The sequence below is a fragment of the Lissotriton vulgaris genome, chromosome 2_1 (assembly GCF_964263255.1).
Source record: "Lissotriton vulgaris chromosome 2_1, aLisVul1.2, whole genome shotgun sequence".
Classification (NCBI taxonomy): Eukaryota; Metazoa; Chordata; class Amphibia; order Caudata; family Salamandridae; genus Lissotriton; species Lissotriton vulgaris.
This window is the reverse complement of record NC_141687.1, coordinates 809,330,781-809,907,496: the sequence shown is the minus strand read 5'-3', so window position 1 is coordinate 809,907,496 and position 576,716 is coordinate 809,330,781.

The window sequence follows — 576,716 nt, the reverse complement described above, 5'->3', positions numbered from 1 at the left end:
GCCAATACTTACACCTCGTTTAGTCGATCAGAATTTAACCTGGTCGTGCTATTTACCCATGGTTGGATCTTAAACCATTTTTTCAATTCCTTCCTTTGGTGGGAAGTTCTCCAGGCTGAGGCAACGGCAAGTATTGATCGGGAGAACAGTCGGACAGCTTGGCTACATCTATAAGAGTGTGAGAAAAGGGGGCAGTGCATTTTGAACATCAGCAACATTTCTAACTTCCCAGACGGGTGGTGCCGTGGTAACCCTTACCCGTATATTTTTCTTTGTCCTTTCCCTACCTAGTCAAAAGTCTAGTTACATTATCTAACGTGTTATGTCTAGTCAATTTTTCGTCATACAGTACCCGTCCAATTTCTATGTCAGTCCATCCTCCCAGTCGCTATGTTCTAAGGAGGAACAGTCATGTTTAAGTCTACGTCTTTTAAAAACTTATCGTTATGAGGACTATGCACACATTCTCTCCTTCCCTTTTCGTCGGTGGTTCGACCATCGCTCTCCCATATTTCAGCCGACGTTCCGACGTGACCTGCAGAAGGGAGGAAAAAGAAGGGGTGGGGGGCAGCATTCAAAGTACATCAGCATGCAGTAGTCCGAAAATGTTTTTACTTACCACTTACTCGACCTATCTCCGCGCACTGCATTTCTTTACCATCTCGGCGTTTAAGCCCAGAGGGACCAGTAATGTCAGGTAGATAATCATTGACGATCTGCGTATCTACATGAGTTACTTGGTCGCAACCCCTTTCTGTTGGCGCAAGGGTGGCGATCAGGTGGCATTTCTGTGGTGTTGTTTAAGGGCGTCTAAAAACACTTTTCCGGCTGCCTATAACACATAATGTAGCCGCTAAAGATCCGATCCTTTTTAACCCTCAGCTTTCATCATACTTATTCTTCGCTCATTGTAGTAAAACATCCAAAACTCGTTAATGCAACTGCTACAACCATGCTTTCTTTTTCAAAATACTTTTAATAAAAAGTGTTGAGGTACAAATACAGGCCTACAACTCAGTGGGCCGGCTACGAAGCAGATTGAAACTGTACATAAGAAGAACGAAGTTGGTGGCAGTTCATTGCATAAAGTGCAGTAGTGCAATAAAATCGTATTAAACTTCCCTACAGAGCAAGCATGATGCATGTCAGTAATTCATCTTTAATAAATTCATAAATTCATTATCCAATGTTCATTCATTACCTAAATTACACCAATTCATTTTCCACATCATAATCAGTACCCACCCTAAGTCAGTTCATTGTCCAAGCACATACTCAATATCCTTCATATCTACTTTCATTATCCAAAACTGCATATATATCTCGGGACAAAAAAAGCTGCGCGATCAGGGTGCAACAAAGTTTATTCAAAAAGTCTCATTTTGTGACTGCGCCATTTTGGGCGAGGTCAGGCTTGTTCCAGCATAGTCAGAATGTCTCCAATGACTCGTGGTTGGACCAGAACCTTCCGTTGGTAGTTCAAAAAGGTTTTGAATCATGTGGTAACAGTCTAACGACAGTCAAAGAGTGGGGGGGGGGCGGCAACAATTTTCCTACCGGGTCATTCTGGTGTTCCTCCGGAACTGAACAAGTCTGTGCCGTGGCTGCACTTTAGCCATTTCCAAACTGAAGCTGGCGCTGGCAGGAGTGCGTCGATGTCGCGGTTCCCAGTGAGGGGGACGGGGGCGCCCATGTGGAGGGATCGGGGTGCCCCCCGGCTCTCATAGAATCTTCAAAGTTGAGGAGAGAAGGCATGGGGCGTGTGCCCGTCCTGGGCAAAAGACCGCTTTTTGATGTTGACCCTCTTTAAGTAAGAGCATTGGGGTGTCGCTGGAAGCCTCCACCTGGAGGGAGGTGGGGGAGGCTCGTTTGCGTCACCTCCCCCTTCCAGCGACCCCGCGCCGTTCCTCGGCTCCGTCGCTTCGATATTGGCCGTGCTGGCTATTGAAGATGGGGGGGGTGGTCGGCGGCTGAGGCAAGACAGCCCCCCCTTGACATGTGGCGGGACTACCTGCAACTATCCGGGCGTTGGGTGTTGTTGCAGCCATTATTGCACAAAGAAATGCCGCCATCCTCGCTTTGGCTTCGGCCTTCGACGAAAGCCGGATCGGGTGAGAGAGAGGGGTGGTCGGTGGCCGAGGCAAGACAGCCCCCTCTCTCCCCGTGGCCTGCAGGGCGGCAGAAGAGGAGAGATGGAGAGGTCCTTGTCATTCTTTAGACCGCCTGCCCAACATCATCTCCTACTGACCGTGGCCAGGCGAGCCCCTCATGCCTCGAGGCCTCGCCTTCCGGATGGGCGTAACCGCGGACCTGTTGCACTTCGGGAGCTTCCGGAATGGGGGTAGGTACCTATTGAATTGTTTCTATTTCATGTGACCGTTATTTGGGCGTGGTGGGCAATGAGGCAGACATGTTGGGAGCAGGAACAGGCAGCGGAGCCTAGCTACCTCGTGGCTATTTTTGCTGTCGAACTTTTCGCCATTTTATATCTCTTATTACGAACTATTTCTAATGTTTCTTATTTTTAGTGAAGTCAAAAGCTCATCAGGGGTTACTGACTTAGCCTGATTTCTTTTTATTTTTCTTTCTCTTCCTTAGCGTGTTTCGAGCTAAAGTTTTTGTTAGTGGGGAACGGTGATCACTTCATATTTTTATGTGTCCTTTTCACTAGGGGGTACTTCTGGACGGACCAGACGAGTTCCCTCCAATAAATGGTCCGGGGTGGAACGAGATTATCGATCAAAAGGGGAACATATATTCCTTCATTAGGGTATCATCCTGGACAGACCGAGCGATGTACTTCCACTTACTAGGGTAGCCTCCTGGACGGACCAGATGGTCTACTTCCACTAAATGGCCCATGAGCGGGGAGCATATGTCCTCCATAAGGGTAGTCTCCTGGGCGGACCATGCGAGCTACCCCCCAAATAACCAAACAGTGGGGAGTGGGTAGGACTGACGAATTCACAAAGGGGCATAACCTACCCTTTACTACTTGCAAAGACTAGATAGAATATTTCTACTCCACGTTGTTTGCAGGCAGAAAATACCTCAAACGAAACAATTCCTGGAACAACAATGTCCAGGCAACCAACCAATCAGTGGGGAGAAAAACAGGCATGACGGATTACAACGGGGACAAACGTCTGCATTACCTGCCCTTCGCTATCCAGAAAGGAAGACAGAATATTCCTACTCGTCTCAGTTTGTAGACAGGGAAGATCTCAAAGAGCCACAATCGATTATTAATCGATTTCAAACAATCAGTGGGGAGAAAAGTAGGCATGACGGATTACAACGGGGACAAAAGTCTGCATTACCTACCCTTCTATATCTGCAAAGAGGGGCGACGTTCCTATTCGCCGCTGTTTGCAAACAGAGAATGTCTCGTTCTCAAGAAGAGAACCAATATGTCAAGTAGCATTCAAAGCTAAATGAACCAATACCAACAATATCAGTATACAAATACCGATTTCAATACAAACAATCAATCAATCAGGTGGATAGAACCACCCTACCAATCAGGCGTAAAAACACCCTACTTAAACTTACCCGGACCGGACCATACGGACAGTTCTTCATCTTCCTCCTCCAGCGCCCGATCGTTCTCTTACTCCGTGTAGCATTCCTGTGGGATTCCAGTCAGGACAATAGGTCACTCAAGAGAGGTCCGTTCAGAATTGGTGAAGTTCTTTCGATCGGCAGCCAGGCGAGGGCCCTCTCAAGGCAGGCATACCCCGATCATTTAGATGTTCACTTCTTCGTCTGGATCTCTCTTACCGAACCGTATGTCACTGATGGACCCCGCGTTGGGACGCCAATTGTGGAACAGGAGCCCAGATTACTACCGATGCCCAGGCCGCTGGCGCAAACCGCCTCTTAGTTCCCATGTTGAATAGTTACCAAATAAAGAGACGGGCGCTGGCAGCAGGAATCACGAACAGAGTTTAATTCTCATGAGGAGAGCCAGTCATTTCGGACACGAAACACAGTATCTTTCAGGAGGTGCTCTAACAAGTGAGCTGAGACTCTTTCTTTTATACCTTACAAAACACTTGATAGTACAATCAGGACAGTGTGACGCAAAGGAAAAGACATCCCTATAATCCTCGTGTCAATCCTACCCCACATATGTTCACAATAGGGACCCTTGACCTGCTGATAAGAGGGGAGGGCAATCACACAGCTGAGTGTTCCGTCAACTGTTTAGGATGTGTGCGCCTGATCATAGCCCAGGGGGTGGGGTGGCTAGGATCAATAGTGGGTCCTTTGAAGAGGAGTGACTTCATACAATAAGGGCCGTAAAGGGTATCTCCTGGCTTAGGCGATGGCCTCGGACACGTGTGGTCAGCCGAACTCGGGGGAAGGGGTCATCAAAGAAGTGGTATTCATGCCGCGTGGACAATCGAGCGCGGAGGGAAGGCTTGTCAACAGAGGGGCATTCATGGAAGGAAAGGAGGTGTTGGTCAGGCGCGGCCGTGGCTTCCAAGGACAGGGTCTTTGCAGAAGAAGAAGGTTTATGACTTGCCCATGTGAGGAGAAGGGAGGGGGGGGGAGGCCAGGGTGGACACAGGGACAGAGTCACAGAGAGAGGGAGAGAGAGAGAGAGAGATCTTATGACCCGTACATGAGAGAGCGGGGGCAGTCAGGTGCAGCTGGGGAGGGCTATGTCAGCTAAGGCGAAGGATGCCTCTTCAAGAGGGAAGGGGGGGTTTGTGCGGGTCTAGCAGAAGGGTTGCCTTTCACGGCAGGGTCGCGCAGAGGGAGAGGGTTTCATGGTCTATGCATGAGATACGCGCAGGAGGGAAGCCGGGGATTCCAATGGGAAAAAGGCCATGGTGCCTAGAATGGCTGTACATATGCATATGGGTACGGGCTCTTACTGGCAGAGTGATACAGTCAATAATTTACGGTATTCATGGTGCTCACGGGGAGAGGAGTGGGAGAAGAAGGGAAATGAATGCTGTTTATGTACATCAATTTCTTCAATTCCCACATATGTGCCGTAGAAGTGGCGCATTGCTGGAGTTGCGTCACCAGCGCAACGCAGCTCCAGCAATGCTCTGTGGGACCCTATCTGCACAATGCGGCGTCAATCCTTCCGCCTGCTTCAAGCATGCGCAGGGTATTGACTCAGCATGTGCTTAAAAGTGACCGAGTGAAGTCTTGTAGGTTTCACTCAGCCACTTTTGGTAGGCGTTGCTGTGCCGGAACGATGCTCCAGAACACCTACTTCTGGTGCAGGGCTTTAGAATGTGACACATCTCCCAGATGCATCACCTTGTAAATACCCATCACCATGGCGCCACTTTTGAGTGGCCGCTGCGCCACAAAGGTGATGCAACAGCGGTGTGAAAGAAGCGCAAGGAACTTGTGAATCTGCACCGTGCATTTTTTGCTTGGATGCTTCAGCAGATCTGTATTGGTTTTGTTGTGTTACATGGCCATTGTGACAGTGGGGCACTCCATTGCTTGTCCCAGGAGGCTATGTTTGAGTAAGGGGTGTGTGTGAAAGGCCTTGCTGGTAGTTGGAGTCTGATTTGGAACTTGGCCTCCCTTGTGGTGTGGCTGTCCCCCCATGGAGCATGCTGCCATGACAGTGGTTGTGATTTCCTGTCCAAGATATCTGAAATTGTTGTCCTGGTGCTTGTGTTTGCACTGGTCACAGGAGGGCATTGTGCTGCCTACACCAGGGCCCAGTGTCAGCTATCTTGTCAGTACTTTCCCACTCCCTGTGCATTGAGCATGGTGCATGGGTGTGCATCTGGCCCATATGGGATGAGGGAAATTGGGCATGGGCGTCCACAGATATGTTTATAGGGGTGTGCACATTTTTAAATTCATCACCATCCCCCTTGCACCCTTCTCCCAACTGCCTTGCACCCTTTTCGCCCTCCCCCTTGCACTCTTCTCCCCTTTGCCTTGCACACTTCTCCCTCTCCGTCTTGCACCCTTCTCCCCTCTGCCTTGCACCCTTCTCGCCCTCCACCTTGCACCCTTCTCCCCTCTGCCTTGCACCCTTCTCACCCTCCCTTGCACCCTTCTCCCCTCTGCCTTGCATACTTCTTCCCTCCGCCTTGCACCCTTCTCGCCCTCCCCCTTGCACCCTTCTTCCCTCTGCCTTGCACCCTTCTCGCCCTCCCCCTTGCACCCTTCTCCCCTCTGCCTTGCACACTTCTCCCCTCCGCCTTGCACCCTTCTTGCCCTCCCCCTTGCACCCCTTTTCCCTCTGCCTTGCACCCTTATCGCCCTCCCCCTTACACCCTTCTTCCCTCTGCCTTGAACACTTCTCCCCTCCGCTTTGCACCCTTTTCACCCTCCCCCTGGCACCTTTCTTCCCTCTGCCTTGCACCCTCTCCCCCTCCCCCTTGCACCCTTCTCGCCCCCCTTGCACCCTTCTCCCCTCTGCCTTGCACCCTTCTTGCCCTCCCCCTTGCACCCTTCTCCCCTTTGCCTTGCACACTTCTCGCCCTCCCCCTTGCATCCTTCTCTCCCTCTCCCTTGCACCCTTCTCCCCTCTGCCTTGCACCCTTCTCGCCCTCCCCCTTGCACCTTCTCCCCTCTGCCTTGCACACTTCACTCCTCTGCCTTGCACCCTTTTCCCCCTCCCCTTGCACCCTTCTTCCCTCTGTCTTGCACCCTTATCGCCCTCCCCCTTGCACTCTTTTCCCCTCTGCCTTGAACACTTCACCCCTTCGCTTTGCACCCTTCTCGCCCTCCCCCTGGCACCCTTCTTCCCTCTGCCTTGCACCCTTCTCACCCTCCCCCTTGCACCCTTCTTTCCCTCCCCCTTGCACCCTTCTCCTCTCTGCCTTGCACCCTTCTCACCCTCCCCCTTGCACCTTTCTCCCCTCTGCCTTGCACACTTCTCACCCTCTCCCTCGCACCCTTCTCTCCTCTGCCTTGCACACTTCTCCCCTCCACCTTGCGCCCTTCTCCCCTCTGCTTTGCACCCATCTCGCCCCCCCTTGCACCCTTCTCCCCTCTGCCTTGCACTCTTCACTCCTCTGCCTTGCACCCTTCTCGCCCTCCCCCTTGCACCCTTCTTCCCTCTGCCTTGCACCCTTCTCGTCCTCCCCTTGCACTCTTCTCGCCCTCCCCCTTGCACCCTCTCCCTCTGCCTTGCACCCTTCTCGCCCTCCCCCTTGCACCCTTCTCGCCCTCCGCCTTGCGCCTTCTCCCCTCTGCCTTGAACCCTTCTCGCCCTCCCTCTTGCACCCTTCTCACCTTTGCCTTGCACACTTCTCCCCTGCGCCTTGCACCCTTCTCGCCCTCTGCCTTGCACCCTTCTCAGACACCCCCTTGCACCCTTCCCACCCAATGGAGGGGGCTGCCACCTGGAACAATGTCACCATTTCAAAAGCATGATCGACTAGGTCCGCCCCTGACTGGGCCCACACCAGACGGACTGGTGATCCAGCGGGGTGCAAGAGTCCCTCTTGCCCCCCCCTGCGGATGCCCATGCAATTGGCTCAGATTTGGAGTTCCAAAATGCATTTTCTGACACCCACCCTCCCAGCATACCGTCGTCCATTTTTGGTTCTGTGCTTCCTGTAGCATGGGACATAGCATGGCCTTGCTTTCTCAATGGGGCATACACATGTTAGTGGCATTAGCACTGTTTTTGGATGTAGTTGTGGGCAGTGGGCGCTTGGGGGTTGGTGCAGGCATTTTTTGTACTTGGGGTGTGGATGCCATTACCCCCATGTTACATGAGTTGTTTGTGTACTCACCAGGCTCTACAACTCCTTCAATTCCATTTACTCCCACCGGTGGTAGCAGGGCCATCACCTTCTCCTCCTAGGGCTGGTACTGTGCTGGTCTGCGGGGACCACCACCTCCAGTGTGCTGGCTCTGTTGGTACTCTTCGTCCATTTTCCACTTGATCATCCTCCGCAGATCGTACCACCTGGCCTGGCACTCCTTCTTTGTGCGTCTGATGGGTGCAACAGCATTCACCCTATTGACTATCCTCTCCCACAGTTGTGTTTTCTCGGCTATGCTGGTCCGTCTGACCAATGCGCCAAACAGCCGTGGCTCGACTCTGAAGACTTCATCTACAAGGATCTCCATCTCCTCCTTTGTGAACTTTGGATTCTTCTGTGCGGACATGGTGTGGGGTGACGGTGTGTATGGTTGTGGGTGTGTGGGTCTGAATGTGAATGGGTGGGTGTGTGGGTCTGAATGTGATTGGGGGGTGTGTGTGAAGGTGTATGGGTGCAGTTGGTGGTGTGTTGTCAGTGTCTCTTGCTGATTGGGTATGTTGCAAAGGATCATGGTTTGTGTGTGTGGGCTTTTTTTATTGGTCTATTTGTTGGTGGGGCTTGGTTTGAATTTTTTGTGGGTGTGTTATAAGGGGTGGTTCTGAGTTAGCCCCTCTGTTTGCCTGTTTGGATCTGCCCAGTACATTCATTTCCATGGTTTGTACATTGGAGACGTGTTTTGTGGTGTTGTGTGAGTCGTTTTCACCCTCCTTGTACTGTTTTACAGTGTCCGCGTGGTTCAGTACGGCTTGTTTACTTGTATTTGCTTCTGTTTATTTGTGTGTCCAACGCGACGTCTCACGGTACGGGTCGTTTCCTACCTCCTTGTGCTGTTTCACGGGATTCGCGCGCGCTTCGATCAGTGTGGGTTCGTCTCATATTAGATTTTGTGGCTCGCACATACGCGAAGTTTTTACGAAGTTCGCGTGCGCTTCGTTCAGTGTGGGTTCGTCTCGTATCACATTTTGTGGCTCGCACATACGCGACATTTTTACGGGGTTTGCGTGCGCTTCGTTCAGTGTGGGTTTGTCTCGTATTAGATTTTGTGGCTCGCTCATACGCGAGGTTTACCGTACAAATCGCAGCTCATACGCGACGTTTTCGGTACGAATCGCATTCTGAATTCCCGGTCTAGATCGTACCTGTCGGGTCGTACAGCATGTTTACGAATCGTACGGTTCACTTTCAGGGTCCGTATCGTACGGATTTTCCCTTGCTTTTCGTACGGTTCGCAAAGATTCGGACGTATTTATTTACTACGGATCGTACTACGTGATTCGGACGGATTTGTACGATTTGGACGGAAACGGCTACGAATACGAATCGTCGTACAGATTTGTTTCCCGAATCGGAATCGACCCCTAAATAAACTACCAATAAAATACACTTGAATTGTTAAAGTTGTTTATGTTTCATGTATGTATATATATATATATATATATATATATATATATATATATATATATGTATATATATATATATATATATATATATATATATATATATATATATATATATATACATACATATATATACATATATACATATATATTACCTACTGGCGGTCACCAGTAGGTATATATAGTTAGGATTTTTTTGAATAGGGATTTCTGAAAATTCTATGTTGAATAACTTTGGCGTTGATGGACGGAATTGGCTGAAATTTTCAGGAAAATGGCACATTTTGTTTCTGAGCGTCCCCAGAACGTTTGGGGGGGTTTCGTCAAGCGGGGGCCGAGAAAAAAGGGGGGTCCCAAAACGTGTTTTTAACATTGAGTTTTCGATAGGGCGGTTGGACTCACTTTTAGGCCGAACGGCTGAATGGATTTCCACCAAACTTGGCAAAATTGTAGGGACTGGTACCCCGATGTGCCTTTGCTATGTCTCAAGATATATGCTCTAGTGGTTTTTCTGAAAATTAACTTTGAAAAATATATATTGGGCTACATTGGGCTATATATATGTTAGAGCCCAAATGTAGCCCAATGTAGCCCAATGTAGCCCAAAGATGGCCACCAGAGACATAAAAAACAAAATGTAGCCCAAATATCAGCCAGATGTAGCCCAACTATAGCCCAATGACAGAATGTCCCAGAGTGTCCTAAAGAACAACTAGAGCGCTAACAGTCTTACTTATGACAAAAGTTTGGCACACCTGAAGTCATCTTGATTGGAATAAAGTGTTAACACTTAAAACATTTAATTTGCAAAGGAACAAAATGAGGGGGTTCATTTTGCCATAGAAATTATGATTATTGCTGAAGAAAGAAAAATTAGGGCACATTTTGAGTGACTTCTCAAATCCTCTTATATTTCATTAAAAAAATTCTGATATGCAGTCTCCCAAGATGGCCACCAGAGACAAAAGAGCCCAAATATCAGCCAGATGTAGCCCAACTATAGCCCAATGACAGAATGTCCCAGAGTGTTCTAAAGAACAAATAGAACGCTAACAGTCTTACTTGTGACAAAAGTATGGCACACCTGAAGTCATCTTGATTGGAATAAAGTTGGTTATAGACCATATATAGTTAGGAATTAGCATTTACAAAACCTTATTTTACTCACACAAAACCATTGAAATTCGCATATATAATTAGTTGCACTAACTATATATCGCGCACCCGCAATCCACTGCTGATGATGTCACATATTACATCATTCATGACATGGTCAGTGACATCACTGATGACATTCAATTCAAAACTGATGCACAAAGTTCCCCTAAGGGGTGGGTATATGTGGATGATCGATCCACCTCTCTCAAAGGGTGGTTGTATGCGAGAGACAGGGACAGTTGCCCCTTATCGGAATTAGGGAAACCTCACACAACAGGTCGGTTCTATGGCTACTGTCATGTCACCAACCGATTGTTTCGTGTCATCATCGGCTCCCTGCTCCTGCGTCAGGCCGGCGCTGCAATGCCTGACGGGTAGCACAAAGTGCTACGCTTTTGCGGAGATCTTTTATTCCTGGCCGATGTGTGGGTGGGTGTGAGGGGCCCAAGTGTGTAAGTAGTGAGCGTGGAGGTGTGGTTTTAAAAAAAGTCAGTATAGTCTACTCTGGGCAATTGTATTCTCGTAGCTAACTGCTTATATTAAAAATAAGAGGGGTATGGGAAATCCACCAAGCTATGTGTGGGATAACCCGTTCAACCCTCAGAAGTGGTCAGGTCGACATGTTTCATGCCATCACGGCAATTCATCAGGACCTAAAAAAGTGCTCATATACTAGGACGGTGCCCAAGATGGGCCGCACTATGTAGTGGATACAACCTGAGGGGTCACGAACTGGAACAGGAGGAGTTCCTGAATTGTAGTTCACCCCTCAATCGTTGTTGACGGTCCCCGCAGTCTGCTCGAGCTGGACCAGTGTACTCGACTGTGAGTCTTGGTGGCGTGAAGACGTTACCTCCAAACCTAGGGCCGCTCGACCGGTGTAGCTCGATCGTGGAGCAGCTGGTTACCGGTGTAGCTCGATCGTGGAGCAGCTGGAACTTTGTGCATCAGTTTTGAATTGTACTTCACGGGACGTGCACACTGGACCCCTCTAAATATTGTCCCTCAAACTCTTGTCCCCCCTAGTTGATTACTAACAATCACTGATGACATCTCAAATGACATCACTGATGACATCACTGATGACAACATCCAGTGACTGTATGTTTCTGTAAAGTTAAAATATGTCTTACATATTGAAGAATGAGTGGATGTATAAGTGTCTGGATTAAGGATTTAGTAGGTGCATGACTGTATGAGTGAGTGATTAAATGTGTCTCACTGAGTGCATGGGTTAGTGACTAAACTGTCTTAATTTGTGCATCATTATGTCTGTTGTTCTGTAAACTGCTGCATGTGTTGATCAGTAGCTATATGAGTAACTATATGGGTTATTGATTGGTTGCCCAAGTATTTGTATGGGAGACTGAGTGTGTGTGTGGGTGGCTGGGAGGTGTATGACTCTGTGCATAGATGTGTGAGCAGTTGATTCACTAGATGTATGGGTTCAAAAGTGCATGTGGAAACAGCTGTATGGGCGGTTGACTGTGTGCATGAGTGTATTGGTGAGTGAATGGATATCTCAGTGCTACATGTCAAAGTAAGTACATATGTAAAACACAGTACATGTGAGAGTTGACATATATAAATAACTGTGCATAAGAGCCAGTGAATTTAAAAAACCTATTAAATTCACTGAAAAAACCATAGGTTTCACACCAGTTATAGTTAGCTGGACATTTTACTGACACAAAGCCATTGAAATTCCCACGTTATAGTTAGTTGGACTCACTATAACTTGCACGCCTGCAATGCACTGCTGATGACGTCACATATTACATCACTCATGACATGGTCAGTGACATCACTCATGACATCACTGATGACACCATCCAGTGAATGTGTGTCTTTCTGAAAAATAAATATGTTTTATATATGTATATGTAAAGGTCGATGGAAGAATAAATGTTTAAATAAGTGTCTAAATGGATGGTTTTTAAAAAAAAAATTGATTGGTTAACTGGCTTATTAAGTGTATCTTAGTGAGTACATATATTAGCGAGTAATGTTTAAATATTTAAATATATGTATCAGTGTTTCACTTTGTGTATAAGTGGCTGCATGGGTTGGTGAGTAGCTACACGTGTGTGTATATGGGTTATTAGATTTTTTTTAGTATCAGTATGAGTGCCTGTATGGTTTGGTGGGGGTATTACTTAGCACATAGATGCATCAATGATTGACTCACTGTTTGTATGTGTTTTGAAGACAGCATATGTGCAGGACTGTATGGGTGGATGAGTGTGTATATGTGTGTGTTAGTGAGTGAATGACTGTCTCACTAGTGTCTTTATCAGTAACGACATATGTATTAATCTAGTATATTTGAGTATTGATGTATATAAATGAGTATATGTGAGAGTAATGTAATGTAATGTAATGTAATGAATGTGTCTTGTAAAGCGCACTGCTGCCCTGAGGCGTCGTGGCGCTGTAGACCGCTGGGGAACCCGTCCTGGCTATCCCTGTGAGATGGTCCCTACTGGGTATCTCCTAGGTGAAACCAGGCATCCCCGGCGAATGTGGGGGGCCGTTGTAGAGATGAGGCAAGCTAATGCCCAGAGTTGCCGAGTGTGATCCCTGGTTAGAGTAGGCACCGAGGCAAGAATTATCGAGTCCGCTGACCCTAGTCCACGACCCTGCCGCGTCAGGAATTGAACCCTGGTCCCGGGCCGTTCTCTGCTTCCGGGTCTGCCGCCTCTAACCAGTGAGCCACACCACTCCACTCCAGAGTGAGAGATTGTAAGAGTTCCTGTTTAAATAAGTATGTGTTTCTATAAGTGATTGTTTAAGAGAGTAAGTATGTGTAAGTTTCCTTAGAAGTAAGGTGGTAGTGTGTGTATAGTTGTATATGCAAATAAATGGATGTTCAATAGTTTATTTGCATGTGTGAGTATGTGTGTGAGTAACTTTTGGATGACTGTCAGTGTGTAACAGGATGTATAGGTGTATCACTACATATGATGAGTGAGTATATGTATGAGTGACTATATAGAACTGTTGGTTAATGAGTGGATGTGTATATAGATGGTGGAATTACTGAATTGGTTGTTGTAACTGGTATGGGTTTCTCCATTTTTTTGAAAATGTTAGTTTCTAATTTTGAATATGTGTTTCAAGGGTTACATTACACTGAAAGGAGGTCTGTCAGTCTGTCACAAGGATGGTGTCATCAGTGATGTCATGAGTGATGTCACTGACCATGTCATGAATGATGTAATATGTGACGTCATCAGCAGTGCATTGCAGGCGTGCAAGTTATAGTGAGTCCAACTAACTATAACGTGGGAATTTCAATGGTTTTATGTCAGTAAAATGTCCAGCTAACTATAACTGGTGTGAAACCTATGGTTTTTTCAGTGAATTTAATAGGTTTTTTTAAATGCTAATTCCTAACTATAACTGGTGTGAAACCTATGGTTTTTTCAGTGAATTTCAAAGGTTTCTTAATAGCAAATTTCTATAGCTATGAAATGTAATATTTTTTCAAATGAATCCTATATTGTATATTTATATAATACAATTTTTTTAATGTTTTTTTTTGCCCCGGAGCGCTACCGGGGCGCGCACCGATGCGCTTACCGGTAAGCGCAGTTTTGCCGCGCCCCGGTTCGCGTACCGGTGAGCGCCTCATTAGCGCTATTGCCGCAAACGAAAACATCATCGTGACGTATCGCGTAGCCGCGTGATGCGTGTTATGACGCACGGCGTAAGCGCACCCGGAAGCGCCTGAGCACATACGATCGCGCTACGTAAGCGGTCCAGGGCACGCCCTAACGCGCTTCTGCTACACGCCCCTGGGCGCGCCCCGGGGCGCGTAGCGTAAGCGCGTCAGGTCATGTGACCTGAAAATAACACTTTTCATTGGTTCAGAAAACTTTTGGTTTCCAAATGATGAAAGCCCCCACCCTTTTTCCTTATTCTGACTTTGTCCTTTGACTGAGGAAGACCTGTTTGGAGATCTGTGACTAATATTTTGAACTTTAAAATGGCTACAGTAGCAGCAGCAGCTGGAGCATCTGCACCACCACCACCACAAGGACCACCACAACATCACATTGGTGGTCAAGAAGAAGAGGAGGAGGAGGAGGAGGAGGAGAGAAGGCAGACAAGGCATTTCCTGCCTGAAGACAAAGCCCCATATAAACCTAAGGAGCACTTTATATGGGAGTTTTTTGAAATCCCAAGGGCTGCAAAGGTGACTTGTCTCATCTGTGGCGCTGTACTATCCTGGGGGAACCCTGCAAAAAAATATTCATTTGGAAATCATACAATGATTCGGCACATGCAACGATTGCACCCCAATAACTATTCTGCAGCAGAGGTGAGAGAACTGTGCAGAAACCTTCCACAATCATCTGCCAGCACCTCAACAACCAAAGAACCCACTCCATCGGGTCCAGAAGCAAGTCAGATGGTTCCAAATATACAAACTAAGTTTGGTGGTTTCAAAATCGTATGCATATATTGTGGCAAAACCATTACTTATGGTGAGAAGAGTATTACCCTCATCAACATTGCTGGTGATAACCACAAGTGCCCGAAGCAACCCTAATTTTTTCCTGTTTTTTTTGCTCCAGTTGAGCCGTTTATAATTCCCTGTTTTTTGTTTCTCCCCATAAAAAATACAAAAAAATATAAAACTGTTCAGAAAAGCCCAAAAAAGTAAAAAATTAAAAAAAAAACAATAAAAAAATATAAAACACAAAAAGAATTAAAAAAACAATTCTTTTTAGAACTACCTCCAAATTATAAAAAAAAACTACATTTTTAAAAAACTCTGTCATTCTTTTTTCTCTATGGTACGCTCCCCGGTACGCTCCGCGGTGCGCGTACCGGGCACTCCCTCGCACAAATCGAAAAAAAAAAAATAATAATTTGCCCCGCGGGGCCCTTTTATGGCCCCCACATCAAACCTAGGTGGCCAGGGGGGGTCTACCCTGCCCCCTTTTGGTCATTTCCCCTCTTTGTTTTTGCCACCTCTTGTGTCTCGATCCTACCGAGACAAAAGATGGCGGCCGCACCGGACTGTTTGGAATGTTTACAGACACCCGAGAGCCAATCAGCTCTCCGCGCGCGAACTCGCGTAGCGCGCTGGTTCGCGCCCCGGTGCGCGTACCGGGGCGCGCTTACAGATATATATATTTTTTTGAACCTAAATTACTCAAAATCCCCTTAGCACATATCTTGAGACATAGCAAAGGCACATCGGGCTACCAGTCCCTACAATTTTGCCAAGTTTGGTGGAAATCCATTCAGCCGTTCGGGCTAAAAGTGAGGTCGACCGCCCTATGGAAATTAACATGGGGAAAACACGTTTTGGGACCCCCCTTTTTTCTCGGCCCCCGCTTGACGAATCCCCCCCAAACTTTAAGGGAAGGACCGGAGCGCCGCAAGGCAAATTTGAGGAAATTTTCAGGCGGATTCCTCAACCGGCATCAAAGTTATTCCCAATAGAATGTTGCGATTTTCCTATTGATAATAATCCTAACTATAACTACCTACCTGAATCCGCCAGTAGGTAATATATATATATATATATATATATATATATATATATATATATATATATATATATATATATATATATATATTATATATATCCATGAAACATAAACAATATTAACAATTCAATTCCAAAACATTAAATAAACTACCAAAAAAATAAAACCTCACTAATTAAAAAGACAAAAATGGAAAAATGGAAAAACAAAATAAATTATAAACAAATAATATCAAATTAAAATGTTACATAATAATACTAAATACATTTAACTAATATTAGTAAAGGAGTCTGGGAATAATATATATACTCTACCCACTGCAGTTTATGCACAGTAGATAAAGTGTGGTGCTTCGGAGTGGTTACATCTATTATTCCCACTCCAAACAGCGCAACAGTCGGAAAAGTGTTGGATTTTTGGAGGGAACAGATTTACTAATCCACTGCATCCAGGGCATCTGTAGGGTAAGCTTTGGAATTTGGAGGAGTTCAATTTACTATTCCCACTCCAAAGAGCACAACAGTATGGAAAGGGTTCGAACTTTGGAGGGGTTAGATGTAATATTCCCACTCCAATCAGCACAATAGTAGGCAAACAGTTGGACTTCAGAGGTTAGATGTAATATTCCCACTCCAATCAGCACAATAGTAGGCAAACAATTGGACTTCAGAGAGGTAATATTTACTATTCCCACTCCAGTCTGTGCAACAGAAGGGAAAATATTGGACTTGGGAGGGCTAAGATTTACTGTTACCACTCCAGTCTGTGCAACAGTAAGGTAAGCATTGGAGTACGGAGTGGTAAGATTTACCATTCCCCCTTCAGTCTATGCAACAGTAGAGAATGAGTTGGACTTCGGAGGAGTTACATGTATTATTCTCACTGTAGTCTAAGCAACAGTAGGGAAAGCATTAGATTTTGGAGAGGTTACATGTACTATTCCCACTCAAGTCACTGCAACAGTGGGTAAAGTATTGGACTTCGGATGAGGTAGATTTACTATTCCGACTCCAAACAGCACAAAAGTAGGGAAAGTGTTGGACTTTGCAGGGGTTAAATTTACTATTCCCAATCCAAACAACGAAATATTAGGAAAAGTGTTAGACTTTGGAGGGGTAAGATTTGCTATTCCCACTCCAGTCCGTGCAACAGTAGAGAAATCATTGTACTTTGGAAAGATAAGATTTTCTTTTCCCACTCTAGTCTGAGCAAGCGTAGGGAAAGTCTTCAATTTCGGAGTGGTTAAATTGACTATTCCCACTCCAATCTGCAACAGTAGAGAACACAATGGGCCTTGGAGGGGTTAAATCTACTCTTCCCACTCCAGTTTAAGAAACAGTAGGTAAAGTACTTCACTTAAAACATGATACGTATTTTAATAACCCTATTAATTAAGGAAAAATATAGAACTCCGAATATCAACATCTTTCCTTAACATAATATCATTATTAAAAAAAGAAAAAACAATTCACAAAATTCATAAACAATGTAATGATTATTTCACAATTAGAAAACGAATTGTTATTTAATTATTACTTAACTTGCCACCTTATACCCCTAAAAACCTAGCAATCAAGACGTAACATATAACTAAAATAAATAAGTATAACACAATTTGCATAACTGATAATCAATTACATTATTCATTAACAAGTAATAGTTAACTGCTAACTAATTATTACTTAATTAACTTTCCACCCTATAACCCTACAAACTCAGCAGCCCACATCTAAAATATAGCCAACATATATGATTATTGCACACTTTACATAATCATTCATCAATTACATATTTAACTGTACCTTGATAATTATGAATATTTAATTATTATTTAATTAACTTCACCACTCTATACCCCTACAAACATAGCAGCCCGTAACTGAAATATGACTACAATAAGTCAGTGTAACATAATGTACCGAATTAATAAACAATATAAAAAGTAATAATATATTAATAATTCATTGTTAATTAATAATTACTTAATTAACTTCCCACCCTATACATCCACAAGCACAGGAGCCCCACCTAAAATATAAGCAAAACATATGATTATTGCAAAAGGTACATAAATAATAATCAATTAAATAATAAATAATAGATACAAAATTAATTGTTTAATAATTATTACCTGATTAACTTTCCACACTATATCCCTACAAATATAGAAACCTACATCAAAAATAAAAGTAAAATAAATGAGTAGTGCATAATTTACATATTACAATTATTATCAATCACATACTTAAAAAATAATACTTAATTAATCATTACTTAATTAACTTGCCATCCTATTCCCCTATATACCCAACAACCTGCTACAACACTATACTTTACTATTATCACTTAAAATAATAAACTATATTAAAAAACAATGATGCAATCAATATAAATAAATAATATTAATATATGAACTAAAACACCTTAACATAAGTAAAAACTATATTTTACAACTATATTTTTGAAAACGATAATACCATTATTAATATTCTTAACATATTTAACATAATTAAACACTATATTTTACGACTATATTTTTGAAAACGATAATACCATTATTAATATTCTTATCAACAATATTACTTACCTAAAAAAGTTATATTCTTGACAGCAATATTTCTGCATCACAATATTTTTGTATCATAATACTTTTTTTCTGATATTTCTGTCTCCTGATATTTAAAAGTCATTATTTTGTCCAAATACCATTTGAGAAGTACACACCCATTGATGTGGCAACTAATATAGACTGGTATTCAGTTTGATTCTCTGCATAAGGAATGTTTAACCCTTTTGAGAAGGAAGAAATTGTCAGGCAGCCAGGGGGCACTTATTTTAAAATATTGAGAGGTAGTGAGGATACTAGTTAATGCTTTCACACTGGGGGGTAGGAAAGAGAAAGCAAAGTCAGGGCACCTCATTAGACGATAAAAGTATTTTTTGGGGTGTAGACTCTTTAAATTAATTGCATGGAGGTGTATATTTGTTTGTTTTTGTTCCTCCCAGCTTGCGTTTAGATATCAATTTAATAAATAGAAAACACCCTCAAATGTCTCTGTTGTTCTTTACAGACGCCTGTAAAATGAGAAGACTAAATGAGATTGTATGCTGCAATCAGTTGCTATCAGTGTGTGCTTCCCTGCTTGCAGTCTGAGGAAGAGGAAGGTCTTTGTGATACTCAAAGAATGCTTTGAAGTGCTTCCAAAGAACTTTTGGTTGTATCCCCCTGGGCACTCTTTCCTTCCTAATGATAGGATTCTATTGTGTTTTCTTTTTTCTCTTCGTAATAATCACATTGAATCATGGATCATGTTCTGTAAAAGTTCTTTTTATTGTTTCATTCTGTTTTGACTTTTTTCGAGATTCATTTCATTTCAATTATCTTTCTATTACATTCCAATTGTATTGTTAGTCATTGGTGCACCAATGCATTTCGAGAAGATCGCCGTTCTCCAGGGGGCATATCTATAATAGAATCATTGCGCACATAGATTGTCAATAAAGATTTTTTTAATTGTTTCAATTATGTTATTCCCCTCCTGTTTTTGTGTAAACAGATTTATCATTTGTCATCTTGCGTGTATTAGTGTTCCTATAGTCGTGTGCCCGTGATGTGTGCGCTATTTAGTTTATCGTGCTCATAGTGATTGTTGTGCCATTTAGCGTGACCGTTTTGTGAACATTAAACATTTCACCGTTAGATGTTATCGTGTCTGAGACCGTATACTCACGAGTATTCGTTGTCACAGTATTCCTCGCGTCCAGCAATTAAAAGGAGCGGCTCATAAAAAGCTATACGAACCGGCTGAAATTAACTCTTCAATGTATTATGTAGCTTATTGTGCCGTTTAGCGTGACTGTATTGTGAACATTAAACATTTCAGCATTAGGAGTTATCGTATCTGAGACTCAAATATATTGTTTGTTACAGTGTTTCTCGCGTCCTGCAATTCAAATGAGCGGCTCATAGAAAGCTATACGAACCAGCTGAAATTAACACTCTACAGTGTAGCTTATGTCACGCAAGCTATATGCCCTAAAACCACTTACTGGTTTTAGATTTTAGGATCTCCCGGGCGTTTTGCAATCAGCAATGTTACTGCATTCGAATCGTTCCCGAACTCGGCGTCTTACGTTGCTAGTCCGTGTGTGTTTGAGTAGGGCTCAGTTCTCACGAAGTTTGTGAAAATAGTTAAGGGACTAAGCGTGATTTGCGTTGGCCATATTGGATGTGGGCAATGTATGTGTTATGTCTATGTTATAGATACACAACTAGTTAGGGATCTGAAAACTAAAACGTAGTATGAACCTTAATGTCTGTTTTTCTGTAAAACATTATGACAGGGGTTTGTTTTTACATCATTTAAAACCACTTCATTTAAGAATTAATTGCCACATAAGCAACTACAATGTTCCCTAGAGCAGATTAACCTCTATGGTTACAGTTCTAATGTTACACTATTTTTGTGTTGGCATTTTATAAATAACATTATTTTACTGTTGCCAATTTTATAAATAACATGCATATTCTATTCGTTCATTCAGTCTGTTTGGTCTACGTGTCTGAAGCTTCATCATCCAGAAATTTTCTCTTCTCAAGAGATGTTTATTTTTGTCCCTTTCTTCAGTATTCTGGATTACTTCCAGGACTAAAAATGTCAATTGCGATATATTGTGATGTTCTTCCATGAAATGGGTTGCAACTGTGGATTTTACGCTCTTTGTTCTTATGTTTGATTTGTGCTTGTTAATCCGTGTTTTGATTTTACGTTCCTTTTTTCCCACATATCCTTTGCCACATGGGTATTTGAGCAAGTATATTAAAATGGCTGTGTCACATGTACCTGTTACATGTAGTTTTATATTGTTGCCTTTCATTGGATGACTTATGTTGGTTCCTTGTATGACATCACTATGACCACGATAAACTAAATAGCGCACACATCAGGGCACATGACTATAGGAACACTAATACACGCATGATGACAAATGATAAATCTGTTGACACAAAAACAGGAGGGGAATAACGTCATTGAAACAATTAAAAAAATCTTTATTGACAATCTATGTGTGCAATGGTTCTATTATAGATATGCTCCCTGAAGAAGGGCGATCAGATTGAAATGCATTGGAGCACCAATGACTAACAATACAATTGGATTGTAATAGAAAGATAATTGTAATGAAATGAATTTAAAAAAAAGTCAAAACAGAATGAAACAATAAAAAGACGTTTTTGGAACACGATTCATGATTCAATGTGATTATTATGAAGAGAAAAAAAGAAAACAAAACAGAATCCTTTCATTAGGAAGGAAGGAGTGCCTAGGGGGATTCAATAAAAAAAAATTGGAAGCACTTCAAAGCATTAAAACAGTGACGTACACAGAGGACGAAAAACGTCAACCCGGGAACACCTGAAAATCAAGATAAAAAAAGTTACCATTTGCTTAAATAAGCATCAAAAATTCACAATCAAGAACAAACCGTAAGAGTTGTGCTCAAGCTACTTTACAGTTTAGTGGATCACTCAAAGAATGCTCCCTTCTCCCTAGTGCCCCCGGATGTGCTTCCCTGTATAGCAGACTGAGAGCCACAGGAGTGTTTCTAACTCTTCCTCTTGCTGTTGTCTGGGCATGACACATGCAGTAGCGTCTATTGTCTTAACGGCTTCTAGGGTTACCACCATGTGTTCATGTTTTATGATTCAGCAAAGACCCGTAAATTTTAATACTTTATATATAATCACCTAAATTAAATGTTATCATGACTTTTCTATTTTTGTTTATTTTAGTTAGCAGGCTGGGTCATTGAGACAGCTTTAGTAAAAGTCCTTTTGTAACATTTAATGATTATAAGTACTAATTATTTGAAAAAATACCGCCTTTTTGCAATTTTACTAATATTTGTATGAGTCGGAACATTAAAGTACTGGTTGTGTTGGTAAAAAGCTGGTCATGTGGCAATCATGGGGTTGGCCAACATTGGGGACTCAGCCCTTCAGTAGGGGTCTCTTGTCCCATGACCGACACTAGAACTGCCAACTTCTAAACACTTGTTGCCGTGTGAAAGAAGGGGGAAATTTCTTAGAGGGGCTGGGCTATGTACTGAATACTGCTTTTGAGGCACTTCTACATCCCCCTCCCCCCACCAAAAAATAAAAATAAAGCTTCCACAGATTCCCTCAGGAGTTTTCATACTCTGTAATGGACACTGGCTTTACACAGGGTCCAAACATGAGCTAGAAACCCAGTCTATGCAGGGGTTTCCAGAGCATCTATGGCTCTTCTGTCGGATATCTGCTTGTCACTGGTGACCGTATGAAGGAAGTTGATATCATGTGAAATACAGTGGCATCATGTGTGTTATGATCGTCAATTCACTAAAATGCCAGAGGTAGCAGAAGTGACCCCACGCACCCTTTGACCTTAATGACACCACAGGAAATTATATCATATGAACTTTGACCCTGAATATATGTGAGATGCGGTTGCTGAATCTTAACACTGAGGGCACAATAATTAACACTGCTGAAGTACCATGATAACTGCATGACTAACATAACAATAAAACAGAAATGTCTATTTTAGATACTACCTATATTAGGGTGCTGAAATTAGGGGGCGTGGCTTGAGCGTCGATGGTGGAGGTCGCCTGAGCGCTCGGCTCCGCGATCGAGCCGCCAATAATCCTGATTCCCGGGGGACACGGGCGCCCCGACCCCCAGATCGTTGAGCGCTGTGGGTGCTGAATCTGGAGGCGATTTTGGAGACCTGTAGCGAGGCCCGTTCGAGGCAAACGAGAACCCACGGGGCGAGCAGAGCGGAGCTCAAGATGGCGCCCGCTCCATCTCCATGGTCCTGAAGCGGCATGTGGGCCTAGGAGGACCGGTGCCTTTGGCGACACCTTCTTATTCCTTCCCCCTCTAGAGGGGCGACGCCAGTGCCGACTGCCTGGGCGACTGAAGACACCTGTGAACTTTCCAAGCGGAGCCCATTGGGGCCGCCGCTCGGCCGAGCCCTAACTGCGCCACGAAGCCCCGAGGGGAAGGGGGAGCGGCCGGACACGTCGTCCTGCTCGGAACGACACAGACCTACACCGTCTTGGCCCTCGGAATCAGCAGCGTGTGTGTCCACTTGCACCACACTGGGAGAGATTTGAGCACAACCCGGGAACTGAGGGACAGCAAGAGTGGCTGGACGGAGCTCGGACTAATCATCTGGTGGTCGGCAAGGCCTACAGCTGGTGGCGGAGACGACGGTGCCTCGAGGAGACCGACAACCCCGGCGGTGTACTACTGCCTAGTAGTGACCCCTCCCCCTCCCCCTGCCGCCCTTTTGCTTCCAAGAGAGGGGCTGCTGGCCCCCGCCCGACCTGTTGCCTCCGCGGACTGGCGGAGGAAGGAGTACGTTGGGTGCCCGCGCCACGTGGCATCAAAGACGGACGCCATTGCTGCCTGATCCCGGCGACCTCGCCGAACCTGCGAAGTCCCATTGACATTATCACTGGCTTCCTACATTCTCGGCGGACGGAAAAACCCCTTTGGGAGAACACCCAGTTCTGCGCAATTGGTGTACGAATAGTTGAGATATCTCCTACTACTACACCGGGGTCCAACCATCGGTCCGTATCGGCACAGATCTTACAACGACATCCGGTGGCACTCTGATTGACCCTCCATCAACTGAGCGTCCACCGGGTCCTCCACTGGAGACCACGGCCGCTATGGTGAAGCCGAAGAGTACTAAGGTTGGCACTCAGGCCGCCTCGGATGTGGAGGCGCCTGATAAAGACGATCGATTGGATCCGGAGAGGTCGGGGAGCCCACACCTTCATCAACAACTCGACAGGATCTTGGCGGCGATCACTGATACACGATCGGCCCTCCAGCAAGACATTGCCCAGGTCGCGACGAGCCTGGGTTTGCTCAGAGCGGACCAGGGCAAGCTCTCGGACAGAGTCAAGGAAGTGGAGAGCTCGGTGGGAATCTTAGAACCCGCACAAAAAACTTTAGCAGCCACCATGAAGGACAATCTGACCCGCATAGATGCTCTGGAAAGAAGGGCGGAAGACGCGGAAGGGCGCAATAGAAGGAATAACATCCGTGTGGTGGGCCTACCGGAAAAAATTGAAGGTGGTGACATGGTGGCCTATCTGGAGGATTGGCTTAGGACTGTGGTGGCGCCCGAGGGGCTTTCCTCCTTCTACATTCTGGAACGGGCGCACAGAGTGCCGGCCAGACCGCCCAACAGTGCCGACCCCCACGCCCGGTGGTGGCGTGGCTACTACATTTCCGCGACAGGGATTTACTTCTCAATGCTGCCAGACAAAATGGGCCATACCAGGTGGCAAACAGTCGAGTGAACATTTTCCCAGATTACACCTATGAGACCCAGCGGAGACGGGCCTCCTTCTTAGCGATCAAACGAGAACTGAGGAGTGAGAGCATCCAGTATTCTTTGCTATTTCCAGCACGGCTCCGCATCATCCTGGACGGCACGACCAAATTCTTCGATACCCCGGAGGACGTGTGCAGTTGGCTTGAACTATACAGAGCTGGCAAAGACGGTTTTGGGTCCTCCTTCCAGACCACCTCGGAAATAGGCCTACAGCGGAGGTCTAAAAGGATCCGAAATCGCCGAGGTAGACCTGGCCGACCCTCGACAGTGGAGACTACAGCGGAACGGCGGGGGTGTTGGAGATGGTATCCAGTATGTCAGGGTCCCAAGGCGGACCTATGATTGAAGACTCGGAGCCTGGCGGGGGTGGAGGCCACACGGACACGGAGGACTCTGAGACTGATAGCGTGAACCTCCCTGTGATAACCCCAGAGACGGCAGAGGGCCTGCTTGATGGACAGGGATGATTTCGGGTGAGCCAGTTCCAGTTGGGGGGGGGGAGGGCGGTGAGGCGGAGGGGGAATCTTTGTGGGAACTGTTGGATAACTGATTATTTTTGTGGGTCGGGGTAACACCCTCTTTCGACCCTCATAACTCAGGGCTCGATCGCACTTCGGTAACTTTGAGGTGCGGAGACCCCCTGTCGACGCTCGGCCCCCACTTTGCCCTTAAGGCACACCTGCGGTGGCTACCGTCAGGTTAGTTTGGTTTTTTTTGTGGGTGCAGTTTGGATGGGAACTAGATGGTACTATTTGGGACCTGTTCTGGGGAGGGTGGGGGGGAAAGTGTTCGGGGGATGTTTTGTTGTTGTTGGGGGGAGGACTCACCATCGGTGCGGGGCTTACACTGTGCTTAAGTGTACTTGAGCTTTGCTGGGGGAGACTTGATGAGATACCATGGGACAATGGCTGATCTATCCACCTTGAAGTGCATCACCTGGAATGTACGAGGCCTGCATTCCATGTCCAGGAGACATAAGGTCCACGCTTACCTGGTACGCAGAGGCGTACAGATTGCGCTGCTACAGGAGACACACATTACCAAGTCAGAGGGATTGGCGCTGCAGCGTAGGTGGAGAGGGCAGGTATACAACACCACATACTCAGCTTATGCTAGGGGCGCGCTGATCTGGGTGCGGGCCGGGGTTCCCCTGCAGGTAACTAAACACACTGTGGATCCTGAGGGGAGGTTTGTGGCCATTGCTGGCAAACTGGGGGGAAAGGATCTGAACATTTGCTGCATTTATGCGCCTAACGTGGACCAGCTCGCCTTCTTGGCTGCACTGTCGGGCTCTCTGGCCCATTGCTTATCGGGACCCCTTTTGATCGGGGGAGACTTCAACTCGGTGGTGGACGTAGATCTCGACAGATCTCACCCTCCCCTTCCGGACTTACCAACCCACCGGGTAGCCAAGGGTTGATTGGAATGGCAGACTAAGTGGGGACTGACGGACATTTGGCGAGCCCAGCACCCACGTGCCCGAGACTACTCCCACTTCTCCGGCATGCACGAGTTGCATGTGCGGTTGGATGGATTGTTGGGGTCGACGGAACTAGTATCCTCGGCCGTGAGATCTGAGTATCTGGCGAGGACCATCTCCGACCACAATCCTCTATTGGCAGACTTTAGGTGGCTTCCGGGTACCCCCTGCGTTCCAACTTGGAGGCTACGCCCCAAGATATTGGAAGATCTGGTGTTCCGGAGTGAACTAGAAGACAGAATCGCCGAGTACTTCGCGGAGAACGAGGGCACAGCTGGGGCGAGGGCCATTGAATGGGATGCATTTAAAGTGGTGGTTAGGAGCTATTGCATAACAAAGAAGGTGGGAATGCGACGGGTCCTTCTGGAGGACCTGGCTAAGGCTGATCAGAAACTCCGCGAGATGGAGCTCCTCCGTCCCGGCCGCCCGGAGCTTCAACAACAGACTTCGGCGGCGAGGGAAGCGGTATCTGTGAAAGTTGAACGGCTACGTAGCTTCGACTACAAGGCTTATCTGACTAGGTCGCTTGCTGAGGGTGATAAATCAGGAGCGCTCCTGGCTTGGTTGGCCAACCCTACGAGGCGTACCTCTCCCACGGTGGCCATGAGAGATGCGGAGGGCATAGAAGTTTATACCCAACCCGAGATCCTTGGTTGCTTTCTGCGCTACTATGAGGGATTATACCGCAGTAGGATGTCACCGGACACTACCCCTATTGACGATTTCCTACATGATTTACCAATCCCCGCCCTGGAGCCTGATCAGGCGAAGGAATTGGGGAGAGATGTGGAGCTGGGGGAGATCCGCAGCGCCATAAAAAAGATGGCGCGAAACAAGACCCCAGGCCTAGATGGACTTCAGGTGGAGTTCTACTCCACCTACGTTGACCTCCTGGCCCCACGGCTTTTGATAGACTACAGGGAGGCGAAGCGCCTGGGGCGCCTACCTAGCTCGATGCGTGAGGCCCTAGTGGTCCCCCTACTCAAACCCGATAAGGAGGGCAACGACCCGGCGTCTTATAGGCCGCTTTCGATGCTTACGGTCGATTATAAGATTTTGAGCAGCATTCTAGCCTCGAGATTGCTGGGTCATATGGGCTCCCTAGTGCATAAAGACCAGGCGGGATTCATCCCCAAGCGTAATACTACGATGAACATCCGCCGCTTGCTCCGCCTGTTGGAAGAGGACCACGCTGAGGCCCCCCATCCCATGATCCTCTCGATTGACCTAGAGAAGGCTTTTGACAGCTTAGAATGGGAATACCTCCGAAGAGTGCTTGGTTGCTTTGGCCTGGGGGAGGGATTCCTGCGATGGACCGCGGTGCTATACGCCTCGGCGATGGCTAGAGTACGATCAGGCCCGCTGATTTCCCAACAATACCCAGTGGAACGAGGCACGAGGCAGGGAGGCTCGCTGTCCCCGCTGCTCTTTGCGTTTGCGGTGGAACCCCTGGCGCTGTCGATTCGCACCGGGGCCTATTACAGGGGATTGTGGACCATGTTGGGACAACAGTACATTTCCCTTTATGCTGACGACCTGTTGCTTTTCCTAGAGGATGCTGGAGAAGCCTTGGCCGGGGCCGACGCAGTACTCACGGCTTTCGGTGAGATGTCGGGCCTCAGGGTGAATTGGGCGAAAACTTGCCTGTTCCCGGTTCACGAGGGAGAGCCCCAACCTGACACTCCTAGGGTGATCATATGGGCGCCTAGCTGCCTTAAATATCTAGGGGTGTACGTTTATCATAGCCCTGCTGACATCCTTGAGGGTAACATTTCCCAATGCGTCCGGGCGTTAAAGGGTAGCATGTCCTTCTGGGCCACCCTGCCACTATCGGTGGCAGGACGCGTTGCACTGCTGAAGATGGTGGCGCTTCCTCGGCTACTATATTACTTCAGGACGCTTCCAGTCTGGATACCGCCAACCATCTTCCAAAACTTGAACTCTTTGCTTGAGGCGTTCCTTTGGGGATCGGGCCGCCGCAGAATGGCGCTAAGACCCTAATGAGACCTAAAGCTGAGGGGGGTTGGCTGTACCCGACTTTGAAACGTATTACTTGGCTGCACAACTGCAGACCTACACTCAGGAGATAGCACAGGAGTTTCGAGGCCCGGAGGAGGAGCGGGGTCTGGGCATACCCAGACATGTCCTATCCTATATTGCACTACAACAGAGGCTGGCTCTGGGGGACCTCACACAGGAAGAACGCACTATACAATCGTGCTGGAACCGGGTGCACCGCAAGTCGGGAATGAAACACCCTTATGCCCCAGAAATCCCACTAGGGATGCTCACTGCATTGCCGCATGGTGGCGACTGGTCGCAGCTACGGATTTGGGAGGACGCGGGGTCACAGCTCGTAGGCGACCTTTATGAGTATGGAGTGCTGATGCCTTTCCAGGCGATTCTAGACCGCTTTGACATCCCCCGGGGCGATTTCTTGCTTCATGCGGCGGTCACGAGGGCACTCCAAGCGCATTGGCAGAATGGTTTTGAGGAACCACAGACGTCAGCGGCGTGTCAATATGTCATGATGGCGGCGGGAACGGTCAAAGCCGTGACGTGCTTGTACTCCAGGATGGTCAACGAGCAGCTACCCCCACTGGACTCACTCAGGACCCGATGGGAGGCAGACATAGGGAAGGACATCCCGGAGACCACGTGGACCCAGCTGATGCGCTGGGCCTGGAAGAGCACGCGTAACGCTCGATTCCAATTGGTCCACTTTTACATACTACATCGTGCCTACTTGACCCCGGAGAAAATACAGAAATACTTCGCCTCGGACACGGCGGCCTGCCATAGATGCCGGACGCTTGGGGCTGACCTCGTCCACATATTATGGTCCTGCTCCGCTTTGTCCTCATATTGGACGCTGATAGGGGACACCCTTAACAGGGTCACTGAAAGGTCCCTACAGTTTGACGCTGCGGTGGGGATCTTGCACTGGTTTCCGCATACCCCCAAAAACAAAGTTACTAGTAAATTTATCGACATGGGGCTACTCCTGGCGAAGCGGGAAATAACCAGACACTGGAAGGCACGGGTTGGTCCAACAGGCACTAAATGGCGCAATGAACTTCTTAAATGGGCTGAGGGCGAGAGCACCTTGAGATATCAGCTGGCGAGGAGGCAGCAGAATGAGAAGGCGCTAGAATCAGCACAGGCGTGGGAGACATTGGTGCAGGCCCTGCGCGATCATAACACACCCAGTGACACCGATAGTGATGATGGTGAGCAGCCTACGTCCCCATAGAGTAGTGATGATGCGATATTCCCGTCAGGAAGGATAATGTCTCCTACCACACGCTCTTTGCACGTCTACCAGATCACCGATGGCGGGGTGGGAGGGGGGAGGTGGATAGAGGGAAGAGGGATCGTCATAAGCTTCCAACTGCACTGAAGACTTATTGCACTAAAGGTTTGGACCTTAGTTCTCTGGGGGTGTTTTGTTTAATTGGGGGGGGGGGGATTTTTCATATTGTTTAGAAAAGCAGAAGTGACCCTTTAATTTAAATCTGGTCATCACTAGAAGGCCGCTGGGCCCTCATGCATCGATTCAACATAAACGCCGCCCGACCTCCGGGTTGTGGGCTAAATGGCCGTGTATTAGTGTTATTTTATCGTCGGTGTTTTCATCACTGGTTGCCATACAGTGGACCAACATGTAACTTTGACTGATTCCTGCAATAAAAATATATTTAAAAAAATAAAAAAATTAAAATAAATTAGGGTGCTGAAATTATTTTTGAAATACAATAACGGCCCTAAATTGTAGTGGGCAAGTGAAACGAGTGAGCAGATCTTTTCTAAGGGAATGTGGGGGTAGGGCGAGGTTTTCTCCAAAGAAATATTTGAACACAATCGAGTCAAATTGTGCATTCTAAAGAATGATTTTTATATAAATTTTAAAAAAGCCAAGGGCTCTGAAAGGGGGTTTCTTTTAATGGATAAGTCCATGTATGGTGTGTCAAGCAAATTGTAATTGTAATTGCATTTATATAGCCCTTTCTAACCCCAATGCGATGTTGCAGCACATTACGGCAAGTAGCACACTACTCTGGAACCCATGGTTAGGGGTTAACCTATTGATATCATATCGAATTAGTCATGTGTTCTCAAGAAAAAAAGATTCCATCAATTTACTCCAGTTTCTTTGTGGTGAATTAAAATGAATACCACTTAGATGTGGTCATTAGTGGGGACTATGTGTTTTCAGGTAAATGGTTTGTGTTAGATAAATAGGCAAGCTGGCTGAGGTTAGTTTTTGGTTGGTTGCAGAGATGGGGTTTTAAAGAAGGAGAGGTTGTCAGCTATGAAATAAGGTGTGAGTCATTTGCAGAATAACAGTAAGAGAGATTAAGGCAGACAGGCATGAGAATGTGAGGAGGCTATATTCATAAATAGAAGGCATGTAGAGGATGGAAAGGAAGGAGTGGGTCACTCTGTTGAATGAAACAAGATGAATTAATTGGAAGTAAGTCAAGATCAATTTTCCATGCAGGGTTTTTTGAGTTTTGAGGGAGAAGGCATTCTAAGATCGCAAGCAATCTGAGGAAGTAAGCTGTAGAAAGAAACTACATTATATGCAGTGCTCCATGTCTGGTACAGACATGTTAGACATGTGAATCCGAGTGTACAGATCATTTAAACATTAAGGGGTCTATAACGATGGCGGGCCACTGCATAGTGGCATGGGACGACCGCCAGAGGTGCGGTGGTCCCGCAATTCAAATTAGGATGCACCCGCCACACTGGCGGGCGCAAGCTGCATTTTTTACATTGCGGTTGGCGGTGCTGCTAGCAGCACCCACCGCAATGTAAAAAATGCATGGTATGCATTTGCATGCACAACGTGGCAGGCACCGGGCGGTGCCTGTCACGTTGTGCATGCAAATGAAGGGGGTACCATAGGTACCCCCCATGTGCACCCCCCACTCCCCCAAAACCCTGGGGGCCCGCAGCATGCCCCCAACAGCAAAAACCTCCTGCCTTTCCACGCTGGCATGGAAAGGCACCTCTCCGCCAGCATCATAATATGGATGGCGGTGTCTTGCAGACACCACCACCATATTATGCCCCTTTTCCGCCCGGTCGACGAGTCGATCGGCAGAAAAACGGCGGATGGTCTTTCTGTCCGCCGCGGACTCCCCAGCTATACTAATATGCTGGGGATGTCATTCAGGCATGGATGGCGGGCGGATGGCCCCCGCCGGGCCAGCGGTGGCTACCTCCTGCCCGGTGGGGACCCACCATCCTAATAGGCCCCTAAGAGTCCAAGTCTGCTGTGTGCCAAGCCAGTCCATTCAAAAGTAGACTGAAGTATTCCAACTTTGGTACAGGATCTGTACTCTGCATAAGGGGAGTTTGCTAGAAAGAAGAAGTCTCATTTAATAATCTTATCTCACTATTCTGTATAAAACCCTATTTCACTTTGTAAAATTTAGCTTTTTGGCTTTAGAGAGCATATTGCCAATGTGCAAGTTTGTTATCTTTATTACATAATCCCATTGTAGGTTGTTTCAACTGCACAGCAGAGCAACCGTAGATAAGAAAGAGAGCTAGCACTAACATCTCAAGTGTACATTGTGCGTGTTTGTGTATGTGGCCAGTTTCGTACATGCATTGTATGTATAAGTGAAGAAGAGTAATGGAAGTCTGATGGTTCCAATTTGGATGGCTTGTCCATTTGCACAAGAAGGAAACCAGGTTGTTTTCCAAGATATTGGAACAGTATTGCTAGCATTCCTGAAGCAGAAGGGAGAAGACCTAGACACTGAAGTGGGGACAGAGGAGACAAGGATCCTGTAGAAAATCGACTAGGTCCTTTTGCTGAGAGGGTTTGCTGATAAGTCTTCCTATAGCACAAATACTTGGTGAATGGTGGGGGTGGAAGGTAGGACTGAAGTCTATTGTTCAGCTTGAGGTTCCCCACATGCCAAGAATGACCTCTATTATGCCTGCACCAGACATTCACACTCATTGATTCACTCTCATTCACTTTCACTCTTACTCCACTCATTCATACGAATTAACATAGTCTTGCAGCCCCTCACTCTACTCATTCTCTCTCTCACTCTAATATTCCCTTAGATTAATTTTTATTCATTCTCACTCATCCACTCTCAGTCACTTGCAGTCACTCTTACTCTCACTCATTTTCCCTACTGACATTCAGTCTCATTCATTTTCATTGTCTGTTGCTGACTGTCACATGCTCACTTTCACTCACAGTTTCGCATACACAGGCTCTCTCAAAAATACAATCCTCTGTAAGCATGCATACAACATACATTTTAAAAACACATTTTCACTTAACTTAGCTGCAATAAAAGGTCCTGTTCCAGGTCCTAGTGCTTCATTTTGTATTACAGTAATAGTAATAGTGAATGATAGTCTATTATTGAGTATTAGTGAAATAAAAAATGTGCAGAAAATAAGGATGGCGTAGTCCTGAGTCACCATTGTGTTCTTGGCACTGACTTTGCCATCCTTAAAGCGAGCTTAGCAAAAGCAGTACCTGAGGATGCAAGGAACAAGGGTTTACAGCTCTGACCACTGGCAATACCTAAATGACACCTACGGTGTTTGTTGGCAGATTTGCTATAGGAGGGGTCAAGTCACCAGCAGTCTGTATGGTGCCGCACGCTCCCTCAAACCCTTCCATTTTCATGGTGGACCTTCCAGGTGCAAAATCACACAGGACTGGTGACTGAGAACAACATTTAAATGGGAGCTTGTCTAACTCCCCACATATTGACTTTTGATCCTATCCCTAAATCCTCAGCACTTTAATCCTCAGATCTGCCTAATGATATGAAGACTCTGAATCAATTCGCATCTTGTGAGGCACTCCGCATGAATTTCATCCTAAAGTCTCAGTTCAGCCCTCATTCTCTCAATTTTCACTTCGCCAGATCCTTTTTTCACTTCACTCGTCCAATCCACTACGATGTGGCTTCCATGTCGTTAATGATTGCTGATTGGTGATGCAAATCCGAACATGCACTAATGATTCATTAACCATCATGCGCATGTGTGCATGGTGTTATTATCACTGATGGTGCCCATTCAACCCAACACTCAAGATTTTTAAGGGCAAATCTGAACAAGCATTCAAGATTAATCAATTATAGGGCAAATCTAAGATGCACTAACTTGCACTCAATGGTTGTGCAAATGTAAACACAAATGTAGGATTAATGAGTGATTTTACACATCAGAACTTGCATTAAGGGTTACTTAATACAAATCCAAGTATACAAGGTGATGGTAATTCTTGAGCTTTTTTGGGTATCCTTGAGACAGTAGTGGCCACACCTTGTACAAACTTGTAGTGTCATAATGATGGTAATATTTGTTTTATGTTGTGGGCATCCCTGACTTGATGTCGCCTAGCCCTGACATACTGCTTGCATTGGCATAATATTGGTAGTTCTTGGTACTTTATGACCCTACCACCACTGCTGTCCAAAGCCTCAACCTTTAGGTTTGATGTAAATTGGATTCATCCATGTGCGTCTCACTTTTTAAACCATTCATTCACCCATTCAACTAGTAATTGATTCAACTATTAACATGCCCACTAAATATTCATGCTTGGAGTCACTCACCGATTCAACCATCCTCCTACTCTTTCACAGGTTGAATCATTCTCACATTCACCCGCTCACCCATACACAAACTCATTTTTGTTTTAGTAGTGCATACGTCACATGTGATCCTTTCACCTCATGACATTCCAGAGCATGCTTTTCACTTGGAAGTGGGTGATGGGTGAACCTATTTTGCACAGTCTTCGAATATGTCCATATGCATGAATTATGTTAAATCCCTCCTATTTATGGCCTTAGCAACGCACACAGACAAAAGCAATAGATCTGGCTTCTTACTGAAATTGGCTCTTCATTGATTGGTGCTTTTAGGCACTAATCACGCATGCGCTCTGTCACTCATCCTTGCACTCATTTTTCCATTCATCCACCGATTGGCTCATTTTCCCATTTACTCACCTGCCCATCCACAATACCACACAATACACAGACTCACTAAACAAAGAACAGCAACATTCATTTATATGCCAGACCCACTGGTTTATTTTCATAGTTTATTTTGTGGTACTTCTGGAACTATTTACCCTTTTCCAACCTCCTCTTCTCCAACTCAGTATGAAAAATAAATATTAGCATGCATTCCAAATTATGCCAGTTTTAGCACCAAATATATGGGACTGGAGTTAGCTGGGTCTTAGCTGGAGAGTATGGTTTTGCCTGTGTCCCTCTGTTTTCTGTGCCCTGATGTCCTACATCTGTACCTACGGTTCTGCAAGCTGCCGGCTACAGAGCTTGCCTTGCTGGGAAATGAAGGAAGGAAATTACTAACTAGTGAATTCCCTCTCATTTTACTTGCCTCAAAATGAACGTAGAAGTGCTTCTGCCACAGGTGCTCAACCGACCAGAGGAGTAGTAATTCTGGAGTGGTGGTAATAAAGGCATTCTTATTTCTGTTGCCAATTGTAGGAGTGCCTTTGGCCAGGGAAGTCATCCACATTGTTAGTGTCCTTGACCCTTTCTAGAACAAACACAGATTAAGAATTCATTATTTACCATATCTCTTCAATGAATGCATCATTTATAATTAAAGGCCTGGTGCTAACTGGGGTTTTAATATGAACCTTGGTATACTAATCTGGTGAGATCTGTGTGGCGACATTATTCAAGACTTACTGATGGCCCTGACAGGATTCTCTGTGGCTGTCATCGAGGAATTGTCCTGGACCTTTGCCACCACAGACTCCTTCTCAATCCTCAGCACATTGCTGCGGCACTGTTATAGCTACTATAGAAATCTCCAGATCACAAGCATAATCAACAAAATCTTCTGCGCTACAGTGATTCCAGCACTGATCCTCACTTAATGATTTATCGCCCAGATTGGGTAATCAGTGGGCCTGCTCGTGTCCATGTGGTGAGCTGCTGTCCCCACATAAAGCAGGTTTGCTGACACTACCAGCTGAAATTTGATGGCACCAATTTAACATGGCTCCGGGTTGCGCTCTTCTGGATATTAGGCTCACACTGTATTCACTGGTGCCACTGTCTTCACTGGGTGTCGCTACATAGGGGTTGCCAAGTGCCGGGGCACAAAGGTTTTCCGAGAAACGCGTGGCTGCTGCTGACAAATGTTGGGGTTCCAAATACCAAGCCTGCCTAGTCTTGTCGCCACCTCATGCTTCTTCATTTCACAAGTAGATAGTCTGTGCTCCTTTAGCTCACTCTTGCAGGTTCTTTGTCATCCTTGATTTCTTCCTTTCTCATTGTTTTTGCACCCTTCTCTTGATGTGTTTTATCTAGGACCCCGATCAATAATGTGACCTCATGCCCCTATACGGCTATAATCAATACATATCCCTATAAACTGCATAATAATCAGAGCCATATTTTAGTAACTCGCCTCTGCAGTCCATGACAGTCCATGACACAGCAGAAGCCACTTCCTTAGATCCCTAGATAGCACACCGAGTTCTTTCGACGTACCAAACCCCAAGCGACCTGGGAAAGCCCCGCTTGCTTTGTTTTGATTAGTAATAGAACTCCTGCGAGCACTGTAAGAACGACCAGTTCTTAGTGACATCTTTATTGACGTCTTATGTTCAAAAACGTACGTCAAACTCGGCACCTTTCAGGTATAAATATACCAACGTTGCCTTAACGTTGCCTTAAGCAAGCACACGGTGGTGGTGAATACTGGAGCAGAACAGCTGTCCCCTTGCAGAGAGCCCAGCAGAAGCGAGAAGCCCACGGACACTGCCCCTCCTCCTTGACGCGCTGAGAAAGACGCTGTCTTTTCTCCTGCCGAGAAAATCCAGCTCCGGCGTTTCCAGCCTACCCTTGCGGGTGGCTAGGATATCGGGTCCTAAGAAGGAGATACCAGACCTCCTGCATTCTATTCCAGAGGTACGGTGCTGACTAAACCCTTAGAGAGAATTCTTGAAACAAACTCTTGGCAAAACCAACTTAACTTAAACTGCTACTTACTTACTCCCTCCCATGTATTAGGCTTAGGTCAGGTACACCGGGGTAGGCGTAGTTAGAAGCACCAGTTGAGGTCGTTAGCCAATGTATATATGAATGTATATATTTTATTTATTTTAACTATCTTATGGCTAAGAAACCATATCAATGCTTTTACAGTATTATTTCGTAATACTCCTTTTACTGTACACACTTTTCATAATAACAAGTCTTGCAATTGTGGCAATCCATTTCTCTTGCATGAGAAGGAAGACTGCTCAATAAATATTATCTTTTATTGAAAACGCCCGTCTCTCTATTCTCTGCACTCCGGTGAAAGTAAATCTGCACAACTGACTGAGTGAAATAGCTGTCTATTGTTTCACACGACTCTAGAGATTGACTCTTATTCTGAGGAGCAAAGTTGTCATGTTTATGCGGTTGTTGGAAGCTGAATCCCTTCTTGTCTGAGCCAGGGAAGTTGATCACTTCCTATTCAGTCAAGAAAGTTTCCAGTGACCTCTGAGCTAGCTGGCGCAAACCTAAATTAAGTCTAACATAGTCAGTATAGACCTAGAAGACCGCAGTCCTACGTCTACACTGCTGTTTATGTTATTCCAATGCGCCGGGCCTATAGGGAAAATAGGAACTACACTACATGGCGCCCAACGTTTGGTAAGGCGATAAAACTAACGCAAGATGTTAGAGTAACTCATTCGTGCTTTTTCACACAGACCCTCAAACAGACGTCTGGAGTGGGTGAAAGGTTAAAATCCGCCGGAACTTAGTAGGAAGAGATTCCTATGTAGAGTTTCTGGTTTAGTCAACGTTGAAGGATACAGTGTTCCAAAATATTGTGCACCTAATCTTTGTTTCCTTGGAAACCTGCTCTGCAAACCTTCATTAATGCAATGTCAGTAAATGGCAATAACAACGGAACCAATGAAGTCGCAGTAGATGCGAATTAACAGGGTCCCGATGTTACAGGGATTAATGAACCGGGTGCGATTATCATCCCGGCAAACATAAGAAAATCTATATCTATAACTTCAAAACTTATAGAAAACGGACTGACATCACTAGGTGGTACAGTCATTTTCGTGATAGAGGCACATGAATATCGGCAGAGAAAGGTATTCTATTCTTGGATAAACTTTCCAGCAGCAGAAGCTACAACACACAAGTTCCACTATTATAAAATAGAGGAACCACCGGATGAATACGCTCCTTTCGAGGAGATTGAAATCCCATTAAAATACCAAGAGCACATGCTCTGGTTTAAAGGCGCCCTAAAACATAATGATCACATTACCAGGCTCGGTCCACTAGGTAGACCAGGAGCAACGTGGCCCGTTCTAGCCAGCTACACACCACAACCAGACATTGAAAAAATGTCAAAAGAAGAACTTTTAGCACAGCTAAAATTATTAATTAAAATACACAGACAGTTAGTCCAATATGTAATGTGGACTGCCAAACAGTCCAAACAGCTGTTAATATTCCACAGCTAACCCCTCATCAGGGGAACACAAATAAAATCATACCACAGAACATACAATCATGTCTTGGAAAAACTCCCGCAAAACGGGAACAAATTCCTTTCTGGTTAGCACAGAAAATTACTCAAATAGAGGCAGTATTCCCAAATACTACCCCTATTGAGAAACACAGAATTCTGACTATCTGCCTTCCAATGGGGGTCGCACCACATGTGGAGGACTGTGACACTTGGGGTACAGTCTTTGCTTCCATTTATACAAAAACACATGGTGTTCCGTCCATAGCGGTAATACCGGATGTGCTAAAACAAATTCAGAATGAATATGGTCGAGAACCTGCTTTAACTCTTGGTATGAAATTACTGAAAGACTTCAAGCAGGTCTCGGCTATATTACTAGCCAACATAAAAGGAGAAGCAGCATCTGTGGCGATCCGCCAGAAATTGAAAAAAACAGATATAACAGATCAACCAATTGAGCTTGCCAGAATTATAGAAAAATGCTATGAAGAATTAGGTAGAGATAATTTGTGTGGGAAACCAGTAAAACCCCAACTACTCGAAAACCCTGAAAAATTATTTATTAAAAATAATCTAAACACTCCTAAAAAGAGCTGGGAAGGAAATAATCCACTCCCAAAGAAAAAGTTTTCCAGTCCAGAGGAAGGTCTCCTCGGCGGAGGGAAAGAACTCCGACTCGAGAACACTAGTCTCCCCAGAGGGAACACTCTGAGAAAAGATATAACCTTAGAAATAGGGATAACTTGAAAAAGCCTGATAGATATCAAAGTATTGTTACACGTCCCTCTCGATCTTTTTCGCAGAAATCGGAAAGAAGAGGACGGTCAGACCGAAGGGAAGAGCACACCAAGTCCAGAGACAAGGAACCTGCTCAAAGTAAAAAATTAAAATACCCAAGGAAGAAGGTAGCCAGTATTAGAGTAATCGAACATGCTGAGAATACTGAGGACACAGCTGAAAAACGGAGAGTGGGCACAGACAATGCTAGACAGTGCAGCAGAAATCAGCATAGCTCGCAAGATCCTGATGAGTCATCTGGAGACAGTGGACACGAATGAATACATTCAGGTAGAAACTGCAGACACCAGAGTTAGCGAACCTCATAAGATATACGAAATAACACTGCGTATAGAGGGAGATTAGACTAGAAAAATAAGGGGTCTATTTTGGGATAACTTCTCAAAAGGCTTCTTAACATCCTGTTAGCCGAGAAAGATTGGCCCCCAGAGTTTGTCAGGGAGTGCCCTCATGGCGAAGAAATGATTATGCCTGCCTTCTCAAATCACATTCCAATTCACACTAAATATATATATGCAAGGAAATGGGCAGTAGCCCAGGCACCAGCATTATATAAGAATCATGTAGGATGGGATGAGGACTCTCCTCACAAAATCCAGTTAAAAAATCAACCAACTGCACAAAGGCAGTACCCAATTAAGCAAGAAGCAAAAAAACAAGTCAGGGAGATTTTAGATCAACTTGAATACCAAGGGGTGATTGAAACATGCACCTCTCAAATGAACAATCCTTTGTTTCCTGTCTCCAAACCGGACGAATCGTACCGTCTAGTCTTGGACTACAGACACCTTAACTCATGTTGCAAAACATTTGCAGTACAAAATTCGCATAGTGCTGCACTAATGAATAACATAGTTCGCAAAAAGTACAAAACGACATTAGAGATATCTAATGGATTCTTTTGCCAAAATATTGCACCAGAAAGCAGGTACTTGACCGCTTTCTCAATAATGGAGTCACAGAAAAATTTCTGTAGGCTCCCACAGGGATTCAAGAACAGCCCAGGACTATTCTCAGCCAGAGTAACAGAGTTACTACAAATATATGATGATGAGGCATTATCTTATGTCGATGACTATCTAACAGACGACGACTTGGATACTCACTTGAAAAGAGTGAACACCATAATACTTGGGTTCGCAGCAGAGGGTTACAAATTCAACTTTAAAAAGTCAAGAATTGCCCATCTGACAGTCTTATTCTTAGGATACGAATTATCAAGTGAAGGAAAAAGCCTAGCGGACAACTTCTTAGAGAAGTGCGCTGTACTCCAAGCACCGAAAACGCTGAAGAACTTACAATCGATTCTAGGCTTCCTGAATTTTGGAAGTACTTACATTTTAAACTATGCAGAAAGGATTAAACCTCTCTACGAATTAATAAAACCTGATTTTAAACCAATCAACTGGACTCAAAAACACACAGAAATGTTGAGATCACTGCAAACAGACATGCTAGCTAAAACAAAATTAGAAACACGTGACAATACACGCAACCTTGTAATCCGGGTCATCCCAGGAAGATGCGGATTCACGTACCTGACCTCTAATGAGGGAGAAACGGTACCAATAGCTTACAAATCACATTTGTACACACAAGCAGAAAGAACATTCAGTCTCATAGAAAATACTGTAAAGGCAGTGCAAACTGCTATAGCGAGCAAACGAGAACTAGCACAAGGCAAAAGAATCACTGTTCTCACAGCAGAATCAGCCTTCGAGGCACTATTCAGCCCAGTAAACCTGCCTACAGTGTCACTAGATCCGAAATGGATACAGTGGGAAAACTATCTTGCTGCAGAAGACGTGAAATACTATTTCGCCCCGCACATGAAAAAACTGAATGATTTAAAATATGAAAAAGAATATCCTCTGCCAATCGAAATTCTCCCTCTAGAACAGTACTCCTGTATAATCTATACAGACAGATTTGTGCAGCATTACAATGTAGAAGATAAATCCTACGATGCAGCCTGCGCGATTGTTAAAGGTCGCTGGTTCTGCGGTAAATTCAGACCGAAAATAACAAAAACTGAATCACTGAGAAAATGTTCGGCTCAGCGAGCTGAAATCAGATCTTTAAAGATGGCGCTTGAAAATGCCGAACGTGAATTCTGGACACTAATCGTGTGCGATTCGCATTTTTGTGTCAATTCTTACAATAATGATTTGGAGAACTGGGTTCAAAATGATTACAAAGATGACACAGGTGCCACAATCAAGCATAAAATGCTCTGGAAACAGGTAGTTCTTTTTCAGAAAGAACTACAGAAGACTCACGTGATACACACTCTGAGTCATCAACGTGATGGCGTTCACGGTGCAGGGAATTCATTGGCTAGTTCAGCCACAACGGAAACAACTAAACTGGCTTCCGTAGTCACAAAAAAGCGTTCAGAAAAATATATAGACGCGGAAACCATGCTGGCGGTAAAAACGTCTTCAAAAGGCAACTGTGCAGCACTACCTGTGAACTATCCACTCAATTATATGTACGTAATTGATGCAAACTCCATTCCTTTTGCTCGAATCCCTGGAGTGGGGGATAGGGTAATTCCAAACACGAATCGGAGAATCTATTAATAGCAGACGCACACATGGGTGAAGGTCCAAGGCACAAACAGATGAAGGAATCTCTGACTGAATCACAATCAGCATACTGGTGGCCGGGGATGAGCCTGCACCATTATAAATTTGTAAAGAACTGTCCAGACTGCGACAGAGACCGCAGTAACGAGTCAAGCGGAGTAATGCCATGGACATTTCTGAAGGTAGCATAGAGCTATCTACACATGCAATCCAGCGTCCTATTAATTGTTTAAGACTACATTCACTTAAAAAATGTGGCCCCAGCACTCGGCTGACACCAGAACTGTTATAAAAGATTGCGAGTCTTTATCGGCACATACGCAATTGCCATGCTTCATTCTGATCAGGGTCCTGCTTTTAGCTCTCGAGCTTATAAAGAGGCCATGACCAGCATGGGCATTGGATTGCGATTCTCTTGTCCCTTCCATCCTGAGGGAAACGGGGTAGTGGAAAGAAAAAACCGCGACATAAAGCAATCTATAACGGCAAAGGTATTAGATTCGGGTGATGGGTGGGTCAAGCATTTAATAAGTGTCCAACATAGTCTTAACAACTTGCCAAGAAATTCTCTAAAAGGTTTCAGCCCGTACGAACTATTGTTCGGAACTAGAATGTATGTTCAGGACTTAGATAAGAAAAAAGACTTTGACATCAAAGATCGTATGGCTGTTTTACAGGACTTAAATGAAACAAGAAAAGCCCTGAGCAACATAAAGCTAAAACAACAACCAACCACCACTGAAGACACACTACCTGTCCCAGCAAGACCTGTCTGGATTCTAAAGATTGGGGATCTGGTCAGAGAGAAAATAGCGGTGAAGATGGAATTTGGGCCTTCTTACAGAAAAGCAGTACCTGTCGTAGCAATCAACGGAACAAGATCAGTAGTACTAGCGCCCCTTGCTGGTAAAAAGGAGAACAGAGTTGTATCAATCAACCTGGTAAAACCACAATCATGTGGCTTATAATCAATAGCAGGCCCAGTGGACTCCTAAGAAGTAACAGAATACCCAAATTTGCTAGTATCCAAGAGGTTCAAACTGAAAGACTAATCACATTTGATAAACCTGCAGTGAATAAAAAAGGACTATGCAGAAATGCCATGGAACTTGTGCCTCTTGAAACACAAATTGAAACAGTTCGTCATGAAATACCAGTCTACAATGATGTGGCATCAGAATGTGCTAATGAAAGCCAAATGGGAAAAACAATTCCAACAATCGACAGAACTGCATCTGGCTACTTCATCAATTTCGACAACTTTTCTGAAGATCAAAGCGACCCTGAAGTGACGCCAGAAACAAAGACTTTTAAAGAAAAAGCAACAGAACTCTTTCATCAACTCAAAGAAACCTATCTTAATTCTCCATGGTTAGAATTTTGGATAGGGCTAGGTGTATTTTTCCTCCTGCTTTGGCTCATCATGGTACTTTGTTTGGGAAAATTCATTTAGGGAAAATACAGTTCAATGGACACAGCAAGTCAGAACATCAACTTAGTTCTGAAGCCTCACAAATCATCTCACATCGAGAAAAGAGAACTATCATCAGTGAATGTCACAGCCATTCCAATACCCGGCGGGGCAGTTTGGGACAAGACAGACTATGAAATATATGGCCCGGTCGAGCTCTTGAAATATCCTCACCAATTTAAGGTTTCATTAAGTGACTTTGTAAAACCAAGTACATTCTCTGATGATTGGGACTTAAAAGTATAAATGATATGATGTTGGATTTAGTGTTGTCAGCAAAATTTACAGAACATGATTATTTACAAGGTTCATCTAATTATGAACAGATGTACTGTTTTACACATTACGCAGACCACTATTTACACAAATCTGCTCAACCTAGAAATGTTTTTAAATATAAACAATGGGAACATTGTGCTAGTCCACCTAAAAGTAGTTCAAAAACATTCTATGTGAAATTCCAATACTTCTCAGGGTTTAACACGAGTAATGCAGAAACATTTTATTATAAACTGTTGGATAAAACAGGGACAAAAACCATGCTGACAAATACTAAATTGATATATTCAGAAGCATTTTATGAAAAAATGATTACATTTGGTTTTGATTTCTGGAAAAATAATATTGAAACAAAAACCATCTGGGGTACAAGAGATTGGCAGGTACAAGGCCTAGAAGCATTATTTCGAGCCTGCATGATCCCAGAACAAATAATGTTCTTGAATGACACAATTCAACAAACAACCTGTCTTGGCCTAGCCAAGATTAAAGACCTTAACAAACCGTCTATTCCAAAGCCAATACCTGATAATGCAACCACAGATATTGAAATAGACGTATCCCAAATTTTAAATGAAAACAGAACACATCCTGATTGGAAAAAGTGGTTAATCTGGCCTACAGACACGAATAACTGTCAAGATAGATTCCTGAACAAATTACAGGGGTTAGAAATGACCAGACCAGACCCTAGATACTCCCAGAGACAACATCCAGGGATAGTAACAACATACAGTGTAGGGAAACTATGCCTTGAATGGCTACAAACATCCACACTGGCACAAATAAAGCAACACTTGTCTTTACTTAAAGATGGTGCTGACTTGCGCAATTTCATTATGGGACCACGCAAACAGCGTCAAAAACGTTTCATAGCGGCCAGCATATATGCTGCATACAACGAGGCATGGAAAGAAACTCAAATTGAAACAGCCGAGAAAATACGAGAAATTGATCGTATTAATTTGGAAAAATCACTTTCTGTTGTGGACAATGGGTTAATGACTCTGTCCTCCAGAATATATTCACTGGACAGTATTGTATCATCTGCAATTGATATAGTAGACCAGGACTTGTTAATGTTACAACATGGCCAGTCCCAATTACGTTCTATTGTACAGCTAGGCTGGACGTTGCAAAATCTCCGTTCGGGCTATGTGCCATGGCGTTTAATCAACACACGTCATTGTTTTCCATCTTTAACCTTACTGATAAACAAATCAGTTTGGCACAGAAAGGAACAGACTATACAATCCTGAGCATCGAAAAACTTGAGAGATTACCATTGACAATGTCAGAAAGACCTGTCATTGAATGGATAATACACGGGATTATCACAATTCCGATATCAACTTTTCAATTTAAAAATTGCCTTGAGTATATACCGGCAGGCCAGTATGAAAAGTTGGGTAAAGGATACATTAAGTCATCATGGAAATTACCTTATACACACACATGTTATAGTGACAACAACAAAAATGTATTTCTTAGTGGTAATGAGTGTAAACATTCACTAAGCGGTATACTTTTGTGCCAAGGTATTAACTTACATGGGGCCTGTGAGGGTACTTCAAATAACCTTTCATGCCACCAGCATGGCACACCTGCAGCACAAATAGAGCCATTCTTTAGGCAACTTTCTAACGGGAGTTACGTTCTAATAACGGATCACAGCTGTTGTGGCTTGGTGCCAGGGAAAGCATATCTCTTAAGCGTGAGTTCCATGGTCACTTGCTGTATGCAAGCATTGTATCCGAATGGCCCTGGAGACTCAGTGGCACCGATTTGGCCTAGTTTGAATATCTCTTCTATACGAATTGATACTTTAAGCAGAATGAAGTCTGTGCTTTTGCAGACAACAGTCCCCATCTCGTCATCCAAAGAGACGTATGACCTCCAAGTTGCAAGGACGGCGGCAGAGATACATACACTTTTATCAACAAATTGCCCGGTGCATTTCACAGAAATGCTCAGCAAAATCCTAAATATGTCGAATGCCAGTGGTATCTCGAGTGTATTTAAGACAATTTTTTCGGGACTGTTAACACCATTTGAAGCAGTCCTGGGCATCTTTCCAAATTTTGTCCATTCGATCTTTGGCGGCCTACCACTACTTTTGGGACTCGTAGCAGGTATTTTATTTTTGACCCTCCTGCTCCGATATGGCAAACCAAAACGCAGACATGACTCCGGCAAGGATGGATGAAACGATCCTACCAATACGCTACCGGGACCGCATAACTAAAGTCCTTGAGATAGCCCGGCTACGAGATCTGAATATGACCTGGTTTCTTTCATTCAGACCTATATGGCAGACCTGCATCTTACCTGTGCTTCGATGTATGCTATGCGGAGAGGAATGCGTGTTAGACACCTGTCTTGCACTACCATCAGCAATACAAATGGACGTCGATACTTTGCTAAGTCCAGTAACGGCTCACGCATCGTGTTGTCCCCAGCGGTTACCAATCCTGATGACGGCATTCGTTGAGACTCCTGCGCTACGACTAGGTGGTGGCAGTGAAGCTAGAAATGAAAGCAACATCACCCAGGTACGACCTTCTGTGAGCATTGCTGATCCTGAAATCGATTATAGCAATCATTCTCACAACTGCCAAGTTACAGCATTATCGAACTTGGTCGAACTGTCACCTGAATATGTAGACCAATTCTTTGCGAGCCTGTCTGAAATGATGTTCTCCCCTGAACAGAAACAATAACTTTTGGAAAATAATCCGGCACACAGCGTTCCCATGAACTCTGAATTCGGCCTTCAGCTTTGATAAACAAAAGCTACTGAAAAGCGTTTTGGACTATTTTTTTCCCCGCTCACCATGAAATTAATTTTTTTCCAAAATGTCCAAAATATTTACCTTTTTTCTGGCACACGTACTTTGATTAAAGTAGAACAATTCATAAAGAACAGAACTTCTATTTTAGTAGATCTAGAGACAAAATATTACCTCAGCCTCTAGCACATTTTACAGCAATTGTATTTACTATGTGATGAAATAGTCTCGCCCTTCTTTTCTGTATTTAGAGACTTTTTATGTGTAATTCTTTGCAAATTCGTTCAACTGAATGCATATGCAATATTTTTTGAATGATTACTATGCTTAATGACGTACAGTACCTATTCATTTTCATGTATTTCATATACACCATTTCAAATGCAAAATGTATTGTGGGGTGGGTAGGAATACACGTGCTTCTTATTGCTTTAGTTTTAGTAATTTGATGGACATAAATTCGTGGAGTGGGTGATGTGTTTTACCTAGGACCCCGATCAATAATGTGACCTCATGCCCCTATACGGCTATAATCAATACATATCCCTATAAACGGCATAATAATCAGAGCCATATTTCAGTAACTCGCCTCTGCAGTCCATGACAGTCCATGACACAGCAGAAGCCACTTCCTTAGATTCCTAGATAGCACACCAAACCCCCAGCAACCTGGGAAAGCCCTGCTTGCTTTGCTTTGATTAGTAATAGAACTCCTGCAAGCACTGTAAGAACGACCAGTTCTTAGTGACATCTTTATTGACGTCTTATTTCCAAAAACGTACGTCAAACTCAGCACCTTTCAGGTATAAATATACCAACGTTGCCTTAAGCAAGCACACGGTGGTGGTGAATACTGGAGCAGAACAGCTGTCCCCTTCCAGAGAGCCCAGCAGATGCGAGAAGCCCACGGACGCTGCCCCTCCTCCTTGACGCGCTGAGAAAGACGCTGTCTTTTCTCCTGCCGAGAAAATCCAGCTCCGGTGTTTCCAGCCTACCCTTGCGGGAGACTGGGATATCGGGTCCTAAGAAGGAGATACCAGACCTCCTTCATTCTATTCCAGAGGTATGGTGCTGACTAAACCCTTTGAGAGAATTCTTGAAACAAACTCTTGGCAAAACCAACTTAACTTAAACTGCTACTTACTTACTCCCTCCCATGTATTAGGCTTAGGTCAGGTACACCGGGGTAGGCGTAGTTAGAAGCACCAGTGGAGGTTGTTAGCCAATGTATATATGAATGTATATATTTTATTCATTTTAACTATCTTATGGCTAAGAAACCATATCAATGCTTTTACAGTATTATTTCGTAATACTCCTTTTACTGTTCGCACTTTTCATAATAACAAGTCTTGCAATTGTGGCAATTCATTTCTCTTGCATGAGAAGGAAGACTGCTCAATAAATAATATCTTTTATTGAAAACTCCTGTCTCTCTATTCTCTGCACTCTGGTGAAAGTAAATCTGCACAACTGACTGAATGAAATAGCTGCCTATTGTTTCATTTTATTCTTTGACACCGTCTCGCATAAAATCCTTCTCCAGCGCCTGGAAGAAGCTGGCATTTCTGGGACCGCCCTTCAGTGGTTCCGCTCTTTTCTTGCTGACCGTTCCTTTTGCATAGCCATTCCACCCTATCAGTCCAAAATCCATCCACTGGACCAGGGAGTCCCCCAGGGATCCTCGCTGAGCCCCACGCTATTTAATCTGTACGTGAGACCGCTGGCTGATGTCGTTAAGAGGTGGGGCATGACTATGGTTTCATATGCCGACGACACTCAGCTGGCGGTCACGCTCAGCGGGGACGCTGATTTGAACGCCCCTAGGTTCTAGAATGGGCTGAGAGCGCTCGCCAGCTGGATGAATTCCAACCATCTCCAGCTGAACGCCAAAAAAACCGAGATTATGATCATCGGCAGGAAACAGGAGCTCTGGGGTGATATATGGTGGCCTCCGGAATTGGGGCCGATTCCGACTCCGGTAACGGAGACAAAAAATCTCGGTATCTGGTTTGACCCTGCCCTTAGTTTTGTTTCCCATACTAAAAGAGTGGCCGCCAGCTGTTTTGGCATTCTGCGAGGATTAAGACCTGCATTGGAATTTTTCGATGCCTCTACTAGGCAGCTGGTGCTGCAGGCAACGGTGATCTCTCGGCTTGACTACGCCAGCTCTCTTTTAGTGGGGGTCAACCAAGCGGAAATTACACGCTTGCAACGCATCCAGAATGCAGCAGCCAGAGCTGTGGTTGGCTTGCCCCGGTTTTGTCCCGTTGCTAATACCCTACGTTCCCTCCACTGGCTCCCAGTCAAGGAGGGGATCCAATTTAAAGTGCTCTGTCTCATCTACAAAATTCTCAAGGGCCTTGCTGCTCCGATTCTTTCGAATCTTTTGACACCTTATGTTCCTGCTCTCCCCTTAAGATCGTCAGGCCAAGATTTGGCAATAGTTCCTCGGTTCAAGCTCAGCTGAGTGGGAGGTCGCTCCTTCAGAGTTCGGGCCGCGGCTTTGTGGAACTCTCTACCTTTAGAGATACGGGCGTCCGGTAATCTCCTCCTGTTTCGTAGGGCCATCAAGACTTTGTTATTTCCCTGAGATTGACCGTTCGATCTACTGTTTGGTTGTTGTGTTGTGTAGGATACCTTGTCAGGCGCCAGGACGCTCCTTTGCTGGAGCAGCTGTGCGCTGAATAAATAACCCTAACATAACATAACATAACATAACACGACTCTAGAGATTGACTCTTATTCTGAGGAGCAAAGTTGTCATGTTTATGCGGTTGTCGGAAGCTGAATCCCTACTTGTCTGAGCCAGGGAAGCTGAACACTTCCTATTCAGTCAAGAAAGTTTCCAGTGACCTCTGAGCTAGCTGGCGCAAACCTAAATTAAGTCTAACATAGTCAGTAGAGACCTAGAAGACCACAGTCCTACGTCTACACTGCTGTTTATGTTATTCCAATGCGCGGGGCCTATAGGGAAAATAGGAACTACACTACACTCTTCCTCAATATTTCTTTCTTATGTGTTTTTCTTTCTCTTGCTCTAGATGAGAGTTGGTTGAGGAAAAATAAGTGGCAGTCTTGAAAAAATTTTTTTCGTGTGCCGTGCCTGCAATCACCGGCTCAAATTAAGCAGTGAGTAGGCTACACAAGGTATAATTCTGGATCCTTCACCATGGACCAATTGTGCACTGGTTTGACTGGCTCTGAGACTGGGATCCCGCAAAAGGCTGATTTCGCTGTGCACTGGACTCTTCCTGAATTTGAACTGCTTCAGCACAACCAGGTCCGTGCGATCCATGCTAGACATGCTATTGGTAGGTCCTATAGGTCACTCCTGGTGGGTTGAATTATATTTCTTCTTGTGCCTTTAGTCTGCTAAATACTACAGAGTATGAGATTTGCAGTGGATGACATTTACTCTCAGATGTAACTTATATTGTAGGATCAGCTACATCCACTCACAGACCCACACAGACACTCACACGCCTACTCACACACCTCCCCCCGCTTCAACATCTATTATCTCCCAACTTAACCTTTAGCAACAATGGGTAGGGGAGACCAGAATCATGGCAAGCTATTCTTTGATTAGCGCAACTCTGCTAAAACTGGTGATTGTGAATAGCAATCCCAGATAGACTCTGAACCAGTGCTTAATTTAAGCCGGTGGTTCCCGGTGCTCGACACAGGCACTTAATTCTCAAAACACTAGTGCTGGTGACAGCTGACACAAGGTGGCATTGTCTGTCTAATTTTGAGATGATCACAACAACAAGTAATTATGAATTCAATACACATTAAAAATGACCATTACCCGCCACCCAAGCCATTCGTATATCTTTGGGGGCCTGAAATAGTCAAAATTGTCACATGTGTAGGAGTGTGATGGTTAGTACTTGTGTTGTTACTATTGTTAGCAGCTTGGCAGGGGCAATGTGGGGTGCAAGGTGTAGTGGCCTCCTGACGAGAGCTCTGGCACTTATCTTTTTAACAAATTAAGCACTGCTCTGAACACTCAAATCATCTATTTGATGACTAAGTATATGTCAAGCAACTGCTTTCAAATAAGCAAAAAGCCTTACTATGTAGGTATGATTGACTCCCTCAAATTCCAATGAAGCACATGTGGAAAGGTTTAGACAATCTACACTCAATGATATGGTTGAATGCCGCATCTCTTCCTCAACCACTAGAAATAGACAATGGTTGAAGGTGGAGAATATGTTCCTTGCTCATTAGCTACTTTCTCAGTTCCTTTGCACTTCCTCTATTTTCTAACTTTGTATCTTTTTCAGCCCCTCTTTTTCTCTAGAAGGACAGAGAACAGGCCAATCATTGCTTCACCACGGTTACGGGTCAATTGGATAGTAGAAGTGATGAGGTGTACACATATTCATTGCCCACTCCACTACACCACACAACTTTGATGTCTTATAAAGTGCAGAGTCATCAGAGCATTTGACATAGGACAATGCAATTTGCTGACAAGAAGAGGTTGGAGTTCAGTCATACACAGTAGTTAACTGTTCCCATTTGTTGCTATATTGAGTTTAGAAGAGCCCCCCTTTCTCACCAAAATCTATCTCAGTGCATTACAGAGTTTATGCTACTCAAACAGCTGGTGCCTAATGTCAGAATTTGAAAAGGCCAAACCATGGAAGTAAACACACTTAAGGGCACCTAACACATTTTCTGAATATTTACTCATTTTCATTGCTTGAAGGGTGTGTTTGACGAACTTACCCTGCTATTGAAAAGTATGTGTGTCTTTATAAGTTACTACTATGCACTGCCCACAACAGGAAGCTGATATTCCTTGTGAAATTTTAGAGGCATATGGCCAAACAGAGAGAATAAATTACAATAAAGAAAATAAACCTTTTTCTATTAGAAACAATGTTGTGTGCTTTACAAAGTAAACAAAAACATGATTATTAGATATGATAAAAAAGACTGAGGAAATTGGGAAATACCACAATATACAATACAATACAATTGGCCCACAGGGTCATTCACATTTTATAACCTCACTATTATAGTTAAGAAAACAATGCATATTACCTTATCACCTATGTCATAGTGAGGTACCCCCTGTACCTCAGTGTGCTTAAACTCAACTGTTTGGCCATTCCTGCTCAGAGAGGTATAGTTAGGAGGTTTCTCTGCTTGCTCTGCTCTTCAAGACGGAAAAATTGGTATTCAGAGTCTATCTATTTATTTAGTTTTTTTTCTTTGAATCCTGATCCATGTGGTTCTTTTGTAGAGTTTGGTGTAAAGAATTCCTCTTCTCGTGGAAGACAGCAACCTCTTTCCTGCACTGACAATCCACATCTATCGAAGACCTTATTCCTGAGAGGACGATCGTATTCTGAGAAGCTGCAGCATAACCACAAGGAGAAAGGTCTACTTTGTGGAATTTTGGATAATTGCTTTGAATTTGAGCTAAACTTTCACTCAAGAAATGTGGTGAAGTTTTTGTTTTTAAAAGCTATGTTTACACAAACACCTAAATGCATGCAAAAATTGTAATCATTGTGAGGTTGTAATACAGTCTAATAGTAGAGTTTGGGCTACATGCTTTGAATTTTGACAACTTGCATTATATCCTGAAAACTGAAAAGCCCCACCTTTTCACCTAAGTAATTTGTTGAAGTTGCTTTTTTCTGTTTCCTAATTTGACATTTTCTTTAATATACCCTTTGAGGTGATGCTGAGAAGGTTAGGTAGGGGAATAAAGGGCAGCATAGATGTTTGGTGGATTAGACCTCTCCTTAATTCTCACGAGTAAAAGGGACATGTAGCAGTGGTTGGTTCTTTGATTGAGGGCTCTCCATCTCCTGTGTCAAGTCTAGACTTAATTCAGGGACATGTAACGACTCAAGCTTTTTCCCATTTCCGTCAAAGGGGGAAATGTATTAACCTTGAGACCCAAAGTGATAAAAGCAAGCGCCAAAAGGGAGTAACAGATTAAAGAAGTGTAGAGAGACAGAATGTTAGAATTCAGTGGGAACAAAAGAGCAGAAAGAGAAAGGAACTGAGAGAATACATGGTAAAATGGAAACTGACTATGCAGGTGATGGAGATGGAGTAGGGTATAATGATATGACATTGCAATTTGGAACAGAGTTGCAGTAAAATGAAGTGAAACAAGAGAAAGTGAGAGATGGAGAAACATAGACTCTAGCAATTTACTTCTAAGTAACATTTAGGGTGTCGTGAATTTCATCTAGTTAAATGGAATGAATTAGAGTTTTCTTTTTTCTTAGGAATATTATTTTTTCTTTCATCAAATTTGTTGTCTCTTTTATTGTGCACCTTGAAGATGTAATTGTAGGGTATGTATGTATTAAAATAAATGGCATCAAGTGGGGAAGAAAAGGGAAATGTATTGTACTGGAACACAAGTGGGAAACAGGCATAGAAATGGGGAGAACAATTGAAGTGCAAACATTGGTGAGAAGATGAGTGAGCTAGTAACCTCTGACCAAAAGGTAAAGGAAAATCAGATTCATATCAAACTGAGAAGTGTCAGAAGAGATAAGATAGAGATTGGCTCACTTCACCTCTCTGCCTCGTCCTGATCCCCATATTTTCATTTGCAGATGGGCATATTGTTAAAAGGAATATTGTCAGTGTGTGGTTTTCGATTCCTGTTTTATTAATGTTAATGTTCTTACATGGGTGTGCATTTTAGGGATACAGTGTCTTTTTAGAGAATGCAAATTAACGTACATAGAGGACAAGGCCATATATTACCTCCTCTCTAAGTGTGGGGACTGCTTCGTAGACGAGGTATCAGAAACGGTTGCTTTGGTAAGAACCAAAGGAAATAACCCCTTATTTTGGGCACACAAGTAATAGATTTATTAATGGGTTTTATAAAGAACTACATGTTGCCTTTTGATTACTTCAGCCCAAGGGGTCTCACAGCAGTGCACATCAGCTGATAAAGAGGGCAGTGGATGATTCAAGGAGGCAACGCCCGCTGGTTGTAGGAGTTGTGCAGCTCTACATGCCTCCACGAGACCCACACATGTGACAAAAGATGCTGGTTGCAGGGTGCGTGCAGTCCTACATGCCTCCACGTGACCCACACAAGTGTGACAAAAGATGCTGGTTGCAAGGGATGTGCAGTCCTACATGCCTCCACGTGACCCACACGCGACAAAAGATGCTGGTTGCAGGGGGTGTGCAGTCCTACATGCCTCCACGTGACCCACACAAGTGTGACAAAAGATGCTGGTTGCAAGGGATGTGCTACTACTCTACTACACACTCTACTACTCTCCACTATTCTCTACTACTCACTCTATACTACACAGTCTGTACTACACACTCTGTACTCTCTACTACACACTCTCTGCTACACACTCTCTGCTACTCTGTACTACACACTCTCTACTACTCCACTACACACTCTATAGTATTCACTGTACTACTCTCTACTACACACTCTCTACTACACTCTACTACACACTCTCTACTACACACTCAGTACTACACACTCACTACTCTACTACTCTCTACTACTCTCTACTACTCCCTCTATACTACACACTCACTACTCTCTACTACTCTCTACTACTCACTCTCTACTACTCACTGCCCGGTAATATGAGATGTACCGGGCAAGGACTCAGAGATGAAGAATGTCTAACGCCGGTGTGGGTAAGAATTTTAAAAAAAAAATAAGGATATTATTTTCCAACTTCAATCTGGAAATTGGTCCCATGTGAGTCTACTGTGGGAGCATCTTCTGTTATGAGTCTTTCTCTCGCTAACCTAGAGTTGTTTCCACAAATTACCACATAAAGGCCTAATAAAATCTACTTGCCCATTCGCTATGACAAGCCAGATTTAGTCAGGGGAAACTATTTTTTTGGGCCTACTGGCCTATCCTGAAAGAAATTGCTGAGCTGTCAAAGAACAATTGTTCTGCTCATTCAATGAGTGGGTGGTCAGTAAATATGCCTTTAAATCGTGTCACATTTGCTATGCTTTGAAAGACTGAAGTGAAATGTAGGCTTATGTCTTCATACAAATTTCTGCTTGTTTTATCCCGGCGATTGACGTTTGCTTTTCTCTGACTACAAAGTTAGTTCACTTTACAAAATCCTCTATCTCACAATCAACCTGGGGTCCTGGGAGTGTTAAATCAAAGGCTGCAGGATGTCAGTTTTTTTCACGACCACTCAGCAAGTAAAAACAAGCATTGAGAATGCAATAGGTCTCGCCTTTTATTAAGTTAAAGCCATTTGCTTTGCTATACAATACTATTAGCAAAGCAAATGGCTTTAACTTAACCAAAGGCGCGACCTGTTACATTTTCATTGCTTGTTTAAATAAATGCCAATCAGCCATGTATTGTACCCCCTGTCCCTGAGTGTGCCTATATTGAGCTGTGTGGGCACTTCTGCTTAGCGAGAGGGAGGTTTCTCTGCTTGCTCTGCTATTTAGAACGAAAACAGAGGCCTTCAGGGTCTATTTTACACTTAGAGATTTTCATTTGTGATTCCTAATCAACAATGTTGCTCTGTAAAGTTTAATCCAAAGAATCCACCTTTTTGTGAGAGCCAAAATACTCTTTTTGTGTCCGGATGATAATCCACATTTTTCTAAGACTTTATCCTTTGTGAGAGACTCATTTCTTGAGAGGCGGCAGCTCCACCCATATGGAGAAAGGTCCACTTAGTTGAATTTTGGATACTTGTTTTGAATTTAGGCTACTCGATTGCCGGTCTGAAATCGGAATGTTGTCCTCTTTTCAAACAAGTAAGTTTAATTTCTTTCTTTAAATAATATGGATTATTTGGATAATCTATTGGCCAAACACATGTATAATTGCATGCAAAACAATTATATTAATGGTTTATCCATCTTGAAATCGTTGTTGCATTGTAAGTGTAATGAAGTAGAAGCGTACACGGTAGATAGGAAGAAGTCTTCTTTATTCCAACCTAACACCATCATAGGTTCCAGTCAGCTGAAGGCAGCTGTGGAATGTTGAACATACTTGTGTGGGCAATACCAACAGCGGTCAGGGAGAGGGGGAGGGGCGGAAGGGACCAAGTGACCAAGTGATATTACAACACATCTCCCTTTGGGGGAAAGGACAGAAAGGATAATAGCATATGACATAAATAACACTTTACAGTTTAACATGTGCAGAAAAGGGATCAATAATCAACACAGATACTAGCGGGAAAAATTTATCATGTGGTATAGTAATCTTTGCTCCAACGGGGTGCCACTGTGGGTCTAGACTACCTCATGGGGGTCACCTGACTCATACCGTGAGGCAACAAGTGCAACTGGGGAACATTGACTTCCTTGTGTAAAATATTTCTATCCATGCTCCAGGTTTGACCATTGGCTAACTGTACCACATTCTTACCCACTTTAGTCACCCGCATGGGATCAGAGAATCTGGTGGCACCTCTCTGTCTAGACTTGGGAAGATCAATGCGCACCAAATCTCCTTCACGCACCTGTCTGGTTTTTACATGTTTATCAGAATTGTACCTTGCTTCATACTTTTCTTGGTGGCTTTTATATCGTTCTCCAATCACCTCTCTGTCTACCAGACAATTGGTTTGTCTTTTAATTGGGGGAGAAAGTCTGGTTTTTGGAACCCCCCCCCTTCAATGACATAAAAGGAGACACCCCTGTGACCAAGTTAGGAGTGGTGCGGTGAGCCCAGATTGTTTCTCAAAGAGCCTGTGCAGCGAGTGTGTTTAACATTTCTGCACGTTGTATGCACTCTTTTACCACCCGGTTCATACGCTCCACCAGCCCGTTAGCACGGGGACAATACCATGCAGGTTTTTGGTGGATAATACCCATGTCTGAAAGAAATACCTTCATCTCCTCTGATGTAAATTGCACCCTGTTATCCATGACTAGAATGTCCGGGATGCCTTCCTCGAAGAAAGTTTCATTGAGGAAGTTTACGAGTGCCTTGGTGTCAATTTGGTGGACACATTTGTAAATCACCCACTTCGAGTGGTAGTCCACCAAAACAAATATGAATCTTTCTCTCAAGGTTTTCAAATTTAATGGGCCAATTATGTCCAGGGCTAGTTTGGACCAAGACCTTTCTGGTATAGACACCGGGGACAGGGGTGGTTTCCGGGTTTGATGAGTTTTATCCGCTTTGCAACACTCCCTGCAGTCTCTCACTACGAGTTCTGCCATTGCATCCATCCCCGGCCACCAGTAGTCCATCCTGATCTTACTCTTGGTTAAACTACGGCCCAAGTGTCCCACATGTGCCAGGGCAACAATTTTCTGTCTTAAGGAATCAGGTGGGACAACCTTTTCTCCTCTGAATACCACGCCATCATAAATGTTAAGTTCCAGCCTCACCTCCCAGAAACCACTTAATTCAGGCACTACCTTGCTGTTTTCACTTGGCCATCCATTTATTATAAGGTCTTTGAGTGCTTGCAAGTGCCTGTCTTGGTTCAATCCCTGTTCCCATTCCTCCTTGCCCAAAGATGTAAGTTCCAACACCCGTTCCTCATCCTCCGTTACTACCTCTTCCCCACCAACTCTGTTAGGTGAACGGGACAGGAAGTCTGCAACCACATTTTGTGATCCTGGCATGTACTTTACAATGAAATTGTACCCCTCCAAACCTAAAATCCACCTTGAAATGCATGGTGTGGTTTTCTCCGAACCTTTCGCAGTGAAGGCATACATGAGAGGTTTATGGTCGGTCCGCACAGTGAAAGAAGAAGCAACAATGTTTTATAGCCCACATGCAAGCCAGCGCCTCTTTCTCTACTACAGAGTAGTTAACCTCCGCTCCTTTAAGAGCGCGTGACGCGAAGGCCACTACCTGTTCTTTGTTTTTGTCCATCTGTACAAGGCTAGCCACCACGCCCTTCTTACTTGCATCAGTGAATAGAATAGTGGGTTTGGTCGGGTCAAATCTCCCGAAAGATGGGTCAGTCAAGTCAATGCTCCCCTCAAAATGTGATCATGCTCTTCAACATCCTTATCATAGATGAGGATATCATCCTGAAAGCATAGCGTCTTTGGAAGACCCCCCAGCACATGTTGCATGATCCTCTGGAACGCAGCAGCGGCCGAGGCTAAGCCAAAGGGCATGCGGATGTACTGGAAGGCTCCCAATGGGGTAATGAAAGAGGTTAAATGCCGTGAGTTGGGGTGTAACTCTACCTGGTGGTAGGCAGAGGAAAGGTCAAGGACACTGAAACAGCTGGCACCTTTGATCAAAGTGAGGACCTTGTGTATGCGTGGTAAGGGATGTCTATCTACCCATATACTGTTGTTGAGGTCTGTAAGGTCCACACATAGCCTAATGTCCTTTCCTGTAGACTTCGTTGTAAGAACAATCGGGGCCAACCACTGTGAGCTCTCAATTGGCTCAATAACTCCTTGAGCTAGCAATCTATCAATCTCTGCTTGTAGCGGAGCTTGCATCAAATGGGGAATAGGCCTTACTCTATGGGCCACAGGCTTAGCCTTCCCTTTAAGTTTAATAGAATGCTGGTAACCCTTGAGTAACCCCAATTTATTCGTAAACACCTGGGGAAACTCCTCACACACCTTCTCACCCTCTACCGACTGATCCACCAGGAGTACTTGGTCAGGGCTGTTGGGGTCAAGTTTTGATGCCTAGCTCTCGTTGGTGTCTCCATCCCAACAAACAGGAGCCTTTATTTGTAATATAAATTTTACCCACTGTGCACCTCCCTTTGAAACCAATCCTCATCGTTGTCATTCCCATACCTCATGTTAAGGTATAGGGTCCTTATTGTACCCCCCTGGGTGTATGTCTGCAGGTTGTAAGACATGCTGTCCTGTAGGGAACACTCTATGAAATGTCTCCTCTTCAACTAACGTATATGGAGAACAAGAATCGGCAAAAACAGTAACCTCTCTCTGGTCTAGAGCAATGGTGCAAGACGGAAACTTCTCAGCCCCATCTTCATCATCAACCTTGAACACCATTTTGACTTCTTGGACTGTCTCCTGTTCAATGGAGTGGACTGACTTAGGTTGGAAATCTTTGCACAGTCTAGCTAGGTGTCCTCTTTTCCCACACTTGTGACACGTGACAGATCTAGCCGGGCAACTTGCATGATTGGCCAGATGGTTAGGGCTACCGCATCTGAAACACTTCAGTTTGGTACCAGGAGGAACTGGACCCTGACCTTTCCCTTTAACCTCCCTGTTAGTTTCTTGTTTGCTTATGGCATTGGCCTCTGTGTTCTTCTGCCCTTCTCCCTTCATGGCTGCCATGCAATCTGCTGTGTGCTCAATCCCTACCGCAATTTCTACAGCTTGTTTGAGATCAGGAGTAGCAACCAAAAGTCTCTCTTGAATTTTGTTGTTATTCGTGCACCTAACTAGTTGGTCTCTAATAAGGGAGTCATGTAAATTATCAAACTCAAAAGTGTTAGCTAAACCTTTAAGTGCTGCAATATAAGTTTTCACCTTTTCCCCTTTACCTTGTACTCTAGAGAAAAATGTGTGCCTCTCCAAAACCAAGTTCAGGAGTTCAAGTTCATGAATTTGTATAGCGCACTACTCACCCAGAGGGTCTCAAGGCGCTTGGGGGGAGGGGGTGCATTATTTATCAAATATCCAGGTTTTAAGTTCCTTCCTGAAGGAAATGTGGTTCTAGGTAAGGCGGAGGTGAGTGGGGAGAGAATTCCAGGTTTTGGCAGCCAAGTAGGAGAAGGATCTTCCTCCCATGGTGGATCTTTGGATGCGTGGGACTGCAGCGAGGGCTTGATTGGAGGATCTTAGTTGGCGGGTCGGTGTGTTAAAGGATAGTCGTGAGTTGAGGCATTCGGGTCCTAGTTTGTAGAGGGCCTTGTGTGCGTGGGTTAGGAGACGGAACGTTATTCTCTTGTTGACGGGAAGCCAGTGGAGGTCTTTCAGGTGACCGGTAATGGGAGCTTGACGCGGGATGTCCAATATGAGTCTGGCTGATGCGTTTTGGATGCGTTGGAGTTTTTTCTGTAATTCGGAAGTGGTTCCGGCGTAGAGAGTATTTCCATAGTCCAGTCGGCTAGTGACCAGAGCGTGGCTGACAGTTTTTCTTGTTTCGGTGTGAATCCAACAAAAGATTTTTCGAGCATACGAAGTACGTTAAAGCAAGAGGATGAGACGGCGTTGACTTGTCTGGTCATCGAGAGGGAGGAGTCTAGGATGAAGCCTAGGTTACGTGCATGGTCTGTGGGTATGGGTGCCGTGCCCAGGGCTGATGGCCACCATGAGTCGTCCCAGGCAGAGGGGGATGATCCTAGGATGAGGACTTCCGTTTTGTCTGAGTTAAGTTTTAGGCAGCTGTTTTTCATCCATTCGGCTACTTCTTTCATGCCTTCGTGAAGATTGGTTTTGGCGGTGTTAGGGTCTTTGGTAAGGGAAAGGATCAGCTGGGTGTCGTCAGCATAAGAGATGATGTTGAGGTTGTGTTGTTGCGTGATGGATGCGAGGGGGCTCATGTAAACGTTGAAGAGGGTGGGACTGAGTGATGATCCTTGTGGTACTCCGCAGATGACTTCGGTGGCCTCTGATTTGAATGGGGGGAGTCGGACTCTCTGGGTTCTCCCGGCGAGGAATGAGATGATCCAGTCTAAGGCTTTTCCTTGTATGCCACACATTAATAGTCTTCCCAAAATGTTTTTCCAGCCTGCCAACCGCTGCCAAATACACATTTTCATCATCATCACTGTCCTCCTCTGCCTCCGCAGTTATATTATCATAAGTTTTGCGCCCTTCCACACCTAAGTTATGAAGTAAGGTGTGCAATTTTCTTAAAGCAGAAAATTTCTCTCCCCCAATGGCTATCAAATAAGATTCTAGAAGTCCCAACCATTGTTTCCAGGGTAACTGTGGTTCCCCCACTTCGTTCAGAAATGGTGGTGGTTGAGACATGCTCGTGCTTGCCATGCTGGGGGAAAAGATAGTACAAAGGCTATTAAACTTTATGTGTACCTCGTGAGAAATGTAAATTCCCTTGCCCCTGGAACCTGTTACCAACACTCAACCCAAATCAATAAAGCAAAAACTTTTTCACAGAACAAATGGAGTAAGCCAGAAACAGATATAAAAGTTCCACACAGATGTGCCCCTGAGCAGAAAATGAACAGGCAGAGAATAAAAATACAGCTGTGCCTGCCAGCGAAGATGCATGTAGCATAGACAGTACCTGTTGGACCTGAAAGAACCGGTACCCAGTGTTATTCTTATACTCTTTTTAACACTGGAGATTAAGCACACCGGCTAGTTTGAGGTATTGATGCAGTTCAGATGAGTTGTGCCCATCCACGAAAACAGGCAACACCAATTGGCTCTGAGGGGACCACCCTCTCTGTTCTCACCTCAGCTCAGGAGGAAATGCCGCTTAAACTTTCCATCACCGGCAGACCCCTCAGTGAGGAAAAGCAACTGCGCAGATGCGGTGTACTGCCACCTCACCCTGGCTCCGGCGCTGTGATAAGACAAAATCACCAAAATCAACGGTGTGGAGCACTCTTCACCTACTCCCCGGCACCGGCGCTGCGAAACAACCGACAGCGCAGGTGCGATGCTGTCACCACGGCTCCCCGGTACGGGCTGTTGTGAGGGAATGACTGCGGAGCTGCCGAGCTAGAACACTGCTCTAAGGCACTGGCGCGCTTCGTGACAGGCTCCTGTGAGGGAACAACTGCGCAGCTGCCAAACTCGAACACCGCTCTGAGGCACTGGCACACTTCACAACAGGAATCACGTTCCTTGGGGAGCCCACACCGCGAACACCAAAAGAAGATGCGCCGCGCCACTCCACTCTGACAGGCAGCCTCGCTTCCACAGCTCTTGCCACCCAATGGTTCCTTCCACAGTTTTTAGTAGCTTTTCGGGCCCACCAAGGAGACCACACTTCAAGACGACATCAGCAAATTGCAAATTTCCTTGGCCGAAACGTCACTGCACCTGTCACAACCAGAGCGTCCAAACCAGAACAGCTGACTGACGGGACTGACGATCGCACCGGAATGCTCCCCACTCCTCACCTCGGCACGATGATCACAGAAACATATCAAGAACCTCGGAGTAGACGCCTCAAAACTCCGACTTCTCCTTACGGTGAAGAACGCTTACAGAGGACACATGTCTTCATTCCACAGGTAATTACTTCCTTTTAAGTACTTGCTGAACTGGAGTACCACTTGGGGGTGATGGTGCACTGCCCCCACGCAGTCTTCCGTTGCCAGTCTAATAAAGTAGAAGCGTACATGGTAGATAGAAAGAAGTCTTCTTTATTCCAACCTAACACCATCACAGGTTCCAGTCAGCTGAAGGCAGCTGTGGAATGTTGAACATACTTGTGTGGGCAATACCAACAACGGTTCGGGGGAAGGGGGGGCGGAAGGGACCAAGTGACCAAGTGAGATTAACAGTAATGCATTCTAATTACGGAATTCGGCCTACTTGCTTTATAGCCTCGACACTGAGGTCCTAATTGACAAAGGTAACTTGCACATATGTGCAAGCATTTTCAAACTGCAAAGAGGGAGATTTTGCAAAACAAAATTGTGATAATTTATTTTCTCCAATGAGAAACATTTTAAAAGATGCAATTTCAGGCATGAGGCAGCTAAAATAAAGCCATTTTGAACATAAATAATCAGGAATCTCCTCCCTGAATCAGGTCAGTTTAAAATTTATTTATTTATTTATTTATTTTTGAAAACCTTTATTTCGATAGAGCAATACAAATACAGACCTACAACCACAGGGGCCGGTCAGTAACAGCAAGCAGCAAATTCCATCAGTAATAAACAGCTCATCAGCCTGCAACCCGGGGGTCCAGCAGCGATAAAATACACCCAGACGATATCCTTGAAGTGGAAAGAGGATAATTGAAAGGTTTCACATTTTTTATTTTTTAAAAACAAAACAAAACAACCTAATCCCGAGGTGATGTGTAAAAGGTGTGTGACTGTCCGAGATAGCAGGGGGGGCGACTCAAGATGACAACTATAAAAGGATATGAAAACAGAAGGGGGGGAATGAAGGGGTCAGGGTCAGACAACCAGGTGAAAAACAGCAGGACAGAAACGTATGGAATGTTCAGGTCACGGGGACTGAGGGATGACATTCGTTTCTACAAAGGGGGGGGGGTACAAATTTCTCCACGATCTGAGTTCCATTGACCCCATATCCTTCCCCATTTCTTAGGTCGTCCACGGGCGATGTACACAGTTTTCTCTCGGAACATACACCAATCCATGTTGTCCTCCCATGTGGAAAGCAGAGGCGCATGTTGAGACCCCCACAGCTGGGTGATGTCTCTCTTCGCAATCATGTTGCCGAGGGAGGCCCATTGAGTCTGCGCTATGCTATAGTCATTCGGCTCCCACACATTCAACAGACATCTCCTGGCCTCTGGCAAAAGCGAAACACCCGTAACTTCATCCATAACCTCATGCACTCGTCTCCAATATTCCGCCACGTCCGGACATTCCCACAGAATGTGAAGAAAAGTAGCAAGCATACCACAGCCACGCCTACACAATCCATCCAGAGAATAACCCATACGCAGCAAACGTGGACCCGTGACATACACGCGGTGTAGAATCTTCAATTGCACCAGTCGGAGACGCGCCGGGATCCCCACTTCCTTAGGAGAGGATATCGCAGCCTGCCAATCTTCATCGTCCAGCTCCAGCCCATCACCGGTCCAGGCCTCACGAAGCCGCACCAGAAGATCTGAGCGATTATTAATCAGCTTTTTATAAATAAGGGAGATGGTGCTATCCGGGACATGTCCGTCAAGCACCCTGTCTTTCCGGGACATCAGTACCGACAGGGAAGACGGATACGAGTGCGTGGCGAACCTGCAAGTAGCAGAAGTGCTCCCTATCGCCCAGTCTATATTCCTACTGGAGTTCCATAAAAGATTTGATCCTCTCCTTGACCCAGATGTCCCCCACCTTGCTTATCCCTATGAGATCCCACTTGTCAAACCCCTTCATTCTCGAAAGACAGCCCAGTCGCTCAGCCGCATAAAGCAGAGTAGCTCTGGTCAGCCGATCTGCCCACCCCGTGGCAGCAGTCACCACGCCCCACACTCGTACCGCAACCCTGGTGGGTCCGGTTAAAGACTTTCTCACCGACCTAGAGTACAACGCGCTGTTATAATCTCCTCCCGGGAGCTGCCATCTATCCATCTCAAATGCCGGGTTAGGGACCGCGCCGTACATTGCATGGTTGATGGCACTAAGTTGCGACGCCCAGTAATACCTTTTAATGTCAGGCAGCACAATACCACCGTCGTACCAGGGTAGGGTCAGTTTCGCCAACGCAATGCGAGGTCGCCTGCCCCATATCAGCTTCCTCTGGAGGCCCTCGATCTCCCGGAAGTAACTTGCAGGCACCAGGTCAAGCGTGTTCTGAAGGGCATACAAAAAGCGAGGGAGGGACATCATTTTAAACAAGGCCGCTCTCCCAACCGGGGACAACGGCAATCCGCACCATGCTGCTATGTCCGATCGGAGCCGGCGGAGTGGCAGGAGCAGATTCTTCTCATATTGTACGGCTGAGTCCAGGGAGATATAAACCCCTAAGTATTGAAAGCCGTCACGCGATACTGGTATCGGACAGTAACGGGGCAACAGTGGTATCTCCGCAGTGAGCGGGTAGATACAGGATTTAGACCAATTGATGGCTAAACCCGAATTTCTCCCAAAGGAGCGCAATACGTCAAACAGCACTCCCAGGGACTTACGAGGGGAAGTAAGATATAACAGGATGTCATCCGCGTATAGGGATATACGGTCCTCAAAATAAGGGGACCACCTAATGCCCTTTAGCGACGGTTCCCACCTAAGCCACGCTGCCAGGGGCTCAAGAGCAAGCGCGAAAAGGAGCGGTGATAATGGACATCCCTGTCGTGTGCCTCTGCCAAGAACGAAAGGCTCCGAAGCCCTGCCGTTTATGACCACTTGGGCCATTGGCTGTTCATAAAGGAGTTTAACCCAGCCGATAAAATGAGGCCCGAAACCGAATTTAGCAAGTGCCGCCGACAAATACGGACATTCAATCGTGTCGAAGGCCATCGAGGCATCCAACAAAACCAAAATGGCCGACTCGCGAAGCGACCCCGCCCTTGCAAGCACACCATGGAGGTGGCGTAAATTAAGAGCCGTATTCTGGTGAGGAATAAAGCTGGATTGATCTGGGTGTATCAGATCACCAATAACCGTAATCAAACGATTCGACAGGAGTTTCGCCAGAATCTTGGGTTCAACGTTCAGGAGTGAAATCGGCCGGTATGAAGAATATTGATCACGAGGCTTCCCATCCTTATGAATAGCAACAATAGAAGCCAATCTCTGATCTCGGGGAAAAAGCCCAAGATCGCGCGATTCCAAAAACATTTGGCGAAGGTATGGCGCCATTTTATCCGGACACAATTTATACAGCTCTATCGGGAGACCATTCGGACCAGAGGCCTTCCCTGAACGAAGGGAGCGAATAGCGAGCGCTATTTCATCAGTAGAAAAATCTACCTCCATAGGCTCTCTATCAGACTCCGAGAGGCTAGGCAACGCGATATCTCTACGTAGCTAGTGTGAATCCTCCTCAGGCCTGTCGGAAACCGGCGAGTAAACCTTCTGAAAGTGCTGAGCAAACACCGCAACTATACCCTCCGGGTCCACGATTCGTTCACCGTCCTCATTCACCATAACAGGCACCACACGATTCAGCCTTTCTCTCTTATCCAGCCACGCAATCAACTTCCCAGCCTTATCTCCGATGTCGTACAAACGCCCCTGTTGCTCACGACTCATCATCCTCGCCGCATCTGTCACCAGCGCCTTGTAATCGGCTTGTTTAAGGGCCAAAACATGCAAGCCCTCGGGTGTGACTTCAGATCCTAACTCCTCTTTCAACGACGCAATTTCAGTCTCCAATCTCACCACCTCCTCATTCTTGCACTTTCTCGCGCTAGCAATCAGAGAAAGGGCTTGGCCCCGGACAACAGTCTTAAAGGCCTCCCGCAGGGACACCGAAGAGGACACCGACCCAGCATTCTCCACAAAGTAATGGTCTACACACTTAACTACCTCAGCCCTTGTTTTCGGATGACGTAGGTGCCAGGGGTTAATTGGGGCAACCCGGCCTCTGGCTTCCAATTGTACATCTACCGTAAGCCAGAGAGGCGAGTGATCGGAGATCCCCCGAGCAAGATGGCAAATTTCCCTCACAGAGACCATCTGCGCCGCTGGCAATAGGATATAATCGAGCCTAGAGAGACTTCCGTGTGCCCCCGAGTAGAAAGTATATTGTGCCTGCCCAGGGTGTAAGTGCCTCCAGCAATCTACCAAACCCAATGCATTCAGGAAATCGCTCATCCATAACTGCGACCTCAAAAGAGTCCGGGGTGGGTGACGATCTTCGCTACCAACAAACAACCGAGTTAAAATCCCCACCAACAACCATCATACCTAATGGGAAATTTAACACCATCCTACGCAGATCAGCAAATGTGACGGACTGTAAACCCGGTGGGACATATACAGAAAGAATAGAGATCGTCTTCCTTTCCCAGCGACCTGTAATGGCCACGTATCGGCCTCTTTCATCTAACACAGTATCGTCTATCTCCAAGGGGAGGGAACTCCGAACCATAACAACCGCCCCCCTCGATCCAGTAGTGAATCCTGAATGCGCCACCAAGCGGTATCCCCTTCTGTTCATTGCCTGGCAAGCATTTCCAATAAGATGTGTCTCCTGCAATAGTACTACATCAGGTGAAAGACGTTTCAGATACTGTAAAACGATCCCCCGCTTAATCCTGTCACCCAGACCGTTAACATTCCAACTCAGCACCCGTAGCCCCCTACCCCCCATTCCCAGAGCATGAGCAATGCCCCCCAAAGGAAACAGACACAGTGATCAAAATATGCAGCAAAACAGACCCTCTGGATAAACAAATAGACAACCCCCCCGGAAAACCCGCAGAACACCCCCCCCCACCCTGCACCCCTGCGTTAGACCCGAAAGCCACCCCAACTTGCAGTGTGCCTGTCGCCCCATTAAACTATTCTACGGAAAGAGAGAAGAGACCCCTTAGAGGAGGAAGAATCCCGAGCCCTCCCACCCCCTAGCAATCAACAGGTCATACGAAAATAATAATCAAACCCCCGCTGAAAGTCTAGATAGATGGCCCGCCGGTAAGGGCTCCCTTCGGCCGTTCCTCCAGGCCGCCTTTGGCTCCCGTCGACCGATCTTGTCCATCACGATGTGTCGGCAAAGTGTCCAGCCAGTCACTTGCAACCTCAGGGCGGTCAAAGAAGAGCACACGCTCCTCGTACTGGATCCTCAAGCGAGCCGGGAAGAGCATGGCATATTTTTGTCCCATGTCCCTGAGGCGCCTTTTAACACCAGGGAAGCTCATACGCTGTTTCTGCACCGTCTCTGTGAAATATGGGTAGAAGTTGATCGATGCATTATCAAATTTCGTAGGTCCGTTGGTACGCAATGCTTGGAGGATAGCGTCCCTATCACGAAAATTGAAATCCTGGCAATAATAGGCCTCGGCGCGGCGCCCAGTTGGGGCCTACCACCCGGGACTCTGTGAGCACGCTCCACAGTGAAAAAATTGCTAAGTCCCTTAGGCGCGTGATAGTTCAACACAAGATCCTCCACCAAAAGGTCCATAGAGAGCTCTGAGGAACTTTCCGGAACACCAATGATACGAACTTTGTTGCGCCTGGCACGGCTTTCAGCCGGCGAGCAAACAAGTCATTTGATGATCGGAGAGTACGAACCTCCGCCTGTAGATCCGATACATCCGTTGTGAGGCTTGCAGTTTTAATGTCCAGCGACTTGACCCGCTCGTTGGTTTTCACAAGGTTCGTTCTGATAAGGTTGACTTCAGTCGCAACCGTGTCTATTTTTGAAACCAGGGTCTCATACTGCTGACTCGTTGAAGTCTTAACGCCGGCAATGGCGCCCATGACATCCCGCAGTGTCAAGTCTTCCATTCCAGGAGAGCCATCTCCAGTCTCATACAAAACTTTGTTCACCCCACCTGGGGATCCCTTCGGGCGGGCAAAAAGGTTGATAGTGTTAGAATGGGCTGCACCTCCTCGGAATGTGCCCCTGGTGGCTCTCTTCTCACTATCCGACCTGCCCGCCATACCAGTGAGTGAGCCCAGCCGGGCCGTTCGAGATCTGGTGAGAAGGGCTCCCCAAGACACCAACCAACAAAGGCAGGGATGAGGGCAAAAGAAGAGAGACGTAGGGCCAGCCTCAGAGCGAGGTCAACAGTCGCAGCAGACGGTGAATCCCAGAGGATGATGAATCAAAAGCGAAACCGAAAGTACCACAGGGGCGATAGATGGATGCCAGCAGCCACTGTTGTTCAATTGCCACCTGGGTACTTCAGAGACTCAAGGCCGCGGAGGTCCGTCGGCGTAGGCCACAAAGTTCGAAGGCGCAGAGAGTCCGGTTCCCAGCGTCCAAATCAATTTCTGAAAAGCGACAGTACGTCAGCAGGGCATCAGCTACTATAACCCGTCATCCAAATCAGGATATTTAGCAGGATAGATGCGGGAGGCGGAAAGGGTCTCGGGAGCCCTGTGTTCACGCGTCCATCTTGGATCCGCGCGTAGCTCCTCCCAGTTTACAATTTTGAGTATGCTTTCTACTTTTCAGTATTCAAAAAATACACTTTTGTAGTAACTTACACTTTTACAGTAAGTCCAGCGCTACACAAAGCCAACCACTGGTCCTGCAATACCTTCCCACGGAAATGATGGAGGGTAGGGGCATACAACAACATTTAAGTCAGTTCAAAGGTGTAAGCTACTTCAAAAGTGGAGCTTGTGAATAATAAATATTAGTAATCTTACTCAAAGGTGCAAGTTACTACAAAAGTGCAGTTTGCGGATCGGGCCCTGAATGTTACCTTTTCACACAATAAAGTTGCTGAAGTTGTTTTCTGTTTTCTAACTTGACTTGAACCCAGCAGATTAGTTAATGTATCTCCCCACCCCCTGCTCCAGGAGGGGACCATCCCCATCCCATTCTCTTGTCTCATAATCTACTCACTATGATGTGTTTTAGTTAAAGGTATGGACCTTAAAAGTGTCCTGTGCTGCAGTTTCCGTTCTGCTACTCGACCAAATTGTTTGATCTTTGGCAATGCCTCTGTCCCCATAACTGTCAATAACCCATTCGATGCTCATGTTGGAACGGTTCCGTCATGAGCGTCGGTTGGCCTGTGCTCATGATGAAACCGTTCCGTCATGAGCCCGTTGGCTCATTAGAACCTTCAGCACAGCGCGAAAATTCGAGCCGCGCTGAAGGTGTTAAGTTACAAATTCAAAACAAGCTTATTACAAGAAATGAGCACTACGGACTGTGCCTGGCACCAAGGGCATTTTTGACTCACTGCACTTTTGATTGATTTGTAAACTATACATGAATTTCCGATCAGTCTATCTGAAACCCATGTTTGTCAAATATGGTGTACGTACTGTTAATCAGGCGATGAATGTACTATTTAACATGGAGTCCGCTGATATTTTTTTTTACTGCCACCTTTTTAAATCGTTCTATTAAGGCACGTAAAAGTATGCTATTTTAGGAACACTGTCTGTATTTTATATCTTTTTTTTTATATGTTCTGTATTCTGTAATATTGATATTATATATGATTTGTGCTTTTATGGTCATTTCTTATGTGCCGAATAAAGCTTCATTTGACTCACTGATTACAATTATTCAATCCAAGTTTTGTGGTTAAATCTAGGATATTTGATAGGTGATGACCACCTAGATGTCCACGTTCCAGTAAAGTTTGCCCTATGCGGTTACATTAACATTACAATGACACTATGTAAAAATGCTAAACTTTCAACCATCCATTATGGGTGTAAAATGATTGCTGGAAAGGAAAAATTATATTTACCCTTTTTACGATAGTAAAAACATTCAAAGTCTTAATACCACACTTAACACGGGCCCACGTGCACTTTTTATTACAGGTCCTGGTAATTAAGTCAATTTGGCTAATGTAAAGGCTTTAGGTAGCCCCTTATTGGTTTAAATCTGCTCCTCTTCAGGGCAGATTTGCTTTAGGATTTCACATTTCTCGTAAACAGCATCTCTAAAGATAAACATGTCTCTGAAGCTATTGTGCAAGGGCCTCCCATGCTGCATCTTGTTAATGCCTGTAAATCCATCCCTACAAAGCTCTTCTTTTCACTCTGCTTAAGGTTGTGCATAAATTCATAACTCGTCATATCCTGTCTGACATCCTCCAGATGTTCAGCAGGCAGCCTACAAAACAACAGGCGAGTTACAGGAATCGGCCATGCGACTCATAAGTGACCTGTGGGTCGTATAATGAGAAATCCAACTCCAGACAAAGCCAGGAGCGCTTAAGAGCTCTCTTGTCGATAATGCTCAGAGTCACTCAGAGCTCTGTTCTTGATAATATGAAGATTTACTAAAAAAAAAAACAGATTCACTTGGAGTGTGTACAACAGAATAACCAACACTCACCGGCCTAAACGCAGGTTTAAGATTCCCAGATACATTAAAAGTGCTGATCTTAATACTGCCCAGCATTGCTCAGAGACCAGCAAGTGATACTACTCAGAGCTTTGTTGGTTACAGACCTCACACCCACAACGACCAGTGCACCAAGTCATTCAATAGAATAATAATAAATTGCCACTCCCTCTGCCTATCCTGCATTCCCACCCCCTGCCTGTTGTAGCCTGATGGTGGAGAGGCCAGTGCCAGCTGAGCAGTTTACTCATACATCCCCAAATGTGGCCTTTGATAGCCTGCACCCTCACTGTAGAGCCCTCACCAGGGGAATATATCACTGTATCATCTCTTTAATGGGGTTCTTACCTGGGAGCACACGAGTGAGTCTACAAGCGAGCACCTGGCCCAGTGCCCTGGAAAGAAGTATACCGTGCCTGCTTGTTACCAACCAAGGGAGCCCTTCTATTGCCCATACCCACCCCAGAAAATCAAATCTAAGTGAGATGTGATAAATAAATGCTAAATTATTCGATATGTTATAGCCATAAGATCGTTTTATCTAATATTAGTGTCTTCACATAATTTCGGTTTGACAAGTTTCCTCCTAAATATTTTAATGGGACAAATCACATAGATATTTTAATGGAGTGCATTGTATTTAAGATTAGAGATACTGATTCGATTAAATTGTATGTAGCTCATAAAACAGGTTTACTTTGTGTGGTAAATAAATATAAATGCAGTTACTCAGCAAAGCAGGATGAGAAGATGAGGAGTGGCTTGAACACCCAAAGTTGAGCATTAGTTAATAGTTGGTGGCCCCACGCCCCAACACTTACTCCTTACAAATGTACGTTTTTTATTAATGATGCTGATGTACACCTGTGTTAACTGTGTTAGTTAGTACTATGACTCTAGGTTGTCTGCATTGTGGAACATCTGCAGGCGGGGAGTTTGGGTATTTGAGAAATGCATAAATATATTTTTGTTTCCATTGCAAGGAAATCTTTTTCACTGGGGTATTTCTCCCTTCATACTTGTACCTCCACTACTGGTAGGGTGTTTTTTAATGGGAGGAACATTCTTCAAATTGGGGTGAAGTATCCCAAAATAGAATATTATCCATAATTCTTAAATTAAGGAGAATGTCTTCAGACTATGGGAAGTAAATCTTCCAATATGATTGATCTGAACCCATTATGGTGCTCGTAAAAATGCGTCGCAGTCAATCAAATTCACATCATGTAAAGATAATTTCTCATGGAATCAGGTTAATAGTTAATATGAATTTAAGTTGAAATCCATTGGGGAATGGACTATAGTGGGACCTCACACACAAATAAAGGGATCCTAAAATCAGAACTCACTTGTTTGTGCATGCACAAATGCGTGCACACACACACAGACACACACGGTCACTCTTTTGCTCTCTCTTTTTTCTTGCCCTATCTATGGGAGCAGTGAGGAGGCTCAGTCATGAAAGATGGCAGTCATTTTCCAGAAAGAGCCAGGAGGCAGCCGTCCCAAACTGGTGTGAGACAATCTGATGTGCTAGTAGTCAGCTGGCACCAGCTGTTAGTTGTCCCATGGCCTGCACATGCCAAGAAACAACAAGGGGTTTAGACTCCAATCAGCAAGGCTGAGCCCTATTTGAACGAGCACCAACAAGATGCCAATGCTGATATGCAATTCACACTTTTTTGTCCTGGCACATTGACTTGAAACAATGTCACCACACAACCTATTTTTCCATATGAGTTAATCAAAATGTATTCAGAAATTCACATATGTATATTAGAACCAAAAGATTTTTTACATTCAATTTTTTTTATCTTCGCACCAAACTACCTTTTCCCAAAGCCTACACTATTCAGTACATCTTAAAAAGTTCCAAAACATTCTCTTTTACACCATAGCACTTCACACTCCCTACCATTCTTCTCAGACAATCCTACTATCACTCAACTAACAATCCAGCAGTCCAACAAGCACCCCAGCTTTCAATCATTCAAATGTGAACCTCTACAAAAAATATGATAAGCACATGGGCCAAACAAGAATAAGTTTCCAATTTGCTAAATTTCTAAATTCTAGAACAATAATTTGTGAACTTGATTTGGCCACCACAAGGTCAATGCGCACATGCAGCACAGAAGCATCCCACGTTGAAAATGTTCCCAAATCGAGTTGAGGCCCAACCTTCAGTGAAGTCAGTGGATTAGATTGATAAAGAATGTATTGAGCTCCTTCCTCCTGCATCTCTCATTTCCAGTTTTCATTCAGAAAATGAGAGTAAAGCTCCTTTGCACAGTTTCTTTTAATTTTTGCTAATGCCCTTTGCCAATGGTGTTCACTACCTAGGGGTGCTGGGCGGTGCATTTAGGAGAGAGGGGATTAGCATGATGGAAGAGGGGGGGGGGGTGTAGTCGCTCCTGATGCTCCCCAAGCCCAGGAACCTTCTTAGATGTTTCCTGTTTAAATTGATTGAACCCATCACGTAGCTAATCTGTGAAGCTCACACGTCTAAATGTGCTACTAAAGGTATTGTCATCAATTGTATTTCTTCAATGCTTTGTCTTTTGTATTCAGATTGCTGTTGTTCCTGAAAGGGGTCAATCTACCATCTCTAACCATCTGCAGACAGATCCCTTTCAGATTATTTCAAGATGCCTAGAGTGAGTATCAATTTGTTGTGAAGAGTAAAATGGTGCTTTTAGATTTGGATGTTTTCCCTGGTTCGGTGACATTTTTTCAAATTGGTGCTCAATTGAGAGGGCTGTGGCTATGCTAGTCTCTTTTTGTTAGTTTTGTGTCTGACATCGCCTCTTTTTTCTCTTTACATTTTTATTGTTTGAGAGATTTTTGTGGATCCTTAAGAAGAGCAAGATAGTTAACACAAAATGCGTTTCACCTCCACAATGGCACCATGCATATTTAACTCACATTCTCATTGGGGATGACTGTGACACTATCAAGCTCTGCTTTCCTTGGCATTTCATAGCCTCACTATTGATGCAGAGGTCAAAGCATTTTTTGGATCTGCCAACCAAATGACTGGTTTGGTGAGTGGAGGAATTTGAATGCACAAGAATGCATAGCACACTGACCAGTAACCAGGTCACCAAACAGGTACAGTAAAACAACCACCAGCTGGGTTCAGGATTCCTCAGTGTGTTGTTAGAAACAAACTGCTGATAGCGCACCACAAATATTTGTTGCTCTTGGTGTCTGTTTTCTGTCTTTTTGACTATTCATGAATGTCTTCCCGGACCTATGACAGTGAAGAGTTTATGTATATACAATCAAAAGAAAGAGAGTAGGTCCAGCCACCCATGTTCCTAACTCTTAGTACTCACTCACATTTAGGGAGGCTGTTCTTAGGGAGGAGAAAGTCAGGGAAAAGAGAGGTTGAGGAATCAGAAGATTCCGGGCAGTATTCCTCTTTGGAAGATAAAACCCTCACACGCCCACTGAGAGGCCCTGACACACCCACTGAGAGGCCTTCACACATCCACTGAGAGTGAAGAGTTTTTCTGTGTTTGACATTTGATGGTTTGCTTTCTGCTTGCCCTAGTAGCTTCTTGTGACAGTTGATGGTTTGGAGTTTAACCTGGCCATTGTGCCTGCTTTGCAAGTCCTGGTCGCAGAGAATGGATAAAACCTTATCAATGCTACAAATGAGTCGCAGAAAAATGATACTCTTGGTAGCTTAGATCAGGGACAGGCACTGCAATGTGATACTAATGGCAGATTTTGAAGAACTATACAAGTTCTGATTAACATCAACAATGTATGAATATTGATGCTACTGTACAAAAAATGCCTACCTTTCTCTCTTCTCGTTTCACTTGCAGAAACTGTGCTGCTTTCGTCAATGTGGTTCGCACAGTGTCTAGGATGTAAGTGAGGGATTATCCGATGTTCTTACTTGGATTTAGTTTCTAATTAAAATTCATTGAGTTTTGATTGAAATATGAACAGATATGCAAGCCCATAATCCATTGATGGTCACCAATAAAGCAGATGCAATTAGAACATTTTTAATAATCAAATTATGCCTTGTGCATAAGCAATTATTCCAGGCAGTAGTGGCCAATGGTTAGCTTAACTGAAACAACTGGTCAGGTAGATAAGCCACTCCTCTTCCTCAATATACGATTTAGAAAATGCCAACATGGGTCAAGTGGACTATAAGAAAGCATGCAATACCCATAATTCCTTGAATCTGGCCCAATGAATTGGTAGATCTCAGGGGTCAAAGAAAGATTTGATCCAGGAGTAATAACAAATCATCTTCTACATAGACTGATTGGTGTGTTTAAAATGCACTTGACAGCTTCTCCATGCTGACTAAAGGACCCCCCAGGAGTACAAGAGGATAAAAGTAATTGTATTGGGATTTTTGATACATGCCAGCTTGTACATGGAAGAGGACTGGTGATATGGCTACAAAGCGGTAATTTAGTGGCATCTACATTTTTGCGAATTGTAGCTTCAGTGATTTAACTTCTTGAAAGGACCGTTAATGGAGTGCAAAGGTGAACAATGGTGTGTTATTCTTAGCTTTGGAGGTTATTCTAAGTAAGTGACTTTATTTTTTTTTTAAATGTATGCTAACAGTGTTACAGGTGAACGCTATTTCATCTGCTACACCATTATGTCATTAAGACAACATTTATGAATATGTAGACATCTCCCTACTTAAGCTGTGTAAATTGGGAAGTGTTGTCTAGTGATAGGACAGGAATCATTTGTGTGCACAGAGAGAGTGAGTAATGGAAGTGAGCCTTGGACTGGGTCATCCCTGACACCTTTGCTTGTAGTTACAGCTATCAGCCTGACCATCAAAAGACAGAATCACACTGATGAGCAGCTTGAGTATTATCAGCTTCATATTGCACAATACTGATGGAGAATGGGTAAGTGGAAGTGGGTGTCAATAGAGAGAGGATTAACCATGCATTTCAGTATTTCCTTTGGCATCCCTACCTGCATTTCTGCATTCTGGTTTTTATTTAGGAGACATTTAAATATTACCTATGACAGAAAAATGTACAATTTAGCTTATGCAAATCAGGATACTGAGATTTTGCTATGATGAAACATCTCCAAGCTAAACATTCAAAAAGTGAACTAAAGTTAAGCAGAAAGAATGTGGTGCTTAGATGAGCAAAGAGTCGTGCACCAGGATTGCCACTTACAACTTTGCTTTGAGTATACAGAAGAGTGGCAAAATGCTTTCTCTTTCAAAAATTAAACAAAACATGAATTTATTGCTTTTCTAACGGAAAAATAAAATCTTAAGACTCTTTTAGAAAAAAACATATTAGCCAAGCCAGGCAATGAGGCCTGGATTGGTCAGACTTCAGAGCTTCATTTTGGGCAGCATATCTGCATTCTAATTCTTGGTACAACCACATCACTTGTAAATAAACAAACTGATTAATCATGAGATGCGAAAGGCCATCTATTTAAATGTTATTCTCCAAATAGTTAAAAAAAGATTGGATTAAAACATATTCAGTTGGGGGGGCGTGGCTTGGCGCCCGACGTGAATGGCGGCGTCTGGGTGAAGCTCCTCGGTGTGCCCGGATTGCGGCATCCTTCCTGAGTCACACAGCGCTAATTTTTGGGATGTGAGGACGTCGGAACATCTACTCCTCCCTCCCCGACCTTCGTGGTTTTGTTTGGTTGCGGCATTTTGGAGTTACGAACTATGTAAGTTCCTCAGCTGCGTCGCCGCCTTGCGACTGCCATTTTGTTTTTCCCCAGCTGCGCTGTGACATCGTACCAATGATCTTCCTGGAAGTCTGTGGCGATTTTCCTTTCAAATTCACCATCCTTTCTGCTTTTGGAGGTCTATGCCCACTCTACGCTCGTTTTTGAGCATTTTTATGTGCCTACTCTGACTAACTTTCACCCGGCGGCCATTTTGTCTTTCTCGCAATTTTCGACATTTGTTGGCTTCTATCTCCCCGCCGCTATTTATGGGTAGATCTAAAGGCACCTTGTCTGCAACTCCTCCTACCAAGCATATTTTCATCAAAAACTCGAAGTTATTTTCCGAGTTTTCCCGGACTCAAACTGCTTCTCCTCCTCCTCCTGAGGACGACATGGCGGCGTCTGAGACTCCATCAACGGCTAATGGAAAATCTCTCACTAAACGCCTCAGACAAAACCCCCCCCTCACCTCCAAAATCATCTTCTCCTGTCTCGATGGAATTATTATTGGAGGAAATTAGAGCTTTGCGTCCTTTCATGGAGGACACTAATGCGAAACTTCAGGTTCTCACTGACTCTTGGTCGCAACTCGACGGCAGAGGCACTACTGTGGAGCAATCGCTTTCTTCATTGGCAGTTGATTGTGCGAAGATTTCTCCCCTTCACTCTCAAGTTTCTTCCCTTCAGCACCAAGTGGAGGAACTTGAAAACCGTAATAGGCGCAACAACCTCCGTATCTACGGCCTTGAGGAAGGACAGGAGGGGTCTGACCCCATTACTTTCTTCAAATCCTTCATCCCCAAGGTCCTTCGTATGCCAGAAGGCACCCTGCTTAATATTCAAAGAGCACACCGGTTGGGTCGTCCTCCCTCATTGACCTCCCTCTCTCAGAAGCCTAGAGGGGTGATCCTGTATTTCCTGGAATACACGGACCTGTTAAAAGTTCTCTCAGCAGCGAAATCCTCCCAGCGAGTTACCTGGTCTGGCTCTACTCTATTCTTTGCTCAGGATTACGCCAAGGCCACTGCCAACAGAAGGAAGGCCTTTTTGGACTTAAGACCTGCTCTCCGGGACATGGGTGCTCGTTATGGTCTTTTTCATCCGTGCCTGTTCAAGGTTACCTACAATAACAAGACTACAACATTTGAAGACCCTCTCCACCTTCGCAGCTTCATTAACGCTCATCATATTGATCCCGTGGATGCCTCCTCATCAAATGCTGGCTGAATATGTGTTCTTTCCCTTACTTGTTTGACCTCTTCGCCTTGTTGTGTTCGCTAGTCTTATTGTTGCCACATGTTCTCTCTGTTGTTGTTTTGTGACAATTGTTTCCTTATTTTCTCCACAGTTCATCCCTTCCCTTGACGTGATGCCTCCCGGTCCTCCGTCCTGCTTGATCCTGGTTGTGCCGTCATTCCGTTTGGTTCCTCCCTTCCCCTTCTACCTTTCGAATCCTCCCCTTGTAGGTATGTCTCGATTTCATGTTATTATCTGGTTGTTCTATTCTGTTCTCCTCTCTTACTCTCTTTGTTCTCTCTTGCTCCCTCCCCCTTTTCTGTCCCTTTATCAGCTGCTACCCTTTCCATTTTTTCTACTTTTCTCCTTCAGTATGTTTCTCTCCCCACTTCTTTCTTCCCTTCCTCTTCTTTCCCTGTCCTCTCCTTCATCCTTCTTGATCTCTTTTTCTATCTTTTTCTCTCTCAAATCTTGTTTTTATGATTCGTATTTTGTTTCAATTCAAGTTCTTCTTTTTGCACTTTTTATTGCATTGTTTGCGTCATGTTTACATTTAATACTTTTACTGTATATCATTCAGAGTTACCTCATGGAATGTTAAAGGTTTAAATAGCCCAATCAAAAGACAACGAATATTAGCTCATTTGGCTAAATTAAAATCTGATGTTGCCATGTTACAAGAGACCCACCTTAACGACATTGAATCTGCTAAACTAAAGAGACTTTGGGTCGGTCATGTCTTCTCCTCCCCCTCCTTGTGGAAAAATAATGGCGTAGTCATACTAGTTCATAAAAAGTTTGCTGTTACTGATACTCAACTTGAAATCGATTCTGATGGTCGTTTTAGAATCTTAAGACTGAATGTAGATAATGTACCTATTGTTATTTTCAATGTCTATGCTCCAGTTACTGTTGATCACACCTTTTGGCCCCTCATCTCAGATAAATTGGTTTCTCTAAACGAAAATTACATTATTTTTGGTGGCGACTGTAATCAGATACATGATCCCTTCCTTGATAGACACTCCCCAGTTACCTTTATTCGATCCAAAATGCATAATCAATTTACCTCTGCTATTCAACGTAAATCCCTAACAGACATTTGGAGACTCTGTCACCCTGACCTCCAAGAATACAGTTATTTTTCCCCTCCTCACAAAACCCAGTCCCGCATCGATTACCTCTTCCTTAGCAAATCCCTTACTCTTTTTTTGTTTTTTTATTGAACATAGCTATGGATAATCAATGGTAAAAAGCATCTTTTCAATTTTCATTTTCAATAATCATTTCAATAGTTAAAAAGGCTTAAAAACAGCAAAAAAAAGAAAAAAAAATATATATATCAGACATGAGACACAAAAATTAGGAAAAGGAGAAGAAATTCATCAAGCACAGAAAGGGAATACAAACAACAATTTTATCAAGAAGGGTCTGTGCAAAATCCGCAATCTATAAAGTGACACTGCAAAAAAGTGCAAAAACCTGCAATAAAGTGCTACTGCATGTGCAAAAAGCTATAATAAAGGGAAATCTAGAAAAGTGCTAGTGCAGTCAACCCTTTCCTTATCTCCATCCTTCTTTTGCAGCTCATCCCTCCTTTAATTGTTCCAAATCCCCAAAATACTTCCAATTCCTTTCAAACCTCCTAATAGTCCCTAATTTCTTGCAAGTCCAAGCTGCAAGAAGAGACCCAATAAGATATCTGGGTATTTTTGTAACTGCAGAGTATGATAGGCTTTTTGACCTAAACTACATCAGAATGAAAAATAAAATCAAGCACCTGTTAGATAAATGGCTTTTGCTACCATTGTCAGTGATTGGTAGGGTGTCAATGGTTAAAATGTCAGTTCTGCCTTTACTTATATTTTTGTTTACTAATGTACCGATAAAAATTAATCTGTCTTTTTTCAAAGAATTAGAAACAATGTTAAGAGGATTTATCTGGGGCAAAAAAACTCCTAGAATTAAGCTCCCGGCGGTACAACTCTCAATAGATCAGGGAGGGTTAGCATTACCCCACTTAAAGACATATTACAAAGCTGCTTTTTTTGATATAGTGGCAGGTCTTTTGAGGGTTTATCAGACAAGAGATAATTTTTTTTTGGAGAAGATGGTTCAAGAAGCAGGTTCCCAAATCCCAATTTTTTTAAAGACCGCAAAGCTTCCTAAAAAATCGAGGTATAAGACGTTGAAAGAATATACAACGCGCTTGTTGCTGCTTTTTAAAAAACATGGTTCTGATGGTTCCCAGTATTTAAGTTTGTCCGAATGTAGTAAAATAGGCCTTCCATTAAGTTTGTCTAAGATTAAAAAATGGGATTTGTGTGGGTTTCGGTAATTGAGAGACTTGCTAGTCCAATATAGGGTTATTAGTTGGCAAGAGGTGATAACTAGAACGAACATTCTAAGGCGACCGTCTTTTTTTGAATATCTACAGGTTATTTATTTTATTAAAAAGGAGGTAAGTGGTCTGTTGAATGCACCTAATAACTTATTAAATCCCTTTACGGAAGGAAGAGCTGCGGGATAGGGCAGTGGTATAAATTGCTCCATTGCTCTGGTCAATCTCCACTGATCGATAAACATTTGAATAAAGTAAGTCTCTCGACCCAGTGCTTTTTCTCCTTGAAAGATTGGGAGGCTCTCTGTTTACTGGGAAACAAATCCTTGCGCGCTGCCAACTATAAGAGGATGGCCTTCTTGTCTCGTTGGCTAGCTTATTATACGCCTGAGGCTATGGAAAGAATGTTTCCTGGAACAGAAAACAAGTGTTTTAGATGCTTAGCACATGGTCAGGGAGGATGGTATCATTTCTTTTTTGCCTGCCCGATGTTGGAGTCTTTCTGGAAAGAGACATTTGCGGAAATTGAATGGGCCATTGGAAAAACATTTCCGCCTATGGTAGAAGTGGCCTTGTTTGGCATAAGCAAGGATAGGAGCAGGTTCAACAAATCCGAAGTGGTATTTATATTTATATCATGTGCGGTGGCTCGCTCTTTAATACTACAAAATTGGAAATCAAGGGAAATTCCATCACTGATAAAATGGTTCAATAGGATGAGGAGAACCTGTCTCTTTGAAAAAGCATACGCGGGCAGAGTAGGTTCTATTAGGAGGTTTGAAAGGAATTGGAAGTATTTTGGGGATTTGGAACAATTAAAGGAGGGATGAGCTGCAAATCCCTTACTCAATGTGTCCTTGCATCTGAAATTGGCTCCATCCTCATATCCGATCATGCCCCTGTCCTAGTAGACTTTGAACTGTTACCCTTCTCTTCCTCACCTGGCAGATGGCGATTTAACAACTCCCTCTTGGCTGATTCCAAGTTTACCGACCAGTTCAATACTTTCATTACTGACTTTTTCAATACTAACTCCACCCCTGATTCCTCTCCTGTCATGATCTGGGACTCCTTCAAGGCAACGGCCAGAGGCTTTATAATTAACTATGTCTCTAAAAAACGGAAAGGTTTTGAACGTCAATCTTCCCTTCTTCTCGCAAAAATTAAAAAGTTGGAATATTCATACTATCGATCCCCCTCTGATTCCTCTCTTAAAGATCTTATCTCAGCAAAAGTTGCTTTTAATAAATCCTCTACTGATGCCGCAGCCTCTTACCTACTGAAATGTAGTGCCCGCTACTATGGGGGTCAAAACAAAATGGGTAAACTCCTAGCCAACTACCTAAAAACACGTCAAGATAGGACTCGGATTGCCTCCATAACTGACTCGAATGGAGATTCACATTTTAAAGACGAGGATATTCTACATAATTTTGTCTCCTTTTATACCCCCGAATCCCCTCCTCTTCCTGATGACCTGACCTCTTACTTCCATTCTCTCACTCCCCCCTCTTCTTCCCATGTTGACTTTTCCCCACTCGAATCTGACATTACTCTAGCGGATATCTCCCATGCGGTTTCGGTGCTTAGACGTGGTAAAGCCCCTGGTCCTGACGGGTTTACTATTGAATTCTACAGCCACTTCTCCAAACAACTCCTACCCCAATTACTTCTTCTTTTCAATTCTTTTGTCAATGATGGCTTCTCCCAGGGTACTTTTCAGGAAGCAATGATCTGCCTCATCCCCAAAGACAATAAAGATCCTACACTCTGTAAAAATTATTGACCCATTTCCCTTGTGAATACAGATTACAAAATCTTTGCCAAGTTGCTTGCCCTGCGTATAGATCCCATTTTACCTGAAATTATTGGTCCAGAACAATCCGGTTTTGTCAAAGGCCGCTTATCGTCAGATAATTCGAGAGTTTTCTTTAATGTCCTCAGCAAGGCTTCCACCATTCAATATCCTTTGGCAGCTATTGCATTAGATGCCGAAAAGGCATTTGACCGTATCAGCTGGGAGTTTATGTTTCGCGCTCTTTCCTGGATTGGCTTTCCTCCAAAATTGATTTCCCTCATTGCCCTCCTGTACTTTGGCCCTAGAGCTTCTATTTTCGCAAATGGCAAAATTTCAGACTACTTCTCTCTCTCTAGAGGAGTACGCCAAGACTGCCCTTTATCCCCCTTACTGTTTATTGTTGCGCTAGAGCCCTTTTTAACAAAGATCAGACAGGACAGTCTTATTACTGGTTATAACCCTGGTCCCAATCAAGTCAAACTCTCAGTCTACGCAGACGACATGCTTTTTTATTGCTCCAACCCTGAATCCACTATTCCCTCCTTTCTTCATCAAGTCAAAGCTTTCTCCTTGGTTTCTGGCTATCGCCTTAATCGTGATAAGTGTGAGATCCTTCCCCTTAATGTCTCCTGCCTTCGTCACTACTTTGATCACACTGGTTTCTCCTGGCAACCTTCCAAAATTAAATATTTAGGCCTCTGGTTTTCCCCTTCAATTTCGGATACTCTAAAATTTAATTTTGATTATATCTCCAAGAAACTTTCTGACTCTATCACTAAATGGAATCCACTGTTCCTTTCTTGGTGGGGGAGATTAGACTCAATTAAGATGATGTTGGCTCCTATCATCTTATACGCCCTCTCCATGATTCCTGTCCGCATTCCTCACTATTATTTCAAAAGATTGGACTCTCTTTTGTCTAAATTTCTCTGGCAAAATAAACCTCCTCGGATTGCATTATCCTTTCTTAAAAAAGATAAATCTCAGGGGGGGACTGAAATTCCCGACTTCAAATCTTATCATTACTCCTTTTCCCTGAAGCAAGCTGCTCGTTGGTTATCTATAGATCTTCTCACCTATCCACCAGTATGGCTGTCCATGGAGAAGTCTCTCATTTCCCCCTTTGACTTTTCGGAAGTACTGGCCTTTTCAGCTCACACTTCTTTTTTGCGCTCTCCTATTATCGCACATTCGTGCCACATCCTCGCCCCCGTCATTCCCTCTACTTATCTTTCCTTTGCCACTCTATCTCACCAATTCATTTGGCACAACAAAATGCTTCGCATCAAAAATCGCTCCTTCTGCTGGAAATCCTGGAGTTCCAAAGGTTTAAAGTGGATTTCGCAGTTGCTTTGTGACAGAGTGACAGAGAGACAGAGCTTTGTGACTTGAGCTCCTTCATTGAGCACTCCCAATATCTTGACTCCCAACAGGCCGGTTTTAGACCCGCCCATTCTACAGAGTCAGTTATACTCTCAGTTATGGAAGAACTGCGGAGAGGAGCGGACTCTAGCATCAGCCAGGTTCTGGTGCTCCTGGATCTACTGGCCACCTTTGACACGGTCGACCATAACATTTTGGTCGACCGTGTCGAGGAGGCTGGCATTCGGGGCACCGCTCTGGGCTGGGTTAGCTCCTTCTTGTCCAACCGCCATCAGGCGGTTCGGCTCTCCCAGTTTACCGCTGACAGGGTAGGTCTAACTTGTGGCATCCCGCAGGGCTCCTCTTTATTCCCCCTTCTTTTTAATTTATATTTGACCCCTCTTATCTGGTCTTTACGAGGCAGTCATGTCACCGCGTTTAACTACGCGGATGACATTCAGCTGATTTTTAACATTGATGGTTCGGCGGAGTCTATTCACACCTTCCAGTCCACTCTCTGCCACATCAGCGACTGGATGGGGGCTAACCATCTGAAGCTCAACCCCGACAAGACTGAATTGGTTCTTGTCGGGGGTGCCGCCAACCCATGGAAATCTACCTTCTGGCCGGCGAGCCTGGGCTCTCCCCCTAATCCAGTCGACTCAGCAAAAAGTCTGGGTGTCATCATCAGTAACGATCTCACGATGAAGCCCCAGATTAATGCTGTAGTCTCTTGAAGTTTTTTTCAGCTCCGGAAGATCCGGAAGATAGCCCGTTTTTTGACCACTGAAGCACTTACCTTAGTTCTGCTGGCGTTGCGTTAGTCATTTCAAGAATTGACTATGCCAATTCACTTTATGTAGGCATTCCGTCCTATTTGATGAAGAGGCTGCAGCTTATTTAGAACCAAGCTGCACGCCTCATTTACCATCAGCCCAGGCACCGTCACATCAGCCCCTTGTTAAAGTCCCTTCACTGGCTCCCCGTGTCTAAGCGGTGCAAATTTAAGCTAGGCTGTATCATTTTTAAGTCCCTTGCCGGCTTGAGCCCTTCTTTCATTTCTTCACTGCTGCACGCTTATGTTCCTGCCCGCAATCTTCGTTCTTCCCACCTTGCTCTACTCAAGGTCCCTGTTTTTAAACGTATGAAACATGGAGGTTCAAGATTCTCTTTTCTTGCCCCTTTCTTTTGGAATTCACTTCCTCTGAACATTAGACTTGTTTCTCCCTATGCACGTTTTAGATCTCTTCTTAAAACCTATTTGTTCTGTAATGCCTTCTGCTAATGCCTATGTGTTGTGAACGGTTTCCCCCCTGTTTGCTCGAGCGCCAAGAAACCGCTAGGTGTTAGCTGCGCTTTAAAAGTAATTTTTACATTTTTTACATTACAGAGTGCCCCTCTCCTTTCCTGAACTTCAGTCTCAATATCTTCTCCCCAACTCCTTTAAAAAACAGTATAACCTATTACTCCCTGCACTCCTTTCATTTCTTCAATCCCTCCCACTCTCTTCTGACTTCCCTCCTCTCTACCCTCTTTTGTCTCCTCTTTTAACCTCCTCACCTTCTGCTTCGCGCATCTACTCCTGCCTGATAACACCTTCTGAACGCACTAAATCTCGCACTGAACTGGCCTGGGAACAGGATTTATCAGTCACATGGCCCGTCTCTTTATGGGATAAGCTTTGGATTAAAATTCACAAAACCTCTCGTGCTGCCAACACCACACAAACCCTTTATTTTGTTTATCAAAGGTTATTGTTTTCTCCGTCCAAATTATCTTCCTTCTCCCCTGATCTCTCCCCGGCCTGTTGGTCCTGTTCCTCCCCCTCCGCTGACTTATCTCATATGTTATTTCACTGCCCTAAGGTTGCTTCCTTTTGGCGTACAATTTGGTCACGTATATCCACTATCTTCCAATTTCAACTCCCCTTTTCCCCTTCCACAGTTCTCCTTGGCTCCCTCTCCCCAGAGTTGCCTCAATCCCCTTCTCACTATAAGTTATTGGATCTTTTTATTGCAGTGGCCTTCCATTTGATTACTTCCAACTGGAAAGATTCCTCAAAACTTACATATTCCGCCTGGTGGAACGCTATCTGTTTTAATCACAGACTAGATACCAATTATGTTTCCCCTGTCTCCCTTGCCATCAAACGTGACCTACTCTGGATTCCACTCACCAAATACCTCTCCTCCACTTCCTCTCTCTCTCCCCCCTCTGTCAACACTGTTCCCATCAACCCCCCTGATGAAGTTCGTAAACCCCCTTGAAGATTTAACGTTGTCTTTTTGCCTATCATTTTGCCGTTTTACTCTCCCAACTGTAAATATATGATTACATGCTTTTTCGCATTCAATGTAATTTGTGCACACGCTACTCTACTCCATTTTATTCTTATTGTCTCCTTTTTATTTTTATATTTTTTTCTCTCTCCTTCTTTTTCATGAACGAGAGTGAGTTGTTTATTGAATCCGCTTTCCTATTCTTTTGCATTGTTTCATTCCATTATTTTTTGTGTCTAATTATTTCTTAATGCATTTTCACATTTGTACTTTCTGTTTGGTTTCAATAAACTTGAACTTAAAACATATTCAGTTGATCTGGCTCAACTGGTAGAGTGTAAGAAGTAATTCCAACTGTCCATGTTTCTCTAGACAGAACACATGGCAATAAGACTCTTTCAACAAGACGCACCATAAATACCCCTTACATCTTGTTGAATGACAGCTTCGCCTACTCTTATATCTGTAAGTAAGGGTGTGTTTTTTGAAAAATGGATCGTTATGTCATTTCCATTCCTTTGCCTCTAGATTCAGATATTTGTTAGAATGAATAAATAAAGAATTCATTATCTCACTTCTGGAACACATTTTTGCAACCCTACCTAGACTGCTTAAATGGATGTTACTAACTTTGAGGTTTCTAACACTGACCATCAACAATTCTACACTACAGAGCACATTTACTGTTCAGTGCAGCTCAACAAACGGTATTGATGTACAACTATACAGGGGATGTTTATTTAGTGAAGCCCCAAATTGACATGGGTGACAAAGAGCACGTTTGGGATCCCTTGCTGGTAAATGAGTGGCAGTTCTTCATTTGTACTGCTATGAAGGTAGCCTGATAGACCATTGCAGGGCGCAAGGAGGATTTTCCAGCTCCAATAATCATGAAATCACTGTAAGAAGAAATAGACAAAGGAGCACAGTTTGAGTTCTCTGTCGCAAGGCACATGAGAAATCAAATGTTGAATAGGCAGCTATGGTTTTTCCATATCCGAGTTCCATAATATAATTGTGTACTCTTTCAAGCATAACTTCAAATTACACATCCGCCCTCTCACTACATCATCAGGTATGGCATCTCAAGTAGATTCCCCCCTCCTTATGCAACAGATGAACTACTTTTCTTTACATCGATTCTAGTTTTTTTTGATTATTGGGTTTATTCTTATCCTGTTAGCCCTGATTTCTCTATTTGTCAGTTTTTCTGTCTTCTTCTTTAAAAAAAAATCCTTTTCTGCTTTTCTTTCCTTGGTTCTTGGTGACTGTCTGATGATACATAATATGTATTGGGCACCAAAAATGAGGGCCTTTGAGCCCCGCGTATAACCATCAACTCAAATTAAGAAATGCCAATGAGGCCGCAAAGTATAAACTTGTGTGTGAAAGGCAGTTGTGGGCCTGGTTCCTTGTTGCAGTCATACCTAAATTATTATAGGTTTCATGATCCCTGAAGGAGTATCTCTAGAAACCAAGGGGCCGATTCACAGAGCTAACTTAAGACAAAATCCTAAACTTACTACTTTTGGTATTCACAGAAGTTAGGATTTTGTCTTAAGTTTGTCTTAAGACAGACTTAAGACAGACTTACGTTAGGATTTTGTCTTAAGTCTGTCTTAAGACAAACTTAAGACAAAATCCTAACTTCTGTGAATACCAAAAGTAGTAAGTTTAGGATTTTGTCTTAAGTTAGTTCTGTGAATCGGGCCCCAAGACTGGCCTTTAGTTCGTCCATTTAGGAAGCTATAACCCAAGAGCCATGTAGGAGGTTGTCCAAGGTATTATATCTCACAGAGAGGGTTTGTAGCCCAAAGCAATGAACTGAACACATCAACCACTGACTGTAACACTTCCCAGATTCGTTACCTTTCTTTGCTTCCTGGATCCTAGATCATTTCTGTAGTAGTCGAAAACTAGTCCTTTGCAGAGGACCATCTTCCATTAACTAAAGCTGACTGATACTTGCTCGCTGGCACTGCTACAGTAGCTGCACTTGGTAGCTGTCCTCTGTCTGAAGACTTAATCACATCAACTCCAAGGCTGAGTCCCACTTTCTGACCATTCAGGCTGCTGTCACCTAGACAATATCACTCGCATCTCTTACATGCTGATAGTCAGTCCCTCTTAGCCATCAGTATTTACTCCCACTTTTTTGGAATTGGATTCTTGCAATTCTCCCACCCCTGACAGGCTTGCATTACACTGACAAACATTAGGTGTTTATGAGCCAGGCTTACAGGACACTTTCTACCTCCTGAATCAAGACTCGCCTGTACCCTGGCATTACAGATACAGTCCATTTGCCCTGCAAATGAGAACACTGGCACTTGCATGGAAATTAATGTATATTGTATACAGCTTGTTTGTTTTGTACAGATGTACCTCACTTACTGTGCTTCCCACAAACTAAAATGGCCTTAGTAGTTTTAGTGATATGACTGTTACTTAAGATGACACTGATGGGCTACTAAAGTAAACTCTGATGTTTTTTTTATATATTGCAGATGGGCGATATTCAAAGTATATGAATCAGTGAAAGATACCAATGCTAGAGAAACAGTGCATACAAGTAAGATTTTCAAGTAGCTATGTTAAAGGCATTAGAGCATCTGTGATCATCTTTCCGTTTAGGCAGCATACCAAGGGGGCTGAAGAGGGTCGAAATTAGATGAGGAACTTTCATTGTGGAAAAGGATTATGGATGCAGATAATGGACGTGGATGCTGAACTAGGTGTTGCCTGATGATCTCTTTTGCTGCATTCACAGAACCCACCCATCACCACCTCACAGAAAACTATGATTCAGAGAGGCAATCCTGTATCCAATGCTGCCATGAGTGAAACGGTAAGTGAAGGGGTGAAGTGACATGTGGGGAGTAAGAATATTATCCAATTTAAGTGCAATTGTAGTGTGGCCCTGACAATTCTTTAATAAAGTATAGTACTAGTAGGGGATAATACCCATCATTTATTAGCATGCCAGCTAAAGGCCTCACACTATTTCCTTTACTCACTGTGCCAGGCATTTGGATTTGCATGAGCTCCTATTCCGACAAAATATCACATGGCAGATGTAGTTGGTCCTGATCTGCAGAAGCACAGTGAGCAACAAGTAATTGAATGGAATGCAGCCAAGAGAAATTACCAGTGGCTGAGATTAATTAACATCACATAGTTGATTTTCTCATAAGAGCTTGCCTGGTGCAAGCACTAATGATAGCTATGTATTTCCCAGCTATCATTCTGGCCTGGTGAAAACAAACACAGTGCATGGACTTCATACCTTATGGAGGCAGGATTGAGAGCTGTAAGTGAGAGGAGACATCAGTTGGAGGAGGCCATCTGTCAAAACGTGTTTGACTGCTACCTTTGTTCTGCATGTATGATACTTAATCCTCTACCTTTAGACCTCTTCTAAATCTGACTTCATTCTTCTACTCCTTGATGTCCCTCTTTAGCTGAAACAGATGAATCTCTACTCTCGCCCTCCTCCAGCACCACTCACCATAAAGCTGGCACAAATGCACACATGGTTATGCCTCTTGAGACACGTTACATATGACTTAAAGCTTAAAAAAACGATTTATTCTCATAATATCCATCTTTTCTTAGTCATTGCCGTCACGCCTTCGAGTTAGCTCAAGGAAACACTCTGCTGGGGCTGCCAGCCTTCCTGCTGGAGACGACACGGCAAATCCAACATCTTTGAGTTACGTTTTTTCTGAGGCCACGAGAAATGCGATCAAGTTTCTGAAGCTGTAAAGAACTTCACTGGATTCTAATCTCATAACACATTTAATTAAAAGCATTATTTGTTACCACTTGCATGCTTTGCCATCATCAGAACAGATACTTGTAATACTCCATTGTAAAATGGACTCTGTGCTCTGCCTCTAATTCGTAGTGAGTGGGAGTGGGAGTGGTCGTGCTCCTGGACCATCTATCCTCAAACTCTTTCTGATCTGCACCAGCTCTTCTGCTACTTTGGAACTTCATGAAAGAGAGGCTCACGGCCCTGATGGTGCTTGGCTCTGATCCAGGCTCTGTTGATTTGCACATCCTGTGAAGGATGGCAGGAGCTGTAAGCAGGTCACAAGGGGACTCCAGAACAAGAGCATGCTTCACACATGTTCCTCCTGCCACATTGCAAGGTATTAATACAGCTTTATTTTTCAATGTCCCCTTCAAAAGCATGGCATACAACAGGAAAGACGAGTTGTTCTGAGGTATGCAGTGCTGTGAGGAGAGTGGGGTTGGGCCCAATTGTGTGCCTGGCAACTCTGCCCCATGGTTGGTGGCAGTAGAAATGCATATAGTGCTGTTAGCAGGAATGGCAATTATGAAATTGCATTGCACCACATGGACTCTTTACTGTCTACGCATAGCAAAGTAAGGACACTTTAGGAGGATTATTGTGCATATTAACAAAGTAAAAATATGGCAAAGTAAACCCTCATCCCTTCTTTTGCACACATGCCTTCAAAACATTGATGTTACCTCCATCGTCTTGAATGCTGCCTGGGCTCTTCATCCCCACAGCATGATTCTCAATGCCCAGGGACCCCTTTCTTGTCTTTACCTTTATGTCTTGATAATCAATTGCTCATATTTTCTCTTCCTGCATGGCTTCTTCCCGCATACCATCAATCTCATTTCCATTCTAAGCCTATTCATAGTAAACAAAATAATTAAGCTGCCCATTATCTAAAACATTTTTTTAGATACTATACCACATTTGTAGGAAGTAATCATTCATCAGTGGGCACACTTAAACAAGAGTCATCTCCATTCTTATAGTGTCATCTCTAAGCTGCATGCCCGTGAAAAGGGAAAGATCATTCATTGTGGGCAGAGAGAACACGTGTGTGTGGATAAAGGGGACCGGACCACATCCGATGGTCTTTCTTTGTTGTTGTCTTTACAGAAGCTACCCTACCCTGATGCACTGGAAATGAAACAGAGACTAGGTCTTGTACCTTATACTTGTGGAAGTCAAAGGGTAAAAACCTACAGACTGCTGAAACTAGAGGACTCTGTTGTGGGTGTGTCGAAGTGGGTAGTGGTCTTGCCTGATGATTTTCTTGGTATGTTCACAGATCCCAGTCTTGCGTACCTCAATTGTAATTCTGCAGATCAACAGTGCATTAATGCTGCACCTTATAGATCGTACTTCAGTATGGCAAAGGGTAAGTGACTGGATATCGGTGGACATGAATGAGCCATGTGTCTGAGCATTTCCTCTGTCCCCTATGCGTGCTTCATTGCAATCCTTGAGCTGTGGATCCTCTGCAAATCTACCCTATTCTTCCATACCTACTTACACCCTAGATCAGCTACCAAATCTATAAGCTAGTATTTCCTCTACATCACTGATGAAACCATGAAGCTCTACACTCTTATCCATCTTCTAAGCAACCTGCACTCACCATATTGATGTCATTTCCATCCACTTCATCCTTACATGATGTTTCTTGCCAATCATTGTTAAAGTTTATTTAGTTAGGCCCTCTCTTCATGATAACATTACTTCTAGGATTCTGGGAGAGGCATATGTGGTAATGGTTGGGAGTTATTGCATACTTTTTATGTTTTTTAATGGCGTTGGTGGGTGTTTGTGCGTTTGGAGCCGTGAAAGTCATGCAGCATTATCCCTTATGAATGTGTGGAGGTAGATGTATATTCAGGAACATGTACTTGGCAAATACCAAAATGTTTTTTTGGCATTCTCTGGCAAAAATGGTCAGCATCTTCTGATAGATGGACCATAACCTCTTTACTCTAGATGCTTTTTTACATATCTGAGGAAATCTTATTTTTCTTTGAATTTCCATCTTTTCTTACAAGTTATCTCAATGTAACATACTCTGTTTGGCCTGCCGGCCTTCCTGCTGGAGAAGTTGCAGAGTATCCAGAATCTTTCAGGTAAACAGTTTTGTACTCACGATAAATGCAACTACTCCCTGAATCCAGTAAGGAACTTCACTGACTCCTAATCTTATTACACATTACATTTAATAATTATTATTGCCAGTTGCAGCTTTGCTAGTGTCAAACTCTGCTTTTCCAACAGATACTTAAATACTACATGCTACGATGTACCTGTGCTCTGCACCAATCCGCTAATGATTGAACTTAAAAGATGCCTAGGTGTGGGAGTGAGTGCTTAGAAGGTTGTAGGGTAACTAAGTTCATGGATGGATGAAAGAAAATACAGATTAAAGGATGATGATGCAGACGCTGTGTGTGTGTGGGGTTAGGGAGTCTGGTAGACAATGGCAGTATGCAGGAGCATGGGTAAGCTCTGGTGAAGTGGGTAGCTGATGGTAGGGTGATGTCTGAGGGGAGGAGTCAGAGCTTAGGAGAGATCGCCCTGATAAACTTCCAGAAAGGTGCACCCAACCAGAGCACAGGGCAAACAGGTAGCAAGTAGACTTGGTTCTGATGGGGCTGAGAGACAATCATTCTCTGTTGAATGGCCATGCAGCACCAACCCCATTTTCTAATCTACACCAGTTCCTCGGCAGCAGTGGAACAGACGCTCATAGCTTATTTGTATGGTTATTTGTGATCTTCCCCTTTATGTCTTGCTAAATGAGTGCTTATGTTTTCTTCCCATGAAATGTTTCTTCTCACATACCATCAATTTCATTACCATATTGAACCTATTCACAGTACAAAAATTTATTTGGCCACATATTACTCAAAACAAATGCTTTATACATTGAGACAGATTCACTAGATGTTATCATCCATCATGTTACAAAATGGGCAAACTTAAACCTAAGCCATCTACCTACTTGGAGTATCACCTATAGGTTGCACACCAGTGAAAAGTCAAAGCTCTTTCATTATTGGCAGAGCCAAAATGTATGTGTAGATATAGGGTGGATGGTCCTTAGAATGGATTTTGCCTGATGTTCTTTTTGTTTCTTTCAAAGCAATAATTCAGCCCTTCCACACTGGAAATAGAACAGAGCACACGCCTTGTATCTCATGCTAGAAGAAGTTAAAGCCTAAGTAAGAGGAAATCAATGAATATGGAAAGACTTTGTTTATTGTAATGTTCCATGCAAGCTCCAAAGGAATGGCATAGAACATTCATGTTCTTAATTCTTCAGCACTAGATATTCTAAAACCCCATCGTCCCTCATTTCAGTTTTTCTTCTGTACTGTAATTATAAACAAATCAAAAAACGTATCTCCTGTACAAGGCCAGGCTACAACACCTTTGTTGAACCTCTCAATCACCCGCAGTTGCTACATTGATTTCATCCTCATCATTCCAGGAATAGGCTAGGCGCTTCATTCTTGCCATGATTTTAAGTGACCAGCCACCACCTCTTCCCTGTCTCTCCAAGCTTACTTTTATAATCCACCACTTCCCCGTCTCCAATCCTGCTCTTTTATCTTAAACACTTTAATCCATTTATGGATCTCTGCGCAGAAAGAAACAGTGTGTAAATTTTGAGCACAAATAGCAAAGGCACATTTTGCTCTATCAGTCAGTCAAAGTACTTTATTCGATAATTCAATATCATAAAAAGACAGTATTGATAAAAAATTACAGTTACGTACTTAAAAAGTTCACAAAATTTTACAAGTTTCATAAATATAAAATAGTTAGAGAAATAATAAAGGTCGATACATATACAAGGTAGGTACTATACAGAGCAGCATGAACACAGATTATAAAAATACAATCAAGTGTGAGGATTCATTATCTTTTTCCTCTTCCTAGCAGCCCCCACCAGGAAACTTGCAACATAGGAGATGACCCTGGGGCTATTTAATAGTTGCAAATATAGGAGAGCAGGCCTCACCTGGATAAACCCTGCTTCCTTAAGAATAGGAACAAGAAACTTCCTCCTTACCGCCATGTAATGGCTACAGAACATTAAAAAAATGCATCGTGTCCTGCTTAGAGAAATTGTCACAGGAACACGGGGGCGCATGATCAGGGGTACACCATGCCGTTAGTTGACCTAGATTAAAATGAATTAGATTTAAGCGAAAACGCGTTAAAAGAAATCTATGATAGGGTTTATTAACTAAGGCCAGGTAGGGCTCAAGACCTGGAGAATTAGAAATCATAAAATTAGATCTAACAGTAGTTTTTCTAAGTTCCTTCTCTTCTCTACATACTGACAGCCTCTCTAGTGTTGCCACTTTTGTTAATGCTACATCTTTAGCGGTTATATTTTCTGGCTCAAGAAAGAGCTCTGGTCTTCCGATATCCTGAAAGCCTTGTTTAACGTAGGATAACCACTTTATTTTATTTGCATTGCCTAAGTGGAGACAATCCCTGAGTATGGAGTGGTTCAAGGATAGTTCTTCATTTAGCCAGGTCTTTAGCCAGGTTATTAACGGCGCTACCTTTAGTAAATCAGTAATAAAGCCAACACCCAACTCTGAATGCACAGTGAAAGAAGGAGTTGACTGTGGTACTGATAGAATTGATCTCAGAAATTTATTTTCAGTAATTTGCAGGGAGTCTGTCGCACCGTGCCCCCATAATGAACAACCATATGTCGCTACCGCCAGACATTTTGCTTTATAGATATTTAACAATGCTTCTATAGGCCTTCCCTTTTACTAAATGCCATAATGGCCATAGAGGATCTTGCAAGGGCAGTGTTTCTTGCTTTAATCTGTGTGCCCCACCGCCAATTCTCCTCAAAAATAATGCCTAGGTAAGGAAATGTTGGAACTCTACTTAGTTCTTCACTACCACAAAAGAAGGTTTTCACGTTCTTCTTTCGAGAACATTTCCCAGTTATCATGATATGTGATTTTTTTACATTAATTTTAAGGTCTAATGAGTTCATAAAAACTCCAAAAGCGTCCAGCAGGCGTTGAAGCCCCACCCCAGTTCGCGAGAGAAGGACAGCGTCATCCGCATACAGGAGAACTGGTATGCCCAGGTCTCCTGCATGTGGTATATCTGCCTTCACCTCCTTGAGCACAGATTCAAGGGCATTTATATAAATCGTGAATAAGAGAGGGGCCATAATAAACCCTTTAATCCATTTATGGATCTCTGCGCAGAAAGAAACAGTGTGTACATTTTGAGCACAAATAGCAAAGGCACATTTTGCTCTTTCGCTCCCCATGTACTTCAGAAATACAACTTGCAGGCTTCATTCAGCACATAGGCTTTCTTACCACTCATTATAGCATCAGCCCTTTGCAGAGGAAAAATCGATTTACCAAACTGAGCCAGTTTTTATTGTCATTTTAGACTCCTCTCTCTCAGTGACAGGCGTGGTTTGTCCTGATATAGTTGTAGATCGATATTTCGAAAGACAATATTGTGACAGCAGGGAAACTACAGGCTTGTGAAATAAGAGGGGATCTGTTGTTGGTAGACGTTTTGCTTGATGCTTCTTTGGTATCTTCAAAGTTGCCAAACTTCTGTACTTTAAGTTGAACAGAAGAGAAAGTGCAGCATCGCATTGGTGTTACAGCTCATAACTCACTCATCAAGAAGGCAAAGAATAAGCAATGGGGTAGTAGTGGACAGACCCATGCGCCTGAGTGTTTCCTTCGATCTCTAGTCCATGCTCTGGTACAATACTCTTCAATGAATTCTCTTCAATTCCACCATAATCTTTTATACCCTGATCCCAACAAAGGATCTACCAAATCTCTAAACTATTATTTCCTCTACACCACTGAAGACGCCATTGAGCATAAAGGGCAAATTTGCTATTCACAAATTGAAGGCCACCAAGCAAAGTTTTGCGTGAAAGGGAGAGAAGGGGACAGCGCAATATCTATAAAGATTTGGCACTGCGGCTCTCTTCCCAAGTGCTGATTCTCTTTAAGGCTGCGTAGTGCCAGCCACACACCTTTGCACCATGGCATAAGTATAGAATAGGTTTTGCACTGGAAGGATAACCTGCCGGTACAAAACACTTTGCTTAGATTTAAACTTAAACTTACTTTCCCACTTTGTGTTGTATACACATGCTAAGATAGAAACGTTTGGAGGAAGAAATATTTTCTCCTACATCGTACTCGCCTTGTGGAGGCTTCATTTTTTGGTGCAAATCCCTGCATCCCCCTCATGGTAGGCAGGGCTTTTCATCAAAATCTATGTGCAGTTTCATGGGAACAGTCATGTGCCATCCATGGGGGGAACTAACGCAAAGTGGCACAATTAGCTACTTTATACTTAGGCTTTCCTGTTTTCAGTTTCTATTTTTAGTAAATTCAGGTGGGGTTTTATCAGTGTTTTCATTATCTTAAAAAACTGTTTTTATCAGTGGTTACACATTTTCGCGCCACTAAAAACAACAGAAAAAGTTTTTTTTCCGGTGTTTATGGAACGTTTTACTTTTATTATTGATTGCTTTCTGCACTGAAAGAATATGGTACATAGACAGTGTACTTATAGTGTATATGAGGTCCAAATAGATTTTTGCAAATTAATCTTATTGTAGTACACCATACAATACTTCTTCAGTGAGTCCTTGGGTCATGTGTGCTCGCTCTTTCCTTCCCATGTAAACTTCTGTGAAAAGGCCCTCTCAGCTTTCATAGCCAATTAGGCTGAAAACCATCAGCTAAGGGACACAGTTGGGATGACTCTTTCTTTGATGCCACATAAAGCACAAAATTATAAATATTTGCGTTTTAGTTCCTGTGCATAAGAAAACAGTGCACCAGAATGGACTAAAAAGTCAATTGCATCCCTCATTAACTCTTAAGATTGTAAAGATGCTTTCAGCATACCATCTAACAAGTGGCAAGGATCTACTACAGGGAATCACTTCAGCTCGGGTATCAATTTTGAGAGTTCATCACACATCTTTATTTATATACGTAGCTGAATCACTTCAAATACAAACAATATCACTCCAATCTTTGTTGAACTTGGAAAGAACCTTTTTTGCAGAGCATTACAAGTGACCTTACGTTCCATGTTTTCCACAAGTCTGGTGTCATGTTTTCACCACTATCCCAGATGCTTTGTGATATATATACTTGTCACTATACCTTGCATTGAATGTTTAAAGCCTGAGGTGTTGGCAATTCACCTACTATCAATACTGACCCACTAGAAACTATGGTCTGATGTATTAAGGGTTTTACCCATTCTCCGAGGGTAAATGTGATGACACATATTAGGAACAATGTTTATAAAACCAGCCATTTTACCTATCAGTGAAAGAATCAAATGCAGCTAATATATCAAATATGAGTTTGATATTTCCTGATTCTCTATAGTTTATAAAATAATTAAACTAGACCTAAAACATGAAACTAAACCCTGCATCTTTAGACCAAAGTCCACAAAACTGAACAAGTCAAAGGAAGAAGAAACAATATTTTGGTGGCATCCCTAAAGAATAAAACTCAAGCAGAGTTATGTTAGCCAGTCTTTCTTTCTGCTAGCTTGTATAACAACGTTACATTGTATTGACCCCTTCAGGAAGAAAAAAATGACTCTTTCACTCTCTTTTTCCATTCTTTGAATGGCATTTAGTTTGTGGTTGTCCAGGTGTTTTTTCAGTGTTTATATATTTTCACCGGTGAGGGCTATTTTTCTTTCAGTGGGGTTTTATCAGTTATTATAGGTTTAAACCTAAAACCCAACAGCCTATTTATACTACTTTAAATCAACCTTCCAGCTCAAATACAGTATTGCACAGGAAAGCAAATACACTATAATGCCTTTGCACTGGTGTGTGTTTCTTGTTTGAGACTTTGCAGCAGTGCAAAGCCTTAATAAACCTGCCCCTACCTTCTTATTTGATGTAACCCACCCTAAAGTCACCTCCATGCACCTAGCCCTATGTAACAACTTCATTCTTACACCATGCGTCCTGGTAAATGTTTATGCTTATTTGTTTATTTAAGAACTCACTTAACATGCTTGTTATATGCGAATATCATACAGAATGAGAATTACTACATGACTTTCTAATTGTTTTAATTGTATTGGTATGTGGTTCTACAAGCAATCATTTGACTGAGGTGAGTTTTAAAACTTGAACGTTATGTGATGTGTCTACTTTCATTGTGGGTCTGTAAACGGAGGATATTATAAAAACAAATGTCAATGTCTGAGAAGTCCCGTCAACTTATTTATTTATTTATTTATTCAAGAGTTTTATATAGCGCTGGCTAGACCCAGAGGTATCAGAGCGCTTTACATGAGGTTCCAGAAAAATTACATAACAAGATTACATAAGTTCCATTTTACATCAGATGTTAAACAAACAAATGCCAGAGCATAGAAGACGAGTTGATTGAATTGTAGAGGGGAAGGGGGTAAGGGTAAAGGGATAGCGGGGAGATACGGTAGAGAGACGAAAGGAAAGTCTGTCCAAAGTCCGGCTGGGTAGGTGACGGTCGAGGGGAAGTCCAAGAACCCATCTCCTCAATAGCTATCAGGTAGCTCCACCGGGCATTGGCCAAATAGCTCGGTCTCAATAGGAAAAACAATTAAAGAAACACGTAGGGCAAAATAAATGGAGCATAGAGGGGATGGGACTTGGAAGGAGAGAAAATGGGGGGATGGGGCAGAGACAACAGGGAGAGACGAAATGAAGTCTGTCTAACGGCCGACTGGGTAGGTGACGACCAAGGTGGAAGACCTCGGCTCATCTCCCCTATAGCTAAACCAGGTAGCTCCATCGGGCATTCGACAAAATAGTTCAGTCTCAATACATTGAGAGAGGAGAGAAGGAGAGACAAAAATAGTGGGAGGATGCGGGAAGAGACGACAGGAGAGACGAAAGGAAGTCTGGCTGAAGACCGACTTGGTAGGTGACGTCCAAGGAGGGAATCCCCGACCTGTCACCCCTATAGCTAAACCAGGTAGCTCTATTGGGCATCAGACAAAATAGCTAGATCTCAAATGACAAGGGAAAATTCACAGATAGGCAGGGTGGGTACTAAGGGCCAGGACAGGTGAAGGCAAAGGTCAGCAGCAGGGAAGTGAAGAGGAGTAGAGCGAGGAGAAAAACAGGGTGGGAACTAGGGCCAGGACAGGTGAAGGCGGAGGTGAATAGCAGGGCGTATGGTAAAAGGGGTAGGAGGGAGATATGACGGACACAAAGGGAAAGTCTGCCCAGGTCCGGCTGGGTAGGTGAGGGCCGAGAGGGAAGTCCGCAGCCCATCTCCTCTATAGCTATCTGGTAGCTCCACCAAGCATCGGCCAAATGGCTAGGTCTCAACAGAAAAACAGTTAAAGAGTATAGAAGATGAGAGGAAAGGAGCGTAGAGTGTTAGGGGTTAGGGTAAAGAGGTGAGAGGGAGGAACGATGGGGAGACGAAGTAAGACTGTCCAAAGTCCGGCTAGGTAGGTGAAGGTCGAGGGGGAAGTCCACAACCCCTCTCCTCTATAGCTATCAGGTAGCTCCACCGGGCATCGGCCAGATAGCTAGGTCTCCGCGATCGGAGGTAAGTTCATCACGTTCTATGTCTTGATGGGGGAGAGGTGAAGGTCAGTTAGATGTCCAGTTTTTGTCCTAGAGTAATAGCACAACATGGTGTGGACCACCCAGTTCTGACACCGTTTATGCCAAGGGCGCTGTCGCACAGTGCTGCTCATGCCCGGCAGTGTGCTTGCAACTTACGCTTTGTTTTTGTGTCTGTGAGTTGCGCTCCTCCACTCTTGCGCTCCTCCGTCTTGGTTTCCACAGTTCATTCCTTGGACCATTAGAAGGCTGACAGATTCTTTGATGGTGAGAACACTCTTGGCCATTCCTTCCAATTCGACTCTGGCCAAAATACATTTTTAGTAGCCTGAGAGGAAAAGGGGTTAACAACAATTTAATTTTTAAGGTACAGTGAGACCATTAGGACCACACAATAAAAGCCTGAGTCAGTAACCTGAAGTCAAAAGATTTTCTACAAACTCAAAGCTAGACTACTACAATTCAATCCCAAGAGCATACTATAACATATAAGATTATCAAAGGAAGACCAAAGGGGCATACAATATTGGTCCTCAGCAGCAAAGAGCATATATACATTTCAGTGGTATTTATGCAGAAAATGAAGAAAGGATTTGATGATTAGACAAAAAGTTTTGACCCTTCTCCACATACATGGAAAAGATTTGCAAAATCTAACAAACCCTACACTAAACTAAGAATAGGGGAATCCCTATTGAAATATGGAAGCAAGAAAGGTGTCAGCATCAGAAACTCTGTTAAAGTTCTATAGGTAAGGAATCATGTATAGCATGAAGCCACGCAATCAGATGATAAGAGAGGTCTCTACCTCTCCAAGTCGAAGGGGAATCTGATTAAACCCAATGTGGGTTCACTTATTAAAATGCACAAAAAAACAGAATATAACCTCATCTGCACCATTGCACTTTTCCAGTTCCAAAGAAAGAACTTGGCATCTTGAACACTACTCCTATAGTCCGGTCTCCGCTTCCAAGGCATCCTTAAGTTCCTCCCTTTGGCTGATAGTACCAACTGGTAACACTCCCTTTGTTCTTCATTAAGATTATTTGACCTTGCCAAGTCTTTCTTGTTTCACTATCTCTGAAATACATTGTGCCATTTACTAGCTAATGAATGCCTTTGGTCTGCACCTGCAGAAGAGAAAAGATGCAGAATAACAACTTTTACGTAAATATTAAATATCTTGACTGTAAGCTTAAGGCTCACAATCACGCTAAATTAACAGTTTTCTTTAAAGGCATATTAATTTTACAACCTACTTTTAAATGATACTGTACCCTTATATATGGCACAATAAACGAATACATGTATTATTACCAAAAAACTACAACTGGTCACAATTTATAAAGAAAGCATTAAACACACAAATGATTCATTCTAAAAATCCCTGGCGAATGCACTGCATTAAATTTATTTTAGCGACCACCTTGTAATCTAAACCTATAGAAGATTAATAGCAGCAATACAGATGTCTTTGAAAAGGAAAACGCTAACATGCCCACACACATATATGTCAAAACATACAATAGATGCACTTTCTATACCTTTGGCCACCTTATTTCATTGGTATTATTGCATCACACGAGTGCATGAGGCCAAAGGTAGGCGGAGCTCATGGAGTTGTGCTATGCAGAATTCCAAGGAGTTGCCTAAAAACTCAGTGGAATTCCGTGGGGTTCCGCCCCACCCTAACAGTGACTCCCAGTGCCAGAAGTGTTCTTTTCAACTCTGCCAGAGGGGTTGTTTACCTTCAAAATAATACAGTGAAGTCATGTTCACAACCAGCAACAGCTGTTGCCTGAGCTGAGCGAGCATTCTGTCACCTGGGGCAGTGGGAAAGCAGTTGTCCTCAAGAGCTGGAGTAAAAAGGAAGCACGTGCCTCTACGGACAAAACAAACACCTCTGGGTGTGCGGTGGGACTGACACAGAGTCACTCTCACCGTACAGCACAAGCCATCAACTTGTTGGGAATGCCTGAGTTGCTCCTCAGAAAAGCACCAGGCTCAAACTGTTCACCCGCAAGCTCCTCTTCAAGAATTTGACATGCAGTTCAATGGCCGCACAAAGGGATGATGATCAAACACTAATGATGTCAAAAGTAAAGCTGGTGAATCAAACAGTGGCGGAGAAGCAGACTTCTTCGGGGGTACCACCTATAAGGAACAGTACCACAATTCACTGCTACCACACATCAGTACACTGACACATGAAAACTGTATCACTGCTCTTGAAGACATTGAGCTGATAGTACACATCCCTACTATTGAGACACAGCTGATAAACACAGTACAATGACTGAGAAATGGAACAGGTTGCAAACAACACTGCCATGGACACTTGATGACGCGGGTGGCATCCCTAACACAAGCACTCTAAACGTCCATCTCCACAATGCAACCAGTGCCAAACAAAGCCAGTGAGCTTTGGACAACTGGAAAAGAAGCTTCTTGTTTCCACAAGAGTTTAGCCCGAGCTCAGTGGGAAAAGCAACAGTCTTTATAATGCAGTGGAAGTGGCAGCACCAAAGTAAACCAGTGAGGTCAGCGAAAGCAGGTAGCACAGAGCATCGCAGAGCGACAAGTGGCCCATAATGAGTGACACGATGCAAGAAGGAAAAAAGCTCATCTGGCTCCACACCCTGTGCTGCTCTATCTTACCTCCAAAATTTGCAGAGGCAGTGGGGTGGCATAACAGTACTGGTGGTTTGTTGTGCTCATTGCCAGCATGGCCCAGGTCAGGGGGCTCAGGGGAGGGTGGCGGCTTGGAGGCCTCTGGGGGAGGATGGAGGCTGCCCCTGGTGTCCTGCTGCCGCTGGTGTCCTGTCCTTCCACGCAGCCTCCTGCTCCGGGCGCTGCAGCCCCTCTTGGTTCAGGCTGCAAGGATAGGGAAGGTGATAAGTCCTGGTAAGCATGGCCCTAACTTGAGATCGGAGCAGTGCCACTGCCGGCTGCCAGCTGGGGGAGGAGCGTAGCAAGGCCATAGAGAGGGGCACAGGGGGAGATGCCAATACAGACACGAACTGTGGGCTTGTCCAGCTCTGCAGTCTCCTTTTCAGACTACTGTGCACTCTCCACCATGTTGAAGCAAACAAGAGGATCAGGAGGATTGTGTAAGGCTCCGTGCTGGGAGCACTTTTCACCCACGTCAGCCTACTCCCCCTTTTTCAACCATGGTACAGTCCGAATTTTGGGCGAGTGTGCTCTGAACTAGACGTAAGTGACAGAGAACATCAGTGGATGGATGAGAACTATAAGTTTGAATATTCTTTTGACCATGTCTGCATGGTCTGTTGTTGCCCATCATTAATGGGTGCCTAAGATCTATCTTTTCACCGGTTGATCTTCCTCTGTAACTGATGTCACCAAAAATGACTCCGTGACAAACCTGTAACCGACCTGCTCTCATCACGTTGACATCTCCTACATCCTTCTTAGCCCTGTCGGACTAGAACATCTTTACCCCTACAGTTCTCTCCTGCCAGAAACACTTTTTCCTGTTCTTTCTCATCTTACCACATTATGCCAGACTTATTGGCTCTGCCAGTACATGTTGATGCAGTGTCCATATTACAGATTGTGAAACCATATTCAACATATGTATTGTTTATACATCATTTAAAAAGTCTAATACAAAAGTTAACAGATCTCAATCCGTAACTGGCCTCGTTTGAACAAAGAAACTATTTCCGCACTATTTTTGATAATCGTGCAATAAATTACAGTACACAATGACTTTGTCTCAAACATACATCAATATTGTACATTTGAAAATGTAAACAATGTATGCTCTTATTTATAAACAAACAGAAAAATAGTGTGGAATCACTTTGCCCCATGTTTTGCCCAGATGCGTATAACATTTGTCCTATCTTCAGAAAAGAAGTAAACATTTACCCTTTTTAGGTTTCGCCTCGTCGAAAGCTGCCGCGCAGCTTTTCGGCGCAGGCGAAATCTTATGTCTACAGTATGTGGCTTGGGAATCCGCCCTCTGTTTTATTGGCTAGCTCCATAAATGGAGGCTAGACATTGGAACAGAGATCTGTCCGTCAATTGCAGAGCAGATTCGGGGCGTTCCCGAGAATTTTAGGCATTCAGCCCCTTTGGTAACGTCATTGCGGTGGTGGGCGGTTCCTATTTTTTTTGGGGGGGGGAAGGTTTGTTTTGGTCATTGCAGGCCGACCGCTGCCGGAAGAAGTCCAGGTGAGTGCTTTTTCTTGCCTTCTGCTTTGCCTCTCTTGCCGTTTGCCGTTCCGCCCCCCCCTCCCACTGTCCGTGCCTTTCCCGCCCCCCTCCGCTGTCCGTGCCTTTACCGCCCCCCTCCCGCTGTCCGTGCCTTTCCCGCCCCCCCTCCCGCTGTCCGTGCCTTTCCTGCCCCCCTCCCGCTGTCCGTGCCTTTCCTTGTTTTATATTGCCCGGAGACTTCAACTGTAGGCCTGTGACAGCCCAGGGTTTCTTTTCCTCTATGATCGAAATCTTGGTGCTTTATTACTTTTGAGAGGCCATTTGGAAGCGCCATGTTGAAGAAGATCGCGCTTAAAGCCACAGTCATCTTGAAACGGGTCAAACTGACTCAGCAGCGGCCATTTTGGTGCGTACTGGAAGTACATCTCACGATCCTATAATCGCAAACCGGAAGTTCCACTACACCCTCCATGTGTCTGTAGAGGCCTCGTGTTGGGTCCTGGCGGATGGGGGCTGGAAAGATGAGGTGGAGGGCAGGTGAGCAGAGATGTTTGAAATAGTACGCAGTAAGTCAAGGGGAGGTAAGGAAGAGCAGAGTGTGTGGGGGCATAAAGATGCATGGGGGTACAGAAAAAGTCGAATATATGGCGGGTGGCAGACTTTGGCAAGCCGAGGATGTTTTATCGTGCAGGACTTCGAAGACCCCAGGGGGTTTAAACGAGGGCTACAGGTCTTAGCCAGATTGCTTGGGTTGTGCCAGACCCCAGTCTTCCCAGGGCCACACAAACTGAGAGCATCATCCGCAATGGTTTGTGCACCCACCCACACACACACACATGGCCCCGCAGAGCCCTCATGCAGTGTGCAGACTGAGTGCCCTGTACCCCAGAGTCAAGTGGGCTGTTCAGCATACGCCCCCCTCCCCCACCTCCTGTGGGGTGTAAAGATACCTTCCTGACCCTCCGTCTGCTAATGCGCCCTCCCAATGATATGTACAGACTTGCTGTACGCCCCCTTCCCCCCAGGCAAGGGAAAAAGCACCCCCGCTGGGACTGTAGTCTCTGATTCCATCCCTCTCTTGGGGCTTGGAGGCGAAGCCCACCTTTCCAGGTTATTAAGAGCGAGTGCCCCCTCCCCACCATGGTGCTGTCTAGACTCCCTCCTCCCCCCACTGGTGCACTGGTGAGAATGAGGCAATGCCCCCCCACACACACTCACACACACCCCAAAACCACACGCACACTCCTCGTGTCACCGAAGGAGAGCCCCCGCAAACTCTGAAGGCTGACCCTCCCCCGCGGCCGCAGACTGCACCTGTCTACCCCCCCGGTGATTCACTGTGACATCTGTTACATTACCGGGCACTGAGGGTCACCGCCGAGCACTTCAAACGCTGATTTATGCCTCGAGACTGCACCGTTGCTGCTAAGTGACATTAACGCCGTGCCGAGATCAAGTTCACTTATCTGTCTGCGCAGCCGTCTGCCTCTGCCAGGACCACGTCTGCTGGTGTGACTGTCTTTAAACCTGCTTCTACTCCTGCTATTACTTCATCTTTTCTCCTGTCCGTCAGTTTCTCTACTTATTGTATGTACCGTTCTGCCTTTCATTGATCAATCTGTCTGTCTGTCTGTCTGTCTGTCTGTCTGTCTGTCTACCTATCTGTCTGTCTGCCTGTCATGCCTGACTATCCCGTATCTATATTTTATATGTACCTTGCCATCTCTCTATATATCATATTTACCTTCCGACCGTTCTATCCATTCCCTTTATCCTGTTTGTCTGTTCCTCCTGTTTACCTTTCTAGCTGTGCATGTCTGTCTGCCCGACTGGCTCTCTATCTTCTTTGCCTTCTGCTCTTTCTAACTATATGTTTGCCTTTTTATACGACTGTCCGTCTTGGTCTGACTGTGTCTCTCTGCCCCATTTCTGTCTACATATCTACGCACTTGTTTCTAATAATCGCCTGCCGGCCCGTGACTGCCTCTGTCTGCCTTTCTATCCTTCTAGTCCCATCTATAAATGTGCCCCTGCCCTTCACTTTTCACTGGCACAATCTTAAAAAGTGAACCACCCCTCCCCCTCCATCTATAAGGTCACCCACTTCCACCCCATGCTCGCAGCGTCTAGCTCTTGCGTACAGGTGAGCATAAGTGGGCACAAGTTGGTATGGGGTTTCTACCTGTCGTGCACAGCCACCAGCGTGTCCGTGGGCACACATCTGCCAGTATAAACTTTGCTCTTACAGTGAATATCAGTCTGTGGGGTAAAACACGCTCCAAGTGGGGAGAACATTCAAGTGACTACCAGACAGCGTCCTCCGAGAGAAGGGGGAGCTTGGTGCATTTTGCACCTTGGTTCATCCGGACGAGCACAGCTCATGCGCCCCAGAGAGTCTGGGTTAGACAACTGGCCAACTGTCGGATCTGTTCACAGGGTGTCAACGGGGCTTCATGCCGCTATAGACTGCACCTCAAAACAAACCAGGCTATTCCACTGACATGCACCCCCTCAACTTAATCCTCAACCCCCCTCTAAGAAGTCACGATACATGAAGGGTTAATGCACATGCAGTGGAAATCTAGGCGCTACTTCAATCGTGTCGTCACTGACTCAGCCTTTCACCCTTCAGTGGTCGATAAAATAAGTACCTTGAGTAGGGTAACGTACGTTTCAGTCAGTAACTGGCAGGTTGCCCGCTGAATTGCGTGCCAGGAGCATTAACCCACTCTGCTGTCTTAACTAGCAGGACACACATTGCTTTGTCAGAGTCGGGAAGGCATTGCGACAAGCCAGCACAGGGTACAGTGCTGACATCCCAGCATATTGTTTAGAGGCTATATAATGAAGCGTTGCACTCTGACCATAAAATGTTTCGAAGCGCTATGATACATTGCCGGATAATGGGAAACCCAAAACTGGGATTGTGTGTCTCTTTGATCTAAGATGGGGGGGGGGGGGGGCATGGCTTGAAACATTATGTTGCCAATACATAACGGATCACGTCAATAGTTCTAAAGTAGCTTATTTAGAGGGAGATATTGTACTTTTTGTATTGTACTATACTACACATGTATGCTGGTGAGCACCCAATGTTGGGGGGGCTCTGTGTGGGTGTGTGGGGGTGGGCTCGCAGTGTGTGGGGGGCTCTGTGTGGGTGTGTGGGGGGCCTGTGTGTGGGGGGGGCTTTGTGTGAGTGTGTGGGGGGGCTCTGTGTGGGTGTGTGGGGGGCTCTGTGGGTGTGTGTGTGGGGGGCTCTGTGGGTGTGGGGGGGCTCTCTGTGGGTGTGTGAGTGTGGCATTTGCGAGAGATTAAGCTATTGGCATTGTAAATGACAATGCCATTTATTTATCTGTTTTCAAAACCAACACATAAATAAAAATGTTGTCATTTAAAATGCCAATAGCTCTAACTTTTGCAAAGGGGAAACCGTTGCATTGTAAATGCTTGTTTTAAATTTATTTGCACCAGTGCAAACTTCTGTGTTACTGGTTCTTTAGCACATTGAAAGATTAGAAACACGAGCTGTAGGCACCTGAGACCGAGTATCTCCAGCCCTTCCCAGTGTTCTCAGGCCCTTATGACCCTACCATTTCCTTATAGCTACAAGGTTTCCCCGATTCAAGCTTGACTAGCTACTCCAGTCCACGTTTTTTCCCATTGGATTCTGGGACTTGTTTTCCTGATTTTATACAACTACATAAGAACTACAAGTCGCAGAATGTTAAATTAAAAACCTGGACTAGACAAATTAGTCACAAATGAACCTTGAAAACTTGATAAGGCTGGGAAGGCCCTGCCAGCTGAATTCCACCGTGTCTACACGCCAGCAGCATAAACCTTGGTCCTGATACGAGTAAGGTGCAAACAAGCACTCCATAATGATAATTATTAATCCAGGAAAAACACTTGTTCTGTTTCTTACTTGTGAAAAAGGTGCAGGAGTTGTACTAAAAGCTAAATTAGTTACTAACAATTGTGAAATGCAGATAATGTGATTGCTCCGCGCCATTCGTGAACCACTACTGTGGTTTTGTGCATGATTACCTGAAGTTTTGGGTTTAAGATACCTAAAATGTTAAAATATTGTACCTGTTTCATTCACAATAGCTGACATTTATATTTTGGTATGTATATTTTTTTTTCCAGAAGACAATTAATATTCTGCACAAGCCTGCAGCCTGGATAAACAACATTGTTGTCGAGATTCATATTGGAGAATTAAAATGTCGTGAAGATGGTTATTGGAGAATAAAATAATCTTGCTGTCTAAAACTGCTTTTCGAGATTTGCGCTGCATCACTTATTCTGCTTCCCAGAATAGCTGTAAAACTGCAAATACATTTACACTCAAAGTGTTTGAATAACAGTGGTATCTGTGGAAATTGTTGATGAAATTTTGAGAAACTATTTGTTGTGCCAGATATTTGCCGGGTACTGTAAGTTGAATGAGGGTCAAATGGCTTGGCATTTCCAGTCCGATCTAAGATGGTATATAGAGTGCGCAAACAGAAGAGAGCTACCATTTTTTATTTTTTTACTTTATTTATTATGCAGGACCAAATAAATACATAGCAGAGTATATACCACAACAATTTCCTAACTTTAGCAGCAATTAAATACATGGAGAATTCGACAATAGTATAACAAGATTTATTTGAAGAATATGAGAGATAAGAAGAAGAGTAGCAGCAGGTTGGTAGTAAAAAGAAATTGAATAAAAGCAGCAGCATTTAAATTCAGATAAAGGGAAGGTAGATATTATAACATTAAAATATTCCATATTCATATATATATACAGTATGATACATTATAGGTTATACATATAATTACAGTACATCGACTAAAAGTTCTACTCCATATGAACCCTCTTTCACCCCTTTCATCCAGTTTTCAATGGGTTGCCAGATTTTTTGACCATGCGATCTATGATGTCTCCCCCTAGTTAAATATATAGCCGTTTCTTGGTTGTATATAGCCAAGAACCTGGCGAGCCACATTTGAAAGGATGGGGGAGTCGTTTCTTTCCAGCTAGCTGCTAATAAGATCCTGAATACCGCTGTTCCAATAAAAAGGCATGATTCTTCAACCTTACTTAGCCCCAATGTACTATCGCAACCTAGATTAAATAATGTAGAAGAAACCGCTAGGGGATGTCCAAATATCTCTTCCCAGTATTTACTCAGTCCAATCTTTAGCACCGATAATTTGTAACACTCATAAAACATGTGGTTTAGGTTGGCAGGTCCCAATCCACATCTTGGGCAGAGATCATCCAATCTTTTCCCCGTGAAAACAACTTAGCGGGGGTAAAATATAGATTGAATATCGTTTTATATGATTGAGCTTTTAAACTCGAGGACATGAGTATCTTAGATTTATTTATTTATTTGAAAGTTTTATAGAGCGCGAACAAGACCCTTACGGGTATCAGAGCGCTTTACAATAAGCGTAAATAGGCAGGACATATGAGGAAATAAAAGGAGCGTAAGAATAACATCAAAATCTTAAAAACAAAAGAAAAGAAGCGTGCAGGGAGTAAAACAAGGCGATAGAGCTGGGTGGTAGAGGAAATCCCAGATAACAGGGCAAAATCAGATAAGGTGCAGAAAATAGCTCGGTGTAGAAGGATGATTGGAATACATAGAACCGGTAAACATCAAAATATAACATCAAAATACATGGACCAAAGTTTTGGATATAAACAAGCCAGGCTTTAGAATGGTAGGTGAAAAGAGTGAAATAGGGGTTCATAAAACAGTCATGTAAGGCAATGTTTACGTAAATTTCACCATCAGGATGCCTTTTACTTCCAGTTTGAAAGAGGACGGAGAGGGGTTAAGTCTTATTTGTGGTGGGAGGGCATTCCAAATCCTGGGTGCCATTCCTGAAAAGGAGCGATTATAGGTTTTTTCCTTATTGAATTTTTGTGGTTTCAAAAGGAAGTTTTCTGAACTTCTTGTTGATCTTGATCCTCCTGATATAGTGAGTTTTTGTGTGGGTGCCCTATGATGTAGAGCCTTGTGCGTCATGCAGGCTATTTTCAGGTGGATTCTGGCTTCAAATGGCAGCCAGTTAAGAGACTTTAGGTCAGGGGAGATATGGACCCTTTTTTTCGAGCCTGTGATGAGTCTCGCTGCTGCATTGTTAAATGATCTTGGAGGAGCTGTGGTGGTTTGGGGGAGACCACATAACGCAACACTTCCATAGTCCAGCCGTGGTAGAACAAGAGCCTGAACCGCTAACTTGAAGTCATTAGGAGGTAGGAAGGGCTTCAGTTTCCTCAGTTTCCTTAGTGTATTGATCTGAAAATTTGCTCCCTTCGTTGCATTACTAATATGCTTCTGCAAATTGAGGTGGGAGTCCAGTGTTATACCAAGTGATTTCGCCGAGTCGACAATGGTTGGTTGAACATCGAGTGTTGTGAGGCGTTTTATCAGATTGTGCATAGTGGGGACTTTGGCGGGTGGGGCGATAAGAAGGAATTCAGTTTTTAAAGCATTCAGTTTGAGGTGATTCACTGCCAGCCAAGTTTGGGTGGTCTTAAGAGTGTTGTTGAGTAGTCTAATGTCATCCAAGGTATTGATCTTGAGGTAGAGTTGGATATCATCTGCATACATGTGGAACTGCACGTTAGAGGTTTGTAGCAAATCGGAGAGTGGTTCCATGAACAGATTGAAGAGAGTAGGGGATAATGAGGAGCCTTGTGGGACTCCTAGCGTAACAGGCGTTGGTTTGGACAGTGTGTTGTTGACCTTAAATTTTTTGAGTCTGGTTATGCAGAAAAGATGTAAACCAGTCGAGCACTGGTCCTGAAAGACCCATTCTGTGTTTCAATAGATCTATCAAGTGTTCGTGTTTGACCGTGTCGAAAGCTGAGGAGAGGTCTAGTAGGATGAGGAGGCATGCTTCGTTACGATCGAGTAGTTGAAGTGCATCATCAATGATGTGTGTCATGGCAGATTCTGTACTGTGATTTGTGCGGAAGCCGGATTGGTGCTTATTTAGCAGCTTGAAGTGATCAATATGTATAGTCAATTGGTGGTGAACACATTTTTCCAGAAGTTTGGCCAGAGTGGGAATATTGGATATTGGGCGGTAGTTGTTGAGTTCCGTGGGGTCAGCTGTGGGTTTCTTGATTATGGGAGACACTTGTGCTACCTTCGGGGATGCAGCCTTGTTGAAGTGATCTGTTGATGATCTTGGTCCATATTGGTAGTAGTGAGGGGGTAAGATCTTTGACCGCATTTGCGGGGAGAGGGTCAGTTAGGTGGTTGGGGGGCTTTAGGGCACTCAGAAATTTGCCTATTACTTCTTCAGAATAGGGGTGGAAGTGAGACCATGTTGCGTTGCTTTTCAAGGTAAACTTTGAAGTGATTTGTTGAGACGCGTTAGGAGATGAGGGGGTCGCCTTGGTAAGGGGGTCAGAATGAGAAGTTAGGTCATTGAGAAGATCTTTCATGATGTTTTCCGTCTTTAGGTTAAAGTGGTTGGAAAAATCATCACAGGATAGTTGTGGGTGAGTTAGTTTACGTAGCCGTTGGGTTTGGTCCTTAAATTGCGTTTTGATTCATTTAAAAAGCTTTTTGGGTCGATTTCTTGATTGGTCAAGTTGCTGGGTAAAGAAATCTGCTTTAGTGCGTTTGACCTTACGAAAGTAAGAATTTCTCTTTCTTTTTAGAGTCAGGAGGAGCTCCGGGGATGGTGTCGATCTCCAGTTGCGTTCAGCAGTTCTGAGAGAGCGTCTGTCCTCGTTAAGGAGATCAGTGTGCTCTATATCATCACATAGATTGTTTAGAAGCAGCTCATAAATTTTCCCAATTCTAAATGATTTTGTAGCTAGAATCTCGAGAAGTGCTATTTTTTCTAATAAAATCGTAGGAGTTTTTGATTTCAGGATTATTTTGACCCGCATAAATTTTAAAAAATGAGAATTGGGGATTTCAAATTTATTCTGAATGTTTGAGAATTTATGATCTGCTTCGTTACCACAGAAATACCAAACTGTTCTTATGTCTAATATTTCCCATTTTTTTGCCATGTCACCATTTACCAACGGGGCAGTAGCGAGGAGCCCCATAAAGGGGTATACCTGATATATTTGGGGATTTTCAAAAACCTTGACATTTTACACCAAACTCTCCACGCACTCTTGATTGTCTTAAATTTTGTTTTTTTAAAATAGCTTGGCTCTAGTTGTTTTAATAGAAGACCTTGATATTTTTTTCCTAATAGTAGTTCATATATCGAGGGTACTTCAGGTAGCAGAATTTCTGTGCCTGGAGCTAAAATGCTAAATAAGGGAGCCATTTGTTGTAGAAAGGCGGCCAATTGATATAACGCGATATTGGGAAGTGCTAGGCCTCCTCTATGCTGCGGTAGCGTTAGATATTTAAGTGATCTTCTAATTTTCATATATTGCCACATAAAGGATGATAACAACGAGTCTATTACTTTAAGAGTACTATCTTCCACTGCTAGAGGTATTGCCCGGAATAAATAAATAATCTTAGGAAGTACGGGGCATATTATCAAGGGGGTTTATCTCCGCTGTTTTGGCTTTAAAAGCCAGGAAAGCGGAGATAAAATTATCTCCCTATCACCTAGCTGTCGCTAACACCAGTTAGCGACAGCTAGTAGGAGATAGCGACCATCTTAGGCCCCACTTTGCATGCCAGGGATATTTATCACTAATGACATGCAAAGTGGGCGTGCCAAGATGTTAGCGACTGAAAACAGTCGCTAACATCGCTATCTCCTATTACCAACTTTTGGAGATATTCGCGCTAAGCGCGAATATCTCCAAAAGCTAACACCTGCCCTGAGCAGTTCTTAGCCATGTTATCCAATGGGAGGTGGATAACATGGCTAAGAGCATTAGCTCGGTAATGCATGAATATCGCTGACTTTTCAGCGATATTCATGCATTGCGGTGATTTTTATCGCATTTGCGATAAACCTTGGTAATACTAAGGTTTTATTGCGGTAAAAATCGCCGCAGCTCAGCGGTAAATTTTTCACACTAACCAAGCAATAGCGATAATTAACGCTATTGCTTGGTAATATGCCCCTATATTCATTTTTAACAAGTTTCCCCTTCCAATAATAGACAAGTGTAAGCTGTTAATTCTCTTAAGGTCCTTCTCGATGTTTTTAATTAGGGGATCATAATTTTATCTATTGATCGCGTCTACCTTTGATTTTAAACATATCCCTAGATAGGTAGATTGTTCTACTCTCCGAGTATCATTATATATTGTATTATCTGTGCATATGATAATTGTTTTTTCCTTATTAAGTGAGTATCCAGAAAATAAACCGAATTGATGAGTAATTATATCAATTTCTGCAATTGCCTCCGCGGGGTTTGATGTTAATATAGCCACATCATCGGCATATGCTAAGACCTTCGTCTCATAATCGCCTATGGTTATAGGTTTAATTTTTTGATCCTGTAATAGCCTAATAGTCAGAGGATTGATGTAGAGGGCGAAAAGAATCAGAGAACAAGGGCAACCTTGTCTTGTTCCCCTAGATATATTGATGATGCTAGATTCTTTACCCATTATCTGTAGCCTTGCCTTCGGATTGTGAAACATGGCTTTGACAGAGTTGATGAAGTTGGCCCAGAAATTGTTTAACCCCTTGCATGCTGATGACGAACCCCAGCCGTCATGCACTACGGTGCTCGTGTGCTGATGACGGCTGGGGTTCGTCATGGCCCGCCCCTGTTCATTTGTTTACAGCACAGGGGCGGAAACGGGCCAGCAGTGAAGGGGTTAAAGAGAGTACCCTCCACAAAAACTCCCAGGACACACGATCAATAGCCTTCTCGGCATTGACAAGGATCATTGACACTGGACATGAAATCAAAAATTGCAATGGCTCTACGGATATGATCCGTCGTGCCCTTACCTGGGATGAAACCATGTTGCCAGGGTAAGACCAGATGTTCAACAACCCTCCCGAGCCAATTGGCTAAGATCTTGGCGTAGAGTTTGGAGTCTGAATTAATCAGAGAGATTGGTCGGTACGAAGATGGTTTCTCGACAGGTTTATTCTTTTTGGGAAAAATAATTCGATCTGTTTCGTCCCAAGAATCAGGAGGCTTACCGGTTCATTGTATTCCGGTGAATAAATCAAGTAGAAGGGGTAATATCGCAGTACCTAGTATTTTATATATTTCAAAAAGAATTTTATCAGGGCCAGCGGCCTTCCCTGAAGCTAGGTCAGAGAGAGCTAACTATATCTCGGCAATACTGATCTCTTTTTCCAGATCTTCCTTGGTTAAATCGTCTAATGTTCTAACATGTGCAGTGTTTCCTATAAATTCGGTCACCACATTGTTGACTTCTATGGCACTCTGAGGGATATCATCATAATACAGTCCCTGGTAGTATTGCCGAATCCCTTCGATTGTTTTGACGGGATCAGTATATTTGGTGCCATTCAGATTAATACAGGCTATTGAATTATATGAAACTTTTTACCGGGTGCGTAACGCCAACTGTTTACCAACTCTCTCACCATTCTCATATATGCTGTTTCGATACATCGAAAATATTTCCGCTGAGCGTTTAGTTAGCCAACTATTTAACTCAGTTTTTAGGATCAATATTCGGTGAAGGATGTGGACTCCATCATTGCCTTGCGTGACTGCTAAAACATGGTCCTCTTCAGCTTTTATCAAATCATATATTAATTGTGAATTCCTGGCTTCACGTTGCTTCTTTATTCTAGCCACATAGCTAATTGTTTCACCTCTGAGAGCCTCCTTAAAACAGTCCCACACAACCCCCCCGAGTAGCACCATACCGATTCATATAAAAAAATCCCTCTGCCCACTTTTTAATAAAATTCACGTAGCCTTCATCAGCTAGGAGCTTTCTATCGAACGTCCATTTAGTATATGGCCTGGTAAATTTAGTTATGTCTAATGTCAGAAGTAGAGGGTTATGATCTGAAATAATTTTAGGGAGTTTCTTTATTTCTGCTTTAGGGACTAAATCGTGTGATATGAGGAAATGATCTATCTTAACATAACTGTTATGCGGATATGAATAATAGGTATATCCGGGATCATGATGGTTCTTTAAATCCCAGATATCTACTAGATCGTGGCTATATCACAGTTGACTAATAGCATTAAACACTTTGGGCTTTCGGCCTATATATTTATCTTGAGTATGTTTACTAAATGTCGGTCCTAGTGAAATATTTAGATCCCCACAGAGTATTATTGACTTCGGCCAAGAGGCAAGCTCAAGTTCAAGATTTTCAAAGATTTGTAGTTCGTCTTTATTTGAATCGTAAACTGAGCAAATAGTAATGCCTAAAGTTAATGTTACGATAGCCCACCTCCCCTGGGGATCCACTAATTTACGATTAGGAGCCCCCAAACATGTTTTGGCCACAATCGCAACCCCACGGATGTTCGAGGTTTGGGTTGTCGAGACGAGTATATTATAGCCCGCAATTTTTAGAAGTTCTCTTTTTTCCCAGGGAAGGTGGGTTTCTTGCACACAGACAATATCAAAAGAACCCTGTCTAATTAATTCACAAAAACGAGCCATCTTGGTTTTGTCATTTAAGCCGCATGTTAACCTCCCCATTACAGTTTAATATAAGGTTTCACAAATCCCTCTGCTGCTTTAAGGAATCTTTTCAAGTAGTTTAAATCATATTCTTCTTTTAATAAACAGCATTTTGCTGCTATTATTGCTTTCTGTTGTATTGCTATGGTATTACATTTGGTATTACATTTGGAGCTGCTTCTTTTTCAGATTTTCAACCCTGACCCCCACCCACCCCCCTCCCCCCAGATACCCCACCCCCACACCCCCCACTGAAAATAGGACAAACAGACTCCATAAGAGTCCGTGTGATGGACGTGCAACATATGACAAGAGCTCATTGTATTATCTCTAAATATTACACAAACCGAGCTCAAAAGAAAGGGAAAAAAAATCCCACTCATTTTCCATTCTATGGTGCTATATAATGACATCCCCACGCACCCTAGATACACCCCCAGATACAAGCATGCATAGGGTATTGCTATAGCCGCTTAGAGCCTTAAACGTGCCTTAAAGTGCTTCTATGTAGTGCCTATATCATTTCTAGATCAGAGAGAGAAGAAAAAAAAAGAGGAAACATTATATTCCCAATTATATTCCCAATACTACAGATACTAATAGTGCTTATGCTACCTTAGCCTAGGCTGAAAGGGATACCGTTTCTAGTGTGGCTATGTGCAGTGCATGGTTTCTTATGTGTAGTACCCTTGCCTGAATAATGCTAACAAAGCACATCCACCAGCTGTTTTATCCGTCCCAGGAATGTTAGAAATGTTTGTGGGGGACCTGGGTAAGCAAACGAAAGAGCTTAAATATGTGCTACAGAGAAAGAACAAACACAACACATCTTGCAAACATGGTATTAGCCATGTTTGCTGCCTCGTCATCAATAAGTATTGGCTAAGCTTAGAGATCTCACCTTTATAATGTAAGTGCTGAGCAACAGGGTTTGGGAATTCTGAAATGTAAATCATTCTTAGGATTTATATATATATATATATGTATATATATATATATATATATATATATATCACTGACTGTCCACAATTTACCCAAGGTGCAGGGCGCATTCACAAACAGCGCGTTCAAGTTCTGTGGGAGAACCAAGGCGCCACCTGCATCAGCAGAGCCTGACGCGTTTCAGGAATCCTCCCTTTATCAAAGGCTTTTCTGCTCCAAAATGAACGCCAACCATCAAACACCAGTCTTTTGTCCCTTTTTAATCATATCAACCATTCTCAGGTGAGTAGAAATCAGCAATGAATTATGGGACTGGTAGTCTGTTCAAATAATACCCCAGTGGGCTGGTGGCAAACATCAAGGAAAATAAAATAACAATCAAAAGTGTGCCTTTTCTGTTGCTCCTCCTTTCAAAGTAACGCTAGAATGTTCCAAAGCAGCGATCAAAGACCAGCAGCAGAACCGCCAAGAGTCCGCGGCGGTGCATCCCACGGCCGGGTCGGCCGCATACATCACTGTCCACAATTTACCCAAGGTGCTATGATATGATTACCAGTCCAAAGGCCTTAATTACAAACCCTTCAGCTACAAAAGTATCAACAGCTGTATCTTGAATTCTACAATTAAGTATTATTCCTTAAATTTAGTGACAAAATTGCACCTAGGAGCATTGACTATTCGTAGGATGGGCAATACTAATGTCTCACTAGCGGACTTTCTAACCAAAAACTGATATGAGATGCTGCATCACATAAAGCAGAGAAGTTGAAAGGTATTTATTTAAAAGACGCTCTCCCCATATTGATCAAGCATTAAAATACTCTGCTTAATCAGAATCCAGATAATCCTGCGATCATTCACTAATTTCATCCCTTAATATCATTCAAGCTCTCAAAATCTTAGTAGAACTAGGTAAAGATCTGGCACACAAAAACAAAACAATCAGATGCTAAATGATAGCAAAAGGGCAAATGTTGCCTCCAAATATAAACCGTTCAACTCCTATGTGACACAGAAAAGGACATGGGAGAAACTATTGTGGCAAAAGGTACAACTATTCGAATAAGTCGCCTTCTCTTTAATAATACTGGAAGCCTTTTTTCCTCAATATTAGAATTATTTAAGGAGTCTGGTATCAAAATGTCCTCCACTCCATCTAGCTTAGAAAGTGATGATGACCCTGAGATCTCTGACAATGAAACAGAAGGAATGTTGTTTGCTTGCACATTATTTTCATTGGTGTCCACAATACACCTATTCATCATTAGCTTATGGTCTAAACCCTGATTATTTATGGTTAATACTGATTGCTTTTTCTATAATAAGATGATAAAGAACAGCTATATATTGCTGGTGATTCATGTATTATGAAAGTGTGCTTTTAGTTCATAGTCATATAATGGATATTGTTTTAGTTTAGACCTGTTAGTTTTATGTATACGGGTATGCATAGGTGAGACTGTAGGAGTTTCCATGGAATTCTTTCACACACTAAGGGCCCGATTAAGATGTCAGTCGTAAAGGCTCCGAACGGCATTCGGTTCTTCTGAATCCGATTCGGAATCCACCTTTCTGCCAAATCGGAAACCCATCTGACCAACCGATCACGATGTGCGGAAAGCATTCGGACTTTCAGACTCAGTTCCGACTAATGGCATTAGGAGGAACGAGTCGGTCGGAGCATGCTCGTACATGTCTATGGACTGCGTTTCCGACCGATGGATTACGATGTCGGATTTGGACAGCCTTTCCGAATTGGTTGTTCCGACACGGCTCGGCTGTCGGAATCTGACTTTTGATGCCTGTAGCAGGCCCTCCTTCACCCAGGGCCCTACGAATGGGGTCCGTGGGGGTCCCCATGGGTCCCCTCCTTTCAACCTTCAACCATGCACAGTGTGGCAAGCACCATGGGCTGCACGGCACAGGGTGCAAGGTTTTCCGCAACCACTCCTGTCTTTAATGGGAGCCTGTGTTGTCGTTTGGAACACAGGCTCCCATTGCAGTCAAAGGGAGTCTGACTGAACAGTGTTCGGAAACATCATAATCGGTCGGTTGGACTCCCTGAATTCTATTCAGTCGGAAACCATGAGTCGGTCGGAATGCTTTCCGACTGACATCATAATCGCCCCTAAGTCAGATATCACAAAATACGTTCTCATGATAGTACTGTGGCACAGTAAAAACACAATTCTTTAGCTCTCAATCTTAGATTCCAGTGAGCTGGATTCTACAACACCAAGGACACCGGCTGAATACAAGCTGTGCCTTTATGAATAATGCCTGGCCTCTTGTGCACAGAACAGCCTGCCTTTACCAAAGAGGACTGTAATAATACACTGCACCTCTCTATGACCGACATTTAGGTAAATTCTAATGTGCAAAGTTTCAGTAAGAAAGAAAATTATATAGCATAATGTGTTGCCAGCTTACATGTAGGTACTTCCTGTTCATTCTATAACACCTATAATTATATATACATTCTGAACTAGTTTGGCTCTTAATACACAACTTTAATAATGCTAATTCAGTTATGTGTGTGCTCTCTCTGGGAAAAAGGTGAGGGAAATCCAACCGAATATCTATCCTCTGACAGGTAATGTTCATTTTTAATGTGGATCCCTTCCAGGTAAATGTGGGAGGGGTTCAAGCGACACTTGTCCATTTTCCCTGTTCAAAATGGTAACTTGGTATGCCTCCCCTGTCTAAGAATGAGTTGTTATCTATCAGGTGTAACAAGGACTGGTCTGACAATCAACAGCCGAGCCCTAATAAACTCAGGGCCAGATTTAGTATGATTTTGTGTTTGGGTTACTTCACGATTGTATTGCAACCCCAACCCTTTGTCATTTACTAAGCCATGCAAAGCCACTTTGTATTGCTTTTTGTGGTTTAGTAAATACAAAGTAACGTAACGCAGGGCATAGTGCTGCCTTACCTTATTTTGCATTGGGTAGGTGTTACAGAGATGGAGCATGGGCGTTCTCATGCATTCACCCATGTATTTTGATGCAAACCCAGATTTACAAAGACCTGTGAACCTGAGTGTATGCCAATATGGAGTGTCTACCTGACAAGTAGAAATATCATCATTTGTCCTTGTTAAACCTTCCTCTTTCCAAGTGTTCTTCATTCTGCAGCACACACACAGAAGGTGGATTATGCCTCTAAGGAGTGTTTTCATGTAGGAAGGTAACTCTTCCTGTTAAAAACACAATCCTGCCTGTAATGCAGGCACCCTTACACTACTGTGCAAGGGTGCCTGCATTGGTATTAGCCAATGCAAGGAGGGAGAAGAAGGGCTCCGAGTCCATATCTCTGTAAATATGAATCATTTATCTCTTTTCCTTTCACAAAACACGGCGCAGCAAGTTCACTTGCTTTGCTAATGTTAAATGTGCCTCTTAGTACCACATTCATAAATAAGTAGCAATATAGAGATGTTTAGTTAATATTGGTAGGAAATTCTTAGAAAGTAGGTGCCTCTCCTGCTGCAGGGGTTGTAAAGCTTACCTCGTCTAATAACCCCCCATTATTTAAATGCGCTTTGAATCTTAATCTGAATCTGTGTTAAAATGCTAGATGGTAACATAGTGATATGTGGTAAATTTCTGGGATCCAGTGACTGCACATTTGTTGTCACAGTGGTTAGCAATCCCAGAAGGTGAAGTGGTATTTGCTTTTAGAGCAAGTCCAGCTTATTCAATTGAGATATTTTATCCATTGGTAGAATTCCACCCAGTCAAATCAGTTACCAGATATAAGTTTTTAAGTCCTCCTGATAGATACTGTTAGATACATGCCACATGAGAGCCAGGAAGTTACCATGAATTTCCAAGAACACATGCAATGGTTTAATGGAGGACTGCCTCAAGTAACAGTGTGAATTAGAATGGGCCCATTGAGCCCTCCTTGGCCCAAGTGGCCGCTCTTAGCAGCAAGGCCAGACTGGCCATACCCGTGGGTGTTTCCAGGGAGGCTTGAAGGATGAGCAGCAGTTTTGTTCCTGCCAGCTGGTTTTGTTATTGGGGAACAGTTTATCACTGAGCTGAGTGGCAGTGTGTTTTGCAAATTGTTATGGGTTAAAAACCTCCCGCTGCAAGTTCCTATAATATCCAGCAGCTTTCAGGCAACAATAAAATGTCAAGAGGGAGAGGGATGAGAGTTTTGCCTATTACGATTTGACTCATCTAAAGCAGTGCAGAGGGTTATTATACCTGCTGCAAATATATAGATCACAAGATTGTATTTTATGTGGATAGCTCAGTGGGTTACTGCTTCTGACATAGCGATCCTTTTGTTACTTGCAGCTCATAAGTTACAATTCCAACATAGCACAGTGAGCTATGAACTGCCATCAAAGAGCTGCATGCAAACTGCATGATTAAGGTTGGAAAGTTATGTTTTTTACCAGTTTTTCATTATCTTAATGTTGCCAAAAGGTGTTTTTGCTTGGGGAGAAATACATTATTATGAGTAAAGCCAACCCTAACCACTGTGTTACGTTTTCAGCCCTGAGTTTGTGTTTCTCCAGACCAAGCACTAGTTAAAAATTGCCTACCAGTATGGATGACATTTGAATCATACGCCTAATAGTCACCTTTGTCTTATGTAACATTTCCTATACACTGATTTACACAGGTATGATTCATTGCCTCTGTGTGTGTGTGATTTAAAGTGCTCCGAAACCTTACACTGTTATGAGAGACGCTATAAAACAAATGAAATACATGTGAGAGGGGCTGTGGAGAGATGAGGGGCACCACAGGGGAGTCATAGTGAGAGAATCTGTAGAGGAGGAGGTCAATGGGGATGTGCCCAAAAATATGGTCGCACTCACGTGGAGGACGTTAGCTTCCCTCGAAATGGTCTTTTGTCGCTTCTTGACTGTGATTAACAGTGAATTTGTGCACACATGTTATACTTAAATTCATGTTTCATGCTTGACATTTTTGGTGTTCTCTCAATTGAATATATAATGAAAAATGTGTTGTAGAATGCACCATTATTGCCATTTCCCCCCACATTTTCTTGGGGAGAAATGGCATCCCCCCTCCCTCAAACCTCCCTTGTAGTGGTCAGATTCGCTCTCTATGCTCCATACGCGGCTGGTCTGACAAAAGTTGCCAGGGCTGCTTTGGATTCCCAGTCCGGCCCTGCCTAGCAGGATGTGCACTGCTTTGATACATAAACAAGTTAAAAATAAATCACATGAGAGTTACAATGACTGCATTAATAACAGTGTACCAATGAGCTAGACAGTATATGCTACAAATGATGAGGCGAACATGAACACAGTAGCAACACATGATTACTTGTACAATCAACAAATCCACACACTATAAAGGCTGTAATAGGCAAGGCATCCACTAAGTGAGATGAACTGCCTTACTGGATCCCTTCTCGAAAGGAACAGCTGGACACATTATAACCTCACAACGTCCCAAGAAAAGCACAGAATATTAACTATGTGTTTGCCAACATAAATACCTACATAAATGGAACTCACACTATAGCTATATTTCCCAAAGTTCTGGAGTAAATACAAAATTAACATAGCACCACACCAGCGGTGGATTTCTGTGTGAAAGTTGTGGAAAATATCCAGGAAAATCTTTTCAGTTGTTCTTAGTAACCGTTTGGAGTAAAGTGGTGCTATTAACCATATGCCTGTGATTTGCTACTGTAGCACCCTGTCAGAATTCAGGCAGCAAGAACACCAATCTCCAAAGATCATTTCAGAAATGTATATCTCCATAGGTCTGGATACTTTAGGTACTCATCCATCAAAACACAACTCAATCCAAAGGCTAAAGTAGAGAACACAAAGAAAGATAAAGAGACTGGATGTTAAGAAAAAATAAAACATGACTAAAAAAGTCCTGATTGGACCACCATTGTGGTGTTATTTTGAAGGGGATTATCAAGTGAAGGAACAAAAAACATTGAAACAGCCTGATTGGTATCAATGTAATGCTGGCTGTCTGATGTGATGGTAATGTCTCCTGCATGGGTCTACAGACGTGCACTCTAGCTATGAGTAACTCAACTGTACATTTCACTGATATCTTTATTTATTTTGTGCCCAGTGCACACGTCAATTGTATACCCATGCTGAGGCCTAGGCTGTAAGAAAGCTTCTGAGACCCAGAGAATAACAGTGATCTGGAGGATAGCACCAAGCATGCCTTCCTAGTAAGCAGGGCTACTGCCGGTTCCCCTTGACATAATTATGGAGTGGTGGTGACACCATACTTTTTTCTTATTTGTAGTAAGGAACATACCGTTTTTCTGTCCTTGAAACATTAGATGCTTCCTGCCTCACTTGGCTAAATTTCCACCACCGGGATGAGCCCTGGTCCTGGGCAGACATCCTAGAGGAAATGGTGTGTGCAGAGGAAATATACATGGTTACTGGTAGTGACTTCATGTTGAATACACGTGCATGACTGTGAGGCTAGTGGGATACATTTTGGTTTGCCGCTAGTAATGCCCAGCACAAAATAGAAGCTCAAGGGGCAGCCTCTTCATAAGTGTACTCAGGAAAATATTGTTGGTGTTCCTGAGATTTTGGTCTAGTGTTGGACAGTAAGCTGGTGGAAAATGGATGGAGTCAGTAATTTAGTAGTGACCTGTTTTAACATAGGCCTACTGATTGTCTCCTATTGGGCACCACAATTTGGTGGCATGAAGGATGGTGGGGTAAGTGAAGATAGCGGTCTCCATTGTCATCTAGAGGTGCTCGTCCCAAACGTTAGCTGCTACCAAGTGCATGGGCTTCACGTGTCACTGTGGTCATGTTTTTGAGTTCTTGTTTGAGACACCACCCAAAACAAAAATCGTGTCTTCTCCACAGAGAATGAGAACTACTGTATACAAGTTTCAGGACCATGAAAGATGAATCAAGGAATACATGTTGCATTTAGTGACTGCAACATACCTATGAAAGTAGGACTGAAACATTCCCACATGGTTCTAGATGTCTCGCTGACCAAAGAGGTGGCACTCCACAGCATACCAGAGTAGTTCCTGAGCTGCAAGGCAGCCAGTGTTTCAAAGTTGAGGGGACATCACCTCATAAGTCTGTCACGAGCTACTGGAGAAGCTGTGAGACTGCTGAAATATGGGAGCAGATGATTACCTTGCAAGAGAAGGCTGCCCAGAAGACCCACGCTTCTGTGCCTGAGTGATAGGAACAGTTCAAAGTGCGACCCAGCATACGAGCATCGCAGGAACTGATTCAAGTATTGGAGTGTGTCTCACTGCCTCTCTGATCACTCCTAAATCCCAATCAACTTGCTGCACCCAGGAAGCTGGAGAGGGAGTGATGCAAGGTTTGACCGGAATGTTGGGATGGGATGCTCTGCCTGTAGAGGGCTGTTTAATTCATAACTGGCATGCTGCGCTAACTTAGGAGAAGAGGAGAGCAAAAGAGCATGACTGCGTCCTCAGACTCCGCAGACTGCACCTGACACCGGCTGGCCTATGCTGACTCTATCAGCAAGTTGAGGATCGCTGAACACCGAAGAGTCGCCAGCACCGGAGGGTGGGCTCTTCACTTTGGGCCTGTTCTCTGCTGGACACTCCAGATGCACCTGCTGACCAGTCACACCCTTTATGGAGCACTGAACAAAAGTGGAGGAAGTCAGGATCATTGCATATGCACTTTGGTATGAGGGTCTTGTGATGGGGACTACACTGCTGTTATACTCAGGTAATTCCTGCACCATTGATTTTCTGCTTACCTGATATTGAGACTCCTTGGGCTTTATAAAGTGCCATAATAGAGGTTGTTGGTGACTAATCATTGAAGAAATAGTGTATGAGCCATTGACATGGAAGTCTGCTTCTGCTAATCACAGTAAGTCCTCGCCTGTGATATTAATTTAGAACAGATACAGTTTTGCTTCTTTTTGCAGCAATACTTGTTATATAATACTGTGTCTCCCCATGGGCATATTCCTTTGTGTGGTATTTCATTTTACTATAAACAAAAGTACTTCTCTTTTATGTGCGGCAAGCACTAGATTGGACAATCAATATTACTTTTGTATGGTAACTATTGAGCTCTTAGGGTCTGATTACGAGTCTGGGGGTCTGAGGACTGCTAGACTTGCGAGGGCATGACAGTGGAAGTCCAGCCACTGCCGCACACGCTGTCCAACCGCCGTATTACAACTTTGGTGGTCAGACCACCATTGCACTGCTGCTACCGTCAGGGAACCGTATTCCCTGGTGGTGGTGCTGTGGTGTGAGGCCACAGTATGCTTGGCATATTATGTGTTTTCTCCTTGCCAGCGGTATCATGGCAGTTTTCAGAGTATGAAACTGCTGCCGGTGAGGAATCTAAGACGGCTCTACAGGAGACCACCCGCCAGACCAGGAGAAAACTCCTAATCTGGCATGTGGCCGGTGGTCGACTTTGGCGGCGCAGGCAGTATAGTGCCACCCCACACCTGTACCACCAAAGTCTTAATCGGCCCGAACCATCTAGCCCCATATTACCCTCTTAGAAGCCTGAATAAAACTGATAATATATAAAGAGATGCTAGCTGCCACATCTTGGTTTGGGAAGTTCCAACAACTCTCCATTAAGAGATGAATCGTGTTCCTGATTCCATGTAGTAGAATCCCAAGTCTGACATTCTGCTCATCATGTGTTTTCTGGAGGTCTGCAATCTGTACTCAGTTTCATCTGCTACCCATATGAAACCTATTTGGATCCCCAATGCGCCAGAGCAACTCCGATGATCAGAAGACACTGCTTTCAACATGGTGTATCTTACAGCAATATACCGAGCAATAGCATGTAGGGGACTTCTTCCCCTTCCAAAACTGCATAAACTCAGGTAAGTACTGATCTTTTGCTTAGATCAGAGCATAGATATTCTAGGTATAGGAACAGGAGGGAATGACATCTTCCCATAGTTGCTTTAAGGCTACTTTATTGATGATATGTGCACTATTTTTCAACAAACAAAGCTCTCTACCAGTGCATGGCCCACTCACACACCTCTAATGATATCAGAAAAACACTTCAATTTCGTCTATCTCAATACCATAGGGTTTATGATGCCCCATGAATCAGTATAAGTCATACTACTTCACCCCACCATGGGGCGGACCAAAGACTTACCCTGCTAATAGGAGCTGCAAAGAGCCTCCAGTTGCTGCGGTTTCACGTTGATATGTGATGTGTGGGGACCACCAAGAGCAGCGCTCCTGGGCAACATGCAGTGAACTTCGCTGAACCAGCTGCTGCTGTTCCAGCACCTACAGAGGGGCCGGTATCAGGAACTCCAATCCCTCTGACCCCGCAGGTGCAGGTAATACTGATTTCGGGCCAGTTGGCCCTAGAGGAACTTGTCTGCTCGATAGCGCTTTGGTATTGGAACACTTTTGACTTTAATGCAGAGTCTGAGTGGACTCTTTAGACTCAGACTACTAGTGGGACTTACCTTGAAAGTTGTCTGTAGTGAATGGGGAATAACCACTATCACTATCACTAGAGAGAGGAGGGAGTGGGACACAGGATACTGCCTATGAAACACTAGAGTCTCAAACTCCGGGGGACTGTGTAGCTGTAGGCGTATATCATATTTACCTTTCTGTTAGTATCATTAAAATAACATGTATTGCTGCTACTTCATGTACTTTGATTTGTAAACCTGCGTTCACCCCCTGTATCTACCACCCCCTGAGGGAGCCTTGGACTACTCACAATACCCAGAAGTCAAGTGATGAAGGGGTAATTGGCCTAGATGCTCAGGATCCATAGTAGGCTAGCCCCGGTACATCAGGAGTAAAAGGTTTCAACCCCCATGGCTGGGCCCAGTAGATCCTGCTTGCCCCAGGGCCCTCTAAAAGGGGTTCTGAAAATTTGCACCATGGCTACATCTTCGGCTTCCATTGTTCGCAATGAGTCATAATGGGTGTTAAAATGGGACTCGTGGTTGGCTGAGGTATGCACCCAAGCAGGAACCATGTTCACAAGGAACTCATTTAAACGTAACTGATAATCTTTTGTGCAAGTGGTTAGAGTTCTTGCAAAATTTAAGCTAAAACAGCGTATAATGAAATATCAAACAATATATTACAATAGGTAGTATCAATTTGAAAACAACCCACAGAGAACACTATTTTAGCTGTACCCACTTTAGCCGAAGTGAGTGTTATTTATTTTGCATGGACAGAATTATTGAGGTAAATAAGATATATAGTAGATTCTGTTGTGTATTTACACTATATACATTTCCATATTCGGATGTGACTTTGTGACCCCAGTGAGGTGACCATAACCAAAGCAGTGCAATATTTGTAGTGTCAATACAGTAGAGAACAATTGGTTATTGGAATTTTTTTAAAGAGGGCCCTTTAGATTTCTGATACAATTATGTGTTCCTAGACAATTTTTCTAGTGTGCTGAGGTTCTCCCTTTGTAGTTGTTGCCGACGTTTTGACCCTCTTGTGGTTACAGTGTCTCTTTAGGATGGGGATCCTAAAGAGTTTGTCACTACCTGGACATGTAAAACATAACCACACATGCCATACCTTTTACTTACATCGCACCCTGCCCTAAGTGTTACTTAGGGCCTACCTTAAGGGTGAGTTATATGTAATAAAATGGCGGTTTGAGGCTTGGCAAGTAGTTTTAAGTGCTAAGTCAAAGTGGCAGTAAACTGCACACATAGGCACTGCAATGACAAGCGTGAGACAGGTTTGAAAGGCTACTTATGCAACTGGCACAATTAGTGCTGAAGGCCCACTAGTAACATGTGACTTACAGGCCCTGGGTATATGTTATATCTCTTGATAAGGTACTTACTAGTAAATCAAATATGCCAATCAGGTATACTCCAACGTCACCATGTTAAGAAAAAAAGCACATGCACTTTAGCATTGGTTTTTTAGTGGTAAAGAGCTTAGAGTCCTAATGCCAACAAAAACAAGCATTAGAAATGCAATAGGTCTCGCAGCATTAGAGTTAGTGCTTTTAGAATTGTTAATGGGTTTTTTTGTAAATCTTTAGCATGAGGTTGAGGGTGAGTGAGGGTGAGTGTGAGGGTGAGTGAGGGTGAGGGTGGGTGTGAGGGTGAGTGAGATGGGTGAGTGTGAGTGAGGGTGAGTGAGGGTGAGTGAGGGTGGGTGAGTGTGAGTGGGGGTGAGTGTGGGTGAGTGTGGGTGAGGGTGAGGGATTGAGGGTGAGGGGTTGAGGGTGAGGGAGGGTGAGGGGTTGAGGGTGAGTGAGGGTGAGGGGTTGAGGGTGAGTGAGGGTGAGGGGTTGAGGGTGAGTGAGGGTGAGGGGTTGAGGGTGAGTGAGGGTGAGGGGTTGAGGGTGAGTGGGGGTGGGGTGAGTGAGGGTGAGGGTGGGTGAGTGTGGGTGAGTGTGGGTGAGTGTGGGTGAGTGTGGGTGAGTGTGAGGGGTTGAGGGTGAGGGGTTTAGGGTGAGGGTGAGTGAAGGTGGGTGAGGGGTTGAGGGTGATTGAGGGTGAGGGGTTGAGGGTGAGTGAGGGTGAGGGGTTGAGGGTGAGTGAAGGTGAGGGGTTGAGGGTGAGTGAGGGTGAGGGGTTGAGGGTGAGTGAGGGTGAGGGGGGATGAGTGAGAGTGAGGGTGAGTGAGGGGTTGAGGGTGAGGGGTTGAGGGTGAGTGAGGGTGAGGGGTTGAGGGTGAGTGAGGGTGAGTGAGGGTGAGGGGTTGAGGGTGAGTGAGGGTGAGGGGTTGAGGGTGAGGGAGGGTGAGGGGTTGAGGGTGAGGGAGGGTGAGGGGTTGAGGGTGAGGGGTTGAGGGTGAGTGGGGGTGAGTGAGGGTGAGGGGTTGAGGGTGAGTGAGGGTGAAGGTGAGTGAGGGTGAGGGTGAGTGAGGGTGGGTGAGTGAGGGTGAGTGAGAGTGAGGGTGAGTGAGAGTGAGGGTGAGTGAGAGTGAGGGTGAGTGAGAGTGAGGGTGAGTGAGAGTGAGGGTGAGTGAGAGTGAGGGTGAGTGAGGGTGAGTGAGAGTGAGGGTGAGTGAGAGTGAGGGTGAGTGAGAGTGAGTGAGAGAGTGAGAGTAATGCTTAAAAAAACAGGCTTATACCCCGGAACAAATGGGGTGCTTAGTGCGAACACTCCAGCCCTGGCCAGGTCGCTGTGACAGAGGCCCCCTGTCTACCGGTTGCACAATTGTGTATCCCTCCAGGCGCCCGAAAGAAAGAGGCAGGGTCCTGGAACACTAACTAAATCAAGTTCACAATCTCATGGTCTAGGCCCCTCTCTTAGTAGCAGGGGCGGCTTGTAAGGAGAGCCTCGCTCTGTGTGTGTGTGTGGGGAGGGGGCACGGGGGGCAGGAGCTACGTCACCCAACCAGTTAGCTTCGGCTGGGTGCTGTTAACTACACCACATCCAACAACATTCAGCTGAGAGACTCCATTATTGTGTTTCATCTCGGCTCAGTGGCTCTCGGGGTGCTGGGGGAGGGGCGCGAAGACGGGACGGAGCATCCAAATGATTAAACCAACTTGACACGGTGACAGCAAGATGCGAACACAGCCATTAGTGGCAGGAGAGAGACCACTATGGTGTAGTCCTTTTTCTATTTCCGTGAAATGTCCTAGTTTTGGCTTTAAGCAGATGAGGTGAACGAAAGGGTGTCTGGGGGTGTGATGGGGAGAGTGAGTAATCCAGAGCGAGGGAAAGAAATAGCTGAAGGAAAGAGGTGCGTGGGAACAGAATGGAGGTGTGAGTGAACACAGGTGCGCGAGGACTCTGGGGAGGGCCGTGAAGAAGGGAGAGGGAGAGGGAGAGAACGAAGGGCAGCCGGCTGACCGGACAGTGTGGGGTATGAGGGGGCGAGGGGGAGACGAAAGGAGAATAAGGATTATTGAAATAAACCTGAAGATGGGGGGCAGGGGAGTCGGGGGGGGGGGCATGGGGTGATGTGGAGGAGTGAAGGAGGCAGTAGCACAATAAAGGGGGGTTCAGAGAGGATTGTGAGGGGTTTCCGTCAGGGTTTGGGGGCGCCTGGAAAGGAGCAGACGGGCGAGAGGAGCGTTTATTGTAGGGCCTGAGGGGAGAAACGAAAGAAGAGGACGCAAGTAAGGAAGGATGAAGAGCGGCTTTAAAACACCTTCCATTTAAAAGACTGGGGGCAGTGTGTAGACAGCTCGGCAGAGGGGTGATAGTGAGATTGCAACAGAGCACCTCGTAGCCACTGTTCATAGACTAGACAGAGAGACTGCGGCAGGAACACATAGGAGACCTCCGTTGTCAGGGCAATAAGACTGCCAGCATCACTGCCATGGAGGGTGTGAGGCTCCAACAGAACAGACCAGACAAAAGTGCCCACCGGAAGTGCAGCGAGACTGCCCAAAAGCATGCTGCAGACATTCTACCAGTACCCAGAGATTCTGAGAGACTGACGAGCGGAACTTTCAGGGGCGGCCCACAGCGAGGACAGTGGGATTGCCTACAACAGCCCAGACAGGTAGAGTAAACGAAGCCCGAGGCTACCCAAAGGAGGTCACGGATAAGCTTGCTGCATTTCCAACAGCGCTTTGGCTTGAGAGGTGCGACATGGCAGGAAGACGGAGGGAAGAGAGGGGAGGGGGGAGGAGAAATGCGACACGGCGGGAAGGGGAGGGGGCGGAACGGGGGCGGGGAGGGGAGAGAGAGAGTAGGCAAGGGTAAACAAACACGGGAGGGAGGGGGCGGGCAGGGGAGGGGGCGGAGAGGGGAGAGGTGCGACATGGCAGGAAGACGGAGGGAAGAGAGGGGAGGGGGGAGGAGAAATGCGACACGGCGGGAAGGGGAGGGGGCGGAACGGGGGCGGGGAGGGGAGAGAGAGAGTAGGCAAGGGTAAACAAACACGGACGTGCACGCGCCCGTGACTTTTAAGGTCAATGCGCATGCGCATAAGCTTAATGCGCATGCGCATTGACCTTAAAAGTCACGGGCACTGCAAGGAATCGCCACGATTCCTTGCAGTTGGATAAAGAGTGGATGAGCCCCTATAGTCTCGCTTGCTCGATGCGCATGCGCATCGACAGGCGAGACCTAAAAGGTCAGAAAAAGAAGAGAAGGAAGACAAAAAGCTTAGGGAGACCCTTCAGAGAGAGCCATTTTCCAACAATGGGCAAATAATTTGGGCCAGATTTAAAATTTGGTGGTGTTGGAAAACTCACCAATTAGCAGAACAGGAATTTTCTTTACTTGAGGAAATACCTCTGCTAAATGAATGTGCCATTCAAAATGTAACTTATCATGGGAGATTTATTGAACAGCTGAAAATTCTCCAGTTCAAGACTTGCAACATTCGCCTCAAGTCAAAGGATTTCCCATTACCACCTAACTAAATCAGGCACTTGATCTATAGAAAATACCCTGTTTTTGGGGAGAGTGCTAAGTCTAGAGTAAAATCCACCAAAGGAATTTCATTCACCATGCTTGGAGTAGTATGTATGAAAAGTCCATTGTTGAGTTCTCCATAATAACCCTACGATGGAGGGAATTCCACCTGTAGATTCAATTTTACCTGTGGGTTCTCCTCAGATTTAACACTTTCCCTACAAATTATATGGTTTTCTGTTACTATCAGAATCTAAATTTAATCAGGAGAGACGGATTTAGAGTTCAATGGTAAGAATACGGAAAAAGTGCTATATACGCAGTTGAAGGATTCTCTACCAGAGGATTACTTCCACCATAATATCCTTATGGCTGCATTAATTCCACAATAAATAAACAAATCTTTTACTAGCACTCCACTCTAAATCAGCCATGTCCTTAATGTACTTTTATCTCAGTTTCCTTACCCGTTAACTTCAGAGATTTAAGAAGCTGCATAAAAACTAGATATCTAAATTGCAACACAAAGCCCTCCCATTTGTGAAGGAAGTGCTCCCTCTAGAGGAGAAATGACTGGTGTCATTGCTGCCACCCTAGGGACAACATTGTGGAAAAAACAGCTGTGAACTCTCATTCTCATTTAACACGTCTTTCATAAATCAGAGGTTTTTCCTTTGGGCCTGATTTGCAGCTGGTGGAAAACAGAAAAGCCACCACTTTGTAGGGGAAATCTGAAGGGCTGGTATACCAGGGGGGAAAATACATGAGCCCAATGTCCTCCTCAATACTTTTCCTTTTATTGAGATAGTTGGGCTGGTGGATTCTCCTCCTAATCTGGCTGTATGCCCACAAGAGAGGGTGACAAGAGTTTCGAAACAAACACAAGCCACAAACATAAATGCGTGCGCAACACACGCATTGCAACTATGGTAACTGTGCTCAAGTGACCCACCCTTTAAAAAAAAAAGGCACATATATTTATATTGATGAACTCTATCTGTTGCCTCTATATTGTGGTCCACTTCAGTGAATTGTATTAACGCAAACTACTTGGCATGAAGAAGGTCCTTAAATTGAACACCTAAATAGAAACGCAGCACCATACACCCAGTTTTGGGCTGCCTCAGTGATGTTTTAGTAACCTTCTGACAGGAGCCCTAACATACTTCACTGGTTGATATGCCACTGCTGTTGTCAAATATTAACTACATTATATAGCTGTTTTGTGATTTAAAACAATAAATGTATCTGTAATAACAGAAACTAAACTACATTTTTAAACGTTTTGCTCTTAAAATTTCTTAAAAATACAAATTCATACAGTGCGGCAATATTTTAATGTGATTCATAATGATTATAATTAAAGGCTGCATGACAATGAAAAGTGCGTTAGATTGAGTCAAAATGTATGCTGAAGGCTATACAGCTTTTTCCAATAAAATGCCTATGTTGTCTGTAGCTAGACTGGGGATAAGATTACTGTAGTGTAATAAGATTCCTTGGTGTGTTCGAGACTACACGGGCTGAGCTGAGTGAAATAATGAACAAGCTTTATGAAACAATGTCTATCATTTAAAAGACACTGTCTTGTGGAGACTGAAGTTCAGGTCTCTACTGAGCAATCAAGTCCCAACAGTGTGTGAGTGTTATCACACTCAAGTCCCCACTAGTATAGTAAAACAAACTCTTCCCTCCCACACACACACACATAGATCGTGTTCTTATCATTTCTATAGCATTCCATTCAATTGAGGATTACATGGACTGGGGCTGACAAATGTTCTTTCGAGAAGCCCATAGCTATACCCTCTGTAGAAGATATGTTGATGTAGATTCTGCCTGTGGTGGTGCTTCTCTATGCAAGAACTCCTTGTGAGGGACTGATGCGTCTAACAGCGAAGGGGGTGCCACAAAGAAGTGATGCAGGCAGTGCCTAATATGAGCCGGTGGTTTCCGGTGCTCTGCACCAGTACTTACTTGTCAGTACCGGCTCTAGTTACAGTCTACCACATGGTGGCGTTGTCTTTTTAAATTTGAGATGCGCACAAGTGTGTTTAATAAGGCAAAACATATAAGAATAGTCTGAATTGCATCACTTGTAGGAGTGCAGTGGTTAGTAGTTGTGTTGGTTCTGTCATTGGCAGCCCTGGCAGGGGCAATGGGCAGTGCAGGCTGCAGTGGCCTCCTGAGAAGGTCCCTGGCACGAACTTTTTTTTTTTTTTTAATTATGCACTGGATGCAGGCCTAGTTAATTCGTAATTGTCAGTGTAATCTCAGGCATTGCAAGTAATCTAACTACACATGCTACATGTAAAGGTGCCGGCCCAATAGAATCAGGACTTCATTGTTGAAGATGCAAGTTTAATCGGTGAAGGACAACATGGTGACACTGTCGGAGGGCATTGATTCCGTCGTTCTGGCTGATCAATATTTTAATTAAATTCCCCTTTGGAATGCAAGACTATTGTTTGTATTCTGCACCTCTTTGGAATCCTGGATTTCTGGTATCTGTAAATTAAAGTATAGTGTAGCAACACCATTGCATTTAAGCTTCATTACATTTTCCTCCAGGTAACAGTTTGATGAAGTACTTTGAAAATTACAAAATGATAAGTAGATATTTTAAAACTATGCTGGTTAATAGCGCTTTATAAAACTACTACTTTTTCCCTGTCGAATTTATAGCCCTGCAGCATTGACAGCCCCTGGTGGTTAGTATACATGATCCTTCCTGGCTACTCTTCTGCATCCACTCAAATCAAGCTCAGTGAGCAAACCAGTAAGAGGGCCTCCAGGCAAATGGCTGTGGACCATCCAGTCTCCAGATCAACCCCCCTCACAACCGTGCTTTTGTTCTCATCCAAAGGGGACCTAGTTTGGGCTGGTTTATTCCGACTGTTACAGTACCAAGGCTGACTTGCATGTAGCTGGTCTCCATCTGGCCTGGCATAGCAGGTAAAAAAGGATTGACTGGAATGCAGCCCTAAGCAATTGCCAGTAGCTGAGATTTTGTTGCAAGCATTCCATCCTTTCATTCCTTTGTGTTTTCCACATAATGTTTTCGGTCATCCCTAAGAAAGTCAGTCATATTACTATTGTTTGACTTGGGAGTATTACCATACATTTGGAATTGCAACCAGGTGTAGATAAGTAAGAGCCCCATACAGATATTGAAGGAAGATGAGCACATCAGGAAGCTGTGAAAGCTTCACAATGGACATCTTTATCCAATGACATTGCAGCTATCCAGGAGCTGACCTGTTTGCTATGGTCGGGCAGAAGTCAGCCATTCCATTTTATTTTAGAACCATCTGTTTTACCCCAAACCTTTTCTGAAGCAAGTCCACGAGGTGCTGATGTTCCACCATCTTGCAGACCACTGATCCGTCAAGAATGATTAAGATCATTGGATGAATCTGGGAGTTCTTCCTTGATCCAGAATAACCTTCATGTGCTTTTCACTTTGATCTTCTCTTTAATCATTTACTATTGTTTTTAACGCTTGCAGTTTTATCTAGTTCACCAATTTGTGTTTTTTCTCTACCTCACCCTGTCTCTTCCTCCTACCACTCATAAAAAAAGTAAGGCATTTTGCTTCCTAACAGGCTTTTGAACTTCCCATCTTCTGAAATCACCATAATATACTACGTGAAGGCTCGCCCTTTCAGCTCTGCCATTAGGGGAGAAAAATATCTGACTCAACCCTCTTTTTGTCTGTCCATATAGCCTTAGTAGTTTCACACATAAATTACCTGCAAGGAGGGTGTTTCACAGTGAAGTCTGTCAAAGTGACGTTTGTGGATGTCTTTTTGGTGGCTCCTTAGTGGGTTCAGCTGTATTGTTTTTTCCCCTCTGTTATTTGCCGTGGGAACTCCATGGGGACTGCCTCCTGTTACTTTAAAATTGGGGTCTTCATTGCTCTCCTGCGCCAGGCTTTCATGTCTTCAGTTGGAGATTTAGTTCCTGTGTGTCTATACCTTCTCAATGGATCACTTTCATGTTCTTGTCTTCCTTGGGGGATACAGTCAGTCATTTTTCCTATCTCTCACTGGAGGCTGGCTTTCTCTTAATGTTTTTTTTTCTGGAATTGACTGTTCCCTAGTTGTTGCCTTGGATGACTGATTATCCTGTTGCACAGCATCTATTCCTCCAGAGGTTATTCTTTTTTAGTACTGGTCATGTCCTTGCAACATCTTGGGAGTTTGGGTTTCTTTATTCCTTTGGCTCCTTCCGGATATCTGGTCTTGGACTAGGGTGAGCTGTGTGGTGTGGCTTTCTGATTTGTTTAGATACTGTTACATACAGCACAGGCCTTGTTTATGTTAACATGTCCACTTTCCGTTGAAGTACTTGACAAAGCGAGGAGGTCTACAGTACATGCCCTAAATTACATGAGCTGCTATTTTGTACACAAGCTTAATGTGTTTAAATTCATTTGTCATGTTCTTTTTCTAATGCTCACAATTAACAGGCAGAGTAGGGGTACCTAAATTCTCTTTACCATTTTACACTTCACAGTAGTTAAGGATCTGCCTGTTGGCAAAAATGTCATTGTTCTAGTTACATGCCAGGTGAGCCAAAAGATACAACATAGCATATTGCATGTGCTTCCTAAGTGCCAATAGGGACATTGTTCACTATCCGATATACCCCCTTGTACCCACTCCATCCCGTGCATACACTTGCATTAACACAAGTTGTCAGCCAATCAGCCGGCGGTTTTTGTAAATAACCTTATCTGGAGTGGGTCCTCTTCCGATGCCCTTCTCCTGATATATCCAATTCCGCCGATTGCTCCCTTCTAAGATGGCCGCCGCTGTCACCGTACAGCCCGATGATTAGTTCCTTTCAGCTGACGCACATGCGCGGCTGTTGTAGGGGGCGGTACTCCCGCGGCGGTGTGTGACTGGACGCGCAGAGGCTTGTTACATAAACAATGGTGCTTCCGAGGTGTCCGGTACCAGCTGCTCTGCGTCTTGTTCAAACGCCGCTCGTGGGGTAGGTTCTTCAGTTAGGACCTGATGCCGCCTAAGGTGAGGCTCACTCTCTACTTTGCCTTCCGTCCGCCAACTTGACACCGGTGAGTTTTGACGGCCAGAACTCTCTGTCTTCCTAGAGTTCGGGTCTCTGGGTAATCGTTTGTTACCCTGCCGCGGTACTGTCTGCGGGACTGTTTGGCTGCCGGGGTGGATGCGCTGTGTGGGGCTGCTTCGCCCCGCCGACCTGTGACTCTCTGCTGATTTTTTGGCTGGAACACAGCGTGGGCGCTGCGGGCGCCTGGTTCATCACGCTCACACCCGCGGCACCCCACCAGCGGGCCAGCCCTTACTGAGCCACGAAGCAATAGTTATACCGAGATACTCCGTTACTCGGAATACGAGGTAGACTGCCAACCTCCAGTGTTTGCCCTTGATGGTGGGGAGCCTTCGCGCCCTTCTCCTACCAATGGCCCGACTTTGATAATGGCTCCTCAGATGACTATTCAATGATTCCCCCCATTAGGTCCAATACCTTCTCAGCCGGTCCCACGGGAGCAGACTGCGAGGTACCTCAGGGAATCTTCTGGGGTAAGCTTTCTTAACCAGCCCCTTTCCTTACCTGTAGCACTATTTGCCTTCATCGTTTTCACCGCTGCATGCTGTTACATAAACTAGTTGGTCTCTTGATGCAATTACCAACTTGTTATGATATATGCTCGGTTTTTTAACCCTTCACTACGGTTTTTGTGTGTGAGTGTGCTTGTACTAAGTTTGAGTAAATCCTTTGCATTGGAACACTTCACTGACGCTGCTATCTCATGAACTGTTTTCATTTCATTTCTACAGGTCACAATACTGCAGCAGGACCAATCGGCCTGCACTCCGATATTACCGACCATAGAAGGTTGTATACCTCATTTCAAGTTTTTATCCATCATTATTATAACTTTTCACTGTGTGGTACTATCTACTGAGGTCCTGAAGAATTGCCATCAGGCAAGAAACATGTTGACCAAATTTGTGGGTAGTAGTTAATCTGCTTGGATAGTTCCAGGGCATTTACCTCCCCTCTCACCACTTTTTAACCAAGGAAGTCTACCTCGAGAATAAATTAGGTTGTGAACTGACTCACCTTTTTTAGCTTCACTTTCACGTCACAACCACACTTCCCCGCCCTCTCACAAGCATGCACCATATGGCCGGAACAAAAGATCTCCGATAAAGAGCCCCGGTTTCGGGAGCCCGTCAGACATTGCAGCGCCAGTCTGACGAGGAGCAGAACCCATATGATGAAGCATGACACCTAGCTTGCTGGGTGTGTGAGGGTTTTAGTTCCAACAAGGGGATTCCCCCCTCTTACTAGCACACACACACCTCTCTTCCGTCACTCTTCCCGGGGAACTTTGTACCCTCTTTGTGCTACTAGTCTCTGGACGAGTACACTGGACCCCGTAAAATATTGTCCTACTCCAGTCCCTCCTTTGTTCAAACACTATCCGATATAGCCAGTACAGGAGACGAGCGTGTTTTCCTTGTCCTACGTCAATTCAAGGCTTGGGTATTTGCTCGTTTTGGTTGAATAGGCTTAGAATGCTTGTGGTTATCTCAATTGCCCCCTTTGTTCCCTTCCTGGTACCGGTCATCACTTTCTGCCCTAGCACCCAGGTTGTTGGATTTAGGGTGTTTGGTTGCCTGGCACTCTCCTCTTTTATGGACCCGCTCAGGAAAGGAAGGGGCCCAAGGGATGGCTATCCAGTAGGTAGGGGTTCATAAGTCTGTTAGGACTTAAAATGCCTCACTTTGTTATGAAGGTACTTAGATAAGAGTGGGGATAATGGATTAGTGCAAGCATTCTTGTCCATCAGTGCTGTGTAATTAAGTATAAATCAGTGTTAATAGTATGTAGTAGGAAGAAATAATGATTCATGTTAGCCTTAGGTAAGGAGCTAGTATAATGATTCATGTTAGCCTTAGGTAAGGAGCTAGTGTCATTAGTTGAATTCTCCCATGTGATGACTGCATCACACCAACATTTCTGTTCTGTTGCGAACTCTCTTTCATGCTCCCCAGGTTTGACTTCCATCACCCCTAAAGGATTGTCCCTCTTTACTCTCTGTATTAACTGTCACTCTACTCCTCTCCCAAAATCCATGTTTCTGGACACTTAGCCTCAGCTCCCACCCGGCGGAAGAAAATATGCAATCTAGAGAGAGCCTCATTCAGTATTACGTCATGTTTTGTTGAATGTGACTCTACTACAGCCGCAAGGGTTTCGCCTTATACTTTCTTTAAGTACTATACACAATAGGTTGGATCCAGAGTCAAGTTTGGTTAGCATGTGCTCAGAAAAATTTCTGGATTTCCAGCTGTTGTTTTCTGTGACAACTGTCTTCCTCACTCTCAGGTTTTCTGAAATAATTGCAGCTCTTTCCTAAACATCTGGAAGAAGGGGTGCTTGGGACCTGAGAGTAAGTGTAGGCCATTGATGTACTGAAGCGGTATATAAATAATTGGATTCTTCACACTGTGTCACAATGCTAGATGCAACATAGGGAAATTTGTGTGAGTGGGAGAAGCGGGCAAGCAACACAAACCTGCGACGAGATAAACACGGGTTTGATGAAATTTCCAAAATGTAAGAATGAGATCATGCCAGAAATAAAAAGAAACCCATCCAATCAGGTCACATCACTATTGAAAATGAATGTGGCTGGTGCATATTATTGAGTAAACATAGCAAAAATAGCAATAGTAATCTTTCTGGAATGGTTTTTCGCTCTTTAAACATGCACCCTTTCCTCAGGGCTACTGGAATTATGCGATTCCGTTTTCAGAATAATTTTGGATTTGACGCAATTGCCACATAAACCATAATCTGCAGATGTTAGCAAAAAAAACGTTCTAGCTCAAATGGATCAAAAGTTACTAAAATTGGAGCAACACTTACTTTGTCGTGCAGAGGAAGGATATATGCAAAGGTTGACTGGCATCTTTCAGTTTCTTACTACTGTATTTAGATGATAAACTGGTACGACCGAATTGAAACCTTTGCTGTGAAAAGAAACTATGAAGTAAATCACAAAATTTGCTGCATTACATTGAATAATTTGCCTTTTTTTGAACCATAATGTATTCAACCCCAACACATAATTTGGTCCTCCCCTGCCGCCTAACCCCAGTGGCCATGCCTTTAAAGTGTAACAATATCAGTCAACGCGTAAAATACTCCCTTATCTAGAATCAATGAGATTTGGTATGACTTTTTTGTACGATACAAGCAATCACCTTTAACAATTTTGCTGTCAAGTAATACTGCTTTTTACAATCTGTAATTGGCCGGTGTTTCCTACATTCATATATTAGAGCAAGCCGTTGTGGCACAGCCTTTAGGGTGCATGTGTGCCTTAAGGGTGCAGGTGTGCCTTGAGGGTGCATTCGTTGGGGTGGAGTCTTTCCTCAGTTCATATGAATCTTTGAGGAGCATGTTGCGTACGCAGGACCAGTGCTAGGCATGGGCAGTGTGGGCAGCAGCCCAAGGCCCCGCGCTCAGTTCAAAACATGGGGCTCCGCTTCTGTCTGAAATGCTACGCTGTCATAGTCAGACCACCTGCTCCTTCAGGGCCCCTTCACAAAGCGATCACATTTCCACATTGGGGCTGCAATGGTGGGGGAGTGGAAAGACTAGGTAGGGGGCATGACGGCTGCAAAGTGAGCTCTCAGGGACGAGGGCGGGGAAGCCCCACTTTTGAAAGCTTGTGGAGAAGTCTTGTCTGCCCTTTTTAGGTCGAGGACTGCGTCGTACTGCGTAGCAGTGTGGAGGGAGCTCCGAGATTTAATGTTTCTTAGTTAGGGGGCTTGAACCCGCCCCTCTTCTCCATTGGCTGGCCTCGTAAATGTTGGCCAGCCATTCGAGGAGAGTGGTGTCACTCCCTTCAAGCCCCGTCGTTTTTGGATTCGGGGGCGTGTTTTTTCTCTTCTTTCTTGTTTTTGTTCTCTCCTCTTCCCATTGTCTGGAATTTTACCTTCCAGCCAATGGGAAGAGGAGAGAACGAAAACTACACCCCCGAATAGGAAAATGTCGGCGCTTTGCTGAAGCCATTTCAGCCTGACCGCCGCCGGAAGAAGTCGTCCTCAGGTGAGTGCTTTCTGTCCTGCCCCTTCTCGTTGTTCGTGCTTGCTGTCCTGCCCCCCCCCCTCGTTTTTCGTGCTTGCTGACCTGCCCCCCCTCATTGTTCGTGCTGGTTTCGTTGTTCGTGCTTGCTGTCCTGCCCCCCCTCGTTGTTCGTGCTTGTTTAGGACTTGTGCCCTGTCCGCACTGAACATCCAAAGACCGAATTCATGTTAATTCTGAGCGTTAACATTGCGTGCAGCCTTGCTTCCTGGTTCGTCTGCCCCTCGATGGGAAACTGGTAGTTGTACTACTGCATTAACATCATATTTATGAAGAGCTAGGCGGGAAGGGCGCCGTCCGCAGGCGCGACAGCTCTGGCGGCGATAAATCCTCCTCTCTGCGGGCCTAATGATGGTAGTGGCTTAAGGAACGTCCATCGACGCAGTACATTACACCTCGGCCCCTAATCATGCGGCAGAAGGCAACCTCTGACAGAGCGCCCACATGAGAATTAGCAGCGGATTTATAAGGAAGAGGCGGCCTTCCTAACACATCAAGATGTCGTGCCAAGAATAATACGCCAGTCTCACTGCACCAGGGGCATTATTCTTTGCGAAGATTGTGCTCTTCAAGGAGCCTTCACTAGTAATATCTTAAGTGGAGAGGTGGGGCTCAGAAACAAATCAGCAACCAGCAGCTTTTCATCGCAGTCAGTGGCCTGGAATCGAAGCTCACGCAGTCTGCCCCAGAGTCATATCCTCTCTCTGGAGCCGGGCCCACGCGTGTTTAGGCTGTCCGGCCTTTGTGGTCAGTGTTCCGGTGACACAGTGTTCCGGTCCTGGGCGTTTATTTTGCAAATCATTATTTTCAGGGGTGTTATTTCAATTATATAATCAGCTGTAATGAACTACAATTCCCAGAATGCATCATGTTTGCAAACTAAACCCTAAGTTTAAAGCACAATATCTTTGAGCCATCGGGTAACCTTACCCAGAAGCCCCTTTTGTGTCTATCCTTACCAAAACAGTAGGGCCCATTATTATCCTTTGTCCTGGCCTTGATCATAGTTAATTCTTGTAATCTACCTCTCCCTAGAGTTGGGCCACCGAGCAGGGCCTTCCCTTGTGGCGCGTTTATCGTCAGAGCTGAGACCTTCTTTTGTGTTCAGTTGAAGGAATGAAAGAAGTGGCCGAGTGGATGAAGCACAGCCGTCTGAAACTAAACTCAGACAAAACAGAAGTCCTTATCTTAGGTACCTCCCCCTCCTCCTGGGATGACTCTTGGTGGCCAGAGGCCCTTGGAAAAGCACCCATCCCGACGGACCACGCACGGAACCTGGGCGTCATCCTCGACTCCTCACTCTCTATGAACAGACAAGTCAACGCCGTTTCATCATCTTGCTTCAACATTCTTCGCATGCTCAAAAAAACATTTCGCTGGATCCCCACCGAAACCAGAAAAACGGTCACCCATGCTCTGGTTACAAGCCGCCTGGACTACGGAAACACCCTTTACGCCGGTATCACCGCAAAACTCCAGAAAAAACTCCAACGCATCCAGAACGCATCAGCCAGACTCATACTAGACATCCCGCGTAAAGACCACATCTCTAGTCACCTGAAAAACCTCCACTGGCTTCCCGTCAATAAGAGGATCACTTTCCGCCTCCTAACCCACGCACACAAAGCACTTTACGAACTTGGACCCGAATGCCTCAACACACAACTTTCCTTCTACACCCCCTCCCGCAAGCTACGATCCTCCAACCAAGCCCTTGCTACCGTACCTCGCATCAACAAAACCACCATGGGAGGTAGATCCTTTTCCTACCTCGCAGCTAAAACCTGGAACTCACTCCCCACTCACCTTCGTCTCACTCAGAACCACCTAGCATTCAGAAAGCAACTTAAAACTTGGATATTCGACAAGTAATTCCCCACCCTCTTCAAGCGCCTTGAGACCCTCCGGGTATGTAGTGCGCTATATAAATCTTTTGACTTGACTTGACTTGACTTGTGGTCTGCTTCTCTCCAGAGCTGGACATACCTTTGTTGTCTCGCCATCTTCGATTCACCCTTCCTCCTACAAGTCGACACGTTCCCCTGTTCTCTACTCACTGGCAGCCGAGAGGGGGGGCCTGTCCAGGTTCGACCATTCCTGGAGGACGAGACTGACCTGCAGCTGTGGTACTGGAGCTAAGGGCACCTCATCAACCTCTACTCAGGGCAGGCATTGGAGGTGCCGAGTAATGGATCTACTGTGATTGCTCTCCTGCCCCCTGGCTGTGCTTGCTCCCCTGCCCCCTCGCTGCGCTTTCTCTCCTGCCCCCTGGCTGTGCTTGCTCTCCTGCCCCCTGGCTGTGCTTGCTCTCCTGCCCCCTTGTTGCTTGTGCTTGCTCTCCTGCCCCTGCCCCCTCGTTTGTTGTGCTTGCTCTCCTGCCCCTGCCCCCTCGTTGCTTGTGCTTGCTCTTCTGCCCCTGCCCCTCGTTGCTTGGCCTTGCTCTCCTGCCACTGCCCCCTCGCTGTGCCTGCTCCCCTACCCCTTCCGCTTTGTTTTCTACCCTGCCCCCTCGTTTGTTGTGCTTGCTCTCCTGCCCCTGCCCCCTGTGTGTGGGTGATAATGCAATAGGTCTTGCATATGCAAACGATAAAGCTATTGGCAATATAAATGACAATGCCATTTATTTATGATTTTAAAAAAAAAATGTCATGAGCGATGCCAATAGCTCTACCTTTAATAATGCCGGGACCATTGCATTGTAAATGCTTGTTGTATTCCATTTCCAGGTAACTGAAGACTCTTTGCGACCAAAAGGAGCCGGAAATTAACAAGTAAGGACAGTTTGATGAGGGTAGGAGGAAGCATCCAGCTCAGACTGGCACAGTAAAGCAGTGTTTAGCAGCGTGTTCCACTACTGCTTCGAGGCACAGGGGGATCTTTGTCCCCTGGACCTGGAAGCACTGGGTCAGGCTGAAAGGTTGGGTGTGGGGCCACATTCGCTGGTAATTGAGCCATTATCCAGTTCTGCGAAGTCCAGGGCAGGTGGGCCTCACAGCCCTCCATCAGGCTGGAAAGTCTAGATGTGGGCCCCTTTCGCAAGGATTTGTAGCCATTATGTAGTGCTAGGAGGCCCAGGGCAGGGGAGGCCCTGTCCTTGGCCTCGCAGCGCTATACTGTTGGATCACTAGATTTTCTTACACAGAGGGACTAGCATGTTAGCTTCTCAGCCCAGGTCACCAGTGATAAACTTAGAGGGCTGTCTAGTAAATGCAGCTAGGTGCGGAAAACCTGCTAGTTAAGTTTCTTTTATTTTGCCAAGTCTTTGATTACTTTGCACTCAAGTTTTCTTTTGTTTTTGTTTGTGGGCGCTGTTCTCAAAAGATGAGGATTATTGTATTGCAAAGCTACATTGTTTCTTTTTTATGTGTATTTTCTGAAATGATATTTTAACACATAATCATGCACTACACCTCAATGCACCCCACTCCAATTCGCACTACTCCAAGCCACGCTAATCCATGCCAATCCACCTCACTACACACGAATCCGCCCCACTTAATCCAATACACCCCAGACCTATCCATACACCTCCAGGCCACCACACTCCAATCCTCCCACTCTAGTCCAAAACAATCTGCCCCACTCAAGTCTGCTCCTCTCCAATCCAAAACAATCTGTGCCACTCCAATCTGCCCCACTCCATCCCAAATAATTTGTTCCGCTCTATTTAGCTTGCTCCATTCAGCCCCACTCCAATCTGCCTCATCCCAGTCCCCCACTACACCCTAATTCACCCCCTCCAATCCACCTGACTCCAATCCCACCCACCCCCAATCCAATCCAATCTAATCCACCTCACCTCAACCCAATCCAATCCACCCCTCCCCAATCTGTCAAATTGCAATCCAATCCATCCCACTCCAATCCCAAAAATCTGCCTCACAACAATTTTCCCCACTTCAATCCAAAACAATTTGCCCCATCAATCCAAAACAATCTGCCCCATCCAATCCAAAACAATCTGTCCCATCCAATCCAAAACAATCTGCCCCATCCAATCTGCCAGACTCAAATCAGCCACACTCCAATTTGCCACACTCCAGTCCGCCACACTCCAATCCGCCACACTTCAATCCATTACACTCCAACCCCAATCCGCCACACCCCAGTCCACCCATTCCATCCTAAATCACTTCACTCCAATGTACCACAATCCACCCCATTCAAATCCAATCCACTCCACAGCAATCCAACCCACCCTAATCCAATCTACCCAACTCCAATCAAATCCACCTCATGTCACCTCAATCCAATCCACCCCTCCCCAATCCATCAAACTGCAATCCAATCCACCCCACTCCAATCCCAAACAATCTTTCCAACAACAATCTGCCCCACTCAATCCAAAATAATTTGCTCCACTTCAATCCAAAACAATTTGCCCCATCAATCCAAAACAATCTACCCCATCCAATCTAAATCAATCTGCCCTACCCACACTCCAATTCGCCACACTCCAATCAGCTACACTCCAATCCGCCACACTCCAATCCGCTACACTCCAATCCGCCACACTCCAGTCCACACATTCCATCCTAAGTCACTTCACTCCAATGTACCACAATCCACCATATTCAAATCAAATCCACCTCATCTCACCTCAACCCAATCCAATCCACCCCCTCCCCAATCCATCCCACTGCAATCCAATCCACCCCACTCCAATCCCCAAAAATCTTTCCCACAACAATCTGCTCCACTCAATCCAATAAAAAGTGCCGACTTCAATCCAAAACAATCTGTCCTACTCCAGTCCAAAACAATGTGCCTCACTCCAATCAGCTCCACTCCAATCTGCCCCACTCCAATCTGCCCCACTCCAATCTGCACAACTCTAATCTGCCCCACCCAATCCAAAACAATCTGTCCCACTCCAATCTGCCCCACCCCATAAGAATCTGCCCCACTCCAATCTGCACAATTCTAGTCTGCCCCATCCAATCCAAAACAATCTGCGCCACTCCAATCTGCCCCACTCCATCCAAAACAGTCTGCCTCACTCCAATCTGCCCCTCTCCAATCTGCCCCACTCCAATCCGCCCACTCCAATCCGCCCCACTCCAATCTGCCCCACTCCAATCCACCCCTCTCCAATCTGCCTCACCCCAGTCAACCCAGTCCACCCATTCAATCCTAATTCCCTTCACTCCAATGCAGCGCAATCCACCCTACTCCAATCCAATCCACCGCATCCGAATCCAATCTACCCTACTCCAATCCACCCCACCTCAACCCAATCCAATCCACCTCCTCCCCAATTCATCCCACTGAAATTCAATCCACCCCACTCCAATCCCAAAAAATCTTCCCCACAACAATCTGCCTCACTCAATCCAAAGCAATGTGCCACACTCCAACCCAAAACAATGTGCCCCACTTCAACTCAAAGCTATATTCCACATTCCAGTCCAAAACAATGTGCCCACTCCAATCAGGTCCACTCCAATCTGCCCAACACCAATCAGCTCCAATTCAAAACAATCTGCCCCACTCCAATCTGCACCAATCTAGTCTGCCCCACTCCAATCCAAAACAATTCGCCCGCTCCAAAACACCCCAATCCAATCCACCCCAACCCAATCCACCCCAAACTAATCTAATACACCCTTCTTTAATTCACCCTACTCCAATCCACCTTACCCCATTTCAATCCACCCACTCCAATCAAATTAATCCACCTCCCTCCACCCCAAACTACTCCACCTGATTCCACCCCATTCCACTCTACGGCACTCAGCTCCACGACTCTGCACTCTACAATACTCTCTGCCACTGAACTCTACTCCCCTCTACTCAACTGTATGACACTCTATTCCGCCTACTCCACTCAAGAACACTCTACTCCAAAAATCCAGTCTATGACACTCTACTCCTACCACTCCCCTCAAGGCTACTCCATTCCGCTAACTTTTAACCATGGCACACGGCACATACACATTGCCAAAGCCAATAATTCTTATAGGCGAGACCTATTGACTTTGCCAATGCTTGGTAACAGTGATGTTATTCTCATCCTTTGCCTAGAATATTTAGCATGTTAAGATGCACACAACTCATTGGGTATTAACATAGTGGTGAAGCGCACAATACCTATGTGGTTGTGTGTCAAACGTATTTTTAGCTGTCATTTGAATTATCACTTACATATAACAGTGTTTAATTCCACTTTTTCTAAGTAGTTACTATTATACTATTTAATGACTCTCATATAATGGACCCAGGAAGGACGATTGTGCCTTGCATAGATTCAAACTCCTCATCTTCAGTTATATAGCCAGGGTGCAACTAACAAAACTATTCTGCTATCAACCACTTGCCTCCTCCCCAGGCTTTGTTTATTTAAAGATTTGCTATCCAATCCTATGCCCCTTGTGAAGCACACGTAGAAACAGCAAGTTGCCTATGATAGTTTATGTGCAGGAAGGTCCCACTTGCTGCACATAAATAATAATTAAAAAAATGCTGTTTTACAACTTTAATATGTTCTGCATTAAGCAGCACACATAGAAGTTACGAAACAGCATTTCAAGATTCCCTTCAACGCAGGCACCCTTGCATTATTGTGCAAGTGTGCCAGTATTGGCGTTAGGCCGATTAATTTAGCGCCAGCGCAGGGGAAAGGCAGGGCTGCATAATTTCTTTCGAAAATATGGTGCAGTCCTGCGTTTTCAGAATGAAGAAGCGTGGCGCTAGCAATATTTGCTTGACGCTATACTTCTCCATTCTGTTGTACATATGTCCATAGGTCTCTTCAGCAATGACAAAGATGATAAAGAGTCCTGTGATGTTGGTTTTCTACGATGTAAATTCTTGTGATGTCACATTCAAATTAGAGGGGCCTCACATCTTCCCTTTCGCCCAGGGCCTCGCAAGTCCTAGGACCGTCCCTGTGCGCACGTATATAAATTAGCCGAATGCAGGTGCAGGACAGTTTCACGCAGTGCCAATTTCAGGCACATTGGCTGATCCTGGAGGTGGAATGACATGTTTGTATTTGGCACACCAGAGCTTACTCGCAGGGCATGCTAATTTAATTAGCAACGCGCACATGCTGTGAACTGACATCTAGGACACAAATTGGTTCTAAACAGCCCAAGGGGCATGAGAAGAAAATACACTGACGCTTCTTATGCCAGGCGTGTGCAGATTCACCTGCTGCAGCCCTTCATGTAAATTATCTATTCTTTAGTGTCCACTTCTACGATCTTGTAGAAATAAAAACTCACAAGTGTAGAGGTGCTGGTTTCTGCTTTGAGACATGCAGCACTTGATCCCTGGTAGATGGTTGATCACAGACCAACAGTAAACAAGGCCACTCTCATCCACATCTAAGAGGACAGGATGCAACTTGGAGCACATTGATATTAACTACAGTCTAAAAGAAAATCACCTAAAAGAAACCCACATTCTTCGAGAATATTTTTCTGCGCTATTATTCTTCTCCAGGAAACATAATTCTTAAAATAGAGGTACTGATGACGTGCTAATCCAGTATGAACTTTCAGTCATTTACAGTTACAATCAGATGACACAGCTATTAACTCTTAAGTTGAATTTTGGGGGGTACCAAAATATGAAACAATACGTCGTAATTAGCTTATTCCTGCCCAAAATTTAGGTAGGGCAAAGTTTTATATACACCAGCGTTGGAGTGTTGAATTAGAGGATTTTCTCACTAATTTGCTAATCACTAGCTGACTTCCTTGACAGTCTCATATGCTTGTGATGTAGCACAAATTTAGCTTTTTCATTTGTAGGGGTGCATCATAATCATGGGCAGTCCGCACTGCATATAATTCTTTGTTGTATTACCTGGGACAGTATAACGTGTACTGTAATAACGTGAAAGGTGGCATGTTAGCGATATTTTCAATGTAACTTGAAGAAATTAACGTTGAAACTAGATGTGTTTAGCTGAAAACATTAACGTGTAGAATTCGTACATGCTGCTGAAAATTATTCACGTATTTGTGTACTTAGGCAACGTGTTAATACAGAAGTGCTCAGTAGAAGTGTTCATTCTATATGTAATTTCGTGAAACCTGTGTGCTATTCTCTTATGTTGGCCGATTTCTGTAGGCCTGAAATGCATTTTCCCTGGGAGCTCTCACATTAGATTTAATAGCCGAAATTCATGTGCATGTTGGATTTATTCTTTCTCACTTTCCTGTTGCAGGTGGAAAATTCATCCTTGTTAGAATATTGTCTTTGTTTTAGCAGTTAGGCTTAGGAAGAAGAGGATAAATCGAGTGTTAATACTGATAATAGAGAACTGTTGTATTTTCTCATCGGAGCAAGACTGGGAATCATGATCATCTTGCCAAGGCCTATGAGCATCGCTGCCTAATGGGAAATCACCTACGAGGAGGTGGCTCGACTGGATAATGAGATGCTGCAATGCATCTTAGGATACTACCTGTGGTATTGATGTATCAAAGTTAGGGAAAGTGTCCAGGGACTTCTGACTTGTTGTGAGTGAGAGAGAGCATCTTAGAATGAGCTCTGTAGCTTTATGCTACTTGATCCATCTAATGTGAAGAAACTTCTTAGGAATGCTTCACACGCTGATAACTTAAGAAAGGCTATGTAGGGATGCCACGCTAGTGGTAGTGTAGGGACGGACTAATGCTTTATACCCACAAACTTACAATGAAGAGAAATCTTGATGTCTGCTCAGTTATCTTTTGCATCCTGATTCTTAAACTAATCATTCTGTGTCTGTTGCACCTCCTTAACTTCATTCGTAGATTGGGCTTTGTATTAGTTCCAATGTATTTCTACATCCTCACCTTGAGGTGCCTGTGTGGCCAGCTGTTCTTGGCTTTTATAATGAACTAACTAACCTGATTTGGCAGTCTGTGATTCTTAGGAGTCATGGTGAATTCGAACTGAAATGATTGATTTGCTAATGATTTCTCTCCCCTCCATGCTTTCATACTGACAAAAAGTACCATCGATCTAAGGTTCCAGGGCAGATCTAGAACATGGAACCCAGCTCATTCACTTGCTTCTTTTTTCAATTGCTTACCTGCCTGTTTTTGTGCTTATCCCTTATTTGATGCATAGTTTTTCTACCGTTCATTTGACTGGATGTCTTGCATCTTTTCACTTCTTAAATGCAGAGCCAATTTCTTATTTTTCTTTGAGCAATGCATGGGAGGGCATATGTTTTCTTGCTCTCTCTCTCTTCTGTGTTTTTTCCTCCTCATTGCTTTCCCTACCCCAGTCCCACGCTGATTTTTTCAGTTTTTTCCATTTCTATCTACAATGCTTTCTGAACTACCCCGGCCCCTCTCCTGGGCCTCGCAGAGCTTGAAACCCAGGGTAGGTAAAAGCATTCAATTAAAGGCAAAGCTGAACCAAAGCATGGAGGGAAGTGTAAACCCTAAGTTATAGATTCCAGTAAGGCAGTTTCTCTGAGTCTCAAGGACCCGCAGTAATTTGGATTAGCTCTGAATTTACATCCTTTGCAGGATCAAACACGGGTCGATACCTCAACAAAGACAGTTCACAACATCAATCTACTCCATGAGCCGTGAGGCCCAGAGGAGTGGGTTTCAGCCCCTGGGCATCGCAGCCATAGTGTAGCACTGTGCAGCTCAGGAGTGGGTGGCTCCCTGCACTCGGCCTCACTCCACTGGATATTGGCTGCATGGCCCAAGCAGGGGGGCACAACCCCTGGACCCTCGCAGCCATGATCCCCCTGCTAAGGGGCAAGGGAGAGTGGGAAACCTTCCCTGGGCGTTGAAGCTGCAGAAGTACTTTGATGATAAAGACTGGAGTGAGCACTACCATGGCAGCTGCTCCATCCTCCACTGACCCACCTCTCCTCATCTAATTCACACGCTATTGCATACATTTACAATTACAATTGCCATGTTACCAGTGCTTTGTTTGCTCTGCAGAAGACCAAGCATGATTGGATGAGCACATATTATAAACACCTCTGTGACCCACTGACAGCCCCTTGCGAGAACTTCCCACAGCCTTTATACTCCACTCCAATGGTCTCATGTATGGTCCACTACAAACACCCACCCTCAACCTAAACTCACACAGACGTCTGTGGGTGAGTCAGTTCACTATGGGCACAATACAAAAATCATATGCTGCATTAAAAAAAACATATTAATTCAAAATCCAGGAAAAATGTAGTACTCTTAGAGAAGCAAATTCAGCATGTGTGAAATTTAAATAGGAGCAATCTCACGGGCATGACTGACATGGATTACTGTCATGTTTTTTACAGTCATTGGATATCTACCAGTGTTTTGCCCTGTAAAAGATTTCAAAGTAAAGCACAATATATATGTCTTTCAAAATCAGATTTTCATTACTGCAGGGCCTGAACTCCAGGGGCATCAGCCTCACTGAAAGCCCTGACCCTGGGTGCCGCTCATCTTGCTTTGGCTTAGTGCTGGCCTTTAATGAATGATTTTAACTGCCTGAGACCTTGCGGTTATAATGCAGCAGTATGAGGCCAAAAAGATGGTGCTTCTCTCCAGGGCCTCACAGGGATATATCATGTCTGCAATGAGCCTTAATGTAGGGGGGCCCTCTCTTCTGGGCTTGGCACCCATCATCCGGGGATGCCAGGCCCAGGGGAAATGCCCTTTGCCTGGGTACGTAGCAATACATTATGACTGTGCGGCGCCAGGATATTCAGTAACATGAAGGGCTGTACAAAACCAAAGAAAACAGCATAAACCCAGGGTCAGGGCTTTCAGGTCCCTCTATATTTCATGCCACATAATAATTCAAATCTGACTTTGAAAGAAGGCCCTATCGCTCTGTATTGATATCATTTACAGGTCAAAGCACTAATGCAAATTTGGACAAATTATAAAAACCCCTGCAAAGAAGCTGTCCTGGATCAACAGGAGACCTGCCCCCAAAAAATATAGTGAAGCTAACCAGCATTTCCCAGACTGGGTTAATGGCTAAACTTCATGTTGCTATGGCCCAGAAGACTCTATGGCAGTTGATTGTCAATTATTTTGTACAACCCTCAAAGCTCTTAAGATGCTTTCTCCTAAAACCCATTAACCTTTTCCAGGCATCATAGCTGCCATTTTCCCCAGGTCCATGCATGATGTGCTGTTCCAGTCCAGGTTTTTTCTTTGATTTCTGGGGCTTGTTGTCTTGCTTTATAATGGCATAAACACAACTACAAGTACCAGAAAATAAAAATAAAACCTTGGGCTGTAGTAGCACATCTTGCATAGACCAGGGACATTTGGCAGGTGGCCTCTTAGTGACAAGCAACCAACCTCCAAGCCAGCCTGTTCTCGCCCGACAACATTATATATTTAAATGTTATTGTGTGTTAGAAACAAAATGACATCCTATAGCCTTTCCTTTTATATCAGCAAGATTGTCACACAGATCAATTTGTAAAGTCCTCTCACTTTGCACTCACCAAGGACCCGCACACCGCCAAACACAACCTCCACGAGGGAATAAGGCCGTCACCGTGTGGTAAATAAAATTACCGGACCATTTTTCTATACATTAAATAACAATAAGGATAGCTCAATCAAATGAGAGGCAGAGTCCGTGGTGTCTGAGTCATACGGGCTTTAATGAAATGCCTCGAGGCATGGGACATCGAGTTCCATCACCACTAAGGTTCAGGAAGGGACATTCAACATTTTATTAACATCACACAATATATATAGTAAAACAGTATAATTGAATCAAATACAGTAGGCGAGAGAGATAAGAACACATGTGCGTAACGGGAGGCGTGTAAGAAGGCGTACACATAGGCGTGCACTGGGCATGTCAGAGAAACGTCACATGAAACGTCACAAGGTGGGAGGATGCCTAGAGAAAGTTTGCAGAATCAGCAGAAACTTTAGGCCTAGATGCGCGCGCAACTGAGCATGACGTGTAACTGGGGAGAACTGGGGGCTTTGACTTTTACACTAGTGGAGGCGGCTAATGTCTGGGATGTCAGAACGACCTGCACCTATAACACACCTGGTATCTTATGTTTTGAGGATGTAGTGTCTGAAGTAAAAGGTCTCTCGGGCAGAGGCCGTTCATCACTGAATGCTAGTGCGTGTATATGGATCTTCATGTAGAGTGCGGGGGCCATGGGCCTACCATGGTAACGGGAGCAGTAAATTACTTGCATGGAGACAGGAAGGCAGGGCGGCAGGGCCCTTTGCTCTGCAGCCGGGAATATGTTTACCTATTTCACTAGACTGGAATGTGTTTTCGAGGAGGCTGAGCAGATAACTGTAGGCAAAATATCATCTTGGCAGGCAGGCGAGGCCGAGCCGGGCACCGCTTGTCTGAACAGGATGTAAGGTAGAGGTCAGGGATGCATACCTAAACTGTAGCTTTCAGAGACAGAAAAGAACTTGGAGTCTCGATTAAGGGCCTGACTTGACTGGGCCAGGAAACATGGAGAAAACGTGTGCTTTATTCAAAAGTGTACCATGTAAAGACGTTGGCACCATAGGCCTAGAAGCCTAATTAACGTGATTTTCTTGGGGAACTGTATAACTGACATGTTAACGTTGGACGCAAATGCATATGCGTCTTTCTAGCATGCACGGGAAAAGAATTACATGACATACATGGGACACGTGTGTTTGGATGGGGTGCGAGTGGGGGACACATTTGCTAACTGAAAATTTCTATTACCTCATTCCCTCCTTTTCCCCTACTACACCCTTTAAGATATGTCTATATTCATGAGACCATCTATCTGTTCATATAACATCATTTGCTCTTCTTTCTTCATTCGGGAACGGGAACGTGAACTTGAACGGGGAATACAAGCTGTGGCGCACAAGCCGCAAATCGCTGGCCCACATTGCAGACAGAGACAGCAACTGAATAGAATAAGCAGTATTATTCCTAGGAATGATAGCAATTTCCATCCCCAGGCGGACATCACACTCCAGAGCCAACCGGACCAAGTCCAGATGCCTGGATTCTGGTGAATCAGGTGAGCAATTTCGTGGAGCCTTGTTATGGCCTTATACACGGATGGCGCGTTATTAGGAATAAAAACGCAACAACTGGATCCGATCACTCTACAAGCCCCGCCCCTATCGGCCAGGATGACGTCAAGGACAAGGCGATTTTGAAGAACAACAATTCTCATAGCAGATTGCTCTTCGGTCAGGTTACCTAAAGCAAAAGTAGTTTCGTTCACTACCGCTTCCAGTGTTCTTGTTAACCTGCGTATTATTTTACTGTTCTGGACAGGACCTATGAACCAGAAGTATCCTTTAACATAATCCTTATACTGATCCCATGCTGATTCGGAATAATCAATAACAGGAGGAAGGTCTCTTCTGTGTCTGACATGCATAAGTCGTGAATTTCGATGATAATCAGGTGGGGCTAGGAAAACAGGTGGTAATAGGAACGCAATATAACACGTCCCATCCCAATCAAGGGGCAGATGTACATAGGCTGTCTGACCACAAATAAAATAAGAATGGCGAGAGGCTTTGAAAGTAGACTTTCCTTTATCACTGAATTCGATCACAGTATTACAATCACTGTGTCCTAGATGTACTGAACCATTCTTTCTAACGCATAATTCACCTTTCACTGGTAAAACTGTTATAAACGACAAGTCCGAATTGGTCTCGGACTGGACGTTCAGGATCATGAGATTGAGGGAAAAGTTACCTAATTCATACACTTCATTTTCTAGATCAGTCCCTCTCCTTTGGGGAAGACCGTCTGCGTCTGGGAAACATGCTTTATTCATGACTGTATTCAGGTTCCCCCATATCCAATTGCCTTGAGAAACTTTGGACTTACTGTCTAAAGAAGACATTAAAGCAAACCATGCTCCACATGAACCATTATGTGTAAACGGGTAGGGAAAGAGGGGCAGAGCTCCCTTGTATTTCTGATAGGGTGGGAGTCGGCCACATACCCAGCAATTGGTGGCATTGCTGGTCTGGTGAGTATGGTGTAACATACGAATGAATGTATTGTTGCGCATTGCTAATCGATAGGACAGCTCATGAGGGGTCAGGTCGCTGAAAATGTGCTCTACAGAAGCATTAGAGGAAGTATGTACATGTGAATTGAAAGGAGGAAAGAAATCATGTAACAGGAAGCTTATACATATTATCGAAATGCTCAGAAGAAACATGAAAATTAACGTTATGATGCATCGGCTATGCAAGTTCTTGCAATATTTTTCTCTCTTCTCGATTCGCCTATCTCTCTGACTACTTGGGTCTATCTTATACATGTCAGAAACCTGTCTAACCGCTTCACCCAGGGGGGACTTAAACAATTAAACGCTGTCTGACTTACTAGACCTCAACTTGGCTCGGTACTCCTGTTGGGGAGTTTTTTCTAGCAGGGGAAGTTTAGAGTCAGTGTCTGAAAGGGGGCAGTCCTTTATTTCAGTCTCTGGACACAGTCCGTGAACTCGTTTTATATGACTGGAGTGGAGCCACCCCTTGCGACCTTCCAGTTTTACTGCGGTCCTCGTGGTCATCAACACCAGTTTCGGCTGCTTCCATCTGGGTTCCAGAGGGCTTGATCGGTCGAAGTTGCGGACGTAGACATATTCTCCTGGAACGATTTCATGCGGTTTTACTTGGGTGTTGTCCGGGAAGGCAGCCGCAACCTGTGAACGACAAGATTGTAGTGCAGAAATCAAGGAAGCTAGGTAATCTGTCAGCATATTACTGTCGACATCTGTAATCTTACGAGGCATAGGCGTACCCCACATATTGGGAGGTCGCCCAAAGACTACCTCATAGGGAGATAGTCCGGTTCTGGAATGAGCTACCATGCGCATATAAAAGAGGGCAACTGGCAGTGCTACTATCCAATCTACACCTTTTTCTGCACAAATCTTAGCTAATCGTGTTTTCAGAGTCTGGTTATGTCGTTCGACCAAACCAGCTGCTTCGGGGTGTCGTACACAGTGAAATTTCCATTGATAACCTAACAGGAGTGATACCTGTTTCATAAGCTCGGACGAGAATGGCTGTCCATTATCTGAGTACACGACACGGGGCAGACCGTATCACGGGAAAAATTCACGAACCAACTGCTTGGCAGTGGTCGCGGCAGTGTAATCTGGGACTGGATATGCTTCTGTCCATCTGGAAAGGGCACACACAACTACGAGGACATATTTGAATCCTCTACATCTGTCCATCTGGATATAATCCATCTGGAGGACTTCAAAAGGATGGTCAGGAGGATGGAATCCACCTTGTTCCACGGGAATGCCTTTGCCTGGGTTGAACTGACAACAGATCATGCAGGTATGCACTTTCTGTTTTGCTGCTGCTCGTAAATGCTTGTTGAACCATAGATTCTGAATGCTGTCTAACATGGCTTTTTCTCCTAAGTGTGCAGGACTATGTGCTGTATTAATGATAACTTGAACCATAGAGTCGGGGAGGAACCATGTGGCTCTTCCCTTCGTCATCCATCCCTGATCTGTCTGGATCCCTCCTTGTTCAGTCCATTTCTTGATTTCGTCTGGAGTGGCATGTGTCTGTATGTCGAGTACATCTAGAGTGGGATCCTTCACTGTCATACAATGTGTCTGTGTTGGTACTTCAGTCTTTGTCGTATCTGTCGGTATGTCTGTTTGAGTCTGAGCTGTGAGTTTAGCTGTTCGATCTGCCAGGTCGTTACCCTGGGAAATGGTATCAGTGACTTTCGTATGTGCCTTGCACTTCATGATAGCAATAGATGCAGGTAAGTGTATTGCTTCTAACAGAGCTTGAATGAGGGGACCATGCTGTATCTTGGCGCCATGAGAAGTTAAAAAACCTCTTTCTTGCCAGAGGATACCAAAGTCGTGAACAACTCTGAATGCATACTGTGAATCTGTATATATGTTTACTTTCAGGTTCTTGGCTCGAATGCAGGCTTGGGTCAGAGCGATGAGCTCTGCTGCTTGGGCAGACAATGTGTCAATACGATGTGTTTCTATGACTTCAGTTTCAGTGGTCACTGCATAGGCGGCCACTAACTCTCCTGTGCTTGTTCTCATGCATGAACAATCCACGTAAAGTGTCAGGTCTGGGTCAGGTAATGCAATGTCTGTCAAGTCTTGTCTGGGCTTCGTTACAGTATTGATGACTTCTACGCAGTCATGTGGTGTCGGGTCAATGGTGCTCCAGGGTAACAATGTGGCAGGGTTTAATGTGTTGCAACGTCTGATCTCTATGTGTGGCTGAAATAATGTCAGTTCATATCCGGTCAGTCTTGCTATGGTCAGGTGCTGTGTCTGGGTTCGGTTCAAAAGAATTTCCACGGAGTGTGGAACTTGGACTGTCAGGGGATGTCCTAACACTATTGAGTCGCTTTGTCTGATTGCTAGAGCTGTTGCTGCAACTGATTTGAGGCACGCAGGCAGAGCCTGGGCCACTGGATCTAATGTACTAGAAAAGTAAGCACAAGGCTTGTGTTTTCCTGCTTGATCTTGTGTGAGCACAGATAATGCTGTGCCATCGCGTTCAGTGACAAAAAGTGTAAAAGGTTTGCTGTAACATGGTGTCGCTAAAACAGGTGCTTGACATAGGGCTTTCTTTAATTCGTCAAAAGCTTGTGTGTGTTCCTGAGTCCAAGGGAGGACAGTCGAAGTCGCTGCCTCCTGTGTTGTCAACTGTATGAGTGGTTTGGCTAGATATGCATACTGAGGAATCCATTGTCTGCAGTACGAGGTGAGGCCAATAAAGGCCCGTACCTCCTTTTGTGTCTTGGGTTGTGGCAGATGTGCAATTAACTGGATGCGGTCTGGTGTCAACTGTCTCCCCCACTTGGACAGCAAGTGCCCAAGGTATACCACTTGCTGGGCACAGAATTGCAGCTTCGAAGGGGACACTTTATGCCCCTTTTCGGCCAAGAAATACAAGACAGTCAGTGACGCGTGCTCGCAGTCACGTGCGGTCCGAGCAGTGATTAACAAGTCATCGACATATTGGAGCAGAGCAGTGTCAGCAGGCATGTGAATACTGTCTAGTTGTCGTTTCAGGGCTTGACTGTAAATACTGGGACTTTCCGTGAACCCTTGAGGTGCACGTGCAAATTTGAAACTTCGGCCATTTATAGAGAATCCGAAGAGATACTGGCTTTCTGGATGAATGGGGACACTAAAGAAAGCGTTCTTGAGATCGATTACAGTAAAGAACGCTGCTTCGGAATCAATAGCAGTCAATAGAGAGGATATGTCTGGCACTACTGGGTACTGAGGAATGATGCATTTATTTAATTCTCGAAGGTCGATCACCAATCTGTAGACTGGTGGTGCATTTGGGTCGGTTCGTTTAAGAATCGGAATGATTGGAGAATTACATACATTGGAGTCAGTTTCTATAACTACTCCTTGGGCAATCAGTTCGTCAATAATTTTCAGTAAGGCAGCTACAGCCTCGGGGGGCAATTTGTATTGTCGGATTCGGGGTAGTACAACTCCTTGCTTGAGAGTGACACGATAAGGTGTAATGTGCATACAACCTACATCAGTTGGACCTTGTGCCCATAAATGCGCTGGTACATTTTGTAATCTTGGATCAAAATCTCTCAACACATAATGACCTTTAAAATCACGTAAGAACAATCTCACTCCTTCTGGAGAACAACATATTACTGCTCCTAGAGCTTTCAATGTTTTAATACCAAGCAGATTTTCAGGACATGCTTTCGTAAGTAACAAGTCTGTAGTACGGGACAATGGACCAACTTCTAGGGAAACTGGCTTTGACACTTCGTTAACAATAGGCTTTCCTGAAAAACCCAGGGAAACATTCTGTGAGCCTGAGAGGGGTGCCCCTGGAACCTCGTCATGACTGATGGTAGTTCTGCTCACCCCTGTGTCAATCAAAAATTTTCTGTCTTTCCCTAATACCTGACTATGTACATAGGGACCCTCTTGATCTACAGGAACCTCAATAAGAGGCAAGCCAACCTCCCTCTCTAGGCTGTTTCATGAGTACTGCTGATAATCGGGGTAATCTGACTGTGCATACTGGTACATTTGTTGCGTGACATGTTGCGTGGCAGCAATGGGTTGGGGTTGGGGTACAGCTACTGTCTGTTGTGCTTGCTGTGGAGGTTGCGTATTCTGTGGCATATGCTGTGGAACATATTCTTGTCTAGGAGGACGCGGTCTTTCTTTCGTCCTGCAATATTATATTTCAGAACGGTACATTCGTTTATATAGTGACCTGGCTGTTTACAATAGTTGCAATTCCCTTTAACGGGAGCTGCAGAATGACCTGGCGGTGCTGTACCCTTTTTCTGACCGTCTGCTGAAACAGACTGGGCTACTAATACTTTCATTTTCGTATCTTTCATACGCCTCTGTTCATGGTCATGTTCCTCTCTAATTCGGTTCTGGTGGTACTGTAACATTTGTAACATTTGAGAAGGGGTATTTGCTTGCCATGTACTCTCGACTTTCAGAACTCTATTTTTAACTTGGGGTAAGGAATTCTCGACTAATTTGGTCACAAAAAGATGTGGATATGATTCACTACTTGTTTTCAGGCCGCTATTAATAATGAAACATTTCTCTAATCTGGAATACAAATCACTAGTGTCTTCGTCTTGTTTCTGTTTGCAGGCTGAGATTGCATCCCAGTCTTCCTTTTTGATTGCCAATAACCTCGGTAAAACCTGTACTAATAATCCTGGTAATGCTTTAGCTTTGTCCCCAAGACCAGTACCTGGAATTCATGTATTTTCTTCGTTTTCTAATTCAGTCCAGATAATCTTTTTATCTCCTACCTCCCATTCTTTTTCTTTAAGTTTTTCGTAAATACCAGCAGGCAACAATACTTTTAACATTTTAAGTATATCGGGATCGGTATAATCCCCCATGAGTAACATGTCTTTTAATTCACGGTGAAACCCTGCTGGATCTTTATCATGACAGGGCACTAACTTTTTCATTTCCAACAATTCCATTTTAGTCAAGGGTGTGTATACGAATACGCGTCGAAGCTCACCCCCTGTGGTCTGGACGGGATGAACTTCTCGTAAGGGATTCTGTCTGTCTATGTAAAATGTTTTCCTTACTGGGGGTGGAACAGGAACGAAATGTGGAGTCAGAAATGTTCTGTATTTGTGTCGTTGTTCTAGGATGATATTAATTAAATCGGTACCTAGGCCTCTCCACCTACCTAGGAGTAACTCTTCCAGAATATTATATAGGGGACCTGGATCAGAATGCTGACTCTCATATAGTGTAATGAGATGCTGGATCATGTACATACCAGCTAAGCGCTGTTCGGCTGGGGATAGATTCAAAAATGTTTGCGCTACTGAATCGTCTTTATATACACTGTTATTATCAGCCCACTGTACTGCTGATCGTGCTAGTTCTTGTTCACGCATGGTACTGAGTTCACTGTAACCTATTCGTTGTTTCAGTACTTTATCCGTGGCTTGGAATAAATGCTCAAGAGAACATTGTTCTGGTATGGGAGGGAGAAAACGTTTCTTGCTTTCTAGGCGTATGGGTCTGTCAAAAGGTCTTGCTCTACCTACGTACGCTATTCTATCTGGGTCTTCTGCATCATCTATCTCGTCTTCTTCTGTGGTTTCATTCTCCTCTTTCTCGGCTTCCCTTTCATGTATTAGTACAATCTCTTTGCGGATCTTGTACATGGATTCTATACAACCTTGTGTATTATGTTTACTATCAGCTATATTATTACTCCACTTCATCAGGATATCCATTTCTTCTTTAGTTGTACCTGGCCGATCTCGTTCCCTTATCAAACAATTTATCAAAAACTGTAAGATCATTTTCTGTGTCTCAACCTTATTGTGTGCCATGGCTTCGTGAATGCATTCTGGTCTCTCCCCTGTTCTAATGAAATGGTATATATTATCTAGATGTTCTTCCATATGTGGTAGAAAAGTCAGATAGTTTGTGACTCGTCGTAAACGTAGTGAGTATAGCATCATCTCGTCTTCGCCTGGTACGGGATCATATCTGCAATCTGTAATGTACTGTTTAAGGGATGCGAATGTCGCTGCTCTGGGCGTACGTTGTAATGCTAACTCTCTAAGCGTCAGTCGTTTTACTTGAGGCGGGGTAACAGGCTGACCTCCTGTTGCGCCTCCTGAAGCGGAAGCGAAGACATGAATTGGCTGTGTTGTAACTACTGGTGTCATAGCGGGTAGAGTAGGTATATGTAATGGGGGCGGACTCTGGGTTGCATCTGTCGAAAAAGGATTGGTAGGATCAATAGCAGGAGTAGTAGGGGAAGTGACAATAGGTGGGGGAAGCGAGTCTTGAGGAGGTGGAGGTGTCCTGGCTTGAACAGACTGAATAGGCTGATGTACGTTATTAGCAGGTGGTACGTGTACATTAGTATATGCTGGAGCTACATCGTCTAAATAGGAGGAAAGGAAAATGTCTGCTGCGGTCTGTTTATGACGGAATTTAGTCGGGACCAATGGTGGTGGCAAGTTACGTGGTACTTCCGGGGTCGCCTTGGGCAGGCCCTCGGTGAGAACTGGATACAGACCTGTAATAAGGGCATTTCTTTGTCTGTCTTGTTGTTCTATTCTGACTCGTTCTCCTTCTTCTAGTAACTCTTTCTCTCTAGCTTTTTCAGATTCTTCTCTACTTCTCTCTGCTTTCCTGATTTCTTTCTCTGTTCTTCTATGCGCTTCTTTACGCCATAATTCTATGGCATCTTTCTGGAATTGTCTGGCTTTCTTTTTCCATAATGCTTCTTCTACTCTCATGATGCAATCAGCATCCCATGTCCCTGAGACAGGCCATCTATACTTCTCTTCCAGATCCTTAGTATAATCCACCCACACATCCAGGTACAGTATGGCATCTAAGCCATGCTTATGGTACATAAAATGTCCGGGAGTGTCCCTAGGCGGGACGGGAACTGCTTCTTCGAGTATCCCTTTCCTAGTTCCTATCTGACGTAATTTCGAGAACAGTGGCATATTTAAACTGATTTGAACGTGAACACAATAATCACAATAATGAATTGCAAACAATCATTCATACCACAACATGAAAACACATTAAAACATTTTTCGAACAGATATTGCCTAGTACATAATACACAATACTGAAGAATTCTCGAGATCTAGAATACTGAATTACTAGATGCACTGCTAGAACAGTACAGACATACCGGTCCCATAAAGAGACACGTCATACCGTATTCACCTAAGTGAACACGTCTGGACCAGGTCTGTGTACCCAGACCTGTCTTGACCGGGCACCAATGAATGGACCCGTCTAGATGCGTTCCCAATAACGGTACTCACCGGGAAGCAGAAACTGAAGGCCTCGGAAACTGGACTGGACTGGACTGCGTCAGGCTACGAATTCTCCTACGCATGCGCTTCGGAACAGGTGGGCCTCTGGATACCTCGGACCTTGCTCTCTCGACTTGGGGCTCTGGTCAGGATCCTCCGCATTCCTCACAGCCTCGTCTGGATGCCGGGTCGCAGTCTCCGTCTCCTCCGTGGGCCTGAGGGAGATAGCAGGAAAACCCGCAGGTGTGCACTGGATCCGTCACGGCTGTAGAAGGGGTCAAAGCCTGCGGTACATCGCCGGCGAGTGGGGAAGGGGGGGGTACCTGTTCGGGCGCCACATTATGTGGTAAATGAAATTACCGGACCATTTTTCTATACATTAAATAACAATAAGGATAGCTCAATCAAATGAGAGGCAGAGTCCGTGGTGTCTGAGTCATACGGGCTTTAATGAAATGCCTCGAGGCATGGGACATCGAGTTCCATCACCACTAAGGTTCAGGAAGGGACATTCAACATTTTATTAACATCACACAATATATATAGTAAAACAGTATAATTGAATCGAATACAGTAGGCGTAACAGGTGAAAAGAGAGAGATAAGAACACATGTGCGTAACGGGAGGCGTGTAAGAAGGCGTACACGTAGGCGTGCACTGGCCATGTCAGAGAAACGTCACATGAAACGTCACAAGGTGGGAGGATGCTTAGGGAAAGTTTGCAGAATCAGAAGAAACTTTAGGCCTAGATGCACGCGCAACTGAGCATGACGTGTAACTGGGGAGAACTGGGGGCTTTGACTTTTACACTAGTGGAGGCGACTAATGTCTGGGATGTCAGAACGACCTGCACCTATAACATATCTGGTATCTTATGTTTTGAGGATGTAGTGTCTGAAGTAAAAGGTCTCTCGGGCAGAGGCCGTTCATCACTGAATGCTAGTGCGTGTATATGGATCTTCATGTAGAGTGCGGGGGCCATGGGCCTACCATGGTAACGGGAGCAGTAAATTACTTGCATGGAGACAGGAAGGCAGGGCGGCAGGGCCCTTTGCTCTGCAGCCGGGAATATGTTTACCTATTTCACTAGACTGGAATGTGTTTTCGAGGAGGCTGAGCAGATAACTGTAGGCAAAATATCATCTTGGCAGGCAGGCCAGGCCGAGCCGGGCACCGCTCGTCTGAACAGGATGTAAGGTAGAGGTCAGGGATGCATACCTAAACTGTAGCTTTCAGAGACAGAAAAGAACTTGGAGTCTCGATTAAGGGCCTGACTTGACTGGGCCAGGAAACATGGAGAAAACGTGTGCTTTATTCAAAAGTGTACCATGTAAAGACGTTGGCACCATAGGCCTAGAAGTCTAATTAACGTGATTTTCTTGGGGAACTGTATAACTGACATGTTAACGTTGGATGCAAATGCATATGCGTCTTTCTAGCATGCACGGGAAAAGAATTACATGACATACATGGGACACGTATGTTTGGATGGGGTGCGAGTGGGGGACACATTTGCTACCTGAAAATTTCTATTACCTCAACCGAGTGGATGAGGAGCAGCCGTCTGAAACTGAACTCGGACAAAACAGAGGTCCTCACCCTCGGCCCCACCCCCTCTACCTGGGACGACTCTTGTTGGACGACCAGACTGGGAACCGCACCAACACCCACGGACCACACACTCAACCTAGGATGCATCCTCAACTCCTCCCTCTCCATGTCGAAGCAGGTCAACGCCATCTCCTCTGTCTGCTACAACACCCTCCGCATGCTCCGCAGGATCTACAAATGGATCCCGACCGAAACAAGAAGAACGATGACCCAAGCCCTCGTCAGCAATAGACTGGACTACGGCAATGCACTCTATGCAGGAATCCCCGCCAAACAGCTACGATGACGACAACGCATCCAAAACGCCTCTGCCTGACTGATCCTCAACATCCCTCGTCGCAGCCACATCACCCCCCACCTGAGGCGCCTGCACTGGCTCCCCGTCAACAAGAGGATCACCTTCAAGCTCCTCACCCACGCACACAAAGCACTACAACACCAGACCAGCCTACCTGAACAGCAGACTCAGCTTCAACACCACAACCCACCAGCTCCGATCAACCAGCCGCACCCTCGTAACAGTCCCCGCATCCAACGAACAACCTCCGGCGGCATGCTAGAATCCTTCTCCTTCCTCGCCGCCAAGACCAGGAACACCCTCCCTACCCACCTGCGACAGACCCAAGACCTGCTCACCTTCAGAAAACGCCTCAAACCTGGCTCTTCGAGCAGTAGCAGTAGCCCCCTCTCCTCAGCGCCTTGAGACCCTCACGGGTAAGTAATGCGCTCTACAAGTGAATGATTGATTGATTGATTGCCTCAAAGAAAAGAATCTTTCTATGTTAAAAGAATAGGCAGCAATTTGTCAGGTCACATCCCCTAACATTTGATGTCTGTCTTTGAAATTTACAGGCATCTTTATTGCTCACTCGCCTTCCAAACTCCAGCATTTTAAAGTTGGGGGTACTGCAGATGCCCCCCACACTCCTTGTTTCTTTACACTTTTCCTTGCCTCCTCCTGGTCTAAGCACACTGTTTCCCCATAGTCAGAGTGTGTTGTTACTGTTATTCACTTCTCTCAATTATCCTCTTTGCTTTCCTCTCTCAGCCTCCCTCGAATATCTTGATTCTTGATCCCCTTTCTCCTCTTAACCCATACTGTCCCATGTTAGAAGTCTTCCCATTTCCCCTCTATTGCTATATTTTATGTTCACACTTTCGCTCCCCACGCTCCCATCCACTTATCTCCTAAAGGGCAGGGTACACCACAGACCCAGATGTCAACACACACAACAAATGTGATAACATAAAAGCAATAATTCAAAAGCATCTTTATTGCTCCTTTACCTTTGGAAGAACAGCAGGGTTATTTAGGGGGTGCTGTAGCATCCCACTCACCCCTATTTCCAGCACATGTGAAAATTCTCTGGACTGCCCACACACCAAATGCACCCACAAATGTAAAACTTTGCTGTGTAACATGGACTGTGGCAGTAAAGTCAGGTATGACTCACAGTTCCAGAAAGTGAGGGGATTTGCAGTTTTATATTATGTGAACTCTGCTCTAAGGTATTAGAGAGCTTTCCATGATCACCAGTTACATTACAAAAGGATATTTTTATTTTTTAGGGCATGTGGAAATAGTGATATCCCCAGAATCACAGGATGTTCAGCAGACGCTGGGACTCTAACCTAGTTCCTCAGTTCTATTAAGCTGCCGGCCCTGAGTGAAGCACTAAGTGGCCAAGAACTGTAATCTCCATACCCGATGGGCAGAAAAAAGAAAATGTCGGTGCATCCTAAGAAGGTTGGTGCTGTGGAGAGTGCTGAGGTTCGGACGGCAGGGGCTGTGATGCTTTGGCATGTCCTCCCTGACAGATCTGTTGGACTGATCTGCGGTGGGTGCTGAGGGCTCCTTTCATAAACCCAAGAGGGTATGCTACGATTGCCTGGATCCTTATGAGCTTCATGGAACTAAAATAAAGAAAATGGCTCCTTCTTTTTGAGAGGAACTGTTCTATGAAGAATGCTGAGTGCGGAATAGCAAGTGTGGTGTTGTATCTCTTGATATGGCCTGTGGTAACATTTCATTTCTGCTGCATTTCTTGACCTGGCCTGTGGCGAATTATTGTATATTCATCTGCTTGGATAGAGAGTGCTAAGACCTTCTGCTCTGATTAAGTCAGAGATCCTATAAAGACACTATTATCAACCGTCCTGCAAGAGCCCATACCTGTTAATTTGGTAATTTTCATAATTAATGGAAGGTATTAGTTTACTTACGCATCCCAGTTCTTCACAAGTGGGGAATTATGGGTCTGATCGTTAGATACCAATATTTCCAAGGGGCTTACTGTAGGGGGTCACTCTCTTTATACCAGGCTAAAAGTTGTGATCTTCCTGCATCTGATTTTGACCATAGAGCCGTCAATGCAAAGCACTGGCTGACAAGAGGTGCACAACTTCATCGAAACATGCTCCTGGGTCTGCAGTACTGCCCTCTTCTCTCACTGTCTAAGGCTGATCATTTTAAATACTTAAGTTTAAGCTCCCCATAGTTACAAGATGGCTCATACGAAGGAGGGCAATATGAAAGACAGAAAGACCCAGGCGAACTCCAAGCGCATCAAGCACTCTCCTACAATTCCCAAATCACTGGTAAAAGGGAGCCCAGAATCTTCCTCCACCTTAGAGGCCATTCTACTCAAATTGAACTCGGTACATGAAATGACTCCAAGTACTAAGACCAACACAGATCTGCTCCAAGTCGAGGTTGCTGGGATTTGCAATGATCTCAAGGATCTGACAACCAGATTATTTAATGCTGAGACAAGAATAAGTACTGTTGAAGATTTCACAAATGCCCAGGGAAAACAAATACAATCTCTTGAACGCTCCTTATCTTCACTGAAGAGGGATCTTACAGATCAGGAGTAACAGGAGGAGCAACCTCTACATATTTAGATTACCAGAAGATATTGAAAAATCAGCGCGCTCTGTGGCCATCTTCCTAATTTCATGGATTCCAGATGTCCTTCAAATCTCATTCACTAAAGATTTCGAGATCGAAAAAGCCCATAGGGTGCTCACTTTTAGACATAGAAACATGTCCTTTCCAAGATCTCTTATCTTTAAACCATTACGTCACCAACACACAGAACAAATCCTAGCCTAAATGAGGAAGATCAGACCAATTAAATGGCAAGATCATAAATTCTTGATCTCGCAGTACTATGTAAGAGAGGCATCGTAAAGGCTTTCTAGCACTTAGACAAAGGCTCACAGACATGCAGATCCTTTTTTCATTCTCAGGACCATTGAAGTGTGTAATCACTTTTAAGGAACGTTCTGCACTAGCAAATTTCTTGGATAGTAAATCGGAGTCATGAATGGAATCAGAATGGCTTGCTGGTCCTCCTTAGAAAGTGTGTCCTGCCTGACACTGCGTGTCGGCTTAGCTGCTGACAAGGTCACCATTTCTAGCTCCTGCCTCCTATTTTCACTTAGGAAGTTTTGTGACTCTAGCATATTATGCATTTCTGTCCGTCACTGTGCAAATTATTCCACTACAGCCATATTATCCTGAGGGGCACTACACCCTGTCAGGATTGCTATCATCTACCACAGCCCTCCTCCTTCTAACTCCTTTCAGACATCCTTAGTTAATTACAGAGGATGCTTTCAGACACTCTAGTATTAGTCCTGGCCTCCACCTTGGGGGGTGCCCAGGAGTGGACGCCTCACAGGGAAAGCCAGGATGGGTTCCACAGCGGTATTCGTACAAGCGCCTTGAGACCCTTGCGGGTGAGTAGTGCGCTATACAGGTATCAATTTACAATTTAGTATTAAGTCCCTACAAGAGGAAATCAAGCAACTAAAGTAGACATTTAACACCATTGCTAGCAAAAGAGCGTATCTTTTTGTTCAAGCCCACAAATCAAACCATCTCCTTCTCCATATTAGAACGTGTAAGGTTGTTGCCAATACACTTAAATTAAAAAAACATAGGCAACCAAATCTCAAACATCAAAGCTCAAGATGGCTCATAAAAGGTTAAAACCAAAGATATATTGGAGGTGTTTAGGGATTTCTACAAGAATCTTTATGCACCTCAGAAGACATTGGATAAAACTGGTTATCTGGGGTTTTTTAAATCCCTCACCATGGCCTCGCTTCAGACCTAGATAGAGAACGCCTAGAAACTAATTAGATTGGATGAGATTGTCAAAGCAATAATATCAATATGTTCTGGAAAGGCTCCAGGACCCAATAGGTTGACCATCAGTTTTTATAAGACTTTCAAACAAGTGATCATCAATCACCTTAAAAACACCTTCAATCACTTGGTACTTAGCGGAAAGTGTCAGGAATGTCATGATTCTATTTAACTCTTCAAGCCATGTAATCCCGTACTTCCGCAATTGAACGCCGTACCTGCTCGAGCTACGAGACTTGTAGGATATCAGTGAAAATCCCTTACAACATAGAGCTAATGAGTTAGCGTTCAATTGCGGAAGTACAGGATTACATGGCTTGAAGAGTTAAATAGAAATGATCGCCCAGTCCCATTGAAGTTAGCGGTGCCAAACTACACACGAAAATTCGTGCAGCATCAGGCTACTGGAAAGAGAAACAAGATTATTATATTTCTCCACATCACTGAATCATACAGGTTATGATTACATATGGGAATATTCCAAGAGTGATCTCTCCTGAAGGCACGTAATTAGCAAGGAGGACCTTGCATTAATTGAAAAATAAATTAAGAAAATCATAGTAGAATCTCCATCAACGTCAGGGGTCATCCAAAGATATATGGTTGCCCGTCCTAGTCCTGAAGAAGACTCGCACGGCCCAGGCTTAACTCACCGTGAGGCCAGAAGTTGAGTCGAAACATCGACGCCCGTTTTTGATATTTGATCTGGACCTAGATATTACTACTCTCTTGTGCATCAGAATCATTAGACATATAAAGTTTTCATAATGATCTAAAATTATGTATGAATTGATTCATGGCCAGGTCTTAGCATAGGGATGATTAGTGATCCTTTTTGTATCAACAAAAAAGTGTGTTTTTATGTCACGATCTTTGCAATTCTTTATTTTTCTTATCACCAAGCACTACTACATCTTTCTATTTTGCACGCTCCCCTTGGGACAACCAACATGACCTACATGTATTGAAAAGTCCTTTATAGTGCGTAAAAGTGGTAGAAAATGAATCAATCACCACTGTTTACTGTCTTTTTGGCTGTTGCGTTGTGAGACTATTCCACTTTCTGAACTATGAACTGTTGACTAATTGTGATGTTGGAAAATACTAGCCTTTGGACCATTGTCTTCTAATACTGTTAAATACCCAGGGCCTAGACCAATTGGGCTACCCCATTTTTATTAATGGTTACAGTAAATGCATCAGCAGCACGGAAGTTAAATGTCTTATGTGGGCTGCAGTGTATATATGTACAGCAGGTATGTATATAACAAAACAGTATGGCTCCTGAAAGCACCGCACTGCTCAGGCTGTACGACAGTTTAAAAGTACTGCCGTGTCACCTGGCAAGGACAAGTGCCTTTACCGTATAGAAAACCCTACCTTTGTACATTAAGTAAATCCCCCCTAAAAGGTGCCTTGAAAGCACAGAGTGCTGAGCGCTTAATGTATAAAAGTGATTTATGCTAGATGTTAAGGAAACAAATGCCCCATCATGAACATTTAAGAAAAGCTTAGGTTTAGGGCTTGCTATAAATATAAGCCACTTGACCGTGCTTTGATCTGGGAAAATGACACATTGGTGAATCAAAGTTAATTTCCAGTTCGTTTTCAAACTCTTCTCAAATCCTAAGATAAAAGTAGATTATTAATGACATTAGTGTGAATGGACTTTATAAAAGTGTACTTTGTGCTACTTGAGAAACAAGCATTAAAAATGCAATAGGTCTCACCTTTGATTAATTTAAATCCATTTGCTTTGCTATACAATACCATTAGCAAAGCAAATGGCTTTAACTTAATCAAAGTGGGGAGGAAGCACACATGGGTGAGCACATCACGGAGGAAAGTGAGAGGAAGCACACGGGGAGAGCACATCACGGAGGGAAGTGGGAAGGAAGCACACATGGGTGAGCACATCATGGAGTGAAATGGGGAGGAAGCACACAAGGTGAGCACATCACGGAGGGAAGTGGGGAGGAAGCACACAGGGTGAGCACATGATGGAGAGAAGTGGGGAGGAAGCACACAGGGTGAGCACATCACAGAGGGAAGTGGGAAGAAGCCTGCAGTTTCCCCTTAAGGCGCTGCACTTCCTGGCAAGGGGCCACAGTGGGCACCTTAGTTCTCAACAGCTGCTTGGGGCAGCGCGAGGCAACACCACCCTGAACGTAAACATTTTTTAAGCTGTTCAACAAAGAGGACACTAAAACCTTGTAGGTGGGGTGGGGGGCTTAAAATTCATCTGGATGCGGTAACTGGAGAGGCACGCGGAATGAATGCCTCGCTGCTGGTCAGCTGGCCTCCCCCTGGCGCTGGCACAAGCAGGGCATTTCCGCCTTCTCGCCGTGGTGCGCGACATCACGCTTTAAAAGGGGAGAGCTAATGAGCCTTGTTTACTGCACTCACGTTATGGCAGAATATCGTGCTACACATTGGAATCTACAGGGAACAGGGGGCAGCTGTGGGAGGTGCCATAGACCACACCTTGTACTAGTCCAAAAACACCAAAAGCAAGTCAGGGCTTAAGCCCTAACAAGCTCAGGGTCGGAGGCCTTCGCGCAGTCTGCAGATTAAGGAGCCCCATGATTGGATGGAAGGGAGGGGGAGGGACAGCAGAGAGAGTGGGGTTGAGGAGCGACGAGAGGGAAAACAAAACAAGCCTCAATCTCTTGTCTTTATGGGGCCATGTGTTTAAACACATGGCCCCATAAAGATAAGAAACCTTTCACGGCAGAAAGAAAGCAGGCGAGCCCGTCCAAGTCGGCCGGCCGAAAAAGCCCAAAGTACACGACATAAAAAGCTTGTTTCCAATGGCTGGCCAGTGCTTAGCATAAACAGTGATGCCGGACAATGGAAAAGAGGCGCTGACTTAAAGCCCTTTGCTGAAACTACTCAAAATTATTAAATCTCGCAGAGCGAGCTACGCATGTGCGCAGCAACGCTAGCCGAGACCTAAAAACGGTTTGAACTGGTCTGCCTCAAACCATGCCCCAAAGACTGAATGCACACCCCTGACCTGCTGTTAATGATGAAATATATATGACTTGTATTGAAAAGAAAGAATATTTACAAATGAATTCATCTTGACCTTTTGCTATTTGAAGTAATCTTCCTTATCATCAATGTATTTAAATGTGTACAACAATTTCTCAATCAGTCACATAATGCCATTTTAATTGCTTATATTGTAGTACACATTCCTCCCTGTAAGCACTTAATCTGCGCGAATGAAATTTTCTGGGAAGTATGGAGTTGCACTTCATCACTTGTTTTTCCGGATTAAAGGCATCAATGCTTAATTTGTCTGGTTCTAAGTGGGGCCCACCAACACTCCTTTTTTTGGGACCAGAACTTATTTTTCGTCAGTAAACTTTGTTCCAGCGCATGAGAGAAACACTAAAGAGGGAGAGAACGGGAAAGAGAAAGACAGTAAAACAGTGAAAAAGGGAGAACGCAGAGAAAAAAAAGAACCTGCAAAGGTGAGATAAGGAGGTAGGGAGTGTCTGATGGTGACTTAGAGAACCACAAAGTTGAATAAAAACTATGCAGCTTTGGTATTCTGAATCCTGACCTTTGTAGTGCCAGCCACGGACCTCTGAACAAAAACTTTGGGTCCTGGCACTTATTGCATTACAATAATACAGACCAATAAACAGGCTGCAGCAGTATTACCACGGCACAGGCACTGGACCCGGAGTAAACAGCAGCAGACTGAAACAACCAGCCCCACTAAGATTGTGGAGATTCCCAACATGGGAGTATAGAGGCTCTCCAAGGACATCAGGAAGGGTCCGGGGCATAGGCCCGTGTGGTATGCCTGTCGGCTGGCAGCACAGAAATCCAGGTAGGACGTGAGTCTGACCCCAAAAGAGAGGGGTCTGAACTAGGATGCCCCTCCTATACCTACCACACTGCCTGTGTTGCAGCGCCTTCTATTAAGAACCTGTAGAGGGGATCTATGAAACAACTGCTGCCTCCGGAGGCTTGGCCCTTCTCCTACGTCTGAATGGCTTCTAGTTTTTCTCGCAGTGATTAAGACCCTGATGATGATCGAATTGGACACCTGTGAATGCCATCTCTTGGAAGAGGGTACTGACTCCATCTGAGGGACTGCCAAAAGCCTGGAAGCTGAGGGACTGGTGTTGTGGGATTTCCATTTGTGAAGGGATAATAGTGGGCCCCCCTGTCCACCTACTTTGCTGACTGTAACTGGGCTTCAATGGGTGCCTGGGCTTGTCCCTAGGCAACACTGGAGGCATCTGGGCCCATGGAAGAGAGAATACACAGAGGAGGACTCATGTAGCAGCCCCAACTGGGCCTGATGCAGGGAGTGCACTGGAACTGTGGATGGGGACAACCCCCTTTGAGGTCCTATCATCAAGTTGGTATGGACCCACTCCCAGGTGCCGGTCTTTATAGAGTGGTTTGCCTCTGATTGAAAGAGCCCACAGATCACTGATTTAGAACCCCCTCGCCAGAGCTCTTCCACATCCTCAGGTTACCAAGATACTAAACTACAGGGACAGGGATGCAGTCATCAAAAATGCAAGTGCTGTGTTTTAAAAATTTTTTTTTTTATTGAGAGTAAGACTTGCAACAGTACGTTTACAGCATACTACAGTCATGAAATATTGGTTTCCAACATGTTCCCTTGTGAATCAGAATTACATCACATATTTGGCATATATTGTAGGGTGTACATTGACTCAACAGTTTTCATTTTACTCATCATCTTCTGAGCCCGGTTCTACTATTGGAGGGGCGCAAATTCCTCCCCTGAGGGTATTCCACGTACACGTGCTGTGGGTTTTGATGTACCCACATCATGACATTTCCAGTTTACTTGTCCCAGGCCATCTGCAATGGAATCTTTTGGCAGCGTCAAACATAAGCTATGGCCTATGAAAGTCGAAGAAATGTTCCTGTACCCGGCCATGCTCAAAGTCATTCACTTCTCTAAGCCATCTTCTTTGGAACTCTGGTGGCTGGCTAGGACTGGGCAATACAGTGGAATATCTTGAAGACCAACCCATTCCCCCCTTGGGGATCAACCGAACAAGGGGATACAGTAACAAAACAGGAAGAAGCAAGTGATCGCAAAAGCGAAGAAAATCAAACCATGAATTGCTGAACTTCTCAGAAATTGCAGAAGGTCCCAGGGGAGCTGAGTTAAATATCAACTCTCACTCTGTGTGAAGTTCACCCTCATCCTTCCCCATAGAGTTTGAGGGTAGGAAGGACATAGGGACACCTGATTGCTAATACCTATGCCCTCTTTTTTCTCTTTCATGCCAGCAACACTACATCCTTCACTCAGCATTCTTCTAGGGGATGCCTGGATGGTTCACCAAGACTCTTATCTAATCCATCGGCTCAGTTAGTTATCCATGGGTTGAAAGATGCCTGTGGGTTGGAAAAGGGGAGGGGATTTTTGGGGATTATGGTTGGGATAAGGATGTAATTCACATTCATGTGTTCGCCAATTTGGCGCATTGTTTATGTTCATTTTGCTGGTCACCTTCTTGACCAGGTATTTTCCAATCTCAGATCCTTACAGGTTGCTCCACCTCTACTCATGCTCTGGACTGACCATTTTATGATCCCCTTGTGCATTTGCCCACCCCATCAAGTGACTACGCTGGACCCTAAACCTACTCTAAAACGTTTGTGGTAAAAGCTCTCCCCCAAGAATTTGGTCGGTTCAGCCAAGCCAGTCACCCTCAGTTGCTCTCTAATGCAGAGATTGCTAATAACACCTTGCAACTCTGGTTCGCTTACATCCTAGATGTTTTTATTCCAGTCAGAAAGGATCTATGAAGAAGAGACTCGCTGCTCCCTGGTTCAACAAGGCCCTTATCTTGTACAAAAAACACTGCAAAGTCGTAAAACGCTTTTGGTGGAAAGCATATGACCCTGCGCAAACAATTCTATATAAGCTATCAAATCCTATCAAAAACTGATCATGAAATCCAAGGCAGAATATTAAGCTAACAGAATTAGCAACAGTAAAAACCCCACTAAAGAAATTTTCGGCATAGTGAACAGCCTCTCGAAACCAGTGCTCTCAGTTGATCCTATCAAAGCTTTTAGTGCACACTGCAAGAAATTAGAAGACTACTTCATGAATAAGATAGAGGATATTTACTCGCCCTTTCCTCCTGCCAATCCCATTACGTCTGTTGGTGCTATGCCGGCAGGGGACAACTCTCCTGTTATCATGCTTAGTTCTCTTATCCCTCTATGTCTGCATGCCTTTCAAACTCTTTGTAGTCAAGTGAAATTCAGCTCCCCTGAAGATCCATTCAAACTGGACATCGTCATTAAACTATTGAATCAGTTTCTTCCTCCTTGTCTAGAACTGGTCAATCTCTCTCTATCCACTGCCTCTGTGCCCGTCCCATGGAAGCAAGCTAAAGTCATTCCACTCCTTAAAGATCCGAGTTTGGACGCCTCTCGGCCTGAAAACTTCTTTCCTATTTCTCTCCTACATTTTCTTGCAAAGGTTATGGAACAATATGTTAACAGCATTCTGGATAGGTTCCTAAAAGACAATTGCATTCTGGATATACCTTAAGATGGCTTCAGGGCTGCACACAGCACCAAATCTGCACTCCTAGCTGCCTCTGAGCGCCTTTGCTGAGCTTTGGATGAGGGCAGAACATCAGCCTTGAGCCTGCTTGACCTGAGCGCCACTTTCGATACGGTGTATCACCAAATCTTACTTGAGCACTTGCAGGAGATTGACATAGGAGGTCTCACCCTTTTACTGGTTTACTTCCTTCCTTTCTGACCGCTCATTTCAGATAATCTCCCCGTATAGCTCTCAATCCCAACGTTGCAGTATGATATCCCTCAGGGCTCGCCATCAAGCCCTACATTGTTCAACATAAATCGCCAGTCTTTAGCACAGGTTATAGATTCTTTGGGGCTTAAGCTAGTGTTGTATGCAATCAATACTCAGCTCGTACTTTCACTCATGCATATTCCATCGCTAGACTTGGCCAATTTAAAAAAAAGTATGCTTGCAGTGGCAGAGTGGTTGAATAACACCTGTCTATGCCTCAACGCTAACAAGACTGTAATTCTCCTCCTAGGCAAACAAGCTCCTTTTTGAGATGAGCTCTAGTGGAGCACATCCCTCGGACCTCCCCCTAAGCACAAGTACTCCATAAAAACCTAGGAGTTTGGATGGATAACACCTTCGCCTTTGAGGTCCAAGCTAAATAGGCTGTTGGCACCTGCTTTGGACTCTTGAGAAGCCTCAAACCAATACAGGGCCTTTTTGTCGTGCGCCTTTGATAAACCATCGTTCTGGCGGTTATCTTGATCCAGCTGGGCTATTGTAACACCTTGTATCTAGGAGCCAATAAATCAGTTATAATAGACTCCGTTGTACCAAAATGTGGCTGTCAGGCTGCTTTTTTCGCTCCCTAATTTCCGCTCCATCTCTGGTCTTCTACACAGGCTACACTAGCTCCCTTTGGATAATCGTACAGTGCCATATCTCATCTCGACAATGTTAGGGACAATGACGCTCCCTTCTTGGCAGGCAGGAAGGTGCCGGCTATCATGTTCGCCGATGATACTCTCCTGCTTTCCAAATCCCCGATGGGGATCCTGCGGATTTTGGATGGATTTGGTCTTTTCTGCAGACAACATGGTCTTGAGATCAATACAGAAAAGACCAAATTCATGATATTCAATCCCTCCCCCAAAACGAGACCTAACCCATCCTTGGGCCCAGCAAGACTGGAAAGGGTAAAAACCATTCAGTATTTGGGTGTAACCCTACACGAGAACCTATCTTGGGACCCCCAAATAGCAAGATCCCGGCTAAAGCTGTCTAAACTGTCGGGTGCAATTTTGAAGGTTGCAAACACTTCAACTTTTAAACCCATCAGCCCGGCAATAGAAATGTATAAAACCCAAGCAAAAGCGGCCGCTTCCTATGGAAGTGAGCTATGGGGGCATAAAGCAGGGACAGAACTTCTCAGTGTAGAAAATATTTTTCTTAGACGTCTCCTAGCCCTCCCCGTGGCACACCCCTGCTCCCCTTGAGACTAGACGTGGGTCTCCCCTCCATAGCTGACGATCTGGAATTAAAGCCTTTAAGATTCTGGCACAGGCTTTGGACCACAAGAGAGCTTGCTCACTATAGGCAAGATCTCATTCACGTAATAAACTTGAACAAGCGTGACAGAATTCCCTGGTTGGTCTTCATTAAGAAAGAACTGTATCGCCTGAGACTCCCGGAGTTATGGGAGGTTCCTGAACAAGGCTGCCAAAGGGTTTCCCGTAAAAGACTGGTGGAAATACACAAGGAAAAAAGTTTATCTACTTTGGCATCTGCTGGGTCTGTTAAAGTGCCATTATTGGGTATAGTGGCACTTTAACAGACCGATTTCTGGATTCCAAAAATTCTTACCAATTTTAAGGTTTTATGGACATCATTTTCCCCATTTTAGCAGGAAAATTGTTCATCCAATGGAGATTAGGCACTCTGCCCATTAAAACTTTTACCTGCAAATGGACTAAGAGGGATGATAAAATCTGTCCAGGGTGCAGTAATCATGATGAGGTGGAAATTCATGTTCTGTTCTTCTGCCCAGCCTACAATAGACCAAGGAAATATTGGCTTGTGCCACTATGTAGGAACTTGGGCATAAGGAGCCATCTGCACTCTTACAGAATATTGAAATCTAGTACTCTGCCCCACATAGTCTTTGCAGTTGCCAAATACATAATGGCCATGTGGCAGATAAGAAATAAACTATTAAAAGACTGAACATTGATATGAACTCTAATGCTACCCCCCCTCATGAATAGACTCCAAAGGAAATTATTTTTATGAAATGTTTTTTAATGTTTTTAAATGCTGAATGTTTTTATTGTGTCTTTTATGGTCTAAAAGACCGAAATAAAGAATGTTTGGATTGGATTGGATAATCATATGCATTTCAAGACTCTCTGTTTTGCTTATAAGATCATTTACTTCGAGGGGGTCCCGATCCTGAGTCACCTTATTTAATATTATAGGCATACATGTTCCCTGTGCTCCTCTTACATGGCCACTGTCCCCAGAGTCAGGAGAGACAGAGTTGGGGGTGATCATTCCAAGCCCAGGCACCTTTTTTGGAATTTACTTCCTCTCTTCATCAGAAGCATCCAAAACCATCTTTTTTTTTAAAGAAATCTCTCAAGGCTTGGCTTTTCTCTATCTAGCTCCTTTCCCCCTTCCTTTGGGTTATTGGCAGTTGAGGTTGTGTGTCCTATAGGTCTAGCAATGGGAAGCCCCATTGTCGAGCAGCTATGCACTACATAAATCATATAACATAACATAACATAACATGTAGTGCTTGAGTCTCCATTGTGCTTTCCCCCAGACGTTATGCATTCCTCCTGCCCACTATTCCCACACATTGTGCTATATCATCATGGTTGGGGGTTGGGCCAAGGCTCCTCTTGCACAATCACCAATTTGGGTCTCCTGCCACCATGTATGATTTTACAATAGTGTCATGGAATGTTAACAGCTTTAATAACCCTATCAGGGGGGGAGCAGTTCTTAGATTTGCAAATCGCCACACGTCAGTTATTTTGATGTTACAAGACACTCAACCACTGAGCAACAGGTGTTCATCTCTTACGAGATTCGTTTATGACATGCTAAAACACGCGGGACACACCAGAGGTTCTAAGGTAGTGGCTATACTCCTAAAAAAAAAGCTTTACTCTCGTTGTCTCTAGGTCTAGGGAGGACCCGCTTGGGAAATATATTGCAATTGAGGACTCCTTGGAGGGTCGCCACTGTAATCTATTAAGTGTCTACATACCCACTTTGCTGGCCAGACCAACCCTTGCGACACTCAAACAGCTCGTTAGTGGGCTCGCTACCTGAATTGTACTTCATGAGGTCCATGGGGATGAACCAGGGTGGGACAAGCAGATTGGCGGACTTGGTGAATGGGCTATGGCTCTATGATGCATGATGAATATGGAACCCCCAAGAGCATGCTTATACATGTATGTCAGTTGCCCACAAAATAATCTCTCACATTGACCTGTTACTGCTTCCAGCCGTGGACATCCTTCATAAGACAGGTGCTCAGATCCTGGCCCTGGAATCTCCGACCACTCCCCAATTACACTCCAGTTTGGTCTGCAGGCTGGAGGCTGTCAATTGATGTGTGTCTTAATGCTTGGTACCTGGTAGACAAACTATGCTCATGCTTCATAGTGCAGGAACTGAAGGCCTATCTAGATCTAAATAGAGACAGAGCGGACTCTCCTGCCATGTTACGGTCAGATTGTAAAGAGATTTTGTGGGCGTTGCCAAAGCTTAACTAAAGTTCAAAGAGCATTAAAAACACCAAATAATTCTCACATTGGAAAACAGTATTCTTGAGTGGGGGAGGGAGAAGGAGGATGAACAAAATTAGCGGTCCAGATGATGTCTGGAGGATGACATGGCCTCCTTCAGGCAGCTCTTCCCCGAGGAGACGCACCAGTCTTTGGTACCCTTCCCGATAATGGGGGGACAACTGCTGTAAGTTGCCTGACGTAATGTATACTCCAGCCAGGTTGCTTTTTCCCTCCCTCTAGGCACCCGTACCCCGCGCGCACCATTCTATGTATGGTGTATCAGCTGGCATTCTAAAATGCCAGCTGATAGCCTGTCAGTTGGTAACTGTCAGTTGTAAATTCTGCTGAGGCATTCCACTATGATGTCCGCCTCTGAGGTGTGCTGTATTCTACTAGAAGAATAAACTACATTCAACTCATTCTTGTACTCGATTATTCTTCACAAGATTGCTGACTGGTGAAGTGAGCTAAAGAACGATGATTTATTCAACCCAGATCTGTGTCTGGGGGTGAGTGTCTGAAAAGTTTCAGCGCTCCATCCTCCATCTCCTTGTGTTTGCTTTATTCGCCCTTAGTTGGCAGGGTATGCCCAGATGTGAGGCCCTTTCTCACTTTGCCACTGGATTCCAGCTAGCCTGGCTGATGAGGGGTGTTACCCTAAAACCAGTCCCAGGATGCTTGTTTCCGGTCCAGTGACGACTTGGCTTGGCAGTTTGGGCTGGACTGTACCCAGATCTATAAAACACTAGTCATTCATTCAACCTCACCTCCGCCTGGGGCTGAAAAACAAGTGAAAAGTGTGAGTCGACCCCCTATATGGAAGTGATTAGAGGAATGCTTGCATGACCCTCTGGTCACCTGTTATCTCTGCTCGACTCCAGCTTGTAAAACTTACAACTGTACATACTACCTACCTCACGCGCTGTAACCTGTGGGAAGCAAAACAAAAAAACACCCACTGCAATTGTACCTTATTTCTTGTATGCAAAGACCATCTTGATAGACTTTGATACAATTTCTGATAGCAACTTTGATAGGATCAACAACTACAATGCCCAGAACGCAATGTGATGATTGCCTATATTGGAGGAACCAAACATGGCCGCCACGCCGAGAGAACGTTCGCATCTCCGTCCTAGAGCAGACACCGAGAGGTGAGAGAGCACCTTTGCGTGACCTACACAAACGGTTGCACCGTGTTCCATTATACTAACAAGCTTGCGCTTTACCTAGGGTATCGCGACCAAGTAACGCTGGTGACAGCAGCGCAGAGGAAAATAAACAACTATAAACCCCGCGACCGGAACGAGCAAGTCAGGTACGTTGCCCGGCCGGTACACAGGCTTTATTTTGTTCTTTACTGGAAGCGGCTCTAAGTATCATGTCTGATAACTGTTTTACATTACGTCGAGTGCGATACATGAAGAACCGAAGTCTTTGCATACAAGAAATAAGGTACGATTTTGAGGCCCTTTAATCCAGTACTATTTTGACTGAGCTGTCCTTGATCCAGACTAGTAAATACTCCCCTTTCACTTGCACATTAGGTGGCACGTCCCCATAAAAGGGTAAAGACTGGTTCGGTAAGACTAGAAGAAGTGGACCCACGGGACCGCCCGTCCATAAATAAAGGTACTTACATTTTCAGATGTGACGCCCAGTTACTTAAGGGACATGTGACAACTAGAGAACCCCAGTTATTTAATTTCCTTCTTCTACATTTTTTGTTTAGACTACCCACATCGAAAGAGCCCTGATGAGAATCTGGCAATTGTAAACACCGGATTCGAAACGCGTCGGCAGGCAGGCATAAAAAGAAAGACAACAAGATTTCATTAAATGCAACTTTGATTTAGTTTTCAAAGTTTGATTTTGTTCTTTCTCCTAGCAATGTCTTTGCTCATTCTTTTTGTGGTTATTCCATTTTTTTGACATTTATCTTGCAAAGGGTAATTATTTGTGGATAAAAACTATTGCATTTTAGAAGAAGATTGTTTATAAAATGTATATATGTATAATGTGAAGCAGTTGTGTATATATGTGTAAATGTGTATTTATTGTACAGTGTCTTTCTCACTCATGAAAATTTGAAAAAAGAATTGAAAAATTAATAAGGGTAAAAATAAATATACCCAACAAACAGAAGATTAGTCTTTGTTTGTTTTCTGTTTTCTCTTATCTTTGGAGACAAAAATAATATTGTGGGGTCAGCATTTTTTCTTAGTTTATTGCATTTATTGGTCCAGCTGCCCCCTCGTCCCAGGACCACACTCCGTTGTGTTACTAGTGTTGGACAAGTCAGCATCAAAGAGACACTCTTGATGTCAACTATAGGTGTGGGGACTTGGGCAAACATTTGGAGGGTAGCAGAAACATGAAGGTGTGTATCTCAGGTCCACAGGCCACAGAAGTAAGGCATCTGTCTTGGTAGGACTAAAAGAGAAAATAAAAAAACAAAAGTGCAAGAGACACGAAAAGTAAGTAACTGGATAGGGAAATAACTAAAGAAAGAGGGTTTGGAATGAAAATTAAAAAGAGGCAGGCTAGGAGATAAAATAAGCTGAAACACAGACAGATCAGGACAGTAAGGTGATGCATGGAAGGGCACAGAGTAGTAAGACCTAGGAAGATATGGGAAGAGAGAAATACAGGTAGAGGCAAGAGTGGTGTGTAGACCACATAAAGGATGGTGAGAAATATGGGCCAAAACTCAACGATGAAAACCGGAAAATTCCCAGTGGGCTCTCAACCAACATGTTCCACTACATGTCTTCATTTTTTGACTTCACCTTCTACAAGCTTTCAATGTCAGTTACAATATATCATGAGCTGTGCCTGCTGACAATCTTCAAGAAGATTCGGTAATTCCAGTCAACCACTGTTGCTGCACAAACCATCCACAGCATCTCCTTTCAAGAAGCAATCATTCCTTGTAGCACGAAAACATGTTCCATCCTACCACTCCTGAAGAATCCTATACTTGACTGCAGCAACCTATTCAACAACAGCTCAATTACCAGTGGGCCCCTTCTAGGAAAGCTGATTGAAGGATCAGAGTTCTCACCCCTTGATGACTGCATTGAAGCATATGAACTAGTGGCTGATGCCCACATCAGCGTTTGCCCCATCGTCGAATAGAATCTGTCATCACTGCCACTTTAACGTGAGCTCAAGACAGAAGAGAATCAGCATGAGGCAGCCACTATCATCCTTCTTGACATCTCAGATATTTGTGACTTGGTATATCAGATTCCACTCTCTCTTTCCTCGGCTGCATTAACTTTCAAGACAAAGCCTTGCATTGGATCCCTTCTGTCCTCTCAAATAGCATACAGGATATCTTGGGCTCACGTTTGACCTTATCGCCTCATTCACTCCTTTCTGAAGTACAACACGGATCTACCATCTCTCCAGCCGCGTTATCATTAACCTAAGGTTGCTCCCATACCTCCTCAAATCTACCATTATGAGGCTGAGGCAAAGATCCTTCTGAAACTAGAACCATATTCCAACATTTGCTGCACTCTTCTCCTGTACTGCCTTGCCACTCTCTATGACTGCATGGCCAGAGACCATCTGAAGCGAAGGAGACACAGAAATCCGCCTCTGTACAGCTACTTAAATTAGGGTCACCTCAACTTATCCGAGCCTACCAAAGCAGAACCATGGTGGGAGCAAATCTATGCATGCACACATCACATACGCATAGACAAAGCCCACTTTCCAAACCTCCACTTACACATTACAACCTTCCGCACTGCTTCCCTAGTGCGTGCTACCCAATTTCGGTCGCACACACCAAATGCGGCTGTGATGCTTTATACACATCATAAACACTGGAGGAGGAAGTCATTCTGTGCATTATTATGTTTTGTACTTCATAAGGGCCCCCTACTGGATCCTGACTACTTATGCAATATGTCTGTAGTTTTTTGTTTCTCTTGTTGTTTTTCCTATTTTGTTTAGTATAAAGGTGGGGTGCATATAAAGTCAATGGATATAAGAATGTTTGTTATAGGGCATTGGGAAGATAAGAAACACATCTGGTGCTGGAGTGTAGGTTGGCACTTTCAAGGTTAGTATATGTTTGTGGGTTTCCATTGGTTTTTCATTGTGTCACTGGCTGGGGCAGCAAAACCATTTTCAGCAAATGTCAAAAAGATTATTTTTCAGAGGGAGGAACATGCAGCAATTACAATGGGATTTTGCCGTCGGGAGTGGAAGAATCCTTTAGTGTTTACTGTGCAGCTTTGGGACCGTGGGGCATGAGGCCAGGTGACTACATTGAAAAGATGTTGCAGACACAACTTCAATCTTTTCTTCCACAACACCGTTGCAATCCCTCACGTCCAGCCTCGTTTTCAATGCCAGTCTGAACAAGTTTTACAGGGTGATGAGCTTCGAGCTAATTTCTTTAAAGATGAAATAGAACACTGTGCAGCTTAATACAATACATTTTCAAAGTCCTTTTTTACCACTTGTCTTCCAATCAGACACATTAATTTTACTCCAGCTGATAAGGTACCTACTTTCAAGTATGAGCTTAAAACACATTGTACAGTCTTCAATAATCAATGGTGTTTAAGAACAAATTAAGTCCCCTGTTGTAATCTCCCTTTCTTTTTCCCTTGGTACATTCCTCCCCCCCCTCCGTCCTCCCTCTTGGATTGTTCCTTGAGAGTTCACTTTAGAATGTTGGGGAACATGTCGAATACAAAGGCCTTCAATTCGTGCAGCCTCTCTTTGCAAATTGCTTACCCAGTAAATTAATACTGTGCAGGGTTTGGTATTTACTATATGCCCTATTTGCAACCGATAACTCTTGGGGCACCTCAGAATGAGGGTGGTGAGCTTCTAAAGTATGTTAAGCTTCTTTCGGGACACTCAGAGCCAGGCTGAGGAACCAAATGCTAAAACCGGCCAAGCTCTCCTCTCCTTATGCTGTCTTTCTGTGAGGTATTGTGGCGTATTATATGGTATGGTTGAGCGACCAGCTTTCGGCCAGTCAGGCTAGTTTCCTAACCTTTTGCTCAGCTCTGTGTAGCTGTGGCTTCGAGCAGTCAGGCTTAAACAAAGGAACAAGTGTAAAGCATTTAGCATAACAAAGCAATAATGTCACGCAACAGAAAATAAATCTGGCACCAATTTATAAAAATAGATTTTATGTTAATGAATTTTTAGACACCAAAATGAACATAATCTACCAGAGGGTTCTCCGCATACAGATAAAACATGCACTCAGCTTTTCACTCAAAAATGCAAACATGCAATGGCAAGTGCAAAGTTTGAAAGCTTTACAAAACTTAAAGAGTTGTGTTTGGTTACTCTGATCTACTTTGGGTAACCAGCTTTGACGGGGGAAGGTCATCTGGGCCAATAAGAAATAGTAGGACAGTTACCTTGCCACCAAAGGAGTCTCAAGTCCAGTTCCAGGTGCTATGGGGGAACCAGCATAGACTTTAATGGAGTGGTCCTGATGCAGAGGATACAGGATGCTGAAGATACTGTAAGATGCTGAGGATACTGTGCAGTTGACGGCGGTCTTCTTGGGGCCTCTCCTCGGTTGACAGTCCAGGTGAAGTGACTTTGCCCATAGGGGTCGATGTCCCTCAAGGCCCTCTTTGGTCCAGCAAAAGTCCAATTTCTACTAGAATTGGTCTCCTGTCACTGCAAAACTAGCAGTCCCCTTTGGTGAACAGTAGTGACCACATTGGGTGATCAAACTGCACTCCAATAACCCTCCCAAGTACCACAAACTCAGGTGCAACTTTGAAGTATCAGGAGTCGGCTGTCCGGGCTGCACATTGGCGGTCAGGGGCAGTCAACCCATTGCGGATACTGACTGGCCAAAATGGGCTACTTCAACTTTTGTGGCCCTGCTGCTGTAATAAATAGACATAGTATAAACATGGGGAGCGCGTAAAGACACACTCCACACCCAGGTGCACTGCTGAAGAGGATTCCAAATCCAACGTCATTTTCAACCATTCTAACATGTTCCACAATTTAAACATTATTCCTTATTACTTTTTGGCGTTATGGCCTTATCGTTTTTGATCAATCCACATGATACTCGTATTGTATTTAGGCAACTTCTCATATTTCCGTGTGTCCATCCGGACCTCTTTTGAAAATAAGATCCAAATACATCAGGTTGTTCAGAGCAGCAATCTTTTATTTCATTTTAGAACCCAATGCATTTCGGGCTGCATTTCAGCCCTTCGTCAGGGGTAGCTGAAAAATGGATAATTATAAAAAATGTTTTACTTTTGAATAGTAACAATATTATTTATAACTGTCTTTTTTTAAAAGAGAAACGTCTTAAAATCTCATTTGTAATACAAGCGATCTTATGCCAAATGTTATCACATGCGACATACGTCAATACTATCTGAATTTATAAAACACATCTCTATAACAACCCTCAATTTCGTGTGCAAACTATGAATCAAGTGAAACTTCCATTATCTGATTCTGTCCAACAACAGGGGGATTATTTACCAAGCGTTTTAACAATTTGTTTGAACATTACGATAGTGGTACAGTATTTAAACGGTTTTTTTCAAATATCATTTTTACTCATTTATACGCTCATCGCGGATTACAATCTTTAAATCTTACTCGACCGCTAGTACTGTGTCTATTAAACTTTTGGCTTCTTGTTGCATCTTAGCGTTAGAAAGCAACCCCATACTCGTACCCGTCATACCTGCTGTTTTAGTCGTCTCATTCAGCTCGCACTGCGCGCTGCCGGAAGTAAAATCTCCCACACGTGCTAACATACACTTTTTATAGCCACATCCTGCTCCTCCCATCTCCTCCCAAAATATCGTGTGTTCTCAGCTAGAGCTGGTAACTACATGCCCCATAGTGCAACATATTGTTATTAACTGATAACACTTGCTCAAGTATCGTTTATTTAAGAAAACCGCTTGTAAAAATGTCCATGATCAATGCAGATTTAAGATGCTTATTTGTCCTTCCATATTTACGAACACCACCTTCTTAGATTGTGGCTCCGAACACGTTGTTATACTTCATGTGGGATCGTGGGTTTTCTTCAAGTTTTGTTAGTATTTTTTCAAGGGTGCAAGAACCAACGGGGGGGCTTAAATTACTACGTAAACATTATAGGTGGTCCGCACTCCATATTCATCCGTTTCAGTCCATTTTGCTTGACTAGAAATTTCAACCAGGTGCGTGCGTCCCTGGGTTTGTGCAAGCCCGAATACACTACTTTAAAGTATAAACATGGGGAGCGCGTAAAGACACACTCCACACCCAGGTGCACTGCTGAAGAGGATTCCAAATCCAACGTCATTTTCAACCATTCTAACATGTTCCACAATTTAAACATTATTCCTTATTACTTTTTGGCGTTATGGCCTTATCGTTTTTGATCAATCCACATGATACTCGTATTGTATTTAGGCAACTTCTCATATTTCCGTGTGTCCATCCGGACCTCTTTTGAAAATAAGATCCAAATACATCAGGTTGTTCAGAGCAGCAATCTTTTATTTCATTTTAGAACCCAATGCATTTCGGGCTGCATTTCAGCCCTTCGTCAGGGGTAGCTGAAAAATGGATAATTATAAAAAATGTTTTACTTTTGAATAGTAACAATATTATTTATAACTGTCTTTTTTTTTTTTTTTTTTTTTTTTGGGTAAAGGGGTATTTGTTGGGTTCAGGGTCAGTTTTCAGTTTTTAGGTAAAGGGGTATTTGTTGGGTTCTGGGTCAGTTTTCAGTTTTTGGGTAAAGGGGTATTTGTTGGGTTCTAGGTCAGTTTTCAGTTTTTGGGTAAAGGGGTATTTTTTGGGTTCAGGGTCAGTTTTCAGTTTTTAGGTAAAGGGGTATTTTTAGGGTTCAGGGTCAGTTTTCAGTTTCTGGGTAAAGGGGTATTTTTAGGGTTCTGGGTCAGTTTTCAGTTTTTGGGTAAAGGGGGATTTTTTGGGTTCTGGGTCAGTTTTCAGTTTTTGGGTAAAGGGGTATTTTTAGGGTTCAGGGTCAGTTTTCAGTTTTTGGGTAAAGGGGTATTTCTTGGGTTCAGGGTCAGTTTTCAGTTTTTGGGTAAAGGGGTATTTTTAGGGTTCAGGGTCAGTTTTCTGTTTTTGGGTAAAGGGGTATTTTTAGGGTTCAGGGTCAGTTTTCTGTTTTTGGGTAAAGGGGTATTTCTTGGGTTCAGGGTCAGTTTTCTGTTTTTCGGTAAAGGGGTATTTGTAGGGTTCAGGGTCAGTTTTGGGTTTTTTGTGTACAGTCGTACAGGGTAAAAATATAATTAATTTAAATTCAATCAATTAAAGGAAATTACAAATATATAACTTTACACCAACTCTAATTTAATGTAGACTGGAGTTGGAATATTATTTAATAATTAATTAGTGTCCAGCACCTACTACAATTTAATGTAGACTGGAGTAGGAATATTAATTATTATATAATTAGTGTGCAGCACCTACTCTAATTTAATGTACACTGGATTTGGTATATGAATAATTACATTATTAGAGTCCAACATATACTCACATTTAATATACAGTGAAAAATTTCTAATAAGATTGTTACTTTCTAGTAAGATAATGATACAAATAGTTCAACATGATTGTAGAAACTTTTTTTTTATTTATGTTTCAAAAATAAAATGTTTTTTCATACCAAAATATTTTTTATTACATTTGGCTTTAAAATAAATTTTTATAAACACAATGATAAACAACTATACAGAAGCATTATTATTTTGTGATTTTTTTTTACAAAAATGAACATTCTTTATTATCTCTTTTACATATTGTAATTTCAGAAACAAATGTAGAAATATCACAAGTATTTTTCGATTAAGATTTCTTCAGCTTCATTTGTAAAGATCAAATATTTATAATATAAGTCACACATTTTTTACACTTTTTTAAATTATTATAATTTGTGACAATGTAGTTATATTTCTAGACATTGTTAACATAAACATTATTGTTTTCATAATATTTATTTATTACATTCATTTACATATTTGTTAATGAAATCATTGTAGGATTAAAGTAAATATTTTTTAACAATAATATAAACTTACATTTTATTTTTCCCTATTTTGTTAAGTATAGATATTATATTTTAAACTTGGGACTATTTTATTGCATTTGGGTGCTTTATTTTGTAACCGGGTTAGGTCGTTTTGGGTTATTTGGAAGAAGGGCTGATCGCGGTTGGGAGACACTTCACGTCGCTTTAGGTAAGGTTGATTTTATGTGTTTTATGTGTATTTTTATGATGTTTTGAGACTAGTGACCTTATATTTAGTGTTGTTGAATGTGAGGGAGTTATGTTTTAGATTTCGAAAACAGATAATTACTTATGGTATATACACGTAGTGTTAGTTAGTTAACTCTTTATTTATAGAGTGAATTTTAGTCTTTTAGGGTATATCTACAAGTTAAATCATCAATGTTAATATGTTGGTATCTAATTACTAGCTAATTAATGTGGGTGGGAATGTCTGTTTTCTATGTTTTTGTCATAGGTGTACGCTACATCGGAAGTTCCGTTTTTTTTTCAAGGAAGTGTTTGTTTGTTTAATTCAACACTGCTTTACAAACACTTCTTTACATTTTTCGGGTTTCCAGGAGCGAAACTTTCTATTTTTCAACTTTTTCGGGTTTTTTATGGTTATTCGATGGCTCAGGACAACGTGGATTTCTGAATTTTGGAACAGTTGTATTTTTACATTTTGTTTGGGGTTAATTTTGCACAACCTGGATTGCTTTGGTGGAGAAGGACGTTATTGGATTGACAACATAATTGGTAAGTCCTTGCTTTCTAATTTTGTGTGGGTGGGTAATGTTATTTTTATTATGGAATTGTTTTTTACTTGTTATTTAGTTTTAATGTGGGCATATATTATAATAATATCTTTATATATTGCATACATTAAATACTTTAGAAGCTCACGTTACATATTTTTGCATACTTAGGTGATACTTTTAGTGTTTTATAAAATTTTGAGAATTAATTACAGTAGTGTTTTGGCTATGATGTTTAGGTATTCTATGCCTTTTGTACTAGGGTAAAGTTTTACTTGTTCTTCCAGGTACTTGTGCATTTGTTTATTTTGCTTTGATGTTTTTGGGACAAGTTCTGTTACAGATTGGTCCATTCTAAATTCTTGGTAGCTCTGTTCTTTCTGTAGGCATTTAATGAAATTTTCAAGAGTAGGTTTGGTTCTGCCAGTTGATTGTACAAATGCATTGTGCCAACCTTCCACTGCATTGTTAGTTTTTGATTCTCCGTTAAGGGTACTTTTGTAAACGTTCCACCAGGGTATGAGGAATTTTGGATTTCGTCTGTGGCCAGATCTGTGGAGTCTGCCTACCCAGGTGTCTTCAAAGTAATCGAGAAATGGACTTAATCTAGCTTCATTTTGTTTGTAGAATGGGCTGTCTATAATAATGTTGTAATGTTCAGCTACATCTGTTTCAGGGAAATAGGCAAGTGCAATGAGTTTTTTGATTTGGAAAGCAAAAGATGAGTTTGTAGCATATTCGACACTTAGGGTAGTTTTTTGAAGGTGTCTCCATAAACACTGGTTGAAATGATAATAGCAGCCTTGAATGCAGGTATGGGGGTGGATTTTTAGGATAGTTGAGAGCATTGCATGCTCAAAATCAAGAATGATTTTTTTCTGGAGAAAAATCATTAGTTTTTTGTTTTATTATATTTAATAATTCCATATATGTGGAATTATTTTTGTTTGGCAATAGTGCATATAGCAAAGGGATGTTGCAGTTGTGGTAGAGGCCATGTATTGTGTATAATTGGAAAAATGGTTTGGGACAGATGTTAAATGTTCCATCCATCATCCAATATTGGCTTTGCTGCAGTTTAACTAAATTCATATTGGTACCAAAAATTATAAGCCTTTTGTCATTGTTTTCGCTGTCGTAAACTATAAATGGTTGTTTATTTAAAGTTATTATTTGGTTTGCAGTTAAATTTATATCCTGATATGTTCTGGGAGATGGTGTTGTAGCAGTAGTAGCTTTTTTAGTTCGTGCTATAGTTCTTTTTAAGGACAGGATATTTGGCATTTGGGTTGTGGCTGTTTTGGGATTTTAGGAATGGCTTCTTTTAAAATGACATTTGTTTGCTTTTGGGAACCTGTACTAGCTTCTTTTATATTTTCCAAAGCTGTTCTAACTTCTATTTCAGTAACATTAGGTGGATGATTGTGTTCCCTAGTATACAGTACTGTAGCTTCTCTAGTTGTTGCTCTTCCATAGCACTTGTTAGAATAATATTTACAACATTTCCAATTAACTTTCATGCCATATTGCTTTTCTTGTGTATACGTGTAACCCATGTAGCATAGTTATAGTTTTCCTTTCTGGCTGGTCACAAATTCGGCTCCTTCGGTCATTTTGTACTTTGTATATCTATAAAATATATATATAATAGTTAATGTCAAATTAAATATGATAAATAATCTATGTTAGTGATAAGTAGGAATGTTTATACTTACGTGTTTTAGAATTTACAGCAAAATTAGGAGTTGCTTGCTTCTTTAGTTGGGGATAATTGTTTGTGATGTTGTTGTAGCTGTTATGAAAAACATGAAAGTAGTATATTATTAATTAATGTTTCGGTACATTTGCAATGTTAGAGCTCATTTCTAATACAAAAGTGTATCTTCATGATTCACATTGTGAAGATACTTACATATTTTCTTAGGTTGGTATTTGGCAGTATAATTGTGTCTTCAGCTTCTGGAGAGTAGTTTGTAGTGTTATCTAAAAAAAAAGGAACATATGTGTTAGAATAATCACCATGTTGTTACGTTTTTTAATACATTATCTTCTAATTATGTTCTTTAATATACTTACTTTGTGATTAGTATCTGTATTATTCAGAATGTGGAGTTCTGTATTATGTCTGTATATGTATTCGCCGTGTTTGCTCTGTAAATAAACAATATATAATAGAAAATAATTAGAACAGTTCTAAATGTTTGTATGGTTTTTCCACATTTATTTCAGTTGCATAATACTTACTTAGTAAAATGTATTGTAGAAATAGTACTGATGTCCTTAGTTCATTAGTAGTGCAGTTTTCAGTAGTAGAATCTACAGAAAAAAAGAAATATGTGGGGCAAAAGTCGTTATTTCTGTGTGTTTAGATTTATGTGCACATAATGAAACAATGTGAAATTACTTACATAGTTATTAGAATCTGTATTCCTATGCTTTGTTCACAGTTATTTTGAGTAGAATATTCAGTAGTCGTAGTATCTAAAAAAAGATAGATTTATATAATTATTTAGCTTGTTAAGTAGTATGAATAGCAAAGGGGCACTGGGTATTTAGCAGGTAAATAAGTAGTAGTAGCAAATTATGCAGTTTCTTTTTTATTTACTTACTTAGTAAAATGTAATGTAGACATAGTACTGATGTCCTTAGTTCATTAGTAGTGCAGTTTTCGGTAGTAGAATCTACAGAAAAAAAGAAATATGTGGGTCAAAAGTAATTATTTCTGTGTGTTTAGATTTATGTGCACATAATGAAACAATGTGAAATTACTTACATAGTTATTAGAATCTGTATTCCTATGCTTTGTTCACAGTTATTTTGAGTAGAATATTCAGTAGTCGTAGTATCTTAAAAAAATAGTTTTATATAATTATTTAGCATGTTAAGTAAAATGAATAGCAAAGGGGTAGTGGGTATTTAGCAGGTAATTAAGTAGTAGTAGCAAATAATGCAGTTTCTATTTTATTTACTTACTTAGTAAAAAGTATTGTAGAAATAGTACTGATGTCCTTAGTTCATTAGTAGTGCAGTTTTCAGTCGTAGAATCTACAGAAAAAAAGAAATATGTGGGGCAAAACTCATTATTTCTGTGTGTTTAGATTTATGTGCACATAATGAAACAATGTGAAATTACTTACATAGTTTTTAGAATCTGTATTCCTATGCTTTGTTCACAGTTATTTTGAGTGGAATATTCAGTAGTGGTAGTATCTAAAAAAAATATTTTTATATCATTATTTAGCATGTTAAGTAGTATGAATAGCAAAGGGGCACTGGGTATTTAGCAGGTAAGTAAGTAGTAGTAGCAAATAATGCAGTTTCTATTTTATTTACTTACTTAGAAGATGTAATAGTAGGTTGATAGTCTGGTTCTTCTAGTTGTTGTGCAGCAATTCGGATAGAGATGAATCTCCTTCAGTGACTTTTGGCAAGTAGTTTGTGCTTAGATTTTCATTGTTTATATAGGGGAGTGTCAGTAGTAATTACTTTGCTATTGGTTCATTTAAAAAATTAGGGTTGTGATTGGTTAGTTAGTATATTTGAATTTCAGTTGTGATTACTTTGTAATAGAAGTGAAAAACCAAAAATAATTATAAAAGTATACAAACTAGCATAGAATATTTTTATATGTGTAGGTGATATAATTATACCAATAGGACATTTTTGATGAATTAATAGTGTGTCTATAGTATTAATGTAAGGATTGTGTCTTTATTTTGATGTGAAAACATATAAAACGTTAATTAATTATGCTAACAGATGCTTATAAAAAGTCGATATAGCTTATAATCCGATATTGATGTGCACGATATTTTTGAAGTCGATATTATAGTTAATGTCATTATATTTTGGAGAAAGCGATATTTTTGTTTTCCGATATTAATGTAGTCGATATCAAAGTAAACGATGTTTTTGTATATCGATAATAAAAAATCGATATTTGTGTATATATCTAGTTAAGTATAGGAAGCCGATATTTTTGATTTCGATATATTTGTTCCGATATTTTTGTACATCGATATTGTGGATTTCGATATTTTGTCAGACATTCGTTCTTACTCTTGGGAGACATTCGGACATCTCCCTAGAAGGGCCGGAGGCTGTCTTATAGACAGCATTTGCCTGTGGGCCCTGCAAAACGTAAGCACCAGAGCGGCAACTTTCTAAAAGTTGCATTTTCTGAACAGTTACATTAAACTAGACTTGAGCATGAAGTCGAGTTTAATGTGAAGATTAATTTGATAATTTAAAGTACTAGCTTACTTTTGGAATTTCCCTTTTCTGTCTAGGGCTCTGTAGCAACCTGTCCACAGGCCAGGGTCCACAGGTAAGGTCCTCTCTTTGCTAGCCCAAGGATTGGCAGGTGCTGTTCAGTAGTTCGTGCAGCATCTCTTGATAGATCTAGGGATAGCACGACAGTCCTTCTTTGGTTCTCTCACCAGTCCAGATGTGATCAGAGGTCTGGATGCCATGGGTGCCATATTAATGCCCAGAAAATGCCCTTGCGGAGGTTGCAATCAGTAGCCAATGGGCTCGTAGGAGCTTTCCCGGCTGATGAGGATTTCCTGTGTTGTATAGCATCTATATATCCCAGAATTCACTATTCTGCCCACTCCCAAGATGGCAGAACCCCTCTCCCAGTGTTTGGAACTTGGTATCCCACCCTAGAGATGTGACTACCTGAGGGCTACACAACTACGGAAAAAGCTCTTTGGCAAGTAGTCTACCCTCTCTGTCCCCGACTCCCACCCGTCTACCTCAACACAAGAGCCGGAGGCTGTCTTATAGACAACATTTGCCTGTGGGCCCTGCAAAACGTAAGTACCAGAGCGGCAACTTTTTAAAAGTTGCATTTACTGAACAGTTACATTAAACTAGACTTTGGCATGAAGTCGAGTTTAATGTGAAGATTAATTTGATACTTTAAAGAACTAGCTTACTTTTGGAATTTCCCTTTTCTGTCTAGGTCTCTGTAGCAACATGTCCACAGGCCAGGGTCCACAGGTAAGGTCCTCTCTTTGCTAGCCCAAGGATTGGCAGGTGCTGTCCAGTAGTTGGTGCAGCATCTCTTGGTGGGACACCTAAACCTACAGGCCCTGGGCACTTCTAGTACCATATACTAGGGGCATATGCGTGAGTAAGATTATGTCAATTGGGTATAGCCAATCTATCATTACACTTTTAAGGGCCATAGCACTAGCACTGAGTTAGCAGGCCTCAGGGCACTCTCAAAGCTGATAAACCACTAGCAGCAATCCAAATCAGCAGCAGCAATCCAAAACTTTGGGCTCATCATGTAATAAGAGTCATTTCCTTACACTATCTGTTCCGTCCATCCATTCTCTCTCTCCTTCTCTCTTCACTTCTCTCTCTCTAATCACTTTCTCTCTACCTCCCCCTTATTCTCACCCTCTCTTTCTCTCTGTCTTCAAGATTTCTGAGCCTGTTGCAGATAACCTCAGGGAGCTTGGAGAAGTGAAATAGGCACAAAGAGTGGCCACAGGTTTCCAGACCCCCCTTCCCCCAAAAGGGAAGAAACCCACTGGGGACATGTCCTGTGGAATAAAATACCTGTCTCACCTTGGTGATGCTGTATTTGTGACCCCTCCACCCCCCATTTGTGGTAGGTTTGACATACCGAATGTTTGGCACGCAAAATCCAGCAGGGTCTATATTTGCACCAAAGGTTTAATACCTCAGAAGGCGGTATTGGGGCCATAATTTTCACAACAAATTGTATAGTTTGCTGTGATTATCAGAGGGCAGCGTCCATACACAATATATCATACTCACTAGCTTTTCTAGAGGAGGGCCAACTGGGGTTTCCTGAGAGTGCAGGGGTGGAGGAAACGGACAGAGTGGGGAAGGCACAGCAGACAGGCCAGATATTATGCTGGCTCACAGTGTCAGGGGCGAGGCAGCGCCTCTGTTAAGTACCGGCCATTCCTTTTCTGCATTCTGTTGCTTGGTGACAGAAGGCCCCTTTGTTTCCAGGACCAGCCATACACCGGTAAGGAGAGATGGGTGAAGGAGGAGTGAGTAGCCAGATCAACTGGGTTTTGGGAACTTTTACATCACTCATTTTTTTTATGGGAATTTGTATTTAAAATGTGTGTAGGGCAGTGTGTTACGAAATGCCTGTTTCTGCTTCGAAGGCACAGGGGAGGGGGCCCCCTTTCCCTGGGCCTCTAAGCACTAGAGCAAGCTGCAAGGTCCAGGTGTGGGTCCCCTTCCCTGGGCCTTGTAGCCATCACTCCCTCTTTCCTTTCCTTTATTTGTTCCCCTGTGAATTGAATCCAAAAATAAAAAACACTTTTGCTGGAAAGGTCGTCTTTTTTCTGACATTTTTCACTTCCAAAGTGCAGTCTTGGGATGGAGAGAAATAAATTGGTTCAAAATGTAAAAAATAACTTAAGGCACATTAGCGCCACACAGGCTCTTCCCTTAGCCCTACTTTATTTAATGTCTACATGTCCCCAATGGAGGAAGTGGTCAAACCCGCTTGGAGTAAAAATCCTTAGCTACGCCGATGACACCCAACTGGTAGTATCACTATCCCATCCCACCAAGAACCGTCCAACCTTCACACCTGCCTCTCTGAAATCTTTATGTGGATGAACGAATCAGCCCTTAAACTCAATGGGTCCAAAACTGAAATCATGCTTCTCGGACAGAAAGGGCCCACCCTTCCCCAAAACCTCTGGCCCACCTGCCTGGGAGAGCCCCCCACTCCCAAAGAGGAGATTAAGAGCCTAGGGATCTGGATAGAGAAGGACCTGTCCTTCAAAACCCAAGCAAAAAAAACTGCTGGGATCTGCTTTGGTCTTCTCAGATCATTCAGAAAAATTCTGCCCCTGCTCCCACAAACCTCCCATAAACTGCTCATCCAAGGCCTGATCCTTTCCAGGTTGGATTATAGCAACGCCATCTACCTGGGAGCACCCGAAGCCACCCTCAACAAATTACAACGACTTCAGAACGCCGCTGCCCGGCTTCTCACGAACACCCGGCCAGAACCTCGGCCAAGCCAGCTCTGAAACTCCTGTACTGGCTCCTAATAAGAGAAAGAATAAAATTCAAAGCCCTCTGTCTGGCGCATAAACTTCTACTGGACAAGGGCCCCCCCATCCTTAAAAACCTAATCACGCCCTACAAAGCCACAAGGCCCCTTCGTTCAGATCACGAACACCTTATCACAGTCCACAGAGTAAAAAAGGCACGCACAGGAGGTCGGCGATTCTCGGTAAACACGGCTAAACTGTGGAACGCCCTACCCCTCAAACTCAGGAGTGAATCCAGTCATCTCCGCTTCAGAAAACTATTGAAAACGCACCTCTTCCCCTGATCCACTTCTTCTCTTCTCTCCCTGGTCACCCCACCGAATCTGCTGTCTTGGTTTTTAGCGCCGGAATGCTTCCGGGTTACTATGCGCTCTATAAAACCAACATTCATTCATTCATTCACATTACAGAGTTTTCTAGTGTTTCTCTGAACTGCATTGTTTTCCCCGGGTGAGGAAGTGCACCATTCCTGGATGTACTGCAATACCTGCTTGATGGGCGGATTGGAAAACAAAATGCATACCATGGCTCTGTATTTATGAATGTGGTCTTTTTAAACCATATTGGTCATGTTTTGTAAGGATATAAGCAATGGACATTAAAACGTACCTGACCCCGGTGGTCAGGTGAGTTTTCTTTTTTTTTTTTTTAACCCCCCTCTGCGAGTATTGCAAGCCGGGACTGGGTCCGTGGGGTGCTGGGTGGACTCGTACAACGCCATGGAAGGGGTCATCTGTGTTTTTGTGGGGGAGGGGGAGGAGCGCTATCTCTAAAACACTATTTAGCTTTGTGTTCACAGCTTTCTAAAAACCCATCTGAGAAGCATGCACTTAAATATTGTATATATAGATCACTTCTGCTTCGTAATATTGGAGTCGCATGTTAAACTCCGGTGGGGTTCGGAAGGAGGGTCTCCATTCCCGTAAGAGGGTTTCAAGGGCTAGAACTGATGAACCTGACGCATTTCGTATCAGCAGAAATACAAACGGAAATACACTCCTTTACATTGGGGTATCCATTGGTTCAATGGCAAATGGAAAAGTGGAGCGTTAGTCTATCGACACAGAAGCGGTTTATCCGCACTTAAAAAGCGCCCTGAATCTCAAAAGCAAATGACTTTATTTATCATGGACTGAGACACTCCAATTCTAAGCTGATTTAAGCTAGCGATTCTCATAATAGCACTTTCCGGGTTTTGGTGGACACGGTGTGGGGAGGGTTAAATTCCAATACTTGTTGCGCTCATCTCAAGAGGTGGTAACATGTTGAGAATTAAACCGGTTTAATTCTTAGTGTGAGCGAAGTGAAAAGGTCAGGGCTGGAGGCCAGTTCTGGTGTCGTCCAATGCAGTTTTCAGAAACCCTGTCCTTTGAACCATAAATCACTTTATATACCTCTTTTGGTACACGTCCTGCTTCAGATTACAACAGAGTTTTTTGAGGCCATCGGGGGGCACCGATGCTACATGCTTGCTTTAAGTGTAGTCCCCGATTACTTGTGTGTAGGCAGTTTATTTTATCGACGAGTTTAATATAGTGCTGCTAGATTCTGGCGGGTGGCAGAGCGCTGGAACCAAGCGGTCTGTCACTATGTGGGCAGGAGCTGGGCAAGGGGGTAGACGGGCAGCTGTGATACAGTAGCATTCCTCTGCACCCTGGGCGTCTAGCTAGCTCCCAGAAGAGGCTGTCTGTGCGCTCTTACATCAGAAAGGGAAGGGTGTGTGTGTGTGTGTGTGTATGGGGGGGTGACGTTTAAATCTGCAGACACAGAGGCCAAAAGGTGAGATATAAACCTATTCATGCCAGTGAGGACAGACGACCCATTTTAATGCCAGCACTTAAGCGAGCACCCGGCACTTTACCATTAGAAGAGACATTTTATTACGTAGGCGCTGTAATGCATGTGTATGTAACCACACTGGCTTCTGCCCGGCCAAGTGGCACCTGTCATGCTTGATAAGTAAGTGTGTTTTCAAAGAAGGGAGACAGTGAAAGAGGCGAGTTTCCCACTCGAAGAAAGAGTGGTAGGTCCAGCCAGGTGTTTGCCCAAAGTAGCATGAAACACAAGAAGTACCAGGCTGTTCCTAATAGGGGTGGGGGGTATTTGTTGGTGACACCCGTGCGTCATGGAAAAACGCGTGGGTATCCAATGTGTTGGATATAATGGCCTCACACACCCTAGCAGGTGTCAGGCTTCATCATCGGCAATGCTGCTTGTTGGGTAGGCGGTGCAATACCCAATGGGCAACACCTCAAAGAGGGGCTCTTTGGCGGAGATCTTTTACCAACTGCCGTATGGGTGAAGTGTGGGTATGGGGCCAGTGCTGAGTAGACGTTGTAAGAGTTAAAATTGGGGTAAAGGGTACCAGGATCAGGTTTATTTAGTGGTACCTTATTCCAAATTAAAATCAGAAATAGAATTAGAATAGGCTCGGAGGGAATTAATGTCCCCTGGCACGAGACTAGACTAATGAGTATATCAATAGGTCGACATGTTTCTCGCTGCTTGTCCACTGACTAGCGATTCTTCAGGACCAGATACGAACAAAAAGTTTGTGGGTTATTGAACTATCTACAGAGTGCCTTTACCTTGCCATCGAACATTATTCCAATAAGTGTAAAGGCTAAAAAGTCGCCCTGTCTTGGACCCTTTGTGATGATTTGTAGAGCGAGACGATAGACGGGTCTTCTGGTGACGTGATTGATACCTCAGTTAAGTATAAGTGGGTCGCTTCCAGTCCTTAGTTTTGGGTTTCCTTCGGGATCTTTGATTTGATACTTGCAAGTACCAAAGCAGAGGGACTCGTATATTTGTGAGACTATCGTGTTTTGATAATCCCTTGAAGTTTGAAGCTAGACTAGTGAGCGAAGATGCCTGGTCTTAGCAAACTTGGAAAGATATTTTGTTGTAGTTGTAACAGGGATTCCCGATAGGAGGACTCGTGTCCGATACCTCCGGTTGGAACTCCAACTTATGAGCTCTATTCTGAACATGGTGTGGGCCCTATTATGTTTAATGAAGTATGGGTCCGATACACTAGGAAAGACGGCATTCTAAAATGGTCACAACATGGTAGCTATGATACAGAGATTCTAGATAATTTAGAAGTTAAACTATTTAAGAAGAAAGCCCGGCCGGCGATGTTTGACTCTTTCCGCCTTTGGCGAAAGGACGCCAAACAGCAAGCAATTAAACAAGCTAAAAGAGACAAAAGAGAGAAGGGCATATCAATAATGCAAGCCGCTAGGCAGTTTAAGGAAGATGAAGAAGATCGTGCGATTGAGGTGTCCGATAGGCAGCATTGCATGGCCATTGATAAATGTAATCCGGCCTTGCCGCTTTCCCTTTCCGAAGTGAATGAAGACCTTGAAAAAGATTCTTTGATGTCGCAATTGTTGACATTACCACCTCCTTACGTACAGAGTGCTACGGCACCTCCGCAACCCCCGGTTGCTCAACCCCCTGTTGTTGCTCAGCCGCCAGCTGTTATTCCACAGTTGGTTATTTCTCCATTGAGCCAGCCTTCCCTAGGGCCGCCAACTTTGCTATCAGTTTTGCCTCAAACTCCTTTGCCTTCTTCTCCTGTGCCTTTGACTTCCTTTTCTACTGATCCTATGTCCTTGTCTTCTCAAAATACTTTGTCCCCTGTTCTTATGTCAACTTCTTCTCCTTCTGCTCGGAAACGGATGACTGAGACTGTTGTTAGTCTTTTTGAGTCACTGAATATGAACCCTGTGTCAAACCGTAAGCAGAGTCGCAGTCAGCTCCCTGGTCCTGAAGAGCGGATAGTGTTGGATCTTTTGGCTCGTAGATTGATTTTGAATGCTTTTAGGTATGATTTGCAAGCAGTTATGGATGTTTTCTTGCAGTGGGATCCGCCGAAGCAAAGATATGTCTTTGATGTGATGTGTACCTTTCTGCGTGAAGAATTGGTAAATACCGAGTTGGGTTTGATTCCACAGGAAGTGCTCGATATTCAATCTGAATTTGCTAAAGGGACGATAGTGAATACCGATGTTGAGGAAGCGGTAGAGACACTTCTTGCGTTTAGGAGTAAACTTCCTTCTCAGTCGTTGTCTGAACCTGATCCCTCTGTTAGGAGAAGAGTGAAGCTGTATCCAATGAGAGAGGTTCCACCAGTTTGGAGAGAAGGGGACGCAAACGTTAATCCACCTGTTTTGCCTCATTTTCAGCGTCTATGGGTACATATCCCTTGGAAAAGAGCAAAGGTCTTGGCTCTTAAGCAGACCTTGCCTGACCCCCGTAAAAATCATGCTGGTTATTATAAGGAGTTGTCTCAGACAGTTGAAGCGTGTATTATGAATCTAGCCAATATAGATATGTTGATGGGTAATGTAGTTCCTCAACCTTTGTGGGCGAAGATTCGCCATGAGAATCATGCGGCAGAGTTAGGAGATACATGGGCTAATATTGCTGCTGCAGAAGGTCGACAGGTGAGTGGTGCTAAACCTGAGCCTTTAGTTGCAGACTGCCCGGTAGGATTATTAATTATATGAAGACTTTGATGCCTGCTATGCGAGTGATTTGGGATAAATTGTCTGCATGTAAGCAGAAGAAAGATGAAAGTGTGTCTGATTTCTTCACTAGGTTTGAGGAGACGTTTATAGATCATAGTGGTCAAGACATGAGTATGGAAGGTGGCCAACGGTTGTTCGTAGATAAGTTTGTTCATAACTCGCCTCCGGAGTTGTGTAATAAGTTGAAGGATTCAGAGAGTTCATGGGCTGTTTCTTCGTCGGCCCAGATATTGGCTACTGCACAATATTATGAGAATAGGGATAAGGATGAGAAAGAGAAGGTAGAGAGAAAGACTAAAGATTTAAAGACTAAGGTTCTTTTGCAACAGGCGTATCCGCCTCGTTATAATCAGCGTGAGTTTCAGCAACCTCAGCAGTTTCAGAGAGGATCTCAAAGGTCCGAGTCTTTTCAGCAGCGTGTTCCTTTAGGCCCTAATCAGTGTGCGTATTGTAGAGAAGAAGGTCACTTTAAGAGTAGTTGTCCGGTTTTGTTACAACGAACAAACTGCGCTTCTAGTGTGGGAGGTCGAGGTGTTCAGCAAGCTCTTAGAGGTAGAGGATGTGGTGGCTTCCTCCAGAATGCACGATCCTTTCCTCCACAGAATACTATGAATTGCTTTGATCAGCAGAATGTTGCGTCTGGTAGATCAACTCCGTACTATGCTGACGATTACTATGTTGAGAGTGAGAATGTTGACAGAAATGATTGCTAGGACAGGCATGGACAAAGAGAGGGAGTTATTTCAGTTCCAGTAGATCAGAATGGACCTTATGTTGAAGTGATTACATCAGGTGTGTCAGAGCCTTTTCTTTTGGATACTGGTGCTGTAAAAAGTTCTATTATGCACTCTAAACTCCCTGGCGCACCTTTGTCTGGCTTAACGAATATTTCGGTAGGATTTTCTAACGCCCCAGTTCGTAATCCAGTTTCTAGTCCTTTGTCTCTTTCGGCTGGACCTTGTGAATTGGAAGCACCCCTCATTTTGACGAAAGGTTGTGGTGAGAATTTATTGGGTTTGGATTTGTTGAAGAGGTTATATGCAACATTGCATTGTTCTCCTTCAGTAGTACACCTTACGTTGGGTAAGAAAGTGATTTCTCCGATGTATTTGTCTAAAGATCGGCTTCCACCGGAATTGAGTTCTCTCCCTGATACTCTTTGGGCTACTGGTCCTACTGATGTGGGTCTTTTGGAGATTCCACCTTATGTTGTGACACTTAAAGCGAATGTTAAATTACCACGTATTCCCCAATATAGGATTTCTAGTGATGGTGAAAGAGCGCATTTAGCATTCATCGATGATCTGATTGAGAAAGGTATGATCGAAGAAACGAGAGGTAATGTGTGTAATAGTCCTGTTTTTCCTGTCCTGAAACGTACTGATTCTTCGCAACCGCCTGTGTACAGGTTTGTGATCAATCTTCGCGAAGTAAACAAAATTGTTATGCCACAATTTCCTGTTGTTCCGGATATTACTGCTTTACTGACTATGATTCCTGCTTCAGCTACCCCTGGTTTCGGTGATTGATCTGAAGAATGTTTTCTTCAACATCCCGATTGCCGAGGAGAGTAGAGATATTTTTGGCTTCTCTTTAGGAGGCCGAAGTTTCCGGTTTAAGCGCGCTCCTCAAGGTTATTGTGAAAGTCCCTCCATCTATAGTCAGGTTTTGAAAACACAGCTTGATACGATTGTCTTGCCTGATGGTGCTGCTCTTATTCAATAAGTCGACGATTTGTTAGTGACTGCTGATGATGAGGAGACTTGTAAAGAAGCTACTCTTTCTTTGTTGCGACATTTGTCTGACCTCCATCATAAAGTGTCACTTTCAAAGTTGCATTATTGTCGACAAGAAGTGACCTACTTAGGTCATCTCTTATCGAAGGAGGGAAGAAGGTTGACTCCAGAACGAATTCAAGCGATTGCGAAAATGAATGTGCCAACTACACAGAGAGAAGTGCGTGCTTTCTTGGGTATTACTTCGTACTGTAGACAGTGGATTCCGAACTTTTCGTTGCTTGAAAAGCCTTTGTTAGCACTTACTCTTAAGGATACTCCGAATCCTCTTCCTTGGTCTGACGAATGTCAGAAGAGTTTTTCTGAATTGCGTGATGCGTTGTGTTCGGCTCCTGTGTTGGGTACTTCCGACTACAGTAAGCCTTTTACACTCTATGTTCACGAGAGAGAGGGATGTGCGTTGTCAGTTTTGACTCAGCAGTTTGGCGATAAACAGCGTCAATGTGCGTATTTCTCGTCGACTTTGGATCCGGTAGCTAAAGTTGCCGAGTTGTTTGAGAGCTACAGTGGCAGCAGCTGTTTCTATTCGACAGTCTGCTGGTTTGGTAATGAATAATATGTTGACTGTGATGGTTCCACATGCAGTGGATACTTTGTTAAATAGGACCAAGACACAGCACTTGACTAGTGCTCGAATGTCAGGTTACGAGTTGACGCTTTTGGCGAGTCATGCGCATATAAAGCGATCCAACACGTTGAATCCAGCTACGTTGTTGCCGATTTCTGTAGAGATGGATGTTCAGGAACAGCATGATTGCTTCCTTAGGACAGAGGAAGAAACAAAGGGTAGAATCGACTTAAAAGACACTCCTCTTGTGGTGTGTGATGGTACTTTATGGGTAGATGGTTCATGCTTTAAGCTTCTGAATGGTGATACGACTGCAGCATATGCAGTTACGACTTTGCATAGGATTGTTGAAGCTTCACGTGTCCCAGAAAATTCAGCTCAAGCAGCAGAGTTGATTGCACTTACGAGAGCATGTGTGTTGTCGAAAGGAAAGAGAGTGACTGTGTATACCGATAGCCAGTATGCGTTTGGTGTTGCTCATAGTTTCGGGCGTTTGTGGAAGGAACGTGGATTCCTTACTTTGCATGGTACGAAGATTCAGCATGGGCAGTTGGTGAATGAACTTCTTGAGTCACTTACGTTACCGATGCAAGTTGCGATCGTGAAATGCAGTGCACATAAGAAGGTTACCGATGACGTTGGTCGTGGTAATGCGTTTGCGGATGAAGTTGCGAAAGAGACGGCGAAAGATGTGATGAATCGAATGTATGTTGCGGGTCCAGCGAGATGGGTTCCGGATAGAGGAATGTGTGAAGACACGATAGAGAGTGTGAAATCAATTCAGGCTGAAGCTACTGAGAAAGAATTGAGTGTATGGAGAGAGAGTACGGGAAAATTGGATTCGACTGGTTGTTGGATTGAGTTGTCAGAACATCAGCGATGGTTGTTACCTGATGCGTATGTGCTTGCAGTGGTTACAATGGCGCATGGAATGGCTCATATTAGTGCGAAAGGGATTTGGAAGTTGTTGGCTCCAGTATGGAAGAATGCTGGAATTCCTAAATGTGCGGAGAATTTGGTCAAGAATTGTATGGTTTGTCTGATGTATAATCCTGGCAAGGGAACTCCAACTCCAGCTGGTCACTTTGCGCCTCCCACGTACCCATTCGAGGTGTTGCAATTGGATTTTATTCATATGGAGAGATGCAACAACTTAAAGTACGTCCTCGTAGTTGTCTGTGCCTTTTCTAGAGGGATAGAAGCATACCCCCTGAAAGATAATACTGCCTTGTCCACTGCTAAAGTCCTACTCAAGGAATTCTTCCCTAGATGATGGTGTGGAGTGAAAACGGAAGTGAATTTGTGGATCAAGTCATGAAGAGAGTGTGTGAAGGTTTAGGTATAAGACAGAAATTTCACGCTGCAAACCATCCCCAATCAGCTGGTTTAGTTGAATGCCATAATGGCACATTGAAGCTAAAGTTAGCCAAGATTCAGGCGAGCTCTGGTCTCCAATGGCCCGATGCTTTGCCATTGGCACTTTTGTCAACTAGGACGACAGTACATTCCTGAATAGGCCTTAGCCCCTATGAGATTGTGTTTGGCCCCCCCGGCAAATATATGGGGAGTGCCGAGGCCGACAAAGTTTAGTGAGATTGAACATCCTGTGCTGATCGACTATCTGTATGATTTCACGGCTAAATTGCGTGTCTTACACCAACAGGTTTACGATACACTTCGGCAAGCATCTGAAGATCCAGGACACGCCATTGACCCTGGTTCATGGGTGTTGATACAAAACTTTCAGCGGACAAAGAACGACCAGCCCCGCAGGACTGGACCATTCTAGGTCCTTTTGTCGATGCGTACCGCAGTGAGAGTTCACGGCAAAAGGCACTGGATCCCCGGCGTACACTGTAAGAGCGTTTCTTTGCCTCTGCCGTACGACCAGTGGGCCCAGGAGGGTGTTGGTGATCCAGAGACTGAGACTGTGCCAAGATTCGTGCCATTTAGTGATGCGTGTTTGGTTGGGACAAGCTCTGAGCGTGAGGACGACAATATTTTACAAGCAGCTGTGCCTCCTTCTTTGAGACTAGACACTACTGAACCTGAGTTGTTGTTTCGTGATCAGACATTGCCTGGCAAAGGCCGTTATAATTTACGATCAAGAGTTTCCTTTTTTTGAAACCACGCTCTCTCATCCAAAAAGCTGTTTTGACCTATTTTTCTTTTTCGAACTGCCATCCGGGTTCAGCTGTAGGGTCGCGGTATAAAGACTTGGAGTGTACAGCCGGTAGACACAAGGCCGACGGTTCTGGTTTGTTCTAGGGCATTCCCTGGGACATTCAGACGTACATCTGAGCAGAAGAGAATGAACTGCCGCGAACAGCACGGTTAGAAGATGGAGTTTTTTTTTTGAGATCGAGAGAGTTGTTGAAGAAATGAACTTTAAGACAAAACTGTGTAAATTAATAAATAGAAAATGTGTTTTTGATAACGTGTCTTTTAATGCTACTTAGCACAACGATGTTTTTGGTGGGATATGTTGTTTTCTCTTTTCAAGTGACGTTTGCACCCACTACACGACCTATGTCTTTTCCTACTATTTCTTTGCATTCATTTCATCCTTTGCCTGAACATGAGTCAATTAGAAGATCCGAGTTTGTTAATAACTCCTTTGTACAACTTTTGCATCAGCATCAGTTAGTAGTGAACACCACTAATTGCTGGGTGTGTGGGCTTATGCCTCATACTACGGATAAAGGTATCCCTTATCTGGTCCTGCCATTCAGCTATAATGGATATGTGTGGGCATATAGGACGATGTTCATTTATGCCCATGAAGTTTACCCCCTGCGTTCCATGAAAGATAATCCGAGTAATAGTGCTCTAGTGAAGGGAATAGTAGATATGATTCCAGGAATTAATTCCTATGAGACTATTCCTGGAGATAAGACGCGAGCATATATTGGACGGAACGGGACTGGATATGGTGTTAGTCTGAGTGAAAAGCAGCGAGGGAAAAGGTCATCTCCGATTTGGATCGTACCCCATCGTGGTCATTTTTGCCTGCAAGGTAATGGCAAGAATCCGAGAGCTCAGTTAGGGAAGAGTGTTTGCACTGAGACGTATGTTTTTGCGTCCCAGACTTCCCCACCGTTTTTAGCAGCTAAGGGTACGTATTTTGTCTGCTATGACAGAGCATATACATGGGTGCCCCCTGATTTTTCGGGAACATGTTATGTTTCGTTTCTATTGCCCCCTACGTATACTGCAGCCGCAGATGACCACAGAACGAGAGTCGTTAGAGGTGTCTTCAGTAAGGAAGATACTGTAGGACAAGAATTGGGAGACTTTCTCAAGGGCTTCCTACCGTTTTGGGGACCAATGGCTAATAGTAGAAACATACGGCAATTGACGAGAGTGGTTGAGTCCACCATAAATGAAACTGCTGGTGCCCTTAGTAATGTGACTGCTCAGCTCCAAGCCGATCGTCTTATGACGTTGCAGAATCGTGTTGCGTTAGATGTCATACTTGTAGATAGAGGAGGGGTATGTAAATTGATCCAATCGAGTTGCTGCATTTTCATTCCAGACAATGCTCCGACAGTGTACCAGGCCATTTCCAAGCTACATAAGATCTCCGAGTCTGTACATGTGGACGAAGGAGATTGGTCGTTGATGGGATGGTTTTGGGGATTGTTATCCACTTGGGGATGGAAGATTCTGATGATCATTGGGATGGTTCTAGCGATTCTTTTCCTGTCTGTCTTTGTGTACAGTGTGCTCCTACTGTGTGTAGTCTTTGTGCTACTACGTGTGTAAGGAGACCTGCCTCGAGAGAGTTACTAAGTACTAGGATCATGCTCCAGCAACATCTTGATGACCTGATTAATATATACCTGGATTCAGATTGACGTGAGTTTAAGTTATTGCCTATGTAAGGGCAAAAGGAGGGTCTGAGGTTCCGTGAATTCTGAACCCGTATTATAAAGGTCATGGTTTTGTTACGAATTCGATAGTATTGAACCGTAACTAGTGAGTGCGGCATGCACGAGTGATTTTGCCATGATAAACCGATGGCTTCACTGTGTATTTAAGGATTCTTTTCTGAATCCTCGGGTTCCATTTTGTGTACGGCAGCCATTTTGTGGTTGCCCTCAAATAGGCCGATGACTACGGCTGAACGAGTCCTTGGTATACGTACACGTTAGCTGACTTCTAGGTGACCTGACCGAACTGACCCCGTTGCCTGAAGCTAACCTTGCTAATCTAGTTCCTTGTCAAGTAGTTGATCGAGATTAAGATCAAAGAACAGGACATTGTTGAGTTTATTACACACGCACACACCCTTTATCCTACTTCTCATCTGTTTCTGTTCCTTCTTTTATGGTCTATTTATGATATGGGTTGTGGTCCTTTCTTATGGGTCTGTCCGGTCTGTCCGAGCAAGAATGTTGGGCTTTCCTGTCTAATTGATGGTGGGCTGGACAACTGAAAGTGGGTTTGTCGACATGCGATACCTTTTGTAATGTTACCTCTGATTGGACAATTCGTAAATAATGGGTGTTTGTCAGGAATGTGATTTTTGGCATAAAAGACGATGTCTCGCAATACGAAAATTGAGCGGATTCTGACGAACCTACTTGTGTCGTACTTCGTAGACTTCTGTTCCTGGTTGCAGCCAATAAATGTGATCTTTGACGCCACCGAGAAGTATCCTGTGTCTCTGTATTCTAAGACAGGTGAACCCGAAGACTTTGGGCGTGCCCCTGGCGCCACTGGGTTCTAAAACCCGGTTCTTCAGTCTGGCTAAAGTTGACAGGGGCAGATTAGTGGCTGCAACAAAAAAAAACTCAAAGGACAGGAAATAGTACTGTTCAGGGAGTCAGCTAACCTAAATTCCTACCCCTGCTATCGCCAGTGAAATGTAAGAAGCATATGGCAATACAAGACTAAGGGCCTGATTTAGAGGTTGGCAGAGAAGGTGTTCCATCACGAATACGACAGGGTACCCTCTCCACCACACTGAAGTTCCACCACCTCATTTAGAGCTGGGTGAAATTTAAGTATGTCTGTGAAGAAGACAATTCTGTCTCCACCGCTGACATTGTGGTCTGACGGCCTGATTGAGCAGGAGCCGTCAGAGGTTTGGCCATTAGTACACCCGCCCCTTTTAATTTTTTTTAATTTTTGGGGAACCTTTATTATTACTTCAAGCCAATACAAGCAAGGGCCTACAACCACCCCGGCCGGCCGCTAGTCAAGTCGTAAGTACAGCAAATCAATGTGGGAAAATATAGCAGCCCGGAAACCGGGGTCTAACAAGTGTCCAGGATATGACTTGTATTCAAGCGTACTGGCCGAAATTCAGGATTCATGAAGGTTCATTTTACAATAAAGAAAAAACTAAGAATCAATGCCATACGGTCATACATGGTCCTACAATAACAAGCATGAATCAGGAAATCCGCAAATAGTGCAAATACAATTGAAGTATTGGGGGTAAGGTATACGAGTCAGGATAAATGTGAACACAAACCCGTTCCGTAGCAAAGCCTCACCCCACCCCTCAAAACGAAACATACTGTAGGAAACATGAAAAACGACGACACCAAAAAGGAAGAAAGACAAAAGGGCCATAGAAACAAATAACGGACAAATTAACAAACCCCATCCCCCTACCCTCACCCTGCACCCCTGCAGAAGGCCACAGCCTACCCCCCCCCCCCCCCAGCAGCGTGCCTGTTGCCCTAAATAAGAGGGCGGATCAGCTATGATGGCGGCTGGCACCCTCTTACGCAGACCACATCCGGCTAGAAAAGCTGCCGTGCGGGAGGGTTCAGGGGTCTGGCGGCACGAGAAAGAGCCCACGTCCATAGATATATTGGCTGCTCTAACGACCCTGCATGCGACCCTGATCCGTAACGCCCGGGACCTGGGAAGAAGGATGGCCACCATTGTTGTCCCGCCGTTCCACACGGGCACAGTTCGATCTCAAGGAAGTGCCGACGTGCCCGCCTCTATGTCAGTGAAGAGTGCTCCAGCTACGCCTAGGTTCGTGGAGACGCTGGAAGACCCGGCTCATGAGATCGCCTTGGACAGATCTGTAGTACATGTGAGTGACTCGTCGGGGCACATATCTAATCAGCGGCTGGGGAAACAACGTCGATCTATGTCTTGGGCTGCCCCGGCGACGTCTCAGCGCTCGCCGGATGGTGTGACTCTCTCTCCTTGGATGGTGAGACTGTGTTCGGACTTGAGGATGTTTTCGGGGTCGATACCGACACAGACGGATTTCCGCCATACATATTCGGCTGAGTTTTGGTTGCTGAAGTCCCATGGAGTAATAACACGGCCCGGTCCGCCCGGATCACTTGGACCCTCCACGCTGCTCTGTATGCCGATTGATAAGTGGACGTATGTTGGTAATACTGATAGAAAAGGCCAGGGGTGATACCGTCTAGGATCCAGTGGACTTATTGATGGCTGACGGTGATTTGGGGGACACTCGGCGGGGATTTTATTGACGGTGCTATCGGTGATTAATGTTTTCCATGACTATTCTGATCTTGCTTTTAGCATGTTTACTGGGCGTGGGGGTGGGGGGGGAGGCCGGGTGGCAAGATCGAGGGCCCTTCTCCACTTTTTTCTTCTTTTCTTCCTTCTCCTCTTTTTCTATATTTCGGGTCTCTTATTTAGGGCAACAGGCACGCTGCTGGGGGGGGGGGAGGGGAGGGGGGGAGATAGGCCTATTTCCCTACTGGTCTGCCTTTGGGTTTAAGAGTCACATTCATCTATAGACTCTTTGCTATTTGTTGTACATTACCCATTTCCATTTATTTGCATTAACTGTTTGAAATTGTAAAATCTTTAGGTGTTGTACTATTTCTCAATCAAAATTCTGAATGTTTTGTTTAACTAAGGCAGTTCCAGTTATATATCTTTCCTTTGTAGATAATGTATATATGGTATGTTTGAGCTAAGTTTGTATGTGTTGAATGTGTGGCGAATGTGATATGATTGCAGTTTTGAATGGTGGTTCGTTCCAAGTGATTGTATTCTCATGTGTCCGTTCTCATAATTTGATTTTCTCCTAATGTTTTTTCCTCAAATGTAAAAATGAATTTTATAAAATACTGTTGATTTTCTATATATAATAAAATTGCGACTAAGAAGCATTCCCTTTCTGGAATTCGATTTTCTGTCTGTGGAGGATTAATCATAGTTCTAAGTTATGTTTATCAGTACTGGCACCTTCTTTTGTTATTTATGATATAGGCTCAGCCTTGCTGATTAGAGCCAGCCCCATTTTGTTTTCACATTGATTCCTATGGGCTTCAATGTCCATAGGAATCAATGGGCATTACCGAATCGGTATTTACCGATTCGGTAAATACAGATTGTTACAGAATCGGTAATTCAATTACCGATTTCACCTACATCTCCTCCCTTCTATTTTACCAATTCATAAATACTGAATCGGTAAAATTCGGTATTTATGAATTGGTAAAATAGAATTACCTACATCTGGCCCTTGGGGTCTGTAATGCTCCCTTTTTTGAAAACATGAACTATGTTCAAGACGACCAAGATGGTGGGAGCTCAGCTATATCAATATTGTTGTCTACATCAGCAAGTAGAGGAGCCCAGAATTCAACCCTACATTTAAAAGTATCAAGATGGAATCCATTCGGTCTGGGCGCTTTATTTATTGAACTCTGGTTCAGGGCAACAATAAGTTCAATGCAGAAAATTGCCACCTGTTGACTGAGCCACTATAATTAGAAGAATCGACAGTAGAGTTAATCTCAGAGAGAGGGTAATAAATATTTCGCTAAAATGTTCCAAAAAATGAGCTCCTGTGACAGGGCTACTCATAGTAACAGAAATCTTTTAATTTCTGAGGGGGCTCACCCTCCTTAAAAAAATATATATATATTTTTTGTGAAAGCTGCCTCCGTTAAACGATCCCAGTTATCTCTTCGAATTCTAGTCTTTCTTTTTAAAAGGGCCTCTTTCAAATCAGCCAATGCCGTCTAAATCTCTGTTGGATTTTTATGTGTAGAGGCCAGTGCCCTGAGTGAAACCCGGTTGGCGCGAGAATGAATGAAGGAATAATTCTTTATTTGTGTGGTTAATAAAAACCATTACAAAAACAACATATGTATGTAAAAATGGAGCGAAAGCGTATTTTTAGCAATTTTTAAAAAGAAAAATGAATAAATATATAACACAACATTTTCGTAAAACCTCCTTTGCTGTCTTTAGTCAAAACACTGAGAGTAATAACAGTCTTTTAGGCACGACAAATCAGTCCTTCGGTGGTGGCCAGACTGAGTAGGCTCGCCAAGCTTTAAGAACCACCTGGGTGTTTGCCAAAGTCGGCCTGTAGGGACTATCCATCAATGCTGTGCGGGTGTAATGAATACATTTGGCAAAATTGGCCATATGCTTCACAGTGTCCAGTGTATAAACCTGTTGGACTGCCTCGTTTGCTGTGCGCGTGCACAGTGGAAGAGAATAGGCTTAAGGTGGATTTGGCAAGCTAGCCGCAAGGCAGGGCAGCAAAGTAGAATGTGAGCCAGAGACTCTTGTTTATAATTGCAGAGACGACACTCCATAATGACTGCAAGAATCCTATATAGAGCTAGCCTCCCAACAGGCTGTGTGAGATGTTGTTTAAGGCAGGGTAATGTATGGAGGGAGCTTTGGGTCTCGTGGAAGCCTCTGGCTACCAGAGCTTCAATGTCCAACATGCGAGAACGTGATCGTACTTGCTTTTTTATTATTGTTTTGATGGTAACATACGTAATTATGCTAGAGTCCCAATTCTCTGTGGCTAATTGCTGTTGGTGCACGAACAAGAACTGTCAAATCAGCATTGTCTTGTTAGACCAGGTCTATGCGCTGGCTAGAGTAAAGACTTTTTAAGAATGTCATGTATTGCCATAAACCGAGGTCCTAACTAAGTTCCCTCTAAAATCAACAACTAACAGGCAGTCCAAAACATGTCTAAATTAGATTTAATTAGACAATCTAAAAACTTGACAGTGTTTGGCAAATACCAGACTAGCCTGAGCTCATAATGCCGGGGTACCGTCAGAATAACAGTGTCATCTGGGCCGAAAGCATTATGATGCTCATATTTAACATTCAAAGTTTCACCCTTCACCAATAGCTGGAACATCCCACAAGTGGAGAACATATAATCAATTACAGAGGCACACCCTCTACCATATGAAGTCTGAATCATAGGTTTACTCTTGCACAGGGACTAATGAATAATAATAAGGTTGCGAGCCAGAATATACCTACCTAGCTCAACACCTCTACAATCAGAGGAGCCCTGCATGAAAAACACACCAGAGCAGTGTTGGTGAGCAGATAAATACATGGTACAAAAGTTACACTTGGCATTGAAATCACTGCATAAAATAATATTGCGGTCCGACTGGGATGGTTTATGCATTAGCAAAAGTTTGTCAAATATGTTAAAAAGAGATTTAAAAAAAGTCTTATAAGTGACACTTGTAAAATCATTCTTGTAAAACTTGATTGAGAAAAAGTTGAACCTGTGCGAACCAATCGATCAATCCCGTGGACTTTAGAGGTACTGGAGTCCTATAAAACAAATTTTCCTTTGATCCCTACCTTTTATTTTTGTTTTGTTTTATATACACAGAACCAGTTTCGTTACATGAGGACACATACATTTTTTTTGTTAGGCACGTGTTATGTGTTATGTTATGTTAAAGGTTTATAGAGCGCTCACCTCACCCTGGGGCATCGCGGCGCTATCCAGAAAGACATATATCCTAGGGTGAATAGGAGGGCAGATAGGACTGGCCAGAATTAAAACAGGTGGGCTGTCAACCGTTTCCTAAAAGCACTGTAGCTTGTTGTTTTCCGTAGGTCCAGAGGGAGCTGGTTCCAGTACTTGGGTGCCAAGAACGAGAATGATCTACCTCCAGTCCGGACCAACCAAATACAGGGGATCTGGAGCAAGTCCTGGACCCTCGATCTAAGGTTCCTGCTTGGAATATATTTCCGTAATTTATTCCGTAGGCACACTGGGCCAGTATTGTTAACAGCCTTATATGTTAAACAACAGATCTTAAAGCGTGACCTTTTTTTTACTGTCAACCAATGTGGATCACTGAAATAATATCGAGACACAAAATATCGACCATCAAGAATATCGTTGACAAAATATCGACTGACAAAATATCGAGTTTCTATCTACAAACAGGAAAGTACAAAAATATTGAGTTAAAAATATCGTTTACAAAAAAATAGTTTTAAAAAATATCGACTTTACTAAAAACAATGTTAAATTAAATTAATATTAAAAATTAATTACTAAAATATACTTAAAAATACTTAAATTAACCTATAATAATTAAAAAAATTATGAAAGTAAATAAAAAAAAATGTTTATTCATATTTCTTAAAACATATATATATATATAGTAACAAAATATAATTAAATATTAGCCAATATTATTAACGTACAATAACAAAAGTGTAAATATTACTATTCCCACTCCAAAGAGTGCAAGCCTAGGGTAAGCGTTGGATAGCGTAGGGTTAAAATTACTATTTCCACTCCAGTGGGTGCAACAGTAGGGAAAGCGTTGGATAGCCTAGGGGTAAAAATTACTATTCCCACTCCAAAGAGTGCAACAGTAGGGAAAGCGTTGGATAGCGTAGGGGTTAAAATTACTATTCCCACTCCAGTGAGTGCAACAGTAGGGAAAGGGTTGGATAGCGTAGGGGTTTAAATTACTATTCCCACTCCAAAGAGTGCTACAGTAGGGAAAGCGTTGGATAGCGTAAGGGTAAACATTACTATTCCCACTCCAAAGAGTGCAACAGTAGAGAAAGCATTGGATAGCGTAGGGGTAAAAATGACTATTCCCACTCCAGTGGGTGCAACAGTAGGGAAAGCATTGGATAGCGTGGGGGTAAAAATTACTATTCCCACTCCAAAGCGTTGGATAGCGTAGGGGTTAAAATTACTATTCCCACTTTAGTGAGTGCAACATTAGGGAAAGCATTGGATAGCGTAGGGGTTAAAATTACTATTCCCACTCCAAAGAGTGCAACAGTAGGGAAAGCGTTGGATAGCGTAGGGGTTAAAATTACTATTCCCACTCCAGTGGTTACAACAGTAGGGAAAGCGTTGGATAGCGTAGGGGTAAAAATTACTATTCCCACTCCCAAAGAGTGCAACAGTAGGGAAAGCTTTGGATAGCGTAGGGGTTAAAATTACTATTCCCACTCCAAAGAGTGCAACAGTAGGGAAAGCGTTGGATAGCGTAGGGGTTAAAATGACTATTCCCACTCCAGTGGGTGCAACAGTAGGGAAAGTGTTGGATAGCGTAGGGGTTAAAATTACTATTCCCACTCCAGTGGGTGCAACAGTAGGGAAAGCGTTGGATAGCGTAGGGGTAAAAATTACTATTCCCACTCCAAAGAGTGCAACAGTAGGGAAAGCGTTGGATAGCATAGGGGTTAAAATTACCATTCCCACTCCAGTGGGTGCAACAGTAGGGAAAGCGTTGGATAGCGTAGAAGTTAACATTACTATTCCCACTCCAGAGAATACAACATTGGGGAAAGTAAATATTTCATATATTATTCAAAAATCTAAAAATGAATATCTATTATTAATTAATAAAAAATAAATAAATATGTTATCTAATATAATAATTAATATTTTAAAATGACTAATTAACAATTATTATTTCATTTAATCACCTTTATAAATTATTTTACAATTATTTCCAAATAAATAAATTATAATTAATTTTATTATTTAAATATTTATTAATAAATTACTTTCCACCCTATGCCAATATAAACCCACAACCCGCTACAGAAATTAAATTAGTACAATTTACATAATTACCAATTAATCAATTAATATAAATTCATTAACAATTATAATTAAATTAATTAACAAATATAAATTAATTAACAATTAATTACTAATTACTATCAATAAATACATTTACATATTTAATTAATTATAATTAAATTACTTTCCACCCTATTCCCCTATAAACCCACAACCCGCTACAGAATTAAATTAGTAGAATTTACATAATTACCAATTAATCAATTAATATAATTATTTTCCAATTACAATTAAATTAATTAACACATATAAATTAATTAACAATTAATTACAAATTACTATCAATAAATATATTTACATATTTAATAATTATAATTAAATTACTTCCCACCCTATTCCCCTATAAACCCACAACCCGCTACAGAATTACATTACGCAATAATTATAAAAACAAAATTCATTAAATAAAATTATTTATAACATAAATACACACTTTTCGCACATATTATAACATAAAAATACACTATAAAAAATTATATATTATAAAAAAATCGATATTTTTAACTATCTATATTATATACTTCGATATTTTAACTATCTATATTTTTAACAGTCGATATTACTTCACTTACCTGAAAAACGATATTTTTGTTGTCTATATTCTGTCCTGTCGATATTTTGTCCAGTCTATATTAAAAACTCGATATTATGTCCAATCGATATTTTGGACTCGATATTATGTCTGTGCACCAACCAATGTAGCTTCTTCAGGTGCGGAGCTGAGGGTGAACCTGCCGGCTGGGTAAGGATCATTCTAGCGGCAGTGTTCTGCACCCCCTGCAGTTTAGCCATGAGAGTCTCTCCGACTTCCGCCAGCAGGGCGTTTCCATAGTCCAAGCGGGAGGTGACCATTGCTTGTACTAGGGATCTCCGATAGGAGACGGGAATATAGGGAAATATTTTCCTCACCAGTCGGAGGGCGTAATAGCATGAGCTTGTCATAGAGGAGACTTGGGCTTTCATGTTTAGGCCTTGGTCCAGCTTTAAGCCTAGGCTCCTTCCTGATCCTTTAGGGGAAGGAGAAGCGCCTGGCTCCTGAGGCCACCAATCCTCTGACCAGATATCTGTTGCTTTCCCCAACAACATCAGCTCAGTTTTGTCGGATTCAACTGGAGACAGTTTGCTGTCATCCAGTTCGCAATGATGATCATGCCTTCGGCAAAACGAGCTTTATCGAGAGTGGGGTTTGATCCGATGTTAAAGATCAGCTGTGTATCGTCTGCATAAGAGACAATAACAAAGCCTAATCTCTCCACAATCCTGGCCAGTGGGGCCATATATATGTTAAAAAGAGTAGGGCTCAAACAGGAGCCCTGCGGTACGTCTCTGCCCAAGTGCCTTTTTTTTTATGTATACGGTCCCAGCATTACTGTTTGGAATCGCTCTGAGAAGAAGTCGATCAGCCATTTAAGTGCCATCCCGTTTATTCCTAAGGCCACGAGTCTCTCCGACAGCCTAGAGTGTGAGATGGTATCAAAGGCTGTGGAGAGATCGAGTAAGATTAGGATTGCTGAACCCCCTGCATCGATGGCTAGTCTAAGGGAGTCGGTTACTTCCAACATTGCTGTCTCAGTACTAAACCCTGGCCTGAATCCTGATTGCGAGGGATCCAGGAGTTGGTTTTCTTCTAGGTAAGTGCTGAGTTGGCGGTTAATAATCCCTTCCAAGATTTTACTCAAGAGTGGTAAAAGGGAAATGGGTCTATAATTTTCCAATATAGAAGGGTCCGCCGCAGGCTTTTTCAGAATAGGGCGCACAAAAGCTTCCTTCCATGGTGATGGTATAGAGCCCATGAGTTTTGACCGATTAAAGATGTCTGTAATCGATTGGGCGCTGCTAGTTGCTAGGAGTGTCATAATCCTAGGAGGGCAGATATCCAGTGGGGACCCTGACTTGGCCGTAGTCAGGCCTTTCAGAACCTCTTCTATCGAAATTAATGTAAAGCTGCTCAGAGAGCATGCCACCATTACATCCTGCTTCTCTAGTATGCTAAGTACCTCCTCGTTATATAGGGGTTAATAGGGGAAAGTTCTCGTAGATTTTAGCGATTTTATTATGAAAGAAGAGTGCCAAAGAGTCACATAGTTCCATGTGGAGATTAAGTGATTTGCCCAGAATCATAGGATGTTGTACGGCGTTGCCGAGACTTGAACCTGGTTCCCCAGCTTCGTCGTCGACCGCTCTAGCCATGAGGCTACATCCTCTCCCCTAACCCATTTTGGAAAGCCACCTTTTGGGCACCCTGCATTAGAAGGAACCACAAGTATAGAATAACAAGCAAAACCATTACACTTGAGAGGGGTAATAGCCCAGGTTTCCTGCATAATTATGAACCCATAATTACTTATCAAGGATACCTATTCTGGCTATGACAGTTTATTCTAAATCCGTGCAATTTCCACAATAACATGCTGATCACAGAAGAATTACCCTTAAACGTAGAATCATAGGACACCTCTAATTTGTCAGCATCCACACTTAGTATTCCAGGTGGGCACATGGCAATAGCAAGGGTCAGCCAGTCAATCTGTCCCTGATAGGCCATCTAATGCCGCAAACCTGTTTGAAAGGGATAGAGTATGGGGTGTAATCACTGGTTGGAGCGTGCACATACCTAAACATAGGGGTGAATTGACCCAATGTTATGATTCAAGGGATATGCAACATAAGGGGTCTTGTAAAGTGACCTAGTGAAAAGAGTAAAATTTGTGAATGCTCAGAAAATCCACCCTCTAGCCATAAGGATTTGTTTATTATGTATTGTACTAAATCCCATATGTTTACGTAGCCAGTGCAACACCTTACGTATCAACTGTTTGCTAGTCCTATCTTGTACTAGCTTGAGCTTTGGAACATTAGTCATGACTAGCACATACGGACTAACTGAAGGGGACAAACTAAGAATATACGGCTTCTGGGTAGAACTACCCTCCAAGGGAACCTGTTGCTGAAGACTAACCATGCCATTACTCACTGTACACCTGGGGTTGGTAGAACCATGAGCATTTGCCAGAATGCCTAATCGGGAACAGGCAACTGGACAACAGGGGACATCACAGGGATTTGTCCAGAACGAATAGATTTGCTAATTTCTGGCTGTTGAATACCTGATAATGACAGAGTAACAGAATTGTTGCTCCTAACCACAAGGAGGAACATCCTTGGGGGTAGAGGGTCAACAGGAGTTTAGCTAAAGATTGCAAATGCAATAATTGATTCTATTCTATCCAACCAATCGAATATAAGCTTAACTATTGCATTTAGTATAGCTTCAAACCTAACACAGCATTCATTCAAAAGTTCAGGCTCACAAGAAGTCTCAACAGCAGCCTGTTTACATTTCACAATATTTTTAGCCCCATCTCCCTAACTGAGTTTCACCCCCTGTTTTCCTTTTAACGGGCAGTTCATTGGGAGATAAGATAGAAATACATGCAGGCGACAAACACCCAGAGTTTGACTCTTGACCAATCACACAGGTATGGTTTCTGATCTACAGAAGCACATGACTCAACAGTTAATAGGTGTTTGTTCATAAGAGAATTGCCAATCCCTTCAATCAATAGCATTCTCTCTGTGAGTGAAATTTCTTCAGAGTTTACCCTTGCTGCTTCTCCAGAATACAGTCAATAGTTGTCCCTTTGGAACTAGGTAGAGAATCACTCACAATTTTCCATTTGCCCATATTTAAAAACAATCCGTTAGGAGGTGGTTGAAAGAGAGGTGGCCCAGTCCAGGCTTTTCATGACGATGACAGGCATAGATGGGCCTGTTACTGCCCGGACTGCATACTGCAGGAGCCACTTGCTAATTTTAAAGCTGGCTTGATAGTCCTCAGCTCCAGGCATTGCAGAGCTTTGTGGGCAATGCGGTCCAGCCCCGGTTGAGGCCCTGTGAGAAAGAGTCCCAGGCCGTTGAAGCCCCCAGATAATATTAAAGCACCATCTTGACGCTTGCCTGGTAGTCCTCAGCTCCAGGCATTGCAGAGCTTTGTGGGCAATGCGGTCCAGCCCCGGTTGAGGCCCTGTGAGAAAGTGTCCCAAGCAGTGGAAGCTCCCAGCTAATTTTAAAGCACCAGCCTGGTGCTGGCCTGATAGTCCTCAGCTCCAGGCTTTGAAGAGCTTTGTGGGCAATGCGGCCTGGCCCCTGATGAGACCCTCCTAGAAAGTGTCCTGAGCTGCGGAATTCTCCAGTTGATTTTTAAAGCACCCGCTTGACACTGGCCGAATAGTCCATGCCTCCAGGTGACGAAGAGCTTTTGGGCATTGCAGTCGGGCTGGCAATGAGGTCTTGCGTTTAAGCGCCTGCTTAGTGCTGGCCTGATAGTCATCGGCACCAAGCGTTAAAGACCTTTGTGGACAATGCGGCTCAGACTCCAGTGAGACACAGCAAGAAAGCATCCCAAGATGTGGGAGCCACCAGCTGATTTTAAAGTGCCCGCTCAATGCTGGCCTGATAGTCCCTGCCCTTCAGGCCATGGGGGGCTTTGTGGGCAATGTGGTACGGCCCACAATGATGCCCTGCGAGAAAGTGTCCCTTTCAGTGCACTCACAGGAACCACTATGACTCTGGGGCAGTAGACATCTCTAAATCAGGAGTACATTTACTTCTAAATTTAAGTCAAACCCTAAATGAGTCTGAGAAAAACGTGTAATTCATAGGGGCACATGTGTATTTATGCTCTGGCTATGTATGGTTATATTGTCAAAGAGGATCATATTGACGAGATGATGCAACTGCTTCTTGGCATGGGGATAACTTATCATCCTACGTTAAGTACTGCTTAGAAAACATGTTAGGGTTGTAATTTTAGTGGCTCGAGGTGGGATTTCACATTTTATCAATTTCTATTCAATTGTAAAAGGTTATCATATGATAAAACAAATAATATATATGACGTAGCTCTGTTGACTTTATTATGTGGTGGGCGATCCCCTCGCCCTCTGCCTCCCTTCAGACGCTGATTAGCACAGAAAAGAACATCGCGCTGCTGCCTGCCTGCCCTGAAAGAGCGCATCCAGCGCCCGGTATCGTTCTGCAGCCTCTTTATCTAACTATTTAATTAACTGCACACTCGGCGCCTGGATTCATTTGCCTGCATTATTCCTATCTGTAATAGCGGCGCACTATTGGCATTGTTTGGGGGGAAGAGAAAATTGTGTGGAGAGTATTTAAAATTGTGCACCACTCCGGCTGTAACTCACTTTCGTTTCTAGGACCGGGCTGCCATTTTAGGCTTGTGTTTACCTGCGTGAGCCCGTGTCTCCTCCCAGCGCCCGCCTCCCAGCTGACCCTCCCACGCTCCGCCCCCTCCTCTTACCATTTATGACAGATGTTCTCCCGCGCAGCGTTCACGTGCAGCGATCGCGCCCCATTCGCGCCGAAGGTGCGCCAAAGGTAAGCCCGTCTACGCCCGTCCGCGCCTAGACCGCGCTCAGCGCCAGACCCTCTGGCCCCCGTCCCACCCACCCCACCCGCATTACTTACGACGCCTCCACCCTATTAGCCCTCAACCCCGGTCGACTCCCCAACTGCGCCCAAGCCGCTCCTGGACACACCCATGGACCCTTCGCATGCATTTCCTGCAAGTATGACAGCACCAAGACCAACTCCTCATCCACTAACGCAAAACAGAGATTTGACACCAACCACCTAAAATGCATCCTGCTCAACACCCGCTCGGTCCACAGACACGCCATCGACCTTTGGAATCTACTAGACACCATCTCTCCGGACGTCGCCTTCCTAACAGAAACATGGATGAACGCCTCCTCAGCCCCAGACATCACCATTGCCATCCCGGAAGGCTACAAGATCATCCGAAAAGACCGTACCTACCAAACAGGAGGAGGCATCGCTATCGTCCATAAGAATTCCATCCGCATCTCAACCAGCTCAGACGTCAACCTCGCTAGCGCCGAACACCTCCACTTCCAGATCCACACCGACCCCAAGACCACACTCAGAGGCACCCTCCTCTACAGGCCACCAGGACCCCGTGCACAATTCAGTGAAGACATCACTGACTTTATCACCCCACACGCCCTCCCCTCCGAGGACTACATTCTACTGGGAGACCTCAATTTTCACCTGGAAAAAAGCAACGACAACAACACCACCACCCTTCTGGACAATCTTGTCAACCTCGGACTCAAACAACTTGTTAATACCCCCACTCACTACGCAGGTCACACACTCGACCCTATCTTCACCTCCAGCAAACATATCTCCTTCAGTCACACCACAGTTCTCCACTGGACGGACCACAGCTGCGTTCACTTTATCTACAAAAAGACCTTAACCCACAACCCTCCTCAACCTACTCTGCGAAGAAACTGGAACAAAATCACCATCGACCAGATCTCCTCATCGCTTCTTCAAAACCCCCCTGCCCACTCTTCAAACCCTAACCAAGCAGCCATTAACCTCACTCAATGGCTAACCAACAGCGCCGATAACCTAGCACCTTTGAAAAAACGTCAAATTAAACTAGGCAGCAAAAACGCCCCCTGGTTCAACGATGATCTTAAGAAAACTAAGAAACTCTGTCGCTCCCTTGAGAAGGCCTGGAAAAAAGACCCAAACACCAGCACAAGGGACGCCTTCAAAAAGGCCACCCGCATACACCACCAACTGATCCGGACTGCCAAGAAAACCGCATTCAAAGACCAACTAGACAACAACGCCCACAACAGCAAGGAATTATTCAACATCGTCAAAGAGTTTACCAACCCCACTGCCAACTCCAACGACATCACTCCCTCTCAAACGCTCTGCGACTCCCTAGCTTCGTTCTTCCACGACAAAATCACAGACATCCACAACAGCTTCGACAAGCAACCCGAAGACCAACCCACCCAACCTTCCGCCGTACCTTCACCCCCCGTGAACATCCTTAATGACTGGAACCCAGTCTCCACTGAGGACACCATCCGTCTGATGAACTCCATCCACTCAGGATCCCCCACAGACCCATGCCCTCACCACATCTTCAACAAAGCAGATTCCATCATAGCACCACACCTCCGAGACGTCATCAACTGCTCCTTCAACTCCGCCACCTTCCCGGAAAGCTGGAAACACGCCGAACTCAGCGCCCTTCTGAAAAAACCCACAGCTGACCCCACCGAACTCAAAAACTACCGCCCCATCTCGCTCCTTCCATTCCCGGCCAAAGTCATCGAGAAAGCTGTCAACAACCAGCTCGCAGCCTTCCTCGAAACCAACAAATCCCTAGACTCCTCACAGTCCGGCTTCCGAGCCAAACACAGCACGGAGACCGCACTCATCGCAGCAACTGACGACATTCGAACCCTACTGGACAATGGAGACACAGTCGCCCTCATCCTCCTCGACCTCTCCGCAGCCTTCGACACAGTTTGTCATAGCACCCTGTTACAACGCCTCAGAAACATTGGAATCCAAGGAAAAGCACTGGAATGGATCACCTCGTTCCTTGCCGGAAGAACTCAGAGAGTCTGCCTCCCACCATTCAAGTCAGAGGCCACTGAAGTCATTTGCGGCGTGCCACAAGGATCTTCACTCAGCCCCACCCTCTTCAACGTATACATGAGCCCCCTCGCGGCCATCGCACGCCAACACAACCTCAACATCATCTCCTACGCTGATGACACTCAACTGATACTCTCACTCACCAAAGACCCTAACACCGCCAAAACCAACCTACATGAAGGAATGAAAGAAGTAGCGGAGTGGATGAAGCACAGCCGTCTGAAACTGAATTCAGACAAAACAGAAGTCCTTATCTTAGGTACCTCCCCCTCCGCCTGGGACGACTCTTGGTGGCCAGAGGCCCTTGGAAAACCACCCTTCCCGACGGACCACGCACGGAACCTGGGCGTCATCCTGGACTCCTCACTCTCGATGACCAGACAAGTCAACGCCGTCTCATCATCTTGTTTCAACATTCTTCGCATGCTCAAAAAAACATTTAGCTGGATCCCCACCGAAACTAGAAAAACGGTCACCCACGCACTGGTTACAAGCCGCCTGGACTACGGAAACACCCTTTACGCCGGTACCACCGCAAAACTTCAGAAAAAACTCGAACGCATCCAGAACGCATCAGCCAGACTCATACTTGACATCCCGCGTAAAGACCACATTTCTGGTCACCTAAAAAACCTCCACTGGCTCCCCGTCAATAAGAGGATAACATTCCGCCTCCTAACCCACGCACACAAAGCACTTTACGAACTGGGACCCGAATGCCTCAACACAAGACTTTCCTTCTACACCCCCTCCCGCCAGCTACGCTCTTCCAACCAAGCCCTTGCTGATGTCCCTCGCATCAACAAAACCACCATGGGAGGAAGATCCTTCTCCTACCTGGCGGCTAAAACCTGGAACTCACTTCCCATTCACCTTCGCCTCACTCAGAACCACCTAGCCTTCAGAAAGCAACTTAAAACCTGGATATTCGACAAGTAATTCCCCACCCTTCTTCAAGCGCCTTGAGACCCTCTGGGTATGTAGCGCGCTATATAAATTAATTGAATTGAATTGAATTGAATGTATTCTTTTAGGTTCTCTTTCATGACATACGCAGACAACACTCAGATGTCTCTTCATCTGGATTTGATATATAGGTCCATCAACATTCAGAACTGTCACATTGTGGTTGTTCAGTTTAAGAACCAGAATTAATTGAAAACCCACATGAACAAACCTGAAATTATGACTGTTGGTCAGCATCTTCCAGACTTGGCAATCTTTAATTGACTGTTAGAATTGGGCATGCCCAACCTCGGTGCAGGAAATCCTGCCTCACTCTAAAGATCTGGTTTCTAACATGTTTCGCCCCAAATTAACAAAAAAAACATTTTCTTGTTTCTATAATTTCGTAAGATCATCCATCTTCAGCCTTTCTCTGGTCTGCAGTGGGTAGTCCATACTTGGACGGCTGGACTTCTGCAATTGTTTCCGGTGTTCCATGCCTGGTAAATCAGGCATTGGAACACCACCCCAAATATAATTATGTGAAAGGGAGTACCACACTGGAATTTGTAATCAGGCACTGATTTATGTAATAATTCCACCTGTTAATACTACGCTTTAATTCTTAACTGATGAAGTGCAACTTAAGCAAAAAGCTATAACTATCTTTAATTTGTATAGATCTACATGCCTAAAATAGATGAGGTGCTGGAGATAGCAGTGATAAAACTAATGCCAATGAAAGTACTGAAATGAACGGAATCTACATTCGTTTTTCACACACTTCTTTAAGTAGGTGAGATATCCTGCCAATGGACTTTGTGGACAAAATTATTGTACAAATGAATTGTGCTCAATTTATTTCTGGCAAGCAAATTCGTGAGAAAAAAATTCATAAGAAAGTTGATTGTCTCCCCCAAAAAATTCAAATAATGAAAAAGAAAAATTTCCTTTGCAAACATTACTTTTGGAAAACAACTTAAATTGTATAACTTGCAATTATCATATTTTTTGCAGAAACATTTATGATATGCATTTATTTTGCAATAATACAAGGTGGTGACAAAATGCACAAAGTATTTTTTTCAGACGTTGTACTTTGCATATTTAAGACGTCAGTTGAAGTGCAAGTATAGTACTGGCTTCTTCTCTTCATGCTCATCACAGTTAGCAACCTAAAGCGTGCGCACACCCTTAACCAATAGCCATTCATTCTTAATAATAAGCATATCAAACTCAAAGCAATTCACTTTAATGCAGGCACATTTTTTAAATCCTGCAGTACAGGCTACATCTTGGTAAAAACTGCAAATCATAAAATGCACAATTGCAAATCTTACCAACATTTTCAATCCAATGTAAGTGTCCCTTAAAATTAACTTAAAATCTTCAAGGGCTATACTTTTCAAAAGACACCAGGTGCTAGAAACTGTTTTGTCATTCGCCTTGGTTTATTGTTTTTTGCCAAATGCTTTCTTTGTCTATTGTTTCAGCCTGTGCGGATATAAATGGAGATCCTGGTCTGCATCCTGTCACTCTGTTCACAGCATTAACGTAGTCTCGCCTGGAACGCCAGGTTCGTCTAGTTCTTGAACTGCAGTGCTTTGTTGTCTGGTAAATGTGTTCCCTCTGTCCTTCTTAGTTTGCTTTGCTAATTTGACTTTGCTTACCCGATTCCTGCATCTTACTTGTAAACTCCTAAACCAGGGCACAAGTCCTAAAAAAAGAAGTGGGGGGACACGGTCACCAGAAGTGACGTCAAACAGGAAGTGACGTCATGAAAGGTGGCTTGCACCATCGGGCTCATTGCCTCCCCTCGCTCACCCCTTAGATGTGATTGCATCTGAGAAGCCAGCGCGTGAGCAGCGTTCTGAATGAGCACCGAACTCGTCCCAGTGAGGGCAAAGAGTGAAGTCCAGCTGTTTAGCAGGGGGGACGGCGTTCACTCGGTAAAATAAGTGGGGGGGCGCCGTCCACCCGCGTGGTACCCCGACTCAAGCCCTGTCCTAAACACTGTGTGCATCGCGGTTAACCAAAATGCCCCTGCTGCAGCTTTGGAGATTTTCTTGGGCAACCTCTGTAGAAAACATAATTATGACTTCTGTAATTCTGTTCTTTTGTTTGCAGTTGTACCATGTGCGCCAGGGCACAAGTCCTGAAAAAAGAAGTGGGGGGGGACTAACCTAGTTAATCATTATGCAAGTGGCATCGCAGCACGTGGCATCGCAGCATATGACATCACAGCACGTAACATCACAACGCGTGACATCACAGGAACTGACATCTGAAGAAATTATATCAGATCTTAAGCCCTCACATATATGTTTAGCAGGTGTATCATGAGTACATTTGAGCACATTTCGAGTACACTTGCAAACCCTCCTGATTTAGGCAAAAGATTCACACTGTTGTACGCTACCTAAAAAACAACGTTACCTTTTGTCAGCTTAAGCTTTCTATAGCCATAGTGCTTTAAAAGAAATAGTGATATTTAAATTATTACAATGCCTCCTCAAGGGTAATACTGAGTTATGATGGGTTTTTGGACCCACCAAATCAGGCACTGTACACTTAGCGCTCCGCGCCTTAATTATACTTTACACACTTTTTGAGATTTTGTGCTTATTTTTATTCTACTTTTTTGATTTGTTTCATTTGCTCATGTATTATTATCATTTCTCATAATACAAGCATGTAATTCATTTCATCAATTTTGCAAACATTATATCATATATACATGTTCAGTACTCTGGCTTCAATTATATTTCCACAATAAACAGTACACAAAAAATTTAACACGTGAGCCCAATGCATTTCGGCGCCTCTATGGTGCCTTCATCAGGGGCGTTTCTGAAAATAAAACATATGAAATAGTGTGAGATTCTGAATTCCATGTAGTTCATGGGTGGTATATGTAGCTAAACTCTATGGAAAAGTCATACCTGGTGTTTGTCATAACAGGTGGGTTTTTAAAAAAAAAAATACGCCTCACTCGCTGGATTCAGTGTCCAATCACTGTAAATAATGATGAATAACCTGTGTTGGTTATTAGATTATAACTGCATATGGATTTTGGATTGTATCTTAAAAGGACTAATAAGAACATACCTGTATAGGTAATTTTGTACTCGCTGAAAAGAGAAATTAATATGTGTCAAGATAAAATTTCGCCCTATTTTACGTGTTAATTGCTCTAACAACATAGGTCTAAGGACCCTTACCTTGTCTTCACCAAGATTATAATTCTATCTGGTGAGAAAAAACTCAATTACTCCACTGTTTGCGGGCAGTATATCAGTATTATCAATATACTCAATGTGAGCGGGTTAAAGCATACCTGATGCGCCAAAGATTTTCGCCGTGTTAGGGGTTCCTGTTTATCGGTCGTTATCCTTCACGGTGTGCCGGTGAAACGCCATATGAAACTTTCTAGGGGTTGCAAACATGGTGGCAGGGGTCACAACGGGTGGCTAAGGAGGTCGCAGGTGCAACCTCAAGCAGCCCCAAATTAACGTCCATGGTCTGGAAGAGAGGCAGGAAAGCACTAAATAAATGCTCCAATACAAGGTATAGTGTTTCCAGCCGCGGCCGCTGCAGGTATGAGCGGAGTGCCGGTGGGGCCAGGTGAGGGAGTATTTCGAGAGACGGCCACGAGGTAAAATTAAATAAATAATTAATTTTCCCTCGTGGTCATCTCTCGAAATCCTCCCTCGCCTGGCCCCACCGCCCCAATGCTCTTACCTGCAGCGGGTGCGGCTGAGTGATTCCCAAGGTACCTCACAAAGCTGTTTCTTCAAGTGGCTGTGTTTTGCTCATGACATAGGTGTGCCTCACTGCTGAATTTCCAGGATTAAGATTTACTCACAGAAAAAAAGCTTTGTGAATTACTTCCAAAAGTTAGGAATCGCTAACTCTTTGGTTCAATAGAATGATGAAAATCAGGGAAACACAGCTGAAACTCAACAGAGCGCACATCAGGGCAGGGCACGAGTTGGGGGTCCACGTGGGTGGACAGCGACCCCCCACTTCTTTCACAGGGTGGATCCTGTCCAACCTTCCAAGAAGTTGGGCCCCACTAAAAAAGATACTGAATTCGTCCCGGTGTAATTTCCAAACACTGGGAAACATTCAGCAGCGCCTGCACGTTGTTGTCTGCTTTCAATCAAAACACCTGCAGGTGGGGACGGGGCTCTCTTATTTCTGACTTCTGCTGGGATACTCAGCCATAACAAAGGCCTGGGGTCATCAGGCCTCCTTTTGTTGGAGTTTCCTGGCTGGCAGCAGTCAGGAGCCTCACACCTGATGCAAATGCAGCAGATGGGAAGCAAAGGCTCGCACCTTGTTAGCACTTCACACATACTTAGGAGAGGCAGCTTTTCACTTTGTTCAGGCTCTGTTTAGGAGATTTACATGCACTGTTAGAACGTCAGATGTGTTGATCTTTCCCAGTATTAGCACAAAATAAATTGCATTTATATATGCTTATTACCCTTGAGGAATCAGAATAAATGAAGGGCGTAAGGAGCACTCCCGTTTGTTCAAGATATTTCTAGTATATCCACTGGTGCTCCGATTTATCAGGGTAGTCAATCCTGTGGTGTAAGTCTGAGTTATGATGGGTTTTTGGACCCACCAAATCAGGCACTGTACACTTAGCGCTCCGCGCCTTAATTATACTTTACACACTTTTTGAGATTTTGTGCTTATTTTTATTCTACTTTTTTGATTTGTTTCATTTGCTCATGTATTATTATCATTTCTCATAATACAAGCATGTAATTCATTTCATCAATTTTGCAAACATTATATCATATATACATGTTCAGTACTCTGGCTTCAATTATATTTCCACAATAAACAGTACACAAAAAATGTAACACGTGAGCCCAATGCATTTCGGCGCCTCTATGGTGCCTTCATCAGGGGCGTTACTGAAAATAAAACATATGAAATAGTGTGAGATTCTTAATTCCATGTAGTTCATGGGGGGTATATGTAGCTAAACTCTATGGAAAAGTCATACCTGGTGTTTGTCATAACAGGTGGGTTTTTTTAAAAAAAAATACGCCTCACTCGCTGGATTCAGTGTCCAATCACTGTAAATAATGATGAATAACCTGTGTTGGTTATTAGATTATAACTGCATATGGATTTTGGATTGTATCTTAAAAGGACTAATAAGAACATACCTGTATAGGTTATTTTGTACTCGCTGAAAAGAGAAATTAATATGTGTCAAGATAAAATTTCGCCCTATTTTACGTGTTAATTGCTCTAACAACATAGGTCTAAGGACCCTTACCTTGTCTTCACCAAGATTATAATTCTATCTGGTGAGAAAAAACTCAATTACTCCACTGTTTGCGGGCAGTATATCAGTATTATCAATATACTCAATGTGAGCGGGTTAAAGCATACCTGATGCGCCAAAGATTTTCGCCGTGTTAGGGGTTCCTGTTTATCGGTCGTTATCCTTCACGGTGTGCCGGTGAAACGCCATATGAAACTCCGCGAACTCCGCCAGGAAGCGGAGTTTGTAAACATAGAGAAAGGACTTAATCACAGTACTGTGGCCGTACTGATAATAACTTTGGGCGCCATGCTTGAATGTGTAAAATGCCGGTATAATGCAGTTATAATCTAATAACCAACACAGGTTATTCATCATTATTTACAGTGATTGGACACTGAATCCAGCGAGTGAGGCGTATTTTTAAAAAAAAAAACACCTGTTATGACAAACACCAGGTATGACTTTTCCATAGAGTTTAGCTACATATACCCCCCATGAACTACATGGAATTAAGAATCTCACACTATTTCATATGTTTTATTTTCAGAAACGCCCCTGATGAAGGCACCATAGAAGCGCCGAAATGCATTGGGCTCACGTGTTACATTTTTTGTGTACTGTTTATTGTGGAAATATAATTGAAGCCAGAGTACTGAACATGTATATATGATATAATGTTTGCAAAATTGATGAAATGAATTACATGCTTGTATTATGAGAAATGATAATAATACATGAGCAAATGAAACAAATCAAAAAAGTAGAATAAAAATAAGCACAAAATCTCAAAAAGTGTGTAAAGTATAATTAAGGCGCGGAGCGCTAAGTGTACAGTGCCTGATTTGGTGGGTCCAAAAACCCATCATAACTCAGACTTACACCACAGGATTGACTACCCTGATAAATCGGAGCACCAGTGGATATACTAGAAATATCTTGAGCAAACAGGAGTGCTCCTTCCGCCCTTCATTTATTCTGATTCCTCAAGGGTAATAAGCATATATAAATGCAATTTATTTTGTGCTAATACTGGGAAAGATCAACACATCTGACGTTCTAACAGTGCATGTAAATCTCCTAAACAGAGCCTGAATGTGTGAAGTGCTAACAAGGTGCGAGCCTTTGCTTCCCATCTGCTGCATTTGCATCAGGTGTGAGGCTCCTGACTGCTGCCAGCCAGGAAACTCCAACAAAAGGAGGCCTGATGACCCCAGGCCTTTGTTATGGCTGAGTATCCCAGCAGAAGTCAGAAATAAGAGAGCCCCGTCCCCACCTGCAGGTGTTTTGATCGAAAGCAGACAACAACGTGCAGGCGCTGCTGAATGTTTCCCAGTGTTTGGAAATTACACCGGGACGAATTCAGTATCTTTTTTAGTGGGGCCCAACTTCTTGGAAGGTTGGACAGCATCCACCCTGTGAAAGAAGTGGGGGGTCGCTGTCCACCCACGTGGACCCCCAACTCGTGCCCTGCCCTGATGTGCGCTCTGTTGAGTTTCAGCTGTGTTTCCCTGATTTTCATCATTCTATTGAACCAAAGAGTTAGCGATTCCTAACTTTTGGAAGTAATTCACAAAGCTTTTTTTCTGTGAGTAAATCTTAATCCTGGAAATTCAGCAGTGAGGCACACCTATGTCATGAGCAAAACACAGCCACTTGAAGAAACAGCTTTGTGAGGTACCTTGGGAATCACTCAGCCGCACCCGCTGCAGGTAAGAGCATTGGGGCGGTGGGGCCAGGCGAGGGAGGATTTCGAGAGATGACCACGAGGGAAAATTAATTATTTATTTAATTTTACCTCGTGGCCGTCTCTCGAAATACTCCCTCACCTGGCCCCACCAGCACTCCGCTCATACCTGCAGCAGCCGCGGCTGGAAACACTATACCTTGTATTGGAGCATTTATTTAGTGCTTTCCTGCCTCTCTTCCAGACCGTGGACGTCAATTTGGGGCTGCCTGAGGTTGCACCTGTGACCTCCTTAGCCACCCGTTGTGACCCCTGCCACCTTGTTTGCAACCCCTGGAAAATAAGCCGCAGTGTGAGCAGTGCTTAATTGCACTACTGTGCTGAAGCTCTGCTTGCAGAGGCAAAATGATGGCCTGCAAGCTGGGCTTGGGTGGGGGGAAAGAACTTGTCTTACTTGCTGCTATGGTGACCCCAACTGGGCTGGCCAGCACCCGCAGCCATTGATTTCATTACACTACAGATTGTCAGCATACAAGCCCTCTAATATGAGAGGTCAGAGGTTAGGTGGTGGCTCAGCTTCTGCCGTCAGTAAGGCAGCCATGTCTCCATGAGTATGAGGATCTAACAGGGCCGGCTTTAGGGCAGTGCGACTGGTGCGGCCGCACTGGGTGCTGACCTGTGGAGGAGGGCACTGTGATTTCAGGGTGGCGCTGTGTTTAGCAATATCTTATGATCTAAGAGATGAGGGTAACTTTTGCAGGTGGTAGTGAGAGAATCCGAGGAGGCGGTCATGGGACGTGTGGGCGCCAAAAGTGATTGTCGCACCGGGCGCGACCAGCCCTAAAGCTGGCCCTGGGTTCTAATAGTCAATTGCCCAAGGCAAATGGATATAAACCAATTTCCCAAGATGGCTGAAATGTATCATAAGCAGAGGTAAGTTCAGTGCTCACACTGCTAGTCCCCTTGGCCTGAACAGTCTGGCCCCGTTGCCCCAATCCTGGGAGTGAGTTTTAAAATCTCAGAGGTGGGGGATCTTAGACCCATCCAGCTCTGACTGCGGCCTTGCGTGTCATTCTTAAAGCAATTGTCTTATAACTGCAGAGAAAGAAAATTCTACTGTACTGTGCTAATCAAGGCGCTAATATAGTTCATCTGATTCTCTTTAAGAAGACATTGTTAAGTCCATGTACATCATGGGCATGTGTCCTGGTAAATAAAAGTCCCATTACATAATCACAGGGAGGAAACTTACTCTAAAACATCTTGACGCTGGCGGGAGTCGCTTCACTTGCTGTCAGTTGTAAGGGGAGGATATTAAAACGACTTCTGCAGCTGCTCCCTCCCCCCCACCCCCTACCTCGGGTGTCCAGAATTTGAAAAGCAAAAACCAGGAGGGGCAGACATAAAAGTAGGACTACAGCCTTTAGACTTACTTCTATATCTGGCCTGTCCTGTTTTTTGCATATCCTTGTAAATATGTGCAAACATATGCATACACACAGACACACACACACTAGGGTTGTACGTGTATGTGTCTGTATATGTGTCTCCTCCCCACTCTGTCTTCTGGGAGCTGGCAAATGCCCCCTCGTGCTGCCTGACTGAAACAAATACATTTCAGCTTTCAGAGGCGCTGGTGAATTTGAGAGTATAACTCTCTGCTTTGCAGAATGACCTGACATTTGTCTCAAAAATAGGGACATTTACCTAATATTAAGAAAGGTGTCGGAACACCGAGACAGACCTCTTAAAGCCGGAACTGTCCAGGGAAATCCGGGACGGCTGGTCACCCTACCTCCACCTAGCCGTGTCTAGGACAGGCCTGCATCCTAGCATTCTAAATCCTTTTAGGGAGACACACGTCATTGGTGCCCTGGTTATTCCATAGTTGCTTCTGCAGAATCGTCCAGAAGAGGTCGTTTGGTGCTGCTAACTATGTCCATGCGTAGAGAATAAACACACAAATGAATGCATGAATGAATGAACGAATGAATAAATGAATGAAGAGTAAACCACCATGGCCTTGTATGTATTCATTACTCAGGGTGGTGGAATAGATTAGTCAGATTAGCAGACTATGTAATTGGACATTTTAGCCTGCCCTAAATGCTTCAGACATGGTTAGGACTAGAAGTATTTAAATGTATTTAAATGTATGTGAATGGAAGTTGCCAAGGCTGCTTTTCCAGGCTGGTGCTGCAATCGTGCTCTTTGTTTGGATCTTATTTATGAAATCATTTTTGATTTACAGTGCTGGTGGACTGGCCAACAAGACATTGTTTTGAACATCACCAAGCCGGAATGGCCTACCGGGCCCCGGGCAATGGGCTGGCATTTCCCGAGCGGCTGGAAGGGTAGGGGGCAGGTTTTGCAGTGCAGCAGTTTTAAAAGCATTGCAAAGCTCCTTGTATAGTCACCAGTTTTGGGCAATAATAAAAATGTCAAGTTAACTCTAGTGATTAATTAATGTACCTGCAGGAGAAAGATGGGTTTTGTTTAGTGACAGTTTTCACTTATCTAAGGTAGCACAGAAGGTTAATATGTCTACAGCAAAGAGCGTGTACAATGCATATTAAAGAACAATATTTTATGTGGATAGCTCAGTAGGTTCCTGCTTTTGTCACGATATTTTATTGTTACTGGACAGTTAATAAGTTACATTTATAATCTAGCACAGTGAGCTATGAACTACCATCTAAGAGCTGCATGCAAGTTGCATGGTAAAAGTTCTAAAGGTATGTTTTTTTCTCATTCTTTCTGATGTTTGCACAGTACTTCTTTAGTATCTGTAGAGAGTTTGCAGACTCTGTGTGTGATGTAAGTAACCAAAAGTTTGATTCACCACTTCCCATGATAGCACCAAGCCAAAGGTCATGCAATGTCGCTTCCTTTGATTTAATTGGATCTAAAGGTCACATGATATCACTTCCTGTGATGTCTTCAGGTCAAATGCCTTGTGATATCACTTCCTATGAGATCATCATTGTCGGTGAAAGGGAAGGCGATGTCACTTCCTGTGATGTCACCAGGTCAAAGTTCATGTGATGTCACTTCCTGTGACATCAGGTGGGGGTCATATGGCATGTGATGTCACTTCCGCTACACCTGGCATTTTGGTGAATCAACGTCTATGTTCCAGACTCCAAAGTGCTTTCAGACTCATAGGTAAGAAGTTAAATTTCTAAAGGGTATAAAGTGAAGAACAATGCTGCTTGAGGTATTGTCTATTAGTGCTGAGTGTTCTATACTTGGGGCAGCAAATGAATGAGCAGCTTATGTAACACATGCAAACCAGTTACAGATGTTGCATGGGACTCAGCTTGGTCCTGGATTTGGGAAAAGCCAGGACTTACGTTCTCATGTGAATTCTTGATGGCTATTGATAGTTCCCTATTCTCTTCAAAGGTATATCATAGAGTTTGCATGTCTGTAATGAGTAGGCGCATCCTCCAGGATGGCTTTTTGAAAAGGGTGGATGATTTGGTGTGTGACCATTCTTGATCTGAGGTTTCTCCTACAGTTGTGCAACCTAACGTTGAACTGTATGAAGGTTGGACCCATTCAGCGGATGCCCCAATGTAAAAAGCAAAGGATATTAAAGGATGTTGTTCTTGCTACTATTACCCAGTGAAGAGTTATGATAGCAGGGGTAAATATGATACCATTAGTTTACGTGAAGGACTTATCTTACTTCTCTGTTCTGGATTCTTGGTAGCTTGCTAATTATTTCTTTTGGGCTCTTGGTTTAGTGTCCTTTTGCTTACTCCAAAAAGGAAATCACTAGGGCATGCAAATCCTTTGACTTGTGTCAGAGATATAAGTAAGGCAAGTATTACATTTTCTGTGGAATTACTTTCCAAGTCTTTCTGCAGCATCACTTGTACAAAACTCATATTCTTGGAATTCAGAAGGTTGTTCAAATTGTAAGATGATCTTTAGTATCTCTAGTGCAGTTGTAGCAGGTAATATTGAATTATATCATACGGCAAGGAAAGGGGTTAGATACCTGTAATTTAACTTGTGTGCTTTGTTGAACCCAAGGGAACACCTGCTTGGGTGGTGTATGGTGAGGAGTTGAAAGGAGGTCATTTTGGATTGTTCCTTCTTCCCTAAGATAGAATTTTAGGACAATGGCATGGATACCTGCATCACAAAGTGTTAAGCCTAGTGTTTGGTGCTTCAGCTCAAGACATTTCCAGAAAACCTTTAGAGTCAAAAAGTGTAAAAAGAGGCTACGGCCTACCAAGAGCACTGGCATTCAGACTAATGAAATGTGGTTGTTTGTTTTAGTTTAAGATTTAAGAGTCAAATACTATTTCATTGTTGGGCTAAATGCAAGGCAGAATTAAAAGTAAAGCTACATTGAACTAAATGGATAATCCCAAAATAAATCCTACAGAAATACAGCAGCCTCTCTGAGAACACAGATCAGTCTGTCTATCTATCTATCTATCTATCTATCTATCTATCTATCTATCTATCTATCTATCTATCTATCTATCTATCTATCTATCTATCTATCTATCTATCTATCTATCTATCTATCTATCTATCTATCTATCTATCTATCTATCTATCTATCTATCTATCTATCTATCTATCTATCTATCTAATCTGTTGGGACAGAAAAGTCCTCTGCATTGTTAAAGACATGTAACCCTGCCCTAAGTGCCCAACTGTACTGCTGTCTGGATCCCTAATGCTGATTTTCTGTCATAGGCTATGTTAGACGGACCGGGAGGGTCGGCCGAGGATAAGGGGAGAGGTCTCCGGGGAGAGCCGTCTCCGACGATCGTACAGACAAGTAACTTCCCCCCCACAGACGGACACCACACAAGGGTAAAGTTCAACGATACTTTATAGGCAATTCTTTAAGTACGATGAATGGTACAAGGAGGTCTGGACTCAGGGGTCCCCTCGATTCTGGTCTCTGGTTAGGGAGAAGGGTAGCGGGACAGTCTTGTTACCAAAAGATGGGAATAGCTCTCAATCCTCGAGCTCGGCGTTCTAGATGATCGGGCCGCGGCGGAGCCAGCCGGTCCCGAGATGGACGAAGGAAGCGACGGTCCGCGGCGGAGCCAGCAGGTCCCGATGAAGATGGTAGTTACAAACGGTCTGCGGCCACGCCAGCAGGTCCCGACGACGATGAAGCTTTACGAAGGTTACGAAGGTTGCGGCAGCGCCAGCAGGCAGGACGATGATGCGCAAGGCAGAGCTACGGCAGCGCCAGTAGTCCGACAAGGATGAGTTCTTCTCTGCGTCTCTCGACTCCAGGATACAACTGCCTTCCTGCTCTGGAGCTGCCCCAGTTATAGGGCTGGTGCCCTTTGATGTCCGGACCCTCGCACTTGGAGGTCGGGAGGTCCGGGATGAGAGAGTCCAGACACCCAGCAGGGGGGTGGAGCCAGCGCCCGGGGAGGCGATGGGCGAGCGGCACCTGGCGGGGGAGAGCCATCGACGCCTCTTTCTCCCATTGACTTGCCAAGTAGCCCGCTCACCTCCTGGGTGGATGGTGGTGCCGGGATGTCTGAGGCCTGGCTAGGCCCAGGGTTGAGGTCGATCGGGGGCCAGGGGGCCTCGTGGTGGAGTGTCCAAGATGGCGCCCAGGCCGGGCGCGTGGGCCAGTAGTGGGTCGGGCCCACGAGGTCGATATGTTCAGGGGCCGGGGTTCCGGAGGGGACGGAAGACGAGCAGTGGTGGTGTGTGGCACTGGTGTGACCGGGCTCGGGCCTGGTCAGGCCGAGGGGGGAGCGGCCCTTCATGTGGCCTGTCCAACATGCGTCCCCCCCAGCTGAAGGCGGGGAGAGTCACCCATCCTCTTGGGGACTCTCCTCGTCGAGGCGGAAAAACCGGGACAGGCCATCCGCGTTGGCGTGATCTGGCCCAGGCCGGTGCTCCACAGTGAAGTCCATCCCTTGTAGGGAGATGGACCAACGCAGTAGTTTCGGGTTTTCCCCCCGCATCTGCATCAGCCACTGCAGGGGTCGATGGTCGGTCTGCACCCGAAAGTGCGTGCCAAAGAGGTAGGGCCGGAGCTTTTTTAGGGCCCATACCACAGCGAAGGCCTCCCTCTCTATGGTGCTCCAGCGTTGTTCTCGGGGTAGGAGTCGCCTGCTGATGAAGGCCACGGGCTGATCAAGGCCTTCGGTGTTCACTTGAGACAGGACTGCCCCAATGCCATGGTCAGAGGCATCCGTCTGGACGACGAATTCCCGGCTGTAGTCGGGGGCCTGGAGCACAGGGGCGGAGCACATGGCGGCCTTCAATTGTTCGAAGGCTGTTTGACAATCCGGGGTCCAGTTGACTTTCTTGGGTTGATTTTTGGACGTGAGTTCTGTGAGGGGCCCCACTATGGTACCATAGTCTTTCACGAACCTTCGGTAATAGCCCGTGAGGCCCAGGAAGGCGCGTACCTCGGTCTGGGTGATGGGGGGCTGCCAGGATTGGATGGCGGCAATCTTGAGCTGCAGAGGGGCCACCAGACCGCTTCCCACCTGGTGTCCGAGGTAGGTTACGGACCCCTGACCAATTTGGCATTTACTGGCCTTAATCGTGAGGCCAGCCCGCTGGAGGGCCTGTAGCACCGCTTGGAGGTGGTGGAGGTGCTCGGGCCAGTGGTGGCTGTATACAGCGATGTCGTCTAAGTAGGCGGCGCTGAATCCTTCGAGCCCTGCCAGGACCTGGTTGACGAGCCGCTGAAATGTTGCTGGAGCATTCTTCATGCCAAAGGGCATGACCTTGAAATGGTAATGGCCATCAGGGGTGGAAAAGGCAGAACGTTCTTGGGCCCGGGGTGTGAGGCCGATCTGCCAGTAGCCCGCCGTCAGGTCGAAAATACTGAGGTAGCGGGCAGCTCCCATGCGGTCGATTAGTTCGTCTGCTCGGGGGATGGGATGTGCGTCTGTTCGGGTTACCGCATTCAAGCCCCGGTAGTCGACGCAGAACCGGAGTTCTGGTGTGGTGCCGGGAGCGGCTGCTTTGGGGACCAGGACTACAGGGCTGGCCCAGGGGCTGTCTGAGGGCTCGATGACCCCGAGCGTGAGCATTTTGGTTACTTCTTCCTGGATGCAGGCCCGTACCCGATCTGGCACGCGGTAGGCCCGGTGGCGGATAGGGGGGTTGTCCCCCGTGTCCACGTCGTGCACACACCAGGAAGTGACACCTGGGGTGAGGGAGAACAGGCTGGCGAACTGCAACAGAAGGTCTCGACACTCCTGGCGTTGCTCCCGGGTTAGGGCCTCCGAGAGTCGGACCCCATCCACTGAGCCGTCTTTCTCCCGAGTCCGTAGGAGATCAGGGAGGGGCTCGGAGTCTTCTTCGGCCCCATTGTCTGTGGCCATCAGGAGGCTGAGTTCTGAACGCACAAAGTGGGGTTTCAGTCTATTAGTGTGGAGAACACGGAGGGGGTTCCGGGCAGATTCCATGTCGATGAGATAGGTGGCGGGGCCCTTGCGCTCGACTACTTTGAAGGGCCCTGTCCATTTGTCTTGCAGGGCGCAGGGTTCGGTGGGGGACATCACCCATACCTGTTGCCCAGGTTCAAATTCGATGGAGGAGGCATTCCGGTCATACCACTTTTTCATGTCCTCTTGACTGGCCTCTAGGTTGGCTTTTGCCAGCTCTCGGAACCGCCGGGTCTGGTTGCGGAGGGTTAGGAGGTATCGGAAAACATCTGGGGGGTTCTTTAGAGGGGGCATCTCCCAGCCTTCCTTGACTAGGCTGAGTGGCCCCCGTACTGGATGTCCATACAGCAGTTCAAACGGGCTGAAGCCGAGGGACTTCTGGGGGACCTCCCGATATGCGAAGAGGAGGCACGGCAGCAGCACATCCCACTGGCGACGGAGGGGCTCTTCCAACCCCCCAATCATCCCTTTGAGCGTGCGGTTGAACCGCTCAACGAGTCCGTTTCCTTGAGGGTGATAGGGGGTCGTGAATCGGTAGGTAACCCCACATTGTTGCCAGAGGGACTTCATATATTTGGAAATAAAGTTCGTGCCTCTGTCGCTGACGACTTCTCGGGGGAAGCCCACACGGGAGAAGATTCCCATCAGAGCCCGGCCGACTACCGGGGCTGTCACAGTCCGCAGGGGAACAGCCTCGGGGTAGCGGGTGGCGTGGTCCACTAGCACCAGGATGAACCGATGGCCTTGTTTTGTACGCGGGTCCAGGGGGCCCACAATGTCTATTCCGACCCTCTCGAACGGGGTGGTGACCACGGGAAAAGGTTGCAGGGGGGCTTTTAGTTTGCGGCCGCTCTTTCCACTGGCTTGGCACGTGGGGCAAGATCGGCAATGCTGGTGTACATCGTCCCTCATTTTGGGCCAGAAGAAGTGGGTCACCAGGCGGCTGTAGGTTTTATCTTGACCCAGGTGTCCAGCCAGGGGGACATCGTGCCAGGTTGAGCAGAAAGCCTCTAAAACGGAGGGGCACCACTAGCACTCGGCTGGCCCCCAACTCCGCGATTCTTTGTTCACTGTATAGCAGTTCATTGTCCCAGTAGATCCAATGTGTTCCGGAGGTATCCCCTGCGCTTTGGGCGAGGGCTTGTTGGCGGAGTCCCTCGAGGGAGGGACAGGTCTTCTGTTCTTGGCGAAACTGTTCTTGCGTGGGCCCCCCCTCTTGAGGCCACTGGTCGAGGTTGGCGAGGTCTGGAGGTTGAGCTGGTTCTGGGGGGACGTCACGGTCGGTGGTTTCGGCTGGTGCGACCGGAGGCGGAGGCGCCGGCCATTCGGGTTCCTCGGGTCGGGGTTTGGCACGGGCGGCCATGGACCGGGTGGTGACGCATGCCCAGTCCGGGATGCCCAACATCCCCAGGTGTTCTCATCGTTCTACGGCTGCCCACGGAGAGCTTTCAAGGTCATTCCCCAGGAGGCAGTCTACGGGGGCATCGTCTCGGACCGTTACTTTCAACATGCCGGAGACCCCTCCCCATTCGAAAGGGACGCAGGCCATCCGACACAGACTCTCTGAGTTATCGGCTGAACGGACAGGGCAGAGAATGTTTGGTAGGAACTGTTCTGGGGCCACCAGGTGACAGCGGACGGCTGTCACACTGGCCCCGGTGTCACGGAGGGCTTCGGCCCGGCGTCCATTGATGCTCACCGATTGGCTGTACTTCTGGGTGTTAGCGGGTAGGGGGACCCGCGGGACCATGTCTTTCCCCCCTAAGCAGGCTAGAGCCATGGCGGCTGGCTCCCATTCTTGATGCTCTTGCTCATATTCTTCTTGTTCCTCTGAGATCTGTTCTTCCCCCAGAGCAGCAGCGGCTACTTGGCGGGGTCTTGGGCTCTGATACTGGGGGCAGTTTGGGTCGTTTGCATAGTGGCCGACTCGTTGGCATCGATGGCACGTAACATTGGCTCGATATCCCGGTCGCGCCGGGGTGCTGCCCCGGTTGGCCGGGGGGGTGGTGCTGGTAGCGGGGGCGACCGGAGCGTTGTCTCTTCCACGTCCTTGGCCTCCTCCTCCTCCTCGGGGACGGTGCTGACCGTTGTTGTTCCGGCTCTGTTCATAGGACCCATTCCGGCCCACTCTGGTGATTTCCCACCGGTCAGCTTCGGCTGCGAGCTGCCGGGGATCGGTCAATTTGCTGTCGAGGAGGTGCTGGCGGAGCTCAATGAAGCAATTGTTCGACAGATGCTCCCATACCATAAGATTGAAGAGTTGTTCGTAAGTTGTGACCTTGCTTCCTTTGATCCAGCCCTCGAAGGCTCGGCTAAAATAGTTTACATAGTCCACCCAAGTTGTACCCGGGATGCGGGTGCAGTCTCGGAACCTCTGACGGTACATCTCGGGTGTGAGGCCATAACGGGTGAGGAGTGCAGCTTTCATATGGTCATAGGAGGTCATCTGGTGGTCCGGGAGCTGTAGCAGGGCGTCGCGGCCCTCGTTGAGGAATCTCCCCCATAGACCGGCTCCCCAGTCGCTTCTATCGATCCGGTGGGCGGTCATGGCGATTTCGTAGGCCTTAAACCATTGCTGGATGTCGTCCTCTCGGAAGTACTCTCGAACGACATCCTTGGGGATGTGTACCTTTTTCTCTGTTGCCCCTGGGGTGTGGGGTTGCTCGGGCACCCCTACTTCTTTATTCTGCTTGCGTAGGTCGATCTCCGCTAATTTTCGCTCGTGTTCATATGCCAATTTCTTCTCCTCGAGCTCCCTTTGTCTCTGTTTTTCCTCTCTTTCTTCTCGGAGACGCAGGTGCTCTAAGTTTATTTTTTGTTCGGCCAACTTAAGTTCAACATCCATTTTGAGCCGGGCCATTTCCAGCTCGTGTAGTCGGGTTTTTTCTCGTTCCTGGATCTCGTCTTGCGAGAGACCCGTTCTTCGCTCTTCAGGGGCTGTGGTGTGTTTTTCTATTGCTGCGATGTTTTGATCGGGGGTTCCGGCAGCCCCGGTTTCTGCCCAAGACTCTAGGGCATGCTTGAAATCGTCCTTGGTACTTAGACCGGTGGTAGCGATACCTAGTTCGATGCAGAATTGTTTTAATTCACGATGGCTGTACTCGTCTAATTTCTCCATCTGAAATTTCTCGGTGGATCCGCTTTCTTTGTTTGACATCGTGATTTCGTCGTGGGGTGAGCTACTTTCTGTACGATAATGCGGTGATTCGGATCGCGCCGCTGGCCACCAATGTTAGACGGACCGGGAGGGTCGGCCGAGGATAAGGGGAGAGGTCTCCGGGGAGAGCCGTCTCCGACGATCGTACAGACAAGTAACTTCCCCCCCACAGACGGACACCACACAAGGGTAAAGTTCAACGATACTTTATAGGCAATTCTTTAAGTACGATGAATGGTACAAGGAGGTCTGGACTCAGGGGTCCCCTCGATTCTGGTCTCTGGTTAGGGAGAAGGGTAGCGGGACAGTCTTGTTACCAAAAGATGGGAATAGCTCTCAATCCTCGAGCTCGGCGTTCTAGATGATCGGGCCGCGGCGGAGCCAGCCGGTCCCGAGATGGACGAAGGAAGCGACGGTCCGCGGCGGAGCCAGCAGGTCCCGATGAAGATGGTAGTTACAAACGGTCCGCGGCCACGCCAGCAGGTCCCGACGACGATGAAGCTTTACGAAGGTTACGAAGGTTGCGGCAGCGCCAGCAGGCAGGACGATGATGCGCAAGGCAGAGCTACGGCAGCGCCAGTAGTCCGACAAGGATGAGTTCTTCTCTGCGTCTCTCGACTCCAGGATACAACTGCCTTCCTGCTCTGGAGCTGCCCCAGTTATAGGGCTGGTGCCCTTTGATGTCCGGACCCTCGCACTTGGAGGTCGGGAGGTCCGGGATGAGAGAGTCCAGACACCCAGCAGGGGGGTGGAGCCAGCGCCCGGGGAGGCGATGGGCGAGCGGCACCTGGCGGGGGAGAGCCATCGACGCCTCTTTCTCCCATTGACTTGCCAAGTAGCCCGCTCACCTCCTGGGTGGATGGTGGTGCCGGGATGTCTGAGGCCTGGCTAGGCCCAGGGTTGAGGTCGATCGGGGGCCAGGCGGCCTCGTGGTGGAGTGTCCAAGATGGCGCCCAGGCCGGGCACGTGGGCCAGTAGTGGGTCGGGCCCACGAGGTCGATATGTTCAGGGGCCGGGGTCCCGGAGGGGACGGAAGACGAGCAGTGGTGGTGTGTGGCACTGGTGTGACCGGGCTCGGGCCTGGTCAGGCCGAGGGGGGAGCGGCCCTTCATGTGGCCTGTCCAACAGGCTAACACAGATGATGATGCATGTGTGCAATGACATAGGCCTGCCTCACAGATAGTGGTCTTGTTGGATTGGGAGTGGTGCCAAAAACGCTACCCTCGTAGTGGTGGAAGGCTACCGTCTTCACCAGGAGTCAAACAGCACAAGTGTGGTGGTGGCATCATACTATGTAGGGATCAGTAGTAGTTCACAGGACCTTTTTCCCTGTGCCACTAGAGTAAGACTTACAGACTCACTCACCATTTTAAAAAGTTCCACTGTTGTGTGCTTAACTCACTCTTGGCCTACATCAGGTAGATGTGGAGCACTGTGCAGCACAGGAGTAGTGACTGCTCTGTATGTATATGTGTTTGGAAAGGGTATGGTGAGAAATGGGGATGTTGCTTCACAGGGGTCTGAGCCCTGGCCATGCAACAGCCACAAACCCTTGCAGACTGAACCCAAAAATCAGTAAATTAACCTGTTCTTACCCTGGGTAGCTTGGCACAAAATGTTGTTTGGATACAAGAATTGGTTTGGACCCGGTCAGCGCTTATCTTCGGATTTAGAAAAATTCTTGACGAAAAATGTCTTAGAAGTTATAGTTCAGTGGTGCAAGGCTGCAGGAGGTGTGTGAGGAGGGAGTGTTGTAGTCGGATAGCCTTGGGTCGAAGCCGTGGTGAAAGTTTCTATGTTTGGATTAGCTGCTGAAATGGAAGTCTAAAAACTCCAGCGGGACGAAGCAGAGGGATGTAGCTGAAGACAGTTTCACAAGGATGGATACCCCTTTGGGGAAGGACTGCTGAAATGGATTTGCTGCTGCAGCGAAGAACATAGCGGGAGGAGCCGTGAAGGCAATCTGACTGGCAATGCACCATGGGCGGATGGGCGTGCAGGTTAGTCCCAGTACCTCTTGTGTTCTAAGAGCACTTTTTGGTCAAAATTTGTCTAGGTCCTGAATTTTGGATACTGGCTATCTGGGCACCTTTAGCACCACAACCAAGGTTCCAGGACTAGTGCGGCACCTCTTGGGGGTTCAGGACTCACTGATGGGCCCATGTGCGGTTCAAGATGGTGGGAGCCTTTTATGTCCTTGTGGCTCTGAACAGGAGGTCAGCAAACTAGCCCTTGGAGTCACTTCTGATAGTCCTGGGTACAGGTGAAGATGCCGGGACCAACAGCAGGTCTAGTATCTGAGGGTTCAAGGCAGGCTCCAGGCAGTAAATCAGTCCTTCCAGGCACAGCATCAGTCTGGCAGAGTGCACAGCAGGTCACAACAGCAGGCAGTTCTCTGACAGTCCTTTCACAGGTAAAATAGTGAATTGAATAGTGGGTCTGAAGGTCCTATTTCTATACGCTGGTGCCCTTCTTCTGGATGGTGGGAGAAGCTTCTGTAAAGGTTCTTTGGAGTTCATGGAATTTCCTGACTCTCCTGCCCTGGCTCCAAGCTGGCTTTAGAGACAATTCAGAGTCATTAGGCCCTTTGTGTGAAGGCAGAGCACATGCTATTCAGCTTCATGCTCAGCTCCGTTCCACATCCTACCAGCAGATGGACCATTGAGGCACACCTAATCCCTCTATTGTGTGACTGTCTAGGCGGAATTTACAAAGTCTCAAAGTCAACTACACCCAGTCATGTGACCCAAGACAGGCTACAGGCACAAAAGGGCTAAAGGCAGAAAAAAGCAAACTTTCTAAAAGTGTTGTTTTTAATATTGCGATAAAAAAAAATCAACTTTACCATTAAATAGGGCTCTTCACCACAATCCCAAAGATACCAAACATGAAATAGCTACCAGCACCTGATTGGAAATTACAGCTTATTAAATGGAATAAGTATTCCTTGATGTTATCCTATGGGAGGGGTATGCCTCCCATTATTGAAAAAAGAATTAGGAGTTTTTCACTACCAGGACATGTAAAACTTAAAAATACATGTCCAACCTTTTAATTACCCAGCACCCTGCCCTACGGATTACCTAGGGCCTACCACTTGTGGGACACCCCCGCGCCGCACGGCCACCAGCTGCTGCGTGTGTCCCATTGCCTTGCCCTCTGCCTCGCTGCCTGCCTCGCTGCCGGTTGACTCCGCTGTCGTTTGTTTTGTTTTGTTCTTCATTTGTGCTTGTTTAACCAGTATTTTTGCCCGTGTTAGCGTTTTTGTGATCCATTTGTGCCTGTTTTTCTTTTGTCAGTTTGTGCCCGTATTAGCGCTCTCCTTCCTGTTTGCCCGCCTACCTCGCCGCCCTCCGTCTTCCCTCCCCGCTCCCCGCTTCCCGCCACCACCGCTGACCACGCCCCTTTTGCCTTCTGTTCCCTCCCCGCTCCCGCCTCCCAGCTGCTCCACCCACCCGCGCACTTCGCCTTATATGGCGACCGTGCGAACGCGCAGCGTGCACGCGCAGCGGGCGCGCCGATTGTGCGCCGAAGGCGCGCCAAAGGTAAGCCCGTCTACGCCCGTCCGCGCCTGGCCCGCGCCCAGTGCCAGGACCCCTGGACCTCGAAGACCCCGGCCGACCCGCCGGACGTACTCAGCCGCCACCCTCATCGCACTCAACACCGGCCGACTCCCAGAGTGCCACCAAGCCACACCACGACGCACCCACGGACCTTTCAGCTGCCACGCCTGCAAATTCACCTGCATCCGGACCTGCCTCGCACCAACACCCGCCAAGTCGAACACCAGCAGCACCCACCTCAAGTGCATCCTGCTCAACACCCGCTCCGTCCACAGACACGCCATCGAACTCTGGAACCTCCTAGACGCCACAGCCCCTGACGTTGCCTTCCTCACAGAGACCTGGATGAACGCCTCTTCAGCTCCCGACATCGCCATCGCTATCCCAGAGGGCTACAAGATCGTCCGGAGGGACCGCAACGCCAACCAGATGGGAGGAGGCATCGCCATCATCCACAGGAACACCATCCGTCTCACGACCAGCACCGACAACACCCTGACCACCGCCAAACATCTGCATTTCCAGATCCACACCGACCCGAACACCACCCTCAGAGGCACCCTGATCTACCGACCCCCGGGACCACACACACAATTCAGTGAGGACATCGCCGACTTCGTCAGCCCGCATGCCCTCCCCTCCGCCGACTACATCCTCCTGGGGGACCTCAACTTCCACCTGGAGAACAACAACGACCGCAACACCAGCACCCTGCTCGACAACCTCGCCAATCTTGGACTCAAGCAGCTGGTGTCCACCCCCACCCACCTCGCCGGACACACACTCGACGCAGTCTTCTCTTCCAGCACAGACATCGACTTCAGCCACGCCACAGAGCTTCAATGGACGGACCACAGCTGCGTCCACTTCACCTTCAAGAGAACGACGACCCACCACCACCAGCAACAGGCCGCCCGCAGAAGCTGGAACAAGATCACAGCAGACCAGCTCGCCACCTCCCTGAGCCAGCACCCTCCTGCCAGCTCAGCGAACCCCAGCCAGGCCGCCGACAACCTCACGAAGTGGATCAGCAACTGCGAGGACGAACTCGCTCCACTGAGGACCCCGCCCAGCAGATCCGGCAGCAAGAAAGCCCCGTGGTTCACCGATGAACTCAAGAGCTCCAAGAAGAACTGCCGAGCCCTCGAGAAAGTCTGGAGAAGGGAACCTACACCGGACAACAGGACCACCTTCAAGCTGGCCACCCGGAAGCACCACCAGCTGATCCGCGCCGCCAAGAAAACTGCGTTCAAGGACCGGCTGGACAACAACGCACACAACTGCAAGGAACTCTTCAACATCGTGAAAGAGCTATCCAACCCCAGCGCAGGAAACAACGACATCACCCCATCGCAAGACCTCTGCAACTCCCTCGCTTCATACTTCCACAACAAGATCGCGGACATACACAACAGCTTCAACAACCAACCAACGCACACCAAGACCGAACAACCACCCCCCACCACCACCCTCCACGCCTGGACCCCGATCAGCACCGAAGACACCATCCGCACGATGAACTCCATCCACTCCGGATCACCGACCGACCCCTGCCCTCACCACGTCTTCAACAAGGCTGACGCTGTCATCGCACCCCACCTGCGAGACATCATCAACACATCCTTCGACACCGCCACCTTCCCTGAGAGCTGGAAGCACGCCGAACTCAGCGCTCTACTCAAGAAACCCACAGCGGACCCCACCGAACTCAAGAACTACCGCCCCATCTCGCTCCTCCCGTTTCCAGCCAAAGTCATCGAGAAGACCGTCAACAAGCAGATGGCCGCCTTCCTCGAGACGAATGGATCCCTCGACCCCTCACAGTCCGGCTTCCGAGCCAATCACAGCACCGAGACCGCCCTCATCGCCGCCACCGATGACATCCGAGCCCTGATGGACAACGGAGAAACAGCGGCCCTCATCCTCCTAGACCTCTCCGCGGCATTCGACACGGTCTGCTACCGCACCCTAGTACAGCGCCTCAGCAACGTCGGAATCCAGGACAAGGCGCTGGAATGGATCATCTCCTTCCTCGACGGAAGAACACAGAGAGTCCGCCTACCACCGTACAAATCAGAGGCCACCGAAGTCATCTGCGGCGTCCCTCAAGGATCCTCTCTGAGCCCCACCCTCTTCAACGTCTACATGAGCCCCCTCGCGGCCATCGCACGCAAACACAACCTCAACATAATCTCCTACGCCGACGACACCCAGCTGATCCTCTCCCTGACCAACGACCCCGCCGCCGCCAGAGCCAACCTGCACGAAGGGATGAAAGAGGTAGCCGAGTGGATGACGACCAGCCGCCTGAAACTGAACTCAGACAAGACGGAGGTCCTCATCCTGGGCTCCTCACCCTCCGCCTGGGACGACTCCTGGTGGCCTCCCGCCCTGGGCACCGCACCCAAACCGACAGACCATGCACGCAACCTGGGCTTCATCCTGGACTCCTCCCTCTCCATGACCAGGCAAGTCAACAACGTCTCCTCGGCATGCTTCAACATCCTACGCATGCTACGGAAGATCTTCTGGTGGATCCCCACCGAGACCAGGAAGACCGTCACCCAGGCCCTCGTCACTAGCCGACTGGACTACGGCAACGCCCTCTACGCCGGTACCACCGCCAAGCTCCAGAAGAGACTCCAGCGGATCCAGAACGCCTCAGCCAGACTCATCCTCGACATCCCACGATCCAGCCACATCTCCGGACATCTGAGAGACCTTCACTGGCTCCCCGTCAACAAAAGAATCACCTTCCGCCTCCTCACCCACGCACACAAAGCCCTACACGACCAAGGCCCGAGCTACCTCAACAGCCGAATCAACTTCTACGCTCCCAAACGCCACCTCCGATCAGCCAACCACGCCCTCGCCGCCGTCCCCCGCATCCGAAGAGCGACTACAGGAGGAAGGTCCTTCTCCTACCTGGCCGCCAAGACCTGGAACTCCCTCCCGACCGACCTGCGCCTGACCCAAGACCACCTCTCCTTCAGGAAGAAGCTGAAGACCTGGCTGTTCGAGCAGTAGCGGCACCCCCCCACCCCCAGCGCCTTGAGACCCTACGGGTGTGTAGCGCGCTCTATAAATGTAAGTGATTGATTAGGGGTGACGTATATGTAATGAAAGGGGAGTTTTTGCTCGGCAAGGGGGTTTTAATGCCAAGTCGCCATGGCAGTTTAAAACTGCATTCACTTTGCAATTGCAGGCCTGGGGCATGTTTTGAGGTAGTACGTAAGTGAGTGGCACAATAAGTGCTGCAGGCCCACTGGGAGCATTTTAATTACAGACCCTCAGTATATGGTATACCACTCTGCAAGGGTCATACAAGATAATTAAATATGCCAATTGCATATAAGTCAATAAAACCATGTTCTAGGGAGAGAACACAACCACTTTAGCACTGAATAACAGTGGTAAAGTGCACAGAGTCCTAAGGCCAATAAAATAACAAATTCAGGAAAAGTGAAGGGTAAAAGACAAAAGGTTTGGGGGTGACCCTGCCAAGAAGGCCAGGTCCAACAGGTACAATGCAGGGATAGAGCAGTGCTGTGTAGTACATGTGGGATTGCAGCATGTGCTGCATGTATGTATGCCTGCAAGGAATACATGACATGAGAGATGTAATGCTGTGCAGTGAGCGTGCAATGGAATTATGTGCTGTGAGTATGTGTGCTTGTTGTGAAGAAAGGTACGTGAAGGGAGAATGTTTTGCAGCCTGCAGATGGTGATCGTATGTGTGCTGGAAGTGAATATTTGTAAGTAGCATACTCTTGTATAATACACAGAAGCTACAGTACTGAGCAGTGACAGCAGACTGAATGTGTGTGATGAATGCATGTATGTATATAGTGGCACAATGCATGGGCAGTAAATGTGCTGTGAATGTACCCAGAGTAGATATGCATAAAATTGTACATTATATGGAGAATCGTGGGTTCAATTTTGGGAAGGTCAGTCCTGCCTGGTGAAGACATGAGGAAGAGAAGAACCCCCCAAGACAGATATATGTATTGCTGCATTCCAGTTAGCTGGGTGGGACACACTGGAGGAAAAGAGAAAGAGGGGCAAACATTCACATGTGAACTCTGGTCACTCTCATAAATTGTGTTGTGGGTCAATCAGTTTGGAATCGTACCTGCTGTGCCAGGCATCCTTTCAGGTGGAAATCAGAAAGGGAGAAATGTACACTTCAAAAGAAGCAAAATCCCAACATAAAACTCCAGAGAATCAAGACCCTAAAACACTTTTGGTGTCTGGAAAAGGACTATAAGAAAGGGAGGACAAGACCCCAAACGTTGTCATCTACCAGGCAGCCAGACAAGATATGTGAGCAGGAGAACCTCTGCAAGACGTCTGCCTGGGACCAGGACTGAGGGCAAAGGCCTGCTAGTCTCCCTGCTGGTTGAGGGTACATCGCTCTGGAAAACCAAAAACACCTGGCCTGGAGATTGGAGCACCACCACCTGCTTGCTTGCCATGGTGTGCTCTGTGAGACAGATAAGAGCATTGGAAGGAGTGAGGTGCAGTGGACAGCCCTACTGTGAGGACTCCCTGTGCAGGTGTGAGGATTCAGCTGTGTCCCGATCAGATCATAGTCCGTGTGCAGGAGTGCTGGTTTAGTGACCCCCAATATGCCCGGACAGGGCTGCCATGGACTGAGCAGTTCGATAGTGCAGTGCAGAACTTGCCAAACCTGTACTGATGTGCTGCAGTTACCCCGTATGCCATAAGGGCCACCAATATAGTTACTGTGAGTGCACTGAGACTCGTAAGCGCTATGGTGGAGGTGTTTGCACCAGAGGAGTCTGTGCCCATGCTGCAAAGTACTGCAGCAACCCCGTAAGCAAGGTACCAACATTGCAAAGAAGTTGAGGGCCATCGCCTGAGGAAAAGGGCGAAGGCGGTGTTCAGTGGGTCAAGCCCACACAGCAAGAGAACTGTCCTGAGGACTGCCGCGCATGCCATAAATTACTTTTCACCCTCGCTGAGCTCCAGTTGGGAGCTGAAGAAACTATTCTCATTCCTTCCGCCCGCTGGGGAAGATCAACTTACTGCATCTTCGTGAGCTGGGAGCTGTGCCGATAATCTAAAGACTCCAGCCCTGCCACTCAGGAGAGAGAGCCTGTACAGCTGGGTACTGCTGCTTCAGTTGCTAGCAGCCTGTCTTCTGTGAGCAGGATGAGACCTCGCAGGTGGTCGCACTGAGGACACTTGGTAACCCGTTGAATGCTTCTGTACTGCAGGAGTGGGTAAGACTTGAACTAGACCCATTGGTCCACAGGGGACGTATTGCTAGTGGTGCTGCGGCATCATAGACACTTTTGACTAAATCCTGAAGAATCAATGGGGAACTCTTGAGTACGGCCTACTAGTGAACATTCCCTCAATGCGGCTACCAGTGAATGCGGAATACACCCGACCACCTTATAAGAAAGAGGGTGAGACAGGATTTGCCTGACAACTACTAGAACACCGACCTCAATGGGATTGTGTTATTGCTTTTGAATGTCATTATTCTTATGCATGTATGGATTTAGGAATAAAATACTTATTTTTCTTATAAAAGCAAGTATTTGACTGGACATTGACTTGTTGTTCACAATGTTTGTACTTTGAATTATGAGCCATGTTCACTTACCTGTATCTATACCTCCTTACTGGGGTTTTTGACTGCTCATCCACAGCTACCCCTGAGAGTCAAGTGCAGAAGGGGTACTTGGCCCAGTTGCTTAGCAAATCAATAGTGGTTGGGCCCTGGGACATCAGTAGTAAAATGGCTCAACCTGCATGGTTGGGCCTAGTAACCCCTGCGTACCCCGTGGCACTCTGAAAGTGGGTCTGAATCTATCTATCTATCTATCTATCTATCTATCTATCTATCTATCTATCTATCTATCTATCTATCTATCTATCTATCTATCTATCTATCTATCTATCTATCTATCTATCTATCTATCTATCTATCTATCTATCTATCTATCCCTTCTTTATAGTCTCTTGCTGAGCACCAGATCACTAGTATTTAATGGCACAGTACACAATATATTAATTTAGTTTGGGTAGGTTTACCTGAAAAATAATTCAGCCTATAGATGTTTTACCCCACTGCGCAGAAGCCTGTAGTTAGAATTGGTTCAAGAAACATTTGTGCTGATTAGTAGGGTTGTAGTTCTACTTATATTTCACCCACAATGAATAAATTACTGGATAATAGTTGGAAGAAGTGAGGAAACATGTCACCCTCCAGTACCAGAAGAGCATCCTCACTCTTGACCACCAGCTGTAGCTGTCTCCAGAGCAGCATTATTGCAATAATGTGTGCAACAGGTGCAGTGGCACCGGGGATCCAGGATAGTAAGGTCTCCACTGCATCTTAGATATTGTTTTTAACTGCCTAAGAGTGGGATAGGGTCCCATGGCCTTGCTTGCATTCGGGCCTATGTCGCTGGTCTACTGCTAAAAAGATAGGCAATGAGGCCTTTGTAAAATAATTCCTGTAATCAAGCCAGAACATGACATGGTCATTTTTGCTATCACCCTAAAATATTACGCAGCCTCTTCCTATATAACACAGCAATCAAAATGCTTCTTCTCTCATAATGTGACTTTATTATTGGGACTACATATTGTTTCAAATGCGTGGACAGGGCTATGACCACAAATTGCGCCAGGCAGATAGTTAAGGTTGGTGTGACAAAGTCCTTCAAAATCTGAATCCTTCCCTGCTTGAGCCTCTCACTTAACAATTGTCCCCTTTCTTCAAAAGATGAACAATCTTGTAAGAATAATGCATACACTAAATAGCATTAAACTCAAGTGAAGTGTTGTTGCTGTGGTCATTCTATCACTGCTGATGACTTCACGGGATTCAACGAAATCCCTTCATGAGAAAGACAGCATCGGCGACAGAACAGTGATTTTGGTTTTGGAAAAGTGTTATGATTTCGCTGCTGGTTCAGGTTGCTAGAAGCACTATAACATCTCATGTACATCAACCTGATAATGCCTCCAGGAGGGGGGAATAAAAGACTGCTGCCAAAACATATCACCCACAGTTACTTATAATATATATATATATAAAACTGTAACTCACCATGAAAAAAAAAGATGAGAAATCTTACGATAATAATAAGGTTAATAGTGATTTGTGTTTCATATTATAGTGTGCTGAATAGTGCAGATCATGCCATTTCTTGGCACTTTAAATACCAGATCACTAGTTTGAATCTCAGCCATGTCTACTCTGCCATTTATCCTTTCCAGTCAGAAAATTGAACAGCATTTAATTAGGGAGTAGTAACCCATGCTATTTACTGTACTGTTTACTACACTTAGAACCAGATGTGCATAAAGACTAGTCGCAAAAAGTGGTAGCAAATTAGACACTCTGGGGCAGATCTACAAGAAAGTGCTGCTGCGCAGAACCGCAAGCCTTTTGGCTGCGCCATGCTGCGGCACTTTCAGAGCACCGGAATGCGTCATATCTACAATGATATGTCGCATTCCTATGCTCTCCCCTGCGCTGGCGCAGAAACAGCTGCCAAGCACCGGCACCCTTGCACCATGGTGCAAGGATGCCTGCGCCATGGGGAGATTGCTTTTGTGAAGGAAGGGGCCCCTTCCTGCACAAAAGGAATCACTGCAGGCATTTTCCTCTTTCAATGTGTGTTGTAGAATTCAGTACACATTTTAAGAGGAAAAAAACGAGAAGAAATGAAAACATTTCTCCTCGTTTCGCTTGGCTACGCCACCCCTATGGTGGCGCAGCAAACTGATGCATTTCCAGGTTTACGATTTCTCGTAAACATGGAAATGCATCAGTGGACATGGGTGTTGCGTGGGAACACCCACAGCAACACCCATGTCTCGCCCCTAACACGCAAAGTGTTGCGTGAACAGGGGCGATATTTACTAGCAAAAGTTAAGTCACGGAGGGTCACTTTACCTGTGCTTGTAAATATCTTTTAGCTGGCTGCGCCACTGGTGCATCACGCAACGTGATGCACCGGCGGCGCATGGGACTTGCAAATCAGCCCCTATCTTTTTGCAATGCAACCCAATGAAACAGAGAGCCAGCGCAACAATCGCACCTCCCTCCTTATCACCAAACAGTATCCGGACTTAAACGTAGAAAGCAACGTTCCGTGCGCATCCACTGCACGCCGTTTCCAAGGTACGCCATCGAAAGATCAGAAAAATTCAACATATATATGTGAAGTGCACCTCATAATCAATATTCCACTAAAGTCAGTCTAATATTTTCTTATGATGTCCAAGATAATCTTTATTTTTCATTCATCTTTATTATTCTCTTCCTGTTTTTTATGTCCCTGTATATATTTCCTTGTGAGGAACTTGTATGATTTTTTAAAATTAATATGTATCTATATGTTGTATTTGCATGTTTTACAGCACTGACGAAATTCACATGTAGTGAACGAAAGGCGTTGGCTGATCTGCTTCCATGAAAAATAAAAATTATCTTGGATATCATAAGAAAACATTGGACTAAGTTTAGTGGAATATTGATTGTGAGGTGCACTTCACATATATATATATGTTGTACTATCTTTTTGCTACCAGTATTTAATTTTTTCGAAATGACCAAGTTAATATTGGTTTGCCTCTCAAAATCTCCAGTCGCATGGGTAACAGAATGACCGGCCTAATGAGTATTAGTTGGGCTTGTCACCATTTATGTTTAACCTCTGTGTTTGGCTACATATCAGCTACAAACACATGCATGTTTGCATGCAAGGAACAGCACATCAATTCAATTCAATCCAATGTATTTCTTTGTTCGGTTAATCAGCAATAACCATAAAAATACACAACAAGAAAATACTTCTGAAAATACATTTAAGAAGAGGCATCATACATAAAATACATCATAAGGTGCCATTTTATACTTAAAAAGCTATTAAAATTCATACATACAAATTGATTTTCGTAATCTAAAAATATTTTTTTTAAATTCAGAAATAGATGCAACAGTTAATACCGTGTCCAATCTCTGCATTTCTAAAAAGACTGGGCGACATCGATTCACATTCATTTCCTTTAAAATTGAGATAATCAATTTCTTACAAGGCAATATAGAACATTTACAGAAAAATAAAATGTGGATATCAGACTGGGGCGAAAAATCATCACAAGGACACTTAATTAAATCATATGTCCAGGTATTCATGACAGGGTAACTAAGGACTCTATAAAGTATATTTAACCTGAACCGTGTCAGGACATATCTCTCAAAGTTGGTCATATGTAAAGTTAGATATGGCTGTAGTTTGTCCTGAGTTAATATCAATTGGTGTGAGCATACAGTCTTTTTCTTTACTTACTCACTAGCTCTTTTATCTTCAAGATACTCCATACATTGTTTTTTCAATGTCTTCCTCTGGATATTAGCCATTGTGAGAGGATCATCATAATAATTTTGGCAATCCATTTCAACAAAGAAATGTTTTACGTAGGCAAGCCATTTGATCCTACTCACGTGTTCTAGTTTTAAGACATTCATCAAAATAGTGTGATTCAGTACACACTCGTCGGTTGTCCAAACCCTGTGCCAGAGAAGTAAAGGCTTGACTTTAATTGTATCTTCAATGTGTGGCTGGCTGAGTTCCGTGTGACAAATGTAAGTCGAGACACTCTCAGGTACGGCTAAGATGTATCTCAGAAACATATTTTCCGCTATTTGAATGGATTTTGTGTTGGCGTATCCCCAGAGTCCCGAGCCATAAAGAGCAACTTATATACAGGTCGCATTACATTTTTTTAAAATTTCCCTGATCGGCTTTTTTCCCATTTTTCTAATAACATTTTTTAAAGCCATTATTGATTTAGAAAACATAAGGCTTCTTGCTTTAACTGCACTAGCCCATGTACCAGACTCGTGGAACAGGATGCCTAAGTAAGGAAAGGTAGGGGTAGAATCCAAGGGACTATCATTTATATGCATGGTTTTTCTCCGTCTACTACTACCAGGGCCACAGTTCATTGAGAACGTTTTTGTACTGTTAATTTTTAGATCCAAATGTAACATAAAGGTGTTAAAGGATGTTATCAAGCCCTGTAGGGCAAGTGGGGTCTGTGCCATTATGACCGCATCGTCTGTGTGCAAGAGTGCAGGGATTGATCTTTAATCTACCATAGGCATATCCCTGCACTCTTGGAGCAAAATTCTTTCAAGGCCATTAATTTATACTAAAAATAAAAAGGGGGCCAAAACACACCCCTGACGTACCCCACGACCTATCCCAAAGGATCTAGTGCATTCTCCATCCTTCCCATAACGGACAGATGCAGTGGCACCTGAATATAGTTCCCTTAGAAAACAAATGATGGTTTCTTCCACCCCCAAACTTTCTAATATTGCCCAAAGTTTGCTGTGAGAAACGCAATCGAATGCTGACGTTAAGTCAACAATTGTAAAATATATGCGTTCCCCCTTTGCCCTGGTATATTTTTGGTGCAAAATAAATGGATTTAGGCCCTGCTCTATTGTTCCTACCCCCTTCTGAAAACCATATTGCAAGTCACTGATCATCCCATTTTCTTCCGCCCAGATTTGAAGTCTCACTAAAATGACTCTCCCAAGGATTTTTATGGCTGAATCTAGTAGGGAAATCGTCGGTAGCATGCACAATTTTGCCTATCTCCCTTCTTAAAAATCGGCACAGTTACGGAAGTGAACCATGAGGCATTTAGACCCCTCTCAAAGGTAGCATTAAAAACTTGTACTAAAATGGGCCCCCAAAGCTCAATATTGTATTTAAACAAATCCACTGGGATGCCATCAGGGCCTGCAGCTTTTCCACCCCGGGTTGTTTTAAGGCTCGCCATTACTTCTTTCAGGGTTACATCCAATTTCATGTCCTTAACCCTTTCTTCCCAGGTGTATGAGGTAGCAGTTGATATGCCCCTTGTATGGCACTATACAACTGGGAAAAATGGTTTACCCATTCGTCCTCGGTGATCGCTATTTCTATGCGTGCTTTTGTATCATAATAATGAAAGGGGGCATTCACCGCTTTCCAGAAAGCGGATGGGTCTCTAGAAAACGAGGCCTCACAGAGGGACTCCCAGGCGTCCCTTTTTATTGCAGCTTTCTTTTTTTTCAGTGCCCCATTATAAGTTTTCCTCACCCCTCTAACCAGTAGTAGGTCGCGGGGCTTCCCGTGTAGGGCATTCTTAAGATCCGAGAGTGCCTTTGTGCATGTTGAATCAAACCATCTCCTATTTGTTTTCCCACGATTCTTTAATTCAACCCACAAGCTATCCTTAATAGAGGATGCAATGATGTTAAAAGTTTTAATTATACACTGACTGTCTGCATGCCCATCAGACAGATCAGAAAACTTTCTAAACATTTAGTCACCAATTTATGTAAAAATGTGTCTGGGGCCAGTTTGCTCCATTTAAGTGAGTAGCCGTTTTGTCTTCCAAGTATCACATCTGGAGCCAGTTGCCTGATTGACTGCTCCCTATCTAAATCCCGAAATGGGTTTTCGATCTCCATAGTTAACGGTCGGTGATCGTTAAACACAATATCAAGGGTCTTACATATTTTAATCTGGCGTCCATACCTAGTAGGAAATAAAATAAAATCAATTGTAGTGGACGCACCCCTACCAATAAAAGTCGGGACAAAGGGAGATTCTATTTGGCTAATTTCATTCGCATACCCCAGATCACAGGAGAACAGTATTTCATTTAGCAAGTCCCCACATGTGGTGTGCTCAAAATGTGTAAGGGGAGTGTCCTGGTCCAACGTAAGACCACAAGTACCTTGTCGGCCCCACTTACAAAGAGCACAATTAAAATCCCCCCCCCCCAGATAACCGATACTTCTTTTATGTTTGTGTCCATTTCATGTTTTAAATCAACCCCAACATTTTTATTATCGGAACAATGTCAGTAGTTGGAATGGTATTATAAAAATGTATAATAATAACACAAGTGGCCTTATTAATGCCTATCTTCACCAGCTGATAGTAGCTATTGTGTGATAGTAGTTGTACTTTCTCATATTTAAGCTGGTTGGACTGGTATATAGACAGACCTCCCTTAGCCCTACCATGTGAACCCGCCACTGCTGGTGTGAACAGGGTTTTATATCCACAAATATTTAAGGGCTCTGTTAACCATGTCTCCTGTAGTCCTAAAATATCATACCTATTTACAATATTTTCCCATGTAATATTATTTATTTTGGATTTTAAGCACATCACCATCCATGTGTTTGCGTTCCCAAACATCAGTTTGTTTTGTAAAGTAACCCATGTTTTTTACCGGAACAGGTGTTGCTTTTTAAAAGACAATGTTTCTTGTTTGGGAAAACATCATGGTGTACAAGCAGAACCAGTGTCTTTCCTCCTCGAGACTGCCAGCACCATTCAGAAAGGGTGAGGTGTCCAATAGTGGCCAGTGCTATGGGCAAAAGTACAGCCCACCCTCCACCCTCTACCCCCACAGCACGGTGGAGCATGCAATGCTTCCCAAACATCCCAGGTATCTGCCTACACACACCTGCCCCCTGCTTCCCACACAGCATCCCAATATTACCACTTTGTCTCTCTTCTTCAACCCTAACATTATCTAAAAGGTGTACCCATCCAGCTCTTAAGGACAGGATACCTGTAAGCTCTAATGTGCACTTTTTTAAAACGGAGAAGGAAGCATAAGAGGGTTATACCCCCAAACAATTAATTTTTTGTTTCCTGAAAATAAAAGGACAGATGGCAGGTGCAGTGGCAAGTGCCCTTTTATGGTAAGTTAACCAAGTACCATGTCTTCTGCTTTTTTCGTTTCAGGAGATTGAGCAGTGCGGGACTCATTATTGCACCCTCCAGGGCATTGATCAAACTGCAAGTAATTCCTTCAACAGTCGAATTTATAGAACTCACATTTTGTCCCTGGTTGTCTTCTCTTCTGGTAAATATCTGAAGATTGTAAGATGCCTTGTTTCCACCCAAAGTCGATAATGGTATCCGAGGCTTCAGAGTGATGCAAGATGTAACTATTCTGCCTGACGTCTGTGCTGGACATGATGCCAGGCATCATGGCTTTGGAGACCCTGGGAGGATACCCTAAAACAGATGAAAGGGCTAAAAGGATGCCTTCAATCATCCTATCGGTAATTGCTTTTATTATAGCTAAGATATTGATTTTGGTTGAGTTACATAAACATCTATGGAGGAATTTAACTCTACCAGGTAAATCCAATCAAAAAGTTGATTTATTAAAAGAATGGTGAATCTGAGGAAACATCCTGAAAAGTAGACCTTTGTCTTCCAGGGATCGAAGTCCCGTTTCTGAGTGATAGAGTCACTGGCACAAGAAGCACAGCCATGGATGATTGCTTACTGCTGTGGAAAGAATTCAAACTCCTGCTCTTCCTCTGCCTATACTGTCAGAAGCTAATCCTCAAAGAGCTGCCCAAGTCACTGAACCTCAGCCTGTCAGTCACTCTGTTGATATTCCTAAAGGAGAATCTAGTGACACTGATTATTCTGTGTCTTACTTGAATGAAAGTGGTTTACCTGATGTAGAGGAACATTAGAAAAATATAAAGGAAGATGCTGTGATAGAAATTATTGCTCATTTATGTACCACTATAAGTTTTCCATACCCTTCAGTTTTTTCAACCTTAAAGACTGAAAATCCAAACATGATTGATCATCCTTCCTCTCCATCAGGACATTCAGAAAATTGTGCTACACGGATCACTGAAATCATATCGAGAGACAAAATATCGACCTGCAAGAATATCGTTGAGAAAATATCGACTGACAAAATATCGAGTTTCTATCTACAAACAGGTAAGTACAAAAATATCGAGTTAAAAATATCGTTTAAAAAATATAGGTTTAAAAAATATCGACTTTACTAAAAACAATGTTAAATTAAATTAATATTAAAAACTGAGGGGCCGATTATGATCGTGGACGGACTTGCGTCCGTCCGCGATCACTGAGGAGGAGGTAACCTCCGCATGGGCTGCCGGGTTCCCTCCTGTGCGATTAGGATGTGACCGCCACCCTGGCGGTCACATCCTCTATTTTTAACATTGCGGCGGGTGCGGGTTCAAGCTGCACCGCAGCAATGTTAAAAATGCGGGCATTGCATTTGTATGCAGAAAGAGGCAGGCACCGCGCGGTGCCTGCCACTTTCTGCATACAAATGCAGGGCGGTACCATAGGTACCCCTCATGTGCACCCCCCACCCCCCTTCACCTAGGGGGCCCGCAACGGGCCCCCGCAGTGAAGATCCGTATGCTTTTACACGGCGGAAAACCCGCAGTGGAAAAGCATTTCTTTTGGGGCATCCTAATATGGCTGGCGGTGTCTGAAAGACACCGCCACCATATTAGGGCTTTTCCGCTGCGGTTGTAAGCCAACCACGGCGGAAAAGCTGCGGACGGAAACCAGGACCCACCATCCATCCTAATGTGGCGGTGGGTCTTTGGTGGGTCCGCTGCGGTTTTTCCGCATCCTCCGGGCCGGCGGTGGCTTCCGCCGGCTCCAAGGATGCGGAAAAACCGCAATCGTAATAGGCCCCTAAGTACTAAAATATACTTAAAAATACTTACATTACCTTATAATAATTAAATACTTAATGAAAGTAAAAAGTAAACATTTTTTATTAATATTTCTTAAAACATATATATATAGTAACAAAATATAATTAAATAATAGCCAATATTATTAACGTACAATAACAAAAGAGTAAAAATTACTATTCCCACTCCAGTGGGTGCAACAGTAGGGAAAGCGTTGGATAGCGTAGGGGTTAAAATTACTATTCCCACTCCAAAGAGTGCAACCGTAGGGAAAGCGTTGGATAGCGTAGGGGTTAACATTACTATTCCCCCTCCAAAGAGTGCAACAGTAGGGAAAGCGTTGGATAGCGTAGGGGTTAACATTACTATTCCCACTCCAATGGGTGCAACAGTAGGGAAAGCGTTGGATAGCGTAGGGATACAAATTACTATTCCCACTCCAGAGAGTGCAACAGTAGGGAAAGCGTTGGATAGCGTAGGAGTATAAATTACTATTCCCACTCCACAGAGTGCAACAGTAGGGAAAGCGTTGGATAGCGTAGCGGTTAAAATTACTATTCCCACTCCAAAGAGTGCAACAGTAGGGAAAGCGTTGGATAGCGAAGGGGTTAAAATTACTATTCCCACTCCAGTGGGTGCAACAGTAGGGAAAGTGTTGGATAGCGTAGGGGTTAAAATTACTATTCCCACTCCAGTGGGTGCAACAGTAGGGAAAGCGTTTGATAGCGTAGGGGTAAAAATTTCTATTCCCACTCCAAAGAGTGCAACAGTAGGGAAAGCGTTGGATAGTGTAGGGGTTAAAATTACTATTCCCACTCCAGTGGGTGCAACAGTAGGGAAAGTGTTGGATAGCGTAGGGGTAAAAATTACTATTCCCACTCCAAAGAGTGCAACAGTAGGGAAAGCGTTGGATAGCGTAGGGGTTAAAATTACTATTCCCACTCCAGTGGGTGCAACAGTAGGGAAAGTGTTGGATAGCGTAGGGGTTAAAATTACTATTCCCACTCCAAAGAGTGCAACTGTAGGGAAAGCGTTGGATAGCATAGAGGTTAAAATTACTATTCCCACTCCAGTGGGTGCAACAGTAGGGAAAGCGTTGGATAGCGTAGGAGTTAAAATTACTATTCCCACTCCAAAGAGTGCAACAGTAGGGAAAGCGTTGGATAGCGTAGGGGTAAAAATTACTATTTCCACTCCAGTGGATGCAACAGTAGGGAAAGTGTTGGATAGCATTGGGGTTAAAATTACTATTCCCACTCCAGTGGGTGCAACAGTAGGGAAAGCGTTGGATAGCGTAGGGGTAAAAATTACTATTCCCACTCCAAAGAGTGCAACAGTAGGGAAAGCGTTGGATAGCGTAGGGGTTACAATTACTATTCCCACTCCAGAGAATACAACATTAGGGAAAGTAAATATTTCATATATTATTCAAATATCTAAAAATGAATATCTTTTTTTATTTTTTTTTTAATTTTTATTGAACATAGCAATGGATAATCAATGGTACAGAACATCTTTTCATTCTCAATAATCATTTCAATAATTAAAAATTAAAAATAAAATATATATATATATATCAGACATGAGACACAAAAATTAGGAAGAGGCGAAGAAATTCATCAAGCACAGAAAGGGAATACATGCAACAATTTTTTAAGAAGGGTCTGTGCAAAATCCGCAATCTATAAAGTCACACTGCAAAGAAGTGCAAAAACCTGCAATAAAGTGCTACTGCAAGTGCAAAAAGCTATAATAAAGTGAAATCTAGAAAAGTGCTAGTGCAGTCGAATGTATAGACCCTTTCCTTATCTCCATCCTTCTTTTTCAGCTCATCCCTCCTTTAATTGTTCCAAATCCCCAAAATACTTCCAATTCCTTTCAAACCTCCTAATAGAACCTACTCTGCCCGAGTATGCTTTTTCAAAAAGACGGCTTATTGAACCATTTTATCAGTGATGCAATTTCCCTTGATTTCCAATTTTGTAGTAGCGAGCGACCGCACATGATATAAATATAAATACCTCTTCAGATTTGTTAAGCTTGCTCCTATCCTTGCTTATACCAAACAAGGCCGCTTCTACCATAGGCGAAAATGATTTTCGAATGGCCAATTCAATTTCCGCAAATATCTCTTTCCAGAAAGACTCCAGCATCGGGCAGGCAAACATTCTTTCCATAGCTTCAGGCGTATAATAAGCTAACCAACGGGACAAGAAGGCCATCCTCTTATAGTTGGCAGCGCGCAAAGATTTGTTTCCCAGTAAACAGAGAGCCTCCCAATCTTTCAGGGAGAAAGAGCACTGGGTCGAGAGACTTACTTTATTCAAATGTTTATCGATCAGTGGGGATTGACCCGAGCAGTGGAGCAATTTATACCACTGCCCTATCCCGCTGCTCTTCCTTCCGTAAAGGGTATTTAGTAATTTATTAGGGGCATTCAACAGGCCACTTACATCCTTTTTAATAAAATAAATAACCTGTAGATATTCAAAGAAAGACGGTCGCCTTAGAATGTTCGTTCTAGTTATCACCTCTTGCCAGCTAATAACCCTATTTTGGACTAGCAAGTCTCTCAACTCCCGAAACCCACACACTTCCCATTTTTTAATCTTAGACAAACTTAATGGAAGGCCTATTTTACTACATTCAGACAAACTTAGATACTGGGAACCATCAGAACCATGTTTTTTAAAAAGCAGCAGCAAGCGCGTTGTGTATTCTTTCAACGTCTTATGCCTTGATTTTTTAGGAAGCTTCGCGGTCTTTAAAAAAAATTGGGATTTGGGAACCTGCTTCTTGTACCATTTTCTCCCCAAAAAAATTATCTGTTGTCTGATAAATCCCTCAAAAGACCTGCCACTATGTCAAAAAAAGCAGCTTCGTAATAAGTCGTTAGGTGGGGTAACGCTAACCCTCCCTGACCTTTTTTTAGAGTTGTACCGCCGGGAGTTTAATTCTAGGAGTTTTATTGCCCCAGATAAATCCTCTTAACATTGTTTCTAACTCTTTAAAGAAAGACAAATTAATTTTTATCGGTACATTAGTAAACAAAAATATAAGTGAAGGCAGAACTGACATTTTAACCATTGACACCCTACCAATCACTGACAATGGAAGCAAAAGCCATTTATCTAACAGGTGCTTAATTTTTTTTTTCATTCTGATGTAATTCAGGCCAAAAAGCCTATCATACTCTGCAGTTACAAAAATACCCAGATATCTTATTGGGTTTCTTCTTGCAGCTTGGACCTGCAAGAAACTAGGGAGAAACCCTATATCTGTATTTAAAGCAAGGACTTCAGTTTTTTTTAGCATTTATCTTATATCCCCCGATCTTTTCATAAGCTTTAAATTCTTTCAATAAATTCTCAACTACCTTCTTTTCAGGAGCTAGATAAAGAATAATGTCATCGGCAAATAATTTTAGTTTAGACATGCCGATGATAGGGGGCAGGATAGCCGCATTATCCCTAATCCTTGCCACCAAAGGCTCGATAAAAAAGGTAAAAAGCAAGGGAGATAAGGGACAGCCCTGCCTAGTGCCCCTGGTTACATTAATCCTCCCGGCCTGTTTCGCATTAATTATTAACTGAGCAGATGCTCCAGTATATATATTATGTAGCATCTTAACTATTTGCGCCGGGAATTCAAATTGGCCGAGAGAATAAAATAGGGCTTCCCAATTCACCAAGTCGAATGCTTTTTCGGCATTGACCATTAAAATACAAGCTGGCACCAAATTGGCATTCAGATAGTTCAATGCCTGAATTAGATATTCCGTATTTGTGGCCATATAGCGTCCTGCAATAAACCCAGTCTGATCATAATGGATTGCTTCCTGGGCTGCCATAACAAATCTTTCTGCCCATATCTTCATGAAAATTTTGTAATCTGAGTTCAAAAGGCTGATTGGCCTGTATGAATTTACATCATCCTTATTTTTATCTTTTTTTACAAAGCATATAATTGTTGATTCTTTGAAAACCCCAGGAACGTGACCACCTAACTTAATATGGTTAAATAATTTTTTTAGGGGTTGTTCAAGTTCTGCAAGAAATACCTTATAAAATTCAATAGGGTACCTGTCCTGGCCACAGGCCTTGGCCCCGGCAGTTGCCTTGACACTTTTACGAATTTCTAAAACAGTTAATTCACTACCTATTTGAGTCTTCCGAAGTTCTGAGATTTTAGGAATCTCTATATTCGCGAAATACTCGTGAATCCTTTCTTCCTCTACCTGATAGTTTGTGGAATAAATTCTCTTAAAGTGGTCCAGGAAAATCCCGGAGATCTTCTCACTTTCTACCTCTACAATCCCACTCAGAGGGTCCTGAATTTTCACTATATGTGAAGATTCCTGTTTTTTTCTTGCAGAGTTGGCTAGTAATTTCCCAACCAACTGACTGTCTTCGTAAATTTTCTGCTGGAAAGTTTTTGAACTATTTATTTCTTCGAGAATAAAAAAATCCCTTAAACATGCTTTTGCTTGTTCCAATTGATTTGGCTGAAGCTGGAGCTGTAATACATATTGCTCCTCGACAGCAGATTGTAATTTAGCTATTTTTAGCTTCCTCTCCTTCGCCTGGGCGCTTGTGAAAGCAATTATCTTGCCCCGTGCTGCTGCTGAATATCTATTAATAATTAATTGAAAAAACGAATTAACAATAATTATTTCAATTAATCACCTATTAATACATATTAATTAAACATTAACAATTAATGATTTTATAATTTAAATTATTTTACAATTATTTCCTAATAAATAAATTATAATTAGTTTTAATATTTAATTAATTATTAATAAATTACTTTCCACCCTATGCCCCTATAAACCCACAACACGCTACAGATATTAAATTAGTAAAATTTACGTAATTACCAAGTAATCAATTAATATAAATGAATTAACATTTTTAATTAAATTAATTAAAAAATATAAATTAATTAACAATTAATTACTATTTACTATCAATAAATAATTTTACATATTTAATTAATTATAATTAAATTACTTCCCACCCTATTCCCCTATAAACCCACAACCCGCTTCAGAATTAAATTAGTAAAATTTACATAATTACCAAATAATCAATTAATAATAATTAATTTCCAATTACAATTAAATTAATTAACACATATAAATTATTAAACAATTAATTACAAATTACTATCAATAATTAAATTTACATATTTAATTAATTATAATTAAATTACTTCCCACCCTATTCCCCTATAAGCCCACAACCCGCTACAGAATTAAATTACGCAATAATTATAAAAACAAAATTCATTAAATATAATTATTTATAACATAAATACACACTTTTCACACATATTATAACATAAAAATACACTATAAAAAATTATATACTATTAAAAAATCGATATTTTTAACTATCTATATTATATACTTCGATATTTTAACTATCTATATTTAATATAACAGTCAATATTACTTCACTTACCTTAAAAATGATATTTTTGTAGTCTATATTCTGTCCTGTCGATATTTTGTCCAGTCAATATTAAATACACGATATTATGTCCAATCGAAATTTTGGACTTGATATTATGTCTGTGCACCGTGCTACACGAATGGGAGGAACTAAAAAAAAATTATGTTTGACATGTTAAGTTGTATCCCATACAATATTTTTGATAAAGAACTTTTTGAGGTTTTTGAGGTGGATTCGCTTCTTCCTTGTCTGGCACAACATTCTACATTAAACTCAAAGGATGCTTCTCCTACAGTTTGCATGGACAAACAGGTGGGACATGCCCTTAAGTGTGAGCACGCTGCTTGTTTTTGCTGTTTAAGACCAGTTATTTGCAGCTTTCTGCTTTCAAGCCCTAGCGAAAGACTTTCAAGCCCTCCTTACTACCAAGAAAGATAGATCTGATAGTGTCAATTGAGTTGACATCATAGGAAAAAAGCTGCAATTCATATGTAACATTCCTCTTGATATTTTGAATCTATTAGACTCCATGCCTTCCATCCTTTCATTTTTCAATTTCTTTTAACCATCACATGTTATATCTTCCTATTTTTGTAAAAGGAGGGAAGGGAAGTATGATGTAGATAGAATGTATAGAAGGTAGAGGTTTGGATTATACAACATAGAGTGTCTTGAAACTAAAAGTGACAAATGTCTACCTTTAAGTAATGCCATTACAATGCATGTACATATAAGATACAGTGTGTAACACAGTGACAAAATCTGCTAGTGTATCTTTGTCTAGATAAGCATAATGGTATAACTGTTGGAATGAAAAAATATGCGACCCAAAAGTACCATAATGAAATTTGTTTTGAAAATGAATGATCTTGACCCTTGCTACAAATGAGTAGATTTTATTTATCATGATAAGAAATGTATAAAACAATATATATTCTATAAAATATTTATAACTATATTGTATGTATATGTTTTCACTTTTTTCTATATAGGTTATGTTGTATGTTATATACGAATGACGGTCACCTGACGAAGGCCCCCTGGCCGAAACGCGTTGTGTCCCACCTTACCGCATTTGCCTTCTTCACTTTTCCATCGACTAATCATATCGTATAGCACTCGTTTATTTTTATTTTTGCACTATTGTTGAGCGTGTGTAGTTTATATCTGTATGTACACTATATGTTACTGATTGTTAAATTATATGAAATGTATGTGTCTTTTATAAATGAATTGAGGTAAAAAATAAAAAATAATGAACAAATAATCAAGAAACATAAAAAAATAAAAAAACTTATAATTTTGATATATCACTGTCTCAGAAAATCATTATGTGTTAGCATTTAATATGTAATATAGGGTTAAGATAAGGGCGCTTCAATTATCAATAAGTTTGCTTAATACTTGTTCCTTTTCTCTAAAAATGTTGTTCTTTTCCCTACCAAAAGCAAACTAAACATTATGTAGGGGTCCCCATTTTTTCCATTAACAACATTCTACATTAAACTTAAAGGATGCTTCTCCTACAGTTTGCATGGACAAACAGGTGGGACATGCCCTTAAGTGTGAGCACGCTGCTTGTTTTTGCTGTTCAAGACCAGTTATTTGCAGCTTTCTGCTTTCAAGCCCTAGCGAAAGACTTTCAAGACCTCCTTACTACCAAGAAAGATAGATCTGATAGTGTCAATTGAGTTGACATCATAGGAAAAAAGCTGCAATTCATATGTAACATTCCTCTTGATATTTTGAATGCTTCATCTAGGGTGTGTCTCTGTGAAAGCAGCTAGACTGAAGTTTTACCTGCATGCTAAGGAGGAAGATCTGGCACAGAAATCTCCTCTAAAACTACCTTTTCTAAGTCTCCTTCTTTCTAGGCTACGTCTGGGGGAATTGATCATACAAGCTGCTGAAGGCCGCAAGTTAGCAGTCACTTTTAATCCTTTCTCCATGACAAGGAGCTTCATGTAGGTAACCCCTCTCTCTGACAAGTGGTTGCTCCTTTACACTCTTTCCTGGGGAAGCCTCATAATAGGGGTTTTAGATCTTCTCAGGATCATAACCCCACTTCTTCAGACACTCAGCACTCTTGATTAAGACAATATGATGACCCAAGAAGAAGTCATTCCGGTTCGATGCCTTCTGTATTTCTTCATAAACATCTAGGTCCATGATGTTTTAGACCTTTGTCTTTTGATATAATTTGTTAAAGTACCTCCTTTTTTGTTCCAGATAACTCAGTGGCTTAAGAATCCTCTAAAAAGAAAGCACTACAGATGGGTATACAGGGACTAATCAAGAAAAGAGCATTGGTACATTGAACAGATTATTGGGACTTACTCAATCCGGATCCTAGTACCAAAACCATCTGTGAAATTTGGCCCCACTATAGATGTAAAGAGTTGGACTTCATGAGTCCAATCAACTACCTCCAGAATGGACACTTTCCAATCATCATCCTTGCTTTTCCATGGGGGTGAGGGTTTGAGTTCAATAGACATGATAAATGCACATTTTCACATACCCATTGATAGTTAACATCCGCCTATGATTTCTTCTTCCAGCAGGGCATTCCTAATTTCAAGTTGTTTCTTTCAGCTAATATTGGCACCTTGAATATTTACCAAGGCCATGCCTTTTTGGAAGCAATCGCTTCATGGAGAGCGCATTCACGGCTGACCCCACCTACATCACGGAATGGTCCATGCATTCTCCTTGCAGCTTGCTAAATGGCACATTGAAACAAAATTGCAACCTTTGACTTCCTCACTGCATTGTGAATTGCCCCAGCTAATCCTAGACAGAAGCTCATTTTATATCAGGTCTATTCAACACTTCTTTCAGAAAAACTCCAATCCCTTCTCACCAAGCTTCTAGAGAAAAAATCAGGACATCCTTCTCAATTTTCAAGGGGGCATGACCACCTATGTGTTTCAGATTCCTTGGGCAAGAATTCACATAGAACATCTAACCAGTCATCTTTTCAACAACGCTTCTGGGGACCTACAAATCCTAATCCCAACCACCCCCATATTTACAAAGCTCTGGAATGGTGGCTTACAACGGGAAATCTATCTAAAGGAGTTCATCTGACTCCTCACGCTCCAGTAGTTGTGACAACAGTTGCCAACGAGACAGGTTGGGAAGAAACTCTGCGAACACAGAATGTTCAAGGTCATTGGAAATTGGAGGAGGCAACCAGCTTTTCAAACTCGAGAACGCAGTCAGCATTTCTTAAAGCTCTTCTGTTCTTTGCCTGTATAGTGAAACGAGAGTCCTGATAAAAACAATTAGGTGGCCACTGAATATGTAATCGATCGGGAGGAGTAAAGTCCTGGGCTCTATACGCAGTAGCTCATCAGATTTGCTCATGGGCTGAACCACAGCTGATCTCTCTGAGAGCCAGCTACATTCCAGACATAGATAACATGAGCACATAATCACTGAATAGGATATTTCCCTCTTCAATTAAGTTTTACTAGACTGTTAAACTATTTCAGAATATTTGTCAGAAAATTGTCCATCCCAAGATCGATCACTTTGCAAGTCACAGAGGTGCCCAATTTACCCTGTACTTCTTCAAGACCCTAAACAAAATCCTTTAGCAAGGATGCATTTCTCCCCTTGGCCTCCTGGTCTTCTGTTTACCTTCCTGTTGTTTGCCCTCATAGAGAAATGTATCCTTAGGGTATGGAGAGAGAAAGCTGAGGTTCCCATGGTAGCTCTAGCTTAGAAGCGTAATATAGGTTTCCTATCCTTCAAGAGATTTTTGTGAGTCCTGGTTGGCCTCTTCCTTGTGTCCCTCCTCCTCTCCCATGACCTATTTTGACCCAGTCTTCTTTCCAGTGATTGCTCCTGATGACTGGTGTTACAAAATATGTATGAATATCCATATAGATTCATGTGAATGCATGTCAAAAGATATGCTTAGTTAGATCACATTAACATGAGGTCTGGAGCTCAAAAGGGCTTCCTATCTCACCTTGACTGGACAAGCTTCAACAAGCTATTCTATACCCACTTAGAGGTCACCTTGCTTGTCCTGACTACATGATATTTCTTATTCTGGTTGTGCAAGTTGCTTACACAGTGCCGAGCCAGCCTTTCTGGTCTGCCCATATCTGGCTGTTTATATTGTGCACATGGTGCAGACATTGCACATCCATGTTAGCCATATTTGGCTTGGTGCCTTATTCTAGCTCTGCTGACATGGCATTTAAACTGTATATAACACCTAGAAACTTGTCACTCTGGGAAGAAGCGGTCTGAGAGCCCCTAAGGTGGCAGATCTGACTTCTTCCTTGCTAATTAGCAATGATGCATGCTTTTGGTACCAAGAAATAAATTTCACTCTGTTTCTGAGCAAACCTGCTATGTCTGGTGAGTTTCATTCATTTGCTCCTGGGAGGGTGCCCGAATTTCCCCATCAACTGGGAGATCGAATGGAGGGATCTACTTGATGTAGAGGTCTCCCTATGGAGTGCTCGCTCTGTCCAGCAGTCTCATAGGCCATCCGCTCTTAAAACTTAGAATTATTGTGTTTTTTTCTCTCTGGTGGGCCTCGCTCCACTTCTTGTAGACTTCTGGGACATCTAAAGTTACTACATAATGGTTTTTATCTAGGCCCCATAGTCTTTTCCCTTCAATAGCAGTTGGCTGATTTTAAATCGTTAGTTTCCAGGAGTTGATTTGGGTCAGTTCTGTGGCCTACCTCTCTGCTTACGTAGAAGCTCTGAGCTTAGCTGCCCATGATTTCTCGCATACCTGCGTGAGACCCCCCTTTTACTCTTCAAGCTCTTCAAAAGCCTTTTTCTGAAACACTGGACAACATTCCTCCCTTAAAATCCTATCAGTCAAAGTAGTTGTCTTAGTATCCATTACATAGGACAACAGACTTTGGAAAAATGAGCCATAATGATGTTCCACTCCTTTTCTTTGCTTTTCTCCTGAATGTTTCGATTTTGTCCGAATGTTCCCTTCGGATTTTCATCTTTATGAGAATCTTTCTGCCATATTTTTTCCTTACCCTTTTTGAAATGAAGAAGAAGCTCTCCACGCAATGGATATGGCCAGAGCAGTACAGATGTATCTTGACCGCGACTGCTTTATTTTGGGTGTCTAATCTCTTCATCAATATTTTATGGGTCACCAGGGGTCACAAACCTTAATTTGCTACCCCTTTGAGGTGGTTCCTTTCAGCTATTTCTGTGGTTTATATTCAAATTAAAGTTCTTGGGCCTGTCTACATTCAGGGCAGTGGAAGGTCATTCGCAGATGTTGACTATCACTTATTGATGTCTATGGGTGTCAAATTGGTACTAATGGGTGAAACCTTTCGCCCAGAGGAAGTATTAACCAGTGCAAAAATGACAAAATAAGTAATAATTTCTTTAAAAGTGCTGCATTATGTTACATAATTCGTTTTCTTGCCACATAATTTAAACTACCCTGCTGCGTACTTTGGTCCTTCCCTGCTGCTTAATTTCAGTGGCCCTGGTTACACCTCATAAGTATGGGCTGGTAGATATGGACTTGGATTGGATGAGAAAGAGTAAGACTCGTTGTAATGAAGACATTTCCTGATAATTCCAGGTTCCACATAGTAATTACCGTTTACGAGAACGGGGTGGAGGGAGGGTGGTGTTAAATCATAACTGCATAATTTAGGTGCTGAGATGCTATCTAGAATCAATATTTAAGAAACAAATATATTCACATCTAAATTGCGGGTCACTCGTAATCAGCCTCTTAGATGCATCAACATTGCAGTACGTAGTGATGCATAAAAATCAGGTTATCTCTCTTCAAAATTAATCTGCTTGGTCTAAACAGAAGCAATTACAAACTTTTCATGTTCCACAGACCTTACCACGGGGTGCAATTATGTTCTGTACAAATTAGCAAAATTAATAGTAAAATGTTCACATAAAAGTAAAAGCCTGTGACCGAGCTCAACAGGGCAGGAATAAAATTATAGTGTTCAAATAAAAATAAAATGTGAGAAAGGAATAAAAGTAACAGAGGCAAAGGCCGAATGAGTTCCCAGGAAATTAGCAGGGTTTTTTAGAACGTCAAAAAACGAGGGACGGAGAAGCGAGTCGGAAAAATTTTATTTGTAAAAAGCACGAATTGCCTGAATCACCACAGGGACGGGATTCCAAAAGAGGGGTGGGAGGATAGCACCTGAAAATGCATGCATAATAAAAATGGACATCTGCAAAATCTGTGAGTGTCCAGTCACCATAGATCATTGCAATCTCATTTCTTTTATATGTATCCATATTTTACGTAGACAGTAATTACGAGTGGCCCTGCCCTCGGTCTGATGTTAAAATCTGCTACTCTGGGATTCGCAATTTAACAGGCACAACAGTTATCACTCATTTTGATGTAAGCTCCTGAAATGAAGTATCACCTGCGTTTTGGAATTGGAGCAGTCTGCCCTAAAACCTGAATGTTACAGATTTTTAGGGACATTTTGTCCCAGAAAATATCAGCAGATTTGATGTGCGGTCCATCCCATGCTGCCCATGGCCTGCAGCGAGGCCCTGTACCCAAGCACCCACGGGTGCCCTCCCCCCAACACAGATGGCCAACCCCTTGCTGCACATGACCGAGTCCCCAGGTTCTAGGATGGCAGCAAACATGTATCCTTCACGTTGCGGCCAGCTAATCAGAACACGCACTTGAGCTTATGGATCGGCACGATAGCAAGAAATATATAAACGTTTTGAGTCTTAATTTCTCAAAAACTACCACTTAACAGATTTACACCAAATCATAAAAATCATGGTTTCTGGGTCAAGATCTAGCTTTCTACCAAATTTAGTGTCATTCCATTCAGCTGTTTTGGCTGCAGCGTTGCCTAAAGTTCCTGTGGGAACTTGCATAGGAAAAATGGTGTGGGGACCCGCCTTTCGCCCACTTGATGGATCACCTTGAAACTTTACAGAAAGGAGCTCTGGTGGATAAAATATTTTTTGAAAAGTTTCGCAAAGATTCATCAAACAATGTCAAAGTTATTAGCAAACCTAAATATCTATTTTCTATGGAAACGTTGTTCTTTTTATAACTACCCAGGACGACTGTCACTGGGTCACACATATATATATCTATATATCTATATATATATATATACTAGCAGCCCGCCCCGACCTTGTCCGGGAGCAATCAGGCTTCCCCGACCCCCGCCCGCCCCGACATAGCAGCCCGTCCCGAAATGAGTGTTCAGGGCCCCCGCCCGCCCCGGCCCCCGCCTGCCCCCTGCCATGAGTGTTTAGGGCCCCAGCCCGCCCCGTCCCCCGCCTACCCCGACCCCCGCCTGCCCCGACAGGGTCCCCCGGAGCCTTACCTCAGCCGCTGCTCCTCCCCCGCGCTCCTCAGTTCACCACTCCGCCGCACCTCGCCGCTCGTCCCCGCTCATCCCCGCCTGTCCGCCGCTCCTCACCGCTTGTCCGCCGCTCCTCACTGCTCCTCCCCGCTTGTCTGACGCTCCTCCCCACGCCATGTCCGCCGCTCCTCCTTGCGCTCCTGGACGCCGCTCCTCCCCGCGCTCCTGACGTCAGCACGCAGGTCGCGGCCAGCGCTTCTTTCACGGGACTACTTTTTTTTCCGCTAAATTTTTTAAATAACGTATATTTTTTAATTTTATATAGCCTATGTCCATCTGCACACCCTGACGGTTACAACGATGTATCGGGTGTGTGAATTGGCGCTGTGGTTCCCGAGTTTACCCGCCTCAAAGGTTCAAAGTTCTTCCTTTATAATAGTAGTATAGATATATATATATATATATACTAGCAGCCCGTGCCGACGTTGTCCGGGTATGAATTGCTGCCGGCCAGTAGTATATTGTTTTGTAGGATTTCGTTTTGATAGCATTTCTTATCTGTGACAGACCTGTGAAATGCTCCGATTCACAGTGCACTGCTGATGCACTTAAGAGTGCGCGTTCAGTAGTGTGTGAACTCGAGTTTCCCTACTTTATTTTTCCTTGCAATATTATATAGCGTGAACTCGACAACATGGCATGAGCACAATTTACATTACAGAAGAACACATTCATTTGTGGTAGGCACGGGGAGACAAAGCGATTTGCCTGGAATCACAGGATGTTGAGCTGATGCCGAGATTCGTACGTAGCTCCCCAGCTCTAAAGTTCGCAATTCTAGAACTTGTGGCGGGAGGTGTGTCTAAAAGTGTATGTCGGTGCTGGCCATCAATGAGAGAGACCTGTGCATTTTTCAAAATGGTGGTGAAAAAATATGAGTATGTTGCTGGAGATGTGGGCCTGCATGCCACCAATGTACTTACCGGGGGAGGATAAACACCCATTATTCCGCAACTTTCTTTCCGCATACCATCACTTCGCATACTTTCATTACGAAAGTACCATGACTCCGCAATGCCATTATAACGCATGGCATTACATTTTATATGCTTTTACCACGCATACATTTACAACGAAATTCGTTGTAAATGCATGAATGGTAAAAGCATTTTTTTTAAATGTTTGGATAAGGTAAGTATGGGCATAGGGGGATATGTTTTGGGGTACTGAGGTATATGTTTTGGGGTGTTTGGGCATTTTAAGGGTTCAGATATAGTTTAGAGTTATGGGGTACAGGGGTAGTTTTAGGGTTTAGGGACAGGTATGGGTTTTGGGGTACAGGGGTATTTTTAGGGTTCATGGCTAGGTTTGGGTTTTGGGGTACAGGGGTATCTTAAGGGTTCAGGGCTAGGTTTGGGTTTTGGGGTACAGGGGTATTTTAGGGGTCAGGGGTAGGTTTGGGTTTTAAGGTACAGGGGTATTTATAGGGTTCAGGGCTAGGTTTGGGTTTTGGGGTACAGGGGTATTTTTAGGGTTTAGGGATAGGTTTGGGTTTTGAGGTATAGGGTATATTTATAGGGTTAAGATGGGTTAGTGTTTAAGGGTGTTGGGGTATTTTAAAGAGTAAGGTTGGGTTATGATTATGGGGTGCAGGGGTATTTAAAGAGAGCAGGGTGGGATTAGCACACAATATGAGACATGGCATGAAGGGCAGAACGTACCACACGCCCCCGTGTTTGTCACGCCCCCAGCACACGCCCGCGGCACAACGCAGACACGGCCACAAGGGACTACTTTGCTGGCACGGTTCTTTTACCTTTTAAATGTATATGGTGGACGTCTGCATAGCCTATGTCCTTCTGCTGCAACTGCCCTATCAAACGCTGTATTGGGTGTTGTGATTGGTGCTGTGGTTCCTGAGATTACCCGCCTCAAAGGTTTGGGCTCTCTCTTTATTATATTAGAATGGATATATATATATATATATAAATATATATATATATGTATATATATATATATATGTGTGTGTGCGTGTGGGCGTGTGTACGTAAGTGTATGTGTAGTTATGTTGATGATAATGGTACTAAATGCTTTTAGTCAATATTTTTAGATTGATATTTGTGATCTCAATAATGTGATGTACAACATCCAACACTGAACTTTATTTATTGGTAAAAATGTGACTTTTATAATAGAAGACTACTGTTCTCCCATCCGGCTGTTTATATATATAGGAAAAGTGTTTTTTGATTGACTATATCTTTGGCGCCATTTGACGAATCTTCACAACATTTTCCCCAAAAGTGCCATCCTCACTCTTGTTGCACATGGAAAGTTTTGGGGTGATCTGTCAAGCGAGGGCAGAGAGAAAAAGAAGGGGGGGTCAAAAAACGTGACTTTCCCAAGTTATTTCCCATATGACCTTTAGACACAGCTACAGCTTGAACTGCTGAACGGAATTACACCAAATTTGGCTGAATGGTAGATGTTGGTCCAGGAAAGTGCCTTTTGGTAATTTGGTGTAAATCTGTTCAGTAGTTTTATGAAATATTAAAGAAAATCCAAATTTGTATTATTATTATTATTAGGTTTTTGTAAAGCACGTAGTAACCCGTAAGTATCCCAGCGCTGAGGTCAGGACAGACCAAAGGATAACATAGGGGGAGAAAGTAAAGGAGATCAGGGGAACAGGTGAGTTTTCAGCAGTTTTCTGAATCGGAGGTAATCTGATTCCATCCTTAGATTACGGGGGAGGGAATTCCACAGGCGGGCTGCGTTGACAGAGAAACGCCGTCCACCAGTGCGCGCCCTCTTCACTCTGGGAATAGTGATGAGGTGTTCATGGTCAGATCGAAGGGATCTTGAGGCTTTATAGGGCCTGATGAATTTTTTTAGGATAGGGGGGCCTTTATCCTGTAGGAGTTTGTGTGACAGACAGAGGGCTTTAAACTTGACTCGCTCTCTCACTGGAAGCCAGTGGAGCTGCTTCAAGGCTGGTTTGGCTGAGGATCTGGCCGGGGTATTGGTGAGAATCCGAGCCACGGCGTTCTGGATCCTTTGCAGTTTGTTAAGGGTTGCTTCGGGGGCGCCCAGATAGATGGTATTGCTGTAATCCAGCCTTGACAATATGAGGCCTTGAATGAGCAGTTTCTGGGAGACAGGTGGGAGTAGGGGCAGAATCTTCCTGATAGATTTAAGGAGCCCGAAGCAAGTCCCAGCGATTTTTTTGGCTTGGGTCTTGAAGGACAGGTCTTTTTCCAGCCAAATTCCCAGGCTCTTGATCTCGGACTTGGGGCCTGGAGGTTCACCCAAGCAGGGGGGCCAGATGTTCGGGGGGAGGGATAGCCCATTCTGGCCGAGGAGGAGAATGTCTGTCTTTGAACCGTTAAGTTTCAGCGATGAACTATTCATCCATCCTTGAATTTCTGCAAGACAGCTGTAGAGGTCAGATGGTTCTTGATTAGGGTGAGATAGAGACACCACTAATTGAGTGTCATCAGCATAGCTGATGATTTTCACTCCGAACGGGATGACGACCTCCTTCAATGGGGACATGTAGACATTGAATAATGTCGGGCTTAAAGATGAGCCCTGGGGCACACCACATTGGAGGAGGGTTTCGGGAGAGCGGGTGTCATTCTCCCAGACCTGAAAGGAGCGGTGGCCTAGGAATGATTTGAACCAGGTCAGAGCAGTGCCCTCAACACCGATGTTTTTGAGTCGCTGGATAAGACCCGATGGTTGACGGTGTCGAAGGCCGCGCTGAGGTCCAGGAGTATCACTGCCACTGATCCTCCTGCGTCCAAAAGGACTCTGGCCTCCTCCACTGCTGCAAGCAGGGCAATGTCAGTGCCCTGCCCTGGGCGGAATCCGGTTTGCGAGCTTCTGAGCAAGTTGTTAGTCTCCAGAAACTGCGAAAGCTTTTTGTTAACTAGGTTCTCAGCGATTTTACTGATTCCGGGGAGGAGGGAGATTGGCCTGTAATTGGCCATGTCCAAGGGGTCCAGAGAAGGTTTTTTAAGGAGCGCTTTGACGACGGCCGCTTTCCAGCTGGGGGGAACTTTTCCCTGTATCAGTGAATCGTTAATGAGGTCAGTAAGAGGAGGGGCGATTGTGGGGGCCACTTTTTTTAGGATACGTAGGGGGACCGGGTCCCTGGGAGATCCGCTTTTGATAGTATCTAGCGTGGTTAAGACCTCTTCAATGGTTACTGGTCCGAGAGAGTTTAGGTGGGGAGTGGATGGGTTTGAATTAATGCAGTCTTCCTCAATGAGACTGAGGTCGACAGGAGGAAGAGAGGCGAGAATTTTCTGAATCTTCTCGTCGAAGAAATTGGCCAGTTTGAGGCATTTCTCTTCAGATGTCTTGGAGTCTGGTAGTTTCTTTGGTCCCGGATCTGGGACTTTAAGTAATTCTTTTAAAATGATGAAGGTTTCCTTGGCGGAGCAGGAGGAGTTTTCTATCCTTTCCTGAAAGAACGTGCTTTTGGTGTTGCGTAAAGCGATCTTGTAGTTTTTTAAGGAGGTGCGGAAGGCGTCTTTTTTGACTGTCGACTTATCTTTCCTCCAAGAGCGCTCCGTTCTTTTGCACTCCTTACGTAGGAGGTTAAGATCAGGGGTGTACCAGGGAGCAGGGCTCACTCTTTTGATTCGCCTAAGGGTGGTAGTTTTGGGGAGAAGCTTGTCCAATGAGTTGGTGAGCCAGGAGTTGAACTGGTTGTCCGCAATGGCTGGGTCAGAACCGGGGGGGGGGTGATGCCCTAAGAGTGGAGGCCCATTCTTCTGGTGAGAATTTGTGCCAGCGTCAATCAGTGACCCGGGTTTTGGCCGGTAGGGTGGGAGGGACGAAGAGATGTGGAGGATCCGTGACTTTTCCCGATCTTATGCTGAGATCTGATTGGCTGCCAACATTTCAAACCAGGATGTTTTGGCCCCCAAGTTGTGACTCACGGAAAATCACAGATTTTTTTTTTAAAGAGAATGGGGCAGGGTGGGAATACCCTGACCCCCTAGGCCTCTTTGGAAGGGTCCCACAGGGACCCTGCAGGGCTGTAAAAATCATTTTTTTAATTGATCTCCCACACTTCTTCAATAATTGCCATGGAAGGGCCAGGTCCTCGGGGCTTTTGCATAATAAAGAAGGGAGGTCGAATGGGCTGCCTCTCCTGGTGTCTTTTAATGCCCCTGGGACCACTACCTCACCAGGGCTTATTTGTTTTTAAATGACGGGGGCTAATAATGCCATCACCTCCATGGGACTTTAGTTTAAAACAATGCGGGCGTGTTTAATCCCCTCACACCCCAAGAGGTCACCACCTCCCCAAGACTTTAACTTCATGAATGGGGGGGGGGGGCGTGCGGATCCCCCCAGCAGCCCCGAGGACTACCACCTCCCCAGGGCTGTTCTCAAATTGATTGTAGCTGGCTGCATGGACACTTTCTCAGGTTATTTTTTATAATTCTGTGTTCTAATTATAACGTCCCTGTAAACTTTGGTTTTTTAAGTGAATATATTAACAATTGAACAAGGGCACTGGTTGCTCGAAACGCGTCGCCAGAGGAGTAGTGAAAGATAAAGAACATCTTGCCATCTATACGGGTGTCCGTTTCTCTCTTTTCGCCAAGAGGAGGTCTTAGGAGCAGTTTCGTCGTGAATATATATATATATATATATATATATATATATATATATATATATATATTCAAAAAACCATAGGTTTCACACCAGTTATAGTTAAGAATTAGCATCTAAAAAACCTATTAAATTCACTGAAAAAACATAGGTTTCACACCAGTTATAGTTACCTGGAAATTTTACTGACATAAAACCATTGAAATTCCACGTTATAGTTAGTTGGACTCACTATAACTTGCACTGCTGATGACGTCACATATTACATCACTCATGACATGGTCAGTGACATCACTCAGGGGCTGCTCAGAAACAAAATGTGCCATTTTCCTGAAAATTTCAGCCAATTCCGTCCACAAACGCCAAAGTTATTCGACATGGAATTTTCAAAAATCCCATAGGAAAAAAATCCTAACTATATATACCTACTGGCGACCGCCAGTAGGTAATATATATATATATATATATATATATATATATATCTATATATATATATATATATATATATATATATATATATAGATATATATATATATATATATATATATATATATACTAGCAGCCCATACCAACGTTGTCCGGATATGAATTGCTGCTGGCCAATAGTATATTGTTTTGTAGGATTTCGTTTTGATAGCATTTCTTATCTGTGACAGGCCTGTGACACGCTCTGATTTACAGTGCACTGCTGATGCACTTAAGAGTGCGTGTTCAGTAGTGTGTGAACTCGAATTTCCTTACTTTATTTTTCCTTGCAATATTATATAGCGCGAACTCGACTACATGGCATGAGCACAATTTACATTACAGAAGAACACATTTATTTGTGGTAGGCACGGGGAGACAAAGCGATTTGCCTGGAATCACAGGATGTTGAGCTGATGCAGAGATTCGAACGTAGCTCCCCAGCTCTAAAGATCGTAATTCTAGAACTTGTGGCGGGAGGTGTGTCTAAAAGTGTATGTCGGTGCTGGCCATCAGTGAGAGAGACCTGTGCATTTTTCAAATGGGTGGTGAAAAAATATGAGTCTGTTGCTGGAGATGTGGGCCGCCGTGCCACCAATGTACTTACCGGGGGAGGGTAAACACCCATTATTCCACAACTTTTTTTCCGCATACCATCACTCCGCATACTTTCATTACGAAAGTACCATGACTCCGCAATGTCATTATAACCCATGGCATTACATTTTATATGCTTTTACCACGCATACATTTACAACGAAATTTGTTGTAAATGCATGAATGGTAAAAGCATGTTTAAATGTTTGGATAAGGTAAGTGTGGGTATAGGGGTATATGTCTTGGGGTACTGAGGTATATGTTTTGGGGTGTTTGGGTATTTTAAGGGTTCAGATATAGTTTTGGGTTATGGGGTACAGGGGTATTTTTAGGGTTCAGGGCTAGGTTTGGGTTTTGGGGTATAGGGGTATTTTTAGGGTTCAGGGGTAGGTTTGGGTTTTGGGGTACAGGGGTATTTTAAGGGTTCAGGGTTAGGTTTTGGGGTACAGGGGTATTCTTAGGGTTCAGGGCTAGGTTTCGGTTTTTGAGTACAGGGGTATTTTAGGGTTCGGGGGCAGGTTTGGGTTTTGGGGTACAGGGGTATTTTTAGGGTTCAGGGCTAGGTTTGGGTTTTGGGGTACAGGGGTATTTTTAGGGTTCAGGAGTAGGTTTGGGGTTCGGGGTACAGTGGTATTTTAAGGGTTCAGGGCTAGGTTTGGGTTTTGGGGTACAGGGGTATTTTAGGGTTCAGGGGTAGGTTTGGGTTTTGGGGTACAGTGGTATTTTTAGGGTTCAGGGCTAGGTTTGAGTTTTGGGGTACAGGGGTATTTTTAGGGTTCAGGGGTAGGTTTGGGTTTTGAGGTACAGGGGTATTTATAGGGTTCAGGGCTAGGTTTGGGTTTTGGGGTAGAGGGGTATTTTTAGGGTTTAGGGATAGGTTTGGGTTTTGGGGTATAGGGTATATTTAGAGGGTTAAGATGGGTTAGTGTTTAAGGGTGTTGGGGTATTTTAAGGAGTAAGGGTGCATTATGATTATGGGGTGCAGAGGTATTTAAAGGGAGCAGGGTGGGATTAGCACACAATATGAGACATGGCATGAAGGGCGGAATGTACCTCACGCCCCCAGCATTTGTCACACCCCTAGCACACGCCCACAGCACAATGCAGACACGCCCACAAGCGACTACTTTGCTGGCACGGTTCTTTTACCTTTTAAATGGATATGGTGGGCGTCTGCTTAGCCTATGTCATTCTGCTGCAACTGCCCTTTCCAACGCTGTATTGGGTGTTGCGATTGGTGCTGTGATTCCTGAGATTACCCGCCTCAAAGGTTTGGGCTCTCTCTTTATTATATTAGTATGGATATATATATATATGTGTATTACCTACTGGCGGTCGCCAGTAGGTAGTTATAGTCAGGACCTATTTTCCATAGGAGATCCGCAACATTCTATTTGGAATAACTTTGGCGCCGTCCTATCCTGAAAGTCTCTGGATGATTCGTCAAGTGGGGGCCAAGAAAAAAGGGGGTTCACAAAACATGTTTTCCCCATGCGATTTTCCATAGGAACCTTTAATTGCAGCTACAGCCCGAACTGTTGAACGGAATTACACCAAATTTGGCAAAGAGGTAGTCCTTGGTTCACACTCGTGCCTTTTGGTTAAATGGTGTAAATCTGTTCTGTAGTTTTTTAGATAGTAAAGGAAAAAAATACATATATATCTGGGCGGAGCCTAACAACACATCTCATCGTGAGATCTGATTGGCTGTCAGCACTTCATCCAAGAAGTGTTGGCATCCATCTTGGGACCAATATACATGATAGTACCTCATTAAAAAGCATTGCAGTTCATAGAAGGTTTTAAGACTTTAGTTGCATTATAAATTATTTGTTGATGGTACCATACTCATTTTAGTAATTGTCGTGTGTTCTAAGGTGATTTTACCGTGTGAAAAAGCCTTCTGCTGGGATATCATTAATCATGTTTGAGAGAAAACTATTTTCTCATGCTTTTCCTACAGAGGTTTGGAAGGAGATCTAGGAGCTAAACTGAGAGCATATTCTCTGTAAATTCACATTATCTTTCTCAGTCATGTGAGAATGAAGTCTGACATTCTCAGTAAAACATCTACATCCAACAAGGGCAGAGACTGTCAGTTGATTCCTTTGTGTTCTACTGCAGCTTCCAAGACTGTTCTAAAGAACAACTAGAGTGCTAACAGCCTTACTTATGACAAAAGTATAGCACGCCTGAAGCCATCTTGATTGGAATAAAGTGGTAACTCTTAAAACATGTAATTTAAAAAGGAACAAAATGAGGGGGTTCATTTTGCCATAGAAAGTATGATTAGTGCTGCAGAAAGAAAAATTAGGGCACATTTTGAGTGACTTCTCAAATCCTCTTCTATTTCATAAAAAAAAATTCTGACATGCAGACTGAAACATGTACTTTCAATACCAGCAGCAGACTTCCCTGGTGAGTAGTAGCTTTACTACAGTGATCTAATGAGCAACTAGAGTGCTAACATTCAGAATTTATGGCAAATGAGTGACATATTTGAATGCCTTCTTGATGGAACCAAAGTAAAACACTGAAAGAATTTCCTACTGAGGAGACTGTAGTAAATGAGGAAACTTCATAACAAAAAAGTCTCCCAAGATGGCCGCCAGAGACAAAAGAATTCAAATGTAGCACAAATATCAGTGTTAGTGGCCATCTTGTGCCTCGGTAGAACAGAGTCACAAGAAAACAGTAAAACAAAGTTGAGAAATAAGGGAAGGGGGCAGGCTAGAAACATTCTGAACCTCTAGGCTTGCTCATGGGGTCGTACATGTATGTTTAGGCTCTTTTTTTATATAAAGAAAAATCGCGGTGTACGCATACGGAAATCCGTACAATTATGAGCTGGAGCTGGATTTTGGCTGTGAATACTCCAAACCAGGAAGTGTTGGCAGCCATCTTATTTGTCACGAGATCCGAGTCACAAGAAAACAGTAAAACAAAGTTGAGAAATAAGGAAAGGGGGCAGGGTAGAAACATTCTGAACCTATAGTGTTGGTCAGGGGTGGTACATGGATCTTTAGGCTCAAATATTTTTTTTTTAAATAAAAAATCGCGGGGTACTCGTCCAGTACTCGTATGCGGTGAAAAAGGTGGAAAAAAAACTAGAAGTCCGTTTTATTCATTAGGTCCCGGGGGTAAGTATGGGCGAAATGTGCGAATTCGCGTTACGCAAATTCGCGTGAAATCAAATTCGCAATACGCAAAATCCGCGAATTTGTGCGAATTTTTGTTTTTTGCGCGTTCGCGGGGTTTTTTGCGTGTTCGTGGGGCTTTTTGCGTGTTCGCGGGCCGCTTGCATGGAGAAGTTACCCATGCGGTCGTGTATGGGCACAGCACCCTCTGGTTCACCACTGCCACCCTCTGGTTCATCACTGCCACCTCTGGTTCACCACTGCCACCCTCTGGTTCACCCCTGCCACCCTCTGGTTCACCCCTGCCATCCTCTGGTTCACCACTGCCACCCTCTGGTTCAGCACTACCATTCTCTAGTTCACCCCTGCCACCTTCTGGTTCAGAACTGTCACTCTCTGGTTCACCACTGCCACCCTCTGGTTCACGACTGCCAGCCTCTGGTTCACCACAGCACCTCTGGTTCACCACTGCTACCCTCTGGTTAACCACTGTCACCCTCTGGCTCAGCACTGCCACCCTCTGGTTCACCACTGCCACTCTCTGGTTCACCCCTGCCACCCTTTGGTTCACCACTGCCACCCTCTGGTTCACCACTGCCACCCTCTGGTTAACCATTGTCACCCTCTGGTTCAGCACTGCCACCCTCTGGTTCACCACTGCGACTCTCTGGTTCACCACTGCCACCCTCTGGTTTACCCATGCCACCCTCTGGTTCACCCCTGCCACCATCTGGTTCATCACTGCCACCCTCTGGTTCATCACTGTCACCCTCTGGTTCACCCCTGCCACCCTCTGGTACAGCACTGTCACCCTCTGGTTCACCACTGCCACCCTCTGGTTCACAACTGCCACCCTCTGGTTCATCACAGCACCTCTGGTTCACCCCTGCCACCCTCTGGTACAGCACTGTCACCCTCTGGTTCACCACTGCCACCCTCTGGTTCATCACAGCACCTCTGGTTCACCACTGCCACCCTCTGGTTAACCACTGTCACCCTCTGCTTCATCACTGCCACCCTCTGGTTCACCCCTGCCACCCTCTGGTACAGCACTGTCACCCTCTGGTTCACCACTGCCACCCTCTAGTTAACCACTGTCACCCTCTGGTTCAGCACTGCCACCCTCTGGTTCACCACTACCACCCTCTGGTTCACCCCTGCCACCCTCTGGTTCACCCCTGCCACCCTCTGGTTCATCACTGCCACCCTCTGGTTCATCACTGCCACCCTCTGGTTCACCCCTGCCACCCTCTAGTTCAGCACTGTCACCCTCTGGTTCAGCACTGTCACCCTCTGGTTCACCCCTGCCACCCTCTGGTTCATCACAGTCACCCTCTGGTTCATCACTGCCACCCTCTGGTTCACCACTCCCACCCTCTACCGAGACCTTTTGTGACGCAGCGGCAGAACAAAAGATGTGCCATGGTGCTGGGTATTAACAACGTGACGCATCTGAGAGATGCGTCACGTTGTAAAGCCCTGTGCCATCAGGAGGCGTTCCGGCGCAGGGGAGGGCATTCCTGCGCAGGAACGCCTCCTAAAAGTGGCTGAGTGAAATCTACAGGATTTCACTCCGTCACTTTTAGGCCAATGCTGCGTCAAAACCCTGCGCCTGCTTGAAGCAGGCGCAAGGCTTGATACAGCATTGGGGAGATAGGGCCCCTCAGAGCATTGCTGGAGCTGCGTCGCAAGCTCGGCGCAGCTCCAGCAATGCGCTGCTTTTACAGCACAGATGCGTGATGCATCTGTGCCGTTTTTGCCATATGGTGCGCCACATTGTAAATGCGGCGCACCATGGGTGGCGGAGCTGCGGTGCACAATAACTGGGGATGCGCCAGTTATTGTAAATCTGCCCCTATACATTTAGCTGATTAGACAGTAGAAAGTACTCCAGCTGAGTAGAGGTATTGCACAAAAAGGTGGCATCTTCGTGGACAAACATGCAGGGCGGGATTCATTCTGCCCCCTGTTAGACTCGTTTTTTGTGCCCTTCTGCCCTCTGTTAGACTCGTTTTTCCCTTGTTTTTCTGCCCTTCTGCCCTCTGTTAGACTCGTTTTCCCTTGTTTTTCTGCCCTTCTACCCCCTGTTAGACTCGTTTTTTGTGCCCTTCTGCCCTCTGTTAGATTCATTTTTCCCTTTTTTTTCTGCCCTTCTGCCCTCTGTTAGACTCGTTTTTTGTGCCCTTCTGCCCTCTGTTATTCCCTTGTTTTTGTGCCCTTCTGCCCTCTGTTAGACTCGTTTTTTTGCCTTTCTTCCCCGTTAGACTAGTTTTTTGTGCCCTTCTGCCCTCTGTTTTTTTTTTGTTTTTTAAAAAAAAACTTTATTGTGCAAAACAGAAGAATTACAAGTATGGGCCTACAACCCAGAGGCCGGCCGCTAGTGATCATCAAATAAATAGGCAGTCAGTGAAATAGCAGCAGGTCCCGGGTAGGTCCAACAAAAGTACAGGATACACAATCGGCAAAAAGGATGCATGCAGGATACACAATTTTTTATTTTATGAAAGGAACAATGAAAAACAAAGAGACAAACAACTCAAGGCGCGAAGTATGAGAAATGAAGTTGAGCTCCGATTCTGGGGACCTACCATTACGGATAGGGAATCAGGAGGACATTGAAGAACCAATGGGGGGGGGGGAGCAGTGGGGAGATCGGGACATTCAATCAAGGAATATGGCATTGAGGAGCCTCAGAGGTCAGGGGGACAGGGAAACCTCAGGGATATCTGCGAAGGGGGGAGTGCAGATGTCTCCACGGTATGCATTCCATTGGCCCCAAATTTTACTCCACGCCCTAGGCTTGCCCCTAGCCAAATACACCGTCTTCTCCCTGAACATGCACCAATCCATGTTCTCCTTCCACTTCGACACGGTGGGAGGCCGTTGGGATCCCCAGAGCTGTGCGATGTCCCTTTTGGCAATCATGTTCCCAAGGGCCGCCCACCGGGTCTGGGCAACGTAGTAATCATTCGGCTCCCACACATTCAACAAACATCTTCGAGCCTCAGGCAACAGAGCGACCCCAGTGACGCACTCCATCAGAGCATGCACACGGCGCCAATACGTAGCGACCTCACGGCACTCCCAGAGGATGTGAAGAAAGGTGGCACTCATTCCACAGCCTCGCCTACACAACCCATCCGACGAAAAACCCATGGCAACCAAACGAGGACCAGTTACATACACGCGGTAAAGAATTTTAAGCTGAACAAGGCGGAGACGGGCCGGAATGGCAACCTCTTTAGGGGAGGATAGAGCAGACTGCCAGTCTCCGTCGTCTAATTCCAACCCGTCTCCAGCCCAGGTCTCCCTGAGGCGCACGAGGAGATCTGCCCGATTGTTGATCAACTTTTTATAGATCAAGGAAATCGTACCATCGGGCAGATGACCGTCAAGTATACGATCCTCAAGTGGGGAAGATTCAGGGACCACAGTACCGGCCGTGAAGACCGACAGTAAAGCATTACGTACCTGTGCGTATCTAAAGAACTCCCGCTCACTCAAGTCATATTCACTCCGAAGCTCCGCAAATGTTTTCACCGCACCCTTCACCCAAAGATCACCCACTCTGCTAAGTCCAATCATATCCCAGTTCTCAAAACCTTTTGTCTTCCAGAGGCACCCCAACCGTTCCGAGGCAAACAAAGGGGTCGCCTGCGTCAATCGATCATTCCATCCCAGAGCCACATTTGCATCGTTCCACACACGCACTGCAATTTTAGTGGGTCCCGTAAGGTTCCTCCCCGCCGTCCGAGAGTAGAGTGCTCTGTTAAAGTCGCCACCGGGCAACAAGTATTTGTCCATAGCGTAGGCAGGATTCGGCCCGGGAGCGTATGTGGCATGGTTAATTACGGACAACTGGGAAGCCCAATAGTACCTCCTGATGTCTGGGAGAGCAATACCCCCATCGTACCAGGGGAGGGTCAGTTTCGAGAGAGCAATGCCCGCTCAGCCGTCCCAAACAAGTCTCCTCTGGAGTCCCTCAACCTCCCGAAAGTAGCGCGCAGGAATGATATCAAAGGAGTTCTGGAGTGCATAGAGGAATCGGGGTAGGGACATCATTTTGAACAGCGCCGCTCGACCAAGTGGGGACAGTGGCAATCTGCGCCAACGATCCACGTCGAGATTCAAGCGCCGCAAAGGAGCAAGGAGATTATGTTCGTGACGGGCAGCCGAGTCCAACGATATATAAACCCCTAAATTTTTAAAGCCAGAGTGGGAGACCTGAATGGGAAACCTGGTCGGTAGGGGAGGAAGACCACCAGAGATTACATATACGCAGGACTTATACCAGTTGATAATCAACCCGGAGTTCTTGCCAAAGGAAGTTAGGACATCAAAGAGGACGTTCAGTGACTTACGGGGGGAGGTAAGGTACAGGAGAATATCATCTGCGTATAATGACACCCGGTCTTCAAAGTCAGGGGTCCAACGAATGCCCTTTATCGAGGGTTCCCATCGAAGCCAGGCAGCGAGCGGTTCCAGGGCGAGGGCAAAGAGCAGGGGGGACAGCGGACACCCCTGTCTAGTACCCCTCCCAAGAGCAAAAGGCTGGGAGACTCTACCGTTAACAACCACCGGGGCCAGAGGGTCCGCGTACAATAGCCTCACCCAACTAATGAATCCCGCACCGAACCCAAACTTCTCAAGTGTGGCCCAAAGATACGGCGACTCTATTGTATCAAAGGCCATTGTGGCGTCTAATGAAGCCAAAATGGCCGGTTCAGACTGAAGCTCCGCCCTTGGAAGAACGCCATGAAGGCGACGCAGGGTCAGAGCTGTGTTCCGGTGCGGGATAAAGTCGGATTGATCCGGATGGACCAGGTCACAAATAACAGTGAGAAGGCGGTTGGCAAGAACCTTCGCGAGAATTTTAGGCTCTGCGTTTAGTAGAGAGATAGGTTGGTATGAGGCACAGCGGTCACGAAGTTTGCCCTCTTTGGGAATCACCACTATGGTGGCCAGGCGCTGATCAACGGGAAGGTAGCCAAGGTCACGTGCCTCCGTGAACATGTCACGGAGGTACGGTGCGACCCTGTCCGGGCGAAGTTTATATAGTTCGATGGGCAGGCCATTTGGCCCCATGGCTTTACCGGATCGGAGGGAACGAATGGCAGTAGCTATCTCATCGACTGACAACGATACCTCCATACTCTCCCGGTCCTCTTCGGACAGGCAGGGTAGCATGATATCCCTCAGCAAAAACCGCGAGTCATCCTCGTCCCTGTCAGACACCGGGGAGTAGACCACACGAAAATAGTCAGCAAAACATTCCACAATCTCACCAGGGTCAGTCACCTCCACACCATCGGAATTATGAATCATAGGGACCACACAATTCGCTCTCTCCTTCTTATCAAGCCAGGCAATCAGCTTACCCGCCTTGTCACCAACGTCATACACTCTACCTTGTTGTTCTCTGTACATCGATTTGGCAGCCTCTGTCACAAGGGATTTGTAATCAAACTGTTTCAAGCTAAGGGCGTGGAGTCTATCCCGAGTGACACCCGTGTCTAGGTCGTCTTCTAGGCCCAATATTTCAGCCTCAAGACTCTCGACCTCCCCGTCCCTCGCTTTCTTGGTCTCTGCTATTAACGATAGGGTGTGTCCGCGAATAACAGCTTTAAAGGCCTCCCATAAGGACACCGAGGACGAGACAGACCCCTCATCCTCAAGGAAATAGTGATCAAGTGACTTAGTGAGGCTGGCACGAGTCTTAGGGTTACGCAGGTGCCAAGGGTTAATAGGGGCAACTCGTCCCGTAGTATGTAAACCCACGTCAAAAAGAAGCAAAACAGGAGAGTGATCTGAGATACCCCTGGCCAAATGGCTGATTTCCCCGATGTATGAGGACTGGACAGCGGGCATTAGAAAGTAGTCTAGCCTGGAGAGACTCCCGTGAGCACCAGAGTGAAAGGTATAGTGACGTAGAGTGGGATGCATCAGCCGCCAGGCATCCACCAGACGAAAGGTGTCCAAGAACCCGCCCAACCACGATTGAGACGCTGGAAGTTCCCTGGGGGGGTGACGGTCCATGTGGCCGAAAAGTACCGAATTGAAATCCCCACCCACAAGGAGAAGACCATCAGGGAGTCCCAGCAGCAATCGACCCACATCAGAAAACGTAGAGGCCTGGAGGCCCGGGGGCACATAAACAGAAACCAAAGAAAGAGTCTTACCCTCCCACCTACCAGTGAGTGCGATATAGCGCCCCCTGTCATCGGAAGTAACGCTATCGATCTCAAGAGGGAGGGAAGACCGGATCAAAATACCCACGCCCCTAGAACCAGTGGTAAATTCAGAATGTGCTACCAGTCTGTAACCCCATCTATTCATCGCATGACACACATTGCCAACTAGGTGCGTCTCCTGCAGGAGTACCACATCGGGGGACAAACGTCGTAAATATTGCAAAACAACACCCCATTTTATACGATCACCCAAACCATTGACATTCCACGATATAATCTTCAGCCCACTACCCCCCATTCCCAAACATGTTACATGGGGGTCCCCATGAAGAGCAGGACATCAGGATGAGAGAAAGAGTCAATACGCCACCTTGAGCAAGGAAAACACAAACAGAAACACACCCCCCCACCCCCCAACTGGAACCCGTTTCAACACCCCCCTCCCTGCACCCCTGCAAAAGAACAAGAAACCACCCCAAAATGCAGTGTGCCTGTCGCCCTAACACCCCATTCTACAGAAAGACCCCGGAGGAGGAAAGAGGCCCGTTCCCACCCACCACCCAGATGTGGACTACTACAAGGCAACAGAAATAGAAAGATAGTACCCAGCTGAGCAAAGTCCAATGTTCAGAGATCAAGGACCGAAGAGTCACTTATGAGTAGGCTCACCACCCTCGGCACCGCCAGGGTGCTCCGTACGATCGCCTCGCCCCGGCAGGGAATCCAACCAGTCGCTCACACTGTCTGGTCGATCGAAAAAGTAGGTCCGTTCCTGATATTCCACACGAAGCCTGGTAGGGAAAAGCATGGCGTCCTTGAGGCCCAAGTCCCGGAGACGTCGCTTCACTCCCAGAAAACCCATCCGTTGTCGTTGCACAAGTTGTGTAAAGTCCGGGAAAAAGTTAATCAGGGAGTTCTCAAATTTCACCGGGCCATGCACTCTCAATGCCTGCAAAATTGCATTGCGGTCTCTAAAGTGAAAAAGTCTCGCAATAATGGGCCTCGGAGGGGCGCCCGGCTTGGGTTGTCCGCCTGGAACTCTGTGTGCACGCTCCACCGCGAAGAATTTACTCAGGCCATTGGGAGCAAGATGGGTGAGGATCAAATCCTCGATCAGGAGATCCACAGAGTGAGACTCTGGGTTTTCCGGGACCCCAATGACGCAGGTATTATTGTGTCGTGCCCTATTTTCATAGTCCTCCAGCCGATGGGACATTTGGTCATTCACCAATTTCAAATTCCCAAGTTCCGTTTGGAGTTCCACCACATCAGCCGTGAGGCTTGAGGTCTTCAAATCGAGCGACTTAACCTTTTCATTCATTTTGGACAAGTCAGCCCGGATCAGGGTGACATCCACCACGACCGTGTCAATTTTACTAGCCAGAGCTTCGTATTGCTGGCCGATAGTTTCCCTCATACCGGTGATGGTACCCATAATGTCCTGCAAGGACAACTCGGCAGGAGCAGGAGAGTCATCTCGGGCGTCCTCCGGGGTTCGGCTGGATAGCCCAGGGGAGCCTTTAGCTTGGGTGTACCGATCGATAACGTTGGTCTGTACCGGTCCACCACGTAGAGATGGTTTTGTCCTCCTCCTCTCGGCATCTCCCCTTCCCGCCATACTGGAAACTGTTCTCCGGAGGGGCCCACACGACCTTGTGAAAATGGCCGCCGACAGTCCGGGCGCCAACGAGACCACGAGAGCTGGCTCGTAGGACCAAGAAAAGGCACGATGTAGTAAAAGAGTTGAAATGAGAAAAGTGTTCAGAGGCTAAGTGGGGGCTGGACTGGTCCCCAACCGGGCGAAGCGGTCTCTAAATCAGACCGTGCGGGGATCCGGGAACGAAACCGAAAGTAGAGATGCGGTCCCCAGGGAGGCTCACTGCCATTGTTGTTCAACTCCGTCCCAGATCCGCAAGTGGCCAAGACCCCGGCACAGCCTCCAGGTGGGCCAGAGAACTTCAAAGTACGATAACTTCGGCCGCCGATGTCTGATTTCAATTCTGAGAAGAGTTATGGACTCAGCTGAGGGTCATCTTTGAAGAGCTGTCCAAGAAATCAGGATAGACTCAGGATAAATTGCGAGGAGCGGCGAGGGTCCGGGGAGCTCTGTGCTCACGCGACCATCTTAGATGCCCGCTAAGCTCCTCCTCCCCCTTCTGCCCTCTGTTAGACTCGTTTTTCCCTTGTTTTTCTGCCCTTCTTTCCTCTGTTAGAATGTTTTTTTGTGCCCTTCTGCCCTCTGTTAGACTAGTTTTTCCCTTGTTTTTCTGCCCTTCTGCCCTTTGTTAGACTGCTTTTTGTGCCTTTCTGCCCTCTGCATCACCACATCATCACTCAGCGCTACCCCAGCATCACTCAGCACCACCACATTATCACTCAGCACCACCACATTATCACTCAGCACCACCACAGCACCACTCAGTGCCACCACAGCATCACTCAGCGCCACCACAGCATCACTCAGTGCCACCACATTATCACTCAGCACCACCACAGCACCACTAAGCACCACCACAGCATCACTCAGCACCACCACAGCATCACTCAGCACCACCACAGCACCAATCAGCACCACCACAGCACCACTCAGCGCCACAACAGCATCACTCAGCACCACCACAGCATCACTCAGCACCACCACATTATCACTCAGCACCACCACAGTACCACTCAGCACCACCACAGCATCACTCAGCACCACCACAGAATCACTCAGCACCACCACAGCACCACTCAGCACCACCACAGCACCACTCAGCATCACCACAGCACCACTCAGCACCACCACAGCACCACTCTGCGCCACCCCAGCATCAATCTGCGCAACCATTCAACAACAACTGGTTCAAATATGATCTCTCAATGTTTCAAACTTTATTACAAATGTCACAAAAAGATGTTAATATTTAATTTCTGTTCTTGGATTTTCGTCACAATAAAATACACTGAACATAATCTTCACAAAAGTTATTTACAAAAGTTTAAGCTATTGCCATTATAAATTAAAATCACTTTTATTTAAGTATTAATTATTTAAAAAAATGTAAAGCCATTGTAATTTGTAATATCAATACAGCTAAGTCACGTAATACAAAACATGTTGCATTACAAATCTTATAGGTGTCACATTTGCGAAAGTTATAACTATTGGCATTGTAAATGACAAAGCTATTAATTTAGCTATTTTCAAAACCAACACATAAATAAAAAAAATTGTCATTTACAAGACCAATAGCTCAAACGTTCCTAATGCGAGACCTATTGCATTGCAAATGCTTGTTTTTATATCTGTCAGTGCTTCCTGTTGAGGTTTAATTTTCATGACAGGCGCCTCATTGCCTACTTGTAACTATTCTCTGACCCTGCTTCAAGGGTCAGAGCAGGGTCAGAGAATAGTTGCAAGTAGGCAACGAGGGGCCAGGAAGCCCTTACAGGCTTACAACATCAGGCGCCCAAGTTGAAGTTAATTTCTTTGTAACCCTTTTGTAAAAGGTTACAAAAAATTAGCTTCAACTTTTGCACCTGCTGCTGTAACCCTGTAGGTGCTTGGCTGAAAATTCGTCCCCACTGATTCGCGGATTTTACCGCGATTTCGCGAGATTCGCGGATCGCAAAATCGCGGAAAATCTGCAAATTCCGCGAGCGGAACGAATTTTCAGCCCATGCTTACCCGGGGGGCAAATTACAGGGTCAAATATTTTGCATAATGGGGGCTTGTAAGGTGCTTCTAGCACTGGGGAACGGCACTGCTGTGGTTTTATTTTGAAGTATGCGGGGGGTTACGGTCCTACTCCCAGCAGTCTCCGGGAGCGGCACCCCTCGAGTCTTTTTAAATAAAAAAATGTTTTGAGTTCTCCCTCCCTCTATCCCCGTACACATCACGGGGGACGCTATGTTTTAAGGGCAGTAATATGTATCCAGCTACGGGTTTCTGCACTGTCTGTTTTTTTTTATTAATGTTGGGAGGGTGGGCTTGATATTGATAATACGTCCTTGTTAATTCCCATAGAAGCCCATGTTCTGGTGTTAACATGGGTTTCTATGGGAAATAACAAGGCTGTATTATCAAGGTCATTATCGACATTTTATCCGCAGTTTCCTGCCAATAAAACGGCGATAATTTTTACACCAGTCTTTCATAATATGCACCTAAGTTTACTGGTCAAAAAAAGAGCAATGGGCCATATTATCAACAAAAGGCGATACATTATTGCCGCTTTTATTGGTAGGAGACTGCCGATAAAGCGGGGATAATGGTCTTTATAATATGCCCTTGTGAATTGCCATAGCAGCCCATGTTAATACCAGAACCTGAGCTGCTATGGGAATTTACAAGGGCCTATTATCAAGCCCATTATCGCTGCTTTATCAGCAGTTACTGGCGATAAAAGCGGCGGTAATGTATTGCCTTTTGTTGATAATATGCCCCTTCATTTCTATGATAGTATGTAAAAGTTTCCTTTTTTTGTGTAGCAGTTGTACTCTATACGCATGCGCAGCCTCGTTTGAAGCCCACGTTTTTTTCTTTTTCTTCAAGTTCAACAAACAAACCTTTCCTTATTTCAGGTATTAAATTTGCCGCTTTGTTTTCCCGGTCGTGTGTGATCCGCTGCTGTACTTTTGTAATATATTAGTAATCGTATTTTATCTAGATTTATTTGGAACGTAGTGCCAAGGCACCAAACGTTGATCATGTACTCCGTCCAGCGCCATTTTAGTCGTTTTTCACTGTTGTTTTTATTATATCTGTTACTTTCATTTCATCGTCCTCGTATTTTCTTTGTGATCGACGATATTTCGTGGCACGGACACCACAGTGTTTGTCCTTAAACTCTGATGTTATCAGACATGGTCACACGTATACCTAAAAACTATTTTGAAGGGCGTAAGTCACAGGCATTACACAGGTGTTCGTCAACACAAAGACATTATTAAGATTATGCATGGTAAATGGATAGTACTTGTAAAAGCATGCCTGGTAAAACTATGGGGCATATTAGAATATCGCCGCTTTTATCGGCAGAAAAACTGCAGATAAAGCGGCGATAAAGGGCTTGATAATAGGCCCTTGTGAATTCCCATAACAGCCCAAGTTAACACCAGAACCTGGGCGGCTATGGGAATTTCCGAGGCCCTATTATCAAGCCCATTATCGCCACTTTATCGGCAGATTCCTGCCGATAAAAGCGGCGATAATGTATCGCCTTTTGTTGATAATATGCCCCTTCGTTCCGTGCCCTGCATCACATTTAGTGATGCAGGGCGCAGGATACGAAATTCATTTTATTAATTTAAATGTTTACTTACCTGCAATCATCCAGATTCCACTGTTTATAACTCCCCACCCTGCCGCCCCCGCCCCACCTGCCTACCCCACCACAACTCCCTCCACGGGCGGCGGCTGAGTCAGTTACTTGTACTTCCCTTAAGCATAATAAATAATAAAAAAATTATATATTATAAAATGATCACCTGTGAAAGATACAAAAAAACATAGTTACAATATATATTTTACAACACAACATAATTTGTAAAACATTTCATTTGCCTTTTTTGCTGTTCTCAGAATATATTGAACTTCACTATAAACAGTGAGTTCAATAGTTCTCATCACATAACAGCGGGCAAAAAAAAGACAATCCATAAGGATATCTTAAAAAAAACCAGTCAACAATCTCAATAACAATATAAAAAATAGAAATAAAACAGATCTTAATGTCTTTTTTCTAAGAGCAATTTCTTATGTAAATATGACACATCTGAAACAATCATAAAATAACACTTACACTGTAAATAATGTTACTTACAAATATGTGCTGACCTACTACAGAGCAAAAACTCCTTAATGGTTTCACACACTTTTCCTTACGGCCAAATAGTATGCATCAAGTCCTTTGTTTGGAAGTTGTTCAATAGTAATCCTGAACGTCCGCCTCCCAGCCTTCTGATCCAAAACCACCGACATCATCTACGGGTCCCCCAGGACTCATCCATCAGTCCGACGCTGTTCATCATCTATATGGTCACACTAACACAAGTAGCCCAGCATCATAACTTCAACAACATCTCCTACAAAAAGAACACCCACCTCATTCTCTTCCTAACCAAGAAGCCACATACCACCAAAAGCAACCTCCACGACACAATGAAGGACGTCACCAACTAAATAAAGAGTAGCACTGTAAACACAAACTGGCACAAGATGAAGGTACTCATCCTCAGACCCACCCCCTCAGCCTCAGACAACTCCTGCTACCTGACTGCACGGTGAACAGTACTAACACCTTCCGACCATGTCCACAACATAGGATTCAACCTCAACTCCTCCCTCTCCATGTGTAACGACGTCTACACCGTCTCCTCGTACTGCTATAACACCCTGCACATGCTCCCTAACATTTACAAGTGGATCCTAACCAAAAGAAGAAGAACAATGACACAGGCCCTCATCAGCAGCAAACTACACTGTTGCAAAACACTCTAGTCTACACATGACTTGCAGGCGAACACCTACAACAACTACAAAAAATCCAAAAGACCTCCACGTGAGTGATCATCAATGTCCCCGGCTGCACTCATATCATCCACCACCTGATACATCTATACTGCCTCAATATCAACAAAAGGATCACCTTAAAGCTCCTTACCCTCACTTACAAAATACTCTATAACACCAGACTAATCTACCTTAACAGCAGTAATCCTAAAGGGTAAATTTTGATCTTAAAATTTTGCCTTTAAAAATATTAGGTAAGAATTTGGTAACTCTTTGGGCAAACATTGCTTAAAAACTAATTGAGTATCATTACAATGTATCCAACCTTTCAGACATTTTAAATAAACAATGTAATGTCCAGATGTGGTAGAAGGTCCATCATGAAAAATAATAGCAACAGCTACAAAAGTTCTTCCTGATATTTAACATTGACCAGCTTAATTTTTAATTAAAGTTTTCAATTTTCTTCCATCAGCTCTACAACGTTGCAGCATTAAAATAACATACTGTCCATATCTTTGTATAAGTAATGTTGATGACATTTCTGATTTACATTGGCTACACTCCATGTTTTGAATTGCTCCTCTAATTAGATTGTTAAAAGACACTGATTCACAGTCAGGTAAAGTCAAATATATGAATCTCTCAGTGTCTATGTCAGTACTACATGTAAACAAACAATTTTGACAGACATGTTACCATTTATAATAACGGCCAAAAAGGTTTTCAATATCTATACCTTCATCTTCCAGTACACCAAGCATAAACATTAAAAATTCCTGACAATCTTGCTGAATATTCTGCGTAAATTGAGTACAACCAGAACATATGTCCAAAACATTTCGAATATCAGAAACACTTTGTATTTTACTTTTATCACTAGTACATTTCTGATAAACAGAATTCAACAATGAACAGAATCTTTTGTCCCGATTTTCTACAATTTGCTGTTGCAAACTTTCAAGAAAAAAACAACATTAACAACTACATTAGCATAGCAGTTGACACCACAACTATTTTCAAACCGATAACCAACATTCTCTTCAAGACTGTCCTTTGTCTTTTTGCTTGCAGGCGCAACATCATCTTGTTTTTTTTCTTTCTCTAGAGTTTCACAACAGATATTCTCAAATCTTCTTTTTCTACCTACCACAAGCTTTTCAACTACTGGATATTGACCTAAATTGGGTGCATATTCTCTTCTTAACCTATTATACTCTTTCACACGATTTGCATCTGCACAAACCTGTGTCTCATCAAAATCAATCAAGTACAATCCAGATAAAGTTCTGACTCGAGACAAAGCAACATATGCCATACCTTTTTTAAACACGGTACTTCCAATATTCACTAAAGCACAATCTACACTTAAACCTTGAGATTTATGAATGGTCACTGCATATGCCAAACAAACAGGAAACTGTTTTCTGCAGACATACAAATCCTTTACAAGCAAAAAATGAGCTGCACAATGACTAACTTGTTGTACTTCAGCAATTTAATCGAATTTGATTTTCAAAAATTCAATCCCACCTCTATTACATATTTACCAAAATCAACAATTTTACCCATTGCTCCATTTACTAAACCTTTTTCCATATTCAAATTACGTCGCAAAATTACCCTACTATTTACACATGCATATAAAGTCTTTTCTAAACCAGCAGTTTTACTTAGCGATTTCTCTAAACAATCCAATTTCCTCTTCAACTTTTCACTCAAAATAATACTGATTCCTTCATGTTCTATCTTATCAATTGCTTCCAATTTTATAATTTCTTCATTTTCCAACTAACATTTCTTCACTGAATATAGAACATTCACGCAGTGTTGGCATTAAGCAGATTACAGATTTGTTTTCTGCAATTCTCATGTATATTTTCTCTGGGACAATATTTGCATTTGGAAACAAATTGGAAAGTAATCGTCTCTGTAAAGTCTGTTTGCCATGTTTGGTCAATTTTCCAATTCTTATATCTTGAAGAATAGTTCCATAATCAACATCATTTGCCTGTCGCATATTTGTAGTAATTTCCTTATACTGAAAATATGACCAAATGTTTACATAGCCAATACTCCCCAAAGACGTTCTAGTACCTTCATGCACCACTGTTTTAAACACTGGCTGTCCTTTTACAGGAGTAAGTTGTAGAAGATCTCCAAAAACTATGACGTGTTTTCCTCCGAATTATACGTTATACTCTGTTTTAAGAATTTGCTGCATTCTTAAATTAAAGGCAAGCATTAAGTTTGAGACCATGCTTACCTCATCAATAATGAGTAGCTTAATTTTCCTCAACACTCTTGAAACTTCACAAGAAGGTTCTCCAGAAAGCTTGTGGTATTCTAATTTGTTGTCATGCTCTACTGGTAGCATTAATAAACAATGTAAAGTAATTCTTTTAATATTGTGAGCTGCTACTCCAGTTGAAGCAGTGACAACACAAGACAAATGCGACTTAGTTCTTTTCTGTAGAAAACTGGTGATTACTTTAATTAAAAAACTTTTTCCTGTTCCCGCTTGTCCACTCACATACATACGGATAGGTTCAAATGATGAGCAAGAGCATTCTTTCTTCTCATAAAGTAATCCATGGTCAATCTGTTCTTTCACTTGCTCATATATTTCTTTCTGCTCAAGATTTAGTTGTTCTTCCAAGTTTCCTAAGTTTGTTACATCGTCTTGACGTTGATACATTGCTGTTTCCACCTCTTCCATTGCAGTTGCTGCTTCATTTAGAACAATTGGTTCTCCTAATGGGTTCTGACTCAATGGAGCAGAAGTTTGACTGTCCTGAGAACTGTCTCTAGCAATCTCAGCTGCAATTGTAGATTCTTTCTCAATTTCGTCATTAAAAATTTTCACATAATTAGCAAAATCAGGCCATTCTATAGTATCTTTAGTTGCATTGAAGGAATCTTCATAGCTCTCAAAATCTCCAAGTAAATCCAATTCTGAACGCCATGGCTTGAAAAGTTGCAAAAGAGCTAAATAGTAAAAGTCCCTTTTGTCAGGTGTTTCGCAACTCAGTTTACGGTGATTAATCAAATGTCCTTTTCCTTGTTTCACCAGACATCCTTCGGAACCAATCACGGCATATATACCATTATTGATGTTTTCGGTAACATTCCGTTTAAAAGTATAGTTTTGCAGCACTTCATAGAGACAATTCATCTCAAGATTATGACTTCTATTTGGATAATATGTATCCAACATATTTGTTTTCACAATATCAGTACTTTCTGGCTCTTTTTCAGCTAAATATTCAATTTCTTGTACAGATTTAAGACCTCGGTTTCGTGTGGCAGCAAGACCTAGACTCACCCAAATGATTCTTCTAGATTTAGAGTACAGACTTGCAGATGATAAGCAATCCGAGCATTCATACGCTCCCATTTTTCGATGAGATAACATCTTCAAACTGTAACTGTATAATTTCTTACTTAGACTCTTCTCATGGGAAATCTCTTCCCCCATTTCCTTCAATTCCGTCTTTTCTGACTTTGTTATGTACAATGTCACATATCAAGCAACAGCAATGGAATTGTCTGCAACATATTTAATATCCATATTAGCATTCCACATGGACAAAATGACTGGGTTGTAGTCATTTATGTATTTTGACTCTTCATTTCTTCTTAAGTTGTAGGTATTTTTAGGAGACTTTCTTGTGATAGTATGTCGTAAAGATGACATAAAACTGTTCACTCTTCCTTTCGATATTACAGGTCGAGGAAATGCAAAACGGCATTTGCTGTAGAATTTGTCTTTAGATTTGTACTTTCGACAACAGTATTTTCCACAACGATGGCTTTGGAATCGTAAGACTTATTGTCTTAAATCCTTATTTTGTGTACTTTTGGGTACTTCACATGTAGCATATTCTTCAATAAAAGGCAACACAGTATCATCTGAGTCTGTTCCAAATTTGGGAGCATCTTTGATCCATAATAGCATATGTATGTGAGGAGCACCTCTTGCTTGATACTCCTTTCTCCAAAAGAAATCCAGAACCTCTCCAAGAGGAGGATTTTTTTTATTGGTGATAAAAGACATCATAGCTTCGAATCTATGATTGAAATACCTGCATACATTAACAGGATCCAAAGAGCACAGTTCTCCCGGTGTCTTGTATTCGATATTTAGTATATTTGGATTTGCCTCTCAAAGAAATTGAAGTAAATCATCCCAAGCATATTCAGCGCAGCTTAGAGTAAGGAACCATGTAGGAGTTCCTAAGTTCCTTAGCATACATTTGAGTTCTCCGTGACGACGGTACCAGTACGCATTAGTAAAACGCTGACATGCCATCAGATTAATCAGCTGAGATTCCAAAACATTATCCTTCTGCTGTACTTTATCCATAAATTCCTTTGCCGAAACATTTTGCAGATATATACCTGTTTTCAATATATGGTTTACTGCATAAGAAAGTCCAGACAAATCACTCTCAAACAAAAGATGTAACAAATACGGAATACATTGTCGAAATCTTGGATCTTCTGCATATAATCTTGATGTCCGGTATTCAGAGGCAGGAATCTGCACAGGTCGTTCATCATATCGTCCTCCTTTTCCTGTAGGAAACAACTGTGGGAAACAACGAGCTTCCAAGCTTTTTTTCCCATACACTAATGGGACTTCCTTTTGCTTCTTTCATTTGAAATAACTCTATAGCATTCCCCATCATTTCTTTGGAATGCAATGGATGAACACTGTAATGTTCGTAAATGTCTTCAGTTCTGGACCATCCATTTTTTCAATTTGTCGAGATGGCAAGTCACTATCTTCTTGTACAGTTAATTCTTCATCTCCCACATACACTTTTTGTAATATTGATTATTTTTTCCAGGATACAACGTTGCCTTTTTCACTTTCCTAACATCCACTAATTCTTGACAGATTTTCTTACTCTTAGTAGGAACGCCATTAACAAGAATAACTAAAGGTTCATCCTCTACATTTTCTACACCAATAGTTTAAATATTTTTCTGTAAATCTAGAGGCAAATATACAACTCTTCCCTTTAATCCTCTCTGTAAATCAGAAGGAGGCAATTTTCCTGTCTTAGGCTCCATACGAACAATAGCCTGAAATGGATGCACACAATGAATAAGAATAGACTCATAGGTATTTAAATCCATCAGTTCCGAAGGAATATTTACCAACTCAGGATTATTAAGCACAGCTCTAGCAGGCATTTTGTTCTCATCTAAATTGTTATAACAATATTTACAAGTACGCTAATCAGAACCCAAATCAAAACAATTCTCTACCAACAAATAAGTTGCAAAATCCTTCCACTCATTATTATTTTCTTTTTCACTTTTTAAATATAGATCAACAGTCTTGGTCTGATTTTTATAATGAATTCGTCGACAACAGATACAAGAAAAATTTGGACCTTCACCTGAAATCATCTTAAACTGTATAATTTCTTGCTCAACATTTTCTACACTGCACTGTCCTACATTCTCTTCAACATTTTCTTCTATTAATCTCTCACTTTCTCCACTGTCTTCCTGAGGACCAAAGTAACTAATCTGAATTTCATCACAAACATTTGTTACATCTGATACAGATCCATGCAAAAGAGCACTGTTCAACTTTTTTAACATTAGTGCTGGACTTTTCGCGTAATACAATGTTCTGACTAATTTTCTCATCCGAGTATGATGCACTGCTAACATCCTGAAATGGTGGAAAACACTTTGACATACTTTTATAGAAAGACAAGCCAGAGAATGACCTTGCAAACCAGTATTTTCTCTCATGCTGCAAGGGTCTAGTCCTTGCAACATCTTAATCTTTTGTTTAACACTTTTCTTTGTATAATTACGTAAGAAATTGCGTAAAAAATCAATAGATTCTTGCCGCACACTGCAAATACTACTACAATTCCAAGTGTACACTGGAGCTTTAGGATGTCTCCCTAAAACTTCACCAGCTAACTTAACACCTCTTCTGCATTTCTAGAAATAATTTTCTCTTTCTCAATAGGACAACCATTTCTAACCTCATAAGCACGACCACTGGTGTCAACTGCATGCAACAAACCATTACTCTGAAGATAACTTTCTTCATTAAAAAAACTTGAACTATGTTTCCATTCACCCAAAAAAACCTCACAAAAATTACTTCTGTTAATTAATCTTCTCCACTTACTTTTGGACTTCATTAAATGGATTCGCTTATCTAGTGATCTAACTCTATTGATTACTAAAATAAACAATTTTCCTTTCAATTCCAAAGCTTTCTCAACTACATTTTCTATAGCTTTCTTCTTCTTATAAAATCCTATTTTTTTCTTACATACCTTAATTTCTTTAATTAAATTTGTTACAAATCTATTATAAAACATTTGTTTCCTAATTTCTATAAATTGATTTTTTCTCCTTTTACTATACACAGTTTTGTCTGCACTTGATTTTCCATTATTATTTTCTTTATTAGTATTTTTTTTTCGTGGCTGATACACTAAAAACATTTTTCTGTTTCTGAACACTACTCTTAGTCTTCAATATTTTCCTCAAAAAAGTGCTCCTGCTCTTACCAGGACTTTCTTTCTCTTTGTTAAGACATGTCTGTTCATGTAATTCTTCTTGATGACTGCTCTTCAAATATACACTTTTCTTTCGTTGCTTGCGTTTTTGGAACTTCGTTGGCATGATACAGTATTTTCAGTATCGATAAACACAACCTATAATAAAAAAATATATATAACATTACAAAAAAAATATATCAAATATTCGATTATATTGCTTACAAGAACAGAGGGAGGATTATGAGGACAAACCTTGGACTATAAAAATAAAAGGACTTACAACAAAAGAACAAGGAGTATGAAGCAAGGAAAATATAATAAAAAATGAAAGTATAAATAGACACTGCAATATAGCGGAATAAAGAAACAGCCGCGGCCCATGGAGGGAGTTGCGATGGGGCAGGCAGGGGGGGCGGGGGAGAGGCAGGGTGAGGAGTGCTAAACAACGGAATGTGGATCATTGCAGGTAAGTAAATAATTAAATTAATAAAACGAATTTCAGGACTTATTATCAACAAAAGGCAATAGATTATCGCCGCTTTCTTCATCAGGAAAATGCCGATAAAGCGGCGATAATGAGCTTGATAATATGCTCTTGAGAATTCCCATACCAGCCCAGGTTAACACCAGAACCTGCGCTCCTATAGCAATTTACAAGAACCTAGGGGCATATTACCAAGGGGGCGATAGGCAATTATCACCGATTTAGCGGCCGTTTTTTGGCCGCTAAGCGGCGATAATTCTATTGCCCTATTAGCAAGCTGTCGCTAACTGATGTTAGCAACAGCTTTTAGGCGATAGCGAGCAGTTTGGGGCCCGCTTTGCATGTCAGCGATGTTTATCGCTAATGACATGCAAAGTGGGGGTACCCAACTAGTTAGCGACTGAAAGCAGTCGCTAACGTCGCTATCGCCTATCAGCAAGGCAGGCGTAGCGTTGGAAATATTTGCGCTAAGCGCGAATATCTCCAAATACTAACACTTGCCCAGACCAGTTCTTAGCCATGTTATCCAATGGGAGGTGGATAACATGGCTAAGAGCATTTAGTCGCTAATGCGTGAATATCGCTGTATTCTCAGCGATATTCACGCATTTCGCCGCTATCGCTGGATATTTTAGCACAATGGAGAAAAACGTTGCTAATAGCATGTTTTCTCCGCTAACACATCCAGCGATAGGCAGCGATAAAAAATCGCCGCTAAGCCTATTTAGCGATAAATATCGCTACTTGTTGGTAATATGCCTCTTATTACCAAGCCCATTTTCGCCGTTTTATCGGTAGTTTCCTGCCCATAAAACGTCGATAATTTTAACAGCGGTCCTTAATAATATGCCTGTCAGCGCCATATTATCAGTAAAGGGCGATACATTATCACCGCTTTTACCGGCAGGAAACTGCCACTAAAGCGGCGATAATGGTCTCGATAATATATCCTTGTGAATTCCCATAGAAGCCCAAGTTAAGACCATAACCTGGGCTTCTATGAGAATTCACAAGGATATATTATCGAGACCATTATCGTCTCTTTACCGGCAGTTTCCTGCCGATAAAAGCGGCGATGATGTATCGCCCTATCTTGATAATATGGCCCATAATCCTTTAATGTACAGAGACGGACAAAATGATAATAAACAAAAAAACATAACAGCATGAATTATAGCAAAACACATTTACTACTATAAAACGTTTAACAACGGACGAATATAGGGGCATATTATCAAGATAGGCGATAACGTTATCGCCGCTTTATCAGCAGTTTTCTACCTATAAAGCTGCAATAATATTATCGCCTGTCTTGATATACCCCATAATTCCTTAATGTACAAAGATGCACCGCACACACTCCCATACAACTTATCAACTCACCTTTTAAATTGATTTGTAGATTTAGAAGAATACCACTCACACAGTGGATATTCTTTTACAGAATCTCTCTAGTTCCGTGTTTGCAGCAGAACCGTCAAATGGAACATTTTCCCTCTCATTGTACACATACATACATATAAATAACCAATTAAAATCCTGTATACATTAATTCAAAATAAAACACACATTTCTATTGGTTTCCAAACCTTTGCAAGTAACAAAACTTTCAACCCTTCCCTCATTCCACAATCTGCCAGTTACCATAAAAACACTTCAGGGAACACCTAACTCAGCACACAGGTGAAAAGTTCATCATACATTGTTGCAAATTGAAACAGCAAGTATGCTTGACTGGAGAATATACCAGCTTATTTTATGTAACGTTCTTTTCTATCACTTTTTCTTCACCAATAAAAATAAGGCTTTTAAAAAACAGAAATATGCAACCTAGTTTTCTGTAAAATGTTGTCAAACAACCAATCATTTCTTTTCTTTTTCAAAACTGCATGTTGTCCACCATTTTAGAAAAATATTACTTTTCAAACTACCATTTCATTTACAGATGCCATCAGAATGCATCCAGACCTCTCTTCAAAATGCTTACAGTGTGGATTGTGGGACACAGCTATATTTTCTGGAGCCAAAGGTACGCACAACAGAAAATAATTCACAAGGACCTAGGTTTACCAAATGTGGACATTAAATGGATTGAACAGAGAGGATTAAAGTGTCACCAATTGATGCCATTGGTTAAATCCTTTATGCATCTCCAACACCCTGACCTCATAATTGTGTACTGTGGTGGGAATGACATAGGCACTTTGACTGGGGAAGCTCTGGAAATGCTTATAAAGGACACATTTGCACAATTGATGACACTGTTCCCCAAAACTGCCTTTGTATATTCTAATATATGCCAAAGGCAGAAATGGAAGCGGTCCAACCACTATTGTCCACAGTTTGAAAAAGCTAGGAAACATGTGAATAAATCTGTTTCTGCCTTTCTCAGAGACTACTGAATGGGGTCCATTTACAACATCAATCTGCGTTTCAATATGCATGGCATCTATAGGAGAGATGGTGTACATTTTACAGATGAGGGGAACAGAGTCTTCCTCATAAACTTAAGACTCTGCATCGGTACTTACTTGTAGGTACTAAAATCTCCCAATAAACACAACAGCTCTATTTAGAGCCACACAACACATAAACAAATACACTTCATAAATATCTAAAATTATTTTTATTTTTCTTGCTTACATACGCTTATGTGATGACTTTCAGCATTCAGCTCCTGCTCGTAATTGTACGGATTTCTGTACGCATACTGCGCAATTTTTCTTTTTAAAAAAAGAGAGATTAAACATCCATAAACGACCCCCTGAGCAACCGTAAAGGATCAGAATGTTTCTACCCTGCCCCTTTCCCTTATTTCTCAACTTTGTTTTACTGTTTTCTTGTGACTCGGTGCTACCGAGGCACAAGATGGCCTCCAACACTTCCTGGTTTCAAGTGTTAATATTATCAAGCCCATTATCGCCACTTTAGCGGCACTTTCCTGCCGATAAAGTGGGGATAATTTTGTCGGCCAGGCTTGATAATATGGCCCAGAGTGCGTAGTTACAGCAGCTTCTCTGTAAAATCTATAATTTCCTTAGAGCAGTGACAACAGATACCTTACAACAGTCTGACAAACAGATCCACAACCTTATTATGCCACTTTTGAGTCACTTTTAACATGGGTAAAGTTACGCAAGGAGCTTGTAAATCTATGTTTCACTTTTTAAGAAAAAATCTCAACTCCAGACTCTGCAAGACAGTTTTAATGTTCTTTTCTCTCTCTCTCTCTCTCTCTCTCTCTGTGACATCATTTCTCTTTCTCTCTTAAACTTATAGACACTGCTGTCCACTTGCACATGTAGAAGAACAGCCCAACTGAAGTTGTGAATTGCACTGGCTGAAGTCTTTGGCCGCAGTGTTTATACAACGGTAAGCACAGAGGCCTAGATCTACAAAGCCTTCATAGCATTGTATTAGAAATAAGTCGACATATTTACAATCCTGTTATGCCACTTTTGTGTCAGTAACGCAGTAGGCACTTCCATATAGACACTACTTGAACGCAGCATTATAACAAGTGAAAAGTACGAGGCACAGTGCACATGTAAAACCATAGAGTTACCTTGACTTGTAATGGTTCAGCTCATTTACTCACATCTACATAATTCTAAAACTCTAATTTTCTTTTTTGTTTTCCAGATTACCAATCGGACATCTTATGAAGTCCATTTAACAATTTGCTTATAATATTGTTTGTTATTAAACTTATTTTTCTACTTGTTTGCAATATAGTTATAATTAAGTTTGGTTTAGTTATTGTTTTAATAAAAGTTAACTAAAAAAAAGTCCACACTTCTTTTATTTTGTGTGGGGGGTGAGGGGTGTATGACGGTCCACAATAGAAATAATGTTGAAATAGTATAGTAGGATATTCAAGACTAGGATTGAAAACTAATGACTTCTATTTCCTCTGAATAGACTACAACTTAGAAAAGAAATCAAAATAATACGAAACAATGTGTACCACATTTACAAACCTCTTGCAACATTTTCCCATGCAAACTTACCCCCGCTACAAAATGAAATGTTTGGGCCTCAATCATACCCCTCAAACCACGGAAACAATCAACCCACAAAGATTTCTATATTGTATGAGGAGCTGCGTGGCCCTCCGCCCACTGCCCTGGTGTCCACAACGCCCAGACCAGGTTGCTGCAGTGTTCTGGGGGGAAACAGCCATTACAACGCGGTCATAACCACACGTGATCGTCACCTCAAAGCCATTAGCATGCATTTCGGTCCATATTATGAACAAAACGAGATAGATTATCGCTGCTTTATCGCCATTTTCCTGTTGATAAAAGCGGGGATAATGTATCGCATTTTGTTGATATCGCGTTTTGTTGATAATATGACCCGAAATTCATTTTATTAATGTAATTGTTTACTTACCTGCAATCATCCAGATTCCGTTGTTCATCACCCTTCACCCCACCCCTCCCACGCCCCTCCTTCCTGCCCCATCACAAGTCCCTCCACGGGCCGCGGCTGAAAGACGCGGTTGCGATCTAGTCATTTACCACAGAGTTGTGGGGAATCCTTGGTGAGGCATACGCTGACTAACGAGTGCGCACTTCACCGAAGAAGTTCCGGAGTTCAGACTCGTTTTTAATTGCTCTTTAGACATTCCTGAAGAGAAAGTGGAAATATTTCTGTGAGAGTTAAACAACGTTGTTTGACAAGTTAGTGAGTAAGTAAATTTACCTGACATTATAGACAATATTGAATATGATGTCATTTGAGATGTCAACAGTGATGTCATGAGTGATGTCACTGACCATGTCATGAGTGATGTAATATGTGACATCATCAGTAGTGCATTGCGGGCGCTCGAGTTATAGTTAGCTGAACTAACTATAACGGAGGAATTTCAATGGTTTTGTATGAGAGAAATGAACAGCTAACTATAACATGGGTGAAACCTATGGTTTTTCAGTGAATTTCTAAGGTTTTTTAAATGCTAATTCCTAACTATAACGTGCCTGAAACTTATGTTTTTTTCAGTGAATATATATATATATGAATATATATATATATATATATATATTCATGAAATTCGCCACACGTCGCAGAATCACACTGTCGGATTACCAAAATGACGAGGAGTCGACCTAAATATTGCTGGTGCAAAGCGTGGTTTATTCAATAGATGCCAGCGCTGCCGCCATTATATATATATATATATATATATATATATTGTACTGTATTGTTGATTATAATATTTTGTGCTTTACTGATTATATTTGCCCATCCAGGGCTCAATTGTGCCAGTGATTGTAACTGAATCTACACTACTTAGTAATGGTGGCTTGTATAGCACATGAGTCCTTTCTTTATTCTGTTGATTGGATGTATTTAAACACTGCCTGATGGAGGCGCCGGCCTATTAATTGAAAAAGGCGGTTGCCGAAACTCGTCTGTGAGAGTGTTTGCCCAATAAATACATTTATTGGACCTGTCCCCGTGAGTGCTATGTACTTTGTGCAAGGAGCTTTGGTCTCAGCGTGACCCGCGGGTTCCGTCACCCGCTGCTACAGCACCCGGCCGTGTGTGAAGGGGAGTTGACGGATAGTGAGCCTAATTGAAATTTCCCTGCACCGAGAGCTGATCAAGAGCCGACAACGTAGCTATCTGGCTATAGAGGCAAGCGTTTCAAGCGCTGGTGTTCCACGGCGTCCCGCTGTCAAGATATACAGCGGGAGAGGAAGAACGTGAAAGCTGAAAGCTGTGGCAACAGTGTTGCAATTCCCTGACGAAGCCGCGCTTTGAAGCCGAGCGGCTTTTCAACAAACGTGAGAAAGACTTTTTGATGTTTGAAACCCGAACGGGCTTAAGAATTCAAGGCTTTGCAACAAACGCAGATATACGGCGCTAGCCCACAAACAGTTATTTGGCAGACCGAGGGGACAACACTCATTAACAAGTCGATATTAACTTATGTCACGCAGCATGTTTGACGAAGAGACACGGCTGGAGGCAGCCACGGAAATGTTGAAAGGTGCAGGACTGTAATCTCGTAAAGACAAAGACGTTGGACGTTGCCAGTACACAGAAAACGAGTGGTGATGCACTGAAAGATCTCTTCAGTAAACCTGAAAGACTCTGTGAGCGGGAGACCCGTAAATGGTGGGAGGCAACCTCCCTCCAGAAGTACGTGGAGTGTGATTGAGTGCCACGGGGTCTCAGGATTTATACTGTTCCTGCCTACGAAAACCCCAATCCGCAGCTGCTGAAGGAATGGGCAGAACTATCGGCTCATTCATCAAAGAGCATGTTAATGTTGCTGATTAAATTTGCATGGTGTGACAGAGATATAACACTACGCGAAATTGCGGAACTGGAGGAAGAGATCACATAGAATGCAGATAAAGAGAGGCAAACTGAATTAACGGAGGCAATGAAAAAACACCTCCAAGCGTACGAGCAAAAGATCAAACAACGCAAACAGGATAAATTTGAGAGGGATGAGAGAGATTATTTACAAGGTCGGATACTAACATTCTCCCAAAAATATGATCAACCAAGAAAAAGGATTATGAGTCACAGAAATATGGTACCTGTCCAGACCTCTGAATCAGATGTTACTGAAAATGAACAAAGTGAAGAAGAAAGAGAAGGCGGTGCCCCTGGAACATCAGGTAGTGTGGCATCAGCACCAACAATGGTATCTATATCTGAGCCTTTTTTAGACGAGTTTCAGGTGAACCGGGAAACATGGACTACTGGGGGACGGGGACGGGGCACACCAATGGAACCAAAGCCTCAAAGAAAAAAGAAAGCAAACGCAGGACAAGGCGTGGTGGGTGGAACAAATGTCAGTGACGCATCACCAAGGATGACCAGGAGCAAGAAATTCTGGAACAGGCGATAGATACCCAAGATTTAACAGTCGTTAACCTTACGTCAAGAATTTTACCTGAAGACGAGGAACAGGTTTTATGACTGGGGTTGAATTTTTGCCCGAACAAGGATTCTGAATACACACAATTGAGAATTGATCTCTTCAAGTTTTGTAGAAAAATAAAACTACTAAAATATTTCAAAGGCAAAACACGTCCTGACAAACCCAAATCCTCTAAAGAAATACCAGCTCTGACTGCGGGGGATATTGAAGCTCTCGCGGTTATGAATGATCTGGCAGAGGAGGGAGATCCTATGACCATGAAACCACCGATAGTCCAAAGCAGGAACTGGGCAGGTGTGACTCAAACTAAACCAGATAGTCCCTTTATGCCTAAATCACAGGTTTGTCCCATGATGCCAGCTGATGCCATCGACACCTTTGCAGATGTGATGGTCAAGGACCTTTGGAGCCATTGCAACAGAACAAGAAAGAAGAAATCAGGCAATGGCAACCTCACACAACAGCAGAGGAAAGCAATACATGACTTGGAAAAAGATGATAAGATAATATACAAACCATCCGATAAGGGTGGAAATGTTGTTTTGATGACAAGGGATTTCTACATCAAGGAAGCCCAATCCCAATTGGAGGATCAAAAGAACTATATAAGGGTGACCAGAAAGACATTTGATGACAGTGTTCACGCTTAAAGCTCCCTACTCAACAAATGGTATCTAAAAAGGGATGCTCAGCAAGGAGGAGTTTGCCTTCGTGGGATGTAAGCATCCAACAGTACTGACTTTCTACCATTTGCCTAAGCTGCATAAGCATCCTACAAGTCCACCCGGACGTCCGATTGTTTCATCTGTGGGAAGCCTGACGGAGCACATGTCAAGATTTGTGGACTACTTTCTATACGATTTTGTGAAAATGTTAAAATCATACATAAAGGACACAACAGACTTTCTCCTCAAAATTGATGAACTAAACTGGACTAATGACTTTGTAATGATGACACTCGACATCTCGAGCCTCTACACAAGTATTGATCATCTCCAAGGGGTAGAAGCAATAAAATGGTACCTGGAGAAAAGGCCCATCAATCTTACGGCACACAATGAAATGTTACTTGAGTCTATAACTTTTTGCTTAAGTAACAATATATTCTTGTTCCAGGATCACTTTTACAAACAGTTGTGTGGCACCGCGATGGGCACCTGCTTCGCCCCCAGCTACGCGAATCTTTTAGTTGGCTGGTGGGAGGAGCAGGTGGCCTGGGCGGCAGAGAATGCCGTTTGGACAGAGAGAGTGATATCCTGGAACAGGTACATAGACGATTTGTTTATCATCTATCGAGGGACGAAAGAATGTGCCAATGCTTATATCGATGTACTGAATAAGAACAATCTTAATCTCAGATTTACTGGTGAAATTAGCACTGAGACAGTCAATTTTCTGGACCTTAAGGTGTTCGCAGCTGAAGGGAAGATCTGTACTGCATTACACAGAAAACCCACAGCTGGGAACTCTGTGCTGCATGCCAGTAGTTATTTACAACAAGGGGTGGTGAGGGACAGAGTCTCTGAATTAAGCAGAAAGCTCTCACCCAGTCAAGAGATCAGGGCTAGATCCAACACCGTTTTTTAGCTCACTGCACCATCCCAGTTTCAGAACCTGGCTGTATGCAAATTAGTCTGTTCCTGTCCCAGTGCATGATGGGAACAGGGCAAACCAAACTACAAAAGCCAATTCTTACACTGGGAAGGAAACAAGCTCCCGGGGACCGGTTTCTGGCATTACAGCCGTCTTCGGCCCGGTTTGCTTGAATCCTGATGGTGCAATGAGCAAGGGTCTCACATCTGAGAATACCCTTCCACGCTTAGGGTGGACAAAAATATTTACAACAAGGGGTGGTGAGGGACAGAGTCTCTGAATTAAGCAGAAAGCTCTCACCCAGTCAAGAGATCAGGGCTAGATCCAACACCGTTTTTTAGCTCACTGCACCATCCCAGTTTCAGAACCTGGCTGTATGCAAATTAGTCTGTTCCTGTCCCAGTGCATGATGGGAACAGGGCAAACCAAACTACAAAAGCCAATTCTTACACTGGGAAGGAAACAAGCTCCCGGGGACCGGTTTCTGGCATTACAGCCGTCTTCGGCCCGGTTTGCTTGAATCCTGATGGTGCAATGAGCAAGGGTCTCACATCTGAGAATACCCTTCCACGCTTAGGGTGGACAAAAATATTTACAACAAGGGGTGGTGAGGGACAGAGTCTCTGAATTAAGCAGAAAGCTCTCACCCAGTCAAGAGATCAGGGCTAGATCCAACACCGTTTTTTAGCTCACTGCACCATCCCAGTTTCAGAACCTGGCTGTATGCAAATTAGTCTGTTCCTGTCCCAGTACATGATGGGAACAAGGGCAAACCAAACTACAAAAGCCAATTCTTACACTGGGAAGGAAACAAGCTCCCGGGGACCGGTTTCTGGCATTACAGCCGTCTTCGGCCCGGTTTGCTTGAATCCTGATGGTGCAATGAGCAAGGGTCTCACATCTGAGAATACCCTTCCACGCTTAGGGTGGACAAAAATATTTACAACAAGGGGTGGTGAGGGACAGAGTCTCTGAATTAAGCAGAAAGCTCTCACCCAGTCAAGAGATCAGGGCTAGATCCAACACCGTTTTTTAGCTCACTGCACCATCCCAGTTTCAGAACCTGGCTGTATGCAAATTAGTCTCTTCCTGTCCCAGTGCATGATGGGAACAGGGCAAACCAAACTACAAAAGCCAATTCTTACACTGGGAAGGAAACAAGCTCCCGGGGACCGGTTTCTGGCATTACAGCCGTCTTCGGCCCGGTTTGCTTGAATCCTGATGGTGCAATGAGCAAGGGTCTCACATCTGAGAATACCCTTCCACGCTTAGGGTGGACAAAAATATTTACAACAAGGGGTGGTGAGGGACAGAGTCTCTGAATTAAGCAGAAAGCTCTCACCCAGTCAAGAGATCAGGGCTAGATCCAACACCGTTTTTTAGCTCACTGCACCATCCCAGTTTCAGAACCTGGCTGTATGCAAATTAGTCTGTTCCTGTCCCAGTGCATGATGGGAACAGGGCAAACCAAACTACAAAAGCCAATTCTTACACTGGGAAGGAAACAAGCTCCCGGGGACCGGTTTCTGGCATTACAGCCGTCTTCGGCCCGGTTTGCTTGAATCCTGATGGTGCAATGAGCAAGGGTCTCACATCTGAGAATACCCTTCCACGCTTAGGGTGGACAAACATATTTACAACAAGTGGTGGTGAGGGACAGAGTCTCTGAATTAAGCAGAAAGCTCTCACCCAGTCAAGAGATCAGGGCTAGATCCAACACCGTTTTTTAGCTCACTGCACCATCCCAGTTTCAGAACCTGGCTGTATGCAAATTAGTCTGTTCCTGTCCCAGTGCATGATGGGAACAGGGCAAACCAAACTACAAAAGCCAATTCTTACACTGGGAAGGAAACAAGCTCCCGGGGACCGGTTTCTGGCATTACAGCCGTCTTCGGCCCGGTTTGCTTGAATCCTGATGGTGCAATGAGCAAGGGTCTCACATCTGAGAATACCCTTCCACGCTTAGGGTGGACAAAAATATTTACAACAAGGGGTGGTGAGGGACAGAGTCTCTGAATTAAGCAGAAAGCTCTCACCCAGTCAAGAGATCAGGGCTAGATCCAACACCGTTTTTTAGCTCACTGCACCATCCCAGTTTCAGAACCTGGCTGTATGCAAATTAGTCTGTTCCTGTCCCAGTGCATGATGGGAACAGGGCAAACCAAACTACAAAAGCCAATTCTTACACTGGGAAGGAAACCAGCTACCGGGGACCGGTTTCTGGCATTACAGCCGTCTTCGGCCCGGTTTGCTTGAATCCTGATGGTGCAATGAGCAAGGGTCTCACATCTGAGAATACCCTTCCACGCTTAGGGTGGACAAAAATATTTACAACAAGGGGTGGTGAGGGACAGAGTCTCTGAATTAAGCAGAAAGCTCTCACCCAGTCAAGAGATCAGGGCTAGATCCAACACCGTTTTTTAGCTCACTGCACCATCCCAGTTTCAGAACCTGGCTGTATGCAAATTAGTCTGTTCCTGTCCCAGTGCATGATGGGAACAGGGCAAACCAAACTACAAAAGCCAATTCTTACACTGGGAAGGAAACAAGCTCCCGGGGACCGGTTTCTGGCATTACAGCCGTCTTCGGCCCGGTTTGCTTGAATCCTGATGGTGCAATGAGCAAGGGTCTCACATCTGAGAATACCCTTCCACGCTTAGGGTGGACAAAAATATTTACAACAAGGGGTGGTGAGGGACAGAGTCTCTGAATTAAGCAGAAAGCTCTCACCCAGTCAAGAGATCAGGGCTAGATCCAACACTGTTTTTTAGCTCACTGCACCAGGGAAAACTATATCCAGTATACCCTATGGCGAGTTACTGAGAATAAAAAGGAATTGTACACGACAGGAGGACTATGAGAGAGCGGCCAGGGAAAGTATAATGAGGTTTCAAGTGAGAGGATACAATAAAGAAACACTACATGAAGCAAAGCTGAAAGTTGATAAGAAGTTGAGATCAGAACTAATTTAAAAAAACAGCATAGTGGTATCCAAAAAGCAAATGGCCGATAAGAATAGTATGAGACTGATTACAAACTATTCTAGTGATGCCTATGAAATCAGAAAGAAATGTGTAAAGAATTGGCACATACTCAAATCTGATCTGATTATCGGAAATTACTTACCTAAATCTCCACTAATAACTTTCAGGAGAGCCAGGTCATTGGGTTCTAGTATTGTGCGTAGCCACTGTAGAAAAGAAGAAAAATCCTCGCCATTTGGCAAATTGACAGGTTTCTATCCCTGCCTTAAATGCAAAGCTTGCAGGAATAGTAAAAAAGTGACCAGTTACCAAGTACCTGGGATGAAAGAGCCCAAGAAGATCACTAGTTTAATGAACTGTAACACAAGCCACACGGTGTACTGTTTGGTATGTCCGTGTGCCTTGCGTTACATTGGAAGCACAACTCATCCTACCAAGATTAGGATCTTGGAACACCTGAGGGCTATACAAAACAGGGATCCCACCTACCCAGTGGCGAGACACTTTGGAGTGTTTCACCAAAGCAACAGAGAACTCCTTAGCTTTTACTGCATGGATCAGGTGCCTGCAGATATAATGGGAGGGAACAGGTTGCTCCAGCTAAGAAGGTTAGAATCACTCCATATTATCGAGAACCAGACCAAAAAACCAGGTGGCCTCAATGCTGGAGAGGAGTTAACAGTCCATTTATGATTTTCTTTTGGAATTGACTCTTCCTAATACTGTATGTTGTATATTATAGTGCGCTTTAACATTTCCGTGTGTATGTCCATTCAGGGCTAAATTGTACTGTATTGTTGATTATAATATTTGTGCTTTACTGATTATATTTTCCCATCCAGGGCTCAATTGTGCCAGTGATTGTAACTGAATCTACACCACTTAGTAATGGTGGCTTGTATAGCACATGAGTCCTTTCTTCATTCTGTTTATTGGATGTATTTAAACACTGCCTGATGGTGGCGCTGGTCTCTAATTGAAAAAGGCGGTTGCCGAAACGCGTCTGTGAGAGTGTTTGCCCAATAAATACATTTATTGGACCTGTCCCCATGAGTGCTATGTACTTTGTGCAAGGAGCTTTGGTCTCAGCGTGACCCGCGGGTTCCGTCACCCGCTGCTACAGTACCCGGCCGTGAGTGAAGGGGAGTTGACGGATAGTGAGCCTAATATATATATATATATATATATAAAATGGCTCAACAGCAAAGTAAAGAGAGATTTTTAGAAAGTGGCTACTCCCAGCAAATAGTAGATCAGGCTATTGCTAAAACAGAAACTTTAGTAAGAAATGACTTACTGGCCAAAAGCAACAAAAAGGATCAGGCCATCAATCTTAGTGAGGAAGCAAAGACTGAGGAGGATCAGAGTTTTCGCCTAATAATAGGTTATAGTAGACAGCACAAGGAACTTAAAAAAATTATCCAAGGGAGCTGGCCAATACTCTTCAACGACCCGATATTAGGACCCCTGCAACCGCAGAGGGTGTCCATTACTTACAGCAGGGCTCCCTCAATGAGAGATTGTTTGGTGGTATCTGATCCAGAAATTATATCAAATTTTGTTTGGTACCAGAATTTGAAAGTGTTCAGAAAATGCAAAACTTGTAAGGCCTGTACCCACGGAACCAACACCACGACCTATTTTAGCCCATTCAGTATTAAACCTTACAAAATAACGAAAATGTTAACATGTAAGACTGAATATACAGTGTACGTCCTAACTTGCCCGTGTGGGCTTATATACGTGGGCAGTACAAAGTTACAAGCCAATGTGAGAATACTCCAACACCTCCGCGTAATTACCAATATGGACAACACTTATCCGGTGGCGAAACATTTCAAGGAACGCCATGGATCTAACAACAAAGGGTTGTCCCATTATTTGATTGATGCAATTTCCCCAAGTAGACGCGGAGGAGATAGAGAAAGTAAATTACGCAAGTTGGAGACCAGATATATTTTATTACTGGATTCCAAACACCCAGAAGGCTTGAACATAACAGAGGACATGTACACTTGCTTAGAGTAACTATGAGCCAAATTCACTAACATAATCATGCTTGTATGTCCTAGAGAGATGAATTGAGAAGAACAAGAAACTTTGTATAAAACATCAGCTTTACTTTTATAAAATAGGTATCTTGTAAATAGAATGAATTTTAATATCAAGATTTTAAGGATTTTTTAATTATATTTATTTTTTGTATAGTATTTATTTGAGACATTGATATACTTGAATGACATACAAAGTATTAATGTCAACAATGTATATATTAAATACAAATTTGAAGGAAGCTAAGACAACAGATTATTATGAAATCCTATCATGATAGGACTTTTTTCTGATTAATTGAATTGTGGAATTGACTTAGAGTGGCCATATGAGAATTAACTTTGAACAAATCCTTAATGTTAATCAAACTACGGATTCATATAAAATCACATGATGCAAATATGATTTATTGAAAAGAATTGTACAAATCAAAGCAGGCAACAATATACAGAAAGACTTGATTAGACAATAGGTTCGTAAGAATTTATAAATGAAATATATTGGTTTTAATTTTTAATTTTTCACTAGCACTTTAGGCACTTTCATAGACTATTTCAAAGCAATGTGATTTTAATTCACAATAAGAAAGGTGTTTATGTATTTTACTAAAATATCGATATGTGCAAATTGATTGTGACCCAACCAAACATGCCATTGGTTCAAATCGCACTTTACTATTTAAGTATAAATACAGCCCGAGCCAAACTTGGATGATCATGCATGTATCGATACTCAAAGGACATGTTAGATTACATCTTGGTAAATGCACAAAACAGTGTGGGTTGTAAATATTTAACATTTGTGACATGCCAGGAATCAGTGTTTTACTGAGTTAAATATCGACTTTGTTTGGAAGTAGAGTAATTCCAAAACGGACTCATTCTTGGCTAAAGGCATGACATATTTTAGGGTCAAATGTTAAACAGTATTTTACTTATATATATATATATATATACATTTATTTATTTATTGCGATTTTGCACATAAATAATGTAAAGTTTTGCCCATAACATTGTGAAGAAACTATGCGAAAGTATTTTTTCCATTGCGATTGAAAATGTTAATCACGTGACACACTTGTATTATGCACTACCACTTTAAAAATGTTTCCTAAATGCACAATATTTGTCGAGTGAACAAGCGGCGAAAGCCACGAAACACGTATCTGACCTTTTGGGGAATAAATAATTGAAGCACCGATACTGGGTCCGTGTCCTGTTTGCTGGCGGCAGCGCGTGAATGACTACGTGACGGCTGAACTGACAGGATTGTTGGATATACAGTCAACACCATTCCAGAAGTACTAGAAAAAAACAGTTGGCTATAAACTAAAGGCATTTTTCATGCCGTACATGTAAAGCTTGTGTTCAAGGTGTAAATAAAAAAGCTTACACAACTCCATTCAGTGATAGGCTCTACAAAATACAGAAATTCCTCACATGTAAAACCGATTATGCTGTCTATGTACTGGAGTGCCCGTGTGGCCTCCAGTACATAGGCAGCACTAAACTGCACTAAACTGCAGGTACACAAACGCATCCTCCAACATTTAAGAGCTATCAGTAACCAGGATAATACTTATCCGGTGGCACGCCACTTCAGGGAGGCACACAATTCTAATAACTCAGGCCTCAACTCAGGCCTCAAGTACTTTGTTATTGGCAGCATTCCAGCGAGTAGAGGAGGAGGGGATAGGGAAAGTAAGCTGCGTAGAATGGAAACAAGATACATTCTGCAGTTAGATTCAAAGTCACCAGAAGGCCTAAATGCCACGGAGGATCTGTACACATGTTTAGGGGAATAAGTAGACTGAAGGGTTATCTTTGAGGAATAAAAATGTGTTTTTAGCTTTTTTTAATGCAATTATATACTGTTTACTTCTATTTAAAGATGTTGATATGAATAAATATTTATTTCTGCATGTGAGAATAGATGTACACAGTGTAATATAGTAAATATATATCAGCAATACTACAACTGATTTCCATGACCAAATAGAGATCAACTAGCCATAATGCATTAATGCATGGAGGCATACGGAGTATACCACAAGACAGCAATGAGTAGATATGTCTAGGTAGTGAATTTGTACATATTATAAAACAGTACCATAAACAAAAAATGTCTTGCATTTTAGAGGGTTTATACTTATGTTTTATCATATTTATAAGTGTTTTATATTGTGATACTTATTTATTTATAGATAATGAACAAATTCCTAATGTATTTATACAAATATTTATTATGCCTGATATTTGCACTATGATTATGTACTCGGATTTAACATTTAGGAATAATCAATTGGCTTATTGCTTCTTTGCACTATTTTAACCAATACGTGAACACATTTTCGAACAGATGAAACAGCTTGATAGTCTTCTTGTCAATGAAATGACATTTTAAATGCCCTTGCTCTGAGAGTATTTTACAATGAAGAATATACGTGATTACGAGACAGGAGTTTTTTTTTTAAAGTACGTGGAGTCATATTGAATTTTAGCACACCTACACATTATACAGCTTTTTTTACACTGGGCAGTTCAGAGGCAGATGAACATAGATAGACAATTGTGCACAGGGATATGCATTATATAAATGAAATTAATGCCCCTATATCATTCATTCAGTTTTGTATCGTCAAGATTTGTGGGTATTAGACTGTTATGAACTTAACTAAAGATTTTGCAGTAATTGTAGCAATTGCATTAATCAGACTGATGGACGTTTGGCTACATTTAAACTTCTATGTCTATGTTTCTGTAAAATGTTACGTAAAGTTTTTTTTGCAATTGTCACTTTAAAAACTTCCTGAGAATGGTAACCTGTGTCATGTGATCAAGGCTCCATTGGAAGCAGAAACGTTATGGCGACACAGCGAATAAAGGAATAACGACCTAGAAATTTGGGTCTCTGTCCGTTCCTTTGGATGTAGGAAATGCGGAGTGTGTTGATATATATATATACACATATATATATATATATATATATATATATATTACCTACTGGCGGTCGCCAGTAGGTATATATAGTTAGGATTTTTTCTCTATGGGATTTTTGAAAATTCTATGTCTAATAACTTTGGCGTTTGTGGACGGAATTGGCTGAAATTTTCAGGAAAATGGAACATTTTGTTTCTGAGCAGCCCCTGACAATTTGGGGGGGTTTCATCAAGGGGGGGCCGAGAAAAAAGGGGGGTCCCAAAACACGTTTTTCCCATGTTAATTTCCATAGGGCGGTTGGCCTCACTTTTAGCTCGAACGGCTGAATGGATTTGCACGAAACTTGGCAAAATTGTAGGGACTGTTAGCCCGATGTGCCTTTGCTAGGTCTCAATATATGTGCTCCAGTGGATTTTGAGTAATTTAGGTTCAAAAAAAGATATATATCTGGGCGGAGCCTAACCACACATCTGATCTGATTGGCTGTCAGCACTTCATCCAAGAAGTGTTGGCAGCCATCTTGGGACCAATATACATGATAGCACCTCATTAAAAAGCATTGTAGTTAATAGAGGGTTTTAGGACTTTAGTTACATTATAAATCATTTGTTGATGGTACCATACTCGTTTTAGGAATTGTGGTGGGTTCTAAGGTGATTTTACCATGTGAAAAAACCTTCTGCTGTGATATCATGAATATTGTTTGAAAGAAAACTAATATCTCATGATTTTCCCACAGTGGTTTGGAAGGGGATCTATAAGCTAAACTGAAAGCATATTTTCTGTAAATTCACATTATCTTTCTCAGTCATGTGAAAATGAAGTCTGACATTCTCAGTAAAACATGTACATCCAACAAGGACAGAAACTGTCAGTTGATTCCTTTGTGTTCTACTGCAGCCTCCTAGAGTCTTCTAAAGAACAACTAGAGCGCTAACAGTCCTACTTATTACAAAGGTATGGCACACCTGAAGCCATCTTGATTGGAATAAAGTGGTAACTCTAAAAACATTTAATTTAAAAAGAAACAACATGAGGGGGTATATTTTGCCATAGAAAGTATGATTAGTGCTGCAGAATGAAAAATTAGGGCACATTTTGAGTGACTTCTCAAATCCTTTTCTATTTCATTAAAACATTCTGACATGCAGTCTCCCAAAATGGCCACCAGAGACAAAAGAGCCCAAATGTAGCCCAAATATCACCCAGATGTAGCCCAAGTATAGCCCAATGACAGAATGTCCCAGAGTGTTCTAAAGAACAACTAGAGCGCTAACAGTCCTACTTATTACAAAGGTATGGCACACCTGAAGCCATCTTGATTGGAATAAAGTGGTAACTCTTAAAACATTTAATTTAAAAAGAAACAACACGAGGGGGTATATTTTGCCATAGAAAGTATGATTAGTGCTGCAGAATGAAAAATTAGGGCACATTTTGAGTGACTTCTCAAATCCTTTTCTATTTCATTAAAACATTCTGACATGCAGTCTCCCAAAATGGCCACCAGAGACAAAAGAGCCCAAATGTAGCCCAAATATCACCCAGATGTAGCCCAAGTATAGCCCAATGACAGAATGTCCCAGAGTGTTCTAAATAACAACTAGAGCGCTAACAGTCCTACTTATTACAAAGGTATGGCACACCTGAAGCCATCTTGATTGGAATAAAGTGGTAACTCTTAAAACATTTAATTTAAAAAGGAACAAAATGAGGGGGTATATTTTGCCATATGAATTATGATTAGTGCTGCATAAAGAAAAATTAGGGCACATTTTGAGTGACTTCTCAAACCCTCTTCAATTTCATTAAAAAATTCTGACATACAGTCTCCCAAGATGGCCACCAGAGACAAAAGAGCCTAAATGTAGCCCAAATATCACCCAGATGTACCCCAAGTATAGCCCAATGACAGAATGTCCCAGAGTGTTCTAAAGAACAACTAGAGCGCTAACAGTCTTACTTATGACAAAAGTATGGCACACCAGAAGCCATCTTGATTGGAATGAAGTGGTAAGTCTGAAAACACTCAATTTAAAAAGGAACAACATGAGGGGGTTAATTTTGCCATAGAAAGTATGATTAGTGCTTCAGAAAGAAAAATTAGGGATCATTTTGAGTGACTTCTCAAATCCTCTTCTATTTCATTAAAAAAATTCTGACATGCAGACTGAAACATGCACTTTGAATACCAGCAGCAGACGTCCCTGGTGAGCAGTAGCTTTACTACAGTGATCTAATGTGCAACTAGAGTGCTAACATTCAGAATTTATGGCAAATGTGTGACACATCTGAATGCCTTCTTGATGGAACCAAAGTAAACAAGCATTGAAAATGCAATAGATCTCGCCCTCGTTTAAGTTAAAGCCATTCTGTTTGTAATGAGGTGGCTTTTTAGCTTTGCTTTTATTAGCGTTTTTTCAACTTTCATGTAAATAACATGCATCTGTATGCATATAAGTATATGTATGCATGCATTTATGTTTGTATTTATATAGATATACAGATGATATATGTTTATATATGTATGTATATATATATATTCACTGAAAAAAACATAGGCTATAGACCATATATAGTTAGGAATTAGCATTTACAAAACCTTGAAAATTCACTGAAAAAACCATAGGTTATAGACCATATATAGTTAGGAATTAGCATTTACAAAACCTTGAAAATTCACTGAAAAAACCATAGGTTATAGACCATATATAGTTAGGAATTCGCATTTACAAAACCTTATTTTACTCACACAAAACCATTGAAATTCCATATATAGTTAGTTGCACTAACTATATATCGCGCACCCGCAATCCACTGCTGATGATGTCACATATTACATCATTCATGACATGGTCAGTGACATCACTGATGACATCACTGATGACATCTCAAATGACATCACTGATGACATCTCAAATGACATCACTGATGACATCACTGATGACATCTCATTTGACATTACTGATCACATCACTGATGATATCATTCATATGATAATACGATGAACCTCTTCAGACTCTAATATAACCTTATATACAATCAGTGTAAACAGACACTCACAGACTGTCACTCATCCATGGAGTTGCTCACACACCTAGTCAGTCATGCAAAGAATCAATCACACCTCCATTTCCTCAACTATACAGTTATACACACCTTACTTATTCAAACATATACTAACACATATTTACTCTCTTATACAATCCCTGATACAAGTTCACAATGATCCATACAGCCACTCACACATTCACTGGCTCTTATGCACAGTTATTTATATATGTCAACTCTCACATGTACTGTGTTTTACATATGTACTTACTTTGACATGTAGCACTGAGATATCCATTCACTCACCAATACACTCATGCACACAGTCAACCGCCCATACAGCTGTTTCCACCTGCACTTTTGAAACCATACATCTAGTGAATCAACTGCTCACACATCTATGCACAGAGTCATACACCTCCCAGCCACCCACACACACACTCAGTCTCCCATACAAATACTTGGGCAACCAATCAATAACCCATATAGTTACTCATATAGCTACTGATCAACACATGCAACAGTTTACAGAACAACAGACATAATGATGCACAAATTAAGACAGTTTAGTCACTAACCCATGCACTCAGTGAGACACATTTAATCACTCACTCATACAGTCAGTCATGCACCTACTAAATCCTTCATCCAGACACTTATACATCCACTCATTCTTCAATATGTAAGACATATTTTAACTTTACAGAAACATACAGTCACTGGATGTTGTCATCAGTGATGTCATCAGTGATGTCATTTGAGATGTCATCAGTGATGTCATCAGTGATGTCACTGACCATGTCATGAATGATGTAATATGTGACATGATCAGCAGTGGATTGCGGGTGCGCGATATATAGTTAGTGCAACTAACTATATATGCGAATTTCAATGGTTTTGTGTGAGTAAAATAAGGTTTTGTAAATGCTAATTCCTAACTATATATGGTCTATAACCTATGGTTTTTTCAGTGAATTTTCAAGGTTTTGTAAATGCTAATTCCTAACTATGTATGGTCTATAACCTATGTTTTTTTCAGTGAATTTCAATGTTTTTTTAATAGCAAATATCAAAAGCTGTAAAATGTATTCTTCTTTTAAAGGAAAAATATATTTTATATGTATTTAATATAATTTTTTTATGTATATAAATTTTTTGAGGGAACGAATTTATCAACTATCATGCTGAAGAAGAGTGTGGGGAAAAAAAAAACAAAGAGGAGGACTAAGAGGAAAGAACAATCAGTTCAAAAATACAATTGCTTTAAAGCATGAAGTGCTTTTCCACACATTTACATTTAAATAACCCATATTAGAACATACAAAATATCTACAGAGGAGACGGTGTACATTGAATTTTAGACTCTTCATTGGTAGCTACATGTTGGTACTTACATCACCCACACAACACAACAGCTCTATTCAGAGCTACCCTACCTCAAGCACTCTAAAATATTATTTTACTATTTCCCTTGGTTTTCCCCTTGTTACGCTTTCCGGAAAGCTACCCGGTGCGCGGACTGGGCGCTAACCGTGCGAAAATTTGAAAAAAAAAGTGTTTTTTTTTACATATATGGGCCTCCTCAGCCACCCTCAGAAAACCTAGGGGGTCAGGATATGTCTCCCGTGCCCCCTTATACCCATTCCCAACATTGTTTATCCTCCATCTTGTGACTAAATTCGTCCGAAACACAAGATGGCGGGCTCCCGTTACGCTACCGGTGAGCTACCCGGTTCGCGTACCGGGTAGCGCTACCACCGCAAAAAAAAAAAAAAAAATATTTTTTTTTTTGCCCCGCGGGGCCCTTTAATAGCCCCCACATCAATCCTAGGGGGTCAGGAGGGGTCTACCTTGCCCCCTTTCATTCATTTCCCTCTTCATTTATTTCCACCTCTTGTCTCTCGATCCTACCGAGAGACAAGATGGCGGCCGCTCCGGACTGTTTAGAATGTTGACAGTCACCGGAGAGCCAATCCGCTTCTCCTCGCGAAGTTCCGTTACGCGTCTGGTACGCGAACCGGGGCGCTAACCGGGACGCTGTCACAGATATATATATTTTTTTTAACGTTAATTTCTCAAAATCCACTGGAGCACATATCTTGAGACCTAGCAAAGGCACATCGAGCAAACAGTCTCTACAATTTTGCCAAGTTTCATAGAAATCCATTCAGCCGTTCGAGCTAAAAGTGAGTCCAACCGCCCTATGGAAAACTCAATGTTAAAAACACGTTTTGGGACCCCCCTTTTTTCTCGCCCCCCGCTTGACGAAACCCCCCCCCAAAACTTTCGGGGGACGCTCAGAAACAAAATGTGCCATTTTCCTGAAACTTTCAGCCAATTCCGTCCATCAACGCCAAAGTTATTCAACATAGAATTTTCAGAAATCCCTATTCAAAAAAATCCTAACTATATATACCTACTGGCGACCGCCAATAGGTAATATATATATATATATATATATATATATATATATATATATATATATATATATATATATATATATATATATATATATATATATATATATATATATTACCTACATATATATTATGTACTGGCGTTGATGGACGGAATTGGCTGAAATTTTCAGGAAAATGGCACATTTTGTTTCTGAGCGTCCCCTGAAAGAAAGTTTGGGGGGGTTTCGGCAAGCGGGGACCGAGAAAAAAGGGGGTCCCAAAACGTGTTTTTAACATTGAGTTTTCCATAGGGCGGTTGGACTCACTTTTAGCTCGAACGGCTGAATGGATTTCCACAAAACTTGGCAAAATTGTAGGGAATGATAGCCCGATGTGCCTTTGCTATGTCTCAAGATATATGCTCCAGTGGTTTTTACGAAAATTAACTTTGAAAAATATATATTGGGCTACATTGGGCTATATATATGTTAGAGCCCAAATGTAGCCCAAATGTAGCCCAATGTAGCCCAATGTAGCCCAATGTAGCCCAAAGATGGCCACCAGAGACAAAAAAAAACAAATGTAGCCCAAATATCAGCCAGATGTAGCCCAACTATAGCCCAGTGACAGAATGTCCCAGGGTGTTCTAAAGAACAACTAGAGCGCTAACAGTCTTACTTATGGCAAAAGTATGGCACACCTGAAGTCATCTTGATTGGAATAAAGTGGTAACACTTAATACATTTAAATTGAAAAGGAACAAAATGAGGGGTTTCATTTTGCCATAGAAATGTTAAACTTTCAGGGGACGCTCAGAAACAAAATGTGCCATTTACCTGAAAATTTCAGCCAATTCCGTCCATCAACGCCACAGTTATTCAACATAGAATTTTCAGAAATCCCTATTCAAAAAAATCCTAACTATATATACCTACTGGCGACCGCCAGTCGGTAATATATATATATATATATAAGAACAGGGCGCTTGGAGGGATGACGAAGTCAGGGCGCAATCGTATGCCTGAGAGGAACATTGTATCTTGCTCACGTTTCCAAAGCGTGTTTGTCCCTGTAAAAGCGCGATCCGAGCACTGGAGAGACCTTGGAACCAGAGAGGGGAAAAGTACTGTGTGTGGAATTGTCCCAGTCCTCTCTCTGTGTGAATATCTGCTGTCCAATGGGGTCACTCACCTGGCGATTTAAACTGCCTACGAGAGTCTCAGCACAACTCACCCTTCCAGCAAACAACCGGCACTGAAGAAAGCATACCGCTGAAACGCGTCTGCCAGGAGCTGGGAGACAGGACCTCGTGAATTTTGTAAAGTGTCAATTGGTGGCATTAAAACTTACCTGAATGCAGCTCAAGCATGTGTCAGACCCGTTTTTTCAATAAAGACGGGATTGGTGGCAATGTTAATGACGGAGGTCGGCTCCGCATACTGGCACGCCTCTTGATCTGGAGCTCCGCATATGGCCGGCAAACATTTTGGTTTTCGTGCACGGACTGCACAAATGCGGCGCCCCCCAACCTGGATGGAAGTGTAGGTATTGGGGAAAGAGCAACAGCCTGTCTGTTGATGAGCTGCACACAGGTGAAAAACTTCCACCATGGATTGTGCTTTGTAAGAAGGAACAGGGCGCTTGGAGGGCTGACGAAGTCAGGCCGCAATCGTATGCCTGAGAGGAACATTGTATATTGCTCACGTTTCCAAAGCGTGTTTGTCCCTGTAAAAGCGCGATCCGAGCACTGGAGAGACCTTGGAACCAGAGAGGGGAAAAGTACTGTGTGTGGAATTGTCCCAGTCCTCTCTCTGTGTGAATATCTGCTGTCCAATGGGGTCACTCACCTGGCGATTTAAACTGCCTACGAGAGTCTCAGCACAACTCACCCTTCCAGCAAACAACCGGCACTGAAGAAAGCATACCGCTGAAACGCGTCTGCCAGGAGCTGGGAGACAGGACCTCGTGAATTTTGTAAAGTGTCAATTGGTGGCATTAAAACTTACCTGAATGCAGCTCAAGCATGTGTCAGACCCGTTTTTTCAATAAAGACGGGATTGGTGGCAATATATATATATATATATATATATATATATATATATATATATATATATATATATATATATATATATATATATAAATGCATATATATGCATATATATACATTTGCATATGTGTGCGTGTAGAGAGAGGTAGAGAGGCTAGAGGTGTAGAGGTAGAGGTGTAGAGAAAGAGAGGTAGATTTATAGAGGTAGAGAGTAGTCGAGAGAGAGGTAGAGTAGCAGAGAGTGTGTAGTAGAGAGTAGTACAGTGAGTAGTAGAGAGTGAGTAGTAGATAGTGAGTAATAGAGAGTAATAGAGAGTGAGTAGTAGAGAGTGAGAAGTAGAGAGTAGTAGAGATTGAGTAGCAGAGTGAGTAGTAGAGAGTAGTAGAGAGTGAGTAGTAGATAGTGAGTAGTAGAGAGTGAGAAGTAGAGAGTAGTAGAGTGAGTAGTTGAGTGTGAGTAGCAGAGAGAGAGAGAGTAGTAGAGAGTGAGTAGTAGAGTGAGTAGTAGAGAGTAGTAGAGAGAGTAGTAGAGAGTAGTCGAGAGTGAGTAGTAGAGAGTGAGTAGTAGAGTGAGTAGTAGAGTGAGTAATAGAGAGTGAGTACTAGAGAGTAGTAGAGAGAGTAGTGGAGAGTGAGTAATAGAGAGTAGTAGAGAGTAAGTAGTAGAGAGTGAGTAGTAGAGAGAGTAGTAGAGAGTGAGTAGTAGAAAGTAGTAGAGAGTAAGTAGTAGAGAGCAGTAGAGTGAGTAGTAGAGAGTGAGTGTTAGAGAGAGTAGTAGAGAGTAGTAGAGTAGTAGGGAGTGAGTAGTAGAGAGTGAGTAGTAGAATAAAGTGGAGTGGAAGAGAGTGAGTAGTAGAGAGCAGTAGAGAGTGAGGAGTAGAGAGTAGTGGAGTAGTAGAGAGTGAGTAGTAGAGTGAGTAGTAGAGAGTAGTAGTAGAGAGTAGTAGAGAGCGAGTAGTAGAGTGAGAAGTAGAGAGTAGTAGAGAGCGAGTAGTAGAGAGTAGTAGAGAGTGAGTAGTAGAGAGAGTAGTAGAGAGTGAGTAGTAGAGAGAGTAGTAGAGAGTAGTAGAGAGTGAGTAGTAGAGAGAGTAGTAGAGAGTAGTAGAGTAGTAGAGAGTGAGTAGTAGAGTGAGTAGTAGAGAGTAGTAGAGAGCGAGTATTAGAGAGTGAGTAGTAGAGAGTGAGTAGTAGAGCGAGAGTAATAGAGAGTAGTAAGAGTGAGTATTAGAGTAGTAGAGAGTGAGTAGTAGAGCGAGTAGTAGACAGTAGTATAGTAGTAGAGAATGAGTAGTAGAGTGAGTAGTAGAGAGAGAGTAGTAGCGAGTGGGTAGTAGAGAGTAGTAGGGTGAATAGTAGAGAGAGAGTAGTAGAAAGTAGTAAAGAGTAAGTAGTAGAGTAGTAGAGAGTGAGTAGTAGAGAGAGTAGTAGAGTAGTAGAGAGTGAGTAGTAGAGAGTAGTAGAGTAGTAGAGAGTGAGTAGTAGAGAGAGAGTAGTAGAGAGTAGTAGAGTAGTAGAGATTGAGTGGTGGAGAGTGAGTAGTAGAGAGTAGTAGAGAGAGAGTAGTAGAGAGTGAGTAGTAGAGAGTAAATAGTAGAGAGTGACTAGTAGAGAGAGAGTAGTACAGAGTGAGTAGTAGAGTGAGTAGTAGAGAGAGAGTAGTAGAGAGGGAGTTGTAGAGAATAGTAGAGAGTGAGTAGTAGAGTAGTAGAGAGTGAGTGGTAGAGAGTAGTAGAGTGAGTAGTAGAGAATAGTAGAGAGTGAGTAGTAGCGAGTGAGTAGTAGAGAGTAGTAGTAGAGAGCAGTAGAGACTGAGTAGTAGAGAATGAGTAGTAGAGAGTAGTTGCCAGTGAGTAGTAGAGATTAGTAGAGAGTGAGTAGTAGAGAGTGAATAGTAGAGAGTAGTAGAGTGAGTAGTAGAGAGATAGTAGTAGAGAATAGTAGAGAGTGAGTAGTAGAGTGAGTGGTAGAGAGAGTAGTAGAGAGTAGTGGATTAGTAGAGAGTGAGTAGTAGAGAGAGAGTAGTAGCGAGTGGGTAGTAGAGAGTAATAGGGTGAATAGTAGAGAGAGAGTAGTAGAGAGTGAATAGTAGAGAGTAGTAGAGAGTGAGTAGTAGAGAGATAGTAGTAGAGAATAGTAGTAGAGAGTGAGTAGTAGAGAGCAGCCGTGGCCGGCAGTGGGAGTACCTGCAGGGCGGTGACGTGGGGAGGGGCAGGGTGTGGGTGGTAATGTATGGATTACGGAGTTTTACAGGCAAGTAAACATTTAAATAAATAAAACGAATTTCGTTGCGCACACTGCATCACATTTGGTGGTGCAGTGCACTCAATGAAATTCGTTTTATTTATTTAAATGTTTACTTACTGGGAAGCTCCGTAATCCATACATTACTACCGCCCACCATGCCCCTCCCCCTCCCCACATCACCGCCCTGCAGGTACTCCTACTGCCGGCCACGGATGGTAGAGAGTAGTATAGAAGTAGAGAGTGAGTAGTAGAGAGTGAGTAGTAGAGAGTAGTAGAGTAGTAGAGAGAGAGTAGTAGAGAGTAGTAGAGAGTGAGTAGTAGAGAGTGAGTAGTAAAGAGAGAGTGGTAGAGAGTGAGTGGTAGAGTAGTAGAGAGTAGTCAGTGTCAGTCAGTCAGTGTCAGTGTCAGTCAGTCAGTGTCAGTGTCAATCAGTGTCAGTCAATAAGTGTCAGTCAGTCAGTCAGTGTCAGTCAATCAGTCAGTGTCAGTCAATCAGTGTCAGTCAGTGTCAGTCAGTCAGTGTCAGTCAATCAGTGTCAGTCAGTGTCAATCAGTCAGTCAGTGTCAGTCAGTCAGTGTCAGCTAGAGCAGCTCTGCTGACCTTATTCTCTGGCTCTAAAGCAGCTCTGCTGACGTGGTTCTCTGGCTCTTAAGCAGCTCTGCTGACCTGGTTCTCTGGCTCTAAAGCAGCTCTGCTGACCTGGTTTCTCTGGCTGTACAGCAGGTCTGCTGACCTGGTTCTCTGACTCTAGAGCAGCTCTGCTGACCTAGTTCATAGGCTATAGAGCAGCTCTGCTGACCTGGTTCTCTGGCTCTAAAGCAACTCTGCTGACCCGGTTCTAGGGTCTAAAGCAGTTCTGCTGGCATGGTTCTCTGGCTCTAGAGCAGCTCTGCAGACCTGGTTCTCTCCCTATAGAGCAGCTCTGCTGATCTGGTTCTCTCCCTCTAAAGCAGTTCTACTGACCTTGTTTCTCTGCCTCTACAGCAGCTCTGCTGACCTGGTTCTCTGGCTCTAGAGCAGCTCTACTGACCTGATTCTTAGGCTCTAGAGCAGCTCTGCTGACCCGGGTCTCTGGCTCCAAAACAGCTCTACTGACCTGGTTCTATGGCTCTAAAGCAGCTCTGCTGACTTGGTTCTCTAGCTCCAGAGCAGCTCTGCTGACCTGGTTCTCTGGCTCTAAAGCAGCTCTGCTGACCTGGTTCTCTGGCTCTAAAGCAACTCTGCTAACCCGGTTCTATGGCTCTAAAGCAGTTCTGCTGACAGTGTTCTCTGGCTCTAGAGCAGCTCTGCTGACCTGGTGCTCCCCATATAGAGCAGCTCTGCTGACCTGGTCCTCTCCCTCTAAAGCAGCTCTACTGACCTGGTTTCTTTGGCTCTACAGCAGCTCTGCTGACCTGGTTCTCTGGCTCTAGAGCAGCTCTACTGACCTGGTTCTTAGGCTCAGGAGCAGCTCTGCTGACCTGGGTCTCTGGCTCTAAAGCAGCTCTACTGGCCTGGTTCTATGGCTCTAAAGCAGCTCTGCTGACTTGGTTCTCTGGCTCCAGAGCAGCTCTGCTGACCTGGTTCTCTGCCTCTAAAGCAGCTCTGCTGACCTGGTTTCTCTGGCTCTACAGAAGCTCTGCTGACCTGGTTCTCTGGCTCTAGAACAGCTCTGCTGACCTAGTTCTTAGGATCTAGAGTAGCTCTGCTGACCTGGTTCTCTGGCTGTACAACAGCTTGGCTGACCTGGTTCACTGGCTCTAAAGCAGCTCTGCTGGCCTGGTTCGATGGCTCTAAAGCAGTTCTGCTGACCTGGTTCTCTGGCTCTAGGGCAGCTCTGCTGACCTGGTTCTCTCCCTCTAAAGCAGCTCTGCTGACCTGGTTCTCTCACTCTAAAGCAGCCCTACTGACCCTAGTTTCTCTGGCTCTACAACAGCTCTGCTGACCTGGTTCTCTGGCTGTAGAGCAGCTCTGCTGACCTGGTTCTTAGGCTCTAGAGCAGCTCTGCTGACCTGGTTTTCTGGCTCTAAAGCAGCTCTGCTGACCTGGTTCTATGGCTCTAAAGCAGCTCACCTAACATGGTTCTCTGGCTCTAGAGCAGCTCTGCTGACCTGGTTCTCTGGCTCTAGAGCAGCTCTGCTGACCTGGTTCTCTGGCTCTAAAGCAGCCCCGCTGACCTGGTTCTCTCCCTCTAAAGAGCTCTGCCGACCTGGTTCTCTGGCTCTAAAGCAGTTCTGCTAACCTGATTCTTCTCTCCCTCTAAAGCAGCTCTGCTGACCTGGTTTCTCTGGCTCTACAGCAGCTCTGTGGACCTGGTTCTCGGCATCTAGATCAGCTCTGCTGACCTGGGTCTCTGGCTCTAGAGCAGCTCTGCTGACCTGGGTCTCTGGCTCTAGAGCAGCTCTGCTGAACTGGGTCTCTGGCTCTAGAGCAGATCTGCTGACCTGGGTCTCTGGCTCTAGAGCAGCTCTGCTGACCTGGGTCTCTGGCTCTAGAGCAGCTCTGCTGATCTGGGTCTCTGGTTCTAGAGCAGCTCTGCTGACCTGCTTCGTAGGCTCTAGAGCTGCTCTGCTGACCTGGCTCTCTGGCTCTACAATGGCTCTGCTGACCTGGTTCTCTGGCTCTTAAGCAGCTCTGCTGACCTGGTTTCTCTGGCTTTACAGTAGCTCTGCTGGCCTGACACTCTGGCTCTACAACTGCTCTGCTGACCTGGTTCTCTGGCTCTAAAGCAGCTCTGCTGACCTGTTCTATGGCTCTAATGCAGCTCTGTCCACTCCTACAATCATCCTGACAGAAGCATGTCCTTATCTAATCACTCTGCTGAAACATAAGTGTATCCTGTTGTCAACTACTAGCACTCTAGGAACTCAGTCACTGTCATGGACTAGCAGAATGACTCAGGCATTGAGACAAGCAGTGGTACAGTCAAATGTGCACAATATACGCGGTCCTTTAACCCCTTGCAGGCTACTGAGTCAGTCCTGCAAAAGTCCAGGTAATAGTAAACAATAAGAGGTGTACAGAGTTCCCCCAGGAGAGCTCTAGAAAATTAGCTCAACCAGTAATTCTCTCTCACTCAATCTAGACAAAGGGTGAAGTGAGGGTCTCAAGTGTGCGGTGTAGACCCATATTCCAGAATGTAAAGGTACCTCACACAGGCTACCGACAGGACTACAGCTGTAGCCCCAGTCGATAGTCGTCCAGCCTCATCATCGGTACCCTGCTCCTTCGGCAGGCTGGCGGTGCAATGCCCGTCGGGCAGCGATGGAAGCTGCACTTTTGATGGAGATCTTTTATTCTGGGCCAGCGGGTGTGTGTGTGTGAGGGGCCTAAGGGAGTGTAATCGTGAGCGTGGTAGTGAAGTTAAAAGAAGTCAGGGAAGTCCTGTTGGTGAATGTTTTAATAGTCAGGCTTCCTGCTTCAGTAAAAAGGTACAGGGGTACTAAGGGGTGGGAAGTAATGGAACCAACCCTTACTCGACCCTTAAAGTGCAAGAAATGGTCAACATGTTTCACGCCCTAAGGGTGATTCATCAGGACCTGGGTGCTCATAAATTACTCGGGTCCTCTAAGTTTTGCAGGACACCAGTATACGACCTGAGGCAGTGTCGTATCGTAATGGTTCCACAGAGGGGGCCTCCTGGGAACTGAAAAAGAATAAAGAGAGACAACAGTATAGACACGGATAATGGCACCTTTACTTTAACTTACTAGTGACCTATTATCTGTGTTTGTGTGCATGATATCCAAAACATGCGTGCCCAGTGAATGGCTCTGCCCAAACATTGACAGCATCAAGTGTTATCGTGGGAAAGAGAGAGAGTCAGAATTCAATTAAATCAGGTGAGTGCGTGGAAGGTGCTCGCACTAAGCAATGGTGGCGTGCTAGTTTATTATGACTGGTGTGCTTTAAACCATGTCGTAAAATCAACACTGCCGCCTACATCATGCAGTCGGTCATCACGTGGCAGGACGCGTGTTCAATCATACACCTCGAGGAGATGCGGCAGCGTGTGACACTAGCCAGCCAAACGTGATAGGTTCGAATCTTTATGCTTAAAAGTAGTGAGAAAGCCACACAGTAAAACCGGAAACGGTCGTAGTTTGACACTCTGTAGGGAATAATCAATCTGTGCACCGGTACAATGGTCATAACGATTAGTACGCCGTGGAGTTGCATATATGCCCGACTCTGATCATGAGAGAGGCGGGAGACCGAGTGCAGGGGCCCTTTACAAAGCCATGTGGCATTTATCGGATCGTTTTCTCCAGTGTCGGCGCACTCACCCCTAATGTTTCCTCCTGGAAACCTCACGCGCCGTCCAAGTGGGGCCGGCAGCGAATGAGGAAGTCCTATGGGGGGAGAAAAAGGGCAGACGCCCACAGGGGAATCAGACATGAAAATCGATCCGGGCTACTAAGGGCAGATTGTGAAGATGACACTACGTCAATTCAAACAGCTGATAACATACCCGCCCAACACCTTACCTCTTACGTCGCTGCAGGCAAGCTGCTCTGCACCTACCCCTCCCACTGGAAACCAACGGTCTGGACAGCCGGCATGGTTGATCAGATCGTTTCCGGGTTTAAATGAGGGAGGCAGCGCGCGCATATTGAGGGTGTGTCCGTCCAGTTGCTAAGCGACGGTACACAGAGGTGAAAAGAGAGAAGGGGTCGGTGAAGGACTGCGCAAACCGGGCGCGTTAGTGTGAGCGCCATCTTGGAATGGGGTCAGGTGTATTGTTGACAGGGAATGCACAGAAATGGAAGTACACGTGGACAACATGTCCAAACTCCTGACTATCTGGCGAGAGTCGTCCAGGGCACCTGCCCTGGACGACTCTCGCCAGATAGTCAGGAGTTTGGACATGTTGTCCACGTGTACTTCCATTTCTGTGCATTCCCTGTCAACAATACACCTGACCCCATTCCAAGATGGCGCTCACACTAACGCGCCCGGTTTGCGCAGTCCTTCACCGACCCCTTCTCTCTTTTCACCTCTGTGTACCGTCGCTTAGCAACTGGACGGACACACCCTCAATATGCGCGCGCTGCCTCCCTCATTTAAACCCGGAAACGATCTGATCAACCATGCCGGCTGTCCAGACCGTTGGTTTCCAGTGGGAGGGGTAGGTGCAGAGCAGCTTGCCTGCAGCGACGTAAGAGGTAAGGTGTTGGGCGGGTATGTTATCAGCTGTTTGAATTGACGTAGTGTCATCTTCACAATCTGCCCTTAGTAGCCCGGATCGATTTTCATGTCTGATTCCCCTGTGGGCGTCTGCCCTTTTTCTCCCCCCATAGGACTTCCTCATTCGCTGCCGGCCCCACTTGGACGGCGCGTGAGGTTTCCAGGAGGAAACATTAGGGGTGAGTGCGCCGACACTGGAGAAAACGATCCGATAAATGCCACATGGCTTTGTAAAGGGCCCCTGCACTCGGTCTCCCGCCTCTCTCATGATCAGAGTCGGGCATATATGCAACTCCACGGCGTACTAATCGTTATGACCATTGTACCGGTGCACAGATTGATTATTCCCTACAGAGTGTCAAACTACGACCGTTTCCGGTTTTACTGTGTGGCTTTCTCACTACTTTTAAGCATAAAGATTCGAACCTATCACGTTTGGCTGGCTAGTGTCACACGCTGCCGCATCTCCTCGAGGTGTATGATTGAACACGCGTCCTGCCACGTGATGACCGACTGCATGATGTAGGCGGCAGTGTTGATTTTACGACATGGTTTAAAGCACACCAGTCATAATAAACTAGCACGCCACCATTGCTTAGTGCGAGCACCTTCCACGCACTCACCTGATTTAATTGAATTCTGACTCTCTCTCTTTCCCACGATAACACTTGATGCTGTCAATGTTTGGGCAGAGCCATTCACTGGGCACGCATGTTTTGGATATCATGCACACAAACACAGATAATAGGTCACTAGTAAGTTAAAGTAAAGGTGCCATTATCCGTGTCTATACTGTTGTCTCTCTTTATTCTTTTTCAGTTCCCAGGAGGCCCCCTCTGTGGAACCATTACGATACGACACTGCCTCAGGTCGTATACTGGTGTCCTGCAAAACTTAGAGGACCCGAGTAATTTATGAGCACCCAGGTCCTGATGAATCGCCCTTAGGGCGTGAAACATGTTGACCATTTCTTGCACTTTAAGGGTCGAGTAAGGGTTGGTTCCATTACTTCCCACCCCTTAGTACCCCTGTACCTTTTTACTGAAGCAGGAAGCCTGACTATTAAAACATTCACCAACAGGACTTCCCTGACTTCTTTTAACTTCACTACCACGCTCACGATTACACTCCCTTAGGCCCCTCACACACACACACCCGCTGGCCCAGAATAAAAGATCTCCATCAAAAGTGCAGCTTCCATCGCTGCCCGACGGGCATTGCACCGCCAGCCTGCCGAAGGAGCAGGGTACCGATGATGAGGCTGGACGACTATCGACTGGGGCTACAGCTGTAGTCCTGTCGGTAGCCTGTGTGAGGTACCTTTACATTCTGGAATATGGGTCTACACCGCACACTTGAGACCCTCACTTCACCCTTTGTCTAGATTGAGTGAGAGAGAATTACTGGTTGAGCTAATTTTCTAGAGCTCTCCTGGGGGAACTCTGTACACCTCTTATTGTTTACTGTTGTCAGGACAAGTACATTGGACCCCCTTAAAAATTGTCCAACCTTCTTTCCCCTTGTTTGATATCAAAGTCCAGGTAATAGTCATGCTTGTCTGTAATCACACAGTGTGTGTCTACTCCTACAATCATCCTAACAGAAGCATATCCTTATCTAAGCACTCTGCTGAAACATAAGTGCGTATAAACTTATCCTGCTGTCAACTACTAGCACTCTAGGAACCCAGTCACTGTCTATGCACTTGCGGAATGACTCAGGCATTGAGACAATACCTAAGCACTTATAAGTTAACTGAGCACTCTGTTTGCAGCACTGTCATCATTCTAGTTACTAGTGATGTTCTTATAGAATGTCCTAGGCACCTACACAAGTGGACGTACAATATTCTGTGCACAGTCCCTACAAACATCTAAGCAGATACATACTATTGGTACACTCCACTGAATACTGAAGTAGTACTCATGCAGCCTAGGATACCTCCTGTCAGTCTCATGCAGTTTGTCAATCAGCCATCCAGCACTATGTTCTTATTGTATCATTCTGCCAATACCTAAGCACTTATGGAGCAGATTTACAAGCCCCCTGCGCCACCAGTACGTCACTTTTTGTAACGTAGTGATGGCGCTGGGGACTCCTCCATATTTACAAGGAGAGGAAAAGCCACCCTGCGTGGCTTTTCCTCTCCTTGAAAATACGACCCATTTAAAGTCCGCACTTTGCGTTGAAGAGGAGTTCCATGGGTGTTGCTGTGTCTGTTCCCACACAACACCCATGGAATAACACATCTCAAGACGTACGAGAAAGTGTCAATCTGTAGATACGTGTGAATGGTGCGCCACCCTAGAGGTGGTGTAGCGAGGCACAACAAGGAGAAATGTTTTCATTTATCCTCGTTTTTTCCTCTTTCAATGCATGCTGCATTCCACAGCACACATTGAAGGTGGAAAATGCCTTCAGTGATTGTTTTTGTGCAGGAAGTAGTCCCTTCCTGCACAAAAACAATCTCCCCACGACACAGATATCCTTGCACCATGGTGCAAGGGTGCCTGCGTCACTGCATGGCTGCAGTTTGTGTGCTAGTGCAGAGGGAGCACAGAATTGCGACATATTCATGTAAATATATCACATCCCTGTGCTTCAGAAGTGCCGCAGCGCGGTGCAGCTAAAGGGCTTGCAGTGTCACGCTGCAGCACTTCCTCATAGATCTGCCCCTATAAATTCACCTTACAGAACTAATGCATTCTTTCAGTCAATCATGCTCAACACATACATTCAACCAAGCTTTCAGACATTACCATGCAATTATAGTTCTTTTTTTTTACCAGATAAGGTAGTTCTGAACTTTTTTTTTCCTTCTGTTTTTTGTTTTCTATTTTTTTTTAGTTTTTTAAACAATTTTGTACTTTTTTGTGTGCTTTAAAAATTTAACAAAAAAGGAACTAAGTAAACAGTTAACTTTTGGAATTCAATATCATTCCAAAAACAAACAAATTTGCATTTGTGGTTCGGTTGAGCTGCACAAATAGTGTCCACTGACTGTTCACCATAACAGATGACGGTTTTGCACTTAGTGCAGTGATGCTGCAGAAAAGCAAATTCTGGGCGAATGTCTACTGTTGGTGCTGAAGTGGATGCTCCGGAGGTGGTAGCAATGCCTGGTGGTGGATTTTTTGCTGCACGCCTCAATTCTTATCGTGCCAGATTCTTTGGGTGAATGGTCTGCAGATGTTTATACATACTCTATGTTCCACAGGAGTATTTCTTGTCACTGTCTCGCGACAGGACCCTGTCATACAGCAAGCATGTGACTTTTCTTGAGTTGACCGTTTTTTTTCCGGCAGGAAAGGTGGAAAATTTCCATACCACTGATTCAGACTTCTGCTTGGGTGGATCTTCCTCCAACATATCTTCATCTGAAGAATGATGAGGAGCTTGCGAACCAGATGCCATTTCTCCAATGCAATTTTTTAAAACACCAAAAAAAAAAAACAGCTCCAAACAGAATAATTAAAATGGGTGGGGTCCTTCAACAGTTACAGTGGGAAATGTTATGAACCAATCAAATCTTTTTTTTTAGGACACATGGAATCTGCACACCGTGCACTCATGAAGCGCGCACCCGACGCGACTCCGCGAAAAGATAAAAAAAAAAAAATAATGTAAGTTTATTATAAATAGAAATATATTATTTTTATAAATACCTTAGATACTTTTTTGCCCTAATATGTACATTAAAGGCACGTACATATCATTTTAGAACATAAAAAAGTTCACGGGAGTCGCTCGCCCAGCGTGCCCCAGCACGTATTTGACATCACGTGGGGCCCACCACCGCGCAAGCATCGCGTACCATAATACACATGTGTCGCGAATGCGCTGGAGCAGGAGTCGCAGACCGGTCGCATACTGGTCACGCACACCACACACACCACGTAACATTGTACGTATATGACGTAACTGAAAAAAACCAAGCACTTGTCGCTCACCATACGCGGATCCTTCATGACTTTTCTAAAATGGCAGCTAGAATACGCTGCGGTAGGTACGCTTTGGGTGCGCAACTCCCCCCAAAAAACGTAAAATAAAAAAAAAAGAAAATTATATAAATATATTAAAATACAAAAAAAACAAAATAATAAAAAATATTTCAGTTTAAAATGTATTTTAATTTTTTTTTGCAATTTTCAGAAAAAGATATAATGTTGCTGGATAAATAAAATATTTATAAATAAACAGTTAAAAAACTGCAGAAATTCCGTACAAAAAAATAGGTACAACTACTATTCCACTTAAAAAATAGCATTTAAAAAACCTTTGAAATGCACTGAAAAAACCTTAAGTTTCTGAGACATTATAGTCAGAAATTAGCATTTAAAAAACCTTTGAAATTCACTGTAAAAACCATAAGTTTCAGAGACATTATAGTTAGGAATTAGCATTTAAAAAACCTTTGAACAGAGGAAGAGTCGAGCCGGCGACCGAGATGGCCACTTGAGCATCGGCTCCGCCAGCCGCCACATCCTGACAGACTATCCAGCACACTATCCTGAGCCCTGTCCCTACCATCGGGTGGGGGACCAGCGCCTGAGTCACTAGGCGAAATTCTGGTTCATTTGGTGGCTGTGGTGACCGAATATCGTCGCCGGCAAAATTGGGGCCTGTGGCATCGGAGTCCGGGGACCCGGCTCAGGAATCACCCGGGACGGAGTGCAACAACATCGGCCACAGAGACCGGAAGTGGCCGAACGGGTCCTGCTTTGTCGCATCCGGATCACGAATGCGACGACGTGCACCTCCCAGCCTGGTCTAGATACCGACCATCGATGCACCAACCCTTACTCGATTGAGGAGTGGTGGGTTTCGCCCTCATTTGCGTTTGTGATGGCATCGAGAGACTCTGAAAGGAGTCAGCAGAAGACCTCAAAAACTACTCCACAGGTCCAGTCGAACCGAATCGATAAATATGCCATTTCCAAGGGGTCCCCCAGCGACGTGAAACGACTTCCGGCTGGAGGCACCGAAGGGAATTCGGTCAGCGACGACCCCAATATGAAGGACCTAATGGCCGCGATCGCTGGGGTCCAATCTTCCTTGGGCAAGATGGACACAAAACTGGACACTGTCACCATTGAGGTGGGTCTTCTCAGGACCGACCTCACGAAAACTACAGAGAAGGTCAAAAATCTTGAGGTTAAAACAACGAGTCTTCTAGAGGACGTCTCCGAGCTCCAGAAGGAAGTGCGAGATCTTAAGGCGCCCCAACATCAATTTGATAGCAAGCTTGATGAATATGAGGGTCGGGCACGCCGCAATAACGTTCGCATTTTGGGGGTCCCGGAAAAATCTGAAGGGGCGACCCCCGACCTCTTTGTCGAGGAACCTATTCTGAATCATCTCAAGCCGAAGGGCCTTAGTAACTTTTTCACAGTGGAGAGAGCACACAGGATCCCCGGAGGCCGCCCGAAGGTTGGGGCATCTCCGCGTCCTATCATTGCCCGGGTCCTGAACTTTCGTGACCGGGACGCCATTTTGCAAAGGGTGAGGTCCACTGGTCCATTGGCATACGAGAATGCTTCGCTATTGTTCTTCCCTGACTTTGCACAGATGGTCCAGAGACTTAACGTCCATAAAGCGGAGGTTGAGAGACGGAGATGAAATACTCAATGCTGTATCCCGCACGACTGAGGATAGAACACAACGGAAAGACCTGGTTCTTTGATAACCAGTTGGTAAAGGTCATATCGACCTTGATCCATCCGGATCAGTCCGGCTTTATGCCTTGGCGTAACACTGCACTTAATCTGCGCCGTCTGCATGGAGTGGTTGCAGGCGCATCCCGTATCCATGAACCAGCAGTTTTGTTATCACTTGACGCCACCATGGCCTTCGACCGTGTGGAGTGGCCTTATCTATTTGCGGTCTTGACGAAGCTGGGATTCGGCCCTGCATTCATTGGCTGGGTCCGTCTTTTATACTCGGCCCGATGTCTCGCGTTGTTGTGAATAACCATAAGTCGCGTGACTTTTCTCTTGGAAGGGGGACACGACAGGGATGCCCCCTCTCACCTCTTTTATTCGCTTTGGCTCTGGAACCGCTGGCGGCCTGGGTGCGGTGGGACCGCTCGATTAGGGGGCTGCGTTGGACCACAGACTGGGAGGACAAGATATCGCTATACGCTGATGACATTTTGTTATATTTGACCTCCCCGCGCAGCTCCCTGGTCGTCTTTATGGATTTTCTGGCCATTTTCGGCAGGTATTCTAGTTTTGCGATTAATTGGGCGAAATTCGTCCTCTTTGTGTTGAGTGGAGACCCCCCTAATGTACCGGATAATTGTCCTGTGAGACTGGAGTCGGTTAGTTTTCGCTACCTGGGGTGCTACCCCAAGGTGCGTTTCCGGCTGAATCTGTTGCCTCCCTTAGCTAGGCTCCGGTCAGATGTTGCACGGTGGAAGACACTCCCACTTTCCTTGTTGGGCCGTGCCACCCTCTTTAAAATGATGGCTCTCCCACGATTTCTATACGCTCTACAAAACTCCTTCGACCCTGTGCCACAGTCGTACTTCAGTGAGATTGAGTCCCTACAGCGTAGTCTCCTGTGAGAGGAGAGGCCGCGCATTGCATTGTCAAAATTTATGTTGCCGTGGTACGACAGGGGTATCGGTCTTCCTAACATTCGGAAATATTGTTGGGCGTCGCAGCTGGCCCCCATAAACCACGCTATATACGGCTTACCGGCAGACCCTGGTTATGCGATGGACCGTGCTCAGGTACCGGGGGTGATTACACCCGTGTTTTATACGCGAAGCGTGGTCAATTTCCTTTGGTGGGACCTCCTTCGATCTCTACTGGAGTGTGGCATGCGGCCAATAGAGATATTAAGTGGCCCGGTCGCTTGACACTGGCCACTCCACTGTGGAGCTCTGAAAAGTTGGGTATGCTCTGGAAGACTAAGGAGTTTGATCGCTGGGATTTGATTGGCATAACACAGATCCGCGATATATGGGGCAAGGACAGAGTAATGTCATTTGAGGAACTACAGGCTAAATATCAACTGAATGAGACGGAACGGTTTCGGTACCTCCAGATCAGGCATGCTCTGAGCGCTGCTGTCCCCAGTGGTGAGACACTCCCAGTGGCCTCCCCATTGGAGGATCGCTTGCTTGATGGCCTGGTACCTACCAGAGTTATCTCCCTAACATATAGCAAACTCATCAATCACACCGAGGATCCCTTAGTGTTGTTGCGTGGGCAATGGGTTCCCGATGGCTGCATACTCAATGATGAAGATTGGAGGGAGGCGGTGGCTTCCCCCAAGGAGGTTGCGGTCCCCATGAGGCTCCGTCTGGTTCAAATTAGGATTTTACATCGCTCTTATGTCACAGGTCTGGGATTGCAGAAAATGGGCTTGGCTGGGTCTGCTGATTGCCGTAGAGGGTGCGGGCTGCCTGGAACTTTTCTACACACATTGTGGGAGTGTGAGAGGGTTCGGGAATTCTGGACCAAGATACATTCCAAAATGAGTGAAGTTTGGGAAGGGAGGGTTGAGCCAGAGGCCAGAAGATGCTTGCTGAATGTGTGGGAGCCTACGGACCTGCCGAGCTCTGGCAAGGTCTGGGTAGCTCTCGCGTGTGTGATCGCCAAACGGAACATTGGCCAACTCTGGGGTGCCTCTCGGGCACCTCGGGTAAGGAAATGGATGGAAGATCTTGACTGGAGTATGTTTTGTGAGAAGTCGGTGTACCTATCCAGGGGGCAACCCCGCAAATGGGTCAAAATTTGGGGAGCCTGGAATGCCTATTGAGGCGACATTTGTGAACCGCCCGATCTGGAGCCTGCGGTGATGGACAGTGAGGACACCTAGGCCCAATTCCTTCCTTTTACATCTTACGCTGTCATTGTTGGGAGCAGCATTCACATAAATGTAACTGTGGTTTTCCGATGCACCCTGGTCGTTGTTTGTATGTTGTATTGTTGTTTTCTTTGTTAAATAAAAAAAATAAAAAAAATAAAAACCTTTGAAATTCACTGAAAAAAACCATAGGCTACATGAGTGTTATAGCTAGCTTGACATTTTCACTCTTACAAAACCATAGAAATTCCTCCTTTATAGTTAGTTGTGCTAACTATAACTCGCGCATCCGGAATGCACTTCTGATGATGTCACATATTACATCATTCATGACATGGTCAGTGACATCACTGATGACATCACTAATGACATCTCAAATGACATCACTGATGACATAGACAAGGCTACAGGTCGAACGGGTGAACGGAATTACCCCACATTTGGCAAGGAGAAGGGTCTTGGTCTAGATAGCACGTTTTTGTTTATTTGGTGTAAATTCGATCAGTAGTTTTGGAGAAATATCAAAATTTACAGATATCGATATTTGGGAATTCTGCCATCTGATTGGCTGAGGCGTTATTAGCACAAGCTTGCTGCTTATTGGCTGCGAGCGATGCAAGCTGTTGCAACTAGGAAGTGCTGGCCACCATTTTGTGATTCTGTTGATACGAGTAAGGGGAAAAAAAGGACAAAAAGAGTAGGAAAGAGCAGGATAGGAGCGCTGTGAGCTCTGTAGGGTGATTTGGGTGTGCTATAGAGGGAGAGTGAAGCGAACTATTTACCGGTGTGAACGTGGTGCGCCTAAACCGTGAGCTGAGTGCTGTCAACTGATGTGCTGTGGGCGCTGTAGCATACTGGCCAAAGCGAAGTATTTATCCTTACCGGTGTGAAAGTGCTGTTTTGCCTAGAGATGGTGCTGAGGTGAAGTACCGGTAAACTCGGGGATGAAACTGTGTGCCTAAACTGTGAGCTGACTGCTGTAAACTGGTGTGCTCTGGGCGCTGTAGCATACTGTCCGCTGTAGCATCACTGTGCAGGTGGTCTTAGTATGCGTTTAGACTATAGCGGGTGTGGGAAGCAAACTACTCACTGGTACCGCTCTGAAGACTCGGGGATGAAACTGTGAGTCTAAGTCATGAGTAAGCATGGGCGAAATTTGTGAATTCGCGTTCGGCGAATTTGCGGATTTCCCAGCGAAATCGCAAAAAAATCCACGAATTCGCGAATTTTCCAGTGAAATCGCAGATTTTTTTGCGATTTGCCCTAGAGTACTTTCTACTGGCTAATCCAGTAAGTGCTCCCTCATTGGGTAAATGTATAGTGCTTTTACTACACTGCAGCTGCGTAAAGGGCCAGAAGATGTGTCTCCAGTGACCATGTGTGCCTGTAACACAGGCACAGGCACACACGGTTACTGGAGACACATCTTTTGGCCCTTTACGCAGCTACAGTGTAGTAAAAGCACTATGGGGCAGATTTACAAGCCGCTTGCGCCTCTTTTGCGCTGCAGTTGCGTCACTTTTGTGACGCAGCGGCAGCACAAAAGATGCGCCATGGTGCTGGGTATTAAGAACGTGACGCATCTGAGAGATGCGTCATGTTGTAAAGCCCTGCGGCTTCAGGAGGCGTTCCGGCGCAGGGGAGGGTGTTCCTGCGCAGGAACGCCTCCTAAAAGTGGCTGAGTGAAATCTACAAGATTTCACTCAGTCACTTTTAGGCCAATGCTGAGTCAAAACCCTGCACCTGCTTGAAGCAGGTGCAAGGCTTGATGCAGCATTGGGTAGATGGGGCCCCCCAGAGCATTGCTGGATCTGTGTCGCGCTTGCGACACAGCTCCAGCAATGCGCTGCTTTTTACGGCACAGATGCGTGACGCAACTGTGCCGTTTTTGCCACATGGTGCGCCGCATTGTAAATGTGGCGGACCATGGGTGGCGGAGCTGCGGCGCACAATAACGGGCGCATCCCTGGGCCAGTTATTGTAAATCTGCCTCTATACATTTAGCCAACGAGGGAGCACTTACTGATTAGACAGTAGAAAGTACTCCAGTTGAGTAGAGGTATTGCACAAAATGGTGGCATCTTCATGGACAAACACGCAGGGCGGGATTCATTCTGCCCCCTGTTAGAATCATTTTTTGTGCCCTTTTGCCCTCTGTTAGACTCGTTTTTCCCTTCCTTTTCTGCCCTTCTGCCCTCTGTTAGACTAATTTTTCCCTTGTTTTTCTGACCTTCTGCCCTCTGTTAGACTCGTTTTTTGTGCCCTTCTGCCCTCTGTTATTCCCTTGTTTTTCTGCCCTTCTGCCCTCTGCTAGACTCATTTTTTGTGCCCTTCTGCCCTCTGTTAGACTCGTTTTTGTGCCTTTCTGCCCCCTGATAGACTCGTTTTTTGTGCCCTTCTGCCCTCTGTTAGACTCGTTTTCCCCTTGTTTTTCTGCCCTTCTGTCCTCTGTTAGATTGTTTTTTTGTGCCCTTCTGCCCTCTGTTAGACTTGTGTTTCCCTTGTTTTTCTGCCCTTCTGCCCTTTGTTAGACTGCTTTTTGTGCCTTTCTGCCCTCTGCATCACCACATCATTACTCAGTGCTACCCCAGCATCACTCAGCACCACCACATTATTACTCAGCACCACCACATTATCACTCAGCATCACCACAGCACCACTCAGCACCACCACAGCATCACTCAGCACCACCACATTATCACTCAGCACCACCACAGCACCACTCAGCACCACCACAGCATCACTCAACACTACCACAGCATCACCCAGAACCACCACAGCACCACTCAGCACCACCACAGCACCACAGCATCACTCAGCACCAGCACAGCACCACTCATCACCACCACAGCACCACTCAGCGCCACCACAGTATCACTCAGCGCCACCACAGCATCACTCAGCGCCAACACAGTAGTGTGGCTCACTGGTTAGAGGCGGCAGACCCGAGAGCAGAGGACGGCCCGGGACCAGGGTTCGATTCCCGGCGCGGCAGGTTTCTGGACCAGGGTCAGCGGACTCGATAATTCTCTCGCCTCGGTGCCCACTCTGATCAGCGATCACACTCGGCAACTCTGGGCATTAGCTTGCCTCATCTTCACTAACGGCCCCACCAGACCGCCGGGGATGCCTGGTCTCACCCTGGAGATACCCATTAAGGGACCATCTCTCAGGGAAGCCAGGAAGGGTTTCGCAGCGGTCGAAGCGCCTTGGGACCCTCCGGGTAAGTAGTGCGCTATATAAATGCCTATACATACATACATACATACATACATACATACTCAGAGCCACCACATTATCACTCAGCACTACCATAGCACCACTCAGCACCAAAACAGCATCACTCAGCACCACCACAGCACCACCACAGCACCACCACAGCATCACTCAGCACCACCACATTGTCACTCAGCACCACCACAGCACCACTCAGCACCACCACATTATCACTCAGCACCACCACAGCACCACCACAGCACCACTCAGAACCACCACAGCACCACCACAGCATCACTCAGCACCACCACATTGTCACTCAGCACCACCACAGCACCACTCAGCACCACCACATTATCACTCAGCACCACCACAGCACCACCACAGCATCATTCAGCACCACTACAGCATCACTCAGCAGCACCACTCAGTGCCACCACAGCATCACTCAGCGCAACCACAGCATCACTCAGCGCCACCACATTATCACTTAGCACCACCACAGCACCACTCAGCACCACCACAGCATCACTCAGCACCACCACAGCATCACTCAGCACCACCACAGCACCACTCAGTGCCACCCCAGCATCAAATGTAAATGTAAATGTAAATGTGCTGGACTTGTAAAGCGCACAGCTGCCCGTAAGCGTCCCGGCGCTTGCTTAGGGAACCCGTCCTGGTATTCCCATGTGAGAAACCACGGCAGGGTGTCCACAAGGTGAAAGCCAGGCATCCCGCCGCGAGGGGCCATAGTGGAGATTAAGCAAGCTATTGCCCAGAGTCGCAGAGTGTGACCCCGTGAGTTGAGTAGGCACCAGAGCGAGAATTGTCGAGTCCGTGGGATTTTGAGCCCGAGACCCGCCGAGGCAGGGAATCGAACCCTGGTCCACAGTCGATCTCAGCTTCCGGGTCTGCCGCCTCTAACCACTGAGCCACGCTTCTCCACTCTGCGCAACCATTCAACAACAACTGTTTCAAATATGTTCTCTCAATGTTTCAAGCTTTATTACAAATGTCACAAAAAGATGTTAATATTTCACTTCTGTTCTTGGATTTTCGTCGCAATAAAATTCACTGAACATAATCTTCACAAAAGTTATTTACAAAAGTTTAAGCTATTGCCAATATAAATTAAAATCATTTTTATTTAAGTATTAATTATTTAAAAAAATTAAAAGCCATTGTAATTTGTAATATCAATACATCTAAGTCACGTAAATACAAAACATGTTGCATTACAAATGCTATAGGTGTCACATTTGCGAAAGTTATAACTATTGGCATTGTAAATGACAAAGCTATTAATTTAGCTATTTTCAAAACCAACATATAAATAAAAAAAATTGTCATTTACAAGACCAATAGCTCAAACTTTCCTAATGCGAGACATATTGCATTGCAAATGCTTGTTTTTATATCTGTCAGTGCTTCCTGTTGAGGTTTAATTTTCCTGACAGGCGCCTCATTGCCTACTAGTAACTATTCTCTGACCCTGCTTCAAGGGTCAGAGCAGGGTCAGAGAATAGTTGCAAGTAGGCAATGAGGCGCCAGGAAGCACTTACAGGCTTACAGCAGCAGGTGCCCAAGTTGAAATTAATTTCTTTGCAACCCTTTTGTAAAAGGTTACAAAAAATTAGCTTCAACTTTTGCACCTGCTGCTGTCACCCTGTAAGTGCTTGGCTGAAAATTCGTCCCCTCTGATTTGCTGATTTTACTTTGATTTCGCGAGATTCGCGGATCGTGAAATCGTGGAAAATCCGCAAATTCCGTGAGCGGAACGAATTTTCAGCCCATGCTTATACGATTATAAAAGTATACAATGCAAAGTTTTGAGGGGATGTGCCGGACAGGCTTGAGTATGCAGAGCACAGACATGTACATGTGAACATACACTTATGGTCTATTGAGTGAAGTAGACAGTGGACGCAACCATGATAGTAAAGTCAGTAGGGAACATTATGAAAACATAGCTCGTACCTGCCCACACCCCCCCAAATCTTTAGCGTAGTGGGCTGGCTCTGCGTATGCACGGCTAGCGTATGGGTATGAATAAAAGGCACGTTTCTATGGGTGTGGTTTTGCTCAGGAATGGCAAACGTGTCTGCCAGGTCTGCGCAGCTTACACCGCCATAAGGTTGACCCCGTGAGCGAAGGTGGCTGCGTGAATGATGCTCTCAGCCGGCTGGTATCTAGAAACTGTCATGGCCACTGCAACGCACATATGCCCCACAGTTCACCTTTCGCTACAGCATTTTGTGAAAGAGGACCCACCACGTGCCAGCGGAAGGTCCTGGGCCGAGACCTGCGAGGTCGGAGGGTTCCTGAGATCAATGCTGGCTATCGCGACACAGGCACACAGCGCCCAGCCTGAGGCCCAGCACTGTGGAGTGCTCTGTATACTATTAACACAGTAGTTCAACAGGTACCAACATCACATAATGGACGATGTTAGAACTGCATCTGAGAGTGGAGATGAAGGTACTCCCTTCGACCAGGTGCAACCAACTCCAGGTCCCAACAGTGGAACAGTGTCTTGATCCCACAATGGACGATGTTAGAACAGCATCTGAGAGTCGAGATGAAGGTACTCCCTTCGACCAGGTGCAACCTACTCCAGGTCCCAACAGTGGAATGGTGTCTTGATCCCACAATGGAAGATGTCCGATATTACTTGTTGCTTGGTTTTCATAGAACTCCCTCCATTGAGGTGCATCAGATTCTGTGTTTGCGTAGCTAACTGTTGCACATGATTATTGTGCTTGGTTGACACCATTCGGTGGAGTACACTGCGGTACCGCAGGTCCGAACAGTGATACGGGGTCTTGATTCTATGATGGAGGATGTCAGAAGTTCAAGTCTGTGATTAATTCTGTGTACCCCCTCTGATCTGGTGCAACCAACTCCATGCTTTCGAATTCAACGGTACGTGGCTGTGAGTCGTTAATGAATAGTGCCTCCGGCCTACATTGCGGTCAGCAGGGCTCACAATTTAGATTGAGTAGAGATTGTTTAATTACAGAATCCAGTAGTCAAGTAACTAAAACGTCTATTGAAATATACACAATATCTTTTTAGTATACTTGTTTGAAGAATTTTTTTTAGATGTCCTATAGGTTTACTACAATGACCAAATTCATCTTGCAAGTCCAAAGAAACACTGACTAGTGTACAATGTGGACAGCAGAAATCGCTATTTGAATTGTTTTGATTTATTTATTGCCGAGTTTTCTGTAATTTATGTTGTTGTATTTTGTGAAGAGGAAGTGAGAAAAAGTATTCATGGTTGTCTACGTGAGTACTGCCTTCAATTACAATTCAGATCGAGTCACTATTGTAGATGACGCAGTCCTGTAGGAAAAGACATTGCTCCAGTGCGCTCTGTCTGCACCATGCATACATATCATTATAGGCTCCGCCCACACTTTTTGTTGCTTTGCTTACGACAAACTGGGGAGCTCAAGTCCACGTAACGTAGCTGTGGGCCCTTGCTGACCACTCTCTCTGGCCTACACCGCAGACAGAAGTGTTCACAATTCTGATAGAGTGGTGATTGTTTAATTACAGAATCCAGTAGTCAAGTAACTACAACGTCTATTGAAATATACACATTATACTTTTAGTATACTTGCTTGAAGACATTTTTTTAGATGACTTAGAGGTTTAGTTCCATGACCAAATTTATCTTGCAAGTGCAAAGGAACACTGAATAGTCTACACAGTGGACAGCAGAAATCAGAATTCGAATTGTTTTGATTTATTTATTGCAGAGTTTTCTGTAATTTATGTTGTTGTATTTTGTGAAGAGGAAGTGAGAAAAATTGTTCATGGATGTCTGCATGAGTACTGCCTTCAATTTACACTGCAGACAGCAGTGTTCACCATTCAGATTGAGTTGGTATTGTAGAGGAGGTAGTCCTATAGGAAAAGACATTGCTGCTGTGCGCTATGTCTGCACCACGCATACGCATCATCACAGGCTCCGCACATGCTTTTTGTTGCTTCTCGTATGACAAACAGTAGCTCAAGTACACCATACGTAGCTGTGGGCCCTTGCTGACTGTTCTCTCTGACCTACACTGCAGACAGCAGTGTTCACAATTCAGATCGAGTTGCTATTGTAGATGACGCAGTCCTATAGGAAAAGACATTGCTCCGGTGCGTCTGTCCACACCACACATACGCATCATTGCAGGCTCCGGACACGCTTTTTTTTTGCTTCGAGTATGACAAACTGGGCAGCTCAAGTCATGCCACGTGGCTGTGGGATGTATGACATCACAACGCATGCTTTCACAACGCATGCCTTTACAACGCGGTTTTCACAACGCATGCCTTTACAACGTATAGTGCTTTGGGGCACTGGATAGTGAATTGTTTAATTTACTATTCCAACTCCAGTCCCCGTGGATAGTAGGGAAGGTGTTGGATAGTAAATTAAACCTATTCCCTATCCTAGAGCGCCCCCCAGCGCAATGCGTTGTAATGGTTTGCATTGTAAAAGTTGTGTCATAATGGCACTGCGTAGTAAAAGTTGCGTTGTAAAGGTTGTCTCCCGTGGCTGTGGGGCCTTGCTGAACGCTCTCTCTGGCTTACACTGCAGACAGCAGTGTTCACATTTGAGATTGAGTCGGTATTGTAGATGGCGCAGTCCTGTAGGAAAAGACATTGCTGTAGTGCGCTCTGTCTGCACCACTCATACGCATCATTGCTGGGTCCGCACATGCTTTTTTGTTGCTTCGCGTACTGCAAACTGTGGAGCTCAAGTCAATGACACGTGGCTGTGGGTCTTTGCTGACCGCTCTGTATGGCTTACATGCAGACAGCAGTGTTCACAATTCAGATTGAGTCGCTTTTGCAGATGATGCAGTGTTAATGGCAACAGATATTGCCCCTATTACAACCCCTACGCAGCACGCATCATCGCTGACTGTGCACATGCTGAATGCTTTTGATGTGGCTATGTGAGTGCACTAGAATTGATGGAGCGTTTATGATATAATCTTTTTGTGTATTATTTCAGATCTATTGATTGTGTCTCAGTATACCACAAGTTGTGGTTCTTTTACAATAGAATTTTTTCTGTATTATTTCACATTTACTGTCCCTATCTTACTGCAGCACAAATTATTGATTATTTTAATATTGAATCTCTGTGTGTGATCCAATGATTACTGTTGTAGTTGATGCTAGCAGCAACCATTCCCTCAGGGCTGCTTTAAACTCACATGCATCCAGCACAGATGTCACTGGATATGTGACGCTGGTAATAAAAAGGAGTCGAGGGCACATGCCCGTACCCACTTCCACCACTATCTATCTGTGTCCGTGTGTTTATTATCTTTGCATGATACTGCCTCTGGGCCGTACTATATTACATTGTGCTGTGGACAGCGCATGCAACCATGTTACCTCTGGTAGTGGAGAAAACTTTGGTTATGTAACATTTAGGTGTATGGCTATCACAGGTGGAAGGCTACTTTACAAAGTATGAATATTGATGAAGATGATGGTTGCATGTTGTGTGTAGTGTAAGATATGTGTACATTGCAAAAACCTTAGATAAAAGCTCTTTAAGCAGAAGCGGTGTGTCTCATCAAATGCAGTACAGAGATTGACTAAAATGGGTGGCGTTTTCCAACTGTTACAATGGGAAATGTTATGAACTAATGAAATGCTTTTTTTTATGGTCACATGGCAATTGCGCACCCAGTGCGCAAGGAGACCTTGCCCGACGTGATTTTGAGAAAATATATTTACTATAATATAAGTTTCTTTCATTTAGAAATATATAAATGTTAAAAAAATATTTTTCGTTATCGCTTGCTCTCAGATACAATTTAAAGTTATTTAGATGTAGTTTTGAGACAAAACAAAATGAGGGAATGGCGTACGCGGTACGACAGCGTACGTCTATGATGTAACACAGGGCAAGGCAGGGTGCACTCGTCGCATACACAACACGCAGCGGGCGTGACCCCATACGTATATGATGTAACGCGCGGCTTGGCAGTGTGTACCCAACGCATACCAAAGTAGCAGCTGGCGCGACCTCATATGTATATATTGTTATGCGGGACGCTGTGCCACAAATCCATTGGATACTAAATGTGCATCATTTAAATGTGGTGGATAGGATTCGCATGCAGATCGAGCTTGGTAGACTACCAGTACGTGACTGTAGTTTTCTCCCCCAAAAAATTATATACATATTGTTTTGGAAAGATATAAAACATTCCATAATTTTTTAAGTTAAAAAAAGGATAATAGAGTTGCTAAATATTAATAATAATTAGGAAAATTATAGGTTTTATAAATATTAGAATATGAAATTAACATTTAAAAAACCTTTGAAATTTACAAAAAAAACCATAGGTTTTACAGATGTTATAGTTAGGACTCAGCATTTCAAAAACCTTTGAAATTCACTGAAAAAAACATAGATTTCAGGGACGTTATGGTTAGTTGGACATTTGACTCATATAAAACCAGAGAAATTCGCCAGTTATAGTTAGTTGAGCTAACTATAACTCGCGCGCCCGCATTGCACTGCTGATGATGTCACATATTACATCACTCATGACATGGTCAGTGACATCACTGATAACATCACTGATGACATCTCAACTGACATCACTGATGATGAATATGATTTTCTTTAATCATGTGTTCGATGTGTTCGTGAGCAGATGTCGAAATTAGTATTACTGGGAAAATGTGACCCTCAGGCCACTCCTTGTAGAGGTATTATTATCATCCAGTAAGGTTACTAGGCCACCTAGACAACTGTCCTGATAAATAAGGGTCACTCAGTGTGAGATCCATTCAGTGCAAAAACATGTCGACGTAAAGAGATCAGGAGTTCAGAGTCATCTCCTCCTGATCTTAAAATTGCTGCTGGGAGGTATCTTTAATGCTTCTGTACTCTACCTTTTCTCAATTTTAATAGGTCACACTATGATTAGTCTAAACTGCAGTAAAGACTAGCTATCTGCGTATGGTCCCTCTTGGTGAAAATGACAACATCAGGATGGGAAATGGCTCCAAAAAAGACATACCCCAACTTATGCAACCCTTGCTGGACATTACATTAAGACTCTGGGGCTGATTTATTTAGTGGCGGTTAGGCTGTCTTGCTCCTTCACCCTGGTGGAGATCCTGACGGCCAACCTTATAAGTGTCCGTCGGGCCAGTGGACATTTAATGAATTGACAGGAACCACGATAAAAGCAGTTTGCATCAATGCATTGTAACTTTGCTGTACAGCTCTGTCAAACAAGCAACAGCAAAGTAATTTTTTATCCTAAAAAACGAAGCCCCAAAGCAGGATTTTGTTTCTGAAGTAAAAAAAAACAATGTTCTTCCTCGGCATGGGAGTTCTCTCGCATGGCGAGAGGGACATTTGACAGTTTTTATTGCCCCTTGCCACCAGGGATTTCCTGGCGGGATGGACAGTGAAAACTGACCTGTATGTCCTATCACGTAAATGGGCTGACATACAGGTCAACCTCCAACGGGCCAATGGAATAGTCTACGCCGTCGTTATACCAAAGGTTTGCCTGCTTTTAAATATGGCGGCGGACGATTATGTTGGCAGGAAGTGCACTTCTTCACTGTTTCACCAACATATTACTCAAGACCTAAGTCTTGGTAACTTTTATTGTATATTCAAATATGTGGAATTAGAACGCCACAATAGACCAAACCTTCTGATGAAGCCTGCCATGTGACGCGGGTAAGGATCTGGTATTCTTCGAAGAGAAATCCTGAGACTACTGATCACGTTCATAGCAGGACACTGACAGGCCCTACCACAAGGAACAGAAGAAGGCTCAGGGTTATTTGGGTATGTTGAAGTGTGTATAAGGAGGATGTGGTAGCCTCTTTTAGAACATTAGGCCAGTAGATGGAGTAAAGAATAAAATAGTGGTTAACTTTAGAGTTTCTTTTTAGTGCACAGTGCATATAGATCTTGAGGGGGTGAGCACAAAGGATTTCAGCTGGAGCTTTCTTTACACCCTGTACAGATATCAATCATTTGCAAATTTCCTCTAGAGGTTAAGAGGAAGGGAAGGAGGAGCAAGATGAGGATCATCATATACATGCACTTAGGAGTCTGTAGCATTTTTCAGAGAGGTGATCTGAAAATGCTCTGAACCCACACTATAGCTTACTATATATTTGTGCATACAAAAGAGTTTCCATTAGCAAATGAAGACGTTTTATCTCCAATTTGAATTTACTTTTTTAAACGTCCATAGTGTCAAATACATTTAGTATCGCATTTATAATTTATTTAGCATCAGAAAACACAGACTTCATTTTTAATAAAACCATTGAAAGGTTAATGACCAAACTCCATACTTTGAAACCCTTAGGTATGCAAACAGTGAAATGAAAGCGGCCGTTATTTTATAATTAACTGCCGAAAACAACAACATGCGTGGAGCATAATATAAGGGCAAAGGACCATTAATGCACAGACATGGGAGACCAGCATTCATAAACGCGAGCGCCAAATTTAGATGCAAAGAAGCCCATTAATGAAGCCCTTTCAAAAAGCCCCCCTGTGTGGCAGCAGTTTTCTCACACTTTATTACAGTAATGACTACACACATTTGTCTTTGTAGATCATACTCTTACAGTCAACCGTTAAAGCTGCTGAACTAAGGAATATGTGGAGCGATATATAACCAGATGACATATTTGCCTCTAGGATACACATCATTTGAGCTTTCATTTTTTGTAGCAGTGTACAGGTAAATTATTTCTCACTCAGTATATACAGCAGCTGTAATCTAAGAGGCCTATAAAAACACATTAACATACTGTCAGTGACAATAAATATGTGTATGTAATGTAACGTTTATAGAATATAATCAAAAACGCATCCTATATTTAAAGCACCACTTATGTACACTTACACATGTGTTTTCCTATACATTCCAATACATCTGCATTAAAATATGTTGAGGTGAAGCACAAAGCCTTTTTTGGTTGTAAAGGAACAATTATTGCTGAAAATAGTTACATTTACCTTGACAGCAATTCACAGAAGGACTCCTGGATGGTGTAAAGGGGATTACTACTGCAGACTTCTCCGCCATAAGTGCAAATAAATGTGCAATAATAAATCCCACACAAGGGACGGGAAGGCGGTCAAACAAGGCAAGGTTCAATTTGGCGGTCTTTAAACACAGACGATGATCTAGATTTGGGCATTCACAAACTGAAAGGTGAACCTTTTCCATTGAAGAAATAGAGATTTACTTCAGTCAAGGACCTGAGTAATTCCCCTTCCAGAATAGAAAGGGGAAAAGGTTACCCCCATATGCGGCAGGGGTGCAGCCCTCATATTTGGCAAGAGTGCAGTGTAAGGTCTATCTCTACTGCGAGAATATTTTCACTTCATGGAGCAAAAAAGAGAACTTTTTAAAAAGTGCTCTTGCACTTTCGGCTGTCCTACTATGCAGAGTTGTACACTACGTACAATTCCAAACAAGGGGAACACTAGCCTGCGCCTTGCATGACTTTCCAGGGATAATACTAATATTGCCCCTGTGGTAAGAACAGCAAAAGAATTCAACAAAAGGAGGTACCCCTGGTGTTTATCACAGGGAAGGGGGTATTTTTATCAGAAAACAAAAAATCCCTGTTTAGACAATAGTAGGCTAAAGTGGCCGGACCAAATAGTACTAGATGGGGTAGGAAAATAAGTGAATAATTATCCTTATGATAATTCACTACTAGTATCCTATTGAAGCAGGCAGGGACTCAGCATTCATACAGCAATATTCGAAAGTATACTCCACAGATCAAATTTTGTTGGTTGCAAAAAAGGTTAAAACAATGTATTACCTCCCAATGTGGGTTACAGTCTAAAACATGATAAAAAACACTTAAGATTAAAAACCACCGAAGGTGGTAAGGCAATGGCTATATAGTAGAACAAAACAGTCGACGCGGCGTTTCGGTGTATTCTAATTCTTCACACCTTCTTCAGGACTTTTGTACAATATTGACTCAATATCTGATTTAATATGAACAAGGCTTCAAATTTCCTTTCCTTTAGGCTTGAATTGCTTGTACTAATGTTTCATAGGCTTCATAGTCAAATGAGAAAAGCCTTTGTATACACGGAGGAGCCACCGTCAATATGAAGGATGGGTCATCTTTATATTGGAATCTGTTTCTGTTTATATTCTCTCAGGGGATCTTTGGAGATATAGATCAAAGTACGATAGTCTTGTTGTGCCAGGCTTCACCTTTCTCGCTTTGATGAAGTGGTCTCGAGTTCAGAAAACGGCCTCCCTGCTCCTCCGTGTGTCACAGCTCCATGGCGATTCGACTGTTTTGTTCTACTATATAGCCATTGCCTTACTACCTTCGGTGGTTTTTAATCTTAAGTGTTTTTTATCATGTTTTAGACTGTAATCCACATTGGGAGGTAATAAATTGTTTTAACCTTTTTTGCAACCAACAAAATTTGATCTGTGGAGTATACTTTCGAATATTGCTGTATGAATGCTGAGTCCCTGCCTGCTTCAATAGGTTACTAGTAGTGAATTATCATAAGGATAATTATTCACTTATTTTCCTACCCCATCTAGTACTATTTGGTCCGGCCACTTTAGCCTACTATAGTCTAAACAGGGATTTTTTGTTTTCTGGTAAGAACAGCAAAAACATGTCAATGTCCGCTTAGGCTGAGTCATAGATCCGCGCTCATGCTTTTACACTTATCTTTGTGGTGTGGGCATGCTCTTTCTTATCTAAATCAGGCAAAAACATAAGGACACGTATAGAATAGAGGAGTAACGTCCTGGCTTCACTAAGGGCTGCACTCAACTCAGCTGCTAGACTGGTTACAGATTCTAAGTGAAAAGATCATATATCACCAGTCCTTAAATCCCTCAATTGGCTGCCCTTCGAAGCATAAATTCAATTAAAGATTGCTGTTCTCACTCACAAAGCCCTTCACCTAAATACTCCTACGTACCTTGCAGAAAAACTTACTTTATCCTGTGGAGTAAGAGCCTCAAGAAGTGCCTCCTCCCTTCTCCTGAAACCTCGTATCCGTAAGAAAAAGAGAAGCTGCCACCAAGCTTTCTACGGAGCCGCCACTAAAATTTGGAACTCTCTCCCACTTGAAATTCGCAGAATCTCCTCATTGACAGCGTTCAAAGTGGAAGCCAAAAGATTCCTAATTAACAAATTCATGCCCTAATAGGGTTGGTCGCACAGGCATGTTGACATTTCTCCTGCTGACTTTGTTCTTATTTTGTTACAGCTCCCTCCTGAACATTGTGTTCCACCCTTGTTTACCCCCTACATTTGTTTTATTGTATTACACTGCTATTTGTATTCTATAATGTATTCACTTTCTATCCCATACTTAACTGGATATTGCCTCTGATATTTGTTGTCTTCCTCCCTTCATATTGTAAAGCGCTTTGTTATCCTCGGGATCTTGTTCGTGCGCTTAAAAACGTTATAAATAAATAAATAAATAAATAGGATGGCAGAGCATGAAAGTCCTAAACTCACCCCTTTATTTTATTTTTAATCTGTGATGAGGCGAGGAGCTAGCTACAGGAAGTGAGCAAGCGCTTTATAGAGAACTTTTCTATTGCAGTAGAAACATTTCATACAGGGAACTATATGTAGGGAAGCATTGTGAATGGGGAAGCTTCATGAAATAAGATTACATAAATGGGGTTGGGAACATATATTAAAAACAGCAAAGTTACATTTACTTTTGTTTACAAGTTGAAGCACCTGCTATTTGGTCAGATTTTAAATTCAGGGTTAAAAGCAAAAGTGCCAATTCACAAAGTGCCTCCGCACTCATGGCGGAGGCCGCGTACTGGTAGTGGGACCTCTGAAATGGCAACTGCAGTACGGAGGTTCGGCCATGAGCATGGGACCCCACCACAAATGTGGGGTCTCCGCTATGAATCGTGGATTGTGAATCTGTTCCCATGTTTGTGCCTGGTAAGGAAGGTACATGTTGCTATGATTTGGTAGTGAGTAGTACCCAGTGCTGAAATATCTGGTTATGGGATATTCAATTTAGTTAGGGTCAGCAGGACGTTTCTGGCGAATTTTGCACTTCTCGAGAATTGTTATTCGATGACTGAATAGTTTCATGACTATTTCGGAATATTTTTCTTGAGCTCCGAACGAAAATTAGTGCTGGATTTTGTGACTCAAGACTCTTCTTTTGAGTACCACAAGGTAACACTAAATGCTTGTTTTCTTGCGTTCAAATCTTTGTACTGGCCATTCCTTTCTCAGCAGCTATCGCCACACACCAGAAACACACTCCAGGCCAATAACTGACACTGCCCATCCGGCTCTCCTCCCTCGGACCACTGCATCCACCAAGTGTGCTTAGCTTGGTGTTATTGTTTCAAGTGATTGTGAGTCACTGCTTCAGTGTGCAGAGTATACATCACGTATTACAACCTTACAATTACTACCTAATCCAGTGCTACTCACTTTACTAAGCATCCTACCAGTTACATTGGGGCACGTAATCGACTGAGCTATTTTGCCTCAATTGCAGTTTATGACATGCAGGGTACAGGACAATCTCCACCTTAAATGCAACAAGCCCCTGAGAAATCTTACGCGGATACACACCTGTGACCTTCAGATTACACATAATGTTCTTCATCAAGACTTTGATCCTTTAAATTATTCTATTTGGATGATTCAAACCACTCACCAGCAGATAAACCATACAACTCTTTAGTAAGTGCTTAACCACCTGAGCCATTCTACCAATATTATGATCAGACACATAATGGCTACATATGGATCTCTGCAACAGGTGCCTTAGCTCACTAAGCAATCTTGAAATGCAGCTTGTTTGTGTCTAATACCATGAACCAAATGCAATGTGTGTTACACAACTATATGCCTAATTAAGGAGTGTTAATTGTAGAAGCGAGGGTAAGGACCAAATAAAAGTACCTAAGTCAGACACATATTTTGCCATATGCCTGATACACAAAGTGTTTTCTGTTTTCTGTAAGTAGTTGAGTCTTGTTTGTGTCTTAAGTGTGAATTGCACCCCAATGTGTAAGTCTGATTTGCAAAGCTTTTTCTAAACGTAGTTGAGTCTTACTCCAGACTGAGGTGTGACTTACTCATATATTGTTAGGAGTGCAACATACTTAGGCAAGGATCTTCCTTAACTATATCTCCGTGTTATAGTCCAACTCCACTGCAAGAGTCCTTAAGGGGTATGTAGTTCCTCAACCATATGTGACTGACATATGAAAGTGACTGGAGGGTGTCAGGATGAACTGTGGGCCGAGATTACATTATTGGGTGGTCCTGTGCGACAGCGCATTATTCTGAACTTCCTGACCCGAACTCAAACATAGGTGGAAATATTAGACTTGTATTTTGGCCCTGAGAGGAAGAGCTGCAATTTGGAGATAATTACCGCTGTCAGTAATGGGGAGAATAGCCTTGTCAAAATGGTGGTCCTTTCGTGTCACTTATACTGTCATGCCTAGTTGCCAATCCTGTAAAGGACCTTAATGCTATATTGCTGGCTTTAGTGCGGTAATCAGGTAGACACAGGATAGTGTTGGGCAAGCTGCAATTAACAACGGAAGAGGCCACTCTATGAGTTGTACTATCTAGCAGCATATTTGCAAATGTCTGGGTGATACTGGGGTGGCACATTCAAGGGTAGGAATAACAGTACCTACAAAAAAACAATCGAATGAGCATCTTTCTTAAATTTAAGGGCCGGTACAGTGCTATAAAAAAATTAATGATGGTTCTCAGATTTTACTGGGCCCTCTGCCTGAAAAGAACATCAAATGGTACCGTACTTGTCTGTGAGCCAAGAATTTCTTGTGTCTGTGGGGTACAAGGATTTCTTGGACCTCATTATAGAGAAGGCCTGAGTTAATTAAAGTTGTGGGTAAGAAAAATGCTGAGTTAGTAAAACATCTCTATGAGAACGGTAGTACTGAATGATTACAGGATCTGGTTTAGTACTATGACATCCTAATGGGACAGTTTCTTCTATAAGGGCAACCAATTAAAGAACTAAAACATATATAGAGTAATGGGGCTGCTGAAACACCCACAGAGGGTGACAAAGGATATGTACCCAGGGGCTTGGGAGAAAAGCAGTATCAATTGTATGTTGGGCACTTCTTGATCTATCAATATGCTCACTGGTAGAGCTTATAGAGAAGAGGGAAGCAGATATTGATAGGACTATTGATGAAGACGATTGAAGATGAATATTGAACGACACCTTTGGAGTTTCCAAGATCGCTCGTTTACCGCCAGTACTGTGTTTTGCGGGTGGTAAAGTGTCTAGCATCCAATGCTGCTTACGTGCTGATGTACCGTGATCACTTACTCTGCTCTAGAATCTGCCACTGCCACTGGGTTTAATACAGTGCTCATCTCAGGTTCACGTGGGACGAGGAGCTGGCCAATTGCCTGGCAGTAGAAGGGAGTCTGCAGTCTCTGAGCTCTGTGGTACAGGAGCAACCTGTGCGGCACTGCAAAAGACAAGGAGTGGATCTCTCAGGGAAAGCACCTCCCGCCTCTCCTTTCTTCCCCCCTTGAGGTGGGGCACACTGTAGTGTGATTGCGCCTATAAGGGTGGTTGGCATCTCAATGGAGACAATAAAGGGAGAAAGTTAGCTTTGTGTGAATGCAGCCTCAGCAAGGCCTGAGGAGCCACATGGTCATGTAGAGCTGTGTAGAAGGGTCATCTTGAAAGAGTACAGTAAGTTTTGAAATAGTTACAAGAAAACAAATCTCGCTTATGGTGGTGTAAGAAAATGTACTAGTCAGTATTAAATAATCCTTACTGATAGGGGCTCACCTCTGTGTCACAGTTTTCCTCCCATACTGTCTAAATTCTAATACTACAACACCAATAAACTTGTTATCGAACAAAGAGCCTCCCATATCATAGTAAAAAGCAACTGGCTAAGAACACGCGTAAGGTCAAATGGAGCATCTTCCTTTAGCACTAATAACATGTTGTAAGAAAACGATAGGTGTGCCTGAGACTAAACAATAGATTAGTGGCATAGGTGCAACAAATCTAGTGGAAGTTGCCCAAAATCCATAAATGAAAACACAGAACAGCAAGGAAATTGAAGAGCAAACCCTATTAGAATGCCATACTTCAGCAAATGGTGAGACTAAATATGATAAAGACACATTTGACATTCGAAAAACTAGCACTTAAATTATTGTAAATGTTCAAATAAATATTCCATCTTTATCATTCTTTACAATTGCTGACTAGGCCACTGATTCGAATTCTAAATCTATTCGTGGTATGGACTAATCACCAAAATATGGTAAAAATATAAACTCCTGGAACTTAAATATTAGGTTTGGTGACCTAGGATTACTATATGAATTAATCTCTGTCCAGGAAGTACAGGAAACTTCAGAAATGCCAGTTAATGACGCAATTGCCATGTCAATATCCAAGGATTCCCACTGCAGCAATGATCATGATGGTACGTCACCAATACACCCAGTATTGTCATCAGTGGGGGCAATCAGCGGTACATTACAAAGATATCAGATCACTTTATTGCCTAATCAAGTACATTGATCAATCAGGTGGCATTATAAAAGGACATTTCTATGGATATAAAGGCTACATGAGAAGATTACAAAAAAATATAGATTAAGGTAATTTCACAGCTACTGTCACAATTAGATTTTAAATTCTTTTGCATACGAATGGTTTGACTGACCAAACGCAACTTTTGCCTAGCAAAATAGTAACACACATGACACCATTAAAAAATCCCAGTATAAAAAGCAGACCAACGACCATAACAAACACATAACGATGAATTAATAGAGGTTACTCGTAAAATTGATAACGCTACAGTTGACAATTCTATGACTCCAACAGGAGAAAGGCATAATTCAAATCAAAAATTTACATCACCTCCCATATGTTTTTTGCAGTTCATATACCACATAAGAAGTCTGCTCCTATGACTACTATAGCCATAGTTTTGGGGTGACTGATAAATCAAGAAATATTGAGCCTGTCACGGACACAATTGACACAATACTCACATTGCAAAATCAGATGCCAGAACCTACGTTAAAAAAGGTTACAAAAACTGAGAAGCTTAAACAAAAAACTGGGCAGAAGTAATTAAGGAAGTCCCAACAAAATATTGACAACTCTCTACAAAAACACAAATTATTCCCAATTTTTGGAGGATACAACGCACACGCCACAAAGGAGACAATATCTATGGCAGAGGCTGATAGATGGTTTCACTAAGCAAAACTTAATAAATGTTAGTAACGAATATCTAAAAAAACAACAACCTGGAAATAACGATGAACTAGCATCAAAGTTAAATAAAAAAACAATAAGCTAACATCACATTGATTAAAGGACTAGCTGAAGGTGTTTCCACCATGATGAAATCACTTAAATAGACAACTGATAAAATGTCTCAGTGGGGAACCATTGTAAAAGCAGTGGCCAAAAAAATACCCTCATATCTTAAAAAAGACATACAGGACTACAAAGATTTTCTGGGATTTTTAGTTGTATATGACACAGTGACTCAGTATTCAAATGAACAAGATAATCTCAAAATCACACAAATAAATTAAGTGGAAACTATGATACAGAAACATATTCCCATACTGGCAGAATTGCGCAATGAGCATTAATCCTTAGTGTCAGGGCCAGACTGGCCATAGCAGGCACCAGGCGTTTCCCCGGTGGGCCGCTAGTGTGGAAGCCGATTTTGGGTCCCTGGGGCCCTGTAACAAAACCGGCCCTGGCAAACAGCTCGGCCGCTCCGAGGGGGCCAGCCGAGCTCTTTGCCAGGGCCAGTTTTCGTTCCCAGTCCCGCCCTGCTTAGCGTAACCACTGTGGGCACAATGATCTTGACAAAGCAACCTCCCAAAAAGGCCCCTGCCTTGACACTATTCATATCTGTTCCTTGAACATCGCGGGTCTACATTGACAAATAAACCAAGGGCGATCAGCTTTAGTTACTTTCTTAAATATGAAATAATCTATCTACAGGAAAAATACCAAATAGACATGTAATTTCTTAAATTATACATTGTTCTAAACATTATCATTGAAAGGCAGATTGGGAAGACAAAGTGGAGGTCTTCTAAACTTATTTGACAAAAAATGTGATATTATAAAGACAAAATGAATTACAAAATCAAGGATTCGTTTGCTGTGACATTTCAATTTAAAGATAAATCATATTGGATAAAACTAAGGGCCCTATTCCATGTTTTCAGGTGCGGTGGCGGAACCACCCCACTGCTACACCCCCAAACCCGCGCAGAGACCGCTCGCCTTATTATGACTTTTTAAGTCCTTTGCAGGGTTTTCCTTTGGTGTTCCCCCAGAGGTGTCTATAAAATAAGCACCCCAATGGGAACGCCAAAGGACTCAGAAGTCCATGCCGTGCTGGAACTTCTGTGTATGTACACAGAGAGGTTGTGCCCCCACTGTGTGTATCCACAAGGCGTGAGGCACAAGGAGGCCCTTCAGGACCCCCTTAATTTTCTCACTGCCACTGTTTTCATGGAGGAAATACCTCCATGAAAACATTGGCGGTGATGAAAGTCGTAATATGCTTTGTGAGACAGTGGCGGTCCCGCCAAGCATATAGGTGCCTGTGGACTGCCGCACCATCATCAGGGAATGGCGGTTCCGTGGCGGAGTTGGCAGTCTCAGGGTGGGACGACTACTAGGGTCATAATGGGGCGGTCCCAAGACCACCATCACCGCACCATCACACCAAGAGTCTGGCAGTCCCCGGACCTCCAGACCCATAATAGGAAACCATATCTTTATTTGCTTCCATAAACAAGTAAAGATAAAGAAAGGACAGTCTCAGTTTTAAATGAACTTAAATTAGTAATAGAAACATAACATCAGTGACCAAAATAATAATAATAATTGACATATTTAACACAAATCTACTAAATACTACAAAAGATAGAAACACTGACGATTCAGCAAATGATTTTTACTCTATATCGCAGTAGATCTACAAGTCAAGTAAACAAAAATCATGAGAATTACGCTTTATCTTGGCTTCCTACATTTAAATAAGAGATTTTATTATGACCATCAGGCAAAGCACACATTCTAGGCAATGGTTGCTAATCCCTCATTGACTACGCATTTATATATGTACCAGAATTTGTCAAGTGCACTGACTCTAAACCCGTTGAAAGAGCAGACTTAACCACCAACCTCAGCATATTAGTCTAAGAAGGTGCACGCATGACTAAAATCTGGAAATATGTTCCAAACACAAGACACCACTGTATTTCAAGGAACAAAATTATATGGAATTGCATTTTTGATAACAAAACTACAAACTTGAGGAACCAAGACTTCTAAATGTAAATAAATGTAGTTTTCACAAAGCTAACACCTTCACTAAATGCTTGGGCATAAAAGCGGGAGACATTGTGTCCTAATAGCTTTAATTTTTATCATAGACAATCAAGTCAAGAGCAAAGGCGCAATGCATTTGATATAAAATTGAAAAGATTATAGGGACCCTGAAACACATCTATAGGAGAAAATTGAGGGGGTCCTTGAAACTACCAACTTCAACATAAAGAGGCCAAGAAAATAGACAGTTAAAACAAAACCATAAAAAGAAAATATATACAATCAAAATAATCAACCAGCAAGCCACACAAGCAAACTGGTGACTATTATGTTACTTACAGGAGCTGAGAACAATTCATCGCACAACTGTACAAAGAAGAAGCCACTTTCCAAGGCATCTAGACAATAAACAGAATTCTGACAGGTATGACATTATTTGTGAAAAAACAATGACTTTTATATAAAAAATAAAGCTGCTACGAATCTCACTCTCCTAATCTTAATGGCATTTCTACAGCACTAATTAAACAAGACTCAGCTAAGTGGGGAACGCGTGGGCAGTTTTTTTTACCACTGGGATTGCAAGCAGCCAAATACTGCCATCTTGTAAATGACAAATTCTGGTACAATGCATAAATGTGGTGCAAGCTTCTTTTAAGGCTCTATTCAGAATAGGCTCAAGTGCACAGCATAAAATTCCATCTAACAGGATTCAGATCTTGATGTTCAGCAGTTGACAATATCTTGGTAACAACCACTTTAGTAACTAGGGTATTAAACACGAGTTGTTTGTTTTCTGTAGCGATTTCTAAACAGCTTTTGATCGTGTTGATAGAAACCAGATCTGGTCTAAATGATTAACATTGGGAACAGATAGTACTTTGCTTCAACTAATAATTGATCTACAGATACTATGAGCCAAGTTAAAATAGTCAGACGGTGTGAGATTCCGATAATCCCCCTAACGTGTATACGATTTAGTACTTCTATCTACTGCATAAAAAGGTTTACAGCGCCAATTAAATAATCTTCAGGTTTATTATAGTTTGAAGAGATTATGAATAATCCATGAGAAAACAAAAAAAAGTTCTTTGGGTGCACCAAGTCAAGCTATAACATGGTAATGGATGAAAAGAAATTGAATAGGTAACATACTATCCTTATCTGAAAGTCAAAATAGATAGAAAATTAAATTAGCAAACTCGTTTAACACATTTAGCTACCAAAATATCAAATATCACAGGAGCCATAAAAGATTGCCTAACATAAATGGAAGCAGAGGAATAAGTGCTGCAATAACTGCTATCCAATTAAATTAATTCCACTTTTGCCTTATAAAGCAAATGGCCTGTACCAGGAACCAATAGGTAAGTTGGATAAGCTGTTTATAAGAAGAAACAGTTGGAACACCGTGGTCTTAACCACAAGTGGTCCGACTCTGCAAGCTAAATAAAGCTTGCCTTAACCACGCATATGCCTTAACCACGCATATGCGTGGCAAAGGCAATGCACGGTTTAGCTGCTAGTTGCTGGGGACGGAAGCAAGAAGACCTCACAGGAAGAGATCTGCTGTGAGTTAATTGGGGCTGGACTTTAGTTTGCTTGGTTGGGGTAGTTTTCTGGGCTGGGGGGTCTCGGGGTAGTTTTCTGGGCTGGAAGGGAGGGGGTAATTTTCTAAGCTGGGGGTTGGGGTACTTTTCTGGGCTGGGGATCGGGGTACTTTTCTGGGCTGGGGTAGTTTTTTAGGCTGGGGGTCGGGTTGTTTTCAGGGCTGGGGGTCGATTTGTTTTCAGGGCTGGGGGGGTCTGGGTAGGTTTCAGTGCTGGGGAGGGTCGGGTAGGTATTTTAAATTAGGGGTTAGGGTATTAGGTCTAAGAGCAGTGGAAGGGGTTGGGGTCGTTTTAGGGACAGCGTGGGGTGTTTGAGGGGGTCGAGATAATGTTTGTTAAGGACAGGGTTTTAGGCCTTAGGACAGGGGTTGGGGAGTGAGGCAGTCGGGGTAGTTTTTAGAGCTTCGGGGAGGGCTGGATAGTTTTTAGGGTACGGGTCGGTAGATTTTTAAAAATAGGGGGTATGGGTTTTAGGCCTAAGGAAAGCAGAAGGGGTTGGGATAGTTGTAGGGACAGCACAAGGGAGTAGGAGGGGGGCTAGTTAGGTGTTAAAGGGTTAGGGACAGTGTGGGGATTGGAAGGGGGTCGGTGAGTGGACCTCAGGGCAGGGAGGGGACGGGGGAGTTTGTAGCTTAGAGCGGGGTAGGGGGTTCATAACTTTAGCCACAGATACCCCTTCACCAGTCATGCTTTCAGCACAAAACTGCGCCGTAAAGGCATACATGATAAACGAATGCGAGGTTAAGACACATAGGCTGCGTGGTAGAGGCACACGTGGTAGAGGCATGCATGGTTTAGCCAGTCGTGCCTCTATCATACAACCGTTTAGAAGTAGTATTCAAAATTTCTTTAATTTAAAGTCATCAAAACCTCACTCAAATGAGACTTGAATTGGCTCTCCCATCACTAATGGCCAATACTAATATTAACTATATTAGTTATGTCTACAATAGTTGTTTGTCAAATTATAATAATTTAAAAGCAATGGTTTAAATAGATTTGCTTAACGAAGGGGAAAAGACCCCCTTCTTGTTTAAATAAACAACTACAAGCAACATAAGTAAATTACAAGCTAATCCATTAGTGCACTTTTTATGACGGGCAGAAGGTAACATAAGTTATTAATGAAAGAAGACAATTCAAACAAATTATTTTGGCTGACTAAGAACAATCTTATAAATATGAAAACACAAAATATGAAAACCACTCCCACTATGATAAGACAATCCTACTTGGACCCCGCCATTAATGTAGATATAAAAATGTCCTCTTTAAGGTTAATGCTGCTCTATATTTCTATCCTTCAAATTAAGGGTACATGATTTTACACGGATAAGAAAAAAACACTATGCAGGCTCTGTCATCTTGATGAGGAGACAATTAAACACGGATTTTGGCTATGTCCTAAATGACCTCAACTCAGGAAGAAATACCCCAAATCAGTTTTTATTCTTAATGGGACACGAAATATTATGGAAGCTCTGACACGGTGCTTCAAAACTCTTTCAGAAAAAGTCTTTGGTTGCACAATGAAACTTCTAACACTGACTGAGCACAATTGTTAAGTATTTTAAGAATTACCAAAATGTATATTTGTATATATTTTATTTTCAATTGTGTTTTTAATTATATATATATATATATATATATATATATATATATATATATATATATATATATATATATATATATATATATATATATATATATATATATATATATGTATATGTATATATATAAATATATGAAAACACCAGGTTGCCCCCTTGGAGTGGTCTCACACGGAGGGGTTACAGCACACAGCCTCCGGCAACAGCAGCCACCTCGTAACCCTGTTCCTCACCTTTGCACTCTGCCAAACGCGTTTCGAGCTTGGAATAGCTCTTGATCACTGGCTGCAAAAAATTGTCGGAAACAGCAATGATGTGCTCAGTCTTATTTATTTAATTAGGCACAGTCCCGCCCCAGTGGGCGTATGCTCCATGGCATGCTGGTTTAGGTAGTCCGTTTATCTAAGGACTCAAATACCAAATGTTCATGGTGTTGCTGGCTCCGTATTTGTAAATCCAAGTGGAAATATTTAAAAGCATGTTGTTTCGTGGTGAACCAACAAGGAAAACGCTGTGCTGTTGTTAATCCATTCCGGAGGTCAGGCCCCCTCCATTCCGATACGTGTCCGTGATTACGAGCACCAGGATCCGCTCATGAAGCAGCGGGACCACTCCGCGACCGGACTAGCCGCTAAATTTGAAAACACCAGGTTGCCCCCTTGGAGTGGTCTCACACGGAGGGGTTACAGCACACAGCCTCCGGCAACAGCAGCCACCTCGTAACCCTGTTCCTCACCTTTGCACTCTGCCAAACGCGTTTCGAGCTTGGAATAGCTCTTGATCACTGGCTGCAAAAAATTGTCGGAAACAGCATTGATGTGCTCAGTCTTATTTATTTAATTAGGCACAGTCCCGCCCCAGTGGGCGTATGCTCCATGGCATGCTAGTTCAGGTAGTCCGTTTATCTAAGGACTCAAATACCAAATGTTCATGGTGTTGCTGGCTCCGTATTTGTAAATCCAAGTGGAAATATTTAAAAGCATGTTGTTTCGTGGCGAACCAACAAGGAAAACGCTGTGCTGTTGTTAATCCATTCCGGAGGTCAGGCCCCCTCCATTCCGATACGTGTCCGTGATTACGAGCACCAGGATCCGCTCATGAAGCAGCGGGACCACTCCGCGACCGGACTAGCCGCTAAATTTGAAAACACCAGGTTGCCCCCTTGGAGTGGTCTCACACGGAGGGGTTACAGCACACAGCCTCCGGCAACAGCAGCCACCTCGTAACCCTGTTCCTCACCTTTGCACTCTGCCAAACGCGTTTCGAGCTTGGAATAGCTCTTGATCACTGGCTGCAAAAAATTGTCGGAAACAGCAATGATGTGCTCAGTCTTATTTATTTAATTAGGCACAGTCCCGCCCCAGTGGGCGTATGCTCCATGGCATGCTGGTTCAGGTAGTCCGTTTATCTAAGGACTCAAATACCAAATGTTCATGGTGTTGCTGGCTCCGTATTTGTAAATCCAAGTGGAAATATTTAAAAGCATGTTGTTTCGTGGCGAACCAACAAGGAAAACGCTGTGCTGTTGTTAATCCATTCCGGAGGTCAGGCCCCCTCCATTCCGATACGTGTCCGTGATTACGAGCACCAGGATCCGCTCATGAAGCAGCGGGACCACTCCGCGACCGGACTAGCCGCTAAATTTGAAAACACCAGGTTGCCCCCTTGGAGTGGTCTCACACGGAGGGGTTACAGCACACAGCCTCCGGCAACAGCAGCCACCTCGTAACCCTGTTCCTCACCTTTGCACTCTGCCAAACGCGTTTCGAGCTTGGAATAGCTCTTGATCACTGGCTGCAAAAAATTGTCGGAAACAGCAATGATGTGCTCAGTCTTATTTATTTAATTAGGCACAGTCCCGCCCCAGTGGGCGTATGCTCCATGGCATGCTGGTTCAGGTAGTCCGTTTATCTAAGGACTCAAATACCAAATGTTCATGGTGTTGCTGGCTCCGTATTTGTAAATCCAAGTGGAAATATTTAAAAGCATGTTGTTTCGTGGCGAACCAACAAGGAAAACGCTGTGCTGTTGTTAATCCATTCCGGAGGTCAGGCCCCCTCCATTCCGATACGTGTCCGTGATTACGAGCACCAGGATCCGCTCATGAAGCAGCGGGACCACTCCGCGACCGGACTAGCCGCTAAATTTGAAAACACCAGGTTGCCCCCTTGGAGTGGTCTCACACGGAGGGGTTACAGCACACAGCCTCCGGCAACAGCAGCCACCTCGTAACCCTGTTCCTCACCTTTGCACTCTGCCAAACGCGTTTCGAGCTTGGAATAGCTCTTGATCACTGGCTGCAAAAAATTGTCGGAAACAGCAATGATGTGCTCAGTCTTATTTATTTAATTAGGCACAGTCCCGCCCCAGTGGGCGTATGCTCCATGGCATGCTGGTTCAGGTAGTCCGTTTATCTAAGGACTCAAATACCAAATGTTCATGGTGTTGCTGGCTCCCTATTTGTAAATCCAAGTGGAAATATTTAAAAGCATGTTGTTTCGTGGCGAACCAACAAGGAAAACGCTGTGCTGTTGTTAATCCATTCCGGAGGTCAGGCCCCCTCCATTCCGATACGTGTCCGTGATTACGAGCACCAGGATCCGCTCATGAAGCAGCGGGACCACTCCGCGACCGGACTAGCCGCTAAATTTGAAAACACCAGGTTGCCCCCTTGGAGTGGTCTCACACGGAGGGGTTACAGCACACAGCCTCCGGCAACAGCAGCCACCTCGTAACCCTGTTCCTCACCTTTGCACTCTGCCAAACGCGTTTCGAGCTTGGAATAGCTCTTGATCACTGGCTGCAAAAAATTGTCGGAAACAGCAATGATGTGCTCAGTCTTATTTATTTAATTAGGCACAGTCCCGCCCCAGTGGGCGTATGCTCCATGGCATGCTGGTTCAGGTAGTCCGTTTATCTAAGGACTCAAATACCAAATGTTCATGGTGTTGCTGGCTCCGTATTTGTAAATCCAAGTGGAAATATTTAAAAGCATGTTGTTTCGTGGCGAACCAACAAGGAAAACGCTGTGCTGTTGTTAATCCATTCCGGAGGTCAGGCCCCCTCCATTCCGATACGTGTCCGTGATTACGAGCACCAGGATCCGCTCATGAAGCAGCGGGACCACTCCGCGACCGGACTAGCCGCTAAATTTGAAAACACCAGGTTGCCCCCTTGGAGTGGTCTCACACGGAGGGGTTACAGCACACAGCCTCCGGCAACAGCAGCCACCTCGTAACCCTGTTCCTCACCTTTGCACTCTGCCAAACGCGTTTCGAGCTTGGAATAGCTCTTGATCACTGGCTGCAAAAAATTGTCGGAAACAGCAATGATGTGCTCAGTCTTATTTATTTAATTAGGCACCTGGTGTTTTCAAATTTAGCGGCTAGTATCGGAATGGAGGGGGCCTGACCTCCGGAATGGATTAACAACAGCACAGCGTTTTCCTTGTTGGTTCGCCACGAAACAACATGCTTTTAAATATTTCCACTTGGATTTACAAATACGGAGCCAGCAACACCATGAACATTTGGTATTTGAGTCCTTAGATAAACGGACTACCTGAACCAGCATGCCATGGAGCATACGCCCACTGGGGCGGGACTGTGCCTAATTAAATAAATAAGACTGAGCACATCATTGCTGTTTCCGACAATTTTTTGCAGCCAGTGATCAAGAGCTATTCCAAGCTCGAAACGCGTTTGGCAGAGTGCAAAGGTGAGGAACAGGGTTACGAGGTGGCTGCTGTTGCCGGAGGCTGTGTGCTGTAACCCCTCCGTGTGAGACCACTCCAAGGGGGCAACCTGGTGTTTTCAAATTTAGCGGCTAGTCCGGTCGCGGAGTGGTCCCGCTGCTTCATGAGCGGATCCTGGTGCTCGTAATCACGGACACGTATCGGAATGGAGGGGGCCTGACCTCCGGAATGGATTAACAACAGCACAGCGTTTTCCTTGTTGGTTCGCCACGAAACAACATGCTTTTAAATATTTCCACTTGGATTTACAAATACGGAGCCAGCAACACCATGAACATTTGGTATTTGAGTCCTTAGATAAACGGACTACCTGAACCAGCATGCCATGGAGCATACGCCCACTGGGGCGGGACTGTGCCTAATTAAATAAATAAGACTGAGCACATCATTGCTGTTTCCGACAATTTTTTGCAGCCAGTGATCAAGAGCTATTCCAAGCTCGAAACGCGTTTGGCAGAGTGCAAAGGTGAGGAACAGGGTTACGAGGTGGCTGCTGTTGCCGGAGGCTGTGTGCTGTAACCCCTCCGTGTGAGACCACTCCAAGGGGGCAACCTGGTGTTTTCAAATTTAGCGGCTAGTCCGGTCGCGGAGTGGTCCCGCTGCTTCATGAGCGGATCCTGGTGCTCGTAATCACGGACACGTATCGGAATGGAGGGGGCCTGACCTCCGGAATGGATTAACAACAGCACAGCGTTTTCCTTGTTGGTTCGCCACGAAACAACATGCTTTTAAATATTTCCACTTGGATTTACAAATACGGAGCCAGCAACACCATGAACATTTGGTATTTGAGTCCTTAGATAAACGGACTACCTGAACCAGCATGCCATGGAGCATACGCCCACTGGGGCGGGACTGTGCCTAATTAAATAAATAAGACTGAGCACATCATTGCTGTTTCCGACAATTTTTTGCAGCCAGTGATCAAGAGCTATTCCAAGCTCGAAACGCGTTTGGCAGAGTGCAAAGGTGAGGAACAGGGTTACGAGGTGGCTGCTGTTGCCGGAGGCTGTGTGCTGTAACCCCTCCGTGTGAGACCACTCCAAGGGGGCAACCTGGTGTTTTCATATATAAATATATATACATATATATATGTATATATATATATATATATATATATATATATATAGTGTACTATACTTATGTTTTTTTAATGTATCATGCTGATTAAGAAGAAACTAATTGTATTTCGCTAATGTTATTATTATATCAAGTTTTTAAGTAAACTAATACAATAAAGAATCATTAATTCATTCATCACTTTATTCAATGCGTTTGACCCAAGAGCAAGATAATTATGCCTGAGATGGGGTGCTGAGGGTGCAGAATTTTACAACATGATCTGGAATTACCGTGGCCTGGCGGTATACTAGAGAGAGATCATGCAAACCTTGAAAGAAGACACAGAAAGATTCAATTGCAGAGACCTGTCTTTTGGGTCTCTCCCCCATCCTAGTAATCAGTCAATTAATAGATTTACTGATCTTGCCTTGGTACTGGCTAAACACCAAGCAGTGGGAAAGCGTGGGAGGTGGGGGCGGGGGATCAAGAATAGCAAAATGGAGATCAGAAGTACTGAAATGGCTGAATTTAAAAGCATGTAGTCACACTTGGAGGTCAAAAAGGGGATGAGGAGAGCAGGCATGTATTTGGCCTAGGATGAGATACTTCTGGTGATGCTGAGTGATGGCAGTGAGCAGTGCTTAATTTGAGCTGGTGGTTTCTGGTGCTCTGCACCAGCACTAAATTGTCAACCCAGGCACTTATGACAGTCTACCACATGGGGGTGCTCTTTGTCTGATATAGAGATGAACCCAACAGCAGTTTAATTATTCAATATGCGTTAAAAACGAGTAATCCCTGCCACCCATAACATTCTCATAGCTTTGAGGGCCTGGAATCGACTGAATTGTCACAGTTGTAGGAGTGTAATGGTTAGTAGTTGCGTTGGTACTGTTATTTACCAGCGCTGGTAGGAGCAACAGGTGGTGCAAGCTGCAGTGGCCTCCTGACGAGGGCTCTGGCACTTATTTGTTTACAAATTAAGCACTGGCAGTGAGGACTGTCTACGATAAGGATACGTTTCCAGAATGGGCACATAATACATGTGTGCACGTCTCCAGAAGGAAACAAGAGCACAAATGACTTCTCATTATGTTGCTGGGCCCTGACAGAACAAACTTACAAGCCATGGGAATGGTTAAACAAGGAGCACAGAAGTAGGAAATGCAGAAAAGGTGACTGACGAGGCATAGGTGGTGTCACCCACCCTTCTGGGCGAAATAAAGGTCATATAGGGAATAGCACTGACTTCAACTGGACAATAAGCGGAAACTGAGAGTTCGCCCAAAAGACCCCAACTTAGTTTCAAAATAGTTTGTTTAGCTTGAGGTGCATTGACCTCTCTGGTAGAAAAGGTGTTATGGTGGCAAGAGACTTAAAATGCACGAAGATCTGATTGTTGAGAAAAGAAGTAGAACGGTAGAATTGAAAGTATTAAATGGTCTTGCTTTTGATAAATTGAAAATCCATAAAATATGTTTTAAAAATGTATGCTCAATGGAATGCATGAGTAAGCCACGCCAAAACCTGGAGTAAAACGAAACAACTCGCAGAAAATGATTGTGAATATTCCAAGAGTAGTTCACGTGTGCGACAGGAGTAATATAACAACTCATGAAGAAATATCTGTGAATTGGGCGCAACCACTCTCAGATATGTATACTCGGCCACCTCTTTGTAGATTTTGACTGCAGCATGTGTGTTCTACAGGATATAGGCCCTGGGGCTGGCGCTTTTGAAAATGTTCAGAGCCGCCACCGGTTCTGAAGTCCAAGTTTATAGCTTCAAACAGTGGCGTATCAAGGGACCATGGGCCCCAATATAATCAAAGAAGGGACCGCTCGTTTCCTGATTTCACAGAAAAAATAAATAAATCTATAATTTAGGTGCAGGGCCCCTATCAGCTCTCTGTGTCCCGGTGCCGCTGCACCCGATGCCCCGTTGATATCTATGCCCCTGAATTTTAATAATGGGCGCAGTTTAATATGTAAAAGGTTTAAGATGTAAGAGTTATTAAACCATTAGTTTCAGATACAATTAAACTGATGCTAGATTAGAATTAGAAGGTCTAATTTCCTGTGCGGTACAGTTAAGTGCTCCTCTCCAATGTTGTGACGCGGTTTTGCGCCCTTGCCTACACGTCCGCTTGGCGTTTTCTATCATACCGCTCGCTGTTAGAAGCATTTTGCAAAACGCTGGGCTCTTTTGGAAGCTTTTCCTATTTGTTGTAAAAGCTAAGTGAATTAAAGGTCCTCTATTACGACAAAACAATCATTTTGGTGTGTTCAATTTGTGCTTAGTTTACGTGAATATAGAGATTACTGTGTTCTCTCTAAGCGATAAAGGGTAGACAGAATTCTGTACATTTTGCAGACTCGCCTTTCGCTCTCTAACATTGGCCGTGTTGCAATTACAAATTTTAAAGCATTCTTTATAGTTACAATAGATTATTTTCATAATAAATAGCATTGTTCCCTTTAAGCAAACATACCAGTATTTTATGTTCAATGCTTCACATTGTATAGAATACCGAACAATGAATTACAAATAAGAGAAGCGTGGAAATAGTTTACCAGTTTTTAGAACTATGGCGCCAGCTAGTGGTCAGATCACGTTAACAGTAACATACTTGCGTAACCAATACATTGTAGCTAAGTAGATCACGCGCACACACACACACCCTCACACACACACTAAACTTGTGGTCAGATTCACAAGGAGGCCATTGAAGCTGTTTTAGTCTGAGTTACGAGCGGAAATGGCTGGATTTGAACACCCTGCACTAATGCACTCGAGAATCCTTGCACCACGCTTGGGTAATTGTCCATGGGAGGAATTCCTAAAAAAAAAAAATGGGGGGGGGGGGGGGGGGGGGGGGGCTGCAAGGCGTGATCAGCAAGGAAAGTTTAAGAACGCATACAAACAAGTCAGTTTATGGCAGGGTTGGATTGAGATTAAAAATCGCATAGGGCACACAAAAAAAGTGGCCCACATTTGCATATTGCCTTTCCGCAAAAAAACGGCTTTGGCGAAGTTTTATAAAAAGAAGGGGGGGGGGGGCGGAGATTGCACTCTGACAAAGACATGTTTTCTTACCTTTACTTAGATACAAAAAATGCACGTATTAGTTCACAATGGGCACACCTGAAAACAAGTGAGGCCACTTCTGCTCAGCAGGGGCGGCTGGTGACATTTGAAAGTGGTGAGGCGTAAACTAATTTGCATATTGCACCGCAGCGATCGAGCGCAGCGAGCGAGCCCGAACCACCTTGCATCCATCCATACATCATTCATGCATCCACCCATCTATCCACCCACCCACCCTGCATCCATACATCATTCATTCATGCATCCACCCATCCATCATGCATCCACCCATCATGCATGCATGCATCCATACATCATTCATTCATGCACCCACCCATCCACCCATCCATCCATCATGCATCCACCCATCATGCATGCATCCATGCATCCACCCATCCATCCACCCACCTTGCATACATCATTCATTCATGCATCCACCCATCCATCATGCATCCACCCATCATGCAAGCATCCATCCATACATCATTCATGCATCCATCCATCCATCCATCTATCCACCCATCCATCATTCATGCACCCACCCATCCACCCATCCATCCATCATGCATCCACCCATCATGCATGCATCCATGCATCCATCCATACATCCATACATCATTCATGCATCCACCCATCCATACACCCACCCACCCTGCATCCATACATCATTCATTCATGCATCCACCCATCCATCCATCATGCATCCACCCATCATGCATGCATCCATCCATACATCATTCATGCATCCACCCATCCATCCACCCACCCATCCTGCATCCATACATCATTCATTCATGCACCCACCCATCCATCCATCCACCCATCCATCCATCCATCCATCATGCATCCACCCATCATGCATGCATCCATGCATTCATCCATACATCATTAATGCATCCATCCATCCATCCATCCATCCACCCATCCATCCATCATGCATCCACCCATCATGCATGCATCCACCCATCCTGCATCCATACATCATTCATTCATGCATCCACCCATCCACCCACCCATCCATCCTGCATCCATCATTCATGCATCGATCCACCCATCATGCATGCATCCATCCATGCACCCATTCACCCACCCATCCACCGAACAATCATTAATGCACCCACCCTGCATCCATCCATCATTCATGTATTTTTATGACCATATAAAAATAAATTATGGACTGTAAGCCCTAGGTATGTACTATACAAATTCACATACAAACATACACCAACATGCATGCAATAATAAATGCATATATCATGCTATTCCGCCTCTACCGTTTGTTAACATTTTGAAATTTTATAACCTTAGTTCAAAGAGTACATTATATTTGTGGTGACAGTTGTTAACTCATTTTCTGGAAAATGTTTATAAAATGAAATCTGTTGAAGGCTGTTGTTGCAACTATCAAAAAAGAAATTCTGAGAATTTTTACATTTCCAAAACCCCATGCCGTGAAATAAACGGGTGACCTGGAATAGACGCACACATTTCTGCAGCAGATGCTTTAACACACTGAACTATCTCAAGTCATTTGTGCAAGCTAGTTTACTGGAACACCGCAAAACACACACTCTCACCTTGCTGCCGGTCCCGCACACGTCACAGGCTCACAGCGCCTCTGGCCAATCCTGGCGCCAGGGGCACAGGTACCCTCTCGCCCGCAGCACGCCCATTAGGGCTCAATCAATCAATCAATCTACTGCTACTGCTCGAACAGCCAGGTCTTGAGCTTCTTCCTGAAGGAGAGGTGGTCTTGGGTCAGGCGCAGGTCGGTAGGGAGGGAGTTCCAGGTCTTGGCGGCCAGGTAGGAGAAGGACCTTCCTCCTGTTGTCGTTCTCCGGATGCGGGGGACGGCGGCGAGGGCGTGACTGGCTGATCGGAGGTGGCGTTTGGGAGCGTAGAAGTTGATGCGGTTGTTGAGGTAGCTCGGGCCTTGATCGTGTAGGGCTTTGTGTGCGTGGGTGAGGAGACGGAAGGTGATTCTTTTGTTGACGGGGAGCCAATGCAGGTCTCTCAGATGTCCGGAGATGTGGCTGTGTCGTGGGATGTCGAGGATGAGTCTGGCCGAGGCGTTCTGGATCCGCTGGAGTCTCTTCTGGAGCTTGGCGGTGGTTCCGGCGTAGAGGGCGTTGCCGTAGTCCAGTCGGCTGGTGACGAGGGCCTGGGTGACCGTCTTCCTGGTCTCGGTGGGGATCCACCGGAAGATCTTCCGTAGCATGCGCAGGATGTTGAAGCACGACGAGGAGACGGCGTTGACCTGTCTGGTCATGGAGAGGGAGGAGTCCAGGATGAAGCCCAGGTTGCGTGCGTGGTCTGTCGGTTTGGGTGCGGTGCCCAGGGCGGGGGGCCACCAGGAGTCGTCCCAGGCGGAGGGCGAGGAGCCCAGGATGAGGACTTTCGTCTTGTCCGAGTTCAGTTTCAGGCGGCTGGTTGTCATCCACTCGGCTACGTCTTTCATCCCTTCGTGAAGGTTGGCTCTGGCGGCGGCGGGGTCGTTGGTTAGGGAGAGGATCAGCTGGGTGTCGTCGGCGTAGGAGATTATGTTGAGGTTGTGTTGGCGTGCGATGGCCGCGAGGGGGCTCATGTAGACGTTGAAGAGGGTGGGGCTCAGCGAGGATCCTTTTTTTTTTAAAAAAAATTTTAAAACCTTTATTATAAAAAGTGCGCACAGCTATTCAGCCTAACATCCCGGAGGCAAGGCAGCATAGACTCAGGAGGAGAATAGTGCAAGGCGATTTACGTCAGTACATTGTAGGTTGTTTTTTATTTTTAAATAACAATATAACTAAACCAAGAAAAGAAACGCCAAAGGGCGCGTAAGAGTGGCAATGGAGCAATAGAGATGTAAAGGAGTCGGCCATAGGCAGGGGAGGACAGGTAGAGATTCGACAATAGAATGAATGGTAGGATAGGGAGGGGGGGGGGAAGGAAAGAGAAGGAGAATTACAAACATCATAAAACAGTTGGTGTCACAGGTTACGGTGATAGGCGCTCGTCCAAGGGGACAGGTTCCGGCGGCAAACACACATCACCCCTGTATGCATTCCATGCCCCCCACACTTTATTCCATGTCTGAGGCCTCCCCCTGGCAACATAAACCGTATTTTCTCTAAACATGCACCAGTCCATGTTGGCTTTCCATTGTACCACCTGGGGGGCCGTAGTAGCGCCCCACTTTTGAGCAATATCACGCTTAGCAACCATATTGCCCAATGTCACCCAACGAGTCTGCGCCGTGTTGTGGTCAGACGGTTCCCAAACGTTAAGGAGACACCTCCGCGCCTCTGCAGCCAACACAACCCTAGTCACCTCTCCTATAACCCGGTGCACTCTCTCCCAGTAGGGGGCAATGACGGGACATTCCCATAGAATATGCAAAAAGGTTGCGAGAGCACCACAACCCCGACGACAAAGGCCATCGGGCGAGAATCCCATATGCAAGAGCCGAGGGCCGGTGACATACACCCGGTGAAGGATTTTGAATTGTACCAGTCGGAGACGTGAGGAGATGGCGACCTCCTTAGGGGAGGACACTGCACTCTGCCAGTCCTCATCGTCAAGTTCCAGGCCGTCCGCCGTCCATTGTTCTCGCAAGCACAGGAGGAGGTCAGTTCGAACATTGTAATACCTAAACAACCAAAAGTACCCAGTAGTCAAGGCAGTCTGTCACCCAGAACCACACCGTAGATGCAGTGCAAATAGCGCCCAGAGGAACACAACATACCAAATAATGAGTGCAGTCAAGGCCACGCTAGGACTCAAGGACAAATGGAAAAAATTCCCATCAGAGGCCACACTGTACCGCCCTCGTTGTACATCATTTGGGATCTCCCAGCCCAGGAGACTTAACACAGCGGCCGGCAGACATTACCAGTGCCGAGGTTAAAATGTGAGAGGGTGGTAACACATGAAAATACGTGGCAACTGAGAAAGCAGTGTAGGGTGAAAAAAAGGGTGGAAAGTGAGTATTAAAATTAGGTGAGCTGGGTAGAAAGTCAGAGTTTATTAGTTTCTCCCAGTCCCTAAGGCTAAAAGGAAATGTGCAAAAGGCGGTATTGGAATTAATAACCGCGTAGAGTAGTGGTCGACATGTTTCAGCATTTACGAAAGAGGTTTTCATGCATTCTTCAGGACCAAGATTTTAAAACTACTGCTTTATAGTGAAGGGTAAAAGATATCACCTGCGAGGATCAGGTTATGCTCAACCAAGGACTGATATTGCATCGCATCAGGACAAGGGATCCACAAGGGAGACAGACAGACAACAAAGATTGGGAGAAAATTAGTTTTTCATTTTCCCGCGGTTTTTTGAAAATTTACTCAAAACAAATCCTGCTTAGTAAGGTTACAACTCTGTACATTTTCTATTGGTAACACTCACCCATAGATGATGGTTGAGAGGCTTCACCCCACCTGGCTGCGGCTCAGGTATGAGGAGCACCGCTCTATAGAAGGAGAATTTAAATGAAAGAAAAAGAGACAGTCATCGCTCATTTTAAATCCATCGATGGCGGATGGAAGATATCTCAGAACAAAAAACTGTCTTTGCTGATTAGATTATTAAAACGTACGCTGATTATGAATATAGGACCTGCCGATACTCTATTGTACGTCCTATTGTGTGGGGTCTAAGGATTTGCTGGTTAGACTAAGACCTGTGATGGCGTGATCGGGATGTTAAGCTACACCGAGTACGATGTTTATATGCTAGTCAGGTGCATTCACACTGCTTACCTATCCGTCGGTGTCTCCTGACAGTCATCCGAGCTGTCTGGGAAGCCCCATCATCTATGGGTGAGTGTTACCAATAGAAAATGTACAGAGTTGTAACCTTACTAAGCAGGATTTGTTTTGAGTAAATTTTCAAAAAACCGCGGGAAAATGAAAAACTCATTTTCTCCCAATCTTTGTTGTCTGTCTGTCTCCCTTGTGGATCCCTTGTCCTGATGCGATGCAATATCAGTCCTTGGTTGAGCATAACCTGATCCTCGCAGGTGATATCTTTTACCCTTCACTATAAAGCAGTAGTTTTAAAATCTTGGTCCTGAAGAATGCATGAAAACCTCTTTCGTAAATGCTGAAACATGTCGACCACTACTCTACGCGGTTATTAATTCCAATACCGCCTTTTGCACATTTCCTTTTAGCCTTAGGGACTGGGAGAAACTAATAAACTCTGACTTTCTACCCAGCTCACCTAATTTTAATACTCACTTTCCACCCTTTTTTTCACCCTACACTGCTTTCTCAGTTGCCACGTATTTTCATGTGTTACCACCCTCTCACATTTTAACCTCGGCACTGGTAATGTCTGCCGGCCGCTGTGTTAAGTCTCCAGGGCTGGGAGATCCCAAATGATGTACAACGAGGGCGGTACAGTGTGGCCTCTGATGGGAATTTTTTCCATTTGTCCTTGAGTCCTAGCGTGGCCTTGACTGCACTCATTATTTGGTATGTTGTGTTCCTCTGGGCGCTATTTGCACTGCATCTACGGTGTGGTTCTGGGTGACAGACTGCCTTGACTACTGGGTACTTTTGGTTGTTTAGGTATTACTGTGTGGGGCATGTACCTCAGTGGTCGTTAAACTAGCCCTTGGGCCCTCCTCAAAATATTGTGTGTTGTGTGTTATGTATGCAGTTCGAACATTGATCAATTTCTTGTAGGACAGGGAAATAGCACTGTCAGGCATATGGCCATCAAGAATCCTGTCCTCCAAGGGGGAGCTTTCGGGGATCTCATCCTCCGCCGGCTTGGCAGAGATCAACGCGTGTCTCAGCTGAGCGTAGCGGAAAAACTCTGAACCGCCCAAGTGATATTCGGCCTGCAATTGAGAAAAGGTCTTAACTTCGCCTTTAATGACCATATCGTCCACCCTGGAAATACCGATGAGATCCCATTTGTCAAAGCCCTTGATATGCCACAGCCTGTCCAAGATATCAGAGTCGTACAGTGGGGTAAACCTAGTCAGTCTGCCCTGCCAACCCTGCGCTTTGGTAATCGTCCGACAAATGTGAACCGCAGCCTTGGTCGGGCCTGATAGGCGCCGATCAAAGGACCTGGAATACAGGGCACGATAGTAGTTGCCACCGCGTAAAAGCCACCTGTCCATTGCATAACCCGGGCTATCCACAGGGCCATAAAAACCGTGGTTGATAGCAGTGAGCTGAGAGGACCAGTAGTACCGACGTACATCCGGTAGGGCGATGCCTCCGTCGTACCACGGCAATGTAAGCTTCTGGATGGCGACACGAGGTCGACCCTCCCCGAGCAAGGCGCGTGGCAAGCTCTCGATCTACCGAAAATAGCGGGCCGGAACCGGGTCCTGAGTGTTCTGTAAAGCATACAGAAATCTGGGCAAGGACATCATTTTAAACAATGCTGCCCGGCCCAGGAGCGAGAGCGGGAGCCTACGCCAACTATCCACGTCTCTCCGCAGTCGCTGGAGAGGGGGGAGGAGATTGTGATCGTATCGCGCCTTAGAACTACCGGATATGTAAATTCCCAGGTACTTAAAGCCCTGTCCGGCCATCTGGATATTGCAGCCTCTGGGGATGCGCGGTGTGTCTCCCTTTAGAATGTAAAGGGAAGACTTGGCCCAGTTGATGACGAGGCCAGAGTGGCGTCCAAACAGCCGGAGAGCATCGCACGCCACAATGAGCGACTTGCAGGGGGAAGTAAGGTAGAGCAGAATGTCATCTGCGTACAGGGAAACTCTATCTTCAAAGCCCGGTGCCCAGGTTATACCGTGTAAGTCCGGGTGTACACGTAGCATGGCCGCAAGCGGTTCCAAAGCCAGAGCAAACAGGAGAGGTGACAGGGGGCAACCCTGCCTGGTGCCTCGGTGAAGGGCAAAGGACGCCGACACGCGGCCATTAACTGTGACATTAGCCAGCGGGCAAGCATAAAGGAGTTGCACCCAACTCCGAAAGACCGGTCCAAATCCCAGCTTTGCCAGCACCGCCCAAAGATAGCTCCACTCAAGGGAGTCAAAAGCCATCGTGGCGTCGAGAGAAGCAAGTACCGCCGGTTCCTCTAGGGTGTGAGCTCTGGCCATAATACTATGAAGCCGACGCAAATTAAGGGCAGTGTTACGGCGGGGGATAAAACCCGACTGGTCGGGGTGCACCAGATCACTAATGACTCCAACCAACCGATTGGCAAGCAGCTTGGCCAGGATCTTAGGTTCCACATTAAGGAGAGAGATGGGGCGATAGGACCGGCACACATCTCTCGGTTTTCCCTCTTTGTGAATAACCACGATGGTGGCCAACCTCTGATCTAAGGGGAGGAGACCCTCATCTCGTGCCTTCAAAAACATAGTCCGCAGGTGCGGGGACACCACATCCGGTCGAATTTTGTATAACTCGACCGGGATACCATTGGGGCCAGTCGCTTTACCCGACCTTAATGCACGGATCGCCAAGGCGATCTCGTCAGCGGATATGTCTCGATCTAGGTCGGCACGGTCCTCTTCAGAAAGACAGGGAAGGTCAATCGTTGAGAGGAACGCAACCGAGTCAGCCTCGGAGCGGTCTGAGTTGGAAGTGTAGACACCCCGGAAATAATCAGCAAACGACTCGGCAATGGCACTCGGGTCCGTGACGGCCACACCATCATCCCCCAGAATCTCAGGCACCACACGGCTAGCCATCTTGCGCCTGTCAAGCCAAGCCAGCAGTTTCCCGGCTTTGTCCCCGACGTCGTAGATACGACCTTGCTGTTCTTTGGCCAGGGTAATGGCAGCATTCGTGGCGAGATCATGGTACTCCGCTTGTTTAAGGGAAAGGTCATGCAAAAGAGAGGGGTCGGGCTCGGGTCCCAATCGGGACTCGAGGCGCAAAACCTCGTCCTCAACACACGCAAGGTCGGCATCTCTGACACGCCTGGCCTCCGCAATGAGAGCAAGAGCCTCACCCCTCAACACCGTCTTGAATGCCTCCTACAAGGTGAGAGCCGAGCCAACCGAGCCCACATTCTCCGAGAAATAGAGGTCGATGGCCTTAGCAAGGAGTGCACAAGTCTTGAAATTACGGAAATACCATGGGTTAACCGCCACCGGACGGTCAGAGAGGACGATGTTAAAATCAAACGAGACCCACAGCGGGGAGTGGTCGGAAATACCCCGTGCCAGAAACCGAGCCTCAGACACGGCAGACGCATGTGCAGCAAGGGTAAGAACGTAGTCTATACGGGAGAGACTACCATGGGCACCCGAAAGGAATGAGAATTGGCGGAGCACAGGATGTAGCAGTCGCCAAGTGTCCACCAGACCCATGGAATCAAGAAAGGAAGGCAACCACAGTTGGGAACTGCGGAGATCTCTCGGTGGTTGGCGGTCCAGGGAACCAGAGCAGACTGAATTGAAGTCACCCCCCATTATCAATAGGCCTGCGGGCAAGGACAAAATGGCGCCACCAAGGTCTCGGAAGGTACTAGATTGCAGGCCCGGGGGAACATAAACCGAAAGTAACGCTAGGGAACGCCCTTCCCATCTCCCCGCCACTGCAGCGTAGCGCCCCCTCTCATCAATCACAGTGACGTCTATCTCAAGGGGAAGGGACGCACGCACCAGGATACCCGCCCCCCGGGAGCCCGAAGAGAACCCAGAGTGGACCACCATCTTGTAGCCTTTCCGGTTAAGAGCCTTGCAAGAGTTTCCTATCAAATGCGTCTCCTGTAATAGCACAACATCGGGCATGTGTCTCTTAAGCAGTTGAATAACCACCCCTCTCTTAACATGATCACCCAACCCATTAACATTCCAACTGATCACTTTTAATCTCCTACCCCCCATCATCCCGTAACCCGTCCCACCCCACCACAGCCAACCCAACCATCAAGTAAACAGCAGTAAACATGATCCATTGCCTAAAGGAAAGATAAGAGAAAGAACGAACAAACAAATAAACTTGCATAGTTGCACCCCCCACCCTGCACCCCTGCATCAGACTAAAAAGCCCCCCCAACCAGCAGTGTGCCTGTCGCCCCAAAAACTACTCTACAAAAAGAGACCCAGAGGAGTAAGGAATCTCCGCGAACACCTCCCGCCACCCTCCATTGAACGACAGGAAAGTCAACAGGGTCAATTAAGAAACAATACCCAACAGTCTCATGAAGCGGGATCACAAATGCCGGTGTCCCCACAATAGAGCCAAGTCTCATAGATCCGGGCCACCAGCCGCACCTCCATCTTGTTCATCTTGAGCGTCCCGACGCGGCGACAAAGTGTCCAACCATTCACTCACGTTCTCGGCAAAGTCAAAGAACAGGGCACGGCCCTCATGCTCAATCCGGAGCTTGGCAGGGAACATCATGGAGTACTTGTATCCCATATCTCGCAGTCTCCGCTTTACTCCCGCATAGCTCTAGCGCTGCTGCTGTACCGTCCTGGTAAAGTCCGGGTAGAAGTGTATTTCAGCGTTCTGGTACTTAAGCGGTCCATGTCGTCTGGAAGCCTGCAGGACCGCATCTCGGTCCCGAAAGTTGAGAAGTCGTGCCACGATGGGCCTAGGCGCCACGCCCGACTTTGGCGGGCCGCCCGGCACCCGGTGGGCACGTTCTACTGAGAAAAAGTTACTAAGGCCAGACGGTGCCAAATGGGTCTTTATCAGGTCTTCCACAAACAGGTCCGTCGCCGCTTCCTCTGATCTCTCCGGGACACCGACAATGCGGACGTTCTGCTGCCTGGCACGTCCCTCAAAGTCCTCCAGCCTCCTCGAGAATTGGTCCGCCATCATCCGTAGGTTCCGGACCTCGGTTTGCAGGTCCGAGACGTCGGCCGTTAGGCTGGAGGTCTTAATGTCCAGTGTCTTCACTCTATCATTAGTCTTGCCCAGGTCGGCTCTAATGAGAGTCAGATCAACAGCCATGGTGTCCACCTTGTGGGTCAAGATCTCATGTTGGTGTTGCATGTCTGCCCGAAAACTAGTAATGGCCCCCATAATGTCGCTCAGGGTAGGCTCGGAGCCATCGGGCGAGCCCGTAGGTGGAAGGCTCTTGGCAGAGGATCCCGTGGTAGGCGGCGTCTTCGGCTGGACATATCGCTCAATTTTACTCTGCTGCGACTGTGTTTTCCCGCGGACACCCCTGTTTGATGTCTTGTCGGGGTCCCCTCTGCCCGCCATGTTGGTTCCGATGAGAACAAAGGGCTGCACCAGCCAAACCCGAGCCCAGCGAGCCAAGTAGAGAGTCCGGGCTAAACAGTTAGACCAGACCGACGAAGGAACGCACTGTAGGCATTAGTACTCCGCCAGCAGAGATAACAGGCATGCACTCCGCAGTCCAATCGTGCGGAGTGACGGAGACCGGAGAGACAATGGCACAGTCCTGGCACGGAGTTCCACTCGACGTAGCTCAGCGTAGGAACCACCGATTCGAAAACGGAAGGCAGTTCCCGCCTCAGTAGACCATCAGCAATAAGAATCCACCCTCGTGGAACAGGATTTCAGACAGGATATATGAGGAGGATCGGAAGGTCCGCGGAGCTCCGAGCTTACGCGGCCATCTTGGTTGCCCGCGAAGCTCCTCCCCCTCAGCGAGGATCCTTGAGGGACGCCGCAGATGATTTCGGTGGCCTCTGACTTGTACGGTGGTAGTCGGACTCTCTGTGTTCTTCCGTCGAGGAAGGAGATGATCCATTCCAGTGCCTTCTCCTGGATTCCGACATTGCTGAGGCGCTGCACTAGGGTGCGGTGGCAGACAGTGTTGAATGCCGCGGAGAGGTCTAGGAGGATGAGGGCCGCTGTTTCACCGTTGTCCATCAGGGCTCAGATGTCGTCGGTGGCAGCGATGAGGGCGGTCTCGGTGCTGTGGTTGGCTCGGAAGCCAGACTGTGAGGGGTCGAGGGATCCATTCCTGATGGGCATGCGCAACACCGCCAAAACACAAGTGCACATGCGTGGGCACGGGTAAAAATTCACCCTCCATCCCCACGCATGCGTACTTGTGTTGCCGTCTGTACAATCATGTCAATGAATCAACATGACGCCCGCCCGGCGGTCTGACGTCATGTTGATTCATTGACATGATTGTCATAAGGGAGCTGCGGGCGGCGTCGGGCAGGGGGGGCTATGCCCCCACGCCCCAATGGACGAACCGCGCCTGCTGCTCAGGCCCCCTACCCCCGCTCAATATGCATACATTGATAGGCTGGCCCAGCGCGAGAAAGGGAGTGACACCTCTGCCCCATTGGTAAAAAGGATGTAATGGACGCCCATCTGCCTCCAGAAAGGCCACTCATGCACCGACTGGGCCGCTGGCAGCATCGGAAGAACGAAAACATCGCCCACACCGACCCCCGCAGGCTGCCCAAAAAAGCAGCCCACAGCTGGAACTCGGATATCGGCCCCTCAGCCATTGCCCGAGTGCCCGCCTTACTAATCCGACCCTGGTTTATGGGTATTTACAAATATTTTTGTGACACTTTGCCACCGTGGTAATGGTTGACGATTTACTCCTACCACGGGCTGGAGCGATTAGTTGTATTTCATTGCGGGGTGAGACTGAAAGGGATTGTTTGTGTAAAAATATTTCGCATCAGCACAATGTTTTATGATCCGGGCCAAATTTGTTGCCGTGAGTCATTTATTTAGTTGAACACTTTCTTTAGTACTGCACGTGCCTTACAGGTACGTCAGAGCTCTCTACATTTCGGACTGAAAGACCAGGACGGTGGAGAAGTACAGTGGTCATGAGGACTTGTGAATGATGCTTGTGTGAAAACATGCAGTCACAAAACATCTTGGCAACTAGGTCTACACACAGAAACGCAAAAGGGCCACATTCATAAAAAAAAGAAATGTAAAAGTGCGTTAAGTGATTTCCGCTATCTCTAGAACAAGCTTTTATGTTTTTAAAAAGGCACTTAACTTTCCATGGGTGTGCTTTGAAAGCTCCACCTGTTTGCATGAATTTTACGTTGAGCCTGGGCTCAATGTATTAGAGTCAGTGGTCGAAGTGGGGGGAAAAAAAGTATAGGAACTGTGGGCGGGGAATTAGAGGGCTGAAATAACCAAGGGATTGGGACAGTGGGCGGAGTCAGAGGTGTGGCCAGAAGGAGCACAACATACCAATGTTTAGTATTTGTTTTGCAGGTCTTTGCATTTCACTGACCAGTTACAGCTCATTACGTTATTTAATTCAAATTGACATTAAAATACATTCACAAATTGGGATACGCATCCAATCATGGAATGTCCCAAATATGCTTCAAAATACTATTACAAGCCATTTGTCTCTCAGCCGTGCAGTTTCTGTCATCAGCGCTTTTCCTAAACTTTTCCACAAAAGCAGTTCAAACATGAATGGCAAAATATCCTATTTTGGAAATGTTTTCCACATAATTATGGCTCTGCCATATTTGCTACATATTACATCATCTACTGCATTATCTGACGCTTTTAACTAATAAATTGTTTGCAGCTCAAATGGATGAAAAGTTATTAAAAATGTGACTAGAATTGCTGCAAAGTGAAGGGCCCTTTGCAGAGGTTGGGTGGTTACCATTATCACTGCTACATTTGTATGTTGAACTGGTACTAACGAGTCAAAATAAATGCAGAGACTTAGTATGTGTAAAAATGTAAAAATAATAAAGTATCAGGAAATATACCGCATTACGCTGCAGTCTTTTTCTTGCTGCATAATTTAGTTAACACTGCAGCATCATTTTATCCTCAATTGCTGCATAATTCCAGCGACTTCAAGGCAGGCAGCACATGTTAAAAGTGATTGTGCATGAAGCAAAGAGACTGCTAAGTTTGTGAACTTATTTTGATGTGCGTGCATATTCTGCATTGCCGAGCATGGATGAGTTGCAGCTACTACTGCTGAAACAAGGCCCATGGAGGTACCAATGGGTGAGGGGGACAGGTATCAAGGGTCCTGGGGCCTCAGGGACAGAGTCACTGTCGCTCTAGGGTGTGCTTCTACGTATGTCTGCAGACAAGACTGGAGGTGAACTTCAGTATGGATTGCCTTCGATATTAAGCCACACTTGCCACCCCTTGGGTCCACCTGCTGATGCTAAGACACCATGGCTTCTAAGGTCTAGCGGGCCTTCTGAGGTCTAGCAGGGGAATGTGCACTCTCGGGAGAGTAGTCTGGTGGACTGGTCATAAAGGCTGAACCTGGTTCCCCAGTTCCAAATTCGGCATCTCTGGCCAAAGTGCCACATCCTCTCCCCCACGGGACACCATACTGCCCCACTTAGAAAAAATCGCTCTGCCTTCAACTACAACTAAATTGTGCCCCTCTAAAAACACCTAGAGGAGATTCAATTCAAGTTATACACTAAAGAAGAGTAATACACTGGCTGAAAACAGAGCTGCTACACACATTTTATGAACTAAAATAGGGAAAACAACTGATAAGAATCACACCAAACATTTTCCAATCCGCTCATCAAGCAGGTATTGCAGTACCTCCATGAATGGTGCACTTCCACACTTGGGGAAAATGCTGTTCAAAGAAAGATGAGAAAAGAAAAGTAGTGCATCATTGGCAAACACTGTAAAGTGCCACTAATGTGTTTCGGGGTGAAGAAAATCAATCAGGCCAATTTGCGAACACTCTCTGTTGCTTTATTTAGTTATGTGTTTATTATTCAAATTTTAAAGCTTTTTTTCTCTCCTCCCCAGGCTGCATCGAAAAATTTCAGAAAAAGACATTTGCAGCAAAAGTGTTTCCTCTTTTTTTGGATCCATTTCGCAGGGGAAATAATGAAGGAAAGTAGAGAAAAGAAAAGTCACGGTTTTCAACAAGTGACGTGGAGCATGACAAAAAGGTAGAGAATACGAGAAAGAAAGGGGGGCGGCTGCTAGCGGTGGAGAAGGAGAAGTGGACACAGTCCTTGACTTCTCTGGGCAAGAAGGAAACGACAGCCCTTCTCCTTCTGTGGCTGCCCGTCCTTCAACAGCCACGAACGGCTGGGCTATTTCGGCCATCCTGGGACGCATTTTTAAAATGAAAAAGTAGGGGAACGGACTGCATTAAATTAAAGAAATAGGGACACGCGCTGCCCTGCCGATCCCGCCCACTACGACCACTGATTAGAGTATATAATTGAAGCCTGTTCATTCTCTGCCCATATTTTTTATTGGCTTGTGTTATTGTCCTTCGTAAACCCTGGCTTCTGATTCGTTAATAGGCTTGTTAGTCCCTCCTTATTACCACCTTGTCTTCATTTGTAACCTCCCGTGAGGACTGGCCCTTTTGCTTCTGTTGTTACACGGTAGGCCTTATTTAGTCTGTTCGCACTATTTTCATTAATTAGTTTCTCCTACTGCAGGCACGACATGCTTTTCTGCAACAACAGCTGCTCACTTACTTCTTGGCTAGAGCTCTACCCCTTGCCACCCCAACCACCTCTCCCAGGTTTTTAAATTTTTTTTTAAGTTCTCTTCCCCACCTGATCACTCTGTTTTAAAAACATTTTTTTACATTGACGTTGAGCCAACGCTGAGGGCACCTTAACTGCAGTTCTACTGCACTTGCTGCACTAATGATAGCTACACAACCGTATAGGAATCTCGCTTGCTGTCCCACAACTCAAAGAGTGAGCTCTTACTTAAGCCAGAGAGGGCACGCTGCCAATCCGAATGAGTGACATTTCCTGAGGGCAGGCCTTCAACAGAAGAAATATGACGTCTCAATGCAGTGAACTAGCAGGAAACATTTTGTGTTTTGTATAATGCCAGAAAGGGACTCCACATTTATGTGCCCTTTGTGTTCAGTGAGCTGAGTTTTTGACATTAATCTGACTCCACGTAGTAACAGACAGAGGCAAAAGATAGTGTTAAACTTTCTTGGAGTTTGTTTCGTCATTAAAAGGTACCACGTGTTATGAGTGGTGGAAAGAGGAAACGTGTGTCAGGAACCCAGGTGTGTATCAGGAACCCAGGTAAGTGCAGGTCTTCGGGTGGATCTAACACACCTGCGCAGAAGGCCTCCCTTTGCTGACGCTGCCCCTCTCTCAGAGTTTGAACCCATGACAAACTGCAAACCCTCTTTAAACTGATAGGGTCACTTCTAGTTGGCTTTTTTGTGTGCAATTTTATATAGCTCGAACTCGACCTTGGAGCGCTTTTCATGAGCACCACTTACATCAATCCCACCAAAAATGAACAAGAAGCAGCGAAGCCAATGGGTCCCACTTTTTTAAAGAGCACATTAACAGGTCCTTGAAAAGCTGAAGCCAGGCCCTTTCCAATGCACTGCTGTTCCTTTAAGTCACATAAGTCCTTGCTGTAGGCCTGTAGCAGACTGCAATACCTGCATCTGTTAGTGTAAAAACCGCACAATCTTCATCTTCTTTGGAATGCAATGAAAAACCAGACGAGAGATCAATAAAATCCAACTGCTAAGTGCAATGGCTTCTTCATTGATTGCAGATGCTCGGGTTTGAATAATACAACAACCGCTGGGAGTCACATAGGGGTCTGCACAGGGGCACATAGCAGGTATTGCCTTTAAACCAAATAATTTTTGATTGGCTGTACAGAAGCCAACTTTTCATTGTTTATGCTAATAGCTAATGGCAATGTACTTAGACACCACCTATTGAAAAGATTAACCATGGATAATCTGACATGGTATTCTGCTATTTCTAACTAGATCTCACTAGATTTTTACACTATCACAATTGGTTGTGTTTCAACCCCATGTTTGTGAGCTTTATTTGTGTTGACAAAATACACATTTTCTTTACTGACCGTCTAAAGCTTACTATTTATGTTGCGCTTATGTGCAACTCAAACCACTGCTCTAAGTCCGCGAACAAGTATACTTATTTACAAATGTGGCTTTAATCCATTTATAGCTGATCCAGTGTGCTTCATAGAGATCAAAAACGACACAACAATAAAATTATAAAATGCCAACCTCTGGATGATTATGCACCAAGGTAAACACTGCACACAGGAGCTAACTACCCTTCTTATAAACAGCTATTGAGAACCCAGCAGCAGAAGACAAGACTACAATTAGCCAGTGTTGTGAAGAAACTGACAGAAAGCTCATGAAACCAGCTGCACGGTAGAAAAGGTAAAGCCATGTATTTGGGCTGAGCAAATGACAAAGACTGAAAAGAGAAAAAATGAAAAAGACGATACAACCCCACACTGCGGGTTGATGATTGTACCATGTGGGCATGCATACAGGATGCTGTTAGGAATAGGAACATCAAATAATGTTGAACAAAGGCCAGCAAGAAGAGGCTACCGGGCACTGAGAAAAAGAAGCAATAGCTGCATGCATGAAACAAAGGATTGCTTTTAAGAAGAGAAGGATGCAGAAGGTAGAACGATCTGTGGAAACAGGGACATTAGAAGTAGGCTTAACACAGGGAAGGCAGCAAAGCGAGGCCAGTAGGGGAGAAATGGAGGTAGCAAATAAGAGAACTAAGAGATGGGCAGCATGGACAAATATAAGTGGGATGGAAATTGCAGGAAAAGAATAGATAAAAGTTGATAAAACTGCAGTAGCAATTGATTCAACTCAACATACTAATGGCACGCAATAGGTGGTAGGTACAGTGTGGCTAACAGTGGAAAGTGGGCACATTGACAAGAGAATATTTTTAGAATTCTTTGTATGCTTGGCACAGTAAATGATTATGTAGAGATTAGTGACACAATGAGGAAATGAAGTGCACATGCTCGATAAAATAATCCAGGGGCAGCAGCAATGGGATAACTAAATTTCACTTGCTATCATTATGGCTTTCAATATATAATGGTGGTTGACACCCTATGGGGTTAGTCGCCAAAAACCCTAAACAGAAAATAAACACAAAATTATGTGTTTATGCTGTATCATAGTATTTTTTCAAATGATCATAATCATATGCATTATTATTAAATCCATATTGAACAGGAGCGATTCATGTCTTGACGCAATTTTTTTGGGATTATAGAAAAGACAAAGTCACAAATCATGCTGCAAAATGGGAAAATCTGCAATTGGTGATTAGGAAGATAAAGATAGATAGCACACTTTCTTCTTTACAAGCAATTACAAACGGTTGGCTAGTGATACTAGCTTGTAGCACCTAATATGCAAATTTCAGTTTTGGATCCGTGAATTGAAGGGCACTATGGTGTTTAAAATATGGATATCTCTTTATGAATATGTTCTTTAAACAAAATTGAGCCCTGTTTAAGTTCTGTGAAGGAACGAAATATGTTGACTGGCTGACATGATTTTATAATCTTTTTGACTGACAAATAAAGAAACCTTTATCTATGACACAAGATTTGCTTCTATTCTTTTCTATGAGGCAGGAATCAATCTCTTCTGTTCAATACAGATTTAATGGATATGTTGATGATGATTTGAAAAAATGGTATGCTAGATAGATTGCGTCTTCCTTTAATTTTATGTTGCTCAATAAGAAGGGCTGACTGGGCAGAAAACCAAGGAGCAGGAAGAGGTGGGCAAGAGGTTGATCAGTAAAGAGAGAAGGGAGAGGTCACAGCTTCTCAGAAAGGGGTAGCTGCTGGCCAATCATGATATTGAGCTGGCAAACCCGTGGGGAAAGTTGGGCATTAGGCATATGGATTAATCAAAATATGGGCCTGGCGCTTAGCTAGTCATTGGGTGGCTTCTCACAAATGGGCAAGAGATTGCCTGGCACAAAGGGGCAGTGGTTGGCTCCCCATGAGTACCTGATGTGAAACGGCAGCTCGTGGCTGCACAGAGGAGGATACTGAATACAGGGAACCAGAAAGTCGATGGGATGGTTTGAAAGGCATGGCCATTACAAGGATTCACTAAAGTGGTTGAATGTGACTGTGCAGAGAGGTTCAAGGTGACTGGGCAGAGAACGGCACAAGGGGATGGACAGAAACAATCCGATGCTCATGGGTCAGAAACAAATGATTGTGTTGTAATTGCACTCTCCCTACAGTAGTTCTCTGCCTTGCTGCTCTGCTTGTGATGAGGTCATATTGAATGTTGAGGGGGCATCATTCTTCGTTTTAACAGATTGGCCAGATGGGGACAGGGAGTGGCTGAGAAGAGAGTGACAGGAAGAGGCAGGATAGGAAGTGACAGGAAGAAAGTGGCAGAATAAGCTGACTGGGTATCAGAAACAGGAGGTGGCTGGCTAGAGAGAATAATGGAAGGTGGCTGAGCAGGAAAGAAAGGAGTTGGCTGAAGAGGCCGAAGACAAACTGACAAAGAGATGCTGGATTTGCCTGGGCAGAGTTTGGAGGGTAGGATCTACCTGAGCAGGTTCTGGCTGAAAGATGGGGGATGATTGAGCACACATGGAAGAGTGGCGGCTCGGCTGAGCCATGAGGACAAGGGGTGGCAGAGCAGAGTGGGGGCCAGAGGAAGGGGCTGAGAAGGTGGGTGAGTAGAGAGGGAAAGCAGACAGGTCATAAACAGAAGACAAAAAAGTAGTAAGAAAGAGACAGGAATGCATGGACAGAGTCCAGGAAGTGGGTTAGTAGAGAGAGATGGGAAATGGCTGGGGGAGTGGATGGCTGGACAAAATTGGGCAGGTAAGGGCTGGGTAGTGCAGCAGTGGGGATGGGCAGAAGATGGAAAATGGGCTGAGTAGAGGAGGAGGGCTGCAGAATGAGAATGAAATCGAGCTGGCAGAAAAAGACAAGCAGGAGGCGGGAAAAGGGCTGCGCCTTAGGGCTATGTATCTGGGCAGAGGGGAAGAGATGTCAGCTGCGTAGTCGGAGGAAGGAATCGACTAGGCACCGGAGATAGAAAGGGTAGATGTTGGTACGCAGATAAGTACAAGAGTCAGCAGAAAAATTTGGGTCAAAAGGTTGAGGAAAACTGGGATAGGAGAAGAGAACGGCGAGAGACGGTAGGAGGGTGGAGGCAGAGGGACAGGGTGAAACTGGGTAGTGAAGCTGACTGGACAGAAGGGGGTCATGTTGAGATCTACAGAGAGGTACAGGAGGCTGATAAAAATGAAGACTGGTGGGCAGAAAAGCACAGGAAGTGAGATGACAGAGAGGCACATGAAGTGGGCGGGCAGAGATGGACCAGAGACAGCTGGACAGAATGGCGGTGTGCATGGTGTTGCTGTATACCTTAAGTAGTAAGGCTGGCTACAAAGGATTACACCTGGCAGGGAGAGGGTATTCTTTATGGATGGGTAGGGGACAGAGGACAGAGGACATGAGTTGAGGTAGGCATGGTGTAGGAGCAAGGGAAATAGCCCTCATGTGTGGGGAGTAGTTTTCTTCTGCACATCGGGACAATTTTACATTTACCTGCGAGTCCAGAATAAACTACTAGGTGATGTCCCTTCCAGGTGGCAGCACACGCAATCCCAGATTAGTTTCAGCATAATTAGGCCTTGTCAGTGAGGTATAGGTTGAATCCTATGGTACTGTTGGCATGTGACCCACACCAAAGCCTACCCGCTATACTTAGGGCATCTTCTACAAAAGACAACAAAGTGGTGGATGGAATGTTTGAATAAATCTCAGCTACTGGTAACTGCTACGGATACTCATGGTGTTTTTCCCACAGTGCCCCTCTAGACAGACACCATCCATATGGAAATCACCCTTGGTCCTGCTTCAGTAAGAACAGTCCAGCACAAAATCCCAGGCTAGGTTTCCCACATAGGGACACCAGCAACCCCAGGCCTAATTAAGTCTGGCCGATGAGGTAAAGCGGTAAAGCTTGAGTGCTGCAGCACACTGATAATTTGACCCACATCTGGGCATACATGTTTGACTTAGCACATATCTTGAAACAAACAGCAAAGAGATGGAAGAAATGTTCCAATTAATCTCAGCCAATGGCGATCGCTAGAGGCATAGGGACCAGATGTACAAAGTTTTGTGTTTGCGATTACCAAAGTGCGAAATTTCACGATTCGCTATTTGGTCATTGCAAACACCAATGCAAAAAAAGTGTATTTTACACTTTCTGTGATTCCCAGTGGGTCGCAAATAGATCTACCACATTAATTTTAAGGAGGTAGGTCTCAGTTTGCGACTAATTGGGATTTGCAAAAATCACAGGGATGGTGGCCTGCTGGGGATCGCAAACTACCATGTCTGCGATTGCTTTTACATAAGGCAATCTTTTTTTTAAAGTAAAACTGGAGGCATTTAAAAAGAAAAAATGAAACTTTGAAGTTTCATTTTGCAGGCAGTGGTCTGTAAGACCACTGCCTGCTCTTAAAAAATGTTTTACCAGCCATTCTCGACCCCATCCCATTTGTGAATGGGTTATCATCAACTTTGAGTTGGTGGTAAAGTGTGAAAGTTGAGCGATTGCATTACGGTCATGAAACATTCATGCATACCATTTCGTTTTTGTATTTGGAAGGAAAACCACAACATGCACCTGCGTAATACCAAATAGCAAAACCCAAATTGCGATTCAGTAGTGTGTTACCTAATTGCAATTTGGGCTTTATCCATCCCAAAAAATAATTCTGCGAATTGGCCCTTTTGCAACTGGAAAAAAGCCTTGTGCATGTGGCCCTTAATCCAGTCCCTCATTTTTCACCCAGTGTGGCACTCTAATCAGAGACCAGACATATGCAAATCAGCCTTGGTCCTGCTGCGTCAGGAACAGTTGAGCCCAAACTGCAAGGCCAGTTACCTTCACAAGCAACCCAGACTGGTTTTAGCCTAAATAGGCCTCTTCTGTGACATATTATAGGGCTCAAGTGGTCACTAGCTAGTAGTGCAGTAGATATTGCACTGCAAGCTGGCGATACAACCTGTGCCTCAAACACTGTACTTTCTAGAAGGGACAATTTAATGAAAGTGTCTTGAGCTCAACTGTGCATATTGTTAATTAAATATGTGTTATTATTATTGGGGTGTCCCTATAGTCTTGCTGCTCCTTTGGGGTGCTTTTGGTGGCTAGAAAGGCTATGGCATATGCTAATGAGAGAAAGGAAAGGGGGTTGTGTAAATGATCAGAGCAGTAGCTATTGGGATGCTACTGTCTCAAGAGCGATAAATGATGCCTCCTTTATTCTAATGTCATTAAATTAATAGTATCACTGTCTAGCAGCTGCAGACAGGCAAAACAACATAGCAGTTAACACCATCATTGCTGCAGCAATTCCCCTGCTGTGCTGAAGAACTCAGAAAACAATGCAATCATAGCGTACAAGAGGTGTACCTCATGACGAGCTGAGCTCGTCATGAGCATCGAAGGGGTTAAGACTGGGCACACACAGAGCTAAAGAACCATGGCTATGGTCACTGAGTTCTCTATGACCACATTTGTGTGATCTAGGCAACTCTTGTTCATTCTCTGTGCTGGGGTTCAATTACCTATCAAATAATGGCACCCTAGGTGCTAATTAATTGAGGACACTTGCTCTTGTTTGGATTTGAAATGGCTTGTTACATGCATCAGGATATCTATGGTTTAAGTCAACTTTGTCTTTGCAGCATGTAGTACATACTCTGTGGCTCAGTGAACGGTTTTGAAGTCCTAAATTGGGTGAAGCCATTGGTCTCTGGGAGGGGGTGGAACTACCGAGTCTGCGAGTGTCCTTCTACAAAGTGACGCTGTTCTTGGTGTAGATGTTTTAGGACTATTTTTTTCCAGGAAATTGATAAGATATGGGTTGGGGGGCTTGAGATTGTACATATAAAGTGTATTTTGCCAGAATTCATGAAATAGGTAGGATTTGAGACAGGAACCCAGGTACTAATCCAATAATACTCCATTCTGTGGGATCTATACAAACCAGGAGCTGGCTTTTAATTTAATTCATAATTTATAAAGCGCCTGAATCACCCCCAAGGGGTATCTCCACGCTAAGGACCTGCTTTCGTCTGCATCATTGGACAGTAACGTTTCCAGTGGAAAATATGGAAGAGGGTAAGAAAGGGCGAGAGACAAACGACGAGTGTCAGCTCCTCCTTCAGGGACTTCAGTGCTAATGACTTTCCAGGAATACCTACAGACCTTGTAAGGATGGACTAACATGAATCTCTATGGAAATCGGAATCAGAGGAGTGGTGTTGAATATAATAACTTGGAGGCATGAGCAATGATGGTAGAGGATGCGGTTCGCAGGATGACGACTGTCATACACATTAACAAATGTAATTAATAGAAAAGCATTTGCAGAGAACTAAAGCATCGCAGGAGAAATCAAGCTTTCACTATCAAGAAATCTTACCTGATGCTCTACAATTGCGGTGGTTAGCAAATCTTGAAATATACCAGGAGTCCCACTTTGGGACCTGGGACCATAGATTTCACACACCTCATCTCACCATTAATTACTAGAATCAGCTCATAAGGAAGAATAATAGACTCAAACAGGTAATGCTAGGGAACTGCAAGTCAAACAGGAATGAAGGAAGAGGAGAAAACAACAAAGTTAAAGGATGCCAAAGAGTGAGTGAAAACTATCAGCAGCAAGAACCATGCAACCATTTAAAGTTGTGAGGTGTCTGTATCTTCCCGCTCCTCCTACTTAAACTGCTTCGGAAAGGCTAACCTTCCTCCTGACTAGCTGTTCATCATCCAATCCCTAAGGACTCTGTCTCCCTATACCCCAGTAGTTCTACCTCTGCCTGTGATGCCCCAGCCACCCTAGACCGGTCCTACTTACCTTCCAACCTACTAATCTCTGTCCTTCTATTCTGCTCATTAAGGCATGAGTATGACTGTTGTATGATGTGGTAATTTCTGTCTAGCTCTCCTCTACCACTTGAGATGGCGAGATTTGTTTTTTGTTTTTGTATTTTGATGTTCCCATCATGTTACTTCCAAAGAAATTTCCATTCTTAACATGATTGAGGAAAAAGTGTGAAGAGCAGAATGCAAAACGTCAAAGGATATGAATTTCTGAAAGCTAGAGAATTGATATGGCAAATGACAGGCCATGTGAAACAGCATTTTCTGAACTATGTATGTCATCTCTGGATTTGTAGACATTTTTCGGAAAATTGTGATGATAAATCCACCATTTGATCACAATTGTCTCTAAATTATCTTTGGGCAAGCAGGCTGGCTTAGACTTTGTTGTATTGCTTAAGAATATAATTACCACACACACATCTATGCATGAACACACACACAAACACACATGCGTGCACTTGAAAGCAGGGATAGATATTTTGCTTGGCTCTTACCAATTGAGATATCCAGCCTGAACCGAATCAACGGAAGGCAAGATAGGACTAGGACACAAAATAGGCCCAGACACCAAAATAAAGGTGGCCCCCATTAGCGAATCAGATGGATAAATCAGTGGCCCATAATTGCAAATCAGGCCGGTTTGGAACTTTCAAAGACACATGGTATGGGTATTTTGCAAGGTATGGGAGACTGCATGCATATGTGTTTACTGCAGGCAATGCTTGCGTCAATAGGGAAATAAACGGTAAAAACAAGTCCACCTGACCATAAACAGGCCCAAACACTGATAAAAAAACGGCCCACACACTGATCTGTCAGACTAGCCCATCAGGCACTGCCTGATTGCCCTATTAGTCAGCTCGACCATGCAGGATAGATAGCTGATGATGAATATTAAAAAGATTCATCAGGGGTTCTCTATTAGATTTGAAGACATGATCTTTATTTCTTTTCCCCAGCATAGAATTGTATAACAGCCTTTACTATTTGTTTTCGGGCTGCCTTCAGCTATCCAGGTCCATCCTATAGATCATAAGTCAACATTTACCTATTCATAACAAAACATAAACCTAAACAGCACCCAGTCCTAACCCAAAACACTAACTACAACAGCTTTCATTTTTCTCAAATTCTAAACCTAACTTTAATCGTAAATATTCAATGACAAAATAACTGGTGATAAACTATGTCAATGTAAAAATTCTGAGAGTGGGTAAAAATGTAAATGTGACTATGTAAGAGGATAGTAATGTAATTGTGATAATCTTCTGGAAGCACTCGTGTCGACACTATGTAGGAGAGCATCTCTCTTACGTAAGTAGGATGAGAAAGGTGTATAGCATGAAGCATTATTGCTTTTCAGGATTTTGAGCTTCAGTGCACTGGAAATAACACCATGTCATATGTCTGAGGGTGGTGAGTTTTTAATACTTAGGTGAAATCCAATGATTATTACATCTTGAGCGAGATGCACTGATACAGGTAAGGGTTGGATTAGTGGGTTCTGTTTTTTCACAAGGCGCGGGGGGGGGGGTAGGATGCTACTGCTCGTGATAAAAATCCCTGCACATTGTGGGTGGCATCGGTTTGATGAACTACTCAGCTAGCATTGATGAGGAAGCATGTAGTATGTGAGCCTTTTGGTCAGGGAAATGGCGTATGGATCTCTTATGTTCATCAAGTGTGTGGTGGTGGGGATATCATAGCTAGCTGAGCCTCAGATTCCATTCACACCTTTGTTGGTCTATTCAAAGATCAGATGTAGGATTTGTTTGAGCCTCTTCGTCAGAGTGCAGACAAGAACATGGGGCCACACACATTACCATGACAGCTTCAGCATCACAAAAACTGCTACGCCTACCTGGTACTCCATTACCTACGCATTGCAACTGAGGTAAATAGTGCAGAAGCACAAACTGTGGAGAGCATGCCTGTCGCTTTTGGTCTTTCATAGACCTTAGGCTGGGACTTCCAGGTCAGCGCTTTAATCTTCCGAGTTAGTACAAAGGGGAATCAGCGCAGTGTCCCTTTACCTGGCAGCACTCCTGTTAAGAAGAAACTTCGAGTCAATAGAGTTTCCAAACGCTTACTGCCTGGTAGTGACAGCCTCCGGTTGCAGCAACAGCTGTTCAGCCAAGCCCCTCCAACTGTCAAAAACATCTGACTGGGGAACGTTGGCGTGGACCAGTGGCCTGGGGAATCAGGGTTCAACCAGGAGAGGGTAACAAGTATTTTATGTGTGACAAGGAGACCAATCACAACTTCGTCAATTGATTCCAGCGTCTTGATCCTGTTGAGACCGCCACCTAGCCTTTAATTCCTTCACCTTTGTTGCTTTCTTTATTTGCCGGCTCTCCTATTGTTTAGGTTCCTTATTGGTTGGGTTTCTGTGCAGTCATTCCATTCCATTTCGTTTTTTGTTTTATATTAGGACTTTTCTCTCAATGTTCAGGATGTCCTGGGTTCCTAGCCTTTATCCTGGGTGGTTCATGGCCTCACTACCACATTACATCACTAGGATACTTGTGAGTCATTCCCTCGTATTTCCCCATGAATATTCGTGTGCGTTCTTTGGTTTTCTTGAATACTAAAACCTTGTTTATGGTTTATTTAAAGTATCAGTTTACCTGCATTCCCCAACTTAACATCCATACTAGGTGGAGCCCTGTGATGATGCCTGAGATGGGCTCTGGTGTGTCTCTCTCTCTCGCTTCCCTTGTTTTCCCCAGATCTCAGCCCTTCAGTGTTACCATTTCACTCGGGTGGGTTAAGGGATGACAAATAGGCCCACGTTATGTTTTTTGTAAGTCCGACAATTTGAATACTTATCCATTATACAAAAGGCGTCATTGCCACTGCTTCCATGTTCATAGCTACAACATCAATAAACATGAGTTAGCTCTAATTAATAACTATGTGAGGAATTGAGTTGAAAGTGATGCTAGACAGTAGCATCGATTGCAGTGAATGAAAAGGGGGTGCCGCTCGGCCCTCCCGCCCACATGGCAGTGTGGCACCCCCCCTCCTCCGGCCTCTCGGTGGTGGGGGTGTGTCGCGGGTTGATGACACGCGCGTTGCGCCTCCACCACCGATTGGCTGAAGCCTCCCCGTGACCCAGAAGCGGTTTGACCGCTTCCGGGGTAGGCGGGCGAGTTTCCTGGGGGGCGGGCCATGGGGGCCGGCGACCCCCTATTGTGGTAGCCCCTTTAAGAGGCTCGGGGAGCGAACTGGGCGCCCTCTTTGTCCCTGGCTCGCTCCCCGCATACCTCGTGTGCCCCACGCTCGGGGCTTCTAATTTTCCCCACCCACCAGCCCTAGAAAACAATCTACTAAACAGTGCTAGTCGTAGGTACTATGTAAGTTTGAACTTAGGCCTTTTTCCCGTTACTGTATAGGAGGTTTGACATGATTTTATAAACTTAGGCCTTTTTCCCGTTTATAGCATGTGAATTGTTGTGATTAATTATGGTTTTGTATTCTTAGGCCTTTTTCCCGTTCTAGCTTTGATTATGTTGCCATTAAAAAATGTGATATTATGTATGCCTAGGCCTTTTTTCCCACTAGTGCAGCATGCATTGGATTACTATGGTTTAGTTTTTTAGTTGAGTGTAGTTGTCCTTTAGTGAGGTTCTCCTTTTTCTTCTCTATGTTCATCGTCGTATTTATTAGGGTTGGTCAGGCGGTAAGGTCATGATCGGTGAGCAGCAATTTAAGGTCCTAGGGGGGGGGCGTCACCATCCACGGAGGGGCCGCCCCAGGGGGAGGGGCCACTGGTCCCTCCTAGAACTTCAGGGGCAGGAATATCCGCTATCTGCTAAAAATGCGGGGGAGGGAGTCACGCTTTCCTTAGGCCAGTAGCCCCCCCGCATATACATCATGACGTCAGCAAATGACGCAGAGTGTAAGGGCCCTCCTTGTTGGTTAAATGGAGTTCAAGATGCCGACGGGGTAGGCAGTCCCCTGTCGCGCATGCGCACCTGTAGGTAGGGGTGTGGTTAGTAGGACTTGACACCGGTTAGCAACCTTGCCGTCGGGTCAGAAATGTTAGAATTCAAAATTCAGACAGGATGTTAGATTCGGATAGGAAACACGCTGTATTAGACTTTTGTTAAGGTTAGCCTTTGATATCTGTCTTCAATACTGTAATCTAATGTCGAATTTTGTTTTTCTAACATATTGATGTAATGTTGTTATTCATACTTTTATTGTTTTGTATAATAAATACGGCCGGGGGGTCCGTGACCCCCCACCTTCCAAAGACAACTTGCTTATGTCAATCCTTCAAGGTGCGGTGTGGGAAGCTGGGAGGGGCGGGTAGCCAGTCACGGACCATGTTCAACTTTGACATACAATGGATGCATTAAGACACTATGAGCCACGTGTGCAAATATCTAGAATTGTGCATTCCTAATTGTGATTCTTACCAAATTGCAATTAGGAGATTTCAATTTCTGATGTAAGAAAACAAATATCTTTCAAATAGCGATTCCTAGAAGGTCGCAAACTAACCTACCTCATGATTGTTAATGAGTTAGGTTGCAATTTGCTACCCATTAGGAATCACATCCATCACAGGGATAGTGACCTGCTGGTGTCAGCAGATCACCATGTCTGTGATTGCTTTTTAATAAATTAATCTTTTTTTTAATGCAGAGCAATTTCCTAAATAACGGAATGTGTTTAAAAAAGAAAATGTTTTTAAGAGTAGGCAGTGGTCTGTGGGACCACTGTCTGCTCTTGGAATCTCTTTATACGGAATCTCAAAGTGTAAGTAGTCCCATTGGGAATCCTTCCCATTTGCGAATGGGTTACCACCTCCTTCAAGGAGTCGTGAAAGTTTTAATGATTTGCGACCGGAAGTGGATCGCAAAACATTAATACATTCCATTCAGATTCTGTATTTGGAAGGGCTGCCAAACACAAGCCCCTTTCAAATACCTAATTGCAAACCCAAATTATGATTTGGTAGCATATTATCGAATCGTAATTTGTGCTTTGAACATATCTAAAAGTATTTTTGTGGTCGGAAACGGCCTGATCGGGACATCTGACCACAAAAAAGCTTTGTACATATGGCTCAATGGCTAATTCCATTACAGGTACAAACTCCCATGTCTGAGTGCATATAGCCTCCATTGCTCTTTGTCTCCAGGCTTTTGGTGGGTAAAACCTAGAAAAAATGTTGGTAGCAAATAGCATAAAAATCTGTTGGGCACAGATCTTCAAGTTTGTGTACCCTGCAAATTCTTAGCGACAGGGTGTGCAAATCAGAATTGAACATTATTAGCCATCAAGATTCTCACCAGCTTTTACCTTCTGAAAATCTGTAGACAAATAAAATAGGGTAGACACTTTGCACAAGAGCAAACAGCATATGTGCAGTTAGTGCATGGACAAATACCTCTCAACTTAAGAGTGCGCATCTTAAACACAATTAGCCCCAAGGTTGTAATTAGGGCATAACACGTGATGACACGAATTTGGTATATGTCTTTAGTGATCCCTGACTGACATATACACTCAGGCATTGTTTTTAACTCTTAATTTAAGAAGGGGTGTCAACAGTGTAACTATAGTTCACTCATCTACAGTGACGTATATTTAAAAAGGGCACTCTTTGTCGGGGCACCTATTCAAAGTGAGTAGAGCTTGAACTCAGTGGCAACTCGTTGACACCATGTCTAAATTGAACAGCAAGTGCCCCAATCGGAGTTGATTTATTCCATTTTTATGGCGCACTCTGCTATCACAATCCTGCAACACAGTCCTCGCGTGTGCATCTTGTTGCCCTTGACTGCTTTGTGTTCCATGTTCTTCTGTACAGACAGAGGGCCAATCACATCAGTCCACGGCAGATGGTGAGGTGTTATGGACATTTCACGACATTGTTTTAGGAGCCCCAAAAGGCACACAAAAAGTGCAGCTGCCTGTTTAGTCCTTGGCAATGTTTCCAATTCAGAATGAAGCTCAGTCATTTGGAGTACTGTCCCTCTCCATGGCATGGCCATGCTGTAAGGAGTGAACATCTGTAGACAAAGGACTCTGACATTGAGGTCCTGACTACTTCTAAACGGCGGCCATTTTAAAGAACCATTTTGATTACAACGTATCCAATCAGCATCAGGCTGTTTAACTCCATGTCCTGCCCTTCTAAACCTTCTTCCTACAGGTATCTGGGGCCCAATATAGGTAGCCCCTGGAAGTCGAAGGGCTATAATAGAATATACTGGCCACATAGAGAACCACAGATTGTGTAGGTATCCGGCTACTCTGGATTTTTTATGCTAATGTGTGGGTGATAATCCAAGTAAAATGGAGAAAACGTGCAGGAATCAGTGTGATTTTATTTTCATATTATCTCCATTTTCTTGTAACATGTGATAATCGAATTACAGACGCCAGCTGCATTGGTAATATTGGGGGCGGGAATATTGGACAAATTACCGGATCACTGGTAACAAGTGCAGACTGGTCAATATACAATGAAACATGTTTGTCGTTCACCACCTCCCTCTCCAAGTCACTAAAAGCTCATTCATCACCTACACGTTCCACTGGCATAATCCTACAACACTACCATTCTTCCTACATGAGTCTGATGCCTCACCTTAGGTAGACCTCTTGTCACGGCTCAGGCCTGCTCCTTGAGGGGCCCGCAGTAACTATGAACTGCGGCGGCAGCTTGAGGCCTTTTAGCCATCTCTCCACTCACCTTGCCTTTATGCACAGCCTTCTTCTTCTCTGTGTGTATTCCTCCTGCCACACAATGCTACTACTGACAGGCCCTTCAGAATACCCTGAAATGGCAGCCATTATGTTTCCAGTCCGTCCTCGTCATCGTTACAACATCTAATATGAGGCATCGAGTTTGGAGCCATACTTGTTATTGTGCAAATACTTGCTGAAATCTTTAAGTTGTTCAGTTATTTCACACTGTAGTTGTTAGTTCTTAACATACTGTTTGTGACGGTTCTAAACCCTGTTTACTCTCTGGCTAACAGCAACCATGTGTACGGTTTATATAGTTTTATTTTCCAAGGGCCCACTTCACACAGAAGGCTGTATGACTAACATAACATAACACGTGCATTTGTAAAGCCCACTAATCACCCGTGTGTCTCAAGGCGCTGAATAGCAGATGCTTATTGTTACCCAACTCAATCGTACTCATTTTATCAACCTCAGATGGATGAAAGGCTGAGTGGTTTGAACTTGTGACCATGAGGTCAAACACAGGAGCCTGCAGTGGATGCATGAGTCCGTAAGCCACCAGACCCGACTAAATGTCGCATCCTCTTGTAGTACTTTTGGTTTTCTCATGAATTTCAGGCGTAAACCTGGAATATTCCTGGTTTACTCCTGGAATTCAGGAGTACTACAAGAGTAAATTACTGAAACATACTGTGAATCGGGCCCTTTGAGCCTCTTTTATCATGTTAAGTTAAAATAAAAGGATGCTTGCTAACGGTAATACCTTATAGTGTATATTTTCTATTTAACTTTAGTATGTTGTGTAGCGTGTACCCTACCTATTTATTGACTTCCAGGGTGACTCGTGCACGTTATAAATTAAATTAACATAACATACCATAACATAACATTGTGCCTCATACTATTATGTAAAGCGCCCTGCTGCCCTGGTGGGTCCGATTTCCGCTCTCTCTCTATATATATAACTAAATAATGCACACATCATGAACACATGCGCGGCACTGCGTAAGCCGGGGGAAGCAGCAACAACCCTCTGGTCATGAAATGTATGGCACAAAATACATACACTGGCACTTAGTAGCAAACATGTTTTGTTTTTCAAGAAACCATGCTGGTTTTAAATTAGGGTGGCTTGCAAGCCTGCTTGTATCCAGTTGTTTGACTAATGTGCTCAGCTTGGTTTTTAATGTCTATTTAATTGTAGTCAGAGGTGAAGTTAAATTGTTAAGAAACAGTTAGAGCCAAAGCAAAATATTGGGATGCACAGCCTAATGCATTGCATACTGTTAGCCACACCGACTGCTGAGTGGTTGTAATGGAGCCTTCTCCAGTCTGTGCCTAAATTATTCACATTGCACACAGTACTGCTGCAAGGTACCCGGCCTCCCATCACTACAGAATAACGTTGCGCTACATTAGACGCCATTAACCCCTCAGATCAGCTCGGAAGGGGAGGAGAAAGCTCTGCTCGTGAGAGGTTAGAGCAGTCAAACCTTCCAAGGGTTAAATTATGATTCTCAACCCAGCATCCTGCGGGGCATGGGGAAGGAGTTTTATGGCCCTGTATCAGACCCTAGCCATCTGTAAAATGTTGTTGTCATGGAGATTATTACATTGATATGTAAATGTTGCAATACTGTCAAAAAATAGGGAAGGCTCAAATCTATCTATCAAATAACCGATGCAGAGTTTTCCTGTGGACACAAATAAAGAAAGTCATTTAAGAATGAGCCCATGATATTTTTGTAAATTGTACCTAAAAGAATACTTTTTCACAGTATAGAATTATTAATGACTGTCAGTCTGGATGTCTCCGAATGCGATGCACCGGTGGGATGCTTCTGAGTCCTCCTGTCTGGATGCCTCAGCGGGGAAGGTGGAAGGAATAAGATGCGCAGAAGGAGGAAGAATCAGGAAGACACATGAGAAGGAGGAAAATTCAGGAAGAGGGACGAAAGAGGGGGAGAATGAGAAGAAGGGCGACGACACAAAAACTGAAGGAACAGAAAAGAGGGTGCTGGTGGAAGGAGGGTGATGCAGGATGGAAGGAAAGGGTAAGAAACGGGCTTAGCGGAAGAAAGAAAATAGAGGGTATTGGAAAGGGCATATGTAGGACAACAGCAAGAAAGAGATATGCAGAATTAGAGCAAAGAGGAAGAATGAAGATGAGAGTATAGGAGAAGGAGTTGCCTGAGAGGAGACGAAAGGCACCGGATAAGAGAAAGGAGGAAGATGCATAGCGGTGTAGCCAGATGTAGATACATGCCAACCGGGGTGACCCTTATGTTAGCTCCCCGGGTGCAGGTAAGAGCGGGGGTGGCGGCCGATGGATGTCTTGTTCTCAGGGTAGTCGACAGACATGACTACCGCTTCCCCCCAAAAAAGTGCTGCCAGTTGCGGACTGCCCCCACCCACCCCCATTGCTATGCCACTAAAGATGCTGGATGAGGCAATGGTAATAGATACAGTATTAATGGAGTAGCAAGATACAGGATTAGTGTATTGCTGTAACAGCTTTTATTTTGCTTCTTCTCATATATCATTCAATCCTGTATCGTAAGAGCTTGTCAGACTTTTACATCACTAAGTGTGTTATTTTCATCCTTTGTATAGACCTGTACTGAACATTATAGGTCAGCTTAACCTTTTGCCTACTGTGGACCCCTACTTAATTATTACTGGAACCCAGTTTCCCCCACTGAATCATTATTGGAATCTGGGGACCCCCACTGAGTCATTTCTGGAAGCCGAGGACCCCGGCCTAAGCATTTTCGATGATTGGAGCCTCAAACCAACACGCAAAGGCCACTAATCGTCCATACTGTATTCTGTATGATACAACTGCTCCAACAAATCAATCTGCGGATACTAACTTAATTTTTAGCCTCCAGTTTCAAATTTCTTCACATTAATAGAACGTTCCAAATAAATTCAATTGTACATTTTGCTTTTTTATTTATATACCTTTTATCAATCTGTAAATATTCTTACATTTTCTAAGCAGTTGTGGACCCCCTGAGTAGTCTTTACGGACACACAGGGGTGTATGGGCCACAGGTAAAGAACCACTGTTATAGGTAATTACAACTTCCTCCCCAATCTTAGGCTAATGGCAACCAACTATAAGAGGCATCACCAAGAAGTCAATAAGCAAAACCAATACGAGGCTCGAAACACCTGCCTGAGAAACATTAAAAATTTTAAATACAAACAAGTTATTACTGGGTCTTGCATGACAAGGGTCTTTCAGGAAACAATGTAAAATTCTATCATTATTCCTTAATGACAAATGCCCTATAACATTCTATCCCATCAATCTCTGCCACTCATTCTAGGACAGCCAATCACCCATGGATGAAGATCAAAAGCCTAGGAGTGAGAGTTGACTTAAGAAGACTCTTTTTACACCAAATAATCTGTAATCAGAACATTTCCCAAGGTATGGCGTTTGGAATGTCTTCCAACTGAGAAGACAAGGGTGCATTTGTAATTAGGGACGAAATAGTGGGGCAATTTCTTAATTTCGCCATAACTAATGTATACTAGAGTCCCTAGTGCATTCCCTGGAGTTGTGAGCTTTTTTCTGCCTCCAGTTACGTAAAGTGGAACTTCATTTTCGTTTTCCAGGGAATCTCTAACTTTTCCTGGCAAAACATCTAAAATTTCTTTTACGACTCAGAAGTGGCCCATTAACACTGCTCTTTTGGGAATACCGCAAGATATCATTCGCTCAGCAAGTCAGATTCAGCACCGACTCCTTCGCATTCTCCTCATCCTCAGCTTAGCCTCCCAACTCCACGCCTGCGCTATCGTATACCTAAAAGACCATTGATATGATGACCTGTGCCCCTCCCGCTCCAACAAGATGTCGAACAAGTACTCCCCATGTCCATGCTCTGAGGAACAGCAAAGTGGTCAGAAGGAGGCAAGTTGGCATAGTGCAAATGAAAAGCAACAAATAGAAATGTTTAACAGATTTTTTAAATTTCCCGCCAATGTGCACTGGAGCTTACCTTAACACCTTCTGAAATTTGTCTCATTTGTTTCAACCACACCTATCTAAGTTTGGATTCAGAGCAAAGAAGAGACCGTGGTGTCAGATGAGAGGTGAAGAAAATGGTCAAGTCATTGGAAAAAAAAGCAAGTAATGTGTTGCATATTAGGTAACTCTCGTGGATTCCAGAATGTAAACTGTGTACCCTAAAATGTATTCATATTGAATGTGTTCCGGCATAATGGGACTGGAAGAAATACAAAAAGTAGTACATTCGCTCACAGTATCGTAGGCAGTCCTTTAGTATGGATTTAATTATGAATCTCAAATTGGTAAATCAAGAATAATATTTGCTTGAACTCCTTACGTCTATGGGCAGATTATATGGTACTAGCATTGCTGGCAAAGGAGAATCAGTGGGGTGTGTGGTGACATTTTGTGGGATTTGCAGGAAATTTTCATTCCTTAAGTGTAATCTCCCAGAGATCCCAGTTATTGGGCTACTAGTCACCATGTAATTTCCTGTTTTCCTTATACCTTTCTCACCTATGCCGGCTGCATAGTTTCTCTTACTAGAAACTTGTTTTGAGCACGATTATCTCATGCAAATTTTAAAACCCATGTGAGCCACATTCGTTGCGCTATCACCATTCACCGTGCGCCTCGCGAACCTTGTTTCACGACACGTTATTTCTCTTACTGCAAGTGTATCATTTAGTGACATTTCTTATCAAGTTAATAATTCTAGCCTGAAGCAGAGCTCCAGGAGCTTTAATTTGCCAGTTCTGTATGATGCAAAAGATTATTTCTACTTGTTCACAGAAGGTGAAAATGGGCGTCTTGCATTAAAAAGCATCACAAAAGTTCTGATTTTGATACCGAGGCCGACCCTTACAGGGCACGTGTAAAAACTCATAATTCTTGTGAGAAAAATGAATACCATGTAAGGAGAAAATTCCATGACTTCACCCGACTCAGTCACAAGTTTAAATCCCAGCAACTGCACCTCAGCAGCCAAAGGGATGTGCGAAATTCATGTCATTTGCTTCGGTGGAATTATGCAAAAGATCTGCAAAATTAAGCAAAGTTACATATATTTATGTGATATCCGCAATGGCGCAACAATAGCCCCCGCAGACCCTGTGGTGCGGGGTGGGGGGCAGCCCCAAGTCACCCCCTCCATGCACTTTGCAGGGTGGCACCCTCAAGTTTCATTACGCGACTGGAAATCCATCATTTTGCGCTATATTCTAGGGCAAAGTGCATGCTTGCTTCAATTTTTGCCACGAAGATGCATTCAAACAAAGCACTGCGAACAACAGCTGCTCGCCTTCTGTTCCTGTGCATTCACGGTAAATGTTTAAATGAATGGAGCCTTTTGCAGCAAATTGTTAAATGTCATTTCCCTAAGTAGTGTACTGGTGTAATTTCGAGAATTTTGCATTACAAGCGCAAAGTGAAATTCCTTAAATTATGCGAATTACACAATTCATTTAAATTTTGTGCAGGGTATCTTCCAACATCTCTCAGTTGTGTACCGTTCAACCTAATAATAAAACTCAGGCACCACGTGTGTAGATAAATATCTCTTACTAGACAACAACTTGGATCTGTGTACAGTTTTTTACTAAGTGCTTGCTTGAGCCAGGCCGGTATGATTGTCGTTAGAGTATTATTTATTTCTACTTTATTAAGCCTCTTTTACATCGGTGTTACAGGTTAATTTATAATTTTATTTCATGCACTACTTGGCTCTGCTGATTAATATGCCCCCTGGCATCCAATAAAGCAAGGCAGCCAGGATAGAAGAGTGCTATTCATTTCTCCATTGCCATAAATTTGTCTCAATAAAATCCAGCCAGTAACACTGCATTAGCAGTAGGGCACAAGCATAAACACAATAGGTGGCACAATAGAGTTCATGCAGCGGTGCAATCCATGTCAGAACAGTATGCATGAAGCAATGCCTTGTCACATAATGCAGCCAAACAGTGCCTGTAGCAATAATACTTAATTAACTACTCAATGTTTACAATAGTATGCGTCATGAGTACGAAAATGGCATGCAGGATACCCATGCTGCAGTAAAAGAACGAACCAACCAAAAGAAACAATTTGGTAAGACATTCTGGGGGGATATTTACAATAAAATGTCAGTGTTACTCCAAAATTAGTAATGCTGCGCTTCAACATTTTTTAACCCTTTCACTGTGGCGGCTATTCCGCCGCAGTGCTAAGTGGCGGGGGGGGGGGGCACGCGGAGCTCCCACGCTAGTAACAGAACTGCTCCGTCACGCCCCTCGGGTGAGCTGTGCTTGTAACGGAACGGTTCCGTCACGGCCCCACCCGCTCAATAGAACGCGTCGCACAGACGTGGGCCGTGACGGAACCGTTCCGTCACCAGCACCGCCCACCCGACGTCACCAGCGTGGGGCGGGTTAAATGCAGGTATGTGCCGTATTTACAAAAATACGGCGCATCCCTACGTTTCTTTTAGTGCTGGCACTAAAAAGGCTGCCTAGCGCCAGCGCAGGCACCCTTGCGCCACGTTGCAAGCATGCCTGGGCTGCAGGGGCGATTGTTTATGTGCAGGTAAGGACATCTTCCTGCACATAAATAATCTTGAAAGGCGATAAGCTGTTTCTATGTGTGCAGCAGAATGCAACCCACATTAAAAGAGCAAAATACGAGGAGAAATTAGTAATTTCTCCTTGTATCGCCATGCTAAGACCAGGTTTTTTGTAAATATGGGGCAGCATCAAAAAGTAATGGGTGTTGTGGCGGAATAGCCACTGCAAAACTCATTCCATGCCCCTTTCACGCTAAATGAAGCATGAAAAGGGGGCCTTATTTACAAGGCAGCGCTAATCCATGTTAAATTAATGCTGCCTTGTAAATAAAGAGAAGAGGATATCGCCATCTGGCGCCCATATCCCCCTGTAAATATCCCCCTCTGTGCGAGAATGCAAGAAATAGTGCAATGCCTGCAGCAGTACACCATATTCAGTAGGTTATAAATTTTGCAAAATGCATGCTTGCGATCAGTGCAAAAGGTGATATAACACACAAATGCAGCAAAACGATGCATGCAAAGATAGCATGGGGTCTGTATGCAGCAAGAGTATAATGGCTGTATGATCCTCACAATTAAAGAAATGTTGAAACATTACATACATTTATCAAAACAAGGAAGCCTTCTATAAAATACATGAAGCATTGCCAGGGATGCAGGGATGTAGAAAAGCAACATTGCAAAATTACAACGCCTGTAGTGGTACAATCCATGAAGCAATGCAATGGATGATGTATTGTGCATGCTGTAAGACAATGGTTGCATCAGTGAAACAAATGCAACAATGCACGCACACAAACAACGCTTGGAGAAACACAGGTTGTGCAGCTATGCAAGAGAAGTAGGAACAAATAATAAAACTCACATTTGGAAGTACATGTGCTTATTTCCAATTCAATTACGCACTCGACTCATAAAACCATTTTCAGATGTAAACCTATATGCATGGCCAAACATGGCTACATTTACACCTGACATCAATTCACAAATGGAATCTCAGTAGGCGTAAGTGGTTTTACTACTGCACATTTCTCCACCACAAGTGGGGAAATTTGAATGAGTAAATCCCAAGGAAGAGCTGGGAAATGGGCAGAACAAGGCAGAGTTAGCCTCTTAAATTGGTGAACGCCCACAAACTGAAATGCATCCCTGCCCCACCCCGGAAATAGGCAGAGATTTACTCCAGTCAAATGAAGGAATAAACAATTCCCTTTCCAGGATGGGAAGGGAGTGAATCAACCCCGGATTATTGGGGTGTAGGAAAAGGGCTTTTTCCTCCGTGAAAATGTGTTCTCCTCAGAGAAAATGTGCTTTTACACACCCTTGTGCTGTGCACAAACCTGCAGGGCTGAATAAACAGAATTATAAATGTCGTTTGACAGCTGCAATAGTGCACCTGGAAACGTGCTTGGTTGTGCTTTCCAGGTAACTACTGCCCTCGTTTTGAGAACAGCAAAAAGGGGTATAAGTGCTTTTCAGGCACAGTCGCAGAACACCGCCCGCGCTTTTACACATATCACTGTGAATCTGTCCCAGTATTCCAAAACGTGAAGTGCTTTTTGAGCCTTCATATGAAACCATATGCACATTTCCATTTGGAATTGCATTCAAGCAGCAGTTAGAGGCTTTACGAAAGTGTCCTGCAAGCTACAGCTGCTGCAAACTAAATGACGTGTTAGCGATTTGTAATTTTTTTTTAAAGTCGTAGTTTATCAAACTCATTTTCAGCGAATAAGCCAAGGATGAAACAACAGTCATACTCAACCTATAGAATACACATTGCTTTGCTGCCAGCTGTGAGAGGGGCTCGATTCTAGGAGCTCTAACACCCTCAGGTTGCATTAGAGCGTTCACCTCCTAAGCAGCATTATATTTGGGAATATAAGTAAATGCAAGCACCCCAATTAAGCAAGGATATTAATTGACCGCAGCACTGTGAGACAGGATGTGCGCAGTCCGAAACACTTTGATACCCTCTTGAACCCCACTGGAGCACTCTGGCCCCTCGAAACAGAACAAATCCAGCTCGCTTTCTGTCTCTCGCTTCCCTCAGTTTCACTCACCAGGCCACCCATGCTCCAATCCTGGGTCACACACTCTCATCTTCTTGCTGGCGGCCTGGCTCACCAGCAGGACAGAGGACAATGACTCCTTCTTACTCCACCGTAATAATCTGTCACCAGGCCTGTAACTCTAACGTAAGCAACGGCGCCCCGCATAAGGTAGGGGCCCCGCTGCAGAATGTGGTAAGGGTCCCAAAGACACCCATATGTCAAAGATATTTGCAATCCTGACATTGAATTAGCCCCCTCTACACCAGCCGCGGCCCGTGGAGGGAGTTGCGGTGGGGCAGAGAGGCGGGGCGGGGGAGGGGCAGGGTGGGGGGTGCTAAAAACCGGCATATGAATAATTGGAGGTAAGTAAACAATTTACTTTTTAAAACGAATTTTGTAGCGCGCGCTGCATCGCATTTTACGATGCAGGGCACGCTACGAAATGCATTTTATTAATTTTGCCCCACCGCAACTCCCTTCACGGGTGGCGGCTGTTCTACACCGCAGGAGCTGCAGGGGCCTGTGTTACGCCTCTGACTATAACAACGGTGGGGCTTATGTACAAGCCACTTGTGCCGCCAGTTCGTCACTTTTAGTATGGGAAAAAGTGACATACTGCCAGCGCAAGATGCTTGTAAATAAGTCCCTGTATTTTTTGAGAGAATGGAACACTAAAGGTACTTTGCGGGACACCCATGCAGACCTGGGGGCTTCAACATTGACAGGCATCTTCTATGACGCATGCCTGTTTGCCACACAAACCGTTTCATTACTTACAAGAAAGTGTCAAACTCTCTCTCAGTTTAAAATCCAAGTGGGGGCTGGGTCGCCAAGTACAAACCTTCTTTTTGGGACAGTATGGCAGTACTTCAGGACTCAGGGAGAAGGGTGCAGATATAAACACTTTTTATTTACTGTATAAGAATTATGTTAAGGGGCCCAAAATCTAAAATGAATCAGAGACAGTCTGGGCCTCCACGGGGCCTTTAGTTGACTCACACTTTAATATCCATTTAAAGAAAAGTGTCTTGTTTTTTAATGCCTTATAAATGATCACTCGTAGTGAAAGTAATGCATTGATTACTTATGGCAATCTTTATTACTCCAATTCTTCCTTCCTCGTACCAGAACTTACATCAGTAAGAAAGAGCACCGATTCGAATGAAGAAGACCCCCTTCCTCCCAATGGAGATCCTTTGCTAAGACATGTTATCGCTGGGCCTTACTTAGGCCCCTCTCCAGTGCTTAATTTGTAAAAGAGTGAGTGCTGATGCCTAAAGCTCTGCTCAGAGGCTCGCAGCTGGTGCAATTAAATGTCAGCATGCCGAATACCAAGGCTACGCAATCTTAAATCCACCTCATGCCTCTTTAATCCAGTACAGACATCCCTCCTGCCCCTCTATCTCACTCTAGTAAGTTCCTGGATTCTCCCTTTGTAGCAGTTTTTCTGTTTTTCTCTTCTTCAGTTTTTCCATTTTGTGTGTTTTTCCCTCTCATGCTATCTGAAGGAAATGTCACCCACCAGCCCAAATTAAGCAATTCCCCCTCCCTGCATGGGCCATAAAGATTAGACTCATCTGTTACACTTCGGACTTGTGCCCAAGCGAAATTCTATGATTACAGATGAAGTCTCACTGGCAGGTCAGGAACATAAGTAATGGGATGAAAAAGGGAGAATCCCAGTAATGAAGATTACCAATACAAAATGCAACCATTATCTCCTCATTACCTTTCCTTTCCCATTTATTAAGTCAGTTAGGATGTTTCCAAAGCGACTAGCCTTTATCCCGACTTACACCAAATGGAACAGAGAACACACCACCTGACATCAATAATATAGCACGCATCATATATTCATCAGTGCACCCACCACTGCCCTAAGCTGACACGGAACACACTCAACCAAAGAATTACACCCAGAGAAACCATAAGACACTAGGACAAAAGCCACCATGGAAGATACATGAAAGATGGAGCACCCCAACACCAAAATGCTGCCAAATCAAGGTTGAGGGACATGATCCAGGTAGGGCATCACCATACCAGCAGTCAACAACCATAATGATTGGGCAGTGACTCAGAAAAAGCCAACGAGCCATGGGTTGAGAGAAGGCACAATTCCAGAACCCAAAAGTAGCAGCTCTTGTAACAGAGTGGACTGTAGGGGTCAACGGCACACAGAGCTGTAGTACGTGAGATGCATATCCAAAAGGTGGTGTAGGGGGCAGCATTATTCTTTGCATCATGTCGCTCTGTGTCCTGGAAGGGTTGTACGATGGTACAACGCAGGTAAACACATTGTATGCCTTTACCACGCTTGCTTTTACAGCGAACATGCTTTTACAACCCATGCCATTACCAGATATTGTTTTTATATATAAAAACAATGTATTTGTGAGGGGAGACCCCCCCCACACCCCTGAACTTACCTTAAATGCGTGGTAAAGATAGTCGTTGTAAAGGCAAGCAGGTGGTAAAAATATACATGCTTAAAAATGCGTGGTAATTGTATACCGAGGTAAAAACCTTGTCGTAAAGGCTGTTTCCCTCCAGGAACAGATATTAGGAGGGACGTGCAAAAAGCTTCTTACGGCATTGCCACCGAGCTCCTGTGGAGGCAATGAGAGGGAAAAGGCAACAAGAGGCATCATATCAAGGTCCAGCATCCCCCTGGAAACCACTAAGATGGAGATGAGGATGACTTGACCTACTGCATCATGGCTCCAAACTTGCCTGAGCCCAGGATTTCCATCTGATTTCAGACTTCAGAAACCAACAGTGTTACATGTGAGCCTGTCCATTATGGCCCATGAAAGTGAAAGGGCATAGGTACGAGGCATAGTTAAAACATATAGATTTAAGAATGTCAAACTGTCTTTGGAAGATTAATTCTCCTCACTGACATAAGTATTAGGATGAGTCAGTAATAGCTGTTGCAGTTGAAGGATCTGCTTGTAGAATATTCCCTCTGCCATGCTAGGATCTTGTTTACTGTTATAACGGAGCCTTGAATTCCTGGTTCTCCTTGTTTGATCTTCTTTCAGAGTGGACAACACTTACCCAACTTAGGGGCATATTCTTAAGGACTCATTGCCGAGTTATCAGCACTTTAGCGCAGCAAAAGTGGTGAAAGAATTATCGAATCATTCACAAGCTGGGGCAAACTGCCCACATCGCCAGTTTCCCAGCGATAGCTCCCACAAAAAGCATCGGCACGGATGAGAGCGACAACTAACGCTAATGATATGCTAATGATATGCAGAGTAATAAAACACCAAAACACCATTTCGCGATATTCTCAAAGGCCAGCCAGATCTGCGATCCAAAAACAGAAGATATGGTGTGTTAGCAGCAGGGATGTAACAACTACCTTTTACTTGTGTTAAGCAGGACACCTACCTGCAGCATGAAAGGGAGCCCAGCTCAGAGACACATCTGAAGACCAACACATGGCAGGAGACACTGATCATGTAGCTCGAAGACTCAAGAGAGCCCCAACACCCTCCGTCACCATCCCCATGGCCCCCCCGGACTACCACTGAGGCAGTGCAGAACAGAACAGTGGATATCCTGAAAACTGCATTGCCCCTCAGCCACACATTAGCAGAATGTGGGGAGAGGTGGGAACCAAGTATGTGTGAAGGAGGCAAGTCACCCATGAATAAGAATGCACACAAAGCCAAGTGTGGCGGTGATGTGCTGGACAGACAACAGTATGCAGAGCACAGACCTGTCCATGTGGACCAGCATACTTCTGGTGTTTGTAGTGTTGTGGACAGCAGACACAACCATGTTACCTCAGGCAGTGGGGAAGAGCTTGGACATGTAGCTAACCCCCCCCCGTAAGTGAAAATGTTGCAATGTACCATGCACGCAGAAAGCTGGCATGCACAAACGGAGTAATGAAGGAGTTCAAGACCGCTGAGGGTCCAGGATCACACATGCCAAGTGTTGTGTGCATCTGCATTGCCGCAGCATGAGCGAAATGCCTAGACATATTAGATGCGCCAGTGCAGCCAGGCATCTACTCTACATCTGTGTCCGCACTATCCTTACCATAGGCCTACACTCACGTGGCCCACCACCTACAATGACCAACATCACAGTGTTGTTGTCGGGCTTGTGGACATGCGCAGACAGGCATGGCAATGGTGTGTCTTAGGAGTGCAAGTGATGCAACCGCGCAGTGCACACAAGTAAAAATGCTCGGGGAAGTGAGGAGCAGCTGTGAGGCAATGTAACGCACAGTGATGCCACTCATATGTCACATGCAAGACATGTCAAACATGAATCCCAAAGTCGCACACATCCCAAACCCCACCACCAACAAGCCAATTCACATATCATGAATGCAAGTAGATTCCAAACTTCCACTAGGGATGAAAGCTCCTTTGTTTAAACTATTAGGCGGGAGCACATCTGCACCTCCGACCTCAGAATTGTATGTGCCCGGCACCCCCTGACAGATACCATGGCAGCTGATACTGACTCCCACACTACGCACAGCCCGATGAAGGAACAATGTATACACACTACACAGACAGAAGTCCTTGCTCGAAGTTATCTAGCATGGAATGGCCTCCATAAGTAACACCACACCATCCCAGGCATACAACCGTTGCACACACTAAAACAACGAATTGATCCGAGATGTGGCATTTCGTCCACAGAACTGGAACAGCTCAGAACAGTGCACCTTCAACCAGAACCACTGACGCAATGGACGAACATCCCCGACACATGCACAAAGCCTGTCATGTGGAACTGTACTGTGAACGAATGCTGCATTTACTGGGGGCACTGCCATTGGCAGAGATGCGGATCAGTTACAGTCTGAGCTTCGGCCTTGCTAATGTCACCTGCATTCAGCCTGTGTTGCATTGTCGATCGTGCATATTCATGTGGTGCATGGATGTCTGCCTATCCAACAGCACGGTAGATGAACTGGATTTTGACATGTGTGTGCGCCCCCTGTTGGCACACAACCTGGAGTGTCACTGTGATACCCGTTTAAGGGTTGCCCTGATACTTGGCATACATGCTGACAGCTAGACCTGGGAGATTGCACAAATTCTCGTGTGCAGTGACCACATTGGACCCCTCCCCTATTGGTCTGTAGTGCAAGTTGGTGAAAGGGGGTGAACGCAGCACAACTGTCCGGACCTGCTAATGGATGGACTCACCATCCTGTCCGATGAAGTCGACAATCACCTCATGTCGAAAATGTTAGCCTACGAACCTGCAATCGCTTTCATGGACGAGTAACTACGTACCTGCAGCCACAACACAGATTGGAATACATCGCACATGTCCCGACACCTAGTTGCATCTTGGAGATCTGGCCACATATCCCACGATACCAGTGGACATGGCTGCATTCGCCTAAACTACAAATTCATGAGCGGACAATAACGCTGCTTAACACACACCTGTGAAAGGTGACGCACTCCCCTGGAGTGGACAGCGGTGCTTTGCAACGTTCCTCATTCTGACATACTGCTGCATTGGTCTGCATGTTGGGGCACATATTTAGCCCATACTGACATGCAAATGCTAATAAAGTCTAAGCACCTTCACTTGGATTCAACTGTGATGAGTGATGATTTGAATGACAATGTGTGTCTCAATGGCTATCTGTGTCATGGCCATACATGCGTATTGATAGCATTACCCAGGGAGTACCTTTTTGTGGAATCACTGTTGTTACATATATTCATACTTTAATTCTTGATTGATTATGGCCATGACACATCTGTGTGAGTTGTAATGTTTATTTACTTTCAGTGGAGTGTTGAAGCTGGACCAGTACAGGGCCATGCAAACCCCACTTTACATTGTTGGCCCGTGGAGGGCCAGCCTAAGTCCTTTCGGGATTGACAAGTTCATAGGGAGTGGAAGACTACAGTACACAGTGTGATTGCTGTGTCATTGGTAACCAAACCAAATATGGCAGTCTATGTCGAGGTCCAAGGTGAGTGTCACTCAGTGTATAGGGGGACAGAGGGAGGTGTTATGCCAGGGCATGATGCAGATGGCAGAACCAAGCTGAACACAGGCATATGGCGGAGATGAATGCTACCACTTAATTCTTTCCACATAGCCAGATTCATCATCATCTTCGTCCTCTGATGTGTTAGGTGCCTCACATGCGGGTGGTGGTGTTTTGTCTGCATCACTGTGTGGCACTGACACTTCAGGGGGAGGAGAAGTGGATGGAGTGGTGGCACCAGCATCCATCTGCGCCTGGCCTTGTGGTGGCAATGCCATGATGAGGATCTGCAGGGCATGGAAGATCACAGCTACATCTCGCTGGTGCGCGGCCGTGGCAGACATATGTGAGGTTTGCACCTGCTCCATGTTCTCCATGATCATTCACACATGATGCAACTCCTTGCGGACATCGCTGGGGCCACTCTGACTAGACAGTTGTTCTTGACTCACCGTCATGACTCCAGCGATGTCAACCAGATCTTGTTGTAGAGCAATGAGCGGACAGTGAGTGTCTGTTGGGGACTGTGAGTGGTCCCAGATGGGACTTAGACACACACGTATGTCATCTACTTTGGTTGCCATGAGGTTGTACCCCACCCGCAGCTGGTGTGACATCTCCTCCTGGCACCATAACACATGGCGTTGGAAGGCCATGTGTTGGTCGTGGGGGTCCTGGGAGACAGCCGTGGTGGTGGGTGCTTCCTGCTGTGTGGTCTGTGCAGGGGTGGGGTCTCATCAATGCAGCTGTACTACCCTGCTCTGGGAGGTGGGGTGCCGGAGCTGTCCCTGAGCTGTTGCAGTGCGTCTGTGTAGACGTTGGGGAGGTCTTCTTCATCATCAGTCCTGAGTCATTGTGTCTGCTGTGCAGGAGGTGTTGATTATCCCTCTGCAATGTGTAGGGGAAATGCAGATTTATATTGTGTTCACATGTATGTTCACGCATTGTACAAGTTTACTCTCAGACTGCATGGCAATGTACATTGTGACTGTTTATGAGAAGACACCTATTTGAAGTGGGACACTTGGCATTTCTACGCCATCAGGGATGTGAGGTTATAGTTGTACATTGTCATCTCACAGTTTCCTGCTAAACCACATGCGAATGGCAATGGTCTAAACACATGCGGCAGCAGTTGTGTCCTTTGTTCTGTTGTGACAGTGTAGTAGTTCATACAACATTGATGTCAATGTTGGGGTGCTCTGCATCTTAGGTGTGTGTGCTGCATTGTGGGTGTGTTGCCCCTTCGGCTCTGATTTGTCTGGCCCTTATCCCTTTCAGGCGGTGTGCCTTTCACTTCTGTGCTCATACAGTGCTGAGATGTTGCAGAATTGGTAAATTGGGCTTTTGGTCTGAGTCGTGACTCTTGGGCATATTTTGTCCGCAGATGTGCTATGCTTACTTGTGCATGTGTGCCATTGTGCCCATCTCCCCCCGTCCACCCAGTCCCTGGTCGTTACTCACCCTGTTGGTGTTGGCTCAGGTCATGTTGTGCAGTGTCCGGTCCCCGAAATCTTGCCACCATCTCCCCAATGATGGTCCCAGGCTGGTCCGCCATGGGACTTGTGGGGTTCTGGTTGTCCTCTGTACTTGCTCCGGCTACCTCCATGGTGCTTCGCAGTTGTATGTGTATTGTTTGTGTTTTTTGTTGCCTCTTTTATAGTGATTTTTCCCGCCTGACTTGTGGGACCTGCTGCGTATCGCTGCATTTATTCTCGCAGTTGGGCCCATTGCATATTTTTTCATGTTCGGGTTCAGATTTTTATCTCAACCCCGGTGATTTTACCGCGGACATTTGACACGTTGTCGGGATACTATCACATGTTACCGCTGTGTTGTGAATAGGACGTTGACACAGAGTTATTTTCCCGTGATAGACGGCGATATAAGAAATTGCATTGACCGACTTTGGCGATGGTTATCACACGTTCTTGATAATATCCCCTTAGTGTACGGGTTCAAATAAACCATCTCTACCACAAATGATCTTAGCAGTCGTGAACTAATTTTGTTCGCAAAAGTTATTTTTTTTCCTCTGTTGTTTGAGCAGAGTCTTTTGTGATTTCTCCCTCCACACAAGCATACATCACTATAGACAGTGGCATAAAGTAAAATGCTGCCACTCCCCTTCCGGGATGTCAAGAAGCCCCCTCTGGGTCTGATGTGTCACAGATATTCGTTTGACTTGGGCTGAATGGATGCCCTCTGAAGGGCTCCTAAAATTTTAGGCCCCAGGGGCTGAAGGAGCCTGCTTTACACCTTGTCTACAGCTCACCTTTCTTTAAAAGGTATATCCAGGTCATATTCAAGGACTGCGTTACTGCTTCCTTTTAGAGCCCACGGCTGTGTGCCACTCTTAAAATGTCCCCGGAATCTGAATCTTAATTCGAACTGCCCCACAAAGCAGTGATAAGTGGCTCAGTCATCAATTTTGTTCTTTGCAAAAACCAGATCAATCGCTTACTCAATTATTCAATCAATCCATTGATCCTTCATTCATTTGCTAGTCAAACTAGCAAAAGATTGCATTACATAAACCAATTTTTGCGAGAAATATCAAATTATTGGAGCTCTACTTACTGCAAACCCCAGAGTGTCTCTCTCTTTCCTTTTCCATCTCTCGGTCTTTCTCACTCTGTTTCCTTATGGCTCAACCCCTCTTCATTTCCTCCCCTCCCCTCACTTTCTCCCTCTCAGCCTCGGCTTCATCTTCACAGTTTCTAGTAATATTTAGAGAGAAAGCGCAATGAAATAAAACGCCTGTCCCCGGAAGTGGCGTAGTGCTGTTTAATATAAAACACGTTTCAATCATGTTTCCACATGTTTCAAGATCAGTGTACAGCGACGTGCTATGGAAGAGGAGACTGGAGAAGGGGAAGGTGGGGGAAGTGACAGATGATTTTTGTTGGGAAGCAGCGCACCCTGGCACCAAGGTGTACCTTGCATTATGTGGCAATTTCAAACCCTGTATTCCATTTACTAGTATTTGGCTGAATTGAGACATTTTCTGGCTGTAAAATATAGATTTGTAAAATGTCAGGGACTTTGTTTCATTTGCTCAATAAATACTTTGAATAATGTGTTATCAATATTGCCGATTTCATATTGAATACCGAGTGCATTTCACATTAAAATGAAATCTAAGGAATAGACATTTTCTGTTGCTAATAAGCTATCCTATCCCCATAGGCTGTATATATATTAATGCATTATTGTTAACGATGGTCATTTTTTTAATCCAGTTTATAGCTTTCAAGGTTTTCTCTTAATGCTGACAAGGCTAGGATCTTGAATCTGTCCATATTTGGATTGCACCAGAAAGCGATGTACGGGAAACCCGAGCTTATAAACATTTTATGGTGATTGCATTTTGTTCATACTGTTCATAGATCTTATTTTATGATTGATATAATATAAAAATATATAAATAATACAAAAATAAAACGGATGGAGCTAAACCTACAGGGCTTGGAGGTTATAGGAGGGTTTGGAATATAAACCGTTGTGAGCAAACATTATTGTAAACAAATAAGTATGAATATACTTTGTGGACATTTGTGTTGGTTAGATGCATTTGTCAAGTGGAAATCAAATTACTTCTAGGAGCTGCATTGCTGAAACTCATTTGCCATACACTTAAATGAAAAAGAAGTGCACTCCACAGAGATAGTGCTACAAGTCTGTTAACTAATAATTAGGATCTGATTTAGAGGTTGCCGGAAGTAGTGTTGTTTCGGGATGGAGGACATTGTCTCTGCCATCCTGAGGGTACTCCCCGCAGTACAATTACAGATGACTGCCGCCCTTCAGTCATCTCTCTACATTGAATGGTACCACTGTCACAACTGTTCAATGTGCTACAAGCTTGATGTACGGCCATCATCAGTTTTCACTGCCATACATTTTTTTTTGAGAAATAAACTCCCAAAGTAGGATTTTGATTAAAAAAAACTAATGACCCCCACGCCCTCTGAGTTTTTTCCCCATGGACTGTGGGTAATTTTTTTTTCTGTTCCTCACTGCCAGGATTTTTTGCAAGCCGCGAAGAACAGGAAAAAAGGCATAACACCATCAACTCTAAATATGGTGAACAATGTAATGTCCATCCACTGATGGTCCCTACTCCGTTGGGCTGGTAGAGGAAATATTTGGTTGATGGAGCCAAAGGGGGCTCCATAGATGGAATTCTAAAGATCTGTCTTACTCTAAATGTGGAGGGTGCACTAAGGGTTTGGTGGGCAGGGTAATCTGTTGCATTTGCGAGTGAGTACCCAGTCGGCAAAATTCTAAATCGGGCCCTTAGTTCTATTTCAGAAATCTGTTCAATTGGTAATTTAATGACTAAAGTGGCTGTTCTCTGCCACAAACATTTTCTCCAGTTCAGGGGACACTCACGTCAGAAGCACCTGGTGTCACAGCAATCGTGGAAAATGATTCCTATCAGACATTTACAGGAGAATTTTTCTGATCGTTTCCAGTGTGGGAAGGAGTTGGATTGAAGTTTGCGAATTAAAAACAAACACACATTTGTGGGCATTTGCAAACTTAAAAGGCAAATCATGCCTCTGAATGCCTCACCCACTACCCATATAGAGCTTACGAGTGCAGATTTCTTCACACTCATGGCCGAAAAAAAACTGCCCCTTAAAACCATTTACGCCTACCAGAAATCCCGTTGGCCCACGGATGGAGGAGATGCAGCATGATCGCAAGGAGATGCAGCATGATTCCACGCAGAAATTTGCTCTAACAGCCTGATTCATCAAAGTACCGTTTTGCGAGTCTCTAATAGAGAATCATAAGGAATCGCTATTAGAGACTTGCAAAACGGTATTCATGTAGGAATAGCAAAATAAAATGCGATTCCTACAAATTCCTTATTTGCAATTAGCAAATTGCTAATCGCAAATAAGGAAAAAACTCCCCATTCATTCCTATGGGCCAAAAGGCCCATAGGAATGAATGGGGAGTATTCCTTATTTGCGATTAGCAATTTGCTAATCGCAAATAAGATAGCGATTTGAAGGGTGCCAGGGGTGTCCAAAGGACACCCTGTAGCACCCCTTAAATGCACATTTGAACAGGTGTTGCGCACACACATGTCCAAAGGACATGTGTGTGTGTAACATGCAAAAGAAAAAAATGCACTAAAGTGCTTTTTACTCTTTTTTCGCAATTTACCACCAAGTCAGACTTGGTGGTAAATTGCGACCAAATTATTGAGATTTTGCATTTACTAATTGGTTGATGAATTGGATTTAAGGAATCTCTATTAGAGATTCCTTAAATCTAATTCCTCGCAAATATGCGATTTCTTAAATAGAGACTTTTGCTTTTGGGATGATGAATCCCAAAAGCAAAAATTGCACTTGCAAAGGGCCAGATTCTCAGAATCTGGCCCTTTGCGAGCGCAATTATGCTTGATGAATCAGGCTGTTTGTTCTTTTCAACCAGTCTGTCATCTATTTTTCTAAAGCGCTTGCAATCAACAATGAGCACATTTTTAAGAGTTCTCCACTTTGCCTGATAAGTGAAGTGATGTACAGAGAAATAAAATGATTTTCTCAGGATTGCAAAAAGTGGAAAAGCAGTTAGAAGAACTCCGGCTTACAGGCATCTCATTGGACATTTCGGGCACCAAAGAACATCTCTTTGGGATGGACATATTTACCTTACTATGTCAAATTAAAATTCGGACTCAAAGTCTTTCAAAAACTACCTGTATGTCTTTCAGTCACTATGGTCAGGAGATATGTAGTGAGCTTGACAGTTTGAATGAGAAAAACTCAGAAAAGCTAAAGACAATTTATGAGTTCAGACAATATAAGGCAAGCACAAATAGGTTGACATCAGCCTCCCTCCATCCTTACCTTGGTGAAATGAAACAGTATTTTCTCTTGTCCCTTGAGAGAAAACAGAAATACAGAAAGTCAGAAATCAACTACAATAGATTACTAATACATCTAAAAGATTTGATGGATTCACCAAAAATCCCATAGTTGTTCTTGGAAATTTAGAACGATTGTAGGTTTTACATGTGTGCTAATACCTGGTTACATTTGTCGATGTAGAATTTTTATTGGGAAGAAAATTTGCATTATGTGCATTTAAAATATGAACTCTTTTTTTCCTCTTTTACATTTTTTTTATTGAGCAGACGCATAAAGAGAAAACCAACAACCGATAAAAACAGGGAATTTTAATACACAGTTTGACCAATATTGAGAAACAATTGAATAAAATAGACACTATGAAGTGCATAATGGCATATTCCAGCAATAACCAGGCTAAATACAGATGTTATCAAATTCAGAGGTTATTATCCCTACTTAATACTAAAGTGCAGTGCTAAAGTGCTTCCAGTGCAAATTTCCTTCGTCATCCTTGGCTACTCATCCTAATGTGCAAAATTAAAGTGCATAATTGTTTTTTTTTTTTTTTTGCTCCCTTCATCATTTGTAACTCCCTTGCATTCTAAACAAGACTTTGTGGTACGATATGGGCTTCTTCTTCCACCGTAATTTCTAGCTTCGCCATATATTTCCACACAGCAGTGAACTTTTTAGTTGCGCCTACTCTGTTTGCATATGCTTCTTCAAATTTCCTTTTGCGTTTCATAACCCTGCAAAAGTAGGTATTTTTGATGACCTCCAATTCTGTAGTATCATGGAGCATGGTACGAGGGAGGCGATTGCTATAAATGTCTCCTCACCTCTTGTCATTGCTAAGTTCACCCCTTGTCTAGTAATACCAAAGAGAGCTACATCTACTTCGGGATCTAATCTCTTCTGGATCCCCTGGCTAATGGCAAAGAAGATCCTTCCCCAAAATTGTGCTAGCCTTGGACAAGAAAAAAATGTATGTAACAAATCTCCCTTACCTTCTGCCTGGCAACGGAAGCATTTACTCTCCAATTCTGGATAGATTCTATGGAGTGGTTTAGGTGTGTAATATGCCATCCATCGAGACAGAAAGGCCATTCTTTTAAAATTAGCAGCTTTTAAGGCCTTGCTACCTAACTGAGAAATGGCCTGCCAATCCCGATTCGAAAGTGTACATTGTGTCTCCTGAGTGACTTTTTAAAGTAATTTCTTGACCATCATTGATTCTTCCTGGGAGCATAAAAGACGGTACCAGTTTCCCACCCATCTTAACTTTGCTCCCAGTAGGGCAGTCACGAATTTAGTGGGACCGGTACTTAAAGGGAGATTGTATTTATTTAAAAAATATACAATCTGTATGTATTCAAAAAAGCAAGGCTTGTTCCAGTCACCACTTCTCTTTTGGACCTCTTGCCAAGTAATCACTCTATTTCCTATTAGAAAATGTCCCAACTCTTGAGACCCCAATTATACCAACAGCTTAGATGGCTAGTCCTAATTTGAAGACCCAGACGTTTACATTTGCCTAATTTTAAATAGTGAAACACTGTAGCACCTGCTTGCTTATAAAATGTCTGTAGTCCATAAGAATATTCTTGTAAAGTCTTGTACCTAGTTTTTTAGGGAGTTTTGCTGTTTTTAAAAATATTGGGATCTGTGAGCCAATTTCTTGCACCATTTTATCCGCAAAAAAGTGATCTACTGATCCTTTCGAGTCCACTAAATGAGCTGTGAAGTCTAAAATAGCTACGCAAACAAATGATGGACAGAATTCTGAATAAATCATACATTCACCCCAAGTCCAGAGATCTGGGTTAAATCCATTGTTCTATTGCTCACTATGCCACCCCAGTTAAGACCCAGCCATAGGCAAATCAGTCTTGACCCTGCGCCTCATGGGAAAAGTCCTGACCGAACTGTCAAGCCAGGTTTTCAGGAAGAAAATCACTTTCCCTATTGATAATTAAGATCTCAGTCTTGTTCTGATTGATTTTATAACCCCCAATCTGTTCAAACTGAGCACATTCTGCTAATACTTGCTCTATATTCTGGCTAACTATTTTTTTTCCCTCAAGGAAATGTATTTTCTCTGTGGACCCCTACTCTCATCCTTCATATATCATCATAGAATATTGGAAGATGCTGTTGACTTGATATTAAAGGAGATTTCAAAAGTGTTGTTGAAAAAACATAACTAAGTGGTGCAACCAGAAGAGCAAATGGTAGTCATAAATTAAGAGCTCGATATTCACCATCAATGGAAATTAAGTTGTGGTCTGCTTCAGCGATGGGGTTTTCCAAAGGTTAGATAAAATCCAAATTGTCCATATTGGGAATCATCACTTATCATAGACATTCAGGAAATTATCTGATTTGATGTCAATGATTTATCAAAAATGCATTTTAGATTTTGAAAACGTTTACATAGGTCATTTAGGAGCTATTGAAGGATTTGTGGAGTTTTTGAGAAGCAAAGTACATCTCTGTTGGTGGAAAGTCCATCAAATGTACACTCAGGGTTGTAGGAGTGGAGTTAAATACAGGAGGAAAAAAGCAAAAAATAGAGAACACATAAAAAATCTTAGATTTGTAGGTTTTCAGAAGCACTGTGCAAGAAGTTCCTGTTCTGTAAGACATGTAAAAATACTCATGATAAAGGCAGGAATAAGTGTTTTTTCAGGTGTAGAAACAGCAGAAACAATTCCATAGCCAGGAGGGCTGTACTGTTACCATGAAGAGCAGGGTCAAGAATGATTTGCATAAGGCTGGGTCCAAACTGAGGTAGCATGGTGAACAAAAGAATGATGTGTTGGGATGCTACCCAAAGCTATTACCAGTAGTTAGACTTACAGGAAGCAGCCTCCCATCACTTTTTGTGTGTTTCATGTACCGCCCTAAGTGGCAAGGGTTTGTGCAGACGTGGTTCCTGTGCTCACTGTGTCACTGGAACCAAGCTGTACCCAGTTGATGAGGCCAAAACTAAAGTGAAACCAGTCCTCGGTTTCTTGCGTTCCAGTACAGTGAAGGCCTAGTTTGACTGTTCAGGCTGCTCTATTCCCATGAGGAGCAGGGTCAAAACTGAGTAGCATATGGCTGGGTCCAAACTGAGGTGGTATGGTGAGTAAAAGAACGATGGATTGGAGTGCTACGCGATCTATTGTGTTTTGTAATATATTAGGTAAAATGGTGTAGACGTTATAGGAAGTTGTAAAGAGAAACTCATGAAATAATCAAAACATGTACCTGTATGAAAAAAGTGTTGTACTTCCTCATGGCTGCTATCGGGAATCTGTGCGCTAAGGTTCTCCCAGAGCCTGTTTAGTTCTTGATCAGAGCATGACCAAACCTCCGGCTAGAGCTGGAAAGCAGGGGAAACCCATTGGAAACTGATTCCAATAGCTATTTCTGGGAACATGCTGAATTTGTCCTGCTGTCCTTTTCTGACATGGGGACATAATTCAGCAGTGCCTTCATGCTTCCTGCATTTCGTATGGACCAGCCACCTGCAAGCAAGGAGGGGGCTTTCTTCTTATTACTTACAACTGGTCCTAAAACAAAGGCATGATTTAAAGGGTCATCAGCCCTTCTTATTTCAGCTATCTCATTGGTTGGACACCATCTGGAGCTTAACACCTAGATGCTAATATAATGTGAGGAAACAAAGGCACATAGCTTATCACTTCACAAGTACTTTAGAGAAACTATGACTTGGAGGCTGTTTTTTTACTTTGTTCAGACCCCTAAGAGACGTGCATGTATTTTACAGGTGTAAGAAGTATCTGTGTGTATGAGTAATTACTCATAAAATGATTTAAAAGGCACCTAATTTTTTTTCTTTTATAGTACTACATACCAATGTAGGATGTTAGAGTGGTTTATCTTACACAGAGAGGCACAATAAAACATACAAATGTACAAATCAATGTACAAAGTATGTTACGTATGACAAAGAGTGTTATAAGGTGTAATACACACGTATCTATACTTGTAGATATTATATGGTAAAAGTAAATGGTCGGGAGAAACACAAATTCAGGATATCAAATGACATTCAGTGATTGTGGTTCGTACTAAAAATACTTTATTACTTGTAAAAGTAACACTTCTATGCAATCTTAGGATAACAAAAGACTGAGAAAGAAAACAATACTTATCTGAACCCATGATTTACAGTGTGCATGCAGCTCCTTGATGTTGGCAAATAGATCACTGTGCTATAAGAAATATTGCAGCTCATGAACTCGAAGTAACAAAGTGATCTAATTGTCAAAAGCAGTAGCCCATTTAGTAACTAGGTAAAATACAAATCTGTGATTTGCATGTTACACAATGTGTGTGCATTGCAGCAACACATTAACCCTCTATGCTACTTCAGGTCTCAAAACTGGGACTCGACAAACACTTAACACTCCAAGAATTGAGTTAACCAATAGACGTCTGTTACCACTATTATAATCCCCTTAAAATGATTGCGTACACAAAGATCTCTCCAGCATGTGTCTTAACCATGTAATATATGTTAAAATGCAGCCTCTTTCTGGCCCATTTAGTAAGCTACAATAGATTTACTGTCACATATGTCCTTATTGGCAATTTATTTGCAGCAGAGTTAAAAAAAAATATATGTATACGTTTACTGGCTCTGCTTTTCAAGCTTCACCCCTCGTAACTTAACCCTCTTTCCTCTGCCTCACCTTGACCACCAATTTATGGTTTCCCTCAACATTTTTTTTTTTATTCCAGCACTGCCTCGGGCCCTCCAGGGGTGTTCCAAGAGTCCTCAATAGTCAGTCCAGCCCTGCTTGTTCCCCCGTAGGAACCCTCAAGCCCTACTTGGCAGCAAGTTTGGCACGAGCTTTGCCACACATTCCTCAGCACTCAATCGTTCTTTCATTGCAAATGACGCCCCTAGGATGTTTTCTCCAGGCTTGTGCTTGAAGAAATCCCCTAAGCCGAGAACTGAAATGAAAAGCAGAAGTAGCAAAGTCCTGTTTATTGATTTACATTTTAGAATGGATCCCACTGAGGTACGGGCCAAGAACAGGGACATAAAAAAATCTCTAAGTCACGAAGAGTGGTAAAACATTGTGCATAAGGACGTGTAAATGGCCACCGCTGTATAAATGCTAAATCCGCTTTTCTGCATTTCATGTCATCTGGTAGTTAGCTGTTACAGCCTTACTGCTTCGCCAGGTTTATATAATGATATGCAAATGCTATTATATTAAAGAACAAGGAGTCGCCTTCATCAACATTAATATTTGATTTTTATACCATACTAAAATTGGACGCGGCATTGTACGCGTTTCAAATGGTAACTCAGCACACGGTGTGCATTTTTTGCCAGTGATTCGTAAAATTAAAATATATACGCGTGTTTCCTCTTCATTGTCGTGTGAACCTTGAGTGACCCCGAGCACGCGCACGCCCACGCGCCGGGCATATTTATTCAAAGTATTATTTCATTCGGGCTAATGTAGGATAATCACTGCTCTCGAAATATTGCTCCCCTCCTACTTTACAAGGCCACAGCTGAATGGGCGGTGAAATGTCAACGCTGACTTGTTTCTCCTGTTTTTATTGGCTGATCCGTCGCTCGAATGCTGAGCGCCCTATCCCCGCCCAAGGGCCTGTCAGTGTCACACAAAGCACAAGAGGCCGAGCGCTCGCGCTCAGGAGGCCGCATTCCCGCTCTTTTATACCGAATAAAATATTTCCACCGGTGCATCTGCCACTTGCTAATTCAATTACACTTGGGAGACCAAAAGGTGCGCTGTCTGAGGAGAAGCGTAATAAATTTACAGTCGGCCTTCACTCCTTACATGTCTTGCTACTGAACACAGGCGCATATATATGCAGATTTCAATAGCAAGGCAGACGGATGCCCATAAATAGAAGATATTGCACTTCGTTGGCTAGGAAGGTGGAAAAGAAAAGTACTTGTTGGGTAGTACCATTAACATGCAGCTGAACAGTAAGGGACATAACCCTTTACTGCAGACAGCGTAATCCCACAGAGCGCGAAAGCCTCTACCCCAGCTTTAAGCGCATATGGAAAAATTGTGCCTTTCATATTGACTTTTCATGTAGGAGAATAAAATCCCCTTGAAATATATCATTACTATTGGTCGTATTTTTTCATGTTTGAGCACATTTTTGTTTAAATACCACAGTGAGATGTTTGCCATCCAGTTATTTATGTCTATATTGTCGGGGTTTTGTGAAGTGCTAAGGGAAGGAGTGTGAGGGAGTATACCTGATGGTATCACGAGTAGTGGGTGTCCACGGTGTTTCAAGTCCTGATCCCGGAATTCAACCTTGAATCTCAATGTCGTGTTATTGTCATCTGTGAAGTGTTTTCCACCCTTACTACACCACCAGGGGTCGGTGAGGGACAAGCCTTTGTTGATGGGAACCAAAGAGTAGCATAGTCATTTGCAGAGTTTGTCAGTTATTATTGACCCACAACTCCTGTCTTGAACACTTTGGTTATTTCTTTATTTTAGTTCTTTATTAATACTTCAAGACATTCTTAGGCAAAGAGCAAAATCAACTTTTTTGTTTCTTTCTTTAAATCAGACATCGTTCTACTTATAAAGATCAAGAGGACCTCTAACAAATGTACACTCAGCATAATAATACTATTGGGGTGGGCAGGGGGAGGGAGTCATAACCCTCATCTTCACCTATTAAAAAAAATACCTGTCAGACAAGCCACACAACCAGAACCAAGCTTGGCCTAGTCGGCCTAGTCTGTTGACACACATTACAACATTCACTTGCTGTCCACAAAAGAGAAGGCTTGTTCAAAAGGTTTGTGACTGATACAAAAATATATATGGATAAAAAACACCACCTACATGTTCAACCATTCCCACATTTGCCAACCCGCACGGGCTCTTAGAATATAGAACATGCAGAACCACAGCTGTCCAGGTGGCCATTTTAGAAAGTGCCATCTACAAATCTTTGATCCATTGTGTTCTTAGCTATGTATCTTTAAAAAAAGCAACATGGTGGCTTTTCAGCAAAGCCTATTAAATATTGTGAAAAGGGTACAGTGCCCCAACTCACCATCCCACACAGTGGTGGGTAACTGGCATTTTTTATGATCGACACTCTCTGCAATTCTGTTTATCCATATGTATTGTTGAACTGCACAATAACTCGAATGTTCGCATAAATAAACTGAACTGCGGCGTAATGACAGCTGGAAGTCTATCTGATTTTATAAAATGAAAGGAAAATAATAAAATAAGGGGCTTCTATGATGTATGTAACTTTGAATTAAAATGATTCTTGAGCCCCAGAGGGCTACAGATCCCATTACTGTAGTTATTTGCGGGTGCAGGGGCTCACTGAGACACTATAGATTGAATCACCTTCTATAGTCAGAGAGCCCTACAAATCAACTGCGTAAAGCCCAAACTGATAGCAAAGGCAATACCTGAAAGAGCCATTCACTACGAAAGACAGTAAAACCAACATGAAAAGCCATTTTGCGCACTGCCGCGGTTTCTGATTTTAGATCAGTTAGGACTGTAACACCCTATCACGAATGCATAGGGCCAAATCACCATGTAAAGGCGAACGTAGTGATTACATGCATACGATACTGTAAAAACAACTCACCCACTTAAAGGCAACCCAAAAGTGATTTTGCACTTAGGAAAAATGAGGCAAAAACACAATAAACAAGTAACATGATATCTCAAAATTAATAAATGATTGGGGGAAAAAATAACATTTTAGTGACTACAGACAAGAGAATACTATGCAAAATTGTAAAGAAAATCCATACTACACACTAAAATATTGGTACCAAAAAAACGTTCTATAGCTCATTACCCCGAAACCTTCTAACAGGCGCTGTGTGTGTAAACAATTTGACAAAACACCTGGTAAAGTGCACCATAAAGTGATGCCACATGCTGCTTGCAATGAAACAGATGTTTAAAAACACAGACGTTGGTGCCACTAGAATGTTTTTAAAAAAACACGAGTAGATGCTGATGCCACAGAAAGCTATATCGGGTCATAAATACGATTTTCTATAACCTGGAAACTGCGATGGACTTACCAATGCAGCTAAAAGACTGCATACGTCAAGCACAAAAACAGAACATTAACCAAGAAATACTAAAAAGAAAACTACAAAAACCATGATGCCTGGTAGGAGATTCCCCTAGCCAAGGACATAGAACACATTATCAAAGCAGGCATTCAGCAGAGAAACAGAACCAAAGAGGCCATGAGTACTGAACTGAAAATGATGGGGTCCTGTTCACAAAAGCATGGAAGAGTGTATACAGTAGTACTTCTGTAATAATCTTTCATGCACCCCTATACACCTTTGCGAACTGGCCCCAAAGTATCTAAAATTTGACTAAAGTTGGAATATTCAGTGAAAATTCCTGAACCACAAGTACAATTAGAAAGGATCATATCTTCCTTTACACTTTTACTAATGGGGTCTTGGACATTTCAGGATCAATTCACAAAGGTATGTAAGAGTTCCTAAAACAATACTCCTGTAGTATTACTTCCCATACTCATAAATGCTTTTTTGAATCAGTCCCTTCCGGTGTTCTTTGTTGCTTTGGCAATGGGGCTGACGGTGGCCAGAGATGCTCCACACATCTCTGAACCATTGGGCAATCTGCAGTGATGAAGAGCTGCACTAACTGCATGCGGGGAAGAATATCTACAATGCCACCATATACACAGAAGGGAGATTTTTTAAGGAGTAAGTTTGCTGCAGAATTTTAAACCTTTTCAATATAGTGAAAAAATATATTTCTCATGGCTAACAATGCTGCATAAAAGGCCTCAAAAATACTAAGTGAAAAAGAAAGTGCTACTATAGCCAGGGCACTCCAGGAAGTATCAGTCAAATATGGTAAAAAAATTGTCAAGCATCTCGAATGAAAATTGTCAATAGCTGAACCTATAATTTGAAAGGCTCTGCACTGACCATTCGAGTAGAAACCTACTCATGGCTGGAGCTTTCCTTAGGAGTGGTAAGGTGGTGGTCAGAGGGCATCATTTATTGGTGGCATTAGTTCTCTAAAGTCCCAACTAAATTACCTTTTCAGTGTATGGAGAGAGCTCCTGTAGTGAGATGATGTGGATAGAAGAAGATCATTGCATCATTCTTGAATGTTCTCCTCCTAGCAAATCATAAGAAATTATGTCGCTACTGCGCAGGACCAACAACAGATGCCTGTCTCATAATGAACCAGGACCATCAACAGCTGCCTGTCTCACAATGAACCAGGACCATCAACAGCTGCCTGTGTCGCAATAAGCCAGGACCATCGACAGCTGCCTGTCTCACAATAAGCCAGGACCATTGACAGCTGCCAGTCTCACAATAAACAAGCATTGGAAATGCAATAGGTCTCGCAGCATTAGAGTTAGTGCTTTTAGAATTGTTTATGGTTTTTTTTTGTAAATCTTTAGCATTTTTGTTTCCTGTAGCCAATGCTAAAGAATTACAAATAAAAAAAGCCATAAACAATTCTAAAAGCTCTAACTCAAATGCTCCGAGACCTATTGCACTGTGTGAGGGTGAGGGGTTGAGGGTGAGTGAGGGTGAGGGTGGGTGAGGGTGAGTGAGGGTGAGTGAGGGTGAGTGAGGGGTTGAGGGTGAGTGAGGGTGAGGGGTTGAGGGTGAGTGAGAGTGAGGGTGAGTGAGGGTGAGGGGTTGATGTTGAGGGTGAGGGGTTGAGGGTGAGTGAGGGTGAGTGAGGGGTTGAGGGTGAGTGAAGGTGAGTTAGGGTGAGGGGTTGAGGGTGAGTTAGGGTGAGGGGTTGAGGGTGAGTGAGGGTGAGGGTGAGGGGTTGAGGGTGAGTGAGGATGAGTGAGAGTGAGGGTGAGTGAGGGGTTGAGGGTGAGGGGTTGAGGGTGAGTGAGGGTGAGTGAGGGTGAGGGTGAGTGAGGGTGAGTGAGGGTGAGTGAGGGTGAGGGGTTGAGGGTGAGTGAGGGTGGGTGAGGGTGAGTGAGGGTGAGGGGTTGAGGGTGAGTGAGGGTGAGAGGGTGAGGGTGAGTGAGGGTGAGGGGTTGAGGGTGAGGGGTTGAGGGTGAGTGAGGGTGAGTGAGGGTGAGGGGTTGAGGGTGAGTGAGGGTGAGGGGTTGAGGGTAAGTGAGGGTGAGGGGTTGAGGGTGAGTGAGGGTGAGGGGGTGAGGGTGAGGGTGAGTGAGGAGTGAGAGTGAGGGTGAGTGAGGGGTTGAGGGTGAGGTGCTGAGGGTGAGTGAGGGTGAGGGGTTGAGGGTGAGTGAGGAGTTGAGGGTGAGTGAGGAGTTGAGGGTGAGTGAGGGTGAGTGAGGGTGAGGGTGAGGGGTTGAGGGTGAGTGAGGGTGAGTGAGGGTTCAAATCGGTTTTTGGGGGGTAGCTTTGAAATCAGTAGTCTTCGATCTGAACCGGGAGGGTTGGAATGTAAGGTGTCTGGCAGTGGATTAATGAGTCATGACCTGTATTTAAGACCATCCGCCTCGATATCAGGCGAGACGAGATTTACTCGTACAACCGTGGGCTTCTGAGCAGAGCTTCGGGCATAGACACTTTGTTTTTAAAATAAATTAAACACTGCTCTTAGTCCCAAGTCAGACACTCTATCACTGACGCTTTGGGAGCTTACGGGATTATTGCCCCAGCTACCATGTCAGCGAGGGAACGAGAGAAGCACCGGGAAGCCAGCAGCTCCCAGTGCACTACAGGAGGCCTCGCTGCGGTGAGTTAATCGACCTCTATACAAGAACGCCCAATGCCCTCCCGCATGCCAGAGTCCACAGGGCCATTCGTCAGGAAGTGGTGCGTGGCAGCGCAGACCTCAGCGTGCGCCGGCCCTGTGCGGCTGGGTCGTTCTTTCCTGATAATCAAGGGTCAGTTCCGGGGCAGCTAGAGAGAGACCTCTTCCGCTGCAGAAAGGTTGGCTGGCCCACCTTTTTTGGGGCGGGTTATGTGTTTTCTAACCAATGGCAGAGTAAACTGGAAAATACAGCCACAAAGACTCTCCAAGCTCCGCCTATCATCCTGTCAATCTGTTTAACACCAGTTTTCCGATAATCTTCTCTTGTTTTGGAAATTGAAGTTTAATAGAAATGGACTTAAAGTAGAGACGCCCGGATGTTTGTGATCTTCATTTGGAAGTTTTCAGGTAAGGCTTACATGCAGGAACATTCCGCCTGGATCCGGAAAGTTAATGCGTAGGATGTTATCGCTAACCGATTGAGTAAACGGAGGGTAAGTGAGGTACAGGAGAGCTAGGGATTTAGAAATACTGAAGACATACGTCGGATAGAAAAGTGTGCCAATTTGGAACAGGAGGCAGAGTTGCAGCAGAGGTTGGGGAGGCGTTGTAGAGAAGTCACGGCAGAGAGAGCAATACAGGGCACATGTATACTTTATGTGGCAGGGAGGAAAGAGGCACTGATTCAGGTCTGTGATTCGGAAAGAGTGACTGACTGCAACAAGATCGTAAATGTTGATGTTAGGCAGGTGGCAAACATGGTAGCTTAGGGCAGGGGAGGGGGCGGAGCGGGGAGAGGGAACAGATGGAGCGAAGGCTGATAAGGGGAGGGGGGAGGAGAAATGCGACACGGCGGGCAGGGGAGGGGGCGGAGCGGGGAGAGGGAACAGACGGAGGGAAGGCAGATAAGGGGAGGGGGAGGAGAAATGCGACACGGCGGGCAGGGGAGGGGGCGGAGCGGGGGCCTAGTGCGGCTGAGGGAACTGATGTGCACGCGCTTTTAAGCTCAATGCGCATGCGCATTGAGCTTAAAAGTCACGGGCACTGCAAGGAATCGCCACGATTCCTTGCAAGTTGGATAAAGAGTGGATAAGCCCCCATAGTCTCGCTTGCTCGATGCGCATGCGCATCGACAGGCGAGACCTAACCAGGACCATTGACAGCTGCCTGTCTCACAATGAACCAGGTCCATCGACAGCTGCCTGTCTCACAATGAACCAGGACCATCAACAGCTGCCTGTCTCACAATGAACCAGGACCATCAACAGCTGCCTGTCTCACAATGAACCAGGACCATCAACAGCTGCCTGTCTCACAGTAAGCCAGGCAGAACCAATCACTTCGATTCTTGAGAGCTTAAGTGCAATTCACAATATTTCTGAAGATAGCAAGTTGATGCAATGCTTGCACATCAGAAGAACGGAAATATGTATGGATGGCGTGAGATAACCATGCACATAGATATACAAGTAGACCAACGGATAGGCAGATGGAAAAATAGAATCAAATCGACAGGTATTTGTTTTCATAAGTATTATTGGTTTTGTAATGGTCATAGACCCCAAAATCGAACAAATCAAAGCAGCTGGTAAGTATGAATCCTTTGAAATTTCAGAGCCTTGACTGCGTGCCCTTTACTGGAGTCACACACGACACCTTAGCTGACAAACAAGCAACATCAGCAGTGACAGCATCAATGGCACCCCAATGCCCACAGATTCTATGGGCAAAATACGTCTAGTTGTGTACCAGGACATGTGATCAGTGAGCAGCCTTTACCAGTGTTAGCTTGTGTACTTGCAAGAGGTTTCAAGCCTGTGACCCTTTAACCATTCATTTCTTTCATTCGCAAGGATTGTTTGCAGTGCTCCACAGGGCTCATCAATGAGTCAGACTTTATTTCTTGTATCCACTTGTAATTGTAATTTGCAGAATTATATAGCTCGGCTTATCTACCGTGAGGGTATCCAGGCGCTGTCCATGAGGGTGATTAGGTGATCTGCCCAGAATCACGGGATGTTGAGCCGATGCAGAGATGTGAACCCGGAACCTTAGCTCCTGAGTTAGTAACTCTGGCCACTGCACCCCATCTTGCTAGCCTTATTTCTCCTCTTGGTCTGACCTTAGTATTTTATTCTGATGACATACAATTAGTGGTTTTGGTGATGGCTAAATCGGCAACCACAAAGAATCTATTAACTGGTCTTTCCACTGTGGCGAACTGGATGCAGACTAGGGGCCAGATGTATGCAGATAGCATTTTGCGATTCCCTAAATGCGAATCACAAGGATTCGCAATTAGGAAATCACAAAATGGAATGTATGAAGGTATATAGTGCAGCTTTTGTGATTCATAGGGGGTCGCAAATGACCTACTTCATGAATATTAATGAGGAAGGTTGTAATTTGCAACCCCCTAGGAATTGCAAAAATCACAGTGGTGGCGGCCTGCTGAGATCAGCAGACCACCAAATCCGTGATCGCTTTTAAATAAAGCAATCTTTTTTTTTTTTGTAAAGCTGCCCGTTTTCCTTAAAGGAAAACGTGAAGCTTTACAAAAAAAAAGAAAAGTTTTGTTTTCATTTTTTAAGAGCAGGTAGTGGTCCGTGGAACCACTGTCTACTCTTAAAAGTGGTTTACAAACATTCACAAAGGGGAAGGGATTCCTTGGGGACCCCTTCCCATTTGCGAATGGGTTACCACCTACTTGAAGTAAGGTGATAAAATGCTACTGTTTTGCGACCAAAATTGCGGTAAAAAACATTCATACATACCGATGCAATTCGGTATTAGGAAGGGACGTCCTAAACACGCCCCTTCCTACTACCGAAACACAAACCCATTGTGCGATTCGGTAACAGGTTACCGAATCGCAAATTTGGGTTTGCTGCATCGGAAAAGCAATTTTTGCATTCGCAAACGCAAAAAGGCCTGATAAATCTGCCCCTAATTCCCTTAAGTTAAACGGGGTAAGACAGAAATCCTTACATTTGGACCCTATTCTTAACTTGGCTAATACTGTTTCAGTAGCAGAAATGTTTAGTAGTAGCAATTCCTCAATCCTCAGCTTTTTGCGTTTTCCACTCTAACCTCCCTTTGAATGATCTGAAGGCAAACGTTCACCATGTCAGGAATTGAATAAATTAAACTACTTGAAAGTTTAAGCGTCAATTAAATATGACTGCTTTACATAGAAGCAAAAATATGAGACAATAAGAAAACAAGCAAACCAGCAGTGAAAGCCTTACATCTTCCCTAATGAACAATGCACCACATTTGTGATGATCTGCTTGAATCACAGTTGTGTGATAGAAACGTCACTATTTCTAAAAGCATGACCCCGAGAAGGAGGCTTGCAAAACACACGCTCAGAAGGCTTGAATGAACTTCCCTCGCAGGGAAAAGGATGAGACAATGCTGTTAGGATACGTGTACAAACAGTGACATCTAAAGATTTTGGGGACCCTGGGTAATACATATTTTGGAGCCCATGTAAGGGACACATTTTAATTTTATTACTTATTTCTTGTTACTCAAGCCTCTCTGAAGGCAAAGATTCTAAATCATGTGTTAAAGTGCAACAGACTTGCATTACTCAGTTGAAATATATTTTGCCTTGGACCCCAAAAATCCTTCCGATGGCATGGAGTAGAGACACAAAGTCATTGGTTCTGAAAGCCAGATGGTTAGAAAGGACTAGAAAGGGAATAAAACACACAAAGAGTCAGATAGAGAGAAACTTCATGTTCTATGGGAGCCACACGTATCACTGTAAGTAGCTGCTGTGTATTATGTATAGATTTGCTAATGGTCGACTTTTATAAACACGTTGGAAACCTTGCAAAAAACTGTCCCAAATATTTTAGGTTCCTGTTTTTCACTGGGGACACTACGCACAATTCCTTTTTTCTTTTCATACTAGAATTTTGTTTGTGAAAAATATAAACTACGATTGTGCCAAACTGAACCAAAGGTGTATGTAGTTTCTTCGTCTTCTGACATCATCCCAACCCTTTCATTGCGATTACGCATTTTATTATCACTATAAAGTTATATTGTTTCACAGGAACCACTGTCTCTAATAATAATTTACCTACCTTGGTTCCTTAGTGAGTAGGGTCCCCTTGTCCTTGTTCTCGACTTGTTGAGTGGGGGCCCTGGACAATAGCCTACTTTGTCCATGCCTTTTAATGTCTTAGTATTAAAAACGCAGGACCGCAATGATTTTCCAAACCTTTCTGTTCATGCTATCTGCACCTCAGCTACTTTTATGCACTTCCCTGTGGCACATGCTCGTTAACAAATGTAATCTACCTCCTGCCATCTAACAGGTTCTCTGAACTAAAGGTGGTGCTACAAAAACATGAATTACAAAAATATTTTAAGTACATGAAAATATTGTTTATTAGTGGTGGCAGCCATTAGCGAGGCGTGAGATAACAGTCTGCTTTAAGTGTCAAGCCACAGGAGCAAAAAGTTTGGACATTGAAAGAGGAATAAGGGAAAATATATTGCACGAAATTACTGTTCTACATTCACTAACGCGGTGGTGCAGATTCACATAAGCATTTATGAGTATGGGAAGCAGTATTATCAGAGTACTGTTTTACATGACTTTCATGCCATGAAATGTTAAACTTCCTATTGGTAAAAATGCAAATAGGGCACAGACCTGTCTGTTTGTACTAACAGCATATGAATATTTCATGAATATTCCCATTTTAGATGATTTGGGGCCAATTCAACAAGTGTATTAAGAGTACATAAAACAGTACTACTTGATGTACTTCAATCTGCCTTTGTGAATCTGCCATGAAACGTCAACATCCGCAATAGTAAATGTGCAGCTGGCACAGTTCTTTCCATATACACTAATTTAATTGTATATACTCCTTCACTATTCAAATTTTGTTCCAATTTTATTGTTCCACATTGGCGTGTACGAGTTATGAAAAGAGTACTATCTTATGTACGCCAAAAAGGCGTTTATGGTCGATTTCAGCTTGTTTTTTGTTTCAACCTTGTCTATCAGACGGATTGTAGATTTAATTGACCAAAAAGCGGTGCCTTCTGAGTTTGCAATCTGGGGTTTGCATTTAATAATAATCAACTAACCAGTGATACCTTGGAACAGCTTCAGACATCAGAGTACCTTATTCAGCATGCAAATGGTGGAATGCGCCAGCCTGCAGCTAAAGTGACATCTGCAGAAGGTGAACGTGTCTTTGCATATAATAAGTGCAGAGCGGGCAATGAAATAAACCATTTTCTATGGTAAACAGGTCCACCAGATGGCGCTGTTGTCTATAACTGAAGTGTCGCGCCTGATCACAAACACATTTCTTCAGTTCTCCACTTGAAAATCCACATCCGCGCCATTTCGGCATAAGAGAAAACAGAAACAATGCAGTCAGCTGTTGTGGTGGAGGTTGCAATAACATGATAAGTCTGATGGATATGAAAAGACAGAAATGCATTTACAACAAAGGCCTCATGTATGGCCCGTTATTAAAATAACGATCACATTTGGTCTCCAGATGTGCTTTTTATGAACATATCTGTAATGTACAGGCTACCGAGGCCTTCTATAACAGAGTGCGTGCACATTTGGTGCCAACAAAAAACGGGTTTGTGGTATAAATCTCGCTTTAACTGTGTAATTTACCCACAGTACAGGGGACGGGCATTCTTGTCTAAAATGACTCCTGGAAGGAGGGTATTGCATGCGGGATCCGCCGCATTCCGCGGCTCCTACGGGGTGCCATGGAAATGGCACAAAATATGCTGATTTCAGCCAAAAATATGTTGTTTACTTTTGAAAAGCGTCGAATGTATAATTTGAGGATTTAGCTCTTATTCGCTACCTATGCTATGTAATAGGAAACAGACAAAAGTCGCCGTTCAGATGTAAGACACCAAGTTGCCTGTCAGTTAATGTTAAAAGCGGTTGAAACCAACCATAGGCAGAGAATGGGGGAAAGGCAACTAAGAAAGAAATAGCTAACAGTTTCTCAAAACTATTAAGTGAAATATGAACTATTCTGAGTAAACTAAAACCTTGTAGAGGCCTTTCCCTCGAGAAATATAAACACAACCTGATCTATGGAGTGGTGTTTTTTAAATTCTCGCCAGAAGCCTAACTATATAAACCACTGCAAGCAAGGACCATTTCAGAGGAGCATCTTATAAGAAAACTCCACTAATAATGCATACTTTGCTTTTTATCTCTTATAATAAATGCTGGATGTGAATTAGCTGACCTGAAGACGTGTTTCGCAGAAGATTGTCCTTCTTCAGGGTAAATTCATATAGTGCACTAGTTTGAATTTATGGCTATAACCAATGTTTTAAAAATCGATCATCATAGCACACCATGTTCCTATTCTGTTATAAGTGGACATTTGATCATTGCATTGGAACATTAAAACATTTTTGAAAATCCTCAATGAATAGAAATTAGCATCTTGCCATTTTTTTTCGGCCCCTTGTCATATCTTAGCTGTGGAGGCAAACTTAAGAGTGCGACTCTGCGTTGTCTAGGGATCTTAAAAAGAAATCCAGTTGACTGAGATGAATAGCCCCGTCCACATGGTGTCTGTTGACCACTACTGTCCTATCAGCATGTATCTGATGAGGTAGACTTACATTTCACCTTCTTTATCAGAGGGGCATTAAATCCTTTTTATGACTTGATGGAGACGGATCTGAGGGATTTCTGGCTCCATCATTTCAAGTTAATTAATTCTCCTGCTGCACGTTATAATCGACCTGAAGTGCCTGGCCCCATCCCAGAGTGATTTTAACTCTAGGCTCCACAGTTTTTTGAATTTAATATTCAATTCTTGAATTTACTGTTATAGCATTAGCTCACGACAGAGCCCCACAAAAAGCAATCGTTTCTCAGACTATCTTTATTGGCATTTTTACTATGTTGCAAAAACAGACAAATATGCAATGACAAAATACATTTGTCGTGTATCTATGCAGTAAGGCATGTAATTTATCTGTAATAGCGCGAACTGCATCACCACTCATAGTTGGGGTGTGCAGTGAGGTGTTTGTTGTAAGTTAAAGTCATAGATCATCACAATTGTAGATGAAACAAGAAATAGAGTAAAAGTCATCTGTTGAAGTCAATTGTCAACCCTGCAGACGGGAAGGGAGAGAGCACAACTGGTACCATTAAGGTCGAGGAGTGGTCTGGGTGTTGCCACATGGTGTTAGCTGGGGTGTATAATTGCTCTAACAATAAGCATAAAAGTCTTTCTCGAAAGATGCACTAGATTATGGTGGTAGAGTGTCATCTTTAGGGTCGTTTATTCAGATTGAGCATCATGTCCTCCCAGTCGTTAGCTACAGCTCGAAGGTCCCAGAGTACCAGTGTGCAATCGATTACTACCTTTCGAGCGATTGCCATCTTTTACGCTATTTGCAAGCATTTCTCTCATCACTTTTTGTCTTTGAGGCAATACATTTACTGCCTTTCCTTTTCAATCACAGTTAAAACAATAAATGTCCAATTGTTCGGCATAGCCAAGATCCTTTTTTAGGAGTGAATTGGAGACTTAATGTCTAGGAAGTACTGGAATAATTATAAATCACAGGAATCTAATACAGTCTGGTATGGATCCTCTTTGCCAACAAATCCTGTAGCATTGCAATGGAAGTGAGAATCTAGCTGGATAATTTACATCTATAAAAGGCAGAATCTTACCAAATTTCTTATCCAATACCATCAGATTTGAGTTAATATCGTTTAGGTTTTCTGAATACTCTTCACACATAAATGATATGCAGCTGGAAATTATCGTGAAAACTGAAGAGGTCTAGGGACTTCATGGTAGAAGAGTTGTTCATTCTCACTTTTTTCTATCTGTATTATTTAAACGAGCTTGCATCTTTTCCAGTTTTAGAAGGCTTTCATTTTTACATCTACATTCTAAGTATTTCCCACTTTATCCCTTCTAAAGTTTCAAGGTTTGAAAGCACTGTGTAATAAGCATTAGCCCCCAGAGATCACATTTAAAGGTCCCATCTTTAAGACATCCATTCAGAATAAACTGACTGTGATATTTGGAAACTGTCAATGCTTTGGCAAATAATGGATGTAACACAGCCTTATAACCCAGGATGGATGTTTGCAAAACAGGCCCTCATGCATACCTAAGGCAAATAGCCATGAAATGAAGGTCTCTCAAGGCCCGAGGTCTCCATTTGGAGGGAGGAGCTTTTCAAATGGGTGGAAGCAGCAACTACTGCTATGGCTGCTTTACAGAGGAGAAACTGAATAAATATTATGGCTACAATATGGGACAGATTACTGTTAAGTCTAGCAAAGAGATGCGATGATAGGTCCATTTGGCATTCCAAGGCTTGTTGTGCTGAAGGTAGGAGCTGCTACTATCGGGAAAAGAGGCAGGCGGGGGAGGGTGGGGAACGGGGGATGACGGAAACAAACAGAAAAAAAATACAACAAAACGTACCCACTTCTGCCAGCATTGCGTCGCACTCTTCTGCTCCTCTTCTCTGCAGGTATGCACAGGCTCCCAGCCTGCCATGGGGCCAATCCTGAAGCTGCTCTCATGCAAGAGCAGCTTTAGGATTAGGCCTGGGCACTCATGATTTGTGCTCCAGGATAGACTGGGAGTCTGTGCTTGCTCTCTAGCCAACCCAACAATGCAGCTAGGTTGGAGAGCTTCCCTGCGCATGTGGGTTTGGCCGGCCTTGGACGGCCGGCAAAACCTACATGTGCAGGGAAGGCAGTGATACTCCCCTCCAGCCTGTCCCCACCCTAGCCCATCCCACATGCCTCAGTACAAGCTAAATTAAATAGGTTGTAAACCCGTTTTATTATAGTTTTATTTTTTACACTTTTTAAAGTGCTGGCGGGGGGTAAACACTCCTCCTCCAAAGTGGAGGAGCCACCACTGGCTGAAGGCCACCCAATTTGGCCATCATTATGACCCTGCCATTGTTAACTTGCATCTGACTACTTAACATCAACTGTGACTAGTTTACCCATAGTCAGCTGTCCATATTTAGGTCCTGCCTACTAGAAATTACATATGTTTTCAGTTGCAAGGCATATTGTGGTTTAGCAAGAACATAGAAGGGCTTGTCGCTCGCCCATTACTTACTATTGGTTGTCTTTCCTGTCACTCTCATTTGCCTGCTTCTTATTCATGAGGGGAGAGGATGTGGTTCTCGGCTACTCTGCCGACTTTGGTACTGGAAACCAGGGTTCGAGCCTCGGGGTCGTGTCCACATCCTGTGAACAGCCGCGGCCGGCAGTGGGAGTACCTGCAGGGCGGTGAGGTGGGGAGGGGGAGGGGCAGGGTGGGGGGTAGTAATGTATGGATTACGAAGCTTCCCATGTAAGTAAACATTTGATTAAATAAAATGAATTTCGTTGCGCGCCCTGCATACCCAAATGCGATGCAGTGCACGCAACGAAATTCGTTTTATTTATTTAAATGTTTACTTACCTGTAAAACTCCGTAATCCATACATTACTACCCCCCACCCTACCCCTCCCTGTCCTCACGTCATCGCCCTGCAGGTACTCCCACTGCCGGCGTGGCTGCCTGTGATTCTGGGCAAATCACTTAATCTCCCCGTGTCTGAATGTGTAATGTAAATACGGTGCTCATGTAAAGCAATCCAATACCTTCGGGTCAAGTTCGCTCTATATAAATATGCAACAAAAAAAACAGAAAAAAAAGTGATGAAGCATTGCCCCTTTACCATCACTGTGACTGGCTGGCCTCTCTGCTTGCTTTTGAAGCACAACTTTTTTCTTTTGTATTGAGCACTCCATAAGAGTGCATGCGTTTTTGACCTGTCTCCCTCGTGTACTTCTCTCTCCCTGTACTCTGTGTTACTTTCTGTCATCTGTGTGCTTCTACCTGTTGTGCTCGCCTATGTGATTCTCCCCATTTCCACTCTATTCCCTCCCTGTTGTTTACCCCACCTGAGCTTTCCTTCTCTGTCGCCGTTGTTGCTTCTCCAGCACCCTCTTTGTTGCTTCTGTGTCCCTCCTACCCTCCTCTAAGTAGCGTTTATGTCCGTACCAACCTCATTTGTGTTGCTTTCATGTTCCCCTGACCTACTCATATTGCTGCCACACCCTACACAATGCTTCCATTTCCCTCTCACTTTAAAAAAAAGAAAAACCTTTGCTCGTTTTCTTTTTTTTTAGTTACAGATCCAGCTCGGATCGGTAACTAAAAGGAGAAGAAAAGCATATGCGTCACTTTGCAGATGTACGCATGCATGGTGCGCCAGCTATAAAATGACACAGGTGCCAAACACATTTTTTCCTTTTTTCCCCAAGAGTTCTATACAGCGCGAACTTGACCCAAAGGTATCAGAACGCTTTACATAAGCACCGTGGGCCTCATTTATGAAAAGTGATGCATCGCTGCGTGAAAACAGCGATGCGTCACTTTTCACTGCGCACTCCTTGCAACACCAATGATGCGTCATATTTAATGTATGACGCATCATGTCGCAAGGACTTACAGATACATCAGTATTTCTGACGTTTCTGTAAGCGCAAAAGTGACGCATTGTTGGAGTGTGTCACAAAAGTGACGCAACTCCAGCAATGCGTCCTTTCACATGGGGAAAGCCCCATATGAAAGGGCCTGCGTCAGTCTTACTCCTGCTGTGAGGCAGGCGCAAGATTTTGACGCAACAGCATCCTAAAAGTGACGCAGTGAAATCTCATAGATTTCACTGCGTCACTATTACGAGGCTTTTTGCGGGGGAACACCCCCTCTGCATACATTATACCTGATGCAGGTATGATGTGGCGCAGGGGTTTAAAAAGTGACGCATCTACCTAGATGCGTCACTTTTTAAATATGGCGGAACAAGGCACATATTTTATGCCGCTGGTGCGTCACAAAAAGTGACGCACCGGCGGCGTAAAACTGACGCAAGGCCTCATAAATAAGGGCCCAGTTGCTCACAGATGGATACATTGATATTTTTTTTGTTAGGCATGCGGAGATTACGTGATTTGCCCAGAATCACAGGATGTTGAGCAACACTGCCGAGACTCCAACCCGGTTCCCCAGCGTTGAGGTCGACCACTCTAGCCGTAAGGTCACATCCTCTCCCCTAACTTTGGCCACACATCACAGCAACGGAGAGATACTGTGCAGCGTGGCTAAAAACCATTATCAAAGCAAGAGCTAAGAGAGAGCACAAGCACTTTACCACTTTACTTGCTTCTTGTACGGGTGAACAAGTAAAGTTTCCATGGTTCATTGTGCTATGTGGCTGTCCAGGAGCATGCATCATTCTTGATGTACTTGGCCAATTGCCCCCTTCAGGTAGCGTGGGTCAATGGAAGCACTCTGATTTGCGTCACAAGACCTCTATTCCTGTCACACTCCTCCTTACCTGCTGCTCCTTTCCCCTTTGTTGTCTGTAACCTTGTTCTTGACTGCCCCTTATGGGTGGTGCATACTATCCTTAGGGTGCGCTACTCTGCACTCACACACTATGCTGTGTAGGCAGGGTTACCTCTCTGGTCCCATGCAGGGTTGGACTGTCCTATATGGCAATCAGGCAGTGCCCGATGGGCTACTCTGACAGATCAGTGTGTGCAGGGCCAGACTGGCCGTAACGGGCATCGGGCGTTTGCCTGGGAGGCTGGAAGGATGTGTGCTGCTTTTGGAGCGGTGAGGGCCAGTTTTGTTACTAGTGGCCGGTTTTGCAACAATGCCACAATATCGGCCTCCAGTAACAAAAAAACAGTAGTGCTTGGGCTACAGCTTTGTTATGCGGCAGTACTTCACACTCGCCCCCTGGGAGATGGGCGCCAGTCCTACAAAATTGCCAGGGCGGCTTTGGATTCCCAGTCCGACCCTGAATGTATGGGCCAGTCTTTAGCAGTTGTGGGCCGGTTTTATCTTCAGGTTGGCCTTTTTTTCTGTTGATTTCCATGATGTTGCCACTTTTTTAGGTCGAGGCTTGACAGCGAATGCGCTGTCTGCAAGACTGTTGTAAGAAGCATAGCGAGTGTAATCCCGCCTGCTGGCCGTCATTGGTTAACTCCTGCTTTAATATTATTGCTTGGCTCCTAATTGGTCGGTGCTCCGATACATCACTTCCGTTTTTATCAGAAGCAGCACCGACCAACTACAATTTTATTACGCCCAAAGTGTTTCTGTGTAGCATTTAGGGACTACTTGTTTTATTGTGTGTCATCACGACGTATAGCACGGCTGGCGCCCAGTTTCATGTTTTATTATTTTGTAACCATGGCGCCATGAATAGAAGTTAAATTGCAGGGGCGCCGCAGTTTATATTTTATCAGGGCGCCCACCTTCATCATTATGTTATACTTCTATCAGCTCCCCTATGGTTTGTATGTAGTAGAGGCGCGTGCACTGAAACAGCGCTTAACGCTCGCTCTGATGAAGTGTGGCCCATCTCAGCATCGAAGAGAAACCGCTGTGCTCCGAGATGAATTAAGGTCTGCTGGGCATGGCAGTTTGCGGAGCTTGCATCACAAGCTCTGCGCACTCGCTTTCTACTGTGTGGCCGTACTAGAGGAAGAATTTGGAGGGTGTGACTTGAGTTTACTGCGTGTACAACAGAAGAGCCTGGGAAACCAGAGGGACTCTTTGCTTGGCTCAATATGTGCAGGGGGTAGGGTGGGTGAAGAAGGAATGTGTCATCACTTTATTGGCCTGCCACCTTTTCAATAACTGCACATAAAATACAGGTGTCTTCAACAAAAAAATAAATGCAGTTAAATTGGGAAATGCAGTCTTTTAAGATGAAAAATCAAATAGTTAATGTGAGCGCTGCTGATGTCGGGGTTTGACCGGAGACAAAAGCACTGGGGATATATCTTTATAGCATGCACTATCTCAACCCAGTCACTCTCACGGCATACACACACTCAGTCATCCTACTTCCCACCCACTCACTCTCACAGTGCTCTCCTCAACTCTTCTCCCCGGCAGGTACCTCCCAAATGCAGCCCGGGCTCTTTAGCATCTGCATGATTCAAACACTGGTGGCACTGGAGCCTACCAAACCCGGCTGCCGCCTTCCTCTTCCAGTAGGAAAGCAAGATCATGGGCTTCAGCAGGGGCAGCTCTAGGCTCATGGCGGCCCTGGGCAGGGAGCGTAGGTAGGGGTCCTGGAAGATGGTGTCCAGGCGGGGCGGAGCGCAGAGGCCAGTGAAGAGGGGGGTGGGGGGGGGGGTCAGGGTGTTTGGAAGTGGAACAGAGCCAGAGGCTGCCAAATCCCTGCCAGGGGCCACCACGCAAATATGTATCCATCCTCAGAGGATTATTATATTAACTATATATATTGGCGTGGTGGCCCCTGGGGTTTGGTGGCCCTGTGCAGGTGCACAGCTTGCAAATGCCTAAGGCCGCCCCTGGCTTCAGGAATGTAGAAAGGACGCATAGTTAGGGAGGATTGCATACATTTGGCTTAACAGAGCGGGCATCAGGGCTGAGAAGAAGGACATGAAATGCGAAGAGGAAGCAAGAGCCGGAAAAGCAGCACCTCCAAGCTAGAGAGGCAGCAGGCGTGTAACAGGGGGGGGGGATGAGCCTAGTTGTAGGGTATTCGTTGGTGTCTGGAGACGCATTTGAATTAGCTGGTGGCTCCATATTATTGTCAATATAAAGTTTTCGATCCTGGGCATTATAAACGATTTTCATGTGAGGTGCACAAAGACTACAGCTCCCACAATGCATCACGTTGCAGAGCGCTTTTCTGGCTTAAAAGACAGACATGCAGTGCCAAAGTAAGCACAGTACCGAATACACTTTGCAGAATACAGTTTTAGTGCTTTTTTTCTTAACTTGTAGTTGCCATCACAACATGTAAACAGTAATTAACATGCTGTGATTGCTGCTGCAGGCGTAGATAGTTTTCTTCACTTAAAGCGAACTGAGCAAATTGAAGGTATGTATTGAAGCTAGCAAAGGCAGAGTTTAGGTGAACCAGGTAACAAGAGCACTTACTGGTGAACCAGTCCAGCCAATAGACGACGAGAAGTCCTGCGACAGCAAAAGAACACGAGCATTGCAGCACTCCTTCCTTGTCTTCAGGATCGTGAGAAGCCAAAAGTGAAACTTGCCGCACTTGGCCCCTCAGGACTCATCAGTTAATAAAAACAAGCATTGGCATAGCCAATAGGTCTCACCTTTGAGACCTTATAAGTGTTTAGTTATCCAGCACAATATCCTTGGTGCAACAACATCAAGTGTTGCATGGCTAAACACTTATAAGGTCCCAAAGGCGAGGCCTATTGGCTATGCCAATGCTTGTTTGTTTTTTAGCTATCTCCTTCACTAAAGGGGGGCACTTTTATTTTGGTGTCCGGCCGCTTATTATTCCCAATCTTAACCTGGCCCCTTTAGATTCCCTAACGAGTAATGGGTCTTCGCCCTTTTGCCTCTTGCACGGGTGTATACCACCGGCACTATTTGATGACATTAATGAACAATAAAACCCAGCGGCAGGACAGCAAAGGACCCCGTGCACAGCAAAGGCCCCGGTATGCTTAGCCCCTGGCTCCCTCGCTGCCACAGCAAGCCCCACTCACCTGTAGGTTCGCGCAAGGTCACCGAAGTGCTGCGGCGCTTTACTGTCGTTTAATCTGCAGAACCTGTTCTAACCGTGGAACGGCAGCATTTGCTTAATTGCAAGGATGGCCTTTTTAATTAAAAATCAATCAGCTTGATTTTATCGCTTTAGAAGGTGTAGGAGAACTATTGGGCAAATGTTCTCGCTATTTTAATTAAAACTAATGTGGAATAAATAATTGGTGCTTAAGGATCTGCTTGTTCATCGGTTTGAGGGCCAGGCATGCCCCGTTATCCAGTGATTTCTAATACTCTTCACAGGGTTAGCAAGCTTTAAAGAGCCGCTGTTTACCACAGTTAGGGCGCTGAGCTTCAGTGACGGTGTGTTTTGCTTTTTAAAATAAATGGCTGTTTCCATGTTTTGCGTATTTTTTTTTATTGCCAATGGAATTCTATGCACACATCTGTGTAGGACCAGATCCCACATAATGGTTCATATCGATAAAGTATATAAAATAAGACAGGGTGCACACGTAAAATGTTGTTCCCTCATCAAAAAAACTAGAGAGCAAGCGACTTAAAACGAAATTAATAAAAAACAAACAAACAAAAAATAGCATCAGCCCCGTAAATGATCTGAAATTACTGTTAAAATCTGTTGGTCAAAAGACAGAAAGAACCTCCGGCACAATATAGTTCCTACCGCTAGGCGCCGCTATTCCCCTGTTTCTTTTTTATTACTCTCTGCGTCTGTGTGAACAGCAAGCAAACTACCTCACAAACGGTATAGAATGTGCTACCGTGAAAACTTTACAACGGTTATATTCGAGCTCTCTGAAAAACTGAAGACCGGTTTATATTTCCAATGAGGGTGAAACAAAAAAAAACGGACCCTGTTGTAATGTAATCTGGTGCTCATGTAAAGCGCTATAATGTCCTAGGCCTAGACCGTGCTATGTAAAACTTCAAAAAGAAAATAAAACAAAAAACACACGACTAAGTAAGGATCAGGCAAGAGTATGTTCCAGGGAAGCTGTTAAGAAGTCTTTACTCATTTTTAGTGCTTTCTGTAAGGGAAAGAGGAAATGCATACTGCACTGGGCGCATTTTCTTTTTTCAGCCTTCAATTAACGCATTGTCTAATTACATTACATGTCCTTGTGTTGCCCTAAAACATCACTCAAATAACTATGCTGTCTTTCAAAGTTGTTCTTAGGAACTTTGACTCCGATTTATCAAGACTTTCCATAGTCCGTGCATTTTAAAGGCTTCGGTAATATTCACAAGGCCACGCAGGGTGTGACCTGCGCCTCCTTTCATGGCTTTGTAAAGAAAATGAAACACAGCGGCTTGTGCTGCGTTACATTGCATTTCAATCTGGAATGCCTTCCACGAGTCGAGCACCGGCACTCCCTTGCACCCACCCATGGATTTTGGCACATTCCCAGATTTACTGAAGGTAGCAAACCTGGGATTATTCCAAAATGCAAAGAAAAACCAAAGGTGATGATGGACGGAGCGTTGACAATACAAACACTCACCCCCAGTCAACTGATCTGAGTTTAATCCATCACCGTTCTTTAGCTCACTCTGCCACCCCAGTTCAGACATGGCCATATGCAAATCAGTCCGACCCTGTGCCTCATGGGAACAGTCCAGCCCGAACTGCCAAGCCATGTCTTCCCTCGACCGGAATCAAGCTTCCGTGGACTGGTTTCTGGCATTTCAGCCGTCTTCAGCCCGGCTTGCTTGAATCCAGTGGCAAAGTGAGCAAGGGACTCACGTCTGAGCATACCCTGCCACACTTAGGGCGAACAAAGAAAAACCAAAGGTGGTGATGGACGGAGCGTTGACAATACAAACACTCACCCCCAGTCAACTGATCTGGGTTTAATCCATCACCGTTCTTTATTCCAAAATGCTACACCTGCCCCAGTGAGGCGTAACGAAGAGACATATATATCTGTATTTCTCCTCATTACTTCCTCTTTCAATGCTTGATGCATTCCGCATCACACATAGAAAAAGGAAAATGCCTCTAAGGATTGCTTCTGTGCAGGCAGGTGTTCCTTCCTGCACGCAAACAATCCTGTCCGTACTGCAGGCACCGTGCAAGGGTGCCTGCTTTGGTGCTAGGCCGCACACAGTGCATCAGTGCAGGGAGAGGGCATAAATGCTCCATATCTATATAAATATGGGGTATATCTGCTCTTCCCCTTTCCCATAACGCGGCATGGCATCTTTTGCCTACTGCCCTGCATTACGTGAAAGATTAGTAAATATACCCCTCTCTGTCACTGCTGCCGAATGCAGAGGTTGGCGAATATCAAAGCTGCCTGATCTTGATCCTACCTCATGCCTCTTTCTTTAACCTACAGTTTCTGACTCTTTATTCTAATCCTGCAGATTTATTTTCATTCCACCTTTCTCCATTTGTTGTGTTTACCTTTTTTCTTTTTCTTTCTCTTCCTTTCTTCTTTTTCATCCTCTCTCTCTCTTGCTCTGGAACATTGTTTGGTGATGAAAAATGAACCTCTGGTCACCAAAAACGAATGCTGACCAGCGGCAGCTGTTCCGTTATGGCGGAGGAGCATTGCCCCTCCCCACCAGCAGATGTAAAACTTGAAAAATAAAATGATAATGAAACAGATTTATTATCATTTTATTTTTCATCACAGGGCCTAGTCTTGGGGTTGGGCCATCAAGATGACAGGCATGGCGGAGGAGTGGTGGGCACTGCTGCAAGTGTACATATGGGTTTAGCCGGCGTCTTAGGACGGCCAAACCAACATGCGCACAGAGATGTCTCCAACCCGAGTTGCCTGTTTGAAGACAGCAGGCATAGGCTCACAGTCTCTCTTGAGCGCAAATACAGCCCTCTCAGGCCAATCCTAGAGCTTTTCATATGCTGCCAGCAGAAAGAGAGCAGCGTCTGGATTGGCCGTAGGGGAGTCTGGGAGTCTGTGCTGCAGTGGAGCCAGAGGAGCAGAAAAGGGCGATGCAGCAGGCGACAGGTAAGTTCCTTTTTTTGTGATGTTATTGTCGTCCACCCTCTTCCTCCCTACAACTTTTCCCTGACAGCATCCGCTCCTGGTGCCAATGCCCACCTGGAGCCACCTGCACAAATTAAACACGGTTTTCAAGGTTTTGAAACATGCGTAGATGATCGGCTGTAACAAACAGGTGATTCTTCTGGTGCTTTGCTCATGCACGCGTTTGTTCTGTTTTTTATTTTTCTCACATTATACTTCAAATGAACCAGAGGTATTAACTCGATTCGTGGTTCAATTTTCCCTCAGCTATCGCTTGACATTCGCCCTGCTCATGTTCAGACGTCTGCAAATTAGTCTCATGGTTTAAACAATCCGTCTTTACCGAGAATGTGCAGTTGCAAATATTGAAAGCCAGTCATAAAAGTGCCTTCAGACAAAGCATGGCAGCCACTGAACCAAGCCACTTTACAGCCGCTGTATAGAAACGGTCATTAAATGTGTGACGTCCTCTGGGACCCCCTCCCACCCCCTGGTGGCGCTAGCACACCGAGAGACCAGCCGCGGCTAGAAACCCTCTTCTAGAACTGAGGGGCACCGATCTAGGCATCTGTTCCGCCAACCATCAGCGGAAAAACACTCCCATAAAACAGGGGCAATTGACAAGCATTGCCAAGGCCAAACGGTCTCGAAGGATTGAAGAAGAAAGGCGTTTGATGTTTAATTCATAATAGAAGCCTTGAAATTGTGATGACGTCTATTTCTATTGACTTTTGCCAATGACGTGTGCTGCCAACATGCGCAGTTGTGAAACACAGTCAATAGTGGTGACCTGCCACCTTTCAACTACAGAAAACATTGCTGTATATACTTGACAGTTGAATGTCTTTCATAATTTCCCCCCCAACTCTCTTGCTTTTCAACATTCCATTGGATGCCATATCTTGGTGCATGTCAATTAAATTCCACTATCATCTCAGTCAAGTCGGAGGTAGCTGTGTGTTTCGCTGCTTCAGTTTCCGAACTGGGGGTGATTTATTTCAGGCAAAACAGAAGCGAGAGCTCTTTGAGCTATCCCTTGCACTCCATCCTTTTCTAGCTAACATTTCTCGCATGTGAGGACATTGCACCCACTACCAGGCCCCAACCAGGCAATATGAATAGAGAAGCAGGACCCCCAAGGGCCATCGGCTTGAAATGACAGTCTTGTGAACAACTACCTATTGGCAGATTATTACAGAAACCTTTCACCCCAACCAGGATAGGATTTCTGTAATACTCTGCCAATAAGTAGTTGTTCACAAGACTGTCATTTCAAGCAGATGGCCCTTGCTCATTCTCAGGGCTTAATGTGAGCCGGTGGTTTTCGGTGCTCGGCACTGGTACTTTACTGTCAGCACCAGTACCTATGCCAGTCTGCCAAATGGTGGCGCTATTTTTCGAATTCAGCGATAAGCACAAAAACTGTTGTTTATTAACTCAATATACATTGAGAAATGACTGATACTTGCTGCCAAAGCCTTTCTTTTAACTTTGGGGTCCTGAAATTGTCAGAATTGTCACACTTGTGCATTAGTTAAGCTGTTACTGTAATTGACAGCTGCAATGACTAGTGCAATGATGCAGAGGGGCCTGCTGACTGGAGCCCCAGCACTTTAATTTTGACAAATTAAGCACTGCTCCTCCTTATTTGGTCATATAATACAGATGGCATAAACAGTAGAAATTCCGCACAGCTTTAGCAACCAGCAATGTGTAAAGCTTTGCTTGGTAATACATGAAAGTGAAAATGTTTGCTGATCTCAGTAAAATGCAATATGCATTTATCACAGCCTACTTGGCCCTTCCGGTACACAAGAGGGTGGTGATGGACGGAGCATCTGAATCAATCAAACACTCACACCCAGTCAAAAGATCTGGGTTTAATCCATCACCGCTCTTTAGCCCACTCTGCCACCCCAGTTCAGACATGGCTATATGCAAATCAGTCTGACCCTGTGCCTCATGGGAACAGTCCAGCCCGAACTGCCAAGCCATGCCTTCCCTGGACTGGAAACAAGCTTCCGAGGACTGGTTTCTGGCATTCCAGCCGTCTTCAGCCCGGCTTGCTTGAATCCAGTGGCAAAGTGAGCAAGGGACTCACGTCTGAGCATACCCTGCCACACTTGTGGCGGCCAAAAGCGGTATAAAAGGGGGTGGTGATGGACGGAGCATCTGAATCAATCAAACACTCACACCCAGTCAAAAGATCTGGGTTTAATCCATCACCGTTCTTTAGCCCAATCTGCCACCCCAGTTCAGACATGGCTATATGCAAATCAGTCTGACCCTGTGCCTCATGGGAACAGTCCAGCCCGAACTGCCAAGCCAATCCTTCCCTGGACCGGAAACAAGCTTCCGAGGACCGGTTTCTGGCATTCCAGCCGTCTTCAGCCCGGCTTGCTTGAATCCAGTGGCAAAGTGAGCAAGGGACTCACGTCTGAGCATACCCTGCCACACTTGTGGCGGCCAAAAGCGGTATAAAAGGGGGTGGTGATGGACGGAGCATCTGAATCAATCAAACACTCACACCCAGTCAAAAGATCTGGGTTTAATCCATCACCGTTCTTTAGCCCAATCTGCCACCCCAGTTCAGACATGGCTATATGCAAATCAGTCTGACCCTGTGCCTCATGGGAACAGTCCAGCCCGAACTGCCAAGCCAATCCTTCCCTGGACCGGAAACAAGCTTCCGAGGACCGGTTTCTGGCATTCCAGCCGTCTTCAGCCCGGCTTGCTTGAATCCAGTGGCAAAGTGAGCAAGGGACTCACGTCTGAGCATACCCTGCCACACAAGACAGGTTCTGACCCACCTATTTTGGGTGGCGGGTGTTGTATTTTCTTATTTTGTGTGGACAAAGTGATTGAATGAAATGTGGAGCTTCTACTGGTGGAAGGAAACAAGGAGACAGAAAGGCAGGTAAAGAGTGAGTATCTGGTTTGTGTAATGAGTACTGCTTTGAAGAGTGTGACGGGGAAGAGAGACTAAGGGTAGAGGAAAGTGTGTTTGATGGAGGAAGGGGATTGTTTATCAACTGAAGAGGCAAGTTGATTAGGTTTGCAAAGATGAATACAAATAGGAAGCCATTCCAGGTTTAAATTGCATTTGCTTTGAAATTGTAGCCCGTGATTTAGGATTTTTTGAAACAATGTCTCAAATAATGCTGTTGCATCAGGTGAACACAGAGAGTTTTTTTGTTATGTTATCCGATTGATTGAGTGCCCTTCCACCCATAGGGACTCTTGGTATGGAGGATCATCATTGTATATATGAGACAGAGTGCCTAAGTTCCAAACATATCGTTTAAAGAAATATATTTTACATTTTTATCCTAAATTGAAGTGAGAAGAAGTTTTCCTTATCTCCAAAACTTAAAAGATATGACCTCAAGTTCTGGCCTTGTAGAGAAGAAATTGATTGGAGAAGTACCACGGATGAGTACAAACATACTCAATCAATCTTTTAACAAGAAAAGCGGAGGCCGAACCGTAAAGGGCCTGATGAACCAAGTGTTAGGGTTTGGAAGGTAAGCTCACAAATAGGATGCCAGTGCGATTGTTTTCAATACACGTGCAATATTACAGAAGCATGAGAAAGATGTCTCAAGGCAGACAGCTTGGAAGATTTAATGCCCAGTTGCAGAAGTCAAGATGAGAGCCACTGAAGGGTGAAACTGTAGTATCTCGTATGTTATATACAAAAAAGATTAAAAATAGCAGCAGCGGCCTGTCCATGACGGTGGAGGGGCCAGGCCCCACACCTTTTGGACATGAAGAGTGTCTGTCAGGCTGAATAAAGGCTAGTCTAACAGACACTTTATTTTCAGGTCATCCAGGAGCTAGATATGTGCCAAATACTCAGGCTCCTGACTGCTTGAGGTGAACTTTACTGGCCAGAGGATGCCACAGCTCCTGTGGGGATCACTTCCTCAGCTTGGCAAAGGTCTTCAAGTCCTTCCGCCTTGTGATGACGGCAAGCGTTAGTGATAGCCTCGTACCAGGGCGTTTCAGTTTTAATCCCTGAAGTGCCCAAGGTTGAGTGTCTGTCACTGACACCGCGTCACAGAATGGCAGAGGGGGGGGGGGGAGTGAGCAGTCTCTCTGCTACTCTGTGATCAGGTATGGACCTTAGGACAGCCAATGAGGGGAGACAGCAGTCCCAACCCCCCCGGCACCTCAGAGGCTTCCCTCCCTGAGAGCTGCAGCAGGTAAGTGTTGTGTTTTAATTCACTGATGCATGCGTGTACGTATGATTGTATGTGTATTTGTGAGTTAATGTTGTGAATGGAGGTGTGTGCACGTAAATGCATGGGGGTAAGTGAGTGTGGATGTGTGTGTGGGCCCCCACTAAGCTGTACTTACCAACCGCCACAGAAGAATAGTACATCTTTAGCTTCACCTGTGCACTTACCTTTAATTACTTTGTTCCTCAATATTGTTGTAACAATATTTTCTTTTGTTGGTATTCAGGTTTTGATATTCCTCAATACAATCTGAATAAGAGTCCCTCATTAATGTGAATGAAAGGATGCTGGTCTGTTGGGAGTACAGCAGCATATTGCTAGCATGTCAGTGAAATTTAGGGCCTTACTTAGAGTATGGCAGATTAGATACTCCGTCAAAACATCACAAATATCCCCTCCACCATACAGCATACCGTGTGGTGATCATCCGGAATGGACAGGTCCATTTTATTCTGTGTCACTAGAGTGAGGCCTACAGGGTCCCTCGCCTTTTTAGAAAGGCACCGCTCTGTGTGCTTAACTCATTTTTGGCCCACAGCCGGATGTAGAGTGCTAAAAATTGCAGGAGTGGTGAATATGCCCTATGTCTATGTATGCCTGGGAAGGGTACAGTACAGGTGCAGGGACAGAGCAGTACTGAACAGTACAAGCATGCTTAGAATATGCCCTTAGTGTATGTATGCCTGCAAGGAATACATTAAATGAGAGATGTATGGCTGTGCAGTGCATGCATAATGAAAATATGAGCTGGGTATAGAAGTACAATACATGAAGGATGAAATGTTGTGCAGCATGCACATGGTGAGTGCATGTGTTTTTAAATACCACAAAATGCCACAATACAGAAGAGATTCAGTACTGAGCAGTGTACACAGAGTGATGTTGTGTGCTGAATGTATGTGCACCTGGGGTGGCACCACACATGGAGGTGACAGTGCTGCACAACATGTATGCTATGTATGTACACTGAGTGTAAATGTGCCTACAATGTAACATTAAATGGAGGACCCTGGGTTCAATTTTGGGAAGCCCAGGCCTGCCTGCTGAAAACATGAGAAGTAGAAGAATCCTCCCAAACAGATTTGTGGATTGCTGCATTCCTGTAAGCTGTGTGGGACACACTGGAAGACGGGAGAGAGAGACTCCTCTTGTACACTTCAAAGAGTGGATCTTTGATTTAGTGATAGATTACAAGGAAGGGGCTTGGACACATCACAGGAAGGAGATGAGGCTGATAAGGGAACCATAAAGAGTAGGGCTGGGAGGCTAGGAATAACATTTTGATTCATATATCCCTGTGGCTGACATCCATGAGTGAATCCGTCACTCCCATGGCTTGTGTTGTGGGTCTTTCAACTTCAGAGTCTTTCCAGCTGTGACTGATAGCCTTTCAAAAAGGAAAGAATAGAAAGAAGAGGGTGCACTTCAAAGAACCCCAAAATAATACTTCAAAGATCTAGACCCTATATCACATTTGGTGTCTGGAAATGGACTGTAAGAAGGGGAGGATGAGACCCCAAATTAATCATCTGCCAAACAGCCAGATGGATTGCATGAGAAGGAGAAGCTTGCAAGAATTCTGCATGTGAATCACCATGCTGGGAGCACTAAGCCTGTACAGTCTTGTTGCAGTGATCCTATATGCCAGAGGGGCCACTGTAGTGTGGTTGATTGCACCAGGGAGTCTGAGTATTGCCTGCAAGTACCACAGCAACCATATATGCCACGAGGGGCTGCTGGTACTGAGACTGCCTGAAGTTCAGGTCGTTGCCTAACAACGTAGAAGCTGCAACCCGTGGGTCGAGCCTGTGCATCAAGATCATCCCCTGATTTACCCAGAGGACTTTAGAGTATGCTGAGGAGGATACTGCAGCATTGCTGGGCTCCAGTCTGTAGCATAAAGTTCAATTCCCTTGTGTGGAGAAAACAGACTTACTGCGTGTACGAAAGCAGCTCCAAACTCTGAGGAAGCCGGCAGCATGGCTCGGGAGAGAGCCTGAGCCTGCCGGGTGCTACTGGGTGCTGCTGCGTGTACCACAAACAGCCCGACTTCTCAGAACATGACTGGTGGATGCAAGTGCCCCATGTTCGTGTACCCACTGAAACTCTGAGTGTTTCCATGCTGCAGGAGTGGGGAAGACTTGAATCTGGCCTTTGGGTCCCCAGAGGACTTGCTGCTGAAGGTGCTGTGCTGCGATAGGCATGTTTGGCAATTTCCTAAGAGTTGAAGGGGAACTCTTAAGTAAGGCCTGCTAGTGAGCATTCCCGAGATGCAGTTATCAGTAAGTGGGGAATAACTCGGACCACGTTGTAAGCAAGAGGGTCAGACAGGGATTGGCCTGACTTACACTAGAGCCTCAACCGCACAGGAATTATGTTATTGTTTACAAATGTCATTACCTCTTTGAATACGTAAAGTTAGAAATAAAATATTTGTTTTCATACAGAAACAAGTATTTGACTGGAAATTGATGTAATGACATTACTTAGTGCATTGTTAGTTATGAGTCATGCTCACTAATCTGTAACTACACTTCCAACCCAAGGGAGCTTTTGACTGCTCATCCACAGCTACCACTGAGATAGGTCAGGCCCGGGACATCAGGAGAAAAGGATCCCAGCCACCACAGTTGCCCCAGTAGCCCCGGAGTGCCCCATGGCCCTCTGAAAGGGGTTCTGAGACAAGTTAATTATAAGTTCTCCCCATCCAACTTCACCTCAAAATCTCAAAGACCTCTTATGTCTGAGTCCGACACAAAATCCAGATTCTATGATAAAAACAAATGCTTGGATGAAGGTCTTGTGAAAGTAAACGCATGGGGCCAGTTTCCCATAAAAAAAGAAGTACATCTGTTCTGGCAGATTTACAAACTCACATGGGTGCAGATTTATGACCTTACGGATTTCTCTTTTATTTTTTAGGTTATGCCTGGAAACGTCCACCAGTCACAACTTCCTTAAAATGTCTTAAGAATCAATTATCGCATTAAAAACACACTCTTATATTTTTGCATGGGAAACTAGAGCAAATACAAACAAATTTTTTTTCTTCCAAGAAGATAGATATTAGTCCCATAAAAAAAAACGTTTTGCCACACTCTCACCGGTTTTGGTGGTATTTCTACTCCATTCCCAACATGGGAAGGGATTTTATAATGCTGTTATCAGGATTAACATCTCCAGGGTGGGGAGGGTTCGGAGCAGAATTGGTGAGTACCTATAAGTGTGCAAGTGTTAAGAGGTTCACAGTCTTCAAGGACATTCCCACCTGCGAGGACCTATTTACCTCAACTAGGAAGACATATAATCACCCAGGAGCTTCTGGGCGAGTAAATCCTTTTGCAGCTTTCATGACTGGAAAAAGTATTTTTTCAGTTGTAAAACACAATATTGGTTACTGTAACTTAAAAGTACACATGCAAATAGCTTTGGGATCAAGCCTTAACTGTCCCTCAAGTTCCTCGGCCACTAACACAATCTTTCGGGGTACTCTGAAAGCTTTCAAAGCTGCCAATTGCAACTTCATTCGAGCAACGTGAGCTGTATTTGAAATAAATTCCTACAAAAAAATTTGAAAAATTTCATCGAACATCATCATCCCTGAAAAGTTTTCTAGTATTTCCATATGCAAAAAGTGTAAACGGCCAATTCAGCATTTGTACAAGACCAGCGAACACCCAGGAAGACCTTGACTTTACCCTTCAAGCTTCCACTGAACACAAAGAGCCAGGAATTTTTGGACCAACATGTTCTATAATGTGTTTTTGTTCATTTGTGGATGCCAAGCCATGCACGCCGTTCTTGGCTGAGATGTGGCTACTATGATTACGTCCTCTTTAACTTTTGCCTTTTGACTGATATTTTGGGTATGAGAGCAATAGGGCTAATTGTTTAAAGCAACCCATTGGTCCACTGCATGGCCAGTGCCATCCAGTCTTGTGCTTGCGGATGAGGGAGGGGCCCATGAAGTACCAAACGTGTAACGGACCTGAAAATAAAAAATCTGGGTTGAGAACCGACTCTCTTGACGATGAGAACTTCTTAATCGATCAACTAATCCGAATGGTTATTGTCTATCCTTTGTCTATGAACGAACAGAAAGAAAAGGCTCGAGGGGGTCCTATCTAACTCAACTTTCTATTGACAATAGCACCTCGATTGTTATTCGATATGTTTCAACTTTTTTAGATGCAGTGTTCGCATGCTTATAAATGGATATCTTCTACTGGGCACCTCATACAGTCACAATATCTAGTGAAAGTAGAACAGATACATCAAAACGAATTTATTTTACATCTTTAAATATAACAAATAAATCTCAAAGACGTTTATAAAAATTTTTTTCACCATCCTTGCAAATCGTACATAATTACAGCAAAAGATAGTCATTAAATAATTCCCCATCATGAGCCGTTTAGAGATAGTACACTCAAGCATGAGGCCGTCAAATTAACTTCAGGGTGAAACATATGGTTGAATTTAAACAATGGTCGGTAAATTGTCCTTTTTAAATCTTCTTAGCGGGCTTCTCAAACTATACAGTCAAATCCTTTGCCTACGACTGCCATTACGGAAATCAAATGCCTCTTAATTCAAAGTCCTGGCTGAAAACTTATCTATGATAATGCCCTGGACTTCGGACATCCTCCATCTATCAAATGATTGGTCCACTGAGTGCTTCCTTTATTGCCAAAGATGGCGACTATGGAAGCCAAGGATAGAAGGTCCGTAGAGCAGTGATCTTCAAGCTGTGGTGCAGGACTTTATGGTGTATGGGGATTTCACCAGACATCCAGGAGGACATAAAATTGTGGTAGGAATACATTTGTTTGCTTCTGCCACTTTACAAGTGTCTCTGATTGTCAAAATTATTTTGCTAAAGGACTGGATAAATTGTGATTTGAAATGAAAATATGAAAGTTGTTTGAAACATTTGTACTGCTAAATAGTTTAATGTGAAAAAATAAAAGATAACATTAACCAACCCCAACTCCAGCAACTCCAAGGAACTTTTCAGTGTCATCCAGGAATTCACCAATCCCGCAGCAAAACTACGGTCAGCACCCCATCCCAAGACCTCTACGACAAGCTCGGATCCTACTTCCACCTGAAGATCAAACACCTCTACGAAAAATGTGCCGATCATACGCCCGACTCCGCAGCCGGCCCGGCCTCCAGCCACCAGCCACACCAGTCTGCCTCCCATATCCTCCTGAGCACCAATCACGGCCAAAGAGACCATCTCAACCATGAAAAGCATTCACTCAGAGACAACCACCACCTATCTACCACAGAGCCGACACCGCCATCGCACCCGGACTGCAATGCACCATCAACACCACCTTTGAAACCGGCATCTTCATAGATGACTGGAAACATGCAAAAGTTAGGCCTCTGCTCAAGATGCACTCAGCCGATCCTGCAGATCTCAAGAATTACTGGCCCATTTAGCTGCTCCTCTTTGCTGCCAAAGTCACAGAGAAAACTGTCAATGCGGAACTGACGACATTTATCAAAGACAACGACATCCTCGACCCGTCTCAATCCGGATTCCGAAGCAACCACAGCACCGAGAAAGTCCTAATCGCTGCCACGGACGGCATCCGCACCCTCCTCGACCAAGGCCACACCGCAGCCCAGATTCTACTTGACCTATCAGCAGCCTTCGACACCGTCTCCCATCACACACTCACAGCCAGACTACCCAACTCCGGCATACAAGGAACCGTCCTCGAGTGGATCCGATCATTCCTCACCAGCAGAAACCAAAGGATCAGACTGCCGCCCTTCCGCTCAGAGGCCACGGAAATCACCTGCGGAGTCCCTCAGGGGTCATCTCTCAGCCCGACCTTCTTCAACATCTACATCGTCCCCCTTGCCACCATCGTCCGACAACACGGCCTCAGCATTGTATCCTATGCTAACAAAACCCAGCTCATCTTCTCCCTCACCAAGGACCCCACCACAGCCAGACTCAATATCCAGAAAGGAATGCAGGAAGTCGCAGCCTGGATGACCAACAGCTGCCTACTCATCTCAGAGAAAACAGAAGTCCTCGTCCTCAGAACAATCCCCTCAGCATGGGACAACATCTGGTGGCCCACCACCCTTGGCAGACCATGCCGGAAACCTCAGCATCGTACTTGACTCATCCCTCTCCATGAACCGACAGGTCAACGCCGTCGCCTTCAGCTGCTTCAACACCCTCCGCAACCTCCTAAAGATATTCAAATGTATACCCACGAGTCAAGAAAGACAGTCACCCATGCACTGATCACCAGCAGGCTGAACTATGGCAATGCATTCTACTCTGGCATAATCAAGTGCCTGTTCTGCAAACTCCAGACAATACAGAACACCGCATCCAGACTCGACCATGGCATTCCCCAACTCGAGCACATCAGCCAACTCCTACGGAAGCTCAACTGGCTTCCTGTGGAGAAAACTGTCACTTTCAAGATCCTCACCCACGCCTACAAGTGCCTACCCGACACTGGACTCAAATACCTCAACGACAGAGTCACCTTCCACGTACCCAAAAGAAACCTCCGATCAGCCAACCTCACCCTCGCCGAAACCCATCGCATCCACAGAGCCAAATCCGGAGGAAGATCCCTCTCCTACATCGCGGCCAAGACCTGGAATAAGCTCCCGTCAGACATCAGATGCGCCCCCTCCCTGAACACCTAGAAGAAGACTCTCAAGACCTGGCTCTTGGACTGAACCGCACTGCTGACCGCCCTTCCCAGCACCTTGAGACCCTCACCGGTGAGTATTGTGCTTACAATTCCCTGATTGATTGATTTTTCCTAGACTATTCCCTTTATCCTTCCATCTATTATGACAACCTCCACCATCAATGCAGCCCCACCCTTCATCCACTCCTATAAACTCTCAATCTTCTTTTGTGAGCTGACACTGTATCACATTTCACATTTGTGATAATTGTGGCCAGACTAAGTGTATCAATCAGAATGTCATTTTAGTTCATACTCCTGCTGAATGTTGCACATTGCCAGGTATAAAAGTAGACATTTTCCCCCAAAGTAATTTGCATGTGGGTACTGTATTGGGCATCAGGGTGGATGTTATCATGTCAAAAAGGAAGCATGTGAAGCTGATGAGGATAATACAAAAGAATCAACCATCTCTACGGAGAGATAAAATGATAAAGGATGACAAAAAGTGCTACAGACGAGAAGGCAGGCTACCCACAGGTGGAATAGGGAGTCTGCCTGGAGCAAACTACACTTTGCAATTAAAACTCGCAATTCTCAAACTGTTTTGGTCCTTAATTGTTGGAGGCGCAGGGTTCCACAAAGCTCAGATGTACATTTTATATCACATGATACCTGGAAATCGTATGTAGATGATCTATACTCCTGAAGGAATTCCACTACGCAGGATCCATCAAAGTACTTAAAGACTGAGCTGCAAATGTCCAGAATGGAATTAGACAGTTGATGTACTAAAAGCTGACCCTCATTTATGGAGTGCTTTGCCCCACAATCTATTTACAAGGGTTCTGGAATTTAGGCGTTAATCCATTGTTATGGAAAGGAGCCATGATACATCACTTACATAAAAACAGGCTCGAAGAAGGATCCAAGAAACAACCCCCTTATTGTCCTCCTTGATGCCAAAGGGAAACTTTTTGCAAAATTCCTATCCGTCAATCTGCACACCTGGGCTTCCAATTCAAAGTTAATGCCACTAAATCAAACTGCCTTTAGGTCTGGCTGCTTAACGGCCGACAAGATTACAGCCCTCAAACCTTTAGTAAACAAAACCTTGAGAAGGAATCTGACCCTATATGAATGTTCATGGACTATTCTTCTGTATTTGACAAAGTAACCTGGAAAAAACATTCGGAGAAAATATCGAACAGTTTAATCAGACAATATTGCATTTTCTAGTATCACTACAGGACACAACCTGGTTTCAAATTAAGTTAGTCAAAAAGGCTTTATCAGCTAAAGTCCCAATAACAAATGCTCTTAAGCAGGGCTATATGTTCGCCCCTTTACTTTCTTTCGCTGTATATGGTAGATTTGTCATCATTTCTAGACTGCAGTGAAGGCCTCTTACTCTCCAAGGTTAGGAGGCAGATTAGTTATTTGGCCTATGCAGGTGATATCATTATATTCTCGCTGACTCTGTCTGGTCAAATTTAGAGAAATTCTATACAAAAAATGAACTGTCAAAATGATTTCAAAATCTATTTGTCAATCTATATTAGACTTGAGAAAAAACCCCGTAAAGTCTGCATTTATTATTGCTTATTATAGGACAATCAGGGAAGCTTTCTTGCGTTACCTTTGTGCAAAATACTGTCAAGAAATTGGGAAATTGGCCTTTCGCTCTCTTTTGAAAAGGTAATTGAGGAATTATGTTATATATTTTTTTATATTTCATACGTTGTTTTAATAATTCAATAATATAATTATTGCAGTTGTGCTTTTAACTATCGTAACAGATATATTAATATTTCCATAAATAAATCATTTCATTCATGCATTCCTTCATTCAATGCAGATTCAGTTTCGGGGTTTACTTCGATATGGCAGTAAAAAACTCCTGACAGGGACAGCAAAACGTGTCCTGTGAAATTACCTGTAGGGCAAACCCTAAAGTAATTGGTGTCTGAAATACTCAAAGTTGGAGTGTATGAGGTTTTCACTTCACCCATGTAGTTAGGAGAGGTCTGGAAATCGTTCAGTGATGATAGATCGAGTTTCCCAACTTTGCCTGACTTTGCACAAAGAGAAGTAAAACTCACCTAATCCCACTGCAGTCTATATTTCCATCTGGAGGATTTCAAGTAAGTGGGACGAGAGACACCTCCCACATCAAAACACTACAGCAGTAACCTGAATGTGATATCCTATTCTATGCATACATATTTCACATAGGTTTATTATTTTCCATGACTGTTTATAATTTACATTTTCTTATTTTATATATTTATGTTTATTTTTAATTTCGTATTGTTATGCGAAAGACAGATTTCAATGCTGGCAGCATCTGGTTAATAAAATAAATCTCCTCTCAGAGAATGTACAGGGAGTGAGTAGGCCAAGATTCTCCAACCATAAGCTTGTGAGCTACTGTTAGCTCTTCAGCTGTGTACAGCCCCGCCCACTGATTAGACGCTTTTGCTTGGTTGAATTAATATATTATGCCACATTTGAGAGTGTGCATTCAAGCCAAAAATGCACGTATTTTCAGAACTCATTAGCTGATATTTGGTGAAAAATGGATGCATTTCCAAAATATATTTCCAAGTGATATTTGATTGATCATGTGGCGTTGGGGAGACTTATTACTAATACCAACATCTTGGTGCCAAGTGTATTGCAGATGTGGCATCAACTAATACCCATGTAGAGGCATTCCAAATTGACAAAGCCTTTTTTTTACATTGCTGCTGGCAGTCTTGCCCGATGCACTGTGGTGATTGCTGCTAGTAACCCTGCTCATAGAGGCCACTAATTTAGTCTTGTCTGATGTGGTCACTAGTACAACAATAATATTAGTAGCTCTAGAGGATTTTCATTGAACAGAAATAGCTTTTACTACATCAAAGGTTGGATATCAGATACAGTGCGTCACTTGTATGATAAGGTACTGTGCTCCCCAGTATCATGCTAAGGACAAAAGAAAAACTACCTTGAATGTCTTTTCTACAAGCTGCAGTGAATATTCACCTGGTGCTGTCAGGGCACTGCTTAATTTGAGGTGGTGGTTTCTGGTGCTCAGCATCAGCCCTTAATGCCAACATGGGCACTTAGGAGGGTCTGCCACATGATGGCGCTGTTTTTGTAATTTAAATATGAGCACAACATCAGTTGTTTATTAATGCAATTTACTAATACCCTCGGTCCAAGCCAATTTTATAGCGTTTGGGGCCTGGGATAATCTGAATTGTCACACCTATAGGAGTTTGATGGTTAGTTGTTGTGTTGGTACTGTCATTGCCAGCACTAGCAGGGGCAATGGGCTGTGAAAGCTGCAGTGGCATCCTGACGAGGGCCCTGGTACTTATTTTGGAGGGGCCGGATGCTTATTTATTTTGATTTTTTTACAAATTAAGCACTGTGTCTGCAGCTCTCTACTCTAAAAGTATTACTAAAGGGCAATACAAAATGCATTCGTAAACCGTAATGACATGGTTTTTATACGAACGTAAGTGCATGTTATTGGCTTTCATTTAACATTTCATGAGGTAATCTAGGTGAATGCTTTTTAATATGACCACAGCTTGACCTTGTGGTATTCATCGGGCAAAGGTTAAGCCTAGGTGTGAAAAAATAATGACTATTGCATCTGCTCTGCAAATTGTTTCCTCCTTCGTCTCCCCGATAGGCTGTATAAATTAAGTACTGCAGAAGCTTTAATATGAAAGCTCGTGCAGTGTTTGACTTTCGATGGTAGTCTGCCAGGATATTTATTCTGTATTAACAGTGGAAAATGTGTTCAAACAAGGTTATAGACCAATATTTTATGATGTGTTATTTGCAAGTTAAATGCCCAACTTTAATAAACACACTGCTCTCTCAAGTTCTATATGTCTTATTGAGTTTAAAAAGACAACACAATCTAAATATAATTAGAGGATACAGAACAACAATCATGCAATATGAATCAATATAGCCACTGAGCGGTTCTGATGACATCATAAACCACAAGGACGAGGACCTAAATCTCATTTGAACCCCAAAGTGATATTATAGGGCAATTTGACACATAATTCATTATGATTTTTTTTATATTATACGTTTTTTTTTACATTATATGTTTATCTGTGCGGCATAATCGGAATCATAGTAAACCTGACAATCGTAAAACTGCACACTTGAGGACTGTCATTATGATGATGTATCTCGGGACTGACATTATGATATCTGTATTGCACAGTGAGCCGTGAAATATTTCCCATATTTCATGGTACCCTGTGAAATGTGGGTTTATATACCATTGAATTTTGTGCAAAAAACTCCATTACATGTAATGTATTTATCTCGGGGTGAAATATATTTTGTGAAATGAGGAATGATCATTGGAATGTGGATTAGAAGTACCGATTTCCCAAGTAATTCCTCCACACAGTAAAGTCTTCATTCGTATTTGTACAAAAAATTGAGCTGTTGTGCGTCTTTGTCATCATTAGCTAGAATTTGCCCAATACGTTTGGAGGCTGATAGTACCATTATTGTGTGCTATATCCACCAGATTTAGAAGCCAGCCTGGAAAATTGCAGAATAAACGACTGTTACCTCCAGTTATTCCCGCATCTTGCTTCTGCCATTTACAAGCAACCATCAACATTTTTAACATCACTGAGGGGGATCCACCATTAATTTGAAAGTTATTCTGCATTTGAATTTTATATAAAAAAAAAATATATATATATATATATATATATATTCACTGAAAAAACAGAGGTTTCACACCAGTTATAGTTAGGAATTAGCATTTAAAAAACCAATTAATTTCACTGAAAAAAAACATAGGTTTCATACCAGTTATAGTTAGCTGGAAATTTTACTGACATAAAACCATTGAAATTCCCACGTTATAGTTAGTTGGACTCACTATAACTTGCGCGCCTGCAATGCACTGCTGATGACGTCACATATTGCATCACTCATGACATGGTCAGTGACATCGCTCATGACATCACTGATGACACCATCCAGTGAATATGTGTCTTTCTTAAAAATAAATATGTTTTATATATGTATATGTAAAGGTCGATGGAAGAATGAATGTTTAAATAAGTGTCTAAATGGATGTTTTTAAAAAAAAATTGATTGGTTAACTGGCTTATTAAGTGTATCTTAGTAAATACATATATTAGTGAGAAATGTTTAAATATTTAAATATATGTATTAGTGTTTCACTTTGTGTGTAAGTGGCTGCATGGGTTTGTGAGTAGCTACATGTGTGTGTATATGGGTTATTAGATGTTGTTTTTAGTATCAGTATGAGTGTCTGTATGGTTTGGTGGGGGTATGACGTAGCACATAGATGCATCAATGACTGACTCTCTGTATGTGTTTTGAACACAACATATGTGCAGGACTGAATGGGTGGATGAGTGTGTATATGTGTGTGTTAGTGAGTGAATGACTGTCTCACTAGTGTCTTTATCAGTAACGACATATGTTTTAATCTAGTATATGTGAGTATTGATGTATATAAGTGAGTATATGTGAGAGATTGTAAGAGTTCCTGTTTAAATAAGTATGTGTTTCTATAAGTGATTGTTTAAGAGAGTAAGTATGTGTAAGTTTCCTTAGAAGTAAGGTGGTAGTGTGTGTATAGTTGTATATGCTAATAAATGGATGTTCAATAGTTTACTTGCATGTGTGTGAGTAACTTTTGGAAGACTGTCAATGTGTAACAGGATGTATATGTGTATCACTACATATGATGAGTGAGTATATGTATGAGTGACTATATAAAACTGTTGCTGAATGAGTGGATGTGTATAAGATGGTGGTATTACTGAATTGATTGTTGTAACTGGTATGGGTATCTCCATTTTTTTGAAAATGTTAGTTTCTATTTTTGAATATGTGTTTCAAGGGTTACATTACACTGAAAGGAGGTCTGTCACTCTGTCACAAGGATGGTGTCATCAGTGATGTCATGAGTGATGTCACTGACCATGTCATGAGTGATGTAATATGTGACGTCATCAGCAGTGCATTGCAGGCGCACAAGTTATAGTGAGTCCAACTAACTATAACGTGGGAATTTCAATGGTTTTATGTCAGTAAAAGTTCCAGCTAACTATAACTGGTGTGAAACCTATGGTTTTTTTCAGTGAATTTAATTGGTTTTTTGAATGCTAATTCCTAACTATAACTGGTGTGAAACCTCTGGTTTTTTCAGTGAATTTCATAGGTTTTTTAAATGCTAATTCCTAACTATATATAGGGCCTCAAACCTATGAAATGTAATATTTTTTGTAATGAATCCTACATTGTACATTTATATAATACTTTTTTTTTCTTTTTTTGCCCTGGTGCGCTCCCGGTGCACGCCCCGGTGTGCGCACCGGAAAGCGCACTTGTCCGGCGCGCCCCGGGGCGCGCACCGGTGAGCGTCCCGTTAGCGCTATTGCCGCAAACGAAAAAGTCATTGTGACGTATCGCGTAGCCGCGTCCGCGTGATACGAATGGCGTAAGCGCACCCGGAAGCACTCGAGCGAATAAGATCGCGCAACGTAAGCATCCGAAGCGCTTACGCGACGCGCCCCTGGGCGCGCCCCGGGGCGCGTAGCGTAAGCGCGTCGGGTCATGTGATCTAAAAATAACACTTTTTATTGGTTCAGGACAGTTTTGGTTTCCAAATGATGAAAGCCCTGGTCATGTGACCTTAAAATAACTATTTTCATTGGTTGTTATCAGTTTTTTTACAACTAATGAAAACCCCACCCATTTCCTTCATTTCTTCTTTCACTTTGGAGACAGCAAGACCTGTTTTTTTCTGTCCTACCATTTTGTGGAAACAATGGCAGCTAGACCATCCAGCAGTAGTGAGGACTCAGATGGCTTCATTCAGGAAGAGCCTCCTCAGCCCAAGATCAAGGAGCATTTTATTTGGAAATTTTTTTCAATATCTGAAGGATTAAAAAAGGTGAATGCTCCCAAAGTAGTATGCAAAATCTGCCAAACTGTGCTTTCCCAAGGAGACCCAAAAAGGAAGTACAGTTTTGGCAATTCGACAATGATTCGCCACGTCCAACGAAGGCACCCCCAGAACTATGCCCGGGAGAGTGTCCGAGACCTGGCACGTAATCCCCCAAGGGATGGTGCCTCTACATCTACAGGAGGAGCCACAACATCAGGGAGAGGACGTGCAGCGGAATTGGTGATGATTCCGAACATTCAACCTGTTTTTATTGACATTACTAATAAGTGCAAGCAATGCGATGAACTACTTTGCTATGGTGAGCAGAGCATCAAGCTCATTGCACGCAAGAGGCAAGAACACCGCTGCCTTCCCCAGCCCTAATTTGTCCCCTTTTTTTGGATCCTGTTGAGCAGTTTTGCATTTCCGTTTTTGTTTTTGTTCTGAAAAAAACATAAAAAAAGAAGAAAAAAACTGTTCTTTTTAGAACTACCTCCAGTTCTCAAAAAAGAGCTATATTCTTATCAAATTCAAAATGAGTAACTGAAGTGGAGTGCAGTGAGAGAGAAGAGGAAATGAAAATGAGTGAGAAAGCAAAGAAAGGGACGAGAGGGGAAGGGAAGTGAAGTAGGGGGACTGAAAGAAGGTGGGGAGCGAGAGTGAGGAGAAGTAGAGTGAACATGGGGAATATGGATAAGTGAAGAAAATGTAGTAAAGGAACGGTGGTGTGGAAGGGTAAGAAAAGACTGACGCAAGCCCTTTCACATTATACCTGCGCCAGGTGTAATGTATGCAAAGGCGGCGTATTGACGCAAGAAAGGGTCGTAGAAGTGATGCAGTGAAATCTATGAGATTTCACTCCGTCACTTTTAGGACACCATTGCGTCAAAATCTTGCGCCTGTCTCACAGCAGGCGTAAGACTGACGCAGGCCCTTTCACATGGGGCTGGCCCCATGTGAAAGGATGCATTGCTGGAGTTGCATTAATTTTGTGACACACTCCAGCAATGCACCACTACCTCTAAGCACTTTAAATTATTATTTTACTGTTTCACTGGGTTTTTAACATGGTACGCTCCCCGGTCCGCTCCCCGGTGCGCGTACCGGGCGCTCCCCCCGCGCAAATCCAAAAACATTTGTTTTGCCCCGCGGGGCCCTTTTATGGCCCCCACATCAAACCCTGGGGATCAGGGGGGGTCTACTCTGCCCCCTTATGGTCATTTCCCCCTTTATTTTTGCCTCCTCTTGTGTCTCGATCTTACCGAGTCACAAGATGGCGGCCGCTCCGGACTGTTTCGAATGTTTACAGACACCCGAAAGCCAATCAGCTTTTCGCGCGCAAGTCGCGTAGCGCGCCCGGAGCGCTCCCCGGTGCGCGTACCGGGGCGCGGCCATAGATATATATATATTTTTGAACCTAAATTACTCAAAATCCACTGGAGCACATATCTTGAGACATAGCAAAGGCACATCGGGCTACCAGTCCCTACAATTTTGCCAAGTTTGGTGGAAATCCATTCAGCCGTTCGGGCCAAAAGTGAGTTTGATCGCTCTATGGAAATTAACATGGGGAAAACACGTTTTGGGACCCCCCTTTTTGTCTCGGCCCCCGCTTGACGAATCCCCCCCAAACTTTCAAGGAAGGACCGGAGCTCCACGAGGCAAATTTGAGGAAATTTTGAGGCAGATTCGTCAACCGGCGCCAAAGTTATTCCAAATAAAATTTAGAGATTTTGCATTGAAAAAAATCCTAACTATAACTACCTACTGGCGACCGCCAGTAGGTGATATATATATACTACCCTACACAGAAAATCTACCGCTGGTAATATCACTCTACACGCGAGTAGCATGCATCCAAGACATACTATTTTTAGTATCCCTTATGGAGAAATCCTGAGACTAAAAAGGATCTGTAGCACTGATTTTGATTTTGAAACTTGCCTAGGTGAAATGATTGTCCGTTTTAAAGCACGCGGATACACTGATGACATGCTTAAATTGGCCATTGACAAATCAAAATTTAGAATCAGAGAAAGCTTATTCATATCTAATGAACAAGAAAGTGGTTCCCAAGCTATCTCTGTTAGACACACTGTTAATTCCAACTGTCCACGCCTGATAACTACCTTCAGTAATGAGGACAGACAGCTCAAAGTGATTGTAAAAAAGAATTGGCCCATTTTATTAAGTGACAGCATTTTAGGGCCCATGCTTCCTTCATCTCCGATAATCACTTTTAGAAGAGCTCAAAACATGGGATCTTCCTTAAATAGGGCAGCCCCTGAGCTAAAACAGAAGAAAATATGGCTTCAACCAGCTAGAGGTTTCCGCAAATGCTCCAGCTGTCGAGCATGTAAATTCGGTGCTAATACCTCTTGATATTCGACCCCTTTCTGTCCTGAAGGTAAGCTTATTAATGGCAATTACCATTGTAAAACGGACCATGCTGTATATGTCCTGACTTGCACCTGCGGCTTAAACTACATTGGTAGTACCAGGCTGCAGGTGCATGTCAGGATATTGCAGCATCTGAGAGCCATTATCCATAGTGATCCAGCCTACCCCGTTGCCCGCCACTTCAAGACTGTCCATAACAAGGATGTGTCATGTCTCAAATATTATGGAAAGGGGCGACCACTCGGTCCCCCCGAACGTATGGCAGGGTGCCCGGATCCCCCCGGGAAACCATTTTGGGCGGGGGGCGTGTCTCGGCTGGTATGCCCGAAGCGGCGTAGCCGGGGCGCGCCTTTTCCCGCCCAAGAAGGGGTTGTCCTAGACACCTACACCGTTGGTCACGCCCCGTAGGCGTACCAGAGGAGGGTACACGCCCTCCCGAAGAGGAATAAAAGGAGCAACAATCCAGAGAAGCATCCTCTTGTTCCTGTGCTTGGAAGCTGCACCCTCTCGTTGCACGTGAGCCCTAGACGGAACAAGGAGCAATTTTGAGAACTTGTAATTTTTGTGTTTCTCTTCCAGGAGCCTTCCCTCCCAGCATCGGCGGACCACCGGACCCAGGACCTCGTCGAGCAGCTAAGCAGCAAGGGTCGAGTCTCTGACAACGATGCCTGGCAAGAAGGTCGGAAAGAAGGCAGGGACGGAGCAGATGCTCCGCATGCTGATGAAAGACATGGCGGACATGAAAAAGAAAATGGCGGCAATGAATAATACGGGCAGACCGAAGAAGGTGATCGGACCAGCATTGCCGGGGGTAGTCCCCGCAGGGAGAGGTAAAAGGGCCAGGAATAGGGCGGCAGGGGGGGAGTCCCCAGTTCCCGAGTCACCCCCGGTAAGCCCGGTTAGTCCAGTCGAGGCCCCGGTACCTGTACCGATCCCGGATGCGGGCCAGCCGATTCCGGTAGTAGTTACGCCCACCAGCGAGGAGGAAATGCCTCCGGAGTTGGCCGCCCAGTTGGCCGCATGGCTTGGAAAGAATACCGAGGGTGCAGCGGTGCCCGGAGACACGGCCAAAGAGGCTAGGTTGCTAATGAAGCAGTTGCGGCAATCGCGAGATGCTGCAAAGGCGAATGTCCCTCTTGTCCCCTCACAGATTCCCTCGGAAGAACCAGCGGCTAGCGGTGGAAAATCAGCAGGACCGGCTATGGAGTCTGGTAAGCAGCCATTGCCAATGGCAAATGGGGGGTCTTTGCCCTCAAGGGGGGAGAAAGTAGTTCAGCATATTCCTCTGGCCACGAAAGAGATGATTTGGGCTGATAAATATGTCAATATGTTTTCGCTCCTGACTGATCATCACGAGATTGAGTATGTTAAGGCTCAGAAGGATTTGTTGCATCCGAGTGTGTGGCGCGCAAAAATGGCGGGCTTCAGGGTGGATGAGACGATCTCGAATTGGGCCAAGGCCTTTGGGATGTTTACTGCTATTATGGGTGAACGTAAGCCAGAGATTATGACTGAATTAGTCTGTTATCAGACACGTATAATGGATTTCTATGAAACATATGAGGGCGATCTATGGAGGGGTTATGATAGTAAGTTTCGTAAGGCCAAGGAGCACGATTCGTCTCTGACGTGGGACTGTCTCGACTTCGTCTCTTGGCAGAAGCAGCTCTTGCCGGGCACGACGAAGTCGTCCTCGCTTGGCGAGTATGGGTCGGCGCCTTCCCGCCATCAATCGGCGGCGCCCTTTCGACCAAACCCCGCAGGTGATCACCAACCCAGGAGTGGTGGGAATGGGGGTAGAAAAGGGGTTTGCTGGAATTTTAACAGAGGCAAGTGCACGAGGCCACATGGGACATGTAAGTTCAGGCATGAGTGTGCAGGTTGCGGACATTCTTCACACCCGGAGAGTTCGTGCAGAGCCAAGAATGGGGATGCCGGGGTAGAGGAGGTACCAAACAGGTCTAATATCGGCCAAGGGGTACCACTACCTACTCCCGTAGATATCATGGCAATGATCCCCTGGCTAAACGAATACCCTGATCATGTCTCTGCTGGGGTGTTACGGGACGGCTTCTCGTATGGTTTCCATATCCCGGCGGGGGATTTTCGGGGGGACTCACTGTGCAGAAATCAACTGTCCGTTCAGCAGCACCCGGTGGTGATAGAAAACAAGATTGCGAAGGAAGTTGCCCGGGGCCGGGTCGCCGGCCCATATAGGCACCCGCCAGTTCCTAATTTCATTTGTTCACCGTTGGGAGTAGTCCCCAAGAAGGACCCAGGTGAGTTTAGGTTAATTCATAACTTGTCGGCTCCTAGGGGTCTTTCGGTAAACAATGCGATTGATCCAGGAGTCTGTTCGGTGCGGTACGCATCCTTTGATGAGGCCGTCGCCATGTTGAATCGCCTGGGGCCCGGAGCGCTGATGGCCAAATCGGATATTGAGTCAGCATTCCGGTTGCTCCCGGTACATCCTCAGGATCAGCGTCTGTTAGGTTTTGTGTTTCAAGGACGCTATTACATGGATAGATGTATGCCAATGGGTTGCTCCATCTCTTGTGCTTATTTTGAGAAATTCAGCTGTTTTCTGCAATGGACGTTCACCAGAGCTACGGGCTATACGCAGGTTATGCACTACCTAGATGATTTTTTGTTCTTGGGGCCAGCCGGGGACACGGAATGTGCACAGGCTTTACTGGAATTTTGCAATCTCATGAAACGATTCGGCGTGCCATTGGCATCGGGGAAAACTGTGGGGCCATCTACTTCACTCGAGTTTCTTGGAATTGAGCTCGATTCAGTGGAGGGATGCTTCCGTTTGCCCAGGGACAAGGTTATGAAATTTATGGCCTCGCTAGAATTGTGCATTAGCAAAGAGAAGGTAACTCTCCATCAGTTGCAGCAAGCGGTGGGCCAGCTTAACTTTGCCCTCAGAGTGATACCAATGGCCCGTCCCTTTTCCCGCTCTATTGCACAAGCCATGGTCAGTCTCAAAGAAGGACACCACCGCACAAGACTGTCTGCAGAGGTTCGCCAGGATATGCGCATATGGTTGGCATTTCTGGCGGATTTCAACGGTCGAGTGGTATGGAGCAAACCACCAGCATCCTCGGACGAGCTGGGTTTGTGGACCGACTCGGCAGGGAGCGTGGGATTTGGCGCCATCTTTGGTAATCAATGGTCGGCGCAAACATGGCCGACGTGGTGGCACACCAGTGGGCTAACAGGTAACATTGGGTTTCTTGAATTGTTCCCCATTTTGATGGCCCTGAAGGCATGGCCGGACAATTTCTGTGATCGCTCTGTGGTATTTTGGTCCGATAACATGACCGTGGTTGAATGCATAAATAACCAGGCAGCACGCTGCAAGTTGATTCTGAGATTGTTAAAGGAAATTGTACTACTGTGCATGAGACTGAACGTTCAGTTTAGGGCAAGGCATGTGCCGGGTGTACTGAACCAGGCGGCTGATGCACTCTCTCGTTCCCACATGCAGGCCTTCAGGGGTTATCTACCTTCTGCGGATCTAGTGGCGGCACCATTTCCCGAAGCTCTATGGTCACTCGGTGCCCCGGATTACAGGACCTCGTGGGAGCCAGCTTAGCCCCCAGGACATGGAAGGCGTAAGAAGGAGCGTTTCGTTCCTATTGTGCATTTTTGGGTCCAGCAGGAGGGGATAAGTGGGGACAGGAGGAGTATGTACTGAAGTTTTTAGTAGCACTCCACAAGGCAGGCCGATCAGCAGCGACGGCCAATAGGCACCGGGCCGCCATTGCATTCATGGCGCAGGCTTACGGCATCAAGGACCCTACATCGTCCTTTTTGGTTAAGAAGGCACTACGAGGGTGGCATTGCTCGAGGGTCATAGAGTAGACGAGAGGCGCCCGATTGGGTTAGAAAGATTGTCCCTGTTGATGTCAGTGCTCCCCGCGACATGTTCCTCCCAGTCCGAAGCAGTGCTGTTCCGGGCCGCTTTCGCATTAGCATTCCATGGGGCTATGCGGGTGAGCGAGCTGGTGGCAAGAAATAAGAAGGATGTGGGGGGAGGTCTATGTCGGGAACACGTTCAGATCAAGGGTGATTCAATGGTAATCACAATAGCCAGGTCTAAAACCGACCAGGGTGCGATGGGGGACAGTATTGTGGTCCAGCGCATGCGAGGGCCCCCCATGTGCCCGGTGCAGTGCGTTGAGGAATACCTGGCGCAAAGGGCGGTAGCATGGGGGGGAAGCTTGCTGAGACACACCGACGCCACCCCACTGACAAGGTTTCAGTTTCAGCTGCTGTTAACTTTGGCAATCGTGGCAGCGGGCTTGGACCCGAGCGATTTTGGGACCCATTCCTTCAGGATAGGGGCTGCTACAGAAGCTACAGCCAGGGGTCAAAGTGTGGAAATGGTGAAACGATTGGGACGATGGTCCTCGAACTGTTATAAAAGGTATGTGCGGTTGCACATGTTGTGAAGCTAATGTCATGCACTCACGCTTCTTGTCTTTTGTTTGGTTTACAGTTTCACGAGCTTGCGAGGCGGGGCGGACTGTGCAGTCGACCCGACACCCGGGAACCAGCGGTCAAAGATCACCGGCTGAGGAAAGAGTGGTGTGGGTCGTGGGCCACTCATACGTGAGGCGTGCCGCGGACGTATTCAAAGCAGGTGACATGATTCACGCAGCTGGGGAATACGGGTACAGGGTGACCTTCCATGGAAGGGGCGGGCTCTGTATTGACCGGTTTCAGTGTTTTGTTGAGGAACTGTTAGGGCGGACAAGGTCACCGCCGTCTATAATCATAGTGCATCTGGGGGGCAATGACTTGGTGGCGCTCGGTCGGCGAGTACTCCTCGAGCAGGTTCTATCCACTGTTAGCTGGTTGGCAAAGAGGATTCCGGGGTGCACGATAGCATGGCCACACATGATTCCAAGGAAGGTGTGGCGGGGGGCCCTCTCTGTGTCAGCTTTGAATCATTCAGTAAAGAAAGTTAATAACAAGCTGGGTAGATTGTTTCGTTCAGGACAGTTGCACTGTATTCCGCATGGATGTATCCGGGGGGATAACATGTATCTCGAAGACGGGGTTCATTTGTCCCGGGAGGGGAATGTCTTACTCATAGGAGACTTCATAGCATGGTTACGGGGTTTGTATAGTCATGACCTTTAGTAGGAGTGTGGGGGGTCCGGATAGCCGGTCAACTATCCGGCCTGTGGCGGTAAGGTCATGTTCGGTGAGCAGTAATTTCAAGATCCCTAGAGGGGGCGCCACCCATTATGGATGGGAGCGCCCGGGGGGAGGCGGCCATTGGCCCCTCACAAGGGGAGGCGGCACCCACTAAGTATGGGGTCGCCGAAGGGAAGGCGGTCATAGGCCCCTCCCAGGGGAGGAGGCGGCTCGATGCCCCTCCTAGAATTTCCCGGGGCCAGGATATCCGCGACGGCGGATGTGGTGAACAGTGTGGGGTGGGAGGGGGGTCCACGCTACCTTCTAGACACCTCACACGAGTCCTCGGACGACCACTAAGATGGCGTTGAGTTAAATAAGGGGCCCCCGCTAAGACAAGGGAAATTGGAAGTTGGCACAGAGGTACAGTCCTCTGTGCGACCGCCCCTCACACCGTGAGGGGGGAGTTCTGGTAGTAGGGATCTGACACCGGTTACGACCTTGCCGTTGGCCCGTAATGTTAGGATGTACAATTTTTATTTAGAAAGTATGCATTTGCAGGATGTTTAGACTCGGCTAGGAGAACCTTTGTATTAGAGATTTGTTAAGGTTAGCCAATAAACGTGACTGCAGTGAAATGTATAAATGAAAATTGTACATGATATGAAACTGTTATTTTAATGTTTTAATTTTGTTTCATATTTTTAATAAATACGTCCGGGAGGGTAACTCCCTCCCGCCTTCCAAAAGTTCAGAACTGCGTCCGTCTTCCCATCCTTGGGGATTGTGTTGGGAGGGGGTGATAGGCATCCCGGCCATATGGAAAGGGGCAACCACTCGGTCCCCCCGAATGTATGGCAGGGTGCCCGGATCCCCCCGGGAAACCATTTTGGGCGGGGGGCGTGTCTCGGCTGGTATGCCCGAAGCGGCGTAGCCGGGGCGCGCCTTTTCCCGCCCAAGAAGGGGTTGTCCTAGACACCTACACCGTTGGTCACGCCCCGTAGGCGTACCAGAGGAGGGTACACGCCCTCCCGAAGAGGAATAAAAGGAGCAACAATCCAGAGAAGCATCCTCTTGTTCCTGTGCTTGGAAGCTGCACCCTCTCGTTGCACGTGAGCCCTAGACGGAACAAGGAGCAATTTTGACCCACCCACCAGCCCCTTATGGCAACGTTAGTAATGCAATGAAGTGGATTTGCGTTGATAGTATCTTTTTCCAAGGTTTTTTAGTGTGCAATAAAGATGTCAAATGTTTGAACTGCAATAAAGTGATTTGCTTCATAACAATTTTTCTCATCCAGTTGAGCGGAGTATCACAGTCTAATTGAATGTGTAGCATGTGTAAATAAGTGGATGAATAGTACAATGTCCAGTTAACCGCTTTGTCGCTCTCTTCATTAGGTTCAAAAAACGTCGTATTTATTTTGGTCGGGCGGTAAGGTCATGATCGGTGAGCAGTAATTTCAAGATCCCTAGAGGGGGCGCCACCCATTATGGATGGGAGCGCCCGGGGGGAGGCGGCCATTGGCCCCTCACAAGGGGAGGCGGCACCCACTAAGTATGGGGTCGCCGAAGGGAAGGCGGTCATAGGCCCCTCCCAGGGGAGGAGGCGGCTCGATGCCCCTCCTAGGAATTTCCCGGGGCCAGGATATCCGCGACGGCGGATGTGGTGAACAGTGTGGGGTGGGAGGGGGGTCCACGCTACCTTCTAGACACCTCACACGAGTCCTCGGACGACCACTAAGATGGCGTCGAGTTAAATAAGGGGCCCGCTAAGACAAGGGAAATTGGAAGTTGGCACAGAGGTACAGTCCTCTGTGCGACCGCCCCTCACACCGTGAGGGGGGAGTTCTGGTAGTAGGGATCTGACACCGGTTACGACCTTGCCGTTTGCCCGTAATGTTAGGATGTACAATTTTTATTTAGAAAGTATGCATTTGCAGGATGTTTAGACTCGGCTAGGAGAACCTTTGTATTAGAGATTTGTTAAGGTTAGCCAATAAACGTGACTGCAGTGAAATGTATAAATGAAAATTGTACATGATATGAAACTGTTATTTTAATGTTTTAATTTTGTTTCATATTTTTAATAAATACGGCCGGGAGGGTAACTCCCTCCCGCCTTCCAAAAGTTCAGAACTGCGTCCGTCTTCCCATCCTTGGGGATTGTGTTGGGAGGGGGTGATAGGCATCCCGGCCATATGTGGTAGGAGCTATTCCATTACTCAGAAAAGGAGGTGATCGTGATCTTATGCTTAGACAGCTGGAAACTAGAATGATTTTAGAATTCGGCAGCAGATGGCCTAATAGTTTAAACACCACGGAAGAGATGCACCACTATATATGAATATACTGCACATCATTTTGATTGGTTGCTCTCTCCCATGTCTCTTAACATTCAATATGGCCACTTTCTGCTCAATAGTTAGGATCCCTATTATTGAGTGCGACACTATTTTCAGTGGCTATATATATATATATATATATATATATATATATATATATATATATATATATATATATATATATATATATATATATATATATATATATATATATATATATTTGTTCTTTCTGTGCGCTTTGTGTATATACCAGTATAGCTTTTCCCCTTTTTCCCCTCTTTGATTATGTTTGATAAAATGTATGATATACATATAGGGATAAATTGTAAATACTTTTTGATCTAAAGATATTTAATTATTTATGTATGTATATATACTGATTCAGCTTTTTAATTCTATACCATCAATTTGTATTTCTCTTCTCTATTTTCAGATTGTGATATCTTCATTCAAAGTGAACATTTCTATTGTCTTCCCTATTTATATTATTTATGCATTTAAAAAAAAAAAAATATATATATATATATATATATATATGTATAGGTGCATGATGATGATTCGTTTTTTCAATTTATTTTTTATTTTTCATGTTATAACATGTTTCGATACATAGTTTGTTCAGATTCATGGTTTTTGCACATATAAACATGGTTTTACTGCTTTTTAGGAATTGTTTTAATAAATTCTAATGTTATCTCAATGACCTGAGATTGTAGAGTTGAAGACATTGAATAACTTCTTGACTATGCAGTATGCACTTTTTGCAGTTTCTTGCACATTTCTATATGCACTTTAACATAACATAACATGTGTATTTGTAAAGCGCACGTTCACCACTACGGGTATCTTGGCGCTGAATAACAGATGTTTGTTGTTACCCAACTCAATGGTACTCATTTTATCGACCTCAGATGGATGAAAGGCTGAGTGGACCCGCCGGGATTTGAACCTGTGACCATGAGGTCGAACACAGGCCCCTGCAGTAGACGCATTAGTCCACTGAGCCACCAGACCCGGCTGGGCTCTCAATTGCTGCTTCTTTAATTGTCACACTAGTCACTGTATGACTTGACTATGAAATATATTCGTTGAAAATCTATTCATACAACTTGAATATTGTATTTATACAGAAATATTTTCGTTATCAATGTTATTGATTTTCGAAGCTTTCAAGGATTTATCCTGTCATTTCTTTTCATAAAGGTTTTAAAACGAGTAGAATGAGCAAACATATAAATGGTTTTCTCTTTTGTCTATGTCTATGACCATGTGACCTGTGACATCATCACTAGAGGTGTGGTTATTTTCTAAAAGCATACAAAAAACGCAATTGTTACTCAGTAAAATTACAGTGTGAACAAGGGCAAGTTGGCCCGAAACGCGTAGCTGTTTCCTCTGTGAGCAATAAATTTCATCTTGCTGTACCTGGCTGGCCTGTCTCCTTCGTTGCTGGCGTGCTGTTGCGCATAGCGGTTACTTTAAGGAGTTGATTTTATATATATATATATATATATATATATATATATAAAAATATGTATATATATCCATACTAATATAATAAAGAGAGAGCCTAAACCTTTGAGGCGGGTAATCTCAGGAACCACAGCACCAATCACAACACCCAATACAGCGTTGGAAAGGGCAGTTGCAGCAGAAGGATATAGGGTATGCAGATGCTCCCCATATACATTTAAAAGGTAAAAGAACCATGCCAGCAAAGTAGTCCCTTGTGCACATGTCTGCATTTTGCTGTGGGCGTGTGCTGGGGGCGTGACAAACGCTGGGGGCGTGTGGTACGTTCCGCCCTTCATGCCATGTCTCATATTGTTTGCTAATCCCACCCTGCTCCCTTTAAATACCACTGCCCCCATAATCATATCCCACCCTTACTCCTTAACCCCTTCCATGCTCATGACGAGCTCAGCTCGTCATGAGGCACAGTTGAGCTGTGCTGATGGCGAGCTGAGCTCGTCATGAATATAGGAGCTTTCCAATTTCCAGCACAGGGGAAAAATAACCACAGCAGCGATGTGGTTAAAATACTCCAACACCCTTAAACACTAACCCATATTAACCCTATAAATATAACCTGTACCCCAAAACCAAAACCTAGCCCTAAACCTTAAAAATACCCCTGTACCCAAAAACCCAAACCTAGCCCTGAACCCTATAAATACCCCTGTACCTCAAAACCCAAACATATCCCTAAACCCTAAAAATACCCCTGTACCCCAAAACCCAAACCTAGCCCTGAACCCTATAAATACCCCTAAACCTCAAAACCCAAACCTACCCCTGTACCCCAAAACCCAAACCTAGCCATGAACCCTAAAATACCACTGTACCCCAAACCCAAACCTACCCCTGAAGCCTAAAATACCCCTATACCCCAAATCCCAAACCTAGCCCTGAACCCTTAAAATACCCCTGTACAGCAGAACCCAAACCTACCCCTGAAACCTTAAAATACCCCTGTACCCCAAAACCCAAGCCTAGCCCTGAACCCTAAAAATGACCCTGTACCCCAAAACCCAAACCTACCCCTGAACCCTAAAATACCCCTGTACACCAAAACCCAAACCTAACCCTGAACCCTAAAAATACCCCTGTACCCCAAAACCCAAACCTAGCCCTGAACCCTTAAAATACCCCTGTACCCCAAAACCCAAACCTACCCCTGAACCCTAAAAATACCCCTATACCCCAAAACCCAAACCTAGCCCTGAACCCTAAAAATATCCCTGTACCCCAAAACCCATACCTATCCCTAAACCCTAAAAATACCCCTATACCCCAAAACCCAAACCTAGCCCTGAACCCTAAAAATACCCCTGTACCCCAAAACCCATACCTATCCCTGAACCCTAAAACTACCCCTGTACCCCTTAACCCAAAATTATATCTGAACCCTTAAAATACCCAAACACCCCAAAACATATACCTCAACCCCAAAACATATACCCCTATACCCATACTTACCTTATCGAAACCTTAAAAAAAACACGCTTTTACCATTCATGCATTTACACGAATTTCATTGTAAATGTATGCGTGGTAAAAGCATATAAAATGTAATGCTATGCGTTATAATGGCATGTATGCGAAGTGATGGTATGTGGAAAGAAAGTTGCGGAATAATGGGTGTTTACCCTCCCCCGATGAGTACATTGGTGGCGCGGCGGCCCACATCTCCAGCACCATACTCCTATTTTTTCACCACCCATTTGAAAAATGCACAGGTCTCTCTCCTTGATGGCCAGCACCGACATACTCTTTTAGACACATCTCCCACCACAAGTTCTAGAATTGTGAATTTGAGAGCTGGGTAGGCATGGGCGGAAAATCCGTTCCGCTCGCGGATTTTGCGGATTTTCGGGAAATCCGCAATCCGCGAGATTTGCGAATCTCCCGCAAAATCCGCAAATCCGCGAGCAGCGGATTTTGCTCGCACTGCTCGCACTGTTCGCGTGAGTTCGCGCCCCGCGAATAAGTGCAAAATTGCAGAAATACGATCTTAGCAAAACTGAAAGTAACTACTTACCAGGTTCAAAAGTTCAGGCTCATCATTAGTAGCCATTTCCTGTAGTGCTTCCTGAGGGGCCCCTCCAGAGTTCAGTTGCCAGTTGAAACTATTATGTGACCCTGCTCTGAACCTCAGAATAGTTACACATATGCCACAAAGGTCCTGAATTACAGCTAAGGGAGACAAGCAGGAGCCAGGCTGGAAGTTAAAATCCATTAATCAGCCCCTAATTCATTATTGTCAGTTGGGGCAGGGCAGGTGTTGTAACTAATTTTGCAACAATGAAAGCACTTAGCAAGTGCAAAAGATCACTAATCAGGGCGCACTAAGGAAGCAGGTGCCAGCTAAAAAAATATTCTGTGACACATTAATCAGCCCCAAATTAATTCAGGTCACTTGAGGCAGGGAAGGTGTGCTTTGCTTTGCCGAAAATAATGTACACTGGACAACCAGAGGGTGTGGTGATGAAACAGAGGGTGGCATGGGTGGGCCAGAGGGTGGCATGAGTAGTCAGAGAGTGGCAGTGGTGACAGAGAGTGGCAGTGATGAAGAAGAGTGTCCCAAACAGGCTGGACACGTAGAAACAACAAGTTCGCGAAACTTGCGACCCGACAGGTAAGTTCGCAATTTGCGAAAGTGTACAAAACCCTCGCGAACTGGCAGAAACACGGGCGAACACAAAAAAAAAAAAATCCGCAAATTCGCGGGAATTCGCGGATTTTGCGGATTGCGAATCTGCAAATCCGCAAAATTCGCGAACGCGAGATCCGCAAAATTCGCTCATGCTTACGAGCTACGTTCGAATCTTGGCATCAGCTCAACTTTCTGTGATTCCAGGCAAATGGCTTTGTCTCCCCGTGCCTACCACAAATGAATGTGTTCTTCTGTAATGTAAATTGTGCTCATGCCACGTTGTCGAGTTCACACTATATAATATTGCAAGGAAAAATAAAGTAGGGAAACTCGAGTTCACACACTACTGAACGCGCACTCTTAAGTGCATCAGCAGTGCACTGTGAATCGGAGCGTTTCACAGGCCTGTCACAGATAAGAAATGCTATCAAAACGAAATCCTACAAAACAATATACTACTGGCCAGCAGCAATTCATACCCGGACAACGTCGGGACAGGCTGCTAGTATATATATATATATACATATATATATATATATATATATATATATATGCTCGAAGGTGTCCACCTTTGAGTAGCACGCGAACAGCAGCTTGGTTTATGTATAGGTGAGGGCGGGGATCCACTCGTAGACGCCGCTCCGTACGGGATCTGCCCGACGCGTTTCGTAGCTCCATTTGCTTCTCTTCAGGGGCTTTAACGGAAGCGGTGTGTGCAACCGCCGACCCACTTCCCCATTTAATATATAACAGACCCACCGATGGGAGGCTCAAATGAGACTGTGTATTCTGGGAAGTGTGGTCAGGGAAGCACACAATCAAGTCCTGTATGGACTCCACAAGTGGGCCCGTCCTCGATTCCAAGTACGACTGCTGCTTCACTGTAGTGACCCCCAGGGTACCGGGGTGGTGCATACTCCGCGGCTGGACGGCCGCGTATAAATCAATGCTCAAAGGTGTCCACCTTTGAGTAGCACGCGAACAGCAGCTTGGTTTATGTATAGGTGAGGGCGGGGATCCACTCGTAGACGCCGCTCCGTACGGGATCTGCCCGACGCGTTTCGAAGCTCCATTTGCTTCTCTTCAGGGGCTTTAACGGAAGCGGTGTGTCCGTCCTCACCTATACATAAACCAAGCTGCTGTTCGCGTGCTACTCAAAGGTGGACACCTTCGAGCATTGATATATATATATATATATATATATATATATATGTTTTTTAACATGGAGCTATTACAATTGAGACAAAATTGTTCTGAAGTTTTTTAATGTGTTTTATGGCTTAGGCTAAAATTAGGTCTCAGTTAGGCCTCAACTTAATCTTCGTGTAAATATGGCTCCCATTTCATAATGTTCATTGTGTGTTTATGTTTCTCGTTTGACACCACATCTAGTAAAATGTGCACTGTAAGCACAGAGAAAGCCTTTTGTTAATTTCTAAGGGTCTGCCTGATAGCAATCTGTATAGCATTCATTCATAATGGTTTTCTGTTGCTTATGTGACAAGTTTGTTCTAACACTTCTGCATAACATGTGGTCAGAAGGGGTGAATCAATATTCATGTAGTGGGGTAGAGTTATATGATGTTTTTAGAATAGTGTAGTATTATTTGTTAAAAGAATGATACCTTGCTCACACCAGGCTGACTTTGCAATTTCCATCATTTTCTATGGTGAAGTTGGGTATATAAACCCTCGTATTTGGGGGCTGAGCGAGAGACTTTTTGGAGACTTTTGGGGTTCTACTAGGAATCCTGTCATATTCTTTATTGACCTGAGGCATAGTCTATTTTTCGTGATTTTGCTAATTATTGCATTATTTCTGTAACTGGTAATTACTGTCATGCTGATTATCTAAGACATGATGCACCCACATTACCGTTACAACTTCTAGGTAATTTTCAGAAATGTTTGTAGTGCTATTTAGTGGTAAAACATTCCAATGCCTAATATCAGATAGTTTTAGGTCTGGCGTTAGACAAGACCCTTTGTTGCTAATATTTGTTAATAAAAAATATACTTACCAAATATTTATCAAGAGGGGCTTTAAACTAGCCCTGTTCATGCTTTAGTCTGTTATTGGGTCACTCCCAATTTGCTTCTGCCCACACCAGCATACAGCATGGGGAAAAATCTGAGTCCACTATAGTCACTGGCTTAATTCCCTGTGAGTAGCCAGATTCTGCTCCTTCACAAGGCACACATCTGCCTGCTAAGCGGTATACTTCAGCTTCACTTTGGCCCTTGGTGTTGAGGTTATACCTCACCCCTTCATGTTTTGCCTGCATTTAGTGGCAGTACATCTTTAAGCCTACTCCCTCCAACTAACGTAATACATGTAATACATCAGCCGGGTCTGGTGGGTCAGTGGAATAATGCGTCCATTGCAGGGGCATGTGTTCGACCTCATGGTCACAGTATCAAATCCCAGCAGGTCCACTCAGCCTTTCATCCATCTGAGGTCGATAAAATGAGTACCATTGAGTTAGGTAACAATGAACATCTGTTATTTAGCGTTAAGAGATGGGTGAACGTGCGCTTTACAAATACACGTTATGTTTTGTGATAGTATTACATTTGTGATAAATGAATGCCTATTTTTATGACGTTACTAAATTGAGGTATGTATACATGCATACATTTTATATCTAGTAATACTACTTAAATGCAAATGTTTGGAGAAGCAGGTACAAAAAAGGCTTTATTTTTAAATGGTACAAGTGTAGTAAATTTAGGCTAGTAATCCCGGCCCCCTGATATACCTCAGTAAAAAAATTGTTGTCCAGAGATTTTCATTTTTGATTTGTGTTTTTTAATCATAGAGAAGTAATTTAGCTTGGGTAGACATTGCTGATCTGGGCCTAATTTTTCTGGATGAACTTTTAAAAAATGTCGGATGTGTTGCAGTGATGATGTGATATTTCAGGAACTATGAGACCTCTATAATTCATTTTGGCGTCGAAACAGGTTTTGGAGTTCAAGTAGTCTTATAGAGACAGAAAATATCTGTTCATAGCAACCCTTCAACCATTTTTCAATGGCAGTTATAAAAGAGGAAGAAGAAACATATCTAGAAATGCAACTAATATTAATGTTTTTAAATCCCTTTATGTGTACACAAAACAATGTTTATTTTATGAATATGAAAAAAAATAATAATGTTTATCACTCCTGTTTTAGACACATTTCAAAGTACACTTTATTTATTTGTTTTGGCAATTGCTCGTGGTACATTTGAAGAATTTTGAACATTTGAGAAGAGCAAACAGACAGGGACATCTTTTTGTAGCACAGGTTTTGCAAGTACATAAACGTGTAAGTTCTGTGGGTACCACCCCATCCATTTATTTATTTATTTATTTCAAAAGTTTGTATTCACAACCTAATTCACACAGATATTTTTCTACATATGCATGATCCAAAACATTTACACATTTTCTGATCAAGTAAAACACTATTTCAATGTGTCTATGCACAGAATATAACGTCAGTGGAAGGTCACTCAGCGGGACTCACTGTACCGAAGATCGCCAAATGTGTGACAGTCAGAACTAATTTTCCACACATGCACAAAGTATTTTTCTATGTCTTTAAAGTCACATTCTTCTTCTGTATCAGTAAATCCTTTCAGAAACTTCACAGTTTCCGCATTTAAAATTCCAAGTTTGTTCCAATTTTGCTCATAGTTTCATCAACTGTAAATATATGTGCCTTGATAAGAACACTGGGTATCTCTGGGTCAAGTTTCTTGTACAACCCAAGAAGTGGGATTAAGTGTCTTTTCTCGCCTATTCCATAATGTGTCCATAACTCTGACAAAGCTTGACTTATGACCATTACAACAACTCTAAGTAGCACAATAACATCTGTGTCATTTGACAGCACAATGACTCAATGGAACAGCTCACTCAACATGTGGCACAACACGAAGGTCAGCGTCCCCCAATTTGTTGTTAAGTTCTTGAATAATATGGCCCATACCTTTTGAATGTATCTATGCCAGCACAAAGTCCTCATTGATAATCATTCCACTTGCAATAATTGAAAATTCAGTGTTCACTGAAGCATCAGCAATGTGTGGCAAGTTAACAATTCCAAGATCATCCTGTTCAATGTTTATTACCAGAATGGATCAAGTTGCAGAGGTATAGGTGCCAAAGTTTAGATGCAGGCAAGGTCACTTGTACGACTTGTAGACATACATTCATCGGATTCTCTCACATTCTTTGACAGATAGTTCAAGAAAACTGTCAAAGACAATGTGCAGTTCTTGCAAAGTGCACACTGACTTTGACATCTGTAGAACAGTCTGAACGAACTCTCCAAAGTTTTGCCTGGATGAAATCTTGACCATTTGCAAATGCGACCTATAGTCCACAACAACAGCAGTTTTCAATGAGGACACCTTTTCGAATAGAAATTCTTCAGGTAGTTTTTTGTTAGCTCTTGTATGCAGTTGTGCTTCACTGGGTTGGTTGCAGCATCTCCATCAAATAATGCGTTAGTTGAAAGAAGGACATGCAACAGAATGTCCTTGATAAATTCATCCCTTTCTTTTGCCACATCCATCTCTTTATGTGCTTGCAAAAGTAGTTTTTTTGTAACCTGTTTTGTAGTAGGTTTTACTATGACATCTTTAGTCATTATGGCAAACAGCTTTTCTCTTTCAATACAAATATCTCCTACTTCAGTTCAGCGTATAGTTTCAATCCATGTTCCATGGCATGTAGTGGATGTGTCTTTATATCGTTATACACATATTATTTGGTCACAAAGCTGTGTAGTTGCACAGGCTCAGTCATTTCAAAGGGGTTTCCTTGCTTCTGCATGAAATGAAGACGCCTGTCATCATGTTTATTAAAACATTCCCCTCTCTTTCCCACAAGTTCATGATGAGGAACAGTTTCATGATGGTCCATTAATTTTGAATTTGTCATCTCTCTGAAAACATTGCAAATAGAGAGGACTTCAAGGTAAACTAGCTGCCACTGAGCAACATATTCACTTTATGTGTCTCACCAACAATTCCCTTGGACCCTTTATGTGATCTACGGTTCATCTGTTTCAGTTTCATAGCTGGAGCCACAGCATTGAAACTTCCCTCTCCATCTTTCACCCATAACTCAGGTAATTTATGCCATTGAATTGGCAAAACACAGTAATCAGTTACTCTACAGTCTTCACGTGCAGCTCCCAATCACCTATTCGAACAGCATGTACCAAGTTTTTTTACTAGAGCTATCATGTGTAAAACATTTGCCAAGTAGTTGTAAAGTTCTGATGTATCTTCATATTCTTTGACAAACTCTACAAATTTGGTTTTCGGGTTTTCTGATTTGGAATTGAGTGTATTGAATATTGCCTGGGTTTGCATTATGTCTTTTGAATGAAGTGCACCGGGAGCCTTAATCACTAGTGAGATGAGATATGCAAAACCTAATATGTCATTCTTTTTCCAGATGACATTCCAATGCAATGCAATGTAACAAATTAACATAATGAGTTCTGCTCAGTACTGACTGGACAGTTTTAAAACAATTAAGAATGTTTCAAAAGAAATGCTACTAATGACTGTCTTTGATAACGTAATGAATGAGCTTATGAAGATATCATGTAGTAAATGTGACCTATTTTTGCTAGTATACCCTATGTATAAAAAATACAGATGCATTATGAAATAGAAAACAACCGACCCTAAAGTAATATAAAGTTGATATAATGATACATTTGTTTCGACCTTGCAGGATTTGCTTAGACAGTATATATATATCATTTATTTACAAATATTCACATTTGCACTATATATGTTTTTTATTCTTCTCTATGTAGGTTTATGTTGTACCCCAGTCTACATGTAAGATATGAATGACGGTCACCTGACGAAGGCCTTTGGCCAAAACGCGTTGTGTTCCATTCTACCGCATTTGCCTTCTTCACAAAACTTTTCCACCGACTGAATATATCGTATAGCACTTTTTTTGTATTTATGTTGAAATTGTCTTGTTTTTTGCCAATATGTATATTGTATTTCACTAAATGTTATTTATATAAATTACACATGTCTTTTATGAACTAAGTGAAGAAATGGAAAAAAATGATAGAGATTCTTTTCAAACATCAAAAAAATATAAAAGTAAATAAATAGAATGAAAAATAAAAGAATCAAATAATTTTGATATATTACTGTCTCTATGAATTATTATTGTCTATTATATAGCATTTGAATTAAGGTCGATATAAGGGCGAAATAATTATCACTGGTTTGCTGCATACTGTCTTTCTCAAATTGTGTTTATGTATTCCCTACGATTAGCAAACTGACTAGAATGTAGGGGTCCCCCTTTTTTCCAACCATGGACAGTTTTATCAGCCTCAAGAAGTGCATTATCTATGCCACATCCACTGAGATAACGTCTTGCATACTGCAACGCAACTTTTGTTATGTGGAAAACGCCCATCATTGGATAAAGGTCATCAAATTCTACTGGATTCCTCATAAAAAATCTCAGCTACAATACCGAAAACACCTTCATCGCAGAAAATTGGCACAACAGGTTGGTCTTCAAGCTGAGCATGCACATTTGGGATTTTTTTTAGATCTGTGTATACTTAGTCTGTGCCTGGAGATGGTATTACTGGTAAAAACCCAACTTTCTTCAGGGACTGTATTCTGGGAGCTCAGAGCATGAATTTCAGCCCATGGAGGATTGGCTTTTCTTCATCCTTTAGTCCGCACCAAATAAGTGATATAATAAATTTAGTTAAACCATCTTTGCGAATCGCAGCATCAAGTGAAAGAAGATCCATGTCCTCAGCCATTTTCAAACTTTCTCGTAGACTAGGATGTGTTGATGACTTGTAATTATCTTACACACATTGGCAAGGCAGTTGGGTTATAAGTTTGCAGCTTCGTTTGCTTATACCTACAGCTGACACAGCTTGTTTTCCAGCACATACTTCAGTGGTACAGTCTTGAAAAAGCACCATGTCAGTATCATGTGTGCCTGATGTTCCAGACAGAGAGCTGTCTTCAAAATCAAAATTATCAACGGCTGCAATTGTAAATCCTTTTCTGGTAAAGTGACTTGGGAATGGTGTGCTATTGAATTCAGAAGATTTTACAGCCTGAGCTGCTAACAAGCTCCTGCTCTGCGCTATGTCATTATAACTTGTCGATACACCAATCCTATTCATTGAAGTGATTAGCTCTCTACTTTTGCACTTGTCATAGATTGCGTGGGCAGTCATCATGTGTAGTGGAGTTTTCTTTTTGCAGTGATTTAATTAATAAAACATGATTTGGAAAAGACAGTACATTTGAAATGAAATGAAAAAATAAATTTATTAAGCGCACGTACACCAACTGCTTCTTGGCGCTTTGGATGGCAGAGGAAAAACTGCTAGTTGATAACCTGAGCAGAAGAAAGAAACAGCTGAACGAAGGCTTGAGAAAATAACCAAGTTTTCAGAGCCTTTCTAAAATTGAGATAAGAGGGGATGAGACGGAGGCCTGGGGGCAAAGAGTTCCAAAAAAGGGGAGCTTGGGAAGAAAATCTCAGTCCACCCAATCTTTTCCGTTTAAACGGACATGTCGATAACAAGTTAGAGGTCGAAGAAAGAAGGGCTCGAGATGGAATGTATCGATCAAGGCGGCAGGAGATGAATGCCGGGCCTTGCTGAGCGAGGGCTTGATGAGTGAGGCAGCCCAACTTGAAGAGGCAGCGCTGGATCACAGGGAGCCAGTGCAGTCGCTTCAGGAGGGGCCTCGCTGAGCTTGTTCTGGGCTGGCGAAAAATCAGCCTGGCCGCTTGGTTCTGGATCAGCTGGAGAAGGCGGGATTGATAGAGGGGAATCCCCGCATAAAGCGCATTTCCGTAATCAATACGGGACATGACCAGCCCAAGCATGGTCTGAACCAGGGCCTCATGGGTGAGGAACCTGCTGATCTTCCTAATGCGGCGAAGATGGAAAAAGCAAGCTGAGAGAACCGATTTAATTTGTGGTTTCATAGTCAGGTCCCCACTGATGGTAACTCCAAGACTCTTCACTGAACTCACCGGGCATGGGGCACTGCCCAACGATGGCGGCCAGAAGTTGGAACTCCAGGGGTTGGCCGGAGGCCCGGTCAATACAATCACGGTCTTTCCAGGGTTCAGCTTAAGTTGGTTTGCATTCATCCAATTACCAATAAAAGACATGGTGGATTGGAATCTTTCGATGGAGATAGGGGAGGAATCAATATCAAAGATGAGCTGGAGGTCGTCTGCGTAATTGAAGACAACCCCAGGTAGCTCTTGCAACTTAGAAATAAGGGGAGAAATATAGAGATTAAATAATAAGGGGGAAAGAGAAGAGCCCTGTGGGACACCACAGGTCAGGTTTTTGGGTTCAGATGTGAAAAGATCGAGGCGAACACCTTGCTCACGATCCTGTAAAAAGGAAGTGAGCCAACTCAGTGAGGTGCCCCTGATGCCGGCGCTCTCGACCCGTTGAAGAAGAATGGTATGGTCAACGGTGTCGAAAGCTGCCGACAGATCAAGGAGCACCAGAGCTTGAGAGATATTATTATCCGCTCCCTTTCTCAGTTCGTCATGAACTGCCACCATAACGGCTTCAGTCGAGTGGCGTGGTCTAAAACCAGCCTGATGTTCATTCAAGAACTGAGAATTTTCTACAAAAGAACAAAGGCAGTTCGTTACATGGGCTTCCAGAAGTTTACCCAAGAAAGGGAGTAAAGATATTGGGCGGAAATTACTCAAGACCTGAGGGTCAGCCCCGGGTTTTTTGAGAATTGGTGAGACAACAGCGGATTTGAATGCATTGGGAACTATCCCTAATGCGAGAGAATTATTAAGAAGTGAGAGGGGAGTCTCTGGGAGACTAAGAAAGATTTCACGGGCAATATGAGCAGGGCAACAATCGGCGGGGGAGCCAGAACGAACTTTTCTAAGGAGGGATATGAACATTTCCAGTGTAATTGGGGGAAAGGTAGAAAATGAGGCATTGTTTTCTGAAGCACTGGCTGTATATGGACCTGCATCAGGTAAGGGAATGCTGGCCTTGATTAGGGCAATCTTCTCTACAAAATAGTTATTCAGGGAATCACAGAGGGGCTGTGAAAAAGAGGGGGTCATGGTGATCCGATCAGGTTTAGCCAACTCGTCAACAATAGAGAATATCTCCCTTGGCTTGTTAGTAGCGTTCAGCATTTTTTCAGAAAAATATTTGGTTTTGGCCTCTAGAATGGCCAGCTTATATGCTTTAAGTGCTGCAAGAAATGTGATCTTTCTAAATAGGCAGTAGTCTGCTCTCCACTTGCGCTCAGTTGGATGGAGTGATAATTTTAAGTCAAGTAGTGATTTATTAAACCAGCGTTGCGCATCATGCTTGCGCTTGAACCTGAGTTTCTTCAAGGGAGCAACGATGTCTCGAGCGTCTGTAACCCAGGTATGGATTCTGTCAGCCTGGGTGTGGACAGACAGGGAGAAATTTGCCTCGTCCAAAAAGGAGGGAGGGATGGAGGCCAATGAAAGACAAAGTGAGGGGACGTCTACCTTACCCCAATTCCGAGTAAGCGGGCAATTAGTGGGGCAGCGTATAATAGAGGGGGCTTTAGGTACGAGAAAAGAGATGAAAGAGTGGTCTGACCAAGCACATGGAGAAACCTGTAGGTTTAACACTTCCTGGTTTTGAGCCCAAAGCTGGTCAAGAATATGGTCCTTGTTATGGGTAGCCACATGAACGTACTGTAGAAAGTTCAAACTAGTTAAAAGATCAGTGAACTCCCTAGAGGAGGTACTTTCCTGTAGAGATTGGGGCCAATAATTAAAATCGCCTATAATGAGAGTCTGTGCATGGTTGATGGCCAGTTCAGCAGCTATGTCACCAAAAGAGGGCAGAAAGCTGGGCAGCTGTCCTGAGGGGCGATAAAAAAACAGCGACAGTGAGGGGGAAGTTTTCTAGGTCAAATTTAAAAATTACGTAATCCACCGATTGTATGGGGTGCATGCTAGGAGATTTAACTTCATGAGCATGAGAAATTCTAGTGGCAGCCCCACCCCCCATCTTACCCTCTTGCCGGTTCACTTGAAGGATATAATAGCCATCAGGAAGGGCGGCCAGAATGTCAGGGGTGGTATCGGCTGTAAGCCATGTTTCAGATAGTAACAGTATATTAATTGTTTCAAGGAAATATAATATCTCTGCTTGGTGATTCACCAATGAGCGGGTATTTAAGTACCAGAAAGATAGACAATTCTGGTCATAACCAGACCGGTCAGGGGAATCGCTACGTTGCAAAATAGCCGAACCTAGGCTAGCGGCGGACACTGTGGCCGGGTTAGGCTGAGACAGTCCGGGCGATTGCAATGAGGTAGATCAAACATCGGGAGCTAAGCAGTGTTCGAATGGAGGATTATGGCCACATAGAGAAATGCGTTTTGGGGGGAATATACCCTAGTAGACTGTTGGCCGGCAGGGTGGGTAGCCCCTAGGCCCGGATTGGCGCGGACGGGTGCAGACGTGCTTGCCTTTGGCGCACCTTTGTCGCGCCGCCGGTGCACCCGCTGCGTGCGTCCGCTGCGCGTTGTCATATGGGTCTGGTTTTAAGGTGAGGGGGCGTGAGCGCTAGACCGCTCACCTCCTCCAACCGGAAGTAGAGAGGTGTTGCAGAGTGTCACACCGATGGGCTCCCTCCACAACAATCGAGCGCAGACTGCTCGCGGTGGAACGGGGAGTCCAGCGGGGACGACACGACTATAAAGAGTAAGTGGAAGTGCAGGCGTTTAAAAACACATTTGCACAGCATAAGCCTGTCGGTCCAAGGGATTGTCTTCCACTTCTTCGCTTATATCTTCAAAGCCATCATCAATTTTGTCAGCTTCTGAAAACTTTAGTTTGTACAGTTTTAATTTGCTTATAGTAAACAATGATGTAAAAAATTTTAAAACACCATTCTGTGAGCCATTCTTGTTGACTCCCATGATTTGCAGAGCTCTGTGGCATCATAAAAATTGTTATTAAGCCCAAAATCTAAATCTTTCAGGACACTTCTTAAGATGGTTCCTGCTGATTTTACTGCATCCTGTGATCCTCTTTTGGCAGCAAGAACTTCAGGAGTCAAATCAGCCGAGAATACCACAAGTGGCTCATTCTTTTTGTTAAACTGACAAAAATGAATTGTCATTGTAAATTATCACCAGAAAAATCTTTATTACATTATAAAGGATCAATAAAGTTTCATCAAATTTGTATTAGTCTATGACCGTTATTTGTCTAATCTCACTGTGTGACCCATAGCCAGCACTCAAAGGTGGCTTTTAAATTTAATTTGCTTCTTCAAAGCGTGCAAACTTAACTACAGACAACACATTTGCCTTTTTAAAAAAATGTATTCCAGAAAATGTTGGCCCCGATTAGCAATGTCTTCCCAAGCTAAAACACTTCTCTAATGATACAAAAACACAAATCAAAAATGAAGATCTCCGGCTAACATGTTTTTTTAGAGGTATATCGAGGGACCAGGACTATAGCAATCATAGGCACATCAAGGGGAAAATAATACACTTAAAGATGGCAGCCATCCTCAATAAGCTATCCCAAGCTCTTTGGGTTGCTATTCCCTAATCTACTTTGGCAATTTTCACTAACAGTGCTATGTGCTCCCCTGTGGAAAACTAAGCTTGTTGGCTCGGTATTTGGAGGCACTGAAGCAGAAGAGAATGACAATGTCTAATGGAGAGGTCATCACAGCTCTTTTTGTTGTTGTTGTAATCTTTAGTGCCAATGTGAGAAAATTAGTTATTAGTTGAGGGGTAACCACAAACCTTGTCAGGCTGACCCCTTAAAAATACTAAATTATCCTGAGTTGAGCCCCCTGGAAGGTATGATATAAATTTCTGAGACAGTAATAAAGTCAGAATAATAGAGAGAAATTTGATAACCAAAATTGCATCAAAATGACAAAAATCCAGCAGGGAGCCAGAGATAGGAATTTTAAAAGTTTTAAGTAAATATAGTGCAAAGAAGCACAATTTGTCAATGATAGGTAATGAGTGCTTTAGAACAGAAAATAGGCGCAATTTAATAGTGAACGTGATGGATCATGTGTGAGATTTAGTAACCAGTTTTGTTCTGGTTAACGATTTTACCTTCTGACTTTAGATTTTTAAAATCCTAATTCACTACAGGAGTATGCCTTTAAAGATCTTGAGGACCTCAAGGTAGACACTTAAGAGGCTAACAGGGTGATTGGCAGGAATGTCCTGTCAAGTTGTGAACAAGTGAAGTAGTGTGGCTCACTGGTTAGAGGCGGCAGACCCGAGAGCAGAGGACGGCCCGGGACCAGGGTTCGATTCCCGGCGCGGCAGGTTTCTGGACCAGGGTCAGCGGACTCGATAATTCTCTCGCCTCGGTGCCCACTCTGATCAGCGATCACACTCGGCAACTCTGGGCATTAGCTTGCCTCATCTTCACTAACGGCCCCACCAGACTGCCGGGGATGCCTGGTCTCACCCTGGAGATACCCATTAAGGGACCATCTCTCAGGGAAGCCAGGAAGGGTTTCGCAGCGGTCGAAGCGCTACGGGTATGTAGTGCGCTATATAAATGCCAATACATTTACATTTACATTTACAAGTTCCAGTTGCAACTACTCGGCTGGGCAGTTGTAGGATAAAGCCTCTTGTAGCTTGTTGTGCCCCTGTAGCTTGAACAGTACGCTAGCCTTATGAGCCCTTGAGTCCACTTCTTCGTCCTGGGTAGAAGAGGGAGAACAGTTCGGGTCTTCTAGCATCTTCTCAGGTCTCAGGAAGAACGTTCCTTTCTTTTCTGACATTCCACAGGTCGATGAGTGTTCTGAAGTGGGTGTCTGGAGATGCCACATTTATGCCTGGCATAAGAGTTTGAGCGGGAATAAACCCTGGGGTTGTCCTAACCAATTGGATGAAGTTTCTCTTGGCTAACCTTTCTACTTTGAGCATTTGCAAGATGGCCAGAGTCTTCGGCCATGCTAAACTTGAACTCTGAGGCCTTGAGGTGTATTTGGGGAGTATACTATGATAATCCTAGTGTCCTCCCACATCTAAAACTAAAATCAAGTTTTGGGTAGTCCCTCTACCCCTAATATATTTAAAAGCAGAAGTCCGGTAGGACAAATAGAGTTTTCAGCAACACTCCAGCAAGATCTGACACTGCGATGTCAATAAGAGATCCACTATGATAGAGGCTGGTCTCACTGGAGAGATAGAAGAAGGGTGCAGGCCTGGCTGTTAGCTCATCAGCTTGTGACAGGGTAGGCCTCTTTGAAGTTAATCAAGTCCTTGGACCCACCCAATAGCCCGTGCCAAGGGCACAACAAGACCCAAAAAAGCATAAAACGCTATTTGGGATATTTGGCCACATCGGACCAGGACAAAGTCACAAGTTCAGGCCGACTATGATGGAGCGCAGGCCAGATACAGGGACCCAATTAAAACCTAGTACTTTAAATCCTGGTTGCAGAGCATTGTGTGGCTCTGCCTTGAAGATGCATCACGCAGCCGAGACAATGCATCGGTTCTGAAATGCGGCGATGCTGTTGTGTGGTCATGTTGTGTCAACATCAAGAATTCCATTGACGGGGCTCGCAATGCAAAATCCAGTGTCGGGAATGTGATGTTGTAGCTGAGGCTATGCATCGATTCGGATGAGCGGTGAAACTGTGATGTGGAGTTTCGCTGTTGAGCCTGCCGTTAGCAAGAGATGTGATGCAGTGCACAGTGGCGGTTCTGAATGCAGTGTGTCGGTCCCACATATGTGTGTTCCAAACAGCAATATGACCTTTTTTTGCAATTTGCCCAAGCCTCGCAGAAGCTGAGATCTATCAATTCTGCTCAGGGATGCTCTACTCAGTTGAAGTGATGTGTCAGCTATGCCCTGGGATGCATTGCTAAGTACAGAAGATGTGTTGGTTCCGTTTACAAGCACCTTAATCCCTCCTCCAATGGTCCCGGACTGGGGAGGCACAACTTTGCATGGTAGACTTACAGATGGCAGAGTCCAGGTGCAGGGGGTTGGAAGCCTGTTATGTCTCAGAGGATTCAAATCAGGGGGTCAGCCAACTAGCCCTTGGAGCCACTTTGCGTTCTGGGTTTAAGAGGGGTAAGTCCAGTCCTTCTTACACAGGCAAAAGGGAGACTTCAAACATCATGCCTTTGAAGTGCACAGATGTCCTACTTCCCCTGCCCTGACTCCAGACTAACTAAAGGGGGTATGCAGCTCTTTGTGTTGGAACAGGACATAGCCTATTCAGGTGTAAGTGAGGCTGTACCCAGCTCCTCCCTCCCATCCTGATGACCCATTGAACCATACCTAAGCTCCCATTGTATTTGGCTGTCTAGAAGGAATACACAAAGCCCAACTGCCAACTACACCCAGTCAGGTGACCAGAGACAAGCTTCATGCATCAAATGGCTAAGGTAAGAAAATGCCAAATTTCTAAAAGTGGAATTTTCAGAATTGTATTTAAAATACGACTTCACAATAAGTGTGGATTTTAATTTAGAATTCCAGAGACACCAAACTTGACTTAGTGATATCTTCCCATTTGGAAATGAAACTTATAAAATGTAATAAGGTAACCCCAATGTTATCCTATGGGAGATATAAGCCCTGCACTAGTGAAAAACAAATGTAAGAGTTTTTCATTACCACCAGGGCATGTAAAACTTAAAGGTACCTGTCCTGCTTTTTTAATACATGCACCTTGCCCCCTGAGCTGTCCAGGGCCTACCCTAGGGGTAACTGATATACATTAAAAAGGAAGGCTTGGGCCTGGAACAAGGTATATTTTGCCAGTTTAAAACAGCTCTCACAGGTTCTCAGGCCAACCAGCAGCATTTAATTTACAGGCCCTGGACTTTACTAGGAACTTATACGTAAGGGTCCTGGACCTTACTAGGAATTTATAAGTAATCAAATATGCCAATAGGGGTTAAGCCAATATTGTCATGTTTAGCGGCGAGGGCACATGCACTTTAGCACTAGTTAGCAGTGGTAAAGTGCTCAAAGTCCTAAGGCCAACAAAATGAACTCAGCAACAAGTAGGAGAAGGAAGGCAAAGAGTCTGGGGGTGACCCTGCAAAAATGGCCATTTCCAAAAATAGTTTAATATACCAATGAGTATAACAATTGTACCATACTTGAAGGAGGACTACAAGCACTTTACCACTGGTTAGCAGAGGTAAATTGTACAGTACTATAACCAGCAAAAATAGGGTTCAGCAAAAAGGCAAAAAAGAAATCATGGCTGACTCTGCAGAAAAGGTAAATTTTCCAACAGCCCCTCATAGCCTGCTGAGGATATTTCAATGCTTTGATCTCCAGACGATTTTCCATTACATACGTTAGTAGCTCTTCTTTTGTTTTTTCTGTAACAGCACTGTGCAGAAAGTTCCAGAACAGAAAGTATGATCTTCCTGTATAGGTATGCCTGTCTTTCTAGTGCATTGAGGACTTGGCACAACCTACACCTGTGTGACACAATTACATGACCCTTCAAGACTGGGACACTTCCCATTGTCACCCAGTTTTGAGAAGTTCTAAAAACATCCTTGTTTGTTTACATTGCATATTGTTGCACAGATTTATGGTTTTAAATTCTTGTTTTGAATTTTTTTTATGAAGGCTCTGTGTAAATAAAAATGAATTATTACAATAAAGGATGTTTTTTCTCGATCTATGCCATGGGGAAGAATCTGCCCTTTGCATTGCTAGGACAGACAGGGTCTCACCCTTAAAACTTGCTGCACTAAGTTCTAACAAGTGAGCTGTAGTAGAGATAATGAGGTACCTGTAGACTTCTTCAGGTAAGTTACCAAGACTTTATTGAGCCAGCAAAGTAACAAACACTTCTTCAGCTGGCCAGAAGAGTAACTGACATAAATAGAATCTCTAGCAAGACCCATACTAGAATACATCAAGGGAATTCTAGAAGGGTCAGGGAACAAGGACACAAAGAAAGGGCTGGAACATAGTTATAACAACATGTGAGTAACTTAATATGGTTAACACATCTTCCTCCTTTATACAAACAAAGATAACTTCATTCTCCTGGACACCAAAGAGAAATACAAGAAAGAAAAAACAAGTAGAAAGCATTGTTCAACAAATGAAATAATTAAAGTACGCAGGTTGCCAGCGACATCTTAAACATCTGGTCCCATGAGACTTCTGTGAATCTTCTTCACCATAAAACATGTGTGAGATTTCACTATTGGCACTGGCATCACCCCCACCTCCTTCCCTTCGACTGCCAACAGAAGGATCCAAAGCAGGACTGGAATCTTCAGCCAGCATGTATCCACTACTCCTCTGCATGTCATCAAAATTTAGATTAGGGGTGGCAAACTCAAAAGAATGTGTGGCCTTAGCCTTTTGGTATATACCACATGCTGAAGGTTCCATTTCTCCTCATTTTCCACAACCACAAAATGAGGATAAACACACTTGACTGAAAAAGGACCTCTGAATTTGGTCAGACCCTTGCTAAACCTGCCCAGTTTGCTTTGACTAGGTCACCTTTAGAAATGTGGCCCTTACTGCCTTGAGATAAACCAACAGGTTGTGTACCCATCACACCACCACTTGAAACAAACTCCTTTATCCAAGCGGGTGTCAGTTTCATGCCAGGAACTCTACCTCGCATGAGTTCAGAGGGAGACTTATCGCCTTTGTTGAGCTTTGTGGTGTGATAGGCCCAAACCATTTCTTCCATCATATTCTGGGAAATTCGTCCACTGACACATTCCATCTGGATAATGCCCTTGACTTCACGATAAGCTCTCTTGCATAAACCATTACCCTGTGGGTTGTACAGAGATGTATGATGATGCACAACACCAAACTCAGCAAGAAATGTTTACCTGTCCCGAGAGATGAGTTGAGTGCCATTATCTGGAATCATTATAGAAAGAAAGCCTTGTTCCTGGAATAAACTGTTAAAAAAGACAATAGTGCTTTCTGTGGTGATGTCTCTCACAAACTTCACACTCCACCATTTAAAAAACCATCAATAACTATGATGGAAAAATGCCCTATAAAAGCCAAACAAATGCTGTGCCAGGCACAACCTGGGTTATGGATATGGCCGACCGCTGATTTGGATCCTACCTTGAGTCTTTTCTCACCCTCTTAACACACAGAACATTTCCCCATGCAAGAGGTCACTTGTTTATCCATGCCCGGCCACCAAAAATTAGTTTTAACCGATGTTGAGTCAATGTTTGACCCAAATGTCCCTCATGGGCAAGAGTCAGAAGCTTCAACCTCACCAAATGGAGGAACAAACCTGTCTCCCCTCATGAGGACAGTGGTACCACAAATAGATAACTCCTCCAAGAATTTGAAAAAAGGTTGCACTGAAACTAGAACACAACTCTCCTGCCTGGAACCTGACTTAATGATATCCATGACTGTAATAAGGACGTGATCAGCATCCATCTCCATGCACCACACCTCGCAAGAAAAAGTTCCTTTGCCAACAGCAACCGCATCACGAAAAGAAGCAACAGCTCCATCTTCACTAATTACCGTAAAAGATTAACTATCTAAGGTTTCCCATTTGAGAGATAGTTGTAAAGACAATTAGCTTGAAGATTTCTCGAACCTTGAATATGAGTAACTTCATATTGATACTCTTGTAGCCTGGCCACCTTGCTGCGCACTTGCCTTCACCGCCATGCAACAAAATCTTTACTAATGGCTTATGATCAGTTTGAAGTACAAATCTTGTGCCCCATAGATAAATGTGGCAGTACTCAACACCCCAAGCTGCTGATAGTGCCTCCCTCTCGATGACTGAGTAGTTCTGTTAAGATGACATGCGCGTCCTGGACGCAAAAGCAACAGTTTTTGTAATAATACAACACCTAAACCAGTAGCACTAGCATCGACCATGAGAATGGAGAAGCATTTGATATCAAAAGGTGCCAACAGATTTGCCTCACAAATTTCTTTTTTTATGTTATTGAAATAAGCATTTTGTTGTTCCCCCATTCAAACATCACAACTTTCTTTAGTAAATGTCTTAAAGACAAGGTTTTATCAGAAAAGTTTTGAACAAACTTAGAATAGTATTCAATAAGGCCCATGAAAGACCTTAGTTAATCTTTATCAGTAGGAAATGGGGCTAGTTGAATGGCAGGCAGTAAGGTTTTTTATGTTTTATTCCTAAAGCTGAAATTTTATAGCCTAAATATTGAATATGTTTAAGTAAAATGGTACACTTTTCTTTACGAAGAGTAAGTCTCACATCAGCAATTCTGTGTAGCACGGATTTGAGAACTCGGTTGTGATCACTAACAGAATTTCCAAACACAAGAATATCAACTTGAAAAAATATAGCTTTGTCAATGCCTTTAAAAATGTCGGTGACCATCCGCTGGAACACACTGGCCGCAGATGATAGCCCAAAGGGCAGACTTGTAAACTGAAATGTTTCTTCTGTAGTAATAAAAGCTGTAAGGTGTTTAGAACACTCATGTAATTTTATATAATGATATGTGCTTTTGAGATCGAGTTTAGAGAAAAACTTTGCAACTTTCAAAGTGGAAACCAGTTCACCTATATTAGGCAAGGGAAAGGTATCAGCAACAACACATTTGTTCAGGGTACTCAAGTCCACACAGAACTAAATTTTTCCATCAGCTTTTTTAGTGATCATCACTGGAGATACCCAACTGGACGCTTCTACAGGCTCGATCACACCCCTGTAGCATTTCTTTAATGAGAGACTTCATCTCATCCCTGACTACTAGAGGCACGCTTCTAAGTTTATGTTGAACTGGCAAAGCGTCTCTCTTCAACAATATTTTGTGAACATAGCCTTTAAGTTCTCCTAACTCAGCTCTAAAGACCACACTAGAGTCTTTAAGTATGTCATCCAGACTCTCATCATCGACGACCATCACTTCCGAGGGAGCTCTAGGGTTCACAATAATATGGGGATCATATTGGTGAATCCACCCTAAAATGGGGGGACCATCCACTGCGACGTAAATCTTACCTTTGGTGGACCTATTGGAGAATAAAATCTGTGCTTCGAAAAAACCTAATAAATCTATGGACTCGCCTTGGCATCCTGCAGGTGAAATATCACTGGGTTGCAAAGATTTTGCAAACCAATCTTGATCAAACATTTTTTGTGGAAATATGGTGTATCTAGACCCCATGTCAACCATAAGGGACACCTGTTGCCCATCAATTAAAAATAAGGCTTTAGGCCTGTTCTCTCTTCTTAGATTTTCGGAATGATCATTATCATCCTCAACAACAGGAAGTCTATCATTGTCGTTTTTCCTCCATGTTAACCTTCTTGAACAAGATCTACTTTGGGGCGTGTTTTTTGTTTTACACATTTTAGAGAAATGTCCGAAACAGACACACTTTATTTGTTAGAAACAAAGCAAAACCTCGACTCAGATGTGTGCCCATTGCTACCACACCTTGAACAGAATTTGACAGCTAACCTTGTGGAAGGAGAGGATTCTACGTAGGGTTTTAGTATGCAGGGAGATTGGCGCTTTAAACTGGTAGCAGTGAAGTGGGAAAAACACAAATAATGCTGTGCTACTAGGTCTGGGGAAACCCAAAACAACCCCTGAAAGGAGTGGCAAGGGCCCACTCTGTAAATTGAAGCAAAAGTCCTGTGCACATATTAGGTTTGATTTCTACAAATGTCGCTTAGAAACATAATAATGTTTAAGCAGGAAATGAAAACAGGGTCGACACCACTGGATTTTTTTCTTGGGTGAAATATATTGTAAACTTTCTTCAAAAGAAAACGAGCCGACATGTGTATCGTCAATTGGGCAGTAACCCGTGACTCTTCAGGGCTGGGGATTACAAAAAAGTATATGGTACAGTACAAGAATAAATATTCCAAAAAGAATCAATAACAGGGAAGTGTAATGGTGCAGGAAAACACCTCCATGTGCGTGGAAACCCTATAAGAACTGTGAAAAGGAACAAAAGGCAAGTGACTTATCGCAATTGGAAGACAAGACCTGTTGTGTAGTGAACAATCAGAAAATTGAGAGAAAATCAGGCACTGAAAAGGAAAAGGGAAACAAAATATCCTTAACATATATAGATCAACAGTTAAGTAAACATACTTTCTGTTCAGTAATGGTAATGAAAATGGTGCGACCATGGTGGAGTGACAATTGAGTGCGAGCATATGGATTGATGATAAATTTCACATTTAAGAGAGGTATACACTTAGATTGAGGCGCCAAGAGACTACCTGGATTATGACCCTTTACTCCGTTAAACATGGCTAAAATTCTGATCACGAGCTCCAGTATTTTTTAGGGTCATGATTCCTTGGCTTTAACACTTTTGCGGTTTCTCTGTAGTTTTCCATGATGTCACCTGGAATGATCACTATTTTCTTATTCCCTGCTTACTTGCTCAGTCTCACTACAGTTTTGTTATCACCCTGTTCAGGAACACTTCCCTGTTATTGATTCCTTTTGGAATATTTATTTTTGTACTGTATCATATATTTTTTTGTAATACCTCGCCCTGAAGAGTCACAGGTTACTGCCTGATTGACGAAACACGTATCGGCTGGTTTTCCTTTGAAAAAAGTTTACAATATATTTCACCCAAGAAAATATCCAGTGGTGCCGACCTTGTTTTAATTTCCTGCTTAAACATTACTATGTTTCTAAGAGACATTTGTAGAAATCAAACCTAACGTGTGCACAGGACTTTTGCTTCAAACTTGTGGAATTAGTTTCCTTGCCAATTAACCTATTTTTGTTACTAAGTAGTGCCACAGAAGAATCATCATCATCCTGGTCACTCCCTTCACATGCATATTTCTCTGAAACCTCAGATACTTCTTGGCAAGTGTTGTGTTTTTTTAATTCTTTCATACAACATTCAGATTGTTCAATAACCTTTGCCAAATCAATGGCTACTTTCAATGTGGGATTCTTGGCTGCCCACAATCTTTCTTGAATTTTTCTATTGTTACGTTGTACAATTAATTGGTCCCTTATTAATTCATCTGTCATCACACCGAAATTGCATTTAACGGAAAGTTCTCTCAACCTGGCAAACAAAATTGTTAACGTCCGCTTTTTAAAAAATTGTATTTACCTTGTGTCACTTCTATTTTCTTGTATTTTTAACTGGGCACTCACCCGGCTGACACCTCCTGCAGCGGGCTCGAGACTCGCCTGAACAGCGACTCCTTCGCTGCACCGACCAAACCCAAAACAAACATTAGACCGCCATTGTCGGCGAGGAATTGAGGCCACGCCCACATTGAGGCCACGCCCACCCGCCACAGTACTAAAGCGCTGTTATCAGCGCCAACTTATCAGAACCTCTAATCTCCTGAGGCGGAAGCCGGGAGACGTCCGCTTTTTAAAAAATTGTATTTAACTTGTGTCACTTCTATTTTCTTGTATTTTTAACTGGGCACTCACCCGGCTGACACCTCCTGCAGCGGGCTCGAGACTCGCCTGAACAGCGACTCCTTCGCTGCACCGACCAAACCCAAAACAAACATTAGACCGCCATTGTCGGCGAGGAATTGAGGCCACGCCCACATTGAGGCCACGCCCACCCGCCACAGTACTAAAGCGCTGTTATCAGCGCCAACTTATCAGAACCTCTAATCTCCTGAGGCGGAAGCCGGGAGACGTCCGCTTTTTAAAAAATTGTATTTACCTTGTGTCACTTCTATTTTCTTGTATTTTTAACTGGGCACTCACCCGGCTGACACCTCCTGCAGCGGGCTCGAGACTCGCCTGAACAGCGACTCCTTCGCTGCACCGACCAAACCCAAAACAAACATTAGACCGCCATTGTCGGCGAGGAATTGAGGCCACGCCCACATTGAGGCCACGCCCACTCGCCACAGTACTAAAGCGCTGTTATCAGCGCCAACTTATCAGAACCTCTAATCTCCTGAGGCGGAAGCCGGGAGACGTCCGCTTTTTAAAAAATTGTATTTACCTTGTGTCACTTCTATTTTCTTGTATTTTTAACTGGGCACTCACCCGGCTGACACCTCCTGCAGCGGGCTCGAGACTCGCCTGAACAGCGACTCCTTCGCTGCACCGACCAAACCCAAAACAAACATTAGACCGCCATTGTCGGCGAGGAATTGAGGCCACGCCCACATTGAGGCCACGCCCACCCGCCCCCTTTCCTATCCATAAAGATGTGCAACCACAGGACGCGCAGCGGACGAGCGCAGCGGGAGCGCCGTCTGCGCGCCGAAGGCGAGCCTAAGGCAAGCCCGTCTGCGCCCGTCCGCGCACGATCGGGCCCAGGACCAGACTCTATGCCTGTCCCTCCAACTACAAAGGTAAGCTACTCTCGTAGAGAGCTACTTAGCCTTAGACCTAGAAAAAGCAGCGCATGCCACGCTCCGCAAGACCCGAACATTCCCTACTTCAGCTGCATCAACTGCAAACCGACGAAGCTACTCCTCCCTAAATCCCCGGTCCCACCGCCTGTCCTCAAAATGGCGACTCTTAATTGCAGATCGCTCCTGAAGCATGCCCTGCTTATTAATCATCTTATTGTCGATCTAAACTTGGACATACTCTTCTTGACAGAAACCTGGATCACTGAGCACTCCAATTCCGATATGGTACTGGCTCTCCCCCCCGGCTTTCTCATCTTGTCCCAACCACGCCCTTTAGGTAGAGGAGGTGGTATTGCCATCATTTTCAGGGACCACCTCGCCTGCCGCATTAACACGATGGCAACCCCGGAATCAGAGAGCTGTCTCTTCACTTTTCAGATTACTCCGACCAGCTCCCTGTCAGGCCTTCTGGTGTACCGGCCTCCCGGCCACTTCGCCCCCTTCGCAGCATCCCTCTTGGAAATTGTCTCCTCTTCAGCCCACTTGTCTTCAAACTTCCTCATAACAGGTGACCTCAACATACACTTTGACGACCCGCTGGACACAGGTGCTGCCGATCTTATTCACGACCTGGCTTCTCATGGCCTTCTCCTTGCCAACACCGGTCCAACACATGTTAAAGGGCACCTTCTCGACCCAGTGTTTTCGAACATCCCCTCCCTCCAATTTATTAACTCCCAACCACTTCCATGGACGGACCATTTTGTGATCACTTTCCACATTCCTGGGGCCATCAAGAAACCCCATAAAGCCCCCATCTTTACTAAAGATAGATCGTGGGCCAAACTCTCTGTGGTGGACTGGTCCATAGCTCTGGACTCTTCTACCCCGAGCCTCGCGGCTGACCCGTCCGAGGCTGACACCCAAGTAAGAGGCTGGCTCTCCTCCTCCCTCGATAGCCTCATTCCCTTAAAAAATCGGGAGATCAAAGATAGGACAATGGGCCATGCCCTGTGGTACACCCCGGAACTCCGAGACCTCCGCAAAGAATGCAAAAAAGCGGAAAGACTGTGGAGGAAAGATTGGCTACATAGCAATAAAGACACCTACAACATAGCGGTAAGACGCTACAAATCGGCCATTAAACTAGCCAAAACCACCTTCCACGACAACAGAATTAAAAATGCGGCCAATTCGGCCAAAGAATCCTTCCTGATAGTTAAGGAATTGCTCAACATCCCTTCAGCTCCCGCTGCCTCTCTTCCCCCTCCGGACAGATGCAAGGACTTAGACTCATACTTCGATTCCAAAATTACGCGGATCTTGGAGTCCCTTCCCCCAATCAGCCCCCCCATCCCGGTTGATTCAGCCGCCTGCTCCATCAGCCCGCGGCTGTCCTCCTTTAGAGGAGTCTCCCTCGATGAGGTCACCACCACGCTGGCCAAAATGAGAAGTGGTTCCCCCCTGGACCCGGCACCCGTCAGATTCTTAAAAACCGTTTCTCCCAGTACTTCACCCACCATTAGGTATCTGATTAATACATCTCTTGCCCAAGGCACAGTGCCCTCCTCATGGAAGAGTGCAGTTGTCAAGGCCTTGCTGAAAAAGCCCAACCTGAACCCGGGCGATATGGCCAACTACAGACCCATTTCGCTCCTTCCCTGCATCAGCAAGGTGGCTGAGAAATTAGTCAACGTGCAACTCTCCCAATTCCTCGAGACAAATAAAATTCTATGTCATTCACAAACCGGATTCCGGCCGGGCCACGGCACAGACACCGCACTCCTCTCCGTCATCGAGGAGGCTAGGTGTATCCTGGATTCAGGAGGATCAGTGGCAGTGATCCTCCTGGACCTCAGTGCCGCATTCGACACGGTGGACCACCGTGTCCTCCTCCATCGCCTGGCCAAGGCAGGAATTGTGGGAACCGCACATGCTTGGATCAAATCCTTCCTCTCGGGTCGCTCATTTCAGGTGTGGGACGGCAACTCCCGCTCAGACCCCCTCCCGCTCACATGTGGTGTGCCCCAGGGGTCCTCGCTTAGTCCCACCCTGTTTAATGTCTATATGGCCCCGTTAGAGGATGTGGTTACCCCCTATGGGATAAAAATAGTCAATTATGCCGACAACACCCAACTCGTCGTCTCTCTTTCCCAGTTGGACAATAACCCTGAAATCCTACTTAACTGCCTGCAAGACATACATACTTGGATGTGCGAATCCTCGCTGAAGCTGAACGGGACAAAAACAGAAATCATGCTTCTGGGCAACAAATGGTCCTCCGTCCCTCCTTCAGTCTGGCCGGATTCCTTCGGTGACATCCCGACGCCTAAAACAGAAATTAAAACACTGGGCTTCTGGTTGGAACAGGACCTCTCCTTGAAGACCCAGGCAGTCAAGACCGCGGGGACCTGTTTTGGCCTTTTACGTTCAATTCGCAAGATCCTCCCCCTCCTGCCCCCCCTGTCCAGGAAACTTCTAGTTCAAGGGCTCATACTAGCACGTCTGGACTACGGCAACGCCGCATACCTCGGCGCTCCTGAAACCACCCTGGCCAAACTCCAGCGTGCACAAAACGCCGCGGCGAGACTCATTCTCAACCTTCCTCCCAGAGCCCCGACCACACCGGCCCTGAAATCTCTGCACTGGCTTCCGGTCCGCCAGCGAGTGGAGTTTAAGGCCATGTGCATCACGCACAAACTCATCAATGGGGCTGGACCTGCCGCCCTCAAAGATATGATCACACCTTATAAAGCCCACAGAAACCTTCGCTCGGACAACGAACATCTGGCCACAGTCCCAAGATTCAAGAAGTCGCGTACCGGTGGCCGCCGCTTCTCGGTCAACTCCGCCTCTAAATGGAACGCTCTTCCTCGCCTGCTGCGCCTGGAATCTAGCCACGCACTTTTCCGCAAAAAACTCAAAACCCTCCTCTTTCCCAAATAGTTCCTGGTCTCCGCCTGTCCTGGATTTTACATTCTTATAGCGCGGGGATGCCCTCGGGTCACCAGGCGCTCTATAAATCTCAAAATAAATAATAAATAATAAATAAATGTACTCCTCACTGCGTTGTCGGTGTGTACACATTTTGTATCATTTCATCACTAAGTTCTCCTCATTGGCGTATCTAACTTCAAGTCTGTATATTGCCTCTTTGTATTCATCGGGTACTGGTTGACCGTTAGCTTGCATGGCTTGTGGCAAGAATGTGAAAACACGTCGACCTTCTTTGCCCAACGTGCTCTATAAAAGTGCTTTCTTCCTTTTCGCTGAAAATTCTTCCCCATCCAAAGCATACAAGTAATTGTCAAATATGACAATCCAGTCCTCCCAAGGTATGGAGGGTGTGCTGGGCCTATTTAATTATTGAGGAGGTAGTACTACAACAATATAGTGTGTAGACATGGTGGAAAGTGTTAAATAATAATGACCAATGAAATCAATTAATAAGTGTGCACATCACCGTGAATAATGTGCTTTAAAATAGTGATGAGCAATATAAGGGTTATGTTACATTCTGTATATAGTTACAAAGTATGTTATGTCCCTTTAAATGCTTTGCACCTCCAGTGTTCTTATTACCATGCTTAGAACCTGTATTGCTGCTAGGCACCTGGTCAGTTACTACTGTTCCTGCCTGCCAGCTGGATGCTGTGTTGCTGTGCCGCCTTATATGAATTAAAATCACAAAGCTTATTTCTGCTTCTGCCTGCTTTGTAACAAAATTTGGCGACGAGGGTCAAGCAAGAAAGGACTTCACTCCATCAACTTTTAAGCGGCACAGGTGTGGAGTAAAAAAATTGGATTTGTACCTTCCAGCAACCTCAAATTAAGAAGAACCACTTGAGAAGAAGATTCCTGTTGTTGTACTGGAAACCCGGTAATTTTATCTCATTTGACTCGAGAGATCTACATTTTCAATGGAAATATAGTTTTTAAGCTTTATTTCCTTTTGAAACGGCACATCAGCGCGAGGTTTGCTCACCTGTTCCACCGCGTGCATTATTCATCGCGAGGCTCTCCAGATTGCATCACGTTCAGAACCCGTGTGAGTACTTCAAAAGAAATCAAAGTGTCTCCCTCTCCGGATTGCATCACTGTCTGAACCCGTGTGAGTATTTCAAAACAAAACAAAGACGCATGCGCGTTTGAAGGAACGTATTCAGCACATGCGCATTCAGGGGAGGAACACTATTCACTGAAGCCTCTTGACGCAGAGAAAACGTTGCGTCCTACGTCACTGGGAAACTACGTGCGGCCATTTTGTTTTCTTTCGTAACCATGGCAACATGTTTCCGACTTGCAGTGCGCTAACCTTGATTTCTTCGCTGTTCTAATACCGATACAAACGCTTTTGTGACTAAAAGTAAGTGGCGCCTATTCTTGACACTGTTCAGCACTAGGAGAGAAACGTACAATATTCATTAAGTTGCTTCAAGTATTTTTTTTTTTTGTTCTCTCACAATTCATTTTTTACAGTGAACTTTCTTCATAAGGCTACTTATACTTTTCTTCACGTATTTGTTTACATATAAGGGTATATATTTGACAGCTATGGCTATGCAATTTGATCCGCCGGACAAATTTTTACAAAATAAAGGGGACCCTCCTTTACCTTGGACACGTTGGATGGAGGAGTTCATCAATTATATGAAGGCAATTGATGTTGAACGCATGGGAGCTGAAAGGAAGAAGAGCATTCTTCTACACTGTTCAGGGTCAGAGGGACACATGGTTTTTAAAGCTCTCCCACAAATTCCACCTGCTGAAGGTGAAGGTGAAGGTAGCAATGTGTACAAGGAAGCTTTGTTAAGACTAGAGAAAAGGTTTAAACCAGTTACAAATATTGCGTTAAATAGATATAAGTTTTATACTAGAGCACAACATGATTCTGAATCATTTGATGATTTTATTACTGCTCTCAGGTCGTTATCCATTCATTGCAATTTTGGCACTATGTGTGATGAAATGTTACAGGATCAAATTATTGTTCACGTAAAAAATAAGAAAACACAAGAGCGATTGTGGGAGTTAGGAGATCCCAAATTGTCTGAGGCAATTGCTATTGCTAAATCGTTAGAACAGTCTGAGAAGTGGATGGTTACAGTTAAAAAACATTCTGAACATAAAACTGAGTTGGTTGACGAAGTCTGTGCAGTCAAACGCACGGAGCCCAATTCAAATGTAGGTTTTCATCCCAGTTCTAACTTTAATCCCAACAAGACAAATTTTCATGGCACTGTAAGAAAATTCGATAAAACCTTTATATGTTTCAGGTGTGGAAGTAAAACGCATTTAGCTTCATATGGTGGTTGTCCCGCTATTAACAGGGAATGTAGAAAATGTGGTAGGTTGGGACACTTTTCTAACATGTGTAAGGATGTTAAAAAATCCATTCCTAATTTCCAGGTAAAGATGGCATCTGTTCTGGAAGAAGCTACCAAAGTATGCAAGTGTGAATGTGCGGGTAACCACTGTGGTGAAAATAAGGGTTTTGTTGTGTTTGTGCAAGAGGGTATGTCAAATGTCAATGATCCCACTGATTCCATGGGTATTAAAAAACCACTTTGTGATGTTGAAGTTTTAAATATCAAACTGAACCTCATGGCTGATTCAGGTTCTCCATGGACAATTATTACCAAAGAATATTTTGACATCAAATTAAGTTCAGTTCTTTGTCTTAAATTTTTTTTACCATCTGATATTTGTGCTTTAAGTTTCAATGAAACCAAAATTGACATGTTTTTTTTTTTGTTGTAGATCTTACTTTCAAAGGGAAAAGTGTGAGTGTTAAGTTGTACATAGCTCTCAAAGGTATTAATGTACTGGGTTGGAGAGACCAATGGAAGTTTGGTATTATTCTCAATCCTCGTGCGGAGGAGCCAGTAATGTTGGATGTGAATGCGGATGTAAGTAACATTGCTTTGGTTGAAAAGGACGATTTAAGCAATTTGACTACGTTAATTAAAACAGAGTTCAAAGATGTTTTTTCAGATAAGTTGGGAATGATTAAGGATTATTCTCACAGAATCAAACTCAAGCATGATGTGATTCCTCTCAAACAAAAGCTGAGAGGCGTACCCATCAATGTTAGAGAGGAGCTTAAGAAAATGCTTAATGATTTAGTTTCAGAGAAAATTATTGAACCTATAGAGTCTGCAGAATGGGTTTCGCCCATCATTTTAGTTAGGAAACCGGATAAAAGTTTGAGAATGTGTGTGGACCTTCGAGCTCTCAATGCCAATATCATTGTAGACTGTCATCCACTGCCCAATATAAATGAAGTGGTATCAATGTTAGAGGGGGCAAAGGTTTTCTCCACTTTAGACCTAAGATCAGCCTACCACCAGGTTCCACTTACTGAAGACTCAAAATGTTTAACTGCATTTATTACTCCTCAGGGTTTATACCAGTATACCAAAATGCCGTTTGGTTTAGCCTCGGCGGCTTCGGTATTTCAGAGGGTCATGTTTAATTTGTTTAGAGACTTTGATAACTTTGTCAAGTGCTTCCAGGATGACATTTTAATTTTTTCAGCCACTACTGATGAGCATTTACAACATCTACGTAGTGTGTGTCGGAAGTTGGAGGAAAATGGTCTTACATTAAAATCTAGCAAGTGTAAAATGTTTCAACATTCTTTAGAATATCTGGGACATACGTTGTCTGGGGATGGTGTGGTTCCGAAAAAGTCAAATGTGGATGGAATTACTAATGCACCTGCTCCTGAAAATAAGGAACAATTACTCTCGTTTGCAGGTATGTGCGAATATTATAGCAAATGTGTATATTACTTTGCATCTAAGATGGAACCTTTAAGAAGACTTCTCAGGAATAATTCTGTTTTTCTTTGGGGACAGGAACAACAAACAGCTTTTGATCTTATCAAGTCTGATATTTTACAAGCTCCTACTCTTAGGCCTTTTTGTCTAAACAAAATGTGCATAATCACTGTGGATGCCAGTATGTACGGTTTGGGTGCTGTTTTGTCTCAAATTTCAGAGAAGGAGGAGTGGAATGTTTGTTTTGCTTCACGTACCCTCAATGATACTGAACGGCGATATGCTGTAATTGAAAAAGAACTTTTGGCCTGTGTATGGGCCATAGAACATTTTCGTAATTATATTTGGGGCAGTAAGTTTATGTTGAGGACTGACCATAAACCTCTGGTTATTATTCTCTCTACGGGTGGTGGATGGAGTTCTACTGCTCGCATAGCCAGATTGACTTCAAGATTGCAGGAATACTGTTTCACTCCAGAGTTTGTTCCTGGTAAAAAGAATGTTATTGCAGACTTCATGTCTCGCATGCCTTGTAAGACTAGTTTGGAAAAGAAACCTGAAGATGCTGATATTGTTATGTGTTTACAAGATGTTTTGTCAGGGTCTTTTGATGACATTTCTGAACAGACTTGGAAACTTGCTGATGAACAAGATGCCACTTTACAGAGCATTAAGCAGTACATTTTGGAAGGCTGGCCTGACAAAAAGAACTTATCTGATAATGTTTTACCCATGTTTTCTGTTGTGGATGAGTTGGAATTAGAAAATGGTTTGATTTTTAAGTCTGGCAAATGTGTTCCTCCTGTTGGTATCCAGAAGGTAATTTTGGATTTGGCACATAAAATGCATCCAGGAATGTCGGCTATGAAGCGTCTCATAAGAAATTACTTTTGGTGGCCTGGTATAGATAGAATGGCTGATCGCAAGGTAAGGGAATGTGAGGTTTGTATGGGAAGTGAAAGGATGTTGAAGGTTAATGTTCCTCCCTTGAAGTGTTCTACTTGGCCAAGTGAACCTTGGAAGAAAATTGCTTTTGATATTTCCGGTCCCTTTATGTGTCTCCCAGTTGATTCTCGCTATGTTTTGGTTCTTGTGGATTACCACTCTAAGTGGCTTGAGGTCAGGTTCGTTTCTTCAGTCTCAACTAATGTTGTGATAGATTTCTTCAAGGAGGTTTATTCCAGAGAGGGTTCTCCGTCAGTTCTTGTAACTGATAATGGGGTGCAACTTACTTCTGTAGAGATGGAAAGTTTTCTTAAACAACTCAATATAAAACATTCTTTAGTTTCTGTTTATGAACCACATGAAAATGGTTTGGTTGAACGTTTCAACAGAGTCTTGAAAGGGTTTGTTTCCGAGGTCATTAAACTTGGATCCAATTGGAAGAATTCCTTAAGAGAAAAACTGTGGTTATACAGAATAACTCCCCATTCAACAACTGAAGTCAGTCCTTTCCGTCTGTTAAAGGGGCGGGATCCAGCTTCCTCAATTTGTCCATGGTGGTTAAAAGACAAATGTTCTAATATTTCTTTCTCTGAGAATCTGTTAAAGGATGTTGCACAAAAAGTGGAATGCAAACAGCTTAAAGTTAAAGAATGGTATGACAACAAGTGGAAAACCAAAGAGCCAAATTTCTCCATTGGGGATTGGGTTAGGATTAAAAAACCTGGTTTCATCACAAAATGTTCAAACAAGTTTGGTAAACCTATGAAGATTGTTAAAGTTTTTACCAACAGTGTTATTACTCAGGATGGCAAGTTATGGAACATCAAACGTGTTGCTAAATGTCCTTTCTCTCAGAAAAATTCTGAACCTGATGTACAATTGTATCCCAATGATGACATTGCTTCAAGAGTTAAGATTTCGTCTCGCTCTATATTTCCTTCTTCTAAATTGGCTGATTATGTTACTTAAGTTTCCTTTTCATCCTCCCTTATTTTCTGTTATGAAAGGGAGATGTGTTACATTCTGTATATAGTTACAATGTATGTTATGTCCCTTTAAATGCTTTGCATCCTCCAGTGTTCTTATTACCATGCTTAGAACCTGTATTGCTGCTAGGCACCTGGTCAGTTGCTACTGTTCCTGCCTGCCAGCTGGATGCTGTGTTGCTGTGCCGCCTTATATGAATTAAAATCACAAAGCTTATTTCTGCTTCTGCCTGCTTTGTAACAGGTTACTTTAAAAGGTAGGTGTGCACATAACTGTGAATGATGTGCTTAATAAAAAGGCCAAGGAGTGAGTTCGCAAACAGACTGTTGCACAAGACCAACAGAAAAATGCCTGTAGTGTGCGTGTCACCGTCTTGACACGTGCTGACCGCTTTTCCGTGCGGTGTATGAACCAGTAAAAACCTGGACACGCTAACAGTGTGTGTGTCACCTTAGACACAGCTATGAACACGCTACTGGTGTGCGTGTCACTGGAGTCACCACGGAAACGACAAAAATGGCCACGGAGCGTGAGATGAACGTAGCAACATCACTCCGGAAAAACTGAAGCGTTGACTCGTAGAGCAGATGCAACCGCTTCTCTTGAATAAAATGTCCGACATCTTTTGCGATGTGATGACGCGCAGACCAATGAAGTTTCACTCACGGTTGTTGAAGACTGTATGGGTGATGTTACTGGGAATGAAGAGGCTGTCTTCGGGAATCCGTTTACGAATAACTCACCGAGGGTGAAGAGTTCTTCTGGGGGAAACCAGACCAGGACTTGGGTTACTAGATTGAAGACCACGATTTCAGAAGTGGTCTGAAGTGTTCTCTACTGGACTCAGCTAACAGCTCGCTGGACTCATTTAACAGCTCAACAGCATGAGGTTGGGGTTACTCTTCTGGTCAGTGCAACAGCACGATCGTCACCAAAAACTGTAGTAGAGGAAGTGGGGTAGTTGGAGACTTCTTCAGGTAAGTTAGTAAGACTTTATTGAGCTAGCAGCCTAATGAACACTTCTTCAGCTGACCAGAAGAGTAACTGACAAAATGGAATCTCTAGCAAGAACCACACTAGATTACAGCAAGAAAATTCTAGAAGGGTTAGGGAACAAGGACACAAAAAAAGGGCTGGAACATAGTTATAACATCATGTGAGTAATTTAATATGTATAACATGAACCATTGTGAAGAACTATTTTAGTAGATTCAGTCAACTCATGTCAGTCTCTGTTTCACAGTTTTACCAATTAAGTGCACAATACAATTAAATAATTTATATTGAAGGCTATTCTCTTGCAGTACTTTTTAGTCCTTTGTTTTTTGGGACATTGCATGTGAGACATATCTTAATTTGATATTCGTAAGAGTTGTGCACCCAATTGTCTGTTGAAGAAAAGTGGAAGGTGTGCAGGGGGAGCCAGGCTACAATGTACTGGACTGCAGATGCATACCAGCCAACTCACTTGGTGCCACCGTGTGTCACATGATTTCGACTCCATTCACACAATCACACGGTGAGGATCCGAAATAAAATGGTAGCAGGGAAAACAAGCTGAAACCTCTGTAACAGTGGAATTCCAGCTCGTTTTTGGAGGCTGTAAGCAGCTGATGTATATTAAAAGGTGTGAAATCACCCCAGAACATCCGTAACAGACTCAAAAGACCCTTTGTTTTAGGTTTTGTTTGGGAGGGGGTGAGGGCTTGGTGTGGGGCAGAGTGCCTCTTACATAGCTCTCTGCATCAGGCCCCACCCCCTGTAAGGCCAGCCCCATCTCACACAGTGAATTGTTTTGTAAGTTGGCAGGTATGCATATGCCTCTCATTTATGGTAAAGAACTGGGCTATAAGCTATACTGCTATAGGTGTATGTCTTTTAGAGCGCACACAGTAATTCCGAATTCTCTGGGCAGTGTGTTGCTGTTTCTGAGACATTAGAGTGCAGCCCACTATGGCTCTTTGCAATGGTTTTCTAACTAGAGACATCCATGATCTTCTGACCATATCTTTGCACCTTTTATGTGCACACCCATAATATCTTTGGCCAAAGCATCTCAAACTAACAAATCATTCCCTTGTAAACTACACATGTTATTGATCTTTCTGCCTGGCAGATTGGATGCTTTGTGGAGCACTGAAAATCCTAAAAAACTTCATTAAAAGTCAAGGGCTAAATTCCAATCCCTATGAAAATGTTTGTTTTCACAGGAATTGGAATTACGAGTTGTGTAATAATTATCACACCCTCTTTTCCACTGATAGATTTGACAGAGCGTCATGATATTCCGGAAATTGTAGGAGTGCATCATAATCGTGGATAGTACGGACCTGCGTATATCTTTGCGTTGTATTAAAAAGTGATCATTAGTAATGTGGGGTAATGACGTAATGTGTCATTGAATTGATAGAAAATTATTTCATGCCATTCGAGAGGGTAAAATGGTATTTAGATGAAATAATGAAATCCTCGATGTTCATTGCAAATGCTTAATGAAGTAGTTCATGTGTAGTGCAATGCATTAGATTTGAACGTGCATCATATTAAAGTCTGGACAAGTACAGATAATTAATTGTGCCTTAACGTGTTGAAGCTTAGCGCTTGCAGATGTAACATTTATTAATGCATGTAATTCTTGATGAGTAAAGGCCTAAATGAATGTTCACGTTTGCTATGACAGACCTATTCGTATTTTCTTATGTTAGCTGAAGTGTGTAGGCCTAAATGTGCTTTCCCTGGTAAAGAGGCAGTCAGCGAAATTCATGTGTGTGCAAAGTTGTTTTGTTTTAAGGATTCTGTTGCAGGTGCAAGGACACCGTTCTCGTTAGTTAGACTGCCGCCTTTTGTTTTAGGAGTTAGGAATGGAGGAGACCCGCAAAAAAGTATACTGGAATGCCGATAATTGGAAGAAGCCTGAGACCCAAGGACATACCAACCGTTGCTGGATGGAGTACAGGTTTTTGTGGAAAATTACGTACGAGAGGTGCCTGGCCAGAGGAGGTGTTTCAGGGGTGTGTTCTATCAATTGTGCATTTTGCATTAGGGACAGTGCCCCGAGGGAGGAGAGGGCAAAGAGCCGTTAGAAGACAGAAGGACGGGATCGATTCTTAGAAAGGAGACTTCAAAAAATTCTTTAGCTTTGGCTACTGACCCTTTCAACGTGACTGTACTTCTTAGGAAGTCTTCATGAGCTGACACCTTTTCTTGATCTTGCCTCTGTTAAATATTGCAGGGATTTGTTAGCATGAGCTGAAAGCCATTTTGTATTTCGGGCAGCCATCTTGTTTGCCATGTGCTGCCACGTGCTCGCCATGTGCTCTGTCCTCCCTCAGTGACTGCTCTTGTAATCTGCCTGGAAACTAGGGGTGGGCGGCCAGCTACGCTCCGTGCACGGAGTGTGCGTAGTGCCGCCTACTCCGCATTTTGCGGAGCTGGCGGAGCCAGGCGGCACTACGCACGCTCCGCAGACGGAGCGTAGCTGGCCGCCACCCGCCTCCCTCCCGCCCTCCCTAAATACTTTCAAATAAAGGAATGCAATAATTTAAAAAGCACTTACCTTGCCGCCGCTGCCCGCCGCGTCCCCGGGGCTCGTTATCTTCCGTCTTCCGTCTTCTTGAGTAATGCGCATGCGCGGGCGGCCGCGCATGCGCATTTTCACGAGAAAATGCGCATGCGCGGCCGCCCACGCATGCGCATTACTAAAGAAGACGGAAGATAGCGAGCCCCGGGGACGCGGCGGGCAGCGGCGGCAAGGAAGTGCTTTTTAAATTATTTCATTCCTTTATTTGAAAGTATTTAGGGAGGGCGGGAGGGAGGCGGGTGGCGGGGCTGGCGGCCAGTGGTTTTGCGGAGTGGGGCTACGCGGAGTGCGGAGGTGGGCGTAGTTTCTCGCCCACTTCGCGTAGCTCCGCGAAGCCCCACTCCGCCAACTCCGCCCAGGGTTACTGGAAACGAACTATATTTAGCATCTTCCACCTTCGCACATGCTCAGAAGGGCCTAGCTAGTAGAATGCACCTGCTTCTCTAGTATAACTGTCAGGCTATTTTGCTGCTGTATGGAGAAGTAACTCTCCTCCCACTTTGTTGGGCAAGCAGATCTTGCATGCCCATCTTAGGCATTTTGCTTGCTTACATGAGCCAGGACTGCCCCTTGTTCTAATACTGACTATGTAACCCTAAGCATATATAAGGCCCCTGTTTTCTGTACTCCTTAGAATGCCTCATTCTGTTGCTAAGGCTTCTGTGTGACATAGTCTCCCTCATCTGAGGTGAATAAATGTATTCTTTTTATATTTCAGGTTCTGTGCCAATTTCTTCTTTGTTGGTTTAAAAGGACCAAGTATCAGTGGGACCCCTGAGAAGGTTTCTATTTTCTACAAATGGCGCCCAACATGGGGTTCATCAGAGAAGTGGCTATCTAAGGAGTGATCTTGTCAGGAGACAGAAATCTACTGTGGAGGACAGGACAGGACTCTACTAAGGAGGTACTCTGTGCACGAAGATTCTGGGGATTCTCTGTCTCTGCAGCCCAGTATATTTCTGCTCTTCCTGGGGCGTGGCTTGCAGCTCGGGGAACATGGCCGCACTGTAGTGCTGCTCCGCCAGCCATCGAACTAAATCAGCTAGTATCCTTGCCCTAATCTCTCTAAATGTCGGAATAATTCCTCGGAGTGAATTACTGAAGCCCTGCAGCCACCGTAGCACTGTGCAGCGTCTTAAATGGACTTGGAAACTGAGTTTGCTGATCCACACCGGGACTGTCCGGGACCTGCTGAAAATGGCAGCGGTCGAAAATGCGGAGGGAATGACCGGAACAGAGGCCGCCGTGTGAAACAACGCTTGCTGGTGAGAGGACGACAAACAGCAACGCTCTTACCCTTTTCCCGGCGCTCGTCTCGCTTGTGCGACTGCAGCTGAAAAGGGAGACGCCGAACGGCAAAACAACGGAGGCGGAGATCAGCGGCACCTGAAGAGGTAACCGGGGACAACATCACGCGAGGTCCCGGTGCAGAGGACAATCATAGGCCGCAACTGGGGGTGGAGCTCCGCGCAAACGGAGTTACGTGCATAAAGCAGGCGCGTTACAGAGACACTTACCTGTCGCCTCCCATGGACCTGTGGCAGAGAGTCTGGGGGCCGTCACCCCGTCCCACCTCCCCCTCCTGGCGCGAAGTGAACATATATACAATCAATAGGGGGCAATTGGAAGGCCTGCTACTGGACTGACATCGGACATCCTCACAGCGGCATGTGCGGCACAGGACGAGATACACGCGAGTGCTAGCTGGGTGTGCCGAGAGCGCTGCACTTGGGGAGATCAGCTAACGCCACGCGCAGAGCCACGCAGCTGCTGATACAGCGAGAGGCAGTGCAGAGGCGGGCAAAGTATCGACACGGGACAGACCACTGCTCGGGCTCCACATATTAGCCACCAGTAGCAGATCGGACTGGGAAAAAGTGGGCGCTCCATGCACTGTGCACTGCGTACCCCGCGCGGGTGCACCACGTGGCCGAGACATCCAGACAGCAGCGAGTGCGGTGTACGAAGAGACTGGTAGGCACGCTGTTTGGCGTTCTTGGGGCGCCAACTGATAGCTTCCGGCTGATTACTACGAGGTGACAGAACTGCTTAGTAAGCGCATTACACTATTGTAGGCCTTGGCGCATCCTGGAGGCAGCTGGCAGGGAGTGGCAGTAAGTGACCCATGGCAATACATCAGGAGTGGGCACCTATTTCATTACTGCAGCCCTCCCACAGACTGGCTCACATGGGGAAACCGGACAAAACTCAGCCCAGAATCACGTTTGAGCTGAGGAAGGGGGGACGCCCAGGACAAACTTCAACGTCGGACACAGAACACAATGCTGCTGCAACGCCAAACTCCGCTCTTGAAAAAACTCTAGTTGCTATACAAAATAGTTTACAGTCAATAGACGGTAAAATCGAAGTCTTAACTGGTAGGATGGACCAGTTCTCATCAAAACTTGATAAACACACAGTCCGATTAAATGAGGCTGAACAGCGGATATCGGATACGGAGGATGGCCTACGACAAGTTGCGGACAAAATTGGAGAACTCCCCAAGCTATTGGAGGTCATACAGACTAGGAGCGAGGATAGTGAAGCGAGATCCCGCAGGAACAACATTCGCATAATAGGGCTGCCAGAATCCACAAACGTAGAGAAGCTGGAGGACTACGTTGAGGCTTTGCTACTGGAAATATGCGGCAAGGATGAGCTGTCCCCATTATTCGCTGTCGAGCGCCCATACAGATCACTGGCGGCGCATCCTCCACCGGGTACGCCTCCGAGGCCCATAATCGCCAGGCTGCTAAATTTTCGAGACAGGGATACAGTCCTGCGCATCTCTCGACAAAAAGGCTCCATTGACCACCAAGGGAACACATTATCGTTTTATCCGGATTTTACGCCCACTGTCCAGGCAGCGCGTAAGGAATACCAAAAAGTCAAGAAACCCCTGCAGAAAGAGCAAATACTGTATGCAATGTTATATCCGGCGAGATTGCGCATTGGAACATTCGAGAAAGGTAACATTTTCACGACGCCCAAGCAGGCTATGGACCATGCAAAATCCCTGCGGCGCCAGTAACAACAGTCATCTGCCTCTCCAACATCTGACATTGACGAATGAACAGGAAGGAGGGTATGTTGATCGCTTGCGAAGGCATTACAATGCTCACACCTATACCCAGTTTGAGATGGCGTGTGACCCAAAGTAAGTGTTATGGCAGGCAAACTAACTTAAGGGTGGATACTCACCTGCCGGCACGGGAGAGATACTGTGAAACATGATGGAATCGATGGCTCCCCTCCCTATGGATACCTGGGAGTGGTGGAAGCCGCCATGACCCCCTATGGGTGATCCCCAACCTGATTTTTGGGTAACTATGTTGTTGTTTGTTATGGAGTTAAATGGGGTACATGTCTTTAGCGATTGGGGTGTGCTGAAGTGGGAGGTGGGAGGGGGGGTTCTTTTTGCTATTTCAGATCAAGGGCAATTGTTTCTTGTTACAATACATCCCAGACACATTGTGAAAAGTGGCACTCACATACAGACTCAAATGCTGGACACATTACCTTGCCACTGATACCACCATGACGGGAACCACATATAAGGCTATATCGTGGAATGTACGTCGGCTTAACACACCACAGAAGATACGACAGGTATTAGCGCACTTGGATCGACACAATGTCACACTAGCACTATTACAAGAGACTCACCTCACTAAGGTAACGGAGGACAAAGTAGCTAGAAAATGGGCGACGTATAGACTTGCTTCCTCCTACTCCTCATATGCAAGGGGTGTCCTAATATTAATAAAGAAGGGGCCGCTTTCAAGATGCTAGACTTTGCTACGGATGAGGAAGGTAGATGGGCGATGGTACTGGGGAAACTGGGACATGCAACAGTGACGATTATAAGTTGGTGCACAGACATAATATCGACTTCAAAATATCGACAGGACATAATATTGAGTTTTAAATTCGGACTGGACAAAATATCGACAGGACAGAATATAGATAACCAAAATATTGTTTTTAAGGTAAGTAATGTAATATCGACTGTTAAAAATATAGAAAGTTAAAATATCAAAGTATATAATATAGATAGTAAAAAATATTGATTTTTTAATAATATCTAATTTTTTATAGTGTATTTTTATGTTATAATATGTGTGAAAAGTGTGTATTTATGTTATAATTAATTTTTATTAAAGAATTTTGTATTTATAATTATTGCGTAATTTAATTCTGTAGCGGGTTGTGGGTTTATAGGGGAATAGGGTGGGAAGTAATTTAATTATAATTAAATAAATATGTAAATTTATTGATTGATAGTAAATTTTAATTAATTGTTAATTAATTAATATTTGTTAATTAAATACATTTTAATTGGTAATTAATGTTAATTAATTGATTAATTCCTAATTATGTAAATTTTACTAATTTATTTTCTGTAGCGGGTTGTGAGTTTATAGGGGAATTGGGTGGGAAGTAATTAAATTATAAGTAATTAAATATGTAAAATTATTTATTGGTATTTATTTAGAATTAATGATTAAATAAGTATTTATGGGTAATTATAAAAATTTTATTTGCCAATTAATTAAATGTAATTGATTAATTGTTAATTATGTTAATTTTAATAATTTATTCTCTGTAGCGGGTTGTGGGTTTATAGGGGAATAGGGTGGGAAGTAATTTAATTATAATTAATTAAATATGTAAATTTATTGATTGATAGTACATTTTAATTAATTGTTAATTAATATGTGTTAATTAAATACATTTTAATTGGTAATTAATTTTAAATATGTAAATTTTACTAATTTATTTTCTGTAGCGGGTTGTGAGTTTATAGGGGAACTGGATGGGAAGTAATTAAATTATAAGTAATTAAATATGTAAAATTATTTATTGGTATTTATTTAGAATTAATTATTAATTAAGTATTTATGGGTAATTATAAAATTTTTATTTGCCAATTAATTAAATGTAATTGATTAATTGTTAATTATGTTAATGTTAATAATTTATTTTCTGTAGCGGGTTGTGGGTTTATAGCAGTGGCGTAACGAAACTTGAGGGGGCCCCCCTGCAAACTACATGGAGGGGCCCCCCTCCCATTTTCCGTGCCAGTCTAGAGCTCTCTAGGCCAGCGACGCGCCATACTGCAGGGGATGCGGGCTATTGTTACGCCAATGTCACCAATCCAGCCGTTATAAGTAACACTGGATGGTGGAGTTAAAGGTTGGGCGTAGTCTGCCCGCAGGCTACCATAGGTGGTGGTTCATTCATTACAGGGTCCCTGCCATCAGAACGCCGGGGAAGTTTGCCAAATTAAAGGTGGGTTTCCTGGTGCAGACTCCCGTCATGATGTACAACATCGGGCCTACTCATCGTTCAGTTTTGACAAAAGTGCATCCACTGCCCCTTCTCGTTTCAAAACATTAGACAATGTGACAAAGCAGTATTTCAAAAGCAGATGTAACTACAAAGAGCAAATTTTGATAATACATTTTTATTAGTAGACAAAGCAATCTTAAGAGGCATTGCATAGCTTCATACACACTGTGACCCCAATTCCATAACAGTCAGTCTCTCTCTCTCTCTCTCTCTCTCTCCCTCTCTCTCTCTCTGTCTCTCAGTGAGTCAGTCTCTCTCAGTCAATCTCTCTCTCTGTCATTCAGCCTCTCTCAGTCAGTCAGTCTCTCTCAGTCAGTCAGTCTGTCAGTCTCTCTATCTCTCTCTTTCTGTCAGTCTGTCAGTCCTCTCTCTGTCTGCCAGTCTCTCTCTCTCTCTCTCTCTCTCTCTCTCTCTCTCTCTCTCTCTCATTCAGTTTCTCGGCCAGTCAGTCTCTTGGTGTTATGGCTGCCTTTTTGCTAGCTCTTTGGAGAAGGAGAATGATGGAGAGTGACTCCAGCCTATCACCCCCATAGCATAGGGATTAGGCCGATAGACAGGGACCCTGTCTTACATATATAAGGGCATTTTCGTACTATTTTCCTTAGAGTAAGGCTTATGAATTTAAGTTAGGGGATAGATACATAAGTAGTAGTCATGATTTGCTCATTTGCTAACATGCTGGGCTATTTTCCATGGAGCTATGCATATTATGGGCTCCGTAGGCCTTAAACGAGACAGACTCCATTTTGCTTTCTGCCCGGTAGCTTGAGAAGGCTTTCTAGGTGAAGTGTAATGTTTTAGTTTCAAGCTGTTGTTCGCTTGGAGAGAACCGGTTCAGGCTGACCCTTATCGAAGGAATGTATTTTTCTCCACTCCGAAGACACAACTTCAGGCCGGCCGGCTGGGAAAGTGTCCTTGGTACGGGGAGGTACAAGAATTTGGTGGGCGGCAGGTTACTGGCCGTGAATTTCCATGAAGGAACGGGCTTTGATATTAGCGAAGGTGTTAGTCAGTTTTGTCAGTTAGTCCGTAGGCGGCATCTAGCCGTTAGCATCTCTGCCATTATTCATTTTCATGGTGGACAAGTCGCCATCTTTGAAGTCAGAGAAAGATTTAAGACCGAAACTCTCTGAGAAAGACTGAACGAGAAGTAGCGCGGAGCGCACTGATACAGAGAGAGAGAGAGACGGTAGCTAATAATCAGCAAGGTTCCGGTGTCCTGAGGGGAAGCAGACGAGGTTGAGCCTAGCGGTGCAGACGTGTACTTGTGACGGCTGAGGGTGACTGCAAGCCGAGCCAGGATACAGAGACGAGAAGGGAACCTAGATGACTGCCGAGTCCAGACTTCCCATTAACAAGGTGATATCTGTCTACCTTAATTAGGATGTGCACTCTAATCTTTACCTTTTTCTTGCAAAAGTTACACTGCATAGTAATGTGATTTGTGTCTATTGTTAATAAATACCCTAATTCATATAGAATTATTGTGTACCTGGTGCTTATGTTCAATCTTGGTAAACTGTACTTCTAGTCGAACGCTGTTTAGGTGAACGGATGAGACATCCCGATCAGGTAAATGGTGATTGAATAAAGAGGGAGTGAGTGGACCTTTGATGCCAAGAGCAGGGAGTACACTATACAATCTGGAACTATATTCAAAGTTATTATTGTAGTTTTGTCCCGAGTGGATCGCTGAGATATCATCCCAACAATTGTTCATAGGAATGTGGTCGTCGTTGATATGCGGCGTTAGTGAGAGCGTTGGGGGGGAGACCAACGTGGATACCCACTGGATTGTGGCTTGAATAAGTGAGAACGCCAGGGAGGATACTGGCGCTTAGTTTCGCCAGATTGCGAACAGTTTGGAAAAGGGAGCATTGGGTTCTGCAGGCCCATGTGTAGACACACCGGATTGTGTGTCAGATCTGCCCTAGGGTAGAACGGTCTGGGACGGGGTGGCCGCGAGACCAACTGATGTGAATAAGGTATTGTAGAAAATCCGTACATACATATATTGTCATTCCCCATCCTTAGGTGCGACCTGTATATTAATCTGTATATCTACTCATTGTGAATACGATCTGAGGAGGGAAGGTGAGTACGTTTTGGCTGGGTCACAGGGGCCCCTGGGGGCTGATCCCATCTAAACAGAAAATCCAGCCATTACACTTGGTCAGTCAGCTTTCAGTCTCTGAGTCAGTCAGTCTCTACTCTCTCTCCACTCTATCTCTCTATTCTCTCTCTCAATTCTGTCCAATCTATCTCCACCGTCTCTCTCTCTCCACTGTCTCTCTCTCCACTGTCTATCTCTCTACTCTCTCTCCACTCTCTCTCTCTCTCTCTCTCTCTCTCTCTCTCTCTCCCCACTTTCTCCCTCCACTGTCTCTCCACTCTCTCTCTCTACTCTCTCCCTCTCTCCACTCTCTCTCTCTCCCCACTCTCTCTCTTTTCACTCTCTCTTCACTCTCTCACTCTTCACTCTCTCCACTCTCTCTCTCTCTCTCTCCACTCTCTCTCTATCTCCACTCTCTCTCTCTCCACTCTCTCTCTCTCTCCACTCTCTCTCTCTCCACTCTCTCTCTCTCTCTCTCCACTCTCTCACTCTCTCTCTCTCCACTCTCTCTCTCCCTCTCTTTCTCAGTGAGCCAGTCTCCCTCTCCCTGTCATTCAGTCTCTCTCAGTCAGTCTCTCTCCGTCAGTCAGTCTGTTAGTCTCTCTATCTCTCTCTTTCTGTCAATCAGTCAATCTCTCTCTCAGTCAGTTTCTCAGCTAGTCAGTTTCTTGGTCAGTCAGTATTCAGTCTCTGAGTCAGTCAGTCTCTACTCTCTCTCCACTCTCTCTCTCCATTCTCTCACTCAACTCTGTCCAATCTATCTTCACTGTCTCCCTCTCCACTGTCTCTCTCTCTCCACTGTCTCTCTCTCCACTTTCTCTCTCTCTACTCTCTCTCTACTCTCTCTCCACTCTCTCTCTCTCTACTCTCTCTCCACTCTCTCCCTCCACTCGCTCTACTCTCTCTCTACTCTCTCTCTCTCCCCACTCTCTCTTCTCTCTCTACTCTCTCTTCTCTCTCTCCACTCTCTCTCTCTCTCTCTCTCCACTCTCTCTCCCCACTCTCTCTTCTCTCTCTACTCTCTCTTCTCTCTCTCCACTCTCTCTCTCTCTCTCTCTCTCTCTCTCTCTCTCTCTCTCTCTCCACTCTCTCCCCACTCTCTCTACTCTCTCTCCACTCTCTCTACTCTCTCTCCACTCTCTCTCCAATCTCTCCACTCTCTCCACTGGCGCCACATTCTCTCTCTCCACTGTCTCTCACTCCACTGTCTCTCTCCACTCTCCAGTCTCTCTCTCTCCACTCTCTCTCTCTCTCCACTCTCTCTCGCTGCACATAAAAAGGTAACATGAGGGGAAGCGCTGAAGAATGCTGCATCAATAGAAGCAATATTAGCTATAACTCATTTGCGCTTGGGGTTTTGTTCAATGGGTTTGCAACATTTTATGCTGCTAAGTTAAACTACATTTGGGCTCATGCGGCAAAATGTAATGTACAACGGTTTACTAATTAGAGGATTCTGACTGGCTTCCCCTATTGAAAACATTTGAGCAGTGGATTCAATATTATGATAGTATTTACCTAAGCACTGGAGAGAGGGTGTATTAAATAGGACCGTGGAGCATGTTTCGTGTGTGCCTTATGGGCTGTATTAAAGAGGAGGCATTTATTTGTGTCTTAAACAGTTGTTATGCTGTTACTGTTGAGCTATAGTGTTCTTGCCATCAAAAATACACGTCATACATTTGCTGACTCCTCCATTTTTATGGAGATACTGGTGGAGATCAGAGAAATGACAGCTCAATCGCTTGAGATCTTGGGGAGGAAACATGGGAATAATTATCAACAAGCAAAAGCAGGCTGCACAGGAAATGCGACTAAACAACAAGTACTAACGTGGCCCAATCAGAGGAGATTAGCAAGCTGGCATTGAGAAGGGTAGATGCAGACCTAGACAAGTTGCAGCGCTGCCTAATGCCCACGTCTTGCTTGACAACATGGTAAGGCATGGTGAAAATTAAGGTATGGTGTGGTGCATAGAATTTGTGAAGCGGGCACTTGCCATTGCTATAGCTGTGTGGTTGCATTGTGCTATGGTCTTACAAGTCCTGAGATAAAAATCCTGAACTTCCTGAAAAAAAAGAGAAAAGTGATACGTGTGACTTAATCTTAGTCACTGCTAATTACTCTGAGTGATATTTCAGTTTATGATGTTATTCTCACTGTGCCACTAAATACAGAGTCCAATCATATGCAAAACAGCCTCGATCAAACAGGAACAGCCCAACCTAAACTGGTAGACCAGACCACATCCGTGCTCCAATGGATCACAAGCAAACTCAGATCAGCTTTGGCCTGTTTTGGAATTGTTAGTAAGGTACCGATTGGGTCCTGTGGGATAGTGAGCTAGGTGCATGCCCAACCTTGACTGGGCATACATGTCATAGGCAGGGCATCCCACTGAGAAAAGTTAAAATGTGAGGATGGCATGCTTGAATTAATCTCAGTCACTGTTAAATACTTTAGACCACACTCCAGTGCATGATTGTTTTCCCCACTGTGCCACTGCAAACAGGGACCAGCCCTATGAAAATCAGCCCTGTCCTACTCTAATAAGAAGGCTGCAGTGCACCCTGAACTGTTAGGCCACACTAGCAGGAAGGAACACATGGAGCCCTACACCTCATAAGGCATTGTGTGGCCACATCAGCGAGGTGCAGCTCGAGCCCTGTGACACTGCAAGCGATGGGACCCCTGGGAGTCTGACTGAGAAAAACACACATGTGATAGATGGGTTGATTGTTTGAATAGAGATTAGCCACTGGTAATTTGTCTCGCTCACATTCGCACCTCTCGGCTGGTCTCGAAGTACAGAACACAGCACTTGTATAACACTTTTACAGTTCAGGACCAAGGTAAGCAGAAATTAAGGTAAATCACCCCAAGGAGCACACTAAATAAATACCGGATGAACTCACAGGCAACAACAGGCAGCACCACATACGCAAAGGAATGAGGCCTAAACAACAAGGGCCTCATTTATGAAAAAACGAGGACTGGCTGAAGGTGCCACACCTACCATTCTGTTGTTCTAGCACGCGTTGCCAACAGGTAGAGAAACATAGTGCCCAGCTAGCAAAGGAAACAGGTAGAACCAGGATGGCACATGCCCTCAGTTACAGAGTGCTCAGCTGTCAAGAGGCACATTCGTGGAACTGGTGTGCTAGAAGCAGGCAGGTGGTGCTCAAGTCCCAGATGCCTAGGACAAGGAAAGACTACAAGGAAGACTATGCATAGCTCGAGCTATGTGGAAACTGGAAATAGTGAAATGAATCGTTTCTAAATAGGTCCTAGAGTGTTGTGGGCAACATTTACACGGCATTCTGCAGGCCATCACGATAGCACTCCCTCCCCCAGTGAACACATAACTGATCCTGACACCCATCGCTTTCTGCTTCGGTCGGTTATATACTGCTTCCACCCCCCCCCCTCTCTCTACATCTCAGACATCCAGCCCGGCCCCTGCCAGTGCTAAAATGAATATTTCCTTAACGGTCCGTTCCCGCCATCTCCCTTCTGCAATCTGCGCCTCTCTCTAAAACCGGTGTACCATCGTTTTGATCACACAACATACTCGAGTTTCACACGCTCATCGCTCACCTTAGGCCTGGCTGGCTAGCCTGCAGATTTCCTTTGAGGGCGGGTGCCGGGGTGAGCCACAGAAGACAGGGCGACTGACACTGGGCAAGGCCAGGCAGGGGCTAGTACTGTTTTAAGTACCATGGCGGCCACACCCTTCTGGCTTCTCCTAAGTCACCGCAGTACCAGTACTAAGTCACGCGCTCTTTTACAATGCGCATGACAAAATTGACATTAGTCACGAGGCCCGCCCCACCCTTAAGACCGCGGCACCGCAGCGCGCAGACGCATAGACAACAACTGCGTGCCGCCACGCCAATGGACCTTAATTTTCAGTTAGCTTTATTTCGATATAAAAACATATCATAAAAGCAACACATCACATCAATTAAAAGACATTTTTAGCACAGTCAATACAATGACCGACAAAATCAACATTGAATATTTTAAAAAGCGATCAATAATAATTTTAAGAAAGAGCAAAAGAGGGAAGGAGCATGTTACTGGATCAACAGCTTTTTTGCAGTTCTTATACACCAAGCCCAACCTAGAAATTTTGCCATACAGCAGGCGAAGAAAGGTCTTGCATCTGTGCGCAGTATGCGCAGGGCTTCCAGATGAGATCTCGTTCCCAGGCTCCTGCATAGGGGCTTCAACCACAACCTTCTGGGCATTACATAGGTGTTGCACTCGAACAACAGGTGCGCAACGGACTCAACCCTCATATCGCAAAAGGGACAAAATGGTACAGTTTGTAAGGGGGGTTTCCAGGTCGAGGTAAACTGACCCAAAGGGAGTACCCCCACCCTGAATTTGATGTACAGAGATCTGTCGCCTGAATTGTGAATTAAATCCAAATAGGGTTCCCTAAAAGGGAGCTCTTTGATTAACAAAAACTGGGCAACAGATTTGCAGTGATTTGGATTGCACATTCTTTCGTTGTCCACCCATGACCAGTACACCTTTTTTAGCAGTTGTTTTGAGGGAGCTGATTTGTTGCCCCAAGCATCTCCTATACCCAGTTTATAAAGGAGGCACTTGACTTCCCTAAGCCAGGTGATCTTATAGCAGCCAGGAAGGGACAGGAGATCTTCTAGAGCATCTGCGTAACTGCGGAGTTCATGGACATTCCATATTCTGGACCATAATAAAAGGGGACGTAATTTTGCTTGCTCGCATATTGGGCGGGAGCAAGCATCTAGCAACAGGGGGATTGTGGGAGTACTGTGGGGCAGCCTCATAAGGTCTTTATGAAAATTGTTATCGAGGGAGGCCAAGGTGTCAACTCTCTGGGTGCCCCACAGTTCTGCACCGTATAGTGCTGCGCTTACAACCCTTGCCCTATAAATATCTAGAAGTGCCCCAATAGGTTTTAATGATGAGGCACGCTGTTCTTTAAGCAGGGCTCCTGCTACCCTCTTGTGAGCAAGAAACACCTTCTGGTGATGTGCCTTCCAGCTCATAGAGTCGGAAAGTGGTATGCCCAGATAATCGAATTCCTTGACTCTCTCCAAGGGGATGGAGTCTAGAACGGGGGGAGCAACGGATTTCTTGGGGGGGTTAAGGACAAGAAACTTGGTCTTACCTATATTTATAGCCAGACCTTTGTCGTCACAAAAGGTCTTGAAGCTAGAGAGCAGTTTTTGGATGCCCACTGGTGACTTAGAAATTAGAAGGGTATCGTCCGCAAATAGGAGCGTCGGGATTTTCTTCCCCGCCAGGGAGGGTGCGTCCGATGGATGTTGAAGGAGATACTCCACCACTCCGTTAACATAAAGAGAGAACAGAGTGGGGGCTAGCACACAACCCTGGCGGACGCCCCTATTTACCGGGATGCGAGATGTTTTTTCCCCCTGGGAACCCCATCTAATTTGGGCAAAATTGCTATCATGGAATTTTATAAGTAAGGCCAGCAAGTAAGGCGGTAAGCCTAACCCATTGAGGACATTCCACAGTAATGTTCGTGGGACCAGGTCGAAGGCTGTACGCAGGTCTATAAAGACCAAGTACAAACTGCCCCTTCCCAGCACCACTACTTTCCAATAAATCATTAGAAGGCGAAATGTCTGCTCAATGGTGCCAGTCCCCGTTCTAAAGCCTGCTTGAAGATCAGACAAAATCTGGTTTTCCTCTGCCCACTGCAAAATCCTGGTCAGTACTACTTTACCTGCGACTTTTTGGGTTGAATCCAGCAAACTAATGGGGCGATAGTTTGCCGGATCGTCTCTGCAACCTTTCTTAAAAATAGGGACCACTTCCGCACCCCTCCAAGAATCAGGGAAAGAACCTCCCAACAGGACCTCATTTAAGAGAGAAGCAATCAATCTGCTCCAACAAGCTGGATAGGACTTTAGCAAATCACCCGGAATCCCATCAGGGCCTGCAGCCTTATTGGGTACAATGCCCTTAATTGCCCTTTCTACCTCCTGTCTAGAGAATAAACCATCGCTACTTGGAAGATCATCTGCGGGGCAAGGTAAGGGAGTCAAAACATGGTGAGATGCCCCCAGTGGAGCAGAGTACAGCTTTGAGAAGTGTTCCAACCATACATCACCGGGGATATTACAGGTTAGCTGCTGGTCGATAGGCTTGTCCCTGGCTCTTAGCAGATCCCAAAACTCCTTGGCATTTTTCCTAGTGCTTGCTTCTGCTAGCTCCCGCCAGAAGTTTAGATCATGAGCCTCTTTTGCTTCTGCCACGTTTTTTTTTATAAAGTTTCCTCGCAGCTCTTATTCTGATAGGTTCTTGGTTCTTAACTGCAGAGATAAGTGCCCCCTTCGCTGCTCGACATTTAGAGGAGTACCACTTGTCTCTGGCCCTGGAGACACCTTTCAGACCCACCCTGGTACCGGATTGGGTGATAATAAACAAGTCACTCAAAGCCGCTATGGTCTCTGTAAATAGTGGTAAGGTCTTTTTAGTAGTGGGGCTTAAGGCATCGAGGCTGGAATCCACCTCTATCAGGATGGACCCGGCTTGTGCCATCCTTGCTTCGTCCGCCAAGACTCTTGCCCACTTCAGGCGCCTGCCGCAGTTTGAGGGAACGATTTCATGTGATGTTTTCCACTTATGGTCTAAAGTGACTTGGGACCCATCCTGCCAAGGAGAAGTAATGGATAGGGAGAGTGAGTTATGATCACTGTCGCAAGACACAATGACCTCCATGTCCTGGTGGAAAGACCAAAGATTGTAGTTAAGCATAATGAAATCGATTCTGGAAGATCGCCCCGGCCTGTTGTATGTATGAGCTCCCATAAGGTCCGATTTAGAGCGACCATTGGCTGGTCTCAGATTGTGTTCAAGGCAAAGGGCGTTGATGTCTATCGCGCTTTGTGTCCATTTGGGGATCGGGTCAAGGCTTAGGATAGGGATACCTCTCCTTGAGTCCTCTTCAAAGGTATCCAGAATATCTTCCCTAGCCAATGGCTCAAAGCAGCAATTAAAATCGCCAGCAAGAAGGACATAGGAGTCAATGTTACAGGAAGCTAAATCGCTGCTTAGGCCTGTTGAAGTTAGACGTGATGTCCCACCGCTAGAACCCCTCAAATAAATGTTAAAGACTTCTAGAATCCTCCCTCCTTTACAATGTATTGTTATCCATTGAAGGTCAGGAGATTTAGTAGACCTTTGGGTAACACTTAACCTTAGAGCGATGCTGACCCAAATCAAAAGACCGCCGGACGGGTGACCTTTGGAGCCAGGTTGTTGAACGGCTGGAACAAAGTAGGTTGAAAAACCTACTCTGTGTCTGGGTTCTTGGCACCAAGTTTCCTGTAGGAGGCAGATGCTGTAGGGTTCTAGGAAGGCAATCCATTCATGGACCTTAATTAAAAAGAAGTAAGTGCCGTACTGCGCAGTGTGCACCAACTATTTGAATAATTCAAATAGGCTCAAACAGGCTATCAGGGCGTGCGCACGCACGGCACCTTAATTCATGTTTAAAATAGAGGCCCAGGCACATTAATCTCCGTGGTGTGAGGAGCGCACTTTTTACAGGCCTGCCTTGCCTTGCTTACTGTGTAGCGTGTCTTCCTTTCTCTGCTAAGAGTGAGGGGGCCCCTGGCTGGAGCGTAGAGGCCCCCTGCGGGGGCCTGTGTTAATACGCCCGTGCCCGTCGCCCCTATATAATTAATGTTTGTTACACATTACATCGAGGCTCACCGTCCGAGCCAAGGACTCCGTGGTGTGTGGCGCGCGCACTGTAGTTTACTTTATAGGCTTGGTGACGTCTTCAAGACGTCTTACAGAGAGTGAGGGGGGCCCGGGGCCCCTGGAGCATCGAGGCCCCCCCCGCACTGCGGGGCCTGCGGGGTCCTGTGTTACGCCCCTGGTTTATAGGGGAATAGGGTGGGAAGTAATTTATTTATAATTAATTAAATAATTACATTTATTTATATTAATTTAATTTGAAATAATTGTTAAATAATTTTGAATTATTAAATAATTAATTGTTATTTTTTATTAATTAATATTAATAGGTGATCAATTGAAATAATTATTGTTAATTAGTAATTTTAATATATTAATTATTATATTATATATTTTTTTTAATTATTTTTAATTAATTATTAATAGATATTAATTTATACATTTTTAAATAATATATGAAGTATTTATTTTCCCTAATGTTGTATTCTCTGGAGTGGGAATAATAATTTTAACCATTACGCTATCCAAAGCTTTCTCTTACTGTTGCACCCACTGGAGTGGGAATAGTAATTTTTACCCTTACGCTATCCAACGCTTTCCCTACTGTTGCACCCACTGGAGTGGGAATAGTAATTTTAACCACTACGCTATCCACGCTTTCCCTACTGTTGCACTCTTTGGAGTAGGAATAGTAATTTTAACCCCTACGCTATCCAACGCTTTCCCTACTGTTGCACCCACTGGAGTGGGAATAATAATTTTAACCCCTACGCTATCCAACGCTTTCCCTACTGTTGCACCCACTAGAGTGGGAATAGTAATTTTAACCCCTACGCTATCCAACGCTTTCCCTACTGTTGCACCAACTGGAGTGGGAATAGTAATTTTTACCCCTACGCTGTCCAATGCTTTCCCTACTGTTGCACTTTTTGGAGTGGGAATAGTAATTTTTACCCTTACGCTATCCAACGCTTTCCCTACTGTTGCACTCTTTGGAGTGGGAATAGTAATTTTTACCCTTACGCTATCCAACGCTTTCACTACTGTTGCACTCTTTGGAGTGGGAATAGTAATTTTTACCCTTACGCTATCCAACACTTTCCCTACTGTTGCACCCACTGGAGTGGGAATATTATTTTTTACCCCTACGCTATCCAACGCTTTCCCTACTGTTGCACTTCTTGGAGTGGGAATAGTAATTTTTACCCTTACGCTATCCAACGCTTTCCCTACTATTGCACTCACTGGAGTGGGAATAGTAATTTTAACCCCTACGCTGTCCAACGCTTTCCCTACTGTTGCACTCTTTGGAGTGGGAATAGTAATTTTTACCCTTACGCTATCCAACGCTTTTCCTACTGTTGCACTCTTTGGAGTGGGAATAGTAATTTTTACCCTTACGCTATCCAACGCTTTCCCTACTGTTGCACCCACTGGAGTGGGAATATTATTTTTACCCCTACGCTATCCAACGCTTTCCCTACTGTTGCACTTTTTGGAGTGGGAATAGTAATTTTTACCCTTACGCTATCCAACGCTTTCCCTACTATTGCACTCACTGGAGTGGGAATAGTAATTTTAACCCCTACGCTGTCCAACGCTTTCCCTACTGTTGCACTCTTTGGAGTGGGAATAGTAATGTTTACCCTTACGCTATCCAACGCTTTTCCTACTGTTGCACTCTTTGGAGTGGGAATAGTAATTTTTACCCTTACGCTATCCAACGCTTTCCCTACTGTTGCACCCACTGGAGTGGGAATATTATTTTTTACCCCTACGCTATCCAACGCTTTCCCTACTGTTGCACTTTTTGGAGTGGGAATAGTAATTTTTACCCTTGCGCTATCCAACGCTTTCCCTACTGTTGCACTCACTGGAGTGGGAATAGTAATTTTAACCCCTACGCTATCCAACACTTTCCCTACTGTTGCACTCTTTGGAGTGGGAATAGTAATTTTTACCCTTGCGCTATCCAACGCTTTCCCTACTGTTGCACCCACTGGAGTGGGAATAGTATTTTTAACCCCTACGCTATCCAACGCTTTCCCTACCCTTGCACTCTTTGGAGTGGGAATAGTAGTTTTTTACACTTCTGCTATCGTACGGTAATATTATTGGATATTATTTAATTATAATATGTTACTATATATATGTTTTAACAAATATGATAGTAATTTTTTTAAATTATTTTCATTAATTATTTAATTATTATAAGTTAATTTAAGTATTTTCAAGTATATTTTAGTAATGAAATTTTAATAATAATTTAATTTAACACTGTTTTTAATTAAGTCGATATTTTTATAAACTATATTTTTGTAAACGATATTTTGTACTTGATATTTTTGTACTTACCGGTTTTTAGATACAAACTCGATATTCTGTCTGTCGATATTTTGTCAACGATATTTTTGCAAGTCGATATTCTGTCCCTCGATATTATTTCAGTGATCCTATAAGTTTCTATGGCCCAGTAGTGGACGATACAACGGCGTATGGGAACTTATATAGAACATTACGCACATGGCCGGACACAGCTATACTGTGGGGAGGAGATCTAAAAACTCACCTAGATCCTAAGATGGATAAATCAAACCCACAAGGGGCTAGGATGGTCAAAGTAGCTGTGTGCGTAAAAACTGGCATGCTAGAATTTGGGCTGGTTGATGCCTGGCGACACAGACACTCAGAGACACTAGCAGGCACACACATCACGCCGGCGACAAACTGATGGTCGAGATTGGACTACTGGCTGGTTAATGACGACGTCAACGCTTGGGTGACAGATGTCAAGACACTGCCCAGAACGCTCTCAGATCACAACCCGATATTGCTTACAAATACTATCCTCAAAATCAGAAACCACCATTTACATGGAGATTTAGAGCAGAGGCACTTCCAGATCCCACATATGCGGACACAATCAGGGTTGCCATATAGCGATACTTTGAGGAGAATGTTGGGTCAGTGGATAGCCAGGGGATACTCTGGGAGGCCTTCAAGTGCACGATCAGGGGAATTTGCATTAGCACGTCAGCAGGCATCTGAAAAGACATACAAAATAGGCTACATATGTTGGAAGGCAAGCTGAGGGAGCTTGAGACTCAGTATGACACTGAACGTGGTACAGAGACACTAGCACGCATACATGAGCTCGTCGATGAATATAATGAGCTAGCAGACTCAGAGGTCAAGTACATATCCAAAAGACACGTAGCTAGGCGATATGGAGAGGGAGGGAGACCGAGCAAATCACTGGCGGCTAAACTGACGTCTAGTACTATACAACGTCCCATTGACCATATAGTGGACAGCAATGGAGGGGTACACCACTCCCCAAAGGCAATCGTAGAGCAATTCTGTACTTTTTATAGCCTACTGTACACTTCTAGTGGGGGGACCGACAGGAAGGATTTGAATGAGTACTTGGATAACATTGCATGTGCATGGCTATCTGAAGTGCATAGGAAATACCTTAGCTTGCCGATAGATATAGAGGGTGTAGTGATGGCTATCAAATCACTCCCAAATGGGAAAGCACCGGGGTCTGATGGGCTGACTGCAGAATTTTGCAAGGCATACGCTACGATACTTGCACCTCACATACTGGCGATGTATGCAGAGGCTTATGAAGCAGGCACACTTCCACCGTCACTACGCCAGGCAATGATTATCACACTACTAAAGAAAGACAAACCCCCGGACGAATGTGAATCTTACCGCCCCCTGTCCCTTATCAACCTAGATGATAAAATATTAGCGAAGATCTTGGCCACGAAGCTACAGCCGTTAATGCCCCTCCTGGTCCTGACAGACCAATCTGGGTTTATCCCAGACCGATCTACGTCTCTAAACTTACGCACTATCTTTGCCATGTTACATGCCTTAAATCCGGACCTACCAGCCGTTGCAGTGTTATTGGATGCTGCAAAGGCGTTTGATTCCATAGAATGGAGTTACATGGTACAGATACTATATAGAATGGGCTTTCCCCCCATGTTTGTAAACTGGGTTCAATTACTATACACAGAGCCAAACGCTAGAGTTCGGATTGGCGGTGTCACATCTGAACCGCTGCAAATAGAACGAGGCACATGTCAGGGATGCCCATTACCCCCGTTGTTATTCGCCATTGTGCTGGAACCTCTGGTGTGCAAAATCCATCAGCTACACAGAGCTGCGGCGCTCAATTTTGATAACAGACCGGTGGGGATTTCACTTTATGCGGACGACATGATCTTGTACGTCTGTGAACCGTCCACGTATCTGTCTCCCCTTCTTCAAGAATATGTAAAGTTTAGTCTGCACTCTGGTCTCCACATTAATTGGAAAAAATCGGTGATAATTTCGTTAACCGCTGTCACCAAGTCTCCAATAGCGGAATACCCGCTTGTAAGGCCTGACGAACCGGTGAAATACTTGGGAGTGTGGTACACAGAGATCCGGGAGTGGTCATTGCTGAAAACTATGGTGCGGTCTATGCCTCCTTGGTCACTCAAGTCGACAAATGGCTAGGCTTGCCATTATCGCTAGCGGACCGGATAGCCATTATAAAGATGGTAATATTGCCTAAGTTCTTATATTTGTTCTGCAACATCCCTGTTCCCCTGACAGTTCACTTCTTTAAAACAGTCCAAACGCAATTATTACAGCTTGTGTGGGGCACAAAACAACCGAGAATCAGCTGGCGCACACTATCACTCCCATACGACAGTGGTGGATTTAAAGCGCCTGATATTTATATATTTTATCTCTGTTGTCAAGCTCAGTACGCTTACTACTGGTTTAAACATCATGCATTCACGCCACACGTGGCGGTAGAACAGGGCGACGCTGCTCCCATACCAATGAAGGGCATTATCACACATTCCGGTAGACACACACCGAGAACAGAGATTGACACAATTGACGTCACCACGGCGGCATGGCAGGCGATTGGGCGGAAGACCCACAAACTCTCCCTTTACGCCCCTACACTACCCATCGAGGGACATGCTGCTCTATCGGTTGCACAAGACAAGGGATCGATAAAGGCACTTAGCGAGGTCGGGATTGTAACTATGGGTGACCTATATGTAGAGGGAACGTATATATCTGGGGAGGAATTATCCTATATAACGAACCCGACGTTGTTGTTTAATTTTACCTGTTACAGGCTGAGACGGGCGGTAAAAGCTCACTACTGATTTCCCGGCAGAACCTGAAATGTCACTGCCACTCCAATTGGTAATCACGGCCCCTACAAAGAAGAAAATGGTCACTAAGTTGTACAAAGCAGTTCAAGCTGACGTACCACACACTATAGATACTAGCCTAGTGCGATGGAACACTGTACTAGATCCTCCTTTGAAGGAGGCAGACTAGGAGCGAATATGCTCGGTCACTGGGCGACTGACGCCAAACAGTAATTTAAGGATTATACATCTAAAGTTTCTGCACCAGACATACCACACCCCTCACAAACTGTGGAAAATAGGTTTACGCAAGGAGGGGAAGTGCAAAAGATGTGATTTGGACCCTGCTGGCTTTCTGCATTTGGCTTGGGAATGCGGTCATGTCCATGCATTTTGGGACGATGTTTTGTCTAGTGTTGTAAAGATGACGGGGACTGTGCTGCAAAATACTCCAGCACTGTGTCTGCTGGGACATGCTCCACAGCTGAAAGGTGTCACGGGTAGGCTAGTACAGGTGGCCTTGCTGTTAGCAAAAAGACGAACTCTGTTCACGTGGGACAGCGGAAAACACCATAAAGTCGAGGGATGGTTGAAGGATATGGTATACTGCAGGGACCAACTGGAGACATATGCAGAAGAGCTACCCACTGCATCAAAACCCAGAGACATTTGGGCCCCTTTAAGAGAATTCTTGCTGGCCTGCAGTGAAGGCAACTCTGAGTGTGAATCATAAATTATAACGGGGTGAGAGTAGGGAGTCCTGCTCATCTTATGGTGTGCTGTTGTGGAGTCGAATCCAGATGCACGATTTAGGATGTGGTGATAGGCTGATGAGTCGTTGATGATTGTGATGCACTACTTGAAATAGAAATGTCTTGCCCTTTGTTTGTGTTTCTGTTACAGTTCACTGCTTTCTACTCAATTAGCTACTTGGAAATTTAACATGTATATGCTACGGATCTGTTGTTTGATTCATGTAAACTGATGATTCGGAACCAAAAACAAGAAAAAGAGTCTATATCGATGGCACCATGCCTGCTTCAACATGTATATTGAGTCAAGGTATTCTTTAACGGGAATGCACTCATATGTGATTGGCTTTCCTCTGTTTTATGTGGACATGGCTTTGCACGGAACAGCGCTTCATGACTTGTATTTGCATCACTGACAGTTACTTGTGACGCGGCCGGCCCATAGCGGTTGTAGGCGGCTTGCTGTGTTAATCTTTACTAAGGATATGCCTGGTCCATAAGTTGAATACTGGTGAACCTGAGGAGCTGCCGGCCACTAGTTGGTTGTAGGCGTCCAGCTGTGTTATACGTTAGTCCTAATAAAGGTTTTTAAGACTCAATAAAAATAATAATAATATTTCTGGTTTTCCTGATTTTGATCCTCCACATGATGTCACTCCTGACTGAGAACCTTTTTGGCGTGAGTATTCTAAAAAACGACTGTTAGGTCATTCAGAACTTGGCAGTTAGAATTTAGACAACCATTTGATTGGTAAGAGTCGTTCTGCTGCACTTGCTGTTGGTTTTGATGCCTTGGATTGGTAAGGTAGTTTAGTAACACTTACTGTGGCTTAGATTTGCGTTGGTCAACTTTTGATTAGTATGTATGTAATATGTAAATTGCAATTTATGTAGGCTGGTAATAAGGAGATTTTTCTCCGTTTGAATTTGTTTGAACGGTGCAAGGTACGAAGAGTACCTTAAGCGCTACTTTGGTTATAATATTTGCGTATTTAGCAATATTTTTGGCGTGCCTGTTTCAAGCACACATCGAAGAATGTGTTGCTTTTTGGAGGTACCATAGTGAGATGTGAAGTGAATTAACCGGCTCCCTTGAGGGAATACCTAAATAGGTTTAGGTATAAAAATATATTTCTTCCTTGGTGATTCTGTATCCCCATGGAATTCAAATATGGACATAATACAAACAAGGATCCTTTTCTGCGCACGTTTATAAATGGAGATATGCAGAGCGATTTTTTGGTGTTCTGCCAGTCAAAGCTAGTGAATTGAGTGTATTTTGGCTTCTTTAAAATGAAACAGTCTGTTGGGCGTTTTTTTGCAGTATTTTGGACTACTATTGAGAGGCGCTTCTTGTAAATATGACTTACAACTAGTATTTACAAATGGTTTGGTTTAAGTACAGTCTGTGGGCTGTCCTTTGTTTCTGTCTTAAGTGTTGATCTGTAGGCTAAATGTGTGTTTAAATGTCTATGTGGTTTGTGGTTTTCACATTAGTGATACTTCTGTAAGTAAATAGCGATTGCGCTCTTTGTGTAAAGATTGCTAGCCGTAAGTGCACTGTATTGTGTGTTTTAAGTGTTTGACCCCCCCTTCGGTATATGTCTGGAATGAGCTCAATGTGTGTGTTTGTGTTTTCTTGCTGTCATCAGTCTGCTATGCAAAATGTCATTTAATTAATATTAAATACAAATTAAATAAAAATCCAGAAATGAACCATATGATTAGCTAAATAATTATATGTTACTATTTAATTAATACGAAAATGCCACTATGCACATGGACAAACTGCTAATGCTTGAAAGATAAAATTAGAATTCCCATTCAATAGGAATTAAATAGGCCTAAAAAATGAAATTGTGTGTTTTGCAATAAAGAAACAATTATAAAACATTTTCCTTAGATACTTTGTATTAGATATAAACAGGCAAACACATCATCTGAGTAAATTGGATGATGCTGAACTACACATATTTTAGAACTAGAAATGCCTCAGTTTTAAATAGACTGTCACAACAGCTGTGTTTTAACTGCTGAGCAGCAGCTGTTGTTTTGATTGTAGGCCACGGAGAGACAGGAATGTTGACTCAGCCAGGATTTTGTCACTACAGAACATGGTGTAAAATCCTGCATTTCAGACTACTGTTTTAAAAAGTTACAAAAATCAGGTTCATTATTTTGGATAACAGGAAAACATTTGAAGTAAGGATTTCCTTTTCTAAAGCCTTTTTACATAAGCATATCCGTAGTTCTGATTTTAAATAATGACTATCTTTTTTTTAAAAAGTGGCGCAAAAGGTTTCATGTTTCAAGTTAGGCTTCTGTGCCTAGGCTTATGAATGAATGTGTCTAAATATGATAGCAAAACACACAATATGGTGGACGGAATGTAGCACAATGGCAAAACATTCCCCCCAGTCACAGATCTGGGTTTAATCCATCATCATTTTGCTCACCAAGCCACCCCAGTTCAGACATGGCCATTTGCAAATCAGTCTTGACCCTGTGCCTCATGGGAACAGTCCAGCCCGAACTGCCAAGCCATGTCTTGTGTGTTTTGCTCTAAATATGATAGGCAAAGGATGCAGCTTGCTTTTCCTATGTGGAATTATCAAAATAATTGGTTTATTAAAAAAAGAAACAAAATTATTATGAAAAAATTATTTAAAAAAATAAGTGCTTTTAAAATTTGTTTTTTAATATTTATAAAGCTTAATACTCATACTGTGACCTCCTAGCATTAAAATTAAATTTAAGTTGTGTCGTACTGCATAATGAGGATATTTGCATATGAAATTTCCCTCTGCGCAGCCGTAAAAAACTCATTTTTATAAGGGTATAAAGGATATTTCTGATGCCCAAATCTCTGGGAATTGTAGAGAACATTCTGAGGATGACCATTATGCAAAGAAATTATAGGATATTCATTTTTTTTTTTTTTTTTTTTTTCTTTTATCCTCATTTGTGCGCAAAGCTCCAATTTATCAAAACCGAGAGAAAAAATCCACCACAGAGCGAATAGTCAAGAGGTCATGTATTGTGCCAACTCAGCCATATAGCTGGTGAGGGATTTGTCTATCGGGGGGTACGGCCGGTTCCCTTTTGGCACTACATACAGCGACCATAGACCCGCTTGGGATATTACCTCAGTTGATAGTGCCCGAGTCATCGAGACCGCCTTGAACTGTAGACATCAGTCTTGACAGCCAAGGTAGGCAATGCTCACATTAATCATCGGACCTGGGGAAAAAAAAAAAAAAAAAAAAAAAAACCCCAGGTAAAGGACATAACTAACCAAGCATTGCCCAGTATGCTCTAGTGTTTGGGTTTCCTACCCTAGCTAAATCAAGTTTAGAAATTTGGAGGAGGGATGTTCGCCATTCATGCACTGTAGGTGGTAGCGCATCTTTCCAGTGCCTGCATATCTCCCTACGTGCTGCAAGGATAGAGTAAAATATTAATCTTGTTGATGCATCATGAGTTTTGTTTCTTAAACCAAATATCACAAGCTCGAGGTCTATTGTGATGTTTTCGCCCACAGAATGCGACAACTTGTTTTTAATGGCTTCCCAATATTCTGATAAACTTGGACATTCCAAGAACATATGCGTATCGGTGGCAGCAGCTAGCCCACATCTAGGACATGAAACTGGGCCAGTTAATGAGAATTTCGTTAACCTATGGGGGGAATAATATGCCCTATGCAGAGTAAAAAGGTGGTTCCGACGAAGCCACGATGGTTTAACTAAGTCCCAAAGCAATGAGCAGGAAGCACTCCAGAGCTCTTCCACTTCGAGCCCCGGCATTAGTTCTGCCCATAAGTTTGTTGGTAGTTGAAAACTGACATCTATTTCATCTAATATTTTGTTATACCATCGGGAAATTTCTTTTTTCGCCACTGAGTTATCTAGTAAGGAAGTTATCAAGTCACTGTTGCCACCTATAGGCTGCTTGCTACGTCTCATAGACTGACCATAATATGTCTGAGCCCAGCTAGAAATCTGAATATATTTAAATCTTGACAACTCAGGGCCGACTTTGTTAATGAGGTAGTCCCATGGAAGTAAAGCCCCATCCATGAACAAATCGTCCCAACCGTCAATACCAGCTTCTAGTAAAGGTTTATTAAGGGCGTCTGTTGTCCATAGGGGGGGGGAAGGTAAGTTCCATATCGGTGCCCTAGCTGAGTAATAGCCTATCTTTATCGCTTGTCTTATTTTGTACCAAGTAGATACACAACCTTTTAGAATTTTCAATTTGATTTTTTTAAAGAATTTGGGGTCGCTGAACTTAAACAAGAAACCGGAATGATTAACTCCCTCACTGAGCAATAAGGTAGAAAAAAGAGGGCCCATCCCAGTAGATAACGGAGTTTTGAGCAACATACGCATGTGCGATAGTTGAAAGGCCCATGCGTATATTTGAAGGTCTGGTCCAGCTAGGCCCCCCTTCTCTCTCCGTCGTCTAATTTTTTTCCAAGAAATTCTGGCACTTTTGTTATTCCAAATAAAACTAGTAATAGCGCTCTGTAGTTTAGAAATTAATTTTGAATCAAAATAAAGTGGAATTGTATTAAATAAAAAAGACACTTTCGGTAGGATACTCATCTTAACCAGATTAAGCTTTCCCAGAACAGAAAGCGGGAGATGAGACCAATCTCTCATGAGTTTCCTGCACTCTGCACTAACTTTGTTGAAATTGAGAGAGGCGATTGCATTAATATCCTCAACTATGTTCACCCCTAAATATCGAATTTGGCTTTTAGATGTCCCGTTAATATTAGTTCTGTTGCAGTTCCAAGACATTGATTCTGTCTTAAGAGCATTGATCTCATACCCTGAAACTTTCCCAAATGTGTGAGCCTGTTCAATTATTTCTGGGTACGCCTCTTCGTAATCTGTGGAAAAAATCATAATATCGTCCGCATAAAGTGCCACCTTCTTATCCCAACCACCAAAAATAAAAGGTTTAATGAGTGTATTATCCCTTAGGATCTGAGCGAATGGCTCTATATATATGTCAAAAAGAAGGGGGGATAGGGGGCAACCCTGTCTAGTTCCTCTCATGATCTTAAAAGGTTCTGTCAGGCCTCCGTTAATTAGTAGGGAAGCAGAAGGGTTACGATACAGAAGCTGAACTGTCCTCCGAAATCCATCTCCTATACCAAAGCTCTTCAAGGCCTCCGATAGGTACAACCAATTCACCCTATCGAAGGCCTTCGTAGCATCTAGAGTGAGAACAACCAGTGGAATTTCCTCCTTTAGAGCAATATCGATTGAACCAATCAGTTCATATGTAAGCTCACAGAGTTGTCTCCCTTTTATAAAGCCCTTTTGATTCGGAGCAATTATATCCGGAGCTACCTGCCCCAGTCGGTTTGCTAAAATTGATGTAAAAATTTTATAGTCTGCATTTAGTATAGAGATGGGCCTATATGAGCCACAGTCTGAGGCGATTTTACCAGGTTTCAAAATTAGGGTTATGACGGCACTGTTCCATGATTCCGGTGGTGTTTTGCCCTCTCTAAGAATTTGGTTAAACAAAGTGGCTAGCACTGGTGAGAGTTCCGAGATAAGTTTTTTATAAATCTCGCTAGGCATACCATCTGTACCCACCGCCTTTCCGTTTTTTGATTTCTTAATAGCCTCCTCCACCTCCGCTATAGTAATTTCCCCTTCTAAATAGCGAGACTGTTCTACTGTTAGGGAGGGAAGAGGTATGCCCCCCAACCAATTGATTACGTCACCACGATTCGGCTTGAGATCATCTTGATATATAGTTTCGAAGAACTCTCTAAAAACTGCTCTGATTTCCTCATCTCTGGAGAAAGTACCTTCTGCTGAAATAACTGAACAGATATTATTTCGAGTCCGGTCAGATTTTGCTTTCCAGGCTAATAATTTACCTGCCCCCTCTCCATATTGAAAATGGGCAAGCTTACTTGCTTCCCATCTCTGCATGACCCGCTTCTCCAAAACTGCTGACAGTAAAAGTTTCAGCCTACTCAATTCTGCTTGTTTAAGATCAGAGGTTGGATCTTCTATGGGATCAGTGTTATCCATATCATTTTGTACTCTCGAAATGTCTCTCTCGATTGAGGCGACTTCTTCTATGTATTGTCTACTGCGGAAGGCTACTTTATTTTTAATAAGGCCTCTTAAAGTACACTTGAACGCGTCCCAAGTAATCCCTATTGGAACAGAATCTTTATTAGTGTTAAAAAAATGCTTTGTCTCTGATTGTAAAAATTCAATATCCTCTGTTGAGGAGAGAAGAGATCTATCAAAGGACCATGTTTTAGTGGGTGATGTTGTGGCTAATTTTAGTACTAATTCAATTGCAGAGTGGTCAGAAAGATGTATTGGGGTGTATTGTGTTGAGATAATATTTTCAGCAGAAGCTCTACTTATAAGGATGAAATCAATTCTAGACCTGTGTCTATATTTATGATTTCTGAATGAAAATTCTTGCCTTTGACCCTCTTTAAACCGCCAAATATCTAAATAGTCATATTGACGCATCAAACCTAACAGGCAGTTTCTAGATTTAGAAGTTGTTTTCTGTCTGCTGTTGGGGGTTTTATCTAAAAGCGGATTCAGAGTAATATTAAAGTCCCCTGCTATTATCACTGGGTCTGGAAAACTAAGCAAGTTGTTAAATAAAGTTTCCAGTGTTGAGGGATCATCTATGTTTGGACCATAGTATCCCACGAGTGTTAGCTTTGTGTCCCCCAATTCTATTGCCGCAATAACCCATCTACCTCCGGTATCTACTTTCTGCTGCTTAACTTTGAATATGACAGATTTTCTAAAAAATATCGAGACCCCCCGTGTGTTAGAGCCTTGTGTTGTCGAGATTGATGATTCTATCCATCTGTTCCTACGGACCAAGTCTAGTATTTCACTCTCTACTAAATGAGTCTCCTGGAGGATAATGATTCCCGCATCAGAGTCCCGGAGGTACTGCATGATTTTACTAGCTCGTGGTTTGGTGCGGAGGCCATTGACATTCCAGGACAACATTTTTATTTTACTCATTAGATTGTACAGTTATGACGTTTATTAAGTGTGGCTGTGACAGGAAGATGTTAGAAGATTCAAACAAATTGTTGCTTTGTGTCTTAAGATGAGAAAAAAACATTGTGTTGAAAGAAAAGCTATTTACATATAAGGATTGGAGCTCTTTACTAAAAGTGTGATTTTGCCCCCTTACCCCCCCGTGCCCACCCCGACTCCCACCCTGGGAAAACCCCGTACTCACCACCCGGAAAACTTCCGGAAGTAAGTGCTCCTAGCTCTTCCCCGTCTCATCACCTCATGCCCATACTATTTAAAAAGTGACTCGTTGGACGTGGCTGTGTAAAACGTACATTTTGTGTTCATTAGTTTTTATTTATTTATTTTTTTTTTTTTTTGTCGTCACACCTTCCACCCACTTTCCACCCATTTTTTTTTTTTTTTTTACGCATTTTTTTTCCCCTTGGTCATTCCCCTTATGCTTTCCTTCCTTCTCTTTCTTCCCTTTTTTTTTTTTTTTTTACTACTTGTATTGTATTCCTAGTATTTATTTGTTTATTTTTAATATTCATTTTTAAGTGTCCCAAATATCAAAGTCGAAATTAAGCAAAATTCACTAATTTAAAAACAAAATTCTGCATTCTGAGCAGCTTTTGAAGTGCCCTAGGCTTAGGTAAATGCATACATTTAGGTACAATACAAATAGCTGACTTCTATATTGTTAGACAAGTATATTTCACACAGCTTACAATTGAAAATATGTATAAAAACCAGCACAAGTTATTAAACTGACAAACAGGGGAATGGGTCAGCTCTCTGATTTCAGGGTGACTTTGAATAGGGAAAGCTGCATGGAAAATTTGCTCACAGAATAGGACAGCTGGGAAGAGTTAAAAGTCAGTTCTATATTTAGAAGCCTGGCAGGGCTACAAGAGAAAGGTCTGCTTTGACATTTTGACATCTGAAACTTTTTAAAAGACAAGATGGCAACGCAGGGAGAGAAGGAGGAGTTGTGCTTATTTTTTGTTGGCAAAAGCAAGTTTTTATGCACTCATATGAATATACCACAATACAATTGTATATGTGAGCTTGGCCATATATATAGCATTAATGCTTTTAGTTTGGTGCTTACTAGGGCTGAGCCAATGGGATTTAGTTTGAACTCATTCACCCTCATGTTTCACTTGCACATTTGCTAAAAAGGATTGGGGTTTGGGTATTCATATTCTTTACCTCCTCAAAAGTACTATTTACCTCTTATAACTTAGTTTATGCCTAGTTGCTACAAATAGGGGTTGATAGTGTTGACAGAAGGGAAACCTGTTTCAGGTTTCCTACTGTCAAAATGGGGGAAGGAGGCTAGCTCCATTACAAATTAAGGTTAGGTAAAATGTATGTTGCTCTCTCCTTTTCTCAAATCTTTTTTGCCTGTCTAAATTGTCTGTGAAATAGCAATAAGACAATTGGCCATTCAGTAATACTGTTTTAAACATTGTTAGCATTAATAAAATGAATAAAATATATGTTATGTTTCTGCCCATCCTGTTTGATGAAATTATGACAGGATCAGTAGTCTAGATTGTTGTTCCCTTATTTGACCTTTGAGGGGGACTAGATGTGGGTAGTTTTCGTTCTACAAATCTTAGGTGATAATACCATTATTGTATGTTATTCCATGCTACATAGTTTTGCAAGGGCATTGCTAGGTTTTTGTTAGCTAGTCCGTGTAAATTGACAGTCCTTATTAGAACTGATGTTGCAAAGTTTGGATCATGAAAAGTAGAACGCAGGGAAGATGCCCATGTGATCCTTAGCAAAAAAATGTTTTGAAGGAAATGTTTATAGATAAGAACCCCTGTTAAATTAGCAGTTTTAGATTTTTCCTGTTGCTCCTATAACATGAGAGCATGGTCCTAAGCGTACAATGTAGGTGCTTTTATTAAGAAGAATCATTTTAGAAGTGTCTGCAGTCCTGTACAAGTAATGTAAAGTTTATGAGCAAAAGTGTAGAACATTTCCTTTTTTTGAGGGTTTTCAGATTAGTACACAGGAATACACCAATGTAAGAATTTAGAGTATGTCTGTGTTGTTTTTCTCTTTTCCTCACAATTTAGTAAATGAATACAGACTTCCTTGGCTGCTTGGGATTGGGTGATGTATTACTCTTGTCAGTTCACCAAGGAGTTCCTTTTATACTTGCCAATAGGTACAGGCTGTTGTTTTTTTTTTTACTCTCAAATAGATAGATGGAAGTGGCTCTTGGGTGCCTTGCTAATATATGGGGCGTCCCAAGACTAGGAAGTATTCTGACACTATTCTCTCTGTTGATAGACTGTTTCTGTGCCTTGTCTAAAGACCTTTTGTTCTGTCCACCAATAGATATTTGCTGCTTTGCAACCATTGCCAGAGGGGCCCGGACATCAGATTCAGCCTGGGGAGTCAGCGTCAGCACCAGTCCAGCTTGAAGCCAAAGTGAAGATAACCAGCACAGGCATTGCTGGCAACTAGGACCTCAGTGAAGGCGGAAGCCCTGAAATGAATTGTGTACCCCTGCCACTGTCTTGGGAGAAAGACTGGGTCACAAATCAGAAAGGAGAAATCGTGGATCATGCCCAGCTGAGAGTCACAGACCGAACAGAATGGCGAGGAGGCTTTGCTTGAGGTGACCCCTTTTTCCACAAGGGTTACTTCAGAGATCCTAGCATAAGGCCTCTGAATCCTGGTCCTAAAGTAAATGCAAGTTTGCTCCTTTGTTTGTTGGTCAAGAGATACCTGGGTACACTGGATGCAATGTTTTGCCCCAACGAATGAGCAGTGCACCAGCAGAGCAATACAGGAGTTAGGGAAGGACTTGAGATTAGGGTACAGGTGCTGTGTCTCTGCTGCCTGTTTGATTGAAGTGAAGAAAACTGGTGTACTGCCTGAGACACTGGACAGAATCGCTAAGAGCATTTGCCTGGTGGGTGACTGCCCTATCCTGAAACAAGAGACTTTTTTTCCTTGAAACTGGGCTGTGATTCTTGAGTTGCGAGTTGTGCAGCTCCACCGTGGAAACAACAAGAGCCTGCCTGTGAGGCTCAAACGACACAGGAAGAAGACTCCTCTCTGGCCTGGTTGTACAGCGGCTTCAATTTCCACAAGGACGACTTCTTTTTTTGTCAATAATGTATCCCCTTAAGTCGTCCTTTGCAGCTCTTTGTTCTAATTCTTATGGCCCTGTGTGGTCCTCCTGGTCCCAGATATGCTTGATGTTCTAGCCCTCATAAAAGGAAAATGGACAAGTAGCCCTGAAAATGTTTACTAGATGGTTTTAGGATTTACTTTTGCTTAGGACTAAAAAAATGATAATTGTATTTGTAATAGTGGTCATTACTTTCTCCTACGATCTGTATGGTAATGATGACCCGATGCGCCGTTCCCTTTGCATTCCTGCTTATACTTTATATATACCCGCTTAAATAAATGTTTAGAATGGAAAATGCCCACCTAGCAATGAATTAGGGTATTGATAAATTTATGAAAATGAATGTGCAAATATTTTCTATGTTCCTACTGGATCAAAGGAATGTATTTAGCTCATGCTAATAGGACTATCTGTTAAATATTTTAGGGATTTTTTTTTTTTTTTTTTTTGGAAAACCTTTATTTGTAGAAAAAAATACACCGCTATTCAGCCTTATATCCCGGAGGCCAGGCAGCATTGAGGTAGCAGGTAAGATCGTGTACAATACTGTGCGCAGAAGCAATCAGGTTTAATTTTCAATAGCATCAAACTTAGTATAAATAAACCAAAGAAATAGGAAAGCCTCAAAAAGGCTAAGAGAAAAAGGCGTGCGCTAGGCACGAAAGGGAGTCAAAGAGAAAAAGGGGAGTGGCTGAGGACAGTACAGAAGTAGTGGAATTGCGCAGCGGGAGGGGGTCGAGGGCCGCACACCCAAGACAGCACACAATAGCAGTGACAACAAGAAGGCACGTGGGGGGTAACACACAAGGATAACCCATCTGGAACTGCGGGAAGGGGCTCTACGGGGAAGGTTGGACTTCAGAGTCAGTCTCTATTGGGGGTTCGCAAATGTCACCTCTATAGGAGTTCCAGGCTCCCCACACAGACCTCCACATTTTAGGCTTGCCCCTGGCCACGTACACCGTCTTTTCACGCAGCATGCACCAGTCCATGTTGGTTTCCCATAAGCTGAGGGAGGGAGGAGCAGGCGCACCCCATTTCTGGGCGATGTCCCTCTTGGCCACCATATTACCCAGGGTGACCCAACGGGTCTGGGCTACACTGTAATCATTCGGACACCAAACATTGAGGAGGCATCGCCGGGCCTCAGCTGGTAAGGCCACACCAGTCACTTCCGCCATCACCTCATGCACTCGCGTCGAATACCGGGCAACCCCAGGACACTCCCATATGATGTGCAGGAAAGTAGCAAGCATACCACAACCCCTCTGACACAGGCCAACCGTGGAAAGCCCCATATGTATGAGTCTAGGGCCAGTGACATACACCCTGTGTAGTATTTTCAACTGAACAAGGCGGAGTCGCGCTGATATGGCCACCTCCCTGGGGGAGGAGACCGCTGATTGCCACTCCTCGTCGTCCATCTCTATACCATCATTCACCCAGTGCAACCTCAATCGTTCAAGCAGATCTACTCTCACATTGATGAGTTTTTTGTACGTCAGGGAGATAGCGCTGTCCGGCATGTGGCCGTCCAGCACCCGATCCTCCAGGGGTGATGACTCAGGGATTGCATCTCCATCAGATATGTGAGGGGAGAGGGCATGACTAATCTGGGCGTGTCGGAAATATTCCGTCGGCGCCAGCTGGTACTCAGACTGTAGCATGTCAAACGACTTGACCCTCCCCCTCGCCATCATGTCCCCAACCTTAGATATCCCGATGGTGTCCCACCGGTCGAAACCTTTAGTTTTCCACAGCTTTCCCAGTATGTCTGAGTCATATAGGGGTGTGGCCAGGGTAATCCTATCCTTCCAGCCCAGAGTGTCAGTGACCGCGCGCCATATATGTACCATCGTTTTGGTTGGGCCCGTCAGCTTCCGGTCCAAGGACCTGGAGTATAAGGCTCTATAATAGTTCCCGTCGTTCACGAGCCACCGATCCATGGCGTAGCCCGGGCTGGCCGCTGGGCCATAAAGGCCGTGGTTGATGGCCGCAAGCTGGGACGCCCAGTAGTAGCGTCGCATATCCGGTAGGGCGATACCCCCGTCGTAACACGGTATGGTCAGCTTGAGCAACGAGATTCGTGGCCTCCCATCCCACAACAGTGCTCGCTGCAGGGATTCGATCTCTCCAAAGTATTTGGCCGGGACCGGATCTTGGGTGTTTTGCAAAGCGTAGAGGAAGCGAGGTAGCGCCATCATTTTGAATAAAGCGGCTCTGCCCATTAGGGAGATCGGTAGCTTCTTCCATCCCTCGACATCCCTGCGTAATCGCGCAAGCGGTGGTAGAAGGTTGTGTGAGTATCGGGCTCGGGGGTCGCGCGACACGTAAATGCCCAGGTATCGAAAGCCCTGCTGGGCTATCTGTATTGAGCACCCACGGGGGAGGCGCGGAGTGTCTCCACACAACGTGTATAGTGAGGATTTAGACCAGTTGATCACCAAGCCGGAATGGGTCCCGAAGGTACCCAGCAGGCCAAAAACCACAATAAGTGAGCGGCAAGGAGAGGTGAGATACAAGAGGATGTCGTCCGCGTAAAGCGACACTCGGTCCTCAAGGCCAGGTGACCACGTAATCCCGGAGACATCAGGGTGCGTCCTGATCCAAGCCGCCAGGGGTTCCAGTGCCAGGGCGAACAGGAGCGGCGAGAGCGGACAACCTTGTCTGGTGCCCCTGTGCAGCGCAAAGGAGGCCGACAGCCGACCATTGACGGCCACATTAGCCAACGGTGCGGTATACAGCAGTCGGACCCATCCGATGTAAGTGGGCCCAAACCCCAACTTGGCTAGGACAGCCCACAAGTAATTCCACTCCAGCGAGTCGAAAGCCATAGTGGCGTCAAGCGAGGCGAGAACTGCAGGCTCACGAAGCAGGTGAGCACGTGCCATGACCGCGTGAAGCCTCCTCAAGTTGAGCGCCGTGTTCCGGTGTGGTATGAAGCCGGACTGGTCCGGGTGAGCCAAGTCTGTGATCACACCCACCAGCCGGTTGGCCAGTAGTTTGGCCAGGATCTTGGGTTCGGCGTTCAGTAGCGAGATGGGTCTATAGGACCGGCACAAATCACATGGTTTTCCTTCTTTGTGGATCACCACAATGGTGGCGAGTCTCTGGTCGAGGGGGAGTTCTCCCGTCTCGCGGGCTTCAAGAAATATATTAAGCAATGGTGTGGCCAGCGCGTCGGCCTTGAGTTTATAAAGCTCGACCGGGATACCGTTGGGTCCCGGTGCTTTGCCGGAGCGCAGCGAGCGGATCGCCAGGGCCACCTCATCCACAGACAGGTCTCGATCCATGTCTTCTCGGTCAAGATCCGAGAGGCAGGGAAGGTCAATGTCCTCCAGAAAGGAGGCCGAGACAGACTCTGGGAGAGGATTTGCGGAGGTATATACCCCTTCAAAGTATTCAGCGAAGGACCCAACTATAGCCGCCGGGTCCGTCAGGGATAAACCATCCTCACCCACCAGTTCTGGGACCACCCGGGACGCCAGTTCCCGTCTATCCAGCCACGCCAAGAGCTTGCCCGCCTTATCACCCGAGTCATATATCCTGCCCTGCTGTTCTCTGCTCAAGGCCTTCGCTGCATCAGTGGTGGTCGCCCGGAGTTCGGACTGTTTAAGGGAGAGAGCGTGAATCAAGTCGGGAGACGGATCCAGCTCCAGTCGGGCGCTCAGGTCAGCGAGATCAGACTCCAGCCGCACCACGTCCTCCTCCCGGCGGCGGCGAGCCTCCGCAATCAGGGAGAAGGCCTCGCCACGAAGCACAGTTTTGAAGGCCTCCCAAAGGGAGACAGCGGAGTCAACGGAGCCAGTATTTTCGACAAAGTACCGGTCCATAGCTTTAGTCAGGAGAGCCCTGGTTTTCGGATCGCGAAAGTACCACGGGTTAATGGGAGCCACTCGCGAAGACGCGGGGATCTGGAAGTCAAAAGAGACCCAGACCGGGGAATGATCTGAAATACCCCTAGCTAAGAGACGCGCGGTGGACACAGACTGCGCCTGAGCAGCCGGGGTGAGGACGTAGTCTATTCTAGAAAAGCTACCGTGGGCACCCGAGAGAAAAGTGTACTGCCGCTGGGTAGGATGTAACAATCGCCAGCAATCAACCATCCCCATGGAACTCAAAAAATCCGGCAGCCAAGATTGGGAAGGGCGAAGATCCCTGGATGGAAAGCGGTCCAACTCCCCCGAGACTACAGAGTTGAAGTCCCCACCCACCAGCAACAATCCCTCGGGGAGACCTAAAATGGCGCCTCCCAGGTCCCTGAAAGTAGTCTCCTGCAGCCCCGGGGGAACATAAACCGAAACCAAAACTAGCGTGCGGCCCTCCCACTTGCCCACCAACGCCACGTATCTGCCTCTTTCATCAGCAAGTACAGACTCCACCTCCAACGGGAGGGACGTGCGCATCATGATGCCCACCCCTCTGGAACCCGAGGAGAACCCTGAGTGTGCCACCATTTTGTATCCCTGTCTATTCAAGGCCTTACAGGCATGTCCCACCAAGTGGGTCTCTTGTAGAAAAACCACATCAGGCGAACAGCGCTTGAGCATCTGCAACACAACACCCCTCTTAATACGGTCCCCCAACCCGTTAACATTCCAGCTCAACAAATTAAGAGATTTACCCCCCATCATCAAGGACGTTCCGCGCCCCCTCCCCCACCCACCACAGCGCCCACAGCAATAACATTTCAGTCCAGTAGTTCCTCAGCCAGAACAAAGAATAAGACAAAGAAAAAGTACGAAAAAACACACCCCAACTACCCACCACCCTGCACCCCTGCATCAGACTATAATCCACCCCAACTAGCAGTGTGCCTGTCGCCCCTTAACTAACCTACAAGAAGCCCACAGAGGAGAAAGGAGACATCCCATCCCCCCCCGTCATCCCCCATATTAATTACAGACCGAGTCAAGATAATAGCAGCAATGTCAAAAGCCGAAGCCCCTCACGGCAACCCAGCTCTCGGAAGGCAAGTAACCAAACAATCATTCCTGTGCTTCCGCGCCTCCGGCGGTCTCCTCCGTCTGGTCGGTCGGCTCATGTCGTTCCTGGGGCAGGGTATCCAGCCAGTGTCCCACCTCATCCGGGAAGTCAAAGAAGAAGGTCCGGTGGTCACGCTCAATGCGAAGCTTGGCAGGATAGAGCATAGAGTAGCGCAGGCCCATTTCCCTCAGTCTCCGTTTCACCCCCGTAAAGCTCTGGCGCTTTTTTTGAACAGCCTGGGTGAAATCCGGGAAGAAGTTCACATCAGAGTTCTGGAAGCGGAGAGGGCCCGCGGTCCTCGATGCTTGCAGGATAGCGTCTCTGTCCCTGTAATTGAACAGCCTCGCGATGATGGGGCGAGGGGAGGCACCCGATTTCGGCGGCCCACCCGGCATCCTGTGGGCCCGTTCCACCGAAAAGAACTTGCTCAGGCCCCCCGGTGCCAAGTTCTTAACCACCAGTTCTTCCACAAAGAGCTCAGTCGAGTCCTCCTCGGCCTTTTCCGGTACACCGGTGATGCGAACATTTTGGCGCCGCGCGCGACCCTCGAACTCGTCCAGTCGACGCGCCAGCATTCCGTTAGCCAGTTTCAGGTCGCGCACCTCCAACTGTATATCAGACACATCCGTGACCAGGCTGGAAGTCTTAAGGTCCAGCGATTTCACCCGGTCATTAGTTTTCCCGAGGTCGGTCCTGATGAGGTTTAACTCAATCTTCAGGGAGTCAACCTTGCTGGACAGTTCCTCGCGGAGAGTGTGCATCTCCGTCTTCACCCCCGAAATCGCTCCCATGACGTCCCGAAGCGTTATCTCGGAGTCGTCCGGCGATTCATCTCTCCCTGAGTCCTTAGTACGACCCGCCAGTACCGGTGATCCCTTAGACTGGGAGAATCGCTCCGGAATGGTGGACTGGGACTGGGATGGTTTCCTGTTGAGCCGCTGTGATTTGCCAGCGTCCGAGCCTCCCTTGCCCGCCATGTTGGCACTCTCGGGACGGGGGGACACCAGGGGCGAAAGAGTCCAGTGTAGTATGTCCAATGCACACGACGATATCTCCAAAGTCCAGTGTTGAGGCCGCCCAGCAAGGCGCTCAAGGATCAGAAGCACCCATCGGGATGAAGAAGCGTAGGCCGGGAGGTACCATGTGGAGACACCGCTGCACCCCACAACGGTTGCCAGTGATGCGGGCGGAGCCTCCGGGATCCGTCGAGCTAACTGAGTCTAGGAATGTCCGATTTTCATTCCGAAAGCGGGTGCCGCCTCAGGACCGGCTTAGCAACCGATTCCCACAATCGTGGGACAGGATGGATCACAGGATTATTGCGGAGGATCGGGAGGTCTTCGGAGCTCCGAGCTCACGCGGCCATCTTGGTTGGCAGCGAAGCTCCTCCCCATATTTTAGGGATTTGTTAGCATGAGCTGAAAGCCATTTTGTATTTTGGGCAGCCATCTTGTTTGCCATGTGCTGCCACGTGCTCGCCATGTGCTCTGTCCTCCCTCAGTGTTGACTGCTCTTGTAAACTGCCTAGAAACGAACTATATTTAGCATCTTCCACCTTCGCACATGCTCAGAAGGGCCTAGCTAGTAGAATGCACCTGCTTCTCTAGTATAACTGTCAGGCTATTTTTGCTGCTGTATGGAGAAGTAACTCTCCTCCCACTTTGTTGGGCAAGCAGATCTTGCATGCCCATCTTAGGCATTGTGCATGCTTACATGAGCCAGGACTGCCCCTTGGTCTTATGCTGACTATGTAACCCTAAGCATATATAAGGGCCCTGTTTTCTGTACTCCTTAGACTGCCTTATTCAGTTGCTAAGGCTTCTGTAAGACGTAATCTCCCTCATCTGAGGTGAATAAATGAATTCTTTTTATATTTCAGCTTCTGTGCCAATTTCTTCTTTGTTGGTTTAATAGGACCAAGTATCAGTGGGACCCCTGAGAAGGTTTCTATATTCTACACCTGGGAATTGTTAAGTAGGGATGCCACTTTGGTGATAGTGTAGGGACAGATTAATGGATTTCTTTTACAGCCACTAATGAAGACTGATTTAGACATTGGAGCAGTCATTGGCTGTTTAATATTTCTGGAAGTACTCATTCTTTTATGCTGCACTGAATTAGACTGGTGCGTAGTATGACATTTGTATTAGTGCCTATGTATTTCTTTAAAGGTGAGCTGCTGTAAAGAGGCACTCGGACCCCTTGCCTGCCGCACCGACCTGCAATAGTTGATTTCAGGCGCCCATAGCGACGAATGCGCTGTGTGAACCCAAATTATTTACTTTCAGGCACGTTTCCCTACCATAGCGACGTTTGCGCTTTTGGCACTGATTATGTTTTGACCCAATTTTCTAGTCCAAGTAGAATCTCGCCTACATAGAAGGGAACAATCGCCATTTGGAATCCATACTAAAAGACTGGAATCTAACTGATTTTATATTCATTGAAAAGCTGCGTCATCTGCCCAGCTGAATTGCACGAATAACCATCTTTGCCCTCTCCACTGGCAAGATTCCTTGAAACGCTGCGACATCTGCCCAGCTGTATTGCACGAATAACCATCCTTGCCCTCTCCACTGGCAAGTTTCAGGAGGCTCAACTGTCCTGATGAAGATCTAAAACAATATAGATCGAAACGCCGTCGACCTACCCAAGGAATTTCACGTGTACCATTGTATATAATTGTTGTGTGTTTTTATCCTTGTTGTGTGTGACAGTTCGTTCACTTTGATCACCTATGTCACGTCCTGCACCGTTCTATTCACCTGAGCACCTGCAATACAGTGTATATATATATTTTTATATATTGTTATGAGAAAAGAGTAAAAATAATAAAACTCCAATTTTTTCCTACTTCCAATGCTCCCTAGCGACTTATTAAATACTCGCTAAACACCCTCTGTTTTCTTTAAAGGACCGCATAAGGCCTACTCCGAACCACTGTTCTATATAATTATGTATTTCTTTAACCTCATTATTAGGTGCTTGTATGTTCAGTTACTTTTTGGCTTTGTAATAAAACCCCTTAATTTGGAATTCGGAGTCAGTGATCCTTCCTGAGTCTAAATTGATTGGTCCATGCAGACTAGTTGCTAATGTTTTGGATTTCTCCCCTTTACACTTTTCAGCAGGTAATAAAGGTCCAGTCAACCGAGGATTCTTAGTTAGGTTTGAGTCCACAGCTCTACAGCCACTACCTTAGTATGCCAGACCATCTCCTCAAACATTAAATTATGTTTTAAACTCTATTTGATAGCTCAGGTTAATTTCAGGCATACAGCATTATATGGACTAAACAAAGAGGTCAATCTAGTAGTCAAATATGAAACTTCATAGTCAAAAATTATTTAATTAATGGAAAGTTTATTGGTTTCTGGGTTCCTTCATAGGCCAGAAATGTATAAACTTTCCTTTAATTCAATAATTCTTGATTATAAAGTTTCATATTTGACTATTAAATTGACCTCAAAAACAGTATTTGTTTAAGATATAGCTTACACAGGATGGATGGATGACATTACAACACATACATTTACATCGCTGTACACTACATTGCGGTTTTTACAATGCAAGTCGTTACAACGGCTTGTGAGGGAGGGCGCTGGATTTAGGAGTAGTATAATTTACTGTTCCAACTCCAGTCTACGTACAGTAGGGAACGTGTTGGATAGTAAATTATACTATTCTTTGTCCTAGAGCGCCATCCAGCGCAAGTCGTACCGACTTGCGTTGTAAAAACCGCAATGTAATGGCATCGCGATGTAATCCCCGCGTTGTAAACAATGTTTCCCCACAGGACTGGAGAGTGGTGTCCTCTAATTCTTTTGAGGTCAGTGTCAAACCCGTAGAGAGCCTCCTTTCCCCGCCACTTCTTTCTGCCAAATACATTATATGGACTATTAATGTTTTAATTCATCCTAGTCTAAAAAATGCAGAACAAAAATAAGCCTTGGGAGTTGCCGATCAGAAAGTCGGTCTGGGTGTCATGGTGTTTTCCGCAAATCATATGCCTGTATTAATAATGGAAAATATGTCATAAATTGAACACTGTCTTCCACGTTCAGGAAGACACCATTTGCAGTCCCATGTATTTTCAGGGTGCTTCTCACAATGCTGGAACCTTTTAGCGCTGTGAGAGTGTCTGTCGGTGTCCGTCCATGCTTTGAGACACCTTTCTCACCTTACCTGTGAGAGTATCCTGCCTACTGCCATGGCCTCTGTAAGCTGTTCCAACTTTTCACTGAAATAGTAACATTCCTCTAAATCTTCTGACCTTTCATTAGTAGGCACTTTCAACGTGTAGCCAAAGGTAGTTTATGCTTTAGGAGACATTGACCTACTTCACCCAGACCTTAGCAAATGACTAAAAGCTGCCAGTAATTGGAGATGGCACTGCTGTTTTAAAGGGGAGGCAGCTGGCTGTGGTCATCCAGCACGTGCCTCTTTGAAGTGTGGAGATCTACATCAGAAGAAAGTGCTTGTTCATGGATCAGTGAGTTTCTGTCTAAACATCACTCAGTGAGAGACTGACTGAATCCATTTATGAATGTAACAAGACTGAGGCCATGAATGGATGAATGTGTGACTGAATCCACCAACCACACATTAATAAGCAAATTAATTCACGCTCATACAAAAGGCCAAATCTAATGGCATGGGTGGGAGGCCATCTGTGAATGGGTTGTTTTAGTTTTGTTTTTTTTAACGATAAACCGTTAAAATAAAACATGCATTGGTAAAGCCAATATATCATCTGCCAATTACAGCCCTAGTGGCGTTGCCAAAGCTAGCTTTGGCTCTGGTGTCTTACCAGTGGGTTCTAAATAACCAAACTGGAGAGAAGCCAAAGCAAAATATAACACTACTTGAACATTTTGGTCAATTTGAGGTAAAGTGTGAATTGATATTTTTGCATGCTATGTTCTGCAGAGTTTAATTTCATCACAATCGAAAAGCTGCTTAGTTTCAATTCACAGAATCCAGTGAAGTTCATGCCCATGTTTTATGTTAGGCTGCTCGTGTTTACATAAACATGCTCCTATGATTCCGTTTTATTTGAAAGTTCCATTTTCTTTGGAAAATTATGGGGCATATTACCAACGTTTAGCGATATTTACCGCTAACGATGCTTAGCAACACATTTTTTAACGCTAAGCATCGCCGGAAATTATCGCAGAGATAACTTGCTATTAGCAAGGTTTATCTCAGAAGTGATAAAAATCCTCACGCTATCTGCCAATTGAGAGATTATCGCTGGAAAACCAACGATAATCTCTTGAAGTCTGGCGTTAGCTTGATGATAGGGGCTCACAAACTTAGCCATGATATCCACCTTCTACAGGATATCATGCCTAAGTCAAGAAAATACCAGGTGTTAAAAAAGCAGTGCTAACCGCGGTTAGCGCTGCTTTTTATCACTAACAGGGTTAGCGAAATCCGTGATAATAGGAGCAATGTCGCTTAACAACATTTCTCCTATTATTTTTCTCCGGAACAATCCCCTTTGCATCTCATTAGAGATGCAAGGGGAAGCATAGAGAAAAAGGGTGCTAACATGCGAATTTGCGTGTTAGCACCCTGTTGCTGATAGGGAGATAATTTTATCTCCGCTTTCTTGGCCTTTAAAGCCAAAAAAGCGGAGATAAATCCCTTGATAATATGCCCCTATATTTTTCCTGATTTCCAAATTTTCGTGCTTTATTTTAGATCTTGTTCTCTTACACTGAGTGGGGAAAAGGAGCCTCTATCAGCGTTCCTTGTCTGTTGGAAATCGTTTGACTGTTTCTTTGATTGATTGATAAAGGCATGCTAGACACACCATGAACTAAATCAGCTTAAGCCACATTAAGTCTGGCCAGGGAGGTACAAGAGCCAGGGATGATGGAGGGCTGAACGTGCCAGGCGAATCAAAGCGCAGCAGAGCAGGGCCGGTGCTTGATTCTGAGCTCTGAGTTTTAGATTTGCTCGTCTAGATTCCTCTACATGGCTTCATTCAGAGGTCAAACATAAGAACGTCGCCCATTTGATTTGTGTTGCTGCCCCATTGAACTATAATATTCTGTCATCGCAGAAAGGGGCATCTCTGATCCTGTGCATGCAAACTTGCCATTTCACAGTACCCAGGACCAGAACAGGCAGTGATGGCTCCTCCACTAAGGCGGAGGAGCGCCGCCCCACTGCTTTGAAGCAGTGAAAGAAAGGAAAAATAAAATGATAATAACATAATGTTATTATCGTTTTATTTTGTCCTCCTGCTAAAGCTTTTCGTGATGGGGTCATGGAGCATGGCAGGGGAGGAGCAGCAGCACCCTCCTAAGTGCTCCATGACTATTTGGGGGGCCCTCTGGGGCTGGCTAAATAGTCATGTGCACTTTGCATGTTTTCCATGCAGACTCTGCTGTCATGCTGGTGACAGCTGCGTCATGATTGGCTTAAAGGAGTCTGGGAGCCTGTGTGCCCCTGCGCTGCCAGAAAAGAAGAGTATGAAGGAGAGGCAGCGGAACATTGCAGGTAAGTGAACTTTTTTTTTTTTAAATCGAGCCCCCTTTTCTTCCCGCCCTACCACTACTTTTCCAAAACGGCCGCCACTGCATGTTAGGGTGGGTGTACCAACACTGCTTTGTAAAAATATAACAATATCCCTGATACACAAGCAGAAGATTCCCTGAGATTCAGGGGCATTTTAGTCTAGCTTTTCAGCAATAGCTCTTGGGGGTTGTTTCAGAAAAACTTCAAAGAAGTGAATACTGAGTGGGCCCACTAAACATCCGCACCTTGGCATTCCCCAATGATGAAAGTGCATGGATGCACCAGGGATATGATGGGTAGTTTTGGAGGGGGGAAAAGATCTCTGCAAACCTATCTAGTTAGCAGACCACACACTTACTTTTGAAAGAGTCCCAAAGTTTCAAAATTCTGAAACAAGTCATAACCTTTAGGAAACATACAAGTATTGTTGAAGTAGAAGAAAGGGGAGTGATTGAGAGTATTTACCCAAAATTGTGTGAGAAGCTGAACTGAAGTCCACAGACCTGTAGAGTCCTTAAAGGTAAAATGTTCTTAAGAGGACAGGATTCACTCTCCTCTGGCCACCTGGTCTGAATAACAAGACAAACCTCAAAGAATGTGTAAGTAGGGGTAATGCTTAACAAACCAATACAATAGGAATACAATAAGAGATGAAAACTTCAATGTCAATGATCAATTTAAACAAAAAGAGTAACAAAAAGAATTAGATTAAAAAACAAATTCAAGCAGAACGGCTAAGGGCGTTTAAACATTATAGGCGGAATGATAATACCACCAATGGATATTCAGACTCCAATTAAGAATTTAGGTATTACCAGGTATTAATAAGCAGGAATACTACAACCGGTAATGCTGATAACACAGGGGCAACTGGTCCATTGATACATGATTGTGTGTGTAATCCAGACAATTTGGTTTCAGTATTCCTCATTCTAGCGAGCAAACATAGCCTTTTGATACCGTGCTGGAAACAAGAGAGAACACTCCAAGCACCCTGCATCACAAGGCAGCCATTTTGTTTAGATGCATGCATGTGTGAAGGCGCGTTTTTAATCCAATGCCATCCTGTGCCCGCAGCTCACATACACAAGCCAAGGCCACTTGAGGTGGCTAACTAGGCCTCTGCCAGGCAGAAGGAACTGTAGTTTTCTGAATTGGAGCCGCAAGTTCTAGCAGATGAGGAAAGAAATAGAAGGACAGATAGATAGGCCACCTCATGGTTACAACTGCTCCGAAGATCCAATTGTGCGTTTGACAACCCATCACTTAAAAGGTAAATTCAAGCTCATCACAACCTAAGACACTGAGGCCTACAAAAAATTATTCAAAGACTTAAAGAGGATAGTGGGGATCTTATCCTAAGCAATTATAGGAAATGTTTGACCCCTGAGGGTGGCCCTGCATCCGAAATGTTTCTGTAGCAATGGGGGTAAACCATGAGGCACATCTCTAGCCTGTCAAGTTCAAGTTCAAGTTCAAGAATTTATATAGCGCACTACGCACCCAGGGGGTCTCAAGGCGCTTGGGGAGGGGTTCATTATTTATCGAATAGCCAGGTTTTAAGTTCTTTTCTGAAGGAGATGTGGTTCTGTGTAAGGCGGAGGTGAGTGGGGAGAGAGTTCCAGGTCTTGGCCGCCAAGTAGGAGAAGGATCTACCTCCCATGGTGGATCTTTGGATACGCGGAACTGCGGCGAGGCCTTGATTGGAGGATCTTAGTTGGCGGGTGGGAGTGTAGAAGGATAGTCGAGTGTTGAGGCATTCAGGTCCTAGTTTGTAGAGGGCCTTGTGTGCGTGGGTGAGGAGACGGAATGTTATTCTCTTGTTGACGGGAAGCCAGTGGAGGTCTTTTAGATGGCCGGAAATGTGGTCTTGGCGAGGGATGTCCAAAATGAGTCTCGCCGATGCGTTTTGGATGCGTTGGAGTTTTTTCTATAATTTGGCTGTAATTCCGGCGTATAGGGTGTTTCCGTAGTCTAGTCGACTTGTAACCAGTGCGTGGGTGACAGTCTTTCTTGTCTCGGTGAGGATCCAATGGAAGATTTTTTTGAGCATACGAAGTATGTTGAAGCATGATGATGAGACGGCGTTTACTTGTCTGGCCATCGAGAGGGAGGAGTCTAGGATGAAGCCTAGGTTACGTGCGTGATCTGTGGGTGTGGGTGCTGAGCCCAGATCCGAAGGCCACCATGAGTCGTCCCAGGCAGAGGGGGATGATCCTAGGATGAGCACTTCCGTTTTGTCTGAGTTAAGTTTAAGGCGGCTGTTTTTCATCCATATGGCTACTTCTTTCATGCCTTCGTGGAGATTGGTTTTGGCGGTGTTGGGGTCTTTGGTGAGGGAAAGGATCAGCTGGGTGTCGTCAGCGTAGGAGATGATGTTAAGGTTGTGTTGACGCGCGATGGAAGCGAGAGGACTCATGTAAACGTTGAAGAGGGTGGGACTGAGTGAAGATCCTTGTGGTACACCGCAGATGACTTCGGTGGCCTCTGATTTGAATGGAGGAAGTTGGACTCTCTGGGTTCTTCCGGCGAGGAACAAGATGATCATTCCAAGGCTTTACCTTGTATGCCGATGTTGCTGAGGCGTTGTATGAGGGTGCTATGACAGACTGTGTCGAAGGCGGCGGAGAGGTCGAGTAGGATGAGGGCCACTGTTTCTCCGTTGTCTAGTAATGTTCGGATGTCGTCTGTTGCTGCGATGAGGGCGGTTTTGGTGCTGTGTTTGGCTCAAAAGCCGGACTGTGAGGGATCGAGGGAGTTGTTGGATTCGAGGAAGGCGGCGAGTTGGCTATTGACGGCTTTCTCAATGACTTTGGCCGGGAATGGGAGGAGGGATATGGGGCAGTAGTTTTTAAGTTCAGAGGGGTCAGCTGTGGGTTTCTTCAAGAGGGCGCTGACTTCGGCATGTTTCCAACTTTCTGGGAAGGTAGCAGAGTTGAAGGAGCAGTTGATGACATCACGGAGATGGGGTGCAATGATGGAGTCAGCATTGTTGAAGATGTGGTGGGGACATGGGTCGGTTGGCGAGCCAGAGTGGACGGAATTCATGAGGCGGATGGTGTCTTCAGCGGTGATTGGGTTCCAGGTGCTGAGGTTGTTAGAGGGCGGTTTAGGTTCTGAGGGGGGTGGAGAGGATTGTTCGTTGGAACTGTTTTCGAAGCTGTTATGTATGTTGGCAATTTTGTTGTAGAAGAAGGAGGATAACGAGTCGCAGTGGTCTTGGGAGGGAGTGATGTCGTTTGAGGCTGCGGTGGGGTTGGTGAATTCTTTGACGATGTTGAATAGTTCCTTGCTGTTATGGGCGTTGTTGTCGAGTCGACTCTTGAATGCTGATTTCTTGGTGGATCGAATCAGCTGGTGGTGTTTGCGGGTGGCTGTCTTGAAGGTGGTCATGTTGTCGGTGGTTGGGTTTTTTCTCCATTTTTTCTCGAGAGTACGGCATAGTTTCTTGGATTTCTTAAGGTCATTGTTGAACCAGGGGGCCTTTTTGTTGTTTTGTTTGGTGTGATGGTTTTTCAAGGGGCTAATTCGCCAGCGCTGTGAGTGATCCATTGTTTGAATTTGATGGCAGTTTCGTTTGGGTCCGATGAGAGGGCGGGTGGGTTTTGGTTGAGCGATGTGAGGAGTTGGTCGGTGGTGATTTTGTTCCATTTTCTTCGGGGAATAGGTTGTGGGGGGTTGTGGGTCGAGGTGGTTTTGTAGCTGAAGTGAACACAACAGTGGTCCGTCCAATGGAGAGCTGTGGTGTGATCGAAGGAGATGTGTTTGCTGGAGGTGAAGATTGGGTCGAGCGTATGTCCGGCTACATGGGTGGGGGTGTCAACAAGTTGTATGAGGCCGAGATTGGCCAGGTTGTCCAGAAGGGTGGTGGTGTTGCTGTCGTTTTTCTTTTCCAGGTGGAAGTTGAGGTCTCCTAGTAGAATGTAGTTCTCGGAGGCGAGGGCATGTGGACTGATGAAGTCAGTGATGTCTTCGCTGAATTGTTTACGGGTTCCTGGAGGCCTGTAGATGAGGGTGCCTCTGAGTGTGGTCCTAGGGTCGGTGTGGATCTGGAAGTGGAGGTGTTCGGCGGTTGTTAGGTTATCGTCGGAGCTGCTCGTGATTTTGATGGTGTTCTTATGGACGATGGCGATGCCACCTCCTGTTTGGACGGTGCGGTCTTTTCGGATGATCTTGTAATTGTCCGGGATGGCAATGGCGATGTCTGGTGTTGATGATGCGTTCATCCATGTTTCAGTAAGGAAGGCGACGTCCGGTGATGTAGTGTCGAGTAGATCCCAGAGTTCAGTGGCGTGTCAGTGGACCGAGCGGGTGTTCAGCAGGATGCATTTCAGGTGGTTAGAGTCTGAGCTGTGTTTGGGGTTAGTGGATGTGGTATGGGTCTTAATGCTGGTAAATTTGCAGGAGCGGCAGGCGAAGGGGCCGTGGGTACGTCCCGGGGCAACTTCGTAGCATTGTGGTGTATGTCCGGGGTTAAGGGCGAGGAGAAAGGCGGCGTCATACGTTAAGCGAGAGGGGTGGGAATGGCGGGGACCAGGAGGTCTGGCGCTGGGCCCGGTCCAGGCGCGGATGGGCGTAGACGGGCTTACCTTTGGCGCACCTTCGGCGCGCATAGGGCGCGACCGCTGCGCATGAACGCTGCGCGAAACACCATCTGTCATAAGTGGATAGTGGAGGGGGCGGGGGCGAGGGAGGAGCAGCTGGGAGGCGGGTGCGTGCTGGGTAGCCTCGCTACGAGGCACAACAAACAAAATGGCAGTACTAAATAAACAAACAGCCAACCAGGCGGGCAGTCCGAGCTACGATGCAATTTACAGTTCAGCAATGCGAGCGCACAGTAATTATTCTACAAAGTTTAAATTGCCAAGCAGTCACACTACGATACCCAGGCAGCAAACTGAAAGCTCAGGCAGCCAGAGCGAGCGCTACGAAGTCCGGCCCGGGAGCGAGGGGGAGCGACCTCTTCTCACAAGGATAGGGAGGTCACAGGGCTCCGATCACCGGAGCAAGCTGAAGGCAGTCCGTGGGAGGGAGGAGCAGCTGGGAGGCGGGTGCGTGCTGGGTAGCCTCGCTACGAGGCACAACAAACAAAATGGCAGCGCTAAATAAACAAGCAGCCAACCAGGCGGGCAGTCCGAGCTACGATGCAATTTACAGTTCAGCAATGCGAGCGCACAGTAATTATTCTTCAAAGTTTAAATTGCCAAGCAGTCACACTACAATACCCAGGCAGCAAACTGAAAGCTCAGGCAGCCAGAGCGAGCGCTACGAAGTCCGGCCAGGGAGCGAGGGGGAGCGACCTCTTCTCACGAGGATAGGGAGGTCCAGCCTGTAGGAAATACCTGATGAAGAAACAATGGTTTTCACCATGTGCACATTGTCAGATCATGTAGTAGCAGAAACAACAATACCAATGACGTCTACTGATTATCAGTACTAACTGCAATTGTGACATTTTGATGGGCAGTAAAAATATCCCTCTAATAACTGTGAGCAAATAGGCCTACAATGACAGGGGCCTCTGCATCTAAATACAACATGGTCAAGTGGAGCTGACTTGGCCATACACCACACCTGCTCCACACACTATGATGGCAAATGTCACAGGGATATGAACATAAATAGAATCATGAATATATAGGATGGGCCATGTGGATTATTCCCAGACTGTAGAAGGTCTAGGAATGCTGCAGATATAATGTTACCATCTTGGTGTAATGTTCACCCTACTGACGTCAGTATATGCAGGCTAATTCACACATAAGTCAATAGTAGGAAATTCCCCATTACGAAATAGGAGTTAAATTTGGAATGTGAGTGGACCTGTGAATTAAGTAATGTATCCCCACAGTCTATACCCAAGGAGAATCAGAAAGTAAATGTCACATCAATGCACAACGTTCATCTTGTTGTCCATGATTATGCAGCAGCCTATGTTTGATCGCCCAGTCTCCTGGAAGATGACACTGCACCAGAGGAGTTTGAGGTGACCAGCAGCCATCCACCAGCTGTGCCCCTTTGAGAATCCAGTTATCAGTTTCTAGTCAGACCTCGGCCTTCACTGCCTGTCCACCCACCAATTCTGATGCTGTTTTGACCACCACCTCAGCACCTGCTGCTGCTGTGACTGCCAATACCACTGCAACTGCCGCTGATGGAATCACTACTAACTCTGTATCAATTGTTGCCTTGATCACCACCTCTGCACCTCCTGCTTTTCTGGCTCCACTGCCACTTTTGTGCATGCTGCCACTGCCACCACCCTCATTGCACCTGTCATCACTACTTGTGTCACCATAGCAGCATCAACCGTGAATGTGATCTCTGAGATAACTTGCAGGTTTTTGCAATGCAGCATGTGGTCCTGACACTGATCCAAAGCAGAAGAACCAACTGGTCTTGCTCCTACAGCTTTTCTTCCTTCACTGGATGTGGTCATGTCACTTGTCCAAATGGGGCACAGGGTAGCTGCAATGAAGTCTGGAATGTCAACATACTAGCAGGAACTTGGGACACAACAACATAGCTGTCATGCAGTCCTCATTAAGGAGATTGTTTGCTGTCCAACCTCAGGAGTCAAGAATGCTACTGCACCACCACATACAGCAGAGGCATAACACAAAAACACAAAAGCAGCGCAGCACTATCAGGCAAACAAGGTGTGGGGGGGGGGGGTTATAAAGGGGCCCTACTGTATATGGCATTATATATTAACAATCTGATAAAACAACTGACTCATGGACAATTGGCCTTGGTTTTGTTTCAGAATCAAATACTCTAAACATCGGGAAGGCAGATGATGTCCTCCAGCCCAGGAACAGCATAATAGCATAGAGAAAGGTGGTATAATATGGTGCGGGTATAGTTGACGGGTTTGATGGTGATGAGGTGGGGGCTGGAATGAGCTATCAAGAAAAAAGGTATTATTGGGGATAGGGTGGGAAGCATGGTAGGACAGATAGGTAATGATTTATTAAACAGTGTAAGTGCAGAAATGAAGAGGAACTGGGTGGTAGTGTGGAAAATATGATATTGGACCTTGGGACCGGCGTTCTTCTTTCAAAAAACTTTTTAAAGTCTAAAGTTTGAAGTAATGTGCCATTTAGCGTTAAAGTATTTTGGAGTGAGTTGATTGGATTTAAAAATAATTGTTAAGGAGGTGGTGCCTGATGCTAGTACCATTTGCATCCCTACACTGTTACCCCTGTCTAACTTGGTATCATCATCACTTGGGTTCTCACTGGCTTCAACACCTCAACCCCTCCGTCATTGGCACATGTTGCCTAACTGCAACTTTATGCATCGTAAGAGAGAGTAGTATGATGGTATACGCTTATCAGAAGCACATGCCAAGGCAGAACCAGTGCAGTTAAAGGCAGAGAATCTCTCTCGCGCCTGTAGGTGGTATTGCAAAGCCCCAACCCAATCTCCAGAATTATCATACAGAAAATAATCATCTTTTATAACATAACATAACATGACATAACATAACATAACATAACATAACATAACATAACATAACATAACATAACATGTATTATATGTTATTCTTGTAGAGATGTGAACATAAATTACCATCTTATTTATGAACATCTCAAGAACTTAAAAACAATTAAGAGTGATGCTGACATCAACCTCATTATGCATACTCATCACTCACCCCTAACCCATTGGTCTGATTCCCCACTTATGTTGTATTGAGCTTGCTCAAACCAAATGCATTAATCTAACTGAACATTTGCTGAGTCATCTAATGCCCACTGTACAGCTGTATCCCAGTAAACCTAAAATCACAATTTTTTCAGCATCTCTCTCCAGCAACAAGCCAGGCACTGCTAAGGCCCCCCCAATGTTAGGTGTTTTATAGCCTTTTCTTATAATAAAGATTATGAAGCAAGGGTTGGCACTTTAACACTCAGATACAGCATTTGCTGAAGATAATAAAAACAATTCTTGTCTTGATTCTTAGGAAGCAGACAGAAGCTGCTGTCCTGTATCCTTTTTTTTAATTTCAAAGTATTTTATTAAGAACATTTTTAACACATACAATTATCGTCGCTTTACCATCGCTTGGTAACAACATAAACTGGCTATACTTGCCAATGATACAGGTAAATGGTCTCCATGTTCGGCGGTTCCCCTTTTCACTGTTCTACTATAGGAATGATAGTGAGTGGGTGGGGAAACACAGAAAAAAAGAAAGAAAGAGGAACAAGAAGAGAATTAAGTGGATAGTGCACCAGAAGAAGTTCACATTCGCGGGTCTAATTTGGCCTGCGGGAGATTGCTTTGTGGGCGATCGCCCTTCTTCAGTTGTGTTTATGGGGGTTCGTAGGGGTCTAAGTATTCATCAAGCGATGCCCACATTCCCCTGGTTGCTGGCCTCCAGGGTGAGTTCCGCAGTGCGATACTGTCTGCACCTCTGAGCTACGTTATCCAGTCGAGCCACCGCTTGAATGTCGCCTTAGCTGTTTCCTTCCATTTGGAGACCACCATTTTAACTGCAGAGATCAGAAGGAGGTCTAGCAAGTACCTGTCCTGTTGTGAGTCTAGGTCAGTGGTTATAAACGCTGTGGCAAGAGTGTGGAATTCTGGTTTAAGTGTGCATCCCAGCATTTTTTTAATAAAAATGAATATTTCCTCCCAGAACCTTCAAACTTTAGGGCAATAGAAGATGAGGTGTGCTAGGTCCCACTTTTCGTTCTCGCAGTTCCAGCATATATTGTTTTCCCTGAGGCCAAGCGCTGCTAGTCGCTAGTTGACCCTGTGCAAGTTCCTCTGGCACAGAACTTGCACAGGGGCAAATCTGCAAGCAAATCCTTTAGCCCCACACAGCAAACAAAGGAAGAGTCTTTCTCTGACTTTCATTAACGTCAGCAACAGAAAATATGCAACAACTGTATGTGACAATTGAGCAGAAATAAAGCTGATTAGCTACATCAGAATCGAAGTTGTACAGCTTGTTGTTAACGTCCTGCATCAGAACAGGCTGTTTAATTGATGCATTAACAAACTTTTGTTTAGTTCAAAGTATTTTATTAAACTTTTACAGACAGAGGAAGACAGTGGAAAACAAAATAAATACACCGTCGGAAAGGATGGATACATCATAGGGTGGGGGTGTAGGGTGTGCATAAGATGATGAATCAGTGGATATTCTGAAAAAATTGAGTGAACAGTATAATGCATTGAATATGAAGCATTAACAAACGTTTAAGTGTACAAACTAGACAATCGGAAAATGTATCAACACTTGTTACGCAAACAAAAAAAATTATCAAATCTATAGCAAAAAGCATGGCAATGTCATTGGCATTCCTCCTTTCTAAAGGTATTTATTTGTATCAAATATGCAAGGTTTACCACCTACTTTGGGGCGGAGGAGCGCGTTAGGGTCAAGTCACCGTCTGATCCCTGTTTACGAGCAATTTGCAATCTTTGTTCTTGAGTTTTTGGGATGTGGTATACAAAAGGTATTATTACATCCTATGACACTGCTTGCAGAAATCCTGTACTGAATTATTCGAAAAAGCTGCACTAACACTATTCAGCAAGGCGTGAAATGATAAAAAGTGGTCACATTAAAAGGTGATAGAAAATAAAAAATAATGAACATTACCACCAAAACTAAGGGGCATATTACCAAGGGCCTTATCGCCGCTTTAGCGGGAATTCTTCCCGCTAAAGCGGCGATAATTTTATCACCCTATTACCTAGCTGTCTCTAACACTAGTTAGCGACAGCTAGTAGGAGATAGCGATCATCTTGGGGCCCACTTTTTATGTCAGCGATAATTATCGCTAATGACATGCAAAGTGGGCGTGCCAAGATGTTACCGACTGGAAACAGTCGCTAACATCGCTATCTCCTATTACCTACTTTTGGAAATATTTGAGCTAAGCGCGAATATCTCCAAAAGCTAAAGCCTGCCCAGAGCAGTTCTTAGCCATGTTATCCAATGGTAGGTGGATAACATGGCTAAGAGCATTAGCTCGGTAATGCATGAATATCGCTGACTTTTCAGTGATATTCATGCATTTCAGCCGATTTTCATCACTTTTGAGATAAACCTTGATAATAGCAAGGTTTATCTGCGATAAAAATCGGCGGAGATCGGCGATAATAATATTGCCGCTAAGCCAACATAGCGATAATTATCGCTAGTTCTTGGTAATATGCCCCTAAATGCTATAAAGTGTTTCATAACAGACCACATATTATAGATCAATCGGAAAAATAATTGCCAGAAAAGTAACATTAAAATTGACCGCCAACTAATTAAAATCTAAAACATACCAAAAGAATCTAATGGAATAATAGTAAAATCCAACAAAAATGTACAGCAATGGTGAATATAAGGAACTTTAAAGATGTGAATAAATGAGATTCCAATGCAAAAGGATTTCACAAAAACACTAATTAAAGGAATCCAAGCCTCTGGGGGAATGGCGCTGCTGGCTAACATGACGGCTGCATAGATTCACAGTTCCACCACTTTGGCCCTTAATCTACTGTTTATCCTGCTCAAAAGCCCCCATGCTGCGACTCTCTTGACTGCCCTAACAGCCTGCTAACATATCCTACCTGGGACTACTGCTGTTTCAAGAGGTGGATTGCTGATGGGGGCGAATAGGTCTCATGGCCGGAGGACCCGTAGCCTGGAGGACCAGTGAGAGGACGCTGCAGTCATTTGTGGGCCTGTGAGCCTGCAACTGAGGGCAACAGGCCCCCAACTCGCTTTCCCATCTCTTCTGCACCCCCTCACCCTCCCTCGAGATGTCAGATAAAATGACTATACCCTAGGAGGACTGCAGGAAACCAGTTCCTACTGTGCAGCCTACAAGTGGGGTGCCCCTGGGCCTGGTCGTACTTGGGGAGAGCAGACTGGACTGTGTGTTCGACAAAGGTGGAGGCTTTGTGAGTGGCCACGCTCTCCCCCTATGGCCTGGTGGCTCCCCACCCTGATAGAATAATGCTGCAGCTTCCCTGGTGATTGCTCATTCTCCCCCCATTACATTGGATTTAGAGGGTGGACAGGGATTTAGTATTGGTGGATGGCCTGATGCCCCCTCTAGGGTCTCCAGACTAGTGAGCTGCTAAGGGCTTTTCATGTGGCAGCAGTGGCGGAGGAGTGCCAATGCTGAGCAGTGCGGAATCCCTAATGATATGCTGACCTGGTGGTCACAAAACGGGCCTGGTCTGACAAGCATTGATGGAGCACATACTACCAGTGGGGTAGTCTATGCTGAGAAAGAGTCTGGGTGTTGTCTGCCCATTCCTGTATACGGACCTCCTTTTTAGTATTTTGTCCTACTGAACATTGCTGCAGAGCGGGGGGATGGCACGGATGGCAGACACTGTATTAGGAGGTGCCTTTTCACCGAGGTCCTCCAGCATATGGCTAGCTACTTACCCCAGAGAAGGAAAGACTGTTCCCCTTTGTGAATAGTCTTAGAACCAATATTCCTTTTGTCTGTCTGCCTATGCTGCAGACAAAGTTCTGTTAACCACTGCACTGTTTGCAACCGGGCTTGGACACACCATCCTGTAGCATCTGTCAGGCCTGCTCTGGTCACCATGAGGAAGCTCAGATCTACATCGGCATCACAGATATGCGGGGAACGAGGATCTGGCCCTGTACCAAAGGGTGCATTGAGTTCATCACTCACCTCGTGGGACTCTTCAGAAAACTTGGACAGTATCCTCTCTGCAATCAAACACTCTAGGCCATGTCTTGGACAGAAAATCGATGCTGGAGCTTTTGGCCTTGGCCTACCCAAGGACGATCACAGAAGCTTAGAACTGAGTGGCCCAACAATAAAACACCCTTGAGACTGGGCAGAGCACCAGGTGGCCACGATGGGTCATCAGACAGAGATACTGTAGTATGCCCTCAATAGAGGCTTAAAAATGTGGCTTATGGCTGAGGCAGCTCCCAGTGGTGTGGTTCCCTCAGAGCATCAGATTGATGTTCATAGGTGATCTGACCGGAAGGTAGCAGAATTACTAAGACACTTTAGATCACCACACACCAGGAATAAGATTGCAACATCAAGTGGTGATGAATCCTCTGGATCCCATATCTCACTTTCTGGGTCCCACAGGATGTCACGCTTCAAACCACTGGTGACTTCATATCAGGGCTGTAATGCAGAGCACTTGTTACCCACTCCCCTTGTAACTCCAAAAGATTCTCAACTTTCTGGCTACACTATCTGTTATGGTTCCTTGATGGCGACGTCCTACGACTACTTGCCGGAACTCTAGCTCACGTAACTGTTATGCTGCCAAAAAGCTGTGCACCCCACTGCTCCTTGAGGAGATGATAACATCACCTCTATTTTCCACCAGTGGGTGCTCTTCACTATCCTCCTTGACATAGGCCTAACAAGGCATTTCATTAAGCTTGGCTGAAGCCTGGCTCTATACAATATGACAGTGTTTTCAATAAGCAGTTTGGACAGAGGGTAATGTTGCCTTCTGCCCTTTGTATTTGTGTTAATGTTCTGGTTATTTGTGTTCTCTTTGCGCAGGAGAACACAAGATACTTTGTTTCAGTAAGGGGAGACTGCAGGTGGGCATATCCTACTATATCCCCACTTAGCCAGGTGGCACAGCACTTACTTCTCCCACTCCGTGTCCACCCAGCTATGTTAGAGTCAGACATTAATTTTCTCAAATGGAATATAAGGGGTATGGATTCAGCTAGTAAGTGATATATGTGTATTCATAACTAAAACATTGAAGAAAACAAATAGCGTTCCTACATGAATCATGGATGACTGATCCAGAGATAGCCCCATAAAAAAGCGCTGACAAGACCAGTTATATTCCACAAATTATTCAGCCTACTCTTGAGGGTTGCTAATTTGGATGAGGACTGGTGTCCCCGTCCAACTGTGAATTACCCTCCAAGATCGGGAAGATCAGTATACTCTAGCGGAGGGCAGGCTGGATGGCAGGACACTCCTCCTGGGTAGCATCTATGCCCCTAACTCAGAACAGGTGGTTTTTAGGAACAATTGTCTGGTGTGTTGGTGCAATGGGTTCAACTTACTTGGATACTTGGCGAGAACTATAATAACGTGTTGATCCACAACAACATAATCGGTTATTTCCATCACAACAGTAGCCCCGCCTCTATCCGATTGATTGAGTGGGATGCATTTAAAGACACAATTAGAGGGCAGTGTGTGTCAGTGGCAGTGAGAGCTGGAAGCAGAACAGCATGCAAGTGAAGAGTTTTTGATACGGTTGGAGAATAGAGTGGTTGGGCAGGCAGAGCATTGACCATCCCTCTGGACAGCTGGTGCAAAACAATCCAACCTGCTTGAGGAACTCCATTGCATTAACTTTGCGGTGCATGCAGTAAGAAAACATAAACTTGTCCGATATCATGCCCCAGGTTACTGAGGAACAGAGGCCCGATTTGACTCTTCCTGTTAATGCTACAGAAATAATAGAAGCCATTAGGTCATTGGCCACCCCCAAAAAAAACCATGTGCAGCTGGACTCTCACTCGAGTTCTATAGTACCAAATCAGTAGCGTTAGCCCAGCGGTTGGCAAAGGTATACTAGTCTGCGCTGGTGGACGGTGTCCTCCCTGTGTCTCTGCGTGAGGCCTTGCACATTTCTATCCTGAAGTAAGGCAGAGACAGTCATATATCTCCTCATACAGACCCTTGAGGGTCCTGAACATGGACTGTCGGATCTTGTGTAAGCAATTGGCAGAAGGTTTGTTGCTACTTATTTAGGAACTACTGCACCCAGATCAAAATGGTTTTGTGTTGGGTAGGAGCATACCACTCAACATAAGAAGGCTATTTAGGATCGGGCAGGCACAGAGACAGCTGAGATTTATGTGAGTGGCAGCATGCTTGTATGGCAACCCAACACATTCCGCTATCTCGAAGTGTGCATATACCATTGTGAGAGTGACTAGCTGGATGGTAACCTGACCAGAATAATGGCATCGATCCGCAGTCAGATTGCATTCTGGAAAACATTCCTTCTCTCTATTACAGGCAGAATATCCTATCTAAAATGGTGGTGAGCCAATTGTTCTATTTTTTGCTACTCTACCTCTATAGTTCTTGGTTACCTTTTTCCAGGAATTGGGTTCTTTGCTGAGAGATTTTGTTTTGGTGCAACAGCTAATGGTGGTTGCACTTGCCTACGGCCTAGGAGGACTGAGAGGTCCCTATTTTGAGCATTAGTACCCACTGATGCAGTGCAGTATGTTAGCTGAGAGCCATCTTGAAGACACAACTTCCACACAACCCTCTTATGACCTGAAACATCTCCTGTGGTATTTTCAGATGCTGAGTACTGTGGCCCCACAGCCTCTGAGCCTACTTCAGGTGGCTCATTACTGCCTTAGATTAAACCTATGCATTACAGCATCAATTGTCCAGCCATTCTCTCCTGGGCACACAACGCAACGCGACGCAGGTTGCAGGCTTCACCACTTTTTGTAACCTTTAGCAGGACGGTGTCCTCCTACCTTTCGATGCGCTTGTATATAACATTCGCAGAGATCAGTTCTTGACCACACATTGACTAGGGGTGGGCAGTAATCTCTGCTCTGCGGGCAAAGTTTTGCCACTCCTCGCTCTGCTTGGAGCGCAGAGATCATCAAAAACTCCACCAGCTGCCATGTAGCAGAGGTTACCAGCGCACACCCTGGTAATTATGAGGAGTTCGGTATTTGTCATATCCAGTCATTGCTGAACACTGCTTTTTTGGTGTGCCATGCCAATTCTTGTTGCTGACAGCATGTATTACATGCATGACTTCCTAATGCCTGGGACCACTTATCACCATATATAATTCCAATGGGTAGTTCCTATGAATAGAACTTTTGTGCTCTTGTTTTCCCAGCGTTTGTTCCTGCTTGTGAGCGCTCATGTAATCCTTCAGTGTATCACAGCATGTTTATTTCTCTACAATGAAGTGTGTGCGACTTGTGATTAGTGCTTGAGATTCCTCATCAGAGTGCAATTGTGATAGTCATCACTGTGTTGAGTTCAATCAGTGCAAGTTTGTACTTGTATATGGTGAATGATAAGGCAAACAGTAACTCTTTGAATGGAAGGTTTGCACTTCAGACAAGAAATGCACTTGCCACTTCTGAGAATTGTTTGCTGCACTGAATTCATTTATTAAATCCTTTCTTCAAGTACTTGCATCAGACATGGTGGTTTAAAGGCTGAACTATTTGATATTGTCTCAGATTATTAAAGAAATTGAGGGAACACCAATCATTGATCCTAACAATGTCAGAAAGAGCATAGTTACTGTCCACCCATTCCAATATTACTATAACAGAAGTTAAGGTTTGACTAAATTATAATTTTATGTCAAAGGCCGGGAGGCCAATATTATGCATATTAATCCTTTATTGCTCCTCACACAGCAGCAACAAGAACTTAGAATTAGAACATTAAAACAATCCAGAACACTGAACATGCATATTGTCTAAACACCAGCAGCCATCTTCCTCTTTTATTGCTGCTCACACTAGAGATAAGTACTCATTTAGGATCATTAAGTTTGAATTTAATATGTATTAAGGAAATATGTATTAAGGAAATAATTTTATAGGTTTGATGATGTTTTTGATATCCAGATGTTATTTTAATTGATCTTATTGTGATTAATACTTGTATAATTATGCTTCAGAAGCTGAAAAGATTATGCTAATGGCTATTATAATTGTTTTATACTTCACCTTCAGTAGTGGCACTGGCTGCCTGCATATGGTAGCAGCTGGACGCCTTCCTTGTAACACATTGGAATCCCACTATGAGGGACACTCTTGTACCTCCCCCCTCAACTGTTGGTTGGTGCAACCAGGTAACAAGCTGGTACTGCCACAGCTAACACTGATAATAACCAGCAACAAGGAGATCTATATGACCCATAATCACTAAAGATTCTCTGTCCTGACCCTCACGGCACGTCCCCCCTCCATCTGTAAACCCCCATCTAACTAAATTATCAGCTAATTAGGCTTATGTTTTGCTGGGAACTGCAATGCCTCATACCACATACATCGTAAATCTACAACTTCAAAAGTGCTTTAGAAGAACCACAAATAAAAAACCAGCACCAAAATGGCCAATGAGTCTTGAGATTGCAGAAAAAATGCAAGTACGCTAAATCCTCACCATTGGGACCGTAACTCTGGGTGACCAATGGGAGAGATATTAACTTATACAAACACGGAGTTTCCCAATGGGCAACAAACAAGAATAGCGTAGTTTACAGACACAGTCACCAATGATCGCTAGGATATTTCAAGAGCGGGACCTGGGACACACAGGGCAACAAATGGCTGAGCTGGGGACCCTGGTGGACAAAGCAAGATCAGTATTCTCCCAGAACTGAAATGGTGTGGAGCAGGATTTCCTAGAGAGGTAGGTTTACTTTACTGGCATGGTAAATTTACTGATGTCTGCGTTTGTTCTGGTATAGAGCTCTGAGTACTTATTGTGGTCAATGTTATTAAGGTGGGTCACAGGCTGGAGTTTATATGAGACGAGGGTGTAGTGAGCAGTTCTTGGCAGTAGTGAATTGTTTACACGAGGAGCAGAGTCTCTGATAGGGTGGACCCGAGTTATGGTCGGTATTCCTAGTAACTTTGCATCTTGGGAAGTAAAATTGTAGCCTGGTGATAAGTGTTGTTTGCACTCCATACCCTGCCCCCACTGCACTTAAGGAGATTTACATTCCGCCTGCAATTGGAACTCCATGGAATCTCGGTGAGTTTTTCAGTAACTCTGTGGAATTCCGAGGGGTGAAAGTCCACGATCTCCGCTCAGGCCTAACACTGACCTGTGCCCTAGATTCATGCTGAAATGCCACAGCATCCAAACCGTCAGCTCACACTGTGATGCAATATATACATGTAATAGGTAACCCTGGGCAATGAACTCCGCTCTGCAATATATACATGTCATAGGCAATGTTCCCTCTAATTTTTTTCCTCTGTGTGCGGCAGTGGAGGGTCTCTGTGAGCTGCAACCATGGCTATGTGCGCCAGGAACCAAACCGTGCGTGTCTGCGGCGCCAAATAGCACTCAAAACGTTAACTTTAAAAAGTGAAAAAATGGTGCATTTTCACACATACAGAGCCAAAATAAGGGTCTTAAAGGCAGTTTACAAATTTATTGTATTGCCTGTATTTTCATTGTTGTGTCTCTGACTGCTGTTGTCTGTCTTAACCCGCTGCCTGTACGTGGTCTGTGCCCCTTTTTCTTCCCTCTGTTACCCTCGCTGTCTCTGTGCTCACTCTGTCCGGTCTTTCCTTCTGCTGCTCGTGTCTCTGCCCAGTTTTCCCTTCTGTTCCGCTCGCTGCCCCGTGCCTCTCTGCCCGTTCTGCCTTCTGTTCTTAGCTGCCCCTATATTTCTGTATTCTGTATTTTGCCTCTGTGCCATTAGTTTTTTGTGCCCGTCTGCCCTCTGTGCCACTCTTTTTTGTGACCTTCTGCCCTCTGTCCCGCTTCTTTTTGTGCCCTTCTGCCTTATCCACTTCATTTTCCCCTCATCTTTTGTGCCTTTCTGCCCTCTGTTCCACTTCACTTTCCCCTCGTTTTTTGCCTTTCTGCCCTCTGTCCCACTCGTTTTTGTGCCCTTCTGCCCTCTGTCCCACTCGTTTTTGTGCCTTTCTGCCCTCTGTCCCACTCGTTTTGTGCCCTTCTGCAATGTGTCCCACTCGTTTTTGTGCTGTTCTGCCCTCTGTCCCACTCATTTTTGTGCCCTTCTGCCTTCTGTCCCACTTGTTTTTTGTGCCCTTCTGCCCTCTGTCTCTCTCATTTTTGTGCCCTTGTGCCCTCTGTCCCACTCGTTTTAGTGCCTTTCTGCCCCCTGTCCCACTCGTTTTTGTTCCCTTCTGCCCTCTGTCCCACTCGTTTTTGTGCCCTTCTGCCCTCTGTCCCACTCGTTTTTGTGCCTTTCTGACATCTGTCCCACTCGTTTTTTTGCCCTTCTGCCCTCTGTCCTACTCGTTTTTGTGCCCTTCTGCCCTCTGTCCCACTCGTTTTTGTGCCTTTCTGCACTCTGTCCCACTCATTTTTGTGGCCTTCTGCCCTCTGTCCCACTCATTTTTGTGCCTTTCTGCCATCTGTCCCACTTGTTTTTGTGCCCTTCTGACCTCTGTCCCACTCGTTTTTGTGCCTTTCTGCCCTCTGTCCCACTTGTTTTGTGCCCTTCTGCCCTCTGCTCCGCTCGTTTTTGTGCCCTTCTGCCCTCTGTCCCACTCATTTATGTGCCCTTCTGCCATCTGTCCCACTCGTTTTTGTGCTTTCTGCCCTCTGTCCCACTCATTTTTGTGCCCTTCGGCCCTCTGTCCCACTTGTTTTGGTGCCCTTCTGCCCTCTGCCCCACTCGCTTTTGTGCCCTTCTGCCATGTGTCCCACTCGTTTTGGTGCCCTTCTGCCCTCTGTCCCACTCGTTTTTGTGCTCTTCTGCCATCTGTTCCACTCGTTATTGTGCCCTTCTGCCCTTTGTCCCACTCGTTTTTGTGCCCTTCTGCCATCTGTCCCACTCGTTTTTGTGCCTTTCTGCCATCTGTCCCACTCGTTTTTGCGCCCTTCTGCCCTCTGTCCCACTTGTTGTTTTCCTTATTTTATGCCCCTCTTGCCTTCTGTTCCGCTCGTTTACCCAGCCGCTGTGCCCCCTGCGGCCCTGCCCTCCTGACTGCCCACTGTGGCCTTTTGTTTAAATATTGCTGTTAATCGGAGCCCCCATTAACAAAAAGCCACAGTCTGCCCCGCGCTTTACTAACAAAAGCATAGACACTTTCCAAACACAGGGTGTTCATTAGCACACGCTGTGTTTGGAAAGTGTCTACGCTTTTGTTAGTAAAGCGCGGGGCAGAATGTGGCTTTTTGTTTAAGTATTGATGTTAATCGGAGCCTGTGAAGGGGCTCCCATTAACAGCAATATTTAACCAAATGGCCAGTCTGCCCCTCGCTCCCACATAGCCATCAGCCCCCGCCTCCTTACCTACACTCATCATGTTCCCGCCGCTCGCTTTTTCAAAGCGGCCTGTGGCGCGACTCTCTCGTGCGATGTCCTGTGTGCGTGCTCCGAACGAGTCGGTGTGCAGTGATGTAAGGGGAGGTGCGCCGGTGTGCAGTGATCTAAGGGGAGGTGCGCGCGCGCCCTAGAGGGAACAGTGGTCATAGGTAACCCCGGGTAATGAACTCCACTAGCAGAGCTTTGTTATCTAAGCATTCCATTAAAAACACAGAATTCAGTCAAAAACTCAGTTCCTCCAAGAAGTGGAGTCAGCTACTAAACTGCACCCACAAATGCTTTGATAAAGCAACTTTACAATGCTAAAAAGCATATAACCAATTCACCAAAGTGAACTTGGAAAATGAAAAATATCAGGCAATGAGAGAGGGGATGATTTTGGGGTCCCCCTAACCTAGGCGGAGGACCAACCAGATGCCTTGAACACAAAGAACATATCATGCTGAACGATTCAGTGGTGGTCACATCCTCTTAGGACCACCCCAAGCACAGTTATGGGCAAAAATACGATCCCAACCAAAGGCCCTGCAAAGCATTATGGGACGAGCTTAGCAGTGGGCAGTGAATATTATAGTATCCAATTTCAAAAATATTCTACAAAGAGCTGCAGTTCAACTAGTGGTTACTAGGTGTCCCTCACAAGTCAAATGCAAAAGCATTGAAATTATTACATCAATGTGCAGTTCCACTAGTCGTTGCTAGGTGTCCCTCAAGTCAAATGCTTTTGCATTTGACTCATTAGGGACACCAAGTAACGACTAGTGGAACTGCAGCTTCATGAAAGGGTTTCAATGCTTCACACAAAGTGAAGATGACTGTTACACCTAGCTGGGAGGTATGTGCCTTGGGGGTGTATCCCCAGACCAAGCAAAATAAGACTGTAGCTTGGTTTCTAGACCTGGCTCTGCTTTTGTCGAAGCGTTCAGTGACACACAGCTGGTGTGGCAAAAATTGCTAGCTGCATGGGCACCGGCAGAATGTGCTATCCAGAGGGCCGAGGAGGCTAGAGGCCTTCAGAGCCATCTAATAACAATGTGCTAGGATGCCATATTCCTTTGCTTCCAGGCGGCTTGCAGAGATGATACTCTTCCTCCCTGAATGGGCTACATTCCATCCCTGAGCTTCGGCTCACTTGAAATGTGGCATTACCCAGAGGCACTGTTGTGCTACTTTCACTGACTACTCTCAGAGGACTGCAGACCTCTACCCCCAAGACCCATCCTCTTGTTGCTGGAAGGGTGATCCAAACATCTAACCCTAGGAAAATCCCCTGCTCCCACTTGCGTGATTTTGTGCACCTAACTCTTAGTGTCGGCATCAGCTCCTTGCAGCAACCTGGAAAATATAACCGATATGCTTCTATGCATAGTGATGCAGAGATGTGCTTGTACCTGCATTTAGATCCCATAGTTATTTTGTTGTGTGGCTTGCTTTTCCTGTTCCAAAATTAGTTGCTCAGTTCTGATGATTGTATCACAGTTCTTGCCTCCGAGCTTACTGACAGATCGGTAGCATTCAGTGGATACACTTGTCTGATGATGTACATGCAAAGATATTGCTTCTTTAACTTGATAATGATGCCAACAAGTGTACCGAGTGCAGCCACATTGTCACTAGCCTAATACTGGTGATATGCTATGTACTAGATAGAAGC